At 46.7% G+C, this 452,988-nt stretch overlaps 1 protein-coding gene across 1 annotated transcript; it reads left to right on the forward strand.

The window, feature by feature from the left end:
• Nucleotides 1-19,461: 19,461 nt before the first annotated feature.
• Nucleotides 19,462-404,634, forward strand: TENM4 (teneurin transmembrane protein 4). The gene is made up of 30 exons (XM_060017248.1): nucleotides 19,462-19,699; nucleotides 22,415-22,684; nucleotides 170,848-171,103; nucleotides 181,570-181,668; nucleotides 183,084-183,319; nucleotides 208,695-208,865; nucleotides 215,657-215,871; nucleotides 217,841-218,051; nucleotides 256,125-256,226; nucleotides 258,179-258,373; nucleotides 264,593-264,793; nucleotides 283,580-283,765; nucleotides 291,334-291,360; nucleotides 298,564-298,710; nucleotides 310,171-310,387; nucleotides 330,259-330,378; nucleotides 335,338-335,599; nucleotides 338,350-338,617; nucleotides 341,224-341,367; nucleotides 344,007-344,256; nucleotides 346,619-346,639; nucleotides 354,120-354,352; nucleotides 358,501-358,655; nucleotides 364,188-365,065; nucleotides 377,624-377,796; nucleotides 388,291-388,526; nucleotides 392,130-392,426; nucleotides 393,889-395,503; nucleotides 400,760-400,902; nucleotides 403,492-404,634. Exons 1-30 carry the CDS (start codon nucleotides 19,477-19,479, stop codon nucleotides 404,248-404,250), a joined length of 8,310 nt encoding a protein of 2,769 aa, XP_059873231.1. The 5' UTR covers nucleotides 19,462-19,476; the 3' UTR covers nucleotides 404,251-404,634.
• Nucleotides 404,635-452,988: the final 48,354 nt, after the last annotated feature.

Below are 452,988 nucleotides of genomic sequence, written 5' to 3' on the forward strand. Positions count from 1 at the left end.
AAACAGAAAACAGGCTTGTCTTGACTGCCTGAACCAAATCATGATTCATTGCCCAGGCCTGAGCATGTGGCTTTCCCAAACAAAATTGGGCTTGCATTAGTCTGGGGAAAAAATGGCCCTGGGGTTGGCCACTAATACTGCCTCCCTTGGTAACCATTGCACAATTAGTACAGCACTTTACAGTTTACCAAGCACTTTTGATTTGTGACTTTCCAGTTTGTGAGACAGCACAGGGATTGGAATCCGCATATTACAGATGAGGATGATGAGGCTCTGAGAGGTAAAATGGCTTAGTAGGCCAGTAAGCACTAGATTCCAGTTCTCCAGACCCTCAAGCTGCCTCCTGTAGATTGGGAAAATGACCCCAGCTGAGGGCAAGGACTAACAGTCATTGAACTTCGTATCGCAGATATCTGGCTCAACGGCCTGGCACAAAGTAGGTGTTCAGTAAATGTTTCATGGATGCATTTAATGAATGCATTGCTTTAAGTAATTAGTCCTCATCCCTGCCACTGAGGACTTCAATTAATTTATTAACTTGACCCAGGGTGCACGGGATGGGAGTAATGGGAGTTGGCCACCTATTCTTCCTTGAAAATAGGGAAGCATCGGGCCTCCCTGGTGGCGCAGTGGTTAGGAATCCGCCTGCCAATGCAGGGGACACAGGTTCGAGCCCTGGTCCAGGAAGATCCCACGTGCCGCAGAGCAACTAAGCCCGTGCGCCACAACTATTGAGCCTGTGCTCTAGAGCCCGCAAGCCACAACTACTGAAGCCTGCGTGCCACAACTACTGAGCCCACATGCCACAGCTACTGAAGCCCCTGCGCCTCGAGCCCGTGCTCTGCAACAACGGAAGCCACCGCAATGAGAAGCCCGTGCACCACAACAAAGAGTAGCCCCCGCTCGCCGCAACTAGAGAAAGCCCGCACGCAGCAACAAAGACCCAACACAGCCAAAAATAAATAAATAAATAAATTTATTTTAAAAAAAGAAAAAATAGGGAAGCATCGTCCCTGTCCACGCCTGACTGGCTGGAAGCATGTCACCCCCTAGCACTCGAGCTAGACATGTGAGAATACAGAGGCCAGTCTGAGGGGGGCCCCGTAGCCAGGAAATGGTTCACACACGTGACTCAGCCTCTTGAGAACTCAGTCCCGAAGACAGGAGTGCTCCCTCAGGGGACAACGAGAAAGTTTGCTGGGAAAGAGATGAGGAGGGGGAGCCAATGGTCATTTGCCCAAAGAGTAAAGCAATCTGGCTCCATCAGCCTTGCAAATGGTTCAGCTCAGCAAACATCGTATCCGTTGCCACAAACCTGTTTCAAGAACTTGCACTCGTTACTTCGAAAGCCAACCTGGCCCACCAGACTGGGTGCTCCTCAAAGCAGACTCTGGGCCTTCCCTGGTGGTGCAGTGGTTGAGAGTCCGCCTGCCGATGCAGGGGACACGGATTCATGCCCCAGTCCGGGAAGATCCCACATGCCGCGGAGCGGCTGAGCCCGTGAGCCATGGCCGCTGAGCCTGCGCGTCCGGAGCCTGTGCTCCGCAACGGGAGAGGCCACAACAGTGAGGCCCGCGTACCGCAAAAAAAAAAAAAAAGCAGACTCTGAATCCTCTCTGCATCCCCAGTGATTGGCAGCACAGGGATAGTGTAGTTGGATGTAAAGAAGGAAAAGGACCACCCCTTGCCTCCAGGGCTCATTGTTTTTTGAAGGAGACAGATGCCCACCTACACAACAGACACAGATTCCAGCACACTGAGCTGTCTAGCAGACACGCAGACACTGGGCTGGCTGCGGTCGTGATGGGACGATGGGGCCACAGGTAGGAGTCAGACTGCAGGTAAGAGGGGAGAAGGGATCTGATGAAGCTCCTAGAGGATTTAAGTCTGACTTCCATGAAAGGAAGGAATTGTAACTGGCAGCCAGCAGGGGAAGGGTATTCTGGATAGAGGGCCCCATGTGTACAAAGGCTTGGAAGTGGGAGAGGACAGGTGGGCAGGGCAGACTGGCATTGAGTATAATGTGTTTGAGAAAAGGGGGTGGAGATAAGACAGGTAACAACAGGTATCAGGACGTGAAGGATGGTGTTGACATCTTATACTTCTGTACTTCTCAGATCCCAATGTCATAGGAATCACCTGGGGACCTAATTGCAGATTCTCATTGAGTAGGTATGAGGTGGAGCCTGAGATTCTGATTTCTAATAAACCCCAGGTAATGTTGATGCCACTAGTCTGTGGCTCAAAGCTACTCTGAGTAGTAATGCTTTAGGCAATAGGGAGCCATTGAATGTTGTGAGCAGGGACATGACGGTAATCTGATTTGCTTCTTAGAAAAATCACCCTGAAAGCTGTGAAGAGGCTTCAGCGGGGTAGAAGTATGCAGACAGGGCGAGAGATTTATTTTTTCTATATCTCCAACACCCTAGGATGGTGTCTGGCTCATATCAGATAGCCAATAGATATATGTAAAGGAATAAATTAGCCATTTATGATAGACTTTTTAAATGAAAAGACAGGAAGAATAGATGAGTCAAGTTATGCCAGGCTGATAAGCCAATATTATATAAAACACTCCTTCAGGCAAACAAATTGGGAATATGTCTTAAGGCAGTGGTTTTCTAACTTGTTTTTGGCCAAGGATCTCATTGCTTAAATGAAACCCGAAGTGGAGGCCCAATATGTGAATCAGATAAAAAACAATTCAGTGCCCTGGTTGGTGCAGGGGTGGGGGCCCTGGACCTGACACCCTACTCCTCCCCTTTTCTTTCTTCTCCCGATGACTGGCAGATTCCCGCTGCATCATCAGACTCTGGAAAGCATCAGGTGCCCCCAGGAAGCCAGCCCAACTGGCTGGGTGAAGTGACTCTTCTGCAAGATTTTGGATGGGGGTTATCTGTTTCTGGCTCGGTTTCCCCTGCTAAACAGTGCAGGCCTACAGGAAAGGACCATGCAAGACCACCTCGGAAGCCTCACGCCCAGCACAGGGACCTGGTCAGACAAGGCACTCAGGGAAGGCTGATGGGCAGAGGTGGATAGGTGACCCAGCAAATCCCAAAGAAAGGGCTTGAGTTCTCAGAGCCCCAGACATATAACCCTGTCCCTTCCAAACAGGAAAGGTAGTGTGGGCAGCAGAGAGATGCAGGGGATGGAGTCGAGATTTTAGGGCAAAACAATTCTGGGTTCAAATCCCAGCTTGGGCACTCACTGACTGTGCAACCTTGGATAAGTCATGAGCTTCTCTGGGCGTTGGCTTCTCATCAATCAAATAGGAATAACAAGCCCTCCTTCGGACTTGCAGTAGAGAATGAGTGGGTTCAGATGCGAGCAACGCTTTCTACCAGTGCGGTCCTCTTCACACGCCGCCGCTGTCGCCCGCTCACAGCCTGCCTTTCTTCTGTGCGAGTGTCTGCACGCTGCATTTAAGCAGGCAGCATCAGTCACACTGACAAATCTCTGTGCCCCTGGGTGGTGTTCCCAACCAGTTAGAGGCTTGCCATTTATTCTCAACTGTTTGTTGTCATATTTTTCAAATAGCCGAGTATTTAAATATCATCAGTCTGATGGCTCCTAGAGATTCGTAGCTCTTGTGCAGTGCTGGCAGGTGTTCCAGATGGCAGCTGCAGCCTAATGGAAGGGACAGTGGGCACCAGAACATGGAGATCAAGTCCCGGCTCTGCTCCTTGCCAGCTGGGTGACCTTGGACACGTCACTTCACCCCTGGGAGCCTCAATTTTCTCAGTAAGGATAACAGATATTTGTATAGGCCTTCCAAGCCGCATGTGACACTCCAACCTCTGGATATAACTGATCTTCATCGTCTCCATGATATGGCTTAAAAAATTGAGACTCTCCGTGTGGGGCTCTGAATCCTAGCTCTCTTAAAACGCTGTGTGACTCAGGGCAAATCCTTGCCCACTCTGATCCTCAGTTTATATAAGATGGCAACAATTTGGCAAACAAGGATCACCAGGCACACACTGGGTGCTCAGTAGACAAGAGCCACAGTTTGTATTCACCCTTTATGTATTATTGGCGTTTGCTTAGGATCACAAAGCCAGATCTCAGAGTAGAGTTCTCCTGCGCCAGAACCCCACATTCCTGCCTGCCTGCCTGCCACACTTCCCTGTTGAAATGAGGTTGTAGAACCTACCTCTCAGGGCAGTAGAGGGTGAGCAGAGGTTGCCCGATTGTCAGTGCTGTGTAAACTCTAAAGTGCCAGGTTTAGGAAATGCCCAGCATTATGTTTTCTCAGTGTGGCCCCAGGGCCTCTCCCTCTGGCAAGGTAAATCCAATCGCTTGTCATAGACTGTAAATTTTAAGCCTGGACTTTTTCTAGATGGTGCTCAACGTCATTCTGCAAGCCCTTCCCATTTGCTTCTCATTTTAAGGCTCCGATTTAAACACTGTTCTGTTGCACTGAGGATAAGAAGAGAAAGAAAGGCAGCAGGCTCCTTCCTCCGGCATCAGGCTGAAGGGCACACAGCTCAAGAAGACTGAGGCAAAGGGGCCAGTTTCCAGCCATGTGGCCTCCCTGAGGGGCCTGGCCCTCCTGGGGGCTGGTCCCTGCTTTGTGATGCTCCCTCAGAGAGGACACAGGGCCTGAGCCAACTAAATCCCTCTCTTTGAAGGTGGCTCAGGTTTCCCAAGGCCACTGCTTTAGGGACCACTCTCCTCTCCTCCCGGCTGGCCAGAGTTGGAGGAGGGCTGGGGCTCTGGTCTGGAAAGGTTCTAGAACATACTCCCCCTCCAGGCCCCCAGATGACCGCGTGCGTCCTCGGAAGAGGCAGGATGGCAGGGCTACAGATAATTCCCCATCTCACAGATGAGGAAAGTAAGGCCCAGAATGAGCTGCCCATGGCTCGTACCTAGTGAATGCAGGGCTGAGATTCAAACTGGAGCGTTGTTCAAAACTGGTGCCCTTTCTGTCTTTCTGGAACGACAGTCCTTGCATCCCAGCACAGCTCTGGGCACATAGTACATTTCTAGTAAATATTTGCTCAGTGACTGAATGAGTAGATACATAATGCTGAATAGGGATATAGATGCCCTAATACATTAGTGTGAATGGGGTAGAGAAATCCAAACCTGCATCACGGCCAGAACGCGATACCTTATAACAACAACAACAACAATAATAATAATAGTCATCATCATCATGGCAGCCAAGTGCTAAGCCTTTTCTAAGTACTTTGCACATATTAACTCATTCAGTCCTCCCAAAAACTCTACCTTGTAAGTACAAGTATTCTCTCCACACTTTAGTGTGAGGCATTGAGAGCTTCAATAATGTGCCCAGGGTACACAGCTGGGGAGTGACAGAGCTGGGGTTTGAACCCTGGCTGTCTGGCTGCAGGGTCGATGCTTTTAGCGGCTCCGCGCTGCTTTCTCTCTACCAGGAAAGCCCTCCTCTGTAACCCGGCAACAGTGATGACCTGCACTCTGCCTGGCTCAGCTTCACGGTGTCTTGGTGACTTTTGAGATAGGAAGGGGCTTCGCGTTGGAAAGAACACACTGGACGAATCTGAGGAGTTGCCTAGTAGAGGCCAGGCTGGGCCCTAGATAATGTGGTCCCCCTGGGTTCCCGCCCTGGAGAGGAGCAAGCAGCGCCCCCATCCCACTGCCTCTCCAGGCTGGCATCACCTTAAAGACTGGTACCGTTCACAACTGAGCTTAACAGCCCTAAAAGAAGGCAGAATCAGTGGAGTGACAGGCAGAGCTTGTTAAGGAAAACAAATTTAGGGCTACAATAAAGAGAACAAAGTGAGGGTCTGGCCCCAGGAAGCAGGACTGCGGCAACCCAGCTGTAACATTAGCCAGCAGAGGGTCCAAGGGTCAGAGCTTCCCCACAGAGAGGACAGGCTCGAGGCCCTCCTGGAAGGCGGAGAGGCAGCTGTGGCCACCGAGGCGGGGCTCTGCTCAGCCCATGTGAGCCCACTGCGGTGCTCGGGCAGTCTGCTGGTTCTGGAGGAGCATGGTGTCTGTCCTCAGAGCTTGGTGCTAACATCTGCCGGTTCCTCTCAAAGGAACTCACGGGCTGACCCATGGCTGACAGCAGAGCTGCTTAGTGGGCCTATGCCTGCTGGGTGGTTATGCATTTGACTGGGACGCCCTATGGGGATTTGGGGCTCGATGGTACCAACGACGTGAGCTAACGTGTGCTAACAGGCACCTCTGATCCCGTGCACTGGGGTTCACATCGCAGCACATTTCTGTCCAGCTGGAAGCTTGGTTTGGTCAGAATCCTCTTAGCATGGGGATTGGCATTCCTGAAACATATGGAATTCATCCAACAACATTCCTTCCTAACTGTGGGGTAGTAATTCATTTCCTTGTCTGAGAAACCCTCAGGATGCACAGAGAATTTAAGGCAGACCTCTGCACTTAGGGTCAAAGACCTGGGCTGCATCTAAGCACTGCCTCTTGCTGGCTGTGTGACTTTGAAACAAGCACTTCACCTCTCTGAACATCAGTTTTCTGTCTAATATAGGATCATGACATACCTTCTCAGAGGTATTTGTTCATTTATCCAGCTAGTCATTATTTATTAAGTGCCTACTGTTTTCAAGGTTCAAAGTTGACATTCGGTGCTGAACAAGATAGACATGATCCCCACCTGCTTAGAGCATATAATTAAGCAACTACTTAAACATAAATGTAATTTTGAAAAATTCCAAAAAAGAGAAGTACAGGGTGGTGGATTAAGTGGCACAAAAATGTAGAAAAATGTATAAGCTCTGAAGTACTGTTTAAACATTAGGTGTTAGTCTTTTTGTCCTCGTAACATTTCCTCTTATTTTTTAAGGTACTTTAATGATCTGAGCCTCAGTTTCCTCATCTGTAATACGGAAATTATAATACCTATATCAGTTAGCCTTTCTATGTAACAGATCTCTGTAAAATATAGTGGCTGAAAATGACCATTTTTTTCAAATTTTTATTGACATATAGTTGATTTACGATGTATAAGTTTCAGGTGTACAGCAAAGTGATTCTATTATACATATATATATAAATATATGTATTCTTTTTTCACATTCTCTTCCATTATAGGTTATTACAAGATTTTGAGTATAGTTGCCTCTGCTATACAGTAGGTCCTTGTTGGTTATCTATTTTATATAGTAGTGTATATATTTTAATTCCAAACTAATTAGGAGTTTGGGATTAAAATGACCACTTATTGGTTCCTGTTTCTCAGGGTCAGAAATTTGGGCTGGGCGGAGCTGGGTGGTCCAGCAACTGTCCTCTGGGCTCACTCCTGTGGCTGCAGTCAGTGGGGCTGGTTGGCTCAGCCTTGGGTCTCTAGCGATAAGCTGGACAACGTGGGTCTTGCTACATGATGGATGTTTTCCCAAAGTAGCAAAACAGGCAAGCCCAAACACTCAAGGGTTTTTCATGCCTCTGATTCCCGATTGCTAATATCCCCTTGGTCAGTGCAATCACATGGCCAACCCTGGAGTCAGCAGGGAGACTACACAAGGGTGTAATACAGGGAGGTATCATTACTAGAGCAATCAACCCCCATACCTAACTTCCAGAGTTGAATTTAGGAAGTTGAAGTTGAATTTAGTTGGGAATTGAATCAGAAGAAGGCACAGAGGTAATTATCCTGTTGATAATGGAGTCCTTACTTATGCACCATGCATAGAGTTAAGTATTGCCATGGATTGCCTCATTTAAGCCTCAGGAAAGCCCTGTAAGATAGTAGATACTATCCCCATTTTATAGATGAGGAAACAAGCTCAGTCAGTTTCTTTGTCCAAAGTTGTACAGGAAATACATAGTAGGTTCAAGGTTCAAACCTAGGTTTGCCTGACTCAAAAACCTACTTTTTTTCTCTTCCGGGCTGACCTTTTTTTTTTTTTAATTTATGTATTTTATTTATTTTAATTTATTGAGTTATATTGATGTAAAATATTATATAAATCACAGGTGTACAATATAGTGATTCACAATTTTTAAAGGTTATGCTCCATTTATAGTTACTATAAAATACTGGCTATATTCCTGTGTTGTACAATATATCCTTGTAGCTTATTTTACACATAACAGTTTGTACCTCTTACTCTCCTATCCTTAACTTGCCCCTCCTCCCTTCCCTCTCTTCACTGGTAACTACTAGTTTGTTCTCTGTATGTGTGAGTCTGCTTCTTTTTTTATATTCACTAGTTTGTTGTGTTTTTTAGATTCCACATATAAAGTGATACACAATATTTGTCTTTCTTTGTCTGAGTTATTTCACTTAGCATAATACCCTACAAGTCCATCCAGGTTGCTGCAAATGGCAAAATTTCATTCTTTTTTTATGGCTGAGTAGTATTACATTGTATGTATACATTACATCTTCTTTATCCATTCCTCTGTTGATGAACATTTAGGTTGCTTTCATGTTCTGGATATTGTAAATAGTGCTGCAATGAACACTGGTGTGCATGTGTCTTTTTGAATTATGGTTTTCTCTGGGTATATGCCCAGGAGTGGATGATATTGCTTATATGTGGAATATTTTTTTTTTAAAAAGGTACAAATGAACTTATTTACAAAACAGAAGCAGAGTCATGGATGTAGAAGACAAACATATGGTTACCAGGGGAAAAGGTGGGGGGAGGGATAAATTGGGAGATTGGGATTGACATATACACACTACTATATATAAAATAGATAACTAATAAGGACTTACTGTATAGCACAGGGAACTCAGTACTTTGTAATGACCTATATGGGAAAAGAATCTAAAAAAGAGTGGATATATGCATATGTATAACTGATTCATTTTGCTGTACACCTGAAACTAACACAACATTGTAAATCAACTATGCTCCAATAAAAATTTAAAAAAGAGGTAACTGTAGTTCATGCGCAGTTGTAAAAAATAGTACAAATATATTCTGGGTACCCTATTCCCAGTTTCCCCCAGCAGCAGCATGTTGCAAAACTATTGTAAGAGAATAGATATCACAACCAGGATATGGACATTGGTACAATCCATTCATTTTATTCAGAGTTCCCCAATTTTACTTGTACTTATTTGCATGTATGCGTGTGTTTACTTCTACCCTGTTTTATCATCTGCGTCCAGTCAAGATAGGGAATATTTCCATCACCACAAGCATCCCTCTCACTGCCCTTTTATAGCCACACCCACCTACCTCCCACCCCTACCCCATCCCTAACCCCTGGCAACTACTAATCTGTTCTCCATTGCTAAAATGTTGTCATTTCAAAAATGTTATATAAATGGAATCATATTGTATGTAACATTTTGTGATTGGCTTTTTTCACTCAACATAATTCTCTAGAGATTCATTCGTATCATTAACTCATTCCTTTTTCTCACCAAGTAGTATTCCGTGGCATTCCATTTACAATAAGCCATTCAGCTGTTGAAAGACATCTGGACTGTTTCCAGTTTTTAGCTATTATGAGTAAGGCTTCTAGGAACATCTCTGTACCGGTTCTTGTGTGAACCTAAGTTTTCATTTCTGAGGGTTAAATGCCCAAGAGTGCAATCGCTACGTTGTACAGCAACTGCACGTTTAGTTTCATAAAAAACTGCCGAACTGGTTTCCAGAAGGGCCGTAATATTTTATACTCCTGTCAGAAATGTATGGGTGATCCAGGGCCTCTGCATCCTTGCCAGCATTCGGAGTTGCCACTATCTTACATTTTAGCTCGTCTGATGGGTGTGTGGTGACACTGTGGTTTTCATTTGCATTTCCCTGCTGGCCGGTGATGTTGAACATCTTTTCATGTGCTTATTTGCCATCTGTATATCCTCTGCAGTGAAATATCTGTTCATATCTTTTGGCCATTTTCTAATTGGGTTGTTTGGGTTTGGTTTGGGTTTGGTTTTTTACTGTTGGGTTTTGAGAGTTCTTTATGTGCTCTAGATGCTAGGCTTTTGTTGGATATGGGGTTTGCAAATATTTTCTCCCACTTTGTAGCTTGTCTTTTCATCCTTTTAACAGTCTTTCACAGAGCATGAGTTTGGATTTTGGTGAGGTCCAACTTTATCCTTTTTTGTTGGTGTGGGGATTGTGCTTTTGATGTAGCTTGTGGTTTTGACCACTGTGCTCTACTGTTCTCTGAAGCTTTGGGAGAGAGGAATCGTGATCTGGAGGGGAGGGATTGGGCTTGTCTGTGAGGTTTGAAGGCAGAGTTAGGGTCAGCTCTGGAAGGAAGCAAACTTCAGCTCACTATCAGAATGAACTAAGGCCAAACTTAGGGGATGAAACACGTTAGGAGTAAGTGGTATCATCGGAGATCACGCAAAGGCTGGCTGGTGTCCTTGGGGACGCAGAGGAATGCACGCATCAGATGGGGCTGGGCCACTACGGCCTTTATGATCCCTCTACCTGTAAGAATCTAGGATAGTGGAATCTGAATTACCCCCACCTGATTGGACGCGTCTAACAAATATATCCCCCAGAGACCATCCAGCTTGCGACATTTAGAAAGGCTTTGGTTGGGGCAGGTTGAGCCAGGCTCCACAGAAGGTGGCCAGCAACACCACAAGGTCCGCAGTTGTCCTGTCTGGGGGCAGAATGCACCAGGCCAGAGGCTTAAAGGGCCCAGTGTCAGGGTCGGGGCCTCTTCCTTGCCCTCTGTCCCCAGCCTGGGGGCCAGCGGCATGGCCACCTGCCCCATCCCCACCCCAGCCTCCTCTTCTTCACTCAGACTGCCAAGGAGAATCCCTTTCTTTACGGCACTTAGGAGACTTAATTACCACAGGCGAAGTCCTTTGAGGCCTTGGATGAAAGGGATGGGAGTCGTGCAAGCTTGATTAGGCTTGTAGAACTCTGGGCACAATTAGCTCCATGAGAGACTGGCCCTCCCTTTATCTGTCTCCAGTTCTGTGTGACATACAGCAGCTAATTATTGAAATAAAAATTGCCTGACCACCCAGCTGCTGGAAAGAGGGCCCTGATACCTATTAAGTCTGCCTTTAATTATTGGAGATGGCCGCAGCTTCAGGCAGTTGGGGTTTTCCCATCGTTATGGGCCTTTTCCTCCGCCTCTTTGCGACTTGAGTACACGGAGATGTAAGCGAAATTCTGCCAAAGCCACTTCTGTCTCCCTTGCTTTCCGGCTGGACATCCCTTTCTGGGACACCTTCGCTAACAAGCTTCGTCTGCTGCAAGCACCGCTCCTGGCACCTCCCCAAGGGGCTTTGCAATCTTTGCACTTTTACAGAACTCCTGGGCCTGAGAGAGAGAGAGAGAGAGAGAGAGAGAGAGAGAGAGAGAGAGAGAGAGTGTGTGTGTGTGTGTGTGTGTGTGTGTGTGTGTGTGTGTGAAGCTGAGGGCTCCTGCCTCTTCACTTGTTGGCTGTGGCCGTCAGCAGGTCACAGCCTCTGAGCCCCAGCTTCTCCTCTCCATGAACGCAGGGCCCTGGACAGCTCTCAGAGGGCACAGCGGTTGCAACCATCACCATTTCCAGGAGCCTTAAACTAGTGCCTGCTTCCCTGGGGGGCTGGTTTTCCCTTCCAGCTCTCCCTGTTCAGCGCTCCCCGCCTTACAGAGTGGAGGCCTAACACAGGAACCCCAGGTAATTACAGGATAAGCCTTGGACACCACAGGGGATGCGTGATTAATCAGCTCAACTATCTCTCCTTGCCCCTGATTGTCTCATCATGTGGTCCCAGAAACCGACAGAAAATCAGAAATCGGTGTAGGGCCCCTGTGCACTTTTTACAGAGAGCTAACACTCAAATAATCTGGGTTTCAGGCTTGACCCTTGACTGGGTTTTCTAGGGAGAAGGAAAGAGGGCCCTATCAGGAGGGGCTGCACTGCAGAAGAGACCGTTTCTCCAGGTGTTGTTCATGGAAAAACTGAGTCCCAGCAGACAGCACATCCTGAGGCCCCCTGGGGGGTGTGCCCCGTGGGAATATGGTGTCCGGTGCAGGAGAGAGTGGGGGTGAGGGACATGCAGACTACACCCCACAAGAGAGGCATGTGGGCACTCCCCTCTCCTTGTCCCCTGTTTAACTCCTGCTCAGACTTCCCTCCTCAGCGCAGCTGTCACCTCCTCCAGGACACCCAAACTGGTGTCCCTCTCTGACCCACAAGTGTCTGTGTCAGCTGCTCTTTTGTGTTCACTGTGCTGGAATCACCTGTAGATGTGTCTGTCCCTCTGACTGCTTCTGGTCAAACTACTCGTTCCCAAGTCTTACCCTGGATATTTTTGGGGGGTTGGGAAGAAGGAAGGATTAATTACTTGCAGTAAGTAAGGAGCACACTGGGGGTCTTTTCCCAAAGCAGTGTCTCCCCAAACTGCAAAGTTGGGGAAGTTTTGAACTAAGGGTGCGCGCGTATTCATGAGGGGGCTCGAGCAGAGGAGAGTTCAGCATAGAATTGGGGCAGAGGTCAACAGAGTCCAAGCTGTAGTTGATGGAGGTCAGGAAGGTTGATATCATTCCGTCCTCCACCTGGGTGAGGGCCTTACTTCCTGATGTCAGGACTTACCGAAGCTCAGGTTCTTTATGTCTCAAGACAGAAGGAATGCAGTGAGAGGCAAAGTGACAGGGAAGAAGGGGATTTATTTAGAGAGGTACACCACATTCCACAGACAGAATGCCGTCTGTCTCAAAAGGTGAGAGCGGCGCTGGGAGAGAAACACTCCGCAGAGTGTGAGCCATCTCAGAAGGTGAGAGACCTCACCCTGGATCTTATAAAGCCTTGTTAGGTGGGAAAGAGGGAGTGAGATAGATGAACCTGGGGAAAGGATACTGGGAAGGTGAAATGTTCAGTCTGATGAGAAGACTCAAGGATGCACAGGGCAAATTGTTAGACTTATTTCCTGAGACCCGAAGGAGCACAGCTGAGGCGTGTGGAAGGAAGCTGAAAGGAGGCAGGTCCAGCTCCATGTCAGGAAGCACAATCTCACAGCTAGAGCTGTCCCTGGGGGGAACGAGGTCCGCAGATTTGGAGGGGGTGTGACCACCTGGTGGGGATGGGACAAGAACCTGCTGACCTTTGATGGTTCTTTCAATCTTAAGACAATAAATGCCACAGGTTCTGATTCTGAGATGCCACCATTTGTAAAGGGGCATCATTTGGCTCATAAATAGCTTTGAGAGGAGAAACGATAGATGATGGAGGAATCCGGATACCCCGGAGCCCCCGTAATAGCTCCTGTTGGCCGAGGGCCGAATGTGTCCCCTGTCCTGCGTGCGCTCAGCCCTGGGAGGGGTCGGGGCCACCCTGGTGGGAGCTCCCCCCCAGCCGGGATTGGAGGAGTGGTGCCCGTACAACAACCAGCAGCCCTTTGATGCCTGACCTGAAGGGCGACATGGCTTCTGTGGGCAGCGGTACCATCTGTCACCTGCCTGCCAGCCACTGATTAGGGATGTCCCCACAGCCAGGCTGGGCACAGGGCCACACTCCACTGTGCTCTCAGGAAAGCCCTTCCCCTGGCCCACAGTGCTGGCTTTCTGGGTGGGGACACTTGGAGATGAAGCTGTAAAAGCCCAGGTCAGGTGCTAACTGAAGAATTCCGGAGGTTCATCAGAAGAATTAATACTGCTTAAAACACTAAGTGAGAGAGCAAACAGAAGAGTTAAGCAAACTAGAATAAGGGGTGACCTGCATGAGAAGCAGTACAGGCTCTGATTAAAAGCTTGAGCCTGAGGGTCGCACAGACCCAGGTTTCAATCCTCACTCTGCCCCTTCCTTGCTGTGGTCCTCTGGGCACGGCATTTAACCACTCAAAATCCCGGTTTCTTTCATCTATCAAATGAGAATGGTTCAAGGGCCTGGTGAGGGTTAAACGAGGTAATGCATGTAAACACCTTGCCTTTAGCCACCCTATTATAATCACTCTCTTACCATTTTAAAAGGCAAAGGATTCCCTAATGTGACAGATCAGGGAAATATGCTCTAACACAGCGAGAAGAGAGCAATCAGATTCCAGTCTTGGCGTTTTGTGTGAACTTGAGCATCCCTTTGTTTCTCCGAGGCTCAGTTTCCAAATCTGTGGGATACGGTGCCTACCTCTTTGGTTTGTTCATAGCCCAGCACAGTACCTGGCACAGACTAGGTGCCTCTCTCCCTGGCATTCCCCTTCATATCACACCGGAGTTGTGAACAAAGGACTTGCAAGAGCAAACTCTGAAGGAAAGTAAAAATTTATGATGACTTTATGCACACACACACACACAGATACTGCCTAGGACTTATATTTTGCAGAACACATTTTAGCTCAAATATTTATGAGCCCTTTTGACACACTAAGAACTGAAAATATCACCATGTGCTTATGTTAAGGAAAACTTATAAAACTTTAGTCCAGTAGGAATTCAGTCAATTTCCTGGCTTGTCTCTGGTCATTTCCGAGGTTGCGAGGAAGTCCAGGGTTGTAACAGCCCCCGTTTCCCTGAGGCTTTGGCAGGGGCAAAGGGTCCTCGGCAGGTCTGTAGGTCTGATGACGTCTCCCTGTGAATGCCCCAGGCCCCTGCCTCTCATAAGTATTGCCGGAGCCCATGTAAAGGGCCCAAGTTGGCTTTTTGAGTTTCTCCCAAACACCAAAAGCTTTGTTTCCCCATCTCCTCTTCTCTCCCCGAGTCCCACATCCTCCTTGTCTTTCTTCCAGGCCAGCTCCCGGCACCAGAAAACCAGCTAGAGGACACGCTCCCCTGGGATCGCCAGAGCCAGGCTTTCTGCCACCTGCACTTTTACATTGTACTGTCCACTTGTGTTATCATCGTTCATGGAAGTGCCTTTTTATATTTTCTACCAGGCTCTTCACCTCTCAAGCTTCACCTTAGACCTCTTTCCCTCACTGAAGTTTGGATTCTGTCTGTTCCCAAACTCCCTCACCCCTCCCACTTTCATGCAGGTTGTGACCTAGAATGGTCTTTTTCAAACTGTAGGTTGGCAATCCATCCATAATTCTCTTTTAGTCAAATAGAATAAGAGAGAAAATACCAGATTCCACCCTTGAGGAAAGGTTAGGCATGTTTTTTGAAATTTTTGTTTTAGTTAGAACTTTGTAGATTTATGTGTGTGAAATAAATGTTTACTGTAGGTGAGAGAACACGGGGAAGTCACAGATCTAGACTCCTTTTCTCTCCTTACCTCAAAACCATCTGGCCTGTCTCACTTTTCCTTGACTTTCTTTGGTCATAGTTTAGATGTCACTTTCTCTGAGCAGTGGTCCCTTAATCATCTCTCCACCTTCGGCCCACCTGACCTAGGTTAGGGGCCACTCTGGTGTCCTTCCCCTGCCTCTCTCCCTGTCTGACTTGCCCACTGTCTAGAAGCTCCAAGGAGTAAGAAGCTCATGTGTCTTGTCCACCGAAGCCTCACACAAGGCTTGGAAAGCAGGGTAGGAAGTCAGTGTTGGGGGGAGGCGGGGAAGGGGGAACAGGGGGAGAGGAGGGGAGGGCAGAAGGGAACCTCATGTCTTGCCTTCATGCAGCTTCCACCACAGTTAGGAGAGAACAGTCCTTAGCAACTATTTACCGAATGAATTAACCTCTGGTACTAGGTGTGTGTAATACCTTTCTTCAGGTTTAAACATTTTCTTCTGATTCAAATCTAGACCCTGATATTTGGAAGCCATGTGATTTAGAGCAAATCACTTAATCTCTTTGAGCTTGTTATCTCATTTATAAAATAAAAGTAAGAGAAAATATAAAATAAGAGGATAATATCTAGCCTGCCTAGTTGTCGTAGAGACTAGAAACAACATGTACAAAGTTCCCAGCATGAGTAGGTATTAAATTAACAGTCATTTTGGGACTTCCCTTGTGGCGCAGTGGTTAAGAATCCGCCTGCCAATGCAAAGGACACGGGTTAGATCCCTGTTCCGGGAAGATCCCACATGCCACGGAGCAACTAAGCCCGTGCACCACAACTACTGAGCCTGCGCTCTAGAGCCTGTGAGCCACAACTACCGAAGCCCACGCGCCTAGAGCCCGTGCTCTGCAACAAGAGAAGCCACTGCAATGAGAAGCCCGCGCAGTGCAATGAAGACCCAATGCAGCCATTAAAAAAAAAAAAAAAGTCATTGTATTGTCACTGCCTCTCTTCCTATCACTACCATGTGTCTCCAGGCTTCCCCACGTTAACAGACCTGTTCAAACCTTCCAGATCCATCTGAACCAGCTCCATGTAAAAGAAAAGTGGATTAAAAAAAAAAAAGAAAAGTGGATTTTAGAATCACTGGCTCACTGGCTGTGTGAACTTATCAACCAACTGGCTCACTGAGTCAGCTCGCTAAAATGAGAAGTAATTAGGGCACTTCCTTGGCGGTCCAGTGGTTAAGACTCCATACTTCCAATGCAAGGGGCGAGGGTTCAATCCCTGGTCAGGGAACTAAGAGCCCACATGCTGTGAGGCGTGGCCAAAACAAACCCAAGTAACTAGAGTTCCCGTGGGTCTGTGTGGGAAGCACCGGCCACAGCACCCAGTGCAGACATGATTCTTCCCTTCTCTTGGCCAGAACCCACTCTCCTTCCCCGTAGATAGACCAGAAATGACCCCCGAAAGTTATAAACTACGGTTCATGCTTTATCAAAGCACTCATCATTGATGGCCCCTATGGCTGACACCCCAGAGAGACGGTAGCTGCCCCTGCAAGCCTTGTGTCCTGCTCATCTCTGGGCCCCAGTCCCAGCGCGAGACTGGTCTGTAATGGGTTGTGGAAATGAACTCCTCTGCTAAGGCATATTTGTGTGCTCGGGACTTACCTGGCGAAGAGTTTCAGCAGGCAGTAGGGGCGTGCGTCCGTGAGAGTCGAGTTGGGGTAGCGGGTTGTTCTGTGGGCAGTGAGAGGAAGCAGAGGAGGATCAGGAACCAGCAGGTGGGGAACCCAGAGGTCAGCAGGGTAAGCAGGGACTGACTTGTGTAGGCATGGACGTGTGTGGGTGCTTCTGGCGCCCTCCCCGGCACTGCTCCCCCCATCCAGGGTCTCAGCATCGCTATGCTGCAGACTCTTGCTCTGAGAGGAGCTTTTCTCCACTGTCACTTCTTTCATCCCGACCTCTTCTTTTTCTCTCAATTAAATGCCAATTTGAGGGACTTCCCTGGCGGTCCAGTGGTTAAGACTTCGCCTTCCAATGCAGGAGGTGCAGGTTCGATCCCTGGTCCGGGAGCTAAGATCCCACATGCCTCGTGGCCAAAAAACCAAAACATAAAATGGAAGCAATACTGTAACAAATTCAATAAAGACTTTAAAAATGGTCCACATCAAAAAAAAACTTAAAAAAAATGCCAATTTGAGTGTGAACCATGACTGATCTCCCATCTGTTGAAAAAAAGTAAATATTTACTGAATTACTATATTAAGACTGAAAAGGAAATGAGAGCAAGGCAGATTTCTCCTTGCCTCTGATTTGTAATAGGGAAGCCATGAGTTTGGGGACTGTGTTCTTAATTTGCAATTACTGAGCCTCTGCCTTGAAGCCATTGTCTTCAGTCAACAGGTACACACTGGTAAGACACATAGTCATCCACCAACTTAACAGCCTAAAATGTGTCTCAGCCTTATTAACGTATGTTTGAGGGAACGTTCCTTCTCCAGTTATAACTGACATCTAGCTGGAGCCTTCCAAAGTATGCCTTTTAAAAATAAAAGGCGGGTTTTTTCTGATGATAATAATGGCGAACATGTATTGAGCACCCATTGTGTATCAGGGATCATATGTACCAGGGACCTGTATTAACTCATTTCATCCTCAGAACCACCTAAGAGGTGGTTCTTCCCTCTTGGGAGGGAAGAGAGCATCCTCAGGCCACAGGGATACCGATACCTTCAATGTCCACGATCAAAGGCAGAACTCGGAAATCGCTAGCCCTCAGAACAAAACTGACCCATCAGTGTGTTTAACTTGGCCGATATGTAATAATGGATTCCATTTAAAAATCCTACATTTTACATCCAAGTCCAAATTTCCAGCTTGTCATAAAAATTCACAAGACCCCCTACACTCCTATGTCACAGCATTGGTAGGCACTGAACACCCACTGCCCCGTTGAACAGGCCCGCCCTCTTTGTTGGTCAGAGGCCCCACCCTGGGCACTGAGACTCCTTGATGACAGCTCTTGCGCTGTTGTTTCTCTAATAGGACAGTGACGCAGTAGAAGGTTTTGTATACCCATGTTGCTCTGGAAAGTGGAACAATGAAAGAACTGAGAAGGTTGTATGTTTCAAGAAGGAGCGCTCATCATCCTTTGTGTAGGATGTCCTGCTTTCCTCCTGTGCTGACCTCCTGGCTCTTGTAGGGGGCTACGTTTGCTACCCCAGAGCCAGAGGAAGACATCTGGAAAGAGAAAGGCGGTGTTATAAGAGCTTTAAAAAATGTGTCGGCCTAGGGTCAAAAGGGTCAAGATGGGGAAAAGAGGAGAGAGGGAGATTAGGAGCCTCCTACCAGCCACACAGCCTGGCAAACCCGACATATGTGGCAGGTGCCGCGGCTTCCCCAGGTGCCGATGGTGCCTCCAATGAGATGGATGAGTCTGGAGGTGACGGAGTTCTCCGATCAGCATGGTAGTCCAGGCCCAGCCTAGCTGGAAGGACACTTCTGTGTGGTGGGAGGGAGGGGACTCAGGGAGCATAATAAAATAGGAAAAACTCGGACTTTAGAACCAAACAGACCTGGTTTCAGAGCCTGACTTTGATACTTAACACCTGAGTCACCTTGAGGGAGGTTTGGAACCTCAGTTTTCTCATCTGTCAGATGGAGACTGGTTGGCTGTTTAACTAAATATGCATTGGAGGCAGCAGGCTTCACTTTAGGTGCAATAGATCAGGAGTGAGCAGAACAGGTAAGGCCCCTGCTCTCATGGTGCTTGCAATATGAGTGCAAGCAAACAGACAATAAGCAGGTGATTATTTAATTATCTGGTGGTGATAACTGTGGATTGGTTGTTTATGCCTTGGCTCATTTCCAGAAAAGGTTGGAGACAGTAATATCTCAGGACGTGTGACAATTGAATGAGATAATTATATGCAAAGCGCTTACCCCAGTGCCTGAATATAGTCGTTCATTTCACAAATTCTTAAAGAGCCCCTGTTCTGCGTGAGGCCCTGTCCCAGCCGGAGGACTGATGGGAACACACACGGGGTTCACATCTATAGCGGGATTGGGAAAACTAGTGCCCTCTGGCCTTTGTTGTCAGCTTCCTTGATAGACATCACTGAAGGAGAGGCTGAGGGCATCTCCACAGGGGAGACAGGTCGGTCGTGTAGCAGGAAGAGAAAGGATTCATCATAACAAGCCTTGGGTGCAAGTCCCCCTGTGCTACTTATGGCTGCGTGGCCGTGGAGCGACGCCCTCCCCTCCAGAGCCTGAGGCCCCTTGTCCACAGCACTGCCGGGTGAATCGAGGTCCGGGGTGGACCCGGGGATTGCCTTTGCCCCCTGAGGCCGGAACTGACGCCCTTTCTTTGGTTTCTCGGGCTCCAGACCACTCGGCCCTGAGTGCGGCGAGGACCCTGTTCGTGGATGTGGAGGAGCGCCAGCCGGAGGCCATGGACGTTAAGGAGAGGAAGCCGTACCGCTCGCTGACCCGGCGCCGCGACGCCGAGCGCCGCTACACCAGCTCGTCCGCAGACAGCGAGGAGGGCAAGGCTCCGCAGAAATCCTACAGCTCCAGCGAGACCCTCAAGGCCTACGACCAGGACGCCCGCCTCGCCTACGGCAGCCGCGTCAAGGACATGGTGCCGCAGGAGGCCGAGGAGTTCTGCCGCGCAGGTGAGGGCGGCCGGGGCGGGGCTTGAGGCGCGCCTGCGCACTGGTGTACCTCCCCTCCCCCCGGGCGTGGGCGCGCTTGAGCAGCGACTGGAGCCCAGCGGGGTGGAGGGCGCCCGTCCGCACCAACACTCCGCGAGTTTGGCACCTAGACCTGGTCAGAGCCTGCCCTGTAGTTCATTCTTAGTTCATTCGTTTTCATGCTCACCCCCGTCGTGGGCGTAATGAGGTGGTTAGGAGCTGAGTTCTGACCACCACCGGCTCGCCTCTAAGCCTCCCCTGGTAGACGGCCATGAGTACTCGCTACTGCACTGAATTGTCCTGAGGACTAATGAGATGACGCGTTGCGAGGTAAGTGCGATGACGCCATGCCTCCTCCACTAGGCCTGGATCCACGGGAAAGCTGACCTGTTAACAAGGCTGCCTCTCCTGCTTTAAAGACGAGGGGTCTGGGCTTCCCTGGTGGCGCAGTGGTTGAGAGTCCGCCTGCCGATGCAGGGGACGCGGGTCCGTGCCCCGGTCCGGGAAGATCCCACGTGCCGCGGAGCGGCTGGGCCCGTGAGCCATGGCCGCTGAGCCTGCCGGACGGGAGAGGCCACAACAGTGAGAGGCCCGCGTACCGCAAAAAAAAAAAAAAAAAAAAAAAGACGAGGGGTCTTCAGCTCTTTCCCATTTGTGGTTAACAGCTCGAACTCTGACATCAGACCGACCTGATTTGAATTCTGGCTCTGCCATTTTTACTGCCCTCAGTGTCTTCACCTGGGCGGTGGGATCACAGCCATGCCTCCTAATTGCAAGGTGGTGGGGAGGATTGATGAGGACTGAAAATACAGCATTTGACCCTTGCACAGAGCAAGTGCTTCAGAAATGCTGCCGGCTACTGATTGTTCTCTCTGGGTCTCAGTGAGGGGAGGGGACACATGGTGAGCCCTGCCAGGCCCAGGTTGGCCTGGATGCCATCCTAGCACGGGAGGCTCCAAAGGGAACCCCTCTTATCTTCATAAATAACAAATGAGAAGCATTCTCAGCTCATAGGCAGCAGGCATGGGCACTGCAGCTTACAAAGTTTTCTCTCTCCCGTTACCTCCCTGGAGCCTCAAAAATCCTGTGAGGGTAGCAGAGTTCTCTCCTCCCACCTTCCCTCTCCCTTTATCCATCCTCCAGAGTGCTACCAGAGTGTGTCTGTCTGATTATTTAACTACCTTTCGGTGAGCACTTACTCTGTGGCAGGCTGGACACGGAGCTGACTAGGACCCTGGGAGGCACAGGGGTTCCTGGTTAAGAGCGATGCACATGACTGGGAGAGGAGGCCGTCTCTGGGGGTTCCCCTCCTGCCTCACTGGCAGTTCCTTCTTCCTTCCTTTGCAGGCGTGTCCTCTTCAGTCCTGACCCTGGTTGCGGGATCCTTCAAAGCACGGGCATCTACCTCTTCTCTCTTCTTACTCCGCTCTTCCCGGTTACTCTCATCCGCAAACCTCTGAGCTCCCACCCTGATACCCCGCCCTCTGCCTCTGTGCTCCCAGCACACTCTCCGTGGATCCCCCCACTTGGGGCTTTAGCCCTTCATCATGGCCTGGGCTGTGTGTCCCCCGCTTGACTGTGAGCTCTGTGAGGTCAGGCACCACGCCCTGCTCGTTGCTGTACATCAGTACCCGACGGCAGCTTGGATTGGGTTAGATGTGGTGCTGCCTGGTTGTAAGTCCATTTCCTAGATCGGCGGTTTAACTGGAATATGATCCTTAGCGCCTTCGTCTGCCGGTCTTCCTCATCCCCCAGTACACTCGTGGAATGTTAAAAATATGGAAGAAGCTGTCCCTGAGTAAACACTGAGTAATGTGGAGGCTGTGTTTCCCATGGAAGTCAGTATCCCCTTTGTCCCTCAAACACTGATCCCTGAGTGAACTCCCCACACCCAGGTCTTCCCGGCCTCTGTCGTGGGCACAGCCAGGCTTTCCCGGGGCCTCGAGAGACCTGTCAGCGGCCCAGCCTCGGCTGTGCGTTTGGCTCCCTGGGTTACCGCAGAGGCTGCTGGTTCCTGTCACAGCCCACCTGGCGTGAGGAAACAGAAGGCAGAGCCGACCTCCTTGTGCAAGGCCCACTTTTCTCAGCCGGTCACCATCTTCTTCACTTTCCTGCTCCAGGCTTTCCTGAGCCGTCTGGAAAGGAACATCTGGTCCCAGGGAACCATTGGCATTTCATGGACCAGGCTTCTGCCCTGCTCAGGAGCCCCCCTTGCTGGCAGGCCCTCCCTGGGCTGGAAGAGGAGAGCTGAAGCTCTCCGTCCAATTTAGCAGACACGTACTGAGCCCGCACTGGGTACCGGGTTGCCTTCTAGGCGCAGGGAATAGGAATGAACGGGACACAGTCCCTGCCCCCGTGGAGGCATCTCGAGCAGAGGACCCAGGCTCTTACGCAGTTCTGCTCTGCGGCATGACCAGGGCCGAGGAGTCTCAGAGGCAGCTCGGAGGAAGAAGCAGGGACTCCCACACAGGGTGTAGGATGAGGGGAGGCTTCTCAGATGAGGGGCCATTTGTATTGGGCCCTCCATAAAGGAGTGGAGGGTTCGGGCTGGTGGAGAGGGTGCAGAGGAAAGGCCTGGGTATCGAACATCACAGTGAGCTCAAAGGACAAGAGTGAGTCCTGGGGTAGGGGCCGGGCTTCTGGTGGGGAGATGCCGCCCCTCACGCCCTGATCCCGCTCCCCTGCCTTCCCTCCTAGGCACCAACTTCACCCTGCGTGAGCTGGGCCTGGGGGAGGTGACGCCCCCGCACGGGACCCTGTACCGGACAGACATCGGCCTCCCCCACTGTGGCTACTCCATGGGGGCCAGCTCCGAGGCCGACCTGGAGACCGACCCTGTGCTGTCCCCCGAGCACCCCGTGCAGCTGTGGGGCCGCAGCACACGGTCGGGGCGCAGCTCCTGCCTGTCCAGCCGGGCCAACTCCAACCTCACGCTCACCGACACGGAGCACGAGAACGCGGAGACCGGTGAGTGGCCCGCTTGGCCTGTGCCGGGCGCCTGGGTTATGGGGCCGGGGGTTTTAATCACAGTGTTGATCTTCTGCTCCATCCCTTGGGGCTCCGGTGAAGTCGGTGGAAAATTGCTTTGCTGTCCGTCGTCAAAAGGCAGAGCCTCTCGTAGGGTCGCGTGAAACCCCCGCCTGTGGGTGACAGGCCAGAGACGGGTTTCCGCACTTTCATTCCAGATGAGAGGGGTGCTGAAGGGGCAGGGTTACTGCTTACAAGGTGCCTGTGCGGGTGGGAGCAGATGGGCCAGAGGCTTCCACTCGGAAGCCCATCCCCTGCAGCTCATCCTCTCTGGCGGTCACCGTGCCTGGTCCTGGTGGAACTCTGCTCACGCAGCCTCCAGCCTCCAGGTGCCCAACCACCCTGGGCACCCGCCACGCGTGCTGCCCCACTCCAGGGTCTTACGCTGATCAGAGGATAGCTTTCACACGAAAACTGTCACGCTGGAGTAACTTAAAACGCGTGTTTTTACCCCAGCTTTCTCATGATCTCATCTGCAGATTGGAGGAAGTGCTGTCTCTGGACTCTTCCACTCTCATCTCTGTAGCTCTCTTCCAAGGCCGGAGAGATGCTGTGGGAGAAAAAGAGGACAAGTTATTCACACATCTCCTTTTTTGTGGGGAAGGAAAGGGAGCCATGTTTCAGGATGTTCCTCTTCACTCTCGGACCTTGCTGGCAGATCTCTGAGGGACCCTGAGATAGATGCAGCCCTGCAGTGGGCCACCCGCTGAGGGAATTGCCCTTTCTGTGGCACCTTGTGCCCACAGTCTCTGGGCAACTTGTGCCCACAGTCTCTGGGCAGCTTGTGGATGAGGCCCACGTGAAGGTCCTGCTGGAGTCCGGCAGCAAAGACTTAGGGAGGGTGGCAGAGACCAGGACAGCCCCTCTGCCCTGGAGAGGGCTTTGTTTCCCAGAGGTCCAGTGAGGGGGTCTGCTGGCCCTGCCACACCAGAGGTGGGAAGGGGGACGTGGGGATGGCAATCTGAACGAGAACTGGAAGAATCAAGCCGGGTACCAGTGCCCTCTACTGGTTTCCAGCTCTAAGTGCAGGATCCTTTGATTCCTCCCCAGGATGTGGGGGGGATTGGAGAAGTGGTTTGAGGGTGGCGGGGGGCGTGTGTGGAGACACCAGGTCAGAGGTGAAGGCTTAGGGGGGTTATTCTCTGGAAAGGACGCTCCAGTGGGTCATGGCACAACACAATCCCAGACTTGGGATCAGGCAGGAGACTAGGTAAGGTCGGGGTCAGGTGGAGAAATCCATCTCCTACAAAAGTCAGGTGCAGCAGAATGGCAACTATTTGTTCCACCACTGCTGCTAGAGAACTTGGAGTTTTTCCTAGGGACGCACCTGTTTGAGAGGTAGAGCAACAGCAGGTCCCAAATACCAGCTTGGCAGTGTCACCCTCCCCTGATACTCCACCAGCCCTGGGAGGGGGTCAATGACCTCAGCATCTGAAGGGGTTCCCCTCTGTGCAGTGGGGAGCCATCCACACTCCCTCATCCACCTTCCCACCTCCTAGGCCCAAGCCCAGCCAGCAGCCCCCTTCTCTCCTCTGCACTACACGCTGAATTTGATGTGCGAGGCCTGTGCAGAGAAAATGGTGTCTAAGTGGGAGGCAGGAAGCCTCAGTGCCATCACTGACCTAGGGTGTAGCATTGGATAAGTTAGATCCTTTCTCTAGACCTCAGTTTCCTCATCTGTAAAATAAGTAGTTTTAATGAAATCAGCATTTCTTGTATTCTGAGAATGTTAATAGTTCTTAGATTGAAGAGGGGTGGAGGGGAGTGCTCTGTGGTCAAATAATGTAGGAAACACTGAGTTAAAGGAACTTAAACCAGTTTCCTTACTGCAGGACTTCTCAGAGCCTTTAATACATAATATGCATGCTAATGGAGATATTAGCAAGGAGGGTTATATGCAGCATCCCCCAAATTGATCTGAGAGTAAAAAACCCTTTATTCTCAGAGCATGCGACAGGACCAGTGTTCCAGTGAACACTTCTGGAGAATAAGTGAGCTGAATTACCTGTAGGCCCTTCTAGATCTAGGATTCCGTGATTCGAAGTCCTTACATTAAGGTGAAGGTGCACAAGAGGAACATGATAGTAATAACAACAATACTAGTTAATACCTGCTACTGATTATTAGACCCCCATGCCCAGTGCTAAGTGCTTAGCTGTATGACCTCATTTACTCCCTCTACAACACCTTGAGATAGGTTTTATTACCCTCACTGTACCGGATAAGGAATCTGTAGCCCAGAGAGGTTAAGAAACCTGTGTAGGTCACATAGCTAGCAAGACGAGATCTGAACTCAGACCTGTATGATTCTAAAACCTTTACCCTTGTGGCCCTAATCATAGTGGATTTCCTCTGCAGCAAAGTACTTGGGTTGTTTGTTCGTTTGAAGACTTCTTGCCATGGTGACAAATGATCATTTTTCCATAAAATCATGACAGAGTGAGGCACACACCACCCACTTTATTGTATATTCCCTGAGAGCTGAATTACAGCTGAATTAAGCCTCTGTTGTGTGATAACGACATAATGGGCGAGCCTGAACAGCTTCAGGCTCTGATAACAGGGGCAGGGAGATGGTTGCCTGCTTCCCTGGCCGTACCACCCTCTCCTTCCAATCATGCATTTCGGCATGGGGCCAGAGCGCTCTAAGTCTCACTGTGCTCGCGGAAGATGGGCAGGCAAAGGAGGTGGGCAGGTGGATCTAACAAAGAGCTCCTCCCTGGCCGCCTCGTCCCTTCCAGGCCTGGACTTCCAAACTCAGACATCCTGCACCTGTCCACTTGCTTCAGGCTGCAAAATTATATTAGTGGCTTTGCTATACTGGAGTCTAATGACAGTACCTCATCCTGGCAGTGAAGGAGCCATAGGGATGGCTCCCAGCTTTGTTGTCAACCAGAACTTACAGCTGAGGACTGGGGCCCAGAGGTGAAGGGCGTGCGGCGGCCGTGTACCTAGCTGAGCTGGAGCCAGGCTCTATGCAGAAGTCTCCGTTCTTTCCCGGCTTCCCCCTCTTCTTCCTGCCCCTTCCGCTCTCACATCTTTCTCCACTGCCCTCGTCTCTTGGTCTCGCATTCATCCCCCTGAGCCCAGTTCTCTCTTTTATCTGTGATGAGAACTCCGATCTTACCATCAGAACAGGGCTTAACTCCACTGGACATATCAGCCAACACATCACATTACGGCCAGTTTCAGGAGCAGGGGGAGGCCATGCTGAGGACCTATCGTGTCAAGCTGCTGCACAAGGGCCATTGCCTTCAACCCTTATGACAGCACCGTGGCACCCCCATTTCCCAGATGGGAAAACTGAGGCTCCCAAAAGGTCAACTGACTTGCCAGAGATTGTACAGCAGTCATTCAGCAAGTCGGCAAAGCTTGGATTTGAACTCAGGTCTCTCTGATGCTATAGTTTGAGCCCTCTGCCCACCTCTTTTGGAATCAGCAGCTGAGGACACCAAAGCATGACCCCCGGCAACTTCCAGCCACAGGAACATCGACTCTGCCTCCACATCCGGCCTTGCATTAGTCAATAGTAGTTGTCAACAGTATTGATAGCGGTGGAGGCTTTTGCTGAGGTCATGGTGACGCTGCATGCTGCTGCCATCAATAATAACTTTTTATGGGTCCATTAAAGCCAATTTCTGCCCCCGAAGGTTAATGTCAGCAGCTTTTATGTCGCTGCTTAATATCCAAAATAAATACAGAATTGACGGGGTAATGTAAACACAAATCTTCCCCCTCAGGGGCGTCAGGCGGAGCCGGCCCCCAGGCCTCTCCTACTGAGCAGAGCCACAGCAAGCAGGAGCTGGCATCATGCCGGGCACACGCTTGGCATCCTCTAAGTGTTTTTTAGAAAGCAGAGGTTGCAGTGTGAGCTCCATTTCCAACCACGAGGTCAGGTGGACACAGTGTCTGTTTTGTAGATTCCTTCTGTGATTTGTTCTGTAGCTATGCTGAGCTCCTTCAGTGGACCAGGCATCGTTCTCGAATCAAGAATCTAGATGAATAGCAGGGGAGGTGGAGCTATGACAGCCTTGCAGCCCTATCTGTGGTGGAGGTTTAGCAGGCAGTGTGGCAGGGTGGAAAGAGCTGGTTCCAGATCTAGTGAGGAGACTTGCTCTCAAATCCTGGACCATGTCCCAGTTCTGAAACCTTGAGCAAGTCACCTCACCTGTCTATGCCACAGTTTCCTCATTTCTAAAACAGTGTGCCAGCGATTACCCAGGGCTGGGAGAAGGGAAATGGGGAGTTCGTGTTTAATGGGTACGAAGTATCAGTTTGGGATGATGGAAAAGTTCTGGAGATGGATAGCGGTGATGATTGCACCACAACGTGAACGTACTTAATGCCGTTGAATTGTGCGCTTAAAAACGGTTAAAAGGCTTTTAGCTATTAATATTGTTTAAAGAGCTGTGGGACGACAGTAGAAGGAGCCATTCGTTTTGCCCTGAGGGTACAAAGGCTCATCCCTTCGTTCCACTCACACTGTGCACCAGAGTTTGAAGTCCAGCCGAGTAGGATTGCACTGAGCGTGAGGGATCTGAGAGAAGCTTTCCCAGTAGAGGCAGGTTGCTGGAGCCAAGGTTTGGAGGCATAAAGAGGTGTGGTGGGTCTGGGGAATAGTGAGCATTTGCTCCCGAGCTCTAATCCCAGAGGCAAATTGAGAAATTCACTTAGAAAAGAAACAAGGAAACAAGCACAGTTACACCAAATTATCAAGCAGCCTGGGTGTCAAAAGGGAGATTACTGGGTAACCTAATTAGGCAGCCAGACTGTTTATTGAGAGTCTGTAGATTAGGTGAGCATCCTGAAGCCCAGTGAGAAAGAAGCTCATTACCAATTTAACTCCATTTATCCTCTACCCTCCCTGGCCCCATGCTCACCAGATTTAGTTTTTAAAATCTGTAAGAAAAGCTCTCATTAATTCCCTAAGCGGCCAGAGTACTGTAGCTACTCAGCCACTGGACACGAGTCTCCCTTCTCTAGGACAGGAAGCTGGGTTCGTTCCGCTGGGGTAGGGAGTCTACCCCTATATTTGACTACCCTTCTGCGCCACAAGCAGGCTCACACTCCCTCCCATACTGCAGAAGTACCTGATGTTTCCAGGGAGTTAGAGTCTCTTACTGGACAGAGTTATCCACATAATGAGGACTGTAAGCCCCCAAGTTCCAGAAAGGATTGAGGAGGGCCTAGCACAGTCAGAGCATCTGAGAATCTGGGAGCTAGAAGGAACCTTAGAGACAACAAACGCATGGATTCTTAACCTTTCCCCATTTTCCTAGACTAGTTTCTTAGTCAAGAAAACTATGACTTAGAGAGCTTAGGTGACTTGCTAACAGTGGCACAGCTGGTAAGTGGCAGAGCCAGGGTTTGAATCCAGATCTGCCTCACTCCACTGCCTGTTATCTTTCTTGACCACTGCACTCTGCAGTTTGTTCTGTTTTATAGAAACATGTTTTCATTAGCTCAATGCTAATAAAATATACACAACCTGAGAGCTGATTCTTGCTGTATCCGGAAGGTAAACTTCTTTGTCACTGTTAGAAACTGCCGGAAGAGAAATTGAATCCGTAACCTGTTAGAGCTACTCAGGACCCTAGAGATTATACCAGGTCACTCTCTAATTGTGACATGCTGGAGAAAAGACATTTAAAGTAGACATTGTAGAGGTTTAAGGGAAGAAGTCCAACCAGTAGGTTTCTGAGAAGGTTTTATGGAAGAAGTGCTGGTCCCTGGGCTTTGAGGGACGGGAGGGATTCTACCAGGTAAGGAGGGGGAAGAAAGGGCATTCTCTGTGGACGAAGGCATGGAGGAGGACAAATGTCAGGTGTGTCCCGTGAGGCTGGAACATCGGGTGTGACTGGGGATATGGGGGCAGAGAGTGCTGGGAGGGAAAGTTGGAGAGTTAGGCAGATCCTCTGTCATTTAGCAGCTGTTTGTTGAGCACCTACTGTTATAGGTATTGGGGTTCCAGCCTGATCCAGACAGACAAAACTACCCACTCATCAGTGGGGAGACTGATCAACAAGCTTAAAAACTACACTATATAGGATGTTTCAAGATGTTAAGTGTTACAGGAGAGGGGATAGGGAATGCCAGGGTGGGACCGGGGGTGCAGCCAGAGGAGGCTTCACTGAGAAGATGACATGTGAGGTAGGCGAGGGAGCTGGCGGCGAGGAAATCCGGAGGCAAAGCCATCCCGGCAGAGGGAAGGGCGGGTTCAAGGGCCTTGGGGCAGGAGGGTGTCTGCATTGTTCCAAAACATCAGGGAGGCCAGTGTGGCTGCAGTGGGGAGATCAGAGAGGGCACGTGGGGTAGGGCCCACGTGCAGGCCATGGCAGGGAGAATCACAGGAGGCTCTGGGCTGGGGGCTGGGGACTGACGGGGTCTGACTGATACTTGGACAGGGTCATTCTGGAAGCAGCAGTTTTGAACTCCAGCGGGCTGTGTCTGAGTAGGAGGCTACTGCAGTAATTCAGGAAAGGGGGTGGGCGCTCAGGCCAGGACCAGTGCGTGGAGATGGTGAGGATGGGGTCTGTACCTGGGGAGGGGAACCAGCTGCCCTTCCCTGCTCCACCCCAGGGCCTCGTGAGCAGTGAGGAAGACTACAGTATTCTTAGGTTCTGTGACCAAAATGGGGTCCCAGGTACTCTAAGGGGAGGGGGCTCACACCTGATCCTTCTCCTGGCCTCACAGCTCCTTCAGCCCAGCTGCAGAGTCCTTTAGCGTTGGCCTGTCCCATGCCGCTCCCCGCTGTCTCTCTCAAAGCTCATGGCCTTGGTCATGAACCACACCCCTTGTCCCTTCCTCACACCATACTCCCTCCATCCAGCTGCTGATCATCTGGATCTCTGACCTTGTTGCCCGACTCCCGCTCCCAGCCTTGTCATGCTGCCCCCAGGAGACTCTTGGTCCCATCTCTTTCGTTATCATCTTGGCTTCTCTGTGTCCGTAATTCCAGCCTTTCCTTCTGCTCAGCTGCCTCAGACTGCCTTGGTGAAGTCTGACCTGGGGCCTCCTCTCCATAGCACCACCTCTGCTGGAATTGCTGTGATCTGGGAGCTGGTATCTGACAGCCGCTAATATTGTTGTTCTTGTGAGTTCCTTGTAAGAAGACTTTAAATACATCCCAAATCCGCTCCCCACTGGTGCGCACTGCAGCACTCCCTGGTGGGCAGTACGTGCTAATACAAGCGCACCCTCCTGAACTGGGAGGAGGGAAAAACAGGCCCGGAAAGCTACGCTAAATTAAGATAGATTGCGCTTGTGAAACTAGGTTAGGACCCGCTGTGTGTGCTGAGAGGTACAGTGGTCTAGAGCTTTGCTTTTAATTTGAGCCAACATGACTTTCAGTTCCAGTGGAAGCAGTGATGTGCACAATGACAAACTTCCTACCAAAAGACATTTGCAAGGCATTATTTCCTCTTGTAAGCTCAGCTTTGTCCAGGGAGAGTGGCTCTTGGCCGGTTTCAACTTCATATAATCCAGGATGACTTCAGGGAGGAAAGAGAGTAACCGATGGTGAGGAAGGAGCTTCCTGCCCACAGGAGCCTAGTTCCAGTGCTGGGGTGTGTGGAATCCAGGGATGAATCTGGTTTCAGTGTTAGGCTCTATCACCAGACCCAGTGTGACCTTGAGCAAGTTACTTGTCCTCTCTGGACGTCAGTTTCCCCCTGAGCCAAATGGGATCATTGGACTCTCAGGCAGCAAGATAACTGGGAACAGCATGGGCTTGGAGTCACACTCAGAATCCCAGCTCAGCCACTCAGGAATTGGGTGATGTTGTGCGAATGACTGCATCTCACTGAGCCTCAGTTTCTTCATCTGCAACATGGGAATGAACACATGCCTACCTCCTAAAGCTGTAAGGAGCACAAAAGGCAAGTGTGCACATGAGAGATACAGGGCTTCCTTTTCCCAGCTGTGGGCCGTAACTGATCCTGAGATCAGTGCTGTGTTTCAGCACCATCATTTAAAATAACGGGAATAAATGGATGAGAGAGGAGCAGAACAGAATAGAGTACATCAAACATAGTGAAGTCAGTGTTATTTTGTGAATTTTTATTTAGCTGTACTTTACACACAGCACCTGTACTGGGTCGCCACTTACAATGTATTTCTTACTATTCAATTCAGTTAAAAATAATAATAAGTTTAAAAAATGGTACTTGGCACATAGCAGGACCTGATGAATGTTAATTCCTTTCCTTCAAGGACCCCTCAGCTTGAAGATTCCATGATTCATGCTGTCATAGTCTTGTCTAAAAACTATTGGCGTAGTATTTCTAGGGCCCCCTTATGGAGAATGAATGCATTTCTGGGCAGGGCCTCATGATTCAGTTAAAAGAAGCTGGGCAGGCTTCCCTGGTGGCGCAGTGGTTGAGAGTCCGCCTGCCAATGCAGGGGACGTGGGTTCGTGCCCCGGTCGGGGAAGATCCCACATGCCGCGGAGCGGCTGGGCCCGTGAGCCATGACCACTGAGCCTGCGCGTCCGGAGCCTGTGCTCCGCTACGGGAGAGGCCACAATAGTAAGAGGCCTGCGTACTGCAAAAAAAAAAAACAAAAAGAAGCTGGGCTCCGGGATCAGATGGACTTGCCAAAGGTCACACGGCTTATATAATGACAAAGCTGGAATCCCTGGGTTGTAGGACCTGGCCATCTCTCTCCTTCCCTCCCACAGCTTCCTCCTATGTAAATGGCTGTTGGGGTAACTGATAAGCCCTTGAGTAGCTACGGGCAGCAGAAAAAGCACCCCAAACAGGATAAGCTGACAGGAGGATCCAGGGGCCTTAATCTGGGTTCACGTAACCAGCTGAATCTCTCCATCAGCACAAAGGCAACTGGAGAGGAACCCAGGGGAATCACGCACGAGCGCCACGTGCAGCCAGCGTGTCGAGATGAATTTGGTTTCCCCCAGCCCATGGGTCCTTGCCACAAGTTTCATTTCACACTAATCAACCCAGGCAGACTGACCACAATATAGAAATGACTTTCTTTCCTTTAACTTTGGACTGGAGGGAAACATGTGAAGCAAAGTGTGAGGAAGAGTTCCTGGGGGTTCATATGGGTTTGAGACATGAAGCATAGCGGGCAGAGACTGACAGTCATTACCCACAGGATCCCCGGAACCAGGCTCAGTGCAAACCCCACAAAAGACCTCTTTAGGGAAGAGGTCTCAGAGAAGCCCAGACCCTCCCCCAGACTCTTCCCAAAGCTACAGGCCCAACTTCCTCTGATGATGGGGTGCAGCAGTGGTGAGGGCTTCCCTGGTGGCACAGTGGTTGAGACTCCGCCTGCCGATGCACGGGACACGGGTTCTTGCCCCGGTCTGGGAGGATCCCACATGCCGCGGAGCAGCTGGGCCCATGAGCCATGGCCGTTGGGCCTGCGCGTCCGGAGCCTGTGCTCCACAACGGGAGGGGCCTCAACAGTGAGAGGCCCACATACTGCAAAACAAGAAACAAAACAAAACAAAACTAGCCTCAGGTCTGACTCTTGGCTGTATGGACTGTTGAGGAATTAGCAAGAAGTTTGTCATGGCTGAGCCTATGGAAATTAAGCGTTGAGGCCTGAGAGGAAAGCTGGGTTCCAGCATGGTAGACGATGGTTAGGAATTGCTGGCTTCAGCGTTTCCCGTGAAGGTCATAAGAAACCACAAAAAAAAGGTTTAAGCAGGGAGTGGTCAGAGGTGGCCGGTACTTCCCCTGATTCAGATGAGGTCATCAGCCCATTAGATAGAAGGTTTTTCCCCCATTTTATGGATGATGAATGGATGGAAATGTGTCCCTCCCTAAATTCCTATGTTGAAGCTCTCACCCCTAATGTGATGCTATTTGGAATTGGGGCCTTTGGGAGATATTTAAGCTTATTAAGTAAGGTTATGAGGATGGGGGGCCCCTCCTGATGGAATTAGTGCCTTAGGAAGAGGAAGAGAGAGATTGCTTTCTCCAGGCACACACACTGAGGAAAATCCATATGTGAACACAGCAAGAAGGCAGCAGTCTGCAAGCCAGGAAGAGAGTCCTCACCAGAACCTGACCATGCTGGCACCCTCCAGAACAGTGAGAAAATACATTTCTGCCATTTAGGCCACCTGGTCTGGGTACCCCAGGCTGACTAAGGCCCCCAAACTTAAGTCACTTGCCAGCCAGGAGATCACAAAGCTGATATGTAACACAGGGCAATTAGAATCCAAAGGTCTTACCCCTGACCACATTGCCTCATGGAAACAGGAATGCAAAAATTTGAGTGAATGACAACCAATGCTTTTGTGGTTTAAAAGGCGCGAAAATCCCCTCCAAAAACACCGCAACTTACACTTATAAGCACAGACTCTGGAGCCAGGCTGCCTGGGTTTGAACCCCAGCTCTTCTTATTAACTGTGTTACCTTGTGTTACACAAGGCAAGTTTCTAAATCTCTGCATGCCTCAGTGTCCTCACCTATAAAATGGGGATAATTCTACTGACTGCCTCATTGCATGTTATGAATTAAATGAGCTCAGAGAGTTACAGCACCTAGGATAGCACCTGGCGCCTAGGTAGTGCTATATAAGCATATAGTGTTGTTATTAGCAATTGTGCAGCATTTTGTGAATCACAAAGTGTTTTCACTTTTTGTTTAACATTTGCAACGACCTTTGAGATAGACAGAGGTCTCATCGTCATTTGAAGGTGCTCTGAGCTCACACAGCTGGAAAGTGGCAGAGATGGGATTCAACCCCAGGTGTCTCTGACCCCACACCCACGCACTGCTGTTCACAACTACAGGCAGACCTCAGAGATGCTGCGGGTTTGGTTCCAGACCACCCAAATAAGAAAGTATTGCAATAAAGCAAGTCACACAATTTTTTTTTTTTTTGGTTTTCCAGTGCATATAGAAGTTATGTTTACACTATACTGTAGTCTATTAAGTGTGCAATAGTATTATGTCTAAAAAAAATTATATACATACCTTAAATAAAAAATACTTTATGGTTAAAAGATGCTAACCATTATCTGACAGCACAGGGTTTCCACAAACCTGCCACGATTTTTTAAAAAATGAAATATCTGGGAAGCGCAATAAAATGGGGTATGCCTGAATATGTGGCAGCTGGTCAAAGCCGACTCCCCAGTTGCCAAGGTCAAGTGTGAAAAGACTCCAGCAGGCCTGATTTTCCTCAGACCAGTTTCTCCCAGTCGGCTCTGTGAGAAGGCTCTCAGACCAGGCTCTCTGTTCTGGAAGAAACTTTCCTTCAAAGAAATAGCCAAACCCTTTACATTCAAGACACCAAAGAGGACTTTTCTTTCCACTACCACTCAGCAACCTGGCTCCCAAATGAGCATGCCGCTCTTCACTTTGTAGGACCTTAACTACAAAGCAAATTGCTCTCCTGAATGTGCCCCCAAGAAGGAAATAATCATGTGGAACAAACCAAAGTGTGGTGTAAACAAATTACACACAATTTTGTAAACACTTGTTGACCGTTCCAGCTGCTGTATGGATGGCAGAGGGAGGAGAGAGGAGCCACCCTGGGTGTGAAGTGGGCTGTGAAAAGGCAGAGGAGGCTCTGCAAACAGGAACCAAACGGCTAAGTCAGAAGTTAGCATGTGACAAGCGAGGCTCCTTGGGCATCTCCCGCCCTGCGGCCTCACGTGGTTGGAAAAGGAGAGAAGCGGCTTAAGCCCAAAGGATTCACCCCGCTTTCTACCTGCATCCACCACTTTCAATAATTTCTTACTTCAGCACTAGAGTTAGTGCTAAAAGATGCGTTTTAGTTGGAGAAAATATTGTGTCATTTTTTTCCCCAACTAGATCTAACAAGCTCTTCAGGTGTCTACTCTGGCATTTGCCTGTTATTCTTCACACTTAGGAAGTATGTCAGAGCTCATGACACCATGAATACCTGACATTTCATGAATTATCACATCACCACCTTGGTCCGGGGCACCTGAGCCTGAACCCTGAACCCTGACAGTGGACCTTCGAACTTGAAGCCTGTGTCGAGGGGTGTTGGAGGCTCTGTGAGTCACTGGAAGGGCTCACAGGGCTCAGCACATAGTGGGACTCACGGCTAATATTTATTGTAGCAAAAGGATAAACAGCAAACCAGCAAAGGGGAAAGATGCACAGGGTGAAATCCAGGGGAAACCAGGTGCAAGCTTCCAAGCGTTGTCCCTTAGCAGAGTCACTCAGGATGTGCTTGATTCCTCCAGCAGCGAGCTGTGATGACAAAAGTGCTGTCCAGCAGGGAAGCTCAAGAGAGACCCCTTGGCCAAAGATTTTATCAGGGGCTGGGCACACAGGCACCCTCTGCCTAGCACAGGCCAAAATGCCAGACTCTCAAAGGGAAGCAGGTATTTAGCATAAGCGCTCATTATTTGTCCACACAGTCTAGGCACAGGAAGCCACCCTTCTCATTTAGAGAAGGTTCTATATCAGGTAAGGAACTGTTTACCAGCCAAGTTTCCAGATGCCAGCCAAGAGCCAACCTTGCAAGCACACCTTTCTAAGGATCTTAGGCCGCTGTGTTGACTCTTCTCTGCACAAGCCTCTGATCCTCCCCTCCTGTTTACTAGTGAGTAATCCTAGCCGCTCACCCAGCGTATACCTCTCAGGTCAGCTGTGTAGACATTTCTCTATGCTTCTCTTTCAGGCGTTAACAGTGATTGTAAACTTTATTGAGAAAGAAAGAAATTAAGAAATTGCTTAATACAGAAAGCTCACTACTGGTGCTGGTAATGAAAGAGAAGAGAAAATAAAATGATGGATCTCAGGAAAAAGAAAAACATGTTAAATGATCTCACAGCGGGACAGTGCTACTTGGTCTACAGTGGTATTGATGGTTTGAGGTGGGGGGGGAGGGAAGTTGTGAGGCTCAGTGACTGAACAGGTGCCACGGACACGTGTGCATCCTTTCAGTAGCACGTGGCAGGCAGCGTGTTAGTGCAGCACGAATGCTGAGGTGAAGCCGGCATGGTCTCTGGCCCCAGGGGCTCACGGTGTAGAGAAGACAAACACGTAGCTAGGCAGTATCCCACAGAGTGCCACGTGAGTGCCGTCAATGACCCTGGATGGCCGTCAGGCAGAGGACCAGCCGAAGAAACCTGGCCCTGCTGAGGCAGCTGAGAGAAATGATTCCTAAGACCTACAGCTCTGAGCACCCATCCAGGGAGAGCTGGAACAGGACCACAGGAAGAAGAACGTTCACCACGATGACCTCTCAGGCCTACCGATCCTGGAACGCAGCTGTCAGGACTTCAATGGCAAAAGGCAGCTTGGAGGCTGTGGGTCCAGTGTGCCTATGTGATACAGAAAGTAGGCTAGCGGAGAAAGCTTCACCTGTGGTCAGGTGTGAAAAAGTCCCATACTCCCTCTTTGCTAGGGCAGGGCAACATCCAAATCCCTTTTAGGCCTTCCAGCCAAAGGTGACCAGGAACTCACCCGTAGCTGAACCCAGATGGGTTTATTGACTCTTTGCGAAGAGGGAGGACACACATCCTGGGGGTTCATTGGGTGTCCCAGGAAAGGGTGTATGAAATGATGTACAGGATGTGGCCGTATATTAGGTTATTTTTGGGGGGGGGCAGGTGAGTTCAAGGAAGTAGGGAGCTTTGCTCTGGATACTGTCAGGAAGCAGGGGTGATTCTGTGCCCAGGTGTCTTAAAGAATCGTATGTAGAAGGCAGGAAGAATGAAGTGAGGTTAAAGTTGTAATTGGAAAAGAAGCAGCAGTTACTCGCATCAGCCAGGATGGTGGGGGGCGGCGGCTTTTTGGTCATTTTGTGGTTTGGACAATTTTCAGTTTTTGTCTAAGGTCGGACGTGATTGCAGAGTGGCCTTGCCTTTGTCCAGGTCCATTGTGATCAGGGTTTCCTATCTGAAGTTGGTGTGTAATATTGTCTATATTCAACAGGAGAAAGCCACTGCTGAGCTGTGAGGGCCAGGCCACTCCTGGCTGTTAGCAACTACTTTTGTCTTTCTCATCCCAAGACCCGGTGTCCCAGGATGACAGCTGGCTTCAAGGCCCTTCAGTGGCCTGTCCCACGATAAATCACAGAACCCTGGGAAAATAATAATGAAAATCACTTAGTTAATTAGAAGTACTATTATATTAATTAAGTACTACTAAATAATTACTTAACAATACATAGGTACTCAATAAATAATAAATGTTATTGAGTATTTACTATAAGTCAGGTACCAGCTGAGCCTCTTTAAATAGATAATTTTGTTTCATCCTCTTAATATCTCAGCATGATTGGTATTTTGTGGGGTTTTTTGTAGATGAGGAAGTAGAGCCTCAGACAGGTAAAGTGACTTCCTGAAAGCCACCTGTCTGTCTAGTAAGTGGTGCAGGATGAATTCACACACGGATCTGCCCGACTTCAAACCCTGTGCTTTCTCACTGGCATGGGACATCTTTGACACGTAGGGACAGGTGGGCACTGACAGGGATGGTTTGCCAGGCTGTGGCTGAGACTGGTGTTAGTCCAGAGAGCATGACAGCTCTGAGACAAATCCAAAGCGTGTTCACAGACAGAGTTTGGGGGACCACAAAAATGTCCCAGGCCGCAGGAGTCCAGGCCCTGGCAGAGAGCGGTGGTTCCTGGGAGCTGCTGTCATAGCACCAGCACAGTGAGCCCATGCCGGCATCCTCAGAGGGGACGGGGGAGCTGGGTCTATTTTTTATTCCTGCACAGCTGGCTGATTCATATGGAAAAAGAGCTGCCCATTATTAAGTTTGTTTTCTACCACAGCGATGTCTTAATGAAACTTAATATCTATAGCTCAGAAGCTGGGAGGAAACTTTTAAGTCGGAGTGATTGTTAACTTTGCCGTCCCCTTCAGAGCTCAGCACTGTTTTATGGGCTGAGGGCGGGGGTGGGGGGGATCGGAAGACCTGCTGAAGTCAGTGCTTTGGCCGGAGGCATTATTTTTCTTTCAGCGGCCCGTTTTGTATTTATCTAGAAACCTTCTCACAGATTTATGTAGCTCTAGGCAAGACCATGGTTTATTTATCTATCTCAGTATAATCGGGACCTGGCACGTGACGTTCCGTGAATATGTGTAGCTTAGAATGGGTTCTCACAGCGTCCCCCTGATGCCTGTTCATGCCCGTAGTGCCGAGCTGTAGACTGAAGCCCAGAAAGGGCCAACAGGAGATCAGAACTAATACTCGTTGGATGCTGTGTTAGTCTGCTGGGGCTGCTGTAACAAAGTACCACAAACTGGGTGCCTTAAAACAACAGGAATGTATTGCCTCACAGTTCTAGAGGCTAGAAGTTTACAGTCAAGCTACTGACAAGGCCATGTTGCCCCTGAGACCTGCAGGGGAGTCCTTCCCTGTCTCTTCCTAGTTTACAAGGGGCCGCTGTCAATTCCTGGCGTTCCTGGCTTGTACAGCACGCTCCAGTCTCTGCTTTCATCATCACACGCCTTTGTCCCGCATGTCTCTGTCTTCACGTGGCTGTCTTCTTATCAGCACGCCGGTCATATTGAGTTAGGAGCCCGTCCTACTCCAGGTTGACTTCATCTTAACTAATTACATCGATAATGGCCCTATTTCCAAGTAAGGTCACATTCTTGGGTACTGGGGGTTAGGACTGTCTCTGGCTTTTCAGGGTGCTGTAACAAAAATACCATCGACTGGGCCGCTTCAACGACAGACATTTATTTCTCACAGTTCTGGATGCTGGAAGTCCAAGATCAAAGTGTCCACAGATTTGGTGTCTGGGCCCCCCCCCCTCCTGCTGCTTTCTTCACATGGCAGAAGGGGTGAGGGAGCTCTTCAGGGTCCACCCTCTGCACCTAAGCACCTCTCAAAGACCCCACTTCCTGACACCATCACACTGGGGGGTTAGAATTTGAACATATGGATTGGAGGTGCAGGGCTGCAAACATTCAGTCTATAGCAGACTTCAACACACCTTTTTCAGGGAAAAACACTTCAGTCCACGTGAGCTGCCTGTTAGGTTCCAGGCACCATCTCAGGCCCCATCACCCCTCAGCAGCCTGGCTCTTAAGTGAGTCTGCAGCTTCTTAGTGTCCCAGGAACTATAAACAGGAGAAACCATTTTAGTCTGAATGATCTGGCAGTTGGGACACTCCACGCTGGACCACGGGACCCCTGAGGCCTAACTGTGGCATCCCCTTCCTCTCCCTGGCATGTAGCACCCCAAGGGAGCCAGGTCAGGGCCCCACATCTTGAGTTTCTTCTAAGTCAGTGAGCCCCTTCACTGGAGGTGTGGACGCCGCAGAGAAGATACCTGCCTGAGACCGTGGGGGGGACCCTGTGGCCTTGACTGTAATGCCAGGGGGTGTGAGCGTGTGAGGATACACACATGCGGCTGTGTGCAAGTACACGGCTAGGCCTGCTGCTTTCAGTGGGGGGGATTAGGGTGGTGTGTGTATGTGTAAAGTACGGGTACACGTGACAGTGTAGGAGCAGGGCTGCAAGACAAGGTCGGTGTCATTAATGTTGGGGGAATAAATGTCTGATGGTGTGGAAATCACATGTATAAGGGTGTGTGGGTCTGACTCTCCGTGAGGGTGGGTTTGTGTGTCTGTGCCCGCGTGAGGGAGCCGGTGGGGATTGCCGCCAAATACCTGTTGTATTTTAGACTCAGGCAGCAGGTGAAGGTGAAGTCTTTCTTCCCATGACAATGGGGAAGAAAGGCTTTGGGGGCCTTTTTTTGCTTTGAAAAAAGAAAGCGGTATCTTCCAGTCAGTGGTTGTTCATTAGGAACAGGCCCCAGGAAAGCTGCTGTGCGGCAGTACCAATAAATCACTCATTAACTGTCCGCGGCTGCCCGCCTCCACGCCTGCTGCTCTGCAGCTGGAGCTCCATCGGCAGCCGGGCCAGGGCCTATCCACTGTCGATTTATCAGGATGGGGGTGGGGAATGCATGTCTCCCTAGTACCCACCCTCTTCTAAGACCATCCCCAGGATGTACTAGACCAGAGAAGAGGGGGCTGAGCCTCCATTCATTGGTTCGTGGACTCAAGTCCAAGTTTCTGTGCATAAAGACCCCCCCCCCAGTCCCACCCCTTCTGGCCTCATTGACCTCATCTCTCACCATTCTGTGTTGATTCAGGATCCAACTCAAGTGTTTCCTCATCACAGCCTCATAAACCTGTGTAGTTTATGGAGAGGAGCAAGCTCGTGGTGGGTACGCAGGAAATAAATTCTTGCCCAACCAGCCTCTGCCAGCTTTCGCACCAACGCAGCATCCACCAGCAATGGTTTAAAGTATGCAATGGAGCTAAAACCACCATAGACTTCCCCATAGGAGGTGGAAAAGTAACCACTGTTTAATGGGTTACAGGGTTGGTTTTTCTTTTGGCGGGTGTGGAGGGTGATGACAATGTTCTAAAATAGATGGTAGTAATGGTGGCACAACATTGGGAACGTACAAAATGCCACTGAATTGTACACTCTAAAATGATAAATTTTATGTTATATTTTTCTGTAATTAAAAAAAACTTAAAACAATCTAAAGCACATTATCCATCCATTCCTTCAGCACACATTTATTGAGGGCACCTGTAGAATCAGGCCCCAGGGACACAGAAGTGTTTGGGATTAGGGAAAGCAGACAGACATGCTGCAGATTGGTACTTCCTGTTTTAACAGCAATTTGTGTACGCCTCAAAACAGTGGGAGGTTGCTGTGTTTGCCGGTGCTTTGCAGTGAGCAAACTAAGAATCACAAAGCCTGAGGACTTGGCCAAGGTCACAGAGCTCCTAGTGGCCGAACAGAATGTGAACCCAAGTCTATCTGCTGCATGCCCATCGCATTTCCAGTACCACGTGCTTCCTCCCAGTTTCAGGCCTGGCGCTTACCAGCTAACTTAAGAACAGCACAGCTAGAGGCTGGAGAGCCCATGTTGCTGGCAAGCCAGACATTGCCAAGTTCAATTCCTCCCCACCTCTGTGGGTTGAGACCCCTACCATCTCTCCTCCTCGGGCTTCCTGCCTTCCCGGCCCCCCCTCGCCACCCCACTGCATCCTCAGCACTGCCAGCCGCTGATCTTTCTGATCTGATTAGCTGGATGCTCCCTGCTAGATGTTTGTGTTAGTGCCCTGACCTTCTTGCTAAGGAATAATTTGAGCAACCTATGACTTTGTAATGACATTCTTTATGTGTGTGTTTATTTTTGAAAGTATGTAGAACCAGTCCACATCTTACAGCCTCTGCTTTTGTGCTTAGCTGAAATGTGTTGAAAGACTCAAGGATAATTTCTGAATATTTTCCCCACATGTAAAAGAGATATTTGCTGTAATGAGGCCATTCTTTAACTTGGTTGGGGCATGGCGGGGAGTGTTAGAATTAGAAGCCTTTGTTTGGTTCAGGGAGCTCAGGAATCCCCATCTGGCGGGCGGAGTCCAGATGTAACCCTGGAAGCATGAAGTTCAAAGACAGTGGGATCATGGATTGGTGGAAAGCTGGCAAAAACATATCACCAGTGCCCTTTCTCCAGACATGGAGGCATAAGCTCGGATCTGCTTGTAGTTTTAGTTGGCATCGGTACAGAGATACTTCAGAGAGAGGAATCAAAAGGTTAAATCCTGCCTCTGGAACCAAATGGAGATAAAGAAGAACAGTGCACTGGTGTGGGGGAAAGAAGGATATGGGGTGGTTATTAGAGGCTATCTTCTTTGGACTCCAGATCTCATGTTCTTTTTCCTAGGCTTCTTTGTTCGTTCATCCATTCCTGCATTCATTCGTTCATCAAATGTTTATAGAACCTGATACTTCTACTAGGCCCTGTTTCAGTGATCACAGACAGAAATTGATATCTGTCGTAGTCAAAATAGGTTAATTTATGTTGCAGTAACAAACAACCCTAATATCTCAGTGGCTTTGCAGAGTTTATTTCTCACACTATGTACTCAACATGCTTTGGGGGTGTCAGGGGAAGGGTTTCTCCACAGAGTCTCTCCAGGACCCAGGCTGATAGGGGCTCTGTCATCTTGTAGCTGCACCATCTGGGGCAAATGGCTTTTTTGACTGATTCTCACGGCCCATAGGCCTGACTTAGTCATATAGTCAGGGAGTCAGGGAGGAGCAGGGAAGTATGCTCCTCCCGTGTACCCAGAAACAGAAGAGAACCAGCTTGATAAGCACCAGAAGCCCTTACACAACTTAGCATAAGAAGGACTGGAGTATGAACACAGTTGAATTACCTGCCCACGAGATGTTTCCATCCAGTAGAAGAGATGAGTAGAGAGACCTGACAGCTCAGGGAAGTCAGGAGTGTGCTGGAGAGGGGGAAAGGGGATGTGACGTGAAATCTGAGAGGAGGGAGCCTTTCGTTGGAATCTTCCAGGTGGGAGGTAGGGGTGTCTGGCAGACCAGCCAGGAAATGCATGGCACACTCATATGTGCACGTCCTGTGTGGCTGCTGAAGTGTATTGGGGTGACTTGTGTGCCAAGAGGTAAATCTGGACAAGCAGGGCCTTGGGCGTCATCTGTCAGTGTTTGAACGTTATCCTGTAGGGGAGGGAAAGCCACTGCAGGGCTTTAACTAGGAAGGGATGTGATCCACCCTCTGTGTGTTTTTGGAAAGATCACCCTAGGTTCCTTCTGAAGGCGGAGAGTAAGAGACTGGTGGTGGCACCCCAAATTAGAGTAGTGGTCATGGGGACAGATTTGAGAGGTACTTAGGTGGAAGAACTAATAAAATTTGGTGACTGACTAAATGTGGGCTGTGGGAGAGGAAACGGATACAGGCTGGTGACCCTGTTTTTGATTGGAGTAGCGGCGTGGATGAGTGTGGAAATGCTGGAGCACGTTTGTGGAGAAAGATAATGGGCTGAGTGTTAGACGTTGTTGAGTCTGAGGTGCCTGTGAACCTCCAAATCAAGATGTCCAGGGGCTTCCCTGGTGGTGCAGTGGTTGAGAGTCTGCCTGCCGATGCAGGGGACGCGGGTTCGTGCCCCGGTCCGGGAGGATCCCACATGCCACGGAGCGGCTGGGCCCGTGAGCCATGGCCGCTGAGCCTGCGCGTCCGAAGCCTGTGCTCCGCAACGGGAGAGGCCACAACAGTGAGAGGCCCACGTACCACACACACACAAAAAAAAGATGTCCAGGGAACACTTGGATGTTAGGGCCTGAAGTGTAGAGGAGAGTCCGCCGACCCCCCAGAGCATCTGAGAAATTAAAAGTGTGGGGGTAACCTCAGCCGAGAATAGCTCTTTCCTCCAGGGATCTCAAATTGCACATCTATGGGTACCAGAATTGCTTTTAAAATTGTGTTTCAATCTGGGTGCTTTCAAAATGGTGTCATTTCTGGCTGATCAGCTTCCCAAGACCCAGTTCCTTAGGTTGAGAGAAGTCACTGCTTTATGGGCTTCCGAAGCCTCCTTTGTGGTCTCTGTCAAGTCGCTGTCATTGTTCAGACCCTGAGTCCCCAGAGCGCTAACTCTTGTTCATCTGGCCTGGCACCCAGGTGCTTAATCAATGTTTCTTGAACAAATGAATGAATTAACCACAAACTATGCAAAACTGTTGGGTCCCTGGTGAGAACATAAATAGTACTTCCATTTTCCAAAAGCCTTTAATAAATTATAACTCACCAAATTAAAATAAACATTCGTTTTAACTCCCACCAACCAAGTCTCTGGAGGATTTGACACCTTTTCATCTTCAAAGTGCTTTCACAACAAGAGCTGGCTTCCCTCAAAGGCCCCTCTTTGGAAGTTGTAGATTGTAAACAGGTACAGAAATGTATTAACATTCAGGAGCGAAGATGCCTTGGGCCAGTTTTGAAGAAAACCTTTTCCAGGAAAGAAAAGCAAATTCTTTTTTTTTTTTTTTTTGAGTGCCTTCAATGTGCCAAGGGTTGTGTTAAGGGCTTTCAATATCTGTTACTTTATTCTCTCAACGTTTTGTGAGGTAGGTACTCTCATTCCTACTTTAGGGATAAGAAAACTGAGACCAGAGAGATAAAGTGATCTGCCCAAGGACACAGAGCTGGTAAGAGGGAGAACCGAGAACCAATCTTAGGTTCTTCTAACTCAAGGACCACTGACCTTTCCTTTGCATCACTGTTTCTCACCTTTGATCTGCAGATTACCTTCAGTAGGTACACGCAGGGTGTAAATTCTGGGGTGCCATGCCACACTTACTGGATGCAACTCTGGAAAGAGATGCTCGGGAATCTGTATTTTATTTTTTTTTAAGGTGAATTTTTTCATTAACCAGTTCTTCACTGAAGTATAGTTAATTTACAGTATTGTGTTAGTTTCAGGCGTACAGCAAAGTGGGGAATCCGCATTTTAAATAAACTTCCCAGGTGCTTCTTGTGCACACTGAGATTTGATAACCTACATTTGACACCCACGGTGGGTTTCTAAAACTTAGGTTTTTGTCTAAAGGGATGAGAGAAACAACACGAAGGAGGAATACAGGCCCTGAACACCGTGTGCCTTCCACTGAGCTCGGCCGCTTTTGCCTTCTGAGCACGGAGTGCGGCAACATCTTCCTCCCCCCGCCTTTCCAGGCTGCGCTGGCTGAGATGGAAAGCTTCCTCTGTTCCCCTGCTTTTCATGGCAAGCTTGGGCTGATGTTTTTTCTCCACTCCTTATGGATTTTGCAATTAACTCTCTAGAAAAGCAAATGACAGGATGCCTGGAATAATAAGTGCAGTGAACACCAGGTCTCAGCTAAGGAGTCTGGGACTGGATCCAGCACATGAGAAGCTGCTGGGCTGGTGCAGCAGAGAGGCAGGAGGCCAGAGATGGGCAGGTCCTCGAGGCTGGACAAAGGCGATAGATTTTGAAGGAGGAGGCGAGGGAACTTCTGGTTGAGATGGAGCACCTTTTGTATGTGTGCAGCATAATGCTCAGGGATTTATGGTCTTTATCTCCCCAATTCCACACAACTCTTTTTGGCCAGTATTACTATTCCTATTTTATAGGAAAAGACACTGAGGCTCAGAAAAAGTCACTTCCCAACTTCCAGCGTCTCCAGGAAGCCTTAATTCCTTCTCACTGTAATCTTTCCTTTCTCTGAGCAGCTAGTGTCAAAAGAGCTTCTTACGGGGGCGTCCCTGGTGGCGCAGTGGTTGAGAGTCCGCCTGCCCATGCAGCGGACACGGGTTCGTGCCCCGGTCGGGGAAGATCCCACATGCCGCGGAGCGGCTGGGCCTGTGAGCCATGGCCGCTGAGCCTGCGCGTCTGGAGCCTGTGCTCTGCAGCGGGAGAGGCCACAACAGTGAGAGGCCCGCGTACCGCAAAAAAAAAAAAAAAAAAAAAAAAGAGCTTCTTACCAGCAAGCAACCTAAGGACAGTGGGGACAATGAGAGCTGATCTCTAGGAAGCTGGCTCCTCATCTGTGAAATGGGATCGTGATTGTGCCTAGGTGGCAGGGCAGCTGTGAGTGTGGAATCTGACCTGTTAGGTGGGAGGTCACCTAAGACACTGCCAGGCACACAGTAGGCACTTGGAACATTATTCCCCTTGTACCTCCGCAGTACGCGTCTAAACTTCATCTCCTGTCACAGAATGAGTAACACTGTTTTCAGAGGTGAAACACCACTGGGTTGCTCAAGGAACAGGGACACATTCAAGCCAGCTCAAGGAATGGGGTTAGTGGAAGGGTTGCACGCGGACTTTGATAAAGCTGCTCGCGTGGAAGTCAAGAGTGGGTGCCAGACCAGCCTGGCTTGGACTGGACTAGAGCTCACTGGGGGTTCTGGATTTGAGGCTGGAGGTAGTAAATCTTGACCTGACCCTCTTGTTCTCTCAGGGCACTTGGCATGTTTTGGCTTCTTGTTTCTTGGCGAGGCATTTCCTGCTTCCGGTTTCAATTTCTGAGAGAAAGAATCTGATTGGCTGAGCCCATCTCTATGTGTCAAGCCATAGGCCAAAGATAAGTGGGTGGAGTCGGGCAGGGCAGTCACGTGATATACAACTTGGCCACCTAGGCCCCAGAAGACACAGGCGTGCTCCCTGCTTCTGAAGGGGCCATGGACAACCAAGCATAAGATGATCTCTTTGCCCCAGATGGCCCCCGTCTAGACTTTTCACTCCAGAAGAAGCTTTTCTCTTCTCCATCTTTCTGTCCTCTCACACTGAGCCTGCACTCAGTCCTCAGAAAAGGCTTACAGCTTACAGGAGGAAGAACAAAGGGAGTAAAGATGCATAGAGGTCCTGTTTGCTCTGCCTGGTTGTGGACTTTTTACCTAAATGGCTTAACTGAAAGTATGGGTGCCTGCGTCTCCATCTGAGGGAGTCCTGCTTCTGCCCACCCGTTGGTAAATGGCGTTCTTTTCTGTGAAGGAACTCTGCCCAGGACGTTATGCACTCCTTCCCTGTGATGGCCACATCCGAATTTGTTCAGTTTACAAGTCAAAAGATGTTTTCTCTTCTTGCTTCTGGAGCTTAAAAATCAAGCTGGCTTCTTTTTGCTTCTCACAGCCTCCTGAGCAGTAAAGATGCTGAAATCTGAGCCAGGCTGACGGTTCACTTGGTGTACAGAAAATGTCAGGCTGGGGTTTGCCCTCTGTTCTGTGGTATTCACTGTGCCGTCATCATAGCTCCAAAACCCTTTGGGGGCTATAAGGCAAGTGGGAATGACTCAGCAAAGCAACAAGGACAGACAGACACTGGGAATCAGAAAGACACTCCAGCTCTTGATAGGGTCTGATCGTTGTTTCTTTGCCTCACTAGAAAATAGAGCAAAGGGGACAGGACTTGAAAGGCAAGTACTACTTTTTAAGCTGGACTCAAGGGGCACCCACTTCCTCTAGAACTGCACTGTCCAAGGGAACTTTCTGTGCTAATGGAAATGTTCTGTCTCTGCACTGTCCCATACAGTAGCCATTAGCCACTTGTGGTTATCCAGCACTTGAAATGTAGCTAGTGCAATGGAGAAAAGGAATTTTTTACTTAGTTTATTTGATTTAATTTTAAATCCAAGTTAGTGGCTACCATAACTTAGCCATACATACCATAACATATGTAGTTAGTGGCTACCGTATTGGACAGCACAGCTCTCGAATTGAGTCTATTTCCAGCTCTCTGAGGGCAAGGATCATAACTTGTACACATGTCTCCAGTGCCCAGCACAGTGGCTACCATGGGCTCAATAATACTCAAATGAGTGGGGTAGACACTGGTAGTGATGAAATTGAGGCAGCATTTATGTACAAGGTAAAGGCATAGGATTTAGAGTTGATCAGACTTGAATTCATGTTCTAGCTCTGAAATTTACTTATCTCTGTGCCTGTGGGAATGTTACTAACATCTTTAAGCCTTTCTTATCTGTGAAATTATTACAACGCCTACCTCTCTCATAAAGGTTATGTTATGAAGAATAAATGAATTAAAATATACGGAGTGATTAGTGCAGTGCCTGGCATTAAGTAAGCCCTGCCATGGAATAAGTAGTAGCTTCAGAGCAAAGACGGAGAAAGTAAACAGCAGCCCTGCTGTCAACCAGACCGTGACATTCCCAACAGACAGAAGCAACGCTCTGAAGGAGACACTGGCAGAACCTCCCTGTGAGCATGTTCAGGGCAAAAACGTGGCCAGTGTGTAACCAAAAAAATGGTGAAACATCCACCTCTTCTGACTGCCATTGCCCCCCCGAGAGTGAGTGCTGCGTCTTTACCTATTGCCAGCTCTAGTCCAGCTTTAATCCTCCCACCTCTAAATAAAAAGGCTCACTAGTTCCGTTGTCCCTATTTCTTGAGAGTATCCAGCCCAGAACTAGCCCCTGCTACCCTGATGGCTCTTTAAGTTCATCCGCCACAAGCCTAGACCAGGTAAAAGGCCCCTCCCAAGCCTGAGGTAACCCTAGGGTGCATCCGGCAAGCTACATACACCTGTTTTATGACCACAGATGTCATCCTGGCGCTCTTGGGGCAGTCCGTGGACTTCATCAAAAGTTTCAAAACTTACTTTTCCATGGTGATTCCTAAAAGCAGAATAGTCACAAAAAAGCTTTTTCCCTTTTCTGGCTTTTTCTGTGTGAGGCTAGGCTTCCTGCGACCTAACAGCTGTGGTTAAAACTCCTGTGCAAGGCGGGGTTTGAACTCATGACATCTGTAGTTAGCGGCCAGTGCTTCTGGCCATCTCTGCTTCCCTCGAAGCAGAGTTCTGTTTTATTGCAGCTAGAAAAGCAACAGAAGGAAATGCAAGAGCAAGAGTTTTCTTTTTCTCAGCTGAGACAGAGCTCAGCTGCCTGTGTGTTTGGCCCAGCCTTCTCTCGTCAGTTTGCAAAAAGCTCTTGACAGACATCACCTCAGACTGTAATCGATGTTTAAATAAGAAAGGCCAGTGAGGAAGAGCAGGCGAGGAGTGTCCAGGGAAAGCATCGGAGAGGAGGCAGCATTTGCGCTGGGAGTTTTGTTGATGAAGGTGAGAGATAACAGTTCAGACAAAGATGGCGTCCGAATTCCAGCGCCCCAGAGGAGCAGTTTGCAGGGGTAGGGGTGGTCCTTGATGACTTGGAATTTGAGATAGGATGAATTTGAATTATCTCTAAGTAGAGATAATTACGAAACACCTGGAGCTGAATAAGGGGTCCCGGAAGTATTGATTTAGATTGGATCATTCATTCTCCCACCCACATATCTATTCATTTACCCATTCAAGGGAAATGTATGCAGTACCTACTCTAGGCAAGCTCTGTGCTAGATGCTGGAATACAACGATGAGCAAAACAGAGGTCCCAGGTGATGGTGGTCCCTGGCTTCCTCTGCGTAGCTTTGGGTCTTGCAGGACCTCTGGTTGGGGTAGACTGGTCATATATTCCTGTTACGTTTTCCTTGGGGATGCTTCATAAAAGGAAGACCTGTTAGTCTTGAGGCTGACTCTCAAACATTGCTTCTCAGGCCCAAACCCTCCTGCTTTGTTCCACCGTACGAGATATTTTCTAGCACCATTGTTTTGATGTGATTAGGAATTTCTGATGATTCTCATGCAGGTCAAATTCATGAAAGGTGCGTTAGAAATATATATATTTAGTTCCCTTGCCCCTTGCATTCTTTGCTTTGTATATCCTGATGGATTTGAATGAAAACTGTGCCAATAAGTGTCCACTGGCTTTCTCGGGCAGGTTTCAGTTATTCGGGAAGAATGATGTTTATATATACAAATCGTGGAGAAAAGTCTCTCGCATCACCAAAGAAAATTTGAGACGTGGTGGTCAATTAAGGAAGGGTCTTCCCTAGCAGGTTTGGACTAAGCCATTCTCTAGGAGCCCACAGCTTAAAAAATGAAACAAAATGAAAAGTGATTATGCTTAACTGTAGAAATTGGAGGCGATGTGTTTTCCAGATTCTTGTTGTACTATCACTAACCAAGTAGAAATCCCAGCTCTTCAGTTCTAAGCATATAGTAGCCAGAGGGAGATTATCATCAGACCTCCCAGACTGGTGAGAAGCCTGACTATCTGATGAACTCTGAAGGCACTGCCCTGTCCCACCCCAGTGTTGAGGTCACTGTGAATAGCCAAGGGGCTGTCCTTTAAGGACCACACTGAGTGGAATCGGCCGTGTTGTCAAGGGCTCCCTTATATGTGCAGCAGCTGATGGCAAGAGAGCCTCCTACAGGGGCCACACCTGAGGCTAGAGTAACAGGTGACGCGAGGGCAGGGACAGGATGCTTTCACTGTCCCTCCCATCTCCGTTCCTCAGCCTCCATCCACCACTTCAACTCAGTCACTGAAAAGTGCTTGACCACTTCAGCTAAATTGGAGTATCTAAATCTCGCTGTGCCTGTCTGGGGTTCTCTCCTCCACTGAGGTTAAAACCTCCTCGCTTCTGCCCGCCTTGGATGTGTTTTGGCCAAGCGTTCACACCCCGCCTTTCAGGAGGGAGTTTGGCCCTCTGGTTGTGATGTCTCTGCTCCTCTGGCTCTCGCTTCTCTGCAGAAAAGGCCTGAACCCTGAGTTGCCTTCTATTATGGGACCTAGATCCCCAGGAACTCCATAACACCAGGTACCGCAAATCTTGAGGGAGATTCATGCATTGAGCTTGATTCTGGCCAATCAAGGAAAGGTGGTGATGCAGGAGTGTGGGATACATGGGAGAAGATGGCCGTCTTGGAGTTTATACAAACCAAGGAGAAGAATGCAGGCTTTGGGCAGGTATGTACCCTGGAGCCTTGCTCCTCAAAGTGGACCTACAGCACGAGCTGGTTAGAATGCAGAATCTCAGCCCCACTCCACACCTACTGAATCAGAATCTGGTTTTTAACAAGATCCCCAGCTGGTTCATCCATACATTGAAGTTGAGAAACACTGCCCTAGACTTTTAAGAAAGTTGATTTCAGAAACTTGAGAGAAAATACTAGGATGAGATTGAAGGCCAGACACTTGGAAAAGATGATTCAAGAGGGTTGAGAAATAAAACAGTAAGACCATCTTTTATGTTTTTAAACTTCAAATACTGTAATATGGAAATAAATAGGAAAACGTCTCTATAAATACAGCATTCAACGGTCGTTTCCTCAGGAGGCAAGTGGGATGGGGTGGGAAGGAGTGAAGGAAGACTTGCATTTGTTTTCCGCTTGCTTCTGTATTTCTTGAATTCAAATATGGGAATACATGCTAGTATTATTTTGGAGATAAAAAGTATGCAAATTAAGTTATACAAAAAAAGAATAAGAAGGATGTGTGATTTTGGTAAATGTAAGTTTGACAGCACAGCAGAGAATAACCCGAGAAAGCACGGGTATTTCTCAGATGAGCTTAAATGGAAAAGGAACACATTAACAGCCTACTTGCCAGTGGTGGAATTACAGGGTGATTTTTTGTTTTTCTTGTTCTCTTTTTTATTTTTTTCTTGTCTGAATTTTCTAAATGTTCTGCATTAAATGTGTATCACTATATAATGAGAAAAATTGATCAAAAATGTTTTCAGGAAGAATTACCAAAGCAAGACAGACATAAAGCAACATGGTTGCATAGGAGGGTGGCAGAGGGCTGTAGGATGCAAATGACTATAACTGATGGTGAGCTCAAAAAAAATTTTTTTAATGTAAAAAATAAAGGCAACTAAAGAATGTTTTGGGTGCCCTGGGTGTCGTTTCTAGAGCCTCTGCTGTGTGCCAGCTGTGTGCCAGCTGTGTGCCAGTTCATAGCCTGCACGATAAGCACCATTGCCATTGCAGAGCTGAGAAGAAGAAGTTGGGAGAGCTTAAGTACCTGGCCTAAGGTCAAGGAAGGAGTGAACTGGCTTTCAGGCATCAGCTTGTCGCTCTGTACTCTGGACCCCTTGGTTCAGAACAGGGAAGGCATTGTAGTTTGAAGATTAACACAATGGTGTAAGCCAGGCAAAAGACCCCATGTCCTCATCTGTTCTAGAGCAGTGGTTTGCCACGTTTTAGGGAGCTGCTCTTCAAGAGCAAGGGGGCTGTCTCAGTCCGCTCGAGCTGCTATAACAAAATACCATGATCTGGGTAGCTTATAAACAACAGAAATATATTGCTCACAGTTCTGGAGGCTAGAAGTCCAAGAGCAAGGTGGCTGCATGGGCAAGTTTTGCTGAGAGCCCTCTTCCTGGTTAATAGCTGATGCCTTCTCCCTGTGTCCTCACATGGCAGAAGGGGCGAGGGTGCTCTGAGGTCTCTCATCCTTTAAGAACGCTCATCCCGTTCATGAGAGGGATAAATTGAGAGATAGGGATTGACATATACACACTACTACATATAAAATAGATAACTAATAAGGACCTACTGTATAGCACAGGGAACTCTTCTCAGTACTCTGTAATGACGTATATGGGAAAAGAATCTTAAAAAGAGTGGACATGTGCGTATATATAACTGATTCACTTTGCTGTACACCTCAAACTGACACAACATTGTAAATCAGTTATACTCCAATAAAAATTAAAAACATAAATACTGTAAAAAAAAAAAAGAGAGAGAGAACACTGATCCCATTCATGAGGTCTCTACCCTCACAACCTAATCACCCCCAAAGGCCCTACCTTCTAATATCATCACGTTGGGCTTTAGGGATTCAACATATTTACTGGCAGGGAAGGTGGCAGGGATGGCCACACACAAACATTCAGACGACAAAAGGGGCCTTAGCTCTAGCCCGCGGGAGCTCCTGAGACCTCCTCCGGGAACCTTCGGGATTCTGCTGAGCACAGTGTGAAAACCAGTTTTAGAGCAGAGGTTCTGAAAGTTTGTTCTGCAGAAAGGTAGACCTCCAAGTGCCCTGAGGAATAAAGGTTGCCAAATGTACGTGGAAACCTCTGCCCGCTGGGTCTGCCCTTGGAGATGTGCTGTGCACACCATCAGGGCACATGCCCTGACAAGTCCCACAGTCCTGGGTTAACCTTGTCATTAGGGCTTTTCCAGACCTGTCTGACCACAGATGACGTTTTTTATGGAATGCCCCTTAACAGGAATAGTGTTCCAAAAAAATAGTTTTTGAGATGTTTTTTAAGCCCCATAAAGACCTAACTTCTTATTTATTTATTTTTTTGCGGTACGCGGGCCTCTCACTGTTGTGCCCTCTCCCGTTGCGGAGGACAGGCTCCGGACGCGCAGGCTCAGCGGCCACGGCTCACGGGCCCAGCCGCTCCGCTGCATGTGGGGTCTTCCCAGACCGGGGCACGAACTCGCGTCCCCTGCATCGGCAGGCGGACTCTCAACCACTGCGCCACCAGGGAAGCCCCAAACAGCTACTTTTATTAAATGTCTATTAGATATGAAAACATCATGAGCTGAAACTCTGATGTGACAGATTCCTGCCAGTCCACGTGGGCATCATCAGGGTTTTTATAGGAAATATATTGTTTATGTAGCAAGAGGCAGCCTGATAGACCAGGAAAGCTTGTGCTTTGGTGCCATATCGTCGTGGCAACTCTGAATGGTCTTTTCCTTATCAGCAAACTGGGGAAACAGTAATACTTTACTTACAGGCTTGTCAGGAGGACTAAACCTGTGATCATAGGTGCCTTGTGCATTGAGGGGATCAGGAAATTGTAACATCCTTCCTTCTTTGGTAGAATCTAAACATCAAGACAGTTTTTAGTCCTCCATCCCCAGCTCACACCCGCCCCCATTCCTCTTCTGGTATATGCCTTCTCCATTGGGGTACCGCTTCTCCCTATTTTACATCAGTAAATCAAATATTTGTTACACACCTGCTGTATGCCCACCTTTGTGCCAGCCACTTGGGACAGATCTCACAGTGTAGGAGAGGAGATCAGTTCATTAGCGTATCAGGGGGCTGGGATAGATGTATGTAAGGGTCAGTGGGTCATCAAGTGGTGCAGATTTAATTCTTCCCTGAGGAGGGAGGTTAGAAACACTTTAGGGGATGGGTGATACAGAGGAGAGTCTTCAGAGATGAGTAGGTGGATGGAAGGTGGGGGGCAAAAGCAATTACTGCTCTGAACTTGTTAAGCTACCCCACCTTTCTGGCTGAGCCTGTGCTCTTTAATTTTCACTCCAAATGAGCTAATTGCTGGCATATTCTTCCCCGACAAATGAATAGCAGCTTTTTGTCATCAAAGTTAAGTCTGGAGGGCCTGGGTGTGAGGAAGAAATATTAATGCCTGTTTTTTGGTGCTAACCTTTTTATTTCCTAGTACCACCTTTCCTTGGGACGATAGGGGGGAAATATTCTAATTATTTATAAAGTCATCTTGGTCTTTGGGCTCCCCCACAAATGCTTAAGGACATCTTCTTACCTTTCTGTCTAAGGTGAATTATTCATCAAAGCCACAGGCTCTCACCAGAACCTTCTCTTAGGCTCTTGGTCCCCGAACAATGATCAGCCTCAGGTGTGCAGCAGCTGATTACCTGCACATTTGAAAGGCTTTCAAAAAGTCGCTTACATGTGTCACGTACTTCTCAGTATTGTAGGAGGCGCTTTTTGGAAACTTAAGTCACCAGAGGCTCTTTCTCATAGAGAAACCTGGAGATCTGGGTTCCAGGCCTGCCTCTGCCACTCACTTCCCATTGACCCTGGACAAGTCAATTGTCATTCCCCTCTTGGGACTTCAATTCTTCATTTGTAAAAGGAGGTGGTGAGAACAGATGCTCCTATGACCCCTTCCTGTTCTAAGGTCTGGGTTTATAAATTCCAGAAGGTTGAAGGAAAGTCACAGGCACAGAGCTCCCTGTGGGTGCAGTGGGGGTGACTGGCGTTATCCTCAGGTCTCTAGCTGGGCGGTACAGAGGATTGTGTTCACATTGGGCTTCTCTGCGTCCTGAACAACTGTCATCTCTTTTAAGGAAAAACAGTCAAGATGACATGTATCTGTTTTTGCCTGTCAGGGTTCGATAAATCTTTATTGATGGTAATGATCTTAATTATGGTAACTAAAATACCTCAAAATGAGACCCTGGATTCATGACGGGGGGTGAGGGTAGTGGTACTCCCATAGAGCTATAGTGCAGGGTTTCTCAGCCACCATATTTGGGCCAGATAATTCATCAATTTGGGGTCTGTCCTGTGCATTGTAGGATGTTTACCAGAATCCCTGTATCTACCCAGTAGGATGCCAGTAGCAACCCTCCTCAATATGACGGTCAAAACTGTCTCCTGGGCTTCCCTGGCGGTGCAGTGGTTGGGAGTCCGCCTGCCGATGCAGGGGACACGGGTTCGTGCCCCAGTCCGGGAGGATCCCACGTGCCGCGGAGCGACTGGGCCCGTGAGCCATGGCCGCTGAGCCTGCGCGTCCGGAGCCTGTGCTCTGCAACAGGAGAGGCCACAGCAGTGAGAGGCCTGCGTACCGCAAAAAAAAAAAAAAAAAAAACTGTCTCCAGACATTGCCAGATGTCCTCTGGGGTTCCAAATCACCCCTGTTGAGAACCACTGCCCCAGAGTGAAAGTAGAAGTAACATTCAATCAAGTTGGCACAGAGGCACCAAGTCATAAGCTGGGGCATGTCCCCACCAGCCCAGCATTCCCTTTTGAGCCTCTCTGCTCACCTCACAGATCACAGGTGCAGTCCTAAACCCCTCACCTTGACCTCCTCATCCCAATACCTGTTCTCATCCATTCGCTCAGAAAATGGATTGTGTGCGTTGCATGCCTGGATTCATGCTGGATTCTGAGAAAGCAGTGATGAGCTCCAGACTCAGCCCCTGACTCCCTACCCGTCGTCTATTCCAGAGATTAATGCCTGCTGCTGCCTTCCTAGTGCCTGTTGGGAAGCTCTTTTCCCTTCCGATTCCCCACCCTGGCTTTGGGGCCTCAGGCCTAGGCTCTGATCGGGTGCAGCCCTTGGCCCTCAGCCCTCAATACGTTCTCCCCTTGGTGGGTCTGCTACTGCATCTGTCCTGGAAACTGGCTTCCCTCCCAAACCCTCCAGAATACTATCTATCTGTATGTAGGTATGTAATCCGTCAACAAGCATGTACTGAGCAGCTCTTATGTGCCAGGTCCTGTGTTCTCTGTACTCTTACGTCTCTTTATTTTCAGTCTCATTCAGTAAGTACTTAGGAGCATCTCCTGTGTGTCAGGCACTGTGCTAGGTACCGAGGATACAGGAGTGGGCACAACCAGACGTGGTCCCTGCAGTGTGGTGGGAGGTTCAGTGCAGGCTCTCACTGCACAAGCATCGCCCACATAAATGTCCCTTTTCCACCTCTGTGTCTCCCTCCTCCGTCTGTGTCATCTTCTCACTTTCTCTCTGCCTCTCCCGCTTTACCTCAGTCTCCTGTGTCTCTCTGGCTCACTCCATCCTTCCTCCCCATCCATCTCCAGCAGTGTTTGCTGGGGCCGGCCAAGTGGCTTCTCAGGGACACTGGATCTCATTCACATCCCTGCCACTGTGGCTTCCTCCTGGTGGGAGAATTAGTGTCGCTTAAGGGGTCCACCAAGGCTGTTTGACAGGAGTCAGCTGGGCTGGACACTAAGTTAGAAGAATGGCTCCTTCCTGGGGATGGTGGAAGGATGTGAGGCCTGTCGATCATCTGAGAGCCGGGCGCAAGCAGCACGTAGCTCCACTCTGCTCAGTGTGCCACTGGGGGACGTTCCTAGACACGGAGAGGGATCGAGGGCAGCACCCCGAGAAGGATGGCTTCCAGTACCCCGTGTGGGATCCTCTCCCCTCCCTGGCGAGTTTTGCTAGGTGGCGTGTCCAACTGAAACAGTTCCTTTGCTTATTGGAAGAGGTACAGCCTTCCCATCTTCAGGCCAAGGTGGCGCCAAAGCCAACATCTCAGCCAGGTGAGAGCGGGTCTCTGAGACTTCCTGATTTCGAGTGAGAACTTGGGAACCCAACCCGGCTTCCACATACTACTGGCCAGAGGAGCCTGAGCAGGTGTCTTACTTCTTTGAGGCTCAGTTTCCACGTATGTAAAATGGGAGTAACCGTAGAAGCCACATCATTCAGCAGATGTGAGGCGCCTATTAAATCATGCTTGTAAATGGCTTAGCACGGTACCTGGCCCCGAAAGTGCTCAGTAAATGCCAGCTCTGGCCCCTGTGTTGCTCTCTGGGCTTCCCAGTTTCTTCTGCTGATTGCTGGATGCCAAGGAGGCAAGAAGCTTGCTTTGAACCCTGGGTGCATTCGGATTGCCCCCCACTGAAGGAGGTGGGGCTCTGCCTGGTTCCTTTCCCTAAATTCTTCCAAGGCCCTAACCTCCCTCTCTTTCCCTAGATCAGTGCAGCTGTTTAACAGCTGTTCCCTTTCTTCTCTCCAGGACATCAGGTTCATTGTCGGGTGATATGACTTCTCCCCATCAAGGACTTGGGGATTTCTCGGCATGAGAGCTGTTCCCAAAGTGAAGAGTGTTATTAATAGGGCTTCCTGGAAAAGAGCCCACCTGGATAGAGAAAGCTACTCTTCACAAATACCAGCTCACTCTTGTCCCATTTTACGCCCTCCCCCGCCTTTCCTTTGCCGTCCGACTTTGTAAGTACTTTCCGAATTGAGATTCCAACTGCGAAGGCTCCTCTGGGAATGGGACTGAGAAACTTGGAGGCCTGGTTTGGAGGAGTTCTAAATCATTCAGTTCTCTTGGGTCTTCCGCTCTCACAGGGCCTCTTGGGTTACCAAGACAGCCAGACATCTAAGGTGAAATAGATTGCTGCATTTGGATGAGAACAATTTAATGATCCAGAAAGTAGAGAACATGGACAGAGGAGAAACTAAACCAGCCGTACGCTGCCCTCGGAGAGAGAGATTGATTGTGCGTGGGGTAGGTCGCAGGCCCAGGCAAGGCAAGTTTGCTCACTCCAGCAGAGCATAAGTTATCTGATCTTAATTATGGTAACTAAAATACCTCAGACTGAGACCCTGGATTCATGACAGGGGGTGAGGGTAGTGGTACTCCCATAGATCTATAGCTGGAAGTTGCCCTGTGTGTTACCTCTCTGCTAGACTTTGAGCTCCTTGAGGGAAGAGGCTGGGTCTTAATCTACTTGCATCCCCAGCAGGTGGCGAAGATACAAAGGGGAGGCAGCTGGGCTTCTCAAACAGGGGTGTGGGTGTCCTCGGGCCTGTGTGGAGGTCGTCAGGGATGATAACGATGACCTGTACTTCTGAAGATAGGAGGAAAAGGTGTTTGTGTACGAGAACAAACATGTATATATTATTAAGAGGATGCAAAATTGGAGTGAATTCTTAAGGTGAAATAGGAGGATTTAATGAAAGGTCAAACAAGCCACTGACCACTTCAGGCCCCTCTTTCATACTCTTCAGGGCAGTGGATCTCAGATTTTAGGGTGCACACATCCTATTTGGGGTACTTGTTAAGCTTGCAGAATCCCAGGCTCCCTACCCAGAGATGATGATTGACAGTAGTTCTAAGTTGGGACTCAAAAATCTGCGCGTTGGCTAGTGCCCAGGCAGTATCCATGCAGCTACACTAACACAAGCCCCGCCTCGGAGAGGCGATACTTACCCTCTGCTCTTCCGGGTTGTGGTGGATACTGTCGTGCCTCACCCAGATGCCCCCCAAAATGAGGCCCTCATTTTCCCAGATGCCACGGAGTGCTGGCAGCTCACAGCTCACACTACTTCTTTTGCGGAATTGCCTTCTCTGAGGGGCTCCTTACCCAGCCCAGGTTGATCCTGGAGGCTGCCTGTATCCAATGAGTGGTCCATGGAGAAGGGGGTTGGGAGTGAGGATTATAAAAAGGTCCAGACTCCTTGGTCCAATTTGAGACAACTCCGAAAGGCAGGCTCAGCTCCTGAGCTCTGAATGAGATTAGCCAAAGCCGGCGTTACAACTGCATTGCAGCTCCAGGTCTCCCTCTGCCCAATCCTGCTTCCCTCACTCCCTTCCAGGAGGTGTTCTTGAGAGCAAGAAACTTCCCGCTGGCAAATCCCCATCTCAGAGCCTGTTTCCCAGGGAACCTGACCCAAGACATGTGCACTTCAGAGTTTGAGAAATGTTAGATGGAGGAAAATGCATAGTCTTGTGAATTAGACAACCTGGTATATAATAGTAGTAGTAGTAATAATAATAATAATTAAATGGCAACAGCAACAACTAATATTTATTGGGTTCTTACTATGTTCTGAGTGCCTCATATTTATTTCCTCCCTAAATAAATACAACAACCGGATTACTAAGCCCATTTCACAAATGAGGAAACGGAGGCACAGAAAAGTTAGGCAACTTGCCCAAGGATCACATAGCTACTAAGTGGCAGAGCTGGGGATCAAATCTATCCAGTCTGGCTCTAACAGACTCTTAACCCCTACACTCTACCACTTCTTGGGGTCAAATCGAGGCTCTTCCACACACTAGTTATATGACCTTTGTGCAGGGGAACCCAGCTGAGCTTGAGTGTCCTAATCTGTGAAATGGGGTTTGTTGTACCTACGTTGCAAGACTGCTGTGGGGTTGAATTGAGACTCAATCTATATAAGTGCTGACATGTGCCTTGGCCCAGCAGGCACCAGGTGGACAGGTAGGTCTAGTGATCCTGCAGCCTTGCTAGGTACTCAGTAAATACTGAAAGAAAATTATGAAAAGAAGGGAAAGAAAATTATGTTTTGCCCCTGATTTAGCCACATGAAACTCATCTCATCACCCTTTTCTGGGTCTGAAGCTGCTGTCTCTAGAAGTGCCATCTCATCGTGCTTTGTATCAGTTAGTGCTGGAGAAATCTTGAATAGCTACGTACAAAACTTTTTAAATTATATATTATTTTGAAACTTTGCTTCTTTGGGCTTGGGGCACACTGGTCACCCCATCTGGCTGTGAGAGCTCTCTACAGTCTGTGGGCTAGCAGTGTGCTGATCTTTTTTTTGTTTGTTTGTTTGTTTTTGCGGTACGCGGGCCTCTCACTGTTGTGGCCTCTCCCGTTGCGGAGCACAGGCTGTGGACGCGCAGGCTCAGCGGCCATGGCTCACGGGCCCAGCCGCTCCGCAGCATGTGGGACCTTCGCGGGCCGGAGCACGAACCCGTATCCCCTGCATCGGCAGGCGGACTCTCAACCACTGCACCACCAGGGAAGCCCAGTGTGCTGATCTTTTAAAGTTTTTTCCCCTACCTAATCCCCCCTTTACGGAAAAACCTGAATGAACTTTTTGGCCAACCCAATACTTTTCAGCAGATGCACGAAGGAAATGGGCTCCCCTGCAGGAAGCCCTGAGATGCTCAAAGGCCAAGGAATGTCAGAAAAGAATGGCCAGGGAAATAGGAGGCATGGATTTAAGAGAAGATGAGAATGTGGCCTAAGACTGAGGAAAGGGAGAAATAAATCACATGAATCTGTAACTGCTGAGAAGGCAGAACATCAACTCAGGAAGCTGAAGATGAGACTGAGAATTCTGGTTTCCAGGTCTTCATAGGAACAGTGACGTGGGAGACCCAGGGTGTTCTGATGGGATCCAGGCACTGTGGTCCCCTGACCCAAGAAATCCTCAACCCAAAACTGCTAGACTTTGACTTGAAGAGGATCTTATCCTGGCTCTGTCACAAAATGGTTGGGTGATCTGGGGCGAGTCAACATGCCCTGATATGGAAATGAAGGTAGAACTCAGGACTCATGATCCCCAAGACCCTACTAGCTCAGAAACTTGGTTACTGCATGAATCTCTGCAGGAAAGTCCCTTAATCTGGAGAGAATTGCTAGCCTTCTGTGGTTTGCAGAAGGAAACCACAGACCTATTGTTAGAAGCATTTTCTTCTCTAACCTCTTCCCACGACTTGCCCAGGGTTCCTTTTTAGAACTTTTATGTCTGGATAATTCTAAGTTCCAGTCTTTGTTTAGCCCACATTTACCCCTTCTCTGCCTCCTCACTTACCACTTACCCTCTTGCATTACACATCTTTCAGCACCTTTGAGAGAAATATCTTAATTCTTCTTCCTATTTCTGTGTCAAATTAAAAAAAAAAAAAAAGTAGTGGAGGGAGGTGACCTCAGGATGGAACATGCAATCAGAATACCCAGAATTCTGACTTAGAGATCTCACTGCCACTCCCAGCATTCTCCCCCCACTCCCACTTATCTCCCTCTCTCTCCCTCTCCCGACAGGTAGGTAGGTAGGTAGGTAGGTGGGTAGATAGGTAGGTAGGTGGGTGGATGGTTGGATGAATGGATGGATGGATGGATGGATGGATAGATAGACAGACAGATAGATATAGCTCTATCACACACACACTCCTACACAGAAGGGCACCAGAATCTGTACAGAATGGCCAGCTCTCCACAGGGTTGTTTGGATGGCAGGCTTCCAGACGCTTCCATCTGCATTGCTCTTTTATCCAAGTCCAAGAAGCTCTGTCCCTTCTCCTACATAATCATGTTGATTAATCCATTCTGTCAAGGAAGTCCACAGCCACTCTGTAGGGTTTGGGGATCAGACTGCGCCGTTTTTGAGTCAACCTGACAAGTCATTGGATTCCCTTAGCTGTAAAGCTGGATACTAATCTCCCCTCTCTAGGTTGTTATGAGGATTAGAGGTGACAAGTCATAGAAGGTACCCAGCAGTGCCCGACCCAAGGTAGGCATTCTAAAAAGCACTAAAGTATTACTTCTGATACCACTGCTGAGGTTCCAGGAGGGCTGAACTGTGTTCGATATTGGAGGACATTGTCCGAACAGCTCAGTTCCTGCTTAATTCTACTAGATTTCTTTGGTAGAAAACAGTCATGTGCACTGTCCATGGTGCTCTTTATAAACCTTCCTTCCACTCACTGCTTTCAGTGATGATCATTTGTTCTGTTGCCTGATTACTGTCACAAAGAGCTCTGCTTTGAATCCTGCCTGCAAACATTGGTTCTCTTCCTCCCCGAGATAACAATGCCAGGTTGGCGGGGCACCCTCTTTAGGTTGGTTTTACCGTAGTCTCCATTACATGTTAACTATCTCTGGCCTCATACCCAGCGTCATGCAGGGCTGGCAGAGTACCCTTAATGACTGTGAAACAAAATAAAAAGAGAGTAGATTTCAGGTGCTCTCGTTACAAAAGTAAATCAATAACTATGTGATAAGATGATATGTAAACTAGCTTGACCACAGTGATAAGTCCATTCTGTGTATGTATATAAAATCATCATGTTATGTCCCTTAACTATATAAAATTTTCATCTAAGAAAATAAAATAGGGCTTCCCTGGTGGCGCAGTGGTTGAGAGTCCGCCTGCCGATGCAGGGGACACGGGCTCGTGCCCCGGTCCGGGAAGATCCCACATGCCGCGGAGCGGCTGGGCCCGTGAGCCATGGCCGCTGAGCCTGTGCGTCCGGAGCCTGTGCTCCGCAACGGGAGAGACCACAATAGTGAGAGGCCCGCGTACCGCAAAAATAAATAAATACATACGTACATACATACATCATACATAACGCTACCTGTGATCGCTCTCAGCATTAGGACACTTGCCCTCCAGTTCACACCTGGCCAGGCCCCGCCCTGAGTCCTGCTCACACACGCCGTGATGGCTAACGCCATTACCCTATGCTGTTGGCACATAGGGACTGGAAGCCTTGCAGCACCTAGATTATTTAAGAGAGGAGATCTGAATGGACCCATTGAATTTTCTGCCTCAGGGAAGATAAATAGACACACACACATACACTTGTAAACAGTGTGCATGTGACCCAGGGCTAGCCGTGATGCTCACATGCAGACCCATGTTCCGTGTAATTGATTAGGAGGGTTTGTTTCTGTTTTCCTGTAAAATTCCCAATTAGCCTGCATTCACCTGACAGCGCCTCATTAGGGCATCCAACCCCAAGCTTTAGGAATGTTGATCCCAGCAGCCTGGCCCTAAGTAGAAAATGCTCAGGTTTGGGAGTCAGAACAGTTTGGCTTTGAATAAAGTTACTGCCCAGGTGACCTTAAAGCAGGTTACCGTCTGGGGCCTCAGTTTTTCTCATCTGAAGAATGGAGATAATAATAACCTATCACAGAGGGTGGTTGCTGAGGATTAAATGAGCTATTTACCAGCAAAGGGTTTGACACAAGCTCAGTAAATGGCAGTTACTTATACTGGGGCAAGTCTCCCAAACTGAGATGATAATCCTTGCCCTGCAGAAGCATATACAGAGCTTCATAGAGCCACGGAGGTGTTGATTCCCATTATTGTCCATTAAAAAGCACAGACTGTTTTTAGGGACTGTGAGACCACACCTGCTGTTTGAAAGCATCTAGATGTCCCCCTACTGTATTGACTGAATCACTCATTCATCCATCCATTCATTCGTCCCAGTGTTCTGCCAGATCTTCCTGGGTGTTAGTGGGCTCTACAGGGTTCACGGGCGTGTGACCAGACCCTGGCCCAGGAGCTCTCAGGCTAACGTGAGGGACAAAGAGGCACTTAAATAACCAAGTTCTGTAGCAAGAAGTGGCAGTTCTTTGAACTGGAGAAAGTTCAAGGAATCTGCCTCTCACTTTTCCTCCTAGAGTTCCCAAAGCATCCATGACCGTTGTCTAAGTGCTGCCCCTGGCAGGTGTTTCTAGGGGGTGCCTCTGTCTTCAGGAGAGGCGTTCCCTAACGTCCTCATCCCTCTCTGAGGGGAGCTGGTCCCTCTGTCCAGGGCCAGTGACAAGAGCCTTGGCCTGGGAGTCAAGAGGCCCAGTGCCCGCCCCAACTCCATTGCTTCCTGTTTTTGCAGCCCCTGACCAAACCGTTTGGCTTCTCTGAGCCCCAGTTTCCATCTATAGAAAATGGGGATGGTATTCAAAGTATTGTTCAAGATGACCTCTGTTGTAGTACAAGAAGGCACCATACACATGTGCTGAGACATTATTTTCCATAAAAATTCAAGCAACAATATTTATCAGTCCGTTTCTATGTGCAGGGCTGTGCTAGGGCTATTATGGGCGATGCAAAAGAAGCAGATGATGCAGTCCCTACTCTCAGCCACTCACCTTCTTATTGGAGAGAAAAATGAACATGGATGATCTAGGCAGAGAATGAGAGAATACAAGGAAATAGATCTGGTTTTAGGATGTAAACTAGTTTTCTAGATATTGAATCTGACTTTTCCGTTGAGGTACCTCTTTATTCCAGGGATGTGTTTTCTTGTCTGTGAATAACTTTACAGTATCCTAAGTCTTTCCGTTGAAGCTGCCTAGATCCCCCCACCCAGCCTGTCTGTCTCCTGTGGTCCTTGTGATCAGATGAGTTAAAGAATTAGGTGAGCAATCTGTAAAACAGAGTCTTAGAAGTTTGGCGAGGCTGGAAAGGACCCAAGAGATGCCACAGACCGGCCACGCCTCTTTACAGATGAGGATCCTGCAGGACAGAGAACAGAGATGTTGCAGGCAGCTCACAGCCTAATTCACTGGTAGAACAGAACCTACAACCCAGAAGCCCTGGCTGCCAGGCCTGTTCTGGGCCTTCTCCAAGTCCTCCCTTATTACTGGCCTTCTCACTACAGGAAGTGAGGAGGGCATCTGTATTTATGGCAACTCTTAGGTAAACTTACAAACCTCATAGACAGATACAGACATATCTTAAGTCCCCCATTTATTAACCAGATGATCTAGAGAAGTCATTTCACTTCCCTGAACTGTGAAATGGTTATAGTAAGGCCTAATGCTCCTTTCATGGTGCCACTGTACAGATGAAGTCTCTGGCAGTGGCACTCAGTAAACGCCAGAGGATGAAGCACACAGTTGCCCATCAGGCCACCCCAGGGAATAGAGGTGCAGTAAGTGCTGCCCAAATTTCAAGCCATGTTTTTCTCCCAGGTGTCAGCCCAGCACCATCAGCCCTTCAGGAGCTGTTCCTGGGAGCCACCCATCCTACTCCATTGGGCCCCCTGCCTAGAGCACGGGTTTCAGTGAAAAGTAAGACAACCTCTCCCTTACGTACCAATTAAGGAGCATCTTTCTACTGCCACATTAATTAAACATGAAGCAGATCATTGTCGTTAGCTTATAGGAGCTGAAAAATCATTAATAGTTCTTTTCACACTAGTTTTGGGAGCATTTATTGTGATGAATCTTTTTTTTTTAACGTCTTTATTGGAGTATAATTGCTTTACAATGGTGTGTTAGTTTCTGCTTTATAACAAAGTGAATCAGTTATACACATACATATGTCCCCATATCTCTTCCCTCTTGCATCTCCCTCCCTCCCATATTGTGATAAATCTTGATTTGAATGCAATTCATCCTCATTTTCATTTATCCCTAATACGAGGATAGAGGCAATTTTTTGACACATTGGAGGTTAGAAGGGTCTAGCAGCTATCTTCGGTATACCTGGGACTAAGTAAACATTTTGAATAGATGAATGAATTTTTTTAAAGAGTTAGGCAAATGGAGGAGTAAATGAGTGAAGCAGGTAGGTGAGTGGTTAGAGGCATAGGATTTGGAGTTACCATTCAAGCACTAATCTCTATCAGTGCCTTTCCATGCTGGCGTTCTGAGCCTGGGCAGGTTACTTCACTTCTCTGAGCTTCAGTTTCTCATGTGTCAGATGGGGATGCTGATCCTCATCTTACAGTGTTACTGTGATAATCAGAGACAGTGTACATGAAGCGCTCAACATAGTAACTGACTCATACGGGCACTCAGGAAATGGCAGTTCCTGTCATCATCATCATCTTCAATTACCATCACATCATCATCACCACTATCTTCATTATAATCACCATCTCGATAGACTCAGCATCATTATCACCGTCATCTTCATCCATCATCATCACCGTCTTCTTCATTGTCTCCATCATCCTTATTTTTTTACAAAGCTTTATAAACTTTGATCAAAGTTAATCTCTGTCCTTATTGGGAATATCAGTTTCAGAAAAACAAAGTGCTATCTTTTTCGTGTGTGCCTTTTAGAAACCTTTTCTTTTCAAATAATTGCATTTCTAGACAGGATCCTTTATTTTGCAATCAGCAGAGTAATTGCTGCAGCCACTACTGCACTGAAAGGTTTCCAGGGCCGTGTGAATGGAGGAATGCATGAAAGTGAGGACTGCTCTCCCCCGGTCCTGGGACTGATTATCTTGTTTGCCTTTAATCACAAATCAGCACAAAGATCCTTTGCTGGGTCTGTTTACTGCGTAACTGAGCCCAGTGGCACATCCTTCGAAGGTCTGTGGATGAATAGCTGTAGAGAATAGCACCCTGGAGTCACGGAATGAGAAGCAGACTCACATTCCCACCTTGGGTTTGCATTTACCATTGGGGCTCTTTGATCCTCAGTTTTGTCATCTGCGAAATGGTATTTTTATAGCATCTTCCAAGTTTTTTGTGATGATTAAATGATATAAATTAATGTGGGCAAAAAGCAACGCAGTGCCTGGTGCAAAATAGGTGGTTGGTAAATGTCAGATGATTTGTTGGGGGCCCACAAGATGATTGGATCTCCCTAACATTTCACATTAGGACTCTAGCCCACCGTCTCTCCATCATTGTGGGTTTTCTCACCATAGTGCCCCTGCGTTTCTCTATAGATCTGCTTTCACGTAAGAATGATTGAGCCAAACCACAAATATCCCCCATCACCCTTCTGTTACACTCATTCCTCTTTTACTTTCTCAATCCAAAGACAAAAGGATTTTCTTCTGAAGATGATTTGGCCTTCAAAAGCCGAGGGATACATGGAGTCATGACATTCTAGAATGTTAGTACTGTAGAGATCTCCATGTATATGATGAATGTCCAAATCCACACTTCTCCTTTGCATGCTCTGGGGGGTCCTGTGTCATCATATGGTCAGAATTCCTCATCTGCAGGTGCTTCAGTGGACACCCCATTCATACCCTGTGACCATTGCAGTGCAGCCAGCTTAACTTCCAACTGTACTTTTCTTCCCCTGAGGCTTTCTCTGGCCTCAGAAGCCACCTTTGCTCATGTGTAGGGCAGGTCAGAAGAGACAAGGATTTAACACCCCCTGGAAGCAGCCCCCAGCCAGTGGTTGATGGGCGTTGGTGTATAAATACCTCAGTTCCCTCACTGCTCAGGTGGGATAATTCAGAGGACATACCTGTTACTGGCTGCCTTGTCTTTCCTGTCTCACATCCTTGACTTCTTTTACTCTCAGATACTACTTGTACCTGGATCCTTTCTTCAGGGTTCGCTCCTGGGGGAACTTAAACAGTAGGACCTTAGTCTTAGATACAAGAGGAAGCACTGGAGGAAACGTGACCATTCACTCAACAAAAATTTCTAGAAGGTCCATGAGTAAATCACAGAATGGCCCCTGCTTTCAGATGCTTACATTCTTGGGAAGAGACTTGGACACATTCAAGTTCAGTGTGATGAGGAGCTATGAAAGGAGCTTACTCTCTGGGTTGCTGTGAGAAGTCAATAATGTATATAAAATTTCAAGTGATTCATTAAGATTCAACAAACATTTGTTGCTGCATTTTCTGTTATCTGCTAGGCTCTGGGCTGGCCCAGCAGAGATGCAAAGATGAATAAGATACATCCTCTACCCTTGAGGCACTCACTATATATTGGAGGGGATGGAAGCAGGAAAGGTCATTTCAACACTGTGTGATGTATAATTGCTGGAGGTTTGCGTCTAGCTGCAGAGGGTATCATGGGAGCTCAGAGGAGCAAGGCATGGGCTTAGCAATAGTTGTTTTTCTTCCCCTGTGGAATTATCTCTATGGACTTGGATCTGGCTCAAGGCCTGGCATAGAGCAGGTGCTCCATAGATGTTGGCTGAATTGAACTGAGCAGTTCAGTGCAGGAGGAAGAGGCCTCTGACCACATGATTCCTTTGCGCAGCCGAGAAACACCTTTCTCCTTAGATCATTGATCTTGAGGCCCAAGTGGTTTGAACGTTGTCAGTCTCGGTAGATAACTGGGTCAAAAACACACCTTTTTTTTTTAAATGCCAGAAAAATTCACATTTATATTCCAAGGTTTAAAAGCATTTAGAGGTGGGGGGGGGAATCAGAGCTGCAGGCTATTGGTCATGCTTGGTGATATTTAATCAGTTTGTTGAGTCGTAATTGAGAAGACAGCTCCAATGGCACATAAATTCCAACGATCAAGTCAAAGCCAGTGAGTCTTCCTCATTATTTATCTTACAGTAGAGATAACCTCTTCATTATTGAAATATAATTGCCAAATGTGATAGCTAATATTACAACAGAATCAGCAACATGAACTCAACATTTGGAAAGAAATTTCTAATAGTGCTTTTTATGCCTGCAAAATTAGTGTTCGGTGTCAGTCTTACCACAGCATTAATTGGGGGCTGAGGCTCCACGAGAGACCAGCCCCAGCTGCCCTGCTCTCCAGCAAGGGGGTTCTCTTTGAATCCCCTGGATCTGGAAGGTAGCCTGATGTGGTCTGCGCCTGGAAGGCAAGAAGCTTTGTTTTAGCCCACGTGAGCTATTCTGTCTAAAAGAAGTGATGAGTTCCGAGAAAGGTGTGGGGATATGGGGTGCGAAAAGATGAGTCCCCACAAAGCTAACAGGCTGGTAGGGTGGTGGGATGCTGAGATAGGTGATAGCAGTAGAATACCAGGTGCTCGGTGCCTGGAGGCCTCACACGTCTTTATCTTTCACCTTTGTTGCCCCCAAACCACTTCAGGCTCATCTTTCAAGATGCAGCTCAAGTCTCACTTCTAAGAATTCCCTTTTGAGCCTTGAGGCTGGTTTGAGGGCGGTATTCCCTTGGCATTCCTTACCTTTCAGCACTTCCTTCTAACCCCATACTTCAGTAGTATGCTGTCTCTGTTTCCACATCCCTCGATCCCCCTCTCCCAAGACTGAGAACTTGAGCAGAGTGGTTGGATCTCATGGTCTTTGTCTTCTCAACTCCTAGCACGGAACCAGTACGTCGTACAGAACACAATACATAGAAAGTGATCAACAAATATTCCCTGAAATCATAAAGAAATGAGAAGCGGGAGGAAAGTGATTGCTGAACAAAGTAAAGGGAGAAGTCCTCTTTGAGGGCTTTCTGGAAGAGGTGACTTTCGAATAGGAACGTGAAACATAGGGAAGGTGATTTGACCTTTCCCAGCAGAGTCAGCAGTTGAGGGGAAATGGCTCCCCGGGTAGTTGAGAAGTATAAGAGTTGCACTTTGGAGGGGGTGGGCTGTTTTACTTTGTGTCCTCCACTGATAGCCTTTTTCCTTCCCCTTCACCCTTAGAAGGTTCAGTATGAGGCCCAGATCAGTGTGGCCAGACGGCTGCCCTGACTTCACTCATGCCGCCTGCCCTGCCGCCTCCCTGTGCCAGGCCCTGGACTAGGCCCCTGCTCGTAGCGAAGGCTCCAGCCCTTGGAAGAGTTTACATCTTCTGCAGGAGCAGGCAGCGGCATCATAGGCAGAGGCAGCAGGTTTCACAGAGACGTGCAGGTGTGCAGGGAAAGTAGGAGGTCCAGAAAATGCCTCTGAGTATTTTTTGTAGCATCTTTGCTTTATTTCCCCACGAGTTCCCTCCCAACTACTGCTGCAAAATACAGAGCTCTCCAGGAGAAATCCAAGTGAGGAGGTTGCACTAGCTCATCTCTAAACTCCTGCCAGCCCTGTCTTTCTAAGGCTGCTGATCTGAAAGTCTGGCTAAAAAAGTCAACGAATAACACGTGGATTAGCTTGGTTGGAGCGATTCGCCTTCATTCTTCACTCCCTGCCCCGCTCAAATCACATTTCACATATTAAACTCATTCTGAGTATAAAGAGGAGGTTGGGGGAAGGTCTCTGGGAAGCAAGTAAACATATTCCAAGTAATCTCCCTCTGGCCACTCTTTCGTCTTGAGACAGAGATAAGCACATTGTTTCAATCAGCCCTGCGTTCCATTTCCTTATCTTAAAACTGTCTTCTGCCACATTATAAATAATCAGCTTACTGGTGAGCCATGCCAGGCATGTGTGTGTGAGTGAGTGTGTGTGTGTGTGTGTGTGTGTGTGTGTGTGTGTGTGTGTGAGATGTGTCTAGGGGTAGCAGATGGGGTCCAGGCAGCAGCCTCAATCCTTGAGCAACCCAAATGAATGAAGTGTCCCCCGGCCTCTCACACCAAGTAGGTGGCTGTTGGCAGGAGAGCCTTAACTTAGGGTGGCCATATAATTTGTTGTCCGAACTGGGACACTTGTCATAGTGAATGGCATCACTGTTAATAATTACACTGGGACAACAGGCACAAACCAGAATCATCCCAGGCCAACAGGAACATGTGGTCATCCTAGCTATAGGGCTCAGGTGGAAGAAACGCCTAGTGTTAGGCGTTCCAGCATTCAGCCAGCCAACAAGATTTCATTTCAAGGTCATGCAATCCATTCCCCCCCACCCCAGGCTTGAAGCTGCCCCACAGCATTCACCCCAGTGGTTTCCTAGCCCCAGCTCACAGTTCCCCAAGGTTGAGGACCATTGTTTCCCCAGCAGGATCTGCTGCATCATTTGAGGAACCCAGTGCACGACGAAAATGCAGGGCTCCATGTGCAAAGATTAGTAAGCATTTTAAGGCAGCAGCAACAGAGCACTGAATCAAGCGTAGGGCCTTCTGAGCCCACGGCCCTGTAGGGTTCCACAGGCCCCTCAGCCCGTGGACCTGGTCCTGCTCCCCAGGCAGCCTGTGCCATGTTTGAGCAGCTCTGACATAGGATATATATTGATGCTTTTGCCTGCTTTCTTGCCTGCTTGCTTGCTTGCTTCAGTCATATTTCTAATTTAGCTTTTTGCATATGGAATATGTTCACATTGTTCAAACAACATAAAATGGTATATGATGAAAAAGTTTTACTTCCAACCCCTCTCCCCACCTCCTTCCCACCCAATTCTCAATATTCCTCACTCCCTTCCCATAGGTAACCACTTTTTAGTTTCTGGGTATCTTTCCAGGATTTCTCTTTGGAAATATAAATACATATTCTTAACATTTCTCCCGTTTTTAAAACCCCAAGGTTGCGTACTAAACAGATCTTCTGTGCCTTGTACAGAAAATTCTTCCTGATATCCACTAACTAGCGGTTTGTTTCACTAAAGGTGCCCCTACCAATCCCCCCTGCTTTGGAACCACCCAGAACAAGGGCAGTTTTTCATCCCTGGCAAAGCCCTACAGAGATATGAAAACAGAGACTAGTTCTCCAGCCACTCCACCTTTTCCAGGCTCACCTTCTTTTATCCAGACTCTTCCTTCTGCCCTTCCTCACAGGGTCTGAGGTCTGGACTTCCCTCATTTGTCTGTGACTTTCTGTGTGTGGGGGCCTCACAGTTGGCCAACTGATCCACCAGGAGTGGTCTGCCCTGCTTAGAACAGAGAGAAATTGATCCCCCCATCATTCTAATCACCCAACCTCTGTGGGTCCAGCTTAGTAGTAATAATAGCTCCCGTGGGAGTATCCTCTGTGCCAGGAACCAAGTATGCACCTGGAAACATCACTTTCACCCTCATGACAACTCTATATGTAGGAGGTCTGCTCCTTTACAGTTGAAGCATCTGAGGTTCAGGGAGATAAACCAGCAAGTAGCAGTGAAAGGAAGGATCCAAACTCAGGTCTGTCCACCTCTTGACCTTGCTTTGGACCATCTCCCCTCTCAATCACCTTGGGGTCTCTTGGTGACCCCCAGTATGGGGCTGGCAGCTGAATGCTTCCCCCTAAGAACTTCCTTACACACATGCTATTAACTATGAAATTTCATCCAGCTGTTTTTTCTGGGCCTGGTGAGTACTGTCTCTCTCATGATCTGTCCTGTCATTTAATAGTCCCTACCTTGACTCTCAAGGTACGCTCATCCATTTTCATGCTTTAAATACCAACCAAATTCATATCTTCAGCCCAGGTCTCTCCTCTATAAACTCCAGACTTCTATCTCCAACTATCTGTTGGCATCTCTAGCTAGATGTGTGGTGAGCCTCTCAAATTAACAAAACTAAAACAAAACTCATAATCAGGACCCCAAATCCTGTATCTCCGCAAAGTCTTCCCCATCTCAGTAAATGAGACTGTCCACTTGCCCAAGTTAGAAACCTAGGACATCTTTGATTCCTGCCTTTCTTTCAGTTTCCATGTCCAAATCACTAACAAGTCCTATTGGTTCCACCTCCAAAAATGTATCCCCAATCCATCTTTCTCTCTATCTGTAATCATAATTCAAGACCCCGTGGTCTCTCACCTGAACAGGCTGTCCTGTTCACTCTTCTGCCTCTTTCCATTCTTGTCTCCTACATGGTAGGTCTTTGAAAGACATAAATTAGAACATTGTTATATCCCTGTTTAGACCCTTCCATGGCTTCCCTTCATTCCTAGAATAAAATCCAGAGTATTTGCCATTGTCCACATGACTCTCCAACGTCTATGGTTCAGTCAGGCTCCTTCCTACCACTCCATCTGCCCTGCCCTAGCCACACTTGCAGGTCCTTGGCACATCAAGCTTGTCCTTGCCTTTGGCCTTTACACATGCTTTTCCACTTTTTAGAAAGCTCTTCCATCTACCTTTGGCATTCTTTGCCCCTCTCATTCTTTAGGTCTCAACCTAATTGTCACCTTCTCAGAGAGGCCTCTTCTGACAACCTGATCTGAGGGAACACCTTGGTGTCCTCCCTCAAGGGTCCTGTTAATTTACATCTATTACAGCACCATGGTCATACATTTTTGGTTGTGTGCTATGTTTTCTGTGTATTGTCCATCTCCTCATCAGACCATAAGCTCCATGAGGACAGGAACCATGTCTCTTCCACTCACCATAGTATCTCCAGCAGTGAACCCATCACTCGACGCACAGCTGACTCTCAAATACTGTGGAATTCTTTCCGCTCTTTTCTTTGGTTCTTTCTCATAATAGACCTTACTAGAAAGCTGCAGTATAAAATTTTCTTACCTGCTGTTTTAATTGAATAGTTTTTGCACTGTGGAGGAGTTGAACAATAAAGATGTCGCTTAGAACGAACACACACACACACACACACACACACACACACACACACACACACACACACACACACACACACACACACACACACACTGGCTTTTTTCGTAAGGAATCAGCAGAGTAGCTTTTCCCATATGGCGGTGATCCACATGTGAAATGCAAAGAGGTGGCCACTTCTTGCAACTGTGTGGGCAGCAGAGCATCGTTTGGTTACAGTGATTCCTGGCAGCATTCAGTGCAGCAAAAGTAATTGCAATTGTAGTGGCTCAGTCCAAGGACTCAGGAGCCAGACTGCCCGGGTTCAAATCCCAGCTCTGCCTCACTCCACCATCTCTCCAATGGGGTGATAGAAATAGTACCTGCCTTCCATCATAGCTGTGAGGATGCCATGTGTCAATATGTGTAAAGTATTTAGTCAGTGCCTGGCAGCCGTAAGTACTTAGTAAGTGTTTGTGATCATTAGCATCATTACCATGTGGGGAGCTTCTTACATATATTTTCTCCCAACAGCCTAATGAGGTATTTTTATTTCAGTTCAGTTCAACAAACATTTCCTGTGTCCCTCTGCCAGGGTCTGAGATACAAGGATGAGTCAGTCCTGATTGGTTCCCCAGCTTTTTGGGAGTATCACACAACTACTGTAGAGTGAAGCCATGAAAAAGTGCAGCGTCAGAGTATGCCTGAGTGTGTCAAAGGATGCAAGAGTATGCCCATGTGTCAGAGTATGTGTGGTACGTCAGTGTGTCCGTATGTCGGAGTCTGCCCGAGAAGTTCAGGGTGCCATTCAAGTCCAGTAAGAGGAGGTAAGCCCCAAGGAGAGCTGTCTGCAGATCCACTGCCCTTAGCCTTCCTGGTTGTAAAAGTCATGGCACTCGGCCAAGGCAGCGGTAAGCCCCTCTTGCCCACCTTTGCCCATCTTCTCCCAATCTCCCAGAGCCCACTGTCTCTGTGGTTATAGCTCGATTTGCAAACAACAAGTAAAAGGCAGTTCTCCCCGAAAAGGGTTTTGCTCACTCATCTCCAGGACCCTGGAAAGGCTGCCCCTCGCCCTCTAAGAAGAGCCCTGGTGGCCAGTGTGCAGCTATACCATGTGGGGCCTAATGAAGTGACAAGGCACTTCCCTGCTGTGGACCCGGGTGTGCAACAGTTTTTGGCTACGGAAGGCAGACATTAAGGAGAACCGTTTTAGTTGATTCAAATGCGCATATGCTGTATGAGTTTAGTTCCAGGGCATTTTGGAACAAATAGCTGTGTCATTGTGGGCCTTAATTAGATAAGAAATTAATAGATAAATGGATCCCAAAGTACCGGTGGCCCCCGCCTGCTCCCCCCACCCTCTTGCCAGTGCCAGCAGGGCAATAGAGGCTTCCTCCTGCATTGCTAGTGAGCTGCGGGGGGAGAGAACAGAGGGGACGGTCCACAAGGTCTTGTCGGCTCCGGCATCGTGTAGATAACATTTAAATTAGATACTGAGGCAAAGGGCAGCCTTTCATTCTCAGGTGGAAATGGCACAGAGCGTGAGTTCCAGACTCACTCACTTCTTCGCTCTCAGTTCTTTCAACAAATATTTATGGGTTGTCTCCCGTGTGCCAGGGACTGCACTGGGCACTGCGGACAGGCAGCACAGGGAAGTAAATGAAATTGTCCGAGTATGTTAGGGACTAAAAAAAAAAAAGACCAAAGAGAAAATGTTGGAAGGAGGAAACTTGAGAATACAAGGTAGCGAGCTTTTGGGGTGTGCGTGGCAGGCTGGGGTTGTGGATGGTGTTGGTGTTTAACCATTGGTTAGGTACACGGGGTACCCAGGCTGGGCCCAAATTTAGCTGACAAGGCAAGTAGAAAGACATTGGGCCTGCGCCTGTCCCAGAGAGGTCAGTGGATGGGTGGGCAGGGAAGGAGTCATCAGAAAAATAAGCATAGCACAAGTCTGATAAACACTACAAAACAGAAACAGACTCACAGACTTAGAGAGCAAACTTACGGTTACGGGGGGGGGGGAAGGGTGGGAAGGGAGGGGTAGTTTTAGGGAGTTTGGGATTGACACCTACCCACTGCTCTATTTAAAGTTGATAACCAACAAGGACCTACTGTACAGCACAGGGACCTCTACTCAGTACTCTGTGATAACCCAAACGAGAAAAGAATTTGAAAAAGAATAGATACATGTATATGTATAACTGAATCACTTTGCTGTACACCTGAAACTAACACAACATTGTTAATCAACTCTACTCTAATAGAAAATGAAAATTATAACAAAAAACACTATAGAGACACAGAGTGGTTAATCCTACCTGGGAAGAGCTTCCCTGAGTGGGTGACATTTGAGGGTATTGTGAAGGTAGGATATTATCAGTATGAAAGAGCATGGGAGCGTGAGGAGACATCATGAGGAATGCAGGGGGGCTGGAAAGGGGTGGGGGACCGCCTGGTGTGGCTGTGCTTGGTGGAGGAGATAAGGGAAGGAATCCAGAAAGCACTTAATGAGGGCCCCGTGTCCCCTGAATGTTTTCCATGCCATGAATGTTCACTTTGAAAGGTGCATGAAAAGATAAACCGCATCAAGTATATTAGTAAGGATAATGCCAGTTATAGTAGAAAACCTCACAATTTCAGAGGCGTAGGTAAATATATCTTGTCCACGTGTCAGTCTAATGCACTGTCCCTAATTGGCAGGCAGCATTTCTTTATGCCAGGAATGATTCAGAGATCCAAATGCCTTCTATCTTGTGGCTTTTCCATCTTCTGGAGCTTCAGAGCCATCTGCAAAAGAGGAAAAAATGATGAAGAAAGCAGACCTGCTTCTTTACTGTCTGGGCTGAGAAGGTGTTCAATCCCATAGTGAGTTCCACTTCCTTGGTCCCACCTAGATGCAAGGGAAGCTGGGAAATGTAGTCCTTAGCTGAGCAGCCACTCTCAGCCATAGTTCTGTACTCTGGAAGGAAGAGTATACATGTGATGGACAGTTAGACTCTCTCCTGTGTGAATATCCCCAAAACTCCGTCATCACCATCTTGGACCTCCTGTATATCTCATTCAGCACAACAAACTACACTGATAGTAAGAGTTACAATTCTTCACGTTTCCAGAAAACTTTATCATTTCTCAGGAGCTTGGAGATAAGGTCAGGTTGATAAGCATTTATCGAGTACCTACTTAATATTAGTGGGAAAGCTCTGCCTCAATTTTCTCCTCTGGAACTAAGGGTAAATTCCCTCCATGGATCAAGGCTATTACAGGATTAAATGGGGAATTACCTGGCACGTAATAGGTGTGCGGTAAGCATTACCCATCCCCCCTTCTTTCGAGCAGCTCCAGGAGAGACCCTGAGGGTAGGTGGGCTGGTCCAGCAGCCACCTCTCTTATGTAGGACCCTGGCCTGGAAAACTTGGCCCCATCACCGGGGAGAGACAGTCAAGCTGCACAGGGGTTAAAGTTAGAGGTGACCCTCACAGGGACTTCTCTGAGTCAAAGATCTGGAAATTCTTGTGAGAAAATTCAATTGCATGTACCCCATCCCGTTTCTCTGGATTTACACGTAGTGAGCCTGTGCTCATCCATGCTCCTCCGAGGACTGGTGGCTTGGGTTCCCGTTTGTCAGGAGGGTTTCAGCAGGCCGCTGGGCTGCCACCTGCCAACTTCTATACAAAGATGCATGGAGGTGGGAAATCAGCTGGGGGTCCCTCCCAAGGAGAAGTGGGTTTCATCGAAAGGAAGGAAAATGAGGGAAGAACTTTCATCAGAGTTTGGTTTCATGAATCAGAATGACAGTGAGAGTCACTGGGTTTTTTAAAAGGCAAAAAAAAAAAAAAAAAAAAAAGATGGTCCTTTCCAGAGGAAAAATGTCTGCCCTTCTCCATGCTTAGCGATTGTGCTGGTGATTTCACTGGTGATCGTCCTCTAAATTATATTCATTTCTCGCTGTAAGTTTCTCCCAAGTGTCAGGGCAGTGAGGAAGGGTTGGCGTCAGGCACTAAGCCAACTCCTTGAGGCTGGACAGGGGCTGCCAAGTGAGGGGGATCAGATCCTAGCCAGGGAAGCTGGCCCCTGGGGAAGGAAGAGGGGTGCAGGCAGAGGATCTGGCCCCAGATTCCATGCTCGGGAATCTAGGCACATAGGCCATGGACCTCGGGGAAATTAGTTTTGGAAGAAGGTCTCATAGAAGAAGCAAGGCAGGACTGGCAGAGGAGAGCCTTGGTCAGATCACCAGAACGGGCACTCAAAACAGGACCGTATTAGTCAGGCTCTCCAGAGAAACAGAAGCAATAGGATAGATATATATAAGAGATTTATTACAAGGGATTGGTTCATGCAAATATGGACGCTAAGACATCCCATGATCTGCCATCTGCAAGCTGGAGACCCAGGAAAGCCAGTGGTGTACTTCCAGTCCAAGTCCAGAGGCCTGAGAACAGGAGCCCAGTGGTATAATTCTCACTTCACGGGCAGGAGAAGACCAGTGTCCCAGCTCAAGCCGTCAGGCAGAGGGAGCACATCCTCCCTACCTCTCTTCCTCCACCTTTTTGTTCTATTCATGCCCTCGATGGATTGCATGATGTATACCCACCTGTACTAAAGAGGGCGATCTGCTTTACTCAGTCTGTGAATTCAAATGCTCATCTCATCCAGAAATACCCTTACATAGACATCCCCCAAGACACTGTTGAAATATCTTGGTACCCCATGGACCAGTCAAGTTGACACATAAAATTAACCATCACCACATCAAGGCCAAAACAGGTTTGGAGACTAGGAGTGAGAAACTCCCAAGTAAGAGCTTTGTTAGCAGATGGGAGGCACACAGCTGGCACTGTGATTCTGATTCAGAGAATCATTCGGGGGCCCAGGGGTCAGCCTCAATGGGAGCTATAATCAGAATGGTGCTCAGCCAGAAGGGAGCAGGCAGGGGGCAGAGGCAGCAACCTCTAAGGAGCAGCGCGGGTCAGAGCCCATAGGTGGGCCCGTTTGTGATGAACTCCCCCAGGCAGAGGCCAGAAGATGAGGTATTAGCCGACATTTGTTCCAGATTGAGGGACTTGTTAATAAAAGAATATTTTAATTGAGCTGACTAAGGATGGGGCCCATCCTTAATGAGGATGAGCTTAATAAAGGAGGGAGCACACCTACTGTGTGTTAAACATTCTGCCATGTGCCTTATTTATTTCTCACAAACAACTCTGAGGCCCATTATAGAGATCAGAAGACTAAGGCCAGAAAGGAGAGGTACATTGTCCAAGGTCCTAGTCAGGGGCACAGCCTGACTCTGAAGCTTGTGTTCCTTCTTCCAAACCACTGTGAGCAAGGTGCCGAAGTGGGGCTTTCTGCTGGGGTCTGGGCTTGGCCTTCGCACGCTTTGCTGTCCCCTGGCAGACTGAGGGAAACTTACCCAGGACAGCATAAGCCGAATGAAGACTTCTACCTTGATCTCCTCAAGCCACCGCTGAGGCCCAGCAGCCCAAAGTGCTTGCTCTAAGTCCCTCTGATGACTTACACAACCCCTGCTCACTCACTGACTGTGAATTCCATGTCCTAGTGCTTGGCACATAAAAAGGATCATGTAAAGGTAGGCAGGTGAGTGAACAGCCAGGAAAGAATGCTGTGTAAAGAAATTGAGGGGCTCCAGAAAAAGCCTAACCGGAAAGCAGGAGACTTGGATTCCAGACCAGCCCTGCCACTAACTTGCCCCAAGACCCTGGTCAAGTCTCTGAGCCTCAGTTTTCTGACCTGTAAAATGGGGAGGTTCAAGTAACTGCTAAGATCCCCTCAACACCAACATTATGTGGTCCTGTGGCCTAAGAGTCAGGATTCCTGGGTTCAAGGACTGACCATAATACTTGATAGAATTTAAGAACCTGAATCTCAGCTGCTGGCGCCATACCCCTAACAAAGGGCATTTATTACCCGCTGCCTTGGACTCCTACTGTAGGTGTACTTGTTTAATTTCCAAGTACGCTGCAAACTCATTAAGGGGCTGCGTCTTACTCATTTCCAAGATCTGGACGTACAGGGTCAGGCTAGCGAGGAGAATCCAATACTTGGCTGAGGGCCTGCAGCTACATTTGGGCCCAGCCTGGGTACCCTGCATACCTCTCCAAAGGTTAAACACCAACACTACCCACACCCCCACCCTGCCCCCCACACACCAAAAGCCAGGGCTTGGGACGTCCTTGGAATGACCATTGTACAGCTAACATGAGTAACTGGAAACCCATGTGTGTCAGCTTTGGGTTTTGCTTGAAAAGTCTGCCAGGAATAACAAATCTGTTAAAAAATATTTTTGTGGCAAATATGGCAGACAATTTATTTCTGTAGTAAACAGGCAAACCCTAAGACTCCAATAAAAAAAGAAACATAAACAGATGATACACAAATGGGCAAAATGTTCAACCTGACTACTAATCCGAAAATGCAAATTAAAACCCAATGAGATGGCATTTTGTACCTTGGAAATTAGTAGACATGTTAAAAACTAAAGATCGCAGTGTTGGCTAGAGTGTGGTAGCAGAGGCATTCTCAATGTAAGGTGGATGGAAGTGTAAACTGATAATACCTTTATGGAAAGCAAGCTGGCCATATGTCATCAGGATACTTTAAAATGTGACATCGTTTGATCCAGTAATTCCACTTCTAGAAATGTATTCCAAGGAATTCATTGGAAATATAAGCGAAGCTTCATGTTCCCAGATGTTCATGGTGTCATTATTTATAATGAGAAACCAGAGACTGGCCCCATAATCCAACCATATGGAAAATAGGACTCTACCACTTATGGTATGTCAGCCTAATGGAATATTACAAAGGGACTTAAAGTGAGGTCTACAGAGAGATTTTCATGACTTCGAAATGTTTATCATAAAATGTGAAACAAGTTATAAAACCGTATCGTAGCTACGTCCAAACTATGGCAAAAATATATGTGTACACATAGCAAAATGTTAACAATAGTATTGAGTGGATGATGTCATTGCCACTCATTCTTCAAGCTTTTTATTATTTTATTTTAAAATGTATGTTTTTAAACAACAGAAGGGAAGAAAAGTTTGCTGGCAGAGAGAACAGGTAGGACCCATTTGTCTTTGCAGTCACCAGGGCCCGGCTGCTAAGGAAGCCCGTTAAACCCAGGGTGGCAGCGCCCCTGTGCTGAAATCACTGTCTCTGGAGCATATTTTTTCTTTACTGAGGAAATTGCTTTCCATAAAACCAGCTCTCTGACATCTCTGAGTACCAGGGAACCATGCGCGCCCGCTTTCCTGGGGACATTCCCTAATGGGGAACTCTATCACGTTCCACCTTGGCGCTTCCAACAAATCCCAGCCAGCCGTAAAAATCTTTAGCACCCTGTATGCAAGACCAATTGCAGCGGCCTCATAAAAATCCCACTCACCCAGCAAGAGCTGCACGTCTAAAACTCTCGCGTCCCCTGCTGTTTTAAACCCAGTGGCGAGGCACCCTGCTAAGTGATGCCTGCGAGAACTCGACACAGCGAGTCAGGACTGGATCTGGGCAGGAACTAGGGAAAATACAGGAAAAAAAGGGGCCTGTGCAGAGTGTGCAGTGTATAGTCATGACCAAAAGCCACCTTCTCGCTGCTCTTTTGGGCAGGGAAAGGGGACTTGGCCTAGCAAGGGAGAGGATTTAGGGATGATGGCCATCCTTTGGGAAGGGAGAGGGGTTGTGAGGCGTGTGGGTGGAAGAATGAGCCGTGGGGGACGTCATGCTCCCATACACACTTCAGCTCCCTTGGGATGGGGACACCCCTTCCCTGGCTGCCCCTAGATGGGAGTAGGGGGCACAAAGGCTACTCAGTACCGCTCTGCCCTCTGAGAGGGCTCCCCTGACTCCCCACCCCGTGGTGGGTTTCAGCACCCTTCCAGCAGTGGCCAGATAACCTATTGCCTGCACACAGCTTGCATTTCTTCAGTTATTGGGCCCTGATGCACAATACAGCTGCTTCTTTCCACACTCACTGGGGTCGAAGAGGCCTGGGCTCTAGACCCTGCTTAGCCCCTAGTTAGCTTCGTCATACCGGTCAAGTCACTCACTTACATCGTCTGTCTCTCAGCTCTGGTTTTCTCCTCAGTAGAATGGGGATAATAAAGTCCTATCTTCCCCTCTGCCACTCCCCACACACATCCTTTCTACTCATTGTATTAAACTGTTGCCATAAAATATTTCAGTGCTCCAATCAAATAAAATCATTCAAATTTCACTTAAGAAATCATTGTTAAGTTTCTTAAAAAAAAACCCTCAGTGTTCTCTGCAACTCTAGTCTCTAACAAAAGACAGCAAAGTTTCTCTCTGATGTGGGACTCAAGGCCTGTGCCATATATCCGAATTTGGTGAATTCATATCTCAGGCCATACACATCTTGTGTGGCTTTGAGTAACTTACTTAACCTCTCTGAACCTCAGTTCTCTCATCTGTAAAATGAGTTGGTAAAGAGTCAATATAATACCTGATGTAAGTTAGGAATTCAGTAAGTGACCCTGCCCTGTACTTCCCTGAGTGTGAATTAGACTTCTGAGTACTGCTAGAGCACCACTTCTAGATCTGGGGGTGTTGTAGCTGTCCTATGAGTGTCTAGGGTAATTTAAGTGGATACTCCATTTCCATGGTTTCTGACACTGAACATAAGCCTACTTAAGGGTCTCCCAATAGATATGGAGCCACCCATTTTCTTGGGGTTGCAATTTCTAATTGAATGGAGAGAGAGGGGGGTATTGATGAGGGAGGGGGAAAGAGAATCAGGGAGAACAGCATTCTGACTTCCTCAGAAAGTATCCCTTTCCCGGGAGAAGGATAGCTACCCCATCCTCTTGTGACTGCAGGCCATGCTTTGCTAAACCAGGAGAGGGATTTAGAGGCCTTGTATTTCTTTATGTTGTTGATTTCTAATGTCTGGTTAAAAGACACACCTTGTATGATTTCAGTCCCTTTATATTTATTGGTATTTGTCTTATGGCCTCGCATATGGTCTATCTGGGAGAATGTTCCACGTTCACTTGAAAAGAATGTGTGTCCTGCGGTCCTTTAGAGAGTGTTCTGTATGTGTCTACTAGGTTAGTTATAGCATTGTTCAAGTCTTCTGTATCTTTGCTGGTTTTCTGTCTAGTTTTCCTATCGATTGTTGAGATTGAAATATCCAATTATTATTGTTGAACTATTTTTTTAAATTTATTTATTTTATTTTTATTTATTTTTGGCTGTGTTGGGTCTTTGTTGCTGCTCACGGGCTTTCTCTAGTTGTGGCGAGCGGGGGCTACTCTTCGTTGCAGTGCGCCGGCTTCTTATTGCGGTGGCTTCTGTTGTTGCAGGGCATGGGCTCTAGAGCGCAGGCTCAGGAGTTGTGGTGCACAGGCTTAGTTGCTGCGCAGCATGTGGGAATCTTCCTGGACCAGGGCTCGAACCTGTGTCCCCTGCATTGACAGGCAGATTCTTAACCACTGCGCCACCAGGGAAGCCCTGAGCTATCTATTTTTTCTTTCAGTTCTGTCAGGTTTTCATTCATGAATTTTGATGTTTTGTTGTTAGGCACATACTGATTTATAATTGTCATATTTTCCCAATAGATTGACTCTTTGTTTCTAGAAATAATTATTGTCCTGTATCTATTTTATCTAATATTATAGGACTACTCCAGCTGACTTATGGTTTCTGTTTTTATGATAAATCTTTCTCATTCTTTTACTTTCAACTGGTTTGTGTCTTATAATCTAAGGTATGTCTACTGTGGATAGTGTATAATTGATTTTTGCTTTTTTATCTGGTCTGACAATATCTGCCTTTTGATTGAGTCATTTGGACCATTCACATTTAATTACTTTATTGATATTATTCAATTTATATTTACCACTTTGCTGCTGTTTTCTGTATGTCCCTTGTCTTTTTTTATTCTTCTGTTTCTTCTCTACAACCTGGTTTTTGGTGTTAAATAAAAATTTCTAGTGTAACATTTTAATTCCTTTCTTGATTTTTTTAAACTATATTTTAAGGGCTTTTTTAGTGATTGCTGTAGGGATTTGATATGCATTTTAAATTATCATAATCCACTTTAGATTAATACTAACTTAATTTCAGTAAAACCTAAAAACTTTGTTAAAAGATAGTTCTAGTCCTTCCTCCTTCCTTATGCTATTACTGATATGTATATGTAACATACGGTGTATTATATACTATATATTGTATATTATATATATATATAACCTAAATTCAGTGTTATAAGTATTGCTGTACACAACCTTATGTTTTTAAAAGATGTTAAGAGCAGAAATGAAAAAATATATATATTTATATCAATCCACATATTTTCCATTTCTGATGCTCTTCATTTCTTCCTGTGGATTTGAGTACATCCTGGTATCATTTCCTTTCAACTTGCAAGACTTCATAAGACAGGTCTCCTAGCAATGAAGTCTCTCCACCTTTGTTTATCTGGGAATGTCTTTATTTTGCCTTCAGTTTTTAAGGATAGTTTTGCTGGATGTGGAATTCTTGGATGACAGTATTTCTCTTTCAGCTCTTCTGGTCTCTGTTATTTAAGATGAGAAGTCAGCCATTAATTATATTGATGCTCTGCTGTAAAAAAATGAGTCATTTTTCTCTTAATGTTTTCAAGATTTTCTCTTTGGCTTTAACAGTTTGACTGTGATGTGTCTATGTTTAGCTCTCTTTGCATTTATCTTATCAGGGGTTCATTGAATTTCTTAGATATGTAGATTAAATTCTTCATCCAGTTGGGGGAAGTTTTAGCTATTATTTCTCCAAATGCTTTTGCTGACCCTTCTCTCTGCTCTTTCTGAGGCCCTTATTATATGTTTCCTGGTGTGCTTAATGTTCTCCCACAGGTCTCTGAGGCTCTGTTCATTTTTCTTCAAATTTTATCTCTTGTTCTTCAGGTTGATTAATCTTGATCTATCTTCAAGGTTACTGATTTTTTTTTCCTCTTAAGTCTGCTCTTGAGCTGCTGTAATGAATGTTTTAGTTATTGTACTTCAACTCTAGAATTTCCTTTTGGTTCTTTTTTAGGGTTTCTGACTCTTTATTGAGCTTCTATATTTGTTGATTAATTGTTGCCATACTTTCCTTTAATTCCTTAGACATGATTTCCTTTAGGTCTTTGAACATTTTTTAATAGCTGCTTTGCAACATTTATCTGCTAATTTCAACATTTAAGGATGCTTTCAGTCAGTTTCTGTTTACTGCTTTTTCTGATTATGGGGCATACTTTCCTGTTTCTTTGTAGGTCTTATAATTTTGTTGTTGTTGAAAATCGGACATTTTAGTTACCATATTGTAGCAACTCTGGGTTCTGATTTTCCCTCATGAAGATTGTTGTTACTGTTGTTTTTTCTCTTTCTTTATTTGTATAGAACCTGCCTAGGTTAAATATGTGAAATCTTTCATTCTCACAGTGTGACCACTTGTGTCTCTATTTTGTTATTTTCTTATTCTTGCCTTTAAGCTTCTGTCTGCATAGCTTAGTGGCCAACCAATGATTGGATAGAGATTATGCTCAGACACATCAAGCCAGGTGTTCTGTCAGTGGAGCTGTATGTGGGGAAGGGAGCACATTCAAAGTTCAGGTCATTTTTAAGTCTGTTCTGGCTTTTGCTTTTCGCTTGGTCCTTTTGCATCTTCTCTATTCCTGCACACACCTCAGGGTTGACCAGGAGTGTATGGATAGCTTGGGCTCTCTCTGAACTCCACTATTTATTTACATCTCAGCCAAGAATAGGCTTGCCCCAACCATGACCTTATGCTAGTAGAACCGCTGGCCCTTCCTACTTGCCTGCTGCCAAGGATCATAACTTCCACTGACAATGTCACGGACCAAGGTCACCACCCACTGCTCCGAATCAACTGAGCCCCTTCAACCTCAGCAGCCAAGTTGCCAGTCCTCATGTGGCCTTAACCTGGCAGAACCTCTATAATGACCAATCTGTGGAAGATGGAAAGAGCCCAAGGCAATAACATCACTGAGTCCCGTTGTTCTTACCTAAAGTTCAGCAGTTTTTCAAGCATAAACATTTCTGAGACTGTTGTATGCCTTTGGTCAATTTCCAGAGTGCTAAAATGATGGTTTTGTCAGTTTTGTCCAACTTTATAGTTCCTTTTGAGGGGAGAGAGTTTGCCCATCTTCTCACTCTGTCATAGCCAGAAATACCCCCTATAGTTTCTCAAGTCCTTTTATATCCATGGTCTCATTTGATCAAAACAACTTCTAAATGAGATAGGCAGAGCAAGTATTCTTAGTCCCATTTCAAAGATAAAGAAACTGAAGCTCAGAGAGGTTAAATGACTTGCCCAGTATCATCCAGCTTGAAACTGACTGAGCCAGAATTCCACCTTGGTTTTCTGTCTTTCAGGGCCTTTTCTACTATACCTTGGAGCCTGGAGGGTGGGGGGAGGCTCTGTTGAGCACCAAGCAAGAAGGCTGTCTTAGTTCAGGCTGCTGTAACAAAATACCTACTGTAGACTGACTAGCTTAAACACAGGCATTTATTTCTCACAGTTCTGGAGGCTGGAAGTGCAATGTCAAGGTTCCAGAAGATTTGGTTCTTGATAAGGGCCCTTCCTGGCTTGTCGACAGCTGCCTTCTCACTGTATTTTCACATGGCCTTTCCTCAGTGTATGTGCATAGAGAGAAAGAGAGAGAGATCACTGTCTTCCTCTTCTTAGAAGGGCACTAATCTCAGCATGAGGGTTCCACCCACATGACCTAATCTAAACCTAATTACCTCCCAAAGACCCTACCTCCAAATACCATTACATTGGAGGTTAGAGCTTCAACATAGGAATTTGAGGGGACACAAATATTCAGCCCACATGGAAGCTAGCCCAGATCTTTCTCTTGCTGCCTTGAAGCCTAGAAAGTTTCACTGGGCCCTCATGTTCATCAAAAGCCAAACCTCAGAGTGGGGAGCAAAGGATAAACTCCAGCCATGGGTGCTGAAGCCCAGGGCCTTTCCTCTTCTCACCATTAAGATGAGAGCTGATAGTGGAACTTCCTTTCTCCTACAGGCAACCTACTGAGGAACGCTGTGCTCTGTCTGGAGGTAGCTCCTGAATTACAACTATGGCACATATTTTGTTCGATATTAAGGTTGTTACAGTCATTTTCTTTTTCCAGCTTCCTCTGTTAAACTGTCCAGCAGAGAAAGGTGACATTTACTTTAAGATCCAGGGATTCATAACCCCTCCAGTCAGAGTATTACCTTCTGTGCCAAAACAAAGGCTTACATATGCATACTTTGGAGCCTGACAGGATTTGTCTGACTGTCCAGAGAGTAGTCTGAGCTCTGCATTCTTGAAGGTGACTGCTGCTACCTCTGAAATAGCCCCAGAGCAGTCAGCAGGGGGCAGATTCCTCATGGGTAGAAAGTCCAGGACTGCTCTGTTGTTAATGTGTTGTACGACTCTAGATATTAGGGCCAGTTCCCTAGTGATGATGATATTGAGCATTTACCATGGACCAAACATTACATGAGGAGCTTTACATGTAAAACCTGGATGTCCCCAGACCTCCTTAGCCTATGGTCTCATTGATGGTAATAATCCAGATTTCCTGGATTTTCCCCCCCAACAACTTGTGTAGAACCTCCAGCTCACTCAAAGTCTTGCTCAGGACTTTCGGGGAGACTCCAAGGGCCTTACATGTTCTCAGCAAGAAGTCTGCTATGGTCCCTTTACATCACATTCCTTGTCAATGTTCTCTCTGCCCACAAGCCACTGGGAAGGTGGCACCGTGCCTCTGCTCTTCCAGCTGGAGTCCACATAACACCGTTCTTCTACCTGAGGGGCTAGCCCTAAGGATCCCCAAAGCTGCAAACCCTCAAACTGTCACACTGTCTACACTGCACCTAAACATTCTGTTCCCTGGAGAAGGAGGGAGCAGGACCCTCACCCTAATTGTGTGCTAAACCTTGGCCCCGCAGCACCAAAGCATTACTGCTTGGGTCCAGAATATAATATTCCTTCAGCTTTCCAATAGGCTCAGACCTGACCCTGCTCTCAGGCAGGAGAGCTGCCCTCCGTATCTCTGCCGGGGGTCCTTTGCTATATAATAAACTACCCAAAACTCAATGGCTTAGAATAATAGCCATGCATTATTTTTCACACGGGCTGGCTGAGCAGTTCTGTGAGTCCTGCCCAGGGTGCTCGTGAGCCTGCAGTCATGGGGGGCTGGAACCAGAAAAGCCAGAATGGCTTTGCTCCTATATCTGATGCCTTGACTGGGCCAGCTGGGAGGCTGGTGCCTCTGTCTCCCCAAGTGGTCTTTCCGATTGGCTAGTTTGGACTTCTTTTCATCATAGATGGATCTCAAGAGAAAACATTCAGTAGGGAGGAAGCAGAAGTTACTAGTTCTCTTAAGATCTAGGCCCAGAACTAGCATGGTGTCGCATCCACTGTGATGGTTATTTCAGTTGGTTAAATAGTCCCAGGGCCAGCCAAGATTCAAAGGGAGAGAAAATAAACCCCACCTGCTGATGGGGTTAGTTAGTGACAAAGACTTTGCAGCTATTTTTAATCCACTGTCATCCCCCCCAGTTCTTGAGGCTGTTCCCAAGGAAACTTTCCTCCTTGTGGGCTCCCTACTCTCCATGTAAATCAGTTGAGCAATTGAATGTGTGAGGAATTGATGACCCTACATGAGCAAGCTCAGTTTAGGCTCAGCGGGAACCACTCCATGGACTTCATGAAGGTCTTACTTCAATCAAGAGAAGTAGGTTTTGTTACTCTCCAATTTATAGATGAAGAGACTAAAACTCAGAGAGATTAGGTGATTTGCCCAAGGTCACAGCTAGTAATGGCCAAGTCAGGATTCAAACTCAGGTCAGCCTAACTCCAAAGCCCCAAAGCTGTTTTTGTTACCCCTATTCTGCTTCTCATATCTCTGCGTCTCAATTGCCTCCAGTGTAATTATAAAATTAGATGAAGAACAGAATGTTTCTCAAGAACCATTATAGCCCTAAAATTTTATTCTTCTTCCCCACCTACCACCTTCCTGAGGAAACACATCTTCACCTGCTGCCTTTCCTGCTTTTCTGTATCTCTGTTGAGAAGATTTCGACACTATAGGATTTGTTTGTAAGTGTCTGCTACTGTTTCTTAAAAATCCAAATGGCTCTCACGGAAAGGTCCTTCAAATTCCTGGTGGAAAAGAGTTAAATTCTAACAGCTCTCCCTAGTCCCATAAATCCCTTGAATATTCAGTACATCTCCTGCCAGCTCAGTCAAGGGTAGGAGTTTTCAGGCTATCTCTCCTTTGCTTAAAAGCTTTCCATGGCTCCCCCATTGCCATCAGGATAAAATCTAAGCCCTTAACACGGCACAGAAGGCCTCTCAAGGTCTCTTTTGCCTCTCCAGTCTCATCTTACACTGCCACACTGAGATACTTACAGTTTCCTGTAGGTGCCTTGTGTTTCTGTGCCTTTGTTGCCATTGCGTTGAAAGCCTCCCTCCACTCCTTCTATTCCTAGTTGACTCTTCCTCTTTCTTGGAGAGACAGCGCTTAGATCATAAAGGAACCTAGACTAAAAGTCTGCCTCTCTCCTTCCATAGCACCCCAGGCATAACATTGTCATCTCACTCACTACTTGATGTTGAAAGTAACTATTTCTCTCTCTCCCTGCAAATACTGTGAACTCCCCGAAGACAGGAGTTGTGTTTTATTCTTCTTTCTAACACCACCTTCCTGTACCAGCAGTGTCTTGCACAGAGCAGGCATCCAGAGAATGGTTGAAATGAACACAGATTGGAACAAGCTGTAAACTCCATTAGGGCAAGGCTCCATTTGTCTTATTCCTCACAAAATCCCCAGTGCATAACACACAGCAGGAGCTCAGTAAATATTTGCTACTCATGCTGCTGCTTCTGCCTGAAATGACCTTCCTCATTCATCGCCTTATGTCCAAATCCTACCTATTCTTCAAGTAACTATTCCAGTTCTCCATTTTCCACACCTCCACTTTTGACCATGATGGAGTAACTGGAACTGGACTAGCCATGCTACCATAAACAATTGTAAAAATGGACAAAATACATGAAATTACAGTTTTCAGATATTGGAAAAAAGGTAGCACAAAACGGTGTTCTCAAAGAGAAATAAAACAAACAATTTGAGCTGGTTGTTGTCCCAGCTGTCAATTTAGATGAACTTTATGAAACTGGAGGGGAGGAGCGGTCAGACAGAACACAGCTTTCTTACTGAGTTAAAGGCAACTGACAAGTCTGGATTTGTAGGAAAGGGTACTAATAAGAAGAGGTGAGAAATCTACAGAGAGATCCTCTTGAGTCTCTGGCCAGATACTAAGCTTCGCATGTGCAGAGAAAGATCCCAGGAGGCTAGACAAAGAACATCTACTGGGGAAGGAGCAGCTATCAGGAAATAAAACAGCTACGAAGCAGCTGCATGCTGAAGCTCACACAAGACTGAGAGATGTTTAAGTTCCAGCCATCCAGAGTAGAGAGACCTTGTTGAACATCCCTGGCTTTCTGTAGAGACCCCCAAAAGGCCATGCCTTAGGAATAGGGTTAATCTACCTATAGAGTAAAGGCAACTTTTAAGCCTATTCTAATGAAGCCAAAATAAGCATTGAAAGGATCAAGCTAATCTGCAAGTAAATTAACTGCCTACCTAAATAAAAACTCAACACTTTTTAAAGGAAGACAACAAAAATCCAGACACCAAACATCCCAGCATCCATAATGTGCAGTGTACAAGCAAAAATTACCATAGATGCAAAGAAGGTGGATACAGGACCCATAACTAAGAGAAAAATAAGTCAATAGAAATAGAAATCACAGAGATGATGGAATTAGCAGACAAGGAGTTTTAAGTGGCTACTGTAAATATGTTCAAGGAGTTAAAGAAAAATAGGAACACAATGAGTGAGCAGATAAAGAATTTCTATACAGAAATGGAGCTAGGTGGAAATTCTTGAGTTGAAAAATAGAATATTTGCAATGAAAATTTTACAGATGGGATTAACAGCAGATTAGACACTGTAGAAGAAAAGATTCATGAACTTGAATATAGGGCAATAAAAATTATCCAACTGAAGCAGAGGAAGACAAGAAAAAAGACTGAAAAAAATGAACAATCTCAGTGACCTGTGGGACAATATCAAGTGTTTTAACATGTAGTTGGAGTCCATCTAACATGTGATTAGAAGTTTTTAGGATCAAAGAAAGAGAGGTAAGAGAGAGGACTGCAAATATATTTGATGAAATAATGAGTGAATTTTTTTCCAAATTTGTTATAAACTATAAACCCACAGATCTAAGTTCAACAAACCCAAAGAAAAATAAACAGAAGATCATAATAAACTTTCTGAAAATCACTTATAAAGAGAAAATCTTAAAAGTAGCTAGAGAAAGACAGAAATTGATTTCTCCATCTTTAATGCTCCCTCTTCCTCCAGGCTCATATCTTCATGTCTGTGCCTCATCTTCCCTTCAAGATTTTGAGCTTTTTGATGGCTAGGAATCCGTCTTACCCTGATGCTATCACAGCATACTGCAACATCTTGCCAATAGCAGTTGTTCGGTGAATGTTTGTAGAGGGAATTAATGAAGGACATGAATGAATAAAGATAAGAACAACACAGATTGGTTATCAAATCCTGCACCTCTAAGCAAACAATTGCTAAGAAGCAGTAGGGTTCATGTCATGCCACAAGGGAATTATATCTCCCTTTTCAGAATACTATATTTAAAACTACATTTTATAAAGTACTCGCTGAATACATGGTACTGTGGTAAGTCCTTTATACACACCTAATTAAGTCTTATAATGAGAAAACTGACGGGCAGACAGTTAAGTAAATTACCTCAGGTCACATAGATAATGATGATGTTGATAGGATTTCCTCTCAAAACTGATTTTTTAAATTGTGCTTTTTGCCATTTTGCTCTGCTCTCTACTCACACCCCATTTCTTAATCCTATAGTTTCATACTTCTGTGCTTTTGCTCGTGTTATTCCTTCTGTCTGTACTGCCCTTTCATCTATCTGTAAAGCCCAGTTCCTTGCTCAAGGACACATCAAATGCTGACTTTGGCAGGAAGTGGGTTTGTACACCACCAAGAATCTATAAGGTGGAGCCCTGACAGTGCCTGTGCTGTTTTAAGCCACTGGAATTCTGAGATGAGCGAGGTACATTTTCTGTCCTAAAGAAACACACAGTCCAATCAGATAAAGAGTTCTGTGACGAGTGAGATCAGTACAGGAGAGAAGGGAAGACTGGGGACTTGGAGGGCCCTAAACCAGCCTGGAGTGGTCAGGGAAGGCTTCCTGGAAGAGTGATACCTGAGATAAGTCTCAAGGATATGAGGACTGGCCAAAGTATAAAATACTACAGTAAGAAAAATTTCATTGTGCCTACATTTGAGGGCACAGTGGCAGGGAGGCCAGAGCCATTGGGATGGTGGGAGGAAATCCTCTTGGAAGCTACTCTTTCTTCCTAGTCTCTCTCTCTCTCTCCAGCAAGTTTTTGTAGGTCTGAATTCCTGTTCTTTTCCTAAGAGAAGTGTGCAGTAAGTAACTCTAACTCCTGCTTACCAGAAGGCACAGAGAATTAAATTCCTTTTGAATGGATCTGCTTTAAGATTGAGAAGTTAATGGCTCACAATTTTTCAAATTTAGGGAAAATCCATAGTTGTCCCAACTTTATAGCTTGGTATTATTGGATAATCAAACACAACTATTTTGTCAAAATAGAATGGGATTTCCCCTGCCCCCTTCCTTGCTCTTCCCAGCTGCCTCCACAGGCAGTGGCAGAGGGAGGGGGAGCCAGTGTTTTGCCTGGGTCCAGGCCCACATTGCTCTTTTTATTCTAGACTGTAAAATTGGCCCTTGCAGACAGAGGTTAATTTCCCACTGTGAATTCCCTACCAAAGTAGCATGGGTCCTGGGGGGCGGGGGGAACCAGAGGGGAAATAGCTTCCAGGTGCCACCTGGTCTCCTCGCATGGCTGTGAGAGAGGCCATGTGGGGAAAGTACAATGAGCGAGGGCTTTGGAAGTGCACAGACCAGCGTTTGAGCTGAGCTGTTTACTAGCCAGGTTCTCTGGGGCTGGTGTTGTAATCTCAAGCCTTTGGTTTACTCTTCTGTAAAATAAGGAGATACCACCCTATTAACCATGGTAAGAGATAGAACAGGCCTGATACAGTGCTTATGTGAACAAACAGCCTCTCAGTTGCCAGGTACAATACTGTCACTGTGTGCATGTTTCTTCCTCTGGGCACTCCCTTTCTGAGTTATTTGGGTAGCCTACCTTCCGGATATTTCCTCCCTATCAACAGAAGTAATAATGAAGTAATAATGAATTTTTTTTTTTTAAACCTCAAAGGGGATGTGAAGTGTAAATGAGAGGATAGAGACATTTCCAAACCCTACATTTCAACATTCCACCAGTGTTTCTTGGCAGGGCTCCACTGGCATTTTGGGTGGATGTTGTTAGCATCCCTGACTTCAGGGTACTAGGTATCGGTAGCAGTCTCCTTAGTCATTGTGACCACCAAAAACCATCCCCAGCAGCTCCAGGCACACGCAACACACACACACACCCAACACACACACACACACACACACACACACACACACACACACACACACACACACACACACACGATGCACCATCTGAGTAACCACCGCCATGTGACAGCTTGATCTCCCCTGTCCGGAGTGGACCGTCTCTGTGCCCTGTGTCCTAAGAGCATTACTATAGAACCAGTATTCAGATATGAAGCATTATTTTTAATGTGCATTTATTTTTAATATCTTTTTTGTAATTACACAACTAATACATGGTAGTTGAAAAAGTCAAACACTAGAGAAGTGTGACAAGTGAACAACGAAAGTCCTCAACATTAACATTTTAAACATTTGTACTATTTCTATTACAAAAGTAATAAAGCCACGTGGTTAAAAATTCCAGCAGTGCTAAAGGGTATGAAATGAAAAGTAAAAGTCTTTACCATCAACCCCATCCTGTCGTTAAGAGTTTTAGTGCATCTTTCTAGAAATTTCTATGCAGAATCACATGTGTGTATACCCTTTCCAAATACATGTGGAATCATATACTCTATCTGCTGTTCTGCAAGTTGGTGCTGGTCTGTTTTTCCACTGAATAATATATCTGGTAGATCACTCCCTAACAGCACATTTAGATCTTCCTCATTCTTTTTAACAGCCTCAGAATATTCCATGGAATAGAGGGCCCCGGTTGTTTCCATGTCTTCACTGTGACAAACAGTGCTGCAGTGGAGATCGTTGTCAGGTCCAGCTGCAAAGTCCTGTTGTTGACAGTGGTACTAAGAGGGTACAGATCCAGCGCAGGTGGGAGGACACACCCAGATGAGGCCAAACCAAGCAGGAGAGACCGGAAGGGCACGTGATGGGAAGTCAGGATCCCTGGGGCCCAGACTCAGCTCAGCCACTCTGTCACTCTGTGACCTTGAGAGACCTCTTTGGGCCATCGTTTCCTCAGCTGTAATATTCGGGGGTGGGACAAAATGACATCTATACCTCTAACATATCTCCAGTCTAAAACCCTGAAAATAAGTTCTAGACGGACACGGTGATCCCATAAAGGAGGCAGAAGAGGGAAACCATATTTACGCTCTGCGCTGGGCCACGGCTGCATTTCTGAAGCACCGCAGCTTGGAAGGGAGGAAGCAGTCAGGGAGGGCCCCCCGTGGGGCACGGGAATCTCACTAACCCGTGAGGTTAGCACGAAGGCGCTGGAGCTCCTGAGCCTGCAGATGAGAAGGCTGAGCTGGGGTTTAATTACTCTCTGTGAATCTATCGAAGGCCTTCTCTAAAGAGAGTTCTTAACACTCGTTCTTCGTGTTCTCAGAAGATGAAGCAAGAGCAAAGGAGCTGAAATGAAAGCAGGGGAAATGTTCGTGGGATGGGAAGGAACTTATTTGATGATTAAGATTAAACAAAAAGTAGAAAGCAGAATTTGCTAGCGAAGGGTATTGTGAGAGTCTCTTACTCTAGATGTATTCAAACATAGTTAAAACATCTGCCTAGGGACAGAAGAACTGGGCCAAAACTATTTCTAGGTGCTTTCCTGTGTCCTGTGATTCTTCCACAGTCTTTCAATGCTGAGTCCTAATCAAAATGTTCCTTCTGGTTAATGTTAACAGAATCAGGCAAATCTTGACACTAATGATTAATATTCTAATGAAGAGAGTTGATATCAAACACAGCTGTTGATAAGCTGTGGGGTTCAGTAGGGCTAATTTTTTAATAAACAAGTTGCAGATTTTTATTTCTTCTTTGTAAGATTTGACAGTATTCAGGCCTAGACGATTAAGGTTAAGGGGATGCAGCTAAAGAATGCAGTAGCTCAGGTCTGGGCCTTTGCTGTGTGGATATAGCACAAAAAGGAAAAGTTAAAGGGAATCGCGAAGACCACAAAACAACTAAAAACCAGGCTCTGCATTGAGAAGCAGCCGCCTGAATCTTAGCCCTCAGGCAGGGCGAAGATGATCGGCCTTGTGAATCCTTGAAGATTCAAGCTCATCTGTGAGGGCTGCTCACCATTTAATCCAAATGGCCCTTACGTAGTTTCACCTGCTGTGTAACAAATTACCTTCAAATTTAGCCGCTTAAAACGGCAACAACAACATTTATTATTTCACACAGATTTTGTGGGTCAGGAATTTACTAGTGGCTTCACTGGGTGGTCTAGCAAAACTGAAAACTCTCATCACATTCTGTCTGCCTCAACATTCCTACAGTTCCATTTCAGGAGGGCGAAGAGCCCAGAAGAAAAGAGAGAGCTGCTCCTTGTGAATTCAAAATGAGAATCAAATTTTATGCAGGGATTGTATCCTTCTGATGCATCCTAGAGGGAGACTGGGGACTTGACTTGAAAGGACAGGGTCCGTCAAATGTGGCAGGTCCCCTGAGTGCACGCGGGATAGCGTGAGGCAGGGCCCCTGTTTTGTCTGTAGGAGCTTCCTCGCTGGTCCTCAAATCTCTAGGGAGCCCGGGGAGACCTGATGACAGTTCGGGAAGTAGGCCGATCTTCACCGAAGCCAGAAGCCATAAAGAAAAAGAATGAAGAATAGAAGTTAAGCATTTCTGCGTGACAAGAAAACAACAACATGAGCATTTTGTCAAAGGAAAGTGGGAAAATATTTGCATTTTAGAAAATACATTAATCTTTTTATCATACAGAAAGCCTTGGAATCAATAAATAGGAAAAGTAAACAACCCAATAAGAAAAAATGCAGACATGTACATCAGTTCATAGATACATTAATACAAATATCTGATAAACATGGAAAAATGCTCAAGCTCACTAATAAAGTAATGAATATGAAAATGACTTTAAGATATTTTATATCTATCAGATAAGCAAGGGTTAAAAATTGTAAGACTATCCAGGGTTGCTCAGTTTATGGGGAAACATGTATGTTATTGGTGAAAGTGTACAATCTGTACCTCCTCTTTTGGAAGGTGATTCCACACTATCTTTGTAAAATGTCAAATATTCATGTTCTTTAACCCAGCAATTTATCTTTGGGCTTGTGAAAAAACTCATTTGAGTGTGGAAAAAAATGTGTGTCTGACATGTCTACATCAAATGTCTAGTACGGGGCTCGGCACAGAGTGGGTATCAAACCAGTGACGTTTCTATTAACAAACAAACACTCGTAAAACCAGCGTGTTTCTAAGCACTTTCCATATTTTCATTTATTTGATTCTCACAGAAGCCCTGTGAAGCAAGCACCATTTTTATCCCATTTTACAGATGAGGAAACTGAGGCATAAAGAGGCTAAGGAACTTGAGTAAGATCACAAGGCTAGTGAGTAGCAGAGCCAGGATCCTATCCCTGACTGTCTGGCCCTAGAGCAGAGATGTTCAGTGGGACTATTAAACATTCAAAATGTGGCTCCTGTGACTGAGGAGCTGGATTTTTTGTTTAATTTTAATTAATTAAAACTAAAGTTTTTTTTAATTTAAAATTTTAAATGGCTAGGAGCTCTGGAGTCTGTGTTCTTAATCACTGTGCCGTTACAGGCGTACCTCATTTTGTTGCACTTTATTGCGCTTCACAGTTGTGTTTCTCACAGATTGAAGATTTGTGGCGACCCTGCATCGAGCAGGTCTTTCGGCGCCATTTTTCCAACAGCATTTGCTCACTTTGTGTCTCTGTGTCATGTTTTGGTAATTCCCCAATATTTCACACTTTTTCATTATTATATTTGTTATGGTGATCTGTGATCCGTGATCTTTGATGTTACTATTGCAAAAAGATTGCGACTGGCTGAAGGCTGAAAGGATGGTTAGGATTTTTTAGCAATAAAGTATTTTTTAATTAAGGTATGTACATTTTTTAGACATAATGGTATCGCGCACTTAATGGATTACAGTGTAGTGTAAATGTAACTTTTATATGCACTGGGAAACCAAAAAATTCGTGTGCCTCGCTTTATTGCGATACTCACTTTATCGCCTTGGTCTGGATCTGAACCCACAATCTCTCTGAATTATGCCTGTATTAGTTATGATTAGTGATAGTAGTAGAAGCAGCAGCAGCACTCTTTTGCCTCATTAGAAGGAAGAATTTTATGGCAGTCAGAGCTGAATCAGACAGGAACAGCCTGCCTCTGGAGTGAGTAGTGAGTTCCTTGTACCGGGAGGTATGTCAGCAGCAACCTTGTCTTGGAGGAGATTCAGTCATTGGATCTGGGAGGGCAGATACAGGAAGGGGGTGGACAGTTGTTGATTTTCAAGGTCCAGTCCAGCCAGGAGACTCTGATCCTAAGGGGCAGATGCAATCTGCACCCCTCATCCCACTAACAAGTCAGGTGAGAAACTGTGTCACCAGAATTTTCCTTTTGAAGTACTCTCAAGGGCATCTCGCCCCTCAGAGGAGGAGGAATTAACATTTACTTGATATTTACTCTGTGCCAAATACCGTGCCAGGCGTCATTTATAATATTCTAAGCCTCATACCAATATAACAAGGCAGATGCTGCAAGTCCCCATTTTGCATCTGAGGAAATTAAGGCTCAGGGAGATGAAGGAACTTATCAGAGATCACAAAGCAAGAGGCAGAGATGGGGCTGAACTTAAATCCGTCTGAGTCCGAAGCCCGATCGCCTTGTTTTCCGGATGAGAAACCTGAGGCCCAGAGTGGTGCAGAAGCCAGAGTCGGGAGGGCCTGGGGACTTCGTCCCGGCCCGCTTCTTCTCTCCTTCCCATTGCTGGGATCCCTTCCCCATGATTCCTGACAGATGAATGACCAGCCACTTCTTCTAGAACATTCCCTGAGGCCTCCGACTTGATAACTGAGAAAACCAAGTTCTGGTTAGGCTGGCAGTTTGCTCAGAGGTAGAGAAAGTTAGTGACAGGCTGAGCCTGAAAGCCAGGGCCCCTGACTCCCTGCCCTCAGCGGCCACCCCGTCCCCTCCCCCACTCCCCCACTGTGATCGGAAATTCCCCGGGACAGAGGCCGGCCAACTCCAGAGGCTGAGCAGAGCATCTCTTGGCTCAAGAAACAATCTGTGAGTGGAATGCCTCCCCTCTGCCAGGCTTGGAACAAGGCAGGCCAGGCCTCTCCCCACCTTCAGGAGGCCCTAGGTCTCCAGCACATACACTTGGCTCGTCAGTATCCCCACTTAGACTGTGAACTCCCTGCAGGCAGAGCTGCGCCATCCACCTGTGTCCCCAGTGCCTGGAACAGGGCCTGGCACACAGTAGGCATCAGTAATGTGTTGTTGAACAGACAGCAGATGTAAAAACGAGCAAAACAGAAGCACAGAGGAGGGCAGTTTAGCTGACGACGTGTAGCATCAGCAGAGATTCCAAAGAGCAGGAAAAGCAGGGACTTACCACCAGCAGGTGATGCGGGGCCAGGGATGCCTCAGCTGGGCGTCAGGAAATAATTTCTGACATGGAGAGCCGTCTGTCGGCCTTTGGATAAGCCCCTCCGAGGGAAGCGCGTTAGCCAGGGCCTGGCTGGATGTTTGGGCATTGCAGCTGGGTGGGACACTGTCAGCCAGGAGACAGGCAAGTCTCCAGGGAGTGTGAAAGCGTCCCAGGATGGCAGGCCCAGGGAGGGTGTCAGGAGGGCTGGACGGTCAGCATCCAGCTTGCCCACTTGAGGCCCAGTGACTCTTGCCTGGACTGGTGGCGGGGCACCCTCTGAGAGGAAGTCAAGGCTTGCAGCAGGGGTGTCATCACTTGTCAATCACAGAAGCAGACAGGAAACGGGAGCCCAGGGGATGGGACATTGGACTCTGGCGTCATCCCTGAGAAGAGGGCAACTCTAACCACCAGTTTTCAGAAGAGGCTACAGCCCTCAGAGGGCCTGGGGCTAACATGAGACGAGGCCTCCAAGCATGTTTGCCTCGTTAGACGAGAAATTCAAGAGAGCAGGGTGGCCCTGTTTGCTTGCCACTGGTTCCCAATGTCTGGCACGCAGTACTTGCCAAACAGGGGATCCAGGAATTATCGTCCATTAAGGAAAGTGGCATGTCCTTGGAGGGAGACCACCAAGGGTGCACCACCCACTCCCAGCCCCTCAACCTGTCTGCAGGGCAGGTATTATCATCCTACTTACTAGCTGAGGAAGCAGCAGCAGAACCATTATGCAGCCGCCTTCCCCAGCTTCTTGGGAAGAGGGTCCTTCAGCCTTCCCTTTGGCTGGTCCTGGCCCCAGGGACAGAGCCTGCAGGAGCTGCTCATCGTTGGTGAGAGGGAACTGAGCTGTAGTTTGCTGGCCACCCGGTGAGAGTAGCAGAGCAGCGTCCTGGAAGAGTATGGGCTCTGGGATTTGGGAGACCTCACACTAGCTGCCTGAGCTGTGACCAGGCCAACCGTAACATGGAAACAGTAACGCCTACCGCTCGGAGGTATTGTGAGGATTAAGTGAAGTTCATAAAGTACTTAGCATAGGGCATGGCTAAGAGGGAAAAGCACAAGTAGTAGGAATGAATGTTTATGAAGACTTGTCTACAGTGAAGTAGGAAATCTGAGGATGCCTTATACAAAACCCCACCTCAAACTGGCTTGAACGATCACTATTAACTTCAACATTTATTATCTCACTGAGCAAGAAGTCCGGAGGTGGTGCGACTCCAGGTCTGCTCATCAGAGCTCTTGGCTTCAGCTACGGCAGCCTCAGGCATTGTGTCCAGATGGCACAATGTCCGGGGAGCCCCGAGACCTCTCCTCCTATCTGATTGGACAGTGGTTCACATTCCCCCAAGAGGAACAGGACTGTTGTGATTTATAAAAGTCCGGATCCATGACCTGACACATCTCGAAGGCATGGCTAGCGGAACAAGTCAGGATTCTGTTAGCAAGGGCCATTGATGTCGGTAGGCAACCAAGAGTGGCTGCTACACATGGAAAATAATACAATTAACTCTACTCCCCTCCCTCCAGGGCGATTATGGGGGATGCAATGAGATAATAGATGTGAAAGAGTTTTCTGAGCCCTAGAAGACTCTGCAAGCAGGATGAATTGTTGTTTTCCTTGTAGAATAAGTTTAATTCTATTGTGGGATAATAGATGGTACTTGGATGGAACCATCCATCCTGCTTGTGGTTGTGCTTTCTTGTTCATCAGAACCTCTCACACACACACACACGTGCACGTACACAACTGCCATAGAGATATGACAACTATCAGCATTTAAAAATAGGCCCATACTTCGTAGTGATGAGGTGATGGGTGCCAGTGCCCGTGGCAAGGCTGGATGCACGGGGAGGGGTTATTATGGGATATGACATGGACTTGGGCGTCCGACAGACGTGGCTTCCAACCCAGCGTCTACAGCTTCCATGCCGTGTAAGGTCGGGCATGTTATTTAATTTCTCTAGACTTGTTCCCGCATCTGTACCATGGGGATGATAACCCCTCTCTGCAGTTGCTGTGAGAATCACAGATAAAGTGCGTCAAGCACAGAGCAGGTTGTGAATCAATGGCAGCAGCAGGTGCTGATAGAGAGCTTACGTTACGCCAGGTGCTTCCGTGACCCAGCTCTTCAATCCCCACGCGACCCTGTGAGGTAGGAATATCATCATCCCTATTCTACGGAGAAAGAAACTGAGCCTCGGGGAACTTAAGATCATGCCCAGGCTTCTGCTACTACTAAGTGGCAGAACTGGGATTCGAACTCAGACAGTTGGCTTCAGAGTCCATTTTCCACCCTCTGTGGTAGGCTGCCTGTCGTTCCCGTTACTATCACTGATATTAATGGCACAGCACCACCCTCTGCCGCACCTTATTATGGACCTTGGGCTCATTCTCTCACCTCTCCAGGCCTCAGTTTCCTCATGTGTAAACCCACAGGTTGGACTAGAAGACTTTGCTCCTTTTAAGAGAAGTGATCAGGAGCTCAGGCTGTAGCTGGAGTTGGCCACCTGGGGCCACCTCCTGGCTCTCCCATTCCCAGTCAGCCTAGTGACCTTGGCCAACTGGATTGACCACTGTAAGTCCAAGTCTCCTCGTCTCTAATGAGAGTAAGCTTGTTGGGAGGATTAAAATGGATGCATGTCTATGCACAGCTTGCTATGATATCTGGCAAAGGGAAAGTTCCCAATCAGCGATGCTATTGTTATCATTGGTGTTCTTAACAAGTTCTCTCTCTCCTGCATAAAATTCCTCTGAGAGCAAAAGACTCAGTTATTCAGGCAGAAAGCCTGAGGGCAGTATCTTTTAGAAAATCAGAGACTTACAGAGTGTAGTCACTTAACCTTCTTTGAACTTCTCTGCTCCCCTCTGCTAAATGGGGGTAATAAAGAGAAACTCAGAGAGCGGATATGAGGATTAGGCGGAATCACGTAAGTCAGTCTGGCTAGTTTGTGTTATTGGGGCTCTATGAGAGCTTAGAAGGCCACCTGTGTAACCATGGGAATTTTCAGCTAGAGACCCAGAGAAGTTGGAGGTGGCCCAGCCTAGTTGCTCACCACTGCTGGACTGAGAACCCAGGGAATAGGGGCCGGCCCTGGAGTCTACCAGAGGCCTCTATAGCGCCGGAACCCTGCTTCTCTCTCTCATTCCTCTCTCCACCACTTCCCCACCTCTCCTCCACACATACCCGCCGTTAATACTTGCAGTTCCCTACCTTGGGCCCCCGCACATGCATTTCTCTCTGCCTAGGACACTGAAACCAGCCCCTCCCCCGAAACACACACACACACACGTGCACACACCGCTCACAAGCACACACCCACAATGCCGCCTTCGTCTGGCCAGCTCCTGGTTCACCTTTAGGCTTCTGCTTAGACATCGCTTCCTGCAGGAAAGTACCACTGTGCCCCATGCTCCATTAATCAAGGGACTGCTCTTTGTGTCCCCACTCTCCCAGCACTGTGGGATAATTGCCCATTCAGGGTTTGCTCGGCCACTAAACTGGAAACTTCTCAAAGGCAGCGAGAACCCAGTCTGATTCCCCTCCCCAGCTCCGTGGGGGTGCTGGTTGGAGTCCCCTGGGGTTGCTGAGAACTGAGGCAGGATCTAGTTGTCAGGACGCTCCAGAAGGATGCTTGGTCTTCTTCCCCAAGAGGGTGGCACTCTCCTCCCCGGATTTGCCCAGGGACCTGTGACAAATTACACACAACCCATCACGCAGCCTCACAGACCACTGGACTCTGTGGACTTGGCACGTAGGAACATTCTCAGTATCTTCCCCACCCTGCAGGCACCTCTCTCTCCTCTCATTTTCCCAAACCCTGTGCAATCTGAGGCAGATGCAGTCCATGTGTGCCTGCGCTAAAGTGGTAGGGATGCTGCTCCTCTGGCTCTGCCCAGGAAACCCCTGAGAAGATTTACACTCAAGCGTTGCCCAGGGCCCTCCCCTCCAGGAAGCAAGAAATCCCATTTGCCAGCAGGGATCAGACTCTGCTCGCCAAGGAGTAAGGGGAGATCTGAACTCCTGGGCTCAAAATATTGAACGTCTTTAGCTTCCAAACTACAAATTCTTCCCTCTCCAGATAAGCCTTTCTGGTTAAAAGAAACAGACCCAGCCAACCTCTTTCTTTTCCAATCCAGTGCCGTCCGTCAGGGTGCCTTTCCTTCCCCGGGGCAGCCTTGCAGATAGGGCTTTCCATTAGCTGGTTGTGTTGATTTCTCACTCCATTTCCGGCATCCAGTCCCCCACCATGGGGCCATTGACCTTGGTGTGGCGGCAGCGAAAGCCTGGGTACAGGGTCTAACCTACTTGCCTTCAATCCTGCGCCTCCTCTTGCAAACCGAGTGACTCCAGCCTTTCTGGAGCTCGTTTCCTGTGTCAGTAAAATGGGGATAATAGTACCTACCTCGCAGAGGTGTCACAAGGACAAAATGTGATGACGTATGCAAAATCTCCTTCGATAAAAATGACCACCAGCTGAGGAAACCCCACGCCGGCAGGACAGGGTGGTACGTCAGGCAGAATATGGGCTCTGGACTCAGACCTGGACTTGGGATTTCCTACCTGTAGATCTTGAGTGAGTCACTTGGCCTCTCTGTGCCTCACCTTATTCATCTTCAAAACAAAGCTTCTATAGTATAAGCTCTACAAGGACAGTGTTATGAGTTGAATTGCACCCCCTCCAAAAAATAAAAGATATGTTCGAGTCCTAACCCCTAGTACCTCAGCATGTGACCTTATTTGGAAATAGTGGTCATTGCAGATGTAATTAGTCAAGGTGAGGTCATACTGGAGGAGAGTGGGCTCCTAATCCAGTATCACTGGTGTCCTTCTAAGAAGACAGCCATGTGAGGACAGAGACGGGTGGAGGGAGGAGGTCCTGTGACATGGAGGGCAGAGGTTGGCATGATCCAGTTGCAAGCCAGGGAACAGCAAGATGGCCAGCGGACCACGAGAAGCTAGGAAGAGGCAGAGAATGATTCCTCTGCAGGTGTCAGGGGAGCATGACTCTGCCAACACTTAAATTTTGGACTTCTAGCCTCTAGGACTGTGAAGCCATAAATTTCTGTTGTTTAAAGATAACTCAGTTTGTGGCACTTGGTTACAGCAGCCCAAAGAAACTTGCAGCTGCCCAAGACAGGCACTTCACACGATTCTGTTTCTCTTGGTGTCCCCACCTCCTAGCGGAGAACTTGACATGGGGGTGGGGGACCTCAGTGATTTGTGGAGGGAGCGAGGGAGTGACGCTTGCTCTGAAGGGTATGTCGGAAACGTGTGTAAAGTGCTTAGCGCAGCACTCAGCGCACAGACAGCATTTGGTAGATGTTTATTCCCTTCCCTTCCCTTCCCATCTCCAAAGCTCCTTTCTGTACAGAGTATAGTTTGGGAGGAAAAAACAACCCCGTTTTGGGACTTCCCTTGTGATGCAGTGGTTAGGACTCTGCCTGCCGATGCAGGGGACACGGGTTCGAGTCCTGGTCCTGGAAGATCCCACGTGCCGCGGAGCAACTAAGCCCGTGCACCACAACTACTGAAGCCCACGCCGGTAGAACCCGTGCTCCCCAACAAGAGAAGCCACCGCAATGAGAAGCCCACGCACCACAAGGAAGAGTAACCCCAGCTCTCTGCAACTAGAGAAAGCCCACACGCAGCAACGAAGACCCAACGCAGCCAAAAAAAAAAAAACAGCCCTGTTTTTCTTCCAGTTTTTGCCCCAAACCTCCTACAGGGCCCCTGGCTTTGAGAGCCTCTCTCTGGGGAAATTCAGTCATTGGGAGACCCAGCCGCTTGGGAGCAGGTTTAGGCAACCATCTCTTTACTTGTGCACTGTCTCCCCCTGACTGCTTTCCTTGATTTTTCACGATTTCCTGGAGTGGGAGTAGAGAAATTTCTGGAAAGCTTGGCCTTTACTACATTTGTGCTTTCCCAAAAAAGTTTCAAAAAGTTCTGTGGAAACCTGATGGGAAGGAGGCTTTGGCACAGTGAGTAAGCTCCAAGAAAGCTGTTTAGAATCAGGGCATTTATGGGAGGAAACTATTTAAGGAAAATTCTCTCACTATATGCTTACATTCACACCACAGGGCCTTCTGGTATTTTTTAAAACCTTTTGTTGAAATATAATGGATATTTGGAAAACTGCACAAACGGTAAATATACAATTCTGGCTTTATTTTACATGGAGGTTTTTTTTTTCCTGGTTAATCTTTGCCCAATTCATTGATTACACTAATCCTTGACCCTCATCTAAGACCCTGAAAGACAGAGTGAGTTTCTAGGAATAACTCTGGCCGTGGGCTCAGGTGGCTGGCCTGAGTTGGAATCCCAGCTCCACACTCACTAGCCCTGGGGCTTTGAGAAAATTAACTTCTTTAAACGTATAGTCCTGTTGCCATGGCTGATGAGAGATCAAGGAAGTAAACCCTTCATTCAGATTATATTAGCGGCACAAATATGGGCTTAGAGTCTGACAGAACAAGGCCCAGAACCCAGCCTTGTGCCCACCAGCTGGGTGACCCTGAAGAGTCTCTCTTTGAACCTCAGGTTCTGCATCTGTCATCTGGAGAGAGCCTAACACCTTCACAGGGGTGGGGGTGTGAGGGTTGGGTAAGATGATGTATATATAAAGCTTCCACAGTGCTGCACACACAGTAGTTGCCCAGTTAATATCAGTGCCCTCCCCTCCTTCCAGCAACTGGGCCCTTTTTTCTCCCCAGCTCCCTATCTTTTGCCTCTTTAATGCCTCCACCCTTCCCGCAATGTCTGAGTAGAGGTGGGGCTTGGCAATCAGGTTGTGCTCTTCCTGTGTCTTAGGGCCTGGAATTTTGCAGCTGTGTAAGTTGAATCTGGGAGAGGGAACTATATATTGTGTGTGTGTGTATTTTTTTTAACCCAATGATTTTGGGAACAGCTGCTGGGAGGCACTTTCTTAATCAAATCTCACTGCAAAAATGCAAACTGAAGCCTTCCTGTTCAACAGAACACTCTGTGACCACAGAATGTTCGAGGCCCACCATAAATTTCAATGGCTCCTTGATCATGTTTGCCAGCAGATTTTGACAGACACAGATAATCCAGCTTGCCCTGTGCCTTCCCTCTCCCCGACATCCCACAGAAGGAGGCCTCCCCGTCAGGCTGATTTGAGCCTCCAGCGGCCTGGGTGGACCATCTTAAATCCCTTTAGGGCAGCTCTTGGAAAAGGTTAACAGCACCTGGGAGAAATCTGGGGTTGCAGCTGATAATCAGAGCTCCATGGGTCTCCCATTTCCCCTGCCCTGCCCCTCAGCACCTCCCTCACCACTCACCCGCCTCCACCGGCATCCCTGTCTCTCTCACATTAAATAATGCATTTGTTTCCTTCACCCATGAGACCGGGCTCCCCTCTAGGGGAAAGGCTGGTCTTAGCTCTTTGTCTCCAGTACCCAGTCAAGGCCTCACACGAAGAGCCTGCCTGAGTGTATAGCTAGGGCTGGTAATAAAGGGAAGCTGGGGAAGAGCTGCCACTGTTGAGCACTTACTGTATGCCAGGCCCATGCTAGGCCCCAGACACGCATGCTTTGATTATATACTCTTCACAGGACCCCTAGAAGGTAGGCCCAGATCCTGAAGATCCCAGAGCTCTAAAAGAGGAAGTAACCTACCCGAAACCACAATAACCAGTTTTAAATTCAGATCTTACTGCTGCCCCTCCCCTGGGTCAGAGTCCCACTTAGCCCCTTACCAGTTGTATGTCCCTGCACTAGTCCTATCGCCTCTCCTAGACTCAGTTTTTCTATCTGTAAAATGGGGGTAATGGTCATTACCTCACTTGGATATGGTAAGGATCAAATAAGATCATGGATGTGAACATTTTCTGTAAACTGTAGAGTAAATACAATTCACATGTGGGCATCGTTTTATTAGTAGCTCAGTAAGTTAAAGTAGATTCCAGTATGTACTGGGTACCCGCTATATATGAAGTCATTGTGTGGGCTGTGAACATGTGGAGATAAAAAAAACCAGTCCCTGCCCTCAGGGAACTCACTAATAAGAACACGTATGCATAGTGGCCTTTGTTTGCAATATGCACGTCTGTGATCTGGCCCCCTGGCCACCTCTCAAGGTTCCTTTCTCAGCACTCTCTTCCTTATACTCCTCCAGCTGTACTAGCTTCCTTGCTGTCTCTCAAATGAACTTGCTTCTACTGCCCGGACTTTGCAGTCGCTGGGCACTCTGCCTGGAAACCTCTTCCCCCAGATGTTTGTGTAGCTCACTCATTTACTTACTTCAGGTCTCTGCTTAAATGTCACCTCCTCAGAGAGGCCTTCCCTGACCACCTTACTTAAAACAACACACCCACCCCATCACGCCTAGCCTCTTATTGCATTAAACTTTTCTTCATAGCATCTCTCAGCACCTGATCTTGCTCTACATAGTTATTTGCTTACTTGTGTATTGATTTCCTCCTCCACTAGAATGTACGCCTCTGAGGGCGAGGCTCTGTCTTCCTTGCCTATCAGTGACGCTTACAACACTGCCTGGCGCAAGGTAGGCACAAAATAAATATTTGGTGAAAAAATCAATGCCTGCCACTCAATACTAAAAAAAGACAACTCAGTTTACAAACGGGCAAGTGATCTGAGTAGAGATTTCTCCAAAGAAGACATAAAAATGGCCAATAAGCACATGAGAAGATGCTCAACAGTTAGCCATTAGGAAATGCAACTCAAAAACCACAATGAGATGCCACTTCACACCCGCTAGGCTGGCTATAATCAAAAGGACGGACAATAACAAGTATTGGCAAGGATATGGAGAAATTGGAACCCTCAAACACGGCAGATGGGAACGTAAAATGGCGCAGCCACTTTGGAAAATGCTCCAGCAGTTCATCAAGAGGTCGAACACAGTTACCGTACAATCCAGCAATTCCACCCTTAGCCGTACACTGAGAGAAATGAAAGCATGTGTCCACACAAAAACTTGTACGCAAATGTTTGTAGCAGCATTATTTGGAAGAGCCAAAAAGTAGAGTTTCCATCAACTGAAGAATGGATAAATAAAATACGGTACATCTGCACCATGCAATGTCATTCAGCAATAAAATGAAATGTCATCCTGATCTGTGTTACAACATAGGTGAACCTTGAAAACATTATATTCAGTAAAAGAAGACAGTCACAAAAGAGCACATATTATATAATTCCATTTATATAAAATGTCCAGAATAGGCAAATCTGTAGAGACAGAAAGTAGATTAGTGATCGTCCAGGGCTGCAGAGCGTTGGAAGGAAATGGGGAGTGACTGTTAATGACTGTGTGGTTTCTTTTTGGGGTGATGGAAATATTCTAAAATGTATTGTGATGGTTGCACTACTCTGAATATACTAAATGCCATTGAATCGTACACTTTACATGGGTGACTTGTATGGTATGTATTTATATCTCAAAACGGTTATTACAAAAAAATCAGTGAATGTCCTCATTTAATATACCTGTATCAAACAAACTAGCAGGCAGCGGATAGGTCATCCTTGTTTGAAGACCAGAGAGACCTAAGTCACTCTTTATTCAGTGTTGATGTGGAAGGTACACCAGTCACTGGGCTTCCCCAGGTGGGCAGGTGAAAGCAGAGTTCCTTTCCTGGTGAATGCTTAAAAAAAACAAAACCAAAAAAAAAACAACCTGGCCCTGAGAAACCTGTGAGGAGGAGAGCTGGAGATCAAATGAGCTGAGCCTGAGAAATTTACTGTGTCCTGTTTTCCAGAGACTATTTTCCCAACATAAGTCACAGAGACAGATGGCCCCAGACCTGCTTCTGAAAATAACCACTGTCGAGGAGAGGAGAGTTGACTTAGTGGGAGCTGCCCTGCTTGGGGAGTAAGACCCACAAAGATTTAATGGGCTGGAAAAGAAGGCGACTTTGGACCCAGGAGGCTGTGGTTCTGCCAGGCTCATCCCATGGGGGACACAAAGCAGAAGCTGCTGTCTTTGCTTCTTTCTGTGTGTGTGTTTTCTTCTTTTTAAAATAACTTTAAAAAAAAATCTTATCACATTTGTTCCTTGAAAGAATTAGAAAATATAAAAATATATAAAAAATAAATAAAATTTATTCATAATTCTACTGCCCTAAGGTAACAGGCATTAACATTTTTGTTAATTACACACACACACATACACTCAAACAAATGTCACAGTTATTTTTTATACAGTTTTGCCCCATGCTTTTTTAATATCCTATTTCCCAGGTCCTTAAACATTCTTTACAAACATGGCTTATAATGTCTACATATTAACATTCTACTGATATGCCTTAATTTACATAATTAGTCACTTTTTAACATAAAGGATGTTTTTCCTCTTTAACATTTTTTTTTAATTTTACTTTTGACTATTACAAACAATGTTGTGATGAATACCCTTATAAATAAATCTTCTGAAACGTCATAATTGTGTTCTAGGGTAAATTCCTAGCAGTGGAATTGCTCAATTAAAAGCTTTTCACATTTTAAAAATCAACCATATCAAATTATATTACCAATATCAGTGCATAGAATCTTGTTTGTATTTAAAACCAACATCTATTTTAGCACCTACTAGATGCCAGGTATTGTCACATTTATTATTTCATTTTCTCCTGAAGTTTTAAAAAATAATTTTTAAAAGTATAAAGATAACTATATATGCTCATTGTAGAGAATTTTGAAGACATTTTTTAAAAATTAAAAATTGCCCATATCAGTGATAACCATCGTTAAAGATTTTTTTCAGCCAATCTTCTGTATAGGAATGCATTTATACAAATTCATTTAGTCTATAAATGTCTTATGAGCGCTCACTATACTGAAAGGACCTAACTTTTCATTATAAATGAAATCGTTTTTATCCTGCATTTTTTCCACAGTCTCCTTTAATCCTCAAAACAACCCCTTGAGGTATGTACTACTGTTACTCCTATCTTGTAGAATGTTGGACCACAAAAGAACCTTAGAGTATTCTGCTCCAACTCCCCAAGTGGGAATGTGAGGGCCAGAGAGGCCAGAGGCCCTGCCCATGCTGCCACAGCACACTGTTGACCTGCACCCAGATCTCTTGACCCCTAGTCTGTTGCAGCAAACTATAGCCTCTGATGTGGAACTGAATCTATATTGCCCTCAAATGGGGTGGCCATATAATTGTCCAAATCAGGACATCTTTAGAGTAAAGGCAGGGCACTACGATTAATCGTTGCAGGATAACAGATGTCAGTTGGGGCTCTCACTGGCAAAGCAGAACAAATGGTCCCTCTAGTGCTCTAGCTTCAGATTTCCAGCACTTTGAGATGCTTGCCACAGTGGATTTCAATCCATTTAAAATAACGGTGGGAACTGGTTCTGCAGACCTTTTCTAAGCTGAGACTCTGAGCCAGGCCAGGACACAGAGATGAGCAGCTGTGGTCCCTGTTGGGCAGGCTGGGCTGTTTAAGCTGCAGGCGTGGCCATCACTCACTGCCGTCAAAAGCAGGACATGCTATCCCTGCAGTGGAGTTCCTGGTCCTTCAGCAGCCTCAGACATTCATATCGGAAGGAGATCCAAGTTTCCCTTAATGCCCCATCCTCTGCTCAGAACTGAATAAGGTTTTCCTTATTCAGTGGAGCAACTGGCTGCCCTGTTAAGAGGAAATAGATATGAGGTTGGCTCATGAGGAGAGAACGAATGCATTTGGTTTTAAGTGGAGGGGCTTGAGTATTTCTAGAAGGGAGACTGAAGAGATGAAACACAGTCAGACTTTGCGGGAAGGATGAATCCATCAGCTCAGGGTTCCATTGAGATGAGCTACCTCTTTAGGTCTACAGGTTTTGTTTTGGTATTTTCTAGGTATCATTTACTAAGTAATTGCCGTTTACTGGGCACTGTGCTAAGCATTTTATAACAAGCTTCTACAATGCAGGGCTGCCGGTTCGAAGGTTATTAGGAGGCTCTTCCCCTAACCCAAGGGGCTCCCTGCAGCATACAACTCGTGCTCTGGTTTCACAGCTAGGACTCACACTTCCCCACTGTGTGAGCAAGCCATGACTTTCCCCACTGGAGCCTAGATGGGGTCTCATGGAGATCAGTAAGGTTCCATTTGGGCATTTAGATGGATTTCTCAGGACTGCTGAGAAAAGTGTAAAAAAGTGCATTTTGTTAATGGTCTTCTTTTCTTTGACAGAGTAATAAACTCGTCCATCAGCTAGCCCTTCACACTTTAGTCTCACGGTGTATTCCAAAGACAACTCAGAATCCAGAATGCTAGAGGCTCTTCCTTGAGCACCAGCTTGCCCTGGTTATAGGTTACGTCTCAGACGCTAAGGAAAGCTACCATCAATGCACACAAAGGTGTGAGGGACTGAAATCGCTCTTTCTGTAGATCTCAGGACTCCCTTGTCATGTGCTCCTTTCATATATCCTGTCTGTCTCCCTAACACTTTTCCTCTTATATGATGTCAGTAAGCGATGCATATTGATAAAGGTGTCATTGGCAGGCTTGCAGATCCGTCATTATTTATTCCCCAAAATCACCCTGTTCTTACTTTCAAAGACCTACAGCTGGAGGGATGGCAGAGGGAATCCATGTTGGTTGAGCCCTCACCTTGAGACTCCCAGGCTCCTTGCAAGTGTACTCTCAGCCTCCCCTCAAAAGCTCTTTGCAGTGGCTTTTTTTTTTTTTTTTTTTTTTTTGGTACGCAGGCCTCTCACTGTTGTGGCCTCTCCCGTTGCGGAGCACAGGCTCCGGATGTGCAGGCTCAGCGGCCATGGCTCACGGGCCCAGCCGCTCCGCAGCATGTGGGATCTTCCCGGACCGGGGCACGAACCCGCGTCCCCTGCATCGGCAGGCGGACTCTCAACCACTGCGCCACCAGGGAAGTCCCCAGGGCTGATAAATTTAATTCACACCCCTCAGTGGACACAGCACTGCAGTGCGGGTTCTCACCCAGGTCCTGTGACCACAGGCAAATGTAGGCCTCTACTTCTTGACCTCGGAAATGGGGATGGATTTTCCAGTGCATTGTTTTTGTGAGGAAGAGATCTTGTAAAACACCTGGCCCCGTTCCTGGCCTCCAGAAGGGGTTCTGCAAATGTTTATTCTCCCAGCCCCACCCCTCGACCACAGGGGTGTCTGCACTCTCTCACTTTGTTTTTTTTTTTTTCTTTCTCCACCCTTATCCACTATAAGCTCGAGCTAGGCTCAGAGAGACCTCCTCTCAGGAAACTTGCATGGCTCCCCTCTGCCCTTCACTGGCCGCCTTGGTTGTTGAGGTGAGACATTCCAGTCAACCCATCTCATTTTGACACAGTGGAAAATTCTACAATACCAGGTTCCCTTCAGGTGATGAACAGGATACATAGAAAGGCAACCCCAAACCCCAATTTCCTAATCCCATGGCATGGGGCGTCCTTTTTTGCCTACAGGAACCTGCAACTGGGCCCCACCTGAAAAGCAAGCCCAGATCATGTGGACTTTGAACATCCTGGCTGAGCTGAGCCAATTAGAAAGGAGATCTGGGTGGCTGAGCAGATGCCTTAAGTTTCAAGAGCAGATCCTTCTAAAGTACAGCTCTGGCCTTGTCACATTCCTGCTTTAAAAACTTGCGTAACTCCCCAGTTATGGTCTGATTCCCTTTTCCTTGTGTTCAAGGCCTAAACCTGCTACTCAGAGACTCATTTCCCACTTCTCTCTTTACATAGACCTTTTGTGCCATAATCAAGGTCCTCCTCTTCCCTCCTACCTTCCTTCCATCCTTTCTTCATTTAACAAATATTTATAGTGCTTTCTATGTACCAGACACTGTGCTGGGCACTGGAGAATATGGTAATGGACAAGCCAATCAGGCTAGTGGGTGGCCACAGACAAGTATACACTGCAGTGTGGGAAGTGTTGCAACAGGGAAAGTACAGGGAGCTGCGGGAGCCCCCAGAGGGGTGCCAAACCCAACCTCAGGCTTGAGGCATCATGGAAGACTCCCTGGAGGGGATGATCGTGAGGTTAAGCCCAGAGGCTGAGTGGGGGCGAGTGAGACACACAGGGTGGTAGTGATGAGGAGCGGGGGGAACAGGAAAGGAAACACTCAAAAGGGACAGCGTGTGCAAAAGCTCAGAGGCAAAACTTCGTAGTTGTGCTCCAGGGGGCGCCATTCAGATAGATTCAATGCCAGTGGTGCCCTGAAGTTGTGCAAATCGGTGAACCTGAGCTGAAGAGGGAGCAGTGAGTGCGTGAAAATGAGGGCAGGCCAGCAAGCTTCAGCACCCTTGGTGAGAAGTTAATAACGGTAACACATGAGACTTGAGAGGTAAAGTGATAGTGGGCAGGTTGCTTGAGACCAGGTGAAGGATGAGGGCCTGAGGCGGAGTATTCCTCTCTCTGCCGTGGATGCTCCAGACCCCATCTCTTCACCTCTTCCCAGTGGAATCCTCTATGGCTCCAGAAAGCCTTCCTTGGTTCCTCCAATTGAAGTGAGGTCCCCACCTCCATCCTGTTCTGACAGGTCCCACCTCTGCCTTGCTCACAGCTGCATGTGACACTCTCCCTCCCCTTCCACCAGCTCCTTGGGGGCTGCGCCTCTCGCAGTTTATATATCCCTCACCTTCTAGCCTGCTCGGTGGGTGTTTAGGAAATGTCTCTGGAATGGAACAGTGTTCACCATACTTCTACGGTCGCACGCTGCTCTTAAAAGAAAAGGTAAAGAAACGTAGGGCCCCTCGCTTTATATATACATATTTATGCATACTAATATCTGAAGTTCATTAGGTGTTTACTGGCTGCCACACTGTTCTCAAGACTTCGCTTGTTTTAACTCCTTTAGTCATCAGAGCAACTCTGTAACGTAGGTATTCTTTTTTATTTTTTGATCTCCATTACATAGATGAGGAAATTGAGTCACAAAGGGTGAATTAATAGCCCAAGGTCACTACTACGGAACTAGCAAGTAGTGCAACTAGAATTCAAATGTAGGGTCTGGTTCCAGAGCCCATTCTTTTAATACAACCTGCCCTGCTTCTGTAGATGCCGAATTGATCCGGCAGTGCATTTTATTACATGTATTTTGAGCACAAATGCATTACATATATTATAAAACATATACAAAATAGATATTAGAAAAGGGTGGCATAAAAGATAAATACTTCTAGAATTTTCTTGCACCCAGGAGATGGTTTTGTGCCCCCACCTGGGGACCACTTAAATTAAAAGATGCTGATGAATAAGAGGAAGGAAATTAACATGTGTCCAGTAGTTTCTGTACATCACAGAAACCTTGTGGGTCATGGTGCGCCTACCAAGGGTCTGGCACCTTGTTAGGTCCTTTGAATGTTAAGTTATGAATATTCAGAACAACCCCAAAGGCCCAGGGTGAGGCCTGGAGAATGGATGGAAGGGAGAGGAAACAGGCGTGAGGAGTGGGAGGGACTGTGCTGTTCTTAGCCCAGGGTCTCTGAAGTTTGTGATGGAACAATTTACTTAGTTCGGGAACTATTTATTTCATAAAGCTTGACAGATCTACTCAGGAAGAGGCTGTAACAAGTACCCTGGAACAACATATCATGTTTCTTAACCTTTGTGTGAAATTCTAACAGCTCAGCATCGTATGGTACTGGTTATTTCAAGCTCATCAGAAGCTCTGACTGGAGATTAGAAGGTGTCTTTGGTTAATAAAAGATGAGGAAATGAATGTATAATTGCTTAATAAATGCAGCCTGGCGGACAAAAATCTTCCCAATACTGGGACTGTAGAGGAAGGGAAATCTTAAATGGGGTTCTTCGTGGGGTGCTTTCATTCAATTTAATAAACATTTGGTAAGCACTGACCCTGGGATTCTGCTTCCTCAGGCATACTGTGTGCTGGTGTAGTATAGTATCTTTAGTCCTTATAATAACTTTATAAAAGGGGAGGAGTTCCCAACTGATAAATCAGGAACTGGAAGAAATCTACGCAAGATCATACAGCCAGTAGGAGGCTATGGTGTGATGCAAACCCCAATTCTGTTGAACTCCAAAGCCCACTCCAAGAATGTACTGTGTCCCAAGAATGTGCCCTATGCTTTTATACAGGAGAGAACGACAGACAGCTACATATGCAGCAGGGCAAATATGATAACAGAACTAAAAAAAGGTTAGTTCAGAGAAAGGCATGATCATCCCTGTAGTGCCGTGTGGTAAGTGGTGTCAGGGAAGGCTCTCCCTAGGGTGAACTGGAAACACTGGTTGGGACGATTTTAAGGTAAATCACAGCCCAGATTTTTAGGTAAACCAAAACGCGGATGGAAAAGCTACCCCGAGACAGTACCGTGATCGTGGATCCCTGCCGCCTCACTTGCTCTTACTGAATTTTTAATATGAACCAACCAAATGGCACACACAGCAACTCTGTAAAATGTTGTCACACGTGGTTGGGCTCAAGGGTTGACATGAGAGTCACGGAACCTGCAAAATCCTGCAAGATATGGTGACTGAACTGAGTGAGCTTCTCTTGGTAGACAGACCACAAAAAGCTTTTTTGTTTTGTTTTGCTTTTTTTCAACCATCAGCAGCTCTATTTGCCACCTGCCGCATAGAGCTCTACCAAATCTTATGATGACATGTCTGGGCCGCCTTATGTTTCTTAAGTTTTGGCCTCTGAAAAACTGGATGGATCTGATTATGTTTTAAACCTTCTATCAGTCAAGGTGGGAAAAAAGACATAGCCCTTGCTGTCAAGTGGATGCGTTGTCTTGTACTGTATACTTTTATGTGTCTGTGCTTGTGTTCCCTCTCTTGTAGATGATGTTCTGCACATGCCTAAAGCCCAGACACAGATAGGACCGCAAATTGTTGCCCCCAAAGGTCTTGTCCCTGGCCAGCCATCACCTCCTCCTTTTGAAGAGTTGGGAGTGTGCTCACAAAACTATAGAAAGCTGGGATTTTTAGAATCATGGAACCCTGACATGTTAGAAACTTGCAGTCAAACATCCTAACTTAGTGCATCTTGGAATTCACAGTGTTAGTGTCCTAAATAGTATACGGTTTTTTCATCTGAGACTGTCAGAACTTAAGAATCCTAGTCTGCTGAGACTACTAAGAATCCCAGTCTGTTAGGCACCTAGAATTCATCTCTTCAGCAAATATTTATATAGTGCCTACTGTGTGCCAGGTACTATGCTAGATTCTGGGGATACAGAAGTGAAAAAGACTGCTAGATTTCTTGCTCTCTTAAGAAGTTTGCAGAGAATGTCAGGACTTAAAAAATCTTAAAATGTCAGATTCTTAGAAAAGTAAAAGATGAGTGTGTTGAAATCCTGGAATGCCAGCGGTGGCGGGGGCTCTGGATCATTCTCTCCAGCTCCCTCTACCTTTTATGAGGCCCAGAGCCTGTTCCTCACCAATAAGAACATTATTTCAGTTAGGTGACATCACAGAATGGCCAGCTTGCAGGGGCTCAGCGATCACCCAGTGCGGCTGCTCATTTTACCAGCAAGGCCACTGAAGCTCAGAGGCGGGCAGCTGTTTGATAGATGACACGGCCCCACCAGGACTAGACCCCAGATTTTCAGACCTCTCTCAGAGAACAGGCAAAGCAGGAAGGGCTTCCCAAGTGTTTTCGAGGGACGCCTTCTTTGCAAGCATGCAGACTTCTGCAGGAGGCCAGCTCTTCAGAAGGAGTTTGCACCAACTTTAAGGAGGCATCAGGCCCGCCCCCGGGCCACGTGTGCAGTAGATCGCCCTGTGTTGGGAACCCCCTCCCCCTGTTGATGCGTGTTTTATTTTGCTCCCTCCCCCTCCACGTGTGCCTCAAAACCAATTTTCATTATTTTTTTTTCTGTCTGTGTTTGTGTTTGTGGTTCGCAGGTGCTCCCTTGCATTGTTCATCCGCTTCATCAACCCCTATTGAGCAGTCCCCCTCCCCGCCCCCTTCCCCTCCGGCCAATGAGAGCCAGAGGCGGTTGCTAGGCAACGGTGTGGCCCAGCCAACCCCGGACTCAGACTCTGAGGAAGAGTTTGTCCCTAATTCATTCTTAGTTAAAAGTGGCTCCGCCAGCCTGGGGGTCGCGGCAAACGGTAAGTCCCTCTCTCTTTCTAACTTCTGTGGGTTTGGTTTTTCCTTTCGTTGGCGATGCTGATAAATCGGTCCGCTTGGGCTGCTTGCAGGGGCGGAAGGGCCTGGCGCACGGGGGGGCTCAGGGTTCTCGGGGACCTGGGGGGCTCGGTGGGCTCGGGCAGCCCCGCTACTGCCTGGTTGCGCTGCTGAGGTGTGCGGGGGGTGGAGGGCTCCTGTTCCCACCCCCATGACAGACGTCTGGCAGACATAGCTGCAGGGGTAGAGATGCACAGACAGACACAAGGAGACAGAAAGATCAGGTGGAGCCTGAGTAAGACAAAGGTACTGAGACAAAGATAGACACCAGAAAAGAAAAGAAAAGGATGGTTACAATGAACATAGCACCGACTGACTACTTACTATGTGCCAGGGACTGTGCCAGCCACTGTCACGTGTTGCTTTATTGGATCTTCCTCAGAACCCTGCCTAAGAGACCAGTATGATAGTTTCCCCACTGACCATGAGAAAGCTGAGAGAAAGGCTCCTGGCTCTGGAAGTTCTTGGACTTTCTCACTGCCCAGAGACGGGGCCCCTGGAGACCCAGGCAGCTGCAGAGCTGAATGCTGACTGCAGAGAGAGCCACTGGGCTTAAGCATGGATCTGCCCATAATCACACGCCTCTTCTAAGCTCTGCCCCCCTGACTCTCTTAAGGAGAAGAGGTGTGTGTGTTGGGGGGCGGGGGGCAGTACGATGCAATAGCTCCAAACTCCAGGTTGACCAGGAGCCAACAGACACAGGGTTTAGCCCCTGGTCAGGTGCTGTGTGACCTGGGCCAAGGTGCTTACCGTCTCTGTGTCTAGCAGTGGCCAGTCCACTTCTTTGCAAGAATTCAAAGCCTGGAGGAGATTCAAGCCTACAAGAGCGTGGGGTGATATATGTGATGTAACTTGGAATCTCCCTAGTGGCCCATGATTTCCTGATTATCGAAGAAGAGGAAAGGAAATGAGACTTTCCTCACTTAATATTGTAGGTTGCGTGTTGATTTTGCAAACATTTATTCATAAGTGCCTGTGTGGCACTAAATTTCAGGCCAAGTTCTGGAGAAGGAGGCAGAGATTCAGAGAGATAGGAGGCAGGATCCACGGGCTCTGCAGTCAGACATCTTTGCATTAAATATAAGCTTTATTGCTGTGGGACTTTGGATAGGGCACATTGCCTCTAAGCTTGTTTCCTTAAGCAAGTATAACATGGGCAGTATGATACCCAGCTCATGATGAAGGCTCATCACAGGGCCTGGGATAGAGAAGGAGTTTAGTAAAGGTTAGTCATGGTCACAGTCACCACCCACCTCCCTCCAGGGAATTTATAGAGAGCCTCTATATGAAAGCTCCCACCATCCTGCTTGACACTTAATAATGCTCAGAGAATGTCAGACTTCTTTTCTCTTGGGAGAAAAGGTGATAAGGGAGATAGGAAACTGGTGTGGAGGGGAATGAGGAGAAGAGCCTCCAAGGCGCCTGAGGAAATCAGGAAATGCTTCCTGGAGGAGGCGTTCACTGGATCTGAAAGAATTAGTAGGGTGTGCCAGGTAGAGATAACCAAGGGCTTTAATAACCCAGGACATTCTGGGCAGAGAGAAAACATGGACAAAGGACCCAAAGTGGGGAGCTGGTGGGATCCTGCCCCCAGCTCTTTTACACCTAGGAACCTGGACAGAAAATAGGCATTAACCATGGAAGGGTGTAGAAGGCCACATGGTAAGTGACCTGAGCTCCTCTGGGTACTGAGCTGAGGCCCTCCAGGCATCACCCCATCCCCCATGACAAAGAAAGGTGTTTTATCCCCAGCTCCCTCCCCTAATCAGGAACTCTCCCAGCCTCTGTCCTCTTTGAAACTCAGGGAGGAGGTCTTTGGCCTTGATGGTTCTCTTCTTTTTCATTTTATTTATTTATTTATTTATTTTTGGCTGTGTTGAGTCTTCGTTGCTGCACGCGGGCTTTCTCTGGTTGCAGGAAGCGGGGGCTACTCTGTTGTGGTGCGCGGGCTTCTCATTGCCGTGGTTTCTCTCCTTGCGGAACACAGGCTCTAGGCATGCAGGCTTCAGTAGGTGTGGCACATGGGCTCAGTAGTTGTGGCTCATGGGCTCTAGAGCACAGGCTTAGTAGTTGTGGTGCATGGGCTTAGTTGCTCCACGGCATGTGGGATCTTCCTGGACCAGGGATCGAACCCGTGTCCCCTGCATTGGCAGGCGGATTCTCAACCACTGCGCCGCCAGGGAAGTCCCTATTTTTTTTTAATTAATTTGTATTGGAGTATAGTTGCTTTACAATGTTGTGTTAGTTTCTGATGTACAGCAAAATGAATCAGTTATACATATACGTATATCCCCTCTTTTTTTGGATTTCCCTCCCATTTAGGTCACCACAGAGCATTGAGTAGAGTTCCCTGTACTATACAGTATGTTCTTATTAGTTACCTATTTTATACATAGTATCAATAGTGTATATGTGTCAATCCCAATCTCCTAATTCCTCCCACCGCCTCCCCCGCCTTTCCCCCTTGGTATCCATACTTTTGTTCTCTACATCTGTGTCTCTCTTCTGACAGGATCTTTTCTTTTTTAATATTTACTTATTTTATTTATTTATTTATTTGGTTGTGCCAGGTCTTAGTTGCGGCAGGCAGGCTCCTTAGTTGCGGCAGGCAGGCTCCTTATTTGCAGCAGGCGGGTTCCTTAGTTGCAGCTTGCCGGCTCCTTAGTTGTGGCATGCGAACTCTTAGTTGCGGCATACATGTGGGATCTAGTTCCCTGACCAGGGATGGAACCCGGGCCCCCTGCATTGGGAGCGCAGAGTCTTAACCACTGCACCACCAGGGAAGTCTCTATGACAGGATCTTGAGCCCTGCATTATCTGTGACCAGAAAGCAAACCATCCTCCAGGGCCTTCTCCCTCTGTGCTCCTGAGCGTGGCATTGTCCTTTTGGTGGGTCAGTGTCATTGCTCCTCTAGAGCTTTTAGCTGCCCATGTTTTAAAGTATGCAGAGAAATAGGAACCTGCAATGGGTTCCAGGCCCAGCTCTGTAGCTCACTGGCTATTTGTCCTTGGCCAATCACTGTCCCTCTTCAGGCCTCTGTTTCCCCATCTTGCCAATGATGGAGCAATTTCTAAGGTACTCTGATTTTCCTAGTGTTGTGTGATGCTGACAGGTGTGTCAGCCAGTAACCTTCTTAAGATTTACTTGGAAAAAATATATATATATATAGTGATATTCTTTGTTCATTGCTAAGTAAATAAGCCTTGTAGGTAAAAGAGAAGGCAGGAGATGAAAGTCCTTAATCTCTCCCTTCGCTAATTAACTGAATAAGAGCAATCACGTTGTTGCAAGTTCTGCAGCCAATTGATGGCATTACTGCACTATTGATGTGCAGGGAAGATGGGGGGACTTTGGCCTATAGCTGTCTGCTCAGCTACACTCCTCTGTACCCCTGCTCCCCAGGGGACCTAGAGGCACTTCAGAGTCCTTCCCTGGAGCCTTGCTCTGAGTGTGTCACTCCAAAGGTTGGTAATAAATGTGTCCCACGCCTGAAGGGAGAGTCTGGGTCCTTAGTGATCTGCTGCTCTGGGTTTGGTGGGTCACGAGAGAGCCAGTGAGTGTCACCCCACAGTTAGACTCTGCCTGCCACCTTCCTGTCCCTGGAAACCCCAAACTGAGTGGTCTTCTATGAGCCAAAGTGCCTGTTGGTATTGGCATGGACCCAGCCCTAGCAAGTGAGGATGAGTGGGCCCTGCTACATAGTGTGCCCCATAAATGCTTGTTAAGTTTCGTGTGATTTTTTTTCATGGAAAAATCTGAAATTATTTTAATGGGATTATCTCTATTGTTTCTGTCAATTATAAAAGTAACAATGCCTGCTAACATTCAAATAATGCAGAAAGGCAACAAGTGAAGTTCTCTTGTAATTCCTCCTCCCAGAGATAGCCACTTTTAACAGTTTGGTGCGTGGCCTTGCAGATGCCTTTTATGTAGTGATAATTAACGAGTGGGAATGAAGGGGTGAGCAAGCAGTAGAAACTGTGTACGGCCCACAGTGCAGCCACGAGAGCAGAGCCACAATCAACTCTTCTGAAATTGGGTCTCAAGAGATGCGAGCCTGGACACAGGACCTAACCTCTCAGAGCCTCATCTGCTCTGCAGGTGAAATGGGAAAGACCTCCCGAGGTCGGGAACGCTGTGGAGTTCAACAGGGTAAAGGACGCCAGGTCCCTGTCTCCCTTCCCTGTCTCCACCCCGCCATTCCCTTCCACCACTTGCAGACTTTAAAGACCACCCTAAATGGGTTAATTGCTCTGGCTCCTTTGGAGGCCTGCTTCCCCAGAGACTTCTTTCAGAAGGTATTTTAAATGACAAAGGCAGCCCAACGGGCGCCTAAAGGGTGAAAATAAAGTTTCCTTTGGCGGGAGCTGACTCAGCACCCTCCTCTGAGGGCTGACCCTTTGGGAAGCAGCCTTCGGGGAGCTGGGCTGCACGCTCCAGTGGCTCCCAGAGGCCCTCTGCCTCCAGCTGTGTCTGCTCCTGCCGGGGCTGCGATCCCCGGCCCGTGGTGCCCAGAACCGCCCTGCAAAAATCCCATGTAAAGAGCACGGAGGCCGCGTGGGGCATCACAGAAAAGAAAACAGGGGAAGCAGCTCTTTCTGTCTTCAAAATCCTAATCCACCCCAAGGATAACCATCTAGAAATCACTGATAGATATAAAGAAAGATTTCACTAAAATAGCAACTTGTCATAGCCGAGAAGCTAAGGAAGTGGTTCGGATTAAGTAGATCTTGGTCCCTACCACCACAGAAACTTTTCAGAATAAATATTAAATGTGCCGTGAATTATTGTCATTCTAAAGCCTTAAGTAAAAGGGCTTTAAAACCTTGGTGGTTAATATTTAAGAGGGTCGGGGAATAAATAGCTCAGAGAAAGCTGTCCGTTTCTAAAAGCCGAGGTGAGGTAGGAGCACGTGGGAGAATTTACATGTAAGGAGCACCTTCCGCGTAGAAGTCTTTTCTTTGCGTGCGTTTTCTTTTTTTGAGCTTCTGTTTGTCTCTGTTCAGGAAACCGAGGCCCAGGCAGAGACTCACACTCAAGCCTACCTGATTCTAGAGCCCCACCCAAATTTTTTGTTTTGTTTTCAATTCCAGATCCTGTTATTTCTGTCTTCTTAGTAGGAAGCTGGAGAAGATAAGGGGAAGTCCACCAAAGAAAAGCTGATTTTTTTAAAAAAATTACTAGTTGTTGGATTCCTAGTACTCACCTCACAAACCCTGATGAAGCCCCTATTATGTGAGAGGTGTTTAATCTCATCAAATCATGAGATCTCGGAATCTCATTGAATCTTCATGTCTGTCCTGTGTCATAGCCATTTTTAGTCTCATTGAGGCAATAGCAGGCCAGAGAGATTAAGTGACTTCCCCGAAATCACACAGCTTCTAAGTCATAGAACCAGATTTGAATCCCAAGTCTGTTTGAAGCCATTGAGTGAAATCTCTCAGTTGTGTTTTGGTGAGCGTGTGGGAGTTTTCAAATATGAGTCAGGCCAATGACTTAGACACTAAATTGTGGTGCTGCTTCATGAGAGCCAAGCCCTGGATGCTAGGCCGTCCGTGGCTTTTTCTCCCTTTTTCCCCTATTCCGGGCCCTTCTGCCTCACTTTGCAGATCTCTCAGGCTGGTGACACTGGTCAACATCCCTGCTGTTGGGCAGTCTCGGTGACTTTCTCAGGTCTTAAGCAGCTGGGATTATTTTGTTTTGACTTCCAATCCGGTGGAGGAGTGTTTATTTTTCTTTCTAAATGGGAAACACTGCTATCTATGTATGCAAGCTCCTTCCAAAAGTGTTTTCTTAAAACAAAACAAAACAAAAAATTCAACTTAATTTGGAACCTATCCAGATTCCCGAGGGAGTCTGCCAGGGTCCTTTGAAGTCAGTTTGTGAAATCAGAAGGCAGAATTGTGCCTGTTTCCCACTATCGAGGAGTATCCAGTGAGGCTTTTGTCTCCTTTCTCTGTGAATTTCATGGAACCTGTGTTAGTTGTTCCATGCCAACCACAGTGCTTGGGTCTGTATGTTGCCCAAGTCCCAAGGGACAAGGACGTAGGGGCATGTGAAGTTTTCAGGCATTTTTGTTCACTGCTCTTCGCAACTCTCTTGCATCCAAAGACCCTTGTTGGTAAATAAATCCCTATACCAGCTATGTCGAGAAGTTAAGTACCTAAACTCCTAGGAGCAAGACAAATTGATTTCTTCCTTCTTTCCTGCCTTCATTCACAATGACATTTGAAATGTTTGCAGATGTTTTCCTAACAGATGAGGGGTGAAGGGAACTCTAAGCAGAAAGAGCCTATAAAATAGGTATTTAATCTATAGGGTCAAGAACCCCTTAAATGAAGCCCTTGGAGTCAGATGCATTTTAGAATTCAGAAATTTTTAGATTTAAGGAATAAAACACAGTACACATACTGTGTCTTTCCTAGCATTCCCGGAGTGCTGGGATGGCCCACGGTAATCAAATACATTGATATTTCTGCAGTCAAACATATGAACAGTTACACTGGTGAGATTTAAAAAAAAAAAAAAAAGACTCTGAGATACATGTCAGTTCAGGTCAGGTTTTGCAACCAGAACAGTTTTGATAAAACTTTCAGTCTTAGGACTTCCCTGGTGGCCCAGTGGTTAAGACTTCACCTTCCAATGCAGGGGGTGCAGGTTCCATCCCTGGTTGAAGAGCGAAGATCCCCCATGACTCACAGCCAAAAAACCAAGACATAAAACAGAAGCAATATTGTAACATTCAATAATGACTTAAAAAAAAAAACCTTTCAGTCTTAATTAAGAAAGAAAAAAACCTTTCAGTCTTAGAGTTTTGAGATTTTTGGAATGGTGGCTAATGGATGGTGATCCTGAATCGTGCCTTTTCTTAAATGGGCAGGGTTGGAGGATGTCCCATGACTCAGAAAGGTTTAGTAACAGAATAGCCACAGAGATAACTAGAAAGCTTGGTAACTAGAAGGCATGATACAGGTGCACGTTGCTGACTGGGAAGCTCTATGTTTATCTGTAATGACTGCTTGGAAAAGCCAAGCCCCTCTGGTATAGACATGGGGGCTCAGGAGGCCAGCGCCAGCAGGCTGGCTGACTCTCAGCTCTGGGAGTTCAGAAGGAGAGAGGCTGACTGCTCAATTCTCCAAAGCCTAGAACTCGGCAACCTAAGGAACCTTTCCTGACAGCCCTTTGGTTGTATGGACCTCCCCTTTCTTTGATGCCCTGCTGTCTTCTTTACAGATACCTCCCTAACAGTCTGGGAACCTGAATGTCCCCATATCTGATTTCCAACTTAGACTACAAACTCCTTGAGGGAGGCCTCGTCCAAGGCTGTATCTTCACAGCTGAGCACCTGTAGGTGCTAAAATCAAAAATGAAAAAAAGTTGATTTTCTCTCTTCCTCTTTTTCACCAGCCCACCCCGAACACACACACACACACAACCATCTCCCTAGGAATAGTACAGTGAGCCACATGCATGATATAACTAGAAATCCACAGAGATGAAGTGATTTGCCCAAGTGCAGAGTCAAGATTCGATGTATGGCCCCACACTCCAGTACCCTTTCCACCTTACCAGGTACCTCCCTCCACTGGGAAAGCCCTCACCTGCAGCCTCCCGCCAGGGGCAGGCAATTATGCCCCGCTAAGTGGGAGCAGTGGGGACGACCACACAGGGGTCACTTCTGTTTTTGTACAGTTCACCAAGCCCTTTTTCATATGTTACCTCAGGCAAACTCTGATGACTCTAATTTAATTGCCACATTGGTTTTCTAGGAGGTAAGGCTTCTTCCTGACCCTGCAAAATAAACAGGTCACATTTTGAATTAATGTAACCGAACGTCCTGGGAAAACCAGGGCCCTCTAATTAGTCACTCACATGACATGATTACAGTTCCTTTTCCACTAATTTCCCCAAATGCCATTGCATTAAAAGGTACAAAAATAACATTTTTGGTGTCTGGCTTGATTGGATCTAGTAATTCCTAGACCACCCCTCGAGGAAGGCACATTAGCCGTGTGTCCGGGCTTTTTCCATCTGGAAGCTAAGCCTGGTTTGTGTCCCTGTGGACATGTTAGTGGCCTGCTCCCAGGGGCCCTTGTGGACACCAGACCACATCTTCAAGCATCTCCTGACACTTCGGGGCACAGACTGTTGAAGAGGCACCTGGAAGGAGGCTAAGGAGAGCTTGGGAGATTAGTGTACCTCATGGTTCCGTGAGCCTTGCATTCACCTCCACCGTCTCCTTGGATCCACAGCACAGGGCTGTGAGGTTGGCCGAACGTAGAGAACCGGGTAGGAGAGAGGGAAGCAACTGGGCAGAGAGCTGCCCCTTCGGCTACCAGCTTCTTTGGGCCAGTTTTAGATTTGCTCGCAGTTGGTGATCCAACCTGCAAGGGCCACTGCCATCCACATAAGCTGAGTTTTCCAGTTATAACCCTCTCCTGGAGAAGCCGCCCCATCATCCCTCGTGAGCCATCCTGGAGACCTGCTTGGGAGCAAGCGCATGCCAGAGAGCAGCAGACCTGTCTTCTGAGCCCAGCTCTGCCTCTGCCCTGCAGTGGGACCTCCAGAGCCTTGTCCTCTGGTTCCTTGGCTCTCTAGTCCGGGCAGTGGGAGGACTTGATCAGATCAACATTTCCCAAGCTTGTTCCTTTGTGTGTCACTGTCAGAGTCTGCAGTACAGCGGTGTGCCCACCTCCGTGCCCCTTCCTTTCCTTTCCTTTAAACTGCCTCCTTTTCCGAACTTTTTTTTTTTTAACCTAAGTGAATTTAGTTATTTTAAAAGGAGATTGTATATTACTGTGGCAATTCACTTGCCATAAATAGAAGGTAGCTCTAAAAATAAATACAGTGAAAGCTGGTTATCATGTTCTGGTGAGATTAGGCCTGCTCTAGGATGCGGAGATTTGCTTCTCTTTGTTAAACAGGGACACGGGCAAGTGTGAGGTATTAAAAACACACAAGTACCAAACTGAGATTTCCTCCTTGACATCACCAGAAAGGTTGAAAGAGGATGGAGGCTATCCTGCACGTGATTCAGTGTGATTTAATGTCTGCTCGCGCTGTACACCACCTAAAACCATGCCCATGGGATGCACGGCTCCGTGGCTTTTTCCAGAACTCTGTCTAGGCTTTTAATGCTACACCCCACGGCCTGCTCACCTTGAGAATAAACATCTCTTGCTGCTCCCAGAACCTCCCCTCCTTCCCTTTCCTAAACGTGGTCTTTTCTGAGCGATCTGTTCCCACCCTCCCCTTGGCAGCCTCCTGCCCTCTGCCCCTGTCATCAGGTCTGAGCTGGGTGCTTTGAGCTCAGCTGGATCCTGCATTACTGGTTAATAGCTCCCAGTTTGCCCCAGGAAACCATGTGGCTTCCTCTTCTCCCTCCCCTTCCTCTCCTTTCTCCCCTCCTCCCTCTCCTTCTAAACTGCCATTATTTATAAAGGTGTCTGAGATTAAACAACTAAAAAAAACTCCCTCTGCTTTAAATGACCTAAAAGGACCGAAGCTAGAAGGAAAACAGAAACAGCACAATTTGGAGCCATGGGAAGGAAAGGTAGGATACAGAGGTCTACAGATCCTTGCCTGTGCTGTGTGGCCTTGGGAAACTTGCTTAACCTCTCTGGATCTCAGTTTCCTCTGTAAAATGGACGTTGGTTTTAATAGTACTTCACAAAATTGTTGTGTCTGTGAGAAACTATGGGCAAGGCTTCTAGCATGGTGATTGCTACGTAATAGGTGCTCAATGAATGTTAGTTTCCTTATTCCCTTTCTAGAACCCAAAAGGTTTTGGCCAGATATCTCTGGAAGGAAGGCAGATTCCTACACTCCCACCCCTCCAGGCTTGGAGGAGGTGTAGCAATTAATAGGTCTTTCCCGAGTCCTAAGCTTTAATCCCCTTCCTCCTCCTGAGTGATTTCCAGAGATTTAGGGTGGGAGAGTGAGCCCAAGGCAGCAGCTAAACAAACATAGCATGGGGTCTTAGAAACAGAACCTCCGCCTTCCTTGCAGAGCTCCCTGTGCTGCTGGCCATTCCCCTTAGTTCCAGGATTGTGTGTGATATTCGGTACCAGATAAAACACTGTGATGTCTTTTCCTTCTGGTCAGCTGGCCTCCCCCGCAGAGTTGAAAAGAGAGGAAAATGATTGGTAATTCATTTATGCTTCACTCCCTCTCTGGGAAGCTGCTGCACGGGCTAACAATAATACATATCCCTGTACCTCCAGAAACCTCTTTTTAGCTGCCACAGCAGAGGCTCCGGGGGAATATACACTTGTTATGAACCAAGTTCCCCTCCCCATTAGCTGCGTGACCTCACCTCTCTCACCCAGTTGCCCATCTGTAAAGTGGGCATACAAGTAGCAGTTTGGGAGTTGTTTCAACAGTGAGATGGGATAACATCTAAGACACTGAGATTACAGGGGGTGCTGAGTGTTGACTGGTCTCCCCTTCTAATCTTGGGCAAAGAATGGAGTTTTTAGTCAGTGAGGAGATTATCTGATCAAAATTGAAGTTGTGATCACTTACCTGCTATCATCTGTGAATAAGCAAAAATGGAAGTTGAGGTAATACTTAATTTGCTAGTTTTGCAAAATTCTGCTCCCCTTAGCCAAAATGTTTACCACTATGTCTTCTCTCCCCTGGACCACTGCCGTAGCATCCTCACTGGCCTCCCTCCCTCCCATCTCTTCCTTTAATCCATCTTCACACTGTCCCATGGTGATCCTTTCAAAGCCCAGACCCCTACCATAGAGCCCTTGCAGGGACCCTCTATTTGTTTCCCACCACTGGTAGTTCAGGACCTATCTCCTCAGCTTGGTGGCCAAGGCCCTTCTTCACAGAGGCCCTCTCACTCTCTCAAGCTGCTTACTTCCATGGTCCCACTAGGGAGCTGTGGCCACAGCTAACTAACATGGTTCTTCAGGGGACAGAGGACATTCCTGGTACCCAGAACAGGGCTTCTGATGAATAGCTGACTATCTTGGGAGCAAAGGCTTCGGCACACAACTCATTAATTTAGAGGGAGAACTGGTGAAGATCTTTCTGATTTGGAATGATGTGGGAAGAAATGAAGCTTGTTTACCCTTCAGAACCAATTCAATTCAGCAAAGTATTATTAAAGACTTACTGTGTGCCAGATCCCATGGAGAATAGAAAGCATCCGCTCACCCACTGGCTGTTGAGGAGAGAGAGACACACCTAAGCAGCTCTGCCCTAAAGCAGGCATCAGTGAGGGGAGCAAGGTAGGGAAGTGTGCCAGGGTGTGTGGGGCTACAGAGGTTTAGTGCAAACTGGGAGGCTCAGGGGATCCTCCGGGAGAAAGAGGGTAACGCCCAAGGAGCTCTGCCCAGAAGTGAGCTTTAGTTTTATGGATCTGTAAGGCTGCTATGGACTGGATTGTGTCCCGCACCCCAAATTCATAGGTTGAAGCCCTAACCCACCATGTGACTGCACTGGAGAAAGGTCCTGTAAGGAGGTGATTAAGGTTATATGAGTTCTTAAGGGTAGAGCCCTGATCTGAAGGAACTGGTGTCCTTATAAAAGAGGAAGAGACACCAGAGCTCGCTCAGTCTCTCCTCCTCAAACATTCATTCAGCAGACTTTTCCAGGGGTCCTGTACTGAGGAGTTCTGATCAGACACCATCTGTTTCCTCCGTGTGTAGACATGTGGGAGGGGAGCACGGGGGTCCTCTGCAGGGGGCAGTGGTGGAAGGCAAGTCTGGCTTCCCCTCTATGGAGAAAGAGCTAGTGTGGCAGGGCCCGTCTCCCCCCTCCCCCCTCCCCACCGCCAGGGAGCAGTCTCCTTAGAAGACTCGATTTTCCTGGGGTTTGAGGTGGGGATGGAGTGAGTGGCATGGACTGAAGGCAGGTGTACTGCTCTGTACACGTCTAATTTCAGAGCCCATCGAGAGGGGGTGATGGTGGCAGGTGCAGCCTCAGGAACCAAAAAGGGCCTGACACACCTTTGGACTGTGTAACAGAAGAGGAAATCCCATCGCTGTGCACCTGCAGGGCGCCAGGTGCTGAGATAGGTGTTCAGCCCCCCGCTGAATCCGTATGGCTGGTGGGCTCTAAAGAGCGCAGGTTTGAATTTTGGCTCTGCCGCTGCTGGCCGAGACCCGTAGTAAATGATTTAACCTCTGAGTTTCCATTTGTCCTCATGTGTAAAATAGGGACCATAATAGTATCTATTTCATAGTGTTGTTAGAATTCAATATGAAATAATGTATGTGCAGTACTTAGCAAAGTACTTGGTTATTATGAAGTCTTAAATGGAAAAAAAAAAAGTAGAAATGGAAACTGCTATTACTGTTATCATTGTTGTTCTGGTTGTTATTTTACGGCACACAGCCTCAGAAAGGTACAGGAACCTGCCCAAGGCCACACATCCCAGGTGTGCCGCGCTCCACCCAGCCTCTTTTCTTCCCACTGGGCTGCCCTCCCTCATCTGACAGCCGTCACCCCCCTTTCTTGACAACCCTCTGGAAGCCGAAGGTCTCAGGGAGCCTCCCCAACAGATGAGAGATTTCTTTCGCCCTCACCTCGCCCCCGTGCTGAGGAGGAGAGCCCCCCAGAATGGAAACCGCTGGGTTGCACTCTGGCTCTTAACTCTTTCAAGATACCCCTGTTTGGGCCCCTGCGTGGGTGACAAGATGATGCATGAGGTCTGGCTAAGCAGCTTATTTGTCTGAGCTGGTGATGGCCTTTGTCCCAAGTTGGGTTAATGGTAAGGGGCAGTGTCTCTTTAAAGCCTGGACAATGGACAAGCTTCTCAGGTCACAGAACCACTCAGCAAATGGCCCGAGTCCCTCAGAGCTCAGGAGGCCTCTGCCCCCTCTGCTGTCTGCTAACCCTGCTCTTCATCTTGTGATGCACCGCCCTCACCTAGCAAGGAGGAGCACGCAGAATAATGGGGGTGAAAGACTCAAAGAGCGTTCTAGGGACAAAGGACTCCAGAGGAGGAAGCTGAGATGGGGAGGGGACAAAGGATCATTTCTGACTTCCCGCTTGGCCTGTGCTTTCCTAGCTCTGTGCCCCCAGGTGCATCAGGCCCAGTGACCGGACCGATTCTCCCAGCAGCCCCTTTCACCACTGAAACCTAACGCTACGGATTACAGCTCAGGCGTCTTAGGCTGGCAGTTAGGACCTCCGAGAATCTACCCCTTTCCCTCCTTCTTGACCCTCTCTGACCCTCCCCCAACCCCCCACTCCAGTGAGGTCCCTCAGGCAGCCTTCACCACCTGCTTCAACCGAAGCAGCTTCCTTTTGTCAGATGCCTGCATTTGCTTCTGAGTAAGATCCTCTTTAAAGAACACTCCTAATATGAAACCTGTTTTTTCAAAGTATGAAAACCACTGATTTAAATCAACCCTTTCCTTGTGTGAAGGGTGGCAGAGCTAGATTTGAAGCCAGGCCTTCTGAATCCCAGTCCTGACTTTTTCTTAGCGTATGGACTGATTGATTCATTCTACACAGATTTCTTTTTATTTTTTTTTACATCTTTATTGGAGTTTAATTGCTTTACAATGGTGTGTTAGTTTCTGCTTTATAACAAAGCGAATCAGTTATACATATACATATGTTCCCATATCCCCTCCGTCTTGCGTCTCCCTCCTTCCCACCCTCCCTATCCCACCCCTCCAGGTGGTCACAAAGCACCAGCTGATCTCCCTGTGCTGTGCGGCTGCTTCCCACTAGCTATCTACCTTACATTTGGTAGTGTATATATGTCCATGCCACTCTCTCACTTTGTCACAGATTACCCTTCCCCCTCCCCATAGCCTCAAGTCCATTCTCTAGTAGGTCTGTGTCTTTATTCCTGTCTTACCCCTAGGTTCTTCCTGACATTTTTTTCCCTTAGATTCCATATATATGTGTTAGCATACGGTATTTGTTTTTCTTTTTCTGACTTCACTCTGTATGACAGACTCTGGGTCCATCCACCTCACTACAAATAACTCAATTTCATTTCTTTTTATGGCTGAGTAATATTCCATTGTATGTATGTGCCATATCTTCTTGATCCATTCATCCGATGATGGACACTTAGGTTGCTTCCATGTCCTGGCTATTGTAAATAGAGCTGCAATGAACATTTTGGTACATGACTCTTTTTGAATTATGGTTTTCTCAGGGTATATGCCCAGTAGTGGGATTGCTGGGTCATATGGTAGTTCTATTTGTAGTTTTCTAAGGAACCTCCATACTATTCTCCATAGTGGCTGAACCAATTCACATTCCCACCAGCAGTGCAAGAGTGTTCCCTTTTCTCCACACTCTCTCCAGCATTTATTGTTTCTAGATTTTTTGATGATGGCCGTTCTGACTGGTGTGAGATGATATCTCATTGTAGTTTTGATTGGCATTTCTCTAATGATTAATGATGTTGAGCATTCTTTCATGTGTTTGTTGGCACCCTGTGTATCTTCTTTGGAGAAATGTCTATTTACGTCTTCTGCCCATTTTTGGATTGGGTTGTTTGTTTTTTTTGTTACTGAGCTGCATGAGCTGCTTGTACACAAATTTCTTAAGCACCTACTATGTGCCAAGCATTGAGGTAGGCCTTGGAGTAAGACGTAAGACAAAGGTCACGCCCTCACAGAGGAACCCAAGCACTAACATCGGTTCCTGCTGTGAGGGTTCAAGAATATACACTACCAAACGTAAGGTAGATAGCTAGTGGGAAGCAGCCGCATAGCACAGGGATATCAGCTCAGTGCTTCGTGACCGCCTGGAGGGGTGGGATAGGGAGGGTTGGAGGGAGGGAGACGCAAGAGGGAAGAGATATGGGAACATATGTATATGTATAACTGATTCGCTTTGTTATAAAGCAGAAACTAACACACAATTGTAAAGCAATTATACCCCAATAAAGATGTTAAAAAAAAAAAAGAATGCAAACGTGAGACGTGCCCACTGACTTTGGCATCTAGATGGCTCCTGGTGACCTTGGTGAGGGCATTTTCAGGGTGTGGAGGCTAAAGCCAGAGGAGGATAGATGGGAGGTGAGAGGACAGAAACAGTTCAATTAACTGATTCTAACAGATTAGACTTTGTGTCACAGATTGCTTACATGTTACAAAAGAAAAAGGTTCCTTTACAGTGGGGAGATCAGGAATCGTCACCTGAACAAGTGACCAAACTTCATGGTCATTATCATAAAGTAATAAGAAGTACGTTCCATCATGCATGAGATGTACTTGCCTAAAATGTTTAACCTGAGGCTAATTATGAGAAAGCAACACATCCAGACTATAGGACAGTCTGTGGGGCAACTGGCCTGGACTTTCAAAAAAGGTTAATATCTTGGGGGAAATAAAAAGGAAATAGAACAGTTGGGGTAGGTGGGAGGCTCCGCTAGATTAAAGGAGGCTAAAAAAAAGGTAACAGCCAAATGCAACACTTGAATCGTGATTGGATCCTAAGTTCTTTTTAAGGCTTTAAAGAAGGCATTTGGGGAAGAATTAGGGAATTTTTAAATATGGCATATATGTGTGCTAGGTGATATTATGGTATATAATTGTTCGTTTTTCTCAGCTGTGATCATGATATTGTGGTTCTATGGGAGAATATCCTTATTCCTAGGAGACGCATGCTGATGGAAAGTGTCTTGATGTCTGCAACTTTCAAATGATCAGAAAAAATGTTTTATATATATATAGTGAGAGATAAAGCCACATGGCCACATATTAGCAATTGGCAGATTTAGGTGAAGAGTATATGGGTATTTTTATAGTGTCATTTCGACTTTTCTGTAGGGTTTAAAGTTATCAAAATAAAAAGTGGAGGAGATTTAACGTGGGTTGGGGAGAGATCAGACGATAGCAGCTGAGTTTTTGGAAAGGATTCTTGGGATGGGTGACTTGTCGGCACTCTTTGTAGCAAGATTCCTTACCCCCTTTGGGAACTCAGAATACAGAAACCCTCTGAACCTTTACAGAAAATGGATAGTTTAGCAGTTGTGATAAAACAGGCCCTTCCTGGGCGTGGAGGGGACTTCCGCGAGGCGCTGGAGCCAGTGATGGGAACCACATTGGCCGGAGTGCGCGCAGCTGCGCCCCAGGACCAGCCCTTCTGTGCTGAGGCAGGACAACTGGAAGGAATTATGTGCCTTCATACTTGTTAAACTGCCTTGGCACTAGACGTGATCCTCGTAACCTGAGCTTTACAATGGCACCGCCATAGCTGAAGTTGGGCCAGCCTTGCCCCTGCACCCTCTCTGTCGGAGGTTTATAGGTAAAGCATAAAACAGTTCAACGTGAGCTGAAACATGAAACACTCCTCCGGGTTGTAAAGGCAGACTTTTCTGTTTAAAGTTTTCTTGGGAGGCAGCGTTTGGGAATGAAACCTTTTGCTTTTCCAGCCCTTGGCCAGGCTCCCAAACGCTCCACCCCCGCCCCATTTCCCACCTTGAACCCAGACCACAATCCAATCCAACACAGAAGCTGCTGAATCCTGTGGTTGGGAGGGTTCTGCTGTGGCCTGAAAGTCCTCCTGGTTTCTGAGTCTGAGCCCTGAAGCTGTGTGGCCTTGGGCAAGTGGGTTCCCCTCTCTGAGCTTCAGCCTCTTGGTTATTTATAGACAACATTTATTACAGGGCTGCCCAGCCCATATAGGTGTGTGGTCACTGAGTGCATGGAGCCTGTACACACAGTAGGTGCTTCTATAAATACGGTCTTATTGATTACATCAGAGTATTTCAAATACGTAGAGATCTATAGCAAATAGTTGTCTTATTTTGATCATGAAGAAAAGTGTATCCAAAATTACTCTTGTTTTTATCCAAAAGGTAGCCAAAGTACAGTTCTTAATGGAAGAGAAATCGCATGGAAAGTCACAGGAAAATAATTTGATTTTATCCTCTTATTAAGAGTTTTTTCGTAAAAGGGTGGATAGGCTTTGAGGTCAGATAGACCTGGGGTCAAATCCCAGTGACCGAGTGACCAGGCAGATTCGTAATCCATTCTGAGCCTTGGTCACTTCATCTGTGTAATAAGGTATAATAATACCAAATAAGGTATAATAATACCAACCTAGCTGGGTGAGCGAGGCATCAACGAACTTTATGGAGAGCTCTTAGCCCAGCATCTAGCAAATAATGAGCATTCAGTGAACAGAGCTGCAATTAGTACTGAATCTGAGAAGAGCGGGAAGGCCCCTGATACCCAAACCTGCCTCTCAAGAGTTGTTCTTTTGTACCAGGAATGACAGATCAAGGGCAGCCAACTGACATCAAAAGCCCCACCCTGCAGCCCTTCCAACGGGTGATGAAAATGCACTGTGATTTCTGCCCTTTGGAAGCAGTCTCTTAGCTTATCCCTTCAAGCTACTGGTGGTTTGATGGGGCCGATGGGGCCGAGAGAACACTGAGGATGAGAAGGAGCTTTAATACATTATTTCAGAGCCCCTTCTGATAGGGCAAGCTGGTCTGTTCAGAGCCTGGGTACCTAGACACGAATCAGGCAAGGGAGATAACCTTCCTTGGCCTGTTTCTTTTGGCCAGCACAGCTAGAGATAGGCAGGTGTGGGCCAGAATCAGGTTCCTTGCTTTTTATTTCTGCCTGATTCAGGATGGAAAGCCCCATACTGCTTCAGCATTGTGATTTGCATCACTACAGTGTCAGCCAGTTCATCCTAGGCAGGGTTTTACTTCCAATCCCAGCCCTGCCCCTCATTGGCCATGTGACACTGGAAAGTTACTGTACCTCCTTGGCCCTTACTTTCCTTATCTCTAAAGGAATTAAAACAACAACAACAACGACTCTGTTCTGCTGGCCTCTGCAGCCTGTCATGTGGCTCCTAGGATATAAGGCACATGGAAGCGGAAGTGCTGCACAAAGGGAGGTCTAAGGAAGGCGGCCCCAGGAGCGTTCTCTCAAGCCAGGAGGATCACTCGGCATTTTCCCAAAAGGCTACATGAAAACAGAGGACGTTATTACTAAAATACTTGGTAAATAGAATATTGAGTAAACGGGAACATTGTAAATATAGAATAAGAGATAAAGAAAGCTAGTATTTACTTCCCATCCGCTGCCCTTAATTTATTCTGGTTTTAGCATCTGGATCCTTGACTGTGCATTTTTGCACATTGAAGTAGCACAACTGGATTGTCAAGACCTCCAAACAGGTCGTCATCTACAATATCACTAAAGATCTAGATATCTTTCTCTACTAGAAAAAAAAATGGTTTTCAAATATGCCTTGAAGATCACCATCCCTCTGGACAGGTGAGAATTTATGACAGGCATTTAAATGATGTGTATTTGCTGAATGTGTATTTCTCCTGCTGAAGCAGAGGAAGTCGTATGTAAAAAGGGCAGGTGAGGGTAGAAAGGGGCTGGACTTGTTTCCTGCTTCTTTGCAGGTTGGGTTGAATGGTTCCAATCTCTGCATCCCTTGGGATAAGAGTCTGTTGCTCACACCACTCCCAACCCCTCACCCCCTCATTAGGGTTCCTTTCCTTTTCTGTCTCCCTCTTTCAAGAGTCAAGGTCCTTCTTGGATTGGAAGCTTTAGAACATGCCTTTTCCAGGACGAAACAATTGCCTAAAAATTGAGGTGTGAAGTCACCCCCTTCCTTGGGGCCTCCCGCCCCAGCTTGGGAGCTGCCGCCTGGGGACTGGGAACAGCTGAGTGTTTGTTGTCTGAAAGGTACACACTCATTAAGGATCTTTAGCTAAGGTCCCCTTTGGGGGGCTAGCAGCAGATGCAGGTTTCTGGGGTGGGAAGAAATAGTCTCTCCTCGAGACCCTCACAGGCTCTTGTGCCAACTCTTGAGGGGAGAGTTTCATCAGGTTTAAAAGTCTGCTCAGAACTCCCGGTGCACCTTGAAGGCCCCGTGTACTTTCAGCCTTACAGGGATTCTCTTGGAAAGACACAGGCTTTTGAGGAAGGGCACAGATGTTGGAGCCAGCCAGCACTGGCCTCACATTACAGCTTCTCCAACGTCTAGCCGCATAGCACTGGACGATCTGTCTCCCTCTCTGAGCCTTATTTTTGTCTTTCGTAAAATAGGGATAATAGTTCTTACCTCGGGGAGTAGGGGTGCAGTTGGCAGGACTGAGTTAGGTAGTATTTGTGGAGAGATGAGCAGGCATCCTGGTGCATGGGAGACACAAGAATGAGTCGGTCCTTCCTTTCACCCGCGGGATCCCAGAGGATCAGCTCCCCTGAGTACGGCCCACAGAGTTCGCCCTCGTGAGCAAATAAGGGATTTGAGAAAGGGGAGACGGATCAGCCTTGGCGCTAGAGCAGTGCCAGCCGGTGAGGCCTGGCTCTCCGTCGCCTCGCCCCAGGGCTAACGCCACACCTGTCCATGTTTAAAAGACCTCGTCACCCCAAGTCTCACCACTGCTCAGGAATGGGAATAACGACTTCACGGGATCGTCCTGGGGACCCTCTGAGATCACGTGTACGGAAGCATCAGCACGGCGCAGGCATGTAGTAGATGCTCAGGAAATGCTGAATCTTAACAGCAAGAGATCTGGTTCAAGACAGGCCAAGAATGTAGTCTGTGTTCTGTCGGAGTCGACTCCCCACCGGCTTCAGGGACAGCTTTGTGAGGTGAGAAGGAGTCAGGGCAGCCTCGGGCTGCGGAGAGAGCCTGCTCTGGAGGGTACGGCACTCTGGGGTGGCCACCAAGAGCCAAGTGGTTTGTTTTCCTCCGGCCGCCCTGCCCCAGCAGCTGCTTCAAATGGGGTCCCAGCGGGCGCCCTGCCAGGGCTCACCTTCCTGCCTCCCAGCCCTAAGGCCAGGCTGCCTTCAAGTCACATCCCAGTGGGTGTTGCCAAGCCCTGAACAGAACAGCCTACCCTCACCCTCCACTGCTGGCAGCCGGCTCAAGTGTCTTAGGCAGGTCCCTAGGCCTTGGCAGGTCGGCCCATCTGCCAGCTCTGCAGCGTGCCACTTTCCTGTTCCTCAAGCACACCTGGCCCCTCTCACAGCTCTGCATTTTTCTGCAGGAGCTCCTTTGCCAGGCACACGTGGTGCTAAGTGCTTTCACGTGTCTGGTCTCGTTTACTCATCACAGCGAGTCTGGGAGGCCAGCGTTATGCCCTCTTCACAGGTGAGGCAACTGAGGCTCAGAGGGATCAAGCAGTTTGCCTCCGGTCAGGCAGTGAGCAGGTGGCAAGCCCACAGGGGTCTGGGGCCAGAGCTCACGTCTTTGCAGCCACCACACCAAGAGCTCCCGGCAAGAGCGTCATGGCTCCCCTGGCTGGAGGGGACACGCCTGCCCAGGCACTCCCAGTGCAGCGTGTGTGTTCACTCTTTCACTTGACAAAGTGAGGCAATTTGTCGGGATCTTTTGGTAACTCTTCGGCAGAGGGGCTCAGGTGAAGACAGCTTGTGGCTTTAACAGACCGTGGCTTGAGGGTGCTATTTCTGGTGCTGGGACCGGAGAAAGAAGAGAAAGCAGCTGTAGAGATTGGGGTAAGTGCTTGGCTTGTCAGAAAGGTAATCTCCCCACACCTGTGCCCTGGAAACACAATCCAGTGCTCTGAGATGCACTTTCATCTGTCACCAGGGCGTCCCCAGGCTGACCTGCCCGACTGTATCCAAGCTGGTGGGGCTCGTGTTACAGGGCTCATTCTCAGGGCCCTTGAGTCCCAACAATGCTTGTTTGTCCTTTGGAACTGCCATCTCCCAGGAGGAATGTTAATGGGACCTCGAATGGAGGGGGGATGGGAGGGAGACAAGACTAACTTCAGCTCGAGCCCACTCTCAGGTCAGCCTCCTGAGTGAGCTCATCCAAGCTTGTCTGGTATCCTTCCAAGAGATACTTAAATCAGCTCCTGGAAAGAGGATTCATCCTCTGCTTTTGCTAGACCAGACCTCTACTCTTAAGGGGGCGGGGGTAGGGTGAGGGTCTGTTTAATCTGGGACTTAGTCTACCCCTTAGCAGAGCTTACAGCTAACTGAGAAATATTTTCAAAAGCAGAAAAACTGAAAACAACTTGGCTGTCCAAGAATAGAAAGTTGGTGAAATAGCATTATCTTCTGTCCATACGACAAAGTTTTAATAGCCATTGAAATCATGTTTTCAAATAATATTAAAGATGTGAAAAAAACTCTTATAGTGTAACATTAAGTGGGAAAAAAGTTGGATAGAAAACTGTATATACAGTCTGAACCTAATTTGATAAGCATATGTTTACGTATGCATAAGAAAAGACTAGAAGGAAATAGACCAGGGAGTGTTAACAGTGGTTATTTCGAAGTGTTCTCGTTGTGATAGATTTTTGGTTTTTTCCTTTATACTTTTCTCCTTTATGCATACATTTTCTAGTGAAAATGTTATTTTAGAGTCAAAAGAAAATTAACTTCTTTGACTTCCAGTTTATAGCTGACATTGTGCCAGGTGCTGCGGATAAGAGATTTAGAGGAACCTAGCCCGTACCCTTTATGAGCTCATAGCCTCGCAGGGCATAAAAATATATAAGCAGATTTTTTTTTAATGTTTTTAACAAAAACATCAGCAACAACAACAGTTTTTAAAATTAATATTTTATTTATTCGGTTGCACCGCATCTTAGTTGTGGCAGGCAGGCCCCTGAGTTGTGGCATGCGTGTGGGCTCTAGTTCGCTGACCAGGGATCAAACCCGTGCCCCCTGCACTGGGAGTGTGGAGTCTTAACCACTGCGCCACCAGGGAAGTCCCAACAACAGCAATTATAATGACACATTTGTTAAGTGCAATGGAATGTTCTAAATGCCTTATGTATATTTACACTTAAACCTTGCAACTCCATGAAGCAGGTAGTTACTAACCCATTTTACTGATAGTACAGGCTGCTGTGGGAACAGAGAGATTAATTCTGTCTTGGGGGGGCGGGGCCCGGGAGGCTGCCGTCAAGAATTGGCACTTGTGCTCTTACAGGATAAACGTGAGTTCTCCAGGCAGACAGAGCAGGGAAAGGTTTTTTGGGTACAGAGAACACCATGAACAAAGGCACAAGGGGAGGAAAGAGCAAGACATCGTTATGAAGTGGATAACACCACACTCCTTCCTCCCCAAAGAGGAGCTGGAAAGACCTTCAGGGCCACTGTGTGAAGGGCATAGAGGATCATGCTGAAAAGTCTGAGCGTAATTCCGTTAGGCAGTGGTGAGCCATTGAGGAGCCCTGACATGGTCAGCTCTGCACTGGAGACGATTCTGGCTTCTTAAACCCCGTGAAAAGCTCAGTCATATGTAGAGAGAGAGGTGTTCCTCTGGAGGCTGAGAGTTGCAGGAAATTTCATCTCCGTTCCAGCTGAGGTAGAAGAGAAGGAGAAAGGAAACAGTGGGGGCCATGAAATGTGTGATTTCCTTTTACCCTTATCTGCTTGTAGGCAGTCACTGCAGCCATGTGGACTCCAGCCCCTAGATGAGAGACGTATGTGCACAGAAATGTGTTTACCATCTAGACAGGGGCAAGGTGTTAGCACCAGAAGGGAGAATTGAGAATTCCAAATAGACTTTTAGTTCCCAATGAAATTTCTGTGCTTAATTAGCCCCAAACACTTCTGTCTTTGCCATAAAAAACGAGGAAAAGTCTTGTGTGGCAATGCTATGAGTACTTATAGTCCAAGCTCGGTTGGAGCTACGTCTAGTACAGAAGTCTCCAAACCCCTCATCACAGATCTGAAAGTGCTGGAAAGCTGGGGCGCCCTCCTTGTTCCCTTTACCATGGCTTTAGCTAACACAGGGGTCACCAGGTAATGCTCTGCTGTGCTTGTCCACAAGGGTTGTGCTTGCTGCAGAAGACACAATCAGAATGGTATGTTATCAGGATTGTCTCTTATTCTAACATTGCCCTTCTTATGGAAATATCCCTTTTTCAGTGACACAGTGACGAGCAGGTTCTGTTATATTTGTTTTTGACTTTTTTTTTTTTAACTTTACTATGAAATGCAAAAGTCTGGGAACTACTGAGCGTTTGTACCTAATTGATCTATACTTAGTGTCAGGTTCTGGGAAAGATGCGAAGTTGAATCAGACATGGATGTGGCCCTTGAAGACATGATCATGAGTGGTAATCCAAGGTAGGAAGTGATGAGTAGCATTTAGAAAAGGCTGGATGTTATCATGGGGGAGATGCTGGGGGAAAGTACACAGGAACTCTGTTCCGTTTTCATAACTTGTAGGTAAATCCAAAATTATTTCAAAATAAAAAGTTTTTTAAAAGGCTAGGGTCTAAGGTGAACGGTCAGGGGGCCAGAAGGTAGATAATAGGAAGGAGTCACCTGTGGTTGTCATTTAAAGCTGCGTGAAGGAGTATCTTGACCATCAAGCTCGAGTTCACACTTAAAAAGTATGGAGCCACGGAGGGTTTTTGATTAAGGGTGATCAATTGATAATCAGGGACTGACCAGTTGTAAAGAAATGAGCCTGGAGGCAGTTGCAATAACCCAGATGGGAGAGGATCATCTTTAAAAGTATCCCAAAGAGAACTAGCTCTGCGGGGTGTTCATAGGTGCTACTTGAAAGAGGGGTTCCATGGACAAAGAAATATGAAAAATGTTAAAGAGATGCCTTACTGCAGGAGTTCTCAGAGCCATTAACTTGATAATGTGCCCTGTGATTCTCTAAAGAGAGAAGTTCCCCAGTGTTTCCCAAAGCTTTTTGACCATGGAACCCTCTTAAATTCTCACAGGACTTGTATTCAGAAAAAAGCCCTTCAGGGAATATTGGCTGGCATTGAAAACGAGAGGAGCAAGTATTTGTAGCACAATCCCTACGTACTTCTGTATTCTGCAAACTGGAAACCATGGCCTAAACATACTCAGATCCTTTTGCACTGGGGCATTGAGTGCCCCCGAGAACTCCCCTTCCTTCTCCAGCTGTCTGAGCCTGGGGGCTCGGGCATGTCTGAGGTCACCGCCCTTCCCGATGCACGGGAGGCTCTTCTGTGGGCTCCGTAACAATGGGAGAACAATAATATCATAGATGCCTAGGACACATTTCCAACCCAATTTTTAAAAATTGCAGGAATGAGGGGCTTCCCTGGTGGCGCAGTGGTTGAGAATCCGCCTGCCGATGCAGGGGACACGGGTTCGTGCCCTGGTCCGGGAAGATCCCGCATGCCGCAGAGCGGCTGGGCCCCGTGAGCCATGGCCGCTGAGCCTGCGCGTCTGGAGCCTGTGCTCTGCAGTGGGAGAGGCCACAACAGTGAGAGGCCCGCGTACCGCAACAAAACAAAACAAAACAAAACAAAAACCAAAAACTGCAGGAATGAGAAATCATTTGATGTTTTTGTAAGAAGGGAAGCATTTTTGAAGGATTCTTTAAATGTTATTTTCTAATTAAGTCCCTTAATCAACCCCTTTTTTTGCATTTGAATGAACAAATGTGTTAGTTTTTCCTCCTTCTCCCTCTTATAAATGAACTCCACCTTGACTTTGACCTGTGTGCTGTAATTAGTTACCGCGGCCCCTCCTCCTTGCCCAGCCCCCTCCTCACTCTACCTTGTGATTGGCTAGAGCTTTTTGCCGCTCACTGAAATGCTCAAGTTATTCGGCATTTTCACGATAGTTCGTTAAACCCTCTGATTTTGTCATATCTACCAGTCTCTACCAGTTGTTTGACCTTCAGCAAGTTATTCAACCTCTCTGAGCATGGCTTTCTTATCTTTGGTATAGGAGGAGCAATTCCTACCTCCCAGAGCTAGTGCAGAAGAGTGCTGGGCATATAGTATGTTTGGGTACTTGGTAAATATTCCTTCTGATAGTCTCTTTTCAGTGATTAGCATTGTACTCTTCACTTAGCAATTCCTCAGAGATGCTTGTTGAGTGAACGCAGGTACCTGCACACAGCAGCTGCTAGCCTAACAAGGATATTAATTAAGGGGCGAATTGTACCCTTTAAGATCGTTATATATTCTGGTTTTGGTCTTCCTTTCAATAGAAACACTTAACTTGGTGATAATACAACCCTGAGAGGTAGGTGTTATTGCTCCCATTTTATAAACTTGGAAAACAAGGTTCAAAGTGAAGCTATATGAAAATTCAGATCTTTCTGATTCCTAAGTCCATGTCCTTTAACATCGCAGCAGGAGTGATAAGATCCATTCTTCCTTTCACTCATACAGTCTACTCAACAGTTATCGACATGTGCTGGGTGCCAGACAGAAGACACATTCCAGCCCCCCCAAGAACTCACCGTCTAGTTGAAAGAGATGAAACATGTGCAAGGACCTTACAAGGCAGCCTGATAACACCTCATTTATCCCTCACTGGGGAATGAGCTGTTACATTAAGTGCATTTTACAGATGGAGCCGCAGAGCTTTAACTCAAAGGGGCCTTAGAGATCTCATTGCAAAACCCCATTTTATTTTAAGGGGAAGAAATGCTCAAGGACACAGGGTGACCTGCTCGAGTGGCCTCGTCACGACTATTGTCAAACCAAGATGAGAACCCAGACCTGACTTCCAGCCTAGGACTTTAAAAATATGTTGACAGGTTTCTTAAAACAGAGTCTGTATTTCTTTGGAATTGGTGTCAAGTGGCTGGTTCCCATCTTAGACTCTTCTGCATGTCTTGGGATCATCTTCATAATCAGCGTTATAACACTAGGCTAGGATGCAGCCATTCCTTTGAACCCGCAGATGTCTGCTGCAGTCCCTTTACCCAACCTCATCAGGGCATTTTCAGCCCTCAGAAGCACTGTCCTGGTTTTCTTTACACACACACACACACACACACACACACACACACAAAATTGAACAAACTCTGGGAGCTTTATAGTTAGACTTTTACTTGGCTAATTAGTTGTAGTTAGTTACTTCATTTCTCTGAACCTATTTCTTTACCTGTAAATGGGCCCAGTGCAGTAACCTATCTCATGGGATTGTCAGACAAGGAGTAAAAGGTGCCTGGAACGTAAGAGGTGCTCACCTCCCTCCTTTCCCTTCCTTTCTTCAAAGGGTTCAAGAAACTCTTAAAAGTTGCACACTTCCTCACCTGCAGAGTGCACAGCAATAATGAGATAGAACCAAAATAAATGTTGGCTGTGAAACACAACCGCCTCCTGAGTAGTGAATCAGACGTTCCTCTGCTCCAGAAAAGCACGTATAACGTGTCTCGTTTCTTCCTCCCAGGACAATAAAGGAGGCTTTAGCACAGAGCATAATTCTATCATCTCCAGATCTTGGGCCGTAGCACCTCATGAAAACTATTAACACATCTCCCACCACCTCCTTTATGAATGCGCTTATGCAGATCAGGAGAGGCGCTCTAGATAATCGCGGAATCCCCCAAGTATGTGAAATTTGACCTGATGTGAAGCAATTGTTTTAAATTCACTCTGGGAAGAGAGAAAGCCTCTGGGTGATATGCATAAGCACGCTTAATCGCACTCGTGGATTCCATAGACTTGGAGGGAAGGATGTTACCATTGGAAGGATGGCCCAGGTCTGCTAGTCTAACCCCTAAAAAGGTAAAGATACTGAGGCCTGGAGAGGGGTCGAGATTTCCCCCCAAGACAGAGTCTGGCACAGATCCCAGGGGACTCTTGTTTTCCTGAGACCCCTCTGCTTACGTCATGGTAAAACAATAAGGAGCAATTATCGAGGTCTTTTTGTGGATTTTGTTTGTGCCTTTGCCCTACGGCGTTGTTTCCCCCTTTTAAAATGAGTGTGTCAGACTCGAAGATTCTAAGATTCGGTGGGTCTGTGGGAGATGAATAAATGAATACGTGTGTGAGCAGAGTGGCACCAGAGCCCCTGTGTCGTGACCGCAGCCCTGATTTGTGTTTTTGCAGACTCTCCTCCTGCAGCATCTCCTCAGCCCCCTTTCTTGGCCTTTATTGGTACCAGCTGGCCTTGTCCTGAGGAGCCACCCTCCTTACATCCTGGGCTGCCCTCCCTGGCACACAGCCTGCCCTGAGTACTTGCCTAAGCGATGGGTATGTTTTAAATCCCAAGAGTGACTCAGACAGAAGTCAGGTCTAATTCCCAGTGCATCTTTGCACCAGGAGACCAGCAAGCCCATCTTGTCCCGTTTCCCTTTGCCCAGGAAGGTGTTTTGAACTTGGATGTACAGTCGGTAAACAGAAATGGCCAAATGTTAGGGGGCCCTGAGCTCTTTACGAAGCAAGGAAGGGAAGAGGGGAGCTCACGTTTACCGAGCACCTGCCAGGAGCAACATGTGTTCTTTTCCAGAGGCAGGTATTCCTCCCTTCATTCTCCAGAAACTGAGGCCTGGGTACGTGGGTGAGACCCTCGGCTTACACACGCGTGGCCCTCTGGCTGCCAGTTCGGGTCCGCCTGCCACGCTGCCTTACGCTACAGCCCTGCGGCCAACTTCTTTGGCCTCCCAGTGCTTCTGAGATTTCAACTTAACCAACCAGGAGCAGTGTTCTCTAGGTTAGATGCTGCAAAATCTCATTGGCATTCAATGTGGTTGGGTGTTTAAGTGTATTTTGATGTCTTGCCTGGGGCCTGAATAAAAGTTACAAGCAGCACTGAAGCCCAAACCAAGCAAGAAAAGGTAGGCAGCCCACCTTGTAACCTTAGCTAATCTTTAATTATGCCTTAATTGAGGGCCTATGAAGTAGATTGAGACTAATAATAGGTTGAGTTCATGCAGCATTTTAATTTCCCAGACTCCTTCACGAGTATTATAGTAGTAACTGTGGCCATTCACTGAGCCCCAGCTGGGTGCCCGGTACTGTGTGAAGTTCTTTATATGCGCTCTTTCATTTCTCTCCTCAACCTTTTCAGGGAAGTATTACCCTCTTCTTACCAATGCGGAAACTGACTCTCCCTTGTCCAGAGGAGAAGCTCTGGGTAGCCCCTTGCCCCAGACACAGTCAGGCTGACTCTCCCTTGTCCAGAGGAGAAGCTCTGGGTAGCCTCTTGCCCCAGACGCAATCAGGAGGCCTATTCCGCGGTGCGCTGGCTTCTCATTTATACACGGTGCGGCCTGTGGCGACAACGGCTAACTTTTACCGAGTACTTTCTACGTGCCAGGCAGCCTACTAAGTGCTTTACAGAATTATTTGCTAAATCCTCCTGGAACCCAAGAGGTAGGTATTGCTTTTATCGTCGCCACTTGTAAATGAAGAAACTAAAGCACAGAGGTCTGATACGCTGCCTGGCTTCCATAGTTTGGAAGGAGTGGAATTCACATCCAGCCTAGGCTGGAATCCTGATCTGATTTCAGAACCCATATACTACCATTCCACACTGTGGCTTTACCCCTTAGCAGCACAGGGACCCTGGGCCAGTCACTTAACCAGATGTCTGTGATGGGAACAATGATACCTCCTTCACTGGATGTATGTAGGATTAAATAAGATGACCGTTTGCCAAAAGCCAGCGGGTGTTAATAAATGTCTCTTTCATTCCTTCGTGCCTTCCTTATGGGATCAGTAACCAGTAATAATTTATATAAATAATTTATATAAATTTATATTTTAGATGCTTTGATGCAAATGCAATACCTACTACTTGTCTTCTTCGGCACATCTTTTCTATTTAACGACTGCGAAAACTCTTGCTTTAGGCTGCGTGTTTTAGAGTCAGACAACCTCCTGGCCCCAGCCGACTCCTTTCTTACCGTGCCTCCTTTCAGGGCTGTGGATCTCTTTTCTTTTTAATATGTATTGGGGCCTCTGTTAGGACTCAGAGGTAGCATTCCTCAAAAAATACTGGCTTCTGGGCTTCCCGGGTGGCGCAGTGGCTGAGAGTCTGCCTGCCGATGCGGGGGACAGGGGTTCATGCCCCGGTCCGGGAGGATCCCACATGCCGCAGAGCGGCTGGGCCCGTGAGCCATGGCTGCTGAGCCTGCGCGTCCGGACCCTGTGCTCCGTCCGCAACGGAAGAGACCGCAACAGTGAGAGGCCCGCGTACCGCAAAAAAAAAAAAAAATACTGGCTTCTAGCTTCTGGAAAAAGAATGAGAGAGAGAGAGAGAGAGAGAGAGAGAGAGAGAAAGGAAAGAAAAAACCTTGCAAGCCACATAGGGAAATCATGGGCGAGGTACTTCTCCACAACCTGCCTTGTAATTTTCTTCATGCCTGGTGGGCATTGAGAATCCATGTAGAGCTGGCACCTTTTTGGCTGCTGAAAAAGTGCCCTAACCTCCCTAAAAGGGAGGGTTAACAGGCTGGGGGAGAGGTGCTGGCAGCCATCAAAATGATGAAGTGAAATTGTAAATTACATTAGATGTTTGCTTAAGGAACAACAGATGAGGCCCTGTGGATTGTCAGATCCTCTTGGCAACACTGCAAAGTGAAAGCATAACCGTTTGGAGCCCTTCCCCTGGACCGTATGAAGTCTGGGCCGAAAAGATGACCTTTTAACGATAGCTTCCTGCCTCTGAAGGGTTAGAGTGTGTTGAATTTTTCTTTGCTAAAGGCCTGGTTTTAATCATCGCCACAGTCAGGAGAAAGGGCTCTTACCACACTGTTCACTTTTTTAAATATCCGAGATGTTTTTCGAGTTTACAGTCAAGATTTTTTTGGATAAGGTTCCTGTCCTTTTCCTGGTAATCTTTAGAGTATGGCCTTTGTCACAATCAACAACACTCACCGAGAACCTGCTGTGACCCAGGCCACTTCACAGAGGTGGGTGAATCTAATCTTCCCAAAGATCCTGGCACTGAGGCTTTGTAGTTTTCTTATTTTATAGATGAACAAACTGAGGCTCAGAGAAGTTAAGTCACTGTAAGGATGACACACAGCTAGTGGATGAGTAACACACCGCACTAGATGCTCACTGATGGTCCCTCTGGAACTTTTCCCCTGGGGAACGCCAGCTCAGCAGGCACTTCTGCAGTATGCAGAAGCCAGGCCCTCTCTGCAAAGCCCTCAGGGTAAAATTAAGATTAATGATCCTGGACAGAGGCACAGAGTTGCGCCATCTAAGTTGTGCAGTCCTTCTGTCCTCCACCCCACCCTCACCCCACAAATGCAGTGGGTCCTGTTCTGTCCAGAATTTCAATTTAATTAGTCTTCAAAGAAAGCTGGTAATATGGGCTCCTGGCAGAGCAGCCTTTGTTTTCAATGTTTGGTGGCTAAAAAAGGCACATTTCGTACCAAAATGACAGTCTGGGGGTGGTGAACTTTTGACACAAGGAGAATAATTCCTTCAAGAGAAAATCTACAGCCACCTGAAGCTTGGCTCTCGGCTGTGTTTATGCAAATCAGCCTCCGCCTCAGCAGGACATTATCAGCTATTATAACAGGGTCTCCACTTTCCCTCCTCCCCCAGGGGCCCTAATCCTCAACTTAAGCCTTACGTTCCCATAGTAAAGGCCACCGTCTCCCATTTCATCACTTACTCTCCAAGAACCGTTTAAAGACCCAGGCAGCCCCTTTGTGGGAGGACTTCCCAGGACCCCCTTCTCTGGCCCTCTCTCCCTCTGGTCTCTTCTGAACCTGCTGTTTTTTCCAAGGGAGAGATTGAATCTGTTGCAAGGAGCTGTGTAATTAAACTTTCCCCTCCTGCCTCTGAAGTTGCTGGAGACTTCTTTTGACCTCTCCTTGGCGATGCCTAATCACTGTGATTTAGCAGATTCCGTAATTACCTGCCACACGGGGAAGCACTTTGATTGCTGTTTCTTTGTCCTGCCTGTTTCAACCTCAACCGACAGCGAGTTTACCCTCTGTGAATCTCTGGAATATGCCACAGGAAGGCAGAGTGATCTGAATTTACAGGCAGCCTTTGAAGGGGCCAGATTTATGGGCAAATGGGGCCAAATGTGTGGGTAATGAGCATTCTAAGGCTGAGATTCTTTTCTGCTTGAGGCTGCAGGTGTAGACAGGCACCTGCAAGGGCACTGACCCGGATGGTGCTTGCGCGCCAGGCCTCCCCCATCAGCTTCACAGTTGGCTCTGCTCTCAACCTCTGGGCAGGTGAATTTTTCATTCTGCAAGTGGCAGACACAAAAATGTAGGAAGAGACTAATACCACCATACTGGGTAAAGGTAGCCATTATCTCCATCTTGCTGATGAGCAAAGTGACCCTAAGCCCTTCCAGCTTATAAGTGATGGAACCTGGGTTCAAATCCAGTTGGCCTTCACACCAAAGCCCATTCCATCCAGCCGGTGCTCCCTCGTGGGTGCCTGTCCTTGTGCTGAGTACATCTCATATTTTCTTGTTTAAGCCTTACAACAGTAATTTATTATAATTATATACCAGGTTTAATTATTTCCATTAATTATGTGGAAAACAATTCATTTTCATAATGGAAATTATGCAATGGGTACAAAGTCACACAGCCAGCAAACAGGAGAGTTGGAATTTGAATGTGTGTGGATCTGATTCCAAAGGCCATGCTGTAACCCTCACATTTTACTCCTTCCTTTATTATATAGTGAGTTCTCGTGTATTCTGAGATACACTTCAAGGCTATGAATCCTTTCTGTCAAGCCCCTTTGCAGATTTTGGAACTATTTGCACACCATTTTAATTGTTTTAGCTTTATTACTTACATATCCAAGTAGTTGAGAGTTGTTACATTAAATATCAGTGACAGAGTGGTGTTTTTCCACCCAGGCTAGGGAAAAAGTCCTCTTTGCTTCTGCGTTGGGTCTTCGATGCTGTGCAGAGGCTTCTTCTAGTTGCAGCGAGCAGGGGCTGGTCTTTGTTGCAGTGGGTGGGCTTAGTTGCTCCGCGGCATGTGGGATCTTCTCCAACCAGGGCTCAAACCCGTGTCCCCTGCCTTGGCAGGCAGATTCTTAACCACTGTGCCACCAGGGAAGTCCCCTCTTTGCTTCTTAAAGCATAATGTTGCCCTCTTGAAACTTTCCACCTAGGTGGGTGTGATAGCCTCAGCTGCAGGCCTTGCGTCTTCCTGGGCCTCCCAGTCTCCTGCCTGGAAACGGTTGCAAGGCATGCAGCTTCAGCAGAAGGGACGGCTGAAGGCCCAGGGGCTGCTCTGTTTGTAGGGCTGCAGAGGAGGGATCCGGTCCTGGGCCTCAGCCCTCTGCTTGCTGAGAAGCGTGTGGGTGGGTGGTGGTGGTGATGGTGCGGGCCTAAGGGAAGGCGGCCGCGGCATCCCAGGACGCTGCTTTTAGATGGCAGCCACCAGTGGGCCGGGAGGTGTAAGTTTGGTGCTTTCCTGGGAGAGGCTTTAGTGATCTCAGGGAGTTGGAAATGAAAGCTCTGGCCATCACTGAGGGTTGCTTTGAATTAAGTGTGATTAAGAGAGAGAGAAAGCAGGACTGTTTTTTCTCCCTTCTGGGATGGAAGGGAAGCTGAGCCTGATTGAGTGCCAGCTCTCTGATAGGTTCTGTGCTTTGACGTGGTTCCTGACTTGAAGGACACTGATAGCAGAAGTTGGCAGAAAACTTTACACATATCTTCTAAGCCTTAAAAACGCTGAGCCCTGTGGACACAGGAGCCCTGTAAGTGTGTGTCCTGCGTGACTGGTCCAGTAAGCACATGAAAGACACTCATACCTCCTGCATTATGGGTAAAAGCTCCTTTAGGAGAAACCTCTCGGAACCACATTAGCCACTATTCAAATCCCATCCCTTCCCCCAAAGTATTGCTCTCTATATTTTTGATCCGTATAAACTTTTTCTCCATTGACATCCTTTACCTTACAATGTTCTAAGGTTTCTTGAGGATAGGGAGTGGTGTGGAGCCAGCTACTTTCCTTACAAATTTTGTTTGGTTTTTTTCTAACATAAATGTAATACACCATCGGTTCTTTTCTGGGAGAGCAGACGAATAAATTCCTATGCAATCCCTATAGACAAAGAGAATATATCAGTAAAAACAACAGCACACAGCAGCTTGCAAACAACTTTAACACTAAATCAATTCCTTTGCCAGTAGCCACAATGCACACAAGCAAATAATTCATCAGAAATGAGCTCCAAGCATACAGTAGATCATCCCTGTGAAGGAATTCCAACATCACGCTCACGCATGGACTAAAAGCAAATGCGTCACTGAATCTTAGTGCACTGCAAACCAAAAAATGTGAATGGTTTATAGGAAAAACATATTTTGGTGAACATCAGTGCTTTATAACAAGCAGCAAAAATGTGCGGTATCATGAAGATTTTCATCTTTATTCCCCAAATCTAGAAAATCGTCATCTGCAAAGCCAGGTAACTCAGCATTTCCAAAGTCTTCAAAAGCCCATGTCACTGATGGATTCCGGATGATTCTCCTAATTACTGGTGTTCACAGTGTAAGAAAGCAAGTTATCTTGATCTGCCGGATACCACCCTGCAGCTCTGTTCACTGTGCCCTTTCTCAAAGTGTAACTTTAGCATCAAACCTCCTGTTAAAGCTATTCCTCTATGGCTTCTTTAAAAACTTAATTTGTAGTTATTCTTAATACGTACACAAAATCTTTAAAAGTTAAATTTTAGTAAATTGTTTGTAATAAAAAAGTAGCAGTCCCTTGCCCCAGCTCTCTCCACTGCCAGGCCCCACTCTGCAGCAGACAGCAACTCTGATCTCTTCCAGTTGTTTCCCCTGCTCTTTATCTCCATGTTTCTAAATTAAGTACCTGTAGTGGTATTTCTTCATTTATCAATTTAAGCTACTATCTGTTGACTTCCTGCAATGGAAGAACTCCCCCTCACTACCTACTCTCTTGCTTTTCCTCTCTCCACAATCCTAATATGATGGTTATAATCATTTTTGGTTAAATATGTAGTCATTGGTTATACAGTTATGATTCTTTAAAATGTGGGCTTTTCGTTTTTGTTTCTTTTGCTTCTGAGCCAAGTAGTGTGCCATAACCATCCCTCCTTTCCTTGCATGCCTTTATTTTTCTTGGAGTTGTTGACTGCCTTTCTTTTATTGCCTTTTTGAGAAATGGCAAATGGTTCATTGTGGCTAAGGGATGTGATGACAGATGAGGCTGTAAAAGGGACCAGATCTTAAAGAACCTCGAATGCCAGGCTGAAGAACTTGGGCTTTATCTTGAAGAGAACAAGGAGCCACGGAAGGACTTTAGGCAGGGAAATGACCTTCTGGAACATTCCTCTGATGGCTGTGTAAGAGAACCACATAGAAACAGTTTTCAAACTGACATGGAAGTACGTTGGAAAGCGTCCACATTCTCACCATCTTTCCAGCATAACCAGTGCCATCTTTGGGCAGATCCCACACTTGGATAGGTGTTTGTCAAGTGACTAACAGACTCCAGTTCTCCTGCATTTTCTTTCCCTGCATACACCAATACATCGTAAGGAAGAACAAAAATAATCTCCCTGGCTGTCCCCAGTTGGAGTTTCCCGAGATTCACTTGGAACTCTCCACTCGTAAAGTGGTCCAAGTTGTGGGCAACAGGGAAACTATTCCTCCCCACTCCCCCTGACACCCACTTTTTAAAAAAGTGATAATAGCTCAAATGCTGATGGGTGGAATTTGTGCATCACCCATCACCAATGAATTATAATTCATTCTACACCCAAAGTGCAGCTCTTAAGCTGATGTCACACACATCGCAGTGGTGCTTTTTGCTTTATTCTATTTTGTTGGGGGAGAAAGAAAGAAAGGCTGGAAGTAGTCAAGAGAACGAATAATCCAGAATAAGAATTAAGATTTAGAAGGTTACTTAAATAAGAATAGAAACTAAGGTTTGTATTGGTGGCAATGGGTATGAAATTATTTTTAATTTTGCAAAACCACAGCTTTGCTGTCTTAGGCTGCACAGGTGAACCTTGTGATTAGAACTCCTAAGGAGGGAAACAACCCAGCTGTGATGGGTGATCAGGGAATGTCCAGATTTCTGAGAGAGCCGCTCACTAACCGCCTCTGTAATGTGTAAAGTGATTGAATTTGCTTGTCAAGTTATTTAGATTTTATTAGCGTAGTTACAAATTGCTGTTTATGCAAAAAGAAGGTTTTGTTTTTGTTTTTAAAGATTGCTGCTGCTTTTATTTCCAGTTTGGAAATTCGGTTCATAACCAACTCATCACCAGGAAACGCAGTGGTAGACAGCTATCTGTTAGGTCCCAACATTATCGTCATCGTAATCCCTATCATTGATTGAGCCCCTGCTGTGTGCCAGGCACTGTCCAAGCAACTGCACTAGCATTACCGCCTTTGATCTTCACTACAGTCTGATAAAATGTGATTCCTTGTCCTCTCTTTCCAGTGGAGGACAGAAAGTGGGACTTGCCCTAAGGTGTGCTGTTGGTAGGCGGCAGAATCAGGATTTAAAACTTGGCCAACTTGGTGTCAGTTAAGATGCTTTAGACTGAAATTAACAGAATACACCGAGTATTAGGACCTGGATTGTGTCACATAAAAGGAAGCTCAGAGGTAGGGTGGTCTTCAGAGTTGGCTGCTCCAGTGACCAACAGTACCATCAAGGACCCAGGTTCTCGCCACGTTTCTGTTCTATCATCCTTAGGCTGGTCCCCCCTTGTAGTTGTAGGATGGCTGCTAGTAGCAACACAGAGTCTATGCTCCTTTTTGTTCATTTAGTGGGCAAGAGAGACCAGCTTTCCATTTCTCCGTAGTAAAAACAAACAAGAATTTGTCCAGGGACTTCCAGCAAACCTCCCCCTCAAAGTTCACTGGCCAGAGCTTTGTCACATGCTCATTCCTGAACCACTCACTGACCCAGGGGATGGTATCACCCTTAGATCTCTCAGGCACCTTGTGTGGAGATCATTTCCCCAGACTGTACTGTTACTACTCAGTGGGGAAAGGGTAGGACGGAGGCTGCATGGCAAAACTCTTTCCTATGTCCAGGACAAGCTGCATTATTTGTGTGACCCACTGCAAAATGAAAATGCAGGGCCCCTTCTGCAAAAATTTTGAAGAATTTTAAGATGGCAGCAGCACATTAAACCAAATACTGGGCCCTCTGAGCATGGGACCCTGTGTGGCTGCAGTGGTCACACACGCACAGAGCCAGCCCTGGCCATAGCATGCTGCCCGCTGCCCATGGTTTTTGTTTACTGCTGTGTCTTCCATTTAAGAGCAAGGACCAGGCATTCCTGTTTGTCATTGTGTACCCTGTGCTTCTTTCAATGCCTGGCTTATGATAGGTGCTCAAGTTAAAAAAAAAAAAAAAAGTTTCTGAAAGGAATTCTGGACTGAGCTGAGCCCCCTGGACTGAGGCAGTAGCAGGAAGGATGGGGGTGATGCCGAGGATGCCGTGAGCAGCTCCATGCCAGGCATTACACTGTGCGTGCTACGTACCGCCTCCTCCCTCCCTTCATTCTGACGTTGATCCTGAGACTTTTCTGCCTCCTTAGCGCTGCTGTTTGTACTTTGTACCTTGAGGGACATTTTTGTTGAACATACTTCCTAATTTCTAAAGTTGCCGGCATTTGGGGTTATGACACCTCTGAACTATAATCACACATTTGACCAGGATTTCCACACTGTTGCATCCATTCACTTCCAGTCTTTCAGTCACCATGCAAAGGATTTTCTTCCTGATGTTACAACCTGCCTTTGGATAGGCTACTCAGAAATGGTATTTGTTCTTACATCAGTCCAGTCAGTGTTCTCTTATCATACTGGAATGTAGCCCTCCTTTTCTCAGGAATAGTTGAGTCAGCTTTTGTAACAAGCAGAGCACCGTGAGAGCTCTGGGGAGAAACAGATTTAAAGAAGTGTGTAGACATGTCAGCCTAGTTGGAGACACTGGGCAAAAACCCAGCAAAATTAAGTAACAAGAACCGTCATCATAAAGGCATCATGACGGCAGGACTTAGTTAATTGCACTTTGAATGGTACAGGCCACACTCCCTTTGTTTTCTGCCTGCCTTTGCTCAAGCTGTCCCTGCATATTTTATACATTATTGCTATCAACTAATTCTACCCATCCTTCAAGGCCTCCAGAGGTTGCCTCTGAGACCAGATATAGAAGAGTTTTTCAGAAGGTCCACCACGTGTTGGCATCTGGAAGGCAGTTACTGCCTTCTCCTAGGCTCTGTCTCCCAAGTTTGCAAGAGAACATCAGTCCCTTCCAGCCCCGTCATGCTCCAAATACCCCTTGATACCAGCAGTTCCCCTACTCATCCCGTTAGGGTTCATTGTCTCCAAGCCCATCTCCCGCGGGAGACTCGGTGCTTTGGTGGCAGCGATGATATTCATGCCTCGCCCTCCCTCATTTAATGACTGCCACCTGGCATTGTACACAGGAGATTCCAGTAAGAGGTGGTTGACTTGACTCTGTACTATGAGGTCAGAGAAGGCAAAAGGGCCTGTGGATTTCAGGGCCCCCAGGGAGCGCTGATGACCTTCAGAAAAACTCTGAGATCTGAAGGAAAACAGGCAGTGTGTGACTCCGCCTAGTGATGGGTTCAGGACAAGAATTGCCTTGGTCTGTCAGCCAGACACCAGGCGCCTCAGGACTGACGCCTCCCTCCTTGCCTTGGCCCTACACAGTCCATTTCCAGCCTTCCCCATCAGTCCGCTGGGAGAGCAGGATTCCCCCGGAGCCCTGCCTGCGATGCCTGTCTGTGTTGGTTACAGCCCTGCTGTGCTGCCTGATGGGCTCAGACAAGGCAAACATGGAGAGTCGAGAAAAAGTGTCTGCAGTTATAGCTGGGACCTCAAGTGTGTGTGAAGGGGGCAGTCAGACTCTATCTTCATGGAGGCTTTTGACATTTAGAAATACTCCAAAATGCCACATTTGAGTTCTAGAGAGGGAGAAACAGAGATGTATGTCTGAAGTTCCTTTGGGGACAGTCCACTTGTCATTGGAGACATGGGTCACTGTGACACGGCATTCCCTGCCCAGACCTCAGCTCGAGGGAGCTGAGTTATCTGCTGGGTCCCAGTATCTCGGAATATCCAGATAGGACAGACGCAGGCATCTCCCCTATACCTACATAGGCGTAGGTAATGCCAGCCTACAGATGGGACCCAGCACACTGCGTACATGCCAGCATTCACAGGACTGGCTGTTCCCACCTTTACTGAATCCCTTTACACACAGTGTCAATGGGGGACAGTGGGGAGAGGTAGAAGGAGCCTATCCTTGTAGAGTCCTGGTTTGAATCCACCACTTACTGGGTAACCTCAGGCTAATCCGTTCACTTCTCTGAGGCTCAGTTTCCTCTTTGGGGAAACGAGGATGATAGCGATCTAACTTCACAGTGTTGTAACACAGATCAGTGAGCATATGTACTTAAAGCACCTCACCCAGTGCCTGGCCCACAGGAGCCTCAGCTTTTGCTGACAAGGGGAGACGGGCAGCACAGAGATGAGTTCTCTGATTGACCCGACACAGGAAGGGTCGTGAGTAACAGCCACAGCCTCAAGCGTGTTCTTCTCCATTTGGAATGATTCTGCCTGATTTGCATGGGCAATTAAGAGAATGGAGACATTAAAAGGTTTTCTGGTAACATCTTGTTTGATGACTTCCTTTCAGGGGTGATGCCTAACATGTATCAGATGGCTGCTTTCGCCTAGTTTCGGTCATTAGATTAGGGAGGGACGAGGTAGTTTGTCCTCAGGGAGAAAAAAGAAAACAGTGAGAGTGAATGTGATTAGTAGCAGTGTCCATGACTAATGCTGTGGAGGACGAGAACTTAAACGTGGTGGGAATTGTGACGCTGTTCCCAGTGGACGGTCCTTCCTTGCCTCCAGGCTCAGCCCCGCAGCTGCTCCCATTTCCACAGGGGTCATGGTCTGCCACCTGGACGTGGACGTCCTCTCATTATTTAATATCCACAGATCATTACAGCACATTTTCTCACGAGGTAGAAACGGTCATACTGTATAGGAGTGGAGCATTCTTTTTGAATTGGAATGTTTGTGATCAGGTGCTTTAACGTTGATGATGTCAGAGCATAGGCACCTACCGTGTGGCAAGCATGGGGCTGGGCGCACGGGCCGTAGAGGTGAAGAAGTTACCCCGGGCTTACAATCAGTGGGGGACACGTGCATGCACACACATTAGTGTCCTGGGTGTGCAAGTGCAGGGACATTTTGTTGCAGTTCATGGGGCCAAAAGAGGGTGTGGCCAGGTCTATCTGAAGATTGTGCAAGGGCTTCGATGTGGTGTTGCCATCTCTGAGTTGAGTTTCAACCTCATGGATTGAGGAGGGGCCAGAAAAGGGAATCTGGATGAGTAAGCAGTCCGAGTGGGTTAGACAGGACTCCCAGCTGTAAAGGATGGAAACCCACCTCCAGCTGCTGTTTTTAAGAAAATGTACTGGGTAATATAACTGAAAAGGCCAGGGGTCATTTTTCCATCAGTGTAACTAGATCCAGGCATTCAAATAATGTCTCCATGAATCTCTTTCTCTTGACCATTTCTCTTTGTTTTGGCCTCGTTTTCACACAGGCATTCCCCATCTGAAGACAAAGGGACCCCCCAGGCTTATATGCTACCAGCTTTGTAAACCCAGGAAGAGGAGAGTGCCTCTTTCCCCATAGTGCCGGCAAAATCCGCATAGCACCAAAGGCAATCCAGGATTGACTCTGAATGGCCTGACCAGGGTCACATGTCCCTGCCTGAATCAAAGACACCCTGCCGGGAGGAATGGGGGTGGGTGGGTGCCCTCCTTGGCCTCCCTGAAGTCAGTTCCATCCAAATTGAGAAGCTGAGAGTAGGGATCCCCAGGACAAAAAGAGAATTTCTATCATCAGAAGAAATGCCAGGTGAGTAAAAGCCACCTAGGTACCCTAAAGAGGCAAAGGCATGGTGGATGGAAACCACCTTGAGCAGGAGGAATTCTGCATGTCTTCCAGAAACGGAGGCTAAACGGACAACACTTGCCTCATTTTTCCTCCCATTGACTAAGGTCTCTGTGGTACAGTCCCCAGCAGAGCCAGTGTCTGACAGCACCTCCTGCTTCATCCCAAGTGCTGTTGCTGGGCCATTATGGATCTTGTAGATATAGGGATGCTATGAGTGATTGCCATTATTGCAAAAAGCCCAGCTGGAAACCGTGCTGATCGTCCTGCTGTAAGAGTGCACTAGCCAGCCTGGAGGGCTTCCCCTCAGTAAGGATGGGAGTTACCGTGCTACGTGCTTGGCACTTTGATGACCTACCCAGGCAGTAGAGTGGAGGGTTAAGAACACAGGCTCGAGCCAGACCTCCTGGGTTTGGATGCTGTCTCCATCATGCAAGTCTGTCCTTGGGCAAGTTACATAACATCTTTCGTGTATGTAGTTTCCCCATCTGTAAAACAGGAGTTGATAATAGTAACTACCTCTTAGGCTTATTAGGAAGATTGAGTTAATATGTGTAAATCGTTTAGACTGGTGCCTGGCACATACTCTACACTGTATATGTTTTAGCTCCTATTATTTTTCTTATCATTGTCACTATTATTATTAATCAACTTTACAATGGTCCTGCAAGACATAGCTAAGTGTCTTCCTGTCATAGATGGGAAGGTTGAGCCTTAGGGCGGTAAGTGACCTATCCAAGATCAAACAGCTTGTGAATGGTAGAGCTGGTATCGAGATCCAGGTCGTTCTGACTCTGTATTTTCCCACCATTTAGTGCCCTTCTGCTTAGCACCAGGTGTCCGTCCATCCATCCATCCATCCGTTCATTCATTCACTCATTCGTTTAGTGAACCCAGGGCCTACTGCGTGTCAGCAGTGAGCGGGCTGCTAGGGACCCATTCACTGAATCCTCTCGGTCCTGTCAGAAATTCTGATCATCAGTTTTACATGTGTTTGATTTAAAAATGGGAGAACAATTCATGATTAGTTAATCAATATAGCTTGTGCTGGAAACAAAGTATCTTAAAACATAGGGTAATTGTAAGGGGATTATTAGTAGGATTCTAGGAGTGAAGAGTTTGGAAACAACTGACAGAAATATTTGCTGAGCAAATGAATTGGGTCTAATACTCTCCGTCCACACAGGGAAAAACTGAGACCCAGAGAGGTGGGGTGACTGCACCAGATTCCAGCGAGATCAGGGAAGGGCTGCAACTAGGGCCCAGGCCTACCCCTGCCAACGGGCAGGGGCATAAGTAGGCTGAATCAGACTCACCAGGTACCTGGGTGGGCACCTTCTCTTCCCCAAAGTCATTCAGGAGAGTTGGATCCCTCACTTTTCTTTCTTCTGGGTAGTCCAGGAATCTGGGAAGCCCCAGCAAGGAGAGAAGTGTCTGCCCAGGAACTAACCGAGAGCAAGCCCTGCTGCAAATGTTCAACAGATGTTGGCTGAAAATGATGACTAAGCCCCTCGAAATATCCTGAAATATTACCCTGATTTCTGAGTTGCCCCAAGGAAATCTAAAACATGAGAGGACAAAAGGAGGAAGAAAGGGGAAACAAGTATCCTTAAGAATGTGCTGTGTGTGATGTTTGATGGGTGCTGTGAAAGGAGGGGGCAGGACAGAGAAGTAGAGTCAGCGGGCCTGAGTGTGAGTTTGGCCCTGCCTCTGTGATGGTGGGATTCCTGTTTGCTCCCCTCTTACTAGTTGTGTTATTCGGGACAAGTCTCGTAACTTCTCAACGCCTCAGTTGTCTCAAAGCTGGAAGGGGGATCATAATACATGCTTTCCAGGGTTGTTTTTAGGATAAAATAAGATCATGCCTGTAAAGAAGTTAGCATCATCCCTGGCACATGGTAATCACTCAGTAAACAATGGACGGTAGGATTGTAGGCACAATCAGTAAACATTTATATTAGACCTGCAATAAAGTAGTACTTGTGCTAAGCATTGGGAATACAAAGCTCACAGTCTAGTAGGAAACTCACTGTTCTGTCATTTAATTTTCAGTCTGTGAGTAGGAATAATTATCTGCATTTTGTTGATGCTCTCAGAGAGGTTAAGTAACTTGTCTAGGTCACACAGCTGATGAATGGCAGGGCCAGAATTCAAGCCCATGTCAACCAGACTCTGAAGCACTTGTCCTCTTCAGGACAATAAGCTTGGCCTTTCTACTTTATTTCTTCCAGAAAACAAAGGAAGCAGCCAGGCAAAAGTTTACTTCTTCCATTTCCTTATTTAAAAAAAAAGGAAAGAAAGAAAATGTAGTATGACATTGAGGTGTGGGTGGAATTCCTGGAGGACATGCCTCCAAATCCAGATTTGCTTCAGATTCATTAATGTGCCAGGCCTGCAGTTCTACACCCCTTCAGCAGCGTCAGCGAGCCTCTGCATTTCATCCTATATCGCCAAGAGACATTTTCTGTAAGAGGCCCTGGGCTGTAGAAATTAGGTAGAGCAGCGATAACTGTGGTTATGAATATAACTGTTTGATTAAGGTTCTATGCCAGCTGCATCATTTGTTTCGCAAACCTGAGCCGGGCTGATTGGATTTCTCTCTCTTTTTTAACGTAAGTTGATTCTGAAATTGGAAAAATAAAATCTTCCACGGCCAAGAGAAAAGAATTGACTTGGGGAATGAGCCCAGGCGGTGCCCACAGACTGTACGCTTTTTGCATTAAAATGAAGTTAGTGCCGTCTGTGCCCTGGCTGCGGGGATTTGCTCTGTAAGCTGCTCATGACGCCATGGAAGAGAAGGGGCACGAGGTGGAGTTTGGTCACCTTGGGAGGGCAGTGACCAGGAGCATAGCACTTAACGAGGCATTCTCAACTATGAATAACAGTAGTCATCATACCGTCTGGGAGCACCTGCCATGCTGGTGAACTGTAGGGTGAAGGGCAGAAAGTGAGCCGTAGCCATTAAGAGCACGGGAGTTGAAGTTAGATCTGAATTCCAGTCTTGGCACTGGGCAGCAATGGAGCATGAGCCAGTTGTCTCTCTGAGCCTCAGTTTCCTCGTCTGTAAAATAGACATAACGATAGCTAGCATTTGATGAGTCCTTACTGTGTGCCACGCATGCTCTTTGAGCTTTACGTGAATCCTCCCAACCACCCCACGAGTACTATCTCCATATTTGAAGTCGGGAAAGAGGGCCACACAACTAGGAAGTGTTGGAGCCAGGATTCAAACCCAGGCTGCCTGGCTCTAGAGCCCACACTCCTACCACTCTGTGTTGTGTTCCTCATACACCGACCTCGACTCTTGGGGAGAGGAAACGGGTAAAGAAGTGCATTAGAGATGCTTAGCAGGGTAGCTGGCAGCTCAGTAAGCCTTTGAGGCCATTATTAGTGCTATGATTACATTTGCGCGGCCTGGGGATTGAGCTGGACACTTTGCCGAGGACTTCAGGAGGACAAATGCCTTTTATCTGTTCCTAGTATGACTTGGTTCATGGACATCGATGGGTGGAATACCTGCCTAAGATCTCCTGAGCTTGTATCAAAAGGAAAAGCCACACGTGGTCATGTCATAAATGATAGAAAGCGTCTCTCTGATAGTATAATTAGTTGGATGCCGGAAGTGGGACCTTTGACAGCCTGAGGGAAAAGGTCAGGATCACTCGGGCGGGGGGTCTCATGCTGCCTTGTGACTTGCTGGGGTTGGGTGGGTGCCCTTCTGCCGAGGTAGAAGGTGTGTGTCTCCATGCAGTTTCGAGAGGCTGGGAGGCCACTGCTTACGAGCTCTGCGCCTGGGCAAGCCTCTTAGCCTTGCAGGGCCTCGGGTTCCCCGTGTGTAAAAGGATAATAACACCTGCCTCTCAGGGTTGTTATTCGGGTGTGTCATCAAACAGTAAAGCTTTTGTGGTTCCCAAACACCTCATCCACGGAACTGTTGACATGACTGTTGCTCAATCAAAGCAAAAATACACGAGAGGTTTTGCATTTAATAAATTGCTCAATACATAGAGCTTAAGTACTTCTGAATTTACTTTTTCTTCTTCCTTTGCCTCTAGGAGGCTTGATCCCCTGCAGGAGTAGAGCGAGCAGAGTGATCTGTGCTGGGATCCTGGCTTTGTATCATTTCCTAGTGATACGACCTTGGGCAGGTTTCTGTAAATCAAGGTGTCATATCTCATAAGGTTGCCCCGAATGTTGAGGCCTGAGATACCCCATTTGCAAAAGTCATAGGCAAAGGCAGAGCAGGCCGATGAGGCTCAGTTTCCTCGTCTGTAAAATGGGGAAATTAAGAGCCACCTTTAGTGTTGTTCTGAAAATGAAATGAGGAAACCTTTCTGAGGGCCCAGCTTATAGTCATGTGTCAATAAATATTCATTCTCCTCCCCACGGATAGCCTCCTCGTGCCCAGACCCAAAGACCCTGCATGGACAAGGGCTTCTTTCGTTTCATTCAACAAACACTTACTGGTACCTTAATAGCCTCTAGAGGGAAAACAGCTAAAGATACGGTGAAGACCAAGCCCTGGGTGAAAAAGATCAGATCTCTGCCCTTGGGGATTCCACAGCCCAAGCGGAATGTAACTCGATGGGATTCTAAGGAGCTGTGAGAGGAAATTCATAGTTAACCTCAACTGAGCCCTTCTGTTTGACAGTCCTGTGCTCAGGACCCAACATGCACCGTCCCACTAAACCTCTGAAACAAGACCAAGAAGCAGATGGCGCCCTTATCCCCATTTTACAGATGGAGAAGTCAAGGCTTTCAGAGGTTAAAAACTCACCCAGAGCCAGCCATAAAGCTAGTAAGTGGTGGAACCTGGTTTCAAACTCAGTTCCCTCCAACTCAGCACTCACCCTCCTGGCCACAGTGGCGTGAAACTGGGGTCCCAAAAAAGATCTGTAGTGCGGCCCAGTGTGTAAGTGGGTTTGAACCCAAGGCAGCTTGAGCCTCAGCCGTGGCGCTTAACCACACGCAGTAATGCTCCTGTCGCTTCATCTAGTCACGTCAGTGTCTCTTCCAGGAGAAGGCAGTTTCTTCAGAACTATTGATGGATATAAAATGGAGGGAGGGATGTGAACATGATGGATGAAAATTCGCCTCTCCATGTGCTGGTACTTAGCCTCCTGCAGGGCCCATGTAATGGGGGAGGGGCGGGCTTGGGGAGTATGGTAAGGAAAACCACCCAGTAAACCACCTTGACCTTCAGTGCTGGTGTCGATTTCAACAAAATAGATTCTTCCCTGTGGGAGCCTTGAGATTCATGGTCTTGATTTCCTTTTCGTGGCCTCTTCAACCATTGATAAAAAAATAGAGAGTTGATGCCAGCCTCAGTGATCAGCTGTGTAACCTGTGCAGTTTGGAGAACATCAGGTCAAGTGTAAAGAGAAAGATCAGGGTGCCCAGAGCGCCCAAACCACCCCCTGCCCCTTGGGAACCAGTGGCAGCACCCAGGTGAAAGAGCCCGCCAAGTACCCCAGAGAGACGAGTCATGCTTCTAGCCTCACAGCCTGTGATGTATGAAGATAAGACCTCCACGCTTGGAGCGTACCGTCTGGTAGAAGAGACAGTTATGCAAACAAGTGATCATAACTCCAAGTGAGCCATGGGGGTTAGAAGTGCCCAGAAAAGCGGCTTTGAACGCAAACTGGCGGGGGCGGGGGTTGAGGGGGTGGTCATAAAAGGCTTCCTAGAGAAGGTAACTTCTAGTCTGAGTTAACCAGTAAAGGAGGAAAAAACACCTTCCGTGCAGAGGGAAAAGGCATGTGCAAAGCCGTGAATGTGAGACAGGCAGTGAGCCGTTTCATGAGTGGTTTATAATTAGCCTATTAACCTTGGCACCTTCTTAAAGAGGGGAGTAGTGAGCTGTGGGTGCAGCCCTGGAGTGGTGGGTGGGCTCAGGTCAGATGGTGAGGGTCTTGTCCTGTGGGCAGTGGGGAGCCATAGAAGGCTTTATGGCAGGGGAGTGACCTGGAGCAGGGGTGAGCCAGTGGGCTGAGACCCCAGTGTCATCTATGGCCCTGGTCTGGGTGTCCACTGATGAGCTGAGGTCATGACAGTGGGAGAGGTGAGAATCCCAGAGATGTGGAGGGCAAAGCCAGAGTATCATGGCTAAGCTGTTGAACCTGAAAAAGAGGGAGAAGGCAACGGTGATCCCCAGCCGCCTGCTTTGATGGATGGAGTGGGTGGTGTGGCAGCAGGTGGTAATACTGAGATCAGGAGCACAGGAGAGGGAGCCAACTGGAGAACGCTCCGTACGAATTTCATTTGAGCGGCAGAGGCTTGAAGTTCAGGGAGGAGGTTGAGGCTAGTTATTTCAAACCACTTCATTGGCAGGAAGAAGGGTTTCCTGGAGTTGCGCTGCGAGTCCCTCCAGGTAACCTCCTGGGCTTGGCCCCAATTCTTCCTCCTAAAGCCCATGGAGTAGATGTCCCGCTTCCTCCATCCTTTGGCTCTTTGAAGGCAGCAGTAGTGCTTTGCCCATCTCCTTCTTTCCAGAAAATTCCCCGAGAGGAACAAGGGAAGCCACGAGGAATCAGACTCTCAAAGGCTGGAAGGAACCTCAGGAGATCATCTATCAAATGAAGGAACCTCCTTTTTCAGACAGATTGAGGCCCGGGAAGGGGAAGGGAGTTTTCCAAAGCCACAGCGTGCATTAATGCCACAGCGGGGAACAGTTCTTCAGTCTAGGACTCTCTACTGCACCCCATAATTGGGTGTTTAATTTCCGAGCTATGAATTGTGTGGCCTAAGTGACGAGACTGGGAAAGCTTATCATAGGCATGTGGTGTATTTCAGCTGGACTCCTAGCCACACACTCTTTCTTTAATCCCTTTCCCTAACCTGTCTCCTCCCCAGGCTAACAACATTGGTCCTCTGTTTATCCCCATAGGAACACAGTTTCTAAACCCCTCACCATCCAAGGAAGCCAGGGAAAACACTGACTAGCTCCAGAGGCTGCGGGGGGGATCAGTGTCTACAGCACTGGCATGACCCCCAATCCAGGTGTCCCTTCTCTGGCCCCATTCCAGCTGATCAGCACAGCCTGACCCTCACCTCCCTCCTTCGTGCTTTCCCTCTATGAATGCAGCCCACTGCATTAGATCTGCTCCAGCACTCGGCAGCCTCCTGTTGAACTGAATTCCACCTCCTACACTCTCTCTCTCTCTCACACACACACACACACACACACACACACTCACACACACACTCACACTCCTATTGATAGGTAAGGCTCCTTATTGATTTGGGACTTAACCTAACAGTTTATGGGTCAGACCATTTTTGAAAAGGGCAGGAAGGTAACAGTGGAAGGAAAGAAAACTTAATTGACAAGCAGAAAGCTTTCCCAGGACAAGTTCTGCCCTAAGGTGGACACAGCTTTAAGCTGGGGGAAAGCCATGTACCCAGGAAAGATCCCCTGTGGTTGTAGCCGACCTTTCCTGATCGGTCTGTTCAGATTTTACAGGCAGGGCCTTCGACTAATCCATCTCTGGGTCTCCAGTATCAAGCACAGGGCTTATGGAGAGTGACTTTTGTGAAAGGAAGGAAAGCAGGGAAGCAGGAAGAGAGGGAGGGAGGAAAGAAGGACCACGTTTCTCTTCCTTCCAGGCCACCTTTCTGCCCTCTTTGGTGCCCAGTCGCACAGCACGATCCAGTCCGCCGACTTGCTGTGCGCGTCTTTAGCAAGCAGATGTTCACTAATGGATTTCCCGGGTTCTTCTGCCAAGAATGACTCAGCCTTGCTTTTAGAATTAGAGGAACTCCCACCCCTTCCTCCTCCTGTTTGTCAGTTGGGGAAACCGGAGCTCAGATAGCTTAAGTGCCTTGCCTCAGGTCACACAGCAATTAGCAGGTGTTAGGGGCAAGCGCAAGAATGAAGTATACTGGGATAGAGTTCTTCCAGGTTCAGATGGTGGCCCTGCCAGGTTGTTCACTCGCATGCTTGGAACAGACAGCTTTTGATGCCCTTGGCTTAGATTGTAAATTACCATGACTCTGGAAATAGCAGTGCTGACTATACCTCTCTCTGACAGAGACTCCTGACTCTGCTCTTTCCTCAACTGTCTGGTGAAGACAGCAGGGTGTCCCTCACCCACACCCCACCCTAGGAGAGCATTCGTTGCTGGATGAGGAATCCTGAGTGCGTTGTAATGAAGCCTGGGCGTTCTGGTTCACTCCTGTGACTACTCTGACATTTGGCTTTAAAAGGCTGGAAGTTGGGGTGAGCCCTCTGAACACCCTTAAAGCTGCCCCTCTGACTCCAGGTCCTTGCAGGGGGGCTCCAGCCTCTCCCTCTGCTCCCCCCACAGCTCTCCACTCCGAGTGCCCAGGTGTCCCTTAGGGGCCTGCATCTCTCAGCCTGTGGGCCTTTGCTGGACCCGCTCCCTGCCAAGAATGCCTGCTCCCTTCCCTTCGTATACCTTCACCCTGTCTCTCCCTTGGTACCCAGTTCAAGGTCTCGCTCTTTCTAGAAGTTTCCCCAGACCACTCTAACCGTAACCCATTATAGCCTTGTGGGATGAGGCTACTGCCTGAGACACTGCCCTGAAGCAGGGCTTCGGAGGATGGGGCCGGGGGTGACCTCAACCGCTTCCCCCTTCCTCCTTCCAGCGTCCTGCTGTGCTAACGATTAGCCAAACCTCTCTGGAAGCCAGGGGTCAAGGGAACACAGGTAATGGCAGCCCTTAGCAGTCACCTCCTGTGACAGAGAGTGAGTGAAACTGGGGATGGGGGTGGAAGCAAACAGGTAATAAAATCGTGTATTATTAGCTATTTACCCATCCTAGACTAATTAGGACTAGGCTAACCGCTGACTGGATGGCATACCCTTTAGGATCACCTTTAAGATTACCGGTTCCTGTGCATGGCATGCAGCTGTCTTCTCTGGCCCCCTCCTGCCTGCCAAACACTAGGTGTGCTCTCCAGTCATTGGAACAACCAAAAAACAGCCCCTTCCTCATTTCCAGACGGCCCTATTTGGAAAACCACTGCACCATACAGTGGGGCTTTTGCATTAGTTTAAGGCATTGTCCCTTCATTGCTGTTTCTCACATACAAGCACTTTAACAGTCTGAATTCATTCAAAGTGCTGCCCTAAGTGAACGAGGGAGCAGAAGAGCCACACTGTGACCTCAGGGTGCCCTTTTTTACTCCCCATCAAGAGCACTGGGAGAGTAGCCTCAGGAAGCTCCAGCCTGCTGCCCCAGCCCCTGTGGGCCCTCCCTGTTTAGAGGCCCTGCACACGGGCCATGACACAGAACAAACAGCACAGCAGTGAAAGTGAACAGAAAGCATGTGTTCAGGGAGAGAACGGATGGGCAGAGAAAACACACAAATGCAGCCCCTGGCCTCATGCTCAGACCAGTGGTTCCCATTCGGACGCCACTGTTCTTATTCCTTCTGAGGCAATAAGAATAACGCTGATAGCTCTCTCTCTTACACAGGACCCTCCAGTGTGTGAGGTGCTTTCATAGACATTTGACAAGAAACCAAAACTCAGGTTCAGTAAATTGTCCGAGATTATATATAGCTTGGAGGAGGCAGAGCGGAGGCTGGAAGTCAAGCCGTCAGATCCCGGCTGCCGACTGTGGTGACAGAGAGCTCTCTGGCTTCTCTAGATTGGTCGAGGAGGCCAAGGTTCATTAGCTGAGCTCTCAGCACCACTACTGCCCCATCCCGAGTTAGTGGTAGCCGATGGCATTTTAGTGGAAGCCAAATCACTCTTTCTCTTGGCATTCTCAGGCAGCTGGAGTATTTGTGTTTTATGATAATTAAATACCATCATCCTTCATATCTGACAATCTTTAGGGCCCGATTAATGACTGCAGCGCACGCTTGGTCGTCGTTAACTCTGCGGCCAGGAGACCTTTCGGCGCCTGGCGGCCGTTTCACGGGGTTGGAGGTGGACGCCCAGCCTGGCACCCTTTCTCAGAGCCAGTGCCGGCCTAGATCGCAGAGCTGTTGACACGTTCAGATTCTTTGCCCGAGCCAAAGCTCTGGAAGTTTATGTCTTTTTCTCATGAATGTGCTCTTATAAAAGGGTAACGACGCGCTCCACTGGAGTCTCGCTAGCAGTCAAGCGTCCCACAGGCAGTCTGGGTCCTGCCTGCAGCCTGCCCCCACCTGGTTCATTCTCCACATGGCCGCCAGGAATCTGCCTCAAACACTGGTGTGATCATGGCCCTCCCGCCTCAGAGCCCATTGGAGCGCCCTCCCACCCTCCCGATAAAGGCCAAGTTCTTTTGTTTGGCATCTCCAGGCGACCACCACCCAGACCTGCTCCCAGTGTCTCCACCTGGCCTCCTGCCATTGCCCCTCACAGCCATCCCACAGTAGTTAGAGAAATGCCCAAGCCGGCCTCACGTTCACTCTCTTCTTCTCTCTCTCTGTCGACTCTGGACCCCCACACATGCCTCATCCAATGCCTAGAATAGCCTTTAGACACAGGGCACATGTCGCTTGCCATAAACCCTGCCCCGAGCCTGACAGTCAAGCTGGCAGCCCTCACTGTGCTCCGTTGAGCTCCAGCGGGGCTGCAGTGTAAGGCCAACGAGGATTCTGGGAGCCAGCGCTTGTGGACCGCTCGCCGTGTGATGGGCATCAGTGTGAGCACTTTCCCCGCGTCCACTCCCTCCGTGTACGTAAAGCAGGGTGGTTAAGAGTGTGGGCTCGGGGGCCAGATGCTTGAGTTCAGGTTCTGGCTCCATCTCTCAGTGGTTTAGGAATCTTGGGCAAAGTTCCTAGCCTTTCTGTACATTAGTTTCCTCATCTATAAATTGGGGAGTAATAATAACTAGTACCTTCTTTATAGGGGTGTTATAAGGATTAAATAAATAAACCATTCGGAACCAGTCACATAGAGAGTACTCAATAAATGTTAACTATTATCATCTCATCATAATTACTATCTTGTGTAATATCTATTGGTGTGTCTTATTTTTACTAAATTGTGAGCAGCTCAAAGTCAGAGACCATATTTCTTTCATCTCTAGATCTGTTTATTCATTTGATGATAGCCCTTCCTTTTATTACATTACTACTGTATACTTATTTTATAGGTGAGGAATTAGAAGCTCAGAGAACTTGAGTGACTCGCCTCAAATCATGTAGCTTGTCAGAGACAGAGCCAAGGTTGAACTTAGGTCTGGGAGGCTCCTGAGCTCCGCTCTGTTACTCCTTTTACATCTGTCCCCCAAACACCAGCTATTTGTCAAGGCCGGGGCTCATCCTTAAAACTCCCCAAGTCCCTGCACACAACACAGGGCTGTTCTATTGCTGATTGATTGAACAACCTCAGGGGCCCTCTCCTTAGGGTACACCCTGAACCCAGGACAGAGCAGCACCCTGGTTTGCTCTGAGATGCTTACCTAACGCAGAAAGGGGCCCTACTCTTTGAGGACATGGAGACCCCGTGTGTCCGGTTTAGTGCTGCGTGGCAGGCTGCAGCCATTCTCACTGCTTCTGATCTGCACGTCGAGCTACAAGCACCTTCCCGAGACCAGGGCTCCTGAAAGCCAATGGGGTTGTCCAGAGTGGGATTCACCTGTAAAAGAAGAGGACCACGTTTCTGCCCGGCGTGTTCCTACTCTTTCTCTCTCCAGGTTTTTTGCTTTGGCGCCCCTATTGGAAATGCTGTAGAGTAATCGTCACGGTGACAGTTCAGCACTTTATGCCTTATCCATTCAGCATGGCTTTACCATAACCGTGGAATTAATAGTTACTTTTTTTTTTTTTTGCATTACTGTGTTTCAGGCACTATGCTAAGAACCATATATATATATATATATATATATATATATATATATATATATATAATCTCACTTATTTCTCATAATGGCTCTGTAAGATGGGCGTTATCTCCATTTAATGATAAGAAAACTGAAGCTCCAGAGAAGTTAAGTATCTTGATCAAGGTCACACAGCTTATAAGTGGCAAAGCCAAACCTTAAACCCAGGGCTGTCTGACATCAAAGCCTAGTCTCCTTCTATCACCTACTGCTCTGCCCAGCCCACTGAAGAAGCCTCACTATGATCCCAGTTCAGGGAGATGCAGCCCAGAGGCATTTGGTATTCAGGATTTTTGTGCATATAAAATGAAAAACGTCTGAGGTGTTGGAGGGAACCAGCAACTGTAAATATACGTGAGAACTGGTAGGAAGCAAAAAACCTTCCTGGAAAACCGGGCTTGCAAAACTCAGATAAGCAAGTGGCCTTTACTGACAGAGGTGTGCAATGTAACAGTAAAAATGACTCATACCTGGGCTTGATTCAGAGAGATACTTAGTGGCTGTATCTGCGAAAAGAGGGTATAAATTAGAATTACACCACAGCTTTGCAAATATACCAGTGCTTACTCCCAGGTAGCAGAAGAGAAGCCATTGCTTGTGCAGACAAGAGGTCCACCTACCTGATTTGTTCTCCCTTCTCTGCCCCCCACATTCCATAAATATTTACCGGTGATTTGGGGTGAATGGCGCTGGGGCCCTTCCCCTCAGGGCACAGTAGGGGCTCACTCTGTATTTGGCACTTGAGCAAAGGATATCCTCCAGAAAGTGGTGACGCAGGAATGTGTGCACCCTTCACAGGTGCACAGACCAAGGACCAGGAAGGTGATGTGAATTACTGGAGGCCACCCAGCCAGTGAGTAGGAACCGCAAGAGAGTTCTTCTCTCTCTTAGGCCATCACTGTCTCATTCACCATTGTATTCCCAGCACCCAGCTTACCGGTCCTGGCACAGAAAGGGGATTCAGTACATGCTGAATGAGTGAATTGGTTCTGAACTCCCTCTAAAGATGAGAGTATAGATTGGGGAGGATAAGGGGAGAAAAGAAGGCCTCTCCTCTCTGTCTTCCCTCCTGGCCATAGGAGCAGAAAGGAGTCTCCGTTCAGACCAGAGAAAACATTTGCTCCTTGGGAAGGCCATGTCTTTTTTGGGGTTATGAGTGCACTCCCATTGCTGAGCCCCCAAACACAGAGCCTTTCCCTGGGAAACCTGGGAGACATCAGAATCCCCTTTCCTACTGTTCTCAGAATGGAAGGGAAAGAGAGAGCCCAGCTGAAGCATCTGGGACTCTGGTTCCAGGCAAGTAAGTAAAGGGCTGTATGGACCCCTGGCCTAGAGAGCCCAGGTGGCCTGCTGTCATTTTGGGCATACAAAAATCCTCCCCACCAGCCTTACCCTTCTGGACAGATTGCCCAGACCACTCACAAGAGCCACTTGCTCAAGAAACCTACATTGAGCATCTGCTTCATCTAGGACCTGTGATCAACAGCACAGAGGGAGCAGGGATTTTTATACCTACTAGAGGAGGCAAGGTGGGGACATAAGTATGCATGCTCTGGGGGAGACAGAAAAGGTGAGCCGTCTAGGTTACCTGCTGTGTTAGCGTTCAGTGGAGGAAAAGCGAACTTTGGAGGAGGGTAGATCAAGGAAGGCTTTCTGGAAGGGGTGGCAATTGAGCTGAGCTTCAAAAAATAGAGCGGATTTGGACCAGGACATTCCTTATCCCCGTAGGAGAATTTCCTTTTAGACGCTTATACTTAAAATCTCATCATTTCAGGACTCTTGGCAGTGCTATCAAGCCAGAGGCGGGCATCCTACTTAGTCACAAAGCTAGTGTCTGTAGGCTTGCAGGTCAGCCTGCCCTGACCCAGACCTCAGATGCTTGCTCTCTTCACTGAGGGTCTTTTTCTTGCCTTTGGCCATGGACTGAGACGGTCAAGCAGGTATCTGTGTTTTATGCAAAGGCACCATGGTTTGGTAGACAGAATTCAGGCTGTGGGTTAGTAAGGACCACTCACTAGTTTTGTAAGCCTCAGCTTCCTCGTCTGTAAAATGGGAATGATAATCATGCCGCCCTCTAGGAGCTGCTGTGAGCATTAGAAAGGTTCAGGCTGTGAAAGCACACTTAGTATGTGCTCAAATACATGGCAGCAACTGTTAATATCAATTAGGTAAAATGCCATGGGAAGGCTGACTCCTAGCGATGGGCCAGGGGCAAGGACTAGGTCACCCTTCTCTGCCGGCCTCCTGATAACCACTGGACAGTAATGCCCTGGACTGAAAGGCCAGGGGTAGGGAGGGACCCTCAACCAACCCAGGAGGCCGCTTCTGCTGCTGGCTTCTTTTCCAGGCTCCACATGTCTCCATTAAAATGCTGCCTGAGGACAGGTGGACCAAACAAATGACCCTGCATATTCTCGCTTTCTCCCTGGTCCAAGGGTGTCTGTTCTCTGCCTGTTCTACTGGCTCCCAGGTTCTCTCCCTTCCCATCAAGGGGCATCTCTGTTGGCAGATCTTCTGGTCCAGGACCACAGCATGGTACATCTTCAGAGGGTACCATTCATATTCTGTGGCCTTCCTGGAGACCATCTTCATTGGAGTGGCAATGTTAGCCACTCTGTGGCCCAGCAGATCTCTTGGCCTCTGAGAGAAAGGTATGGAGTGTACAGGGAGGGAGCTGATGAGAGATGAGGCTGGAAAGCCAGGCGTGGATCAAATTCTAAAGGGCTTGGTAGATCCCATGTGGCCTTTATCCTGAAAATGTTTCGTAGGAAGGAAGTGATTTGCTCACATGGGTTTCTGTTTCTTTTTCCCTTCTATTGCTACCCAGCCCCACTCCCACCAGATTTGCTTTATAACTCGTTGGCATAAAAGACTGGGTTACATAAAAAGCAGAGAGCGACGCATCTTCCACTAAAAGTAGCCGTAACACTGATAGTGCCTCACACTTGATTGTGCTTGATGGTTTCCAGAAGGCTGTCTGCTGAGCCAAGGAAGAGCACAGCCTTTGGAATATCATACCTGTCTTGATTTGGATCCCATATTCACTGACTCTCAGTCCTCTCTGTGAAATACAGGGTTCTCGAGAGGAACAAGTGATGTGGAATACTTTGTAAACTGTGAACTTGAGAAATGTTTCCTTCCCATTGATTTCCTCATTTGATATCACTGTAGCTCTGTGGTTCCCTTAATAAACTCTTTCCCCCATTTTACAGATGATAAAACTGAGGCTCAAAGAGGTAACGTGACATGTGCATGGTTGTCTTAGTCTTAGGCCTTTTTTTCTTTTTCTTCTTTTTTAAATTTTTATTGGAGTATAGTTGATTTACAATGTTGTGTTAGTTTCAGGTATACAGCAAAGTGAATCAGTTATACATATACATATATCCACTCTGTTTTAGATTCTTTTCCCATATAGGTCATTACAGAGTACTGAGTAGCCACAGATGTGGCTATACAGTAGGTCCTTATTAGTTATCTATTTTATATATAGTAGTGTGTATGTGTCAATCTCAAATGTAAGTTGGTACAACCATTATGGAGAACAGTATGGAGGTTCCTTAAACAACTAAGTATAGAACTACCATATGATCCAGCAATTTCACTCCTGGGCATATGTCCATAGAAAACCATAATTAGAAAAGATACATGCACCCCAGTGTTCATTGCAGCAGTACTTACAATAGCCAAGACATGGAAGCAGCCTAAATGTCCATCAACAGAGGAATGGATAAAGAAGGTGTCGTGCATATAAATATATTTAATAGATATAAATAAAATTTGTCTCTTAATTCTCTCACCTGTAAAATGGAGCTACAGACAGTACCTGCTTTGTAGCGGGTCATGAGGATGAGCTGAATTAACACAGGTAGAGGGCTCGGAATAGTGCCTGGCACATAGTAAGGGCTCAAGAGATGTTAGTGGTGGTTTTTAATCCCCCCCAGACTCATTCCCTTTAGTCAAAAGTCACCTGAGGCCATCACTGTCTGTGTGACCTAAAGTTTCACCACTGCCTCCAAGTACACAGGCCACAGCGCCCTTCCTGGCTTTACGTGTTCTCAGATTTATCACCATCTCGGTACACTGTGTATTAACTTATCTTGTATTTTTCACTAGCTGTGTACCATTGTGTGTAATTGGTGATGCTCACATTTTAGCACACGTCTGAATCACCTGGAGCGTTTGTGGAATCAGATTAATGGACCCCACCCAAGATTCATGGCTCAGTAACTCTGGGGCAGGGCCCAAGAATTTTCATTTCGAAACAATTCCCAGGTGATGTTGAAGTTACTGATTCTAGCCATACCCTAAAAGTACCAAAGAAACAGCAGGAAGCTGATGACATGGGAGGCTAGTCTTTCTTTTTTTTTTTAATCTTATTATCTCTCGTACGAAAATGTCAGCTCAGTGGGGACAGGAGTTTTGTCTGCTTTTCTCCTTGATGTATCTCAGCAGCTAGAAGAGCAGGTGCTCAATAAGTGCCTGTCGGGTACCTGTGTATTGACCGCCTGACTGTGTCCGGTTTGCCAGTGCCTGCGGCTGGCCCGGCTGCTGCCGCGCGGTCCCCGTGGGGTGGTCCCCGTGGGGTCGTCCCCGCCGCGCTGACTGCGTGTGTTTGTGCCCTAGATCCCCCGGGTGGCCTGCAGAACCACCCTCGGCTCCGGACACCGCCGCTGCCGCTCTCGCACGCCCACACCCCTAACCAGCACCACGCGGCCTCCGTTAGCTCCCTGAACCGGGGCAACTTCACTCCGAGAAGCAACCCAAGCCCGGCCCCCACGGATCACTCGCTCTCCGGAGAGCCCGCGTCCGGGAGCGCGCAGGAGCCGGCCCACGCCCAGGACAACTGGCTGCTCAACAGCAACATCCCGCTGGAGACCAGGTGCGGGGCGCGGGGCGGCCGCGGGGTGCGGGATGGCCGGGCTGAGACCCTCAGGCTCTGGAGGGGCCCCGCTGTGTGCCCGCCACCTGGCCCGGCCCGGGCGGCTGGGGTCTGGACCGCAGCGTAGGGATACGAGGAGGGCGGTGGGATGATGTAGGGGAGAGAGAGCTGGGGCTTGGGAATCAAGCAGCCCTGAAGTTCAGGGCGAACCTGCTGCTTACTGAAGGTATGACCTTGCTCAACTTGCTGACCCCCTTTGTGCCTCACTTTAATACCCCACGGGGATGCTGCTCACTGGAGAAGGCTGTTGTAACAGTAGATGAGAGCTGATGTGTGTGAGCAGGGCTGTCACGTGGCAGCGAGCAGGCTCCCAGCGTTTGATTTGGGCCCACACCTCTGCTTTTCCCTAGCGCGACTTGGTCACCCTCCGCCTGGCGTGGACTTGCCTGGCCTGCGGTGGGTGCTCGGTGGCTGCCATCGCCCCTCACCTCCTCTCCTCCTCTCCTTCTGGCCTAGCCCCTCTATACCCAAGGCCCTAATAACCCCTAACATTGATACATTTGAGTTTTAGTTACAAGGACTTTCATATGTGGGATATGATAGAATCCTCACAACTTTAGGGAATAGGTATTACTATTGTGATCCCACTTAAGAGACTTGGAAGCTGAGACTCAAAAAGGCTAGGCAGTCCGTGCACGGCTGAGATTTGAACCCAGGTGGCCCAGCTTCCGGGTGCAGTGCCGTCTCCCTACACCACCAACCGTATCCTCCTGGCCTGGATCCCTCTGCCTCTCCCTTCTTCCAGCCTCCTCGAATGCTTCTTTCAGCTCAGGGATTTCAGTCCCCCTCTGTTCATAGCCTTCTTCCTTCCCTTTGCTAAGCCACTGTTTTTCCCAAACAGAAGGGATTTTTTTAAGGTTATAGAAACCATACAAACCCACTGGAGAAAACGCAGAAAGATATGAAGACGAAAGGTAGATGTACCCATAATCCTACCACTCTGAGATAAGCGCTCTTGGCTTTGGGGGACATAGCCTTTTCCTATTTTCTCTAAACTGAGGATGAAGTGTCCCAGGCTGGACATTTGGAAGCTCTTTCTCAAAGATAAAGTAGTTCTCAAAGTAGTGGGAAACAAAGATTTTCTCAAACTCCTGTTCCTTATCTGGGAAGAGGACAAAAGTCATACCACATTTGAGGAAGTAAAATTAATCTATACGTGGAAGGCGTACCCATCTGACTCTGCCTGGCACATGACGGTGATATTCCCACACTGAGCTAGTGGGTCCAGTGAGAGAAAATCAACATCCTTTTGTGCCATTTTACTCCTGTAGAATCATTTTTCCAAACGCAAATTTCTCACAGATGTGGCCCAACCTGCCCCCGGTCTCTTAATTAATATGTCTCTGTTGACAGTCTTCAAGATCATGTGTGACTTTTCCCTGCGCGCCTCCTTGGCTCTCTTCACGGACACAGTCAGATAATTGTATGTCTTCCTACCCAGAGTAGCTTAATTAGATCTCCATTATTTCCAAAGTGCTTGTTAAATGACAGCACATGGTTGGTTGAAAGAAGCCAGCAAGTAATCGATGGTTCTGATTCCCTGCATGGAGCGTGGCAGCTACTCCCTCTGCTTAGACGTTTGTTTTTCTCACATAGGATCAAAGTAGGTGGTTCTCGTTCCAGGGCGGAGCGACCCCTCTGCGGCCTCCCGGTCTCCCGAGATTCTGAGCCAAGGAGCTGCGGCTGCCTTTCCTTGTTATCGGCCATTGTGCTTTTTCTATGTCCTGTTTTCTTCTTCCCCTGCTGCTAGAAAGGGTATGCTGGGGCTTGGGAAAAAAAAAAAAAAGTGGGTGGTTCTCCAGGTTTTTCAAGGGAAAGGAAGATAAAGGATCAGCAGCAGGGACATTCTCCTGATGGTTAGTTTGAGACGTGAATGTGGTCCCAGCTTAAGTCTCCTGCCTCGTTAGCCAGTGCCCACATGCCTGTCTGACCCTCTCTTCTCCCACATCCATTGCTCAAACCACATGGAACTTTGTTTTCTTTTTTCTTATACTTTATCATTCAACTCATGTTCTGTAGAGCAGTTAGGAAATGGAAATAAGCAAGAAAAGAAAGTCACCCATATCTACCACCAAATGGTAATCATTGTTAACATGTTGGTGTATACTCATGTTTATATAACATTTTCTTGCTTTTCTAAATCCATTCACATATATAACATGATTATGTAAATGTAATATTCAGTATATGTGTGTATATGTGAGTGTACATATATGTGTATTTATCAGTATTCCATCAAATCCCCAGGCCTTTCATGCCCCTGTGCCTTTGCACATACTCTTTGCACAACTCTCTGCCAGAGTCACCTTCCTCCTCACTTCCTGGTCTAGCAAAGTCCTTGAAGACCCAGATGAAATGTTTGAGGAAGGTTTCTGCTGTGACCTCAGAGTTCTGTGCATCTAAAGATAGCCTAAAACTGGGCTTCCCTGGTGGCGCAGTGGTTGAGAGTCCACCTGCCCATGCAGGTCCGGGAAGATCCCACATGCCGCAGAGCGGCTGGGCCCGTGAGCCATGGCCGCTGAGCCTGTGCGTCCGGAGCCTGTGCTCCACAACGGAAGAGGCCACAACAGTGAGAGGCCCGCGTACCGCAAAAAAAAAAAAAAAAAAGCCTGAAACTGGGAGAGGTGCCTGATACAGTGGATAACACAATCAGAATTCTAGATCTTCATACCAACTGGTTGACAGCACAAAACTAACAAGGTATAGTTTAAGAGGGATCAGTGTCAAGTCTGGCAGATAGAATCAAAAGTAATTGTGATCAGCTTGGTGAGGTGGGAAGGATGTGGGCTTTAGATCAGGTGGATGTGGATTCCTACCTTGGCTGTAGTGCTTACTAGCTGGACAGCCTCCTTAACGTCTCTAAACCTTGATGTCGCCATCTGTAAATTGGGTTAAGAATTTGTGCCTGTTGGGTTGGGAGTAAATGAAATGTATGAGAAACACACAGCACAGTGCCCGGCATTAAAATACATGCTATAAAAGCCGTTTCCATTTTTGCCATGTATATCTGCTCCCCATACCAACCCTGTGAAGAAAAAAGTCATTCAAAAATATTTATGAAGCTCCTACTCACTAGAAGAATTGAGAGGAAATCACAGGTTCTATCTCTTGTCTGCTTGGAAGAAGTGAGTTTGGCCCTGATGTTCTGAGGGCATCAGTGATGGTCCACTCACTGTAGCGAGTTGTTCAAAGCACAGATTACAGGGTCAGACACACCCTGTGCTCAGACCCCCCACCCCCACCCCAGTGCTCACTAGCTGTGGACCTAGATCTTATAAGTCTTCGTCTCTAAAAGGAAGAAAATATTAGCAAATTCCTGTTCTGATGATCTGTTGCCACATAACAAACTACCCAAAACTTAGTGGTTTAAAAAACACCAGTTGATTGTACTTCATAGTGTGAATCAGCAGTTCAGGAAGAGCTCAGCTGGGCTGGTCTTCTGCTCCACGTGGGATAGACTGGGGTCAATCAGTGGTATTTGGCTCTTGGCTGGTCTGGTCTGAAGGATCCAAGATGGCTTCACTCACGTGCCTGACACCTTGGGGGAGACAGCTGGAAAGCTGGGCTCGGTAGGGCCCCTCTCCTTCTGATGTGGTCTCAGGGTCTCTCCACATGGCCTTCCCTGCAGGGAACTGTACTTTGTCCTCAGCAGCTCAAGGCTCCACTGCACTGAGACAAGAAACCGTTGATCCTCCTAAACGGCTTGGCCTGGAACTGGCACGGTGTCGCTTTTGCCATATTCTGTTGGTCAGAGCAGTCACAGGCCAGCCAGCTTCAAGGGAGGGACAGTAGACCCCACTTCTCAAAGGGAGAGGTGCCAAGAATTTTCATCCACCTTGAATCTACCAAACTGCCTCCTAAGGTTGTTGGAGCGATTACATAAAATAACGCCGCACATGTCTCTTAGCACACCGTTCGTGCTCAACTGCTTATCATGTAGTACTTGTTGTCCAGTAAATATTCACGCAGTGCCTACTGTGTGCCTGAGACATTTAAGAGAATAGACTCTTGCAGTAGGATAGAGATAAGCACAGGAGATGTGTTCTAATTGCCTCGGGATCCCCAGCACACAACACAGCCTTGCCACCTGCTGGGGGCTTGACAGATACTAACACACAGGTGAAATGAATGAGTGAATGAATGATGGAACAAATGAATGGATACATATACTCACCTGAGACTTGAGTGGGGCACAGAGAAGACTTCCCAACGGACCTGGTGCTGCGTGACTGTGTCGAAAAGCAGGTTTCCCCAGGGAGAGGCAGGAAGGAAAGGAGGGCCTGGAGAGGCACAGCCTGAGCAGAGCCCTAGAAGCCCCAGAGAGCAGGGCCTGTTTGAGACCGTTGTCCTAAACAGCTTTGCCAAGCGCCACCAGAACAGGGGGCCTCCTGATGCCAGAGAAACAGCCACAGACCCTTCCCTAATTGCCACACTGAGTTTCTGTTGAGAGTCTAAAATAAATAGCTGAGCAAATACCATAACAGCTGGTAGAATGACCAGGGGGGAATTCAGTTGCATGCTGGCAGGAAAAGGAAGGCTAGCAGAAGGACGAAGGAGAGAGAGGGCCTGGTTAACCCACTCCTTTCTCTGCCCCCGCTGTGCCTCTGACACTCCCCCAGGATGACTGAGTCCCCCAAGGAGGAGATCGAGTCTACCTGTGCTCCCCAGAGCTGGGGTGTGATATTGCTTTAAGCCCTGCAGGTGCATCTGTGGTCCATTCTGGTGGGAGCCATGTGTTCAGGGTCCCCTAAAACCTGATCCACTTCTTTCACACTCTGCAGCATCAGATGCGTAATTGATTCCACAGGGACTGCCTGATTAATAAACCATTGGGCTCCTGTCGGATGAAGGGGAAGCTGGAGCAGAAGGCTGCCAGACCTCAGCTCTAACTCATGTGATCTCAGGCCTGGTTTGGGAGCCTGGGGGCCACTTTGTGGTCATACTCAATTTGGGGAACAGCTCTGCCCACCCTCAGGGATTGGAGACTATCCCGTGGTCTCTAGCCCTGATGCGCTTCCCAGAATGGCACACGGTGTCTGCTGGTGCACCAGGCCAGCCCCTGAGCATCGCAGGGAACTGGGAAGGACAGTCGTCCCTGTCATTGGTGATTCCGTCACAGACATGCATAAGATACAGCCACTGCCACATAAGAAGCTGGAGGTCTAGGGAGGGAGGCAGACCCATAGATGAATGAATGGATATAGGGCTGTCTGGATGATGCTGTGAGAGGAGAGGAGAGGGTATGGCTCCCTCGGCTTGGAAGCCTCAAATAACAATCATAACAAACACTCAGAGAGCCCTTACTGGGTGCTCTGATGAGCTCCCAACCAAGGAAGCTCATTAGAGACTCAGGGCCCAGGGGTTTTACTGGGGGCTGGTCACACGGACATCACCTGCCTGGCAAGTACCCCAAATCCAGACTCCCAGAAGGAAAGCAGGTGTTCAGCATAAACCATATTGTTTGTACAAATAAAACTCAGTGAGTCAGCCCCTCTTATCAGTTGATGGTGAGAACCCTGAGCTCCCAGACACCAGCTAAGGGCCAACCTTATAAGCAGGCCTTTCGAAGGACAGCAGTCAGGACTGCTATCTTAACTCTTCTGCACAGAAAGGTAGTCTTATTCTCCTCCTCGCTTTAGAGGTGAAGAATCTGAAGAACAGAAAGCTTAAGTCACTTGCCTAAGGAGCCACAGTCAGCAAATGGCAGGGCCAGGAGCCGTGCCCAGGCCGGCTGACTCTGGAGCTTCTGCCCCTAACCGCTGTCCAGCACTGCCTTCCTGATTATTAAAGGTAGCCTCTTGGGGCATGCATTAGTAGAATCTGCAGGGAGAGAGGAATTCTGAGATGAGGGGCAGTTGCGCAAAGGCCAGGAGGGAGCTTGGCCTTTTGGAGCGAGAGTCAAGAGTTTGGTGAAGTGGGAGCTGCAGGGGCTTCCCAGTGGAGATGACAGTAAATGGGGGTCCCTGGTGGAGGACCTTGAGTTCCATGAACAGGAGATTGCATTTTCCCCGTGGGCATGGGGGCTGGGGGTGGTAGAAGCTGCCAACATCTTGCAAATCGAGACTGACGTCGTGAGATTGGCAGGGAAGACCTGCTTCATTTTTGTGTCTTTGTTCATTTGTTCACATGCCAGCTCCGTAACTAACTCTAAGTGTGGTCTCGGCCAAGTCTCTTAACACCCCGCACACCTTGGCACGGGTGGGGGTCTGCAGAGTGTGGGGTGTGATCCCTGCCTGTCCTGCTCTACCGGGTGGCTGTCCCAGGGCTTAGGGGGTGGAAACATGGTCCAGGACAGTGGGCTCATGGTGAGAAGCTGGGCTGCTGAAGAGGGCAGTCCCGGAAGAACTACTGGCCACTGCAGCTTCCCAGCCACTTCCTTCCCCAAAGCCATGCATTTTGTGCTTGGGAGGCGAGCTCAACCGGCCCTGGGTCAGAGAGGTGGAACCCTGCAGACTGGCCCAGGGCCCCCCTCAGGCTTAGAGGGGAGCCAGTCCCTCCCCTCTCTAAGAAGAGCTTTAAGAGCAGTCTAGCACTACACTGCAGTTCCTTCTCCAAGCCAGCGGCAACTCTTTCCTCACAGGCAGCTTGGGGCTGTGAGGCGGGAGAGATCTGAGTTTGAGTCCCATCTCTAGCTTTCCGCTGCCGTGTGATCTTAGGCTGTCACTTAACTTATCTGGGCCTCAGTTTCCATATCTGTAAAGTGAGTTAACAACACCCACCAACGTGAGGTCAGATGAATCCAGTGGCCATACCTGAGCTCCCAGCAGCAGTGGCTGGAGACCCTGCAGGACTGTGACCCAAGGAGGGCTCAGCAGCGCAGGTTCCCCATCAGGAAATCCTCATCACTTCTGTGTTTCAGAAGAACCAGAAACCCAGAGTGTTGGGGGCAGAGATAGACAGGAAATTTAGCAGGGAGCCTTGAACTGGGAGTCTGGACACCCGGGTTTTCGTTCCAGCTCTGCCACTGACTTGCTGTGTGGATGGGAGCAGGACCCGTGTCTCTCTGGGTCTTGGTTTTCTCAGCAGTCAAATGAGACCTAATAATTTGACCCAGAACTCAGTTTTGAAAGTACAGAATGAGGCTTACTATTTCAAGGCAATAATAGCATCTGAATAGGCAGCATTTCAGCAAGTGCTCATGTCACCCCAAACTCCCAAGTGATCTAAATGATTAACATCCAAGTTAGCATGGGTGTGGACGCTCTTTCAGGAAATCGTATGCACTCTATCACTCTAGAAACCCTTTGTTCTCTTGCATTGTCTCTCCCCTTGTTTGAATAGATCTGTACTTTGAGGAGATACTTGTCTGCTCTCTCTTTTTAAATAACTGTTTCCTTTTGAATTACAAAATTAAAAATTAAAATCACTCTTGATCCGGACAGTGGAAAATCCCCACTGTTAACATTTTCATCTTTATCCTTTGTCTTTTTTCCCTGAATGTATCTATTTATTTGTTTCTGATGCATCCTAAGTATAGATTTGACTCTCTGAGAGCATAGTCCTTACCTAGCGATGCAGGCCAGACTCCTACACGTTCTGGCGAGCGTGCCACGCAGCCACCCTCAGGCCCTAGGGCGACAGCAAGAACTCATCCCTGGGGCCCCCGGACAGGGGCAGTTAGGGCCTGCTCAGGCTGGGCTGTAGAGACTATAAGAAGGCTGAAAATTTCCTCGTGAAATGCAGGGAATAGATGAAATAATAATAAAACATCACCTGTGCTACCTTCAATTAAACGCCAGCTGCATGCTAGTGATATGCCAGCACGCTTACCTTTGTATACCTCATCGTCTGCAGTATTCGGCAAATGTTACATGAGTGACTGCTTCCACGTGTCAGGGACTCTTCTAGACTCTGGGCACACGGGCAGAGAATACGACCTGAGATTTCTACCCTCATGAAACTAAATGGCATTAGGAAAAAGCACAATAAGCATATTAGACACACACAGACACACACACACACGTACGCTTGCACACATACATACACATATATACATACGTGTGTGTGTGCATGTCTAGTGCTATGTGGAAATCTAAAGCAGTGCAGGGGGCCAGTGGGTGACTAGAAAGAGTAGGGCGGGAGCTTTTATAGTTAGGGTGAGAAGGGAGGCACTGATCTGTGCAGATATTTGGGGGCACGTGATTCAGGCAAGTAGCAGCGAAGGCTTAGCCTGTTGGAGAAACAGCGAGGAGGCCAGTGTAGCACAGAAAATGAGGTTGGAGAGGTAGCAGTGGGTCAGATCTTACAAGATCTTGTGGGCTCCAGTAAGGACTATGGTTTTATTCCTGTGATGCCATTGGAAGGATGAGAGCAGGGCAGTGACATGAGCCAGGTAATACTTCAGGAGAAGTATCATCTGAATTTCTAACGAGAGTGAGTCTCCTGGCTTATGAACGATCAGAGAGACAGACTCACCTGCTTGAGGCCCCGGGGCATGATGGAACCAGACCCTGCTGACCCCGGGGCCTGTGTACCTCCCACTGTGTCACAAGACCTCCCATCGGGAGGCCATCTGTCTGGGGGCAGGAATGGGGCTACTCTGAGGGACTCCCCTGCAGGAACTCCCAGGCTCTGTGGGATGCCCCGGGGTAGTGAACGCTATCAGAACCGCCTGCCGCGCAGGCTGCTGGACCCCGACTGCTTCAGGATCCTCTCAAAGGGAAGGTCCCCACCACCACGGCGGTACTCAGAGGCCCGGCTGCAAAACAGTGTTGCCTGTACCCAGGAGTGCCCACGAAATGGTGCTCTGTTGTAGTACTTACAACCCCTCGCGTTGGTCTGTGAGGCCGGCCAGGGGCAAAGCCACAGGCTCGGCAGCGACCCAGGATTACAGGCAGGGAGGGCCTGAGCTCTGGCGTCAGACAAACTCAGGCTGCCGTCAAGCTCTGCCGCTCGTTTACTGTACAGTAGGACCTTAGGAGTGTTACTTCTCCGAGCCTTGCCGTGCCAGCCCGCAAAACAGAGATGATGGCAGAGGCTTTGTAGGTTGTTGTGAAGAGGAAGATTTACACTGGATAATAGTTGCAGAGTTCTAGACAGTGAAAAGCATATGGTGGATGTAGGGTAGGTAGTCGCTATTATAGTTAGCATTAGTACTTCTGTAATCTTTGTTTAGCCCTTGAAAAGCTCCCAACATTCCTCAGTTGGTCCTATAGCAACCTGTGAGCTTAGTATTATTCGCTACATTTTACAGATGGAAAAAGTAGTGTAAGATTAGAAGAGGTTAAAGAAGTGTTTACACAAAGTCACACAGCACGAAAGCGGCAGAAAAGGGACTTGAATTTAGGTTTTCCGGTTCTTAAGACCTGGTCAAAGTCAGAAGGATGGTCCCTGGCAGGGCTGGGCGTGAAAGGTAGCTTTCTGCAGTCAGTCCTTCGCTTGGGCACACACAACAGGCTGCATCCACCACTGGCTTCTTCGAAATGATTCAAGGGAGGTGGCAGCAGTCCTGAAATATCAGAAAACAGGATCCCATGCACTCATGTGTGAGTGACGCCACTTAGCAGGCACGGTTGAGACTAAAATAGCTAGTGTGTCTACCTGCATCCTGGGTCCCGAAACGCTGCACTGCCCTCAGTGCATGTGGAGGGACAAAAGAGCCTCCGCCTCTGTCTCTGTGGGGTGCCAGCCTCACCAATCTGTCATCACCCAGGTCCCTGCACTGCCAAAGGACCCTGACGCTCCAGTATCATCACTGCTTGGGGACTTGTGAGAAATGCAGGTCCCCAGGCCCCCAACACCTACTGACCCCGAATTTCTGGGGCTGAGTCTCAGCAAAGCACAGCCCTCCAGAGGATTCTGGTGCTTACGCAAGTTTGAAAACCACAGCTTTAGAAGCAAATGGCCCAAAATGCTTGTCCGTCTTTTTCCTTTGGACAAGCAAAGTATGCATCGCTGGCTGTTGTTAAAGCAGACGTAGGCAGGGTGACGTAGAGGAGAAAGCACGGGCTTCGGAACAGATAAACTTGCGCTCAAATTCCTGCTTTGAGCCTTGCTAGCTGGTAGCCTTGGCTGGCCCTGGGACCTCTCCACATCTCCATTTCCTCGTCTGTAGAATGGGAATGACACTGCCTTCCTTGCACTGCCTCTTTTGAAGACTTGAGGTAAATGGCTATAACATGCCTAGCTCAGCACCTGAGCCGCAGTCAGTCTTCACCAGTCAGCTCTGTGATTTGATGCACACAACTGGCAGACATACAGGTTTGTATGGAGAATACTCCCTCCAGACGCCCCGGGCCAGGCAGACCCCGGGCGCTTGTGGCTTGCAGACAGACCCATCGCCTGGAAATTGCATCCTGTTGGTCTCACGCACAGCTGTACCCGTCAGCCACTTTGTGTGTTTCTCTACTCTCCCCCTTCATTGATGCATGACTCATTGCTTCATTCATGTCTCCATGTGTGCATAGAAACCTAGGCAAGCAGCCATTCCTAGGGACATTGCAGGACAACCTCATTGAGATGGACATTCTCAGCGCCTCCCGCCATGATGGGTCTTACAGTGATGGGTAGGTGACATCCCCATGCTTCTCCTGTCTGTGTGTGCTCTCCCTGTGGCTCCTGCACTTGCATGCAGACTCTGAGACCTTTCCCTGGGATCTCCTGGGGGAAGTGATGAGGCCATGTTGCATGCCCATCCCCAAGTCCATGTTCAGCTTGCAAGAGTTTATCCTTGGAATACACTGTCCCTCGGCATATTAACAGCAGTCCTGTTAATATGACGCTCCTGGCATCTCATTGGCTGCCTCTGCCATTCTGAAAGCCATCTCACATAGCAGCTTTTATGCAGCACAGGCCCTGTATTGTGTGTATGCTGGCCCTGAGTATGTATTCTGTGGCCTGAGTCATCTTGCACCCCAGCAGGGTACAAGATTCCTCTAAGTATTACCTTTGACCCCAAGACTTCAGGGGCATGCAGTGCAACCAGTGCACCCCGTTTCCCAGGCTGTGTCCCAGTCCTCTCGTGGCCGTGGTTAAAGCCAAGCTGTGGAGGACTTCCTGGCACTTAGTTTGGCCACAACCATGTGCTTTGACCTTGCTGTGCGGCCCTCAAGACTGTAGCCAGGCTGCAGTTGCCCATCTGTCCCCTCCCATGGCTTTTACCAGGGGCTTGGAAGGCAGCAGACTGGCTTTTAAAATTGAAGTATCTTTTTTTTAAGATTTATTATTTATTTATTTATATTTGCCTGCAACGCGTGGGATCTTAGTTCCCTGACCAGGGATCGAACCCACGTCCCCTGCATTGTAAGGCAGATTCTTTACCACTGGGCCACCAGGGAAGTCCCAGCAGACTGGCTTTTGAGGAGAGTGCTTAGAAGGCATTTGCTGCCATTGGCTGTGTAACAGCCACTAGGGGACTCTTGACCATAGCAGAGCTTAGTGGTGGTTTCTTGGTTCCCACTCCTACCAGAACCCCCTTTAAAATGATTGGTATTTTATTCCTCCACCACGGTACAAAGTCAAAGGACGTATTGGAGGGAGACGGAATTTTTTCGGTTTCATAAGCTGCAGCGGGGCAGAACAGGATTTTAGACACGTTCCAAGTTACTGCAGTAACTTTAGAAAACATCTAGTTTATTCCCCAAGAAGCAGCATCCCAGCCCCATCCCTTCCCAGGAAAAGGATCTCCACACTCAGCCTTCTGTCCAGTTGGTAACACCTTCCGCCTTGGCTCGGGTGGGTTCCCCATGGGCAGGGCTGTCCCATCCGTGTTTCGTGGAAACGTGTCTTCGTGTGCCCTGTTTTATGGTCTGGTACATGATTCTCTGTTTTTCTGTCCCTCTGTCTCCTCCGTGCTGATTCTCTCTCTCTCTCCCCAGGCTCCTCTGCATGCTTCTTCTACTGCTGCCTGCATCCTCAGGTCAGTGTGGGCTCCTGGTGAGTCGTCAGCCCCTGACGCCCTCTGGCTTCTCTCCATCCACAGGCACTTCCTCTTCAAGCCGGGAGGCACCTCCCCACTCTTCTGCACCACGTCGCCGGGGTACCCTCTGACGTCCAGCACCGTGTACTCACCTCCGCCCCGACCCCTGCCCCGTAGCACCTTCTCCCGACCGGCCTTCAACCTCAAGAAGCCCTCCAAGTACTGTAACTGGAAGTGCGCGGCCCTGAGCGCCATTGCCATCTCAGCCACGCTGGTCATCCTGCTGGCGTACTTTGTGGGTAAGCACCTCCCTCACCCCAGCTTCCCCTGGGTCCCCTTTGGCCCATAGGGCAGTGACCGAGACACCTGTGGGCATGAAGGCACCTTGCCAGCACGGCAGTCAGAGCTTGCAGGGTGAGCCGCGCAGCCCTGGATCACTGGCCTGGCCTGCACCCGCCCCCCTCCCCCTGCCCTGACTATCCAGGTCAGCTCTCAGGGCCCTCTCTCTCGTGCTCCTGCACGTATACCAGGGAGGAAGCTCTGCGTCGGCTCTGTCGTGTGGTGGAGGCCTGGCATCAGGCAAAAGCACTCACCAAGACCGGCTTTTGACGTGGTCATCTGTGACGTAAGTGTCATAGATGGGAGTCCCTAGAAATGAAATGACAAGTTGGGCAGCTGAACAGGAGGCTGGCCTCTCCTGTTGGTGCCACAGCAAGGAGCAGGAAGGAGGCAGGGCGCCCTGGGGTTGGAGACAAACTGCCAAAGGTCAGAGTGTGTGACCTCAAGCCAGACGGCATGTCCGAAGGTGGTGGTCAGGTAGGGCCATCTGTGGGGAGCCAAGGTCGAGTGTCAGAAAGGGTCCCAGGGAGCAGTTAGAGCTGCCTGAGCGAGCGCAGAGACCCAGAGCAGCACTGATCGGCCTTCCTACCGGACCCCAGGGCACATCCGTGATGTAAGAAACTCCTCCGGACCCACTGCCCCGCTTGCGATGCCTCCCACTGTGCGCTCTTTTGACTTATTTGCAGCAGTCTGGTTTCCTGCTTCAGACCCCTGTGTTTGGTCTTTGGTCTGCTCCCAGGAAAGCTATTAATCTGAAGAGATCTCGGGATGTTGTGCAGAGTCTGCTGCCTCTATGAAAATCAGCCTCTTAGTAAAGGCATCCAGCGGGGTGGGCTTAACCCTCTGTCCTTTGCAGCCTTCAAATTCTATAATTCTAAGATTTAAGGTAGGTCAGACCAGCTTGATAAGGCCTCGAACCCACGCTAATGCATTCTGAGATTATTCTATCGGCAAAGGGAACCTTTTAGTATAAGCCCAATAAATAGAAATGGAACTAGCTGGCAGAAGCCAAAGGAAGACCGAGTGCCGCCCATTGTGAAAAAGAACGTAGCGACAAGCAAAGTCATTGTGGATGGAAAAGAACTGTCTTGAGAGGTCTGGCTCCCACTTGTTCGGGATGCGGAGAAGGGGTTCAAGCATGGTTGGGGGTTTGGGTGATGTAAGCTGTAAGGTTACTTCCCTTTCAAGATCTTTGAATTAAATAAAAACAAGTAACTAGGAAAACGATAGCCCTGTAAACAAGGAGGTCTCCTTAAACATCTCGAGGTATAATAAGCCTCATCTGGTATCCGGGGTCTCTTTTCCCCCGTGAAGATTGGCTTACAGAATTTCACGGCATCAGGGTCAGGTTGGCATACGTGTTTATCTGTTCTTCTGTCTGATTGATTAGCTGTCGCCACCTAGAAAGCTGTGTTGAGAAGGATCCCAAGGCTATATTCAGACTCGATGGAAAAGAGTCTCTGTGATTGATTACTGATGTCTGTTGTGGTCACAGGAATGGAGAATATGGATGACATTCCACGTATTTGCCATCCCTGCCCTGGGTCATTGGGTAAAAGGAACAGCCAAACTGGGAAAGGTCAGCACCCACCCAGGCTCTGCACGAGGTTCATGATTGATGTAGATTGGGTTACTGGTGAGGGTTGTGGGGTTCCAAGCACTGTCACCGGGCATGGAAGTTTCTTTGTGGCACTCCCAATACGGTATCCCCACCAACCACTAACACAGCCCTTGCTTTTGACTGACATTATTATATTTCATAGATGAGTAGACTTTTGAACAGGCAGTGTCACTGTTCATCAAGAGTCGAGTAGTTCACTACATATAGACATCAACTTGTTTTGTGTTGACGTCAAGGTTTATACTATGTACTATGTAACCTAGTTCAGAAAGAAAGCATCACTCTTTCTATGATTAAATGAGCTCTCTTCTGCTTTCCATCCCATGCGCTCCTTCGTCTCCCATTTAGTAAGAATACACCGTCCATCATCAGCTATCCAAAGATAGGGGCTACTGTGGCCAGTAGTGAGTTCCCTACCTAGGAAGGGTGCAAATAGTGCTTATGACCATGTAAGCAAGAAAAAGATTCATTCGTTGACTGGGCATGTTCTCTGGAGGACCTTTACTTTTCCTTCCAACATTGATAGTCTCAGAATCTACGATTTTGTGAAGTTTCTTTTTCATTCAGCAAACGAAACAGGGTAGGTACCTTGAATCAGGCGCTGTGCTGAGTGCTAGGGCCAACAATATATTCCCTACTCTTGAGGTGTTCGTAGCTTAGAAGCAGTGATTGATATGATATGATAACATAGCAGTGTTAGAAGTGGCTGAGGCAGCTCAGGGACTATGGGAATACCCAGCCCCAGCCAGGAGGACTAGAGGAGGCTTCCTGTGAAATGTGATGTTTTAGCTGACTCTTCAAGTCACAGCCAGAAGTAGACGTGAAGGAAAGGAATTTCAAACCAAGGGACATTTCAAAGTCTCGAAGGAGGATGATGTGATGGCAAAAGGGGTTTCTGTGTTTGAAGCATCTGAGGGGTGTCGGGGACACGACTGGAGCTAACGCAGGAGAGTTTGGTCAGATTATGAAGATCACCGTGGAGGCCAAGCTAAGGACCTTACTGGATGGGCAACAGGGAGCCATTGAAGGGCTTTAAGCGGTGGCAGGACATAGTCAGATGTTCATCTCAGAAAGGTAAGGATGGAGGAAGAAAGAACAGGCCCTATTGCATAAACAAGTCAGGAGACGCTGAGGGCTTCAACTAAGAGGGTGACAGTGTAGGTTGCGGGTAGAGTAGATGTGAGGTCGATTTGGGAGAATTCGTCTCTCAAGTTAGGAGACGTCAGTCCACTGAGAATGTGTCCCTGCCAAGAATAAATACGTCCTTCTGACAAAGCCCGATGTATATAGAAAACTTAAAACAGGAGTTTAGATTCTGTATCCAAGGACCAGGTCAGAGAGGCAAGCCTGGGGTGTTCCCTTTGTTACCTGGAAAGTCAGCAAGGTGCTGGGGCAGAGCTCACACCGGCCTGAGAACCTGGATTCCACTCCCAGCTCAGCCACCGAGCAGCTCGGGCATCTCACTTCTCTCTCTGAGTTCCGATTTCTCATCTAGAAAACCGGCATGGCCCATCACCTCAGAAGGATGCTTGTGAGTCTGGAGTGAGCGTTAGCTAATGCAGTGAATGCACTGCAGGTGCGAGGTGAGCGCCTACCTGTCCTCATGGGCCGGGCTGGCAGCCTTGTGCTTGCTCTCCTCCAGTTGCTGGGGCCAGGGATGAGCTCTTGTTGCTTGGCCATCATCACAGGCTGTGAGGACTAACTTGTAAGGAACTATCAATTATTAAAAACCAAAGTAATTGTCTCTCTTGAGCACGACTATCCTTAACAAAGACTTTGCTAGGAGACCAGCTCATCAACAGGCAAAAAGCACAGGTATTTAATTAGATTTTTGATGAAAATTGTGTTTCATTTCAAGGATAATCAATTATTAATTACTGTAATGAGCAAGTCTGACTGGGTTTACTAATTAGCTCATTTAAAAATTATGAATAACCTTTTCATTTGTAATTATTTTCTACATCCTATCAAGTTCCAGATAAGGATTGCATCACCTCACCAGCAGAGGGGGAGTGGAAAACAGAGGGCGGGAAAGATTTGTTCTTTCTCTGGTGTCTGCTCAGGGCTGCCATGTCTGGACAGAACTCTGACAGATCCACTTAACATTCAGTTTCTTAGTTGGAAAGTTTATTGGGAAACAAGCAACCAGTGGCCTTTCATTTGTAGAGACGTGTGCAGTTATTTTCATAGGAAGATAGAGAAATTGGAGTCAGCACTTACCACCCACAAAGGCTGCAGGACCCAGGGCCTTGCCTTTGGGCCGTCTTCTGGTCCCCTGGGGTGTTACGGGTTGCTCTGGCCTGGGCTGGGAATCCAGGGAGGACCCTCACTGAGCCTGGGAGATCTCTTCCGAGAGACGATGTGTGTTTTTGCCTCTGAAGGGCACCCATTCAGAGAGGCCGCCATTGGGGTGAGTGCCTTGCTTTAGTCACCCACTCTCCCTATGAAGGTTTTCGGGTCCTTTTAGTCTCCATTTGAATACCCTGCCTCTGCTTTTCCGAAGAAAAGAAATCTGTTTGCAGAACAAAATGGGGAGAGAATGATGTGAGGGGAAAGTTAGTTGTAAGTCAAACCATGAAACTTGTGCAGCCATGGCCATAATGCTTTATTTGATAGCATTTAATTGTTTTAAAAACATTTTCACCCAAAAAAGCAGTGTGGTTGAGAGTAGTAGAAATAACAGGGGTCACTTTTTATCATTAATAATCAGAGCAGTTTGCTTTTTTTTTTTTTTTTTTTTTTTGCGGTACGCGGGCCTCTCACTGCTGTGGCCTCTCCCCTTGCGGAGCACAGGCTCCGGACGCGCAGGCTCAGCGGCCATGGCTCACGGGCCCAGCCGCTCCGCGGCACGCGGGATCCTCCCGGACCGGGGCATGAACCCATGTCCCCTGCGTCGGCAGGCGGACTCTCAACCACTGCGCCACCAGGGAAGCCTGAGCAGTTTGCTTTGAGTGTGCCCTGTCAGCATGACCCTGACTGTTCTAAGCACTCTGCTTGTGTTTTCTTATTGAAATCTCCCAGCACCTCTGGGTTATTATCCCCAGTTTACAGATGAGGACGTGGAGACCCAGTGAGCTTAAGTAACTCACCCACCTCCATACAGTAAATGACAGGACTGTGCACTCAGCCTCTTGAGCTGGTACTTTTAATTTTTTTTTCTCTTTTGTGCTCACAGTCTTAAGCCTTATACTGTAACTTTCCCTCCTTGTATCTGGTATTCTAAATCTTTACTATGCACTTAGCATCGATCCAAGCCATTACTATACACGTATCATCTCTCTGAACACTCGTAACAGTTCTGTGTTTCCTGGAAGAGGAAACTAAAGCTCAGAGAAGTTAACAACTTGCCAGGGTCACACAACGAGTGAATGACATAGGATTTCAAAGGTCATACTCTCAGCCACTACACTGTAGGTCACATAATGGAGGATCAAAAGACCCCATTCAGGCCCTGGCTCCGTCCCTTGCTGGCTGTGTAAACTTGATCAAGTTGCTTAACTTCTCTGAACTTCAGTTTCCACTTTCCTTATGGCTCTTATAATGGATGTGGCTGGAATGATTAGGCCCATTTTATAGGCGAGGAAACTGAGGGTAGCATCAGGGTTGAGAGCGTGGGTTCTGAAATAAGGCTGCCTGCTTTCAAATCTCAGCTCTGCTGCTTACATGCTTTCTGACCTTAGGCAAGTTTATTTAACCGCTCTCAGCCTCAGTTTACCCATCTGTAAAATGGGGATAATAATAGTGGCCGTTTCACAGGGTTTTGTGATGTTCCAGTAAGATAATTTGCATAAAGCACCTATCCCATTGCCTGGCACAGAGTTGGCTCTCAGTAAAAGTTTGATACTATTGTGGTTATTAACAGTATTATTAGTACTTTTAGCATCCCATGGAAAAGAGTAAGTCTTGAGTGAGAACTTGGGCCAGTGTTGTTTCATGGCAGTGCCTGCGAGCTTCCCAGCCTGCATTAGTCACAAGGGCAGCTGACAGAACAATCAGGGGGCCCTGTCAGAAAGCACTTGTAGGGATGTCTCACTGTTCCAGGGAGGCGGCTGCAAGGAGAATCGTTACCCAAAAAACAACTCACGTCATTTCTTTAACTAGGACAAAAGTTGATTTTTGCTTCACTGCCAGTTGCCTCTATCCAGAGAAAACTGACAGCTTCCCTCGTGTTCTGAATCCCTATGTAAAAAGCAGACACTGAGTACTGCAGAAGAGTACGGAGTTGTATCTTGAGGACTCGTCAGGCACCTGTCTTAGCCAGATAGGCCTTTGGAATAGGAGACCAAAAAGGCTTGTTAACAGTACAAAAACCAGGAAGAGCTTTACATTTAAACAGAGACCCAAGAATGCCTGGGAGCTATTTCTTTCATTGTCAGGTCCAGGTCCCCCCTGGAGGGGGGTGCCTCATCCTCTATGATTTCTCTAAGGCAGCACGGTGTTCTGATCAGAAGACAGGATTCAGTGGAAATCTCAGCTCTGCCACTCTCCACCTGTGTGACCCTTTTGAGCTTTGGTTTCCTTATCTGCAAAGCGGGAAGAAGAAGAATACTTCCTCCTTGAGGCTGTTGTACAGGTTAAAAGAGACGATGTTGAAAAAACACAAGGCACGTGACAGAGGAGGAGTCCCTTGCTGGTGGCCTTGGGAGAGAGTTGTTATGGATCTCAGCCCAGGATGGGGTGGGAGTACGTGATCCTCTTAGGTCCTTCCCTCTCTGTAGAGCGATGCCCATAGGAAACTGAACCAGGACATTGAGGGTGGAGTCCCAAGTGTGTGCTGCAGCAGCCTCTTGGTAACTGCGGGGGAACTTTCCAACATGCCCCACAGCCATAAGGGACTCTTTCTTTAAACTAGGTGACATTTCTCACCTCCACCAGCAGCTGATTGTGGATTGGAAAAAAAATCTGAACCCTTGCTCGAGGGGGTATGAGTTTAATTTATAAGTGAGAATGTTGTGAAGCTTAATTGCCTCTTTTCAAAAGGCAGCTTCCAGAGAGCATTGCTGGTTGGAATATTATTGCAGTTCGTGGTCTGGAAGAGCCTGGGTCAACCAGCTCTTGAAGTCTTCTGGGCAGTGTTGACAGAGGTGGACTTGGGCACTCCATGTGACTTGCACAGACTTTTGCAGGCCCCCTCAAGATCCCTGACATTGACCGTGCACACGTGCACACGTGATTTCAGCAGCGCAGCAATCCAGGCAGAAGGGATCTTAGGCTTCCCTCCTCTTTGGGAGTGTGGTCTCCTGTCTCCTAATGTCTTATTCTCTGCTGCCTACTCAGCCCCTAATACTCAGCCTGCCCCAAGGTAGCTGTGCTCAGTAAGATGTGGTTGAATAAAAGACCTTGCAAGATGGTAACATCTGCCCAGGGTTTTCTAGGCAGAATAGCGTGGGCACAAGCACGGTGGCAGAAATGCGCATTTTACGTCCTGGGGTTCAGGTACCGGGGAAATGGACATGAAATGAGTAGAGAAAGGAGTAGAAATAGAGGCCAGGGTGATTGTACCCGCTGCTGCCCCGCAGTTATCCCCATCTGGTTCGAACAGCTCATGCAGTATCAGGATCTCAGATGCCATTTGCTTCCTAAGCACAGGCCCATTGCACTCTGCGCCTGGGTGTTATTAGTGAGCAGTAAGGCTCATTTTCTCCCCTTTTTCTTCGACTTCACATCATGCCTTTTGGACAGAAGCCATAGATTTAGCTTTATAGCCCAAAGAATGGGAAACGGAGATGATTGAACTTGATCTTTTAGGTGGAGAAAAAAGTGATAAAGATACAGGATGCTGTATTAAAGGCTTTCTCTCCAAGATTGATTCCTTCATGCTGCTCTGCAGGAATTGCTAATAGCAAGATATATATAGATTGTTCTCCTTATGACAGACCCCAGACAAATATCCTTCAGCCCCCCAAAAGGAGGACTTGAGGAGGCTAGCGTGGCCCCCTGCAGCGGTCTGAAACGCCACCACGCAGAGGAGGGGGCAGACTTGCTCTGTGAGATTGCCGAGGGCAGGGCAAGGCCCTCTGGCTGAAAATGATGGGAAGGCCGATTCCAGCTCTGGGAGAATACTTCCCTCACAAGACAGCTGCCTGCCTGGAGTGGGCTGCTCGAGAGCGGTGTCTGCAGTGAGAGGGGCGACTCTTAAGTGCCTCAGCTCCACAGACCAGGGGATCTTGTCCTCATTATCCTTCTGCCATTCCTATCTATGCCACCCATACGAGGACTTAATCTTCTTCGGATGAGTTTCTGAACCTGTAAAACAGGAGTAAACAAAAGACTAGCTGAAATGATTAAGTCATTCAATGTGCTTCAGCTCAGCATGAGAGAAAATTGTCCATCTTGCGGACCTCATGCTCTCCCCACCCTCTGATCTTCTCCCATTGGTAACTGAACCCAACCAAGAGCCAGAGCCCAAGCGGACCCATTGGTCCAGACCATGTGGATCAGCCTCCCCGGGCACAGAGCAGGGTAGAGAAGGATATAGGGTGGATCTGGAGGGCAAGTGGATAACATCATTTGCCCTCCAGGAGAAGTATCCCCACGCTTCTCCGTTCTTGTCCTAGCAGTGTTCAGGGCCCAAGACTAGGATTGAGACCCATACCACACTCGGGCATGTCTCCCTCACCTGTACACCTGCTCAGCCATCAGGCCCCGAATGCTTGTATTGAAAAGCAGCTTTATTGCATACAGAAGATTAACAGTTTTTAGTTGTACCATTCTATGAATTCTGACAAACAGAGTTGTGTGACCATCGCTGCCATCAAAACACAGAACACGGGCTTCCCTGGTGGCGCAGTGGTTGAGAGTCCGCCTGCCGATGCAGGGGACGGGGGTTCGTGCCCCGGTCCGGGAAGATCCCACATGCCGTGGAGAGGCTGGGCCCGTGAGCCATGGCCGCTGAGCCTGCGTGTCCGGAGCCTGTGCTCCGCAACGGGAGAGGCCACAGCAGTGAGAGGCCCGCGTACCGGGGAAAAAAAAAAAAAAAAAACAGAACACGTCTGTCACCCCAAAAGTTCCATTTTTTTTAATCAGTCCTGTTTCCTCATCTTCAGCCTTGGGCCACCACTCATCCATTCCACATCTCGGTAGTTTTTGGTACCGTTTTTGAGATGTGTGGTAAAGAAGTGATTTATTTACTGGATTCAAAATCAGGTGTTACCTACAATAACCTTCAAACTTTAAGACATCAAAGTGTTTTAGAATTTAAGATACGAGGGCAAACAGCTGAAACATTCTAGGGTTCTCTGTGTGCTATACTTGACCTCCTTGGAGGATCACAGCCACAGGCCTCCGTGGAGTCAGCATGTGTATGTTCTTCCGCCTTTTTCAGGGACCATCTTTTTGTACACATTTTTAAGTATTGACACAAAATTCTCATTCTTGTCAAGTTTAATACCTCTATCATATTTGTGCCATTATTATATCATTGTGCTCCTTTGTTTCCAACTGTTTGCTATTATAAATAGCACTTCTGTAACCAGAATGAAAGAAAACCTCTTCTGTTTTCTTCTTTCACTTACTTTGGGGAGGGTGTGTCCCCCTGAGCAGGATTTTTTTTGGGGGTCACAAGATATGGACAGTTTAAAGCTCTTGTGACTCACTGCTTGCTAGGGGCTCCTCAGAAGGAAAGGACTGAATCCCCGGGCTCCCAGCTAGGTGTCCAGTTTCCCCACAGTGCTGCTAGCATGCAGCTTTGTGTCTGATCTTGGTGGGTCAGCTGGTTTAATGAATGGGGGCTGGGGGAGGTTACAAGTGGCCCCGAGACCCAGAGAGGTAAAGGGATCTTCATTCCTGGAAGGAACCACATGCCTTCTCCCAGTCAGTTCCCTTTCGAGAGCCTAGCTCACACGTCCCTTCCTCAGCGAAGCTCCTCTGACCCCTTCGCCGTAAGCCAGGAGCCCAGTCATAGGCTCTTATAGTGCTCAGGGGTCTCACGGTCACTGCAGCTGCGGACTATGTCTTGGATTCGCTCAGCTCTGTCTCCACTGTCAGACCGTAAGCTCCATGGAGGTGGAAGCAATTTCTGTCTTGCCCAGTGCTATAGCCACAGCTTCTCGTACCAGGGTGTGGCAGGATGTAGCCTGCGTTCAGGAGAGAAAGGAGGGACGTCGGGACCAGAAGCGAACTGAGGGAACAGAGGCGGAAAGTCTAGAGGCAGGGAGATCATGTGAGAGTGAAAATGGTTACTGGAAACTAAAGGAGGGAATACCAGAGGTGGCTTCCAAAATGTAGTCGTTGCAGGGCACAGACTTTGTCTGTTGCTCACACCTGTGAGACTTGAAGCGAGAACCTTGCCCTCTCTGAGCCTCGGTTTCCTCCTCTGTGAAAGCAGGTAATAGGCTGTTCTGGGGATGCAATGACAATCGGGCACCTAGTTCTTTTCTAATAAGAGCCACTAGTGAATGACATCTGTCTTCCTCTCCCCCTAGCAAACAAGTTGTGTTGAGTTTTAGGGCCAAGCCGTCCCGAGTTTGGAAATGCCTCAAAAAAGAAAGGACCCGAGTTTATTAGTATATTCATTTTTTTATAACAATGACAGCTCCAGAGACAACACACTGTCCCAGGACTCGGGGGGCCTTCTCCTGTGGGTAGTTTCAAGGCTCCCAAAGAGGCAGCATAGCCATGGTTGGTCAGGGAGTAGCCCCAGCTATGTGGCTGGGGTGATCCTTCCCCAGCCGCACCCTGGGAGTGTGGAAGAGGAATCGATTTTTACAGATTTTTAGCATTCTTGGAAAGAACATGTCCCCAAGTCCTTGTTTTTATTCTGAACTAATTACTGTGAAATAACATAATTTAATTGCGCTTCGATGCAGAGGGAAAGTGAGAGTGGTCTCCCTGATGGCTGTTTTTCACTCGTAAGTGCCTAGCTTGCAGAGAGGAGGTCCGTCCAGTCAGGGCTGTGCTTCCTGCTGCAGGCTAGGGACAGAGGTGAGGAAACCCCGCCAAGCGGCTCTTCATTTCAGGGGTAAAAAAAAGGGAGGGGTGGGAAAGGGGAGAGGGAGTGAGATGGCAGTAAAGAAACACAGTGTTTTTTTCCTTCCATCAGTAAAACAACAAAGGCAAAACTAAAAGGCTTCATCCTCCTAAAGACAGCAGTACAGTCTAATAGCAAAAGCCCAGACTTCGCCCTCCAGCCGTGCTCACACAGGTTTTTCCATCTCTCTGCATCTTGGTTTCCTCATGGATAATTTTGTCCATTAATATGCAAGAGGTGTTTAAGTGACAGAACATCTGCAAAGGGTCCAGTTCGGTGAGTGGTCCATGGTGGGGTGGGTGCTGAGGAAATACAGATCTCACCCTTCCAGGCAGCTGGATCACCCAGAGATTTGAAACCAATGTTCAGCAGCCAAGGGCCATCTGCAGATGCAGGGATTTCAGGTAATCTGGGATGAAGTAGAGGGAGCTTCCCCAAGCTCAGGTTTGAGACACTGGGGAGCATTCACTGAGCCTGCCTTTTGGGTTGTGTCCCGGGCTACAGGGACAGACAAAGCCAGATAAGCTAGCATCACTGCTTGGAGTCTTCCGTGGTTTCATAGACAGCCAGATGTGTAAGGAGCCCAAGGCAATAGTAGACAGATGATAAAAGCATGTTACTGGAGTTTGAACTTTACCCCTGTGGGAGCCTGAAGGAGAGAGCAATTCATTGTAACCAGGAAGATCGGGTAAATTTCCCCAAGGCACTGAGCCTTGTACATCAAGTAAGATGTTCAAAGAGAAGCTAGGGATGGTTTTCTGGAAGATGGAACAGTCCAGACAAAGGCGAAGGACAATAGATAGGAATGTTGGCTATTTTTTGGCACGTGTGTCAGAAGACTGTGCATTAAACCATCCATCTGTGCATTGGATCTGCTGCGGGCCTCAGGCTCTCTTTTACTGAAGGCTCTTGAATGTAGAACTATGGAAACCACAGGCACTGCAGGAGGACGCTGGCTGCCTTCCCCCTTAGAACAGAGGCTCCACTGGGCAGATACGTGATAAACCCCTTGCCTTCATGTGAGGCCTGTCAAACCCATCGGTCCTCTCCAGCGGTCTCTGCCCTGTGTAGGATTATTCACTGCAAGCCCCACATGTGGAAGCTGGGCCTGCTGCAGTTAAATTACTTGTTTACCTGGAATGACTGGTAAGTAATAGAGCTGGGCCTAGCAACCAGCTTTTCTGATTCCAAGTCCTGTGTTCCTTATGTAGACCATGCCAGCTCTCAGAGCCCTCCTCTGATGTCCTTCTCTGCCGCTGTGCTCCGTACCCAAGGCTCAGAACAAACAAGGGGGTGCTTTGCCATCCTGTCTGGGGCTTTCTCCTGCCCCTGCTCCCAGCTTCCCTCCCACAACCTACCCTGATCTAACAGAGGTGGCAGCTCACATGTGTTGAGAGCTAACCATGTTCCAGGCATGTTCTGAGTGTTATATATATTTCTCATTTAATCTTCTTAACAATCCTACCTATCCAACAAACATTTGTCAAGGACCAGCCATGTGCTAGGTACCATTCTAGTTTTATTTCCATCTCATAGATGAGAAACTGAGACCTGAGGAAATTAAGTCAGTTGTTCGAGGCCACGTCACTAGTGAGTGTGAGAGCCAGGATTTGCCCCCGGAGCCTGCCCTCTTCCCACTGTGCTCTACGATTCCCATAGCTGGAGTGGGGCTGGAGTGGGGCTGGAGCAGGGCTGGGATGGTCCACCTGATCTGAACTGCTGAGAGGATGCACAGAGCTCCTTACTAAAGAGAGAAAATACCTTATTTTCCTAAGGAAGAAAAGTTAGCGTCCATCTGCTCTGGGCCATGCACTGTACCAGGATTGCTATGTACCTGTGGCATTGAGTGGAGCTGTGGTTTGCACCCAGAGTGCTTCAGGATTGGAGAGCAAAGCAGGCCCAGATGTCATCAGGGGACCTCGATACACATCGCTTATTGAGCACTAGCCCTTTGTGTTATCTGATTCACCTGTTCTCCGGGCTTCATGTGCCGTGGCATTGGATCGTCACCAGCGTAACATTACATTTTGGAGGGAGCCTTTCCTGCTGGTGTGTGGCAAACAGCTAGATGTATTGCGCCTTTGAGCCTGGAGTTAGGATTTTGTTCACAGCCTCCAGTGGGGGAAGAGGAAAAATGCCAGTATCATTAACTGAGCTGAGGCCTGCATTTCATCACATGGTCCTAAAGTTTACCGCTCAGGCCGTCTGTAGAATTCTACAGCAAGACAGACTCATTGGACTCCTGTGTGTGTCTTAGTGTATGAGTCTCTGTGTGTGAGTACACGCATGACACCACCCAGTACGGATGCAAAAAAAAAGGTATTTGAGAGGAGATGGAGTTGGGGGTAACGAAGATTAAATGAGAATTTTAGGAGAAGCAGCATTTTTCTTTACCTGAAAACTGGAAACTCTTCTTTTGCTTGTTTATGCCTCCTCACTTTTCTGTAGAGCATTAAGTCCATTAAATTGTACTGTGATTACCCCTAATGGTATCGGTCTGGGGCTGTGTAGAAAGTTTCACATGTAAATCTTTGCATTAGTCTGTGTCTTAAACTTCGGGTGTTCTTTCTTTCATTGATTAACTTTTAAGCAACATAATAATGATGTCTTATATTTTCAATACACTTCAAAAGGACTTGCCTTAAATTTAATCCTTATAAGAACCTGGGAGATGGTTTTGTATTCTTTCCCTTTCTACAGATGAAAAAACTGAGGGTCAGAGTGGTTAGGTGACTTATTTGCAGATGCATAGCTGGTAAGGGCCAGAGCTGGGAGTCCAGCTATCTCTGCAGATCTGCTCTGCTGGCTACATAGGTGGACAACAGAGCCAGCAAGGGACGGATGGGAAGCACCTGGATATGGACTGTCAAGGTGGTGTGCATGGGACAGGTTCTGACGTAGTGGTCAGGAACCGGGAGCTGGGGAGGGGAGAGCAGACGGCATTTCTGGCTTGGGGCAATGGTGGAAATCCTCACAGAAGAGTTAAGGTTTGAAGTAGGCCTTGAAAGATGGGAGAATGATTTTAAAAATAGGAAAGGCGGGCTTCCCTGGTGGCGCAGTGGTTGAGAGTCTACCAGCTGATGCAGAGGCCACAACAGTGAGAGGCCCGCATACCGCAAAAAAAATAAAAATAAAAATAGGAAAGGCAGTGGCCATTCCACATAGAGATGTTACATCAACGAAGCCTGGAGGCTGTGTGTTCAAGGGACAGGAGAAACCTACACAGACAGAGATTCCTGGGCAGGGAGAAGCAATGAGGAACGTCAGGTACTGTGCTCAGCAAGTGTTTCAAATGCTCAAGTTTCTATCCTCAGGAAAATATCACTAACAAACTTTGAGCAGTAAGGCAGGGCCATATACTTATGAGATTTCCTTTTTTTATTTTCCATTTCTGTCATTTCCACAGTTTTACATCTAATCAGAAAGGCAGCGTGTACAGGGGTTGGGGACAGATTCTGCGCAATCTGGATTTGGCTCAGGTCTGAAGTGACCCTCTGCCTCTTATTAAATGTGTGATCTTGGGCAAGTTCTTGACCCTCCTGGAGCCTTAGCTTCCTCATCTTGCAAATGAGGATAATAATAGTGCCTACCTCCTAGGGCTTTGCAAGGATTAAGTGATAGTGTGTTTATCAAGCACAAAGCCCAGTGCTTGGTACTATTAATAACAGTGGCTTTTATCACCACCACATTCATCATCATCCTCATCATCACCATCATCACCACCATCACCATCACCATCATCATCACCATCCCCATCATCACCATCACCATCATCATCACCATCACCATCACCATCATCACCATCACCATCACCACCACATTCACCATCATCATCACCATCACCATCCCCATCCCCATCATCACCATCACCATCACCATCACCATCACCATCACCATCCCCATCCCCATCATCATCATCACCATCACCATCACCACCACATTCATCATCATCACCATCATCACCATCATCATCATCATGGTTCCTGGAACTCTGTGCTGCTTTAAACTTCCTAATCTAAGGACTGAGGCAAACCAGGGGTCCCTGCATATCAGAGAACTTGTGCGTATTGCGTGCCTGGCTCTGTGCACAGACAGGGCAGAGAGGCAAGAAAACGTAGTATGATCCCAAAGAGCTAGAAAACGCTCCAGTGGGCAGGAGGCTGGGAAGCTGTGGAGAGTAAAGGAGGGACATCACACACTCTGTTCTGTGAGAGTTTAAAATGCTCTTTCAGAATGCTTCTCATTATAAAGAAATATCATCCCTAGTTACAAATCTGGGTGGCGGACTCTGCGTTAAGCTGTCCACCCTCATTCTTCCCGCTGAAGTGACTGTTCCAGAGGGAAAGGTCTATCCTAATAATATACACACAAATTAAAACTCCATTTAGCGGTACAGTGGGGACCACCTCCTAATTGACTTTGATCATTGAAAAAAAAAAAGAAAAACCCAGTTACGTGGTTGATATGTCAAAGGAAATCAGGCAGTGGGAGGGTGCCTCACAGAGCCTTGCAACAGGACGTTTTCTAGTAGCTATGGAAATGGAACCTAGCAACAGGCACCTTCTCCTTCTGGGGCTCCCAAGCGTGAACCAGACCCGTGTTTCCTTTGGCCCCCTTTGATGGTTGGTACAGGAAGGAGCGGACAAGGCCTCACACGTGAGAGGCTGGTCCTTGGCTAAGTGGAGACACCTTTTTATAGAAATGCTTTAGATAGCCTTGGGAATACTCTTGGCACTTGGATGCAAGCACCACAGAGAAAGGAAACCCAGCAGAGCTCTAGGCCAGCGTTCCGCCCCCTCTCGGGAAATGACAGGCACTTTCCCAGCTTTCCCCGGCTGACATGTTTCTGCCAGGGCAGGGCTGGCTGCGCACCCCAGCAGAGGAGTTGAACAGGCTGGCGACCCTGGGGTGATTTCGCTCCCTGGATCCTTAACGAGGGTTTGAGTGTGAAGGGCAAGGTGGTGGGTCTTCCACTGCGTGGAGTCACTTCCTTGACCGCTCTGTCAGCAGTGATTTGATCAGAAGCTGCACGTTCTGATCAGGACTGCATGGAAGCCTGCCCTGGGTTCTGACAGCAGTCTGCGAAGAGCTCAGGGTGTGGAGTGACCCGGACCTGGGTTTGGATCTTGGTGCTGCCATGATGAATGGTGCAAAATGATGGACTGTTCTGGGGCCTTGGTTTTCTAAAGATCCAAAATCAGGTTAATAATATCTACTTTGTCACTATGTGTTGAGGTCCTAGTCCATAAAATGGAGATACTATCTTCCTTAAAAAGCTGTGAGATTAAATGACATAATGAATGTTCATCCTCCGTACCACTCCTCTGTACCACTGTGTCATGCACATGGTACAATTTTTAATAAGTGGGAGCTGTTACTGTTTCGGTAATAATCCTAATTATGTCTGTCTCCTTCCTTGGCTCTTTTTCTTCTTCTCTCCTGTGGGCCAGGTGCTGGGGGATGGAGATGAGAGAAATGATCCCTGCCCTAAGGGAGGGCCTGCTGGCGGCCTGATATCACCTGCCCCGTGGGCTCATTCCCTTAACTTTAGGCTCAAGAAGATGACTCCTTTAGTCTGGGAGTGCCGTGCCCGACGGAAGAACAAGCCATGAAGGGGCCTCTCCTGCTCTTACAGGATTTTCTGCTGCGACTTAGCAACAGGGCCATTTAGCAGAAAGAACTCGGAACTAAATCCAAAGACTTGGGCTCAGCGCAGTTCCAGGCTCTGCCCCAAGTGTCCCCTTCAAGCCTGAGTCTCATCCGCCCGTTGAGTGCGGGGCAGGTTCAGTCATAGCGACACCCCCCACCCCCCAACCAGAGCAAAAGCTCAGACTTCTCAACTCCCTCAAGAAATCTCCGTGCTTCACTTTCTCAGCGAGAACCTTAATGTACACTGCAAATGACGCTGATGATACCACTGTAGAAGGCTACCCTCTGGTAGTAAATTTGAGTCAATACCAAGCAGCTCATAAAATATATTCTTTCCTTTCACCTTCACAGCAATTCTTTGAAGCTATAGGTATTATTGTCACCATTTTATAGATGAGGAAGCTGGGAGTCAAAGGATTTAAATAACAGGAACAAAGTCACATAACCATAAACGTGAAAACCAGAACAGGAACGCAGGGCTGTCTGGCTGCCACGGCTGTGCTCGTAACCAGCTGTACTTCGTGCCTCCCATCTTCCTGTGTCTGACACCAGCGCTATATTGGGAGTAGGGCAGGGAGAGGTCACATTACCGGGCTGAGGTCAGTCCAAGGTGGCCAACCCCTAAGCTAGTCATGCACAGAAGAAGGCTTAGTGTAGCCCGTCTGGTGAAAGGGGCCCAGAAAAGATAGTTTTCTTATTCCATTACTGCAGTAATAGCCGTTCACTCCATCCTGCACAAATTAGATTCCAGCCCTGGTCCCCCTACAACTTGCCGTGTCACCAGTTTTCAGTGCCCTCCACTTAAATTGATCTTCCTCCACGTTGATGGTGGGCGTGCCTGTTTCTCCCCTTCTCTCGTGCCCATCCCCCCACCCCCCTGTTTTCCAGAACTATTGAGCGGCTGCCAGTGAATCCTTGTTGAAAGGCCTCCTTTCCCCACAGCATTGCATGGTGCAGAAAAATGATTAACTGTGCCAGAGTCCATTCTCCAGAAAACAATTAATTTGGGGGTGAGAGACAGTAACCCTGATTGTTGCAGTCAGGTTTATCCAGAGATAGGAAGAAAGGCAATATATTTACTTGATTAAAAATTAGCTCCACGTAGTCAGCAGTGGGATCCTATCAGGCTGCTTTATAGCAATTCCGCTTTTAAAAACTGTTTTATCCACCGGACAGGTATCTCTAGTTCCTGTGCCCAAAGTCTGTCAGCTGATGGGAGCAGGGTAGGGAGAGAGCCCTCAGCTCAAAGAAATTTGCGGTTGGCGTGGGAGGGAAATTAGGGGCAATATGTGGAGAGAAGGAAAGGTGATGGAACAGAGCTGGCTTAAATAAATCTTTCAGGGGATCTGGGAATTAGGAAAATCAGCAGAGCAAAATGACAAGGATGGTGATGGCTACCATTTATTTTGCTCCTGCTATGTGCCAGGCACAGTTCTAAGCACATCACATGCATTATTTCATTTATAATCCTTTGAGGTAAATATTACTATCTATTTTACAGATGAAGAAACTGAGACTCAGAGAGGCTAAGTCATTTACCCAAAGTCAGGAACCTAGTAAATGATGTGCCTCTGAACGCTCCAGATAGACCCAAACTTGAGGACTGAGTCTACCAAAGTCGCTTACTTGCATTTACACGGTTTTGCTTTTGAGGGTCAACCCTGTCTACTGTGGTCAGGATGTAAACAGGTGGGGACCCCATGCTTTACCCCTAAGATGAAGGTCCTTTAACAGACTATCTCAAAAGAGAAAACCAGGCTATACTGTCAGCAGAGGCCTTGCCTTAAAATTATCTTAATTTTAATTTAATTTCAGGCATTGTAATTCATCAGCAGTCTAGCGGTGAGTTTGGACTTTAGGACCAGTCAGACCTGGGTTCAAAAGTGACTTTATCACTTCCCATCTGGGAAGTATCTTGGGAAGTATTTTTGGGCAGGTCATGCAGCCTCTCTGAGCCTCCACTTTCTTCATCTGTAAAATGGGAATACTAATGATTTTCTCAAGGTTTATGTAAGGTCTGAATGAAATCACCTATGTAATTCCCCTTGCCTAAGTGTCTGACACATGGCATGTGCTCAAAATCAGGATCTCCCCGCTCGGCTCTATTGTCCTTCTTTACCTTGTGCTCCTAAGACCAAGTTGTAGAACTTCCTTTTTAATGTAAACAGCATGGAAGTGAGTTTGGAAACTAGTGAAGAAAATTAGTCAGTCATCCTACCACTATAATTCAAAGCTTGATGTCATTTTTACATATCTCTTTCTAGATTTTTTTTTCACATGTGTACCTGGTATTCCATCCAGTACTTGTATCATAGTTTAGCCAAGTTCTCCTATTTTAAGACATCTAGGTTGCTTCTGATTTTTTTACTAGTACACTGCAGTGTACATCTCTCTGTATATGGCTTCTAGGTTTGAAACTTTTGAATGTTGTGACTTTGTTGCCAAACCAGGAGAAGAACTTGGGGGATGAAGCTCTGTCGTTCTGCTGTTGTGATTGTCTTGCCTTTTTGTTTTCTGCTTTCTACGTTAGAGGACCATAAGTCAGAGAACTCCAGTTAGTTATATTTTACAGAAATGATGCTAGTTAAGAACAAACAAACAAACAACTGAGCATTAATAATGTAAAACAGAAAAGTAGGTAGCCATGCAGCTGGGTTGGTTTCTGCTGCCTTTTGAAACCAAGAATGCTGCTTGAATCAACAGTTTCTTGAAGTTATAACCATCTCTAGTCACTACCTAGAGCTGCTAATTTACAGATGCAACTGGGTTTGTGCATTCGATTTTTGGAAGGGAAGCATGCATGTGACAGTGGAAACTCCTATACTTACTTCGGTGACTTCTACATAATGACTTTGTTAATTGCCTCCGGCTGGCTGGGCGCTGCGGGGAGCCTTCAACGTCTGAACATCTACTGAGCATTTTTCTTAAAAATGTCAAGATGGAGCTTGCACTTTCCCAGCCCTCTCTCATGTCTCGCCGGGCAGGAAAAAGGCGACTGGAAAATGTCAGCCCTGGGATCAGATTGACCAGATCTGAGGGAGTAAGAAACTCCCCCCACCCTAGCTCTTGGCTTTTAGAAATCAGTAACCTTTCAACGTGGGTGATCCTGTGAACTCGCTACCTTTCCACGGCCTTCTTCTCAACTCTTTAGCATCTTTTCACCTTTCCACTGAATTACAAACTAGTTGAAAGGGGACACCGGTATCAGGTTTCTTATTTAGGTCACTTTCAAGGTACTTGGGAGAGTTTTGCACCAACAGGTATAAATACGCACTGTGGGGTGTAATTTAGATAATCCTGTGATGTGCATCGGTGCTTACTATTAATTCCTCTGGAAGGAGGGATTACGATCATTACAATTTACATTGTGTCAGTGGTCTGGTCTTAAAGCAGGCTGGACAGGACCATTTATATTATTTAGCTTTTCTGGATCCATGACTGGTATTTCCAAGTCCTCTGGATAGCACGCACCTACTGCTGTCTGCAGCTTTACATGAGGGTTGCTGTGGGGTAAGAACTATTTATTATCACCATTGGGACCCCCAGACATTAACTTCAGCCTTTATTTGCTGGTGACTTTAGATTGCCCATAGTTTACTCCTGTTTAAAGTAACATGTGTAAAAGAGGAAGCTTGGCTGGGAAACACAGGCTCCTGAGTTTGAAACTTGCCTCAAACTTATACCAGCTCTGTGATGTTAGGTCACTTACTCTGAGTGAATCAGAATATATCCCCATAGCTCAGTTTCCATTCAGTTCCATTGTACTCATTCTCCAATAACGTTTTTTCAACCCATCTTTACATGTGGATTAAATCGAATAATATAAATTAAGAATTTGGCATGTAGTATGCACTCAGATTATGCCAGGTGTTGAGTTACTGGCATTATTTTGAATATTATCGAGGACAAAGACGAATGGTTGCTTGAGCTTGTGTGTTCTTTGGACAGCCTCTGACCGAGTATGCCTTGTACCCTTTGGGAAGAGGAGAACAGAGCAGACTATTTCCCTTCCTTCTCTTTCTGTCGCTCATAACCCAGAACTATAAGACGGACCACCCACCAATCAATACAGTAAAAGAATTGAGGGGCCCCTAGCCTGACTTATATTTAAGACTGGATCACAGATTAAAGGTCCCTTTTATTGTGGCTTTAAGACAACATTACTGGTGGAACTTCACATCTCTGACTCCGTATCATCCTGTCCTCTGTCTAAATCTTACTGTTGCAGGAAGGGGGGACCCCTTGCAGGGCCCGAGAGTGGGCCCTTGTCTAACACTCGGAAATGAACTGTCCAAGGAGACACATGTGCTGACACACCAAGAGAGCTTATTGAGAAGGGGTGCCCGGGTGGAGAGCAGGAGGGTGAGGGAGCCCAGGAGGACTGCTCTGCCACGTGGCTTGCAGTCTTGGGTTTTATGGTGATGGGATTAGCTTCCAGGTTGTCTCTAGCCAATCACTGTGACTCACGGTCCTTCCTGGTGGCGTGCGCATCACTCAGCCAAGATGGATTCCAGTGAGAAGGATTCTGGGAGGTTAGTAGGACATATGAACTGGCATCCCCTCTCTCCTTTGGACATTTCCCCAATTCTTCCGGTTGGTGGTGGCTTGTTAGTTCCGCATGCCTTACGAGGACCTCCTGCTGCAAGATACCTCCTGCAGGTGGTAAGTGTGGTGCCTGGCCAGGGTGGGTGGTTTCAGCCAGTGGTTCTCCTACCTTCCAGTCGGCCATTTGTCAGCCCGGTGTTGATGGCCCTGTACTCGCTTCCCTACCCACCAGCCTCCAGAATTACTTCTGGAGGACTGAATCTCCTGAGAGTCCAAGTTAGAGCTGGATCCAGAACTTGGCTTTCCCAGGTGGTTTCTAAGAGCACATCTACCACAGGCCACAGAGAGACCCACCGGCGTCACAGCTGTGTGGGCCTCTGTGTGTGCTCGCCGAGGTGCAAGGCCATGAGGAAGGGCTGCCAGCATGCACCTCTGGGCTTCTGGCCGACAGCATTCCCCCATCCAGCTGTGGGCTGCCCTGCCCTAATTAACGTCCCTGGACGCCAGATCCTGTGGTCATTTTCACCGGGAACACTCTTTCCACTGGCTTTTCTTCCCCCGCCACATATTTTTTACCGTGAGAACTTCCTTTTGCATCTTGTTTAAAATAAGAGAAAGTGGGCTTCCCTGGCGGCGCAGTGGTTGAGAGTCCGCCTGCCGATGCAGGGGACACGGGTTCGTGCCCCGGTCCGGGAGGATCCCACATGCCGCGGAGCGGCTGGGCCCGTGAGCCATGGCCGCTGAGCCTGCGTGTCCGGAGCCTGTGCTCCGCAACGGGAGAGGCCACAACAGTGAGAGGCCCGCGTACTGCAAAAAAAGTAAAATAAAATAAGAGAAAGCTTTGACAAAATGTTTCTTTTCACAAAGCTGTGAGAGCTCTATTCATTCTGGGATTAGTTAATTCTCATGACCTTTTAACAAGACAGCTCTTTTGCACACTTAGATGAGATAATTGATTCTAACGGGGAAAGAAGTGCTGCTCGTTTAACTGCATATATCTGAGTTGTCCGCAATTCAAACAATTTCTGCATTACCTTTGGAGTTGCCGATAAATAGATTAAATCAGTAAGAAGGTAAGCAGAAATGTGAGCTAATTCAACCTTGGAAGTAGCAGCATATTCACTTCTAATAGGCAAATTAACGTTACTATTATTGACAGCTACACAGAGACGGTCAAGAGCAGTGTAAAGCACCTCATTTAGTGTCTGGTACCTAAAAAGTGCTGTATAAATGTTAGCTACTATTTTATCAGGATTATCAATGGTATGACTATAATGGTTATAGAATATAGTAATCACACAGATGTACAGTTTACAAAGTGCTTTGCCATATATTATCCCATATGATACAATAATTCTTTGAAATATTTTTATCCCCATTTCTCAGATGAGACTAGCTAGGAAGTGGCAGTTAGGATTCAAAACCAGTTTTCTTGCCCTTGGTCCAGCACACTTCCCACTGCATCACAGTAACCGGAGAGAAAGCAAAGGGTCCGATTGCATTTCTGTTACCAGTGTACGCTCTCCTGATTAAGCCAGACTTGTGTGTATTCCTCGGTGGCTTGTGTTTGGATCAGGAGTCATAAGGATATGCTGTGCTCCGGTCCCCCGTACACACTTCTTTTTGCATCTTGAAGGCAGTCACGCAGCCCCTCCAGACCACCAGTGACCCTTCCACAAACTGTGGCCAAATAACACAACTTTCCGTCTGCCTCACGGACTCCTATACTGCTGCCTAAAAAGACATGTAAAAGCCTGGGACGTTGCTTGATGTGTAAGAGGGGGTGTCTTTATCATCCCCACCCACCTTGTTAGAAAAGGCTGGCGAGCAGCAGCATGGTGAAGTGGGAAGAGCCTTCCTTCCAGCCAGAAAGATGGATGGTGTGTGATGTCAGGATTCCAGCAGTTTGGGATTCTAGTCTAGGCTCTGCCACTTGTGAGCCATTTAACCTTCCCAGGGTTAATTGATGTCTCTGTGTCTTAGTTTCTTCATCGGCAAATGGCATTATCACCTTTTAGGATTGTTGCAAGGATCAAAGAAACTTTGAAACGGATTTCCTGCTCTTAGCACAATGCCTGGCCCGTGGAAAGCACTCAAGAAATCCCAGTTTTATAATTATCGTAATTTTAATTAACCTTCTGAGTTAATTAAATGTCCACATCTATAAGTTGGGTCTGGCAAGGTTGCATGAGGATTAGATGTCAGGTATACAAATTACCCAGGGCACTGCCCGGCAAGCAGTTGGTCCTCAGTAAACATAATTACGATGGGCCTTCATATCTCTGTCGATCCTTCCCTGTGTTCCTCTCACCCTCCTAGTGGGTCAGCCACTGTCTCCTCTGGGCCTTCTAGTCCTTCTCTCTATCTCCCCTGCTTGACTACGAGCTCATGGAAGCAGGGAGCGTCTGATTTAGTTCTGGCTCTCAGTGTCAGCCATGGGTCCTGGCATAGAGTGGGCTTTTAGAAAGTGTTCATCAGCTGAACGAAGGAGTGATGCGACACAGAGGATGCTGTGGGAGTTGGGGACTGGAGTATGCGATTCTGTATGCGGGGAGTCAGGGAAGGTGTCCCAGAAGAGGTAAGTATGGACCATTGATGAGGCGCAAGTCTTGAATCGCCAGTGGGACTTAAGCCGACGCTTTGTACTAGATTGCAAACCTTTCTGGAAAACACGCTTCCTAGCCTTCGCAAGCATTGTGTATTTAAAGGACAACATCCGTTCTCTGGTGTTTTATGGTCTCTTCTCGATTGTTGAAGACTGTTTAGCAGTTGCTACCTTGCAAAAATAGTTTTAAAACAGAAATGCATGCCCATGAATCAAAATCACAGCATTGCACAAAATCACAAAAATACACAGAATCAAAACGTGCAGCAGATACACAGTGAAATGCAGATCCCATCTCTTCCTTCACAGGATGCACCCAGTTATCAGTGTCTTTCTTATCCTTCCAGAAATATTCTGTACATATGCAGAAATGTTTTTACCTAAATGTAGTATGTCAAACATACTGTTCTGAATGTTACAATTTTCCTTCCAGAAAAATATATACAAAGAGCTTCCTCACTCTTTTTTATGGTTGCATAGTATATTGTATAAATAAAACTTATCTAGCCCCTTATTGGTGGACTGGTTTCCAATATTTTGCTATTACAAACAGTACTGTAGTGAATAACCTTGTATGTACATCATTTTGTATGTATATGAACATATCTGGAGAACTGGAACGTCTAAGTTCCAGGGTAAAGGGTATGGGCATTTTTGATTTGATAGCTTTTGTCAAATTGCCCTCCATAGGGTTTGTACCAGCTTATGCTCACACCAAACCAGATGAGTGTGAGAGTGCTTATTTCCTGTTCTTTTCCAATACTGTATATTTTCAGCCTTTTTAAAATCTTTGCCAAACCATATGTGAAACACAGTATTGCAGAGTTTAACTTACATTTCTCCTACTTTGGGTGAGGTCTAGAGTCTTTTCACGTGACAAAGATCCAATTGCATTTCTTATTCTGTAAACTATCTGTTCATATCCTATGCCTATTTTCCTACTGACTTGCTGGACTTTGCTTATTATTTGTAGGAGTTCTTTTTCTATTAAGGAAATTAACCCTTGGTGATACAAATTGCAGGTTTTTCCTCTAGATTGTTATTTATCTTTTGAATCAAAAGGCCAAGACCACTACTTACAATACCCAGGACTTGGAAGCAACCTAACTGTCCATTGACAGATGAATGGATAAAGAAGATGTGGCACATATAAACAGTGGAATATTACTCAGTCATATAAAGAAACAAAATTGAGTTATTTGTAGTGAGGTGGATGGACCTAGAGTCTGTCATACATAGTGAAGTAAATCAGAAAGAGAAAAACAAATACCATATGCTAACACATATATATGGAATCTAAGAAAAAAAAATGTCATGAAGAACCTAGGGGTAAGACAGGAATAAAGGCACAGACCTACTAGAGAATGGACTTGAGGATATGGGGAGGGGGAAGGGTGAGCTATGACAAAGCGGGAGAGAGGCATGGACATGTATACACTACCAAACGTAAAATAGATAGCTAGTGGGAAGCAGCTGCATAGCACAGGGAGATCAGCTTGGTGCTTTGTGACCACCTAGAGGGGTGGGATAGGGAGGGTGGGAGGGAGATGCAAGAAGGAGGGGATATGGGGATATATGTATACGTAGAGCTGATTCACTTTGTTATACAGCAGAAACTTAACACAACACTGTAAAGCAATTATACTCCAGTAAAGATGTTAAAAAAAAAAAAAGGCCAGGACCTCCTGAAACTCCCTCATCCCTGCCCCTCTCCCCACTCCCCTAGACCGTGAGCCCTCGGGGGCAGGGTCTGTGCCTGGATCATCTCTGTGCCCCAGTCCCCTGTGTAGCACTCAGCACTGCCAGAGCTCTCTTCAGGGGCTCTTTGTTGAACTGAACTGAACTGAATTCCTGTGTTCCCCACCCCCACTTGTCCTCCCCTCTGGCTTGGGAGTTCCATTTCCACCTCCAGCAGAAAAAGATGACTTTTCTCATTGCTCACCACAGCCATGCACCTGTTTGGCCTAAACTGGCACCTGCAGCCGATGGAGGGGCAGATGTATGAGATCACGGAGGACACAGCCAGCAGTTGGCCTGTGCCAACGGACGTCTCCCTGTATCCCTCAGGGGGCACTGGGTTAGAGATCTCTGACAGGAAAGGCAAAGGAGCCACGGAAGGTAGGGTTGCTGTGTTGTTCGTGTCGTGAGTCCTCTGTGTCTGCCTTTGAACCGAGGAGACCGCCATTCTGCGCGCCATGTGCCTGACTCACAGCTCCATGCTCTGGTGCTTCCTCCATCCCTCTGCACTCCACACCGGCTGCCAGGCCACCTGTGTCTTCATCGCAGTTCCTTGTCACTGTGAACTCATAGCGGGGCTTGGGCAGGGTTCATGGTGCCAGCAACATCCCATCCCATGCCCTGAGGGCAGTATCATGGGCTTTCGCACTGCTGGGCGGCTGTCTTTGATGATGTGGAATCATGATGAGGCAACCTCATGGGATGAATGGGTGTCTCCTGGAGTTGGGTGTGGCAAGGTGGGTAGAGGGTGTGTTGTAAGCGAAATACCCTTGGACCTTGTGCTTCCATGGAAACACCACTTCGGCTGTTCTAGCATTTTCAACCATGTGACCTTAAGTTACTTGGCCAGAGTCACATAGCCAGTAAATAATGGAATTTGGGACATGAGCCCAGGTCTGTGTGACTGCAGGGCTCTTGCAGTCTCCATAAGTTGACCTACCTGACTCACCTCATGGTTATAAGACCCTGAAGGAGATGTGGATAAGAAATTCCATTGTACAATGAGACACAGATGTTTCTCTTTCAATGATGGAAGTGGTGGTGACATTTGGAGTTTGGCATTCTTGAATGGGACATCCATAGACCCATGTTCTGAATTTCTTAGGGCTCTTTCTAACATGCCATCAACACAGATTCTTTCACTATCAGCCAAGAGGTGGCAGACCCACAAAAATTGGTACCGGGAAGGATGTCTGAGCTCATGGGCCAGGCTGGCTGTCATTTTAGGCAGTGCGACCAGCCCTTCTCCTGTGGCCTGCTTTCTCTCTCTGGTGTTACCTCAGTCAGCAAAGTGGTCACAGCGGCCTCCAATCTTCACTGCTTACATCTTCTTTCCTCTTAGCTCAGTTAACTTTGGGTCATGGCTTCTGAGCTTCCCTGTCCTGTCAAGAGTTTGCCTTCTAGGAATCAGTTTGGTTAACAGGGTAGCATATGCTTGGCCAGAGTAGCTATTCATGGTCTCTGAATGGTCGTGAAGGCCAAAATCCACTCTTGACCTATGGTCATCTTCAAGGGAACTGAGGGCATTTCCAAAGAGCCTAATCAGAACCTCTCCCTACTCTCTTGCGGGGGGCAAAGCCAGTCTTCTCCTTTACAAAGATTCTAAGACTTAAAACATTGAATAACTTACACTTTTTTTGCACCTTAATAGGATATGGAGGGAGCATGGATGAAGCCATGGGAAGAGCTGTGGGTTAGGAGTCAAGAACCCTGAGTTCAAGTCCAGCTGCTGCCACTTGTGATGCCCTTAAGCAAATCCCTTGAGAGACTTTCTGGGCTTCACTTTCCTCCTCTTTAAAAGGAGGTTATTGAGCTATATTATCTGTAACGTCCATTCTAATTCACAAGTTCTACATATGAAATTAGTAACAGAATCATCATATGATTAACCAGATTGTTCTTTAGAATTTTTTTTCAGGTTGGCCCTGTCCATGGTCCTTCCTGTTGCCTTGTGATTCCCGTGTCAGCTTATAGTGTCAGATGTCATAGGTGAATACCATAGATGACAACTGTCTTTAGAATCAACAAACACAGATTTAAGATATGTTGAACCCTCAAAGATCTCATTTAGAAAAATGTATTTTCTCTATCAGATTTTCTTTCAACAGGAGTTGGCTCTCTCTAAAGTCTCCCACTGTAATGAAATTAGTTTGTGGGTTGTTTAGGTTTTGTTTTCTTTTTCCCAAGGAGCAGGAGGTGCAGATAAGAGACAAAATAAAATTGCACCAGCTTATTGGTTTACTTTCACTGGAGTATTTTTGCTTAAAGGGATTATCTGTCATTACTAATGCAAATGGAAAGCCTGTTTACAGACCCCTAAAATGCAGTGCAATGCTGGAAGGTGGTCAGCATCAAAAGCAATTACTGTGACAAAAAAATACATTGGTCTGGAGAGACAGAGGACAAATATTCCTATAGTTTATGTGAGACCACATGGTTCTTAATTTCTTTTGCCTTGGTCAAACCAGTGTGTCTACTCAGTTTACGGTTTTAATTGTGTTGTTAAAAATCTAGTTCCTTAGATGTATCTCAAGGGGGAAAGTCCTTAACCCTGTTGTGAGTGCATATTTCCTGTCCCTTCTGAGGGTATCCGAGAACTGATTCCAGAATTAAGATTAGAGCCCTGTTCCACAATGGTAGGGGAAGCAGCGTGGTGGATGGAAAGAGGATAATAGGCCTTGGAGCCAGACAGTCCAGGATTTGAGTCCTGGTCCTGCCAGTTATTGGCTCTGTTAACTCAGGCCCATTACTCCATCTCCTTTGGCCTTGGTTTCCTCATCTGTGGAACAAGGGTTGCTAACACCTATCTTGTCAAAGACTAGTTATGAAGAAGCACTCAACAAATGTTAATTCCTTTCTTCTTGTCCACCCAAATCCCAAGCCATTCCATGTCAGTTATTAGAAACTCAGAAATCCAGACTAATTAATATTTTTCCCTCAAAGATCCCACAAAGTCTGGGGCATTTGTGAATATTTTTAAAGGGTATATATTTTTTAATTATACAAGTGAACTATATGATGAACCCAGTATTTTAAAGGTTCATTGTGTCTTTGAGGATAACATCAAACTGCGATTTATACTATATTTTCAAAGTGGCTATAACCATTTCAGGGTTGTCATGGGTTGGAAACCAAATACAGCAGCTTTTCGAAGTAAAACCATAAGAACTTATGTTATGCATTAATGGAGAAAGGGAAAAAAGCATTGAATAAACAAGCATTTCTGATGGTTTAATTGGTGGGCCAGGGATAGTATTTTCTTCTTTCTGCAGTGAAATCAAAATTGCCCATCAGTTGGAACCATGCGAATTGCTGCACACAGGCTCAGCTGGGCTCTCCAGAATGGGACAGCTTATTTTGATAACCAAATAAATTTCAAACAGTTGCTAAGGAAACTAAAGAAATCTTTGTGCAAGTTATTGCATTGAAAAGAACCAAAAATGTGGAGGGAGGGGGGAGAGTGTTGGTTGATTAGGAATTTAGAACCTATCTGGATAAATCTCAGTTCAGGAAAATAAAGACTGAACTTGGGAAGTGCATGGAATTTCAGTTCTTCCAAATCTCCCTTATTTGAACTATCCAATCGTTTCAGTAATTTGTTGAGAAATTTCTTTCATAGACATGACTGCATAGTTCCACAGCATAGCTGTGGGAAGCCCGAATCTGTATATCTTTATAAAGAAAAGGACTGTTACCAGTAGAATCTGCCCTGTGAAACCTAATCGTGCTGTTGGAGCTCCTTAATTCTGAGTTAAGCTCTTTGTACTTTGTTAAGCCTCTGGGGCACGCACTGATTGTATAGCGTCCTTCTTATGAATGTCTTGAGATACTGTCTCCCTTTAACTTTGGGGCCTGTGTGTGGGATCCTAGTTCATAAAAATTGTCCATTTTTTGTATCCCAGGATGGCAGGAAGTTCTCCAACGGGCCTTGGATCTTCCTGGTCTAGCCTTGGTATTAAGCCCGCTAGGACTGTGAATTAAATTGGACCCTCGCTCTTAAAGATGGTCAGTGCACTCTGCCACCATTGAGAATACCTTTGAAGAGTTTTAATTAATGATTTATCAATTTAGTGTTCTAAGAAGCCATATTCTAATAAATGAAGGAGCAGCCCAGATGGCTCCATCTCAATGGTTTCTTTAGCATTCTGAGCATCCGTATATACATTTTCATAGTGTGAGGATTAACGGAACCGATACATATAAAGATGCCCAGTACGTAGCTGGAACTTAATAAATGATAGATTATACTACTATTAGTACTGCTACCTCTATTACTGTTACTGCTAATAATGTTTATTATTATTATCGTTTTCCAGAATGTAGGTAGGAATAAAAAGAGTTATATTCACAGGACTTTTCGCCTCCAACTGCCTCTACCCTCTACCCCGTCACTACTCCACCACCTACACAGTGGGTACTCCCATTTAGTGGGATATTTTCTGTCCTAGTGCTCAATCTTGGTGCTCAAAATTAAGAACAAAGAATCTTAGGTTATAAGATCTGGAGAGACAAAGGCAGTAAGGGGTTTTAAAAGACAGGAAAGGATGAGAGTGGTCTCACTCTGAACAGCCCTTAGCCCAGCAAATCTCATGCCTCTTTCCCACCAGACACAGGTACTCGGCAGGCTGTAGGTCTTCCCTCCGAGAAGCTTCCATCTCATCCTTAGGGTTAGTCCCTGTGGGGACCACTAGGGACCAGAGGGGAAGAATGATAAAGGTTAAATTCTAAGAGGAGGATGCTCTTTCCCTCTCAAACTTTTCCTTTAGACTGGGCCCGTGACCGCTTCCCTAAGGATCTGGACAGGGTGACTTCTGGTACAAAGGTCACTTTTGAACCTAAGCTCCAGAGTGGCCGTCACAGACTCATTCAAGAAAGTCAAGGTCCTGGTTGGGAGTGTGCCGTAGACCAGAATTTACTATTTTTATATCATTGTATACACACCAAATATGATTTTTTTCTCCCATTTTGGCCAGCTCTGGTGAAATACTAGAGTGCTAGAAAAGAATATTCCTTTTTGCCACTCCTCTGGGTTAAGAGCCAACTTACTTATGCCTCTGGGGCCTGCAGACCTCTGGAGAGTCTCTGGACTTGACCTCTGACCTGTGAGGCGAAAGAACTTAGCTGATTCCATAGCTGTCTCCTGAACACATGCTCACTGGAGGGGAAATGAACTGTGCAGGGTTCTCCAACGGCAATGCCAAAATGTGGGAGAAGTGTCCATTATTCATTCTCAGACACAGGAATTATTTGAATGCAGACAATTCTCAAATCCCATCAGCTCTTGACTCCTACCTACTCACAAAGGAAATGAGTCCTTGGAATTAGGAGTCTCGGCTTGTTTCTGTGCAGCTTCTAGCGGTAAAGAGCTCAGAACTCATCCTGCTTTTGTTTCATACTCCCTCCTAGTTCTGCTTCCCTAACAGAATTATAAGCTGAAGGGTATACTATCTTCTTCCTGGACTATAAAAGGATTGTGGTACTGGGAACCCAAAAATCAGATAAGGAAGAATGTGAAAGTAATTCTCTTCCATCTTAATGCTTTGTGAATTTGGCTTCTGTCTTTGAGCTTTGAAACACAGTGTTTGTGTGTGTCTGCATTTTCAAGGTAAAAGTCTGGGGCATATTCCTTCCATAAAGGAATTAAATGCAAGCTCTTTCCCATGCTGAGGACAGAAGAGTAGTGATACTTTTATTGAGAGCATGCATTTTAACTTTTTTGTTGGCATATTTTTAATTAAAATAACGTTTAACGGTTTAAAGCTAAAAACCTGATGTTTCTGCCTAGGAGTTTATAAGGAATGATAACATATGGAGAAGTTTAACATTTAAATTGAATTTTATTATTTAAAACAGTAAAATATTTTATGACTACAACAGTGCCCTGCCAAGCTCCGTTTCAGCATCAAATGTGCTTTGTAAGGAATCTTACAAAGCTAGGGAAAAAATGACATTTTAATTTCTTATTCCCCAAGTGCTTTTCATAAAAAGTTCCCACAAATGTGTTTTCTTTATAAATGGATTCTCGGTCTCTGAAGTGTCTCTTCCAACATCTATAACGCCACCACAAACCTTGGAACTAGGATACCCAGAGGTCTTTCTAATGACAAATAAAATGTGGTCTGTTGACTTGATTCTGGCTCGTTAATGTCCTAAGGGTGGTCTTCTAATGTCCCCATCCTCTCCTTCTGCCCCCCGCCCAACTCTTCAGAGGGCTGATGTCTGGCAGGAAGTTAGGGTTTATATTTTTCACATGTGAGTGTGTTTAATTACTAAACAGAGGAAGTCTGATAAGCAGCCTTCCTTCCTGGCACTTGGGGTACCCTCAAAAAGCTGTCAGTCTCCTAATTGGTGACAGAATTGGGCAACAGACCTTATTCTTGACCACTCCCCCCCACTCCAGCCACCTGCAGGGTTGGGGGCCTGGGTTGAATTTCCAAGTATGTCATCAGGTTTGTGCCTGAACTTGAAAAATGCCCTCATCTTTACCCACTTTAGCACAGTGATATTCATAGCCCTCCATCCAAGACAAAGAAGCGTTTTTCAGGCATGTTTTCTCTCTTCAGACGTACCCTTTTCCTCATCTTCCCCAACCCTACCCCTCCTCCCAACACAAACTCTCATCCACATGTCTGAGCCTCAGAATTCGGCACCCAATTACACACAAACTAGTGAACTTGTAAAATTTCCCTGACTCTACTCAGGTCATGCTTCCCACTGCTGGGGGAACCATTCTGAATTGGAAAGTTAATAACAACACCTCATTCCCTCTATCTTTTCTTTTTTAGCATGCATGCTTTTACACACACACACACACACACACACACATATACAGTTATTCTCATGTGACTGCAAGTGATTATTTTTAGGATCAAAATATATCTTAACAAGCTGTGGAATTATGCAGTAAACAGATGGCCCTTGGGGAGGACCCATTCTGCTTTGGAAGAATGCATATTTTTAGCAGAACAATTTGGGCATCATTGGAAAAAAAAAGTTCTGGGCATTCTTACTCCTCAATGGGGGAGTCTGGGGCAGGGAGTGGGCTGGCAGCAAAATGTTGTAGAGAGGAGTGGGAGGCATCGGAGAGCCCTGCTTGTTCAGATGCTCTGATCCCTGGTTTCACGTGTGGCTGACGGTGATGTTTTTGTCTTCCCTTCCCCGTGTCTTGGTAGGAAAGCCCAGTAGTTTCTTTCCAGAGGACAGTTTTATAGACTCTGGAGAAATCGACGTGGGGAGACGGGCTTCCCAGAAGATTCCTCCTGGCACTTTCTGGAGATCTCAGGTGTTCATAGACCATCCTATGCATCTGAAATTCAATGTGTCTCTGGGAAAGGCGGCTCTGGTCGGCATTTACGGCAGAAAAGGCCTTCCTCCTTCACATACACAGGTAACCAGAACCCCACGGACCCTGCTCAAGAAGCCTAAGTCAAGAAGCCTAATGCTTAAGCCTGGATCTCTGAGCTTGAAGGAAATTTCATGTATTTTGTAGCCCATTCATCCATTTGCCCTCTCTCAGACCTTACCTTTCAGATGAGTAGGGTTGTATCCTTGGAGCTTGTTCAGAGGAAGGCTTTCTAGGAAATCTCTCAGTAGCCTTTTTTACTAGTACCCAGTCTCGAAGTTAAATTATCCAGGAAGTGTAATCTAGAGAAAAAAGCATGCACTTTGGAGTCAAAGAGACCTGGGTTTGAATCCTCTTGTTATCAGCTATGTGACCTTGAGCCTGTTACACCCTTTCAGAGCAAGTTTCCTAATCTAGCCAATGGTGATAACAATACCCACTTCACAGGGCTGTTGTGAAGAGTGGAGAACCACATCTAGAAGGCAGCCAGTGCAGGACCTGGCTCAGAGCAAAGCATCCTTTCTCTCCTCAGGGCTTCACATTTACCCAGACACACGCACACTAGAAACACTTAAGAAACTCAGCCAGCATTAGCAGGTGTAAGCTTTTATATATAGAATGGGTAAACAACAAGGTCCTACTGTGTAGCACAGAGAGCTGTAGTCAATATCCTGTGATAAACCCTAATGGAAAAGAATATTTTAAAAAAGAATGTATATATATATATAGGTATAACTGAATCACTTTGCCATATAGCAGTAATTAACACAACATTGTAAATCAACTATACTTCAATTAAAAAAAAAAAAAAAACTCAGCCAGGATGATTGACACATGACCAGTCATGATGGGTTAAGAGCAGACTTGTGTGAGGTCCTCCCAGCCCTGGGATTGGAGTAATATAAATCATAGGCATCCATCAGACATTCCCTGGCCAAAGGCAGTCTTCCTAGCCCCCGTAGTTATTTAATTTTTAGGTAAAAGCTAGATAAATACATTTGCTAAGGATGGAGTTGCAGAAAAAGTAGACAGAGCCTGGGCCCCTTTGATTTCTTTGTAAAACTGCCATGCTGGTCCTGGACTTCATGCCCCTAGACATTTTCACATGAGACAGAATCAGCGTCTATTTTATTTTTCTTTAAAGATAGACAGGGCTTCCCTGGTGGCGCAGTGGTTGAGAGTCCGCCTGCCGGTGCAGGGAACACGGGTTCGTGCCCCGGTCCGGGAAGATCCCACGTGCCGTGGAGCGGCTGGGCCCGTGAGCCACGGCCGCTGAGCCTGCGCGTCTGGAGCCTGTGCTCTGCAACGGGAGAGGCCACAGCAGTGAGAGGCCCGCGTACCGCAAAAAAAAAAAAAAAAAAGATAGGTAGACAGTTGCACGATTTGCGTGCCAGTAGGCCGGCAGGACTTCCCCAACAACTGCCTGTTGTTAGCACTGTGTGACTGACTTCAAGTCTCTCACGCTAGTAGGCTTGGGTCATTTGGCACTTGTGTTTGACACAGCATGTAAGAGTTTTGAGCTAATCCAGTTTAGTTCCCCTAAAACTGCTCCCTGAAACTGGAGCGTTGAGAAAGGGTCATTGACGAAAGGAAGATAGGTATAAATCAAGCTTCCGTTTACACTTGACTGACATTTAAGCCACATCCAGTGCTCCAGGCCCAATCCTAGACCCCTGGGATTCCTGCCCACCATCACCTGCATGGGGTTGGAGTTCAAACAGTCATGAAGTGTCTGGGTTTCTGATCACTGGAAAAGCATGGTTGTCCTGTGCAAACGCGGAGACTTAAAAATAATCCACTAATTACAATGCACTCACAGGAGTATCAGGAGACTGTTACCAGGGAAATGGGTTCTGGGAAGGAGTTGGAGTTGGTTGGTCAACCTTCACGTGGCTTTAGCCTCTTTTGCCTGGTTCAGGTTGTATTTCCCCGTATCCTCCCCGGCAGAAGCCTGAAGAACCTAGCATTGTGGTGAAGCAGGTCCACTGCTAATTATGCTCTCTTTGTACTTCAGTTTGACTTTGTGGAGCTGCTGGATGGAAGGAGGCTCTTGACCCAGGAAGCACGGAGCCTGGAGGGACCCCAGCGCCAATCTCGGGGAGTCGTTCCCGCTTCTAGCCATGAGACGGGCTTCATCCAGTATTTGGATTCAGGAATCTGGCACCTGGCTTTTTATAATGATGGGAAGGAGTCTGAAGTGCTTTCCTTTCTCACCACTGCCATTGGTAAGGAAGCTCCACCCCTCTGGGGTCTGTGGGATATTGTCTCTTCGGATGAGAGGACACTTGGGGATCCTGGGAGTTGAAGTGGACAAGGGGATGTGTCTTGCCCAGAGCTGCAGAGGCCACCCGGCCTGAGGCCATCCTGACTGGGCTTGCCGGACCAGGCGTGGGAGCGAGATGCAGGGGAACGGGGGAAGGAAGTGACAGGAGGAGCTGGAAGGCCATGTTGGGCTGGCACCTGAGCCCAGCGCTGTTGCCCGCCGCCTTCCTTCTGTTATCTGTGGCCTAGTGTGTGGAGTAGCAGCAACATTTAAACACCAAGGGGCAAAACTGACAAGGAGACAGGAGTTCTTGTTACTCCTCTGCGTCACCTATATTCGTCCTTATAATCTCGCTTGGTTCAACTCACTGATCTGTTGTTTGGGTTTTTGGTTTCTTATGTGAGCTTTTGTTTGCTTGTTTGTTTTGCTTTTGGAGCCAACAACCCCTGGCAGATGAGGATGAAAAAAAAGATAAAGGCTTGGCAAGAGGGTGAGAACAGCCATGCAAAGGGCTGGATGAACCGTCTGATCAGATGGGGGTTTTGTAGAGAACCGAGATGTCCTGAGCTCTGGCGGACGGCAAGCCCGGAAGATTTAAATGAGCTCTTAGCAGCTTCTTGTCCCTCATAGTGAAAGAGTTCTCATTCAGAGAGAGCGCCTTGGCCACCTCACAAGCCTGTGGGTGTCTGGGGAGCCTGGCATCCTGTCTTAAGAAATTTTTCTTCTTTATGCATATACTGCACAGAATTTGTCTCCTTCTTAGATCACCACAATGTGATATATGATGCGTTGGGCTCAGTGGTTCAGGTCAGAAGACGTTGCTTTGGTTTATATCAGAAGCGCAGTGACACAGCCTGGAGATAAAATCCCCTACAGGAAAATAAAACTTCCAGAAGACAAAACTCCACTAACCAGAATGCTTAGGGATGGATTTTCTGCTTAATGAAAACCTCTGTGTGTTTTTTTTTGGTTTTTTTTTTTACATCTTTATTAGAGTATAATTGCTTTACAATGGTGTGTTAGTTTCTGCTTTATAACAAAGTGAATCAGTTATACATATACATATGTCCCCATATCTCTTCCCTCTTGCATCTCCCTCCCTCCCACCCTCCCTATCCCACCCCTCCAGGCAGTCACAAAGCACCGAGCTGATCTCCCTGTGCTATGCGGCTGCTTCCCACTAGCTATCTACCTTACATTTGGTAGTGTATATATGTCCATGCCTCTCTCTCGCTTTGTCACAGCTTACCCTTCCCCCTCCCCATATCCTCAAGTCCATTCTCTAGTAGGTCTGTGTCTTTATTCCTGTCTTACCCCTAGGTTCTTCATGACATTTTTTTTCTTAAATTCCATATATATGTGTTAGCATACGGTATTTGTCTTTCTCTTTCTGACTTACTTCACTCTGTATGACAGACTCTAGGTCCATCCACCTCATTACAAATAGCTCAATTTCATTTCTTTTTATGGCTGAGTAATATCCCGTTGTATATATGTACCACATATTCTTTATCCATTCATCTGATGATGGACACTTAGGTTGTTTCCATCTCCTGGCTATTGTAAATAGAGCTGCAGTGAACATTTTGGTACATGACTCTTTTTGAATTATGGTTTTCTTAGGGTATATGCCCAGTAGTGGGATTGCTGGGTCATATGGTAGTTCTATTTGTAGTTTTTTAAGGAACCTCCATACTGTTCTCCATAGTGGCTGTGCCAATTCACATTCCCACCAGCAGTGCAAGAGGGTTCCCTTTTCTCCACACCCTCTCCAGCATTTATTGTTTCTAGATTTTTTGATGATGGCCATTCTGACTGGTGTGAGATGATATCTCATTGTAGTTTTGATTTGCATTTCTCTAATGATTAATGTTGTTGAGCATTCTTTCATGTGTTTGTTGGCAGTCTGTATATCTTCTTTGGAGAAATGTCTATTTAGGTCTTCTGCCCATTTTTGGATTGGGTTGTTTGTTTTTCTGTGTTGTTTTGAGTTCACCTCAAAACTCTGTCTTGGTCCTTGGCTGGGAGCCTCTCTGACATGGGCAATGGAGTTGAATAAAAACCTCTGAATCTGGTCGTTGGTTCCTAAAACTCTTGCAAGACCCAGGTCCTTCCTCCTAAACAGCAGTAGTCATTTTCAGGGCATTTTCCTCTTATTTGCAATTTTGCCCATAGAGTTGAGGCGGAGAATACCTTCCCATTAAATACGGTGCACAGTGTATAGGCTTCTGCCGTAACTGCAGGCTCAACATTCTTCCCTCTTAGCAAAATGAAGGAGGTGGAGCTGTTAGGCTACATCAGCTCCGGGGTAGGACATATCGCTCTGTGCTGTCCGTAGTTTGGAAGTGTCTGTCCGTAGTTTGGAAGTGTCTGTCCGTAGTTTGGAAGTGTCTGTCCTATAGCTGCTGGTCTCTGCAGTCTTGGCAGCCGCCGTGCTGTTGGTTTCCTCCCTTGATGCCTTCTTTCGAGGTGCAGTAGAAAGTGTGCTCACTTCTAAATCTCCACCACTAATATGTGTTCTGGCCCTGCACAAATTCCATCTCCTGGTTCCTTGAGACTCGAATCTGAGGCTGCAGCTCGGTGGTTAGTGGCGACCCAGGAGGCTGTCGGCGCAGCCGTTTCCCGTCACGGGAGAGCCAGTCTGGTCCCCACCACCAATTAGACTGACACTCGGCAGGGTCTGCCAGGCTCCAGACCCTGTTTCTTCTTTCTTTCTGGACACGGTGGCTTCAATTTAGAGACATGATTTTCAAGTCATTAGTGGTGCCTGAGTTTCAGCTTCACGGTCTCACAGCCTGATTTCTCTTAGGCGCATTATCATGCTTGCGCAGAACTAAGGTGTCCTGCAATCAGAATTCTGTATTTCTAATAACTGAGCACAAATATGAAAGGAAATGCATACAGAGCCCCAAAGAAAGCTACTTTTAATTAGGATGTGCCTCTCAGAGGAAGAAGATGTAGGTACAGTTAGGTGCCTTTGCCGCCTCTAGGCTTGTCCGAGCTGGCTGGCCTGTTTTGTCATAATTAAGGAGACGGAGCTTGCTTTTCCCTCAGGTTCTCCTGTTCTCACCTAAATGATGAAATCTGTCTTCACCTCCTTTAACCCTCTAATGTCTTTCCGAGCAGTTAGGCTGTATTGTGCTTCTCAGAGTTCTGTGAACCACCTGGCGTCCTGTTACAATGCAGACTCTGCTTCAGTCAGTCAGGCTGGGTGTTTAGAGTCTGTCTGTTGTACCAGCACCTGGTGAGATGCTGCTCATCTGTGGCCCACATTCTGAGTAACAAGGGGTTACAGTATCTTATGGGCGGGGAGGTGGGGGCTGTCTCAAATATTGTTGTACAAAGGAATCACCTGGGAAGTGGGTCAAAAATTCAGATTCCTGGGCCTTTTCCCAGGAGGCCTGAGGTAGAGCCCAGGTGATTCTGATTCTGGGGGTCGGTCTGTCAACTAAGCTATGAAAACAAATGCCCTTGGGCTTCCCTGGTGGCTCAGTGGTTGAGAGTTCGCCTGCCGGTGCAGGGGATGCAGGTTCGTGCCCCGGTCCGGGAAGATCCCACATGCCGCGGAGCGGCTGGGCCCGTGAGCCATGGCCACTGAGCCTGCGTGTCCGGAGCCTGTGCTCCGCAGCGGGAGAGGCCACAACAGTGAGAGGCCCGCGTACCGCCAAAAAAAAAAAAAAAACCAAATGCCTTCCGAGCACTGCTTTCCATTCCTTCCTTCTCTCACTGCCCCATGTTAGCTCTGTGACCACAGTCAGTCACGTCACCTCTGTGAGCCTCATCTTTCTTGTCAGGAAAATGAAATGATAATAGTACTTGGCAATCCCCATTGTGAAGATTGGAGAGAATGAATATAAAGTGCCCAGCCCAGGCTTCGATACATGGAAGTGGTTAATATTCTCTCCCATCCCCTTTCCCTGTCCACCTTTCTCTCCCTGCCTTTGTGACTTGTCTGTCTTCCTTCAAGCTACAGTGATTGTTTAATGAATACGTTTTTTTTTTTTTAATACAAAAACAGACTGACTCTGATGTTGCTATTAATTCCTCTCTCCCCACGTCTCTGGCATTGCGTCTTAGCTGTCTTTGGTCGTTACCTGTGAACCATGAGTCGTAATTTGTCTTGGCAGGTTAATTAAAAGTTTAGGTCTTGTTTTAGTGAAGTCATTATAGTCCCAATATACAATTGTAACTCTCAGGTTTTGCTTAACACACAAATTGGAATGTGGCCCTCCCTCCGTTACACGCTGAGATGCAGAGCTAGAATTTAAGAAGGTCTGAGATGTCAGAATCCAGAGTATTTATGTCTGTTTGTAATTAAGTAGTGGGAGAAATAATTGTGTTTAATTTAACAAATGGCTATATTGTGTACGTTTTTGCTTTTCCCTCCATTTAATGCAATCCAGCTGATGATTTTAAATTAAATAAGTTTATCTTTTGCCTTCAAAAAATCTAAAAGCACTTTACAGACTGTGTACACAAATAAATATACACGGAGATGTGCCGCTGACAGAGCTCCCTCTGAACTAGATACATTTTCTCTCACCCACACACACATGCACACAAGCCACTGAAACTGAGCACATTTTAGAATAAAACATGGCGGCTATTTTCAGAAAGAATGGCCTTTCCCCCACACGCAGAGATCTCGAATTTGAAGGTTCTGTTTTTTCTGGTTCTGGCTCCGTTTGGGGGTGGGTGACCTGGCTGACCCCGAGTACTGAAGGAAGTAGGAAGATGTATACCAGTCGCTAAATTATAATTTGCCATTGCCATTTACACAGGGCTTTAAATACATTCTCTAAGCCCTGCAGTAACTCCACATGGTGATTATTTTTATTTTCACCCCCTATTGTAGATGAGGAAATTGACGTTCAGGGATGTTTTGAGAAAAGCCAGGACTTGAACTTGTATCTGTCTGACTCCAAAGTTCATGATCTTCCTTCTTTAGTCATCTGCCTCTTTTCAGGATCAAGCCCCCTTTTTTGGATATTACACTTACTTTCGTTTTCCACCTGTTCATTCATTCAGCAGACATTTAGAGAGCGCCTGCTGTGTGTTAGGGACCATGCTTGGCTCTTTTCTGTGTGTAAGAAAGAACGAGAACCTTAGAGAATTCTCATTTTGATCTCAACTTTACAGATGAAGAAACTGAGACTCAGAGAATTTAATTGACTAGCCCGAAGTCACACAGTCAATAAGGGCAGAGCTAGGATGGAAACTTGGTCTCCAAATCCCATGTTCTGTCCATGATGCCAGAGTGTCTTACTGTTTGGTCTGATAAAATAAATATTTTATTTCTATTTGTATTATATGGAATATAATTTCCCCTTTATTAATTTGCCTCCAATATAAGCATCTTAAATCAACATAGGGAGTTTTCTTGAGAAGTCATTAAAAAGACCATGAAAAAAATCTCACAACATGCAAAATTTTTAAAATAAAAATACCTTTGTATGCATTGCTTGCAACCCCAAGACCTGACGAGTCAGTGTTGCAGTGTTCTGGGCCTCTAGATGTAGCATCTTAGCCTTTCATTTTGGTTGATGCTGAAGCATAGAAGGACAGATCACCCTGACACTGTGGCAATGCGAGGCAAGTTGGAAAATAACAGAGGTTACCCCACAGTGGATTTAGAAACCCAGAGAAGAGAAATTAGAATTCTCGTTAGAAAACATAGACCCTGGTAATTTTACGAGAAACATGCCCTGGTCTTCCTGGTCTGAGGACATTTCATGGTAATTAAAGAGGAGGGTCCTTTTGTTCAGGCCCAGGCAGCTGCTATTAATTGCCCTATTCTATGTCCAGGGACTAGAAGCAGATCTAATCCTTCCATCCTACCTTCCTTCCTTTCCTCCTTTATCCAAAAATGATTACATTCCTGCCCTTTCCTAAGGTGGAAATACAGAGAAGGTATAACGTGGTTTCTGGCCAAAGTAGTTCATGGTCTTGACTAAGGAGATGAGCATTTACATAGTAAGTCCCTCTAATCCAGGCAGAGAGAAAGAAGGGTCGCTGGTGGAGTCCCTGGTCAAAGTGCCATGAGGGCTGGAGGAAGACAGGGGCACGTCCAGCCAGATGGGTCAGAGAGGGCTCCCTGGATGAGTGACACATGATGGAGCCTTAAAGGATGGGTAGCATTCTCACATTTAAAGGAGGAAATGGCAGGGGTTTGCTGAGGATGTTACTCCGGGTAGCGGGAAGAGCGTGACCAGAAGAGAGGTAGGCAGAGACTTATGCGCTGGCTGTGAGCCACCATCCTGATTGGCTAGAGCAAGGATGCCTTGACGGGGGCAAGTGAGTTATCAGGGAGCGCCTTGAATGCCGCCCTGAGGGAGAAGCTCATTCCGCAGGTATGAGGTGCCGTTGCAGGCTTTGAACAAGGGAATAAAATGACGAGAGCTGCAGGCTTTATCTTGCGGCGCCCAGAACAAGTGCGCATTAATGTATGTAACAGAGGAAGTTTCCTGGGATTGAGCTTTGTGATTTCATGAGAAAAAAGAAGAGGGCGGTGGAGGGGCAGCCAGGAAGGACAGGAGGACAGTTCAATAGCACTAGTGGTGTTTTTATTCGCTGTCCCTGCAACCCATTCCTCTTTATTCCCAGGTGTAAATAGATACTTGCACATGAGCTTCTTCTGTCTTACAACGGTCATCGAAGTTGGGTTTTTCAGGATTTTCCAGAGACCGGTGGGCAGTGCTATTTGTATATTCCCCTTGCTTTGATTGGGTAAGACTACTGTTCATCAGCCTCTGGGTGCATCTGCAAGGATCTAGAGAGAAAAATCTCTGACATTATGTACTGTGGTTTGTTTAAACACCTGCACTACTTCAAAGAAGAAACTAAGGAGTGATTGAGAAATGATTTTCAGTTTCTCCTAAGCTCTGCCCCACCCTTCCCCATATCCCCTTTCTCTGAATTATAAGATATAATACAGCAATGACGAATCAAGGTCTCTCGGTAATCAATTTAACCTTTTTGTCAATGACATTGGAAGCACTCTGTGAAATTCCTACTGAAAACACCTCTTTGGAAAAGTGCCGTGTGAATTTACCTCTCCCTGATAGCGGCGATTTATTGGAAGCAATCTGGTATAAGTGGAATGAAATTGTAGGTGGGAGGTAGAACTCAAGTCAGCACACTGGAGACAGACTGTGGCCAAAAATCTGTTCAGTGGAGGAGAGCTTGGAATATCAGAGCGCTTCACCTGCAGCCTGGAGACCAGCCCTGCCAGCAGCTGTCCCTGCAGATGACAGGGCAGGGTTCCCACCACCTCCACGCCACCCCCTCCTCTGCCTCTGCCATCTATTTTGTAAATTATCTGGGGCCTGGGGCCTCGAGGACAGGAAAGAAGCAAAGGGAGCTCAAGGACACAGTAGGTACTAGCAATAAAGCTTGTCTCTCCATGGGAATAGTTAGAAATGAATTTAGTGTTCAGGTAACAAGCTCTCTGCTAGAGTGGCATTTAAGTGGGATTTTGATGTTCTTGTGTACACTTTCGGTCTAGGGCAGGCCCATCCAGGGCCAGTACAGCAATTCAGCATGGCATCAGGGACCAGCCTCATTCTGCCCTTGCACTCTGCCATCCTCAGCTCTGGCTGTTGCTTTCATGCTTGCCTCTCATGGTCCTAAGGTGGCTGCTGCAGCTCCAGGACTCACGTCTGCATGTCAGGCAGAAAAAGATAGGGGGAAGAAGTAGGGAAGCCGTTTTTTTCCTAAAACCCTCAGCTTACATTTCTTTCACAGAGCTGTGTCCCTTGGACATTCAGAGATGTAAGGAAGTCTGAGGAATATTTTTAGCTTGCCACCTTGGCACTCGAAACAAAAGGAAGAGGGGAAGTGAATATGGGGTCATCGGTGTCTGCCACAGGCTTCACTGTTTGGTCTGTTTGGTTCAGTAAAGTATTCACTGACAGCCTCTTACTGTGTGCCAGCCCCTGGCCTGGGCATTTAGGTGCAGCCATGAGGCAGATGTGGTGCCGCCTTTGATGTCCTCACAGGCTGGTAAGTGAGGCTGAGAAAAAGGAGAAGCTGCCCATATACCTGAGGAGGAGGGAAGAGCCTTGGTTCAGTCTCTTTACAACGCGTAAGGCAGCAAGGACTTCTTTATTAAGGCTCAAAGCCCCTTGCTTGCTGCTTTAAGGGGCCAGCAGGAGGAGCAGGTCCAGAGTGGTTGCAGGCAGATTTAGACACTACATCTGTTCATATTCTCATTCAACCAGTGTTCGCTAGTTGCCTTTTACCTGCCATGTCCTGAGCAGGCATTGGTGTCCGTGGTATATTAAATAGCCATGCTTCCTGCCCTCGGGAGTTTACAGACATGCTTGAGACAATATGAGATAGATTCTTAAGTTTAATTACAATCATCCAATATACGTGTAAGTGTATAATGGTAACTGGTAAGTATTCATTGTAGTAAAGAAGAGAAGAGGGTACTCTGGAGAAACAAACAGGGGACCTAATTTAGATGGCTGGGACAGGGGTAGATATTCGTTGTTTAGATGAAGGTTTTGGGGAAGAATACACCAAACAGAGGGAAGAGCATGTGCAAAGGCCCTGGGATAGGCAAGAGCTGGGAGTTCAAGGAACTTTGAGATGGTCACAGTGTGGGATGCGGGTATCAAAGGGCAGAATGGTATCAGGTAAGGCTGGAGAGGTACTAGGAGCCAGACCGTACTGGCTTTAACATGGCACGTGAAGAGCTTCGTTTTGTTTTGTTTTTTAATCTGTCCTAAGGGTAGCAGGAAGCCATTGTGGGACTCTGAGCTGGAGTGACCTAATCTGATTTACATATTGGAAAGTTTCTCCAGCTGGGACACCAGTTAGGAGGCTGTGACAGTGGTCTCGGCAGGGGCTCAGGCTGGCCTGGGCCAGGATGGAGGCCTTGGAAATGGAGATAAATGAATCGATTTGAGCTGTCTACCACCCCTTGGAGATTATTGGCAAACCACAGGTGTTAAGATAATGTTTCCTAAGGAAAGAGATTTAAGCAAGGAGAGAAAAGCGTTGAAGAATGGTCTGTTTTCCGGGTGAGTGAAGACAGGCAGCTGGTGAGAGGGAGCTGGGAGAAGGTGCTGGGGGAGGGTCAACAGAAAGAGTCCAGATATTTCTGGGCTCTTTTATGTCAGCATTTTGGCCTTCTTCCTCCACCCAGAGCCAGAGCTCCCATTTCACTTTGGTTTATGTGTTTTTTTTTCTTCTTCTTCTGAGTTAGAACTTTATTTATTTATTTTTTAACATCTTTATTGGAGTATAATTGCTTTACAACGGTGTGTTAGTTTCTGCTTTATAACAAAGTGAATCAGCTATACATATACCTATATCCCCATATCTCCTCCCTCTTGCATCTCCCTCCCTCCCACCCTCTCTATCCCACCTCTCTAGGTGGACACAAAGCACCGAGATGATCTCCCTGTGCTATGCGGCTGCTTCCCACTAGCTAGCTATTTTACGTTTGGTAGTGTATATATGTCCATGCCACTCTCTCACTTCGTCCCAGCTTACCTTTCCCCCTCCCCTTGTCCTCAAGTCCATTCTCTACATCTGCGTTTTTATTCCTGTTTATGTTTTTGTTACTTTGGGATTACATCTGGCAGGTTTTGTTTATTTAAATCACACTTTTAAAGATAAGAAAACCACAGCTTAGAGAAGTCCCATGACTTGTCCAGGGTCACACAGCCTGGCAAAGCCAAGATCATAATGAGAGCAGTCTGTTGATTGAACACTGATTCCATGCCAGGCACCGTACAGGGTGCAGTGTCAGTTCCCAGACACCCTGGAAGTTAGATTACGTGCGTTTCTACGTTATAAATAAAGAAACCGAGGCTCGGAGATCGATGCTATTTGCCAAGATCTCTTAAGTAGGAAATAGAGTTAGGTTAGCAACCCAGAGCCCATGCTTTTTCTCTTACATCTCAGTGACCAGGTTTCTGGTGTGTGGTGACATCTTGTACACTCTCGCAGTCAGAGAATCATCAAGGTAGCCGGGGTCCTAGAGATCATGGCATTCACATCGCCTAGGCTCACAGGGTGCAGGCAGTGGGCCTGCCATCCCTGCCTGCAGGGCTCCCATCTGCCCGGACCTGAAGAACAGGCTGACCTGTACTGACTCCTGCTGAAGGAACCCCAACTCCCACCCCCATTCAGGTGGCGTTTCCAGTAGAAGATATTTTATCAGCAATGGTTTAATGTTTATGTGACAGATGATTAGTTTTTATTTTCTGATGGCTCTTTTTTCTCTCACTTGATAAAGGCAGCTGCTTCTCCCCTTGCCAGCCAGCTTCACCATTTCAGAACGGCGGCTTTAAGAGCGTTCTCACCGTGGTGTCCTTTTCTTTCCCTTTTCAGTACCGCTGATGTGTGGGACATGACTAAATACATGGCCTCCTGTTCTGTGACACCCTCTGAGGAATAACCCTGACCCAAGTCTGCTGGACTTGGCATTGGCAGTAGATAGTGGAGATTGTCGCCATGGCCAGAGAGATGGTGTGTGTGGTCCAGAGAAAGGGCAAAGGCTTTGGAGTGAAACAGACCTGGGTTTCAATTCTGGCTGCACTATCTATGAGCTGTGGGACATTGGATAGGTCTGAACTTCACCTAACTCACCTGTAGTTAGGATTAAAACCTACTTTAGAGAGTCTGACGATGACATGAAAGCAGTTGATTTCAGGATAAGTCCTCAGCACGTTTTTAAGGGTCTCTTAATGATTCAGTGTTTGCTGAACATCAGCTTTGGTAAGGGCTGGAGACTCATCAGTGAAAAAAACAGAAGCTTTGCCCTCAAAGAGCCTGCAGTCCACTGGGAGAATTGACCCTTTCATAAATAATTCCAATAGAATGTGGTCTGTGCCAACAGGGAGGTCTGGGCGAGCTCCCATGGGAGCAGAGCAGCTACCTCTGCTGGGGATGCAGGAGGAGGTTGTGAGGCATGAAGGACTTATGGTGAGAAAAGTGCTTTGTGAGCTGGAAAGCAGTGTGCAGATATTCATTATTACCAGCTTGGGGCCAGAGCAGAAGTGAGAACCAGAAAGGAACTATAGAGAAAGAGTTACTTAAAAAAAATTAATAAATAAAGGAGAAATAGTAACCATCTCTGCTCAATGACAGACGTGGTCACTGTGGATCAGGCAGGAAAGGACCATTATTAGCTTTTAGAAATGAGAAGACATTGTCTTTGAACAGTGACTCACAGGAGGACATGAAGCCAGGTCTTCCTCGGTCAGTGAGCACCAACTGAAAGGTCAAAGGTCACAGATACTCACTGCAGCCTAGAACCTTCTTCCGTGAACATTAACTTCTTGTGAGCATCTTGAAGGAAGGAAGGCACAACTGCCAGTTCAGGGCACTGCCGGGCACCTGGCTGAGTAATGTTCTTTCTGTCCTGGGAGCTTTGTGCATTCCATGGCTGCTGGATTCAGGGGGTAGAGCAACTCTGAAACTGGTTCAGGTCTGCAGTTCACAAATGGAAATGCGGGCTCCAGAACATTCCAAGGCACTAACGGTTATTTGTTCTTTTAAGTTTGATCTTCTGATTCTGTAGGGAGCTTCTCAAATGCCGCATTCTAGTTTCACGTTTTTGTCAGTCTTTACAAACTCCTCCCTGCCTCTCTGAAATCACTTGACAAAATTAATGATATTAATATTAACAGCTACTGTTTATTCACTGCATAATGCATCTAAGTGTTATCCTGGATGTTTTAGATAAACTGTTTCAGACTCTTTACAACAGGCATGCAAAGTAGGTATTTTTTCTGCAGAGGAAAGTGGAACTCAGAGTGATTAGATGACTAAGCAGAAGTTTCATACCTGGTCAGTGAAAGAGCTGGGATTTGAATCCAGGGCTCTCTGGCTCCAATATCCACACTTTTCCCCGTATGTGCTTTCCCACTCATGCCTTTGTGTGAGAGTGCCTGGTGTATCTACTGGAAGTGGGTAGAGGGCATGAATGGGATGGTTCCCAGAGAAGAGCCTAGAAAATGAGGTTAGGGCCAGCCTGGCAAGGGCTTTATGGACCAGCGTAAAAGTGTGGTTTTGAAGGCAGTGGGGAGCACAGGATAGTTTTTAAGCAAAGATGTAGCTTGATTTGGGGCTTGGGTGGATCTCTTTGGCAGTGGTTTATACAAATGGGTTAGTTTCTCAGACTAAAATAGGGAGAAGAATTGGAAGACTGATTCAGTAACCAGTATGGTTAGATGAGAGAAGAGGGCCTGAATTGGGAAAGTGCTACAGTTTTGTATAAAGGAAGGGATGCATTCAAGGACATTATAGACTAGTTTTCTTGACCACTTTGCTGTCAGGGAGAGGCAGGAAGTGTCAACCTCCGAGAATGGATACGTAGTGATATTGTTAACTCAATTAGGAAATAAGTAGGGGAAATGGATTTGTTGGGGGAAGGAGGTAGGGAGATGGTCAATTCACATTGGATTTGAGCTGCTCATAGGATTTCCAAGTGGGTGTCAGTTGTTGGCAGTTACCAGCAGGCAGATGGATGAACAGGCATTGACTTGGGGTAGCTCTGACCTGGAGACAGATGGGTATCTTGGGTGTCGTGGTGTGGATGTGAGAGGGCAGAGCCCTGAGAAGCAGGGAGTCCAGGACGGAACCCCAGTATTCAGAGGGTAGGTAGGGGAGAGAGACACAGAGATTTGCCTTAGAGAAAAGTTGGGGAGCTCATGACAAAGAAGCTGCTGGAATTGGTCATTAGGAGGTCATTGGCAACGTTAGTGGGAGCGTTTCCACCCCTGTTGCAGGTGGAAGCAGGGTCACCACAAGTTCAGGAGTAAGAGGCGTTGAGTAGAAACAATTCCTTCTAGACAGAGCAGGGAAGGAGACAGATGGGAGTAACCTGAGGAGGAGGCAAGTTCAAGGAAAGGTTTACATAAGGTGGGGAGAGTTTTGAGCGTGTTGTCAGCTGCAGGAAAGGAGCCAGGGGAGGAGATTGGAGGCCTAGGAGAGCGGGGAGGTGATTGATGCAAGGCGGGGTGGGGGGGAGACACAGAACGGAGGGCTCATCCTAGGAAAGGAGAGGAGACACCTCTTCCTGTGGGACAGGAAGGGGTAGTGAAGATGAGAAAAGGTGAAGTGAGGTTTGAAGGTGGAGGAGAGAGGAACACAGGGTAGGTTGTGCGCTGATCTCAGGGTCAGCAGCGCTTCCTAGAAATGGGTTGCCTTACTGCGTAAGCCCTCTGTGGCCCGAACTGTGTGTGTGCCCTTCCACGTAAAGGAAGCCTCAAGGCGGCACTGAATCGGATCAGTTATATTGTGTCATAAAGCAGGAGAAAGAGGGGGAACACGGCTTAGTGGTTAGAGAGTGGATTTGAATCCAGATGGCCTGGTTTGCATCCAGTCTCGGCCACTTAGCAGTGTGACCTTGGGCAAGATACATAACCCGTCAATGCCTCAGTTTCCTTATCTGAAAAATGATGATAATATTAGTACCCATACTGAGAACAATGCTGGGCACATGACAGGTGCCATACAAGGGTTCGTTATTGTTATTGGCAATAACAGTCACTAATTGTTTTCGGTGTTTATGGGGCCCCAGGAGCGAGCTAAGTGTTGTACATGCATTATCTAACTTAAATTTTGTAACAGTCCCAGGGAAGCAGGAGAAATTATTTTCTTTATATAGATGAAGAAATAAGGTTCAGAGAAATTAACAAACTTGTCCATAGTCACACAGGGAGTAAGGGCAGAGCCAGGATTTGAAACTAGAATAGTCTGACTCCAAATCTATGCTCTTTCTACACTGGCTTTTCTCTACTTTCCCTGGGCCCCTCCTAAGTCGGTACCCATTTCCCTTGGGTCCCGTTTCCCAGGGTAACGGGTAACTATCTGAGGCTCTGCTCTGAGGACACTGCAGGGTGTGTACTTTGTCAGTCCTTAGTGCTTGTCTGGGCCAAAGAATTTGCACCTAAGGATCTCTACTGAGAGAAGCTCCTTTTTCTTCACAATCAAGCGCGGGTTTAGTGATTGCAAATCTAACAGAGGTTTGGGAGGGTTTCTTGCTGTTTAAACAGAGCAGAGGATCTTCTGGTGAAATGACGGGACTATGAGTGTTATATGAAGGGTTATAAAAAAGCGTAGGCCAGAAACCTCCAAACATCTGGTTTCACTTTGAGTAGCTGCTTGTTCATGCGTTTATCTGAGCAGCACGCGTGTTCGGGCCTAATGGAAACACAGTTTGTTTCATTCCTGGTTCATATTACATGTCAGCCTGATTTTTTATTTTCATTTGTGTCAGAGGCCAAAGAATCCGTGCACGAGTGCAAGGGATGGACAGTAAATTTTGAAAAAGTGAGGAAAAGCCCTATGCACTAAAGCAGGAAGACTAGGATGGTGTTTTCTCAACCCTATAAACGCAAGCTATTCCTTGGAAAGCTTTCGTTTGAGAAATTGTTTGTACCACCATTGTCTCTTTCTTTTAAATGATTGAGGAGGAAAGTGAAATCTGTTGAGCTTCTCATAGGTGCCGAGTACTACACTAAGCACAGCTTATTTACATTAACTCATTTTAATTCTCATAACCAACTTGTGCCATCAGAGTCATTATCCCCGTTTTCCAGATGAGGGGATTGCATTCAGGGTCGCACAGAATCAGAGCTGGGATTCAAATCCACGTATATCTGATTCATACTTATTTTGCAAGTTTCCAGCACTTTCTGAGTGCACTGTGCTGAGATTTGTTTTTTTGTGTTCAATAAGTGATTAAAAACGCCTCTGATCACAATACTAGGTCACAACAATATTGAAAATGAAAGACAAAAAAGATACTTAGTGTAATAAAGAACATTGATTTCTAGTCAAAAGCCAACGCTTGCTGGTTAAATATTAGATAAATTCCTTTTAAAACTAGTAATAGATTAGGGTGTATCTATTAGTTAGCATTATTTTAGAAGTTCTGGCTTAAGTGACATAAGACATGAAACAGAAACAAGAGGCAAAGACAAAGCTATCATTATTTGTGACAAAAACATTAATCAAAAAACTATTTAATAGTTAATAAAACTATTTGTAACTGGGGTACAAAACAGCTTTTCAAAAGTCAGTAGATTTCCCATGTACTTGCAATAACCAGTTATGAAATATAAGGAAAAATGTCCCAGTCAAAAAAAAAAAATCAATAAAAATTAAAATATCATCTTCATGAGAACTATATGTGACCTATGTGACAAAAACTGCAAAATTTTATTAAGAGCTACAAAATAGGACATGAATAATTAGGAAATATAACATGTTCCTAGATGAGAAGGCAAGCTACTCTAAATCTGTCAATTTATCAGTTTAATGGAATGCCAAACAGAATCCTAAAGGGAATTTGGGGGATTTGATAGAAGGGTTTAAGACGTCATCTGGAATAATAAACAGATGAAAGTATGAAAGAGATTCTAAAAAGAATAATGAAAGGGTGCTCATCTTTAGAGATATTAACATGCCCTAATTCTATAATAAAAGAGAATAGGAATCAAGCAGATTGATGAAATAAAATCACCTAGAAATAGTACCAGTTATATGTAAAATTTTAATATTTGAAAAAGGAAGAATTGCACACTAATGGAGAAGAAGAGGCTTAGTCAAGAAATGTTGTTGGAATAACTTGGAAAAGCATCAGCTTCAACCAGAGGCTACCAAGTAGTATTCAGAGGGACAGATGTACCCAGTAGACACAGAGAAGGATTTTTAGCCTGCAATGTTGGCCCAATATTTAAAAGTTGGATGATTTCCCATAAAACTATAGGTTTATGGCTTACCTTGAAAAGTTAGAAGACCAAAAACTTCCTGCACAGACAAGCTGCCTCCCCTCAAATACTCTGTAGTTCTCCCCGGTCTCCACCTCATCCTTTCTCTTCTACCTGACCTGCTTTACTCCTTTAACTTACCTGCCTGGCTCCTGGAGGAATTTGAGTTTTCGCCCTCTGATTCAGACTTCACCTCACACCATATGGCAAAATAAATTCCAGATGGATTAAAGAGTAAATACTTAAAAGTCAAAGTAAAAGAGGATAAAACCCAATATTTACAATTTCTCTGGCTTAAGGACTTTTAAGCTTAAAAGTCATTGAGGAAATCACGAAGGAAAAAGACTAGCAAATGTTCACATAAAAATGTAAAACTTCCATGTCTTATAAGACTTATCAAAATAAGAAGAAAAAGGCTTCCCTGGTGGCGCAGTGGTTGAGAGTCCGCCTGCCGATGCAGGGGACACGGGTTCGTGCCCCGGTCCGGGAAGATCCCACATGCCGCGGAGCGGCTGGGCCCATGAGCCATGGCCGGTGAGCCTGCGCGTCCGGAGCCTGTGTTCTGCAACGGGAGAGGCCACAACAGTGAGAGGCCCGCGTACAGAAAGAAAAAAAAAAAAAAAGAAGAAGAAGAAAAATGGTAGACTGGGAAAATACTTGCAGTAAAAATGAGAGACCAAGGAAAGATTAATGCACTTTAATAAGTGCATATGCTAGGAAAAAAAATTATGATCTCATAGATATATGGCTAAAGCTCATGCAGAAAAGCTTCCAAAAGTATATAGTATACATGAAATATGTTTAACCTCATTAGTAATCTGAGAAGCGCAAATTAAAATAATTGTGCATCTTTTTTTTACCTAGTAAGTTAGAAAACCCCCCATAAGCTAATACCCAACCCCAAAGGGGCTACAGTGAAACTGTACCCACATATATTTCTAGCTGCATTGTAAATCAATACAGCCCTTTGGAAAAGCTTATTGGCATTTTGCATTAAATCATAAAAACGGTCATATTTTCAACTTTTGAGAGTCTTTCTTAAAGAAATAAATCAATACCTAGAAAAAGCTGCTTGCTTATTTCAGCATTGCTTACAGGTGTGAAAATTCGGGGAAAAATCCAGTGTCTAATAAGAAGAAAGCGTATAAGCAAATGACGTAATATTCACTTAATGAATATTGTTCAGCCATTAAAAATTATCATTATCAAGAGTATGAAACATGGGGAAATGCTTGGAATTTTCAGCCCCAGAAGCAGGACGCAGAAGTTATGTTTACAGTACGAACACATCAATTAGTAACAGTGCAGTTTGCCTAATCCTACAGTTTAGAAGCAGAATTTGAACTTGAGCTCAAGTTTTCAACTCTGAGACCACTGCTATTTCCACCTTCCCACTTCGTGATGTGGAACCAAAGTGACATTTAGAGAGTGTCCATCAGGGTGTTTGTCAGGCTGGCCATTGGAGTCTGGTGCACTTTTAAACTGAACCCAATGCAGTGTTTCAAAGCACTAACCGATGGGGGCTGTGAAAGAGGAGACCTTTGTCTGCCTTATAGCTTCTAAGACCTGGCATTTTCTAAAAGCTTCCTCCTCTCCCTGGTTGGTACAAGTGATAAAATGGGCAAATCTAGAGCACCAGAAAAGGACCTGAGTTGAACCAAATATGGGGCCAGTGTGATTTCTAAGTGCTGCAGGTGCTAGGACACACGTGTGTGTCTTTGGGTCTCTGTTACACACCTGTGTATATGTAAATATTTTCATCATTTTCTGTTTCTGCTTTTTAAAGAATACATTAAGTTAAAACCATTAACCATGAAAGCACACCATGCTTTCAGCTTTGCTTGAGGTGAAAGACAAGACCCGAGGTGATCCCTCCATCCTGCATGCTAGTGTTAGAGGATCCGGAGAAGGCTTAGTGGGGTTTACTTCAAGAAAAGAAAGTATATTCTAAAGAATCCTGAGATTTGAAACCTGGGCCCGCCATTCTGTTTCCTGCACCCTCCACACCCAAAGCAGACAAGAATTTTCTGTGTAGCAGAGTTTACCATGACAGTGATAATTTCTTATGTCGTACAGGATTTTTAGCTTACTCAGCACAATGACATACAGTTTTTCCATTCTTATTTTGATCTTTACAACCCAGTGAGGTAGGACGGCACTCAGATTATTGTCCCTGTTCAGTAGAAGCCGCAGCTGAGGTTCAGAAGTTAAGGCTCTTTTCTGAAGACTCTTTTATTGGTCCAAGGTCACACAGCATGTTCATGGACAAGCCTGGGTTTGAATCCACTTCTCCTGTTTGACTGATTGATCCATTCATCCATTTATCTTGGCAAGCACGTGTTGTTCATCCAGTGTGTTTCTATGGTACCTTCGATATGCCATGCACTCTGCTTGGGCAGTGGTGACAGCTGTGAGCACGGCAGACAGGGAGCTGCCCTGGTGGATCTCTCAGACAGCAGGGAGGAGGGCATTGATCAGTAATGGGACATGAAAAGTTGTGAAGGAAAAGGGTGAGGTCATGGGGAGCACTTACCAAGGGGAGCCAACTTAACGGGGATAGGGCCAGGGAAGGCTCATTCTTTTTCTTTGTTTTTGTTTTTTTTGTTTTGCTGTACGCGGGCCTCTCACTGTTGTGGCCTCTCCCGTTGCGGAGAGGCCACAGGCTCCGGACGCACAGGCTCAGCGGCCGTGGCTCACGGGCCCAGCCGCTCCGCGGCATGTGGGATCTTCCCGGACTGGGGCACGAACCCCTGTCCCCTGCATCGGCAGGCGGACTCTCAACCACTGCGCCACCAGGGAATCCCAGGAAGGCTCATTCTGAGTACATGACATCTAAGCTGAGACCTCAGAAAATCGAATAGGGAGAGTGAGGTGAGTGGCAAGTGATAAGAAGGGAGGAGGATTTAAGACAGATGCCCAAGGACCACCAGCATTGAACAGTTGGAGGAAAAGCCACAACAGGAGAGTGGGGATGAGTGACTACAGTGGCAGAAATACCAGAACGTGTGCTGTTTCCAAAGCTGTGGGAAGAGAGAGCTTCAAGAAAGAGGGACTTAGAAAATCATCTCCTGCTGTTGAGAGGAACTTGTGGTTGAGTGTTAACACTTACCTCCCTCCTGGAGTCCCACCATGGTGAGAGCAGTGGCTTCAAACAAAGAAACAAGGAACAAGCCCCCAAGGACAAAAAAGAAACGGAAGAGACAGTAGCCATCAAGAGATGTCAGCGGACTTTTGGAAAACAGAAAGCCGGTTGAGTTCGCAGCGTGGGGAAGGCTGCATACTGGGCATCTGGTGACTGAGATGTCAGTGAGGGCCCCAGAAAACCTCAGGACGAGGCACCAGGCGCTACAGAGGATAAGAAGCAACTACTTGAGCAGAGGCAGCTAGACCTTTAGGTTTCCTCCCTCATCTCACATAGTCAGTCAAAACACCAGCCAGGCGTTGGGGTAGAATAAAGATATCTACAGCCATGCACAGTCCTAAAATCATACCTCCCACCCACCTTTTTTCAGGAAGCTTCTAGAAAATGTACTCCACCAAAACAGTAAAGTAAACCAAGAAGGGGGGCCCAGGAAGTAAGGGGTTCAGTGAATGAGAGAGATGTCCCAGATTGATGGATGTGTAGCCGGCCTAGAACACAAACAGACCAGACCACAGCAGGGCAGAGGGCTCCACGAGGGAGATCTCCAGGCAGAAAGAAAACAGTGGACCCGTCAGATTGTCCAGTGTGCTTGACCATGCAGAACATTCTATTTCAGAGGGATTTTAGTTTCTTGCCTCATATGAGTAGAGTCATTAATAGGAGCACAGGAAATTAAAGAAGCAAGAAATGATGCTTTTGCATTGATTGTAGTGGACAGAAGTAGCAGATAACAGTAGTAGTAGATGACATTAGATATAAGTTAAAAATAGCTGTATAAGCACAGCACTTGGAAATATTGGAGTAAATTCTAGAAGAAATAGCCAAAGGAGCTGAGAGCAGTCGTCTGGGAGGTGGCATGGAGAGGTGGGAGTTGGCCAGAGGTCTTCTGGTTTTCATTGTAAGCTTTATAATATTGTTTGACTTTTTAAACTATGTACATGCATTACGTTGATTTAGAAAAAAATTAAATGCTACAGAGTTTAAGGTAGAAAGCATTGGTGAGTGTCCGTTGGAGGTAGCGAGACCAGCTGGGTTCCTGTACATCTCCTCACTCAGCCTAGTCCACTTGGATGGCTTATTTGACAGGAAGCTCTACCTGGGTGAGAATCTGCCTCCAGGATTATATCCAAATAAGCGTGCGTTTATTTCCTTCCAGTAAGAGAGTCTGTTCTTTCTAGGCCTTCGTTATCCAGAGGAACCCAAGTTAAGGATGCTGTGGTGGTTGAAATATGTAGACAATCTAGCAACCTTTCCACACAGTATGATGCTTGGGAAGATAAGCTCTGGAGTCTGACACTGGGTTCAAATTCCTACACCTCCTCTTATTAGCTCTGCAGCCTTAGGCAAATGTGGTCAAGACAACAGATTGGGAAATGGGAGTAATAATCGGCCCAGACTTTGTTATGGTGGGTAGAGGAGGTATCGCATGCAGAGCAGACTCCCCCAGAAGTGCACAGTAGTTAATGTTATTATTGTTCCACATTCTGCTTTCATCTTTATTGTTTTCACAAAAGTCACACAGTTGTCCGACTTTAGGTTTCACCTTTTTATGCCCAACTCTACCAATTCTGATAAAAAGCAAATCAATTTAAAATATATATATTGGTTGTGTTATTTTTAGCAAAACACTGTGCTGCTCCCTGGGGGAGACAAAGGCAGTGCAGTCTGGGGTCCTTGGCCTTTAAGAAGACTTAACCCTGATAGCATTGAAGACAAAGAGACGGGGGTTACTGCGTAGGGCAAGGCGAATTGTCAAGGGAATTTTGAGAAGGTCAGCAATGAAGGTCACTGTTGGCTAGGGTGGACCAAGGAGGCACAGGAGGATTTGGATAGGGAGGGAGGAGCCAGGGAACCAAAATCCAGGGTGAGAAGCTACTGGAAGTGTAGGAGGTGGCAGTGTGTCTGGAGTGAGACGAGTGGGGTTCCCATCTGCATTCTGTAGCCGCTCAGCTGGGAGACCTTGAGAAAGGGAACTGTCCTCTCTGAGCTTGGAAGAATCCAGTGAGATCCTGTGTACCCGCACTCTCCTGACACGCAGGGGGCTCTCATATTCTTTAATGTGTACTTTGAGGCTGAATCCCAAAGCAGAGGCATGTTGACTAGCTGAGTGTCTGAATGAAGACATTTTCTGGGGGAATTCAGAGCCCTAGGCCTAGACCTGTGGTTGCAGGCAGCCTGGTTGTTGCCAGTCTCAAAAAGCTGTTCAGAGAGGAACAGTGGGCCCTTTGACTTGCCTAAAGTAAAGCTCCTTTGGGCCTGCAGCTTGGACTGTGGGGCATCTCTTTGGTCCCCATGACTGGCATCCATCAGCTGACTGCCCTTCACAGCCTCAATTCCACTGCTTATCCTAAACTCCAGCAGTGCCTCTCTACCTGATTCCGAGAGTACCTGCCTTTGAACATGTTCCTCGCATTCTAAGTAACCCCAGGACCCTTCTCTACCTGCAGACTGAGCTATGCTGAGCTATGGTGCCTTCATGGGGGTCCCTGAGGTGTTGCTTTCTCCTCTGGGTTTTATACATTTATCCATTGCAGGAACTTACTGCATGGTGACCCATCTTCTTGTCACCTGGATCAGACAGTGAGGACAGAGGTTGTGCCTTCATTCTATCTCACCTAACCATTTACCAAGCCTTTGCCCTTCACCAAGCCGTGAACTGGGTCCTGGGGCTACAGAGGGGCTTAGACCCCACCTCGGCCTTCCAAGCTCTAATTGCACTGGCGGAGGCAGGCGTGGAGACAGCTAACTGCAGTGCAGTTTCACCTGAGCCGTACCATAGCTTGAGCAGCGTGGGACGGGGGATGCAGAGAAGAGAGCCATTGAATCAGTTGATCTGGCACCTGGCACATAGTAGGTTTTCAGTAACTAGTTGTTTGGGAGACCTAACAGTTTTGGGCTCTGCAGTCTTGGGCAAGGCATCTCAACTCTCTAAGCCTCCATTTCTTCTGAAAAACAGGGATAATGATACCGATGTCAATGCTGGGGTGAGAGTTAAATGAGATAATATATGAGGTTAGCATGCTTATCGCAGTACCTAACCCATAGTAGAACTCAACAGAGGATGGTGGTGAGGGCTATTATTAGTATTTTTGTTACCTTACTGAGTGTCTGAATTTATTTCTTTATTATTAAAAACCTGTATCTGCACTAGAAATCTAAGAAGCTTAGATGGAAGAGTGAGGGGCCAAAGCCCTCTCTGACTCTCAGAGGATGCTTTTGAGAGTGTTCTCTGCCCAGTGTCTTTCTCTTCATTTGCTGTCCTGGCAGTTGAGTGTGAAGGTTGGGATTTCCCCGGAGTCTGGGAGGGAAGAGGGGTTACACTAAGCCATCATGAATTAAAGATGCTCCCCCGGGCTGCCCTGGTGGCGCAGTGGTTGAGAGTCCGCCTGCCGATGCAGGGGACACGGGTTCGTGCCCCGGTCCGGGAAGATCCCACGTGCCGCGGAGTGGCTGGGCCCGTGAGGCATGGCCGCTGAGCCTGCGCATCCGGAGCCTGTGCTCCGCAGCGGCAGAGGCCACAACAGTGAGAGGCCCGCGTACCGCACAAAAAAAAAAAAAAAAAAAAAGATGCTCCCCATCAACCTTCCAAACCGGCAGACGACCAGAGCAGCCGTCCCCTCAGACCAGCCTGCTTTGGAGAGGACATGCCCCCACGTCCTCTGGAACACTGGCCAACGCCGGGAGTGCAGAGCCGAGTGACAGAAGGCTCTGCAGCCACTAAGGCCAATGCAGCCAGAGATACGGCCTCTACAGGCGCAGGGCTCAGAGTCAAGGGGCGTTTTACCCCAACCCCAAGGGGAAGCAGAAGGTTCAGCAGGGGAGTCTGTTCCTGGGAAGGTGATGATCTGCTTTAGCTGCTTCTACTCTATTCTTTGGAAGCCTCCAGACCCAGCAAGCTCAGCCCTCATCACCTTCAGGCTAACAGAGAGAGAGAGAGAGAGAGAGAGAGAGAGAGAGAGAGAGAGAGAGAGAGAGAGAGAGAGAGGGAGAGAGAGAGAGAGAGAGAGTGTGTGTGTGTGTGTGTGTGTGTGTGTGTGTGTGTGTGTGTGTCATGCTCTGTCTTTGGCCGCTGGGCCCCCACTGTGGGTATAGCGATGGATCAGTCCCAGCCCGCAGAACTGGTGTCCTCTGTTGTGGCCGCAGGCAGGGTCCTCAGGGTGAGAGCTAACAGAGGGAAGAAGCGAGGGGTTGGCCAGTATGAAGGGGGTTCACGGGAAATGTCCCCAGGGGTTTCTAGGAAACGCCAGTCCCTTACAACTCATCTTTCACAGAAAGGAGGGGTGATGTCTGTGGAATGTTCGTCCATACCTTAGAGGATTAAGCTGAAAGGAAGAGAGAATTCAGCACCCTGGTACCTCCGTGTGGACACATCCCTTATGTTGTAGTGTGTCATGCAGGTGGAAGAAACATAATCTACATGGACTCAGCTGGGCCCTGATAACAGAAGCCAGTCCTGTGTGGAGATGGTGTTGGAGCATTGGTTGCTGCTTTCCCAAGCTCTCGGGCTCCCTCTGTCCTGTTGTCATAAAGTACACACACCTTCAGGTGCAACATGCCAGGAGGCCCTGATGAAGGAGTGAGCTGAGGACAGCTCGGGGGCAGCCAGGAAATACCCGCTAGAAGGGTCCATAGCCCCCATCCATAGGGGTTCAGATGTTAATACTGTACCACCTACAGTTGTTATACTATAACACCTAGACCTCCTTTTCAGAAAAGGAAACGGGCACAGAGAGGTGAACTGACTTGCTTATGGTCACATAGGAGGTGGCAGAGTGGGATGGGAATGCAGGGGTCTCACTAAAGTCTGTGCTCGTTCTGTTACACTGCACAGCCTCTGATTTGGCCTAGCCAAAAGTGGGTTTACTTTGTTTGATGTGTGTTGACTTGGTTTCGTTTTACCTCTACCACTGATGAGACATTTACCATAAGCCCCACTAACTGCTTCACATGCATTATCTCATTTACCCCCAACCCCGGTATGAGATAGGTGAGTAAGAAAACCAGGCTTCAGAGACCCTAAATGAAAACCATTTCCCAGGGAAAAAACTGGAAGTCACACCCAGGTTCTGATTGCATGGCCCATGCTCAGTCATGGGTCAGGGAGCTCCAGACAAGTGAAGCCGAATTATGCCAGAGGTGACATACAGCTCTGAGGAACGGAGGGCCTGGAGACTCAGCCCGGGAGGCAGGACCCAGCTGACCACACCTGGGTGTGCTCACACTCCAGCCCAGTAGACAGGTGCAAGGAGCCCAAGACCTGGGAGGAAGGCTGGCCAGCCACAGGGGTTGTGGTCTAGTGCTTCAGCATGAGGACAGCCTGGCACATGGCCTGACCAGCGTTTCATTGGTTAGGAAACTTGGGAGACTTCCCCTCCACGTCAGGCCCAGACAGGGGCTAACATTTATGTTATAACCTAGTATATTGGTGGCTTAAAGTCTTGCTTCTGCCAGAGAATCAGAGGTGGCCAGAAGGTTCCATAAACTTTTCACAACAGCAACTATTTCTCAGTTCCTTGCAAGACGTGTAGCTTTCACTTCTGCCATTGGACAGTTTCTCCCTACAGGCTGGGGGAGTGATAATGTCCCGGTGGCTAGAGCAGCTATAAAATGTTTACCTTGAACATGTAATTACATTACCATGATCTCTAATAGGTTTTGGTGTCAAGCAGAAGTCCAACTTCGCCTCTGGCCCAAAGATATAGACCCAAGTTATTACACTGAGTGTTACCCACTAGATAAATAAGAAAGAAGTACTGTCCCAATCATCGCACGACTGACCAACATGCATTATAAGTATTGTAAAGAAAAATCCACCGGAGTGTGAGAACGTATCCATCTTGTTAGTCATTTTATTGTGTTATGTCCAGGTGGAAGTAATTCAAGCACGTAATTCACAGACGCCATCTTGACAGCTCTTGCTGGAGAGAAGAATGGGGGCCCTGCAAAGTTTTATTACTACATGTTCCCAAAACATGTGGTTAGTGCTGTTTGGCGAGTAGAGAGCCCAATATTGTGTCTGGCTGAATGAAACAGGCCCAGAGGAAGAGATATGAAAGTGAAGCCACAGGTCTGGAAAAAAAATTTATAAAAACGAAGTTAGAAAATAAATTTTTTAAAAAAGAAGAAATCAGCAAGGAAATAGACAGTCCAGGCCCCACAGAAGGAGCCCAGCCTTAGAGGCTGAGGCTGAACACACCAGAGGACATGAAGTCAGCCACACATGGCCCTTTGTCATTTGATACTTAGCAAGCGTTGAGTGAACAGCCACTCTAGACAAGGCGGTGTGCCAGCCACTGGGGAGACACGGACAAGGAAGGGGAAGGGAAATGGATCCCTTCCTCTCAAGGAGTTTGCCGCATACTAGAGAAAAGGAGACGTGCTCATAAATAACTAGACTGCAAGGTAGACAGCAGTAGGTGATAAGCGAAGGATAGAAATAAATTGCTGTTTAGATTCAGCTGAGAGACAGTGAGGTCTATCTTGCTAAGAGGAATCTGGGGAGGCTTCGTGAAAGAGATGGTATTTAAATTGGGCCTTGAAGGTTAGGTAGGACTTGGACAAGGGGAAGGGGCTGAGGGGAAGGCTTTTTTTTTTTTTAAACATCTTTATTGGAGTCTAATTGCTGTACAAATGGTGTGCTAGTTTCTGCTTTATAACAAAGTGAATCAGTTATACATATACATATGTTCCCATATCTCTTCCCTCTTGCGTCTCCCTCCCTCCCACCCTCCCTATCCTACCCCTCCAGGCGGTCACAAAGCACTGAGCTGATCTCCCTGTGCTATGCGGGGCTGCTTCCCACTAGCTATCTACCTTACGTTCTGTGCTATGCAGGGCTGCTTCCCACTAGCTATCTACCTTACGTTTGGTAGTGTATATATGTCCATCCATGCCTCTCTTTGTCACAGCTCACCCTTCCCCCTCCCCATATCCTCAAGTCCATTCTCTAGTAGGTCTGTGTCTTTATTCCTGTCTTACCGCTAGGTTCTTCATGACATTTTTTTTTCTTAAATTCCGTATATGTGTATTAGCATACGGTATTTGTCTTTTTCCTTCTGAAGGCTTTACAGGTGAAGTCATCAGCGTGGGCACAGTCAGGGAGGCTGAAAAGGGTGGGTGGGTTCAGGAGCTGGGGGGAGCAATTTGGCAGCAACACAGAGAGGCCATGGGGAGGACCCCTGTGGCAGAGCTTAGAAAGGGAATTGGAGCATTCACCCCCCGGTTCTGAAATGTGGGCTTTCTCCCCTCCAGTGTTTCTTATAGTTCTTGAGATTATTTTATATTATGCATAGACAGACTCTACTTCAAAAATTGGGTTTTTATTTTAGTAAACTAGAAAAAGTATAATTAGGTATATCAAACTATTATTTTGAATTTCTTTTTAAAATAAATTTGTTTAAGAAAATAAATGAGTCTAAAAATACTAAGTGCCTAAGAGGACAGATGGTGTGTGGCTATGGCAACAACGTAAAGGCAGCACCCAAATGAGTGACGTCTGGAAGCGCTGCTCGGGGCTGGCGTCCTACGTTCAGATGCCTCGGGGACCCGGGCAGGTGGCGGCAGTGCGGGAAGCTGCAGGTTGGGGCTGTGGACAGCCGTGGTATCTGGGCCTCTCCTAAATGAGAAGAGATTGCTGCCGTGCTGGGTCTTCCGATTTTTCAAGAAAGGCCACCACTCAGATTTTTCTGTGAATTCTCGTTTTTGAAAAATTCTGGCAACTAATTCAAATTTTTTAAAACACTTTGCAAACAAAAGTGTCCATAAGCCTCCGGTTTGTGGTATCAACTCTAGATGCTAAGGAACAGCGGCCTTGTCGGTGGCCCGAAGAGACTCAATTTCAGGATGACAGCTCTGGCCTCCAGGTGCAGGACAGACTGACAGGGACGAGGCTGGAAACAGAAGTCCACTTGGAGGGCTGATGCCGTGGTTCAGGCCAGAGGTGATGCCGACCAGACATTGCCATTCTCCAAGCCAAGGCCAGGCCACCATGGGCCTTTTTAATCTGCAGGCGTCTAGGTCATCTTTACATCATCCTTCTGTGCATTTTCAGACATGACATGCAAGGGGGACTGAGGCGTTGGTTTTCTATGTGCTTTGTAAGCAGCGCCAAGCTTGATGACAAGCCTGGATAAAAGATTGGAGAATAATTAACAGTCCCCCCCCCCACCTCCTCAGAACCTTTTCTGTTCCTCCATTGTCTGTCATCACAGAATAATTTAACACAAAGTGATGCTCATTAGATGGAACTCTAGCCAGCAGCCAAGTTGAGCTTTTAAAAAACTGAAAAAAAAACCACCAAAAAAACCCAAAATTGATTTCTTAAATAATTTGTTCCAAAGACAGACTTGACGTGGAGTTGGCATGATATCAGCAGATCACTTCGTGGGAGCAGCAAAGATGATTCCCCTGGATCTGGCTCTCACCCGACCCCCATCTTGCCCAGGACTGCTTTGCATTTCAAAAAGCTGCCTATTCTTTAAGAGCTATTCAAACACTCCCTCCTGGAGGATCAAACCCTTCTCTTTGGAAGCGGTCCATGAATTCTTTTGCATTCTTGCATAGTTTAGATCTTTCAGTCCCCTCTGGCTTGTTTTTATAAACCTGTGTGCAAAAATCTCAGCCTTTCTTCCAGACCAGTGGTTCTCAAGGTGGTACCCAGACCAAGGGCATGAACACCACCTGGGACCCAGACCTATTAAATCGGAAACTCTGGGGGTACGGCCCAGCAATCCATGTTTTAACAAGCCTCCTCTCAGGGGACTGACACAGGATAAACTTTGGAAAAAACTATGCTAGGGACAGGAGCAAGCAACATTTCCTGAGCACCTGTCATGTACCAGGTGTGTGTTTATACACCCACACACACACACACACACACACACACTGGTTTTATTTAATCTGTACAAGTGTGTAAGACAAACGATTTTTTCATTCCACAGATGAGTAAACTGAGACTCAGATAGTGACTTTCTCTAAGTCTCACCCTTAGAAGTAACAGAGTTGACATTTAGTCCCAGACCTGCCTGACTCCAAAGGCTCCTTTGGAGCCTTTCTACTGCTCCTTGAGAACAGGGACCACACTTCAGGTCCTCCTGATGGCATCAGCACAGTGGAACTAACAGAGACTTGTTTGAATGAATTATCAGTGAACAAATGATGGAACAATATTATTGCCCAAGTATGATACAGTGTGAGGGGCCAGAGCCACATTTTGATGTTCGAATGCTGGCAGGTATGTTTTAAAACCAGAATTTCAATTAACTAAACCAAATTAGGTACCATTTGGAATTTCCTGGCCCTGGCAGCATCCTTTGTGTCATCCTCACACTGTAACTGGAGGCAAAAGGAGTGGGATCGGCGTGTTTTCTTACTGGATTGGCAGTTGTGGTGTAGTCAAGGAATCCCTCAATTAGGTGGGAGGAGAAATACAGATTTTAATACTAGCCCTGTCACTTGTTAGCTGCAGGAACTTGAGCGAGTTCTCTGTGCCTTCGTGTTCCCATCTATAAAATGGGGAATGATAAAGAGCGCCTTCCCTTCCTGCATACAGAGCTATTGTAAGGATCAAATAAAACTATGCCACTGTATGCAGAAATGCTTTAAAAACATCCTGTCCTGCACTTGCCAGTTATCATCAAAGCCTGATAACTATCAGGTAGAGCTGATAAGGTTCAAGGCGAATGGATGTGTCAGGGTACTTTCAGTTGCCAGAAGCAAAAACACACTCAGCCCACCTCAAGGAAAGGCAGGTGTGGTGGTGAAGTAGTTTCAAAAAGGTTCACAGGGCTTGGGACTAAAATACGCACTGAGAAGCCTCTGGGAGCCCAGTCTGCTTCCCAGTCCCCATCATTCTCTTCTTCTCATGGGCGGTGTGACCTCGTGCCTCTCTCTGAGCTCCCACTCCATTTACCTCTCCCAGCCAATAGGCCAGCTTCCTCTGCGCACTCAGGACTGCGTCCTCTGAACGTGGGCTCCTACCTGGCCAGAAGAACCTCCCCAGCCCCTCTCTTTCCATCATGTCTCTTGACTTCCACTCTTTTGACCGGCTGTCGGATTCCCTGGGCGCATTTGATTTCAAATACTAGAGTAGGACTCTGATTGGCCCAGAGCCTCTGTGCACCAGGCCACGTCATAGAGCACTGAGCAGCCTATGAAATGACTCTCCTTGGGTCCCAGTCCAATCAGCTGTGGTCGGTCATCTGGTCTACCTGTGCCTACTGCTTAGGCAGGAACTGTGGGCAGAGCCTCGCTCCTCAGAAGGAGCTGTGGGTGAAGGATGGATACATCTATAAAGGAAGGAAAACTGTATCCAAGCATGAGAACAAGCACGTCTCCTTGGAAGGGCCTTGTGCTCTTGAACAGCATGGCACTGGGCAGTGTCATCACCACTTGCCGTGTGTCTCAGTGGCCTCCCTGGCATATGCTCACGGAGCATGGCCGCACACTACGCATGTGCAGAGTTCTCTGGGAAAGGCAGCAGAGCCAACTGTGGGGACTCCGGCATCTGTGAAAGCTGCTGCCAGCAGCCCCGGGGAGAGAGGTAGGAGCTCTTAGCCAGAAGCAGCCAGTGAGGCACCTGCTCTTTATTCCCATCCCTGTGCCCTTGGCCTCAGTGACTCACTGGAGGCCCCTCTCACCCAATACATTATAATGCGAGGCCAGTTATCTGAGGACACAGAGAGAGGTTTAAAAAGTTGGAGTCTGCCCTTAAAGGAGCAAACTTCCTTTCTCTCCCTCAGGCCATAAACATCATGATGATTTATTTTCTCATCTTTTTCATGTTAGTATAGTTTTCTAAGTAGTGACAATTTGATCTGATTCATTAGATCACAGGATCTTAGACCTGAAGGATCATCCAAGTCATCACTGCACCGGGAAACTTCCTGAGCCAGAGGAGATGCTCAATAAATGTTTGCTGAATAAATGTAATGAATTTTGTAGATGAAGAGAAAGTTCCTGAGCGAAAAAGGGGACATGGCTAAGGTTGCCTCAGAAGGTAGTGGCAGGAGTAGGATGAGAACCCAAGTTTCTTATTCTTTTTTTATTACTGAAGTATAGTTGATTTACAGTGTTGTGTTAGTTTCAAGTGTACAGCAAAGCGATTCAGTTATACATATATATGTGCGTGTATATACATGTATATATATTCTTCTTCAGATTATTTTCCATTATAGGTTATTACAAGACACTGAATGTAGTTCTCTGTGCTATACAGTAGGTCCTTATTGTTTATCTATTTTATATATAGTAGTTTGTATCTGCTAATCTCAAACTCGTAATTTATCCCTCCTCCCCCTTCCCCTTTGGTAACCAGTAATTTGTTTTCTATGTCTGTGAGTCTATTTCTTTTTTAAAAAATTTTTATTGGAGTATAGTTGATTTACAATGTTGTGTTAGTTTCTGCTGTACAGCAAAGTGAATCAGTTATACATATACATATATCTACTCTTTTTTAGATTCTTTTCCCATATAGGTCATTACAAAGTATTGAGAAGAATTCCCTGTGCTATACAGTAGGTCCTTATTACTCATCTATTCTATATATAGTAGTGTGTATATGTCAATCCCAATCTCCCAATTTATTCCTCCCCCCTTTCCTCCCTGGTAACGATAAGTTTGTTTTCTACATCTGTGACCATTTCTGTTTTGTAAATATGTTCATTTGTACCAATTTTTTAGATTCCACATGTAAGCAATATCATATGATATTATATTTGTCTTTCTCTGTCTGACTTAACTTCACTCACTATGACAATCTCTAGGTCCATCCATGTTGCTGCAAATGGCATTATTTCATTCTTTTTTATGGCTGAGTAATATTCCATTGTATATATGTACCACCTCTTTATCCATTCTTCTGTCAATGGACATTTAGGTTGCTTCCAACCTATGAGTCTATTTCTGTTTTGTAAGTAAAGAACCCAAGTTTCTGGGCTTCCCTGGTGGTGCGGTGGTCGAGGGTCCGCCTGACGATGCAGGGGACGCAGGTTCGTGCCCCGGTCCGGGAAGATCCCGCATGCGGGGGAGCGGCTGGGCCCGTGAGCCATGGCCACTGAGCCTGCGCGTCCAGAGCCTGTGCTCCGCAACGGGAGAGGCCACAACAGTGAGAGGCCCGTGTATCGCAAAAAAAAAAAAAAAGAACCCAAGTTTCTTGATCCAATCCAGGCATGTTCCCTTACACCATGACTCATAGCACTGTGAGATTTCCGATTTGGAAGATGCTATACTGTCTACCTTTAATCTCCCTGCAATATCCCAGTCATTAATTTGCCCTCTCCTGCAGTACATCAGTGACTGAAAATATATGACCTTATAGCTCACATAGCCTGTTCATTTGGCCATTTAACTAACAAAGATTCATTTAAGACCTGCTTTGAGTCAAGGATGACTATTTACTAGAGATTCAGAGATGAATAACACATTTCCTGCCCTCATGAAGTTTACAATATTTAGGTAGACACATATACATCAACAGAAGATAACCCAACATAGTAAGTGGTATTCTCTTACAAAATTCTTTCTTCTTTCAAACCAACTCCATTGCCCAAGGACTATAGTCCTTACTTATTGGACCTAAGTCCAGTTATTAGGACCAAAACAAAAGTCTAATCCTTATTTCCCATAATAGCCCTTTAGTTATTTTTAAGCAGGGTTCATTCTCCCTTAGTAAGCTAAAGTCCCAACTCTCTCAAGAATTCTGTATTTGCAATGTGATTTCAAGTTCTCTCAACCATCCGGTTGCTCTTCAATGAACATGCTCCAGTTTACCTTATTGGGCTCTTAAATGTGCCTCCCAGATGTGAACAGCTGAGCTCCAAATACGGTCTGAGAGTGCAATGCAAAGTTGAACTTCCTATCACTCCCTGCATTCTTCTAGACATTGCTCATCTAAAAACATAGGACAAGGAAACAGCAGCTTTGCTGGCCACCAGCTGTTCTCTTGAGTCTGACTGTTGTGCCGTGTCCATGACCCTGACCCCTTTCCTCCATTGCACTCCGGCTTAGCTTCTCAATACAACAAACATTACTGAGGACTTGCCTCTTTGGAGAACCAGACATAATGCATGTCTTCAAGGAGCTCACAGTCTCATTGGTGAAATTTGGTTTGCCCCCAAAGAAATAATTGACAAAGAACCAAGACTGAATATAATCAAGGGAACAGTCTTTTTCTTAGATCCCTCCTTGGAGCTGCTCTTAATGGTGGTTGGTAGACTTCTGGGATAGGACTGAAAAGAGATCTCCCAGTTCAAATGCCAGTGCAGAACTGGCTTCAAGCCCAGGCTGTCAGAGGCTTTGTCCGATTTTTGTCATTGCATTGACCTAGACTGTTGCAGACTGAAGGCCTTTGAATCCCATCATCTGCAAAGAAAGCTGGGGCACCTGCAGACTGACGCCTCACAGGCCGCAGAACAGCTTTCCAGCACCTGCACCCGCCCAGTGCCAAACTGGAGTGCACGGGGGGAAAAGTTCGTTCAGGTGTTGTCCTGAGCTGGCCTGTGTTTGGGCTTCTGGGAGACAACAGGTTTAATTTGCTTTTACAGTGCTTTTTCCCCAGGAGGAAATTTACCCAAATATCCTGCCGTCATCACATTCAGCACGTTGCTCGTTTGCGTTCCTGTTTTTACTGTGGAGAGTTTCTGTGTGTTTCGTGTGTGTATGTGTGTTTACCCCCCAGGAACCCATATTGCCTTGTTTGCATTCATTAGACCAAGTTCGTGTGCTGTTGTGGTTCACAAACGGAAAGCATGTGTGACCTTCCTTAAAACCAAAATACCAACTCTGCCAGGTCCTGGGCAAACCTCTTTACATGCACAGCGTAGCACTATTTGCCTTCAAAGTAACCCTCTGAGGTGGGTGCTATTATTAACCCCATTTCACAGATGAAGAAACTGATGTTTAGAGATGCCTTGTCCATAGGGCTCATAGCTAGTATGGGACTGGATCCCATATTTTGGTCCAGGCCATATACCACAAACTTTGGCTTCAGATAGAACTTGGTTCACCTACCAGATTCACCCTTACAGCTGTGTGACCTTGAGAAGGTGACTTCAGCTCTCAGTCTCCATGTGAGACTGTGAAATGGTGGCAAAAGTACCTAATTCTCGTAATTACAAGGAATACATTAGAATATATGATAGACCTTTCACAGTTCCATTTGAGGGAATGAAACGGTCTCTGTCAGAGTAACTGTAGAATTAACACCCAGCTTTGCTGTCTAGTTTGTTTCCCTCTCTTCTTTTGGTTGTGGACAACAAACCCAGCCCCGGCTTCAGGATCAAAGGGGATGTAATAGATGTAACCTAGAGTATAAATTTCACCAGCTGTAGACAAGACAATGTATCCAATCATCCAATGGGCTGCTCTGGAGTCCATGTTCCTTCCTTCTTGCCTGAAGCATTAGCATCCATCCTCCTACAGAGAAGCCAAAAGGAGGCCTCAAAGAGTACATCTCTCTTGGCAATAGGTAGACCTTGGCTCTATAAACAAGTGCTTCCAAAAAGTTGCCAACATCCACTGTTACAGCTTAAGGAGAGACAAGATAAGCAGAGGGAGGAGCTGTAGGTAGCTAGCGCGGGCTTTTATTAGCTGGGACACATCACAGGCGAGCAGTACATGGAGGAGGCGCTGGGGGAGGCGGGGGATAAGTGCTGGGTGAGCAGAAAAGAGAGACAAGGATGGCTAGTGGGCTCTGACCTCACTCACAACTGGTTCCTTCTGTCTTTGGTGCTGGAATTCAACCTCAGGCTCCATCACTGCAAAGGTTTGCCTGCTCAGAGCAGGGCACGAAGCAGGTGTGCCCACACCACAGTGAGCTAATAAAGGAGAAAAGCCTCCTCTCCCCTTCTCGTATAACTGCCCCTGTGAAACTGGAGTCCAGTAGGCAATTACACTGCCCAGTAGTCCTCCTTCAGGCAGGATTTCCCTCTGTGGTCTCTCCTTGTTTCCTGCAAAAGCGAGGCTCTGGGATTTCAAATAAGAAAAGCAGAAGGTGGCAAATGAAGGCAGGCTTTCCCAGACGTCAACCCTAGACTCAGGAGGACATACTTACCAACTGTGATCATCGTTCACCTTGACATGGCGATGCTAATGATCTGTCTCTGGAAAAGCGTGGTGAGCAGACAAAATGAGGCACTGCTGTGGCTTCACCAAAGGCCTCTATAGTTTCCCGTCTCCCGTGTTTTCTCCAGGAAGGACCGTTGTTGTCTTTTCTTCCTTCTGCAGATGCCCCTTTGTATTTCGAGCAATATTTTGGTCAACATCCAGAGAACACGCCCACTCAGAACACATGTCCAGAGAATGAGCTCAGGAAACATTTAAATTCTGCATTCCAATATTGATGGAAGGAAAAACAAGTTCCTGAAAATCAAATTTCCTAGCAGAACACACTGTTGTGATAGGAAAGCAAAAGCTGGGGGAAAGGCCCCTGTTTTCTACCATACCATACACCCAATTATGAAAACCAGTTATTTACAGGCAGCTGAATTTTTCATTCAGATCTGAGCAGATCTAAGGTACACCTTGTACTACATGAAGGCAGCTGCAGTGTGAACATGAGCAAAGCAGGAAGGAACTATAGGGGGAAGAAACTCACCAGACACTAATTGAAAACATAACATGTTTATGCAATAAAGTTCACACTTCTCCCAAGCTAGTGAGTGTCACTTCTGTACTAGCATTTAGCATAGAGATATCTGGTCACTGGAGACTCATTATTTGTAGGATTCCAAGTGGACCCCAAGTAGTTGAAATCCTTCCAAGTGGAAGAAAAACTATATACAAAAACATTTCATCAAAAAGAAATATTCTCCAAATGTCTCTACTTCCATGTTGCTGTCGTAAAATTGTTCCACATCTCCTAAAACTTCTGCCTTCTGACACCAGCAGCCTGGGGCAAGTTTTGTAGCAAACAGGCTTCTATTCTGTCAGATACAGCAACCAACATGATACTCAGTCACAGAAAATATATGTGCCTTACTTTTTCACTAGGAAGACTTTTTGAATTAACAGGTTTGTGTCTTACAGACTTCATAAATCAAAATCTAGAAAGTGTGTGACACTTACCTGCAACTGATCCTATTAAAAACACAGCTGGAAAAGAAAAAGAAAGAAAGATTAGAAAAAAAGAGAGAGAAAGGAAAAAGAAAAAGAAAAAAAACACAGCTGGAAATTATGGTACTTGTATGAGGAGACATATTTTATACCACTGGGTTTGAGAAGGCCTAGACCATAGAATTTTAGATCTGGGAGGGATCTCTGAGAACATCTAGCCAAATTCTTTCAGGGACGGCATCAAACATTTACTGAGACCCTTCTTTGGACACCAGGGCAAATGTGTAAGTGAATATACTCGGTTTCTGTCCTCAAGGATGTCCTGTCCTCACAGTCAACAGTGTTGCCTATCTGGTGCTTTAACAGGGGTGATGGAAAAATCCCAGGAGTATCTTAGCCTGTTTAAGAAATGAGGAAGTCTTGTCAGAGGAGGTGACATTTGAGGAAACAGGTACAGGAAGATCGAGTGCTGTGGCCAAGGTCCCAGAGCCCTTCAGTAGCAGAACAAGAGCTAGAAGCAGGCCTTCTGCCTCTCTGTCCTGTACTCCTTCTGCAAGACTGCAGGTAGAACCCACCCTCCATTTGTGCCATTAGCCAGTAGCCTAAAGAGAAAATAATCTTGCCTTAAACTTTACTCAAAATTCTTATTGTTAAAAGAATGTTCAGAAGGAAATGTCCGAAGTCATTCTCTGTAAGAACAGTGTTTCGGAAGCCACTCCTAACATAGAGGCTTTAGGGACTTAAAGGCATATGGATTCTCCCAGGCAAAGCCAACGGAGAGCAGAGATGCTCAGGGCCCTGGCTCGTGAGCCTCATTCTGCCAGGTCCCAGGCAGCTTCAGACTCCCTGAAATGAGAACACAGGCTAGACTAGGCCCTCTCGTTCTTAACTCTGTGTTAGTGTCGTATGCTGCTCAGGATAGCAGAGGGACAGCGCGCGAGGGGAATTTTCCACCCGCTCACAAAAAGAAGCATACATCTGAACCCTTCTCCCAAATGTTTTCAGTCTTTTCCAAGTTGATAACGGCAGACAACTGGGAAAAGACCTTTTTGGGAAATGCACCATGCTGTGAGCACCTCAAAATCCCCCCACCTCTCCCCCACCTATCCACACTCAAGCCATTTTTCAAGCTCACCTCCTCCAAGAAGCCTTCCCTCTGCTAGTTTTACCCCATATCAGCTGCCATTGCATTGCCCTAAGTGATTTCCTGGATTTAAGGCTTGATGCCCTGTCTGGACACCTTTTCTGCAAGATGCTTATAGAATTTTAGAACAGGAAGCAGTCCTGGGAATCATCTCTGCTATCACCTTCATTTCACATATGAGGAAGGTGAGACCCAGAGAGGGGAAGGAAGTTACTTTAGGTCACCCAGCATGATTCTAGAAGGATGGGCCCCAGAACCAGGTCTCCTTACCTCTAGGCAGAGCTTCCACGCCCCGTGCTGCTGCCTGGGTGACAGCTGTTATCCCAGTCTCCCAGTTAAGCCACAACTTTCCTGTAGGTAAGACTCATGTCTCATATGGTGACATCTCATTTAACAGAGGTCTTAGTCTTGGCTTCATGACTTACACTTGGGAGCTAAGACAACAGGTTGAATCTTTAGCTCTGCCCCACCGCACTAACCTTTTCTCTGCTTTAACTTGACTCTGCTGACTCTCTCGGAGACCTTGGGTGAGTCACTGCCCTCCCTATGGGTCTCAGTTTCCTTCTCTATTAAATGAGACTATTAGACTAGGTGGTCTCTTCAATCCCTTCAAGCTCTGAAAGTCCTAGAATTCGCTACCTTCCAACTGGTCCTTTGCTGTCTTCAGGACTGGCCTCACTGGCCCACACATCTGCCTTGTTCATCCCTGGCGTCTGCTGAAGAGTTAGTTCCTTTAAGGCCCAGATAGCATAGCATCATTGAAGAAGACCAGGGGTTGGAGTCCAGAGGCCTGGGTTCAGATGTGGCGTCCATGACTTAGTATCTCCAGGGCCTTCAGCAAGTCCCTTCATCTCTCTATCAGCCTCCTCATCTTGTCATTTCTTTGTTGTTTGTAAAATAGGAATATTGAAACATGCTTGAAGATTTCGTGACAGTGAACTGAAATAACCTTTGTGGAAATACGTGGCACAAAGAAGGCATTCGGGATGTAGTGGCTTCTTCCTTTATTCCATGTCCAGCATTATTGAGAAACGAGCCGTTCCAAATAAAGACTTCCTAGATAACAGGTTTACTAACTGGAGCTACAAAACATTGATTAATTTTTTACTAAAGTCTTTCTGAAATGAATCCTATATTTCCTTGGCATGTCACATAGACGATACCGAATGTACAATGTTAGGAAGAATTAGAGAAAGTAGCATCGCTGCAGAAGGTGGGCACTGATTGGCGAACTGGGGATGCACGTACGGCAAAGGGAATGTGAAGGAAAACTCTGACGCATTTGGAAAGAGCTTGGATTGTTTCATTTTGGCAGATGGGGGGCCATTGAAGGGTTTTAAGTCAGAGAATGACAGGATCAGATTGTTTCAGAGAGATGGCTCAGGCTGCTGGGTGGTGAATGAATCAGGGGGAGAGGGGGAGAGGACTCTGAGAGGCCAGCCATGAGGCCGTTGTGTGAGCCCCGGTGAGAGATGCTGGGGCCTGGGCTGATAGATGGAGAATCAGAAGTGGGAAGAGACAGATTTGCAAATCCCCAGTAGCTTTATGAAAAAACAAATTCATGGAGCCTCAGCCCATTATGAGAAAAATGTGAAACATAGAAGAGTGTCAAGAAGACCCCAAGAATCTCCCCCATAACCCAGCCTCCAAAGATAACCACAAATGGGTTAAACTGTTTTCTCCCAATGTTTGTAGCTGAAATCTCTACTGCATTTGAAGATACAAAGTTGATTTATAAAACATTGGTTGAGGCACACATTTTCCCAAACACGTCTCTTAACGTCGGTTGAGATGTACCTCAGTAAGAGTAAGTATATCATTTTTAACTTTATTGATTCCTTTCACTGACTGGGCCAGAAGCGCTCAAATGTGTGGGGTCCTAGTTAACCTGAGGCTGGATTCCCAGGCCCTCTGTTTGGGTAAAGAAGCTTCCGTTTGCAACTCTGTTTCTCTTTTCTCCCACAGAATCCGTGGATAACTGCCCCAGCAACTGCTACGGCAATGGCGACTGCATCTCTGGGACCTGCCATTGCTTCCTGGGCTTCCTGGGCCCTGACTGCGGTCGAGGTGAGAACCCCGCTTGTGGGCTTACAAGGTCCACCCTGCGACCCCGTGGGCAGTTCAGGTCCCACTTCTCCGAGCAAGCGCAGAAATCCAGGCCAGCTCCTGCCTCCTGTGAGAAGGGCTCCCAAGAGCCAGTCCTCTGAAGCCCTGAGAGGGAGGTCCGCAGGCAGAGCCCTGGCTGACCCAGCCGTGTTTTCCATGGGTGCATGACTGGGGAGGTCAGGAAGGAAGGGCAGCCACAGGGAACCCCATGTCCATTGTGAGAACAGGAAGAGCGGCCATGGGGGTTCTTTTAAAAAGTAGATTTCCCCTTGGGGGACCGATCGGCCTTTTGCCAAGCATCTTGGACGTTTGTCTTTAGCGAGTTGGTTTGTCTCTGACCTCGTGGAAGGGCCTGAGCTGCTGCTCCAGTTCCTACCATCTAACAGTGCAGGCAGAGTCTTGGCTGGGGCCACCAAGGGGAGGGACTGGGAGGTGAGGCTGCCCTTCTCCACACAGGACACTAATGTGGCCTCCTGTTCGGGCACGTACGATGCTAATGGTCACCACTACAGGGAGAGTTTAAAGGCTGCCCGTGATCTGCCTGTGCCTTTGGCCTTCATTTCTGTCCTGGAAGAATTAACGAGGAAAATGCCAGGGCAGATCTGTACTCCCGAGAATTGGGCACTCCTCTTGGGGAAACTAAAATGGCCCTTTCCTCTGGTTTCTCTACCTCTTCCCTCATTCAACAGGCATTCGCTTAGTGCCCTTCAGGGCTTGGTCCTGTGCTGGACACTGAGGTTACAACACGGAGCAAGACCCAAGCCCAGGACCTCTCAGTCTGGGAGACAGACAGGGAAATAGACGATGACAAAGCAGTGATAAGTGAAGTACACCTAGAGCGAGGTTAGATGCGGGGAACATCTGTCAGCATGAAAGGGTCTTTGCTTGGATGGAATGAGGACCAGTAAAGGCTCCCCAGATGGGGTGACACTGGAACTAAGACGAGATGTTCATTGGTGGAAGGCAGAGATGGTTTTCCAGGCCGAGGAAACGGCGCCCTCCAAATGCCACGCCGTGGTGCTGCCATGGGGATTCTGCTTGTTCTTCCTGACGTGAAATAGACCCAGTGTGAGACAGCAGAGCCAGCGGCCTTGAGGAAGCACAGCAATTACCTGCTGAGTGTTTTAAAAAGGAAAAAAGCCAGGTGGGAGCAGGGGGAAGGTGGTGCAGAGAGAAGAGTCATACCTTCTAACAAGAATTAGTGTCTCATCCCATATGCACTTAAAGTTAAGAGTCATGTATAAAGCAGCCTTAGTGTGTCTCAGTAAGGCTGGTAGGTACTTACAGCACAGTGCAATGTAATTTATTTTTATATAGTGTCCTTCGTACAGACCATCTCAAAACCCTTTACGCTAAGTGGCAAAATGGAAAGATAATACTTTAAAGAGCCAGGTTGGGCTCAGCTATTCTCTTATGGGGGCAGCGGTGTGTGGGACTCGAGTGGAGACCTGAAAGGCAAGGAAAGCTGAGATTGGCTGGGTTAAAGATGATAGTAATTGGCCCTGCACGTGAGGAATGGGGAAGCGAAATGCAGTGCTACTAGGAGGGGGGTGCTGGAGGAGGAATGCGGGGAGGGCAGGAGTCCCAGCTGTCTTTTCCAGTGAGCCCAAGGACCAGACTGAAGCCTCCTATCTAAGGATGCTGGTGACCACCGTGCAGCACCAGTAACGTGAGGGGGACGGGGGGAAAGCAGCGTTCAGTGGGCACCAACTGTGCCAGGCCCTGCACTGTACACCTTCACCTACGATTCCTGATGTGTTTTAACTGGAGTGAAATAAAGCAAGAGAAGCAAACAGATGGACACACGTGGGAATTGTGGCAAAGCAGCTGTAGCCCAGGAGAGAAGGGGACAGAGGCCAGGTGGGGTGCGTGGGGCGTGGACTCATGCCAGGCCTCCCGCGCTGTCTCTGCAGCCTCCTGCCCCGTGCTCTGCAGTGGGAACGGCCAGTACATGAAGGGCAGGTGCCTGTGCCACAGCGGCTGGAAGGGCGCCGAGTGCGACGTGCCCACCAACCAGTGCATCGACGTGGCCTGCAGTAACCACGGCACCTGCATCATGGGCACCTGCATCTGCAACCCCGGCTACAAGGGCGAGAACTGCGAGGAAGGTAAGACCTGCGGGCAAGCAGCTCGGCACCTCGCTGTGAGACAGAGGCCAGCAGGCAGGGCCACGAGGGCACCCAGGGAGCAGAGGGAGCCTCCTGAGCGGCCCTGTGACCCCCCCACCCCCAAGCCAGGACGCCTTCGGCAGCAGTCACTAACCTAAAGGGAGAAGACAGACGAACGAGGGTCCTGCTCAGCGAGGGGAAGAGAAGCGTGTGTATTGAGCACTTCCTGCATGCAAGCCTCTGTGCGAAAAGCCTGGTGTCATTTAGCTTCAAACCCCAGCAGGGAAGGGGAATCATCTCCCTTTTATAGTTGAGGAAACTGAGACTCAGGCAGTCAAATGACTTGCCCAAGGTCCCATGGCTGGTAGACGGCAGAGCCAGGTTGGAGCCCAGGCTTTCTGGGCTCCGTAGCCTGAGCTCGCTCTCCTCCCCTTTAAGTTCCTCTGCTCTCCATTTCTGAAGTGTGAGTCTGTTGTAGACCTCCATACACTGCCTTCCACAGTCTCACTCCTGTGTGTGTGTGTGTGTGTGTGTGTGTGTGTGTGTTCATGTTTGTGGCTCTTAGTTGCTCATAAATGTGTCTCCCTCCTTCATAAAGTAAACACATGCCTGTGCAGATCGAGGCTAGGAAGTGAACTGCTGACTTAAGGGTGACATCAGTTCTTCCCGAGAAAACCTAACCAGGTGAGATAAGTAAATACTTGTATCTCTCAAAGAACCTGAGGCCCAGGGAAGGGCAGCGACACGCCCATAGTCATAGCACTAACTGATGGCAGGGCTGGAATTCAGTCCAGGTCTTCTCACCTCAGACATGGTACTCTTTCCTCCTGCCCACATGGGATTTCCCGATGAAAGGAGGGGTCTTCTCACAAGCAATAGAGAGTAGCCATCGGGAGTGCACACTCTGGAATTAGATGTAGGTTTGAGTCCTCGTTCTGCCACTTACTGGCCTCAGTTCCCTCATGCGTCAAATGGGAGTTCCTTCCTCAGAGGGTCGTTGTGAGGACTAGATTAAATGACCCACGTGAAGCACGTAGCTCAGTGTCTGCCACAGAGGAAATGCTCCCAAAATGTTAGCTCTTACATCATTAGCATCATTCTGGGGACTATTGAAGCACATTTCTTGTTTCACCCCACTCACTGTATCCAGGGTCTTTTGAAATGGATGGACTTTGAAACTGATGGACGATGTTAGTAGTCATTACCTCCCACTGTCCACCGTCTAGGGCCCTGGCACCTTCTCCAGCGGGTGGAAGAGGCTCGAAGGAGAGCTAGTCTTCTAACCCACTGGGGCTTTAATGAGTATCCCCTCCTCAAGGCATCATTTCCCCTAAAAAATGAGAGAATATAATAGGCCCATTTTAAGAGTGGGGAGTGGGAAGGGATTAGTGTCTGGAAAGCATCCATCACCTCTCAGAGAAAGGGCGTCTCTAAACCCCGAGTGTGGCTGGAGGTCCTGATTCAGACCTATTAGCTTTGATGCGGATTACTTTGGGCTGTCTGAGCTCAGCAAGGAGCCCGGCCCCTGAACAAAGGAACTTGGCTTTCTCATCCTGACAATGGTGACCTTCCTCTGCTTTCCCTTTTCATTTAGTCACTTGAGGTGAAGACTCTCTGAAGGAAAGAAAAACAAAGAGGAGATTCCTCCTGAAGCAGCGGGGCTGTCCCACTCCCCAGCCCCACCATGCCATGTGGGCCAAGGAGGGGACGCTGTCTGTCCTCCTGATCAGCCGGTGCCCCAGAGTGCAAGGTCATTTACAGAGAGAAAGAGAGAACCTGTTTAGCAATTTGATTTACATTATTATTTGAAAAGAAATGTTTTCACTCCTGCTTTCTTTCCCGAGAAGGGCCATCTGGTAATGATTCCTCTTATTATTTCTGTTTCTCTGGTGAAGCATCCTTGCACAGTCCTTGCGTTTATAGTGGGGGTTTCTTGGGCCTTCATCCTGTCCCCTCTCCTCCCTTCCATTCCCTCTCAGTTCTGTTCTAACAGGTTTCACTGTGTTTATAAAACACCAGCTAACAAGCTTATGTTTTTCTCTCTCTCCCTCTTCCTTCTTCTGAAGTTTATTGCCCCGTTTTTTTTTTTAACATCTTTATTGGAGTATAATTGCTTTGCAATAGTGTGTTAGTTTCTGCTTTATAACAAAGTGCATCAGTTATACATATACATATGTTCCCATATCTCTTCCTTCTTGCGTCTCCCTCCCTCCCACCCTCCCTATCCCACCCCTCCAGGTGGTCACAAAGCACCGAGCTGATCTCCCTGTGCTATGTGGCTGCTTCCCACTAGCTATCTTCTTTACCTTTGGTAGTGTATATATGTCCATGTCACTCTCTCACTTTGTCATAACTTACCCTTCCCCCTCCCCATATCCTCAAGTCCATTCTTTAGTCGGTCTGTGTCTTTATTCCCGTCTTACCGCTAGGTTTTTCATGACCTTTTTTTTTTCTTAGATTCCATATATATGTGTTAGCATACGGTATTTGTTTTTCTCTGTGACTTCACTCTGTATGACAGACTCTAGGTCTATCCACCTCACTACAAATAACTCAATTTCGTTTCTTTTTATGGCTGAGTAATATTCCATTGTATATATGTGCCACATCTTCTTGATCCATTCATCTGATGATGGACACTTAGGTTGCTTCCATGTTCTGGCTGTTGTAAATAGAGCTGCAATGAACATTTTGGTACATGACTCTTTTTGAATTATGGTTTTCTCATGGTATATGCCCAGTAGTGGGATTGCTGGGTTGTATGGTAGTCCTATTTGTAGTTTTTTAAGGAACCTCCATACTGTTCTCCATAGTGGCTGTATCAATTCACATTCCCACCAACAGTGCAAGAGAGTTCCCTTTTCTCCACACCCTCCCCAGCATTTATTGTTTCTAGATTTTTTGATGATGGCCATTCTGACCGGTGTGAGGTGATATCTCATCTTTGATAAAGGAGGCAAGAATATACAGTGGAGAAAAGACAACCTCTTCAGTAAGTGGTGCTGGGAAAACTGGACAGCTACATGTAAAAGTATGAAATTAGAACACTCCCTAACACCATACACAAAAATAAACTCAAAATGGATTAAAGACCTAAATGTAAGGCCAGACACTGTCAAACTCTTAGAGGAAAACATAGGCAGAACACTCTATGACATAAATCACAGCAAGATCCTTTTTGACCCACCTCCTAGAGAAATGGAAATAAAAACAAAAATAAACAAATGGGACCTAATGAAACTTAAAAGCTTTTGCACAGCAAAGGAAACCATAAACAAGACCAAAAGACAACCCTCAGAATGGGAGAAAATATTTGCAAATGAAGCAACTGACAAAGGATTAATCTCCAAAATTTATAAGCAGCTCATTGCAGCTTAATAACAAAAAAACAAACAACCCAATCCAAAAATGGGCAGAAGACCTACATAGACACTTCTCCAAAGAAGATATACAGACTGCCAACAAACACATGAAAGAATGCTCAACATCACTAATCATTAGAGAAATGCAAATCAAAACTGCCCCCTGTTTTTTAAAGCCTGAGGCACGCCTCCGGCAGGACGCTTAGAGGGAGCTGGGGGAGGGGCAGAGGGGCCCACCTAAGCCTTTTGCAGTGAAAAGGGAGCCGCTGTGTTGTGGTTCCTGAAGCGAGTCCGATAGCTTGTGTGGTCACTGAAGCGTGGAACATTTGGGGAAAAGAGATGTGTTTGCAGCCTGGCCACGCAGGCCCCATCATTTCATTAATGGGCCAAGCGTCTGCCAGAAATTTTGGCTTGAATGGCAGGGTCTGCACAGGAAAAAAAAAAAAAAATGTAACTGCTTGGCACCTCTTCTGAGAAGAAACTAAGTTAGACAGTCTTCTACCCAAAGTTGAGCCCACCTCCCTGCCAGCTTCCCCTGTATTCCTTCAGCTCCCCGACCCCCGGCCCGCTGATCTTCCCACGTTATACACAGCTCCCTGCAAAACAAATATCGTTAGGGAAACTAACCCAGTGTGAGGGAAAGAGACCATTTTAATCGCACCCTAGGGTTCCAGTCTCCCCAGAGGCCCCAGAAGGGGAAGGCAGATGCACAGTCTGTGTGGGACCTCTTGGGCAGAGGGTCACTGTGGCATAGGTAATGGCCCTAGGTTTGGGAACAGCAGGGACAGCATTCTGGCAGGAATCTCAGCCAGTTCAGTCAAGGTTTGCTAGACCGCCCCAAGGTGCAGTCGCCTTTAAAACTCCCTTTGCACCCCACTCTTGCTTTGTCCAGTTGACCTTCCGAAGTGATGGTTAATTGATGATGAATTGCCTGGAGGTAGCCTCTCATCAGTTCTTTCTGCTCTTTCTTCCCTGCCTGGACCAGCTTCTGAGAGCATCAAATTCACTTTGCTCGTTCCTGGGTCCCTATCAGACTTACTGTGTCTGAGGAACAAGTACTGTGATGCCGAGGGCCTCTTGCTAAACTTGCCACCCTCCAGCTTGCTCCGCTAACAGTGCCGGTTTTTTTTTGTTTTTTTTTTTGTTTTTTTGTGGTACGCGGGCCTCCCACTGTTGTGGCCTCTCCCGTTGCGGAGCACAGGCTCTGGACGCACAGGCTCAGCGGCCATGGCTCATGGGCCCAGTCGCTCCGCGGCATGTGGGATCTTCCCAGACCGGGGCACGAACCCGTGTCCCCTGCATCGGCAGGCAGACTCTCAACCACTGCGCCACCAGGGAAGCCCCACAGTAGAGATTTATAGATTCAACCTCGAGGGCGGCTGAGAGATAGCTTCAACCCCAAGCTGGGGTCCAGGCACTCACTGAACGGAAAATACCTTTATAGGCCACGGGATAGGAACTGCTGAGTCGTTTCCTGTCAAATTGGAAAACTCTCTGGATCTAGGGAATTATCATAGTAGGCTAATGGGCCAGAATAATCCTTCTGAGGTTCTGAGGTCTGAGGCAGGTCATGAAAATTTGTCACTATTATTATTTTTATCATGTTTAATTACCAGGAACTCCAACAGGTCATGTTTAAACCATTATTATTAAGTGGTGTCCAGAGACTGCAAGAAAAGAGATTCTTTGCCTTCATTTGGCTTTCTTAATTTTCCACTTTGCCCTGTTTCTTTCGCTGTGCTGTTTTCTTTTGATTTCTGTTTTTAACCGTTCTATGTACGATGTCTGTATACATGTGCGCATGTATTTTGGAACCAGTAAGGTTGTAGAAGAGATAGCAAGAGATCTATACCAGAGAAGAGTGCTTCAAATTTAAAGTCCTCCACTTACCACCGTGTGATCTTGGGCAAGTTATTTAACCTCTGTGTTTCAGTTTCCTCATCTGTAAAATGGGGATAGTAATGGTATCTACCTCAAGGGGTCGTTGTTAGGGTTAAATGAGATAATACATACAGAAGGTTTAATAGCAAGATATGGCATAGAAGAGGAACTAAATGAACACTAATATCATGGTTACTGTTGTTTTTGTTATTATGTTTTTATCAAATGGTTGCTCCTGACCTTTGGTCTTCCTATTTATCATTGAAGTAATTACGTTGAACTCCTTTAAAAACCCAAATAGTGAAAGGGCTTTCTTCATGAGGTGATCCTCAGAATGAACAGCCTGTTCCCAGAATGATGCTCTTTGTAAAGTCTCTGCCCGTTTGTGTGTGATTCTCATATACCCAGGCCGAGTTTCCCACTCTTTTGTGCAAAAGTCAAATATACTGGGCTATAAAATTTAATTGATAAATAAAGTAAAGTCCCGTCTGAATTATAAATGAGCTCTGACCACAGTCTGCCCAAGTCACGCTACTGAATGTCCTGATAAAATGGACAGGTAACTTCTTTGCAACAATTTACAGCCTCTGCTGTCCTTTCAAATCATCCGTGTCATTTGGTCCTCATAGCCACCTGAGAGGTAGGTAATTTGACCAGACCTGCTTTATAGATGGAAGCTCAGAGCAGGTACGGGATACCTCAAGTCAAGAGGTACAAATATGTATGCACGTTTTACAGGTGAGGGAGCCGAGACTTCAGAGGTTAAACAGTCAACCACCAGGTAGGGGCGGGAAACCAGGTCTACCGTTGCTAGAGTTATTCTCTTCACCTTACCAAGTGACCTCTCCACGGAAATCTGGGTCCTTCTCCCTGAGCACGTGAAGCTCCTCCACTACAAAGTATAGCAGTTTGCTTAAAGAAGCCTCACCTTTGCTAGTCCGATACTTACCTCTGTTATCTCTCCTCTGTGTTGCAGTGGACTGCATGGACCCCACGTGTTCGGGCCGGGGGGTCTGCGTGAGAGGCGAGTGCCACTGCTCTGTGGGCTGGGGAGGCACCAACTGTGAGACGCCCAGGGCCACGTGCTTGGACCAGTGTTCGGGCCACGGAACCTTCCTCCCAGACACCGGGCTTTGCAGCTGTGACCCAAACTGGACTGGACACGACTGTTCTGTCGGTAAATGTGGGGAGAATAAGGGCACAGCTTAGATGGAGGGAGGAGGTTTCCACTGTGATGTGTACACCGTTCATTCCTGTTCAGGGCCCTGACCCTGACCTTGGTCATGTAGCAGTGGGTTACCCATGTCTCTGAATGCTTTTCTTCTTCCCCTGAACTCCAGCCTTCAACACCTCTACTCTTAGAGGGGCAGAGGATTCACAAATCCTATATTCACAGTTTCTTTCATAGTGGTGGCCTTGAGAGTCAAAACATCGCCCCTTAACCATATTAATGATGATAGATGTGACTCATTGAATTCTCGTCTCTCACATTACAATGGCCATCCTAGAGGCGAGGCCATGGGGGACATTGTGCCTCCTTGAGCTCTACAGGGATGGGCCTTTGGTTTCACCCATTCCCCAGAATGAAGTCCAAACTCAGTATGGTACTTAGGGTGCTTTGTAATGTGGCCCTCACCCACCTTTCTGGCCAGATCCTCTACGAGATGGTAAGTTCCATGAGGGTAGCAAACCTGTTTTATTCCACATTCCCAGGACTCAGCATAGGCCTGCCCACAGCAGCTGCCGGATAAACTTTGACGAATGAATGAATGAATGAATGAATGACAAACACATGATTGAATGTGTTCTTAATTTTGGTATTTGGTTCACCACAGAATTTACATGTGTAAAGTCCACAGAATGATTACATGGGCACCCTCTGTTTATAGGCGCTTTATGGTTTAGAGACCCTCTCGTGGTGAGGATTAGATGGGAACAGGTGAATCACCCAGCACAGTACTGGTAGGTAGTAAGCGTGGTTGCTTCTAGTATCTCATCTGGACAGTATCCACTGTTTAAATCCACACAAAAACCCTGTGAGAAAGGCATCATCATCCCCATTTTGCCAATTTATATAGTATTTTACTCAGTGAATACTTACTGAACAAGGCAGAGGTGATAAAGAGGTAGGAAGTCTGTACCCTGGCAAGCTTGCGTTCTGGAGAGGGGGGCAGGAGACAGAGCAACCAAACGCATGAAGAGAAATCAACTAATAAAGACGCTTAGGCCCAGAAAATTTCTGAGTAATCCTGCCCAGGGACACATGGCTAAGAAGTGGTAGCATCTCCGTCAACATTTTTTTTCGCTCTGAGTCACTTTCCCCACCACACCACGTTGCTGAAACAAAGTGAAGCTCAAGTCAGCTCATCATCTTGTGTATTAACAGTTCTGGTAGTGATCAGGAAAGAGGGCTGAGACCTTTGGTAAAAATGAGATCCAGTGCAGCATTTGTGCCTTTAGAATACTTTGAATTACCTTTACCAATTGAATGGAGAATTGATGTTCAATACGCAGCCTAAATTGGACTTTATCCTTGTTTGCAAAGCTCGTGTAAAGACATGATCACGAACACAGATGTCTTAGGAATAATTCCTTTTTTTTTTAACATCTGTATTGGCGTATAATTGCTTTACAGTGGTGTGTTAGTTTCTGCTGTATCACAAAGTGAATCAGCTATACATATACATATAACCCCTTATCTCCTCCCTCTTACATCTCCCTCCCACCCTCCCTATCCCACCCCTCTAGGTGGTTACAAAGCACCCAGCTGATCTCCCTGTGCTATGCAGCTGCTTCCCACTAGCTATCTGTTTTACATTTGGTAGTGTATATATGTCCATGCCACTCTCTCGCTTCGTCCCAGCTTACCCTTCCCCCTCCCCGTGTCCTCAAGTCCATTCTCTACGTCTGCATCTTTAGGAATAAGTCTTTTTATACAGCTCTGTTTATAGCAATATAAGGAATGCTCCTCCGAAAGCTACACTGGGTTGTATTGTTCATTATGTGGCCACAAAGCTAGTTTCTGATAGAACTATAACTGTCCGTGCATTGTTAATCCCTGATGAGACTCCACAGCCTCTGACGGAGGCAGGTGTAACTTTGAGTGCGGTCGCTAGGCATTCTTGAGTTGGCCCTGTAAGAGGAGACAGCAGGCCCATTGCAAGGGCCTTAAATAGAATTGCGAGTGCCCATTTTCCTCAACTCTGTGCCTCTCGCTTCCCAGAGCTGCTGTCAAACAGAGGGCCTCACAAGCTAATGCAGAGAGCTCCGTGTGATAAGGAGAGTCTCTGAGTCTGACAGTCTTCGGTGCAAATGCTGGCCCTGCTGCTTACTAGTTATAACTTTGGGCAAGTTGCTTCACTTCTGTAACTTGTAAGACGGAGATAACAAGCGTACCTACCTCCTGGGATTAGTATTTGGAAAATGATTATTTGGAGGATTATTTAAGATAAAGTAAAAAAAGCACATAGCATGCTACCCAGCACGTGATAGGGGCTCCGTTAATGTTAGCTATGTTATGAGCGTGATTACAGCACGCACTGGTGAGAGCCCTTGATAGTACTGGAGGCATTTGAGAGAGGCAAGATGAAAGGTGCCCTTTCAGAAACGAGGATTATAGTTTTTAAATCTCTAACCTATAACTGACTAAATCAGTGTCATGATTGCCACAAGGCCAGGAATTTAATAGATGACTTCAAAATTCCTGTCTCCCCTTGCAATAGTGATAACAATTTGTGTTTGTTGAGTGCTTCAAAGCATACAAAGATCTCTCTCTTTCTCCTTTTCACACACGCACACACATGCACACACCAGGCGGCAGGGTGACAGGTATGGTACCTCCCCACCCTCACCCTGAGACTCGGTGACCTACCTGAGGCACCCGGAGCCTGCCGCAGCTGGGAGTCCGAGCCCAGCCTGGGGCCACCCCGCTGCCCAGCACCCCGCGCTGCCTCCCCACGGCCATAGCTTCTCCCTGGCTCTCACTTCCCGCCGGAAGCCAGTTTGAAGGCTCGTGAAAGCGCGTTGACGGTGGTTCTCCCTCCCTGCTGTCCTGGCTGTACCTGCCTAGGCTCCATCCTGGCTCCGCACGTGCTAACTGTGTGACCTTAGCAAGGGACTTGACTTTTCTTGACTGTGGTTTCTTTGTCTGAAAAATGGAAATAATAACAGTGCCCACCTCAGAGGGTCATGTGGTGATTAAGTTGTATAGTGCACGTGTGCCCGAGAACAGGGCCTGTAGCGGGGAGCACTCCCCGTCTTCCCCCTCCCTCCCTTCTGAGGGAACTTTCACTGAGTGGAAGCTGTTTGAAAACTATGGAGTTGGGGCCCTAAAGCTAAGCGGGAGATGCCTCATTGAGCAGATGCCACTCTAGCCAGGGAGCTGTCTTTGTACTCAGGGCTGCGGCTACGGGGTGGTGAACAGGCACTGAACTTCTCACTAGTTGAATGGCTTCAGCACGTTGCTTCCCCTCCTTTCCTTTTAGGTAAATTACCTGTGGGATTGTTGTAAGGATTTAGTGAGAATATATGGAGAAAGTGGTTAGCATGGCGGCTGGCACAAGTCAGACACCCAGCAAGGGTAGCTCGGGTCACGCCTTTTACGTTATTTGCTCCTGGCACGGCAGGGCTGGCACAGGCACTGCCCAGAGCCTTCTCACCAGGAGCTGCAGGCGGGAAGACACATCCTGTAGGACTGACTCTAGGTGGTGGGCTTGGCAGAAATGGGCCCCTGCCGTCTGGCCCTCCTAGGAAGCAGGACCATCTCTTGCCTGAGATGAATGTCGTGCTGTTTGGCATGGAGAGCAGGATTTAATGAAAGCAGCTTAAATCAACATGCCCTGCACTCAACAGCCAGCCTGTAATGAAATGTGAGCTGACGAGTTTCCCAGCACTTTGGTTAGGTTTGTGGAAACAGTGAAGTCAGACTTTACCCAAGTGTTTACTCAGGCCCCTGGGTTCTCAGCAGCTTGGCTTGCTGTCTCGTCTCAGAAATTCCTCCTTAAATCCTGCCTCATTGATGTGGTCAATGACGAACCATATAAGATAACCGTTTAAGTAGATTCCTGTGGCCTGGAAGAGCACAGGTTATATGTCCCACTGCCACCCCGAGTACACCTCTGTCCTCAGCTCTGGGCCCAGTGGAACCTCACTGCGTCAGTCTTTGGGGACGCTGGTGGTGATGGTGGTTGTGATGGTGGTGATAGTGGTGGTGATGATGATGGTGGTGGTGATGGTGGTGATGGTGATGGTGGTGGTGACGGTGATGATAGTGGCGATGATGATGATGGTAGTAGTGGTAGGCGTGGTGATGATGGTGGTGATGGTGATGATGGTGGTGATGATGATGATGGTAGTGATGGTGGTGATGACGATGATGGTGGTGGTGATGGTGGTGATGGTGATGGTGGTGACGGTGATGATAGTGGCGATGATGATGATGGTGGTAGTGGTGGGGGTGGTGATGGTGGTGATGGTGATGATGATGGTAGTGATGATGATGATGGTAGTGATGGGGGTGGTGATGGGGGTGGTGATGATGGTGGTGGTGATTGCTACTGCAGTTGTTTTACAGATGGGAAGGCGTTAGAGAGAGGAAACGACTTGCCCGCAGTAACTAATCAGTGGCAGAATTTGAATTAAATCTAGGCCCTCTGTTTCCAAGTCCTCAGCTCTTACCTCAAGTCTTCTTTCCATCCAGAGAGGTTTCTTTGCCATTAATCTTGTCTTTTTTCCTGATAAGTCACAGGATGGAGCATTAATTAGAGAGTTGTCCATTTCTTAATGCTTACCATGTATCAGGTGCTGAACTAAGTGCTTTCAACCATTATCTTAGTTAAGGGTCATAAGAACCCTGTAAAGGAAGTATTACCACGTCTGTTTTCCACATAAGGAAACTGAAGGTCAGAACTAAGTTAAATTCCTTGCCAGCATCTCCCCATTGGAAAGTGGCACAGCACGGATGCAACCCAAGTCTGGCTTCAAGGCCTCTCCTAAGCTCTTCGGTGTACTGAGCCATGTATTATAAACGTGCCTCTCTCTTGTCAAACTGTGAACCCCATAAAGTCAGTGTCTGTCATTCTCCCTAGTGCACGGCCTGACAGCCATTAGGTTCTAGTGATTATTGAATGAATGACTTATCCAGGGAATTATCAAAGAAGAATGAGGGGTTACAGCCAAAGGCTCTGCCCAAGAAGATCCAAGCACACTACCCGCTGGAGAGTCTAATCCCTTCTCTCAGGATTCCACCCACCTCCCCCCCCGACCCCCAACCTTATCTGCTCCCCCCACGCCCCCATAACACTCTGCAAAGCTAAAACCAAGTTCCTGGGCCCCGTCCTTCAGTTTCCAGACCTAGCCCATGTTCATTTCATGGGCAGTGCCAGCCAGCCAGAGCCCCTCCTGGATAAGAGCTGGCATCATTTCACCTCCTTCAAGCCACCTTCCCCAGGGAGCGGTCCTGCTGGGCTGGGTGCCTCATCAGTTTTGCATAAAGGGGGCACGCTCAGTAGCCCTGCGGAGCAGAAGGGCTGCCTCCCCACACCCACCCCCGCAAGTGCTTTAGTTGGCTTTTCATCCTCTTGGTTCAGAGCTGCCTTAGAAAAGGGGAGGAATTTAACCTCTTTGAGATGGTCCTTAAAATTGGAAAAGCCTACCTTTCTTTCAGAGCCTAATGACTTCTAAATCTTCTCAAATCTTCTAAAGAAGATTTCAGGCTCTGTGGCATTTTCCAGAATACCATATCAGATTCGATCCCTTAAACCCATCATTTGCCCCTTCACTGGCTCTCACGCGGGTCTTCCTTCCCCTCCACCCCAGCCCAGTCATCTCTGTCCTCAGCCTCATCAATTCATTCCTCGTTTCCACTTCTCTACGAGCTCTCTCCAATCTTGCCTTCCATAAATGACCTTTATGTGAGAGGTCCCTCTCATACATTTTATTCCTTTGGGTTGCTGGCTCACAGAAACGCAGTACCTGGCAGAGATTTTGATTGTAAAATGCTCATGCTGGTGGTTTATGATTCTTACCATTTCATTGCAGTTGGGTTTCATGGAATAACAGGTGGAGATCTTTTAGAGATTCAGTGGTATGGATTTGGGCGTCGCATGTGCAGTCAGAAAGAATTGCATGGGATTTGGAGTGGGACCAAGCTAGAATTTCAAGACTGAGCTTATTCAAAGAATATGGCTAATGATACCTGCCTTGCAGGGCTGTTTTTCACATTAGTTTTAATATGTATATATAAAATGCCTAGCATGGTGGCTGGCACTCAGTAAGCACTCAATAAATAAAGTATTAATGTATATTTTTTAGAATGCATGACTGAGTCTAAATTAGCCAAACAGTTCTTCAACTCTCAGCAATTGAAGTTTGAGGGCAGCTTATATGGTGAAGGTCTGGAGCCAGAACTGGATTGGAGTCTATGTGACCTGAACAACTTGCTTTCTCTATCGGAGGCTCGGTTTTCTTGTGGTTACTGAGACTCTCTACCCACCCCCCTTCCCCCCAGCCCCCGACTCTGGTCGTCGAGTCTAAGTGAAGAGTCACTAACGTGCTGACACGTTTATCCCCAGACACCAGCACAAGGCCCCTACGGCGCTAACACTGGCCTCTGCTCAGGGACTGAGCTTCCTGAGCTTTTTCCAGAGGGGAACACAGCCTCCGCAGAGAGCACCCCAGAAGAGCTCCGGATGCGCACCCACTGCTGACAAGCACACACGCCCCCTCCATTCACTCGCAGCCCTTCCTGACCTCTCATGTGCCGGACCCTTCTAGGCCCCGGGGATCAGCATGCCTCAGGCCACTCTCAGGAGGTGACACGGAGTCATGAGGTGTTAAGGCCTCCGACCGTCGCATTTATGGTGGGTTTGGGGTGCACAAGGGCAGGAGCATGCCCTCGGCCAGGAGGGGGACAGAGAAGAACCTGGGAAGGTCTTCCCCGGGATGGAGACTTGTGAGCCAGATTGTGAGAGGGGACTGAGGTGGGGTTCCTGGGGGCAGAGGAGGGGAGGGCCGTCCAAGCAGAGGGAACAGCATGTGCAGAAGTACAGAGCGGTCCTCCTTCAGTCTGACTGGAGAGTAGGAGCTGAGGAAGTGAGGCCAGGGAGGCAGGCAGGGTCCCAGTCATGGAGTCCACTCAATGTCTTGCTGAAAATCTCAAATTAAAAAATCTTTTAAAAACGCGCATTGAAGATTTCCCTTTCAGACTCCACGTCAGGGCTCTTTCTTTAACTCTCTCAGTGCATCATGGCTTAGGTCCTACCTCAGCTTAGCGAGACCTTCTAAAATTCAAACTCAGATCCTTTGAGCTTCCAGTTTCTTCTCTATTACTCTCCTCCCCTACCAAAAAGAAAAGCAAATCACAAAGCATAATTAATAACAAGAATGACCAGATAGATATGGAACAGAAAAGCTCTGTTACCGAATGAAGTCACAATTGATAGCAAAATAAGCCCATTTAAAAAAAAAAAAAAAAAAAACCTGAAAGTAACAACAGGATTAAAAAAAATTAAAGCTCTAAACATAGCAGTTGCATTAGCCCTAAATTTTGAAAATGGTAATTCAATTTTATTTACGAGGCAAAATATAATTATGTTTAGATTTGAGGGAACAGAATTTAATTCTTACTAATGACAGAAAGACTGAGTGAGATGCTGTAATGCCAGAGAAACTGTCTTCTGTTCATGGATGGGAGAGAAAATTAGATTCAGCGTTGAGCATTCTCCCCTGTTACAAGTCTCATTTGTGTAGCGGGAATTGTTCACTCTCTGAGAAACATTTGCTTCTCGGCCCAGAAAGCACAGCACCGACATCCAATTAAACATCAAAAGGAAACGATCAGACTGGGCTATTTCTGTGTAGGTATGTTCTGGGAGGGGAAACTCTAGGTTAGAATTTCACCCAAGGAATCGTGTCCGTTGAGACTTGACATTTCCTGTGCCCTTTCCCAACAGCCAGTGACAGCCTAAAATCAAAGTTCAGAATAATAAATATCCAAGAGACTGACAATGAAGCAGAGAAAGAAGTGGGTGTGTTAGAAGGAGGCAGAGAAGAGCCCACCAGTTGCCTGGGAAGTACTGTGGCGGTTCAGACACAATGAGACGGTCACTTCCTAACATTTAATCAAAGCCTGGGAAATTGGGCCCAAACAGGCATGCTCCTAAATACTGCCAGAGTCAAAGGTTGATAAACCAGAAGCTGGCAGCTTTGTAATTTAGTAGAATTCCCGCCGACAGCCCTGGAACATTTTCTATCACAACTGGAGCTCTTCAGTATGCAAATCTAAGCCCTTCTGAAATTGGGCTTCAGAATTAGGTTTCTGTTTGGATGCCCAAGCTGATATCTTGTGCAAAATCTCTGGCTGTCTTCCTGAATCAAACGGCTGGTATGGTAACTTTGTAATTTTAAAATAATAACTATCCTTTGAATGGAAATTTTATTTACATTTTACAGAACTCCTCCATGTATGTGCTTCATGATTTATTCAAACAACAAATATATAAGCCTCTGAAATTGCAGACGGTGTTATTCTCAGGAAACCAGGGTTCAGGGAACTTGAGTGCCTTTCCCAAAGGCACTCTGGGAAAGAAAGGATTCAAATCCAGCCTTCTCTGGGTTCAGAACCCATGCTTATCCCCTGCGTAATCCTGCCATGGGCTATTACCAAGGTTTACGCCGATACTGACCGTGGATCAGGTATCAGGTTTACAAGGTACCACTCCACTTGGTGACACTGCCAGGAACCATGTAAATTGGATCATGACCACAGTGGACCTGGCAGTACTACAGGGGTTCAGGAGAAGAGCAGTTGCTTTCAGCCGGGGTGATCAAAGTGGCTTCTTGGAGGAAGTGGGATTTAAGGTGGGTGATGGAGGTTGGATTTGAATTGTCAGAGATGGAAGAAGGAGGCAAGCACCTTGCAGCAGCCCATTGTGGAAGTCAAAGATTTGCAACAAGTACATAGATGAGACAGATCCTGGCATTTTCTAGGAAAGAACCACAGTTTGGAGTAGCTTAGCTTAGGATATCTGTGGCAGTAATGAGAGGGAGAAGAGGTGAAGGAAGTTAGCAGGCATCAGATCATGAATGGCCTTGGAAGAGTTTAGGTTTTATCTGTCACTGGAAGGCACTGAAGAGTCTCAGGCAGAGCTGTGACGTGGTCAGGTTTGGTTTTAGAAAGCTTATTCTAATATTGGCATGCAGTTTGAGGTGCCTGGGAGACTTCCAAGAGGAGGTGTCCATGGTGGAGGTGGAGAGGTGGACCTTCACAAAAGGGTGTCAGGGCTGGAGGTCTGAACATCAGCTATCTCTTCAGTATACCCAGTTGGGCCCTTTCAGTGGGGTAGTGGTTCAGCCCTGGCCACAAATACACGTCCCAGTTACCTTCTTTGGCTTCTCTGCTCACCAGTCCTTCCCCGGCTTGTAATCATTCTGCAAAGTCAGAGCGTACTTGGAGGCCTCCGCCATGCTAGCTTCGAACTCCTTTAATCAGGAAGCCAGATACCCTCCAATTAAGGTGAATAGAGGCGACCTACTTCTTCCTGTGATAGGTGCTTCCTAAAGCTTGAAATTCTAGTCCTGGGGGAATAGATTGGAGACTGCTCTGCACCAACGTACTAGAGTCCATTTTCCTGCTTGGTTTGAACACTTTCTGAGCTCCTTGAGTGAGGTGAAAGGCCATGTGGTTTCCAAGGCTCATTAGCTTTCTGCCATCTAGATCTGGGTGACCGAAGCACGGCTTGGAGCTGCTCTGACTCTCAGGTGATAGGGATGGAAGTTGAGAAGCGCAGGAGAGTGACTTGGGTTTGGCTTCAATGTCAAAAGAAGATTAATTACCGTAAGGAAGTCAGATGCTCCTTTCCTATACCTTCCTCCCTTCTGACTTCTTCCTGTAACCTGCACTGAGACTAAAAAGCCATCTGCCCAATTTTGTGGGAGAGGGAGGGAGAGAGATTGGGTGCTATATTCGAGCCAAATTGTTCAAAATGCAGGGATATCTGGCCTGTGGAAGTGAGAGTTAAATTGTAATTGGCCTACTGTGTGCCAGGCATGGTGGCCAGCTTTGTGCTCATTTATACAACTAGGCAGACTTGAGTTCCTTGAGGATGGGAATAACTTAATACAATTTCTGAATCCCCAGCTTCTAAGGGTATCTGGCATATAGTAGGTCCTCAATATATTTTTAAATCAATTTTAAGATTCATTACCGCCGTTTTATAAATGACCAAGATAAGGCTCAGATATGTGCAATGTTTGTTTCCCAGAGCCGGGAAGTAGCAAAGAAGGCTTTTATACCCAGCTTGCCCAAATCCAGGCCTCTGCCCTGTGCAAAATCATAGTACCTTGAGTAGTTACTGGAGTGCCCTGCCTCAGACCACTGGAATCTGGCGGTACACGGATGCAGTCCAAAGATACATTTTCTGTGTGAGACTCACTACAGAGTACAGAGACTAATCTGATGATGGCAGGGTTCTGGAGGCAACACAGGTAGACTAACAACCCTGATAAAGGTTTGCATAAAGTGCTTTGGGAAGGCAGGAGATGAAGCCCCTTCCAGTGTGGGCTCTGGAAGGAGGCTTCAGGGAGGAGGTGGCATTGGAGCCAGACTTCAACATGTGAAGACTGGGGGAAAGGAGCATGTAGACCATGAAAGCAGCCTATGCAGAGGCACAGAGGAGGGGGCCGAAGAGTGGTGAGGCCTCCCCGCCTTTAGCCATTTATCTAGCTGGCCCCTTACATGACTATTTCCTAAGGCAGCCATCAAGTTCTTACTCAGGTACTAATATGCACATGACTGTGTGGCCAAGGACAAGGCGCTTCCTCTCTTTGGCCCGTGTTGTCCTGTCTACAGGATGGTTAGAGAATCTCTAAGATACCTTCTCATGCTCTGACCAAGAAAACTGCTCCTCTGCGTTTTCCTCCTCTTTTTGTCTCTTAACCCCTAAACACACCTGAAGGTGAGCCCCTGGCCACATCCAGGCCACTTCCTGCCCCGCATCAGCTCTCTCCTGACTCACTCTCCTTCTCCTTCATTTCCCCCTGTTCCCTCAGTCCTTTACTTCCAGCTGTCTCCCTTCCTCACTCTCGGCTCCCTGTTTCTGTGCCTTTCTTCCACATCCACCTTGCAAAACCCAGGATCACTCCAGCCACTCACCATCTCTGATCTTACAGCCAGGCTTCTGAGTGCTTTAAGTCAAATCATGTCACGCTCACGATCTTTAGCCCCTCCTGGGTCGTTCGAGCTGCAGTTCTTCTGGTACTTTGTGAGTTCTTACACTCAGTCCCCAGGGGGCTCTTTCAGATGTCCACATCTATCCATTAGCATCCTCCTCAGCAGAGATTCCTACCTCACTGAGAATGTGGAGGCCGTGGTTTAAGTGTTCTCTCATTATCCTGGTCTGTCCCTTACACGGGTCTTTGCCGCTTACCTCTCCCCAGGGCATGAGGGGCCCAGGAAGCCTGTCCTTCTGATTATGCTCCTGGTCCAGTCCTCTCCGGCTGTTGAGAGGAACCTCAGTTGTTCACGTCCTCCCCTTGCTCTCCACAGTATCTTCAAACCCTCCCTTCCCCTGGCCCTTTCTAGCACATAAACGTAAAATAGTTGCCATGTAGTGAGTGTTTGCTCTGTAAAAGATGTACATGACATTAGGCACATTACATGATGTTCTTCTAAGCCTCACATGAACCTGAGGTGTTGGTGTCTCTATCCTTTTTTGCAGAAGAGAAAGCTGAGGCACAGAAAGATGAATTAACTAGCCCAAGTCAAACAGATGGATGGATGGATGGATGGATGGATGGATGGATGGATGCATAGATGGGCAGTTAGATGGCCTGTTGACTTAATAGCTGATTGGATGGTTAGATGATTGGCTTGATGGACAGATGGATGAGCTGATGGACAGGCAGATGGATGGATGGAGGTTGAAAAGACAGATAAACAGACAAACAAAAGGAAAAGTACTTAACATGATAAACATTGAGTCAGGGTGAAATCAGACTCTGATTTCAGAGATTCTCTAGTCTAGCTGGGGTGAGGATCTAATACATAATTAATAAGGAAATATGTCAGATTACAGCTGAGGCTTTGCCTAAACCTGATCCCACAGTTCACAGACCAAAAAGCTGTGTTAATCATAGTCACCTTTCATTCTAGCTAAGTACCTTTGAGTAAGTCACTTAGTCTCTCCAAGCAGTTTCCTCAGTGATGGGAAGGGAGTGAAAATAAAATTGCAGGGATGTTGTAAGGATTTAATGAGGTAATATTTGTGTGCCACCAGTAGTGGTTCTACAGTTTCTCCTTATTTTTGCCTCAAATGCTGTTTAGTGTAGCTTGGACCTAAAGTGTCCAAGGATTTCATGAGAAATTCCCCCAAGGAATTTTCAAGGACCAGGATTTCAGAGAAATCCCCCAAACTGGGCACTAACTCAGATGAGCTAGCGATGCAACAGAAAATCCTAGTGGAAATCATTTAAAATTATTTAACCCTTACTAAAATTTCTTAAGGTCACTTCTAGGAACCTCAGGTCCTAAGCAGAATAGAACAGTTTTCCCTATTATCCCTTTTAGTGCTAAATACAGACTTATTAAAGGGCTTCCCAGGAGGTCATATGGGGCCAAGGCTCTGCTTTCACATCCCTGAATTTCAAAGACAGCCTCACCTGTGTCTGTTCGTTACTCAGCAGGAAAGCACACAGATCCTTGCGTGGGGTCCCCTCTATCCCCGACTTGTGTCAATTTTGAGCATCTTTCCAAGTCAAAGAAATTTTGTGGAAAAATTATATATAAGTATTTCCCTTTAGGGGAGAGGCACAGCTTCCCTTACCAGCTGTTGTAATGAACAGGATTGTAAAGTAAGTCCAGACAAATTAAAACGTAGCTGTGATAGGTCCCAGGCTTCATCCAGGTTCATACGGGGCTTAACATTTAATGAGAGGAGACTGCAGCAGCTTCTTTCCTCATGTATACACTTCGGAGCACAATTAACCAATAGCCAAACCATATATTTTTCCCACCCTTTTCGTCATGTGTCCACCTGCTTCCACATCATAGAAAGGGAACAGGTATGACGCGGGCATTGGTGCGAAGGAAGATGTGTGTGACGGTGTAAGAACTGAGACACTTTAAGGTTACAAGCTATCCGTCGGAGATTGGAGAAGATAAGTTTCTAAGAAGGTTAAGCACAAAGAAGGCTGAGCCTCTGTGTGAATATATTTAACCAAATAAATTTTGTACAATATGGCGCTGGGATAGAGTTGAGCCAACTGACATAACACCTCTTTCATGAGATTTTTCAAAAATTCATCTGTTCTTTCAACAAATATTTGTTGAAAGCTCATTCTCTGCCAGACCTGGTGCCTGCTGCTGGGAACCAAGATGAGTAAAGCGAGAGCCTGCCATCAGGTGGGCTTCCAGTCTAGAGAGAAGACAGACGTGGATACCAGTGAGGCAGGGCAGAGGTGGGGTGGGGAAGGGGAGGTGCCGGGGGGTGCGGCTTTCCCCGGGAGAAGAGCCAGGGTGTTCTTGGGCCTGACCTGGTTGCTCTCCAAGGCCCTGTATAGTTCAGCCAGGAACTTTACAGACTTGGAATGACACTTCAGGACAGTTGGGGATTTTCACCCGCTTTTAAGAGGAAGCCGAAGCTACGCACACAGGTGGCTTCTACCTGGGTTTTAATGGTTTTAATGGTTTTAATGGTTATAATGGTCTTGGCTGATGGTGCCATGCTAGGTAACCAGAGAAAGAGTTTCATACCCAAATTTTGAGGCTCTGCTGCTAGAAAACATCTTGCTCTTCAGGGAGACGATTCCCTTCTCGGTGACTCGGGGCTGCACTGATACAGGATACCGTAGGTCTCCATCAATCAGTTAATGTACAGAACACAACATACATAACACAGATTACATAGAGCCATTCACATTTACCCTTTCCTTCGGTTACCACCACTCACTCACCCTGTAGGGGACCATTATTATTCTCCCTATTTGGGGGGTGAAGAAGTATGGTCCAGAGAGATTAAGTAGTTCTCCCAAGGGCTCCGCAAGGACTCAAGGAGACTGGAGAGTCGGAATCTGAATCCATGTCTACTGTATGGATTGTGTACTCTACGGTACGTCAGAGGGTTCCTCCCAGGCCCCTACCGTCCAGCATGGAGTCAGACAGTGGTTCCTCCCAGGCCCCTACCGTCCAGCATGGAGTCAGACAGTGGTTCCTCCCAGGCCCCTACCGTCCAGCATGGAGTCAGACAGTGCCGATGTTGATCACATGACCGTTGCCTAGCCTTTATCAAATGCTTGCTTGTATCACGTGTGTTGCATAAGTCAGAATTCACGTCTGATCTGACTTCAGTCTGATAACACTTGCCACTACACCCCATTTCCTTTCTTATAAGAATATGTGCGTGCACAGTTTTTCATATCCTGACTATGTGCCAGGCTCCATACTAGAAGCTTCACTTCTATTCATCTTAGCGCATTTAATTCAATTAGGTTATGTCCGTCTGCCACGCTAGAATGTCACTCCTTGAGGTCAGGAAAGAGCCGTGTCTGTCATACTCACCATTGGATCCCCCAGTGCCCGCTCACCATTGGATTTGCACCCAGTGAGCGCTCAAGAAATTAAGCAAATGAGAGTGATTCCTCCACCAACTCTCTGCAGTAGTCAGTGTCATCCCCAGTTTACAACTGAGCAAACTTGAGACTTAGGAGCTGTGACCCAAATTTCACAAAGTACCATTCACATTACGTAATGGGCACAGGAGCTGTCAAAGCACGTTCTTCAGCATCATCCTATTTGGTTTTCGCCAGCCACTGTGGGAAGTTATATCTGCTTCGGTGTAAAAGCAGAATCAGAGAAGCAAAAATAAAGCAGTTCCTTTTATTTCAAGGACAAAAAAAAAAAAAAATTGAGGTACATAAAAAAATAGCAATGGGGCCTACAACGTGAGACCCAATGAAGCAGAATCTCGGATTCCTGCTCCCGTCATGAGGCAGTGGGTCTCCTGCACTTGGGCGGAGAGCCCATCTGCAGAAAAGAAGCTCAACACTGCCAGGTTGTGTTACCATCAGTTAGCACCGCATAAACATCAGGGTCACCCTGTTCAGGCCCCTTCCATTAAAATGTGTAAGAGCTCACAACCCAGCTTGTAAAGGACTGATGGGAGGGTGCTCAGCCACCAGGCAGCCTTAGCTTCGCGCCAAGGCAGCATGTCTGGTGTAAACTGGCGGGGAGATGGAGAGTTTGGAGGGACGGCCCCGCAGTCTCCAGAGGAGAAAAGTGAGCTCGGGTGTCTGGGAAACTCTGTGTGAAGAATCTCATTGCATCTCACACATAGGCAGGGACTTGAACGTAACAAGGGATAAACAACAGGGCCAGAAGCGAGGGGAGATCTGCTGGAAGAACCAGGAGGTTCCCTCAAAGGAGAGCCTGCCTCTGTCTATTCTGTGACTCAGTTTCCTTATCTGTAAAATGAGCCTGCCTCTGTCTAGCCTGTGACTCAATTTCCATATCTGTAAAATGTTTATCTTGCAGCCTTGCCCTGAGGATTGTCACAATGAGGAGAAAGCACCAGATGAACACACGACCTTGTAGAATTCCCCTATGCTCTCTGGGTCTCAGTAGCCTCACCTCCAAGAAGGATAATAGCCAGGTGTTCGCACAGCGTTGTTGTGATAGTTAAATGAGAAGTTGTATGTGAAGGGTGCTTTGTAAACTGTAAAACCTGATATAAGTGTTAAGTTATTAAGCCAAAAATGGCTTTTCCATACATTACCTCATTTGATCTAACGCCAACCGTGTAAGATTGGTAAAGTGGGAATTACTAGCCTCATTTTACTGAAACGGAAATCGAGATTCAATGAATTGCATAACTTGCACCTTGAAGATTACCCAGCCAATAAGTGACAAAGCCAAGAATAGATACCAAATCTGTCTGATCCTAAGATTCACGGTTCTTTTTTCATTGCACGTAAGCAGAAAGGTGCCGAAGTGAGTAACAGCTGTAGATTACTCAGCTGATCTTAGCAATCAGTTTGGGCTTTGTCTGGGCAATGATCTCCTGTGGGGCAGAGCCTGTGTATTATTGACCTCTGTATTCCTAGCACCCAGCGCAGTTTCTGGCACATAGCAGGCAGGCATGGACTATTACTGGAAGAATAAAGGAATCAGTATGAGCTGTATATCAGGGCTGTGTACCCTCTGAAGGGGGTGCTGTCATCATCCCTATTTTACGGAGGAAGAAAATGAAGCTCAGAGCAGTTGAGGAGGCTGTCTAAGGTCCCACAACTGGCAGAACCAAGATTTGGAGTCACACCTGATTCCAAGTCTTACGCTCTTTCACACACACTGCCTCAAAGTTAGCTAGTAAAGGAATGAACTACCCAGTAGTGAGGACCTGAAGTGAGGCCGTCAAATGCTGGGGAAGCCCTGCCTCTTCTGCTCTTAAGCCCGTGACCTTCAAGTGCCCCGCGGCCCAAAACACCAAGACTGTGCACTCCAAGTGCCCCGAGGAAGGCTGCCCCACAGCCTGTCCCTCTCCAGGCTCACACCTCGGTGAACAGAAGGGTTATTGGAAGTTTACTTTCACACCATAAACTGCCGCCTGGAAAATGTGCTGAGTAAACCCCCCAGAATGCTAAGCTGATCTTTCCTCCAGGCTCTCAGGTGAAAGTCCCAGCCAGCCCTGAGTTCAGGCCCTGCCTCCAGAGTCACCTGGGTCGATGCCCTTGCAGCGCTGTGCAGAAGGGATGGAAATTTCAGACTTAGGACGTAGGGAGACCCAGGGACCCGAGATTGTCATTCTTCATCTTGAGAAAAATCCAGGACATTGTCCGTGTAAGCAAGAAAGGAAGGAAACTTGAAGAACATCTTGAGAAAACCCCCTTCCTGGAGGGCTGCTGGGTGTCCTGACACTTTGCTCCACAGCTCCACGCTCGCTTCGGAAGTTTTCACAAGGGCAACCCACCAGAGATAAGCAGACAGATAGACCTGGACTGACTCTCAGCCAGGCTGAGCAGGGTGTACCTGAATTGTTTTAAATTCTTAGGCACCTGTAGCCCCAGGCACGCATGGATTTATTCATTATCCAGCAAACCTTAATTAAGGGTCTATTCTGTGCCAAGATCTGTGCTGGGTACCAGGCCTAGAGGTGATCAGAATTCATCCAGCCTCAGGTTGTCCTGAGTCTGACAATGAGACACGCAGAAATGGAGAAGCAGTCTACCACGTCACATGGAAAGGCACGGAGCAAGAGAACAACCGCTGAGTGAATCGTGGGAGACTTCTCAGAGGAGGAGGGACACTCCAGCCGAGCCTTAGGACTAGATCATGCTGTGTGACGTGGAGGATGTTTATATCATAGACTCCCACAGTCTTAGATGCCATCACGTCCCCCCTGCAGTTGATGAGGAAACCAACACCCAGAGAGGGCAAGTGACTTTCCCAAGGTCACACAGCAGATCCGTGGCTGAGCAGACACAGACCTCACAAACCTGGTCTTTGGACACGTAGTCTAAAGCTCACTGTCCTGAGAAATCTTTCTTGAGTTAGTGATCTTGCCATGCCCTTTTCTATTGTCCACTTCACTGAATGCTCAGCGTAGCCCTGATGGGTAGAAGAGGTGCTGTGAGGCAGCATCACCAGTGAAGTCAAGGAACCTGCCCAGGGTCACACAGCTTCTGCTCCTGAGCCTGGCATAGAACCCAGGTCCCCTGGCTCCAGGTCAGGGCTCTTTGCACACATTTTACAGCAGCCTTTCTCTCCCCTGGGGAGCTGAGAAACCCAGTGTGGTACTGCACGCATTAACTCCCTTTCCAGGTACTTTGCTTGGCAAGATGTCAGGCATAGGAACACACCATAAATGGGAACTATTACTGTTTTCTGTTTTGCTTATTTTTTAATTCTTGAACATTGTAGCCGTTGCCTTGTAGATTAATATGGAAGTTCTGAGCCTCTGAGATCTAATTTTATTTTCTTTTTCAAAAGTAGTTGGAGTGTTAGTAGCTTCCAAGCCAGGAGTGTAGCTTGGAAGGGGTAACGTGCAAATGCAATTTGACATGGGTGCCAGTCAGTTTAATTTGAAAGAAATTTAAGGTGTTGGGATCTTCATTTGAAGAATGTTGGGCCACGAGGCAGAGAATTGAGTCAGGGGCTCCATCACAGCGCTGGCCGAGAGCATCAAGGGCCCCAGTTGTTCAACTCGTTGCCTACAAAGGAGTTGTGTTTCAAAGTTCTCACAGCCTCTGCCTGAGTAACCGTGAAGTTGTCGCTGGCCCGGGGCCCAAGGGACTTGTGGATCAGGTCGCGTGTGTCTTTTGCACCATCTCACAGACGGGCCTTTGTGAAGGGCAACTCCAGTCTGCCTGTGAAGCACCTCCACCCCCAGTCCAGCTGTTTGCTTTGGAAAAGCCACTTAGATGGTGCTCAGAGTTGGGGTGATGAAGCAGTGAGCAGAGGAACTGAACATAAACCCAGCAGGGCACCAGAGAACCCCCCTGGGATGCGGGGGTCCAGCCTCCCCTTTCCTCCCATCTCAGTTAGAGTCAAAGCTGGAATGAAGTGCAAGCCCGGGACCCGTCATGCACCCCAGCCAGACCCACAGGTACTTCGCCTGGCTCAGCCTCACTTCGTTTTCACACATAATTGGTTTTTAATTAAATTTGACTTCTCCTCGCATCTGTTCAGAAGGGCGGTCCCCTTTGGAAGCGGTAAGCACAGAAGCGGGGACAGGCTGGCCACAGAGAAAAGTGAACAGAGCAGAGCCCTACAGTCCATCCTATTTTGGCGAGGAAAGGGGCTCGGGACAGGCCTCTGGCTGGAGAACTGTTCTTGTCTGAGGGTCCTTGTTCTTGTCCCGAGCCTCCTGAGCCTCTGGAATCCCGACTGCTCACAGAGCGTGTGACCCTTGTTCCCAAGAACGACTGGCTCAATACTTGTCTTTTCTCTCTCCCCCTTCTCCCTCCCCCCACCCAGAGATCTGTGCGGCCGAGTGTGGTGGCCACGGCGTCTGCGTGGGGGGCACCTGCCGCTGCGAGGACGGCTGGATGGGGGCGGCCTGCGACCAGCGCGCCTGCCACCCGCGCTGCGCCGAGCATGGGACCTGCCGGGACGGCAAGTGCGAGTGCAGCCCGGGCTGGAACGGCGAGCACTGCACCATCGGTATGAGGGCCGGGCCTCCGCACCTTCTCCAGGGCTGCGCGGTGCCGTTGTCTGTCGGGCACTTCGGGGCCCCTGTCGCATGTGGGAACTGGGCCAAAAGTCCTTTCATCTGACGACATTATGGTTGGCTTTTCCTAGACATCAGTTGGACTCAAACTCACAATAGGACATTTTTAACCTTTTCCCTCCCACCCTGCATCTCCCAGATCTCAGCTAGCTGGTCAGCATGCCTTGGGTTTAGCCCTTCCCGGGCCAAAAGCAGTATAACTTTGTGTTAGGAGCTGGGGTTCAGGCATGAGGCAGATGACTCTACCTCAGCAGCTGTGAGCAAGTCCCAAGGCCTCTCGGAGCCTCAGTTTCCTCACCTGTGAAATGGGGATAATAATGCACGTACAGCCTGGCACATCGTACAGTACTCCATAAACATAGCCATTAAATCAAGTTTATGGTCTGGTTGGGAGGTCTTGGGCTTAGCGCTGAACACCCCCAGTAGCCTCCTAGGCTGGAGCTCCCGAAGAGGCCTGGGATCCTGGGGAAAGCTTCCCGCAGGCCCCAGGCCACATCTGCATCCCGTTAGGCCTGGGATCTGCCCCCTCCCCTGTCCTCGGCTTCCGTCCCGTCTGCATTTGTCTCCTTTCCCCTCTCCTGGTGGCTCCTTGGCACCAGCCCCTGCTGAAGCAGCACTGTTGGCAGCTTTCAAAACAAGCTGATCACTCTGTTCCCTTCTTTCTGCCTTTCCTGCTGGTTTTGTTGATTTTAAACACAGCCAGACGTTTGCTTGGTTTATTATCCTGGAATGAACACTCACCAAAAGGTCTTTATTGAATCAACTGGTCTGTGTGTGTGTGTTTTAACTTCTTCCCCTTCCATTTTTTTTTCAAGGAAGGGTCTGTGATCAAATGGCAAGCACATGGCTCTAGGAGACAGGATTCCGGGTGCCTCTCCAGCTCTGACCGTCACCTCGTGATTACAGAAACTGGGAGGCAAGCCCCAAAGATTACGAGGGACAAAGGAATTTTGAGCAAATGGGGCTACCTCTCATTTCATATTGTTTTAGGCCGCATTCCTTTTGTTTTGCAGCCTGAAATTAGCTTTTATTCATCATCCCTGCCTCCACACCATCGCCCTTTTTATCAATGGCAGTGGAATACCTTATACTTACTAATATTAATAATAATGGGCTCTGATTTTTGAGTATTTACAGTGTGGCGAGCACTGTGCTAAGGGCTTTGACTGCGTTCTTTCCCACTCCCATCCATCACCCTGTGGAGGCACACGTATTTCCCTCCTTCTTTTCAAGGACCTGAGGCCCAAGGTCACTTAACTGTTAAGAAGTAGGACTGGACGTTGAGGCTTGGTTTTCTGAGCCTTGGGGAGGAGCTCCTCGCCAGCTGCTTGCTCTGCGGTCCTTGCAGGACAAAGCCCAGGTTTTCTGCAGAGGCCTCTGGCTCTCATCCTTCCCAGAGGCTGGGCCTTCTTATTCCAGTTGGTCTCAGAGTCCCACAGCTAGCTGGCCAGCCACACTCTTACCAGAGTCCAGAGCCGCTCCACAGCCGCCGGCAGCCCACCCTGCTTTTCCGTAGCAGAACGCGCCACGCTGTCTCACTGTGCGCCTCTGGGTGGCTTCTTTCCGTCAGTGTCATCCTATCCCACGACCGCCCTGGACACCTCTTAAAGAAAAGCAGCCCTAGTCACCAGAGAGGCCCACCTGCTTCTTTCAACTCTGCCCCTTCCTTCACCTTCACTTTTCTGCATGACTAAGGACAAGCTGACCTTTTAGCCTCCCAGCCCAAAAGGGGACCCATCCCTATTAAAACCAAAATCAGAGCCCAGAGAGAATGCATTCTGTTTTCTATCACTTGCTTATAGAGTCCTCGGCTCACCTCACCAAGTTCCAAGCAGTTTATGGATGTCAGGCTTCTATAAGGTTAAAGCATCTCATCTGAGTCAAATGATGAGGGATTTACGGAAATCCTCCCTGCGTCCAGTCACAGATGATTCATGGCAGGGCTTGTGGGCAGGCTGGGTTCCAGCTGGTGTCTCGTGGATGTTCCTCAGCCTAGCTTGAAGGACATCTCTGTTGTGATGCCAAGGAGTCAGACCAGCCCGTCCCACCTCCCCTGCACACCCTGTTGTCACTCTTTAAGAGCAAATTCCTCCTTGGGATTGCAGATGCTTTTTCCCCTCCAGATAAGAAATACACCAAGGTAAATGTGCACGGTTCAAGAGGGAGGTTGACAGTCCTAAATACCAGAAAACTGTCACAGGACATTGAAGAAGTAAAGGACTAGTCATAGTGGCTCAGATGAAAGGACTTTGGCTCGGAATTCTGTTACCTTTCATTGTGTGGTGCGCGTTTCCTTTGACCCTGTCTAATCTCCCCGCATGGCAACTTGCCCTCTGTGCGTCTCTGCCCGTGGCCAGCTGCATCCCCGCTAGAAACCCGACACCCTAGTGCCGAAGGAACACTTCAGTAACCTTGCTGGATGGAAGGGAAGGAGTACGAGATACAAACGAGGGAAACAATGGCGGTGCCTTCTTTTTTCTTTTCAGAATAGATATGAGAAGGAGAAACCCCTCTTTAATCTTTGATGGTAGCAAGAAGCACTTCCTTACATTCCAGGGAACTTCACTCCCTGCGAGGAACATTTAGGAAGAGCAAAAACTGCTGGTGTGAAAAGTTAGAAATTCAAAGTGTTAAATGTTCTCTTGTTGTCAGATTTCATCATTATTCAATGGGTCATCGCACAGCTAGCTCGTATTTTTCAGTGTGGTTCTGTCCCATACCAGAGAAGAGGCCAGGATCCACGATGCTGATTCAGAGACCTCCACACAGTGGGATCCAAAGAGAGCAAGGCTTGTTCATTTGCACACTGCTGCCCTCCGTAAACGGGAAAGAATGACTTGGTTCCCTAACAGCTGGCATAAAAGAGTAAGACAAGTCTGGGCTCCTTTGGGTCAAGTCCCCAGCTTAAAAACCTTCTTACCCCAGTGACATTTCCCAGAGCAGATTATATAGTAGGAATTAAATATCTCCTTTTGGAGGCTTGGGTCCACCTTTTCTTTTATGGAAGCTCCCTGGTTTTTCTCAAAACAGATTGGTTTTCTCAAAACAGATTGGCATCCTCTTTCATGACAATATTTTTGTCAAAAAGCAAGACTATTTCAAATCTTAATTCCTTACGTTAGGAATTATCTGTCTCTTTGCAACTTCAAGAAAAGTCTTTGTGACAGCACCGTGGGTAGACCACATGGTCGCTGGGGCTTCAGTTTCTCCCTCTGTGAATCACAGAGTGGGGTGGCTGGAGGAGGCCTGCAGGGGTGATGGAATTCCGGCCCCTCCTCCACTGCCCACAGACTGCACACCCATCACCTGCTCCTAAAAATATCCCACAAATAAAACAGGATTTTTTCATTTTCACTCTTACTTACTAGTAATACATCCACTTGTGTATATGGAACCAGTTTCCCTAGTCTAGAAGTTAAGGTCAGATGGATTGATTAGGATCCGTTTCTCAAGTATATGGTCAACACAGAGTCATCAAAAACGTATTTTTGGATGTCTTTTCCAGGAATTTTATGAGTCTCTTCAGTCTGGGGCTTGACCTCCAGTTTCTTTAGAGAAAGCTGAAAATCATAGCTAAATTTAAGAAGGTGTTTAATTTTTCCTATTTCTTTGAAAACACCAACATTTTGGATCACTTCTATGATAGTTATTTTGTTCACTTCACTGCCCCTTGTCTATGAGGTCCCAAAACACATGTGGGAAATGCTAGCTCCTGATTACATGTGTAAAATTCCAACCTTGACCCCAAAGCTGTGATTGTTCAAGATGCCAGATATGCAGAAGTATTTACTAGGTTCCAGGAGAACTGTCCAATCATATAAATCTTGATTCTCAAACAAATCCTCCTCTGGGAGTAAAGATCAAAATAATACTCTGATGATGCAATTACTAGAGCGAGCAAAGCCAGACTTCCCGATGCAGGGAAATTACAAAGAAAGGCCATACAGTCTTCTGGAGTTCTTTGTCCACTTTTGAACGGTAGCTCTTGAGTTTCTTTTTTGTAATCAGACAATCCTTAACCAAGAGCTCACAAGCATTCACAAGGTATCAGCGCCTGTGAGATAACCTATGCTTCTCCCTCCTCAGAGGCATCATGACCCATGAGTTGTAGGACAAATGCTGACACGGAGAAAGAGAAAACGGACAGGGATCTACCCCGTGTTATCAGAGCAAGAACTTGATTAGTTGATGGTCCTGGGAGCTTTCAGCCCACATGTGGTAGGAGTGGGAAACTGGAGACCAGTGAGTGGGCTCCGTGAGCCCCTCTCGGGGTGGGTGCCGTTGGCCACTTATTCCTCACTGATCCTTCGTCCAAAGAGAGAAGAGCATGAATGTATCCAAGAACTTAACAAGAACATCTCTTTGATGATTTGTCATCCATCTGAAAGAAGTTCAGATGACTATAGCCACCCCAGTCATCACCTGCCATAATGATCTTCGTTTCACCTGACCTAACAGGTACCAATGATACAGCTGTTAGAGTCAACGGAGCCTCCTGAAGAATAAGCTTCTTGCCATGTTCTTCACAACCTTTGATGGGGGCCCCTGAAGCTTCTTGGGATTCTCTTAAGAGAAATTTCTGGAAACTTCTATTGGTACAGGCAAGTGAAGGAAAGAAGCTTTCACGTTGGAGGTCATAGAAATGCTAAAGAGATCTAAGACCTCACAGGCTACCCTCGTGCTAAGGCTCAGAGCTTGTCTTATAAATAGCTGCGTGCCTCCACTATCTCCACTTTGTTGCCCAGTGACAGGAACATAGAAGCGCGTGGTCCAAGAGGAAAATGACTCTGCTTCCGTCGTCTTCATCCTGAAATCTGGAGGAGAAAGATGAAGGAATCTGGGGAAGCCCTGAATCCACCATCCATAATGCAAGCTTAGGGACTTGGCGTCATCTTTTCTTAAAGTTAGTGCTTTAAAATCACGATGAAATTTTACGTGACTTGAGTCAAGGGCATATGTGCCAAGCTTTTCAAACAGTGAAAGAAACAGCAGTGTGGACTTCTGCATATGCCTTTTATAAGTAAATGGCATTGGACTTCAAAGACTCAGTTACCACTTTCATTTTCAGTAGAGGCAAGGAAGCTCTCTTCCATTACCAGGAAGCTCTTGGTCTTGGTATTGACTGGCTGTTATCAGCTTTTTTCACAGCGTGGCCTGAGGTCACTGTGTGAGGAAGGAATCCCTGGATTTGTGGAATCCACTGTTGTCTCCTGAAACCCACAACATTGATTATGACCTGAGTGTGCCGCCGTCACTTCCACTGGCTGGTGTTCCTGCCTGTGGTCTGAGAAATTAGTAAGCATTTTTTAAAGGTACTAAAAACATATTTAATAGAGATCTTTATTGCTATATAGTTCTTATAGCAATAGAAGAGAGAGAGAGGGAGCTCTCTGAGGTCAGCCCCTGGGTTTGGGGAGATTAGCCTATATAGTGGATATAATCTCTACTCGTCACCAGAGCCATGATATCACCGTTAAGTTTGGAGACGTTTTTCTGGTCAGAGAATTCCCTCCAAGTGGATGCTGCGCAGTGGTATGGTCATTTGAATCCCAATGATGCCTGTCTCGTCCAGCCGAGTCATCCTTGCCAACCCTGTGAGAGAAATCTAGGCTCACTCCATCTCATCTGTAGCTGGGTTCAGTGTCATTACCAGAACCTATGATTATGACCCTCCACAAAATTCTGCAGATCTGAACTCTAAGAACACCAGCTGAGCCAGGAGATCTGTGTGTTGTGTCGTGGTTCTCCGATGGCGTATCCTGGGAGATGATGTCTAAGCAATCTTAGATCACTTTGCAAAATTAGATGATGATCTTGACTAAGACGCAGGTGACAGATGAACCAAGAATCGAGAAAGTCTTCGCCTTCACCAGAGATGTTTCCTAGGTGGTTTTTCATGTGGGCTGACCCTGTTTTTCACTGTCATTCCACAGCTTTGTTTGTTCAGTCCTGCTTAATACACCACTCCCCTTCACTTTCCCTTCTTACATCCTGTTAGCTCATGGACTGTGCAGCATCTGTAAGAATGAAGGGGAAGCGTGCAGACCCAGTGAAAACTCCTCTTCCCAGTTTTCCACTTGGCTCTGCAGCCTCTGGGAACATATTTCCTCTTGAAGCACAGACCACATGGGTGCGTGAACTAAGAACCTACCCTCTCATCCACCAGTCTTAGGAGGCAAATATATATTGATGAACAGCCACAGTGTCTGTCCTATCCAGAGGATTGAAAACATAAAATTTATATTTCTTTTATGGAGAATGTTCTTACAGTTTATAGAACCCTAGGGCTTCCAGATAAGGCCTCACCATTGCAGTTGAGCCCTCTCTTATGGACTTTTGATTCACGTGTGAAATCGAGCTAAGGGTGGGGACCAGCCCGGCTGAAAGCATCAGCCCTTCAGGAAATGGCCATCTCTCCAGCCTTTGTGGGAGCACATGTGGAGGAGGTATAGAGAAGGAGGTGCTAGGGAAGCTCCTCCAATGGCTGTGACCACAGCCCAATAGGGAAGGTGAAATGCTGTTACTGATTTATGCTGCGAATGAAGAGGTCTGCCCTGCCCCAAGCACAGAGCCAGGCACCCATGTATATGCACAGTAGGTTTAGTTCAGAGCCACATTTGACACCCATCCTCACAAATGAGCAAAACCTTAGATTGCCAAATAATTCAGTGCTTGGCTATAAGCCCCCAATGATGATGTGTGATGATAACAATGATGTATGCGTTGGAAAACAAAGCATACATCATTCTACCTTTTAAGTTAATCAGCGTTGAGAAGGAGTCAGGTTTTCTTTTCTTTCTCTTGTCTTTCACAGCCACATCCATTGACCTGCACCTCACATTCTGTGTAAGATGCAAAGGAGAGATGCATCTTCCTTAGAACACCACGCATTCTGCATTCACGTCTATGTGGGCACGTGGGTCCGTGGAAAATACAAGAATGGCAAACAGATAAGCTAGCAGTATATTTGACCAAAGGCTCAACCTACTTCCCTGGTGTATATCAGGGGTGACTCGCATTTTGCCTATTTCCGAATTCCAACCTCCTGCGGTCACCTCTGCCATGCAGGGTGCCCTCACTGTTGTCCCGCTGCATCTCCTGGAGGGAAGGTGGTTGCTGCTTTGGGTAGACAAAGGGGCAAGTTCTAGTTTTCCTTAAAGCTGATGGAGCAGGAGTGTAGCCACTTTTGCAGCTTCCCATCCTCCTTTTTCCGCTGTTCTCCTCATCCATATGTCTTCTTATTTATATGATCACATTTCCAAACGCCTGGATCACAGAGTGAGTTGACGTTCCTTTTGGCCCTTCCTGGAGAATGCGCTTGCTCTCCCTCCTTCTCTCTCGTGTTGTCCTGTCTTTGGTTTTATTTTCCCCACCCTGGCAGGTCTGTCCCAAACGTGGGGTGCAGCCCCCTTTGTCTCCTTGGCACCTGGCATGGTTATGTGACAGGCAGTATTGCACTTTTTCAATCCTACCTTAAATGTGCTGTCTTTTATTTCCCAAGCGCACTATCTGGATAGGGTAGTTAAAGGTATGGTGTTCTTCCTCTATTTTCCTGTTGTCTTTGTGTGTGTGCTTGTGTATGAGCATAACAGACAGAAGAAATGCGTATCTGGAAATGTATAGATACCCCGTAAGCAAGGTGTCTCGGTGTTGCCGCGTCCCAGGCTTTGTCACAGCAGACACTGCCCGGAGGGCGGGGTTTTGGTCACAAGATGGTTGATATACCTGGAGTGTCATTCTCCCCTGCCCCAGGTGCTCAGTCTGTTTTGTGACATTACCACCGTGCTGTTGTCCTTCTCTCCCCATACACAGATACACCCCCTCACCCTTTCTACCCCATCTCATGTCACCCTGCCCATGCTTTATGGCCCCTGGTCCATCAGAATGAAGATGCTGGGAACCAGGGTGGGTGGCCTGAGACAGGAAGAGACCCCAGAGCAAACTAAGAAACCTAAGAACTCCATTCCCCCTAGTACTAGTACTGTGTGCTAGATGCTGTCCCAGGCTCTGGAGAAATGGGGGAAAACAGACCCCTGACCTCAGGAAGTGAATGGTCTGTTTGTTTGGATTTTTTTTTTTCCTTTTCAGAGAAGGCCTGACTTTGGTAAGTTTTATTTTTGAAGAGTGTTCCCCACAGGCCAAGTAATTCCTTCTGTTTGAAACATTTACATTAAGTAGATGGTACCCAATTTTCCAAAGAGGCCTCATTGCTCTAGGAATAAGTCTCAGAACGATCAGATGTGTGTGCTCCAGAAAGGCCCCAAGCTTCCGGAGGAGAAATACCATGCCATCTTCAGCTTTTTATCCTCAAGCCCTCACACGGCACCAGGCACCAAATATGTGCTCATTGGTTAAGGAAACATACTCTGAAGTCAGACTGCCTGAGTGTGAATCCAAACTCCAATACTTAATGAACTGGATGACCTTGGCCATGCTTCTTCACCTCTCTTCCCTTCAGAGTCTTTATAAAATGAGGAAAACAGGACGTGCCTGGTGGGATTGGCGTGCGGATTGATTAAAGTAATGAGTGTAAAGTGCTTAGCACGTGGGCAGGAATGATGCTCAGTAAATGTTAGCTGTGCTGTTTTATCATCATATTCTTAGCCTCACCGTTAACTTGAGAAGGACTTCATTAACCACACTAATTTTTGAAGTTGTAAAGAAAAAGGTTAAATTGGCTTTTAATAAGAGATAGCAACTGCTGTTTAAAAAGTGACGGAAAGGATTTTAGGGAAACATCAATAACTAAATGCTTTTCAACTGGAATATCTTTGCCAAATACAGCAAAGGTGGTACTAGGGCCCATCCAATGGTGTCGAGAAGCACGCTGCCTCGCATTTCACGTACTGGCCTTCAACCAAGAATAACATTATTCCAGCAAGAAAGAGTAGCACCTCTGAGCCTCTTTAAAATAGGCATTTCACACATAATCATTATCAGAGGAATCCTCAGTATGGATTAAGTTTAATAGCTGGTGGATTTTTTTCCCTACTTTGTGAGGTTTTTCCATATCCATGAGTCTTAAGGGAGTCCTGTGAATTTTTTTCAAGTGAATAGATATGCTCATTTGATTGGAGAAGGAAATTAAAGTTGAAGAAGCTGAGTGGCCCATTCTGGATCACACTCATAGTAAGTGACAGAACCCAGGATTTTGTGTTTCCTGGCCTAATCCGTATTTCCAGTATTCTTTCATCTGTCACGGTAAGTCACCGAGAATGTCCCATTAATTTCCAAAATTCTTCCTCCAAACTGTCTTCCAAACTGGCAGCCTCACCAGGAAGTGACCCGTATTCTCTCAAACCACCCGTTCTGATCTTTAGTTCAGAAAATATATCACCAAACCTTGAGCTGGATTAGGTCAGTGAATCATAACTTGCTTTAAAAGACAAATGTTTCTTGCCAAAATCTAGGTCTGGACCAAGCCGCATCTGGCTGGCTTTCTGGTATAATGGGTACTAGTAACTCCCCCCAAAAAAAGAATTCAGAGACCGATATAATGCAAACCCCAGACTTTTCAGAGTAGAGTATTTTGCAGTTCAGAGACAAACCAGCCTTTGTTCTTTGCTTTCCACTTGCATTGGAAGACACTGAGGAAACAACAGTCACTCAGCAAGTATGTTGAACTCCTCCTAAGTGCCAGGAAATGTGGATGCCACACAACGGAAGTGGTCCCAGCCTAGCAGAGAAGACACTAAAACAAATAATTCCAACAAAGTATGATGACGATTGTGATAGAGAAAGTCCCACGGCCACTTAGCAAGAAGAGCTCTCCCCAACTTAGGCAGGGCCTCATAGACCAAGACCGTGGGCCGTAACATAAGCATGGTATCCCGCTTTTAAAAGCAGGACGATGACTTGATGACATTTGTGATTTGGAAGGATCGATCTGGCCATATTGTGGAAAAGAGTTGAAAAGGAGCATTTGGGGGCAAAGAGACCAATTAGGAGACTGTTGCTATCATCTAGGAGGGAAAAAACAGTGACCTTGTCTAGGGAAGTGACGGTAGGGATGAAAAAGTACAAGAAAACCAGAAAGAGAAACAAACATAAATGGGACATTTGTTGTGTTAGGTGTGTTGCATAGCTGCTTTACCACTTAAGTAAAAAATAAATACCTTCAAGGATTCTGAAAGTCTTCTAGCTTCAAGGGAGGCTTCTTCCTAGGCTTAAGCAGGAGGTTGAAGATAAAGCGGTCCCCTGTCATTTAAAGGACATTGTTTCTTTTCAAAAGCTTATTAGCCCTTCTCTAAACCTTAAAATTACGTTATTTTGGCTCTGGCAAATGCCTGGTGTGAGTCGTTCCAGAGGGGATTGTTAATGTCACTTGGGCTCTCTGAATTACTGATGATTTCAGGGTTGTGGAATTAGTGAGCTTTAGCAATGGGTAAAGATGGGCATATTGCTTTAAGAAAGTCAGCAAGTCCCCCAGAGGAGGCTTCCTCATACTGGCTCATGGGCGTGTGTTGATCCCAGGTGCAAATTCCTGCTTGAGAGCAAACCTCATTCAAGCCACAGGTACTCCAGTTCTCTCTGAAACCCTGAAACTGGTAGGACAGTGCAGACCCTCGGGATAGAACCTGGTCCATTTGAAGAAACTGTGGAGAGAGTGCTGTGATTTCACGTGTAGAGCTTACCCTCCCCAAGAACACGGGCTCCCCCTGGCAGTTTAAGAGCAGCACAGAATGTGTTGCACCAGGCACTGTGTGCTAAGAGGCGCTTCCCACAGAGGGTTTTGTGGAATGGAATATTCTGCATTATTGTAAATGGTTGTGGGTAGGGGAGGAATAGTTCTGGGGAAAGCGTTCTGATACTCAGATAAGCAGGTTTCTTTATTATAAGACTTCCCAGAGCCTTTAGTGTATTAATATTTAGTGTGACTTTCTAGGATAAGAATATAGGATATATTGTTTTCCAGACTGACAGAAGTTTGTATTTGAGGACCTCGTAGAACTAGTAGTTCAAAGAATTCACTTTGAGAAGTATTGTTTGAGATTATAAGGTCCATTTTAAGTTGCCCTGGAACAAAGGGTATCGATAAATAGAGTATAAAAATATTGAAGGCAGAGGCTATATCTCAGCTCTGTGTACCCCAGAATTAACACATGCCTGGTGTCCAGTAGGTGTTAAGTAAAGTTTGTTGAAATTAAGAACAAAATCATCAAATTTGAAGTTGTTTTGACCTTCTCTATTGGGTGGCTGTACTGGAGGGACCTAACAGAGCATCTCATCCAAACCTTCATTTCACAGATGAGGAAATTGAGGCCAAAAGAGGAAAAATCACTTTCCCAAGATCGCACAACTTAGGCAGGCTGGACCTAGGTCTCCACCTCATTCATTGATTCATTTCAACAAATACATACCGAGTACTGGCTCCATGCAAGGCACTGGATTAGGTCCAAGGTTGCCTTTGTGGCAAGTATGGCAACTTTATGGCAAGTTTACATTCTAGTGGAGGGAGTAAGGCAGTAAACTATTGCAAAATTAATAATTTGAGTATGCTCGGGACAGTTGCTCTCAGGGGGAAAGGGTGCCAGGAAAGCATGAAACAGTGGGCCTGGTGTGACACTCGTGACCCTCAACCCATCTCGTTGCTTCCTGCTGAGCTGCATGTTGGCCCCATGACCACGTCATTGGGTTTGTCTCAGCTCCCTCTGGCAAGGTTTATATTTATGAGGACCACAGCTTTTGACCCAAACATTGACACAGTTTGGACTGGCAAAGGGTTATTTTCTGGTTTGTGAGTTTCTTAGTGAAGTTATACAATGTTAAAACAAAATAAACCCAATAATAATGATAGCAGTTGTCATTTGTTAAATGCCTACCAGTGTCACCCACTGTGCTAAATAATTGATATACATTATCCCATTAATCTTCTTAACAACTCTTTGAATTACATATTACCTCCATTTTACAGATGAGAAAACTGAGGCTTAGAGAGTTAAATAATTTGCCAGTCATCACACAGATAGTAAGTAAAATGGTGGTGCTGGGATTTAAACTGAGGTCTGTCTAGGTACAAAGTCCATACTGTATTATAACACATGGTTTTTATTAAAAATTTAGGATTAAAGGGAGTGAAATTGGCACTGCCCTGGGAAATAAGGATCTGGAAAATATAACCAAAAGTTACTTAGTTTGGAAATAATATATGTAGAACGTCTAGCACAGTGGCAAGCCATAGGAGACCTTCAGTATATGGCAACTGCATTGTCATCACTGTCCTGAAGCATCTAAACCAGGGTTTGGCATCTACAGCACACAGACCAAATCTGGCTCATCACTCGTTTTTGTCAATAAAGTTTTATTGGAACACAGCCATGCCCATCCATTTATAAATTGTACGTAGCTCCTTTCAAGCTACAGTGGCAGTGTTGGGTAATTGCAACAGAGACCATATGGCTCACAAGCCTAAAATATTTATTATCTGGACCTTTACCGGAAAAGCTTGCCAACTCTGATCTAGATAACTGCCTCAGTTTTCTATTTTGCCTTTCTATGACCCCTACCTGAGGTTAGGGATACAACTTATGATATTATAGTCCCTCTACTAAACTAGAGAGAAGGTCAGGGTGAGTAGAAGATTCAGATACTGTGTTCAAGCTGTATGTCAGGCTTTGTGCATCGTGCGTACATTATCTTATTTAATCCTCCCAACAACCCCATTTTATAAGTAGACTGAGGCTCAGAGAAATTAAATAAGGTGCCTGGGTGTCCTAAAGCCACTGTGTGACAGAGCCAGCCTTTGATGTGGCTCCCAAGCGTGTGCTCTTAGATAAGAGATGTTATTTGCATCTTACAAGAGGCTACATCTTGGAGCAAGAGAAAGCAGTCCACTACCATTCTTAACGATTGGACTCTTCTTCCTCCACAACGGATCTCAAATACATAGGAGGTTTAATTTAAAGTCTCAGCTGGATGGACAAAACTTTAAATGGGATTAATTGGAAAAAGAGGGAGTCTATTTGCTTAGATCAGGAGGGGTGGCTGATGGGAGCTACTGAGTCAGAATGCCTGGGCGGTCACCTGCACGTCACAGCACTGCTCCTGTGCTTTCCAACTGCTTTCTCGATCGCTTTTGGGGTGGCCATGCTTCTGGCTTCCCACCTTTCCCAGCAGGCTTCTGCTGTGACCCCATTATCTACATTTGCTTCAAAACTTCCACAGGAATCCCTCCTAGGCTCAGAGTACACACTCCGTAAGTGTTTCTTCCTTTGAATGGAACACAGTGGCCAGATTGATTGATTGGTATTGAACATCTCAAGTATAAATGAACATTTTACTTTGTAAGAACAGTCAACTATCAGAAGACCTTGAAACAGTACAGCTTTAGATTCTATTTGATCGGCCATTTAGTGAGTACCTACCTTGGCCTAGGTCTTATATCAGACAGCCACATCCACACTTGTCCCATTTAAGAATAATGGGTCCGTTTTCAGTTATTTAATGATAGAAAATTTAGTTTGCAGCTGTAGTTGCTGCTCTTAATAATAAAACAAGTTTTATAGGTGGCAGAGTACTTTCACATCCATACCTTTCCCTGAGACTGAGCAAGGGCCAGAGAAGATATCCCAGGGAGGTAATATTTTGATAGCCCCTCTGAGAAAAGAATTGGCAGATTTGTTGAAAGGAGGACTTGAATGAAAACCAAGCAGCAACGCAGAAGCTGGAGTAAACCGTGTAACTTCACAGATTCTCAGGCCTAGATTTCTAAGCTACAGACTCAGAGAGAGAGGGGTTTGAAAAGGTGGTCAACAAAAACCTGCAAATCTACTTGAATAGTAACTCCCCACCTTATGATATAGTCAAAGCAGACCTAAGGCAGAGTCTAAATATTGCCTGACCCTCCTTGATTGAATCGCCCACAGCCCTCTCAGGCAGGTGGCCACTCCTGTATTTGGTTCCCACCATATTTTGTACATCTCCCTCAGGGTACTTAGCAGTGAAATATTTTGCTTATACAAACCTGTCTCCTTTGATAGGCTACATGCTCCTCAAGAATAAGAACTAGGTCTTACTCATCTCTGTACCTCCAGTGCTAGCCCAGAGAAGGTGCTTAATAGATGACAGGGAGACAGATGTACAGATGAAGAAAATTAGGGAAGGGAAGCCTGCCCAAACCTGCAATGGCAATCACAGACAGCCCTACTTAGTCTCTCTCGTGGCAGTTGTCCGGGTTCCCTTTACTCGCTGTAGATAAGATGGGGAAAAAAAGACTCCAGAACCCTTCCTGAAAGCAAAGACAGTTGTTTAGGAGAAAATAGGACAAAATAAATGAGAAACCTAAGGTTCAGTACAATGAACCTAGTAACAAGGCCTGAGAAAAGTACGGCCTTTTAGAATGAGACCCAGAAGTGCTGAGGGGACAAGAGGAGTAAATAGATGATTCCCTTGTTCCACACAGCCACCAGAGACAGGAAAAACAGGCAAGAGTGAGCAAGGAGCCAGGATCAGCCTAAAAGCTCCAGTGATCAAATTTGGACAAGCCCACATCCACTGACTCCTGCTCTAGAATCCTGGCCACTGTGCATCCTTAGTGAGGCCTTCCACCCCTGAGTCTCAGTTGCCTTAGAGGTGAAGTGGCAGTTCTAATGAGAGACCTCCCCGGGAGCTGCGGGCACCGATGCGCTGACGAATGTGAAAGCCTTTTGTAAGTTGACAGGCAGAGTGTGCGTGTATGTGACCAGGTGGCTGTGGGTGATCACACCTTGATGCCGTGTGCTTTGCCTTGCAGAGGGTTGCCCTGGCTTGTGCAATGGCAACGGCAGATGTACCTTGGACCTGAATGGGTGGCACTGCGTCTGCCAGCTGGGCTGGAGAGGAGCTGGCTGCGACACGTCCATGGAAACTGCCTGTGGTGACAGCAAAGACAACGATGGAGGTAGGGCTCTGGCACCCAGGGGTGCTGTGCATCTCCAGGGCTGTGGGAGGCACAGAGTGGAGGGTGGGCGTTACTGAGATAACAGGCCACCAACACACCAGCTGTCCAGTCAAGGGGGCCTGCAGGGTAGGCATAAAACGGCACATGTCATCTAAGGAATGAGTGCGTATCACTGGTTGTTCCATTTGAATCCATTAAAATTAGCTGGTGCAAACAAAAGTAGTTACCCTCCTCTGAGAGCAAGTGCAGAGGAGAAGGCATATGGAAGAAGGAGTTTTCTAATAATTCATTAATGGAATGAGTTGCCTGGCAACATTACGAGATACCGCCATTGCAAGTGGACAGGAAGAGGCCACCCAATTCTGTACCACAGAAAGTGGCAGAAAGGATGCTTCTCCAGGGGAGGGAGGTTGAGTTACCTTTGTCAAGGTCCCTTCTCCCCTGATTCTGGTGGTAACCCTCACCGAGCATGCTGGGGGCCACCTTTGCCTCCACACCTTCTGTCCCTGTGGGTTTTTAGTGGAATTTGTCTTTGCTGTTGGGTTTTTTTCAAGTGCTGGGCGGTCAAAACCCTAAGGAAGGGAGGCCTAGTCTTGTGGAACTTTTATTAGCTGAGAGTGAAGAGTCCAGGGTTCTAATCCCAATTCTGTCTTTGGTGCTCTGTGTGTCCTTAAGCAAGCCACTCGATGTCGGTGGGCCTCACACTCCCTATTTATAAAGGGAGGCCTTTGGATCATAAGAGCCCTTCCAGTCTTTATATTAGTCCTAGAATTAGCCTTTGTCTTTCTGTTGTGTGGAACTTGAATAAATACAAACACAATGTGCTTTGCTTTTCCACTTGGAAGATGGGTTGATCCCTCCTGACTCTACCAATCTCAAGGGGTTACTAGGAGAAGAAAAAGATGGAGATATGAAAAAAAAAAAAAAAAAGATCAAAACAGTTCATCCTTCCTTTATAATGATGGCCTAACAGTTGGCCTAGTCCACATGTGTTTATGCAGCTCCCTCATATTTGTACCAAGGGACTTTCTGATATACTGCACAGAGTAGGAAGTCAACAGGCCAGACTCAGCATCCCAGCCTTTGGGAACCTTCTACTTAGCGTGATTCTACAGTCTCAAAGCACCAGAAGGATTAAAAGGCCGGGTGTGTGCTGTTGTGATTACCCTGGTTCATTTGCCTTGAGTTGGCTCCGGCAGCCTTGGGCTGTTTCAGGCCACTGGTCTTTCAGCTTTCAGTCCTCGGTCTGCTACCTGAATCCAGGAGGTGGTCGGGCCTGATGCACCCAGTCCTGGGCCCCCTGGGGTAATTGTCGACAAGGAGCTCGTGGGGTCGGGTCATGGCAGCCAGGCAGAGGCAGTGGGTCCCTGCTCTCGTCTTGAGAACTCACAGGGCTGAAATGTCCCTTCATCAGTCTGAGATTTGTGGAGCTCCATAAATATCCAGGGTTCCTGTATGGAGTCAGGCCCTAGACCAGGCACAGAGATGAGTAAGTCCGGTCCCCACACTCCAGGAGCTCAAATGAGGGAGGGAGACCAAAGTTAAGGGCTAATGGACAGTGATAAGGGCGCTTGCAGACTTCTGTATTGGCTGTTGTGAGAGTAGGAAAACATTCATCAAGAAGGTGAAGCTTGGGCAGACAGGCGTTTCTTGGAAAGGAAGGAGAAAACATCATGGGCAAAGCAGGGAAGGGCACCAAGTAGCCCTGTCTTCAGGCAAGATAAAGTACAATCGTACTGGCTCTTCATAGGGAAGAGGTGTCAGCCTAAATTATCTGCCTAACTCCCCCGCTTCACTTGGCCTATGTAGACGCAATTCCATGACTAGCAATGACATTCCTATCGTTAGAAAAGAAAGGGAGAGGAGCCGTAGCATGAAGTCATTCCCTTCTCAGGGATCCAGGGTCTTGGCCAAAGCTGTTGACTATCTTGGCAGCAAAAGAACTGAATGTCCCTGAGAAATGTGGGGCGAGGGTGCACTCCCCCGTAACACGCATAGCAGAATAAGTTATAAAACAGCGTTCATTTACCCCCTCACATGAAACACAATGCCAATGTACCCTCTGTTCACCGTCCTTCAGAGGCAGCCCTCCCAGTGCTGGGACTCCCCAGTGCTGACAGGGAGCGTGGGCACACAGGAGCCAAAAGCCCCACAGCTTTGGTGGGAGAAAGAGCTTCTCATCATAGGAAACAGGGCTGATCCCGACCCCAGGGGAACAGAGCCTTCTCCAGCCGCCGTGGAGATGAACCAGCGCGAACTGGAAAAGAACAATCAGAAAATCCCCAGGTGTAGGAGAATATACCTCTTCCGTTCAGGGAGCATGTTATGGGCTGGAATTAGCTTTTACATGGTTTTTACGAATGCCATACAATAGCGCTACTGCAACTTGAGTTCATTCACTCACTCAGCAAACATGAACTGAATGTCTCCTCTGCATTGGGCCCTATCCTGGGTCTTGGGGCTTCAGAGACAAATAAGACACAGTCCCTGTCTTTGTGAAGTGCGCAGCCTGGAGAGGGAAACAGCACCGGTTGCAATGTAGTGGGATAATTGCTGTGATAAAGGAGCATCCACTCATTCAGCTGATGTTACCCTCCTGGGAACGGTGATGCAGCCCCTGTCCCATGGCGCTTCCAGTCCAGCCAGGAAGACATCCCGTGGATCATCATGGTGGGGAAGACAGCTAGCTGGGGAGACCGGACTGTTGAGGGAGCTTGGCCTTGGGTTCTCAACTGAAAAATGAGGGAATGTCTCACCTCAGGACCCTCTCAGTTTGGTAGGCTCTCTACCCACTGGGGGAGCCAAGAGGAAGGGGCAGAGGGTCCCCACTTTGCAGGTGACACGGATGAAACAACCGTAAGGGTTAGACTGTCCCCAAGTGCTGGAGGGGGCTAGACTACCCTCCCTGGCCCCTCTGGGTCTTGGCCAAACAGGGACAGTTTTAGTGGAGGGAGAAGTGTGGCAGGCTGTGCACGGCAGCACAGGGGTGAGCCAGAGTTAGCGCTTGGCTGTTTGCAGTTCAGTCAAGCACACGTTTGCTAGGCTCCTGCTGTCTACCGGGTACCACACTCCTTTCTAAGAGGATATTGAGACCGATGAACGTGACCCCGTCTGTCTCCCTCAGGAAGCTCACAGTTATTTGGAAGAAATTGTCATCCAAACAACCAAATCTAATGGAGATAGAATGAAACAGATGCCTTTATTTCAGCCATGATGTGGGACACAGCATAATCCCAGATAAATAAGTCAGAGTGGAGGGAAAAAAAATGTTAGTGTCTCGCTGAGAGGTGGTTTTTGGCTGATGTGACTCAGGGGCTTGGAGAAGGGATTAGCAGAGGTTAATGTGAGTAACAGGCCTGGAGGAGACAGAGAACACAGACTACAGCTCCCTCCTTTACTCCCCTGCACGTTACAGACCGGGAACCTGGGGCCCAGAGAGGGGATGTGACGTCGTATACATGGAAGTCACACAGAAAGTCATTAACACAGCTGGACTAGGACCCCAGAGTCTTGGGCCATATTCTGTGTGGTCTTAGGGACCACCTCCTCCTGGTGCTTTATCCTCCTCCTAGACATGTAGTGCGAGTACTTACCTGAATTTAAATAGGCTACAGCGGTACCACAGAGCAGACCAGAGAATGACAATGGTAACTCGTATGTCATTTTACCGTTTGCAAAGCAGCTGTGTCCCATCCAGCAACACTGGGAGGTGTATGGTATTCTCATCCCCTTCTTATGATGCGGAAGCTAGGACTTAGTAAGGGGAAGTATTTTGCCCAGGTCACACAGCGGGCGAGTGACAGAAACTGCATAGTCTGTGAGGTCTGGCCACATGAGAGCTTTTCAGCGTGCCCAGACTTCGGACTCACGGCTCTATCGTAACCCTGACCGCGGCTCTTCAAGTTATCTGAGAACTTCTGGTTTGTCTTCTTTCCCAATTTGCTAGGCTGAAAGCAGTCCTTTACAAATTAAACTGGAATTTCAAGCTTCGTTAAGCATGTTGTTGCAGTGTTTTTAAACTGAGACCAAAAAAAAAAGTTACACAATATGCCTGAGTTGGGTTTAGCATCATTGGTTTGTTTCTGTTTTCACTTGTGGTCATTGTCTACATTTTTAAAGCGGGGAATAGATCCTGGATATGGCTTAGTTACTCCCAGTCTCCTAATCCTCTGTCAGGGCTGCCCAGTCAACCTAGCCTGCCTCCAGATTCACCCTGAGCCCTGGTTGCTAAGGGGGAGCCGCCAGGCAGCAGAGGCCCGGCCTCAACACAAAATGCGAATTCCTCTGTGTGGCCCATTTGACGAAGGAGGTGTTCCCTTTGCATGTAGTGCCCTTTAGGAAGGCCTCTGTGAAGTGCTGTCACGTGCACCTTCTCATGCGTTGCACACTGACCCACTGATGGGGGCATTCATGCCCATTTCAGAGATGGAGAAACTGTGGCCCGAAGATGCTGTGTGACTGTAAAATAAGAATAGTAAGGCCTACCTTGCAGGGCTGCTATGAGGATTACAGATGATGTATCTAAAGCCCCTGAGAAGCAACGTACCGCAGTGATTAGAAGTACAGGATCTGTACCGAGATTGTCTGGATTCAAATCCTTGCTCCCCCATTTGCTGGCTGCATGACCTTCAGTGAGTTATTCAATTTCTCTTAAGCCTCAGTTCATCACCTGCAAATGTCAGTTCTCTTTCTCCCGCTCCTTTCCACCTGTAATCACAGAAACATGATGTTTATTATGAAATAAATATATATTCATATACAAATGATTATTTTTAAAACTTGGAATTATGTTCTCTATATAATTTTATCCTCTACTTTTTGTACTTATGATTATACTGTTTCTCCATATAATGTATTTTGACCTTTTTCATGTCTTAGTTAAATTTTGTATCCCAAGCTATTGCACGCTTATTGCTAGAAGGAAAAAAATTCAAATGTACATAAAGGAAGACAACAGCCATCGTTTAGAGAGCATCTCTAAGGGGCAGGCCCTGCACTGGACACTCTGTGTCCATAACCTCCAGCCCCTCACAACACACTTGCAGGGCAGATGTTTACAGGCAGGGAAACCGAGGCTCACTGAGCTGACGTGATTTTCCCAAAGTCATCCAGTGGATCAGTGGGAAAGCTAGGATGAGGATGGAACCTGTGTTTAAAAAGAAGAAGCCAAGAGAAAAAGCCCCCTGGAATTTAAGCAACCAGACCCCTTTTGATAAAGGATCTTGAAGCAGCTTCAAGGTGTGTTAATCTCTTTAGGCACTGTTGGTCCCATTAAAAAAAACAATCATGGATTGCAATTCAGATAACTGATAGATGCAACCTGGAAGGAGAAATTTCAGTAAAACCAAGAACAGAGCTCTCTGTCCTCCCTTCTCCTCCCCATCTCCCATTGTTGGCATGGAGCGTTCACATAAAGCCAAAGAATTTGGCCGCACTTCAGACTATCTCTAAACCACATTTCTTGTGATAAGAGACAAGAGCGAAATTGACCTTTAAATATCCTGGGTTCCGAGGAGGAGATAAAGATTTTGCAAGCCTTTTCAAAGAAGGTACAGAATTTATTCTAGCAAATGACAAAAACTTCTCCCAGATGTGTACAGACAGGGAGGCACATTCCACCCACCACCCCCCGGGGCCTCCCCAGATGCTGTGCTCACAGCCGGCTGCAAAACACTTCTGTGGCCAGACCGCAGGCAACTGTGAGATGAGGCCAGCTGATGGGCTGTCGAGCCCGCGGAGGAGTTAAGCCTGCCGAGAGCTGGATGGGCTTGTTAGATGCTGTCCATGGGACCATCAGGTTAAGGAACCGTGCAAACAACTCTGATGCAAAGAGTTTGCTAGTCCGCAACTTTCCCAGACCTGCCCCCAGCTCTGCTCTCCTATTGGCTTATTCTTGTCCTCCTTCTAGTCTCAGTTTAAACATTCCATCTTCCAGGAAATATTCCAGCCCTCAGCCCACGTTGGGTTCCCACCTTTGGACTTCCTTTCCCACCTTTGGGAAAGAAGGAAGCCCCCTCTGCTTCCTTCTTTCCCAGCACACGGTCATCTCTATCTGACCCACCACACCAAATCCTCTGGAGACATGACTCTATTTTCTTCTTGTCTATCCAGTGCCTAGCGCAGGGCCTGCCAGCCATGTGACAGACACTGAAGGAACAGAGCAGACCTGTCCCCTGTGCCTCCTTTCTAAGGAGAGGAACGAGCTCTTCCCGTGGTGGCGGTGGGGTTTCATCCTGCCTCACAGCCCTCGATGAGCCCCATCCAACTGATGGAGCTGTTTGATTTGGGATCCTCACGTAATTCATTCATTTTTTCATTCATTCAGCAAATATGCTCACTGTGCACAAGGCAATGTGCTATGCATTTAGGATAAGAAATAAGTCATTTTCTGCCTTCTGTGGATGGGGGACAGGGCTGGGGGATCCAGGATGTCCAAAGCACTAATTGGGAAAGAGATGTAGACTGTGGACTAGTGCCTGGTTTGGAAGAAAGAGAAGAGACCAGAGTCCCAACTCTGCCACTTCACTAGCAGTATGACGTTGGGTAAATCACCTAACCTGACCCCAGTGTCTTCTTTTGTAAAGATGAGAAGGCCAGCTGAGTCACCACCTACGATAGAACTCTCGTGCCCGCCTGTCACTTCCTGTGAAAGTTCCAGCAGGCCAGCCACCAGGGGAGATGGTCACCCAAAGTCCCACCACTCCCTGGCATCTGTTTAGGTCACAACACGAATAGGAAGCCACCACTAGTCAGCACCGCAATTGATGGCAGAGGACTTCATTCATTCCTGTGCCATAGCGACCGTCTGCAGAGGGTGAAGGACTCCAAGACTTCTTTCGTTGAATTACGGATCTACTCTTCACGACCCAGGAAACTTTCAGCAATCCTGAGAGGTTGCCAGAGCTTATTATCCTGGTTTGACGTGAATACATTGCATCTCAGACATAGGAAGGGATGTGCCCAAGGTCTCACGGCTAGAGAGTGACAGACTCAGGGATGGAACCCTGCCTTCAGGCTTCTAGCCTGGCTTTTTTTTTCTCCACTTGCCCCTCTCCAAGGTCAGTTGACACCCACCAGCAGGGTGGGTGCTGAGGAGGGAGGCAACAGGAAACGGTGTGGCCCTCATTCTCAAGTTGGTAGCGTAGGACGTATGTGGAAATGTTAGCAGAAGCCAGCGCTCCACGCACCGTGCGGCATCTCAGCACCAGAGGGCTTCATGTTCAAGGGTCACAAGCACAAGAACTGCTCTGCAATATTCATTTAGTGCCCCGGAGACCTGGCCCCTTTTTTCTTTTTTTTCCTCTGCTTCTTCCCTTCCTTCCTTTTTCTTTGTCTTTCTTTTTAATCTCTGTTCTGCCTTTTTTCTGGCTGTTTCCTTCTCCCACCCGCCTGCGGCACCAGAGGCCACTGCCTGCCGGGCGTGGCATTGCTGCCCCTCCTACCCTCCGGGAGCCTGACACTTTCATCTGCCCCTCTTCACTTTCACCATGTAAGGAGAGAGAGGAGGCCTTCAGAAGTTCAAGGAGAAAGGAAATCTCGGGGTGGGGGGGAGGGGAATGTCATTTCCCAAAAGCTTGAGTTTAGGGTGTAGGAGGATTTTATTGAAATTTCGAAGGAAATAAAGGAAAAATCCTCCCTATTTTCCTGACGGGTTTTTGGGTTTTGTTTTTGCTCCTGTGATAACAAGTGTCTCCCAATGGGAACAGTAAATACAGGAAACATGAACATTTTGTAAGTCAACCAGTGTGTGTGTAATACACAATTAAGTGAGATAAGAAGTGCTTGGAAAATCTAAATGTCTCCAAACTAGCCAGACCCAGAGAATCTCGAAAACCATATATTGATGTATTTCTAATCTAATTTCTCATCTACCCCCAAATTTACTTTTCTGTCCTCAGAACATACTTTTTTCTCTTACTACAACTTTTCTAAAACTTGTCATCTATGCCTAAGAAACTGAAACCGTGGAAGGCTCTCTGTTACCGTAGAGCAGCCGTATGCCCTGCTGCAGGCTGCCCTAATGCTGCATTTGAAAGTAACAGAGAGGGGTTTGCACAGAAGCTGGTCTCATAAACTGAGACTTCGATAAGAATTTTGTGGGCCCTACTCATTTTTAAAATATGTATCTCATTTAAATATGATGGTCTCTATTAGTGGAGGTTTAGCCCACATTTACGACTCAGCAGATATTTGCCAAATGAATGATAGGGGAGCGTCAACATAGGGAGGTGTAGACGGGCAGCAGCTCTTCTCCAAGAGCTCACTGTGTGGGGAGCGAGACAGAGAAAATGAGAATTACAATACGGGGAGATGAGTGCAGTGGTGGAGGTCACTCAGGCCACTGAAAGAGCACAGAAGGGTAGCATCTCAGCAACACTCGTATATTCACGTTTCCCACTCAAGAAATCGTTCCTAAAAGTCTCTTCAGGATCAGAGAACCTTTTATTTTTCAGAAAGAACTGAGTTCAAATTCTGAGTCACCTTCATCACTGACTGTGTGACCTTGACCAAGTTACTTTACCACTTGGAACCTCTGGTTCATTCTCTCTGAAGCGGGAGTGATGGTGGCGACAGTGGCTGCTTCGTAGGGTTGGGAAGATTCAATGACACATTCCTTGAAAACATTCCTTGTAAAGCATTTAGCACAATGCCTGGCACTCAGTAGGTGGCAGCTGTGATTATCATCATCGTCATTTAATACAAAAATTAATAATACTAGCAATCATTCCTGGCTATCCTTCCAACCAGGACCAGAGAACAGGAAGCAGTTCTTCCAAGGTGCCACAGGGCCGAGTGTTTATAAAGAGGTAAAAGACTGGTTTCCAGGGACCGCTTCAGTGGTAAACAAGAGCAGGCAAGAGCTAATAAAATTTCAAATTAGCCATGACTTTTCACAGCCCTTCAATTGTGCTCGCTGATTTAATGGTCAGCGTTCCTGCTCGCCGCCGGGATTGAATAATGGAGCATTTCTGCAGAGTTATGGATGCAGCAGCTGAATCTGTCATGCTAACATCAATAGCAGAATGCAAATAACCCTCAGCTTGGGCTGTAATTATGTGCTTAAGCAATGTCTGACAGGGGCAGCCCGAGAATGTGTGATGGAGCCCGCCGACTGCAGAAGAAAACAGGTGCTTGGCGAGGCAGTTAGCTGGTATATCTGGAAGCTGGGACAGGAGCCACAAGGTAGGACCCAGGACAGAGCTGGAGTGGAGCTCTAATCCCTTTCCTCCACATCTCAGGATGCAGCCCTACACTTTGGTGACCCGTGTTCTAGGGTCAGGGTCGGGAAGGGAACTACCTTTATTAAGTACTTACTACGTGTCAGGTTCTCTGCTAGATTGGGGGACATACACTATGTTTTTCACTTATGTAAAAAAATACTTAAGTAACAGTCTTAGAATCCACTTGTGGAACTTCCCTGGCAGTCCAGTGGTTAAGACTTCACGCTTCCACTGCAGGGGGCGCAGTTTCGATCCCTGGTTGGGAAACTGAGATCACACATGCCCCGCAGTGTGGCCAAAAAAATTAAAAAAAAAAGAATCCACTTGTAAGAGATGTGGGAAACTGAGGCCAGAGAGTTTAAGTAACCTGCCCAAGGTCACACAGTAGTAAGTTTCAGAGCCAGGATTTCGCCTCAGACAGTCCTGCTCTGGAGCCCATACTCTTTCCCACTGTGCTGCCCTCAAGGAGGGCATAGCGTCAAAGGTCTTGGATACCATGCAGAAGTTGGGAGAGAAAGACAAGGGATTTGGGGCCCTAATTTATTAGAAAAAAACTGGGCTTCGGGGAGGTCAGGTAGCTTGCCTGAGGCCACAACATCCCAAGGTCAGAAAGGAGGCTTCAGAGTGCTGCCTGTGTGGGTAGGGCACCCAGTCTAACCAATGCACATGCAGTATTCCGGTGGGCAGCATCTGCGTTGTAAACCCATGGAGACAGAAGTGAGGGAGTATGTCCGTGTTGAGGAGACGGGGCCTCAGAGCGATGAAGCACAGGAACTCACCCAGAGTCATTCTTAGGCACAGTTCTGGGACTTGAGCTACAATCTCTGAGCCTCACCACCCTCCCACCGTACCACACTGTTTAATTGAATTGAATGAAGATAATGGTCTTCTGCCTTTTATGGACTGTCCTTTGCTTTCGTCCCCTTGATTCATTTGTCAATTCATTCATTCAATTTTCTTTCATTTATTTATGTAACAGTCATGTTTTAAACACCTGTAGTAAGTGCTGGGGATACAACAGAGATGACCAGAGCAGGATCCATGCCCCCAGGGTGGTGAGGACGTTTGCCCAAAGTCACACAGCTGGTAAGCAGGAGAGGCAGAATTCCAGCCTACAGAGGAACACATGTGCTTCGACTGTTCTCTCCCTGCAGAGCACACAGACTGGCTTTCCCTGTCCCCCGCTTTGGGCAGTATCCTCTAATCCCTGGGTTTGTCATCTATTTTAAGCTATTCTATTGGGTGCCTGTGAAAGCGCTTTGGGATAATGAGACCAAAAATTTGTGGCCTGGTGGAATTTCTTTTTTGCACTTTGGGAAGCTGGGAGCTGTAATGTAATTTTCAGCCCTAAAGAGATCCACCCATGTGGTAGAGAGAATTCTCTGCTAATGGCAGCTTGGCGGGTGATCTGAAACCATCCCCTCTCACCCAGAAGGCAGAGCTGGGTGTCCACACATTTGCATCGAGGCCGGGAGAGATGCTGGGCGTTTCACCGCCTCCACCAGCACTGCCTCTTGCTCACCCCCGAAGCCCGTCAGTCGCCAGGTCTCACCTCTTGAGAGTCTCTCCAAACCGTCCTCTTCTCTCAGTCTCCACTGTCACTGCTCTAGTCTCAGGAACCATTATTTTCCTCCTGTGTAATCTCAGCAACACTGCCTCCATGCAGCCCCCAGCTTCTGCCTTGGGCCCCCTTCAGTCCCCTCGCCACGATACAGGAGACGCTCTTTCAGCAATGCAGTGACTTTCAGATAAAATCACCTCTTGCTTAACACCTTTCAGTAGCTCCCATTGTCCAGAGGGTGAAATGCGAACTCCCTAACCTGGTCCAGGAGGCCCAGCTGTTTGCTCCTGCCAACCTCACAGCCTGATTTTGTGCTGTTCCCCTCACCTTCTGAGCCCAGCATTTGAATTTAGCAACTCAAATGTTCAGTGTGTCGTTCTCTCACCTCTGGGCCTTCGTATATATAATTCCTCCTCCCTCTCTGAAAAAAAACAAAAAACAGAAAAACACGTCTCGCTGCCCACTGACTTGTCTGTCTCTCCTGCTAGGCTAGTAGGCGGCCCCCCGATCTCACACCTGGATCTACTTGGTGCCCAGCGAAGCCCTTGGCTTCTGTCAGACACTTAATAAAGTCTTCCAATGAATGGAAAATAGAGAAGTGAATGAAGGAAGGCTCTGTGGACAAACGATGCTGATTGAACACAGCCATATAAACGTCACGCTCTGTCACCCCTGCAGATGGCTTGGTGGACTGCATGGACCCCGACTGCTGCCTCCAGCCCCTCTGTCACGTCAGCCCGCTGTGCCTGGGCTCCCCCGACCCTCTGGACATCATCCAGGAGACACAGGCCCCTGTGTCCCAGCAGAACCTGCGCTCCTTCTACGACCGGATCAAGTTCCTCGTGGGCAGGGACAGCACACACATCATCCCCGGGGAGAACCCCTTTGACGGAGGGTGAGTCCAGCTCTGGCCGTGGTTCTCTGAAGGGGGAGTGGCTCACCTCCAGGGCCACGTGTGGCTGGATGGGAGTGGGAGGAGGCCAGGAGGGTGGGCGTTGAAGGCTCCTGATGGAATGGCAGGGGAGGCAGGGAAGCAGCCTCAGGTACCCATGTTTAGAAAACTGCTATCCAGGGCGTTTGGAATTTTTATGAGTGAAGTTTTTTTGTCCTCATTGGGTGATAGATGGAGAGAGTGGGAAATCAAAGGTCCAAGGGGAATCTTGGATCAATACCCACTCTGCAGTCAGCGCTTACTGATTCTGTGGTCTCCAGATGGGCTGAAAGCTTTGACACTATCATCCCTCAGAGCTGATGTCCGGGAGATTTTGTTAGGCTGGGGTGGGGTGCATCTGCTGGCACCCCAGGCCATACGCCCATGCGTTCTCTCACAAGCGTTCAGTGGTGTCGTCTATTGGACAGGTTTTTACTGAGGTCTCCTCTGTGCCAGGTCCTGTGCTGGAAGCACAGAGATGAGTGGAGCACAGTCCCTGCCCATTGGTCACTCACAGCCCACTAAGGGGACAAAAAATTGTTCCATTGTGATAGACCAGAACTATGCCCCCAGGGTACTCTGGAAGCATAGAGAAGGTGCTCCTGGGCGGGGGAAGGCCGAGACTTAAGAACTGAGTCTTAAAGATGAGAAATAGCTCAGCAAGGGAGAGAGCGTGTGCCAGGGTGAGGAAACTGCTTGTGCAAAGACCCAGGGGCATAAAAGTGTACAGGAGCCAGCAAAAGGCAGCTGTCTGTTCTCTGCTCCCCAGATCAGGGTCTGTGAACTTGGGAAACGTATCCAAGAAGGAGGGATTTATGATAACTTATTTTGAATGTCTTCCAATGTAGTGATACCTCATGCACACAGAGCTTTCTTTAAAAGTCAGCCCAGTTCAGTTCAGCACAGACTGTGTGCCTTCTATGTTCGTGACTTCTCTGCCAAGAGAGTTCCTGCCCTGAGGGGACGATGTGGTAGGGATGAGGGAAGGGAAGAATGAATGGCATCCCCAGTTCTATTTAAAGAGGGAAATCAGCAGGGATTCATCCTCTGCTGGGTCTGAGGGATGCTGGAGAGAGGAGTCTCTCACTCAGATGCTTGGCGAGGGCAAGGCACGGACTCACCTCAGTAGAACACCCAAGAATAAATGTCTGTTTGTAGTTCAGAAGCAAACCTGAAGCTCACACAGAGGTTAGGGCTGGGGTTTTTGATATGTGAGCCATCCAGAAACAAGCAGTAGATGAAACCATGAGCACACAGAAGTTGGATCCAGGAAAATGTGTAAGGGGGCCGAGTGGGGACCTAAGGAGGACTCCTGGGGAGTCTCCCTAGAAGGCAGTATTATGATCCCCAGAGAGTAACTGGGAATCCAAGGAGAAGGCTCGCTCCTGGGACACGATGGAGCTGGGACTCCAGGGCCCATGCTTTCCACTGCCCCAGCCCTTCCTCACAAGGAGCAATGACAAGAGGGGAAAAGTGAAGTCGGGGGAGTTCTCTGAGCCCAGCAAGAGTGTGTCAAAGCGTTTGAATTTTAACGTTTTTAGGGATGAAGGTACTTTATAGTCCCTTCAGCTTACCCCGAGAATACTGAGGACCTCAGAGGTTATATGATCTTCCCCAATTCACAGGCTAGTCAAGTGGCAGAGCCAGGAGCAGAAACAGAGTGAGGAAAAACCTATTCGTTTATCTTGGCCAGAAATACCGCTTTCGTCTCTGGGTAGGGAGCTTCTGCTCTTTCCTTCAATTGTGTGATTTTATATGTATGCTTGTGGGCCTTCCCACGGTGTGAGTTCTTTTAGTCAACTGGAGATAGAAATATTACTCCGACCAAGGGGACTATTACTTGCTCACCCTTTCTTCACTGGATCTGTTAGGGAATCTGATTAGGGCTATGGCTGGTTGGCTGCCAGTGGCTGTTCTGTTTTGGGGTGCCCTTACCATGCCATCCTAATAAGTACCAACAGGGACCGTGATCCCTGAGTGTCCTCAGGTCACTCACCAAGCCTGCTGCTTATGTGCCAGGAATCACGCGGCCCCCGCCCAAGGATTTCAGTATCCTTTCTCCCAGTCTGACATGCCTTAAGGAGCCTGTCAAGTGGGGAACTTGAGAAACCTGTACTGGGAAAAATGGACCGCTCAGCAGAGAGAAAAGAGTATAGGCCTTGGAGTCCAGCCAACTTGTGTTTCAGATCCTGCCTCTGCCACTGATGGATATGTGGCTCTGGACAAGGGCTTAATATAGTGAATATGTAAATGTCTGTTAACCCTCTAAACTGAGTCTGCCAGGACAGGACTGCATCTCACTCATTTTAGCATTTAGTAGTCGCTCAAGATAAATATGCATATATCGATATATACCTTGAACATTGAAGAGATGGAAGGAAAGAAGGAGAGAGGGGAGCGATGGGGAGGGACAGTGGGGCACAGGATGGATGGATACATTATCTATTTTACTTAATTTTCTACTGAGGATTCAGAGTCCAGAGAGGTTAAATTATCTGTTAAAATCACATTACAGATTAGTAGAAGAAGCAGGTGTAGAAGTCAGCTCCCAGATGATTGTTTTTATTTTTGTTTGTTTGTTTTTGTTTTTTTGTGTGTTACACGGGCCTCTCACTGTCGTGGGCTCTCCCATTGCGGAGCACAGGCTCCGGACGTGCAGGCTCAGTGGCCATGGCCAAACGCCCCAGCCGCTCCGCGGCATGTGGGATCTTCCCAGACCGGGGCACGAACCCGTGTCCCCTGCATTGGCAGGCGGACTCTCAACCACTGCGCCACTAGGGAAGCCCCCAGATGATTGTTTATATATCTGTCACCTTCAGTTAAATAACATGCTTTGAAAGTAGAGACCATTCATCTCTCCAAACCTATATTACTTAGGGCAGGGCCCGGAATAGAGTATTTGCTCTAAAACAAATGGATAACGGAAGCTTCCAAATGTTACTGTTAAAATTCCTTTTACCTGTTATTCTCGTGAATCATTATGCCCCTGCTCCTCACTGATCTAGATTCAGAAGAAGCAGCTATCATTCACTACTAAGTATCCCCAAACAGATTTTTATGTAAAACAAGCCCAAGTGAGTGGAAACCCACAAACACAAGACAGCAGATGCTTTTCTTGTTAGACTGCCTGCTTGGATTCTATCGTCATGCTCTGAACCCGTAATACAGGGCTTATTTGCATCTTTGGGATAAAGTGAAATCAGTTGCCAGGTTTGGGTTGTTGCTTTCTTTCCTCTCGTATGAAGGAATGTGGTATCATAGAAAGCGCCCGGAGTGTGAATCTTGGCTTTACCTCCTACTAGCTCAGTGTGGCCCCAGGGAAGTGATTGAACCTTTGTGTACCTGCCTCCAAAGATAAACTGGCAATAATAGTAATCGTTTCATGAAAGCCATTGAAAAGATTCACTGAGATAAAGCACCTAGCACAGGGCGTGGCACATTCGTGATAAGTAAATGGTGGCTTCTATGGCAGCAGCATGGTCTGGTGAAAATAGCCGAGACCTGGATGTGAAGTCTGTTGCATCCACTTTATAGCTATGTGAAAATTCCTTAACTTCTCTGAGCCTCAGTTTCCTCATCGTAAGAGCAGGGTAGTAATGTCTATTGTGCAGGGTTGTCGTGAGAATTAAATGAAAAAACAAAAAGTACATGAAGTCTCAGACTAGTACTGGCCACACAAAAAATGTTTGCTAATTATGTGACGATGGTGGTGATGATGATGAACGTGAGAATGGAGGTGATGATGTTAGAGCTTCCAGCTCTAATTCCTTGATTGGAAGTGAAACTTGAGAGTAATCTGCCCTCCAGGAAAGTCCAGCTGCCACCTAGAGAGGAACGAGGTTTGGATTGCTGAATCCTTATTTGAGGAAGGGAAACGGCAGCATTCTGTGAGGCAGCTGTCAGCCGGGATTCCTGTTAGGGAGGAGTCCAGTGGCCCTTCTCCAGAGAGCAGGGTTCCTGATGGGCAGGCCAGCCTGACTCTGTGCCTGTGTTTAACAATAACAAGCCTGTGGGACAGAAAAACCCCGTATTTTCCTGCACCCCGTTTGCTGCACCACAATTTGTATAGTGTGAACGGGAGTCCATTTAACAGGCCAAGAAGCAGGCTGTCACCCAGAGACCCAACGGCGTTTCTGAGCCCAGCAAGGAGCCCCCGGGGTGCAGCTCCTTTACTCTGCAGTTTCCCAGCTGTGTGACTGACTCAGGGAGACCCAAGTATGAGGCATGCTGGGACCAGCCATGAGAGGGAGAGGAATTCAGTGCCAGCTGGAACTGACCGGAGCACCCTTCTGTGGGGAAAGCAAGCCAGCCAGTCCTCAGCACCCAGGGCTCTCCCCAGAATACTTTTCCTCAGAGGCCTGACCACGGCAGGGATGAGGAAGCAGAGGTTCTCCAGATGCATACATGACACCAGCAGTTATATGGGGGCTTCCTCATGCTTCTGTGCAGCACCTCAGCTGGTGTCAGAGGCACTAGAGCAGGGGTAGCCCTCAGGGAAGGATGGGCAACGGAACCCCAGGATGTGAGGGCCCCAGCCAAGCAGAGTGGGCTCTTGGCTGGGCTGGGCTGGACTTCTTGGAGGAAAGCCCAGAGCTTGACTCAGAACTGAAGTAGAAGTACTGCCAGATGGCCTTAGAGTAAGGAAGACCTCCCTCAGGGACCCTGTCTGGTTCGTCTGTGTCCCCAGAGCCCAGCACAATGCCTGGCCCAGAGTAGGTGTTTAATACAGGTTTAATGAATGCAGTAGCTCTATCTGACCCTCTGCCACTGCTGTGCTCAGCTCCACATAAAGTGACAGAGATATGAATGTCTTCAGCTGATCTCAAGTAGGTCTAAAGTAGGAGGGAAAAAACAGGCAGGGGAACCACCATCACCAGATCAGGTGGCTTGAATACCGTCTTTCCACCCTGGCCTGAGTGCCTGGAGCCATTCTGCCTAGTGGAAGGCACCTGTCCCTCCCCTGGATTCATGGGGAGAATACAATGCAGGGTGCCCTCTACGGAGACTTGTGTGGGAGGGGAGGAACCATTCAGGTCTGCAGGTGGAAGAAGAAGGATCCCCAGCTAGATTGTCCATACTAGGAGGACAGATAACAGGACCCAGACTGTGAAACCGGGGATAAGACAGCTGGGAAAGTGAGGGCAGTGTGAGACAATTCCTCCTCTAAGACCACTCAAGGCAGCTGTTTCCCCGTTACACAACTTTGGTTGTATCTCTTATCTTGGGAAGGACTGACTGGGTCGAAAGAGCTGGACACAGGGCAGACAGATCAGTTCAGTGAATACTTGTGGATTGCCACTGCTAGACAGGGTAGCAGATTATAGGAAGAGGAAGAACCACCTCCAAGTTACTTGCTACCGGTTCAGAACATGTTTGAGGACACTGTACTGGTGAGAGGAAGGATGTGATGTTGTCAAGTCTCTCTGGGCTCCTCGAATCCTAATAGGTTATCAGCTCACTCAGGCAAGTGGTTGGATGTGGGCAGGTTGCTACCAAAGTCAGCCACAGGGCACACTGAACCCAAAAAGAAAAGACTTCAGGAGTCAGGGGGACTTTAGAAAAAGGAGGGATGGACCAGAGTATTCGTCTCAAAGGAGGCAGAGTATCGTATCGTATAGAGAGGGTCAGATCCTAGGGAGAGGAGAGAATGGGCAGGTGCAGAGAGGGACAGAACTGCCACGCTCCATTTGGTAAATATTAATCAGCACCTACTCTGCACTAGGCCTGCAAGAAGATGTGCATCTGACCCCATTACACTGGGGCCTCCTTGTGCGTCCCATGCCTCGTTGGTCATTCAATCCCTAGTGCCTAGCAGAGGGATTGGCACAGACTAAACCACAATGAATGGTGGATGAATCAGTGAGTCAGCCAATCAGCTACTGCTGAGTGCTCGAACAGAATAGAGAGAGAGTGCTTTGAGAGCTCAAAGGCGGGACCATCACTCCCACTGCAAATCCAGGTCCCTGAGCTCCACGGCACGGGGGCTGCACCTGGCCCATCTCTGTTTCTCCAGCACCCGGCAGAGGGCCTGGCTCAGAACAGGCCGCAGTGAATGTTTGGTTTTGAGAATGAATGAGCAAACAGACAAATGAACTAATGAAATAAGACTTCTGGCAGGAGATGGCCTTTGGCCTGAGACAAAGATTTCAGTGAGGAGGGTTAGCCACTGAAACATTATTTATCCCATTTCAGGTCACAACAACCTATTAGCACATCATGAAGTCAATGTAGTAGTGGGTCGAAGCTATTTTTTTAAGAAGTAAACTTAAATGGAATAGGGTACAGTGGAATAGAAAATATCAGTGCAGCACTCTAAAAGGATATGTCTTTCATGACACGTACGTGTGTGGTGTGTACCCTTGAATAGGGTATGTTGCTTACCGTGGGTTTCAGTTGAACAGGATTTAAAAATTCATTCTAGACTGAGGAACCAGCATGACTTTCCATGATAATCAAAGAACCAAGAGAATTTTAATGTGGCCGGAGCATAATTATGGTGACACTATTTTCCAAATCAGAAGTCAAGAGACATGCTCTAATGTTTGAAACCAGGAGGGTCTCAGGGAATCTAGGATGATATGATCCTGGTGTGCAGAGGGGCCATGGAGGAAAAAGAAGAACAGAGGGGACTCTGAGACCAGAAAGGTAGTTTGGGGAAGAAACTGAGAAAAATCTGCCCCTCGCCTGTGCACTGACCAGATTAGGGCATGTCACCTCAGTCAGGACTTAAAACTGCCCCTAACAGAAGTGAAATAACCTTGATACCACGTCAGCCTTTAGAATTTCTCTCAGACCCTTTATAAAGCCACAATGTTTCCGAGAATTTTGGAAGTAGGAGGTTACAAGAGGGAAAATATAATGGAAAAGAGGGGGGAAAGATCATGTATGCAATATAATTTTTCGTCAGCCCACTGCAGATCTAAAGCCATGTGCAAGTGTCGGTGACAGAGCAGTTCCAGAAATGCATTTGCCTGCCACTCCACCCCCCTCGGCCCGCCCCAGGCCTTAAGACAGCCCTCAGATAGCCCTCCGAGAGTCTGAGCAATAGAGGTCATCTAATGGAGTTCACATAAACACCAGCTTCCTGACAGCTGGCCTCTGAGCGAATTTATTATTGAATTATACTCCTGCGTTTTCAGAACAAGCTGAACTGACAGGCTACCCCATCAGTTTAAAAAAGGGGGCCAGGAAGAAAGACAATGATAAATTACCCTGATGGAAGATGGAAGAAGGTAAAGAACCTGCTTCCTCCAAAATGTCAACCATTATATATTATTCATGTTGGTTTAAAAAAAAAAAAAATCCCTCCCCGCATTGAAATGAATGTTTATGATGATAAAGCAACTAGGTGATTTAATTCAGGATGCGGGCAGCAGCTTCTCACATCATCCTGATGAGCAGCTAACAAGTCCTCCTCTGCCACTTGATCATCCCTTTATTGATTCCAAAACCGAATTACGATCTGTTTGCTTTGTAGCCTGAGCTTCTTCCTAGCTGTCCATCACAGGAAGCATTAGCAGACGATGCAGCGCGGAAGCGGGAACCACTCGGGGTTTAGAGGGAGAGGCCCTGCATTCAAGTTCTTGGGCAAGTGAGAGCAAGCGACCTTGGGTGAGCGAGGCTCAGTTTCCTCATCTGGAATGAGGGGTTACTCATTCTCACCCTGCAGGTTATTTGGAAGATTAAATGAGATAAAATACCCAGGAAGCCCAATGGCTCGTGCAGAGCACACGTTCAGTAATAACACCGAATATTTACCAAGGATGTTCTATGTGTCAGGCATTATTTGAAATGCTTTGTAAGTTTCATAATTAGTAACACCTTTACATCTCCCCTGAAACCATATAACTTAGGGAATTCATGCCCCTTCTTTTACAGATAGGAAACTGAGGCACAGAGAAGTTGAGTAACCTGGCCCAGGACAGACGGCTTGTAAGTGGCAGAGCCAGCTTCTGAAGCCAAGCTGATTGGTCCTAGAGCCCATGTGCTGAGCCTCTGTTCTTCTCTGCTAGGTCTTTTATGTTCCCACCTCCACATCTTCAGCTTGGAAATCTGTAAAACATGGTGCTGCTACAACTCTACAACCCCAGCTGGCCCTGACTTTCTTTCTAATACTGTACCACACAGTAAAAAGCTAACATGCAGCAGGTCTTAGTGCTCCAGAGCATGGCCTCAGAGGCAGGTAGCGAGGCTTGAATTTGAGCCCTACCCCTTGCCAGCTGTGTGACCTGGGATAAGTCCCTTAATCATTCTGTTCCTCACTTTCCTCATCTGTCATATAAGGATAATAATTGGTACCTCGTGGGGATGTCTGAGGATTGAAGGAGATATAAAACACTTATGTGTCAGAGCAGTAAGCACTGGATGAGTGTTAGTGGCTGTTATCTCTTACAGCAAGAGTCAGTGTTCGCATTGGCAAGGGCCTTTGTATTCGTATAGGTTTTAGTGTCACCGTAGGAACTGGGAGAGAAATGAGAATCTTAGCCCGAAGCATTAATGTAGTTCTATAACTGATGCAAGTGCCCTGGCACTGTGGCAGGCAGGGGTGAACAGACCTTTGAGATGGGCAGTCCTTTGTGGTTGAAGAGGAGACTTTGAGGCCAGAGAAAAAACTCTTGGCTCAGTGATGCAGTAGCAGAGCCTGAGTCCTGGCGAGCCTGGAGTCCTAAGTGAGGCTCTCAAGTAGTAATTCCAGTGTCTGTAAGTCAAGGACTTTCTGCATTTCCATCCAACACTGATAAACTTCAAGCAATGAGAAGTTAAACTATTGGAGGGCCATGCATCACATCACTAATATTGTTCTCTATGGAGAATATAGGGTCAGGACGTACCAAACACCTCTGCAATGAGTCTAACCAGCACCCCAGCCCAATCCTGGAGGCGTCAAGAGCTGGCTCTAAGTGAGCTCCACGGTGCGGGGCTGTGGGGAGGCGATGCTACCTCTGGGCAGTATTCTAGCCGGGGAGAGAGACCTGCCCACCCGCCCTCCCCTGCCTCCACCTCCTCCCACCACGGGGGGGACCCTGCGACTCTACCCTGTGGGTCTAGCCTGCAGGCCTCTAGGACTAACCCCAACCTGAGGAGGAGGGCTTAGAGCAAGCCCAGCGGCTCAGCCTCCAGTCCTCCTACCATTCCTCTGCCTGACCCTTTATGTGCCAGCTCTGGCAGTGGGTTTCTGTCCTGTCCCAGAATCCCAAACTCGCCTGCTATCCGTAAGCCCCTGATATGAGCGGCCTGGTAGCCCTGCCCCCCGAGGATGCAAGCCTTGCCTCCCCTTACCTGGCTCCCACCCCTGCCATGTCTGGGTCTGGAGATCCACCCGTGCTCTGCTTAGGAACCTGGGCATCGTTACCTGGTGGCACACGGGACATCCACATCCAGCTGCCCCTGGGAGCTCCCTCACCTTGCCTGTCCCCTGTCAGTCCTCCTCCCCTGCCCCTGGAAGGACTGTTTCCCTCGAATGCCACCTGTCTGTTGCTCTACACCTCAGGTCCGGCCTGCCGAGCTGGATTTGCACGGCTCTTTTCTGTGTCTCTGCCCCGCACTAGCCCCACCCCAGGAAGTGGGTCTAATTGTGATGCATCCTAGTCTCCCCTTTCTGAGTAAAGCAGCGAAGTCTCCCTTTTCCGGAAGAAGCAAGACCTGTCCTGTACCCTGACAGGAAGACAGGACACACGGTCGTGAAATGAACTTGTCCACTGAGACACTGTGTGCAGTCACGTTTTAGCAGAGCTGCTTCAAGTTTTTCTAGCAACACAAGCCATCTGCTGAGGAGTCCTCTTAGAGGCCGGCCTCTGGCTGCATAGCCCAGAGAACAGCCTATATAGACATGTACTCACATTCCCTGGCCCCAGGCACACGGTCAGTGTTTCCGAGCCGTGTCCCCCGACCTGGCCAGCCCTGTCACCCAGGATCAGGAGGCTTTTGCTCCTCAAAAATGCTCTCCACTGGCTGGTCTCTCTCAGTCCTGTTTCTCCTTTGCCACAGCCAGGACTCACTTCTCTGGAAATACGGTGTCCTGAACAGTCGTGGGCTCTGTTCTTGTGTGCACCTTCATTGGCCAGCAGGAAGTATTCCAGATGACTTCTGCGAGCGCCGACTCAGCCCAAAGCATCAGCGTTCAGCAGCCAGGTTGCCCCCAGGCTTGAGTGAGCAGAGCAGGGGCCCAGGACCTCATGCTCCCTGAGTGTCTGAAGTAGCTCAACAACCACAGAAAGTTAGGAGATCACAGGACCGTGGCTTCTGGGCTCTGCAGGAGGCAGGCCTAAGGGCCCAGAAGCCACTAGCAGTTACCAGGCCATCTTGTCATTGGATGCCCCCAGGTGGGGTGAGAGCATCATAGCAGACTTGTCGATGCCTCAGCCTCAGTGGGTGATGGAGGGGAAGCTCTGTCCATCTCTAGGGATCACGTATCTCACCTGTAAATTAGGGGCTTGGACTCAGGCACCCAAAGGACTCTTCTAGTTAAACATTAAATTCCTGTTAATCTGAAGAAGTCTGTGGATTTCTTCTTTCCACTCCCCAGATATACACAAAACAGTCCAAGAGCAAAGCTTGTTCTGTCGTGAACTGGAGTACTTCCCTGTGACATTCATTCCACACACCCAGCAAGTGATCTGGAAGCCTCTGGTGGAGTCTATACTGAGCCGAATTCCAAATGGAAGAACAGAGTCAGGGTACTTGGGCAGGGCCTGGTGCTTGATGCTAACTGTGGGGGTGTTTGTATGTCGTACTGGAATGACCTTGTAGGCAGCTCCCCTTTTTACCCCATGCTAGCTTTACTTCCAGATACAAGGAATTTTTTTTTTAAGTCAAATTGTATTCATTCTAAAAGGTGAGTTCCTCATGCATAGGGATTCTGTCTCATTTATCGTTCGTAATTTAACTGCTTAGAATACAGTGGAGGGCACTTCCCTGGCAGTCCAGTGGTTAAGACTCCACGCTCCCAATGCAGGGGGCACAGGTTCGATCCCAGGTCAGGGAACTAAGATTCCCCCATGCTGCATGGAGCAGCCAAAACAACAAAAACAACAATGACAACAAAATAAGTAAATAAACAAATATTTTTTTAAAAAGAATACAATGGAAAATAAAACAGAAACTACTGGCACCGTTGTCCTGTAATTTCCATAAGTAAGAAAATGGATGAATAAATATCTTCCCTGCCACCCAGCACTGTGTATAGCACATAGTAGGTGCTCAGTTAAAGTTCCAATAACTGAACCCTATTCTCATTTACCTGGCCTTCATCTATGTTTCTCTTCCCCCAACCCATGTATATCTATTTTTTACTTTGGGCTATGTGAAATCACTATATTCATATTTTTCTGTCATCTTTTTTCATTCATTTATGTGATCTTCATTTGTTTCTTTACTCAACATTTATTGAACGCATCCTAATAGACCTACTCCTGCGATAAACACGGAGTTAGATGAAATGGACATAGTTGTTCCCTTCAAAGAACTCACAGTCTAGAAAACATAAGGTGTTTAAACAGATGAATACACTTTAGTGGGGTAAGTACATTGTGCTTTGTTCACCAAAGGAGGGGGTGGCTTCTTTGTCCTGGAAAATAGGGAGGAGTTTCACTGAGAGGCAGGCCCTCAAGGAGAGATTAGTAGGAATGGGAGGACAGTCACTGAGGCAAAGGAACCAACATAGACAAAGTCAGGGCGGCATGGAAGTGCCAAGGCAAGGGTATGAGAAGTAATTTAACGTGGCAGCAGCACAGCATGTGAGAATGGAAAACCGCGATGTGAGAGGCAGGCAGGGGCCTGATCCTGGAGGTATTTACATGCCAAGCTAAAGAGTGTGGACTTTATGTGGAAACAATGGGTACTACAGAAAATGACATGGATGGCACAGGGATACTGATGATGTGGTAAATTGACAGTGGTAAGGTCTGGAAAATTGGGTATCTTAGATTTGCAAGGTGCCTCAAGAGAGGATCTGGTCCAACTCCCTGACCACCAATAAGTCGGAACGTTATTAAACGTTAACTGATTAGATCGAGTTCTGTTGGTTTGGGCCTAAGGTTATTGAAAGACATACAAAGTAAACATAGGAAGAGCGATGAAATAAGTTATAAAGAACGAAACACAGCTGGAAGTTGGCTTTTGAATATAGTAATATATAGCATATTAGAGTTTATTTCATACAAAGAAAGCACAGACACACACCATCGTAACTCTAGTGCTGTACAGTGGTCCCAAGGCGGCTGCCCAACGTGGTCCATGAGGTACAGGAAGAAAATGTTAGGACGTCTGTCTGCATTTACTTTTTATCTTTAAAAATAAGAAAGAATGGTTGTCTACTTGTACGGAACACCAGGTTTTCTCTGATTTGCTTGGTCCCAGTGTTGGTTATGTGTCTGGACGAGCGTGTGAGGTGTTCTGAGGGAGATGAGGATCTACTCCTCACAGAGCTTTACTGGTTTATAGCATGACTGTGTTGCGTGTGTGTGTGGGGGGGGTGTGTATGTGTGTAAAATCTAGCTTTAACCAAACTTACATAAAAAATGGGGTCCAGGGCTTCCCTGGTGGTGCAGTGGTTGAGAGTCCACATGCTGATGCAGGGGACACGGGTTCGTGCCCTGGTCCGGGAAGATCCCACATGCCGCGGAGCGGCTGGGCCCGTGAGCCATGGCCGCTGAGCCTGTGCGTCCGGAGCCTGTGCTCCGCAACGGGAGAGGCCACAACAGTGAGAGGCCCGCGTACCGCAAAAAAAATAAAATAAAATATATGGGGTCCAGTGGCATAAAAGGCTTTTGCAAAGTAACTACCAATCAAAGATGACAAGTGCAAATACAAGCCAGCAGTCAAACGGCAGAGCTGATATTCCTACTCCTGGTCCAGAGTCTTCCTCAACTCCACTATGAAGTTAAAAACAGTAGTGATCATTCTCATCGGATCTAACAAAAAGGGAAGCAAAAGATTCAAAATTATCAAGACTAGTTGAAATATTCATTTTTTGTCCATTAAGTCTTGCACCAAGCGTATATTATGCTCTCCAATATTAGCTAATGATGATAGCATGTGTGTACAATTTATTAATAAATATAAATACACCCATGGAGCCTTCAGAAAATGTTTACAGAAAGGGTGTGTGACCAAAAGTAGTTCTCAGAGCCCTCCTCTGATGATGTTAACTCAGATTTTTTAGGCGGCTAAAACAAATTGAGATTCTGTTATTTAGGTGTGTATCTGTGTCAGATGGTAAGTAGCCTGAGAGGTGAAATGACTTCCCTGAGTTCTCATGGATAATAAAGGAAGTCCTGAATTTGAATCCTGGCTCCCCAGCCACTCTTACGAGAATGGGCAAATCCACCCCCTGCCGAGGCTTTATTTTCTCACTTCTGCAAGAAGTGTGAAGTGTGAAGAGAGATGACCAGGAAGGTCTCTTCTCACATGTCATGACTAGTGGGTTCCCAAGAAAACGTACACAGGTGGAAGACGGCAGGCTAGAAAAGCTGGTTGAAGAAACGGAGGCAGAGCGACCAAGATGGAAAGCTCTGAAGAAAGGGCTACAGAATGGCCCGTGTTGCCAGGCTAGAAAGAAGGTCTTGGAAGCTACTGAGTGGACAGGGTCAGGCTTTGACTGGGACCTCCCTTGAATGGGGTCGTTTGACAGGCCGTGAAGTGGGGATTCTTTGGGCCCAAGTAAGGTTCTTACAAGATGTTGGATAAAGTGTAGTTGGTGCTAGAAAGATCCCTAGTCAGTCAGATGAGTTGGCAGAAAACAGCTTAAAGGGTGGGTACAAGTCTGGCATAGAAATCTGTTTAAAGCATGTAATGCAAAGGAGTGATTTGCGTAACCAATAGTGGCACACAGTAACGAATACCTTGAAGCAAAGAAGGGCTAAAGTTACCTTTCGCCGCCTAGATAGATCCCAAATGATTATTCCAGTTTCCTGAATACCAGCTTCATTAGCTGTCTCCATTTAATAACAAAAAATGTTCAAGCTGCAGTTTTTCTTCCTTCCTCTTCCTCTATCTGCTCGTATGATACACAATGAATAACAAATCTAACTTAATTTCTGGCATTCTTTTTTTTTTTTTTTTTTTTAAGTTTTCAAAACCTTTAAATGTACAGAAGAGGAGGCTGTAGCATCAAAGCAGTAGGGCTACAAGCAGAAGCGGGTGGATCCTCCAGGGGAAGGAACCCAGCCCTGGGATGCAACTTGGGACCAACTAGAAAGCCCAGCCCCTGGAGCCCTCTGTTCCGTAGCCATATCCCTGTCAAGGTCAAGTAGCTCAGAGTTCTCTGGTATCTCTCTCATCTTCAGTTACAGAAACACATCAGTTCTTTATTCATTTAGTAAATAATTTATCAGAGCTTACTCTGCACCACGCATTCAAATTCCAGGGTGCACCCTTGTGTTGGCGGAAGCTTTCTTTTGCCCACTCAGAAATGAGCATCAGGGCTTCCCTGGTGGCACAGTGGTTGAGAGTTGAGAGTCCGCCTGCCGATGCAGGGGACACGGGTTTGTGCCCCGGTCCGGGAAGATCCCACATGCCGCGGAGCGGCTGGGCCCGTGAGCCACGGCCGCTGGGTCTGCGCGTCCGGAGCCTGTGCTCTGCAACGGGAGAGGCCACAACAGTGAGAGGCCCGCGTACCGCCCAAAAAAAAAAAAAAAAAAAAGAATGAGCATCACCCACGCTCAGTGCTGGCAGTCCAGCAGTGAGGGGAATGTGGTCCCTGTCTTCAAGGAGCCTGTGATCTGCTGGGGGGAAAAGGTTGCCCAATAGCATGACAGCACTCAGAGTCTTTGCAGAGACAGCCCAGGGAGTGCGAGTGCTAGGGTACCGCTCCAGGTGGGTCCTGAGGCTAAGCAGGTGGTTTTCAGGTGAAGAGGACGGGTGGAAGGTTCCATGTAAAGGGAACAACTCAGAAATAAGTATCAGCATTGTATGAGCTCCATTAGGATTCTGAAGCCACGTGTAGTAGGGCTGCTTGAGCTGGATTGAGGGGCACCAAGTTAAAAACCATCATACGTTCCACTTCACATCTGTTTGAGAAAATCTTCAGCCTGCATGGACAGGGGAGAGAATGGAAATCCAGAGAGGTCAGATGATGCCCCAAGGTCATACAGTTAGTTACCAGAGTCAGAACTGGGAACGGACCCCCTGCCCAGGGCTCTTTCACCACACCCCTCCACTTCTCCCTGACGGGCGGCTGAGGTGAGTTTCTTCTTTGCTTGGTTCTGTTTCACGGTGGTTTTGTCTCTCCAACACTTTCCTCCCTTGATCCCAAACCTGGCAGGTGTCCCCAGGAAGCAGTCAGGCAGATCTCCCCTGTCACTGGCGTCAGCCAGGGCACCTCAGTCGGGCCCTGAGTATGTGGTTGGGCCAATGCCAGCATGTTTGACGCCTCGCCCCCTTGGCCTGGCATGAGTACTCCTTCCTGGCAGAGTTCACCCAGCCTAATTGCTTGTTTTGTAGCCCAGCTGCCTGACATATGCCAAACCCATGTGTTGACTCACTGGTGTCAGAGACAACTACACTCAGGCACTTCACGTTTGCTTTGGTGAGCTCTAGGCAGCAGCCGGGGACTGTAATCCGTGTATTTCTATAGCCTCAGCGGCCTAACACAGTGCTTGCCTTCGAGTAGGTGCCCCGCTTTCTAAATTAAGTGAACTTTAGTGAGTGCAGGTGAATAACACAGTAGTAAGAGGAAGGACCTGGAAGTAAGGAGTCCTAGCTTTGAGTGTCAGTTCAACCCATTGAGTTCTTTGCTGTAGGACCTTGAGCAAGTCTGTTCTCTCTGAATTTCAGTTCCTTGATCATTTCTCACCTAATAAACACTTGGGGAGAATATCTCATGCTTACCTAGCCCTTGGAGATGGAAGATAGCTGTGTAAATGTGAATGGTGTCACTGTATGACAGTCACATCATGGAGAGATACTTGGAAGGTTTAGAGCAACCTAGCGGAGCAGAGGGGTGATTAGCTGTGCCAGGAAGAGTTGGAAACAGCCTCACTGAAGTGATGACAGCTTAGATGGGACCCTAAGGATGAGTAGAAAATAACCCCATATGCCAAGACAGTGACTGAGGAAAAGCAAAACACGTCAAATATAGGACTGGTGATAAGAGGCTCATATGAGCCAGCTGGGAAGCCAAGTTGGTGACAGTGATTTGCACCCTGCATTAGTGATTTCTCACCAAGGCAGTCTTCCATTACGGAATTTCACAGTCAAAGCAGCACCTATTTCTTAGATGCACTGACCCTTAGTGTGAGGGTCAGTGTTTCAGTCGTGGACAGAAGCTGGCTTATGCCAGCTCACAGGGACTGCTTATTAAATGTTCAGGAGTTCTGCAAGCTAGTTCTTAAGCACAACTATTATTAAAAATTAAATTATATAAAATCACAGTTAAACAAATTAGATTAAAAACAAAGGTAATAATCAAAACTCATCACTTTCTGGTTATTTATCTGTGTTTTACCATCATCTTTACTCTAGAGTTTATTTAGGTCTCTTGTTTCTCTGTGGTGGAAATACTGTTATATACTGGTGTCCTACCAGCCATCTCTTCCCAACTCTGGGTGCAGTGATATCTCATCAGTAGTGTGAAATCGGCTGTGGTGGAAGTCTTTACACCACAGAAATAGGCACATGCCACAAATTAAAGCCACTTTTCTTTGCAAGCCAATTGTTAAATATTCACCAGGGCACCACTGGTGGTTTCCATTGAATAACTGGATGAAGAAAGAAAATGTTTGGAAACCCAGCAGCCACATCTCTTCAGACCTCCCTGGACAAAAACACGTGGCAGGAGACACATTTCCAGGGCCTCCTGGAAGGGCCTCCTGGAAGTCTCCTAGAGCAGACTTCCCCACCTTCTTTGTTCCAGGGAAGGCTTTACGTTGAACTGGGTTTTCTTGACAACTGAAAGTCATGGTCAAATAGAAGGAGGATGGAAGTGTTTTTCTCCAGGACTTAATTCCTGAGCCAAATGCCTGTTTTGGCAGGAGGCCTCTGTGGCCCACAGGGGTACCGGGAGTCAACTTAATCTTCTCCAGGATCCAAAGCAATCCACAGGAGCCCAGGCTAAAATTACATCTGCTCCGGGTTGCTGAAGTGGAGGCGACCTGATGGCCAAATGGTGCTGATTTAATGTTTCCCAACTATCAGGAAATCCCCAAAGAGATATTAATCAGAGGAGGCTGGCCCACATGTGGAGGAGGGGCAGCAGCCAGGGCAGCCCCCCAAAGGAAACCATCCCCAGAGGGCTGGTTAGCGTCCAGGCAGAATCTGAAGGCACATATGTCAGGAGGAGGCTGGAGAGTAGCCAGCACCAGGATATGAGATCTGTTAGTAATCCTCTGGAAGGACAGAGTTCCAGCAATAAGAAATTCAATTTTCCTCCATTAGAGAAAGCATCTCTCAGTACCGGCTGAATACAATTGACGGAATAAATCTTTCCCATTAGCGGAGAGATAATTTCACGTGAATATATCGGGAGACCTTCAGAGCAGGATGGAGAGTCTTTGCTGAGCCTCACCCGCTTAACTTGTTTGCCGTGTAATTGCATTTAGACCAAGGGCCTCGGAAGAAAACCACTGACTGAATTAACATTAACCAGATTGTGTGTGGTGAGGGGAGGTGGGGTGAGGAGCTCGGTGCATTGTGGGTAGTTGTTCTTGCCTTCAGAAAGGACAAACTGACACCGGGGAGCCCAGCTGCTTACAAGCCTGGTGTTAATTGCTTTTCTCATCAAACAGAGAAAAGCTTATCACTTTCCTCTGTAGAAAGGGTAGAGATGTAGGTACCTAATAAAGCAGAGGCTGAGTTTGAGATGTTTTTTTATGAATGCCCACAGGCCTCATCTCTAGCTCTTCCCCAGGCCAGAAAAAAGCCTTCCGAACTGTGGACAACAGAGCCTTTGCGTCTTTGCCTCAGATTTGTCTTGTCCACGAGGGCTGTCTCCCCAGCGCCCTGATCCCTCAGGACATTGACACCAGTGAGCATCTTCACTTCCACCCATTGCCAGTGGTGTACAGACTGGTCTAGAGTTGGACCCCGAGTGTGAGGCCTGGACTCAAGGCCTGGCTCTGCCCCTGCCTCCCTGTGTGGCTTGGAGCAAATAACATGACGTCTGTGGACCCAGTTTCGTCTTCTTCCACTAACTCAGTGATTTTCCAGCTGGCTTTCCTCTGGCTTCTCCAGAAACTAAGACTCTACAGAGTTGCTTTCAGAACCACCCCAAGGGGAAAGCGGGTCCCACCCCTACTTCATCTGGAGCAGATCTTGTTTTTATTGGCTTCCCACTTGGGGATCCTTATAAAATATCATCTGCTAAAAAGATTCTGTTTCTGAAATATTTGAAAAAACATCATTCTAGATGATCTCTAATTGTCCCACGTATTTACCCAACCTACTGTTTTTGCTTTTTTAAACTATCACCTCGTACTTGTTAGGCATTCCCGGGCACTCTAGAGAGAAAAAAGGAAATAGACCTTGACCCTGGCCTCAAAGAGCTGGTGATCTAGTGGAGTGGAGGAACATGTACAGTGTGGTAGGGTATCAAGGGGTTTGTGCCAGGTTTTGGAAGAGACAGTGACTAGTTCTAATTAGGGGCGTCAAGAAAGGCTTCAGGGAAGAGGCGTCATTTCAAGTTGGGTCTTCAAGGATGAGAATGTTGGGAGAGGGGTACAGGAATAATATCTGAGGCAGATGAAAGAACATTGCACAGACACAGAGGCTTTGAACAATATTTGACTGGCAAGTTTGGGAAAAGCAGATGGCTTGTTGCCTGGCATATAGAGGGAGAATAGGAGGGGGGATGTTGGGAGAGGTGCCGAGTTCTAGAAACCACTCCAAGGGGACACCAGCATCTGCCCTTCTCCTGTCTCCAATGCCAGGTGAGAGGAAGTGCCCTCTATCCTGTTCACTTTCGTGAATGCCTGCTTCCAGTGAGACCCTTAGTGACAATAAAGATCACTGCCATTTATGGAGCTTCCTGTGCACGAGGATGAAAAAACAGAGACTCAAAGAGCTGTGACAGAGCTAGGGTTTGAACCCAAGTCACGTGACTCCACTATTTACAGTAGCCAGGTCATGGAAGCAACCTACATGCCCATCGACAGACAAATGGATAAAGAAGGTGTGGTACATATATACAATGGAATATTACTCAGTCATAAAAAGGAACGAAAGTGGGTCATTTGTAGAGACATGGATGCATCTAGAGACTGTTATATAGAGTGAAGTAAGTCAGAAAGAGAAAAACAAATATCGTATATTAACGCATATATGTGGAACCTAGAAAAATGGTACAGATGAACCGGTTTGCAAGATGGAAATAGAGACACAGATGTAGAGAACAAACGTATGGACACCAAGGCGGGAAGGTGGTGGTGGGGGGTGGAGGTGGTGGTGGGATGAATTGGGAGATTGGGATTGACATGTATACACTGATGTGTATTCAATGGATGACTAATAAATAAATAAATAAACATCTTTTAAAAAGAAGAGCTGTGACAGAGCTAGGTTTTGAACCCAAGTCACGTGACTCCAAATTCACATGCATAACTACACTGTAAAGCACCACCCCACCCCATCAGCTTTTTCTCCTTACAGCATAATACGGTATCCATAGAAAATAACCCTCTCAGTGAGATATCTGAAAACCTTTTTCAGTAATAATTCTTTAGAGGATGCTTTGATGACTTAGATTGAGGCAATTAAAAAAAAGGTAGTGCTCATCTTGAGTGGATACCGTGAGCCCCTGGGTGCCTAGATATGTCTGAGTGACCTGCCTCAGTCTTCTGACCTGCCAGCCAGGGTTCTAACGTGAAAAGTAGGTCATGTTTTTCTCTCTTTTCTAACCCCAGGCATGCATGTGTCATTCGTGGTCAAGTAATGACATCAGATGGGACCCCGCTGGTTGGTGTGAACATCAGTTTCGTCAATAACCCTCTCTTTGGATACACGATCAGCAGGCAAGATGGCAGGTAAGAGGCCTTTTGGGGACCAGGGTTGGTGAAGGCTCTGCTCTCGTGGTCTTGCCACATAGCTGCTGCTGGAATGACAACGTGCGAAAAGGATAGGACTTGGAGTCAGAGGACCTGAATCCACGTGCCCAGCCCTGCAATGCACTAGCTGTGTGACCTTGTAGCTGACTCTGGCCTAAGTCCCCTTGGCTCTAAATTAAGCAGCGTCTTCTTACTTGTTTCTCAGAGTAAGCATGCGGTACCTTATACATATTGTTCTGTTGCATGGCTTATGATATAAAATACTGTCGAGTGGACCATTCTCCGTAGGCCAGAAAGCTCCAGAAGTCTCAGCATTCCTGCTGTGTGGTTTCCATCTGCAACCACCCAGGTCTATGGAAGCCACTGAGCGATCACAGAACTCTGACCTTCAGATCCCTGTGAGAACCTTCAGTTCATCAGCCTGAATGAAGTCAGGTTTCTTTAATCACTGTAGCTCCCCCATTTGTTGGCCATGTGTTCTTAGACAAATCTCCTTACCTCTCTTGGCCTCAGCTTCTTCATCTGTTAAATGGTCCTAATACTATTTATCTTACATGGTGGTGGTAAGGATTTGATTCTATGATGAGTGGAGAAGCACCGTGCACATAGTAGGTGTTTAATAAATCTTAGTTCCCTGCCCCACTCTGATTCATTGCTGTGTCTCCAGGGTCTAGCACATAGTAAGTATACAATAAATATTAGCAATATATTAAAGTTACAACTTAAAAAGGTGATGATTACAGTGCAAGCCATGAGACTGTTTTGGAGAGAAGAGGAGAGGAAGGAGGAAAGTGGAATATTTAGGCTGTCAGTGGTGACAAGCCCTCTATTTTTAATAAAATCAGGTGGTGGTGTCCATCTGGCTAAGTGTGGGCCCATAAGGTTGATTTTCACTCTGTGTTGGAAATTGTGCTCCAGCCTGATTGATTTCAGCACCTCTTTAATCCAATCTCAGATGTGAACATGTCCTGGCCGAGGTGATAATGAAGTAGGGGCTCATCTGTTTGTAGACATATGTGCCTCTTAGATGGGGCTGGCAAGCTGGGCATGGGGAGCCCTCTCTTCCCTCCTCCCCCTCCCTATGAATGGAAGAGGCTGGTGGCCAGTCCCCAGGGATCATCTGTCCAGGCCAGGCCACTGATCCCCAGAAGCACCTCAGTGCAGACTTGTGCTACAGCAGGGAGAAGTCTCCTTCCTCATGGTGCCTGCTTTGTGGAAATAGGAGATGTGAGCATCATAGGCAACAAGTATCCTGACTACATTATTACCTGCTGTGAAACAGTCATCAAAAAGGAGCCATGGGGACCGCTCTTTTTTTTTTGCCATAAAATTTGCCCATCATTCATGTGAGATGGCGAGTAGTCCGTCTTCTGCCCACTGTGCTCGGTTAGGGTGAGTCCATAAAACACACCAGAGTCCAGTAAACTTGGTGGCCCTTGGGGAATGCCCAGTTAGCACCTCCAGGCTTTGATTCGTCCTGTTGTGCTGCCCTTGCACTCTCTACTACCTCATGAGAGGATGGGCATCCGGGGCGGTAAGTATCAGCCATGTTTCCTGCACCGGCCAGCTTAATTACACCCGAGCAGCCAGAGCTGCTACAGCCTAAAGCTTGCGTTTCAGGACAGTTCTTACCAATGCATCAGGGGGCTTAAGTTTTCTTCCCATCTTAGACACTGCATAATGTATGGGAGAGTCATGACTTATTCTCTAATAAGTGTCTGAAGAGCCCTGTTTGTTATATGTGAATGGGTAGCATCTTGCCCATTTCCCTCCCCCTTGTCCCTGGCTCACCTTCTTTCTTATTTCTCATACCCGAGGAGAAACTGTAAGGCTAGAGATATCACCTGGAGATAACAGTGTATGCAGGTCCAGGGACCAGGTCTGATTCATCTTTGTATTCCTCACTTTCCCGGCAGGCACCATGACACTTGCCTTTGTCCAGATCTCCCACCCCGGCCCCATGCTGAAATACCAGACCTCAAGTCTTAACAAGAGCTCACAGACAGAAAACAGTGGCAGGGAAGTTAGCCAAAGAGATCATTAAAAAGATGGAGGGGCCTCCCTGGTGGCGCAGTGGTTGAGAATCCGCCTGCCAATGCAGGGGACACGGGTTCGTGCCCCGGTCCAGGAAGATCCCACATGCCGCGGAGAGGCTGGGCCCATGAGCCATTGCCGCTGAGCCTGCAGGTCCGGAGCCTGCGCTCCGCAACGGGAGAGGCCACAACGGTGAGAGGCCCATATACTGAAAGAAAAAAAAAATAGCAGACAGGAGAAGCAGTTCAGGTTCATTGAACTGAAAGATGGGATTATACAGAGCACGAAGCCCAGGGAATGGAGCCCAGTGCTTTCCTCGGCCATTATCTCATCTGTCTTATTAATAACCTGCCAAGTGATGATGATTGTCACCTTCATCTCACATGAGGAGACTGAGGCTCAGACAGGTGACGGAACTCACCTGTGGACTAAGTGGCAGTGCTCGGACTGGCCCTCACTGTTGGGGCTTCATCTGAGAAGCAGGCCTTCCCTTTGAGGTCAGTGTCACGCCCATGTCCACAGCAAGGTTTCCCTCCAGATGGGCAGGGCTGGCTCTTGGCAAGAGCCAATCACACCCCGCTGTTGGCTAGGCCAGCTGCCCCCACCTGGCTCACGGCCTTGAGAATATGTCTTTTCATGTTTGTCTTCACTCCCTCCCCGCGCTCATCCTGTCACGAAGGGAGCTTGTAAGTCAGGCCAAACTTCTGTTTGACAGTTAAGTGTTCTGTCGAAGTACAGATGCTGTTCGGTTCTGTTCCCTGGGTATTTTCCCCAAGCCCTGGGTATTCTTCTGGAAAGCTAAAACCTGAACTCTTAGTTGAAAATAAACACCTTCCCTGGTGTTTCTCTATTATTATGTATTGAAGAACGATGGTAGCCAACTTCCTCTACTCAAAGGTTATGTGGGCCTAGAAGGGGCCGAGTGAAGAGCAGGCAAAAGAGATGAAAAGCATCTGCAAAGGACAGATGAGTCAGGCTTTGGAGCTTGGGGACCCAGATCTGAGGGCGTCATCTACCCCGAGGCTGACTTACGGTAATAGCCAAAGGAAGAAATAACTTAGGATGTTTAGTATACAGTCAATTCAGAAGAAACTGACAACGCCACTCATGAGTTCATTCTATAAACTATAACCATCAAGCACGGGGCTAAGTTCTGGAAAGGCTGAGAGGAATCAGTGTCCCCAGGCCTGTGAGTGAATGTATGATTCCAGTGCAGTGTGATGTGGGCTGTTAGGAGAAGTGCACATGGTGCAGTGGGATTCTGGAGGGGAGGGGACTGGAATTCTGAGTGGGTGAGGAGTTAGCAGAAGCCCTCCATCCAAAAAAGCAAGATGAGGACAGGCCTTGAGAATGCATCCTAAAAGTAATAGCTAAAGGACTTTGTCCAAAGAGACATCACCAGGAGGTGACAGGTGGACAGGATCACTGTTTTCAAGTCCTAAAGGACTGTCAAAGGCAGAGGAAGACTAGTTTGAAGTCACCCTAGCAGGTAGAACATGTCCCAGTGGCTAAGGAGCTATTAAGAGAGGGACCCAGGCTCAATTTCCACCCCCCTAAAAAAGTCTACTAACAGAAATAACCAAAGATGGGACAGTCTCCCTGCGGACATAGCAAGCTCCTCGTCGCCGGAAATGTGCAGACAGGACCCAAATAGCCCCTTGATAGTGGTTCTGTAGAAGGAACTAAAGCATCAGATTCAGAGAGGGGACTAGGTCAGATGACCTAGTGGTTCAACTGTTACTTGATTTTAAACTTCTGTTTTGATGGGGTGGGGGAAGGACACAAAACTCTGGTCTGAATTAATCTTGCTGCACATCGAACATGGGGTCTTAAGTAGCAACCACGCACTCTAGTTGGCAAAGCAGACCCAGCCTGCAGGACTAGTGACATAGCTGGGCTTACACCTGGGCCTCCTTTCCCATCTTCTATAATGTGAGCTCATCTGGCCTCTGACCACCTAGCTGCTGAACCCTCAGATCAGACGCTCAGGGTCAGAAACATGGAGTGTACAAGCGGGAACTCAGTTTCCTTGGATTTTCAAAAAAAAAAAAAAAGGTCCATGCTAAGGCTTGGATGGGCAAGTACCCGGCCAGGTTTGTCTGCAGGTGATGGGAGTTAAGATGCCAGAACCAAAAACAGAGCTGCCAGCAAGTTTCTGGCCATCCCCAAAGGGCACTGAACAAAGGCTGGGTGACCAGCTCTCAGGGACACAGCCACGGAGATCTCATCTCAACTGGGAGGTTGGGACTCAGTCTTCTGGTTCCTCTTTCACTTCTAAGTTACGGTGATTCTAATTATGCCCGTCTCTAAACTACCTTGCTATTTTGTAACTCCAAAGGCCTGGTTGAGTATCATAATCAGAGATACAATTGCTGTAGAGTCATAGAATCTTAATGACTTCAGAATAATTTATTTGAACCTTTGCCTTTTACAGATGAGAAACTTGAGAATCAGACGGGCTAAAGGACTTACCCAAGGTCACACAGTAGCCCACGGCAGAGCCAGGACTAGGCTTAGAGCTCTAACACCAGGGCAGGGTTTGTTCTGCTTTATTCTGATGAATTTTCACTGGGCTTCAGCTCTAAGACGCCCTAAGTACCAGGGGCACCCGAGCAGAGGCTCATCAGCGGTCCTGTGTCCTAGCAAATGGCTCCCCAAAGCAGGTTGTTATTTGGTTTTGGCAGGTTCTCTACGGTGAATCACTTTCAAAGACATAATGCTTTCTGGAACCTCTGTCACTGTTTGTGACCGCGGTCAAGTCTTTCAGGTTGTTTTTTTCTTTTTAGTCTTTCAGGTTTTAGAGTCTCCCTCAACAAGTGCTCAGATCCTTCGGTGTAATTTTTCTCCTTTCTCTGCCCCTCCCTCCTCCCTCTCCTCTCCTTCTCACCCTCCCCTCCCAAACAGCTTTGACTTGGTCACAAATGGCGGCATCTCCATCATCCTGCGGTTCGAGCGGGCCCCCTTCATCACACAGGAGCACACCCTCTGGCTGCCTTGGGATCGCTTCTTTGTCATGGAAACCATCATCTTGCGGCAGGAGGAGAATGAGATTCCCAGCTGTGACCTGAGCAACTTTGCCCGCCCCAACCCTGTCCTGTCTCCTTCCCCACTGACGTCCTTCGCCAGCTCCTGTGCAGAGAAAGGCCCCATCGTTCCGGAAATTCAGGTATACCCAGCTTTCTTAACTGCATTTCTCCATGCCTTTATTTCATTCGGGAGGTGGAGGAGGATCTCAGAGACAGGGGAAAGAGACAGCCCATCAGTCCACCATCCAGACCCCAGCCGGCGTGCTGTGAGGCTATGATGGCCACCCCCTTACACACTTAATACACGTGAGCCCTGTGAAGTGCCTGGCACCCTCCAGCATATAATAAATTCCCACCCCCTCTCCACTCCGCCACCCAGTTCACTTCCACGTCTCCTTTCCCCAACCTCCAGTGTCTCCCCCGCCCCTCCTTATTTCTGTTAAAAATAGCGATGATAGGGGCTTCCCTGCTGGCGCAGTGGTTGAGAGTCCGCCTGCCGATGCAGGGGACACGGGTCCGTGCCCCGATCTGGGAAGATCCCACATGCCACGGAGCGGCTGGGCCCGTGAGCCATGACCGCTGAGCCTGCGCGTCCAGAGCTTGGGCTCCGCAACGGGAGAGGCCACAACAATGAGAGGCCCGCGTACTGCAAAAAAAAAAAGAAAAATAGCAATGGTAGTTTCCACCAAGAGGAGTGAGGCAGAGGGTCCCAAATGTTTGCATCGTACTAAAGATTAAATGAGGAAATGTGTATGAGATACTTGGTACGATATCTGGCACCTACTAAGTGCTCGGTGAATTTTAAACATTATTACTATTAGATTATTTTACACACACTGCCTTCATGCCAATTAATGAGCGCTTTGGCTCAAATCGATACATGCAAGTGCTTTACTTCATTATCATTAAAAGGAAGTAATTTGGAAAAATGCATTTTCATCTGATAGAAACCAAGATGGATTCTTTGCCTAACAAAGCTGTGTGGACCTGAATTTCTTCTGCCATCCCGGCCCAATTTCTAATGGCAGAAACGAAGCCTGCGGAGGAGGAGGGATGGCAGTGCAGAAACTGGGGGAGAAGCCCCAGCCGTCCCGCCGTCCTCATGAGAGCTCTGGCGACGTGCAGGCTGATAAATGATCTCCGGTGCTGGCGGAGCGGGGTGTTTAGACACGTTTGTGTGTGTATTTCTTGCTGGGCTAAGCGGGAACATCTCTGCGCTGCACCCTGTTCAGTGGCTTCAGACGCCGGCCCTCAAGAAGGAAACACAACCATTTCGGAATTCTCATTGCAGCCACAGGTTGAAACCTCACTCCTTTGCAGACATTCAGCGATTGTCTCCTGTCTCCACTCCCAGGCTGACCTTTCTTACGGAATGGTTGTCAGCGGAGACGGAGCTTGCTGGGGAGGGGATGTTTGTTACTCAGCACTGGTTTAGCTCCAGCAAGACGTCTCCCCAGGAGCAGGAACTTCAAAACAAATGAGGTGAAAGGTCTCCCTCTCTTTACAGTGCTCCCCGGGCTGGGTGTCTACGAGCCCAGCTGGGTCACAAACCTTGCTTCTTATCAGGTTCATGAAATACGTGAAAACAAACTGTTGGGTTTTCCCAGTCCTGTCATTGGCTACCCTTTGCAAGTACAGGGAGATGTACATTTTGAAGGGTATGTTAAGGAGAGTAAATACTTATGACAGCATCTGATGGCACTCAAGCCCGGCTTTGCCTAGAACTTGTGAGCTGAAATTTAGGAAGATTGCTTTGGTGTAGGCCCAATCCCGAAAAATGTCGTGTGTTCAGGAGAATGGGTTGGGGTGGGAGTTCACACCCATCTGTGACACAGACTGAAAGGAAGAGGCTTTCTTTGTGAAGGCCCAGTTCCCCTGTGACCACGAGGGTAAAATAATCATTGTCCTTTTAATGGATACGTTAGCCTCAATTGATTTAACGTCCCCTTCTTGAAACAGAGCCCAGAGCATCAAGCCAATAAAAGTTCTCCACTTTTGCCATGTGCCCAGGCATCTTGGCATTAATTTCAGCTTCCCATCTTGGAGCTGAGCCCATTGCACCAGTAGATGAAGCACTGCCTTTCCCACCACTCTGCCCCTCTGGCACAGCCTTGGAGCATGCAGACTCCGTGCAGCCCATCTGTCCTCTTTCTACTGATGAGCTGCGGGCCTTAGCTGCAGGTCCTTGGCAGTCTGTGTTCCCAACCCTGCATAATGGTTCGGTCCACATCTCTAGCCTCTGTGTACCTTCCTGAAGAGGAAAGCCACTTGTAACAGATCTTCCTTTAGGAAAGTTTTGAGAGAGAAGCAGGCCTTCTCGCTGAGCCACCTGTACACATCGGTCGGAGGGAACTTCCCAGGGCCCCCTGCTTCCAGCACCAGCAGCACCGTCATCATTAGTAACATTTACTGAGTGTCCGTTATGTGCCGGGCACTTTATGTATGTGACCTTACCCAGTCATCAGACTAATCCAGTGAGGAAACAGAGATTCAGAGGTTCCATGAGTTTTCTGGGATGACACAGCTAGTGAATGAAAGCTGACAGTATGATAAATACTTCACACGTGTTATCTTCTCATTAATGCAACGAGATGAGCATCGCCATCCCTGCTGAAAGGAGGAAGCTGAGGCTTATGGAGCAGGGATGTCCCGAGTAAGAGCTGCCCCGGAAAGCAGGCCTTCTGACTCTCCTTTTCCTCCCACACCCCTCCCTCCCTTCTCTTCTTTTCCTGCCCTACCCTTCACACTCTGTTTCCTCCTCTCCCTTTCTCTCCTCCTCCTTCTCTGCATCCTTCTCTGCCTCTTGAACACCCAGAGTATGTGGGACTGTGGCCACCTTCCCTCCACCAGTGATTCTGTGACTGTCACCTGCTGTGATCTGTCTCTCTAGGCTTTGCAGGAGGAAATCGCCATCTCTGGCTGCAAGATGAGGCTGAGCTACCTGAGCAGCCGTACCCCCGGCTACAAATCTGTCCTGAGGATCAGCCTGACCCACAGCACCATCCCCTTCAACCTCATGAAGGTCCACCTCATGGTGGCGGTTGAGGGCCGCCTCTTCAGGAAGTGGTTCGCTGCAGCCCCAGACTTGTCCTATTACTTCATCTGGGACAAGACAGACGTCTACAACCAGAAGGTGTTTGGGCTCTCGGAAGCCTTCGGTAAGCCTCCCAGCCGCAGGCCTCAGTGCCGTCCTCAGAGAGACAGTAAGATTTGGGGGCACGGGGCTCCTTTTCCACGTCCCTTGTTTTTTCTTCCTCCCTTTCTCTTCTCAGAAATACCTAAGGTCTAGTTGGACCTTTCAGTGACCATCCATGACCTAAAAGAAAGTACTCAAAGACCTGCATGTGGAAAACTTGACAGTTAAAAAAGAGGGTTACAAAACCAAAAAGGCCCTTGAAGAGCACTGTGGTGTTATGTGATGGGCTGAAAGAGGCTGGTGCCACAGAGATAGAGCCATGTGGACATTGCCCCAACCCTGCCCCCACCCCCAGCCGTTGGGCCTGAACTTACCCATTAAAAATATGGGAGTCTGGGGCTTCCCTGGTGGCGCAGTCGTTGAGAGTCCGCCGGCCGATGCAGGGGACACGGGTTCGTGCCCCGGTCCAGGAAGATCCCACGTGCCGCGAAGCGGCTGCGCCCATGAGCCATGGCCGCTGAGCCTGTGCATCCGGAGCCTGTGCTCCACAACGGGAGAGGCCACAACAGTGAGAGGCCCGTGTACCGCAAAAAAAAAAAAAAGGGGGACTCTGGAGCTTCTGGGTTTCTTCAGTCTTACTGAGGTGCAGGAGCTAAGATTCTTCCCTCATCAGAAAGGCCTTTTGGCCTCTTTACCTCCTTTCCAATCAGAGAGTCCCTTTGTTGATGTTATTGCTGTTTTTCTCTAACATGAAGCAGAAGGTGACAACAGCCTCACCTGGAGTCCCAGCCCCACTCGGACCTTGGGCTTCCAGGGCTGGCTGTGCTCATCTCAGCTTCCGGCTGAGAGCAAGGCTCCACGAAGGGTTCAGAGCCGGATTGTTAGCAGTCCTGACCCCTGCAGGGCTAGTCCTCCAAGCACTTAGAGTAACAGCCCAGGAAATCCCTCTCAACTTGAAGCTCACTCCAGTTTCATTCCCTTTCTAGACTTGGCAAAGGCAGAGTGAGGAAGCAGATGAGAAGTAATGAAGAGAGAAAGAGGGAGGGAGGGAGGGAGGCAGGCAATAAGGGAGTGTCTGTTGAGCATCTGCTCTGGGTGATGTGCTCCCTGTACAGTGGTATCTCGGTTAATCTTTACAACCACCCTGTGAGTCAGAAATTGTCCTCATATTCTGCATGAGGAAGCTGAGGACCAGAGAGGTGAGGTGACTTCCAAGGCCACACAAGGAAGGAGCTGAGCTGGATTTACCCACGATCTCCCCTGTAGGTTTGCATCCTGCCCTACCCCACAGGGTACACTGGGAGCAAAGATGCCATCCGTCACTGTTTACGATCCCTTCTGTAAACCAAACTACTTCTATGGTCTCTTCAAACTCCATGAAGTCTTACTACCTCTTTAGATGAAATGAGCACATTTAAGTGCCCACCAGCCAGTTAAGGTCTCTCTGCACAGACACGTCAGGGGCTGAGGTTTGCTTTCCTGAGATGACAGGGGACCAGTAGGAGGCAGAGTGTCTGCTTAAGGGACTCAAGGTCATAGGGAAGAGGTCACAGGGACATCTTCCAATGCATTCGCTCCTGCCATAGCGGGCCAGCAATCTCTCAGGGCACCTAAAGGAAACTTTAAGGGGCTGCCCAATTGTTAATTCCTGTCTTGATCATGTGATAGAGCATTGCCCAGTGGAAAATAGCATCTACACAGAAAGATACTTGGAAGAAACGGCATTCCTGTCTCTGCCAGTTCCTTTCCGTAGGGCAGTTACTGGGATTTTCACAAACCCAGCCTCAGGGAGCCTGCCATGGTTAGCCTGCCTCCCAGTGCCCCAGGAGGCCTGGATTTATGAAACAAAAGCAAAACCAGGGATTTTCAAGTTTTGAGCAACTTCTAGTTTTCAAAGTTCCCTAACTGAGCTCCTTTTCCATGTATTCATTATAAATGATTTTTAATTTTTTTCTTTATTAAAGTATTATCATGTTCATTAATAAAATGTGGTAAGTGGACCAAAAAATAGAAATAAAGTCAAACATATTTCTATAAAAAAATACAACTACCTGTTAACATTAAACTTTATTTTCTTTTTTCATGTATAGTTTTTTTTAACAGAGATTTAATACCGTATATAACCAGTCCTTTCAACTCAGCATTACCCCGTAAGCACATTTCCATGTCACCCTGTGATCTTCATAACCGTAATTTCCAGTGGCTGCATAATATTCCTCAGGTGGATACACTTGGTTTGCTCAACCTCTCACCCCCTTTGGACCTTTAGATTACCTCCAACTTTCCACTATTATAAATAATGCTGCAGTGAAGGCTTTAGTGCCTAAAGTATTTTCCATACTAAAGATTATTTCCCTGGAATCGATTCACCTGGGTCCTTCAACTGGGTCCTTCATAAAGTATTTAGAACATTCGTTTAATGTTTCCTGATGATGTACGATTGCTCTCCAAAAAGGATGCTCAGGCCCAGCCTCCCAGTGTTAGTATTGCCCATAGGTCTGGCTGCCACTTAGGAATTTGATCCTTCTTCCTTTCCTACCAAAGACAAGCAGGGGCCTTGCATGCAGATCGAAAGCCAAAGAAGAGGCTTTGCTCACCGGTGCGTTTTGTGCCTTTTGTCTTCTACAGTTTCTGTGGGTTATGAGTATGAATCCTGCCCAGATCTGATCCTGTGGGAAAAAAGAACAACAGTGCTACAGGGCTATGAAATCGATGCTTCCAAGCTGGGAGGATGGAGCCTGGACAAACATCATGCCCTCAACATCCAAAGTGGTGAGTGGATTAGTACCATTTCAGGAACCAGGCCACGGTGTGACCCTTTTCTCTCATATGCTTTGTTCCCTGCGAGGCAAAAAAACACACACTTCAAATTACGGAGTCTTATATGTGATCAGTCGGTCAGAAGCGTTAATACGGGTAATTCCTTGGCTACCTTGTCACTGCTAGGCAGCAGGGATGCAGAAGTGAAGGGCTTCAAGGGTTTACACTCTGGGTGAGACAAACACTTCCCAGGCAGTTTCCACACTGTGCCAGGGACAGTGCCGTCACAGAGGGGAGCCGGGGACACTCTGGGGGCTGTAGAAGAGGAACACCTGACTCAGCTTCTTGGTTCAGCAGGGTGTCTCTTGGGAGAGAACTTCTGAGCTGAGTCTCAAAGGGTCTATAGGATTAGCCCTATATGTCAAGGAGGGAGAACTTTGTAGGCAGAGAGCACAGCATGTGCCAAAGCACTGAAGCTTGAAAGAAGAGTAATTGGAGAGAAGGTTCATTGTGGTTTGAGCAAAGGGTGAAATGAAGGGAAGAGCAAAAGCCAGAGCCAGGGCCTTGAGCAGCTGGAGTGCCAGGTAAGAAGATTAGAACTTTCAACTCCGTCCAGAGGCAGATCTCAAGCCTCTGAAAGGTTTAAAGCATGCAAGTGACACAGTCGGATCTGTAGTTTAGATAGCCCTCTCTGACTGTGTCCCAGGATGGGACAGGTAAACACGGTAATGATGTCAGATCTCTCCTGCCTAATCTGTAAATGCAAGAATGCTTATCAAAGCCACTGCTTTGATGGTTGGGGGGTGTGGGAGTTGAAAAACTAATTCTAAAGTTTATAATAAAATAAAGATTTGTAAATAGATAAGGCAGTCTTTAAAATAAGAACAAAAAAAAAGAGGCACTTGCCAGATGTTAAGATATCTTAGGAAAACTGCAACACGTAAAACTGTGTGGTGCTGTCACAGGAACAGAGAAATAGATTCCATGGGATAGAACAAGGCATCCAGAAACTGACCTGTGAGTAGTAATTAGGACTACGTTTGGCCATGAGTGTCAGAAAAGCTAAAATAACAGAATTGCAAACAAGGTAAAAGTTTGTTTCTCACTCACCTGAAAGTCTGGAGGTAGGTGATCCGAGGCTGGTTTAGTCCTCTGCAGGCCTCCATCCCCAAGGTCATGGTCCAAGGTGACTGCTTCAGCTCCAGCCTTCACATCTACTTTCCAGCCAGCAGGAGGGAGGAAACGGACTGAGAGCAAGCCCCTTCCATTGTAGCGACACCTCCCAGCAGCTGCCCACACCACTTCCACACCTTTAACCAGTTACCTGCCAAGTGTAGCTGCAGAGGGAGCTGGGGATTGTAGTCAGTTCCAGACAGTCACACGTCCAGCTAAACAGCACAGTTCTATAACTACAGAAGGAGGACACGGTGGATAGGGTACAAGTTCCTGCCACGCACCATGTATACATGATATGTGGTAGAGGGAGCATCACACGTCAACAGAGGATGGATAGGTGTTTTAGAAATTGGTATTGGGGGAAACGGGCTCCATGTGTGGAGGAAAAAATTCAGTTCACACTGTACACAAAATAAATTTAAAAGTTTGATTAAAGAGCTAAATTTGAAAGATCTTTAAAGTTAATAGAAGAAAATACAGGAGAATGTATTTATGATCTCAGGGAAGGATTCCCTAAAACCCTAAAAAAAAGCACGAACATTAAAATTGAAAAATGGTTGATTAGACTATGTAAAAATGAAAGACGTCTGTTCAATAATGGGCAAAGCTAACAGATGACAGCCTGGGAGAAGATTCTTGTGACCATAAAAACCACAACTCACTCAAAGCTTCAGTATGGAAGGGGTGAGGCCAGAGGCAGAGAGTCCAGTTAGGAGGCTGTAGCAACAGTACAGGAGTTAAAGGATGAGCTGGGCCTGAGAAGAGACAGTATGGATATGGGATGCAGCTTGCACGGCATTGAGGTCAATCCCTTCATTTTGCTCGTGGGGAGACTGAGGCCCAAGGGCAGTTAAAGCACTGAAGAGACCCATGCAAGATCTGGGATCAGCCCGTTAGTATCAAAATCAGATAAAAACCCGTCTCTTGACTCCACCTCAGTGAGAAGAGTCTGGAAGTTTCACTTGTGTATTTCTATGAACATTTACTGGTATCTACTCTGTGTCAGGTCTGTGCTAGGCCGTGGGAATACAGAAGGGAAAAGACATTGTCTCTGCACATGAAATGGTCTCACTCTAAAGAGAGAAAACAGATAAGTGCAATAAAGAATTCTGTGCCGTGATGGAGACGTAGACTAGGCACGTGAGGTGTGTTCAGTCCATTTGAGAGGCAGCGGGGCTGAATGATTCAGAGCTTCTGCTGTCATCTGTGTGATGTCAGGTCTCCCCTGTTAATACAGGGAGCATAATGGCACCTGTCTTACACACTTGTCCTGGGAATTCAATCAGCAAAGCCGTGTGGCCTGTCCAGGATGGCCTGGGTTTCATTATGGAGCGAGGCAGCCTTGGGAGATGAGTCTGGAAATGGTAGGCAGGGACCTGGCATGCCTTGCTTTTGCAAGGCGACCCTGTGGCCGGCCACAGGGGAGAGCCGTCTCCTGCTCCATCAGTGATTCTGTTCTTCTGTCCTTGTCCCAGGCATCTTGCACAAAGGGAACGGGGAGAACCAGTTTGTGTCTCAGCAGCCTCCTGTCATTGGGAGCATCATGGGCAACGGGCGCCGGAGAAGCATCTCCTGCCCCAGCTGCAACGGCCTTGCCGACGGCAACAAGCTCCTGGCCCCCGTGGCCCTCACGTGCGGCTCCGACGGGAGCCTCTACGTGGGAGATTTCAACTACATCCGAAGGATCTTCCCCTCCGGGAACGTCACCAACATCCTGGAGTTGAGGTATGTAAGGTGATGTTCCTAATATGTCCCTTTGCAATCCTGTGGGTCCACCTGGCGTGACCCACCAGCCCGAGAAGGGGGCAGGACAGAGCCTCACCTGTCACGCCCCAGAGGCCAAACTGTGAGCTGGGGGCTCTGGGGAAGCAGGCACTGCTTTGCACGGGGCACTGCAATGAAGACAGACTGCCCTTGGGACAGGGAGATATCTTGGCATCCAGATGCTGTAGAAGGCTGCCGGCAACCGAGAAGCCCTTGGAAGCCCTTGAATCTTTCTTCTGTTTCCTGGCACCAAACTGATCAGAATTCATCACATGAGTCTTTTTATAAGGACAAGGGATGGTGTCACGGACTAGGCCCTGGTGCCAGTGTTAGCAAGCCTGGCCCTGTTACTTAACACGCGTTGGAGTTAGGAGAAGTCCCCTGCAGCTGCCCCACACTGAGATGAGACCCACGGGCTGCTCCTAAGACGCAGAGGTGCAGCAGAGCCAGCTGTCAGCCTCTGCTTGTCCCCATTCTGACCATGAGGGATGGAGCACAGCCACACTCACAGCTCGGGGAAGGGCCTCATATGTTGGATGTCTCTGTGCCTCCTTAAACCAGATCTTTTCAGAACCAGACCAGTCACAGGGTGGGTTTCAGGGTTATAGAGAAGCTGTGGTTAGAGATGGGGGAGCCCGACTCTCGCTTTCAGGAGAAATTGTACCAAGTTCCTCACAACTGTTTAGGGATTGGGATCTGCCCATTTGCTGGGCTGGGGTCCATGTGAGCGGACGGGCCCTTGAGCTGGAAAGCAGCCAGGGGAAAAGGAAACTCTCTTTTTGCGAGGCTTCTTCTATTTGCCTAGTATAACAGTTCTGCAAGATATGTATTACTATCGCCCTGGCAAATAAGATAAAGGAGACTCAGGGAATTTAAGGAATCTGCCCAAGGCCCAGCTTGGCAGGCCCAACCCAGAAGGCCATCACGCAGTCTGCCTCGCCCGAGAATCGTCACATGGCCCGGTGAGGACCACCGTGGCTGAATGCCATGCTTAGTTATTCCCGGGAGGTAGGTGCCCGCTGAGAGCCTCACCTTGCAGCACACGCGAGAGAGGAGGGGAAGGCTCGCTGGCTGACCACAGCTGTCACGGCCCTCGAGATGAGGGTGCTGGTACTCACCGACCCACACAGGCACCAAGGAAGGAGAAGGTCTTTGGCCACGAGAAAATCAGAAGCTCACAATCTGTAGACTCACGGGAAATCAGGTGTCAGGCTGAATGAGAAGCAGCCGCTGATGGGATATTAGCTGCCTTTTCTTCTCTCTTTTATGAGTTTGACCAGTGTAGACATCTGCCAGAGAAGAGGGAACTCTTGAGTGTATTTGCTTTAGTCAGCTGCTCATAGTATCTCTCTCTTTCCCGTGCCATGATGGAAAGAGCCGTGGGCTACGGCGTCAGCCCACCTTGGCAGAGAAACTAGAACTGGACCACTTACCCTCTCTGGGCCTCCATTTTCACATCTTTTAAATAAGCGACCCCCATTTTCCCTGTCTCCCTGCCACAGCTGTGGGGAGATTGTGAAAGACGGTAAGTGGGTAAGGAAGGGAGGAATAAATTAAATTTGGAAAGAAAAACAAATTTGTCGACATACTATCATCTTGGTATATTTTCTTCCAGTCTTTTTTCCCAGGCCTGTTTCTCTGTGTCACCCTCTCCCTTCTAATTAGAGTGTATCTCCAATTCTGTATTCTATTCCGAGGAGAATTGTGGTGGGCTACGCAGCTCTCCATTGGGCAGTGTGCACACAGAGATGCAGCTTTTTTTTTTTTTTTTTTTGTCGTACTGCTGTGGCCTCTCCTGCTGCGGAGCACAAGCTCCGGACGCGCAGGCTCAGCGGCCATGGCTCACGGGTCCAGCCGCTCCACGGCATGTGGGATCTTCCCGGACCAGGGCACGAACCCGTGTCCCCTGCATCAGCAGGCAGACTCTCAAGCACTGCGCCACCAGGGAAGCCCAGAGATGCAGCTTTGAGTGTGTGTATCTCTGGGAGTGCTTCTCTGTACAGGGGAGGGGATCGACTCTTCCAGTCTCTGTCTTACCCTGGTGAAAGCAGCTTGGGTCAACCTCATTCTCTTCCCGTAAGTCAGCAGTGTTGACGTAGGTGAAACCATGCCTCTTCTGTGATACGTAGCTGCTGATAAGTGAGCTCACTGACAAGTAATAGCCAATATGAAATAGATCAGTGTCGGAGCTGCTAAGTCTTTATTTATTATAGTATCGTACAGGACCATTGCTGTCAAGTTTTCAGGCTGCTAATAGTGCTTCTAACCGTGCTGCTAACACTTCATTCTTTCTTCTATTCCCCGCTCTCCTGTCTTCTGTCAGAAATAAAGATTTCAGACATAGGTAAGCCAACCGCTGGAGAATTTCCTGTCTCTCCCCTGCCTTGTTGCATGCTGTATGGTAAGCCGTACCTGTCAATCTGAGATCGCTCAATGGCAAACGAATCCTGTGTGATTGGATCGGATTGGGGGTGAATCAGCTACAGTGAGAGAAAGTCATTAATAATGGCGGGGGTGGGTTGGGAGAGCCTGAACTCCTTTCATCTCTACCAAAGTGCAGCACTTAATCTGGTTGTTTGTGGACATGACAGACTGAGTAATAGGGGGAAATTTTAACCTTGGCATAGTAATTTGAACACCCCGGCCTGCTTATCCTCAGAATGAATGATGACGTTATCCTGACTGTGTTGAGTGACTTGGAGGGTCACAGTGGGAAGTCCTGAGAATGTCTCATTCAGGCAAAGATCCTGGAAGACAGGCTTCAGATTTGTATTTCTGTGGGCATTCCAGGTGCCTTGGCTTTGGAGGCTGGGTTGCTAGGGGACCTCTCCAGAAGGTCTGCCAGCAAGGAGAGAATGGGGGAATTTCCAGACCATACAGACCACCCAAAGGGAGCAACCCCCAAACAGGAACTTTGTCACAGAGTAGATGTGTCGCGTAGGCTCACAGTGACCCTGCGGCAAGCAGAAGTGGTCCTCGTCAGGCACGCCGGGAGGAATGTCTGCCTGTCAGCATCCCCTGTCATTGTGACGCTCGTCTGACTCCTGAGTAGTGGTCACCTCAGAGTCCCCAAGCCTCACACACAGCTGGGTGACTTGAAAGTAGCCATGGCAGATGGGGATGTGGCTCGCACTGCTACCTAGGTGACTCTCAGTTATTCACGTGTGGCTCAGATCAGAGTGGCACATGGGGTGGTGCTTACTTGGGATAAGGATGGTAGAAAGAGTCAGGCAGACCCAGAAATACAATAATGTTTATGTCCATGTCTATATAGTTATTAATGTAATTAATAACTATATAGATATAATTAGATATAGTATTAATGTAACAATCAGATATAGTCTTTTAAGATACTAATAAGAACACGTGGAGAGCATTTAATATGTAGCAGAGAGAGGGTTAAGTGTTTTACTTGGATTATAGCAGTTCACCCCCAAACCACCCTGTGAAGTAGGTATTCATGATACACCCAATTTACAGATGAGAAAACGGAAGCTCCCCAACTGTGTGACCTTGAAAAACTTATTTCATCTGTCTGATCATTAGTTTCTAATTTGAGGATAATAACATGTCCCTTGGAGAGAGGAGCACTAATGATTTCTTATTATTATTCCTATTATTACTATTATTATCATCATCAAAACAATTATATGATGATGATTATGTCTCCATTTTTCCCCAAAAAGGAATTCAGTCCTCTTACAACCAAAGACACATGTATTAAAGTAAATTAAGTAGAGTTTGGGAATAAGAGAAAAAAGGAGGAAACACATATATGTGATTACACATCAAATAAGACTCTGAGCTTCCTGGAAGCCAGATTAAACAGGGAAACAAAATTGTTTTCATGGTTTACATCATCAGAAGTGGGAAAATATGCCCACTTCTAAGCAGAGGAATATTTTTTCCTGACACTGAAATAGAAAAGAGATTTCCAAAGATCTCTGTGTGGATGATACTGAACTATGAATTGGTATGTGCCCTCAAGTTCAGTTTTATAGAAAACACAGTACATTTCGTATGAAAATCTTGGATGAAAAACTAGCATTTATCATTAAAACCTCCAATCAGTGGTGGTAACTGCCTGGGACACAGCCGGGGTACAGGGGGACCTAGCCGGGAAGAGTTAGGAGCCAGGGCCCTTGTCCAGCTTTGCTGTGTATTCATGCGGCCTTGGGCTGGTCACTTAGCTTTTCTGGTTTCCATTTGCATCATCTATAAATTGAGAGAGTTGTGTTTTTGGTACCTTTTGTTTCTGACTTTTAGCAGTCTTTTGAGGTATCCATGGTATGATTTCAGGGCTGGATTCCTGCCCTCTCTCAATTCATTGTTTTCTCACGTGCTAAAACCTATTTAGAAAGTGAACCGAAGCGGAAGGGAAAAACCGAATTTTTTTCTGCCTTCCAGTTTTCTAAAGACAATCAGGAGGGAGAAGACCAGGGCTCCGGCTCTGATTTTAACTGGTACCTGGGTATTGGTAAATCCCTTCCTCTCTCAGAGCCTTAGTGTTCCCATCAGTAAATGCCAGAAGTAGATTAAAGAAATTCTACAATTTTGTCCTCTTCGTCCATTAGCATTTACTGTTCAGCTGCTTCCAGGGATAGCATTTGGCTCCAGGCTGGTGCCCTTAGCCTGTGGGTGTGTGTCTCTTTCTTTGACCTTTACAGCCTCAATTCAGCCTACCATACTGGACATGCTCAGCACAGAGACCCCCACCCTGGTCCTTTGGGCATCTTCCTCCCTGCGTCCCTTCAGGGAACAAGGATCCTCACCTCTTCCCAGATCTCTCCCCTAGCGTCACGGAGGAATGTCTGAAGCCTGTTGTTCAGAAGTACATTTGAACTCAGTTCTCCATCAAACCCAGCTACACAGATTATGTTAACTCTGAGAGAGACCTTAATTGCCTAGGAAAATAGGTTAGACAGACAGTATTAAGTATGACATACTTGTCTTTTCCATTGTGCAGTAACATAAATGTTCTGGAGGTTTCGTAAGGTGACCAGCTGCCCTTAATTGGGCATTTTTATTTTTTAATAGAGCAGGCACTGTGCTCAAAGATTTGCATTCTTTATAGAATTTTGTCCTGAAGTAGCCCTTTGAAATAGATGTGATTATCCCCATTGCTGAGATGAAAAAACTGAGGCTCAGAGAAATGAAGTAATTTGCCCAAGGTCACCTACCAAATGGGTTGTGGAGCTGGTATTTGAAAACCATGTCTGTGTGGTTCCAGTGCTCAAGCTCTTCCCACTTGTTCCGAGAACCAGTGAATCAAGTTCTGCCAGGGCTGCTACATGATGTGGGCAAAGGACGCTGCTTTGCACAAGCGGATCTTATCCTGAGACAGAGGGAGAATGCTCACTCACAAGCAGGGAATAGATTGCCTTTCGTCCCAAGAGACTTCTGGGCTCACAGCTCCTACTAGGAAATTCCCTACATTGTCCAGAAAGAGGGCAGAGTGAGGCTTCACTGTAGCTCAGTAACTTCAGGATTGCTACCTTATAGCCTCTAAGGTTTTCGTAGCTTCCAGAGATACCAGGCTTATGTTTAAGGAAGTAGAAAAGAACGACCGTATTCTATACGCAGCCCTCCTCAGGATACCAGGGATCAGAATCGGATCAGATGCGGTCCCTGTCCACAGAACCAGGCGTGGGTCTCTGAGTTAGGCCATCTCCCGTCTCATGCATTTATGGCTTGCAGAGTATTCTAAGTAATGCCCTGTTCCTCCAAGTACAGATAAGCAGCGTCGGCATCCTCTGAGAACTTGTTAGAAATGCAGGCTCTCAGGCCACACCCAGAACTGCTGAACTGCAGTCTTCATTTTAGCATGTGGGTACATTAAAGCTTGAAAAGCACTGCTCCTAAAGCCATGGTTTCCAAATCCAGCTGTGCCTCAGAATCGCTGGAGTGATTGATGTTAAAGGGACAGATGCCCAGGCCCTTCGGATGTGATGCGTGAGGCTTTCTTTAAAAAGCTTTCCAGGTGAACCTGATGTGTAGCCATATTCAGAACCATCACCCTAAGACCCTTAGCGGTGGATGTTTCCTGTCTCTAATCCCAGACAGGTGGACCATCCTTCACTCACTGATTCATAAATTCAGCAGGCCTTTCTGGAACGCTAGCTCTGCACCAGCCCAGTGCTAAGCACCGGGGACTTGAAGCCACGCCCTGCCCTTGAGGAGGCCAAGATGTCCTTGAGGAGGCAGACAACTAAGCAGAAAAGGGTCTTAAGGTGCCAGAAGTACTAAAAGTATAATCTGCTGAGGGTCTCGTGGGACCACAACAAAAGAAAGAGGGAAAAGCAGGGTCCCAGGAATCCAGGAATGGTAGGTATTCCAGATGAGGTGATGCTGGAGCTAAACCCCAAGACATGAGCAGGTGCCCTGGAGAGAAAGGCAGTGGAGCTTTCTAGGCCCTGAGAAGCAGTGTGGGGAAGTAGAAAGAACACAGACTTCAATGTCCAGCACATCAGAGATGGACATCCATCATGCCGCTTAGCAGTTTCTGGCATTGCTCAAGTCACTTCACCTCTCTCATCTCATTTCTAAAAGTTTTTTTTTAATAAATAAATAAAAAGCACCTGCCTTCTGTGGTAGCTGTGACGAAAATGAGGTTGTGCATATAAAATGCTAGCACAGTGTCTGGGACAAATTGGCACCTGGAGGTAGTAGCAGGTGCTTCCGTACCAGCAGCGGGCAGCTCTGGTCGCGCTGCTCCTCGGAGAGGTCCAGGCGCTGCTCCCGGTGCGGGTGGCCTGAGGAAGAAGTGAGCTGAAGATTATCCAAGAGCTCTCTGCCAACTGGAAAGGGCCGTTGAGCTGGATAATTTCATTCACTCCTAATGACAATCCTGTGAGCAAAGCAGAGCAGAGATGCCATCATTCGACCCTGAGGGACCTACCGCTTGGACGATTTAGGTGACTTGCCCACGGGAGAACCCACATCCTCTCAGTTCAAAGCTAGTGCTTTCTCCCCTGCACTTAACTGACCCCCCCAACCGCACATTTGTCCTTGAGCACAAAAGAGGGGCCACAGGACAATCCTGACCACGCCACCCTCTTCTGGAATTCACGGACCTGAGAAACGTCACCTAAGTGGTACTTCCCCAGGGCAGTGCAGAAAGGCAGCAGCTGAAACCTCGGGCGGGGGCTAATCTAAGTGGACAGGGCCCCCCCACCAGACTCCCTCAAGGACCTATTTTCTGCCAAGGTGGATAGCAACCATTTATCATGAGTGTGATACGCGAAGAAATGAAGGAATCACCCCCTCCTCCAGCCGTCATCAGGAAGCAGAAAGATCAAGGCTGCCCCAGCGTTGCAGAGTAGGATCCAAGGTCACTGCATCTTATTTAGCCAGAATCAGTGCCATCTGGGAAGATTAAATCTGTGTTGCATTATAGGGCTAGTCACAGGGGACATTTCAAGATAAACAGGACCTCTCTCCTGTTACCACCACCCCCAAAGGAGAAGGAAAAAAAAAAAAAAAGCTAAGTAATTTGATTGAAAATGCTGTTTAAATAAACTAAAAATGGAGAGTCCGTCCACTTAATGGCTGCTGTGGGCTAGAAGGCACCAAGCTGAACATTGGAGATACAGAAAAGAATAAAACCCCGTCTCTTCCCACCAAGTATTTGGGAGACAGACACAAAAATAAATAGCCACAGCATTATGTTAAGTGTCCTGTAACCCAGATGTGAACAGATATGAATCTCAAGGAAGAGAAGTCAGGGAAGGTTTCCCAGCAGAGGTACCATCTGAGCTGACACCTGAAGAATGAGTAGCAGTTCAGCAGGCTAAGAAAGAGGGGGCCCGGGGTATTCCCCAGAACAGGAAGAGCAGGGGCAAAGGGGCGTGATGGCGCATTTGAGGGACTGAGCACAGGGGGTCTGTGAGGAAATGGCAGGAAAGAGGCTGGGAGGGCAGAGCAGCCGCCGGGCACGAGGGGCCTTGTGTGCTGCCAGGCTGAGGAGTCTGAATGAGCCTGTAAGACATGGAGGGTCCTGGAAGGTCCTGGAAGGGAAAGCATTGAGGTGACGTGTTGGGTTTGGGGTTAGATCGGGGAGGAATGGCTAGGGGAGGACCCGGGCTGCAGGCAGAGACCTGCCCTTTGTTGAGGAGGTCATGAGACAGGCGGGTCAGGACTAGAGAGGCAGGACAGCTGGAGGAGAGCATGGCATCTTCGTCGTATTCAGGGAGAGGAAACAGGAAGGAAAGCCTTGAGTCTGGAGGCCTGGCCAGCCCCCAAGGCACCACCCAAAGCAAGGGCTGGGTGTGATGAGGAACAATCAGACTAAGACCTTCAGAGAACCTGACACTGAAGATTACAGTGCCGCAGTCTCCATATGTAATTCAAAACCCAGTAATCTGTAAAATAAAATTTTGTTTTTCAAAAGGACCCAAAACTTGCATGCCTGATGAGATGCAAAATAGCTTCTTTCTAGTCTCTTCTGGTCGTCTTACTTGTACCTTGCAGGGGTATAGAGTGCCCCTACTTTGCTGGGGCTCTAGACACTGCTCAGTCTGTGCCCCGAATCCCCTAGCATGGTGTGTGTCCCACCGTCCGGTGAAAATGGCCAGTGCCAGGCCGTCCAGGCTGAACAGAAGGAGATTCCTTATTCCTTTGAATCAGAAGATTTTCCAGAGACTTGGAGTCCCAGAGACTAGCAATATTTAGATGCAGTCTGAAGCCCTGGGACTGATCAGGCCACGTGCAGGAACCGATCGTTAGCTTCCCAGGAGTTATGAGTCTGACTCCAGTCCAGCCTAGACCTGGAAGAAATGGTAAATCATACCTTGTGCTAGGAAAATTCAGCCTTAATAAGAGATACCTACTCTGTAGTCCTCTCCAAATGCAAAAACAGACATAATGACTAATAATTAAAATACCGATTATGATTCTTAAGTACTACGTGCCATGTATCTGCCGAGTATTTTTCATACATGGTTTTATATAATGTTCCCAATACACCAGCAGGGGAGCTGTTCACATCCCCATTTTGCAGATGAAGAAAACTTGAGGCTCAGGAGGCCAGGTAACTCGCCCAGGTTTCAGAACCAGGAAATAACAAAGCTAGACCTGGAACCCAGACTGAGCTCACCCCAAAGCCCACACAGTTTTCCTGCCCAGTGCCTAGAGGTGGTGCCTTGTCTCCATAAGCCCTCTGTACAGTCGTGGTCTAGCTTCGCTTTCTTCTGTTAGCACAGCCTTGCCTTTGTGGCTGTTTTCCAGCATCAGAGCTATCCCCAGCACTGCTCCTCTCTTCCGTTTGTTCTTCCTTGGCTATTGCTGCAAATTACAAACTAATCCTGCAATTCATTTATGTCTGTCTGCACTAGGGAGACTGCTGGGCTCCTGATAAGTGTCACATGAGCGTCCACAGAAGATGGTATGGACACTGGTTGGTGTCCAGTCAGGCCGAGGCCTTAGCCATCAGTCCCCAGATGGGGGTGGGGCTGCTGTGGGGGAGGTGTTTGTGTGTCATTTTGTTCTGAAGTGTTTTTTAAAGTCAGAGTCTTCGTGTTTCTGGTCTGGATTTACCGGCCACCTCTGGTAAGCCTCACGGATAGTCTTAAGAAAACACTTACTGAGCACCTGGCATGGGCATGGCACTGGGCATCACAGGCTTTGGCAAGAGGCATTTGCATTCATAGTTGAGTGGGAGGGATAGTTAGGCCAACCAGAGAGGTCAGAAACATTGGGCAACCATCACCCCAAATAAGGACATTGTCCCCATAAGACTTTTTTTACTTGGACTCAAGTTATGCATCTCCGGCTGCCTGTTAGGAAAGAAGAAAGTGCTCACTAACTGTCGTGTCCTTGTTTTCCAGTCACAGCCCAGCACACAAGTACTACTTGACCACAGACCCCACGAGCGGGGCTGTCTTCCTTTCGGACACCAACAGCCGGCGGGTCTTCAAGATCAAGTCCACCGTGGTGGTGAAGGACCTCGTCAAGAACTCCGAGGTGGTGGCGGGGACAGGTGACCAGTGCCTCCCCTTTGATGACACTCGCTGTGGGGATGGTGGAAAAGCCACGGAAGCCACACTGACCAACCCCAGGGGTAAGGCCTTGCTTTTAAACATTCCCAGTAACATTTATTGGGGTATTTTCCATTTCCAAAAGACATATCTGTTTATTATTACAAAAAAATGTTGGAAAACGCTAAGAACTCTACGGAGGAAAGTTTAAATTGTCATAATTCCACCTGCCAGAAATTTTCCCAGTTAACATTTCCTGTCTTTCCCCCTAGTCTTTTTTCTAAGTGTTCTTGTGCATGTAATGCTCACCAGAAACAAACAAAATGAAATCACATTAAACAACCTGTTTTAGCAACCTACTTTTTTTCCTAAGTGATATATCGCAAATGTTTCCCCATGTCATTAAAGAGTCTTCGGTGTACTTGCTTTTAATAGCTATATATTATCCCAGCAAATGGATGTCCCATTATTTAGTTATCAATACCCTCCTGCTGGATATTTATGCTACCTTTCATGTTATTGTTTGATAAAAACATGGCAGTGTGTCATCTTTGCACATGTTCATGTGCTATAGGATGGGTTAACTCTAAGCTTCAATTCTGAGTGCTTCAAAAAGTTGGACCGCTTCATACCCACAATCACTTTCCATTCACTCATTCAGCAAGTATTTACTGAGCATGCAGTGCAATGTACTTGCATAAATAAGTTCATTGTAGCAGAAAAATAATACTTGAATGTGAATCTCTCAGATGGGAAAGGGGGAGAAGTGCTCCCTGAGACGCAAGGAAAAAGAGCTGTGCATGGGAGTCCAGAGCCAAGGGAGGTCCCTGTGTCCAAGAGACTGAGAAAGCTTTTTCGAGGAGATGGCATCATTGTCAACAGACACCCATCAGTGTATGTTTACCATGTTACAGACCCTAAAGCCAATGACCTATTGTGTCTAAGCCACATGGCCCTTAACAATAAAATAGGAGTAATAGTCTTCTGTGTCCACCTCCTGGGATTGTTCTGAGGGTCAAAATTAATATATTTCATATGATGTCCTATAAAAATGTCATGAGTGATAGTTTTTTTTAAATAGTGCCAGATTTCAGGGCGTGGTTTTGAATGAAAGCTGTAGGTTTTCAAATGAAAGCTGACTTACTCCTCCAAAAAGCCACAGTGCACTTCACACTCAGGAATCCTGTATTTAAATTCACACATTGCCACCTAATAGCTGTGTGACTTTGGGTGAGTTGCTTAACCTCTCTGAGCCCCATCTGCCTCCTCTATGAAATAGAAATACACTGTACAGTTGTAGTACAGATTAACTATTACCAGGAATGTAAATGCTTGCTTAGGACAGTAGTACCAGGCACGTGATAAACATCCCATAAATGAGTAGTTCGTATTATAATTGTTATATTGTATGTGCAGCATACAATGTATCATATTATTTAATAGCATATGTCTCTACCACGTATGTGAAGTGGTCAGCTGGTGACTCCACGGGGTAAATATTGTGACATCTGTGGTTAATCCCCTTCCTAATCGTGATTTCCTAATACTGAAAGAGTAGCCTGGAGTGGAAAGAACACTGGGCTTGCACTTAGGGACCCTGCATTACAATTTTGCTCTGCCACTCCCGGCTCTTGTGTCCTCCTTCTCTGGGCCTCAGGTTTCCCATTAGTAAATGTAAGGATTGGGCAGATGGTCCCCGAGAGCCCTTTTGGTCGCAACCTTCTGTTCTCTTAGAATTAAAACAGTTTTTTCTGAGAATTTTTATTTTCTCAAAATCTTTTCTCAGTTGCTCTCCACATGTGTGTTCTCCACCCTCCCCTCACAAACACATACACACGCATAGATGCAGTGACAGTGAAGTCTCCCCAAAGCCTGTAATTAACCCAGATAGAAATGACAAGGGTACCACAATGTGCAGACACTGTGCGGCAGGGAGGAGAAAAGATGTCCATCTATATAGCACAGTAAAAGGAGAACAAAATGAAGTAATTAATCAGGGGACAGACTGCTTCTATTAGCCTGTGCAGCCAACTTTGTAAACAAGAAACCCAATTGATCCTGTAGCACTCATCCGTCCTAGCAGATGGAAGAGAAAGACTGAGCATAGCCAGGCAGACAAGAAAGCTCCTGTCTCGGTGCTTAAAGAATATAATTAATTTACGTTCTAGGTAGGGACAGAATAAAGGCTTCTTCCCCCGCTTTGAGGCTGCCGGGTCCTCCGTGTGAAATCAGTCTCCAGCCCTGAACAGCCTGAGGAGGGGGCAGGAAGAACCACAGCTCCCATGAGTGTTCACACTCAGAGGCCCTTGGGTGTCTTAACTCCACCCTCCTGACCGGTCATAGACACGTGGGCCCTGAGAGCAAGCACAAAGTGGGTTCCACGTTCTCATAATTATAAGTCCTTAATAATTATTGAGGGCTAACTATTACAGGTCAGACATTATTGTCCACATTTTATCCATGGAGAAACTGAGGCTTGGAAGTAAAGTGATTCCCCTGAGGTTGTGCAACTGGAAAGCTTTATACTTCAAGTGTCTCCACCTCTGTGCAGCTTTTTCTGATCCTTCTTTCAGTTCCTGCCCCAGAGAAAACTGAACAGAATGAAACTGACCTGAATCTCCTTTATTTTCCCGTGAACCTTCCCGGCTTCTGTCACTCCCTGGGTCCATTCTCATTCCCAGCCCTCCCCATCTAGAATGTGTGCTCCTCAGGGGCACATCCTGTCTGCCTCTCAGCCCCAGGACCCCTGAGCAGTTCACATTTTGAGGGGGCATGTCTACCTGTCGTGATTCTCGACTTGGGGTATCAATATCACCCATGAGTGTTTTTAAAACAAGACTTGGTCCCGGTCCCAGCCACCCTATGAACTAATATTTCCAGGAGTGAGACCAAGCAGGTATCTATCAAAAAAAAATCTTCAGGTGATTCTGATACATATCACTGGTTAAGAAGTACTGATTTGGGCTTCCCTGGTGGTGCGGTGGTTGAGAGTCCGCCTGCCGATGCAGGGGACACGGGTTCGTGCCCCGGTCCGGGAAGATCCCAGATGCCGCGGAGCGGCTGGGCCCGTGAGCCATGGCCGCTGAGCCTGCGCGTACGGAGCCTGTACTCCGCAGCGGGAGAGGCCACAACAGTGAGAGGCCCACATACCGAAAAAAAAAAAAAAAAAGATTTACTAGAGTGGTCCTCAACCTTTGATTTGTATCATTATTACCCAAAGTGCTTGTCAGAAATACAGATAGATGCTCAGGCTCCACCTGAGATTCTCTGAACCAGGTACCTAGGGGGTGCATTTTAGCAAGCTCCCAGGTGATTGTCACACACATCCAAAAGTGAGAAATATAGATCTAGAACAATCCCTTCCTTTCACAGCTGAGAAAACAAATGCAGGGACATCCAGTGACTTGCCTGAGGTCACACAGCTGGCTGGGGAGAGTCAACAGGTGGGACGGTCTAGCAAATGGAGGAAGTGATGTTGAATAATAATTATGACTTCTCCTTTCAGTGTGCCTTTATTTAGAAATTAAATTCACCAATTTTCCCTACACAAATCCAAAGGATTGTTTTTTTAGGCTCTATAATTCTGAAATAACCAATGAAACTAAAATAGTAATAGGAAACTCCCTGGAGGTCCTGTGGAAAGGACTCCACACTTCCACTGCAGTGGGCCCAGGTTCCATCACTGGTCAGGCAACTGAGATCCTGCAAGCCGCGTGGCACGGCCAAAAAATAAATAAATAAAAAGATAATAAAATAGTAATAGACTAGAAAAATGTGAAGGATGATTATCTTGGAAGAAAAGAAAAATTGTTGCCAAAAAGGGATTTGATTATTATAATTACAAGTCTTCAGAAGTAGGTTAATTTAAATAATCCACAGTTTTGACATTGAAAAAGTTCCTCCTTGCCACTACCTCTAGCACTTAACAAACTCCCAGAAGTTATGAGTCCAGGTTGTAGTGCCTGGCTGAGACGATAGGTGAAATTCTCCAGAGGCAGCAAGGTGGAAGGACCAGAGGGATGGAGAATCTGAACACCTGGGTTCTAATCTCTGCTTCGTACAAGCCTCTGGGCAGCTGTCTTCTCGTCTTCAGAAAGGGCATGAATGTTGTTGGAAGAAGCTAATCAAATCATAAAGGGGGAGGTGCTCTGTCCACCCGCAGGTTTCCACGAGTATGTGTGTTGTTACCACCTCGAAGGCTGAATCCCCTGTTTTGGCTTCTCTACCCCAGGCATCACGGTGGACAAGTCCGGGCTGATCTACTTTGTGGATGGCACCATGATCAGACGCATTGATCAGAATGGGGTCATCTCCACTCTGCTGGGCTCCAACGATCTTACCTCAGCCCGGCCCCTGAGCTGTGATTCTGTCATGGATATTTCTCAGGTAAAAGGAGAAAGCTTCGTCTGCTAGAGCCCTGGGTCTGCACACTCATCCTCTCGCCGGCCCCCAGCCAGCCTGCTGGCCGTTCATCTTTATATCGCACAAGGCTGTAAGCACACTCTTGGTGAAGTGCACTAAGGACACGCAGATGGTTAGGGCACGGCGCGGTGCTCTGGAAGTTCACCATCAGAGGTGACAAGTGGGTGACAGAAGGAGGCTCGGGGGGCAGTGAAGAAATTTGCCTCGGGACGCCTCGAAGGCAGCAGAGCCTCACACAGTGTGAATTTAAATCCATAACCTTCTGAATTCCCACTTTGGAAGCACTTACAGATACTTGAACATTGTCTGTTCTCTTTCTAGACTGTAAGCTACATGAGGACAGGAATTCTGTCCATCTTTTCCTCTACTGTAACCAGGGTACCTGGTATGCACAGGAGCACAGCCAATATTTGTTGGTTGATTAGTTGGTTGATTGACTGATTGAATCCCAGCTTTGCCATTCACTAGCTGTGTAACTTTAGACACGTTGCTGAGGTCCTTTGAGCCTCACTTTTCGTATCTGTAAAATGGAAGTAATTGGCATTGGCCTGGCAGGATTGCCTTAAGAATATGTGAAACGGTGTACGCAGGCCTCCTAGCACTGCTTGACACTCTGGAGGTGACCGATAAACAGAAATTCTAGTCCTGCTTTCACACAGGAGGTGACATTTGTGCCAGGTTTTGAAGGTTGAATAGGAGTTTGTTGGAAGAAAGGAGACATTTCGCACAAGGAAACAGCATGTGCAAAGGTACAAAGATGTTAATGGGCCTGGAACGTTCAAGGAACATTGGAAAATTGGACACTGAGCATAGGGTTCTTGGAAGGAAGTACCAGGAGTTGCAACTGGAGGCATGCTTTGGGGCCAGTTAGGGAAGGACTTACCTTACCATACCAGAGTTTGGACCTTAGCAGGTGGGTGCTAGGATCCCGGTGTAGACCCAAGAAAGACACAAGGTTCTGGCTGTTCAGCGTGTCCCTGGTTTGTCCTGCAGTGACTTGACAAGGGGTGTGTCCTTTATTGCTAGATCCTTTAGCAGGACCTGGCTGGTGCCGAATCAGTGAACATCCATCTTGCCAACATTAGCAAAACCAAGGAAATAAGGAGGCTCGAATCACATTAGATTTTGAGTTGGTGTCAGCAGTGGGCACACTTAGCTTTTTAAACCCCCTCGCTTCTCGGGGAGCCTGCACACGGGCCCTTTGCCACTGACCGCAGACCTGCTCCCTCTACTCAGCGGGCGGCGGCTGGGAGACCTCTCTGGTCATGCCTGTCCCTACGACCGATGTGTGTCGCAGAGCCCCTTCCCCAGAACTCAGGACTGCTGCTGACGGCCCAGCAGCCATGTCCCTTCCCTGTCAGATGCTGGTGTGCACCAGCTAATATAATCATTATGCTCCAGTGTGGAATCTGTTCTCTGCCACCTGTCTTTCCAGTATGGCAGGCCTCCCCTTGCTGGCTTGAGAGTTTCCCTCTCCAGTCTGTAAGCAACCATGATTTATCCATCAGGAAGCTGCCACGGCCTGAAGATGTGCATCCAAGTATTTTCAGTTCTCAAAATGGGCCCTCCACCAGCCAGCAGAGGGTGCTGAAAATTTTCAATCTACACATTGGAAAATTGTTTAACTTTAGCTAGAAGTACTGCCAAGCAGCCCGATCAAAGGCTTGCAAGACAACGGGCATAGAGTGGAGGTGGGAAAAAACCCACACTTAAATTCAGAAATCCTGGACTGAAATCTCTATGGCCCTGGTCCTCAACACCCTCCTCTGAATCTAAGCATGGGATCCTTTTTACCAAACTCTCCAACACAGGCATAACCTCTTATACACATGTACGGGAAGGGGGCCTGGCTTTCATTCTCAGAGATTCCTCTGTCACAAACACGCAGCTGCTTTACTGTGCCCTGTGGAGCAGGGAGGTAAGGCAGAAAGATAAGAGCACAGCTCACGCAAGAGTCCAAAGGGGAAGACCAAGGAACTCTCTGGGAGGAGACGAAGACCAGGCCAGAGGAGAAACTAGAGGGAGGCAGAGAGTAGAGAAGGAACAGAAGATGCTGCAGCCTGTTCAAAAGGGGATTAGTGCTCAACTCCGCAGCCTGTGGCCACCACAGGCACAGAGTATAACTCTGTCCGTAGAGTCCAAGATGACTTCCTGAGAATTTAGTATGTGCCGGGCACTGTTAGAAGTGGGGATACAGAAAGGTTACGACTTCACTTTTCTTGTTTAGCTGTCACCATAATCTGTCAAGGTAGGTATTACGTACCCCATTTTATAGATGAGGAAACTGAAGCTCGGTGAAAGAAAATGTGGTTATAAACGCAGAGCCCTGTGCTAGGTTCCCTCAGGGGTATGGAAATGAAATTTTTTTATGACATCATGTAAAACACTTTGAACTTCTTTCCCCATATGTAGAAGGCGGTAATAAATATTTCATAAGAGCCTAGCACAGTGTCTGGCAGCTAATAATAGGCTATAAATATTCATTCTCTTTATAACTTACCAAGAATTTCCTTGTGAGTTGTCTCGTTTGATCCTCACAACTACTCTTATGTAATATTTATTACCACCTTCTACATATGGGGAAAGAAGTTCAAAGTGTTTATGTAACTTGAGGAAGATCACACCTGTGGACACTGGCGGACTGAGCTAGGAAGTGTGCTGTCCTGACCCCAAATCCCTCGCTCTCTCTATGCCATTCACCAGTCAGTCATTCGTTCACCCATTTGACAATCCATTTTTGCAAGTAACTCTGCAACAAGGTAGTCAGCTCAGAGGGCTTTAACAAAGGCACAGAATGCTCTGGAGGATGGGGCGAGGGAGCTCCAGTCCGTCTCAGGACGATAGAATGTGGGAGCTGGAGGGACCTCAGAAATTGCAAACTCTCATCCCTCCATTCTGGTGATGGGAAATGAAGCCTCCACAGGATCATCGCTAACAGGGAGGTAAAATCAAAGAGTCATAGGTACTTGGTCCAGAATCATCATGCAGGCACTGTGACTCCAAGGGCACGGCTCCTTCTTTCCCAGGTGCCTGTGTGCACATGGGCGTGCAGGAGGGAGCAGGAAGGGCTTGCTCTTCCCTCCTCCCCTCCTTCCTTTCCCTCTCCCTCCCCTGGCACCTCCGCCCCCCTCCCCACCCACCCATCAGGGCGCCATCGTCTTTTGACCATAATGACAGGCGGAGGTCTCAGCAAGTATGTCCCCAAGGTGCCACAGGACCAGAGGGCATAAGAGATTTAGCAGCCAGTGTTGACAAGAAATGGGCTTCAGGAAACTGAAAATTCCCCTGTCACTTTCAGGTGAACTGCGTTCTTGATGCAGCCGAAGGCACTGGAGATGCTGTACTCCAGAGACCACTGGGAAGGGCGAGGGAGGCAGCCCGGCTGCGGGGCAGGGCTCTGGGCTTCGGGACGGGCCACTGACTGCCTCGGGGGGGCCCCCGCCCTGGGGAGCAGAGGGACCCAGGCTGGGGTGAGGGAGCAAGCAGACTTGGAACAACAGCCTTGGGCCGGGGCCTACGCCATTCTGAGAATGGCCCTGAGCTGAAGGGGCAGATAGATGAAGGTGGCCACATCTCGTATGTATATTATCTCTGGAGCTTCTTTTTACATTAGTAAACTACCACATGCACATTGCAGAAAATATAAAACATTTAAAATGACATAGAAGAAAGTTAAAACTACCTCTCATCCAGATAACGGTTAACATTTTGATATATACCCCTCAAGCTTTTACTCTCCCTTCTCTCCATAATCTATCTAATTTATTGTATTTTTTTCCCCAATTGGGATCAAACCGTGCTTACAGTTCTGCAGACTGTTCTTTCCACTTAATACATAGCAAACATCTTCCCATGTCATTAAATATTCATCTATAACATCACTTTGAACTGCTGCACAGAGTATTCTAACTTACATGTATGCACTAAATGTACTATAATTTATTTGGCCAATTCTCTGTCATTGGGCATCTGGGTTGGTTCCAGTTTTTTACCATTATTAAAAATGGCTGTGATGAGCACCTCTGTAGACAGGGGTGTACAAGAGTGAATTTCTGGAAGCGAAATTGCTTATCCAAAGGTTTATACTTGCTTAAATAAGCCCCAAATTGGACTGAATGTCAAGGACTAGAAGGGGGTTCGGGAACCTAAGGCAATGAGCCCCCAGGGGTGGGGTAGAAAACTCAGCCGGAGGGAGCAGCTGGCAGCCCACGTGCACTGTGGCTGGATCTCGTGGGGAACACAATTGGCAAAGGGCTTCCCTTAGTGCCAGCACCTCCCAGGGTGATGTACCCAACGTCCCAGCCTCCACGGCCACCCAGGCAAGAAACAAAGCATCCTTGCCTCAGACCTGCTGGCTGCAATCCCCTGCCTGCCCACCTGTGATCCCTGCCAGCTTCCTGACCTGGCTCAGAGGAGGCTCAGACACGGGGCCCAGGACCTCTGAACCCCTCACTCCCGTAGCCGCTGTTGTTGATCTCTCCCAGGTGGACCTGTTCTCTGAGGTGCTAGAAACCGTTATCGAGAGCAAGGTTTCACCAACTTCAGTGTGTACAGGAGCCTCCCAGGGATTTTGCTGAAATGCAGATTCGGATTCAGTAGGTTTCAGGTGAGGCCTGCCATTCTGCTTTTCTGACCAACTCTCAGGTGACGCCAGCGCTGCCAGTCTAGCGATCACCCTTGAAGGAGAAAGATCCAGTTATGATTTCCAGCCCCACGTTAGAATCAGCCAGGAAGCTCTCATGCCTCTGCCCGAGCCCCACGCCCAAGGATCTGATTTAATTGATCAGAGGTGGAATTTGAGCACCAGTGCTTTCTTAAATCACCATCGGTAATCTGAATGTGTGGCCAGGTTTGAGAATCACAGGTCTGGAACTATGTCAGACAAGAGCCAGTGTTACTTTCTCTTTACATCCCCAGCACCTAGCCGTGTATTAATCCATGAACTCAAAGAATTGAGAAATCATCCTTCATGCGTGTGGCAACAATGCATGAAGCATCTTTCTTACTCCTACTTCAGCCTCCAGACTCCATCTGCCTTCCCCTCCCACCTCTGCAACATTATCTGCCATTATCTGAGCGCTTATGGAGGGTCAGACTCTCTGCGCCACCGTCATTCCTGTTTTACAGATACGAATATTGAGGCTCAGTGAGGTAAAGTAACTTGCCCACGGTCGCAAGTAGGGGGACTAGGGTCTGAACCCAGGCCGGTCTGACCCCAAAGTCTCTCTTCTCGCCTGCTTTTTTTGTTTATTTGTTATCCCCTTATTCGTGTTTTTGTCAGTCAAACGTAGACCACCAGATGTCTCCGTGAGGGCTCTTGCATGCTTTCTGTCTGCTCGGGGGCTGATATCCATGGTGGATGACAGGCTGCTGCGGGGATCAGGCAAGACTGCCATGTGCTGGCACTTGGGACATTGTTATGGGCTCTAAGGGGTGTGGGATGATCAGTGGTGGGCACCTGGCCAGGCGTTTGAGTGTCTGTCTCTCCATTGTCAGGTTCGCCTGGAGTGGCCCACAGACTTAGCCACCAACCCGATGGACAACTCCCTCTATGTCCTGGACAACAACGTAGTCCTGCAGATCTCTGAAAACCACCAGGTTCGCATTGTCGCCGGGAGGCCCATGCACTGCCAGGTGCCCGGCATCGACCACTTCCTGCTGAGCAAGGTGGCCATCCACGCAACCCTGGAGTCGGCCACTGCCTTGGCTGTCTCTCACAATGGGGTCCTGTATATCGCTGAGACCGACGAGAAGAAGATCAACCGCATCAGGCAGGTCACCACCAGCGGAGAGATCTCACTGGTTGCCGGGGCCCCCAGTGGCTGTGACTGTAAAAATGATGCCAACTGTGATTGTTTCTCTGGAGACGATGGCTATGCCAAGGATGCAAAGCTGAACACCCCGTCTTCCTTGGCTGTCTGTGCTGACGGGGAGCTCTATGTGGCTGACCTTGGGAATATCCGAATCCGGTTTATCAGGAAGAACAAGCCTTTCCTCAACACCCAGAACATGTATGAGCTGTCCTCCCCAGTCGACCAGGAGCTCTACCTGTTTGATACCAGCGGCAAGCATCTGTACACCCAGAGCCTACCCACAGGAGATTACCTGTACAACTTTACCTACACTGGGGATGGCGACATCACGCTCATCACAGACAGCAACGGCAACATGGTAAACGTCCGCAGAGACTCTACAGGGATGCCCCTCTGGCTGGTGGTCCCAGATGGCCAGGTGTACTGGGTGACCATGGGCACCAACAGTGCACTCAAGAGCGTGACCACACAAGGACACGAGTTGGCCATGATGACGTACCACAGCAACTCTGGCCTTCTGGCAACCAAAAGCAATGAAAATGGATGGACCACGTTTTACGAGTAAGTACCAAGACCAGGCTGTGTGATGGTTTTGTTTCATGGATGCATTGTAGGATTAGAGGTGAACTGATGAAGTGTTAATTTGTGGATGTGTTTTATTTTAATTCACTTGGGATGCAAACCATGACCTATTACATGTTCTGCATGTTAATAACCCAGATGGTTACTCCTAGGAAGGAACATGGTGTAGTGGAAAAGGCGTGAGCTATTTGGAGTCAGAGGAGTTGGGCTTGAATCCAGCTCCACGATGATCTTAATCGCTCTAGGGCTCAGTTTCCACCTCTGTAAAATGGAAACAGAGGATACCTGCCCAACATACTACAGGGAGGTGATGTAGATGAAAAGTATCAGTACTTGGTTAAGTGCTAGCATCTTCATATGACCACTGTCCAGAAATGTGGCAATGGGAGAAAGAACAGTTCCATGTGGAAGAACTGTCCACGTAATCAAAGCCCACATCTTTAAGTTTCAAAAATTTTCTTTCGGGCTTCCCTGGTGGCGCCGTGATTGAGAGTCCGCCCGCCGATGCAGGGGACACGGGTTCGTGCCCCTGTCTGGGAAGATCCCACATGCCACGGAGCGGCTGGGCCCGTGAGCCATGGCCGCTGAGCCTGAGCGTCCGGAGCCTGTGCTCCGCAACGGGAGAGGCCACAGCGGTGAGAGGCCCGCGTACCGCAAAAAAAAAAAAAAAAAAATTCTTTCACTTTTACCATTTTGGATGGAGTTTATGAAGTGCATTACATGCCTCCCTTCTCAAACACATTATACAGACATAATGAAATCTTTCTTTTATGAGTCAGGGTCATTAATAGGAAACAACAACAATGCATTTGATGCTGCTGTTTGAAGATAGTTGCCAGGAAGTGAAGAAGTGAAGCTATAGAACCCTTCATCCCTGCCTGAAGTGATTCTACGCTGTTCTCTCATTAGCTCCTGTGCCTAATCCACAGATTTACCACCTCCTCCCTCAGGGTGGCGCTATCGTGTCACTGTTGGTTTCAGTCGTGGGACTGACTTCAGTAGCTCACTTCCCTTCTCTTCATCGGGGTAGGGCTTCTTAACTGGTGTAGTCATAGAACCAGACATTCAGCTTATTATAATCCTCGCCAAAATTAAATATATATATCCACGGTGTTCCTCTATGAGGTATTTTAATGAATGGACCTTGTAACATCTATTCTACTTGGATTTCTTTGGTGTCTTTTTGAGGTCTTAGCCATGTTCCACGCAACTGAGACTGGCAAATACACGACCCTTAGATAAGTACGTGGAAGGTGGGGAAGGAACTAGCCTTGCTGCCCGTCACTGATGGGCTAGGAACTGCATTATTGCATTCAGTCCTCACAACAGCTCTGGAAGATGGGTGACAGTATCTGTTTTACAGAAACAGAAACTGAGGCTCCGAGGGGCTCGTTTGTTCACTGTTCTGTAGTGAGAACACAGCAGAACAGGGATCACCACCCAAGTCTGTCTGATGCCAGAGCTCATGTGCTTTCAGCTCTGCCCTGCTGCCCCTTGGCTGAGTTTGTTAATCCCAAATGAACCCGAATGCTTGAGCTGTAGGTTTTTCTCAAGCTTGATCAAGCATCAGTTTCTCACAATCCCAGAATCCAAAGCAAAGGGAGCTGTAATCGATTTTTAAATATAATTTGCACACACAAAACAAGTCACAGCAGCTTATACAGAGTTCACGGGCTAAATTCCTTTCTCCAAACAAGGGCCTTGTAAATTACAAAGAAAAGACAAAGATCCAGGAAAACAGCAATTATCTTGATTAACTAATTGAAATGGAAATACGTTAAATAATTCAATTTTCCCCCCATTGCCCAATGGAGATCTCTAATTCGTTATTTAGCCAATACAGGGGTTTCTTTGTCTGAGCAAGTGGGTACACTCAATTAGTTCCCAAGGTCATGCCCTGAAGTCCCAAACTGAACGCTTACACATCACTGTAGCCATTACTCTCAACCAGCCCTGAAACTGAAAACCATTTCCTACATCTCTACCAGAAAGCATCCTATTCCTCCCTCCCTGTCTTCCTTGATGAAATATACGGCCATATTTGATGTTTTATGAAGAATTCCAAAGTATCCACTTGATAGCTATACTCAGGAGTAGAAGATAAAAGCCCTAAAAGAAAAAAGTGAAATTCACTTTTTTTTGAGATCCTACTGTGTGCCAGGCTCTTTCCCATTTAATCTTCACAGCAACCTCAGATGGTAGGAATTATCAATTCCATTTTTTACAGATGAACAAACTGAGGCACAGAGAGATTAGGTAACTAGCCTAAAATCACACAGTGAGCGCATAGCAGAGCCAAAGCACAAGTCCATGTTCTTTCAATTACACTAACTGGGTTCACCTAAATTCTTTGCAACTTAACTATATGGTAGGGATTAAAATAGTACCTTTTTCATAGGGCTAGTCTAAGGTTCAAAATTTCAATGAGATAAAACATAGAAAACTCAGTGTCTGACTCATCATAAGTACTCAACTGATAGCTGTTGCTGTTGTTGTTATTATTTCAAGCAGTATTAATATTAGTATTTCAAGCAATATTAGTGGCAGTACAAGTAATTGCAGAGATGATGTTTGGGCATGGAAGGTACCCAAGGCCTCAGAGCAGCTGTGAGTCACCTAATCAAAGGAGCAGACGAAAATTGTAATTGAAGTAGGTAGAAATTAGAGGGCAGACCAGAAGAGCAGAATCAAGTGTCAAGTCTGAGGGATCAAGGTATGAACTAGGAAAGGGGTTAGATCCTTAAGAATATCAAAAATGGGCTGGAAAAAGACATGCAGAGTGGGTCAAAGGTTGTGAACATAACAAGGATACCAGATACCTATTTTCACTGGATGTTTGCCATGTGATTCAGGGGCAGACTGGCTTCCAGACCCAAGTCTCAACCAAACAGAAATAACACCTGATCTACTCCATTTCAGGGCCATTATGGGGATCAAAAAACTAAATAAATACTGAAAGTGAAAATACTTTGCAAACTATGATGCTCCCAAGAAGTAACGGTCTGATATTATTATCATTATGGTAATTCTCAGCACAGATTTGGACAGATTTTGCCGATGCACATTGCTCCAGTGAATTTCCCACTTTTAGCTCCATGAGGCAGCTTAATGGATTCCAAACCCAAATGCTCTAATATTCTTTTTTAAAAAATCAGCCCAGGCTTCCCTGTTACATGGGCTATTACTGAAACAAGTTTCAAGTTGGCTTTATCGATCCTCTCAACAGATTAATACATCTAACATAAACACCCCACACTTTAGAACAACTTGACTTAAGAGTTTATAATTCTGCGGAATCAAGGTTACTTTTCTTCCCTCAGCCCACAGGTCTGCTGGTAGGAAACCTCAAAGGGGTCTGTAATGCCTTCTTCATCTCCAGCGTGTGGCATCATTAATTTCAGGCTTGGGCTCCTGGGCAGATGACATTTGGTGACTAAGAAAATGGCCTGAATAGCTGAGGCGGGTTCCAAAATTGTCTTGCTGGTTAGGCATGAGTAAGTTTCATAGGGGCAAGTGGCTCTGGCATCCCATGGTGCCCTGTGACAGCCCCTGTCATCCTTATGCTCGAGCTAACCACTCTGAGATCCTAAGTAATGTATCTCTGTACAAGCTTGGGGCTTGCCACCTAGTAGATGCTCAGTAACTATTTTATGAATGAAATTCACATTCAGGAGAGAAGGGGGATAATGAAGGAAAGAAAAAAATATGCGGTAGCGAGAAAAATACTAGGTTTACATCGCAGCTCCAGCACTATCAGTGCTCCCAGCGGGAAATTGAATTCAGTTCAAATGGTTCCAATGAAGAGACTTGGCTTCCAGTTTCTGCTTGAGGATGTAAGAGCTAGAGAGAGCATTGTTCCCAACCTTACAATGAAAGTAAGCCAAACAAATGGCAAATTCATGAGTTTTCCTTGAACTCCTTCTCTGAAGTCACAGGGCAACCAAGTGGCCCAATCCAAGGAGAGACAGAGTGTCACATCGCAGACAAGATGTGAGCGCTAACTTAACCTGGTAGGTGCAACCAGTCCCTGGAAGGAAAAGTTCAGCTTGGTGAATCTATAAAGGCTCAGTGTGTACTGGCAAGAGAGTATGAAGCCCTTGGAGATTGCAGAAATTGGGAGAGTCCACATCCTCCGGAACTTTTCTCCACAAACCCCGCTCGGTACTCACAGAAAAGACTAGGGAAAGATGTAAGAAAATATCCCTTGTGGTAGACTTGGGGGAGGGGTACAGCAGCTGCTGAGGGAGGGGCACAAATTTCTGCCTGCTCCACCCAGACCCCTCTCACCTGATCTCCCACATGGAATAAAAGGCTTAATCTGTGGAGAGGAGGGCAACACACACTATTCTACTTAGGTACTGGTGGAAAACCATAGCAGCTGAATGAAGGAAGAAAACAATTTCCAACTACTGCTGGAAGAGGAGCAGGAATATGTAATGGGCCCAGACGGACAGCCTGAAAGGGGCAGGAGCATTGAAGAGGCCACACCCCTGAGACTCAGGGACACGTGCAAATATAAGATTGAGGCTTAATCAGAACAAAAGAGAATTCTCTCAAGCTCACCAGCCACCACCACTAGCTAAAAAGCTAAACATAACAATGAAAAGCAGCCTACTACTGGGAAAGAGATATAAGAGCCTAAAAAGAGACCCTTTCTAAGGCCCGGCACAAAGAGGGGACCTGAAACTGAGAATAGAATAGACACATTGAAAGAAAACCCTCTGGCAAACCAGTTTCACATCCTAAACTCAAGGTATTGCTGGAGGAATGTAACGCCTGTGATGCACTAAGGTTAAGCGTAGAAGTAACAAATTTCAAAGCCAGCCCAAATCCTACCTAAATTAACTTAAACTCTCTCACTAAAGTTTGAGCAGAAGGAAACTCATACTCATACCCCAAATCTATTACCTCATTGTCTACTGTGTTACACAAGATGTCACACTTTCAACTGAACATACAAAAAGGCAAGAAAAAGCAATACACTCCCAGTAGACAAAGTAATCATCAAAACCACACTCAGATATGACACAGATGTTGAAACTGTCTTTCAGGAATTTAAAGTAACCAAAAATTATGTTAAAGGTGCGAATGGAAAAGGTGAACGGCATGCAAGATCAGGTGGATAATTGAAGCAGAGAAATGAAAACTAAAAGAGAGAATTGACTGGAAATGCTAGAAATGAAAAACACAGTTACAGAAGTGAAGACTGCCTTTGATGGGCTTATCAGTAAACTTGACACAGCCGAGGAAAGTAGATAGGTCAATAGAAATTATCCAAACTAAAACACAAAGAAAAAAAGAATGAAAAAAATACAGAAAAGGGCACCAAGAACTGGAGAACATCAACTGCTCTAATATACATGTAATTGGAATTCCAGAAGAAGAGAGAAAGAACAAGGCAGAAGAACCATTTGAGGAAATAATGGTCGAGAATTATCTGTATCAAACCACAGACCCCAAATCCCAGAAAACACCAAGCAGAATAAACACACACACACACTATACACACATAGATCTATGCATATCATATTCAAACTGCTGAGTACAAAAGAAAAAGAGAAAATCTTGAAAGCAGCCCCCCAAAAGGCATTTTTTACAGAGGAGCAAAGAAAAGAATCACAGCAGACTTCTCATCAGAAACCATACAAACTAGAAAACAGAAATGCTGAAAGAAAAAATCTGTCAACCTAGCATTCTATATCCAGCAAAAATACCTTTCCAATGAAGAAGTGTTATTAGAGGTATAGGCAGGGATAAGGGAACCGAGAAAGGACAGTGAAGCATCCAGGCACTAAAAACAGTGAACAACTATTACCAACCCTCAGGGTGAAGGGCAAGGCAGGGAAGGAATACTATATTGTTACTTACTAAAGCCCAGTGGAAGCTGTAACCATGAAGGAGAAGGCATCTGGTAGAAGCTGTAATTGTGGGTGGATGCACCCACTGTTAGAAATATGACACCAAAGGACATGGAGAGTAGGGAAAACTCCTCCTTTTGACCTCCAGTCTCTTGCCATTTCCTGCCATTGACTGAACCCAACCAGAAGCAAGCTATCAAGGGGCCCCAGGGATGCAGTCTGCAGGAGTCAGCCCCTCTGAGCACAGAGAAGGGCAGAGAATGGATCTGAGGAGGGAACAGAGAATAAACAGCACAGACATTGACTGGCTCTGTGACATTGTACACATAAGTGGCAGAGCCAGGGTTCAATGTCAGATCTACCTGAATCCTAAGCACTTACCACCAGATGCATGGCCTCAGATATAACATCAGTGAGAGCTAAGACCTGAAGTGATAGGGTGGACCAGATCTTAGAAATCCTGAAGACTACAATTCATTGTTGGGACTTAATTCTATGGGAAATGGGCAGGAAGGACAAATTTTTATTGCAGAAGGCAACAAGTAGCCTGGTTCTGCTGCGGTTTTGGAGCAGCTGCAAATGGTTTAGTGATGCCAATCTCTTACAGTGACCTGGGGTCAAGGGAACCGTTGGTGTGCATGGGCTGTGAACTCTAGTTATTCACAGAGGTTACAGTGGCCATTTCCTCCATTTCCTCTTGTTGGTGATGGTGTTGTTTGAAACAATCATAGATGAAAGTCGTAAAAATCAAATCTTTATTTTCAACTAAAAAGTCCCTGATCAGCAAAAGTTTAGTATCAGAGAGGCAATGTGGCATTTTCCTCACCAGCCACGCATAGCAAAATGGCTCGAGATGTGAAGTATTGAGTGTGAAGAAGAAAGCTTTGCAGTGTATGTGAAGATACCCTTTAGTGGTTCTCTTCTGAGAGCCAAGTTCACAGCCACTCTATGAATCTTTTATGTGTGTTCTTTCCTCGTGCTCCAAAGATCCTTTGGGAAAATGAGTGAAGAAAAGTCAGTGAAAGGCACTAGTAAAAAGCCAATCACCTGGCCGTCTCCATCATACCCCCAGATGGGGCTCAGCATCACTGCAAAGTCAGCTGTAATGGTAGCCAGGCAAAGCATCTGGAGAGAAAACTGTCAGCCTTCTTGACCCAACTTGAGATTTCCAAACCCAATTTTTTCTTTAACATAGTTGAACAGAAAGGTTTTGATCTGAAATGGCACCATCTTTATGGGAAGCTTGATGAAAGAACACAGACTTTAAGGTCAGACAGACCTGACAGAATCTACGTTCCTCTGTTAGCTGTGTGAACTCACTCAAGTGACTTATCCTTTCCAAGCCTCAGCTTCACCAGTTGTGAAATGATGATAATAATGCCCACTTTCAAGATTGGTTGTGAGGGCCTCCCTGGTGGCGCAGTGGTTGAGAGTCCACCTGCCGATGCAGGGGACACGGGTTCATGCCCCGGTCCTGGAGGATCCCACATGCCGCGGAGTGGCTGGGCCCGTGAGCCATGGCCGCTGAGCCTGTGCGTCCGGAGCCTGTGCTCCGCAACGGGAGAGGCCACAACAGTGAGAGGCCCGCGTACCACAAAAAAAAAAAAAAAAAATGGTTGTGAGCACAGTGCTCAGTACCTAAAATGTACTCTATGAATATTAATGAATTTTCGCTTCCTCATATGGAAAGTGAGAGGTAATAGGGATGGAGTTCTTAGTTATTCTCATCCCAGGTCTTGAAAAAACAACAATAACGTCTACTATTTATTTATTTATTCATTTATTCATTCATTCATCCAGGAATTATGTATTGAGTACCTTTTATATGCTGGGTCCTGCTTTAGGCACTAAGAATACAAACAAGGTCCCTGTCCTCATGGAGCTTATATTCTAGTGGGAAAAGAGAGACAACAGTCAAGTAAACAAATAAACAAGATGATAAGTGAAAACAGTAAAATAAAATAATGTGGTAAAGATGGGAGGACCCGTCAGAAAGGGTGATCAGGGAAGGCCTTGCTGGAATAATAACTTTTGAACTAAAACATGAGTCATAAAAGGAACTAGCCCTACCAAGATTGGAGGGAAGATCATTCCCAGCAAAGGGAACAGCCAGTGTGAGCACCCCAAGCCTGGTTTGAACTCAGTGTGTTTGGAGAACAGAAGCAAATGTAATGGAACAGAGGAAGTAGGAAGGAATAAGGTTCAAGGTGAAATCAGAAAGAGGCAGGAAAGAGCAGATCATTCAACCAACACTCATTCACATTATTGAGCATCTACTGTATGCTGGGCACTCTCCTAAATTCTGGGGATACACCAGTGACTGAACAAAGTCCCTTCCTTCAGGGAGTTGATAGTCTGGTGAGGGCAGTCTCATGGGGTCCTTGCAGGCCCTGGAAGGAATTTGCATTTAAATATGTTACCGTGTTTCATCTTCAAGTATCTCTCTGAGACAGGTATTATTACCCTCATTTTATAGAGGAGAAAACAGAAGCACACAAGGTTATGTTATATAACCTACCTGAAATAGCATCATTTGTGATAGGAGTTGGATGGTTAGCAGAAAAACAGAACTGAGTGCCCACCCTCTAGGGTTGCATTGCTAGCAAGTGTAGAGCCTGGATTCAAAGCCTAGACCACCTGGCTCCAAGGACCTTCCCACACCAACATGTTCCTTCTGTTCCTCTCCAACGGAAAGGAAGAAAATTAGCCAGTAATTTAAGTAAAGCTGCAACAGACTTATCTAAGCCATTGTCTAGAAGTTGTCCCTCATGGGGCCAGGGTTTGAGGCAGCCACTTGTAATCCAGGGAGCACAGACAGAGACCTGTCCCCGACACCCTGTTGGGGAGCACCAACATCCTTTCCCTTAGCAGCTCTGTAGCAGGAAGAGAAAGGGCCCCTCCAAGGGGGCCACAGGGCAGAGGTCAAGGTCCAGAGGATGGGCAGCTCCAGCTCCTCCCCGCAGAGGCAGAAGCAGCAGCGTTCTGATGGCATAATCACAGGTATTGATCAGGCGGCAGAGAGATCCAGTGGCATTTCTCAAGCTCCAGGAAGTGCTGAAATGAATGAATAAGGGACAAGAAAATTCTATAAATTGGCTGTTCTGTTGGACGTTCATTTAATTAAGACATTCAGTCCTTCTAATGGAAAATGTGAGGAATGGAAATTACTGTTTTTGGCCATCTCATATAAAATAAAAGCAGATCTTGAAAGCAGGGGGCCTTTTCATTGTATCGTCTTCAGGCTCAATTTAATTATGTGTTACAGGCCACCTTCAATAATAATTACGATTGTCTGCCTTCATGTAAAGCCTCTTTCTATCTTGGAGACTAAAACTCTGGGGAGATGCCTACGGAGATTGCTCAAGTATCGTTTAGTGAAGGTGCTTGTTTCCCTATTTGTGCATTCAGCAGATGTTTATCAGGGACCTACTGTGTGTCAAGCCTCTGTCAGGTCCTGCAAGGGGTAGCGTGTGAATGAATGACAGTCTGTCTTCTCCCGCAGAGCAGGAAAGAGGCCTCACACGTCCAGTCATGCATTTGTTTATTCGTTCAGCCAACACTCCCTGCCCGTCTTCTCTCTACCAGTCCCCATGCCGGGGAAGCTGAGGCAAACTAGCGGCCAGACCTCCAGGGTGGTGGACTCGAGATCCCCAGTCTAGCTGTCTGACTCCACGACCCTGTCCTGACTCAGGCACTCTGAGGCCAAAGTAAGAGACAGGCTGTGCGTCAGCTCTTATGATGCAGGGGACACGTTCTGTGATAGAGCTGTGCCAGAGTATAACTGGGAGAAGAGCTGGGGAGACCAGGGAGGGCTTTATGAGCAAGCCCTTGATAGAAGTAGTATCGAGCCGACATCTGAGCCCTAATTAATAATCTATTCAGTCTTATTTGTAAGACTCCAAAACTCCATTTTAAGTATCTTGCGTGGTATAATAAATCTTTTTTATCCAGTTAGGTCAGGAAATGAGATTAATAAAGAGTGTGTACATGGATCACAGGTGTTCAAAGAACCAGACTAGAACAGCATACTCATCCCATGAAACTGTTGGACTGAACTGGATCTTGCAGTTGATGTCAAAGATGACTTGGGATCTGACAGCACTCAGCTTACTCACAGACCACAGATACAGTTAAGGTGACCAGGGCAGAGCCAGTTTGGGGGGCGGGGGGGTCTTGATTTTTGGCTCAGAAATTTGGGATGCCCTAGTAATATTTTACTGAAAAGGCCTAGAGGTTGATATTGGCAGATGTCCTATAAATGAGCTGCTTCTATAAATGCCAGTAATTTTAAAAGTCCTCTTCCGCAAGGTGGCCATGCTTATGAGGCATTACTTGGTTTGTCACAGCACTCTTCTGATTATGAAAATAATCCATGTTAATTATAAAAAAATCTTGGGAGTATAAAATGCATATAAATAAGCAACTAAAATCACCTGTAATTCTCCCTCCCAGAGATAGCCACTGTAAACATTTTTGTGAAATTCCTTCCTGTTCAAATTTCCAGCAGCCATGATGGGTTAAGAAGGACACCAGCCTCTCCCAGAGTTAAAGGGAGCAGAGCTGTGAGCTTCTCCAGGTGAGAGAGGCCTCAGGACAGACATTCCAGATCTTTACCCCAAGACGCTCCCTCCTTCCTGCAGCAGTCTCTCAGAGTCACTCCCTCACCTGGCTCTGAGGGGCACTCTGTACCTTTCCCTCCAGTCCAGGTCAAGTCACGCCACCACCCTCCGTTAAGCCAGACTGACCTTTCCTTATAACAACCTGATTCAGTACAAAGGAAGAAAAATGAGAAATCATGACAGGAAACAGGTTTCCAAACCCCTTAACTGCCTCTAAGAGAACCCAAAGGACTAATACAGCTCCACAGCCTTGCCCCACCGAGCTCAGGTCTGACGTATGTGGTCGAGACCCTGGCTTTTCTCGCCATCTTGGAAAGGGCTTCCGTTCCCCTTCCTCAGGCCTCAGCACCAAAGATGCAACTCTCCCAGAGCCCCTTGGCCCTTCCCCCAGAGTCGGTCTCAGGTCAAGGACTTGAGCAATTCATTCCAAAGACCTTCACCAACACCTCCTCCGCACCAGGGACTATTACCATTTGGTGTAAAGCGTGCCGTGATCAGTACCAGCCAGAGGGACAGAGTTGGCAGATGGCAGAATCCTTGCAGCATTCAAATCTGACCTTGAACAGAAAACTGTTCAGCAGAGGCCTGCCTAGTCTCACCTACCAAGTCTCACCTGAAACCATAGAAGCTGTGGGACCCCAGCGTCCCATCAGGAAGCCAGGCCCAGCCGAAGGCATCACAAGAAGAGCAAGGATGGACTTGAACTTTCAGGCCTTTCATTTCACCATGATTAAAACCCTCAGGGGCCAAGAGGACAGCTTTACCCCAGTATTAAAAGCCAAGCAGGAAAAAAAGCCCAGTGGGAGACCCAGAGTACATGAGGGAGACGTATACAGCTGAACCCACGCTATAAGCTCGAGCCTGAGTAGAAGTCAGAAATACTGGCGTCTGGACGAAGAACTTTTTCCCCATTCGCACGCAAGGGCAAAAAGGCTCTTTAAAACCTACCTTTTTACACGTCAGCCTCCCGTAATTAGGAAATGTCAGTAGCCCGCTCCCCGCTCTCTCCCAGTTACTCTGCAGCAGGTAAGAGAGCACACGTGATGGACACTTGCAAATAGACAGTACGGAAATGCTCCCTGAAGACGGAGCATCAAGCGGTGGCTTGGAAGCAGACAGAGCTGAGTTTGAATTTCGACTCTACCACACTTAGCTGTGTGACCTGGAGCAGGTGACCTCACTTTTCTGAGCCTCCTCCAAAAAGGAGCTAATATGTACCTTTTAGACTAGTTGTGAAGATTAAATGAAAGAATGCCTGAGCATTGTGCGACTAGCACGATACCTGAACAGTATGAACGCCATAGTGTAGGTGGTGAATAATTTCAGGTATTTCGTTTAGTCTCATCAGGAGAATGGGAAGGAGAATTAAGATTCAATTAGGATGCGTCAGAAAGACCACCCCAGAGTGAAGCTGTGAGTGTTGAGCGCCACAGATACATAGCTGCTTGGTGCCAGATGTGAAGAAACCTAGATGTGAAGGGGTTGCTAGAGCCCATCTGTCTAGCCTGCTTATGTGGCAGCAGAATCCTGGTTGGAATTCAAAGTCCCCTTTTCCCAGGATCTGTAGCTTCCTGGATTAGGGTTAGGGTTATCTCCAGTGCTGCTCAGAAGAAACCTACAGTTCCTGGGGGCGGGGAGGGGGGTGCGGGCGGCGGTTGAGCCAGTATTCAAGCAAGCAGTTTGACTGCTCGCCTCTGGGAGTCACCCAGCTCTAAGACTCTGGGTCTCACATGGGCACCATCATCTCACCCTTCGTGGGTGACATAGTGACAGGGCACTTCCACATCTTGCTCACAGGAATCCTGGGTGGTGGGTAGGGCAGGGGTTATCATCTCCACTCTACGGAATTAGGAAAGCAAGATTCAGAGAGGTAAGTTGTTTGCCTACAGTTGAATATCAGCGGGTGGAGTGGTGTCCAAGGAGATGCAGGAGACGTGGAAATGTATCTGACCAGAAAGAAAAGCAGAACATGCAAAACCATGGCATAAGGTAGAACTTGCCAAGTTCCAGCAATGGCACAATTATATTTCTGTTACTCAGAGCCACCCCTTGGATTTCAGGTACGACAGCTTTGGGCGCCTGACCAATGTGACCTTCCCTACTGGCCAGGTGAGCAGTTTCCGAAGTGATACAGACAGCTCAGTGCATGTGCGGGTAGAGACATCCAGCAAGGACGATGTCACCATAACCACCAACCTGTCTGCCTCAGGTGCCTTCTACACACTGCTGCAAGGTGAGCCAGGTGGGGGGTTGGGGTCTTGGAGACCATGGGGTGGGGAGACCCCTTTGAAAGAGGATGACACAAGAAACAAGCTGCTACTGCAGCTGCCCAAGAACAGAAAAGCATAACAACTGGTTTCTCTCTGTGTTGCCACCTAATTTGCAAAACACACCAGGCTGAGCCCTGTAAATTCTCTCCCTCAAGCTTCAGAGTAATATTTCATTGTCTCATTCCATTATCAGCAGAACAAAGGGTAGAGAATCCATTAGCTGCTAATCCAGGTGACCTCGCTATCCTGCCATTCTAATGGCTCCCGGATTAAAGACTGACTCTCACTCTGGTGCAGATGAGGACAAGGGACAAGAATAATTACACCTAATTATGAAAGGGATTTGGGCGTGGAGAAGGCCTCCCTGAATCTCAGGTGAGAGCGCTTTGTTACTCTCCTAGGATTCTATAAAGAAGAGCCCCTTCTCTGTGTCCATCAAATAATCCCTGATATAAGTTGAGCTTTTAGCTTCAGATAAATCACGAGGATGAAACCTCGCTGTGAACTGTCTGCCTCAGTTGTTCTCATGGTCCCTGGTGACCCAGAATGGACCTTGCAGCTTTGTTGGACTTAGTAAGCATGAGAAAAAAGAAGCCATCACTAGGGAAAGCCTTGCTTGATGTTTTTTCCCAGCCTCCAGATAGCTTTCCATACTCCCAAAAGCTTTGACACAAAGTAGTAAAAACAGCCTTGGCCTGGGATTCAGAGTCCCAAATTCTAGTCCTAACTCTGCCACCCCATCACCATGGCCCTCAAGTTTGTACTCTGGGAAAAGAAAGCAAGTTGAAGCCACATTGAATGGTGCAGGGCAGTGCAAAGAGCAGCAGTTCTAGGGCAGACACACTGGGACCCCTGTGCCTGCTATACCAGCTCCAACCTGTGTGAATTGGGTGGAGTCACTCTTCTCCGATCCTCAGTTTCTGGGTCTGGGTAATGGGGCTGAATTACAATTCCTGCTTCCTAGGTTTGCTCAGACAATTTCTTTCTTTTATTTTTTTTTACTCTTTCAATTTCCAATTTTTTTTGAATTTTATTTTATTTTTTTATACAACAGGTTCTTATTAGTTATCCACTTTATACATATTAGTGTAGACATGTCAATCCCAATCTCCCAATTCATCACACCACCACCCCTACCCCCGCCCGCCACTTTTCCCCCTTGGTATCCATACGTTTGTTCTCTACATCTGTGTCTCTATTTCTGCCTGCAGACTAGTTCATCTGTACCATTTTTCTATGTTCCACATATATGTGTTAATATATGATATTTGTTTTTCTCTTTCTGACTTATTTCACTCTGTATGACAGTCTCTAGATCCATCCACGTCTCTACAAATGACCCAATTTTGTTCCTTTTTTATGGCTGAGTAATATTCCATTGTACATATGTACCACATCTTTATCCATTTGACAGTCGATGGGCATTTAGGTTGCTCCCATGTCCTGGCTATTGTAAATAGTGCTTCAACGAACATTGGGGGCATGTGTCTTTTTGAGTTATGGTTTTCTCTGGGTATATGCCCAGTAGTGGGATTGCTGGGTCATATGGTAATTCTATTTTTAGTTTTTTAAGGAACTTCCATACTGTTCTCCATAGTGGCTGTATCAATTTAGATTCCCACCAACAGTGCAAGAGGGTTCTCTTTTGTCCACACCCTCTCCAGCATTTGTTGTTTGTAGATTTTCTGATGATGCCCATTCTAACTGGTGTGAGGTGGTATCTCATTGTAGTTTAGATTTGCATTTCTCTAATAATTAGTGATGTTGAGCAGATTTTCATGTGCTTCTTGGCCATCTGTATGTCTTCTTTGGAGAAATGTCTATTTAGGTCTTCTGCCCATTTTTGGATTGGGTTGTTTGTTTTTTTAATATTGAGCTGCATGGGCTGTTTATATGTTTTGGAGATTAATCCTTTGTCTGTTGATTCACTTGCAAATAATTTCTCTCATTCTGAGGGTTGTCCTTTCGTCTTGTTTATAGTTTCCTTTGCTATGCAAAAGCTTTTAAGTTTCATTAGGTCACCTTTGTTTATTTTTGTTTTTATCTCCATTACTCTAGGAGGCAGATCAAAAAAGATCTTGCTGTGATTTATGTTAAAGAGTGTTCTTCCTTTTTTTTCCTCTAAGAGTTTTATAGTGTCCAGTCTTACATTTAGGTCTCTAATCCATTTTGAGTTTACTTTTGTGTATGGTGTTAGGGAGTGTTCTAATTTCATTCTTTTACATGTAGCTGTCCAGTTTTCTCAGCACCACTTATTGAGGAGACTGTCTTTTCTCCATTATATGTCCTTGCCTGCTTTGTCATAGATTAGTTGACCATATAGGTGCATGGGTTTATCTCTGGGCTTTCTATCTTGTTGCACTGATCTGTAATTCTGTTTTTGTGCCAGTACCATATTGTCTTGATGACTGTAGCTTTGTAGTATAGTCTGAAGTCAGGGAGCCTGATTCCTTCGGCTCCAGTTTTTTCCCTCAAGACCGCTTTGGCTATTTGGGGTCTTTTGTGTCTCCATACAAATTTTGAGATTTTTTTGTTCTAGTTCTATAAAAAATGCCATTGGTAATTTGATAGGAATTGCATTGAATCTGTAGATTGCTTTGGGTAGTGTAGTCATTTTCACAATGTTCATTCTTCCAATCCAAGAACGTGGCATATCTCTCCATCTGTTTGTATCACCTTTAATTTCTTTCATCAGTGTCTTATCGTTTTCTGCATACAGGTCTTTTGTCTCCCTAGGTAGGTTTATTCCTAGGTATTTTATTATTTTTGTTGCAATGGTAAATGGGAGTGTTTCTTTCATTTCTCTTTCAGATTTTTCATCATAGTGTATAAGAATGCAAGAGATGTCTGTGCATTAATTTTTTATCCTGCAACTTTACCAAATTCACTGACTAGCTCTAGTAGTTTTCTGGTGGCATCTTTAGGATTCTCTATGTATAGTATCATGTCATCTGCAAACAGTGACAGTTTTACTTCTTTTTTTCCAGTTTGTATTCCTTTTATTTCTTTTTCTTCTCTGATTGCTGTGGCTAGGACTTCCAAAACTATGTTGAATAATAGTGGTGAGAGTGGACATACTTGTCTTGTTCCTGATCTTAGAGGAAATGCTTTCAGTTTTTCATCATTGAGAATGATGTTTGCTGTGGGTTTGTCGTATATGGCCTTTATTATGTTGAGGTAGTTTCCCTTTATGCCCACTTTCTGGAGAGTTTTTATCATAAATGGGTGTTGAATTTTGTCGAAAGCTTTTTCTGCATCTACTTAGATGATCATATGGTTTTACTTCTTCAATTTGTTAACATGGTGTATCACATTGACTGATTTGCGTATATTGAAGAATCCTTGCATCCCTGGGATAAATCCCACTTGATCATGGTGTATGATCCTTTTAACGTGCTGTTGGATTCTGTTTGCTAGTATTTTGTTGGGGATTTTTGCATCTATATTCATGAGTGATATTGGTCTGTAATTTTCTTTTTTTGTAGTATCTCTGTCTGGTTTGGTATCAGGTTGATGGTGGCCTCATAGAATGAGTTTGGGAGTGATCCTTCCTCTGCAGTTTTTTGGAAGAGTTTGAGAAGGATGGGTAGCTCTTCTCTAAATGTTTGATAGAATTCACCTGTGAAGCCGTCTGGTCCTGGACTTTTGTTTGTTGGAAGATTTTTAATCACAGTTTCAATTTCATTACTTGTGATTTGTCTGTTCATGTTTTCTATTTCTTCCTGGTTCAGTCTTGGAAGGTTATACCTTTCTAAGAATTTCTCCATTTCTTCCAGGTTGTCCATTTTATTGGCATAGAGTTGCTTGTAGTAGTCTCTTAGGATGCTTTGTATTTCTGCGGTGTCTGCTGTAACTTCTCCTTTTTCATTTCTAATTTTATAGATTTGAGTCCTCTCCCTGTTTTTCTTGATGAGTCTGGCTAATGGTTAATCAATTTTGATTATCTTCTCAAAGAATCAGCTTTTAGTTTTATTGATCTTTGCTATTGTTTTCTTTGTTTCTATTTCATTTATTTCTGCTGTGATCTCTATGATTTCTTTCCTTCTACTAATTTTGGGTTTTGTTTGTTCTTCTTTCTCTAGTTCCTTTAGGTGTAAGGTTAGATTGTTTATTTGAGATGTTTGTTGTTTCTTGAGGTAGGATTTATTGCTATAAACTTTCCTCTTAGAACTGCTTTTGCCTCATCACATAGGTTTTTTTTTTTTTTTTTTTTTTTGTGATACGCGGGCCTCTCACTGTTGTGGCCTCTCCCGTTGCGGAGCACAGTCTCCGGACGCGCAGGCTCAGCGGCCATGGCTCACGGGCCCAGCCGCTCCGCGGCATGTGGGATCTTCCCGGACCGGGGAACAAACCTGCGTCCCCTGCATCGGCAGGCGGACTCTCAACCACTGCGCCACCAGGGAAGCCCTCACATAGGTTTTTGATTGTCGTGTTTTCATTTTCATTTGTCTCTAGGTATTTTTTTGATTTCTTCAGTGATCTCTTGGTTATTTAGTAACGTATTGTTTAGCCTCCATGTGCTTTTGTTTTTTATGGGTTTTTTCCCCTTTAATTGATTTCTAATCTCATAGCATTGTGGTCAGAGAAGATGCTTGATATGATTTCAATTTTCTTAAATTTACCAAGGCTTGATTTGTGACCCAAGATGTGATCTATCCTGGAGAATGTTCCGTGCACACTTGAGAAGAAAGTGTAATCTGCTGTTTTTGGATGGAATGTCCTATAAATATCAATTAAATCTATCTGGTCTATTGCATCATTTAAAGCTTGTGTTTCCTTATTAATTTTCTGTTTGGATGATCTGTCCATTGGTGTAAGTGAGGTGTTAAAGTCTCCCAGTATTATTGTGTTACTGTCGAGTTCCCCTTTTAGAGCTGTTAGCAGTTGCCTTATGTATTGAGATGCTCCTATGTTGGGTGCATATATATTTATAATTGTTATATCTTCTTGGATTGATCCCTTGATCATTATGTAGTGTCCTTCCTTGTCTCTTGTAACATTCTTTATTTTAAAGTCTATTTTATCTGATATGAGTATTGCTATTCCATCTTTCTTTTGATTTCCATTTGCATGGAATATCTTTTTCCATCCCCTCACTTTCAGTCTGTATGTGTTCCTAGGTCTGAAGTGGGTCTCTTGTAGACAGCATATTTATGGGTCTTGTTTTTGTATCCATTCAGCGAGCTTGTGTCTTTTGGTTGGAGCATTTAATCCATTCACGTTTAAGGTAATTATCGATATGTATGTTCCTATTACCGTTTTCTTAATTGTTTTCGTTTGTTTTTGTAGGTCCTTTTCTTCTCTTGTGTTTCCCACTTAGAGAAGTTCCTTTAGCATTTGTTGTAGAGCTGGTTTGGTGGTGCTGAATTCTTTTAGCTTTTGCTTGTCTGTAAAACTTTTGGTTTCTCCGTCGAATCTGAATGAGATCCTTGCTGGGTAGAGTAATCTTGGTTGTAGGTTTTTGCCTTTCATCACTTTAAATATGTCATGCCACTCCCTTCTGGCTTGTAGAGTTTCTGCTGAGAAATCAGCTGTTAACCTTATGGGAGTTCCCTTTTATGTTATTTGTCATTTTTCCCTTGCTCCTGTCAACAATTTTTCTTTGTCCTTAATTTTTGCCAGTTTGATTACTGTGTGTCTCGGCATGTTTCTCTTTGGGTTTATCCTGTATGGGACTCTCTGCGCTTCCTGGACTTGGGCATCTATTTCCTTTCCCATGTCAGGGATGTTTTCGACTATAGTCTCTTCAAATATTATCTCAGGTCCTTTCTCTCTCTCCTCCTTCTGGGACCCCTATAATGTGAATGTTGTTGCATTTAATGTTGTCGCAGAGGTCTCTTAGGCTGTCTTCATTTCTTTTCATTCTTTTTTCCTTATTCTTTTCTGCAGCAGTTCATTCCACCATTCTCTCTTCCAGGTCACTTATCCATTTTTCTGCCTCAGTTATTCTGCTATTGATTCCTTGTAGTGTATTTTTCATTTCAGTTATTGTATTGTTCATCTCTGTTTGTTTGTTCTTTAATCTTCTAGGTCTTTGTTAAACATTCCTTGCATCTTCTCGATCTATGCCTCCATTCTTTTTCTGAGGTCCTGGATCATCTTCACTATCATTATTCTGAATTTGTTTTCTGGAAGGTCGCCTATCTCCACTTCATTTAGTTGTTTTTCTGGGGTTTTATCTTGTTCCTTCATCTGGTACATAGCCCTTTGCCTTTTCATCTTGTCTATCTTTCTGTGAATGTGGTTTTTATTCCACAGGCTGCAGGATTGTAGTTCTTGCTTCTGCTGTCTGCCCTCTGGTGGATGAGGCTGTCCAAGAGGCTTGTGCAAGTTTCCTGATGGGAGGGACTGGTGGTGGGTAGAACTGACTGTTGCTCTGGTGGGCAGAGCTCAGTAAAACTTTAATCGCTTGACTGCTTAGGGGTGGGGCTGGGTTCCCTCCCTGTTGGTTGTTTGGCTTGAGGCAACCCAACACTGGAGCCTACCTGGGTTCTTTGGTGGGACCAGTGGCGGACTCTGGGAGGACTCACACCAAGGAGTACTTCCCAGAACTTCTGCTGCCAGTGTCCTTGTACTCACGATGAGACACAGCCACCCCCCGCCTCTGCAGGAGACCCTCCAACACTAGCAGGTAGGTCTGGTTCAGTCTCCTGTGGGGTCACTGCTCCTTCCCCTGGGTCCCGATGCACACACTACTTTGTGTGTGTCCTCCAAGAGTGGAGTGTCTCTTTCCACCAGTCCTGTCAAAGTCCTGCAATCAAATCCCGCTAGCCTTCAAAGTCTGATTCTCTAGGAATTCCTCCTCCCGTTGCTGGACACCCAGGTTGGGAAGCCTGATGTGGGGCTCAGAACCTTCACTCCAGTGGGTGGCCTTCTGTGGTATAATTATTCCCCAGTTTGTGAATCACCCACCCAGCAGTTATGGGATTTGATTTTATTGTGTTTGCATCCCTCCTACTGTCTCATTGCGGCTTCTCCTTTGTCTTTGGATGTAGTGTATCTTTTTTGGTGAGTTCCAGTGTCTTCCTGTCGATGATTGTTCAGCAGTTAGTTGTGATTCCAGTGCTCTCGCAAGAGGGAGTGAGAACACGTCCTTCTACTCCACCATCTTGAACCAATCTCCTCTCAGACAGTTTCTTTAGACAATATACATAGAGTGACCAGCATGGGCCAGGCACATAGTATTGCTTAGAAAGTACTTGTTGGATTAATTAATTAACAGGCATTTTGATTCACCGGAAGAAAATAACCATATATTTTCACAACCATTTTTCTTCCCAAATGTGGTCCTGTGCCTTTACCAAAGCTCAAAGGACAATAGCAGTTCTCAGTCAAAGAAAGAGAAATCAAGCCCTGGAATTCCTTCCCCACCAAGCACCTTTAGCGATGGGTTGAGACAGACCGTAGGTGTTTATGCTCTGGCTGGGTTATTGGTAAGAAAAGGTACCAGTTCCAAACCAGCCAGGGTTCTGCCTGACCAAGAACAGCAGTGCAGCTGATGACATGCAGACATCGTATCCTTCAAGCCTGTTTTCTTCCCTGTGGTTAAGAATTGTCTCCTCTGCTCCATACGTCTAAGCCGGCTTTCAGCATTTTTCTCAAAAGGTAATGCAGGCCTTCCAATATTTAGACAACTTTTTAAATTCAGAAGTGCCACACCTCCTCAGTTTTAAAATGTACCATCGATTTAATAACAACTTTTCAGGTGGGGGGGTGGGGAGAGACACTGCTCAAAATCCATACAAGGGCTTAAGACACATTCCAATTTCAGAAACACTAAAACGTGAAAAGGAAAAGTACGTCTCAGTATCCAGGAAACGTGGTACCTCTTTTTCTCCTTTGGGACCTGTGCCAAGCTCTCCTTTCGTACCAGGCTCAGATCCTCAGTTTTGCAGCCACCTCAGTAGCGTCTTCGTGAAAAGCTCTTTTGGTTTCATCTTACGTCTGAACTATGGGAAGCAATAAGAAGTAGCTACTAATGAACAACAGCCTTGGGAAGTCACAGCTCCCATTAAACGGGGATCGTTTGAGATGGGCCTCGACAGATGCTGCTCCATCCAAAGTCACCATTAATGGACATTATGTAGATTCAGCAAGGAGCAGCTTCAGAAGATAAATTGACACCGGCCTTTTCACTGTTCAAAGGAAGTAAAATACAGATTGTCAGTGAATGATGCATAGCAAGTTTGAGGCAGATTGTAGAATTCTGCGTGCGCGAGAGAGAAAGGGAGAAAGATGGGGGCAGGGGTGTGGGAGAGAGAGAGGCTGATCTGATGCCATCCTAGCAGGGAAGATTCAGTGAGGGTTACCTACAAAAACCACATCCTTATTGCTTGACATAGCCTAGTATATATCTAGTTCCATCCAGCAAATATTTACTGAGCACATGCAATAATAATAATGATAACTAATATTTTGAGCACTTAGTATGAAGTATATTTTTAGTGTTTTACATTCATCATCCTTTTTAATCCTCACAACAACCTTCTGAGATATTATTAATATCTCCATTTTCCAGATGAAGATAATAGGCATTGAGAGGTTAAGTAGCTTATCCAAAGTCACCCAACTAGTAGGGTATTTGGACCCAGACAAATACGCTCTAGAAAACATTCTGTTAAGCACTGATCTAAAAGTAAGGGGGACCTATTGAAGGACCACGATCGGTACTAGAAAAGTTCACTCTGACAGGCGTGTGAAATGGGGCGGTGAAGATAGAGGAGAGATGACTAGAGATAGATGTGACAGTGACCAGCACAGCGCCAGGCACACACAACTAGTAATAGCTAACATTTACGTAACTCGCACTAGATGTGCAGTACTGCTCTCAGCTCTTCATATTCATCTTCCTGCTTAATCCTGTGAGGTAACAGTACAGTTAGTATCCCCAGTGTACAGATGAAGAAACAGAGGCATGAGAGCTTAAGGAATTTGCCCAAGGTCTTGCAGGAAGAGAGCAGCAGAGCTGGGACTTGAACCCAGGCAGCCTGGCTCCAGAGCCCACGCTCTTAATCTCTGCAATAGTGCCTTTCACGGTAGGCACTTAGGTATTTGAGAATTCATTCACTCACAGAGTGGTGAACCCCCCTACCCCTCAGCTGCAGGACCACTAATGAGACCAATAAAGAGGCTAAGGGAGGGGGAGGCATTTGTTCCAACCAGAGGAACAAGGGAAGCTTCTGGGAAGAGATGACGTTTAAGCAGAGTCTTGAAGGAAGGGCTTGGGCTAGCACTTACTAAGCATAGGGGCAGTGCAGGAGAAGCAACAGCAAGGAAGGGCAAGAGGCAGGTGACTGCGGCGCAAACGCAAATGTTTCCGTGTTTAGAAAAGAACACAGTGTGCATTTTACAGCTGAAATTTACTTTTTCTCCAGAAGGTTCTGTTAGCTAAAAGATCCTAACCAAAACGTTTTAATCAGATTTAAAATTTCAAACTCAAGCCTGTTTTTAAATCATTGTCATATACACATATATGACATATACACACATATATGTATATATAACAGCAATTTAAAACATATATATATATATATATTTGGCATTCTGTCACTGATACACATATTGTACGTATTTTTCACCTTGTTGCAAAGAGTGTTATTACCCTAGTGGGAGAGGCTTAAAAATGTTCAACCCTGTGCTCTAGTAATCCTACATTTAGGAGTCTGTCTTGATTAAATAACCCCAAATGAAGACATTGATTTATCCAAAATGTATATTTTTAAGAAAGATATAATTCACATACTATAACATCCACCCTATTAAAGAGTATAATTCAGCAGTTTTTAGCATATCTACAAAGTTGTACAACCATTACCACTAATTCCAGAAATTTTTTTATCAGCCCCCAAAAGAAACCCCGTACCCATTAGCAACCACACCCCGTTCTCCCTTTCCCTCACTAATCTACTTTCTGTCTCTGTGAGTTGGCCTGTCCTGGGCATTTCATATACATGTACTGATGCGTACAATATCTGGCCTTTCGAGTCTGCCTTCTTTCACTTAGCATAATGTTTAGAATGTATTTATCTGCAGTGTTACCTGTAATTATGCATAGCTGGAAATAATCAGAATATCTCTTTGAGGGCTGGTTAAATAAATTCTGGTATTTCCAGGCAATGGAATAACATGCAGTCATTAAGAAAAACATTTATGGAGATATTCAACGATATAATACAATGATCAGTGAAAAACCTCCGTAAGTAACCATTTTTAACTGTACATGTATTCAGAAATACCCTAAAATCTAGGAATATACCAAAATATTTACAGTGGTTTCCTTTGGATATTGAACTCATGGACCTCCATGTATTTTCCTGGTTTTCTTCAATGACAGTGTTTTGTTTCTGTAGTCAGAAACATAAACACATTTAAACACCACACCACTGCCTCTGCTGTACACACACCTCCCTCCGTCCTCCACCCTCCTGAGCAGAGTCCATCCCTCTTGTCTCCCTCAGACCAGGTCCGCAACAGCTACTACATCGGGGCCGACGGCTCCCTGCGGCTGCTGTTGGCCAACGGCATGGAGGTGGCCCTGCAGACGGAGCCCCACCTGCTGGCCGGGACCGTCAACCCCACCGTGGGCAAGCGGAACGTCACGCTGCCCATCGACAACGGCCTCAACCTGGTGGAGTGGCGGCAGCGCAAGGAGCAGGCTCGCGGCCAGGTCACCGTCTTCGGGCGCCGGCTTCGGGTGAGCAAGGCCTCCAGCAGGTCTCAGCCCCTGGGGGTGGTTGGATCCTGGGGGGAAAGAAGGAGGAGGCATCTGAGAACCGGACTCTTCTTGAAACCGTCCCGGGGAGAAGGTGTTCCTGGGCTTCAGTTTCTTCATCTGCAAAGGGGAAAGTAAGTTAAGCGACTAACCCACAACAAGAGGCTCGTGTATCTTTTCAGTTGTGCTATTGAAAGGATCACTGGCTTTGATGTTAGTCAGGCTTCCGGCTTCTGTTATTCCCTGTGAATTTGGGCAGATCCGCAATCTCGTAAAGCCTCAATTTCATTATCCGTAAAATGGGGGAGATCAAACCAATTTACAAGTGGCTACAAGGATTAGAAATAATACACAGAGTGCCCTATACAGAGTCTGGCACATAATAAGTGGTCAGTAATACCTATTCTAGTTGTCCTTTTATTGTTATTCTTATTACTGTTATTGTTACTACTGTTGCTAACATGTACCAAGAGTCAGTTTAGCTCTTTGGAACCTAAGCCACATTCTCCTTCCAGGCAGAGTTATCCTTCCTAAGACAGCAGAACGACCCCACCGTAGCTGTCACTGCCAGGGGGTTGGCATCTACAGTGTGGCATCTCAGAGCACTTCTCAGTGTGTGGATGCCCTGAACCAGCCCTTTTTCTGCCTGACTCCCATGTCTCTATAGTGTGGCCTCTGCCCCGGGGCCAGATTGCCCAGCTTCTTTTCCCTCCAACTTCAGAAAGGAAGGCAATGGGGAGAGTGAAAACAGAGGACCCAGACCTGGCTTTCAGCACAGTGCCTTGCAGACCACAGGTGCTCCATGGAGACTTGCTGAGCTGCAGGGTACCACAGGACTGAGCCACATGCCCCTGACTCCTAAAAGCCACAGAAGCATCCTCATGCAACACGGCCAGCGCTGTCCTGAGCCCCCCGCCCTTTCTCACAAAGAAAGTTCACTTCAGCCCCTGACTCATGCATGGGATAACCAAGGTCCAGAGAGAAAAGGAATTTTTCCTGATTCACACAGCTGGGCAGCAGTAATGACTAGAAATAGGCACCCTGTCTCATAGTGTCATTCTCACAACAGATACAGAAACAGTAGGTTACTTATTCAATGTCACACAACTAGAGCCCAGACAACAAGGTTTCCTGTGTTCCTCAACAGTCAAGAACTCAAGCAACTATCTAATGTGGGAAACAGCCTTCCACGGGCTCCCCAGAGAAGGCCTAGCTTTCTTTGTTCTCTGTGGGACACCATCCGTGGCCTCACTGAGCCCCCTGTGTGAATTCTCCAGGAGCCCTTCATACACATCTGAGGCAGTGAGCTGAGGCAGTGAGCTAAGTGACCAGGGTGTATCCCTGCCTGGGCCACATGTGTAGCCCTGAGCAGCTCCTCTGAGCCTCAGATTCCTCTGCAGAAACCAGATGATACATTTGAAGCACCTAGCCCAGCGCTGGAAGACCCCAGGTGCTCAATAAATGGCAGTAATTAGTGCTATTAGGATTTCCTCTCTGCCGTGTAAACTGGACCAAAAGTTTCCCAGGCACTAACTGGTCCCTCTCCTAGCCTGAGATGAATGACAATCCAGTCAGGCGGCCGCATCTCCGAGTCCTCCCAAAATAAATGGCCACCCACAGTGGCGGCATGTGGAATTAGAATGTTAGCCGGGTGCACCTCCCCATAATGGAGCTCATTTTTAATACAACTGGGAACTTTTTTTAAGAAAGAAAGATGTAAAGTAATCTCATTGCCGCCACTGCTGAGCACAGGAGGCATTAGGTGGTTCCCCAGTGAGCTGCTTAATTCAATTTTATTCATTTTGCAGCAGAGGTGTAGATCCTCTTCACTGGGGGCCCTCCAGGAGGTGAGGGGGGCGGCTGGCTTGGTGGTACCACCTTGGGGGGAGGGCCCCCATCACTGTTGGCGGTGCAGACCCCACATCTTCCCCTGCCCTCTCTGCAAAGAGCACAGCTTCAGCCTCCAACGCCTCTGATTTTTCATGGCAATTGTCTGCCACACTGTTTTTGCTCCTGCAATTGTGTTTGATTACCCCTGGGAAGGCAACCTTATTTTAACCAGGCCATTCACAGCTCAAGTCGTCTCAGCACCATCATTATAAATCTTGATTTTCAAGGCTTTAGAATTTGTTTGGGGAGAAGGGGGAGACACACATGTCTCTACTTCCTCTGAGAATGACCGCGATCATCTGCTGTCATTTAATGGAAATAACTGCAGCCATTAACTCAGTACCTTCTATATGCCCAGCGCTCCGCTAGGTAATTTACTGAGGTGTCTTCAATCCTCACAACAGCCCTGCTGTTTCACAGGGGAAGAAATTGAGACTCAGAGAGGGAAAGGCACTGGCCCAAGGTCACACAGAAAAAAGTCGGTCACAGAGTTGAGGCTGGACTCCTGGCCTGATTCCTAGACTTGAGCCCTTTTCTACCACACAGGGCCCCAGAGGGCCTTTCATTACCTTAATCCACATGTGCGGGTTGGCATCATATGTCCTGCATCGTCTGCTCTCCTCTTGGGGCTTCTTACCTACTTGTCAACCTTAACCAGTAACTAATGGAAGAGTCCGAAAATGTGCCCAAATGCCCCACCAGGCCCAGCACCACTTAGAGGGAACCAGCATTCTAGCTTCAGAGTACCTGGCAGTGTTTCAGGGACAACTGGCGCCCCTAAGGGGTGGATTCAAATATAGAAACAGGCCTCTGAAGTATATTTCATAACTAAAATATGAGAAACCTTGGTTTACTGCTACCCCTGTGGGACCCCTGTATTTCTGACTCTGAAAGGAACCTGAATTGTGTGCTGACCTAGCAGCCCAGGTAGAGATCATACAGTGGGCTCCTGAGTCTAGAGGAAGGAGCAAAATGTTCCAAAACCTAGGACAGTGTCTCCTGGCAACCCCCAGTCAGAGAAGCCGTCCCAGACTCAAACATACACTGCCTCCCAGGGCCTCCAGGAAGAAGAAGATGTCTTGGGAGCTAACTGAGGTGACCAAGAAGCCCTAATTGTGGTGGCAGAGGGCAGGAGAGACCCCAGAGGGGACGGGGAGTCCAAAGCCCTAAGAAGGGCTGGACTTGCTAAGAGGACCACACATCATATGTTGGCACGTTGCAATGGTGAGAGTCAAATCCAGACTCGGTCACTCACCAGCCATGGGACCTGGAGCCCGTCCCTGACTGTGGTCTCCCTGGTATCAAACACGAGTGCAAACACTGGCACATAATAAATGGGGTCAGGCACTGATTTGCTGGGCCCACGTGGCCTCTCCCTTTTCAGGAGGGAGTCAAGAAGGATCTGCCTTTCTATCCTCATTAGGAGAATCATATTAGGAAATGATGTAATCGTTTCTGCTACTCTTTACCCAGCATCTGCATTGTCTTTATCCTCACATCAGCCCTATATACTTGGCATGATTATTCCCATTTTACAGATAAGGAAACTTCACAGAGCTGACAAGGACAGAGCCAGGACCCAAACCCTTGTCTGTTGACACCCACGACCTGCGCTCCCTCCTCTCCTCGGGAGCTTCTCAGACCAAGTTCTCAATGTCTAGATTAACTCTCTCTTTCCTCCTACCCCTTCCCCAGGTTCACAACCGGAACCTCCTGTCTCTGGACTTTGACCGTGTGACACGCACAGAGAAGATCTATGACGACCACCGCAAGTTCACCCTCCGCATCCTGTATGACCAGGCCGGGCGGCCCAGCCTCTGGTCACCTAGCAGCAGGCTGAATGGTGTCAACGTGACCTACTCCCCAGGGGGCCACATTGCTGGAGTCCAGAGGGGCATCATGTCTGAGAGGATGGAATACGATCAGGCGGGTCGCATCACATCTAGGATCTTTGCTGACGGGAAGACCTGGAGCTACACGTACTTAGAGAAGGCAGGTGTCTGTCGCCCTCCGTCACTGGCCTTGCCATATAGCAGCTCCATCACTGTGGCTCAGCCCATGGCCAGGCCCAGCCTGCTGACCTCGGTGGGATGGGTCTGACCCATGTGGTCTCCAAAAGGAAATGTTCAGGAAAATCCACATCAGCGTGCCAGGGGGTCCCGGGTGGTGTATGGATGGATTATGGCGATGGGGTGGTAAGTGGGGGGTCCTGGGGCAGGAGCATGTGAAAGTCCCACCCAATAGGCTGGAGCTAGACCCAAACACTGTCTGGACTTACAGAGCAGGATTTCGGGTCCAGACCCAGGCAGGGGTCTGCTCCCAGGTCTAGGGCTCTTGGTGTGATCTGGTCACAGAGAACAAGGCAAAAGCCTGGGGATTAGTATTAAGCAAGAGGAGCTTAATCCTGAGCTTCAAGTGCTAGGTGTGGCCTTAGTATGTCCCTTCTGCTTCAGGTCAGGATTTGGTTCATCCCAGGGACTTGGAATCAGAAAGGGCCTGAAATCAAAAGTTGGTCCCAAATAAGAGAAAATGCTAACTTTGATGCCCAGATGGCTTTAGGCCTTTTATCTACTGACTTATTCCTGAAACAGTCTGTATTTCATGCCCCAGTTCTGATACCCAGATCTTTACGTAATGTTTTGCTCCTGGTCACCTGTCCAGGGCCTAGGCTCTGACTGATCTGTGATCTGTCTCCCCTACCCTGTGCAGTGTTCACATCTCCGAGAGCAGCATTTTGTGGTAGTGCTAAGAGAGACCTTGGAGGTCATCCAACATACTGAAAAACCCAACCCAGAGGGGAAGAACTTGCCCAGGGCCACACAATGAGTCCATTATTAGAAACCAGGTTTCCCCATTCCCGTCACAGCCCACCCCACCCCGGGGTGGACGTATGACCTGTTACCACATAAACAATTATGCAAAACCTTAAATGTCCTTCTCAGACGTGTCTTTATCCTGTAGGCCGTAGGGAGTTAACGGACGTTGTTTAGCAGGCAGTAGACGTTGTCAGGCTGTGTTTTAGGACAATCATTCTTGCTTGAGTAGGAAGGTTGATCTGAGAAGGAATCTGGCACAAGGAAGCCAGAAGAGAGGCTGCTGCAAATACTTGAGGCCAGTGCTCCCAACCCCGTCCCATGCTGAAATCATCATTCTTGTACCCCACAAAGGGGCAAACAGACAAGGCTGCTCACTATAGGAAGGCAAATGGCCTGAGTGTTCTGGGGCCCCAGGCCCTGCCAGGGCCAAGGGCAGAGAGAAATTCTTGTCTTAGCACATTTGTACCCCATTGCAATATCCTAGGGTGTACTGGTTGGAAAGCTCTGGTTTGGGCATAACTTAAGAGAACCACCAGCTTCCTTGACCTTTCATTCTTTTCCTTTAAGTCTTGGGCTCACAGACCACTCCTTCCTTCCCAGCATGCTCTTCTCATCTCTCGGTTTTCCTTCCCCTGCAGTCCATGGTGCTACTTCTCCACAGCCAGAGGCAGTACATCTTTGAGTTTGACAAGAACGACCGCCTCTCTTCTGTGACCATGCCCAACGTAGCCCGGCAGACGCTGGAGACCATCCGCTCAGTGGGTTACTACAGGAACATCTACCAGCCCCCCGAGGGCAACGCCTCAGTCATCCAGGACTTCACTGAGGACGGGCACCTCCTCCACACCTTCTACCTGGGCACCGGCCGCAGGGTGATATACAAGTATGGCAAGCTGTCCAAGCTAGCCGAGATGCTATACGACACCACCAAGGTGAGCTTCACCTACGACGAGACCGCCGGCATGCTGAAGACCATCAACCTACAGAACGAGGGCTTCACCTGCACCATCCGCTACCGTCAAATCGGGCCCCTGATCGACCGCCAGATTTTTCGCTTCACCGAGGAAGGCATGGTCAACGCCCGCTTTGACTACAACTATGACAACAGCTTCCGGGTGACCAGCATGCAGGCCGTGATCAATGAGACCCCGCTGCCCATCGACCTCTATCGCTATGACGATGTGTCGGGCAGGACGGAGCAGTTCGGGAAATTTGGTGTCATCTACTATGACATTAACCAGATCATCACCACGGCGGTCATGACCCACACCAAGCACTTTGACGCATACGGCCGGATGAAGGAAGTGCAATACGAAATCTTCCGCTCGCTCATGTACTGGATGACCGTCCAGTATGATAACATGGGGCGAGTCGTTAAGAAGGAGCTGAAGGTGGGACCCTATGCCAACACCACCCGCTACTCCTATGAGTACGACGCCGACGGCCAGCTGCAGACTGTCTCCATCAATGACAAACCACTCTGGCGATATAGCTATGACCTCAATGGGAACCTGCACTTACTGAGCCCGGGGAACAGTGCACGGCTCACCCCACTACGGTATGACCTCCGTGACCGCATCACCAGGCTGGGTGACGTGCAATACAAGATGGACGAGGACGGTTTCCTGAGGCAGAGGGGCAGTGATGTCTTTGAGTACAACTCAGCGGGCCTGCTCATCAAGGCCTACAACCGGGGTGGTGGCTGGAGCGTCCGGTACCGTTACGATGGCCTGGGGCGGCGGGTGTCCAGCAAGAGCAGCCAGAGCCACCACCTGCAGTTCTTCTACGCAGACCTGACCAGTCCCACCAAGGTCACCCACCTGTACAACCACTCCAGCTCTGAGATCACATCCCTCTACTACGACCTGCAAGGACACCTCTTTGCCATGGAGCTGAGCGGCGGAGATGAGTTCTACATAGCCTGTGACAACATCGGGACCCCTCTTGCCGTCTTCAGTGGAACGGGCTTAATGATCAAGCAGATCCTGTACACGGCCTACGGGGAGATCTACATGGACACCAACCCCAACTTCCAGATCATCATTGGCTACCACGGTGGCCTCTATGACCCGCTCACCAAGCTCGTCCACATGGGCCGGCGAGATTACGACGTGCTGGCTGGTCGCTGGACTAGCCCAGACCACGAGCTGTGGAAGCAGCTTAGTAGCAGCAATATCATGCCTTTTAATCTCTATATGTTTAAAAACAACAACCCGGTCAGTAACTCTCAGGACGTCAAGTGCTTCATGACAGGTGAGGATCAGGGCTTATTCAGAGGGCAGGAACCACTATCACTCTGGTCATCTGAAAAGACAGCCTTCCTTGAGAAAGCTGGTATGGGGTAATGGGAGATATTGACTTCCTTTTAGAGCAGCATTTTCCAAAGTATTTTTGAAGAAACACCAGTTCAGAGAAATGCTTTGGAAAAACTGGTTTTGGCATCAAATCAATTTGACAGGGCAACTACCGTTCTTAAACTTTCACGATACATTTCAGCTTATGAAAGGCTCTGAGAAGTCCTGTAGTAAAGAGAACTGTTTCATATATTTACCCACTATTTTTCCAACTTCTTTGACCACGAAACCCTAATATTTCACTGGATGCATCCCCTGGAATGTACTTTGAGAGTTTCTGACCCAGAGATCAGGCTGGTTATGAGTCCCTGATAAGTTGAATGAAGGTATGACAAGAAAGAAAAGAAGAATTCAGTTCTCTTATTTGGGATGAGGTCATGGAAAATTCAGACTTTGGCAAAAGACAGAACTAGGTGAAAGATCCATCATTTCTAAGCTGTGACAGTCACAAAATTTATTTAACTTCTCCTGAATCCCAGTTTCCTGATCTATAAATTGAAGTTAGAATATCTACCCTGACTCTGATAAGTTAAATATGCATATTGTAAATCCTAGAGCAACTACCAAAAGATAAAGCAGAGGCACAGCTTATCAGTCAATAGTGGAGATAAAATGAAGCCTAAATTCATCATCCAAAGAGGGTAGGAAAAGAGGGAGAAAAAGGAGCAAAGAACAGATGGACAAATGAAAAAAAAAAAAAAACTTACCTGATAGGATGGTCGCAGGGGTGAAATGAGATACATTTTATAACCTGCCTAGCACAGTGCCTGGTTCATGTTGGTTCTCTTTCCCTTACCGTCTGATTTTAAAAGTGGGCTTTGGTCTCCACTACCGTGAAACCAACTTGAGTATAAAATGCCCCATAGGTCACGCATGCCAGAAACGCCTCTAACAGCCTCCTTCCAGCAAGCAGCCGCTGCCAGGCCAGTCACAGAAGACCTCAGGAGTCAGAGCAGCTCTGGAGATTCAGGTCTGGATAAAACCAGCATCTTTTATAGAACAGAGTTCGTGGTGGACAAAAGTTGGGCACGACCCCTTGCAAACGTGGTCGTCTCCCCGTCTTTTGTCCTGTGATGTAATCCTCCTGCCACTAGTTTAAGGCAGTTTCCTTCATTCAAAAAGGGCCCCTCTGTGCAGCCACCGTTTTAGGCACAGGGGATAGAAAGATGATCCCCGCCCTCCAGGAGTTCACCTCGCAAGAGGCCAGACAGACAACTGCTGTCCAGTGTGAGGGGCCCACGGCGGAGGCTTGCGCTGACAGCCAGTGAAACACAGGAGGCACAGCTGGTTGTACCCAGGGAGCAGCTGGCGCGTGAGGTCCGCTTACGAGTGGACATTCGCCAGATAATGGGAAAAAAGGCGATCCAGATAGAGGGGACCGCACATACAAAAGTATGGAGAGGGCAATGTGTACAGCCCCACGTGAGTGCCCCTTAGGGACGTGGTGGCTTTCTGGCCCCCAAACTGGGGTGGCCCAGTCTGGAGCTGTTTCTGCTGACAGAATTAGAGGAGTCTTCTTTCCGGGAAGAATTCAGGTGGTCATGCCGAGAGCAGGAGTCCCAAGAGTGGGAAGGAAGAGAGGACGCAGTGGTGAGCAGGTGCGATGAAAACATCCTTGGGGCCTGTGGACGCACAGGAATATCCCAACAAGGTTTCACAGCGTTCACCCTACTCGGCTTGCTGCCAGCCCTAGAAAAACTGAAACGGCTGAGAGGACAGTTCCCTTCTATCTGTCTGCATTAAGCACACCCCGTGCCTCATCTTCCAATGAACTTCCTGTGAGATGCCTTGGCAGGTTACTGTAGCTGAAGAAAAAACCGTTTTACTACTAAAAGCCAAGATACTACTAATCCTCACTAAACGTGACCGTTCAGCTTCCACGTGGGCTACATGCAGCCTCATTCACATCCAGCAACGACAACGATAAAAAGGCCTCTCATCTTTTTTTCCAAAAACAGGATAGGGTCTTAAGCCTATAATACTGGAGAGGCTTATGTCCCATGACAACCCCTGAACCAACCAGCATGGCTGGGGAGGTAGAATGCACTGATTGGCTTAGCCTAGGTCACATGCTTCAATGCTAAGCCCTTAGGTGGAGTCAGTGTCCCTAAAAATACATGGAGACCCCAAAAAGAAAGAGAGAGAAGGCAGAATGGGACACTAGGAAGGCAACTTAAAAATGTCCACCACTGATCCATCAGATACTTAACCCTCACTTGTAGCCTGTGCGATGGGGACCCCTGACCCCATTTACAAAGGCGGAAAGTGAGGGTCAGAGAGGTAAAGTAACCCTCCCAGGAAGAGGTGGCAAGGCTGGGGTTAGAACTCTGCTGTGTCTGACTCCAAAATCCTCATTCTTAGAGATCTGAATTCCCTCTGTAAAGTGCAAAGCTGTGTACACGTGAAAGGATTATTATTTTTCATCACTGTCCCAGGCAGCCACACTGAAGTCTGGGATGAACGGATGAGTAAAGAGCTTTTTAACTTGAGGGAAATGTCTACCTCTGATGTCATAGGAAAGAAGAGTAAAATTCCCAACTCTTCAGAAAAGCACAGTAGAAAGAGCAGTGGATAAATCAATTTTCAGCATTTTTCCTAAAAGCATAATGAGAAAGTTTCCCACCTTCCGTCACTTGTAATTAAGGCCCAGGCCTCTTTTCAGCCCCCTGGCTTCCTGGGAATTTGCAGTATTCCTGATAGAAGCTTTCCTTTGCAACTACAAATTCAGATGCAAGTTCTCAGCCTCAGGCAAAATGGCTTTGTAGGGTTGTTCCCCCACCCCATTCTGTTTGTTTTAATTTCCCAAAGAACCATCTACCAAGATTCAGAGAATCAGAGATACTTAGAAACTCAGTGAGGAAAGGGACTTTGGAGAAAACTGGTCCAAGCACCTCACGCTACAAAAGAGGAAATGGAGTTCCAGGCACATGGAGGCTTGGGTTTGAGGAAACACAGGCAACCTTCTATGAGCCAGGAACCAAGCTGGACACTTTAAAATACATTAAATCCAATCATTTATGTAACAAAACAGAACAGTTCCTGCTCTATGTTGGCTGCCCCAAAGTGGTAACACTGTTAGTATTCTTCTCCATGACTTGGTGAAAACCATTTCTCTCATGAATTTGCAGATAAGGAAACCGAACCTCAGAGAGGTTAAGCAAACTGTCTAAGATCACACAGTTTGCAAGTTGGGAGCCAGAGTTTGGACCTGGGTTTTGTCTTGCCTCACCATGTTCTTTCCCTTATATGATCTTTCTAGAAGTAGAATCTGGATTTCCAAGCTTCCTTTTCTACCACTCCTCCACATCAGAACCTCCAGCCTTCACACCCAAGAGAGGGTCTCTGGAACATCGAAGAAACAAAAACCAAAAAAAAAAAAAGAAAAAGGCAAACTTGAGGTTCTTGAATGGAAAGGCAATGTGGGATGAAGTTGATGACCCCCAAATGGCACTCCCATCACTGGGATGAACTCAATTCCACCAATGCCTGGGCCCTAAGAACCTCCCTGACCAGGGATCTGTCTGCTTTGGAAAAAGCCCGAAGCAGGCCTGAATGCCCACCACCCAGAGTTGCTGGCTGACACTTAATTCCAAATCCTGCCTTCTCCTGACTTTGGATTTGAGTCTCTAGTCAACAACTGCTTTGGCATCTTCAGCTGCCCCTTCGCAAGGAAGGCTGAGCCATGCTGGGACACAGGCTGTCTGTCTGTCTCCTGTAGACCCCAAATCACCTCCCACCTGCCATCCCAGGCTCTTCCTTCTCCAGCCACCATTCTCCTTTCTGGTTCTCTCTCTGCCTTGCTGAACTGCTGTCCGGTTACCCGAACGCTCCCAATACTCACCTCCCTTCTCCAGGCCTTGCCTTATACAATGGCCTTTGCGTTCAGCTCCATCGAAGCCTGACCAAATTTACACAGCTTTCACTGCCTGGCTTCAAGGTAACCATCTTCATGAAGACTTGTCAGTCTGTGGAACTGAAAGACTTCTGCCCTCCTCTAGGTGTTTTTCCTGTGTCGAGGTTATCCGTGTCCATGTCTCAGCTCCCCTTCAGGGTCCTGCGTGTGCAAGCTGAGGATCTGTGACACCAGAGCTGGGCACATAAAAGACAGTCAGCAACAGAGGGCCCAGTAACTGATGACACACTTTCCACCCTCTTTCTTTTCCTGAAGTCTTGGCTTCCTGATTCCACTCTTCAGTGAGCCGGTTGCTCATGCCAACATCCCACCTTTCCCTATACCTAGTATTTTATAATTAGTAACCCCCCAGGAATATTATAAAAACCAGTAAATCCAATGCCTATGGGGCTAGATCCTCAAGCCCAATATAAAGACTGGAAAATGAAGGCACAGGGAGCTTCAGTGACTTTCTTAGGCTCCCAGAGTAAATAAAGGCAGGATCAAGGGGAAGAAAACGCTTCGATCTTTGGTCAGGCCACCTCCATGCCCAATGCACTTTAGCACTGCGGCTCTGATCTCTTCAAAAAGGAGAAAGGAGGGAGAGTTTGCTTCTTCAGTGAATTTTCTCTTTGGAAGTCATTCATTAAAACCTTTCCTTTGGGGCTTCCCTGGTGGCTCAGTGGTTGAGAGTCTGCCTGCCGATGCAGGGGACATGGGTTTGTGCCCCGGTCTGGGAAGATCCCGCATGCCGCGGAGCGGCTGGGCCCGTGAGCCATGGCTGCTGAGCCTGCGCGTCTGGAGCCTGTGCTCCGCAACAGGAGAGGCCACAGCAGTGAGAGGCCCGTGTACCGCAAAAAAAAAAAAAAAAAATCTTTCCTTTGGGGTTGGTTGTCCTCTGTGTCTCTTGTCGGTGTTGCGGCTGGATGTGGAGGAGTGTTCATCCACCAACAGCTGCCGCTGGCTACGAAGCTGAAGGTCCTCAGGGCAGAGGGACAGTAGTAAGAGGAGTCTGGAAACCTAGGTTCTACTTCAGTGACATCTCGCTCAGATGCATCCCTAGGAGGGGACACTAGGTCCCAAGAGCATGTTCAGCTTTCATACCGTGAGACAGTTTCCACCATGCTTGTTGACTCTCCCCCCAGCAGCTCTCCGTGTCCTCACCCCGCCCCCCTGCAGCCTAACTCTAGGCTGCTTTCTTGGGATGTGTCACTCTGAGGTCCACTGACTCCGTGGGGCTGTTTCTGCTTCTGTCCCACCCAGATGTCAACAGCTGGCTCCTCACCTTCGGATTCCAGCTTCACAATGTGATCCCCGGCTATCCCAAGCCAGACACGGACGCCACGGAACCATCCTACGAGCTCATCCACACACAGATGAAAACTCAGGAGTGGGACAACAGCAAGGTAATTCGCACACATGACTGCCCACCCCTCAAGCCATCCAGACGTTACGGGAATGGGTCCCACCAGCTTTTCAGGAAAGCCTAGGCCAATGATAGAAACCAATGTGGTACGTCCACTGTACCTGCCAGCAACAGTTCAGCAAATACTTAGTAACCCTGCCACTGGCAGGTCACTGTGGACCCAGCTGTAACGGCACGTAGGCCCTCACAAGCCAAATTGAGGAGTTTTGTACTTTACACTGAGTTTGGAGTTCCACACAAAAAAATGAGCCTTTGTCCCAACCCAGTACAAAAGTACAAAGAGGGAAGGTGTGTTTGAAATACAAACGTGACATTTTCTGAGCACCTCAGTGCACCTGGACTGTTCTACATAAATTAACACACAAATATCCCTTGGTATCGTTGTTCTCACTTTACAGATTTCGTGCCTGAGGCTTTCGAATGCCACACGGCAAGGATGAAGTCGAGCAGGATTCAAACCCAGATCTGTCTGTAGGTGCTCAAAAAAATGTTACTTTCCCCTGTCTTCCATTTATGACCCAATTTCAAAGACTCGTAGAATTTTATGGCTCTAAAGATCCTTAAAAACAGTTTCATTCCACCCTCTCACTTCAGACATCCATTTGCTCATTTCTTCCCACTGCCCCCCTCTTTCATAAGATCTGTGCTGGGAGCTGGCTCTTCCAGGCCCCAGGCCCCGGGAGCCCAGTGAAGGCAGGAAAGAATCAGGCAGAGACCAGGCCTTCCAGGGGATCCCTGACCAGGGGGACAAGAGACTGAGGAGGAAATCAGAGTTGCCAGATGGCATACTGCTGGCGATCAGAAACTTACACATCCGTATTACTCCAGTCGGATTCCATCAGGCCTCAGCCTAGCTGTTTCCTTCCCCTGACCTGGAGGATGTGATTCTGCACCTCTGTGCTCCGGCGGCACCTATAGCTTCCTCTTGCTAAGCACTCACAACGCTGTATTTTCATTCCTGTTTTCTTCCCTGTATCTCCACTAGACCCTAAGCCCCAAGAGGGCAAGTACCGGGTCTTATTTGGTACCCAGCATACCACCTCGCACACAGTAGGTGCATGGAAAACTTTTGTTGAATGAACAAATGGTTGAAAGAAGTAAACAACCCCGTGAGTTCGGCCTTTTTCCCCATTTTACAGATAAGACCAGAGTTGAGAGAAACTTGTCCAAGGTGAGCTGGAAAGGCGATGAGAACCCAAGTCTGTCTGGTCATGAAGCCCATCCTCTCTCTGCAGCCCTAGCCCCACCCCCTGCCCCTCTCCAGTCCCCGCCATCCATCCCTCCAGGTACTGCCCAGCTGCCCACAGCGCTGACTGTTTTCCCAGGGCTGCTTCCAGCCACTCAGCTGCACCCCCTACCTCCAGACTCCCTTCTCCACCCCCTCCCAGAGCCACAGTCTCTGACGGTTTGCCAGCCTTGCCTGTCAATGAATTATTGATTTCTGCCCTTGGCAAGCACTGGAGATCTTTGTTGTTGAGCGCTCCAGCTTCCGTGAAACTCTAGGAAATAATTGTTCACAGACAGGGTGCTATTAATTATAAAGAGGACTGAATTTCAGTGAGAAACCGCCGGGCCTTCTTCTAAAGCCATTTCTCTAAGTTGCTGATAAGGCCCTGGGGCCTGCCCGAACGTGGCTTCCAACCTGTCCCCCAAAGCAGCCAAGAGCGGGGGCACTTGAGGAGCCCCCAGGAAGCACTGTGGGGACAGAGGCCCTCCTTGAAAATCATTTCTACACATGGCAGAGAGCAACACAGCAGGCTAAGAGGGTTTATGTAAGTCACTACTTTTCATCCTACTAAGCCTTCTTGTCAAGAGTGCATTCCTCGCCATTCCTGCATCTAACATCATCCCCTCATCCTCCAAGTCCCAACTCCAGCGTGAGCCTGTCCTTGAACCCCATCTCCTTCACCTTGCTTCTCCGCCTCCAGGCTGAGACACCCTGAGCCGTGATTGCCCCTCCCGACTCCAGCAGCCCTTGAACTGAGCCTCTAGGATCAGACAGACCAGGGTTTGAATGTTGGTTTGAATACTTACTAGTCTGTATGACTGTGGGCCAGTTACAACCTTTTTGAGCCTTAGTTTCCTTAGGAGTAAAACCAGAGCAATGACAGTCCCCACTGTATAAAGTTACTGTGAAGATCCGGCGAGATAATGAATGTGAATTATTCAGCTCAAAGGCCACGACATGTTGGCTATAGCTGTTACTATTGCTCCCCTTAGACCACCACTCATCACATTTGATTGTAGTTATTTGTTGCCACATCTGTCTTTCCCCACTCAACGAGGAGTTCTTCAAGGGCAGGGATGATGTCTGATTCATTGTTGTATCTCCCGTGCCGAGAAAGGGACTGGGCACAGAGCAGATGCTCCCTGAACAGCTTCTGAATGGGAGGAAGGGTGACTAGATGGATGAAGGAGGGCTGGGTGTCCTAGTGGTCAGCAGTAGAGCTAGAGGCTACAGGTTAATACATTTGTATAGGTTTGACTTTTAGTCATGTAAGCTGATTCTCCAGGCCGTTGGAAGTGTTTCCCCACTGATCTCACTCTCTCTCTCTCCCCCCACCATCAGTCTGTTCTCGGGGTACAGTGTGAAGTGCAGAAGCAGCTCAAGGCCTTCGTCACCCTGGAACGTTTCGATCAGCTCTACAGCTCCACAATCACCAGCTGCCAGCAGGCCCCAGAGACAAAGAAGTTTGCATCCAGTGGCTCAGTCTTTGGCAAAGGGGTCAAGTTCGCCTTGAAGGATGGCCGAGTGACCACAGACATCATCAGTGTGGCCAACGAGGACGGGCGGAGGGTTGCTGCCATCTTGAACAACGCCCACTACCTAGAGAACATGCACTTCACCATCGACGGAGTGGACACCCACTACTTCGTGAAAGCAGGACCTTCGGAAGGCGACCTGGCCATCCTGGGCCTCAGCGGGGGGCGGCGAACCCTGGAGAACGGGGTCAACGTCACTGTGTCCCAGATCAACACGGTGCTCAGTGGCAGGACTAGACGGTACACAGACATCCAACTCCAGTACGGGGCACTGTGCTTGAACACCCGCTATGGGACAACACCGGATGAGGAGAAGGCACGGGTGCTGGAGCTGGCCCGGCAGAGAGCCGTGCGCCAGGCCTGGGCCCGCGAGCAGCAGCGACTTCGGGAAGGGGAGGAAGGCCTGCGGGCCTGGACAGAGGGCGAGAAGCAGCAGGCGCTGAGCACGGGGCGGGTTCAAGGCTACGACGGCTTCTTCGTGATCTCGGTCGAGCAGTACCCGGAACTGTCAGACAGCGCCAGCAACATCCACTTCATGAGACAGAGTGAGATGGGCCGAAGGTGACAGAGAGGACCGTGGCCGGGACTTCTTGCCAAAGACAGCTACTCTTTTGTGGCCGCATACCTGACTGTGTTGTACTTAAAAAAAAAAAAGAATCCTTTTTTTAACAAGTGCAGAAAGCAAGCAAACAAAAAAGATACTGGTTGCAGTGTAATTCATGCAACATCCTTTTTTTTTTAAGAAAAGAAAAACACAAATTTGGCCTTCACACATTTTTTGCAAAGAACAGAAGGTATTTTTTTTCCATAGTGTGATCACAATGTAAACTTTCTTGTCTTTTGTTCCCTTTTCCTTGAGGAGTTTTCCTTGTTGTTTGGGGTACATTTCTCCTCACTGAGATGCATCTCCTGGGGTGTGTCCTTGTCTGTCCCCAGGCACCCAGTGTGATGTGAGACACAAGTGTCTGTGCTAACTTGTCCCATGTGCAACTTTCTCTTCCATGGGGGTCGGGCAGGAGGGAAGGGTGCGGCGGAGAGTAATGGGCCGGTAGCAGATTTCCAAGGGGGCCTGGAAGGAGGGTCCGCAGGACCTGAGGATCTTTGGCTAAGCTTCCGCAGACAAGTGGTAGCCTTTTTACTCACTGTGTTCCATGCCTCCAGAGGACCATGGATGCTTCCATCTTCTCTGGGGGATTTCATGATCTCACAGCACCTTTTTCAAGCTGCCCCAAACTCCTGTCCAAGCTTTATATTTTGATGCGAAATGAAACCCCCAACCCCTTTTGCAAATCTTGTGTAGCTGTCAGTGCCACCTCCATGCTGGGATGGAGAAAGTGTCTCCCAGGTCCTTTCCCCAGTCTGGTGACAGCATCCTGGGGCTCAGAGCCCAAGCCTCCCCAAGAGGCAGAGGCATCCAGGGCATCTGTGGTTGGTTGGTCCTCCCATGATGTTCCTTATTCATCTCTTTCTCTCTCCCAAAGTCAGACGTGAGAAGCAGCATCGCACAGCAAGCCCTCAGTGTGGGCACCACGTCCAGAAGGGAAGGTCACCCACGGCAAAAGAACGGCAGTGGTGGCAAGGGTACCAGCCTGCCTTCCTAGGTGAAGCCCTCTCCCCATGACTTTGGGTATCTTCCCTCCACTGCTCAGCTGCCACCACTGAGAAATAGGAGTGTGGAGAGAGGTGCTTGGTGGCCTTTGATCGTGGAAAGAGGCTTAAGAAAAAGGTCAGCCAGAGAGAGGAAAGCATGAGTCGAGCATCCTTCTAACGAGCTCCTGAAGGCTCCTCTGCCTCTCGTGTATTGGGCTAATTGCAGAGCTGGGATGCAGCTGGATGGACTTTCAGGAAATTCCTTCTGTGAAGTTCTTCTAAAACAGCTTCCCCTCTAGAGGAGCCCAACTGGGGTGTTAAAGCAAGATTAAGGAGGAAAGAGAGAATTTGGTGTGGCCTGGCAGCGTCAAACTACCCCACCAGGATTGGGGGCGGTTCCTGAGGCTGGTGCCTGTGGATCCAGAAGCCCGGGCTGCAGTTGTCCCTGTGAAGACCTACGCCTGTGGTCACTGGGCAGAAGTTTAAGTTCTTTCGGGAGTGAGTACATCCCACACCGGGAGGGCATGCCCAGGGAGAGGCAGCAGCCAGTGGGCCGGGGGAAGCGCTGAGAGTAAGGGAGCGCTAGGAGCTCCTTTCTCCTGTTCTATCTGCCTAATTACCACTGTCATTACCTCTCACAGGAGGCTCTGGGAGAGCAGGAGGGGAAGCCAAATGCTTCCTTTCAAGCTGGGCTTCGTAGAAAATGGGACTTTCATGGGTTACATTTTGCACTGAGTGTGGAAAATGGATTCTGAGTCTGAGCTCCTTCCCGAGGAAACCTCGTTGGACTGACAAGCTCATGGCACCTTTGTAGCCTTACTCACAGAGTCTTCAGAATATTCCATGAGTTAATGAAACCGAAAAGGTCTCTTGCTGCATGAGAATCGGAGCAGCACGGAGGCCGGGGTCCGCCTGGCAGAGGGAGGCACCCAGAGCTTCTCGGGAGAGGAGGTTTTGCCTTACGTCATCCCACTGGGGATGAGAGGATGTGTTTCGCTAAGTGCTCTTCCTGTTTCCAAAAAAAGTGACACTGCTGCTACAGTGTCTTGGACTATTTGCCCACTCCTCCCAGAGCTCCGCTGAGTCAGATGCAGTGCTCCCGGGCCCGCTGTGCAAGGCGGGAGCTGGTGGCTGGTCCCATCCGGCAGGATCGTTCTTGGATGGGATGGAAAATCGTTTGGCCTGAAGAACACAAGTGTTTTTTTTGTTTTTAAACCAAAATAGACTTATGCCTCGCAAATGTACTCTTGATACAAGGAGCCCTTGAGCAATGGGACCCTGCCCGTTGACCTAGACGATCAGTTCCATGCTGGCTTCCTGACATGAGTCAAGACCTGCTGGGGACGTCTACTTGGAGGTCAGAGACAGCATGAGGGCCGAATGAACCATCTCCCCACACCTCCCCAGCCCTCTGACTCTCCACCCCTCACCCCCACCACAGTAATAGTGTGGACTCTTAAAGATCAAAATCACAGGGAATAACTGAGCATTCCTTTCCTTTAAACGAATGATGTTATATTTTTTCTGGGCTACATACCACCAAGGAGGCATAGCTTCTGTATGGGGAGAAGATGACGCATCCCCAGACTTTGGAGAGGACCTCGGGTGTGGGGCCGGCAGCATCAAGCACCTCAGTTTCACACTGGTGCTGTTGCTATTGGAGGTGGTGCTTCTGGCCTCAGCCCTTCTGAGTCGGTTTCCATTTGGGCTGGCAGGTGACTCACTGCTTGCACTCTCCGTCTGTCCTCCTGCTGAGACCAGCAGTGCCAATCGCACCACAAAGAGTGAGTCTGAAGGCATAAGCCAGAGTTCCCTGTGCCTGCTTAGTGGCCTCCAGGCAGCAAATCCCATCCTTGACGGCACCTGCCCTTTTGGCATTAACCAACCAGAACGTGTGCATTAGAATTACCAGCCCTCCCTCACTGGCTCAGGTTCATTATTCTGCAGGATGTCAGCTTCTGACCCTAGAAAAAGGTTTATTTTGGAAGAGCTCCTGCCTTCTCCCGTATCCTCCACAGCTGCCATCAGCTCCTCATCCACAGCCCCTCTGTCATCACCTTAAATAGGACTTCAGTCATTCCCCAACTTTGCTTTTTATAGGATGAGATTTCCTTTTTATCCACCCTCCAGGCAGACGTCACTGGAGGGCAGAGCTCTGACAACGGGAGGAAGGGAAAGGAACTACACGGTCAATTACCCCTGATGCTTGTCTCTCAGAACTGTCCGCTGAGAATTAACCCAAGGAACAGACTAGTGCCTGATTTCTACCTAGGAATGGAGGATTTGAAACAATTGCTAAGAAACTGACCAGAGGTTGAAAATGGCCAGAGGGCGTGATTTTAAAGAATGAGGTGGGGCTGGGAGCAGAAGGTGATGTAGGCAAGGAAGGAGGATAAAACTGGGCAGTGTTTTTATAGGCACCTAACAAGGAATCAGATTTGTTTAAAAACAAGAAAAAGAATAAAGGACCTTTTTAGCTGTGACTTTTAAGTACCGCCTTATAGGTGGCAGGGGTTCCCAAGATGCAAAGATGAGATTTCCATGTGAAATCTTAGAACAGTTTCACATCTGCAGCCTGGTATTTGCAGTTGCCACGAGGTGAGGACCATGAGGCTGAGCTCGGTGCCCAGGAGGAAGGAGTCTGCCGGGCCTCAGCGGGGTCTCGGGTTTGGGGGTTTGTTCCCCTGGTGCTTAAAGTCGAATCTATCCTCCATTCCTCACAGCAGCCACTAAGCCCCGGCCGTGGCTTCTGGTCCTGAGCTGGGGCCTGCCTCCTGAGGGGTCTTGGAAAGCACCCAGTCTCTTTTTTCCCTTGGGATCCTCATTGGGATTAAAAGCCCTCTATTGAAGGTTCAGAATTCCCAGGTAGTTTATACACTTGTCTGTATTTTACTGGACAGGAGGGCATTAAAGAAAGAACTCTGTAGTTCAAGGCCCTTTCATTTTACCTTCAAATAACAGCAAACTCCTTTTAAAGACTCATTGCTCAGGTGATAGAAACTTTCTCCTCTCCAACCTTTCCATCCTCAGAAACCAGCCTTGTGTACGTGACCGCCCCAGACAGCAGGCCGATGTTGGGTTTCTTACCCCCTCTGGAATGCCAAAGGCATGATACTGGGCGACCTCCTGGTCCCGAAGAAAATGTGTTTGATTCTGAGGGCAAACTGCCAACGGAGAACCAACTTTCGGGCAGGCTCAGCTATCCTGGCAGGAGCTGAGTCACAGATGTTTGCTGGTGCCTGGTAGCCCTAGATTCGCCCAACACCAGAATCCCACTTTTCTAAACCTGCCTGTTGTTCTTGAAGACTTCTGAACCCACGGCTTCAGCAAAAGGACTCTCCCAAGCTGCCTCTGGACGACCAACACTGGAGACTCTGGCCTTACCATGTGGAAATAGTTTTCCTGAAGTCTGGAACTAATTTTGAGAAGTTTTTTTCTCAACACTTTTGTGTTTCTAACACTGTATTCTTGACTGTGTAAATACCAACAAGGCTATAAATAAATGCAGATGTAGATACCTTCTAGAAAAGAAAAAAAAGGCATAAAAACAAAACTAGAAGTGATCCCGTGTAGCCTTCGTTGACAAATAAAAGAATATTTTGTGTTTAAAGCTGTCTGGGGGCCTTTGTTTGGAGTAGTGATTGCTTGAGCCGGTCCTCTGAGTTTGCGCTACTAGAAGCTCCTGTTCTCAGGAGGACCTCCAAAGCTCTGGTGCTTGGCCCCAAAGTCCCTCGTAAGCCCTCCAGGTGACAGCTGTCATGGAGAGGCATTTCCAAAGGACACAAAGACCCTGGGGCTTAACCTCAGGAATGTCAAAGCACCTCTGACATCAGCTATGCCACACTGCTCCCCTGGGCCGCACTGCAGCTGCTGTCCTTACTGGCCTCAGGGACAGACTCCAAGGGGTGGGACAGCTCGACACCGCCCTAAGGAAAGAGCCTGTGCTCTGCCACTGGGCACAGAATTGTCCACTATGTCACACGTCGCTGCATTCCACATGGGGTGTCACTGGTTGCGCTTTCAAAAATAACGCATATTCATCATACAAATTATTATAACCACATAATACAACTTGGAAAAAAAAGAAGAAAATTCCTTTAGCATTGTTTTTGTTTTTTGCTCTGTGTTTTCTTAACCTAAGGTAATTGAAAAAAATCTAAGGTAGTCACAGCATACAGGTAATTTTTCAGCCTGCTTTTCTCACATAATCTCACATTTAACCTCATGTCTAGAAGCCAGGGATGACAGCTGGTCACTTAGGAAAGTACATTTGCTAAGCCCACCTCCCTCGTGTGAACGGCAAACCTTATGAAAATGCAAATAATTGAGGACAGGAATGAGAACAGAAGGTTCATTGCTTCCCATTAGCCTCAGGTCTGGCCCCATCACCAGGCCCTGTGGGAGGGAGCTTCAAGCTTCGGCTCTATTCCTTCCACCCGCGCAACTATGGGCTGTCCAGGCACCGCTACCCAAGCTGTTATACTTTTGTAGTGCCAGGGACGGAAGCACCTGCAGTGGTTAAAAAAAAAAAAAAAAATTGGGGGGTGCAAAACTTGACTCTAGCACTTAACTGTGTGATCTTAGACAATTTAAATTCTAAGCCTCAATCTTCTATGTATAAGGAGGGTACGATGGTACATACCATACCTTCCTGGTTACTGCTCAGATCACCTTAAAGGAGCAGGCGTATAATGTCGCCTGCTGCTCTCTGAACAACAGGTCTTGGCCCAGTGTAACTTTTCCCCCTCACACCTCCCTCCCCAGCCCTCCACCCACCTCCCTTCCAAAGTCTGGTACCCTTCCCACTACACCAGTGGTTCTCAAACTTTGGCCTGTACCAGACTCACCTGGAGTGTTTATCAAACCACAGATTGCTGGCCCCGCCCCTGGAATTTCTGAAATCAGTGGGTCTGAGATGGGGCCCCATAATGTGCATTTCTAACATATTCCCAGGTGATGCTGATGCCTCTTCACGCTTTGAGAACCATTGCCAACGACACTGTCTTTTACACAACGGAGCGACTAAGCTACTCAGCATGGCCTCTCAGATGCCCTTGGTCAAGGATACCTACCATTTCCAGCCAGCAGAGCCAGTGTATCGGTCATCCTCTGCTGCGCCCTCTCCCACTTCTGCACTACAGTCAGCCGCGTGGGAACGTCCCCCACCCCAAGATACCTTTCACACCTTGTGGGCCTTTGCACTCAGCGCTTCTTCAAGCCCGGTGGAAGTGTTCTCCGAAGCCCTCTGGCAGCCCTTTCCCTCTCCGCAGGGACTCGCCGCACACTGCCACGAGCCAGGCACTTTCAAGACTGAACTGACTTGGGCGTGAGCATCTCGAGCCCAACCCGATCTGTGTCTATCTAATCCTCTGCGCGTCCCCAGGGCCCAAAGCAGGTACCCAGCTGTGGGTCACCCTAAGCTCAGCTTGGTCTTTGCTGCAGGGGTCCACTCTCTCTGGTGTATTTGAGAAAAAGGGGTATAGCTGCCTATCCCCTTCTCAATGGAGGCCGCCTCGCCTCCCGAACCGGGTGCTGCGCCCCCTCCCGGGCTCTCCAGGAAAGACTGCGTGCTGCAGGCGCGCGGGTCTCGCGAGAGGAGGGGGCGGGAACGAGGCAGGTCTCCTCCCCTACGTTACGCGCTCGCCACGTTCTGTAACCCCGCCCTGGAGGTTGCACGGGAGAGTCTTCAGAATGCGTTGGAGGCGGTGGGGAGAGCTACCAGGCGCCAGGAAGGAGACTTTACGGTGAGTACTATTACGCCTTTTCTCCCGTATCGAGCGGAGAAGGGTGTAACCTCTTACAGGGCTTTCCTCGTGGTCGCACCCACCCTGCCCTTGTTCCCAGTTCTCATGCCGGCGTTTCTGTGGGCGTCTCTCCCTTAAGCCCCACGCTGGAAATCTCGTTCCATGCCTTGGAAAGCTCCACTGCTACTGGAGTGCCCAGCCCTGCCTGCATCAGGCCATCCAGCGTTAATCTCTCAAGTCTGACTCCATCAGTCTGGAAATGGCTCCATGGTAGGCTCTAGCCACCATTCCCTGGTCAGGCCTCTTTCAGGGTCGCAGCGCAGTAGGAGTTGCAGTTACATTTTTGTATCCTTTCAGAATCCAAAGCGTATTTGTGGAGACACACACACACCTTGCAGGTGAAACCGCACAACTCACATTGGGACTTGAACCCACCAGCGAAGACTCGAACTAAGACTGGGGCTTGAACCCACTGTCTTTTAATTGAGTTCACACACCTGGTCTCAGGATTTAATGAAGCTCAGGTTCTTTATATCTCCTCTCCGAAAGAATTTAGTGAGAGACAAAGTGATAGGTAAGAAGTGGATTTATTTAGAGAGATACACATTCCATAGACAGAATGCAATCTGTCTCAAAAGGTGAGAGCTTCCCCAGGGCATGCGTCTTGGAAAGTGAGAGCGGCCATGGGAGAAACACACTTCGCAGACAAGAGTGTGGGCCATCTCAGAAGGTGAGAGGCCTCAGAATATGGGGTGGTTAGTTTTTATGGGCTGGATAATTTCATAGGCTAATGAGTGGGCAGATTATTCCAACTATCAATATTTTGGAGAAGGGACGGAGATTTACGGGAATTGGGCCACCACCCACTTTTTGGCCTTTTATGGTCAGCCTTGGAACTGTGATGGAGCCTGTGGGTGGGTCGTTTACAATATGCTAATATATTTTAATGAGCATATTATGAGGCTCAAGGTCTACTGGGAGTCGAATCTTCCGCCATCTTGGACCTAGTTGGTTCTAACCAGTTTCTGTCATATCCTCAGCGACCGTGCCATTCTTTTAAAGGTTGTGCCCTGCCTCCTTCCCTCCTGTTTCACAGACACTAACATTAGTTCTTAGGGGCAATAGAGTCTTAAACCCATGGGGAAGAATGGAAGCATTTTCCTCCTGCCCTGTAATCTGCAAGCCCACTTCTGCCTTTAAGAAGTCAGCACTCTGGGACTTCCCTGGTGGTCCAGTGGCTAAGACACTGCGCTCCCAATGCAGGGGGCCCGGGTTCCATCCCTGGTCGGGGAACTAGATCCCGCATGCCGCAGTGAAGATCACATGGCAACAAAAGTCCTGCATGCCGGGGCTTCCCTGGTGGCGCAGTGGTTGAGAGTCCGCCTGCCGATGGAGAGGACGCGGGTTCGTGCCCCGGTCCGAGAAGATCCCATATGCCGCGGAGCGACTGGGCCCGTGAGCCATGGCCGCTGAGTCTGCGCGTCCGGAGCCTGTGCTCCACAACCAGAGAGGCCGCAACAGTGAGAGGCCCGCGTACCGGAAAAAAAAAAAAGTCCTGCGTGCCAAAACTAAGACTGTGCGCAGCCAAATAAATAAATATTTAAAAAAAAAAAAAAAAGAAGTCATTACCTGACATTGTATGCAGAGTATTTGGGCCCTGGCTTTGTCATCCCTTCCCCTACCTTCAAAATATAACCACTCTACACTCCTAGGACTGAGTTCTTAAGGTAAAAGTCTCTTCCCCAGTCTGTGAGATGGGAACAGAGGAAATGGAATCATCCTTTCAGATACAGATATTTATTATAACCTGCGTGGTTGGATGGATGGAAAGATAATGGATGATTAAACAAATGGACGCCATGGCAGACTCTTGAGGAGGCCTAGAGAAAAACCTGCAGTCAATCAGCGAACATTTAATGAGCATTTCATGTACATGTTGACTGGAAAGCACAACATAAAAATTGAGTTATGGTTTTTGTTTTTAATTTTATTTTTGGCTGCATTGGGTCTTCGTTGCTGCACGTGGGCTTTCTCTAGTTGCAGTGAGTGGGGGCTACTCTGCGTTGCGGTGCGCAGGCTTCTCATTGCGGTGGCTTCTCTCGCTGCAGAGCACGGGCTCCAGATGCGTGGGCCTCAGCAATTGTGGCTCGCGGGCTCCAGAGCACAGGCTCATCAGCTGTGGAGGACGGGGCTTAGCTGCTCCGCGGCAAGTGGGATCCTCCCGGACCAGGGCTCAAACCCACGTCCCCAGCATTGGCAGGCGGATTCCTAACCACTGCGCCACCAGGGAAGTCCCGAGAGTTATGTTTTATTCAGCGGACAAAACTGAGGACTTAAGCCTGGGACACAGCGTCTGAGATACTCTGACGGACTGCTCCAAAGGGGCAAGTGGGGAACAAGCCTACAAAGGAGTTTTTGCAACAAAGACCAGGTAGTCGGAACATCACAAGATTACTGTTAATTAAAGAAAACTAGATGTAGCAAGTTAAGACATTTAGCGCTTTTCTATGTGTGGGAAGATGCAAGAGTCTGGGCTCACTGAAATCATTCCTTTGATATGTACCTCAGCTATCTGGGGCCAGTATCCTGTGCTTTCTCATCCTGAGTCTCCTCAGGGTGCATCGTTGGGGGGTGGCTACAGTAGCTAATGGCTTGATGGCAGGCATCCTGTTTCTAAGTTCCCTCAGGGCTTACTTTCCCCGCGGCTGTAATGTGACGGCTTGATGACTGCAACATCCTTTGTTTACTGATATGGCAGGCAGTATTTTTCATTCACATATATAAGCGGCCTTAGAGGACCTAAAGATGTAAGACAGGACCCTTTGCTTATAAACATTACCACCCAATCAGGGAGTCTAGAAATCTTCAGAAAACAGACTGTGACACCAAGGGGCACCTGCTGTGTGTCACTACTCCAGAAACCTCAGCATGCAAGCTTGCTAGAACTCAGAAGTCTGGTGAAGGAGAGCGGAAATCTTCCAGGTTTTGCCCTGGGAGAGGTGCCAGGGGCCCAGTCTCTGGAATCAAGAGGTACCATAAGCTCAAGCTCAGTCTTGGGGACAGGGAGTTGCCGGTTTGTTAGCAGAAGCACGGCAAGGCAGCCAGGGGCTCCAGGCACTACAGTGTGTGGCGATATAAAATTGGATGGCGTAGGGCTACTGGGAGCAGGACCCCATCAGTGTCCCAGGGTCAGGTCCAGGCCTCCAGGGAGGTGTCTGGGCAGGTAGGCCAGGCAGATGCCCTGGCATCCACACTTCACTGACATAGGTCTGGTTGTAGGAAGAACCAAGCCCTGGGCGACTCAAGCTCACCTTCTGCCTTAGCCATGATTCCGTGACAGCAAGACTAGCCCCAGCTCCCACCTTCTGCCTCGACTGAGGCCCCTAATGTGCCCCTTGCCTGATCAGCCTGTGATCTTGTCTACAAACTCAAGAGATTTCAGGTGGCTGGAGGGGCGGGAGGCGGTAGGCCAAGTCTCAAGGGCTAAGAAGGTGCTTCCAACAAATACCGCTTTCCACAGCGGCAAAGAAGGGGAGCTCAGGGTGCTCTGGGTGGGAAGAGGAAGGAATCATAGAACTTCCTGGAAGAGGTGGATTTGGTGAGAAGGGATTAGATGAGAGCAGAAGACATTCCTGATGGGAGGAAGGTGTGCTCGTCTCGTGGTCCTGGGGGAGCCTGCGCCCCTAAGAGCTGTTCCTCAAACCTAGTCCAGGCAGGCAGAACCCCCACATTCCCAGGGATCTGATCCAGCATGTCTCAACTCTTTTCACACAGCAGAACACATGATGGTTGATGTTTACATTCAAGGCTGAATCCCAGGGATTTATGTAGATTTGGTATAATAAAGGTGTCGGTTATGTGCAAACGCCAGCAAGCAGGAATGCCCCCTCTTTCTCCACACTCATAAGGCATATCAGAATGGAAGTGAGGGAGACTGATCATAGTATGACAGGGATAATTTTGAATGCTCTCGAATTTATAACGAAAGGAATTATTATTCCTTTAACTGTTATTTATAATGACTGACTTCTGACTTGCGTCGCTGTGGGTAGTAACGCAAACACCAGGAGCAATCGCTACCTTCTTTTTGCTTCTCTTTCTGTCTTGAGTGGGAGAGTTCTGCATAAGGAGACGCTGCACAAGGATTTGTCTGAAATTAAGTTATTATGTAGTGGTCCCAGAGAAAACAGACACGTGAAGATGAGGGAGGGACAAGGAAGGGAAGAGGGCCATCACGGGTGTGAGCTCAAGCAAAGCCCCAGGAGAGGAACTTGGTCTCCGTCCAGTGGGGGAGTTGTGGAAACAATCTAAGTCACACCTGAGAGTTGTCCCCAGCTGGGCAGAGGCTGGAGTGTTTACATCTCTGCACCTGTCAGTCATCGGTTAAGGGCTGCCCCTGGGGATGTCATTTCCCGGGCACTTCTGGCTTTCTGTGCACTCAGCAAAGGGAGCCCCAGCAGCCTGAGGACAGCCCACCTACGAAGAGTTGCAGGTGTTGGCTGTTAGGAATGAAAGCACACAGCTTTCATTCATTTCCATCAGAGGAGGTTGGTGGAGCCTCACAGCACCTGCTGTGCTCTCATTTCCTGCCTCACTGGACACCTAGTAAATGCTAGTCAACTGTTGGCTAGTGAGGGATGCGTCCAAGAGAACAGGACACAATAATTGCAAGCGTTAAGCTAACAGAGAGCAGGACCCCACATGTTTTGCTTACCACCATATCCCTGGCACCTGGCACAAGAAGCATTCGTACACATTTGTTGGGAAAACGATGAATGACTTTCCCCCACGGTGATCCTGTGACCTAAGAGCTTCTCCATTGTGTCCTTAGTTTTCGCTTCCATTGCTCACCTGATTCGGTTAATGCTGTCAGAGGCCGTGGAGCATTCAGGAGGAGCTCCCTGGGGCCTCACCACATGGTGACCCTCCTCACTGAGCAAGTACCCCACGGCTGGAAGGCCCACAATCTGCCCCTGTTTTGTCCTGATCAGATGCTTCTGAGGACAAGCAGTACAGGTTAGTGGCGAGGGTTCAGGGAGATGCAGTAGGTGTGGGCTCTAGACCTAGTGCTTTCTATGTTAGATCTCGTTAGAACCTACAGCAACATTCATGGCAGGTGTTACAACATCCCATTGTGCAGGTGAGGTATATGAGGACTGGAGATGTTCATGATTTGTGATGTTGAGAAATGGACTCAGCATCTGAATCTAGGTTTGCTTAACTCCAGATTCTAGGCTGTTTCTCTTACGTCTTAAAGCTGGGGAGCAAGGGAATTTCTGAGGTGGAGGGCTTCATGTGGAGTCCGCTGATGGCCAGCCACCCCTCGAGCAGCCAGCAGGCCCTCGATGACTCTTCAGCGGACACACGCTTCCCACCCACGACTTGGCACAGTTCCAGACTCAGGGCTGCCTTCGGCAGGGTGTGCAAACTGAGCAGCCACACGGGGCCCTGGACTCAGAAGGGCCCGCTCTTGGTTTAAGGCTCTGCTGTCACCATCTTGAAATCCTTTATAGTTTTTAAGCCAGGAATCCTGTATTTCCATTGTGCACTGGGCTGTGCAAGTTGTATAGCCAGTCCTCCCCACACTGCTTGCCTGGTGTGGACACACACTTTCAGCATTCTAGGGCCTTCTCAGAGCCCTCGGGCAGAGGGTGGTTCTTGGAACCCAAAGCGGTGCTGTGGCTGAGAAATCCCTTATATATCTTTGGGGTGTGTGGAGGACGGAAGAGAAGCAGCCTGACCTTTTCCCAGGCCCGCCAACACCAAGCCAGGGAATCCCCACTCAGTGGGAAACATCCAGTAAAGCGGCAAAGACCTGGGAAAGAAGCAGGTGCAGGGACAGTGGGCACAAAGCAGCCCCAAGCCAGCTCCATCCACGGATCAGGGGAGGTGACACCTTGACTGAGTCTTAGGGACAGGAATAAAGAAGGGAATGGCAGGCAGATGGCCTGGTGAGGCAGAGGCACTGAGGCATCCTGCGGGGAGCTGGGCATGGCTCCTGGACAAGGCAGGGGAGGGGCCTCAGGAACCCAGACTCGACTGGTGGGTGGGGCCAGACTTTTCCTCTTCCCCCTCAGATTCTGTCCTCCTGCACCTGTACATTCTCCTGGGACAGTCTCCATTTGCACCCCAGATCTTACCAGACGGCTGGAATTTATTGAGATGAGAGGTTTGATTTTCTCCAGACAGAGGTTTATCTGCTCTTCCATGCTACTGTACAGGGCAGGTGATGAGCTTCCACACTGGTGGTATCTTCACGTTGACAATGCCACCTAGTGGTCGCCTGTCACACTTTCCCATCTCTCCCGACTGACATGCAGAAAAACCTGGTGCGACCCTATAGGACCATGATAATGCCCCTCCTGCCCCTGCTCTTCGTGTGGTTCAGATGACCTTCCTACAGGAATCCTTTTAACCTACACAGCATTCCCAAAGCTGAGCAATGACCTTTTGAAGATGCTCCCAAAAGCACCCCACTCACACACACCCCCGCCCCGCACCCAGAAAGGGGACAGAGATGGGAGATCAGCTCTGGAGGTCCCTTCCTCCCCTGCCTCAGTGCCTTCTGAGCCTTGGGCCACTGGGAGGAGGATCCCTTAGTCCTGAATGAATGTGCTGTCCCCAGCACCTTGGGAATGATTGCAGACGCCTCTGCTGAGCATGGGGTTGGAAGAAGGTGGGCAAAACAGCATTCATGACTCATGGGGTTGGAGACTTACCTTAGGCCTCTTCAAACAATCAATAATGACAACATCAATAACAAGAAGAAGGAGGAGAGGAGGAGCTGGAGGGGAAAGTGCTATTTCTTGAGAGCTATCACCCAGGCCAGACAGCCATACCAGCCCCTTAGGTATCTTCCTTGAATGCATTTTTGCAAGTGCATTAAATCTGTCTCAGAGCAAGGCAGTGTTCAGATGGGTATTAATACGCACTGGGTGCCTACTATGTGCCAGGGACTTTTCTAAGCACTTTAAATGCATTTGCTCATTAAGTCCTCACCATAGCACAACCAGCAAGATACTATTGCTATCCCCATTTTGCAGTTGGAGAAACAGGCCCTTGTCCAAGGGCATGCAAGTAGTAAGTGGAGAAATTGAGATTTGCACTTAAGCAATCCAGTTCAGGGGCATGAACTATTAATCACAACCCAGGCTACCTCCTCGGCTGAAAGACAAAAAGAAAATGCATACACCCTGTACTGGAGTTTGCTGGGAAAGAAGGATATGTGATTGAATCTCCATAGTGCGTTTACTTATTTTCTCATTTGACAGCCTTTTCGTAAAGGACGTCTTACACCAGGTGTGGGTAGGAGCATAGGTTTAAATTAGCCCCAGTGTGATGGGGAAGAGAAGCTAAACGAGGTTGGACCTGTGCACAGGTGATTCAGGATGGGGCAGGAGGCACTGGGTCAAGAAGCAGGGTCCAGGCACAGCTAGCCAGGTAATCTAACTGGGTCTAAGGAGTACCTCTCTGTCCAGCAAATACTGAATCCTCAGCAAACTGCTACGAGAGCCCTAATTATATCTCAGAAACTCCACTGATTCTCTCCCTTCAGCTTTAGGCCTCCTACCTAGGGAGAGAAGGGGAACACAGGTGATGAGGCAGCACCCAGCTTCAGAGCGAAACAAGACTAGCTCCCTCATGGGGCCAGGGTTCCAGATAGATGGGCCTGAGCTGCCATCTACTGACTAACTGGATGTACTGCACAGGCTATTGCCAGGGTCCAGCCTTTCTGCACAGGTGCAGAGGGAAGGGGGCCTAAGGTGGCCGAATCCTTTGGTCCTTAAGCAGCCTTGAGAAGAAAGGGCTGTCATCTCCTGTGTCTTGTAAATGAAGAGGAGGCTGAGACTCCGAGAGGTGACAAGAGGTAGTAATAACTCATTTACCGTTTGCCAGGCTCTACTAAGCACTTTACATTCATTATCTCCTTGAACCTTCTCAAGAATCCCATGAGATTTATCCCCCTTTTACTTGTTGTGTCTCTGAAGTCCCTTTATTCTGTAACAGTTTCGCCTTCTTAATGCCATTTATTCGCTGGAGACACCAGGTCACTTGTGCTACAGAAGGTCTCACAACCTGAAGTTGGGTGATAGTTCTTCAGAGCGTCATTTCACTCTTGACTCCAGTCTCTATAAGCTGGCCTCGAGCTCTAAAGGCTTACTTAAATTCAAGTTCAATTGTTTCAAGCAAGACTAATTCATGTGTACTTTCTATTACATCTCATCAGGAGGCACGTAATGTTTGATTGTCCTGCTTCTCGTGATGTTAAGATTTGACTGATGTTAAAGCAATGCAAAAAAATGCTGACTTTCTGAGTCTGTCATTCCTTTACTAAGTTGGAACTGGTCTTTATTTTTTTTTTTATTTTGGAACTGGTCTTTAAAGAAGACCTTTCAGGTTCTGGCTCCAGGTAAGATGGAGCAGCCACAGAACCTGAACAGAATGCACAGAGCTACATGAGGACTCTGAAAAGTAAACAGTGGCAGCTGGAGTGGGAAGGAAAACTAGAATTCGGGGTGCCGCTGAATTGGTCGTGAGTTCACCTTTTTTATTCCCCCCTGGTATCTGCCAGCCTAACTCAAGGCAGCTGAAAACCCAGAAGTAGGCGTCAGTACAACTGGAACTCCAGGAGAAACCCTCTATTTCAGGCTTGAGGCGTGAGAAAGGGGTGTCCTGAGAGTGGCAGCAGAGGCCCATGGACACCTAAAACTCTAAGGGAGGGGAAATATCCCCTTTGATCAGAGGAGTAATGGTCTCAAGTGTGTGGGTAAACCCCCTGCTCCCTTTTTTCTCTCTCCATCATCCCAGCAGATGGCCCCAGCGCAGGAGCAGTAGTTGTGGGAAGTACATGTCAGAAGGGGGGGGTGTAAATAAAGCCCCAGATATATGGCTGGAAAACCAAGAAGGGAGCCTCAGGGAAACAAAGTACCAGGGAGACTGTGGAGGAAACAGGGAGGAGCTCAGGACAGTAGTGAGCCCATAAGTTGTTTGTGACTTCCTGGCCTCACTCCTAGCTGTGCATACAGAGATCAGGCCCTAAGCAGCGTCCCGTAACCTTTGAGAACTGAACTGAGAAATAGGCCATGGCTCAGGTCCCAGACTGGCCATTGGGTGGCACACATGCAAAACAGACCTGAACAGACATCAAAACCACAGTCCACAGAGGGTTGGTCAGAGCTTGTGGCCTGAATCCAACCTAGTCACATGCTTGCTTCTGAATTTTTTAAATTGTCCATAGAATTTAAATAAGACTGAGAGACTCCTAATAGGCAAAGTATCCAGGATGCTTGGCATATGAAGAGCCAGGAAAATCTCAACTCAGCCAATGCTGAAAACTATCTAACAAAGACTTTAAAGCAGCTATTATGAAAGTGCTCCAAAAGTAAGGGTGAACACTCCTAAAGCAAATGGAAAGATAGAATGTCTCAGAAAATAAAAGATTCATAGAAAAGCCAAATTGAAATTTTACAATTAAAAAATTACATTAACCAAAAGTTAAAGAACTCACTGGATGGCTCAATATGGCAGAATGGACAGAAGAAGAATCAGTGAACTTGAAGATGGATTGATGAAAAGTATCCAATTGGAACAACATGGAAAAAAAAAAGATTTACAAAAATGGAGCCCCAAGGATCTGTGAGACCACATGAAAAGGTCTAATTTTGTGTCATTGGAGTCAGAGAAAGAGGAAACAGGGCAGTGCAGAAAACATGCTCGAAGAAATGAGAGTTGAAAACTTCCCACATATGGAGAAAACATAAACTTACATATTCAAGAGGCTTTGAAAACCACAAACTATAAAGTGTCTACCTGCCAAGCTTTGGCATTTGGGGGACTACTCATGAATCTGTGGGGACCATGGCTGACAAGGCATTATCAACACTGAGGTCATTCTGCATAGGAAAGGTAGGAACACGAGCCAGTGGAACTCTCATTGTAAAGCCAGGTTCCCAATATTTTTGTTGATGATAGCCACCAAATTATGCAGTTGTTAAGTCCAAGTCGATCTGTTTCATAAGGCAGTTCTTCAATAGTTAAGCAATTGTCTGGACATTTCTGAAATTATCTGGGTAATATTTTTGTGGTTCACAACTTCATTCTATCAGTGAAGGATTTTAGTAAATGGGAGTTCATTATATTGTTAAAAAATAAATGAACTAATAATTAAGAGAGAGCCTGGGAAACACCAATCATACTAGTACATTATAAACCAAGAAGTATGATTAATCCAGTTTGGTACACCTGAGGTACAAGTGGAAACAATAAAATAATTATAGTAATTTTCAGAAGGGTAGAAGAAAATAAAGGAAGAGGAAGGGAAGGAGGAGCGGGTAGAGGAAAAGGGGGGAAGAAGAAGGTTTCTTTTCAACTATTTAGTAACTCTGAAATACACTTCATACAGGAAAGGCATTATTGATTCCTTCTGCCCTTTTTTAAACTCAATTTTAAAATAAATTAATTGGTGCCCTAGTTCATATGTGTGTGTGTGTGTGTGTGTATATGGTTTAAAATAAGATTTTAAGTATCATCATGAGCTAATGAATTTTTAGGATGTGATGCATTTCTTTCAATCAGTTGCATTTTGATGTGCCAATTGTCCCATCTTAGGCCAATTTGGCTCCTATATCCTTTTGACATGACCCCAATAGTCTTATATATAGCTTCTTTGCTTTCTGACAGAATAGGATATCCCAAGATCACTTTGTACACTTTATACCCCAGGATTAGAATCAATCACTTCTCAAACGATTTCTGGTTCATTTTATTAAGAAGTTGTATTTAGGTAGCCGCCATGTCGTTTCTTTACAGGCTTGTTGGTCCGTGACAGCATATGACCCACGAGAGGCCCTAATCTGCCGATGAGGATGTGACAGTGAGTTTGGAGTGGCATTCAACTCTGGAGGTAATAAAAGCACCCAACAGAAACTCTTTGAGAAGCTAAAAGAAGCTAAAGCACTTAAAAACATATTAAGTGGGTATCACTTCTTATCTTGGAATGTTCTCAAATATAGCATGAGAGAACCATGGTGGCAATGTGGATATAAGACCAAAAAGAGATGGCAGGGCTTCCCTGGTGGCGCAGTGGTTGAGAGTCCGCCTGCCGATGCAGGGGACACGGGTTCGTGCCCCGGTCCGGGAAGATCCCACATGCCGCAGAGCGGCTGGCCCCGTGAGCCATGGCCGCTGAACCTGTGCGTCCGGAGCCTGTGCTCCGCAACGGGAGAGGCCAAAACAGTGAGAGGCCCGCGTACGGCAAAAAAATTAAAAAAAATTAAAAACAGATGGCAGCAACAGACCAGGGTGCACCTCTGCAGTCTGTTTTCTAGTCTCCACAGCCACCTCCTGCCTCTGCGGATCCCACCCAAGGATTCTCAAAGCTGTAGGAATGAGATTTTTTTCCAGCGTCTTTCCTCATGGTGCCTCCCCATGTACCTTCTTGAGGGCTGTGGTAAACTATTTCTCTGTAGTAAAAACACCCATGATACTCCTTTCTCTACTGCCTCTCTCACATATAAGATGGCAGTATTAAAATTGCTTGTATATTTTATTTCTTACTAGTCATCCATTTTATACACATCAGTGTATACGTGTCAATCCCAATCTCCCAAAAAATTGCTTATATTGAATGTACTGTCATATTTCCAAAATTATTTTCATGGTAAAATAAAAATATACTCTTTGAATATGCAAAAAAAAAAAAAAATTGTAGTTAGATACCAGAGTCAGGAAGGTGTGGGTCCTCATTGCTACAGGGTTTTCATGGCTTCTAGGCCTTTTCATTGAACAGAGCTAGAAAAATTGTATTTTTTTAAATGTGGAGGAAAATCATAAATTCTTACTATATTTCTAACTGAAATACAAAATTACATGGTTTTTGCTTCTTTGATTTTTAAAATTTTTTAGATTTTTAATAAGCTTTTTTTGTGTGTGTGCAACGCGGGCCTCTCCCTGTCGTGGCCTCTCCCGCTGCGGAGCACAGGCTCTGGATGCGCAGGCCCAGCGGCCATGGCTCACGGGCCCAGCCACTCCACGGCATGGGGGATCTTCCCGGACTGCGGCACGAACCCGTGTCCCTTGCATCGGCAGGTGGATTCTCAACCACTGCGCCACCAGGGAAGCCCTAATAAAAGTTTTAAAGGTTACTTTCCATTTACATTTATTATAAAATATTGGCTATATTCCCTGTGTTGTACAATAAATACATCCTTAAACCCAATAGTTTATACCTCCCACTCCCTCACTCCTATATAGCTTAACTTCGTTGATTTTACACGTTTTTATCTTTCCTCTTAAGTTGAAAATCCTGATTTCAAAACAAATTAATATAATTGCTCATTTGATTTATGTCACAGCAAACCTATAATAGTTTCAACGTGACAATAACAGTAAGACTACTGAATATAGTTTAAGATTTCTTTGCAGTATTTTTTAAGTCTTACTGAAGTATAGTAGATTTACAATGTTGTGTTTAATTTCTGCTGTACAGCAAAGTGACTCAGTTATACATATATATTCTTTTTCATTATGGTTTATCATAATGAAATTAGTTGAATATTGAATATAGTTCCCTATGCCATATATATATATATATATATATAAAATCACATTTTTTTTTTGCTATTTTATTTTGTTTATTTATTTTTTTTATACATATATCCCCATATCCCCTCCCTCTTGCGTTTCCCTCCCACCCTCCCTATCCCACCCCTCTAGGTGGTCACAAAGCACCGAGCTGATCTCCCTGTGCTATGGGGCCGCTTCCCACTAGCTATCTGTTTTACATTGGGTAGTATCACATCTTGTTTATCCATTCACCCGTCAATGGACATTTAGGTTGTTTCCATGTCTTGGCTATTGTAAATAGTGCTGCTATGAACATAGGGGTGCATGCATCTTTTCAAATTACAGTTTTGTCTGGGTATATGCCCAGGAGTGGCATTGCTGGATCATATGGCAACTCTATTTTCAGTTTTATGAGGAATCTCCATACTGTTTTCTATAGTGGCTGCACCATTTTACATTCCCACCAACAGTGTAGGAGGGTTCCCTTTTCTCCACACCCTCTCCAGCATTTATTATTTGTAGGCTTTTTTTTTTTTTTTTTTTTTTTGTGGTACGCGTACCTCTCACTGTTGTGGCCTCTCCCGTCGCGGAGCACAGGCTCCGGACGCACAGGCTCAGCAGCCATGGCTCACGGGCCCAGCTGCTCCGTGGCATGTTGGACCTTCCCAGACCGGGGCACGAACCTGTGTCCCCTGCATCGGCAGGCAGACTCTCAACCACTGCGCCACCAGGGAAACCCTATTTGTAGACTTTTTAATGATGACCATTCTGACTGGTGTGAGGTGACACCTCATTGTAGTTTTGATTTGCATTTCTCTAATAATTAGCGATGTTGAGCATCTTTTCATGTGCCTATTGGCCATCTGTATGTCTTCTTTGGGGAAATGTCTGTTTAGGTCTTCTGCCCATTTTTCAATTGGGTTGTTTGTTTTCTTTGTTATTGAATTGTAAGAGCTGTTTGTATATTTTAGAAATTAAGCCTTTGTCTGTCACATCATTTGCAAATATTTTCTCCCATTATGTAGGTTGTATTTTCATTTTGTTTATGATTTCCTGTGCTGTGCAAAAACTTATAAGTTTGATTAGGTCCCATTTGTTTATTTTTGTTTTTATTTCTATTGCCTTGGGAGACTGACCTAAGAAAACATTGGTACGATTTATGTCAGAGAATGTTTCGCCTGTGTTCTCTTCTAGGAGTTATATGATGTCTTGTCTTATATTTAAGTTTTTAATAAGCCACTGTGAGTTTATTTTTGTATATGGTGTGAGGGTGTGTTCTAGCTTCATTGATTTACATGCGGCTGTCCAATTTTCCCAACGCCACTTACTGAAGAAGTATTTTTTGATTTTGTTTTTGTGGTAGTGTTTTACATGATTTGAAGAAAAATTTTTCTCATTGTAGTTATGCTACCTCCTTGGTATAGATGAACTCATTTGTTTCAGTTTGTTTTGTATTGTTAAGAATTGATATTATTCTTTCTTCACTTTATTTTTTTAACTATGTAAAACATTCACATGGTTCCAAAGTTGAAACTATATAATGGCCTAAATTTACAGAATCTCACTTCTGTGTCTATCTTCACCCTGTTTGTTCTGTCCCCTCAGCAGCTTTTCACATGTGTAAAAGCTTTTTTCTGTGAAATGTATGTTCCTGTCTTTTTCCATGTTTCTAAAGAATTGTTGGTCTTTTTTCCCTCAGTTTTGAAGATGTTTAGGCCTTTATTTGTGATTTCAGTAGCAAATATTTTCCTCGTTGTCACTTGTATTTTAGCTTTGCTTATGATGTTTTGCTGTGCAAAGAAAAATTAATATACAGTCAAATTTATCAATTTTTTTATTGCTTCTAGATTTTGAGTCATAGGAAAGTTTTTCTTCTCCCAGGACATTAAAGTAGTAACATTTAAACTGTAATTGACAAATTGCTGAAGGCTCAATTTGTGTGGACTAGTTTGAGAGTTAAAAACTCTGGGAAGAGTCTGTCATACAGAGTGAAGTAAGTCAGAAAGAGAAATACCGTATGGTAACACATATATATGGAATCTAAAAAAAAAAAAAAAAAAAATGGTTCTGAAGAACCTAGGGGCAGGACAGGAATGAAGACTCAGAAGTAGAGAATGGACTTGAGGACATGGGGAGGGGGATGGGTAACCTGGGATGAAGTGAGAGAGTGGCATGGACATATACACAGTACCAAATGTAAAATAGATCACTAGTGGGAAGCAGCCACATAGCACAGGGAGATCAGCTCCGTGCTTTGTGACCACCTAGAGGGGTGGGATAGGGAGGGTGGGAGGGAGACGCAACAGGGAGGAGATATGGGGATATATGTATATGTATAGCTGATTCCCTTTGTTGTAAAGCAGAAACTAACACACCATTGTAAAGCAATTATACTCCAGTAAAGATGTTAAAAAAAAAAGTCTATAGGGAATTCCAAAGACAATAGGGGAGACAAAAGCTCACAATACAATCCTAATTTAACTCAGTTCCTTTTACCTAATACATGATATCCAGCTTTCCACAAAAAAATCACAAAGTGTGCTAAAACGCACAAACATAGTCTAAAGAGACAAAGCAAGCTTCAAACCAGACTCAGATATGGAAGAAATTTGAAACTATCAGAATAGGAATTTAAAATAACTATGATTTTTTGATATTGAGTTGTATGAGCTGTTCATATATGTTGGATACTAACCCCTTATGGATCATGTCATTTGTGAATATTTTCTCCTATTCAGTACATTATCTTTTCATTTTGGCAATGGTTTCCTTTGCTGTGCAAAAGCTTTTAAGTTTAATTAGGTTCCATTTACTCATTTTTGCTTTTGTTTCCTTTGTTTTAGGAAAAAGATCCAAAAAAAAAAATGCTACAATTTATGTCAAAGAGTGTTTTGCCTATCTTTTCCTCTAGGAGTTTTATGGAGTCCAGTCTTACATTTAGGTCTTTAATCCATTATGATTTTATTTTGTATATGGTGTTAGAGAATGTTCTAATTTCATTCTTTTACATCTAGCTTTCCAGTTTTCCCAGAACCACTTGTTGAAGAGACTCTCTTTTCTCCATTGTGTATTCCTGCCTCCTTTGTCATAGACTAATTGACCATAAGTGTGTGGGTTTATTTCTGGGCTCTCTATTCTGTTCCATTGATCTATGTGCCTGTTTTTTGTGCCAGTACCATACTGTTTTGACTGTAGCTTTGTAGCATAGTCTGTAGTCAGGGAGCATGATTTCTCCAGCTCTGTTCTTTCTCATGATTGTTTTGGCTATTTGGGGTCTGTTGTGTTCCCATACAAATTTTAAAACAAACAACCCAATTAAAAAATGGGCAGAAGAACTGAATAGACATTGTTCCAAAGAGGAAATACAGATGCCCAATAGGTATATGAAAAGATGCTCAACATCACTCATCATCAGGGAAATGTAAATCAAAACCACAGTGAGATATCACTTCACACGTGTCAGAATGGCTATCATCAGAAAGAACCCAAATAACAAATGCTGGAGATGTGGAAAAAGGGAACCCTTGTGCCCTGTTGGTGGGAATGTAAATTGTTGCAGCCACTGTGGAAAACAGTATGGAGGTTTCTCAAAAAACAAAAAATAGAACTATATGATAACAGCAGTTCCACTCCTGAGTATATATCCCCAAAAAACAAAAATAGTAATTTGAAAAGATACAGGCACCCCAATGTTCATAGCAGCATTATTTGTAATTGCCAAGATATGGAAGCAACCTAAGTGTCCATCAACAGATGAATGGATTAACAAGGCATACACACACACAAAGACACACACACAATAGAATATTACTCAGCCATAGAAAAGAATTAAATTAGCAGGAACATGGATAGACTTGGAGGACATTATACTAAGTAAAATAAGTCAGACAGAGAAAGACAAATACTGTATGATATCACTTATGTGTAGAATAAAAAAATACTACAGGGCTTTCCTGGTGGCGCAGTGGTTGAGAGTCTGCCTGCCGATGCAGGGGACACGGGTTCGTGCCCTGGTCCGGGAAGATCCCACATGCCGCGGAGCGGCTGGGCCCGTCAGCCATGGCTGCTGAGCCTGCGCGTCTGGAGCCTGTGCTCCGCAACGGGAGAGGCCACAACAGTGAGAGGTCCACATACCGAAGGAAAAAAAAAACTACAAACTAGTGAATATAACAAAAAAGCAGACTCACAGATATAGAGAACAAACTAGTGGTTACCAGTGGGAAGAGGTAAGCGGGGAGGGACAACATAGAGGTAGGGGATTAAGAGGTACAAAATATTAGGTATAAAATAAGCTACTAGGATATATTGTACAACATGGGAAATATAGCAAATATGTTATAATAACTATAAATGGAGTATAACCTTTAAAAATTGTGGATCACTATATTGTACACCTGTAACTTATACATCAACTATAAGCCAATTTAAAAAATTAAAAATTAAATAACTATGATTGGTATGTTAAGGGATCTAATGACAGTGTGAACAACATGTAAAACAGAGGGGTAATATCAACAGAAATGGGAACTCTAAGAAAGAATCAAAAGCGAATTTTAGGAATCACAAACAATATAACAGAAATGAAGATGCCTTTGATGGACGACACATCAGCAGACTGGACACAGCTAAGTAAAGTTTAAAAATGTGTCAACAGAAACTTCCCAAATTGAAAAGCAGAGAGAAAAAAAATGAAAAAATGGAATGGAATATCCGAGAACTGTGGGACAATTACAAAAGGTATAACAATATGTGCAATGGAACACTAGAAGGTGAAGAAAGAAAGGAAGGAACAGAAGAAATGATTGAAGTAATTAATGGCTGAGAATTTTCCAAAAGTAATGACAGACACCAAACCACAGGTCCAGGAAGCCCAGAGAACATCAAGCCTGATAAATTCCAAAAAATTCACACACAGGCATATTATATTGAAACTTGTCAAATTGTATACTTTATAGGTAGTTTATCTTTTGTCAACTCAGTGAAGCTGTTTAACTTTTTTTTTTAAATCTATGCCATCATTGTTCTGCTCTGACTGAAAGCTGTTATTCCCTTTTCATGGTTAAGGAATTTGAAGCACCGAGAGGTTAAGTAACTTGCCCAGGATCATACAGCTAGTAAGTAGCACTGTCAGGATTTGAAGTCAGTTTGACTCTGTAGTCCATGCTCTTAACCACTTTGTGTAAATTAACCAAGGCCTGTGTTTCTGTTGCCAGTTTTGGAGCTGCCCCACAGGGGGCCCTCCAGTGAATGTTTACTATTGTTGAAGTAACACTTGAGCTCAGGAACACCCTCAAACAATTTAGATAGAGAAATTCTAGAAAAGGCCTGAGTTATCTCAGTGTCACAGAAATCAGCTTACAGTCCTGTAGGTATAATGGGGCTGTGATGGGGATAATACGTGTGTATCACATTCGAGTCTCTTGGATCTGAAGTTAGCCTCCCTCCTTTCCTGGGCCATGCCCACCCACACTGCCCAGCCCTGGCATCCACCTTCAGAGCTCCAGTTCACATGCTTTTAATACGATAGTCAGGGAGTGCATTGGGGAGATGAGCTGGGTAGTACATCTACCACAGGTAAGGAGGAAGAATACTGCCGTTTAGTGCATTCTGGAGTCGGACTACCCTGAGATTGAAAGCCAGTTCTGCCACCTATTAGATATGTGACCTTGGGCAAGCCACTTAACTTCTTGATCTTCTCAAATATAAATTAGGAACAATGTTCTTACCTCACAGAATTGTTATGAGTTTGAACTGAGGTAAAATGCATAGAGTATGTGATATATTCAACACCATTTTGTAAGTTTCAGATAAGTCAGAAATGTCATTAATCAAACTATCTAAAATGTATTTTTTGAAAAGTAATATATGGCATATTTGTAAACATTCAAAAGTCTTGGATATTTAGTCATCAATTATACATCATATATTTTCTTATAGCTTCAAAAATAAATACAATTAATATGCATTTTAAAAATGCATAGAGTATCTTACACAGGAACAGGTACAAACCACATGCACGATAAATAGTGGTTGCTGTTATCATTGCATCGATATCATCGTTCTGTGGAAGGAATTCCACACAGTACGTTGTGAGACCCTAGACTAGATCACACAGTAAATTCATTGTTACCTTAGGAGAGCTTTAAAAAGGAGTATATGTCTCTTTATTCTTTAGGTTGAATTTGGAGTGATCCTGCCGAAAGCAGGGGGATGAAGAAAATGATCTCAGTGGTTTATTCTGATGCTTATGTTCTGTGCTCTCAGATTTTGGAACTTCCACAGATGAACTGAGAGGAGGAGTGACAGAATGGACAGCTGGCAGTCATCATTGTGGGCTCCCTTGTCAATAAGCTCCTTGAACGTAGGGACAAAGATGTCTTTGTTTGTGTCCCCAGCACCTAAGACAAGGTCTGATCCACAGTAACTATTCAGTAGATGTTTATTAAATCAGTCAACCCCTAAACCAAGGCTTTAGGCTGCTGGTAGAAGGTCACAAGGCGTCCTTGTTTGGGAGAGCTTAGGCTGAGGATGCATGCATCCCAAGAGCCCCAATAACATAAATCTTTCTGTGTAGAATAGTCTGACCCACTTTCAGCTTAATCCAGTCCAATGTTACCTGAGCACCTACTTATGCAAGTGACTTATGAGCAACTTAACATGAAAGTTAAGTATTAAAAGAAAATCTCTGCTAAATACAAATTAAATACTCTTATCAGTAACATATATTATCACTGCGTGCTTCTCCAGTACTTCTCCTTCACAGACTGCCCAGGTCCCTCTTGGGATCCCCAGCAAATGCTCAGCCCCCTGACTGAGCACAGGGGTCCACTGATTTGCTAGCGCCTTCCTGTTACTTTGAGAATACTCATAATTGTCCCAAGCCTCAGCTCCCTGAATGCCATCTGAGCTCCTGACCTTTGCATATTTTCTCTTTGTCACCAGATTCGGAACTGAAGCCACGAAATGAGAAATGCTATTTGCTCTGATTTTGTAGCTCTGGTTTTCCTCTTGCCTAATGCTTACATTTGACCTTTTTCCAAAAAGAAAAGAGAAAGGGCTCTAGATTTCTTGAAGAGATCAGGCCCTTTTACCTTCGGAACTCCTTTTATAAAAATGTCAATATTTTAAAACTATCAAACTAAACAGGGCAGATTTTAAGCAAGCTTACAGATTAGGATCATTGCAATATGTTGCAGCTAAATGTCAGAACCGGATAATGTCACCACTCATCAAAATGGCCAGCTAAGAATTGAAATGATGTAGGAACTACTTGGGTCCCTAACATTTAAGAAGTAATGTTTTGTGAGCAGATGTCAAAGTTAACAATGTTAGCCAACTAAACATAGCACTTCCTGAACATATGTTGGATGTTAGCCTATCAGCACTGATATTAATCATGCTTTGGACAGTAGACAGACTGTCTATAAATACCCAGTTGGCATCAAGAAAGAAAACTTATTTTATTTTCTGCTATTGCTGTTGAAGCCCTGACCATATCTCTTGTCATACTTGAAATAAGTTCACTGACTATTCCATCTACACCTTGTATATACTTCTGTGGTTGGGATTTACTGCCAATCTATTCTAATTCTTTGTTTATCTGTCTCTCCCACACTAGCCTGTAAGACTGTGCAGGGGTTGTAGTTTATTAATATTTGCCAGGCCTGCAATGGAATAAGCAGGGACTTGGGAGTAAGAAAAGATTTGGATCTAAATCCTGGCTCTAGAACTTTTTGTGTCATCATGGGCAACTTTCTTAACTTCTCTGAGCCTCATGATACTAGTCTGAAAAACAGATTTTTAAAAAATTGAAGTATAGTTGATTTACAATGTTGGGTTAGTTTCAGGTGTACAGCAAAGCGATTCAGTTATATATATATTATTTTTCAGATTCTTTTCCCTTATAGGTTATTACAAAATATTGAGCATACTTCCCTGTGCTATACAGTAGGTCCTTGTTGGTTATCTGTTTTATATATAGTTGTGTGTTTATGTTAATCCCAAACTCCTAATTTATCCCTCCTCCCCCTTTCCCCTTTGGTAACTGTAAGTTTGTTTTCTATGTCTGTGGGTCTGTTCTGTAAAACAGGGATTTTAATACCTACCTGGAAGAATTGATTAACATTAAATGATAAAATTTACTATATCATAGAGGTTCTTTGGTTGTAAACAGAAAGAAGCTGTATCATTAAGATTCTTTAGTTATAAGCAACAGGGGTAAGCTCTGGCTAATTTGAGAAAAAAATATCAATACATGACAACCAAATGCAATGTGTAATCTGGGATTGGATCCTAGGTCACAGAGGGAGATTGACAGAAATGATATTATTGGGACAACTAGTATAACCTGAAAAATGGATTGTATATTATAAAATAGCATTACTTATTCCTGTATTTTCTGAATTTGATCATTATATTGTGGTAATATAAGAAAAGATGCTTGTTCTTAGGAAGTAAATAATGTAGGATTTGGAGGTAAAGAAGCATGATGTCTGCAACTCTGAAATGGCCCAGGAAAAATTATATATCATGTATATAATATATATGTAAAACACACAGAGTTCAGTAAAGTAAATATGGTAAAGTATTAGCAATTAATGAATCCAGGTAAAGGGTATGGAGTTATTTGAACTGTTCTTGTCACTCTATATTAATTTAAAATAATTTCAAAAGTTTTAAAATATTTAAAGAAAAAATAGTAGATTTATTAAAATAATCTTGGCACTTTCAAAATCAACAGGAAGGCTGGAGAACCAGGCTTGGAAACTAGACAGGAACGAGGACAAGGGCTATTCATCTATCAGAATACAGCCCTGGAAAAAATGACTTTCTTCCTTCTTTTCCTCACTTTGCACGGGACTCACAATCCCAGGAGAGAAAGGGCCATTTAGTGAATCAAAACAGAGGTGGGGGATAGGATCCAGCAGAAGGAGTTTCCAGAAGCGTTCACTATTGTATCCCTCAAAACCTAGAACAGTGCCTGGCTCAGTACATAGTAGATGCTCAAAAAATAATTTCTAATGCATGTTTATGCTCTAGCACACGACAGGCACACAAGAAACCTACACAGGAGTATTAGCTGCCTTCCTTTCCGTTTTGTATATCTAGTTCCAAGCACTTTACCAAGCATATAGCAGGTGCTCTAGGAGAGTTGCTAAGTGCATCACAGCATTGGCCTGGCCTGCAGTAGTGGCTGCAGCTTTGCTGTGAGGCTCCTCATTCAGGGATCACGTCTTCTTCCTTACTGATGAGTGGACACACCATCTGCTTTCCAGACAGGCAACAGCTTCAAGTGTCTATGTCAAAAACAGGGAGATGTGTCAAGAAAGTATAGTGGACTGATGTTTAGAGTCACCACCACCTAATCACTGTGAAATTTGGGGAGTAAGTCTCAGTCTCTCTAAGGGTAGGCATTTTCATGTATAAGATAAGATGTCATAGCCACTAACCTACAAGAGAACTCCCTAAAGCTCTGTAACAATCATAACATAGTTCCCTAGTGCATTCACCCTTCCACTTTCCTAGGTAACTTTCTCATAATTTCTCTTCTCTCTTTCAACCATCCTTATCTTCCCCAATCCTTATGCTTACGTGATAAACCCTCTCTTTAATGATTCTTTCCAGAACTTGTACAAACCACTTCTGTTATATTCTGTTTTCCAGAATTTAGTTACCTAGTTACATGGCTATGCCTACCTTCAAGGGAAGCTAGGAAATGTCTTTATTGTGGGGAACCATGTACCCAGATGTAATTCTGGGCTTCTGTTATCAAAAAAAGGAAAATGGACATTGAGACAGACTAGCAGTTTTTATTATAATGGGCTTACGTTGTTTCCTGAGACTAGGGGCATCACTTCAAAATTTTGACTGAGATTCTCAAGTGGACCCTAATTCTCTCTGGCCATCAAACCATCTTTCTCCAGTCCACCCACTTTCCTAAATGGTTATTTCATAGTCTTTTATCTCTTTTCAGAACTCCGATACTACTTCATATCTCTTTCTTCCTCTCCCTCTCCCCACCCCCCAGCAGAAGACCTTGCCTCCTATTTCCTCATGAAGTAGAAGCAAATTAAAGAGGACTTCCAGAACCTTCCATGACCACATATACCCACCAACCTGCGTGTGTGCCCATGTACTCTACCTTCACCTGTTAATGCAGATAAACTACTCATAACATTCTTAGCTAAGCCTAGCCCTCCACTAGTACAGTCCATCCCAGCCCCTCTCTCCTGCTCAAACACAGCACTCCAGGCATTCTCTTCTTTCTCTTCTCTCTTTACTGCATCAATTTTTCCTCTCTTTTAGATCTTTCCCTCCTGGTTTCCAATCCAGCATGTCAGGTCTTCGAAGTCATCACTCCTGTCCTCACAACAAGGTAAAAAGCTGAAAAAACTGAAACCAACTCTTCTTAGATCCATCAAAGAATTGAAGTGACAAGGCAGCCTGCTGCCTCCAAAACTGGAGAGACAAATTTCTTTTAAAATGCAACTTAAAAAACTGACACAAAAAAGAAATATTTATTAAGCATACTAAATTTGTACTTTAAAACCTACTCATGAGAAGAGCTCTAGGCCTACATGGCTACACTAGTGAATTCTGTTAAACATTTAAAGAATAAATAATACCAATCTTACACAAACACTTTCAGAAAATAATACCCTGTGCCTGCTGAAATTTCTCTCTGTCTCTGTCTCTCCATATCATCTATAGATATAGATATATGGTCTTTTTCCAACTGATTTGTTTAAATCAGGATCCAAATAAGGACCTACACATTGCATTTGGGTGATAATATCTCTTCATTTTTCTTAAATCTTAAATCTATAATTTCCCCTCACCATTATTTTTTTAATGATACAAATGAATTTATTTGCAAAACAGAAGCAGACTCACAGACATAGAAAACAAATTTATGGTTACCAAAGGGGAAAGGTCCCCTCACCATTTTTAGGTGGCGCAGTGGTTGGGAGTCCGCCTGCCGATGCGGGGGACGCGGGTTGTGCCCCGGTCTGGGTGGATCCCGCGTGCCGCGGAGCGGCTGGGCCGGTGAGCCGTGGCCGCTGGGCCTGCGCTCACAGGCCTGTGCTCCGCGACGGGAGAGGCCACAACGGTGAGAGGCCCGTGTACCGCAAAAACAAAGACAAAAACATTTTTAATTGTTGAATAAACTAGTTCATTTGTCCTATAGAATCTTCTAAATTCTGGACTGGGCTTGTTTCTTCCTCATGGTAGTTTTTAATTTGTTCCTCTAACCCCCATATTTCCATATTTCCTTCTTTTGCAAGGGTTGGAAAACTACGGCCAGCAGGCTAAACCTAGCCCAAGCCTGTTTGTATAATTCCTGAAAGCTAAAAATGGTCATTTATAGTTTAAAGGATTGCCAAAACAAATAAACAGGGACTTCTCTGGTGGTGCAGCGGTTAAGAATCCACCTGCCTAAACTAGTTTGTCTAGTTTGTTCACTGTTGTATCCCCAGCACTTATAAGAGTGCCTGGCAATAATATTTTTAAAATAGTAGATGATTAGAGTTGAGAGGATTAAATGAGATAATACATCTAAAGCCTTTAGCGTGGTGAACCTTTAGCGTGGTGAATGGTAATTATTGGTATTAACATTGTTATTATGAAACATTTTATTTTCTCTGTGTGAATCTACTTATTAATCTGTGTCAATAGTGACTTTCCAAAGGAGAAGAGGGTGAGTTTAGGATAGCACTCTGGTAGGGACTATAAAACTGACTCTTTCTGGGCTATATTTATTAGTAGCTCAATGTCATATTAACATTCTACTAGTAGGCTCTTTTAGAGAGCATTGGCTTTTCTATAGGAGGCTGTCCAGAAAAAAATCTTTTACTGTCTTTACAAAGTCTCCCTTCTCTAAATTCTCAATAAATAAAAAAGTGAGAACCAGACTGTTCTCAGACTTAGATTATATTGCTTTCAGCTTCCAGCCTCTGGGTGGAATGAAAGTTCATTTATTGCAATTCATTTTCTCTTTCTTATTCAGGTGGGAGAAGTATATATAATGAGCAGTCCTCTGAGGTTCTGCTGGTTTCCTAAAGAGCAAATTTTAACTTGGATTTCTTTTGTGTTTTGGTTTGTTATTTAAGAATATTTTCTATTGCCAGTATATTACATTTTAGCTACATTATGGATTAAATTGGCTTTGTTTTCTTATCATCTTTTTTTTACTGAAGTACAATTGACATATAACTATTATTTTTAGGTATACAACATAATAATTTGATATATGTATATATTACAAAATGATTACTTACCACAATAAGTTTAGTTAGCATCCATCACCACACATAGTTGCAAATTTTGTTTCTGATGAAGAGAACTTTTAAGATCTACTTTCTTAGCAACTTTCAAATACACAATACAGCATTTTTAATTATAGTCGCCATGGGGTACATTTCATCTCCAGATCTTATCTTATAACTGAAAGTGTACCTTATGACCACCTTCACCCATTTGACCCACCTCCTACCCCCGCAAATGTCATGAGTTCCTCTCATTGGAATTCTAATCTGGAACCACACATAGAAGAGGATTCTGGGAAACCCAGTTCCCAGTCACAAATGAGAGAGATAATGCAAATTTGATAATGGATAATAAAGCCCATATGTAAACAACCAATGGGTCAATGAAGAAATCAAAGAAGAAATCAAAAAATACCCAGAGAGGGCTTCCCTGGTGGCGCAGTGGTTGAGAGTCCGCCTGCCGATGCAGGGGACGCGGGTTCGTGCCCCGGTCCGGGAGGATCCCGCGTGCCGCGGAGCGGCTGGGCCCGTGAGCCATGGCCGCTGAGCCTGCGCGTCTGGAGCCTGTGCTCCGCAATGGGAGAGGCCACAACAGTGAGAGGCCCGCGTACCGCAAAAAAAAAATACCCAGAGACAAATGAAAATGAAAACACAGTGATTCAAAATCTATGTGATGCAGTAAAAACAGGTCTAAGAGGGAAGTTTATAGTGATACAAACCTACCTCAGGAATCAAGAAAAATCTCAAACAACCTTACACCTAAAGGAACTAGAAAAAAAAGAACAAAACCCAAAGTTAGTAAAAGGAAATAAATCATAAAGGTCAGAGCAGAAATAAATAGAGGCTAAAAAAGCAATAGAAAAGACCAGTGAAACTAAGAACTGGTTCTTTGAAGAAATGGACAAATTGGTAAACCTTTAGCCAGACTCCAAGAAAAAAAGAGGGCCCAAATAAAATCAGAAATGAAAGAGAAGTTACAACTGAAACCACAGAAATACGAAGGATCATAAGAGATTGCTGTGAACAATTATATGCCAGTTAAATGGACAGCCTAGAAGAAATGGACAAATTTCTAGAAATGTACAATCTCCCAAGACTGAATCAGGAAGAAAGAGAAAATATGAATAAACGAATTACCAGTAATTAAATTGAATCAGTAATAAAAACTCCCAACAAACAAAAGTCCGGGACCAGATGGCTTCACAGGTGAATTCTGGCAAACATTTAGAGAAGAATTAACACCTATCCTTCTCAAACTGTAACAAAAATTTGCAGACGAAAAAACACTTTCGAAAAATAAAACTACCATTCAATTCAGCAATTCCACTTCTGGGTATTTTTGCAAAGAAAACAAAAACACTAATTCAAAAAGATATATGCACCCCTATGTTCATTGCAGCATTATTTAGGAAGCAACCTAAGTGTCCTTCGACAAATGAATGGATAAAGAAAATGGTATAAATATACAATGGAATACTACTCAGTCATAAAAAAGAATGAAATCTTGCCATTTGCGACAATACGTTTGGACATGAAGGGTATTATGCTAAGTGAAATAAGTCAGACAGAGATGGACAAATACCATGTGATTTCACTTATATGTGAAATCTAAAAAACCAAACAAATGAATAAACATAACTAAACAGAAATAGAGTCCTATATACAGAGAACAAACAGGTGGTTGCCAGAGAGGGCATGAGAGGAACAGAGGAATAGGTGAGGGAAATTAAGAGGTACAAACATTGTTACAAAGTAAATGAGTCACAGGTATGAAATGTGCAGTGTGGAGAATACAGTTAATAATTATTTAGTATCTTTGTATGGTGACAGATGACAACTAGACTTATCATGGTGATCATTTTGAAATGTATAGAAATACTGAATGACTATATTGTACAGCAGGAATTGTCACAGTGCTATAGGTCAATTATACTTCAAAACCAACCATCCAAACTCATAGAAAAGGAGATCAGATTTGTGGCTACCAGAGCCAAGGGGTCAGGGAAGGGGATTCAGATTAAGGTAATCAAAAGATACAAACTTACAGTTACAAGATAAAGAAGTACTAGGGAGATAATGTACAACATGATAAAGATAACACTGCTGTACGCTATATATGAAAGATGTTATGAGAGTAAATTCTAAGAGTTCTTATCACAAGGAAATACAGTTGTCTATTTCTTCAATGTTGTATCTATATGGATGTACACTAAGCCTATTGTGGTAATCATTTTATGATGTTATGTAAGTTGAAATATTATGCTGTACACCTTAAACTTACACAGTGCTGTATGTCAATTACATCTCAATAAAACTGGAAGAAAAAAATGGGAAAAATACATATGTATACTTGAGGGCATAATAATTCAAATACTCAGAGAGTCCTCACAAAGTAAATAAAAGTGTTTTTTTTTTCTGTATTTCCCTAAAATGTAGACCTTAAGCTGTTGGATAGGAAGATGCAATGAGCAAGCAGCAGTATGTTTGTACAAACATAGCATTTCTCTTGATACCTTCTCTTCCAATATAACTGTGTAACAGGTCTGTTTTTTTTTCTTCTCTTGAAAGGGATGGAAACCTTTTTTTTTTTTTTTTTTTCCCCTCAAGTAAGTCCAATTTTAAAGGCAAGCCTGCACTGGATGTACTGACACCATCAGAAAAGATCTATAGCAAAAGTGGATTTTAAGGAAAAGGCCTTATGTATTTCAGCTATATGTTAATGTTCTACCACTGATTCTCAGAGGATGGGGAGGAAAATGGTTATATCTCCCAAGGAAGTGTATCTGAATCTTAAGGAATTCTGATTTACATTTCTAGGAGAAAACTCAAGAAATTCTGATTTACCTTTCTGCCCACCACCCCTTCTACCAATGAATCACTGCCAATGTGAGCCAGTGTTACTAATGAGAGTGTGTTTTATCCTGGAGGTTCAGAGGGAAAAAAGGAGTGAGGACCAATGTTCTATATCAAGCGAAAGAGAGATACATTTGACCAGTGTATTAGTTATCTAAAATGTAGGCATTAACACAGTAAATATTATTCTGTCGGTTTCTGTGGGTGAGATGTTTAGGAATGGCTTAGCTTGGTAATTCTGGTTCAGGGTTTCTCACGAGGTTGCAGTCAAGATGTCATTTGGGTCTGCAGCAATCTGAAGGCTCAACTAAACTAGAAGAGCTAATTCCAAGATGACTCACATGGCTGGCAAGGTGGTTGTAATGGTTAATTTTAATGACTTGACTGGGCCAAGGGATGCCCAGAAAGCTGGTTAAATGTTATCTCTGAGTAGTGGTTTAGTATTTCTGTGACAGTGTTTCATTATTTCTACAAGGGCGTTTCCAAAAGAGATTAGCATTTATTTTTATTTATTTTTAATTTTTTTTTACATCTTTATTGGAGTATAATTGCTTTACAATGGTGTGTTAGTTTCTGCTTTATAGCAAAGTGAATCAGTTATACATATACATATGTTCCCATATCTCTTCCCTCTTGCATCTCCCTCCCTCCCACCCTCCCTATCCCACCCCTCCAGGCAGTCACAAAGCACCGAGCTGATATCCCAGTGCTATGCGGCTGCTTCCCACTAGCTATCTACCTTACGTTTGGTAGTGTATATATGTCCATGCCTCTCTCTCGCTTTGTCACAGCTTACCCTTCCCCCTCCCCATATCCTCAAGTCCATTCTCTAGTAGATCTGTGTCTTTACTCCTGTCTTACCCCTAGGTTCTTCATGACATTTTTTTTTCTTAAATTCCATATATATGTGTGTTACCGTACGGTATTTGTCTTTCTCTTTCTGACTTACTTCACTCTGTATGACAGACTCTAGGTCCATCCACCTCATTACAAATAGCTCAATTTCGTTTCTTTTTATGGCTGAGTAATATTCCATTGTATACATGTGCCACATCTTCTTTATCCGTTCATCCGATGATGGACACTTAGGTTATTTCCATCTCCGGGCTATTGTAAATAGAGCTACAATGAACATTTTGGTACATGACTCTTTTTGAATTATGGTTTTCTCAGGGTATATGCCCAGTAGTGGGATTGCTGGGTCATATGGTGGTTCTATTTGTAGTTTTCTAAGGAACCTCCATACTGTTCTCCACAGTGGCTGTATCAATTTACATTTCCATCAACAGTGCAAGAGGGTTCCCTTTTCTCCACACCCTCTCCAGCATTTATTGTTTCTAGATTTTTTGATGATGGCCATTCTGACTGGTGTGAGATGATATCTCATTGTAGTTTTGATTTGCATTTCTCTAATGATTAATGAAGTTGAGCATTCTTTCATGTGTTTGTTGGCAGTCTGTATATCTTCTTTCGAGAGATGTCTATTTAGGTCTTCTGCCCATTTTTGGATTGGGTTGTTTGTTTTTTTGTTATTGAGCTGCATGAGCTGCTTATAAATTTTGGAGATTAATCATTTGTCAGTTGCTTCATTTGCAAATATTTTCTCCCATTCTGAGGGTTGTCTTTTCGTCTTGTTTATGGTTTCCTTTGCTGTGCAAAAGCTTTGAAGTTTCATTAGGTCCCATTTGTTTATTTTTGTTTTTATTTCCATTTCTCTGGGAGGTGGGTCAGAAAGGATCTTGCTGTGATTTATGTCAAAGAGTGTTCTGCCTATGTTTTCCTCTAAGAGTTTGATAGTTTCTGGCCTTACATTTAGGTCTTTAATCCATTTTGAGCTTATTTTTGTGTATGGTGTTAGGGAGTGATCTAATCTCATACTTTTACATGCACCTGTCCAGTTTTCCCAGCACCACTTATTGAAGAGGCTGTCCTTTCTCCACTCTACATTCCTGCCTCCTTTATCAAAGATAAGGTGACCATATGTGCATGGGTTTATCTCTGGGCTTTCTATCCTGTTCCATTGATCTATCTTTCTGTTTTTGTGCCAGTACCATACTGTCTTGATTACCGTAGCTTTGTAGTATAGTCTGAAGTCAGGGCGCCTGATTCCTCCAGCTCCGTTTTTCGTTCTCAAGATTGCTTTGGCTATTCGGGGTCTTTTGTGTTTCCATACAAATTGTGAAATTTTTTGTTCTAGTTCTGTGAAAAATGCCAGTGGTAGTTTGATAGGGATTGCATTGAATCTGTAGATTGCTTTGGGTAGTAGAGTCATTTTCACAATGTTGATTCTTCCAATCCAAGAACATGGTATATCTCTCCATCTATTTGTATCATCTTTAATTTCTTTCATCAGTGTTTTATAATTTTCTGTATACAGGTCTTTTGTCTCCTTAGGTAGGTTTATTCCTAGGTATTTTGTTCTTTTTGTTGCAATGGTAAATGGGAGTGTTTTCTTGATTTCACTTTCAGATTTTTCCTCATTAGTGTATAGGAATACAAGAGATTTCTGTGCATTAATTTTGTATCCTGCTACTTTACCACATTCATTGATTAGCTCTAGTAGTTTTCTGGTAGCATCTTTAGGATTCTCTATGTATTAGTATCATGTCATCTGCAAACAGTGACAGCTTTACTTCTTCTTTTCCGATTTGGATTCCTTTTATTTCCTTTTCCTCTCTGATTGCTGTGGCTAAAACTTCCAAAACTATGTTGAATAAGAGTGGTGAGAGTGGGCAACCTTGTCTTGTTCCTGATCTTAGTGGAAATGCTTTCAGTTTTTCACCATTGAGGACGATGTTGGCTGTGGGTTTGTCATATATGGCCTTTATTATGTTGAGGAAAGTTCCCTCTATGCCTACTTTCTGCAGGGTTTTTATCATAAACAGGTGTTGAATTTTGTCGAAAGCTTTCTCTGCATCTATTGAGATGATCATATGGTTTTTCTCCTTCAATTTGTTAATATGGTTTGTCACATTAATTGTTTTGCGTATATTGAAGAATCCTTGCATTCCTGGAATAAACCCCACTTGATCACGGTGTATGATCCTTTTAATGTGCTTTGGATTCTGTTTGCTAGTATTTTGTTGAGGATTTTTGCATCTGTGTTCGTCAGTGATATTGGCCTGAGATTAGCATTTAAATTGGTACACTGAAAAAAGCAGACGGCCCTCCCCAGTGTGGGTGGGCATCATTCAATCCACTGGGAGCTTGAATAGAACAAAAAAGGAGAGGAAGGTTGAATTCTGTCTCTGCCTGACTGATCTGGAACATCGATCTTCTGCCCTCTGCACTCCTGGTTCTCAGACCTTCAGACTTGGACTGGAATCTACACCATAGGCTGTCTGTCTTTTAGCTTTGAACTATACCATGAGCCTTCCTGGTTATCCATTTTGCAGAGAGCTGATGGTGGGACTTCTCAGCCTTCAAAATTATGAGAACTAATACTGATCAATCAATCACCAACTAACCAAATAACCCATGTAGCTTCCTATTGGAGCTTTTGCTCTAGAGGACCCTCAGTGCTACAGTGGTGCTAGTCAGCACTGGCAGGATGCCTTAGTTCCTCAGCATGTGGGCATCTTCATAGAGCTAGTTCAGTACCTTTATGACATGGTACCTGGCATCCCCCAGAGCAACGGATCCAAGAGAAGAAGATGGAAGGGCAAGGTCTTTTATGGCTTATCCTCAGAAATCACACACCAACACATGCACTGTGCTCTTTTTGTTAAATGGATGACTACTGTGTGACTGATGAGGAGAGCACTCTACAAGGGATACGAATACCAGGAGGCAAGGGTCATTAGGGTCATCTTAGAGGCTGGCTACTACAACCAGTCACTAGGAAACTTACACCAAACTATATATATAATTTTGCTGGGCTCCATCCAAATGGACAAATATTAAAATATTATAAAAACAGGGGTTGAATTAACAACTTTTTAGTATAATTTATGATTGATATGTATGCGTGTATATATACATATATGTGTAGGTACATTTATATATACACATATATCTCATACTCCTTTATGATATATATCATATACTAGTAGGGAATGTCAAATGAAACTTAAAATCTTACATTTTTACATCTGTCAATGTATAAGATTCTGAAAGTAAATCCCAAAAAGAAGAAGATAAATCAGTTTTCAGGGCAGGTCACATTGTCAGACATTCTTCCTTACCGCTGTTCACAGGGATTGATGGAACTCAAGGAAGCCCTGCTAAAGGAAGAAATCTATTAAAGGAAATCTTCAGGTCCCTGAATTTTTAGGCACTACCATTCTTGTGGTAGAATCAGCTTGCCATCTTTGTTCTAATATACCTCTCACAGGCTGCTTCTATAGAAAGTTCAAAACAGTTTACAGAGTCATCAATAATTTTTTTCCTGCTTGAAAAACCAGAAATAATGATCTCTTTTTGTGTGTTTAAGTGCTTACCTAATTGTTTTAGTTTTAGACCAATAGTAAGCATTGACGGTTGTGTAGATTCTAGGAAAACCTCTCTTTCATATTCTTTGTCATAAGGGCAAATTATGTTGTTTTGACTTTGCTTTTTTTTTTTTTTTTTTTTTTGCGGTACATGGGCCTCTCACTGTTGTGGCCTCTCCTGCTGCGGAGCACAGGCTCCGGACGCGCAGGCTCAGCGGCCATGGCCCACGGGCCCAGCCGCTCCCTGCGCGGCATGTGGGATCTTCCCAGACTGGGGCATGAACCCGTGTCCCCTGCATCGGCAGGCGGACTCTCAACCACTGCGCCACCAGGGAAGCCCGACTTTGCATATTTTTAAGCAGAGGCTTTTTCCCCCGAATCTCTCTCTCATTATTAATAACATTATTTGTCTATATCTGACCTTACATGGCAGGGGGTGGGGGTGGGGGGGAGGTAATCCCTCAGGAGCAGGAGGAAACTTCCTTAAATGAAAAAGTATTTGCCAAAAGTCTACAGAAAAGATCATGCTCAACAGCAGTGGCATACCAGTAACACAACTGTAGACAATTTAAAACAATAATAAAACAGGCCAAAAACCAATCTGCTTTTTATTTGCAGTTATAAACTAAAGCTGTGTTTGTGATATAGTATTCCTCCCTGAAAAAAACATTTGAGCATTTGTGAACATTTCTTCTTTATATGTAACATTTTTGGGAACTTTGGGGAAAAAATTGTCCATTCTTTTCAGTCTTACCTCATCAGTGGAAAATGCTGCAAAATGTAGGTATGTATAATAGTAAAAAGACTTCCCTAGACAAGATGGAGTGCACAGTATGAAGCTGTGTGTCAATTGAAGACAAATTTTGAAAAGCTAATCTCAATCTTTGAAGTTCTGTGTGATCCAAAAGAAACTATGAATACATGAGGATCCGCTCAGATTTTACTGTCTGCCATATGTGATTTTTCTTTTCTGAGTTATCTTGTTTTCTGGTGTGAAATTTTAGAGGTTAAATATCAAAATGATTTGCAAAGAGCCAGAATCAGCTTCAAACAATGTACAGTGAAATTCCAAGCTTTAAAATTGTTCCCTGAAGACCAGACAGAAATTTTAGAGAAGGCCATTAACCATGCAATCAAAAATAAAATAAACATTTAAATAGAAAAAAATCCATTTTTAAAGAAAATGAAAGGAGAAATGATAAAAGATACTGGTCTTACATTGCTAAAAGAAATCAAAAGGGTAATTTTGAGGGCCTTAATCATTTTCTTCAAGAACTGTACACTATTTCCAAAGCAAAAGATCAAATAATGTCAAGTCTTGCTGCCATTCAGCCATTTTTCAACAATACAGCATTATAAAGGCAACCCAGAGAGTGGGCGAAGATATTTGCAATGCATGTAACTGAGAAGCACTCACATCTAAAATCTACGCATAAGAACTTGTATAGGTTAATAAGAAAATCAATTAGGAAAAAAGGACTTCTCAGTAGACGAATTGACAAAAAACTTAGTTCACCGGAGAAGAAAACCCAATAAAAATTGACATTGAAAAGATGCTCAGAAAGAATAATCAGGGAAATGTGAATTAAAACTGCAATGAGATACAACTATACCTCCACCAATATAGCTAAATTTCAAAGACTGATGAGACTAATTGTTAACAAGAATGTGAAGCAACAGGAACTCTCATATATGCCTAATAATACTTTAGAAAAAATGTGGCCCTACTTATTAAAGCTGAAGTTTGTATAGCCTATGATACAGCAATTTTATTCCTAGATTTTATTCCCAGATTAACTACATACATATGTACAGTAAGTTATGTACATTAATATTCATAGTGGTGTTACTTATACTGGAACACTGTTCCAGTATTGTCAGCAGTGTTACCCCAAACTGGAAACAACTCAAAAATCCATCAAATTCATATGGAACCACAAAAGATCCCAAATTGCCAAAGCAGTCTTGAGAAAATATAACAAAGCTGGAGGTATCCACCCTCCCAGACTTCAGAGTATACTACAAAGCTACAGTAATCAAAACACCATGGTACTAGCACAAAAACAGACACACAGTGGAACAGAATAGAGCCCAGAAATAAACCCACACACCTGTGGTCAATTAATCTACAACAGAAGAGGCAAGAATATACAATAGAGAAAAGACAGTCTCTTCAACAAGTGGTGCTGGGAAAACTGGACAACTACATGTAAAACAATGCGAGTAGAACATTACCTCATACAATATACAAAAATAAACTCAAAACAGATTAAAGACCTAAATGTAAGACCTGAAACTATAAAAACTCTTAGAACATAGGCAGAACACTATTTGACATAAATCATAGCAGTATTTTTTTTTGGATCTGTCTCCTTAGGCAAAAGAAATAAAAGCAAAAATAAATAAATGAGATATAATTAAAAGCTTTTGCACAGCAAAGGAACTCATTGACAAAATGAAAAGACAGCATATGGAGTGGGAGAAAGTATTTGCAAATGATATGACCAACAAGGGGTTAATATTCCAAAATATACAAACAGCTCATACTACTCAATATCAAAAAAAAAAAAAAAATGGACAGAAGACCTGAGTAGATGTTTTTCCAAAGAAAACATACAGATGGCTAACAGGCACATGAAAAGATACTCAGCATCGCTAATTATTAGAGGAAATGCAAATCAAAACAATGAGATATCAGCTCACACGTGTCAGAATGGCTATTATCAAAAAGTCTACAAACAACAAATGTTGGTGAAGATGCGGAAAAAAGGGAACCCGTGTACACTATTGGTGGGAATGTAAATTGGTACAGCCACTGTGGAGAACAGTACAGAGGTTCCTCAAAAAACTAAAAATAGAACTACCATATGATCCAGCAGTTCTACTCCTGGGTATATATCTGGAAAAAATGAAAACACTAATTTGAAAAGATACATACACCCCCATGTTCATACAGCACTATTTACTATCCAAGATATGGTAGCAACCCAAATAGCCATCAACAGATGGATGGATAAAGAAGATGTGATATCTATATTCAATACAATGGAATATTACTCAGCCATAATAAAAGAATGAAATCCTGCCATCTGCAGCAACATGAACAGACCTAGAGAATATTGTGCTTAGTGAAATAAGTCAGACAGAGGAAAACAAATACAGTATGATATCACTTTTTTGTGGAATCTAAAAAATACTACAAATAAATGTATATGTAAAACAGAAACAGACTCACAGATACAGAAAACAAACTAGTAGTTAACAGAGGGGTGAAGAAAGTGGGGATGGGCAAATTAGGAGCATGGGATTAAGACACACAAACTACTATGTATAAAATAGATAAGCAATAAGGATACATTGTACAGCACAGGGAATTATAGCCATTTTCTTGTAATAACATTTAATGGAGTATAATCTGTAAAAATACTGAATCACCATACTATACACCTGAAACTAATATAATACTGTAAATCAACTATACTTCAATTAAAAATAAACAAAATAGGGGCTTCCCCTGGTGGCACAGTGGTTAAGATTCCGCCTGCCAATGCAGGGGACATGGATTCGAGCTCTGGTCTGGGAAGATCCCACATGCTGCAGAGCAACTAAGCCCATGCACCACAACTACTGAGCCTGCGCTCTAGAGCCCATGAGCCACAGCTACTGAGCCTTCGTGCCGCAACTACTGAAGCCCGTGCGCCTAGAGCCCGTGTTCCGCAACAAGAGAAGCCACCCCAATGAGCAGCCCCCGCACCGCAACAAAGATTAGACCCCACTCGCTGCAACCAGAGAAAGCCTGTGAGCAGCAACAAAGACCCAACGCAGCCAAAAATAAAATACATTTATATAAAAAAATAAATAAAATGAAAAAAACAATGCAAAAAATAAAAGATACACTCTGGCATTTACCTTATAATGTGGAAATGGATGATTCAGGAAATCCAAATAAAACCTCAGGCTAAATGAAAAAAAACAATCAGGAGAATGGATAAATAAATTGGGTTATTGTCATAAAGTGGAATACCATAGGGCAATGAAAATGAACATACTATAGGCAGTGACATAGTTGATTCTCACAAAAATAATATTGACCATGAGAAACCATATACAAAATAACACATACTGTATGATTCTATTTACATAAAGTTCAAAAACAGGCAAAACTAAATGATAATGTCTAGTTTGCAGAGGATGTTACAATTTACTTTCAACCCCATTTTAGGAAATGCAAACATTTACCAATGTGCTAGCCAATTAACAAATATCAAACTCCAGAAGTAACTGTACAAAATCAGAATTTGTAGCAAACCATCTAGTGGCAGGCTGTGTCCAATCTCTGCTAAATTTAAATTTTTAAAGAGTGATAAAAACTTTAGGCACCCTGGGAGTAAGTATGTTTTCTTCAGTCTGCAATTTGGTCACAAGACATTATAGAAATTTATTTTCTAAAATTTCCATAAGGTCGTGGCTAAATACATAAAAATTTCCATGATTGGTAAAACCATGGTGGGCAAGATCAATATCTCAAAACGGATGAGGCGAGTGACTGGACACATATAATGACATTAAAGGTAAAAGGTATTTTTAAAAGAAAATTTTAGTCTTATTTCTAGGAGTTTATCCTGCAGATATACAGGTTCTGCATGCATAGTGTATGTACAACATACTCACTGCAGATTGCATGAGAGAAAATTGAATAGGGAAAACAGTTTAACTATATAGTTCAGCCGTATAATAGAGTAGCATTTTAATTATATTTAATTTAATTTAAAATTAACTATATTTAATTGCATATGTACATATGTATACATACATATATGTATACACACACACATACTTCTATATCTAGAAAATGTAAAGATAAATAGTAGCTACCACTGAGGATGGTATATGGAAATAGGGTGGTTGGAGAGATTTTTTTTTTTATATGCCATTTGTCACTGCCTAAAATTATTTTTCATGTTTGTACATTGTTTTTCATAATAATAGTAATAAAAATTGTTTACATTTTTCAGAGGAAACTTTAAAAGCTGCAGTATGTAAAAGTTTCAGCAAACATCTGGAACTAACCAGATCCTTCTTTGAGGGCTGACAAGAGACTCAGGCAGGGGCCTAATTTCAATTCACTGGGCCCACATAGCAGGGCCCAGGGCAGTGGTTTTTGAACTCTTTCTTGCCCATCCACAGTAGGAAATTTATTTACATCTTGCATCCTAGTAGTTTCACAAAATAGCACTTATTATCCAAGGTACCGATTTTTTTAATTCCTTTCTATTCTGCTGGTCAAAACCTACTAAATTGATTTTGTGTATCATAATTATGGTTTTACTGTCTAAATGTGCAAGCCTACTGCACCATGACCACAGAAAACATTGGTTTAAAGGAGCTTGGGCTTATCTCCAGTTTGGTTCTAGCCCTTGTCTCTTAAAGAGGGGGAGACTGTCAACATCTCCTAGCCCAGAAGGGGTGAGACATGGCTGGGTGATGTGGAGTCTGCCTGGGAAGGGCCTGGAGCCCCAAGAGAGCCAGCTGAGGAAGAGGCTCCTTCTACACTCCTGACGTCATGCTCCACCCCCACCCACTGATGCCTCCTCACTCTAAACCTGAAAAGCAGCTTGGATTATAGGTTGTTTTGTTGTGGTAATATAGTATAATATAAGAAACGAAGTTCAAGCCTCAAAGTAAGTGCCTCCTGAAAGCAAAGGGAAGAAAGCAGGAAAGGATAAAATCCAACTACAGAACAAGCACTTTCTCAAACTGAGTTAAAATCATTAGGTAGGAGACCCAGGAATGTGCATTTTAGCAAGCTCTGCTGGTGGTTCTTATGCACACCGAAGGTCTGTACCTAAAAGAAATGTACACAAAATAGATGGAATGCATCTTGAGCCTTCTACTTTGGGATTTAGATAGAGTTGGTTCATGAAATTCAAGGGACTCCCTAACTCTGAAACTCATAAATGATGGAGGGTGTTCACTCGGATACAATACTCATTCCTCTATCACAAAATTCACAAGATGCTTCAGTTATTAATACTGTCAACAGCCCTGTGAAGGAAGTTTGACTTCCCAAAGATCCACAGCTGTGATGAGATCTCAACCAGGACTTCTGGTTGCCATGCTAGTGTTCTTTTTCACTATGCTATTGAAAATGATGGGGGGTGGGGTGGGATTATAGTTGAAATGGAATTTTGAGGGGAAAAAAAAGAGGATCAAAACATAGTATCTCGGGCTTCCCTGGTGGCGCAGTGGTTGAGAGTCCGCCTGCCGATGCAGGGGACACGGGTTCACGTCCCGGTCCGGGAAGATCCCACGTGCCGTGGAGCGGCTGGGCCCGTGAGCCATGGCCGCTGAGCCTGCGCGTCTGGAGCCTGTGCTCCGCAACGGGAGAGGCCACGGCAGTGAGAGGCCTGTGTACCGCAAAAAAAAAAAATTAGAAAGTCTGACTCTATCAGATGTCATTAAAGGCATGGAACTCTGGGAACTCTTAGAAGCCTGTTGTGGGGTATATAAATTGGAACCAATTTGAAGAGCAATTCGGTAATATCTAGTAAAGCTGAAGATGCATATAACCCCAGGCTTATGATCCCGAGAAACTCTTTCATGTGTATCCAGTATATTTATTGCAGCATTTTTGTAATCAAGGCAGATCCAGTTCTGTGGGACTCAAAGCCTATGTATTTTGGGAGGTTCTCTTTAAGAAAAATAATACAAAATTACAAATACTAAAGTATTTATTTAGAATGAGAAGAAATTTCTTCAGTCTTGGAAATCCATTTCCCTTTATTCTGAGTTCCTTTATAAATGCTTTCTGATTGCTTCCTCTCTCACCCTACAATTCCTAGCAATTCCCAGCACTGCAGGGGGGAAAGAGGTGGGAGGGAAGGCAGAGGGGAGATGTACATGTGAATAAGGGGCTCTAAATTTCATGAGCTTCATGGTAAATCCGTCTCTGTTTGTAATATAGAAACACTGAAAACAGCCCAAATGGCTATCAGAATAAGAATGGATAAATTATGGTACATTTATATAATGGAATATTAAAAAGAATGAACTAGACCTACATGGATATATCTCAAAAACTAAATTTGAGTTGGTTACTAATGCTCTGCTGTGTGTATTCCTTTAATTGACCATTTACTCATCAGTTTCTCTTTCTAGATTATGAGCTGCTTTTCTGAAAGTTCAAAACTACAAATGTGACTTTTTATGCTCTGTGCATGTACCTTACCGTTTTTCAAGTTAAGTTATAGTCACGATTGTTAGCTCCTTCAGAGAAACCCAAGATGCTTACAATATCCACTTCTTTTCTACATCTAATGTCTCCATAATTTCTGCATCAAGTACTATGTTCCTTTGTACTCTGAAGTCATGACCTTGAAATCAAGTTTTGGGTGTTGAAAGTTTTATGACTAGATTCAAGCACAATGAAAACCATGAACACTGACTGGTACTCCATGGTAGTATGGGATATCAGCATAGTGCCTACCTTTTAGAAGCTCTGAAGCTTTGCAAGTTTAGCTGGAAACTGTCAAGCCGAGCCTGGTTAAAACCTTCCCCAAAGCTGACAAGTAATGCTGACAGTGTTCATTGCACACACCTGCAGTATCAAAAGGTAACAGGAAGGATGTTTCACTTCTGTTCCTCACTTCTGTTCCTCACTTCAGGGCCCTTCAGGGAACTCCATGGATCATGGAGAGCCTGGTATGCATGCTAAAGAAAGCAAGTCCTCTTTATGTTGTAGGGAGAACAACTGAAGGGTTGCTTGATCACTGGATTACGAATGGGTAAGAGAATGGACTCTAGTGCCAAACTGCCAGTGTAACTTGGTACAAATTATGAAACCTCTCTGAGTTTCAGTTTCTCCTTTGAAAACGGGATGATGTTACTACCCCTGCTTCAGAGGGCTGTTATGAGGATTAAATGAGTGAATATGTGAAGAATATATTAACAGTATACATTAATATTAACATATTAATCCTGGAACATAGTAAGGATTCTGTGGCACTAGCCATCATTATTACCAGCAGTAATATATTCATTTTAGAAAGATCACTCTGGCAACTGTCTGGAAGATGATGAATCCAAAAGGGGAAGTGTCACTCCAACACTGAAAATAGAAATAAATAAGAAGATGATATGATTTGATACAGTACGAAGAGTGGCTTGAACTTAGCACCAGACACACAAATACTGTAGTCAACTTTCAGTGATCTACATTTTAAATGAACTATCGCTAGTTTTCAGTTTCACCCACTGGTTTCCCTTGCCTTCATCATACTACTGGCCAGTGGTCCCCTGCTCAGAAAGCAACACTCTGACTTAAACAAGTAGTAGGTGACAGGGTAAAAGAAGTCAGGATCCTCACTCTCTGAGACTCAGACTTCAGTTCTTAAGATGCATACTGGGGAGGACCAGGTAAAGAAAGAAGGCAAGACAAACAGACGGCCTGGGTAGGAAGTGAGCCAACTGGTCACTATTTGTGGTCCCTTGGACAAGGTAGCATAGTCAAAGAGGAGATTTGAACTGGGATACATATCATTGGTATGTACGCCAGATTGTCTTGTTCCCCAGATTTTGCAACCAATACCAAAGACATACTTTTTTTTTAAGGCCCATAGCTACATAATTCAGAAGGCACTTAGCTGCAAGCTTCCATATTTCTGTTCTCAAGGTTCAGGAAGTGTCCAAGAACTTTGTATTTTCATGGGTGCTATTTTCTAGTCTGTTTTGAGAACAGTTTTACAATTCTTCCAGGCTTTTTGCCCTCCTGGCAACTGTTCTTGGCTACCTTCTGGCAGGAAACACTTTCCTACATCCCAACCTGGCAAAATGCTGATCCTCCTCCAAAACTTAGCTTATTTCCTTTTGTAGGCTACCACTTCACCTGGCTTATACATTTATATTGGTACTTATTAGTTTATATTACAATTCTCTGTTTTCTTGCCAGTCTCCATGTCTAGACCATGAGTTCCTTGATGGAAGGGACAATGGTTTTATTTCCCACCTTGGAGAGACTGTATAGCATGACAGTTTAGTGGATGGAGCCAAGATTTCCAGGTTTAAATCTCACATTTATAGAATGTATATCCTTGAGCAAGTCATTTAACTTTTCTGTGCCTAAGTTCTCTTATCTGTAAAATGGGCATAATAATAGTGCAACTGTAAGTAACTAGCCCTTCTTTCTTTTAATCAGATAGAAAACTAGTTCATGAGTATCAATGAGTTACAGAAAAAAAAATTATTTTTGATACGTTTAAAAGGTGGTCTAGGGCTTCCCTGGTGGCGCCGTGGTTGAGAGTTCGCCTGCCGGTGAAGGGGACACGGGTTCGTGCCCCGGTCCGGGAAGATCCCACATGCCGCGGAGCGGCTAGGCCCGTGAGCCATGCCCGCTGAGCCTGCGCGTCCGGAGCCTGTGCTCTGCAACGGGAGAGGCCACAACAGTAAGGCCTGCGTACCGCAAAAAAAAAAAAAGGTCGTCTAATACATGAAGGGGTCATTGTTTCCAGGTCAAATAAACGCAGATAACTGTGTTGGAAAAGGAAACAGAGAGGCTCAAAGATTCTGGCAGGCAATGCCCAGCAATTCCTCCACTGTCTCTCCAACAGCTTCACACTGTCAAGCTTTCTCTGACTACCCCGTTCCAAGTCTCTTCACTTACTCTTACCTGTCAAAGGGTTACCTTCTGTAGCAAGCCATCTTTGGCATCCCACGCTTAGGCTGTGTCAGGGAACTGATCACTCTTTTATTCAATTGTCTGTTTAGATGTCTGATACCACCCAACTGTGACTTTAGCAGGGGCTCAGAACTCCGAAAAGACTGATCCCCTCACACTAATCCTCTCAACAATCAAGTCTCC

This window comes from Delphinus delphis, chromosome 8 (assembly GCF_949987515.2).
Source record: "Delphinus delphis chromosome 8, mDelDel1.2, whole genome shotgun sequence".
NCBI classification, from domain to species: Eukaryota; Metazoa; Chordata; class Mammalia; order Artiodactyla; family Delphinidae; genus Delphinus; species Delphinus delphis.

Coding starts and splice junctions, on each gene's coding strand:
- TENM4 (XM_060017248.1), top strand. CDS start 19,477: ATGGACGTTAAGGAGAGGAAGCCGTACCGCTCGCTGACCCGGCGCCGC. Junction 19,700..22,414: donor CGAGGAGTTCTGCCGCGCAG/GTGAGGGCGGCC, acceptor CTTCCCTCCTAG/GCACCAACTTCACCCTGCGT. Junction 377,797..388,290: donor CTTCTACACACTGCTGCAAG/GTGAGCCAGGTG, acceptor TGTCTCCCTCAG/ACCAGGTCCGCAACAGCTAC.